The 576716-nt window shown below is 40.8% G+C and overlaps 3 protein-coding genes across 34 annotated transcripts in view; 2 read left to right on the top strand and 1 right to left on the bottom strand.

Moving 5' to 3' along the window:
• The window catches only part of celf2 (cugbp, Elav-like family member 2), a 1121102-nt gene extending 1085347 nt beyond the window's left edge, over window positions 1-35755 (top strand). For 18 of the 27 annotated variants that reach the window (XM_063072708.1, XM_063072701.1, XM_063072709.1 and 15 more), the window contains 6 exons: window positions 14887-14922; window positions 17128-17244; window positions 20759-20956; window positions 32643-32786; window positions 33955-34125; window positions 35427-35755. In XM_063072708.1, the coding sequence (XP_062928778.1) occupies window positions 14887-14922; window positions 17128-17244; window positions 20759-20956; window positions 32643-32786; window positions 33955-34082 (623 nt within the window). In that variant the 3' untranslated portion in view covers window positions 34083-34125; window positions 35427-35755. The remainder of the gene's footprint in view (window positions 1-14886; window positions 14923-17127; window positions 17245-20758; window positions 20957-32642; window positions 32787-33954; window positions 34126-35426) is intronic. The other 9 variants (XM_063072695.1, XM_063072720.1, XM_063072700.1 and 6 more) reach the window with 6 other exon arrangements.
• An 85432-nt stretch (window positions 35756-121187) lies between these two features.
• On the bottom strand, window positions 121188-361082 carry usp6nl (USP6 N-terminal like). 5 transcript variants are annotated; one of them, XM_063072688.1, is made up of 16 exons: window positions 360884-361082; window positions 359944-360287; window positions 357308-357386; window positions 228610-228683; window positions 201911-201993; window positions 200257-200296; window positions 196998-197078; window positions 181935-182042; window positions 181050-181159; window positions 176371-176419; window positions 174879-174999; window positions 171438-171532; window positions 170957-171022; window positions 153581-153680; window positions 141699-141851; window positions 121188-124047 (listed from the first exon to the last, which is right to left on the bottom strand). In XM_063072688.1, exons 3-16 carry the CDS (start codon window positions 357381-357383, stop codon window positions 122531-122533), a joined length of 2673 nt encoding a protein of 890 aa, XP_062928758.1. In that variant the 5' UTR covers window positions 357384-357386; window positions 359944-360287; window positions 360884-361082; the 3' UTR covers window positions 121188-122530. The 5 variants fall into 5 exon arrangements, with proteins under 5 accessions (XP_062928758.1, XP_062928759.1, XP_062928760.1 ...); XM_063072689.1 differs by lacking the exon at window positions 360884-361082 and adding an exon at window positions 360481-360548; XM_063072690.1 differs by lacking the exon at window positions 359944-360287.
• A 32821-nt stretch (window positions 361083-393903) lies between these two features.
• On the top strand, window positions 393904-525042 carry net1 (neuroepithelial cell transforming 1). 2 transcript variants are annotated; one of them, XM_063072687.1, is made up of 12 exons: window positions 393904-394043; window positions 459991-460054; window positions 472480-472539; window positions 516733-516840; window positions 518669-518839; window positions 519438-519500; window positions 519823-519919; window positions 520188-520264; window positions 520762-521019; window positions 522544-522714; window positions 522884-523070; window positions 523616-525042. In XM_063072687.1, exons 1-12 carry the CDS (start codon window positions 393937-393939, stop codon window positions 524053-524055), a joined length of 1803 nt encoding a protein of 600 aa, XP_062928757.1. In that variant the 5' UTR covers window positions 393904-393936; the 3' UTR covers window positions 524056-525042. The 2 variants fall into 2 exon arrangements, with proteins under 2 accessions (XP_062928757.1, XP_062928756.1); XM_063072686.1 differs by lacking the exons at window positions 393904-394043; window positions 459991-460054; window positions 472480-472539 and adding an exon at window positions 504518-504723.
• Window positions 525043-576716: the final 51674 nt, after the last annotated feature.

The following is a 576716-nucleotide window of genomic DNA, read 5'->3' as shown; positions in this document are numbered from 1 at the left end:
TTACCATGCTGTATCTCTTAACAAAAACCATTGCACCGAGGACCTCTCCCTCGTCCCTCACCTTTCCACTCCCTTTTGGCAATATCTTCCAAAAATACCATGCTGCTGCCAACCCATCTGCAGAAAATGCTCGGTCCTATCTCACCACCACTTTTCTCAGCCCCTCTAATCTTTAGATTCCACAGCAGTGGATATTGCAGGCAATTTCAAACTCCTGGGAGTGCACATCTCACACAACCTCTCACAGTCCCAGAACACATTCCACATAATCAGGAAAGCTCACCAACACTTCTGTATTCTGAGGTGGCTGAAGAGAGCTGGACTATGCATTTCTATATTCATGTAATTCTATGGATGGGCAGTAGAGACCATTCTAACAATCTGCATCACTGCATGGTATGGAAACTGCACTGCGGTAGGTAGGAAGGATCTGCAACAGGGTAGTCAAAACTGCCCAACACGTCCAGGACATACACACGGAAGGTGCTGGAAAAGGGCCTGTAACATCATGAAGGATCCCACCCACCCTGATCATGGACTGTTTGTCCCACTCCAATCGGGGGGAAGCTATGTAGCATCCACACAGGACTACCAAACTCAAAAACAGTTAGTTTTCCCCAAACAGTAAGGCTAATCAACACCTCCACCCACCAATGCATCCCCTCCACAACCCCAACCACCTCTACTTTATCATTTCCTGTAAGAGTCACCTTATGTACAGACTCTCCTGTACCTAGCATCACTTTATGGGCATACAATCAATCTATGTATGTAAGCTATCTTATGTATTTATATTTATCGTGCTGTTTAATATTATTGTATTCTCTATCTTACTGTGTTTTTTTTTTGAAGTGTGTAATCTATCTTTAATCTCAGTAATTTTTATCCATCATGCCACACTGATGAGTACAATTTTCCTCCAGCCAAACACATGGCCTCTATTTCTCACCACAAGCTCTGCTCTCCAGGCGCATAGTGAAACAGGACCAGACTGCCGATAACCTTGACACTGCATTGACCAGGACATAAATATGCAACCACATACCCGTGTCATTGCGAAGATCACCTGTTTTCACCTCAGTGACATATTCTGTAACTGCCTATCATCTTTCTACAAAACCTTTGGTTCTTGTCTTTTCAATCTCTTGATTGAATTTTCCAGCCCAGTTTTCCCCAACCAATCCTCCAGAGTTTGAAGGTCACCAATCAGGCATAAGAGCTAAAATAGACCTTCCCTCATTCATGGTTGATCTATTGCCTGTGCTGTAGAACCCTTGATGCATTGTTCTGTCTTTGCATTGAAGGTATTCAGTGTTTTCAGTTTTCCTTCCCCTAAGGAATGGGGAATTGCAAGGAAATTCCTCCTGATCACTAATTTAAACAGAAGTCCCTTTACGCTGAAACTCTCTGTCTCTTTTCTAATCCTTGCTGAGACCTGTTCACTTGTAATCTTCGCACCTGTTGATCACTGTAAAGCAGTGACTCTGTTTTAAAATTCTTGCTTTCAAATGACTCCTTACCCCCTCAACTAGCTTTATCTCATCCCTACCTTTGTAATTTCCACCATCCCACAAAAGATGACCATGTTCTCAGCCGTCAAAGACCTCGGCTTGAAATATTGCTCCCTCGTTAGTATTCCCACCAGTCATGCAGGAGACTGCAGTTCAGTTCCCCGATGGGGAGACAGTATACTGGTGCAGCACAGTAGCGTTGCAGTTATTGCAAAGCTTTTCAGCACCATCTTAACACTGGAGTTCATTTCCATCATCAGTCTGTAGTTTGTACGTTCTCCCCGTGAACAAGCGGGATTCTCGCGGGTGCTCCGGTTTCCTCCCTCATTCCAAAGATGTACGGGGTACGGTTGATAAGTTGTGACGATGCTATGTTGAGCCTAGAAGTATGGCAACACTCGCAAATTGCCCAGCATAATCTGCACTGATTTGATTAGATGCAAAGAACCTTTTTCACTGTGTGTTTCAATGTACATGTGAAAAATAAAGCTATTCTCTAAATTTCACTTTCTCTTCTTTCCTCCTTTGATAACCCTTATGTCCTATCACTGTCCAACCCACAGCTTACTGATGAGGCTTGTTGTCAATTTTTGTGTGATCAAGCCCCATTGAAGTTACCACTTAAGTACAGGTTATACGGCTGCTCTGAGCCTTAAGTCTATCTATACATGTAATCAGGTCGTTGGCTAGTGGAGCAACATCTGCTGCCGAACTTATCAGATCAAGCAGCATCAGTGGGAGGAAAGGAATTGTTGACGTTTTGGATCAAAGCATACCTCTGGATTGAGTGGAGATAGGATAGGGACCAACCTGGCCATCTCCCTTCTCCACTCTTGATTCTGTCACATGGTTTTGACTCAAACTGTCCACAATTCATTTTAGAGAACCTTTAGAGAGGATGCAGCGGAGGTTTACCAGGATGCTACCTGGACTGGAGAGCATGTCTTCGGAAGATAGGTTGAACGAACTAGGGCTTTTCTCTTTGGACTGAAGGAGAATGACAGGAGACTTTTGATAAAGGTGTATAAGACGATAAGAGGCGTTGATAGAGTGGGCAGCCAATACTTTTTTCTTTGGGTGAAAATGGCTGATACATGAAGCCATAACTTTATGAGGATTGGAGGAAGATATAGCGGGGAATTTCAGAGGTAGGGTTTTTTTTCACTGAGTGGTGGGTGCGTGGAAAGCACTGCCGGGGTGGTGGTAGAGATAGATACATTAGGGACATTTAACAGACTCAGGTACATGGATGAAGGTAAAAATGGAGGGCTGTGCAGGGTGAAAGGGTTAGACTGATCTTGCAAACGGTCAAACGCTCTGCACAAAATCATGGGCCGAAGGGCATGTAGTGTGCCGTACTGTTCTGTGTTAATTCCTCTCCTCCCACCGCTGAATTCTTCCAGCAGATTGTATTTTGCTTCAGGTCTCAGAATCTGTTATCTCTTGTGTCTCCTTTGGCCAGTGGAATACTTCGATTGAGTGCAATCTGATAAAATTGCAACTTCACGTTTCGTGCATGTGGAAAATCAGTTGCTTGCACATTTCATTTTCACTCTGTGTGAACTATCTGAATTTTCCAGTGCAGACTATCATTTGGTTTATTGTTTCTTTAAATGGACTTTGTGAACACCCTGGATTGACTGGTATAAAACCTTATCCAGAATGACATGTGGGGTTTAACAAAAGTAAATGCTGCTTCTTGTCAAGCCCAAGCTGTTCTAATGCATCACTTAACGTAGAAAGTACCAAGGAGTGGCACTTGACTAGATACAGTTCCAGTAGCGAATGCATCATTTTCTAATTCTCCATGGCCAGAAGAAAATCTGTTATCAGTGCAAATGGCTGCAGACTCGCTGTTAACTTCAATGCAGTTGTGCTTTCAGAGCCTTAAGCCCAAAACCCAATGTAAGTTCCAGTGTTTGCACTGGGGTATAGGCTCTGCTGTCAGAAGCACTCTCTGTTGGCTGAGGCATTTAAACTGAACCTCAGGGGGATGCTTACAATGGCTCAGCCAACTCCTCAATAGATGCAGAAGGATCTCCTCACCACCCAACCACCCTTTGTTCCTATCACATAAACAGTTCCCCACACCATCTCCACATATCACATCAGATCATAGGATCTTATCTGTCCAACTTGCTTCCTGATGGCCATTTTCAATCTTCATTGTCAGCCCCGTGAACTTGCCAAGACTGAAAGGACAAGAGATTTGTCATGTCAATCTGGAACTAGAGACCAGTCAGTGCTGGGAACCCAGTCTGGGATTTTCTTTAAAGTGTGAGACTACTCCAGCCAAGTTAGGAATGATTAACACATCAAGCCTGGTGCATGCTCAGACATCTGCACTAAATCAGCGCGGACTACTGGTTAGGATCTTTGGTTTTAGTTCACATTGGAAGCTCAGCTCACTGGAGCAAATGGTATGGTTTAGTATTGGAGCCTCTGTTGAGTCATTCCTGTGCTGTCTGTTCATGAGTTCACTTTTGGCTGCCAATAACATCTTTTTGTTTATTTCTGTTGTGATCCTAAAAGAAGCCAGTTGTAAATCAACTGGTGCAGCCAAGCGAACAAGATCATTACAGATAAAAACAATGAAATGTAGGAGTTGAGGGATGGAATTTACACTTAGAGTGAGGTAAGAACGGCCCGAGCTTTATTTCACCATTTGTACCACTATGCATATGAGACAGTGTGATACGCAGAGTGCAGGGTCATGAGCCACAGTGGACCAGGCAGGGGACATATGAACAGTGTGAGTAGGCAGAGCGAAGTGAGGGTGAACTTCAAGGGCACAGAGGCAGCAGGCAACCAGGGGAAGAGCGCGGAGGTAGCAGGGTGATCCGAGGTGGAAATAGCAAAGCAAGAGCGGATCTAGCGGGGTGGAGCTCAGGCAGACGTGAAAGGGAGTAAGGCAGACCATAAACAACAGGAATTCTGCAGATGCTGGAAATTCAAGCAACACACATCAAAGTTGCTGGTGAACGCAGCAGGCCAAGCAGCATCCGTAGGAAGAGGTGCAGTCGACGTTTCAGGCCGAGACCCTTCGTCAGGACTAACTGAAGGAAGAGTGAGTAAGGGATTTGAAAGTGGCAGACCATGTTGGATGAACCAAGAGTAGGGATGGATGAAGAGTGGGCAAGGATCACATGGTAAAGCAGGGAGAGGAGGGTGCAGGGTATACAGGATGATCTGGAGCAGGAAAGGCAAACCTGGGGCGGACCCAGTGGGGTGGAACTCAGGCAGACCCAAAAGGGAGGAAGTCCAAAACAAAATTCAACAATTGTAAAGAAATATGTATCAAATAAAGTTGGTGATTAAAGTACAAATGTGGGATAAATGTGCATCAATACATAAATACCAATATGTATTTGGAATGTAAAAGCTTTATAAAAAGTGGTTTAATTCCTGCAGTGCAGTGACAGGGGTATTAGATAGAGGGAGGTGAGGGGGAGGCTAGCTTGACTGCCTGGGGAGAAAAGTTTAAGATGGATTGAAGTTTTTGTTTTAATAGCCCTATAGAGCTCTCCAGAAGGGAGCTTTTGGGAAAGGGAGTTTGCATGGTAGACAATACCCACCCTGCAAACTCTAATTGTTGATAAGCTGGTTTATCAAAAGAAAGCTCAGCTCCCCGGCACAGGCAAGTCATCCGCTGCAGGTATAATAGGGCTTTTGGATGTTTCTGAGAAATGTGGAACATTGGATTTCCCTCATATTTAATTATGTTTAACTTACTGATGCAATATGCTTCTGTTCATTTGCCTCCCAGCATAAGGAAAGCATTTTGTTTCAAAGAAATTGTCAATTAAGCATAGAATCATTTGCCTAGAAAATGGATCCATTTGCATCCAAAGTATCTTGTGTCTGTTTTAACACAGTTGTGCCCCATCTGGTTGACATTCCCCATCAGATAATTGGACCAGACATTTCTGTGTGTGGTTCATGTTGGCTTGGAGTCACTTCCTCCCAGTCATTTGCATGTGCGACTGAAGTGATTTAAGATAGACAGCACTCGATACTTGATTGGTACTGAAACTGGTACAAAAATGCATAGCCCATGATGTGCATTTTTTTACCACTTGTTGAACAAGAAGGATATCCAACACCAAATATGAGGTGAATTAAAGAGACTGTTCCGGAATGTCAATATTCTGCTTCTACGTTGTGCGTGGCAGCTGGCAGTATTCTTTCACCTTGTCCTTATCTACCTGCATAATGGTCCATCCTACAGTGTCTGGGGGACACTGCATCCTACAGTGACCTCCGGGATGGCACATTCACGTCCCATATATTGGAGAAGGGAAAGTGAGGAGTGGTGGGGTGGGAGGGGGTTGTTTACAGGACACAATAACCTTCAGCCCTTTGAACAGATGGAGAGTTTACTCTAAAGTTTTAATACACTTGCCTGGAGGCAATAACAAATTAATTGTGATATCCACAGGAAGTTGCTATTGAGAATCATTCAGGGCGAGCTTTAGCTTTCTAAAAATGAGGAAAACACCCAACAAATCAAGCTTCAGGATAAACATTATTTTTGAAATGTAAACACGAGGAAATCTGCAGATTCTGGAAATTCAAGCAACACACATAAAATGCTGGTAGAACACAGCAGGCCAGGCAGCATCTATAGGAAGAGGCACAGTCGACGTTTCGGGCCGAGAAGGGTCTTGGCCCGAAATGTTAACTGTACCGCTTCCTATAGATGCTGCCTGGCCTGCTGTGTTCACCAGCGTTTTGTGTGTATTTTTGAAAAGCATTACTTTTGGTTTATATTTGCGGATCCATGATTGGGTATTGAGCGCAGTATTTAGCACACCAAATCTAATTGTTGAAACACACATTGAGGCCATTCCTCCCAGCACGAATATACTAGCTCTTTGAAAGAGTTGCTATTCAATCCTACTGTTTCTCCACCTCACTGTTGCACCAACCCATTTTTCCTTGCATCCCAAAATTGGATTTCCTTTTCTGGAGTATCCAGCTCTCTTTTGTTTTGGATGATGCCACTGAATTTTCTCTCTCCAGCCTTTCAGGCAACCCATTCCAGATCTTGATTAGCTGGGCTCTTGCTCCATGTAATATACACTCATTGGCACTTTATTTGGTAGAGGAGTGGAACTCTGTGCGATCCTTTGCAGCTGCAGCCCATCAACTTCAAAGTTTGATATGTTGTGCGTTCGTAGATGCTGTTCTGCATGCCGGCCTTCCTGTCAGTCTGGCCATTCTCTTCCAGCTTCTCTGATTAATGGGGCATTTTTGCCTGCAGAACTGCCACCCACTGGATGCTTTCTGTTTTTAACGTCGTTCTCTGTAAACTATAGGCACTCTTGTACGTGAAAATCACAAGAGATCAGCAGTTTCTGAGATACTCAAACCACCCCATCTGACACCAACAAGGTCACTAAGATCACATTTCTTCCCCTTTCTGATGTTTGACCTGAACAACACTTGAACCTCTTGACCATGCCTGCATGCTTTTATGCCTTGAGTTTCTGTCATATGATTGATTGGTTGATTAGATATTTGCAGTAGTGAGCAGTTGTACCTAATAAAGTGGCCTCTGAGTGTACGTCCAGCCTCAACGAAGTGAAGGGAGATAGAAAAATAAGGCACATTGCTCCATAAATGCATTGAAGCAATATGAACAATACAGTGATGTTGTCACTGGCCTTGATGTGAACATGCTCAAGAGACAAATTCTTACTGCTGTTGTTGCATTGTATTGAAGAATCCCCTTTCTCTTAAATTATCAAATATCTTTTCAAATTTGTCTCAGTGATGCATGATGGCCTTGATAAACTGCCAGGTAACCTCACTCCCACACCACAGATGCTAGAGTTAATGAAATACTCCACCCCATCCCTCCTCTAACCACCTCTACTGTATCAGAGACTGCATCAAAGATTAATGCCTACAAATGATTGTGCTTCGTACAGGCACCCAGGTGAAGGAGGAGGTGCGTCAGCCAGAGAGGCTGAGAAACAGCTCCAAAAATCAGCTCAGCTGAAATTCCAGTGGCACAAAGCCTCCAGTCATTTCCTCCGTGATTGCATTTTATTAAACAGTGCTATTATGCAATTTAAGGTTTGTTCAATCATGTCAGTCAGTCAATCTTCAGCCCTAGAGGTGGCTTGAGGCTTTAAGAAGGTGAATCCAGTTGTAGGCAGTGTCTGCAGTGAGTCAGAGCTTGTACACTTAGCAGTTTGATTGCTAATTACACCATAAGGTAAAGAAGCAAAAATTAGGCCATTCAGTCCATCAAGTTTGCCCACCATTTGATTGTAGCTGACTTCTCTTCCCTCTTAAGCCCATTCTCCCCGTAACCTTTGACACCCTAACTATTCAAAAACCTATCAACCTCCTCCTTAAATATACCCAACGGCTTGGCCTCCACAGCCATTTGTGGCAAAAAAATTCCACAGATTCACCACCCTCTGGCCAAAGAAATTCCTCCTTGTCTGTGTTCTAAAGGGACATCCTTCTGTTCTGAGGCTGTCTCCTCTGGTCCGAGAATCCCCCACTATTGGAAAGATCCTCTCCATGACCACTTTATCAAGGCCATTCAATATTCGGTAGGTTTCGATGAGATTGCCCGCACCCCAGTTTCATTTTCTAAAATCCAGCGAGTACAATAAGCCAGGAGAAATCAGAACTTAAGCAAGGAGCTCTAAATGATTCATGACAGTCATTAAATTTGACCCTTTAAATTTATTTCTCCTCATCGTCATCATTGGCAGCCATCGATCCCAGGGGATCATGGGTTTGTGCCTCTGGTGGACTGTGTCCTCTCCAGGGTGCAAGCCTGGGCAGGAAGACTTGAAGCACCAGCTGTTGCCCATGCAGCGAGTTCCCCTTGATACAGTGTTGTCTCAGAGATTGCTGGAGTGAAGTTGTAAACAACATCAAACCCAGGACCCGGGCTCTGGATTTCTTCCTCAGGATTTAATCCCAAAGCCTTTCCCATGGGTGGAAAGGCAGCAGAGGTTTAAAATCAGAGTTTTCCTTCTCCTAGGTGGGCTGCCATGCAAGGCTGATGAGCCCCACCTGCCCGAAGCAACTGGTTTTGAAGTGCCAGTGGTCCCTTGTCGGTAGAAACAGTTCTACTGGGCTAATAGCTAAGCCACACATGAAGGCCAAGAGTTGGACTTGGTTGTCAGAGGCTGTTAGAGATACACACCATTTGGAGCACTTTATAGGTAGTGGGAGTTTATCCCCACTACCACCCCTGGCTATGACAACCTTAGGAACCATTTCCCTTAGCTGTACCTCATAAATGCAAAACCAAGAGTGGTGAATCTGTGGAATTCTTTGCCACAGGCTGCTGTGGAGGCCAAGTCGTTATGCATGTTTGAGTCAGAGGTTGATAGATTTTGGATTGGTCAGGGCATGAAGAGATATGGGGAGATTGGGGCTGAGAGGAAAATTGGATCAGCCATGATGAAATGGTGGAGCAGACTTGGTGGGCCAAATGGCCTAATTCTGCTCCTATATCTTATGGCCTAAAACCATTGTGAATCACACTTAGGGGGTGATTTCTCAAGTCCCCTAGAGTCAAGGTCAAGTTTATTGTGATGTATACAAGTCCACATCTGCACAGGTGAAATGAAAGACTTAGGTGCAGCAGCATCACAGGCACATAACGTCAGAGACGAGACTCACGTGTAAAACATAAATTAAACCATCACTCAAGATTATACAAGAAAGTTCATAAGAAGTTCTGCAAGAAAGTTACTCTGCATTTCCAGCATTCCTTGTGTTTAAGAAAGTACACACTTGGAACAAAAAGATGAAGGGAGCCTGAAGTGGTCTCAGTATTGCTGTGCTGAGATAGGTTGTGCAAACATCACTTCCTCCGTGGAAAAATTGTCCCCAACCACGTTGCTGTTCTGAGTAACTACCCAGCAAGTAACTGAATGGTTGAAGAAAGTAGCTGTCCTTGAACCCAGTAGTGTGAGACCTCAGGTTCTAGAAGTCCAGATAATGCAGGACCCATTTAACTCTATCACTACTCTGAAGTGCTGGTGACACATTCATGTCCCTGTGTTATTTGATCTGGCTCAGTTTACTCCCTTCCTTCTTCCTTCAGGGATATTGTGATCAGTTAGTTCAAAGCAATCGAGGAATCAATCTTGTGTCCTATAGAGAACCTTCCTAGTTTTCATCTACATTGATTCTTTTCAGCCACAGAGTTCTTTTCAGAGTTATCCTTGTCCACACCGCTGTTCTGATTAACCAGCCAACATGCAACGCCTTAGGAAATCTATAGATGTCCAGACCATAAATTTGATTGTCAAAGAGAGAATTCTGCTGAGCAAAATTATAGTCCTTTAAATTCATTACCGGTTTGCTCTTAGAGGCTTTTGTTTTGACTGGGGGAGGTAGAAACGGAAATTAGAAGAGTAAGGAATTTTGATTGGAAATTTCCTCTAATTGTTATTTCTCAACCACCATCTTTATGGCCAAGTAAATGTCTATAAATATCTATAATGGCCAAGTAAATGTCTATAAATGTCTATAATGGCCAAGTAAATGTCTATAAATCTAAACTCTTTTCACTGATTTATTGTACAACATGATGTACATAAGAAATAGGAGCAGGAGTAGGCCATCTGGCCCATTGAGCCTGCTCCACCATTCAATAAGATCATGGCTGATCTGGCCATGGACTCATTTCCACCTACCTGCCTTTTCCCCATGACCCTCAATTCTCCTACTATGCAAAAATCTATCCAACCTTGTCTTAAGTATATTTACTGAGGTAGCCTCCACTGCTTCATTGGGCAGAGAATTCCACAGATTCACCAGTCTTTGGGAAAAGCAGTCCCTACTCACCTCTGTCTTAAATCTACTCTACCGAATCTTGAGGCTATATCCCCTAGTTCTAGTCTTACCTACCACTGGAAACAGCTTTCCTGCTTCTATCTTATCTATCCCTTTCATAATTTTATATGTTTCTATAAAATCTCTCGTTCTTCTGAGTGCAAATGTTTAGATGGTTCTTTGCTACACTCTGCATAGAACTAGCAATCTGGTGGGGTTGAATTAACTCCCGCATCAACTAACTTTTCCCTCCACCTCCCCCCCACCCCATTTTCCCTTGAATGGCTTTCCTGTCAATCTGGCCACAGGATGGGTTGATTGGTGATTGATGGATTGATGATATTTTTCAGAAGGTTCTTCAGAAGTCTAAAATGAGGCGTAAATCTTGTGATTACAGCCATGTTATTAAGTGTTCAGAAATAACAGTAACGAACTCACTCTACTGTAAGTAAGAATGAGGGAGAAGAGAACAAAGAATAAAGAAGTCTTGGTCGTCTTACATTCAAACTAAAGACAGATAAAGAATTCCTAGATAAGATCAGTTTATGAAACAGTTGGATTTATGGTGTGACACAGGCTACAAAGAAACTACAGAAAATAGAGAACCAGCTACACCACAAATTGCTAAACATTCACTGAGCATTTACAAACAGGTGATTATGCAATCCTATGAGCAACCATAAAGAAAGTTAAACTACGAGAAAAATGACTATTTAGACTCTAATCCAACAGGAGGTCTTAAATTTGTTCAGTCTAGACATTTTTCCTCGAGCTGCAGGACACATCGGGCTGGGAGACTGGTGGAAGGTGGAACAACTTTCTGACATCCTACAGGGAGTGTACACTGTAGGAGAGGGTGAAATTCACCTTGAGTTAAATGTGAAGTTTAATAGCATTGGCACACTGAATACTTCCGCGGAACTCATTTCCATTGACTTTGGGCGTAATGAACCTTCAGTACAAATTGAGGGCCAGTGTTCATTCTGATAATCAACCCATCAGTTTTGAATGAGAATCTCACTGGGGAGCTCTTTAAACCGTAAGAAGCAGAAGCACAGGCCCCTGAGGCTGTCTAACTTTTCCTGAATTATTATCTGTGAAGACGGTGTCCTTCCACAAAACATCTCTCCATTGTGTCCCTGTCAGTAGATTTTACTCTCCTGCACAAGTAATGACTCTGGCTTCATTCAGTTTTATTGATCAGTACGGTGTCTGCTGTCATCTGATAAGAACAGTGACAGCACTCACTACACAGGTTTGCTTTGGGCTTTCAGTTGGATCAGATGTCTGACAATGTGAAGCATTTGGCCTCCTCATATTGGATTTGCTGAAGTTTTATTTTTCGTCGCTTTACCAATCGCTGTAGTCTCCTTCATGGGCGGAGCAATTGGCCACTGTAAATTGACCCTAGGAACTAAGTGGTGGAATAAGAATCGGGTCTATTATCACTGACATAGGTGATGAAATTTGTTGTTTTGTGTCAGTTGTACAGTGCAAGACATAAAAATCACAGTAAGTTCATAGAGAGATAGATGATTAGATAGCTAGAACAGAGAGGGAGAACAAAAATGGAATAGTAAGGTAGTGTTCATGGACCATTCAGAAAGCTGACAGCAGAGAAGAAGAAGGTGCTCCTGAATCATTGTGTGTGGGTCTACAGGCTCCCGGGCATCCTCCCTGACAGTAGCAATGAGAAGAGGGCATGTCCCGGGTGGTGGTGAGGGTCTTTAATGATAAAGCCAGCGGATTGAAACTTGGGGAGAATAACATGGTTCAAGGTTAATGATAGTTGATGCGAACTGAGTCACAGAGAATTACAGCTCAGAAACAGTTATTTATTGAGATACAGCACGGAGTAGGCCCTTTTAGCCCTTCGCATTATGCCCCAATTTAACCCGAGCCTAATGATGGGACAATTTACAATGACCAAATAACCTACCAACCGGTATGTCCTTGGACTGTAGGAGGAAAACAGAGCACCCGGAGGAAACCCATGTGGTCACGGGGAGAACGTACAAACTCCTTACAGGCAGCAGTGGGAATTGAACCTGGGTCTCTTGTACTGTAAAGCATTGTGCTGACCGCGACACTACTGTGCCTCTGCTTTGTCCTATCAACCTACACCTGGGCCATACCCCTTCCATCCGTACACTTATCCAAACTTCTCTTAAATTTTACAATCAAACAGACATCCACCACCTCCACTGGCAGCTTGTTCCACATTAGCACCACCCTTTTCATGAAGAAGCTCCCCCTCTTATTTCCATTAAATATTTCACCCTGAACCCATGACCTCTAGTTCTGATCTCATCCAACCTCAGTGGAAAAAGCCTGATTGCATTTACCCTATCTATACCCCTCATATTTTTGTATACCTTAATCACATCTCTCTTCATTCTCCTACACTGTTTTCCTGCTGTGTCATTCCTATTATGACTCATAGTTCTGCCTTCCTCATTTTCAGGCCATATTATGCCCTGATTTCCTATATACATGGGACTGTTCAGTGGTTACAGACGCCTCTGTATTTTTCTGGAAAGTTCTTGGCTTCGTTGGCAGGTTTCATATTACTTGAATCTGGCTTTCTGATTGGCTAATGTTATCAATGGAATTTTTGTTATCAGTAGTCTTGTACAGTACAAGAAGACCACACCTTAGTCTTTATCTTTCCTCTTGCTCTTTCTTTAGACTCTTTTCCCCACCCTTTCCTGCTCTTCCCTTTGTCTGCTCCTCTTTTCCTTTTGGCTCTCACCATTCTTCTTTCCTTCTGTTTGCTCTTGTAACAGTTCATAAAACAAATATAGGCAACAAACTTTATGCCTCATTCTTAACTCCCAGCGAAACTTTGGATTGCAAAAGGATCAGGATCCAACATGCGGGAGAGTAGAAGCAGACTAGCACTTCCACATAAAGCACCTTTCGCATCTACCAGTGCCTGAGTGTACTTTAAGGACAGTAGCCGTAGAAGGAGTAGCTCTCTTTCCGTACTGCATTAGACCGAGTGGGCATCGAAAGGATGTTTCCAATAGTCTGGGACCAGAGGGCACAGCCTCAGAACACAAGGATGTCATTTAGAACAGAGATGAGGAGGAATTTCTTCAGCCAGAAGGTGCCGAGTCTGTGGAATTTATTGCTACAGACACCTGTGGAAGCTAAAATATTGGGTATATTTAAACAAAGGTTGGTAGGGAAGAAAGCAGGCTTGAGAAGGATAATAATCAGTCATGAACAAATGGCAGGGCAAACTCATGGGCCAAATGGCTTAATTCTGTTTATGGTATATAGAGTGCCTGGTACCTACTTTATGAATTATTTTTGATTTTTGTAATGGTGTATACTTACAGTCTAGATTAGAAGCCTTCAACTTCTTTCCAAGCAATACACACAAAATTCTGGAGGAACTCAGCAGGCCAGGCAGCATCTATGGAAAAGAGTAATCAGTTGACATTTTGGGCCAAGACTCTTCATAAGTCCTGATGAAGGATCTTGGCCTGAACCATTGACTGTACTCTTTTCCATTGTTGCAGCCTGGCCTGCTGAGTTCCTCCATATTTTGTGTGTGTTGCTTGGATTTCCAGCGTCTGCAGATTCTCTCATGCTTGTGGAGCTTCTCTCCAACATGATTTCCACAGTTAATGTTTAGAGTGATGGCTGTGTGTGTAAACAGATCACACTGTCACCAGCAGGCTAATTCACCTTGAATGGGGCACGCTTACATAGCCGGTTGCTGTTAGAAGTGCAGATTTTCTAATAGAAATAACCCAAAGGTGGGGCTCAGATCCCCAGTTGCTTGGTTCCAGTGCAAAATTCAAAGTTCACAGTAAATGTATTATCGTATACTAACTAGAGATTCATTTTCTTGTAGGCATTCACAGTAGAACAGAGAAATTCAATATAATCAAAGAAAACTAGACCCGAAGACTGACAAGCAACCAATGTGTAAAAGTCTAACTGTAAATGTAACAATAATTAAATAAATACTGAGAACATGAGTTGTAGAGTCCTTGAAAGTGAGTCCATAGGTTGTGAAATCAGTTCAGGGTTGAGGTTATTCACGTTGGTTCAGGAACCTGAAGAACTGTTCCTGGACCTGGTGGTGTGGGACCTCCTGCTTTCTGACAGCAGCCAGAAGAGAGCGTGGCCTGGACGGTGGGGTCTTTGCTGGATGCTGCTTTCTTCTGGCAGTGCCCAGTGGTGGGGAGGGCTTTGCCCAATGCTGTAAATATAATCAGCCAGTGGTTCTGGCTTCTGAGTGTGGTCCTGTGCCCTTATCATTGTGCTGGCTTGAAGCAAGGCATCTACTGGGGTGTATAGCATACAGAAAGACAACACCTCGGGCAAAAGGGGAAAGTGTTTGTTGTCCTACAGAGGCATTTGAAGGAGTAACGCAAGCACGGTACAGTTTAGCCGGGATGTTGTGGAGCTCAATGGATTTCCTGAGGAGGTACTGCAACGGGACATACGAAAGAGATATGTTGTTACATAAAATAATGATTTAGTAGAGAAAGTGGAAGCGGTCTGCACCTGTGCGTGAATGTTTTTACGTTTGTTCCCGCAGTGCAATGGGGCAACAGCAGTCAGCAGTCGATGCCTGGTACGTACTTTATGAATTATTTTTGATTTTTGTAATAGTATATTCTTATACAGCATTTGCCTTCAACTTCCTTCCAATATGAACTCTACGGTTAACACTCAGAATGGTGGCTCAGTGTGTGTGTGTGTGTGTGTGTAGATCACACTATCACTGGAGGATAATTCACTTTGAGTGGGGCATGCTTACCCAGCCGGTTGCCATTAGCAATACAGATACAGATTTTCTAATGGTAGTAAGCACAGGTGGTATGAGTTTACAGTGACAATCCTATCTACCCTACCGCCCCTTTCACCTGAAGACCAAAACTTGACTTGCTATGTAAATATATTTACATCCTCACCAGTTCTTGCCTGTTTTTTTTTGACACATTTATAATGGAAACTGCCTATATAAACTTGTTTTACTGTAATACCCTCCTCCCACTACAGGAAGAATTGCAGCACCAAAGGAGATCGACTGATATATTTTGACTTGACAAAGTTTTTATAATTTTTTATATTGAAGGGGTAGTATTAGAAGCTGAGGAATAGGGAGAGATGGAGGGGAAGCGAATCCGACTCAACTAACTAGACTAAAATACTAATGGTGAATAAGTAATAGTCCTGCTGTTTATGAATTAACTTATCAAATTATTTTGTTCTATCATTGGCTACCTGTTCTACTTGCCAAGGTCCTTAAGCTGTGGAGTTGCCTCTTTGAACCTGTCCATCTCTCCCCTCCAAGAAACTTTAAATATCAACCTCTTTGACCCAGCTTGTCTACTGGATATGGGAGCCCCAGTTTATTTTTTAAAACTAATTTTCATGTAGAATTGCGGTGGTTGTTTTACGGCAGCTAGGTAAATGAAATCCGTTGCTGTTGCAAAGAAAAAGCTTACACTGAAATGTTCTTGCTTTAGAGGAAAAAGTAAGTGCAGGAAGAAGGGGGCAAGAGGAGGACAGATTTCACTTGTGACCTGCTTTGTGTCTAAGTGAAATCACAAACCAGGAAACTCTGCTCCTCCATCTTAGGGGCAAACTGGTATTGTTTGGAGAGCTATAGTTCTGAAAGCTGCAAGAGAGTTTGGGGATCATCAGTTCAAAGTTATTATTATCAAACTTATTATCGAAGACCATATATGTCACAGTATATCATGTTGAGATCGATTTTCTTGCAGACACTTAAAGGAAAATAAAGAAATAGACAATAGGTGCAGGAGTAGACCATTCGGCCCTTCAAGCCAGCACCGCCATTCACTGTGATCATGGCTGATCATCCACAATCAGTATGCAGTTCCTGCCTTCTCCCCATATCCCTTGACTCCGCTATCTTTAAGAGCTCTATCCAACTCTTTCTTGAAAGAATCCAGAGAATTGGCCTCCACTGCCTTCTGAGGCAGAGCATTCCACAGATCCACAATCCTCTGTGTGAAGAAGTTTTTCCTCAACTCCATTCTAAATGGTCTACCCCTTATTCTTAAACTGTGGCCTCTGGTTCTGGAATACTATAGAATTTATGAAAAGCTATAGATAACAAAGACTGGCAAGCATCCAAAATGTAAAATAAGACAAATTGTGCAAATAATACAAAAGTAAGTAAATAATAGTAATAAAGTTCTACCCCATGTATCCTTACCAAGTCGTTTTATCCTCCTACAAAACAAATAAAATGCTGGAGGAACTCAGCAGTTCAGGCAGAATCTATGGAGAGGAATAAACAGTTGACACTTCGGGCCGAGACCCTTTAGTCAAGACATCATGTAGTCTACAATAGGTAGTCCTGATGAAGGGCCTCAGCTCAAAACACTGACTGTTTATTCCCCTCCAGAGAAGCAGCCTGGCCTGCTGAGTTCCTCCACCATTGTGTGTGTGTTCCTCTGAATTTCCAGGATCTGCAGGATCTCTTGTTACCCCCATGCCCCTTGCTTGTACCTTTCCATGCTTGTCTCCTTGTGCCTTTCTCATTGGCCCCACTGTTTGGCATATCAGTTCATTCGGCCGTCTTCTCGTAGCCCACTGATGTCTCACTCAGCCCTCTCTGCGGTATCTCCAACCACCCTAGTGAATTGCTTGCAGAGGGCCTCCAGGTTGGGGGCGGGAGGGGGGGAGTGTGGTGGGCAGGTGTCAAGCAGGCTTTTTGTTCTGGTTGTTTATGAGCCTTTCCTCTCCAGGTACAGTGGTAATGGTTTCTTTTCTTCTTTTCATTGTGCATCTTCCACATCTCCAGTAGCAGGAACAAATAACTCTGGCACAGGCGCTGCCATGAATTCCTTGACCTCCCTGGGAACCCTCCAGGGTCTGGCAGGAGCCACGGTTGGGTTAAATAACATTAATGCACTGGCAGGTACAGTACACATGGGGTGGGGGTGACTGGTTTATGAGGGGAGGGGTGGGAGGACGGGCTGAAGAACGGTGACCAGTCTGTGGTTTAATGTGGTGCACACTGCCATCTACTGTTCAGAAAGACCCATTTCAGAAATTCACATCAATGTTTCCAAGCATTTCTCACTCTCTGGCAGACCTTCTCCAAATCTCTTAACTTTGGCGGTAAATCTCCTACCTCTAATTTTATCTACTTTTAGCTTCTACAGTTTTATAGACCTGAATCATACCCCTTCTAACCTTCTGATCTCCAGGGAGAACAGAGTTAACCTGTCCATTCTCTCATCACTGAAGCACGGCAACATCATGGTGAACTCACTTTGAAAGATGATAAAGAGCCATCTGTTGTCATGGAATTATTTGGGAATTTGGTCCATGAGGACCAGACTGCCACCACATAAGAACAAACTAGCCAGACCCTCTCCCCACCCTCTGGGTCCTGTGAAACCAAGCTCCTTTTTGAATGACACAGTGGAATCTGCCTCCACAGCTTCGCTGGAAAGGGTGCCAGTCAACATATGAAAATAACTGTTTTATCAGGTCATTTTTCCTTTCTTTGCCAGTCACCTACATTTTACTTACTTTAGTTTACAATCCCTCTGCCAACAGAAGGTTTCTCTCCCATCTATTTTGCCTCTACTGTTCATAATGTTAAATTTCTGTCAGGTTCAAGCCGATTTCCAAGGAGAAATTTCCAAGACACCCGATTCAATCTTTCCAAAAACTCTCATCCCCAGAATCATCTTGGTCAGTCCTTTCTGTGCCTTCTCCAGAACCTATGCTGAAGTGTTTCACACAGAACCAGACTGAATTAGGTTTTCATAAAGATTCATTGTGACTGCCTTTCCTTTGTAATTAATGCCCCATCTTAAAAGAGCCCAGCATCCCAGATACTTTTTCAACCCCATTCTTATCTGCCCTGCCACAATTAACGAACTATTTCCATATTCCCTGATACTGGAGAGGAGAAGGTTATTTGGTCTATTGTGCCTATTCCAAAATCCCCTTCAATATCCCCCACAACACTCCATGTCAACACTGTGGGCACTTTACAGTGCTCAGTTTACCTACTAATCCATAAGACCATAAGACATGGGAGCAGAGTTAGGCCGTTCAGCCCATTGTGTCAGCTCCGCCACTCCCGTGGCTGATTTGTTATCCCTTTCGACCCCATTCATGCGCCTTCTCCCTGTATCCTTTGACGTCCTTACTAATCAAGAATTTATCAACCTCCACTTTAAATATACCCACTGACTGGGCTTCCGCAGTCATCTGTGGCAGTGAATTTCCACGCATCTTTGAAGTGTGGGAGGAAACCAGAGCACCCGGGGTAGACCCACTCGGTCAAAGGGAGAATGTGCAAACTCGAAGCAGGCAGCGCCAAGCTCAGGATCGAACCTGGAATTGTGAGCCAGCCACGGTGCCCCCAACTCTACGAAGTTATAGTTACCTCATTTTGAATCCTTCCCCACAGCTTATATTTGGTTCTTCCTAGCAAAATATAACTCAAAACCATTTCTCACATTTAAGTTTCATTTGCAGTCTCCCAACCTGCACCTGTCTGCTGGAAGTCTATTATCCTTATTGCAGTGCACCACACCTCCCAAGTTCTGTGCCATCTGCAGAAATGTTGGACTTCACGTGTGTGCCTGTGTCATTAATGTATATTAGAAGCAGTGGTTCCAGTATCAACTCTGGGGATTACCACTTCCCCGCTACTCCAAAAGGCAGCCTTTCACAAATACATTCTGTTTCCTGTTGCTTTGCTAATTGCCTCTCCATACTGCTGAACCCCCCGCCCCCTTTAGTTCACAGAATATAGAACAATACAGCACAGTACAGGCCCTTCAGCCCACAATGTTGTGCTGACCTTTTAACCTACTCCAAGATCAATGTGTCCCTTCCCTCCCACATAGCCTTCCATTTTTCTTTCATCCACATGCCTATCAAAGAGTGTCGTAAATATCCCTAATGTATCTGCCGCCACCACCATTCTGTGTTTTTAAAAAAAAAACTACCTCTGAGATCCCCCTATGCTTTTCTCCAAATAACATAAAATCATTCGCTCTTGTATTAGCCATTTCTGTCCTGGGAAAAAAGCACTGACTCTTTCCCTCCTATTGTCTTAAACATCTATATCAAGTTACCTTTCATCTGTCTTTGCTCCAAAGAGAAAAGCTCTAGCTTACTCAACCTTGTCTCATAAGTCATGCTCTCTAATCCAGGCAGCGTACTGGTAAATCTCCTCTATACCTTTTCTAAAGCTTCCACATCCTCCCTGTAGTGAAGCAACCAGAACTGAACACAATATGGCAAGTGTGGTCCAACCAGAGTTTGATAGAGCTACAACATAAAGTGTTTAAATAGGCACATGAATGTGAGGAAAATGGAATGACATGGACATTGTGTTGGCAGAAGAGATTAGTTGGCCATTTGATTACTAATTTAATGGGTTTGACACAACATTGTGGGCTGAAGGGTATGTTCCTGTGCTGGACTGCTCTGTGTTCTAACATTGCCTTGCAGTTCTTGAACTCAATCCGTGACAAACGAAGGCCAACACACCATACACCTTCCTAACCGCCCTGTCAATTTTTGCAACAACCTTAAGGGACCTCTGGATGCGGACCCCAAGATCTGCTGTTTTTCCACACTGCTAAGAATCCAGCCGTTAACTTGTACTCTGCCTTCAAATTTGACCTTCCCACGTGTATCACTTCTCACTTTCCCAGATTGACCTTAATCTTTCTTGGGCTTCAATCTACATGGCCTTTTGGAAGTCCACGTGTACCACCTGCATGCCATTTCCCTTTTCAGCTTCTCCGCTACTTTGTCAAAAAATATCCCCCAAAGTCACTGAGCCTCAGTTTTCTTTTAACAAGGCTTTCATTGAGTGTTCAGGTCTCCTCTTATCTCTTTATGGGGATTTTCTCACCTCTTCTTGAACATAGGACATCCACTTGATGTGATGTCATTCCTTCTTAAGAAATCCCAATTTGTTTGTAGTACAAGGTGATCAGAGATTAGATCCAGGAAGTCATCAAAATAACTCTTGATTGTCAGCTGATACAGCCCTGAGCTCTAAACTGCAGGGAATGTTACCTTAGTAGAAAATAGCTCATCCCTGTTCAAAACTGAGTTCCCAAGATCCCCCTTCACAATAAATTTCCCACAAGCATATTCCACACATTGCTGACCACGCTCAGTCTCTCTCTTAACTTGCTTCCGTCGAGTGTGGGTGAATATTTCTGGAATGCAGTTGGTGCTGAGCTTGTTGTTAACATCATCCATCTCTCTCAGCCACTCAAGTCCATTGGCAATCCCAAGTCAGTTGCATGCGTGTTTCCAAGCATGTTGCATGACCAAGAGTGAAACAGTGGAAGGTGAAGCACTGGGAATGTGAAAAGGTGGCCCTTTCTGTGAGGAACTATTGAGTGAATGCAATTTTTTTTCTTTATTGTTGGTTTGATGTAAAGTTGCTCAAATGCTCTCAGGTATGGCGGCGCTTAATGGTGGACTCGGAGCGACGGGCTTGACAAATGGTTCGGCTGGCACAATGGACGCCCTGACCCAGGCCTACTCAGGAATCCAGCAGTACGCAGCAGCTGCACTGCCCACCCTGTACAGCCAGAGCCTGCTGCAGCAGCAGGGTGCCGCGGGCAGCCAGAAGGAGGGTAAGTGCCTGTCCTCTGACCCTTGTCTCTTGGTTGACCAGGTCGCCTGCCTTTTCCAAGTGCAGCCAAGTCCCAGTCCATGTTCGGTTTCTTCTCTCAGGCGCAAGCACGTGTGACAAAAAAAAATCTTGTTTTCAGCGCCAGCGACCCAGGTTCAGTTCCGGTCACTGTCTGTAAGGAGTTTGTACCTTCTCCCCATAAACGCATGTGTTTCCTCTAGGTGCTGCGATTTTCACCCACATTCCAAATATGTCCGGGTTAGTAGGTTAGTGGGCGTAATTGGGTGGCACGGACTTACCTGGGCCAGAAGGGCCTGTTACCCTGCTGTATCGCTAGGTAAATAAATATATAAAATCACAGCCTTGTAGAAACATTGAACGTAGAACAGTGTAGGCCCTTCAGCCCACAAAGTTGTGCCATCCTTTTAACCTACTTCATAACTCCCCCTACACAGCCCATAACCTTCCAAATTTCTTTCGTCCATGAGACTTTAAGTGTCACCAATACATCAGCATCTACCACTACCCCTGGCAGTTCATTCCAGGCACCCACTGCTCACTACGTAAAAGACGTATAGCTCTGACATTTGCCTCCGCTCACCTTAAAAGGATGTCCTCTGGTATTGATCATTTCTGTGCTGGGGAAAAAGGCACTGGCTGTCCACTCTCTCTATGCCTCATTTTATCTTGTACACCCATGTTAAGTCACCTCTCTTCTTCCGTCACTCCAATGAGAAAAGCCCTAACTAAGCCTTTCCTCATAAGACATGCTTTCTAATCATAGACCCATAGAAATCTAACAGCACATTACAGGCCCTTCGGCCCACAATATTGTGCCAGCCATATAACCTACGCTTAGGGTTGCCAACTTTCTCACTCCCAAATAAGGGACAAAAGTAGCAGTCAAATACAGGACACTTGTGTTTACCCTGATAAAGACTACCATGACCATGAAGCCTTGCGCGGGCACTTGTGTGCGCATGTGTGTATGTGCCAATTTTTTTCTACAAATCGGTTTTGGCTTAATCTTCCCAATTCTGTTAAGTGAAACTACACTGCATGTGTATTATTTCTACTTTATATAGGCTGTGTATTTATCATATGATTCCTGCTTTTACTATATGTTAGTGTTATTTTAGGTTTTATATGTTATTTGGTATGATCTGGTAGATTATTTTTTGGGTCTGAGAACGCTCAAAAATTTTTCCCAAATAAATTAATGGTAATTGCTTCTTCACTTTACGCCATTTCGGCTTACAAACGGTTTCATAAGAATGCTCTACCCTAGCGGGGGAAATACGGGACAAGGGCGGTCCCGTATGGGACAAACCAATTTAGCCCAATATACGGGATGATCCGGCAAATACAAGACAGTTGGCAACCCTACCTACACTAGAAGCTGCCTAGAATTACCCTACCGCATAGCCCTTTATTTTTCTAAGCTCCATGTACCTATCTAAGTCTCTTAAAAGACCCAGTTGTATCCGTCTCTACCACTGTCGCTGGCAGTGCATTCCACACACCCACCACTCTCTGTGTGAAAAATCTTGCCTCTGACATCACCCTTGTACCTACTTCCAAGCACCTTAAAACTGTGCCCCCTCCTGTTAGCCATTTCAGTCCTGAGAAAAACCTTCTGGCTTTCCACACGATCAATGCCTCTCATCATCTTATACACCTATATTAAGTTGCGTTTCTTCCTGCTTCGCTCCAATGGGAAAAGCCCTAACTCACTCAACCTTTCATGCTCTCTAATCCAGACAGCATCCTGGTAAGTCTCCCATGTACTCTCTTTCAAAGTTGCAAATCATTGCTCTATCTATGCCTCTATAACACAATTTTTACAGGAAATAGCACAACAAAAACGACAAAGTCCTTTGTAGTGCAGAGTGGTAATAGGGTTCCTCTGTTGTGGTAGGGATTAGGGCTGGAGGTTGGTTCAAGAGCTGAATGCTTGAAAGATGTCATATGCCTCATTAGTTAGACTGGATGAGGAGGAGTTGCAGGACGAGGTGGAAAGTTTAAAAAATGGGACTGGTTGTGTTCAGTAAGATATGTAATTAGTTTAGCAGTGAAAAGCTTTTGTTTGCATGCCACCTTCTAGATAGATTGTTCATCAAGTACATCAAGGTAGAACAAAAGGAGAGCAACAAGATGCAGAACATAGTGTTGGAATTACAGGGAAAGTGCAGTACAAGGGCCAGAATGAGAGACTTCTAACAGCAGGATAGAGGCTGTCCTCAAGCCTGGTGGCACACGTTCTCAAGCTTTCCTATCTGCTGCCCAATGGAAGGGGGAAGAAGAAAGAATGACCATGGCTGGAAGGATCTTTGATTATGTTGCCTGCTTTAGACAAGGTAAATGTAGGGGAGGCTGCTTTCTGTACTAGAATGAGCCATGTCCACATCTCTGTGCAATTTCTTGTGGGTTTGAGCAGAGCAGTTGCAACACCATGCTGTGATGCATCGGATAGGCTTCTTCCTCTGCTGTAATATTCTATGAGGAGGTATTGCTCCAAAGCATCATTACTGTCAGCAACACTTTAAGATCAACGATATTCATGATGTTAGTATTGATGAAACCATTAAAGTGTTCAGTTCAGTAAGCAATGGATTGAATGCTGACAATCCCAACCTCTCTAAATAATTCATTGTTGCTGGTAGAGATTTTCTTTATAATCTCAAATGGATTTGTTTCTACGTCTCTGTATAGTCCAAAAAAAAAACAAGGTGCTGGAGGAACTCAGTGGGCCAGGCAGCATCTGTGGAGGAAAATGAACAGTTGACATTTTTGATCAAGAGCTGAAACGATGCCACTTGTTCTGGTGTACTGTATTCCTACAGCATTTTGTTTTTCCTTTGCTTTATCTTCCAGGTTCTGCAGTCTCATGTGTTTCCCTGAATGGTCCATGCCCCTCCCAATCGCTCTAATCTCCTCTGGGTCAAGAACCCTCCAGAATAGTTGCACTCAACAGTCTGGCCATTCTGGCCATGCACAAATGTTTGTGTCTCTATGAACAGTGGTATGCCTTCAGACAGAACTGGATGAGAGATGACTTGATAGAGATGTACTGAATAAGATGAGTAGAGGCACTGATAAAGTGGACAGCCAGCGACTTGCTCCCAGGGCAGAAATGGCTAATATGAGAGTATAATTTAAGGTGATTGGAGGAATGTTTCGGGGGATGTCAGAGGTAGTTTTTTCAACACCGAGAGTGGTGGGTGCATGAAAAGTGCTTGCCAGGGTGGTGTTAGAGGCAGATACAGTGGGATGTTTGAAAACCTCTCAGGTAGGCACGTAGACGAAAGAAAAATTGAGTGCTATGTTCGAGGGATGGGTTAGCTTGATCTTAGAGTAGGTTAAAAGGTCATCACAACATCGAGGGCTGTAGGGTCTGTACTGTGTTGTAATGCTCTATGTTCTATGCAGTCTCTTGTGTTTCTCTTTATGGTCCATACCCCCCAGTATCTCCAATCTCCTTCATGCCTAAAACCCAGCAAAATAATTTGCACTAAATAGTCTAACCCTGCACAAATTTTAGTGGCTCCACCAAAAGAGCCACAACCTCCAGAAGTCCATCTTCTACCTATCTAGTTTTATCAGTCCTCATTTTGCTCCTAAGCTTTTGGTCGCATATTCTGATACCATTTTCTCTGGTCTCGTGTCAAAGTCTGTTTGATAATGGGTTCACAAAGTACCTGAGATAGTCTGCAAATTTAAAAGAGATACTGAAATGAAAGCTGCCAAACTAACGGAAAAATCTTCTGCTATTTAAAGCAAAATGAGTCAGTAATAATCTGGAGCCACAGTTCAAACAGTTCAACATTTGGGAGGAAAAAGAGGCTGCAGCAGGTTAATTGAGTCATCAGTTTCCTAAATGATCTCATTCAAAGGGGAGAGAAATGAAGAGAGGCATATACCAATAATAATAAGGGAAGCCAATAATGTAAAGGAGGATACAAAAAGTTTTTTCAGATATATAAGGAGTAAAAGAGAGACCAAAGTTGATAATCGGACGGCTGGAAAATGATGCTGGAGAGATAGCAATTGAGACAAGGAAATGCCAGATGAACTTAATAAGTATTTTGCATCAGTCCTCACTGTGGAAGACACTAGCAGAATGCCAGAACTGCAAAGTGTCAGATGGCAGAAGTATGTTTCTTTCTTTTTACTAAGGAGGAGGTGATGGGAAGCTGAAAAGTCTGAAGGTAGATAAGTCATCTGGACCAGATGGACTACACCCCAAGGTTATGAAAGAGAGGTAGCAGAAGAGATTGTGGAAGCATTAGTAATGATCTTTCATGACTCCCTAGATTATGGAATGGTTCCGGAGGTTTGGAAAAATTGCAAATAACTCTCCACTCTATAAAAAGCGAGCGATGGGGAAGAAAGGAAATTATAGGCCAGTTTGCCTTCTGTGCTTGGAAGGATGTTGGAGTCTATTATTAAGGATGAGGTTTCAGGGTGTGTGAAGGCACATGACAAAATAGGCCAAAGTCAGCATGGTTTCCTTCAAGGGAAATCTTACCTGGCAAATCTGTTGCAATTCTTTAAGGAAATAGCAGGCAGGATAGACAGAGGAGAGTCAATGGATGCGGTTTATTTAGATTCTCAGAAGGCCTTTGACAAGGTGCTGCACGTAAGGTACTAGCATGGATAGAAGATTGGCTGACTGGCAGGAGGCAAAGAGTGGGAATAAAAGGGGCCCTTTCTGGCTGGCTGTGGTGACTAGTGGTGTGCCACAGTGGTCGGTATTCAGGTCACTACTTTTTATATTATATGTCAATGATTTGGATGAAGGAATTGATGCCTTTGTAGCTAAGTTTGCAGATGATATGAAGAGAGGTAGTGAAGGTGCCTAAGGACTTAAACAGATTACGCGAATCGGTAAAGAAGTGGCAGATAGAATATGGTATAGAGAAGTGCACGGACATACACTTTGGAAGAAGGAATAAAAGGCATGGAGTATTTTCTAAATGGGTAGACGATTCTAAAATCAGACTGCAAAGGGACTTGAGAGACCTTCTGCAGGTTGAATTGGTGGTAAGGAGAGCAAATGCAATGTTAGTATTTATTTCAAGAGAACTAGAATACAAAATCAAGGATCTAATGCTGAGGGTTTATAAGGCATTGACCAGACTGCACATGGAGTATTGTGAGAATTTTGGGCCCCTTATCTAAGAAGGGATGTTCTGGCATTGGAGAGAGTCCAGAGGAGAGTCATGAGAATGATCCCAGGAATGAAAGGGTTAACGTATGATGGTTCTGGGCCGATACTGGAGTTTAGAAGAATGGGGGGGGGGTCTGATTGAAATCTATTCAATATTAAAAGACTTAGATAGAGTGGATTTGGAGAGGATAGAGTGGGAAGTCTAGGACCAAAGGGCACAGGCTCAGAACAGAGAGACGTCCATTTAAAACGGAAATAAGGAGAATGGTCTTCAGCCAGAGGGTGGTGAATCTGTGGAATTCATTGCCACAGATGGCTGTGCAGGCCAAGTCATTCGGTATATTTAAGGTGGAGGTTGATAGGTTCTTGTTTAATTGGGGGGGGTCAAAGGTTACATGAAGATGGCAGGAGAATGGGATTGAGAGGGATAATAAATCAGTTATAATGAACAGCTGAGCAGATGCAATGGGCCAAATAGCCTCATTCTGCTCCTATGTCATATGGATTTACCCTCAGTGGCCACTGTGTCTCCTGTACCTAATAAAGTGGCCACAGAATGTATATATTCATGGTCTTCTGCCCATCCACTTCAACGTTCAAGGTGTTGTGTGCTCTCTGCTCATCACTGTTAGAACGTGTGGTTACTTAAGTTACTGTTGCCTTTCTGTCAGCTTGAACCAGTTTGGGCATTCTCCTCTGAACTCTCATTTTCGCCCACAGAACTGTCATTCACTGGATTTCTTTTTTTGTTTTTCGGACCATTCTCTGTAAACTCTAGAGACTGTTGTGCGTGAAAATCCCAGGAGGTCACCAGTTTCTGAGATACTCAAACCACCCTATCTGGCACCAACAATCATTCCACGATCAGAGTCACTTAGATCACATTTTTCCCCCTTCTGATGTTTGGTCTGAACAACAACTGAATCTTTTGACCATGTCTTCATGCTTTTATGCATTGAGTTGCTGCTACATGATTGGCTGATTAAATATTTACATTAATGAGCAAGTGTACAAGGATACCTAATAAAGTGGCCACTGTGTATATTTTCTTTCTTCACGAGTGTGAAACATTTTACTATATATATTGCCTCTGTGCACAAAATTGTAACGAGTGCAAATACAATATATTTCCACTCTAAACCTCCCCAGTTACTTCTCATTGCTGTCAATGTTGAGGTACTTGTCTATTGATGTTAAATCAGCATTTGAAAAATATTTGTAATGAACATTATATTGGTAATAGATTGCAAACAAGTTAAATTGCTAACGAGCAATATAAATGAGTACAATTGGTGATTAATTGCAAACAATGTGAGTGTTAAATTGCCAATTAAAGTGGTGTTACTGAAGAGTATGTGTATTAAATTAATAATGAATGTTATTGATGTTAAGCTGATAACGAAGGTTTTTGGTAGTAAATTAGTACATAAAGCTATTGGTATCAAATTACTAAGGAACACAATTCTTAGTAGCAGTTAGTGTCTGCATACATTTCTGCTTTCTTCTCTCATAGAGAAAGATATCTCACAGCATTCACAAAGCTGAAAGCAGCAATAGCTTGTGGGAAAGAATGTGCAGATTTTGGGTAATGAAGGGGAATTTTGGAACAGGAGAGGATGTGGGGTAATAATGTTGGAGGAACTTGAGATGAAAATGGTAAACCAGTGAACGGAGAATCCAGGGAGGATTGGGAAGGTGACTAAGGTAAGATTGAGGAGCAAGGATTACACTATAGCTCTGAAAAAAAATCCTCCATCAGGAAATTTCAATCATTTGGCATCTGCCCTATTGGAGGATAATTCCCACAGTCTCTTTCACACACGGGAGCCCAAGTTCCAGCTTGCCCTTGAAGATCACTAAATTCCATTTCCGCACTCTTGAAACTCATCTGCTTCTGTTCCCCATGCTCTCTTCCAGGTTCACTGGGGCAAAAGGAACTAATATTCTATCATGTAACATCTGAGAAAAGGCGAATGAAAAGTGTGTTAGATAGGCAGTGACATCCAGTGGTCCAGAACATCTGTTAATCCAGCTCCACCAAAATCCCGAGAAAACTGGATTCACAATGTTTTTACTGTATTGGAGTGGGATCTATAATGGTGTTGGAGAGCAGGACTTAATTCAGCAAACGCACACAATACAGCATCTCTGAATGATTAGCTCCTTAAATGGGTGGAGAGGGAGCACTTGAGGGTAATAACACAGGAGAGCTCAAGCTAATGGTGTGACTCTGCTTCAGAAGTTCTCAGCGCTTCCCAGAGCTATAGTTGGAAGAATCATCAGAGGATAGGTGAAGGGGAATCCCAAGGGCTTCTATAGATATATTAAAAGGACAACAAGGGACAAAACTGGTCCTCTGAAAAATCAGAGTGGTAGTCTATGTGCAGTGCCGAAAATGATGGAGGAGATCTTAAAGAGATTTTTTTGCATCTGTGTTTACTTGGGAGAAAGACACAGACTTTGGATATGAGGCAATGCAGCAGCAAGGTCATAGATCCCATACAGAAAACAGAGGAGCAGGTGTTTGCTGGCTTGAGGCAAATTAGGGTGGGCTAAATCCCCAGGGCCTGACAAGGTGTTCCCTTGGACCCTGTGGGAGGTTAGTGCAGAAATTGCAGGGACACTATAGAGATATTAAAAGCCCCTCCTTAGTCAAGGGTGAGGCACCGGAGGATTGGAGGATAGCTAATGTTGTTCTGTTGTTTAAGAAAGGCTCTAAGAATAGGACAGGAAATCGTAGGTCAGTGAGCCTGACATCAGTAGCGGGAAAGTTATTGGAATGTATTCTAAGGGACCAGATACATAAGATCGACAGGAACTGATTAGGGATAGTCAGGCAACACAGATCAAAGTTGTTGGTGAACGCAGCAGGCCAGGCAGCATCTCTAGGAAGAGGTACAGTCGACGTTTCAGGCCGAGACCTTTCGTCAGGACAGGGATAGTCAGCATGGCTTTGTGTGTGGTAAGTCATGTCGAACTAATTGTATCAAGTTCTTTGAGGAAGTTACTGTGAAAATTGATGAAGGCAAGCCATTGGAATTGGATGTTGTCTACATGGACTTTAGCAAGGCTTTCGACAATGGCCTACATGGGAGGTTGGTCAAGAATGTTCAGTCGCTTGGCATTCAAGATGAGGTAGTAAATTGGATTAGACGTTGGCTTTGAACAAGAAGCCAGAGAGTGATTGTAGATGGTTGGCTGTCTGACTGGAGGCCTGTGACTAGAGCTGTGCAGCATGAATCAGTGCTGGGTCCATTGTTGTTTGTCATCTATATCAGTGAAGTGGTAAACCAGATCAGCAAATTTGCAGATTACACCAAGATTGGGTGTAGTGGACAGTGAGAAAAACTAGCAAAGCTTGCAGCGGGATCTGGACCAGCTAGAAAGATGGGCTGAAAAATGGCAGATGTTATTTAATGCAGACAAGTGTGAGGTGTTCCACTTTGGGAGGGTGACAACCAGGGTAGGTCTTACACGATGAACTAAGGAGTGCATTAGGACAGAGGGATCTGGGAATACAGGTCCGTAATTCCTTGAAAATGTTGACATAGGTAAGTAGGGTCATAAAGTAAGCTGTTGGCATATTGGCCTTCATAAATCAGTGTACTGAGTACAAGAATTGGGATGTTATGTTGAAATTGTATAAGACCTAACTTGGAGTACTCTGTGTAACTTTGGTCACCTACCTACAGTCAAGATGAAAGAGGGCAGAGAAAATTTACAAGGATGTTGCCAGGACTTGAGAACCTGAATTACAGGGAAAGGTTGAATAGATTAGGACTTTATTCTCTAGAACATAGAAGATTGAGGGGAGATTTGATAGAGGTATACAAAATTATGAAGGGTATAGATAGGATAAATGCAAGCAGGCTTTTTCAACTGAGTTTGGGTGAGACTACAACTAGAGGTCATGAATTAAGGGTGAAAGGTGAAATGTTTAAGGGGAACGCGATGGGGAAATTATTCACTCAAAGAGTGGAGAGAGTGTGGAATGAGCTACCAGTGCAAATGGTGGATGCAGGGTCGATTTCAATATTTAGGAGAAATTTGGATAGGTACATGGTGGAGTGCTCTGGTCGAAGTGAAGGTTAAGGGGAAGGGTCTTTGACCTATAAGGTTAACTGTGGGTCTCTCTCCAGAGATGCTGCCTGACTTACTGACTGTCTTCCTGCATCTTCTGGGAATGATCAATACTCCTTGTATTGAATCCATACAGTCAATGAAGATGGGATTGGTTCTTGGAAAAGGAGAACAGAATAATTATCTGATGAGATAGTCGTTTTGATTCTTTGATGGCCATATCCCGTCATGTAGTTTCCTTCGAAGTAACACACACAAAATGCTGGAGGAATTCAGGTCTGGCAGCATCAATGAAAAGTAGACATTCTAGTTGAGATTATTCATCGGTTGAGTGGAATTCCAGCATCTGCAGAATCTTGTGTTTATGTACATTTTCAGTTTTTTAGTGAAAATAAGTTTTTTCACAGAGAGTGGTGGGTGAATGGTGGTGGTAGAGGAAGCTATATTAGGGACAATTAAGACACTCTTAGATAGGCACATGGATGATCAAAAAATTTAAGGGCTTTGTAGGAGGAAAAGGTTGATCTTAGATTGATCTTGGTGTAGGTTAAAGGGTTGACATGACATTTTGGGTCAAGGGTCTGTATTGTTCTAAGTTCTGTGTACCCCAGAATAGTTTCAAGGTGACACCAGAGCCATACTGTAGAGAGCTAGCCCAACCTAGGGATCCTGAAGTCTATTTTGTATGAGATGTTCCCTCATTAATGTTCTTTTTCCTGGTTTTGACAAAGTTTGCTCATACAAGACCTATTGACAACTTTATATTTGATATGTTTGTTTATAAGCACGAGAGTATATTGCTGCTCAAGCCAGGGAAAGTATGTTTCTTTGAAAGAGAAAGACAAGGGTGCCTGGGTGGTGGTTGTGTGTCTCAATGTCACTGAAATCAAAGGCATCTCTTCTTTTTTCCCTGGTGTTAACCTAGCATACCACCATCTCAGAAAATATGAGCAACAAAGAATAAACTACAGATGGAGAGTGTTGTTGATGAGTTTGATATTATTAGTTTGTCAATAAGTGATAAAATAAGTAATGTTAAATTAGTGACATTATTGACAGTAGATCACTGCTGAAGGCAGTGCCAATTTAGGGATAACTTTTGATAATGAGTTATGATTGGTATTTAATGATATTAATCACATTGTACGATGTCAATTTAGTTTGGTTTTAATGGGTTTTTAAAGTTATTTCCTAATTTTTTTTTATTCTCTCTTTAAAACTAAGCAGGTTTCATTATTCCGTTAATAAACATTTTAATCTCATGCAGCACACACTTTATTGACCCCAAGTGTCTTAGAAATAAATGGATTGTATGTTCAGGTTAAATGCTGAAGCGCTTTAATCAGTGTGTGGGAGATATTATTGCCTTGTATACTTAGGTCAGCCAGATTTATCACTTAATTAATATAATAATTCACCGACATGAATTATTATCTGACACTGATGCTCCCAGCACATGAAAGAATGTTTCTTTTTAATGTAAATAGTAACAAGCCCACCCCTACACCATACCAGCCTATGGACTGGAGAGTTTATAACTCAACAATAATATCTCCTTAAGAGGTATTGTTTCTACATAATTGGTGCCATTAGGGAGAATAGATCATGTGAGAACTCTCATCTCTATGATCCCAGATCTGATATGAGGAACTCTGTGACACACTGTTCTAGACTACGATGGTCTTTCAGTTACATCACAAGATGTGGATCCATAAATATTGAACTAAAGATATCAATTCAAATCCTACCATGACAACTGAGAGATAATCTGTTCAAGTAATTAAAATAATCTGGAATTAAAATGCTTGTAAACACACAAAACTTTAAAAATCTATCTGATTCACTAGTATCATTCAGGGAAAGAAATTTACTCTTGTTAGATAGTCTGGTCTGAACATTGTTCCATACCCACAGTGATGTAGTTTGCCCTAACAATCCTTTGAAATGGCCTAATAAGAAGTTTAGTTCAACAGGCAATAAATAGAGGCCCTGCTAGCAATGTCCACATCTTGCGTCAGATTTCATTTTTACTGAAGCAAAGCACAAAAGCTTAGTTCTTAAATGTTCAAGAGTGAATTTTCTATCTTCTGGGGATAATGAAGTATCATCATCCTTCAGGAAAATAATTTCCGAGATCAAACACAGATATCCACCAACAGCCTCTTATGCCTATCATATTCAACATTACAATGTAGAGAAATTGCAAGACATTCCCATTAGTGATATCCGGTATTACAAAGGTGAAGGCAGAGGGTAACCCATTGATCCTAAGCATGGGGCCTTTATCGTTGTTGCTTAGGTAAATGTTAGGACCTTACTACCTTTAAAGAAGTTGATGCCTTCAACTTCAGAACTAAAACAGATGCGATTTAAATGTACATAGAATCTTTTTTCAGTAAATTTATCTGACTTCAGTTTTGTTGATTTTCTTCCCCAGGTCCAGAAGGTGCAAATCTGTTTATTTACCATCTTCCCCAAGAGTTTGGAGATCAGGACATCCTGCAGATGTTTATGCCATTTGGAAATGTTGTGTCTGCTAAAGTCTTCATTGACAAACAGACCAATCTTAGCAAGTGCTTTGGTAAGCATATGTGAATGTAGTTAAAAATATGTACTGATGCCTAATTCAAAAGTTTGTACGTTCTCCCCGTGACCACATGGATTTTCTCCGGGTGCTCCAGTTTCCTTCCACATTCCAAAGATGTTTGGGTTAGGGTTAGTGAGTTGTGGGAATGCCAGAAGCATGGAGAGACTTGTGAACTGCCACAGCACACCTCGGACTGTGTTGGTCATAAACTCCAACAACACATTTCACTGTATGTTTTGATGCACATGTGACAAATAAAGCTAGTCTTGACTGCAGATCTTAAATCTATAAATTTACACAAATCTCACATCAATTCCCCTCTTCATTCTCTTCACTTTCTCTCAACTCTCATACACATAGGTGCAATTTACGGTGGCTATTTATCCCAGCAGCCCACACGTTGAGCAAAGCAGGGGAAGCTCACACAGTCACAGGGAAAATGTAAAAACCCTCACAGATAGCATTTGAGGTGCAGAATGAACCTGGGTCTCGTGCACTGTGAGGTACCAACTGTGCCACTGTGGGTGGGGAGTCAAAAGACAGGCAGCAGTGAAGGCATTTTAATGTACAGTTTTTATTACAGTTATTATTACGGTGCAGTCCAGTATTTTCACGCTCAATGCTTTCACTCAGCGAGCAGTTAAATCAGGAATGCACTTGTCCGAGTGTGAGGCAGATTCTCCGCAACGTTTAAGAGATATCTGGATGAGCACTTGAATCTCCAAGGCATGGTAGGGTACAGAACAAGTGCTGGTAAACAGAGCTCGTAGGGACAGGTGATTAATGGGCAGCAAGCCTGATTCTGTGTTCTCTGATTCAATAACCAAAGTTTAAGGTAAATTTACTATCAAAGTACATATATGTCACCATATGCCATATTCGCCATTTGCAGTAGATACAAAAAAATATAATAGAGTCATTGAAAACTACACCACAAAGACAGACAACCAATGTTCAAAAGAAGGCAAACTGCAAATACACAATTAATAAGAATAATTAATATATAAAAATTAAAAAGTTTGCATTTGCACATTAACACCATCAAGATGCGTTAATGCCTGTTCACCTATGAATGTCTTCATTTTGGATGTATAGTAAGATTGTCTCATGACTTTCCTCTCCATTTCTCCTAACTTTACATCCCGCCCCCCCCCCCCCACAGGTTTCGTAAGTTATGACAACCCAGTCTCTGCACAGGCTGCCATCCAAGCCATGAATGGTTTTCAGATTGGAATGAAGCGTTTAAAAGTTCAGCTGAAGCGATCCAAGAACGACAGCAAGCCCTACTGAGTCTAGTGTGGGAGGTTAATGCTGTTACTTTAGCTTTGTTAGGGTAAGTCCCATGAACCAGCCCGTGGCTGAGGAGGATCATTGCCAACATTCATCAAGAGACAGTTTTAACATTACACTTCCATTCTCCTTTCCCCACCTGTTTTTCCTCCCATTCCCGTTACGTTCAGTATCTTAAATCTTATTGTATTTACAGTATTTAATATTTTGCTTTGTTCCGTTTAAAAAAATGAATTTTGCAAAAAAAAAGATGTCTTAAGAGGATTTTGAAAAAAATATAACCGAAATGTGCAATTTAACTCAGCAGCCACTGGTGCCAAACAGGCCCAAGTGATTATCGGGCATCAGACGCTTTATTAGCTTAAGGGACCCAGTTAATGTAGATTAGAAAGGCACCAGCAGTTTACGGGTTAATGATATGGTGGCCTAGCCTGAAATTGATACCAAGAGAAGTACTAACATTTTCTTTTATTTTTTTGGGGGGGGAAATTCTCACTCCAATGAGAACTATTCTGATAGGACACGATCACAAGTTAGATATTAAGCTTTGTGTGATCAGATCACATTGGTCTTTTAGTGAAACAAACGCCTTTGAGATCTGTTTCCACTGCCACACGGGGCTCTTTTTTTCGGGAGGGGGCAAGGGATAAAATGGAAGAGAAGATTTAAATGATAACATTTGCCGATGGTTGAATCAAAAATGATTAAGAAGGAAAGCCACAGGCCTGTACATTTTATTTGTAAAAAAAGCAGCTCTATTTTTATACAAATTTTTACTGCCTCAGAAAGATGGAAGTTATTTATTAATTATCTATAGTTAATTTATTGGATACCTGAGATAGTTCATCCTCTATAATAGTTAGAGCTTGCCTCGTGAAGTAGTCTCTGATGTGCTAAGTAAGAAACAGTTTATCCTTGCAGTTAAACATACACAAAACACATCCTGCAACAATCACGCTTCTCTCGTTTATTTGTATCTTTTTAAGTGTGTGGTATCTCATTACTTGTAGCTTCCATTAGTCAAGTTCAAGTCTTTTATTTTAAACCTTGTGACTTTTATTCTTCGTTTACATATTTGTTTAATTAAAAAAAATCTATACTCCTGTCCCAAAACCAATCCATCTCTTTTAACTCTTTTAAAGTACAGATGGATTTTTTGGGTTTTTTTTATCTGTTGCCGTTGCTTTTATTTTACAGTTATTTAAAAAAAATGCAAATTTATGTGAATGGCTCATAGAATCTAATGACTGAGATTTGCATTATTTCTACAACCATGAGAATGATTTTGTTCCTGCTGCGTAGACTCTGTGTAACTTTTGACTCTTCCTTGTTTTTTTCCCCTAGACATCTTCATGCTCGTTAGTTCATCGTTTGCCTAACATGTCCCTGTGGCGCCAAAAAAATTCAAAAAAAAAGCTCATCGTCCCGTCATTGTTTCTGATGTCTTTCTGACCTCACATCACACTTGGTCCTCCTACTTGACCCCTTTGACCTAGTTTGACTTTGAGATTTTTTGCATGTGACCTCATATAGTTTTGAATTCTAAAGAGTTCAATGTGAAAAGCCTAGCTGCATTCGTGTTGAGACTGAAAAAGAAAAAAAATATTTTAAGAAAGTAAAGCAAGACAAAAATATATAAGAGAGAGAGAAGGAAATAAAAAAACCTGTGGCGAAAATGTTTCTTTTTTTTTCATGAAACAAACTTGAAAGTATTATACAGGGATTGGCATTCTGTCTGGTCACTTGGAATAGCGATAGCAATATGTGGCCAGGGAACAGAATGTTGGTTTCTCAATGAAGCAGACTACTTCTGATCAGCTGAAGAAACTGGTCGGAGATATTATCAAGAGCTCTGTAATAGTTTTTACATTTTTCAGGCAGTGTAAAGTTTTGATAAGGGCCATTTAAGTGGCTCACTTTCTCATCAATATATATAGAAATGAAAAAAACCACTTTTTTTGTAGACTAGTTTAAGATAATTAAAAAAAAAAGATGACCCATGTTTGGGGAAAGACTACCTATTTGTGTCACCTTTTGCTGAACTGATTCACACCTAGACAATCTGTGGTAAATGCACATTAAATAACCTATATTTTATACTGTTTAAGTGTATTGGGAGAAGAAAACAAGTAAGTGTTAACTTCGTCACGTTGGTAACTGTGTGGGTTAAGTTTTGGTGTCATCGCGATTTTTAAGGTTATAACGCATCGGAATTTTTTTTGGCTGACTCGCAAAAGATTTTTTTTTCCGGATGGCCAAAAAAAAATCTTAACTCGTCAGGTGAAATGGAAAAAAAAACTACAATTCCAGGACAAAAAAATTGTGTGCTTTGCGTGTAAAATGTTTTTGACGTCTGATTTTTTTTTCACTGTGGGGTTAACAGTTTGACGTACTTTGTTCAGCAAAATGTGAGATTGGCTTTTTTTCTTTTCGAAAAGAAGAAAACAGCAATTTTAACAGTGCCAAATTCCAACAAAAAAATTAAAGGTACTTCCTGCCTCGCGCTTAATTGTGTTATTTGTGAGAAGTAATTTGATAACATGGGGTATTTTGTTACTTAAGTGTTTTGTAATAATTCTCTCATGTTTGAAAAAAATTAAAGTACAAAAAAAAAGATTAAAACCAGAGAGAAAAAAAGTTTGTTAAATTGTTAAAGCTGTGGTCTTGTTGCCTGAGATGGTTCACTGTTTGTTATTTCTCTTGGTAAAAGTGCCCATATTCCCCAACCTTGACATTCATTGCGATGTTGTGAAAGCAAACCTCATAAAGCTTTTTTTCCTTATAGTTGTAAAATTTTAAAAAATAAAATATTTTAAAAAACACACACACAAAAAATATATATAATAACACCCCAAGGCAAGAATGTTCAGAACTGGTTTGAAATTAATAAAAAAATAATAATCATTAAGTAGCTATAGCTGCTGAGTATGACTTTCTAACCACTGCAAACTCATTCGTCATTCCTATGTGCATGCACTTGATATGTAATAAAATGTTAACTGTTAACGGGCCAATATTTCTCTGCAATAAGGGCTGGGAGCCAATCAGATCAGTTCGGCTTCCATTGCCTTGGGGACTGATTTTCGGCCTGCTCTTTCCTGACTTCATTTCCCCACACTATCACCTTCACCACCTTCCCACCTGATACATTGTATTCGGTTTTTTTTAATCAAGTAAAAAAAAGTAAAAAAAAAAGTTGTAGCTTCATTGCGTTTTTTGGAAAATGTCACACAAGACAAGTGTTTGTGCTCCTGTGATGTGAGATCTGGTGTTTGTAGACTATTATCATTTAGGATTAAGACTTAAAGGAAAAAAAACAATATATAGTTTTAGGTATTTGTTTGAGAAAAGCCAAAGTTAATGCAAAATGAGTGGGGGAACTGCAAGCCCATGTGAGTGTTGTAATTCTTTTTGGTGCATTTGACCCTGTATGTGTTGGAAGTTTTTTTTTGCGAAAAAAGTCAAAACGCCACACACACACACACACACACACACACACACACACACACACACACACACACTCAAAAAATATATAGTGGGCTTTCATATTTCTACAACTTGATTGTAATTATGCATTTTGTACCAGTGGAATTTTTATACTGGAAATTAAAAAGTGGATATTTCTGCGCCTTCTCTGTGTGGGCCCAGTTATGATTGATTTTGAGTCTGATTTCTGGTTGGTGCAGAGAAACTGGTGACTATTTCATTTTAAGAATTTACAAAAAAAAAATCAAAAAAAAACTTTGGCTTGCTTTCCTCATTTCTTTGCATATGCTTAAATGTCAAGAATTTTTGTCAAACAAAATGGGTAAGTTTCTCTTCAATTATGTATTGTGCAGTTACATAAGGTATTAGGACTAGCAGTATTCAACCACATACAGTCGGATAACTGTATTAGTTTAAAAAATATTAGGGGTTTGCTTTTTGCTGTTGAAATCCAAGTTTTTTGCTGATTCTCTGTCTTCATTGTGAACATAACTGTGGAACAGTCGGACTTATTTTTGTAACGTATGTTATTGTGTGATGCAGTTTTGCTTCTGTCTCAAATATTAAACCATTTTTCCTAATACTCGTCTCTCTTTGTGTACTGTTGGTGACGTTCACTGTTGTTTGGCGTTCTTGCAAACCTCACTGTTCCACGTTGTTTCTTTTTTGTTTATTCTCTTTGTTGTGTAGACAAGACACTGCCAATCTTACCAGCTACTTCTGTTCTTCATTCCTCTTTTGGTTCGGTATTTAATTGTTTTAATTTTTTTTTGGATAAATACAGCGATTTATACAGTTTTCCAATGCTTTTTTTGCTGAACCAGTAGCAAAAAAATCTGCAATAAGCTACAATGCTAGGGTCACTGCATGTGAATATTAGACACACAGGAGAACTAATAAATAACCAAACAAATTGGCAGCTCTTAGAATGCTATGATATGGATGTTATTGTTGCTGATTATTCTGGATACATTGAACGTAAAGCCAAATCAAAGTCTGATGAATAAAATGAACCTTTTTTTATTCAGACCATTTTGGAATAGAATTGGCATCAAAACATGAGGGGTAGCTTTAACTGTACAAACTGGGATGATACTGAATTATTCTGAACACAAATTTCATGTTGTGTTTTTTTACTCTATTAAGTTAGCTGTTCTTAGTCAAGAAGTTCCCAGCAATGCCTCTAATCTTGTCAACTGTGTATGATGAGAATTAAACCGGGAGGGGAACGAGAGCGACAATCTGTGGGAATCACAACCTTGCTTGCATGCACTGAGCATAATTCAGAGATGCCTCTCCACAATTAGTTTCTAAAATTATTGCAATTACTAGAACAAAAAAATTCATAACAGTAGAGCCACTGTATATGCAATTTTAACAAAATGATCAAGGATTAATTTCAATCCCATGCATGTATCTAGATGTTTCATTTGAGCAGTGTTGGTGTGATTTACATAACTGTGACCCGTTGCCCGAATGTCTGTGTGGCCCATGGAGGCCCAGAGGTGGTCTGTTCGAGAGACTGTCTGTATGTGTGAGTGGGTGGATGGGTGGATAGGAGGGAGGAAAGGGGCTTGTTTTGCTGCTGCTATCCTCCCGAACATTGTGGGCATGCGATGTAGTTGGCGCTGGAATGTGTGGCTGCTCACAAGCACGTGGTTAGGTTGTATTGGTTGTTAAATGCAATTGATGCTTTTCACTGTAAGCGATAAATAAGTGAATTTGAATCTAGATTACCTTCATTACCGGTTCCTCTCTCTCCCCTCCTGCCAACTGCCATTCTTTCAGGACCAATAATAGAAAAATATCCTTTGGAAAAGTCCTCTGTGACTCTTCAGGCAATTAATTTCTGATTATTGTTTACTCCATTTCTTAGTTCCTTACCACCTTACAGAGTATTGCTGTCACTGACTGTGGAAAGATGATTTTGCCCAAATCTACCTTGAGACCATTACCTTCTCCCCTTCCTGGAGCACCCAATTTCCCCCCCATTTCTGTGGACTGGAGTGGCACAACAATTGGGTGCTGGGCTCTCCAAACAGCTTTCGTTTCCACTGCTGTCATGTGTTATCAACCAAATCATGTTTCAGCTCTTTCTTTCCTCTCTAGAATGGGAGACAGTACCTCGCCCAGCCCAGGAGCTGAAGTGACTCGCAAAACCGCGTGCAGAGCAGGGTTCATGGTGGGAGATATGAACCACAGCTGTGAGCGCAAAGCAAGTATCTCAACCTGTGCTAAGTTCTACCCACCTGTTAGGGGCAGTTACTGTTGACAGGAAAAGTTAGTAGATTAATTGGTCATACGGGTGTAATTGGGGAACACAGGTTTATTGAGCCAGATGAGCCTGCTACTATGCTGTATCTCTAAATGATAAAATAATAATGTGGATGCAGTAGTCATTTTATTGAATAAAATAATTGTCACCCACTTTTTTAAAAAATTTGGAACTGCAGTTATAATCACAATTCCAATCTGGTTCTTTCCATCCCATTGTATAGATTTATATCTCGCTTCCCAGCTGAAGAACTGGTCTTCCCAATCGGCTACCCAGTGTTCAGGTATTCACTAGTGTTGACTGCAGTGGGCAGCAAAATTAAGTGGCTTCTGAAAAGGTTCTTAATCCTGTGACTGGCCTGGTGAGAGTCGGGATAGGGGTTGGCTATGTGGAAAACTGGTGCAGTGTGCGCAGCAATGCTAGTTTTGTATCGAGCTGGGTGGGTGACTGAGGCAAGATGGAATGAGACTGATTATATGAACTAGTCAGGCAACTAGAGGGGAGATTGTGTTTAGTATGGCTGCAGTAACTGGAACGCGAGTGTGACTAGAAGCAAGTTAAGATCAGTTGGCATTAGCTAAATACAATCCAACTATAGTGTAATGTTATATGATTTCTACAGCATCCCACAACTTCTTCCCAAGAACACACGCAAAATGCTGGAGGAATTCAGTAGGTCAGACTGCACTTAGGAAAAGAATAATCAGGATCAGTGTTTATTCCTTTCAATCGATGCTGCCTGACCTGCTGAGTTCTTCCAGCATTGTGTGTTACTCTGGATTTCTTGTGCTTATTCTTTTCAAGGATTATTTTCCTGTTTTAGAGAGTCTGGGTGAGAGGGGTATGGATAAATTTAATCGTGGCATACCAAAATAGATCTGATAAATTAGAATATACAAAAATTAATGGTACAGAAAGATCAATGGTGAACCAATTAGACCATGAGGAAAGGAGAATGGTCCTTGACACTGAGTGAAAATGAATTTAAAGTCAAAGTAAAATATATCAAAGTACTTGCTGTATATGTTACCATATACTACCTTTAGATTCATTTTCTTGCAGGCATTTACAGGGAAATAAAGAAATACAATAGAATTTATGAAAAAAACTACACAAGCAAAAAGACTGACAAACGACCAATGTACAAAAGGAGACAAATTTTGCAAATAAAAAAGCAATAGTGAGAACACGAGCTGTAAATAGTCCTTGAAAGTGAGTCTGTAGTTGTAGAATCGGTTCAGAGAAGTGTATTACCAGATGGAAATATAATTGCTGTATTGATTTAATCGGAACCAGGTTTCCCAGAGTCAATACATGTCACAAAATTTGTTGATTTGCAGCTATAAAACAGTATAAGGCATAAAAATTGCTGTAAGTTACAAAATAACAAAATAACGCAAATATGAATAACAAGATTGTGTTCATAGGCCACAGACAATTCAGTAATCTGATGGCAAACATTCTTAACTGAAAGATGACCACCATTGTTAATATGTTGTGAAATGTTAGTTTACTGATGTTTTATTTCTTCAGATGTCATGTTTGTTTTGTGACATGGCCAATCATGAACAAAGCATGCTAGTGACATCAAATGGCAATCTTTTCCTGAATGTGATCTTGATAAATTACCCATTTGGTGGCAGTTTTTCAGTCGTTCCAAAGTAAGATGGCGATCATTTTTGTATATTTTGACCACATGGATTAAATTGAGGGGCTTGTTGTTTTTAGAAATTCCAGAGCCTGTGCATTTTCATGGCCATGCTACATTGATGCCAAAAGCACGGTGGCACATTTGTGGGCTGCTGTCAGTACACCCTCAGACTGTGTTGATCATTGACACAAATGATGCATTTCACCATATGTTTCAATCTACACGCAGCAAATAAAGCTAATCTCATTTTACATCGCCCAGAAGTTAAGCCCGAAAAGTAGCAGATCAAAAGTTCTAGTTTTCATGACTACATTCTACTGTGTTCTATCGGACAGAACTACCTTGCTGGGACATGAGGGACTGCAGATTCTGGAATGTGGAGTGACGTGTAAGGTGCTGGAGGAACTCAGTGGGTCAGGCAGCTTCTATGGAGGGAAATGGACAGCTGACGTATTTTTTAAAAAAAATACCCTCTGCATATCTATATACCTAATTTTGTGATATTGTTTTCAACCTGGCTACTTCTGACATGTTCAAATGTCTGCCAACCTCTGCTTGAAGATATTAGAACATAAAACAATACTGCAGAGTAGTAGTGCGATCGCACGAGTCGAGTATGATGTTCTCCAAAGGGGTTGTCTATGGGTGGCTCCTCAGGTGGCTATGGAGGCTAATCTGGGATACCCATAACCCTTAATGGAGAATGGCTGTACATCGCTTTGTTTAGCATGAGGTGGTTGCTGACTGGGCCCCCACCACCTGTCCCTGACATATTGGGGTCAAAGTCCAGTGAGATGGAGTGCAGGATGACCACGGCCATTGTGATATGTCATCACCTCTGCCAGCTCCACTTTGGAAGTCTTGGCTGGACCGCTCCTTGCCTGGAACCCCCCCCCCCCCCCCGCCTTGACCTTACCACCAGGGGTGACCCTACCGGGAGCAAAGTGCCAGTTGACAAAACGCCCAATGGCATCGTGCTCAGGCTCTCAGGAACTTGCAAGCCTTTCCACCTCAAGATAAAAATCTTCTGGGAAGACAGTGCAGTACAGGCCCTGTGGCCTACAATGTTGTATCAATCCTTTAACCTCCTCTAAGATCAATCTAACCCTTCCCTCCTACATAGCCCTCAAACAGGAGGCGCCCTTACCATGAGCGCCAAGGTTTCCCGTAGTATTGCCCAGCTCTGCTGTTTCTGAGAACTTCAGAAACTTAGAATTTTGGCAGGTGAAAGAACAGGTGCCAACTATTTCAATGGCAAAAAGGAGTCCAGCTCACCCAGTACCCTATGATTTACCTCTGCCAGTGTCTCCCACTCCAGCCAGACTTCAGTTCTAATGTTCAATGTATTTTCAGGATGAAGATACCACTGGCAAGGCCAGTGTTCTGACTCTTCAGAGGAAAGTATTCCCATCGGGTAGGGAGTTCCTGGGTGAAGCAACAGCAAAGGAACAGTGATAAATCTCAAAGTCAAGGTGGTGTTCCACTTGGCTAACTTGCAAGTAGTGGTGTCCCCATGAGGGCACAAGATGGGAAGTGAAATCAAGCTACCCAGGTGACTAACTGCAGTGCATTGTCTAGGTGAAGTACTGCAGCCACAGTGTGATGGAAATTAATGTTTATGATGGTTTTGGGACACTGAGGAGATACCATTCCACCACACACCTGATAGATACCTGATCGCAAGATGGAGTAGCCTTGGGGTATAAAAACACAAGTCACTTACCACAGGATTTCAAGCCTTTGATCTGCTTTTGTAAGGATGGTGTTTATGTTGAGTTTAGGTCAGCTGTGATCCTGAAGATGTTGGTGGCAGAGAACTCACTGATCTTCATCCATCATAAGTTTAAAAGTGTGCCCATTATTGATTATACAGTATTCAATCCTATTACAATTGTAAGTCAAGACTAGGTGATTTGTCTCTTGATCACTCATCAAGCTGGTGGCTGAGCATCGTCTGCAAGCAGGCAAAAATTGCTTCATTTTCTTATGAGTTGTGTATGAAATAGACCCCCGTACTATCAAGAGCAAACATCCCTGATCTTCGAATGGAAGAAAGGTCATTATTGAAGGAGCTGAAGATAGTTGGGGCTTAAAATGCTTATCTTGAGGAACTCCTACATTGTTAGCATGGGGCATCCAACAACCACAGCTGTCCTTGTGCAAGGGAAGACTCCAACCAGTGTCTCCCCCCCCCCCCCATAATGTACATTGAGTTCAGTTTCACCAGAGCTCCTTGATGCCATGCTCGGACAGATGCTGCCTCCATGCAAAGGGCAACCATGCTTTCCTCATTTCTGGTCTTTAGCCCTTCGGTCCATGCGTGGATCAAGACTGTGATAAGGTTTGGAGAGGAATGGTCTTGATAAAACTCGAACCAAATCTCAGTTCTTATGTGCAGCCTGCTCAGTGTAAGTAAAGTGATTACCACACTATTGTTCTGTTGATGATAGCCTTCGTCAATGTGCTATTGATTAAGAAAAGACTGGAAGTGTCATACTTCTTGTCCGCACCTCTCCCTATCCCGTGGCCTCTTCCAGATTCACGGCCATCCAACATCGTTGCAGTCCTCCAATTCTAACTAGTTGCCATGGCACTCATCTATGGGAGTCAAATTCAGATTCATTTACCTATCACACCATACTGTACATCAAAATATTCAGTGAAGAAACAACTAAGGCTCTTGCTGGAGACCGCAGCTCAACACCATCTCAACTGGAAACTAAAGGATTCCTCCCTGAATCCTAACTCTTTCTCTTTCCTCTTCTTGGACACTTCTTCCAAGCTGCTTCATTGATCAATCATCTAGTTGTCCATCCCAACCCATTGTGTCAGCCCTGCTCCATTAGTTATTGGGTTCCAGTCCCCCCACCAAGGATTCCTCAAGGTTGTCATGCCAGACGGGTCGGGGTGGGCTAGTGGAGATGAGCTTACACTACCTATATAATGCTTCCAATGAAATGCATCCCAAATAGACTCTGACAACCATGTCCCTCGTGGACTTCACTTGTGGCTTAGCTGTTTCTACCAACAGGAGAAGTGGCAAAGGCAGGTTACTGGCACCACTGGTCACTTTGGGCAGATGGGGCACACCAAACACGGATGGCAGCTCATCTAGGAGAAGGAAAACTGATCACAAACCACCGCTGCCTTCAGCTGTACCCACTCATGGGGAAGGATTTGGGAGTAAATCCTGAGGAAAATAGTGGTCGCCTCACTACAGGAAGGACATGGAAACCATAGAAAGGTTGCAGAGGAGATTTACGAGGATGTTGCCTGGATTGGGGAGCATGCCTTATGAGAATAGGTTGAGTGAACGCAGCTTTTTCTCCTTGGAGCGACGGAGGATTAGAGGTGTACAAGATAGTGAGAGGCATTGATTGTGTGGATAGTCAGAGGCTTTTTCCTAGGGCTGAAATGACTGGCACGAGAGGGCATGGTTTTAAGGTACTTGGGAGTAGGTACAGAGGAGATGTTGGGTAAGTTTTTTTTACGCAGAGAGTGAGTGCGTGGAATGGGCTGCCGGCGGTGGAGGCAGATACGATAGGGTCTTTTAAGAGACTCCTGGATTGCTACATGGAGCTTAGAAAAATAGAGGGCTATGGGTAAGCCTAGGTAGTTGGAAGGTAAGGGCATGTTTGGCACAACTTTGTGGGCCAAAGGGCCTGTATTGTGCTGTAGGTTTTCTATGTTTCTATTCCAGAACTGGAGTCCCTAAGGCAGTCCTATGCTGAGTTCAATGCTGACTGGCAACTCTTGTTACGCCAGTGTTGCCAAATTGTATCGGTCTCTGCCGTTCCTTTGGATTCAGCAACTGCATGGAGAGGGGGTGCCTGCCAAATGGGCAACAGCTTACTCTCCACATCGTACTGCCCTGGCTTGCGTACACATTGACAGCTAGGACACGTGTTTGGCATCCATCTGTCTTGAAGGACAATGAGTGATGATGATCATGACAAGCCTGGGAGGAAGCTATGGAGATCCTGAGATGCCCAGGCGTGAAGATCCCCCTCTCAGCCTTGCCGGTGTAGTCCAAAGGAAGGCTTATAAAACAAAGGAGCAGAAGTCGGCCATTTGGCCTATCAAGTCTGCTCCGCCATTTTATCATGAGCTGATCCATTCTCCCATTTAGTCCTACTCCACTGCCTTCTGACCATGCAATACGCTTGGCTGCAGGAGCTGCTGAAAGGATGTTCAATGACATCCAGCCACATTACGGGCTCCACTCCGGATTTGCTGTCTGAGTTTACTCCCGTAGCCTTTGTCTCTCGAGGCTGCCCACAAGGCATTGGGGCTATTAACCCGTAGCTGGGGATCTGGGTCACGAGCACCAGGTGGGCCTTCCTCCATGCTACGTGTGCAGGGGCCACACCTCCTCCCCGTCCTCTGTAGTTCAGCCCAAGACAGAAAGGAGTTCAGTTTCTATGTGTGGCCAGCAAGGAGACACTGCATGAGGCTTGCTGTTGGAGAGGCTATGTACTGGCAGGGAGAGACTTACACATTCAGCTCTCCTCTTTGCAAGACTGCTAGTCAGCGGGGGAAGCTAAAAGTGAGAGTGACAAGCACTACCCACTACACTACCACATTAAACACATCATAACAACCATTTTGATACTAATGGACATGTTTCGATGTACATTTAACAAATAAAACTGATCTTTATTTTGTAGTAATTTCAGTGAGATTAGCTTGTAAAATCAGTTCCACTCATGGTTCTTGTCCATTTGGATCTCGTCCAAGTTGATTGTCTTCAGCCTTTCCAACTAGAGTAATATCCTGTGTTAAAACTGTAACAACACAGCATCATAATTGTGCACTTGGGAGTAATCAATCATTACTCCCATAGCTAATTCTCCGGCTTCCTACAGCTACACTTAAATATAGACCCTTCAGACTAATTGTTAAATGAACTGCACTATGTTAATATTAATTAGAAAACATGTCATTAAAGGCCTTACACACTGTTGATTTTTGGAGGTCAGCAGTTCTCAATTTAATCCTGCATCCTGAAGGTGCTGTGTGAAGGGAAGAGGTGTTCGTAGTGTGAATCAGACCACCGACATTTACACTCAGTGGCCAGTTTATTAGGTACACCTGCCCTTTAATGCTCATATCTAATTAACCAATTGTGTGGCAGCAACTCCATGCATAAAAACATGCAGACACAGTAAAGAGATTCAGTTATTGTTCAGACCAAACATCAGAATGGGGAGAAAGTGTGATATAAGTGACTTTGACCATGCAATGATTGTTGGTGCCATACCAAAAATCAGAAACTGGTGATCTCCCAGGATTTTCATGCACAATAGTTTCTAAAGTTTACAGAGAATAGTGCAAAAAAAATCTGGTGTGCAGCAGTTCTGTGAGCAAAAACACTTTGTAAATGAGAGATACACATCAAAGTTGCTGGTAAACGCAGCAGGCCAGGCAGCATCTCTGTGTTCACCAGCAACTTTGATGTGTATTGCTTGAAATTCCAGCATCTGCAGAATTCCTGTTGTTTGTAAATGAGAGAGATCAGAGGAGAATGGCCAGACTGGTTCAAGCTGACAGGAAAGTGACAGTAACTCAAATGGCCACGTGTTACAACAGTAGTATGCAGAAGAGCATCTGTGAACGCATGACGTATTGAACCTTGAAGCGGATGGGCTACAGCAGCGGAAGACCACAGCAGGTTCCACTCCTGTACCTAATAAAGTGGCCACTGAGTGTGCTTTTGCAGCAAAAACAGACAATGCTATGGAGTGGGAAACAGAATTAATATTTCATCAGTCGTTTTGAAATGTAGTCACTGATGTAATGAGAGAAACACAGTAGTTCATTTGTACAAAACAAGCTCCCACAAACATGGGAATTTTTCTTATTCATATTTCAGGATCTGGGCATTACTGTACCGGCATAGCCAGCATTTTTTGCCTGTGCCTCATTACTCCCACAGGAAGGCAGCAATGAGCTCTCTTGAACTGAGCAGTTTGCTCGGTCACTTCAATTAGGAGTCAAACTCAGAGTTGGTCTGAAGCCAAGTGCACAGCAGGATGGCCGACGACAGCAGATTTTCTTCCCTAAATGACATTAGTGATCCAGGTAATTTTTTTTCTAATGCCAATCTTGAGTTTTGTGGTTGTTATTACACAGATTAATTGTTGTTTATAAGAATCAAAATTATTCACTTAATTCACCAGCAGTTGTGCTTGGGTTTGAACTCTTCCTGTCCCTGGGCTGTTTCCCTTCTGATTACCAGCTTGGTAATTTAACTGCAGCCCCACTGACTTATTGGCAAGAAACAGGTTAAAGCCATTCGGCCTCTTACATCTGCTCTTCTTCCAACAAAATCATGGATGATCATTCAAACCAGTTTTACTAACCCTAGAAACCTTGATTTAATACATTTAAAAATCTATCAAGCTCTGTGCTGAATACACTCAGTGACCGTTTAGAGAATTCCAAAGAATTTGCAGAAGTGGTGGAGGCAGGTTTGATTTCAACATTTAAGAGAAGTTTAAATAAGTGCAAGGATTGGAGGGATATGGTGCAAGTGCAGCTCAGGTGATTGAGCATTATAACAGTTCAGGATGGACTAGATGAGCCAAAGGGCCCAATACTGTGCTGTGGCACTATGATTCACCACCAGCTGGGTGAAGAAATTCCTTCTCTTCCTAAATGTCCAGCCCCTTGTCTTTAGAGTGTGACCCCGCGTTCCAAACACCACCCTACAAATACACTTTGCAGATCAGTAAGAATTTTGCCCCTCAGCATGATCATTTTTCCTTTAGCTTAGAAATTTGGCTTGCACCTTCCCTTGGCACCCTCAATCAGCTAATGTAGAACACTGAAGCCTACTCAGCTCACTTGGAAAGTTCACAGTTCAAGTTTAATTGTTATTCAACCATACATGAATACAGCCAAACAAGATGGAATTACTCAGGGACCAAGGTGCAAAACGCAGTCCAACAGTCACGAACAGTACAAGGCATATACAAAATATCAGTTTAAAAAATATATAGTCCGAGTCACTGAGTTCATAAATGTTGCAGCAGTTTGCAGTTGAACATAATATGGCTTGTCTTCTGCTGAGCAAACACTGGGGGATAGCACCAACTCCAGCTTGGATACCATGTCATACTGCCCATGGCAAGCCAGTGGAGCACACCAACTCCAACGCCTCTCTCCTTGACAGCTGTAAACAGACAACTCCGCGGCTTGAGGCCTAGTTCTTGCTATGACCAAGGCCATGCAGCTCCCCCACCATCCACCAGTAAATCAGTGAATCAGACTTGCAGCTTTCCACATTGACAATATCCAGCAGGGTCTTGCAATCACAAGTGTCAAGGGCAATCTCACTCACTGTTAGATTGTGCACCGACATCTTTCTGACTCATGCAGCAGGGGGATCCGCACCAAGTCCAGCTCCTTCAGTTTCTCTGCCAATGAGCTACTTGCTGATGGGGTAGACCTGCAGTATTTTAAGTTCTTAATGTCCAGCAGGGTCTTACAATTATAAAAAAATATGCTCAAGAAAGACAATAACACCTTTGGTTGATCCCGTAGAAGCCACTGCAACCAAGTAGTTATCCAAAAGCTTTGATGTGCCATTTCAAATACTTCAGTGAACCTTTGACATCCTCATTAATCAAGAACCTATCCTGCTCCACTTTAAATATACCCAATGACTTGGTCCTCACGGATTCACCACTTTCTGACTAAAGAAACTCTTCTTCATCTCTGTTCCAAAGGGACGCCCTTCTATACTGAGGCTGTGCACAGCCTTAGAATAGAAGGACGTCCCTTTAGAACAAAGATTAGGAGGAATCGGAAACATCGCCTGCACACCCTCTCTATCTGGACTTTTCAATATTTGGTGGGTTTCAATGAGATGCTCCCCCAATCTCTCCTCTCTCCCCCCTCCCCCTACAGCATGTATTACAAGGAGAGGCTGGACAAACTTGGGTTGTTTTCTCTGGAGTGGCAGAGGCTGAGGGGAGATCTAATGGAAGTTTATGAAATTATTATGAGATGCACAGATAGAGTGGACAGCCAGCATCTTTGACAGAGTTGTAGAAAAGGGCAACGCAGAGGCAAGGGAGAATTAAGTGGATGGGCATTCCCTACATGAGTTTCTGGCCTGTTCGATTCCCCATGCCACTGCCATGTGCCAGTTGAGCAAGAGGTTATTGAAGGCAGCATGAACAAAGCTCTGGTCAGGGAAAGGACAACAACTCATGGTGGTTTCCATCATCCGCTGAGAATTTAGGCAGGCGGATACTGAATACAAACCATCAGTGTCGCTGCTCAACCCTTTCTTTACCATTTCCAGACCCTGCATGATTTAACCCCTAGCAAATGTGAAACAACGGTTGCAGGTTAACCCAACAACTCCATTTTGTGGCAGCAGTGGAGGAAGTGGGCACTGTGTAACATCTGACATCATTAGCTGTGCAGCCGCTGACATCATTGTGTGTGCAGCGAATCCCAGGAGAAGAGTGTGCTGATGTCAGATATTCCAAAGTGAATTGGACACATGGACCAATTTTCTAAAGACCATATTTCAGCTGGAAGTGAGCTATTAAACAAATTCCTAGTGTTAAACTGCCTTTTCCTCCAGTTCTAAATATCAACAGTCTACTTCCCTTCCACAGATGCTGCACGACCTGCTTGAATTCCTCCTGCATCTTGTCTGATGTTCCAGATTTGAGCTTCTGACTCTTGCGTCTCCATTCAAAACTGGAACTCATTCCTAGGCATTGTTTATAATTCAATGTTATCCATGAGATCTGGGGTAACCCATCCTCTCATTCAAATTAGATTCATGGGATGATTTAAATTCCCCATAGGTGGCAGAAAGCAGGCTTGTTCTCATCTTAAAGATTCAGTCCAATGCAAAGGGAGGGTCTCAATCCAGAATTTCAACTCACCTGGTTTCACTTATAACATGCCATCTTGTACTCCTTCCACTTCCCCCACCTTCTTATTCTGCCTTCTACCAACAATCCCTTCCAGTCATGATGAAGGGTCTCGGCCTGAAATGTCCACTGGTTACTTCCCTCCGTAGATGCTGCAGAACCTGCTGAGTTCTTCCGCTAATTTGTGTGTGTTGATTAAGAGCCAGAGGGCATAGGTTTAAGGTAAGAGGAGAGTGATGTAATGATAATTTGAAGACCACTTTTCTTTTTAAAAAAGAGGGTGATATATGAATGCAACATACTCCCAGAGGAAATGAATGGGGCAGGTACAACAGCAACTTCTAAAAGATAGTTGGCTGGGGAAGATTTAGAAGAAAATGGGCCAAACACAGGCAATTGGGAATAGCTTGAATGGACATCTTGTTCATAAGATCCTAAGACATAGGAGCAGATAAGCTATTTGGCTCATTGAGTCTGCTCCACCATTCCAGAAGTGCTGATTTATTATCCCTCTCTCAACCCCGTTCTCCTGCTTTTTCCCTGTAACCTTTGATGCCCTTACTATAAACTTCCACTTTAAACATACCCAATGACTTGGCCCCCCACAGTCCTCTGTGACATCTCCAACTGGCTAAAGAAATTCCTCCTCATCTCTGTTCTAAAGGGACATTCTCCTATTCTGCGGTTGTGTCCTCTGGTCCTAGATTCTCCCACTATAGAAAACATCCTCTCCACACCCACTCTATCTAAGCCTTACAATACTCAATGTGCTTCAATGAGATCCCCTCTCATTCAGCATGAAGCCGTTCGGCTGAAGTGCCTGTATCCCTGCTGTATGACTGTGATTATAGTCAGAGAGAACTACAACACAGAACCAGGCCTTTGGACCATCTGAATTCAGCAAAACATCTTCACAACTTTGCATGGGCTCACTAAGATCATAAGACCACAAGATATAAAAGCAGAATTAGGCCATTTGGCCCATCAAGTCTGCTCTACCATTTCATCGTGGTTGATCCAATTTTCCTCTCAATCCCAATTTCCTGTCTTTTCCTCAATTTCCTTCATGCCCTGACCATTCACGAATCTATCAACCTCTGCCTTAAATATATATAAAAACTTGGCCTCCACAGCTGCCTGAACTGAAGAAATTCACAGATTCACCACTCTCAGCCTAAAGAAATTCCTCTTCATCTCCATGCTAAAAGGATGCTCCTCTAGTCTGATGCTGTCTCCACCCCCCCCCCCCATAGGAAACATTAACTTTATCAAGTCTTTTCACCATTCAATGGGTTTCAATTAGGTCATCCGTCATTCTTCCTAATCCTAGTGAATACAGGCCCAGAGTCATCAAACACACTTCATATTCAATCCTGGAATCACTTTTGTGAACCTCCTTAGAATCCTCCCCAGTTTCAGCACATCCTTTCTAAGATAAGGGGCCCAAAACTGCTCACAATACTCCAAGTGAGGCCTCACCAGTGATTTATAGTTTCAACATTACATCCTTGTTTTTAAATTCTATTCTTCTTGAAATGGATGCTAACATCACTTTTGCCTTCCACACCACAGGATCAACCTACAAATTAACCTTTAGGGAATCCTACACAAGGACTCCCAAGTCCTTTTGCACCTCAGTTTTTTTTTTGTATTTACTCTCCATTTAGAAAATAGTCAACTCTTTCATTTCTTCTACCAAAATGCATGACCATATACTTCATGATACTGTATTCCATCAGCCACTTCTTTGCCCATTCTCCTAATCTGTCTACTTCTTCAGAACTACGTGCCCCACCACCTAGCTTCATATCGTCTGCAGACTTTACAACAAAGCCATCAATTCCATCATCCAAATCATTGACCTGTAATGTAAAAAAAATTGTCCCAACACAAACCACTGTGGAACACCACTAGTCAACCAGAAAAGTCTCCCTTTAATTCCCAATTTTCGCCTCTCACCAGTCAGCCACTGCTTTATCCATGCTAGACTCTTTCCGGTAATACCTTGGGCTCATAGCTTGTTTAGCAGTTTCATGTGTGGCACCTTGTCAAAGGCCTTCTGAAAATCCAAGTACATATCATCAACCAATTCTCCTTTGTTTATCCTGCTTGTTACTTTTTCAAAGAATTCCAACAGATTTGTCAAGCAAGATTTTCACTTGAGGAAACCGTGCTGACAATGGCCTATTTTATCATGTGCCTTCAAGTATCCTGAGACCTCATCCTTCATAATCAACTCCACATCTTCCCAACCACCGAGGTCAGACTAACTGGCCTATAGCTTTTTTTCTTCTGCTGCTGTCTCTTCTTGAAGAGTGGAGTGACATTTGCAATTTTCCAGTCTTTCAGAACCATTCCAGAATCAAGTGATTTTTTAAAAGATCATTGGTAATGCAACCACCTCTTTCAGAACACTGGGGTGTATGCCATCTGGTCCAGGAGAGTTATCTACCTTCAGACCTTCCAGTTTCCCCAAGAGCTTTCTCTTTAGTAATGGTAACTTCACACATTTCGTGACCCCTGACAACTGGAACTTCCACTGTGAAGACTGATGCAATATACTTATTCAGTTTATCAGCCATTTCCTTGTCCCCCATTTCTATCTCTCCAGCGTCATTTTTCAGTGGCCTAATATCCACTCTCACCTCTCTTTTTACACCTTATGTATCTGAAGAAACTTTCATTATCCACTTTATTATTATTGGCTAGCTTTCTTTCGTCCTGCACCTTGGTGTAACTATTTCTCCATATCCTATCTATCACCCTCCCCCCCGCCCCCCCAGCTTCTCAAATGATCCGGATTTCATCCAGTTCTCCAGCTCCAACTCCTTAATGCGGAGTGTTAGAAGCTGCAGCTGGTTATATTTCTCGCAGTTGTAGTCATCAGGGACACTGGAGGTCTCCCTGCCTTCCCACATCCCACAAGGGTAGCATTCCACTATCCTGCCTGGCACCTCTACTGTCCTAGCTAAGCAGATATACAGACATATTGATGAAACACTGAATAGTGTTCTGCTTTTACTAAGGGCTTGACTTCTACTTGAACCTGAGCCCTCATGCAAAATAGTACAGACAGCAATGCAAGCCAAAAGGACAAGGCTGTAGTGACGGTAGAGATGCAAGAAAACATGTATTCCTTGAGAGACAGCAGTGGTGAAATGTAACGCTGAACTTCTAAGGGCTTTCAATTTATTAACAGGAGAACACTGAGCCTGCACTGAATCCAGAATATAAACTCTCAACATAATGACTCTTAGCACGGGTGGACAAGACATCTGAGGAACAATTAAGTAGACTCATAAAAAAGATTTAATGCAATTCAGAATGAGTCAAAAGTAGTTTGAGCTTTTGTAAGGCCATGGAGCAATGGAATTTGATGCTGATTAGTTAAATGGTCTTGCATAATAGATCATTCCCTCACCTCACAATTGAAAATTATAGCTGACCTTGACCATGAGTAATTAGAGTGTCTAGTAATGTGTGCAGGAGAATGCTGCACTGAAAGGTTGTGTCCAGGAGCTCAGAAATGGGCAAAGGAACAAGTTGCTTGGAGGAGGAGGTGAGGGGCCAACTGCCATTCACAACTCTCCTGGACCTTCTCTGGTGGTTTGTTGATGGAGAGATTATTAATGGTGAATGTAGCGAAATCAGTGGTTATTGGGAAGGGTGGAAAAGCAGCTGGTATTCAAAGATATATCTTTAATTGTGTACAAGAAATAATAAACACAAGAGACTCTGCAGATTCTGGAAACCTTGAGCAACACACAAAATGCTGGAGGAACTCAGCACGTTTCAGGCCCAGACACTTCATCAGGATTCATGATCCCAATGAAGGATCTCTGTCTGAAAACTTAACTGTTTATTCCTCTCCATAGATGCTGCCAGACCTGCTGTGTTTCTCCAGCATTTCTGGATTTCCAGCATCTGCTAAACCTCTTGTGTTTGTGAACGGAGTATTTAAGGAGGTCAAATGCAAGTTCAAAGTATACGTTATTGGTAAGACACTTATCATCTCGTGATCCAAGTCCACAACTGCAAGCAGAGTGTCAAAAAAGGCATAGGACACATATACCTTCATTGCTGGAGGCATGGAATACAAGACTCAGGAACAAGAGGAAATCTGCAGATGCTGGAAATCCGAACAACTCACACAAAATGCTGGAGAAACTCAGCAGGCCAGGCAGCATCTATGGAAAAAAGGATCAGGAAATCAGGATGCAGTTGAATAAAGGTTTGTTTAGGTTCGCACTTGGAGTATTGCATGTAGTTGTGGTCACCCCATTAGAAACAGGATGTGGTCACTTCAGAGAGGGTGGAGAAGAGGTTTCTCAAGCATGCTGTCTGGAGTAATGGACTTGAACTACAAGGAGGGGTTAGACAGACTTGGGTTGTTTTCTGTGGAGCATTGGAGGTTGAGGGGAGACAGGAGAATTTATAAAATTATGAAAGACGTAGATATGATAAACAACCAGAATCTTTTTACCAGGATAGAAATGTCAAATACTAGAGGACATAACTTTAAGGTGAGGTGGGCGGGGGGGGGGAGGGTCAGAGGAATGATTAAAGGAGATATGTGGAGAAAGTTTTTTAAAAATCTTTTTACATAGAGTGATGGGCGTCCGGATAGGATGCCAGGGATGGTGGTGAAAACAATTACAACAGTGGCATTCAAGAGGATTTTCAAAGTTCAAAATTAATTTATTATCAAAGTACATATATGTCACATACACTACCCTGAGATTCATTTCCTTGTGGGCATAGAATCCATGAAAAACTACACACAAAGGCGAACAAACAACCAATGAGCAAAAGATAACAAATTGTGCAAATATAAAAAGAAAAAGAAAACAAATAAATAATATTGAAACGTAGAACCATGGGTGTTCATTGCTTGCAGGATCATTTCAGTGTTGTGGTAGGTGAAAGTTATCCACTCTGGTTCAAGATCCTGATGGTGGAAGGGTAATAACTGTTCTTCAACCTGGTGCAGTGGGACCCACAGCTTCTATACCTCCTTCCCGATGGCGGCAGTAAGAAGAGAACATGGCCTGGATGGTGGGAGTGCTTGATGAATGCTTTTAGAGAGTTTAATATATAGGTTTAATATCACAGACATGTGTTATGAAATTTGTTGTTTTGTGGAAGCAATGCAGTGCAATACAAAAATAATAAAATAAATTGTAATTATAAATACACTGTATAGTTAAAAATTAAACTGGCTAAGTAGTGCTAAAGAGAACAAAAATAGTGAGGTCATGTTCATAGGTTGGTTCATTTCCCATTCAAAAATATGATGACGGAGGGGAAGAAGCTGTTCTTAAATCTAAATGTACATGACTATGCAGGAAATGTAGGGATATGCATCATGATCAGGCAGAAGGAATTTGTTTAATTTGGAAATATGCTCAGCACAGACATCATGGGCAGAAGGGCCTGTTCTTGTGCTATGTTTTTTGTTTAAAAAAATCAGAATATATTCTTGTTCTATGTGCTATGTTTTTTTAAACATAGAAACCAAAATAGAGACCTGTAGACATACAGCATGGAAATAAAGACTTTCAGCCCAGTGAGGAAGATAAAGAATGGTAGGGTGAGGGAACCATGGGTGACAAGTGAGGTGGAAAATCTAGTCAGAAGGCAGCATACATGAGGTTTAGGAAGCAAGGATCAGATGGGCCTATTGAGGAATATAGGGAAGCAAGAAAGGAGCTTAAGGAGGGGCTGAGAAGAGCAAGAAGAGGGCATGAGAAGGCCTTGGCGAGTAGGGTAAAGGAAAACCCCAAGGCATTCTTCAATTATGTGAAGAAAAAAAGGATGACAGGAGTGAAGGTAGGACCGATTAGAGATACAGGTGGGAAGATGTGGCTGGAGGCTGTGGAAGTGAGCGAGGTCCTCAGTGAATACTTCTCTTCGGTATTCACCAATGAGAGGGAATTTGATAACAGTGAGGACAATATGAGTGAGGTTGATGTTCTGGAACATGTTGATATTAAGGCAGAGGAGCTGTTGGAGTTGTTAAAATATATTAGGACGGTTAAGTCCCCGGGGCATGACGGAATATTCCCCAGGCTGCTCCACAAGGCTAGAGAAGAGATTGAGCCTCTAGCTAGGATCTTTATGTCCTTGTTGTCCACAGGAATGGTACCGGAGGATTGGAGGGAGGCGAATGTTGTCCCGTTGTTCAAAAGAGTTAGTAGGGATAGGCCGGGTAATTATAGACCAGTGAGCCTTGCGTCTGTGGTAGCAAAGCTGTTGGAAAAGATTCTTAGAGATAGGATCAATGGGCATTTAGAGAATCATGGCCTGATCAGGGACAGTCAGCGTGGCTTTGTGAAGGGCAGATCGTGTCTAACAAGCCTGATAGAGTTCTTTGAGGAGGTGACCAGGCATATAGATGAGGATAGTGCAGTGGATGTCATCTACATGGATTTTAGTAAGGCATTTGACAAGGTTCCACACGGTAGGCTTATTCAGAAAGTCAGAAGGCATGGGATCCAGGGAAGTTTGACCAGGTGAATTCAGAATTGGCTTGCCTGCAGAAAGCAGAGGGTCATGGTGGAGGGAGTACATTCGGATTGGAGGATTGTGACTAGTGGTGTCCCACAAGGATCAGTTCTGGGACCTCTACTTTTCATGTTTTTTATTAACGACCTGGATGTGGGATAGAAGGGTGGATTGGCAAGTTTTCAGATGACACAAAGGTTGGTGGTGTTGTGGATAGTGTAGAGGATTGTCAAAGATTGCAGAGAGACATTGATAAGATGCAGAATTGGGCTGAGAAGTGGCAGATGGAGTTCAACCCGGAGAATTTTGAGGTGGTACACTTTGGAAGGACAAACTCCAAGGCAGAGTACAAAGTAAATGGCAGGATACTTGGAAGTGTGGAGGAGCAGAGGGATCTGGGGGTACATGTCCACAGATCCCTGAAAGTTGCCTCACAGGTAGATAGGGTAGTTAAGAAAGCTTATGGAGTGTTAGCTTTCATAAGTCGAGGGATAGAGTTTAAGAGTCATGGGGTAATGATGCAGCTCTATAAAACTCTGGTTAGGCCACACTTGGAGTACTGTGTCCGGTTCTGGTCGCCTCACTATAGGAAGGATGTGGAAGCATTGGAACGGGTACAGAGGAGATTTACCAGGATGCTGCCTAGTTTAGAGAGTATGCATTATGATCAGAGATTAAGGGAGCTAGGGCTTTACTCTCTGGAGAGGAAGAGGATGAGAGGAGACATGATAGAGGTATACAAGATATTAAGAGGAATAGATAGAGTGGATAGCCAATGCTTCTTCCCCAGGGCACCACTGCTCAATACAAGAGGACATGGTTTTAAGGTAAGGGGTGGGAAGTTCAAGGGGGATGTTAGAGGAAGGTTTTTTACTCAGAGAGTGGTTGGTGCATAGAATGCACTGCCTGAGTCAGTGGTGGAGGCAGATACACTAGTGAAATTTAAGAGACTACTAGACAGGTATATGGAGGAATTTAAGGTGGGGGGGTTATATGGGAGGCAGGGTTTAAGGGTCGGCACAACATTGTGGGCTGAAGGGCCTGTACTGTGCTGTACTATTCTATGTTCTATATTCTCTGTTAACCAAGATGCCCCAAACAAGCTGGTCCCACTTGTCAGCATTTGGCCCATATCCTCATACCTGTCAAACTGTCTTTTAAAAGTTGTTATTGTGTTTGTTTCAGATGCTTCCATGTATGAATTGAATTGACATTATACTTACATCCTTCATATACATGAGTAAAAAAGTCTCCATCTAAATGTGAAATGTGCAATTTATAATAAATAGTATGTACAACAGGACAGTCAGTATAGCATCATCATGAATTAATCAGACTGATGGCCTGGTGGAAGAAGCTGTCCCGGATATGTAGAAGTTGGATTTCACCCCACTTTTGCTGTATTTAACACTAAATGACTTGGAAGTGCTTATAGTACTCTGGAATTCCACATCTACAGAATCTCGTGTTTGGGAATGCCAGGCCTATTTCCCAGAGAGAGTGATTCCAGCTGTAGCTTCTAGCACGATTGATCCCAAGAAAAAACACTTTTAAATGTGGCGTGATGTGCACAAAGGGAAACAATTTCTAAACTGATGACTTTTCACCATTGCTGGAGGGCGTTAGACATAAACAGCTTTCAAGGCAAGAAATATTTTGATGACAACCATAATGATGGAGTAAAGCCAAAGGAGCCGACAATAAAAAGGCTTGCATCTATATAGCATCATCCTAGAGGACATCCCAAAACACTTAACAGTCAATAAACCACTCTTGGCTGGAATTACTCTTACAATTTAGGAGATGAAGCAATAAATTTCATCCAGCAAGCTCTGATTTGATAATTACAAAGTAGTCTTCCAGTGGCAATGATACAACGACAACAGATGGGTCTATATCAGGTGTAAATGGTTACAGCTGAATAGCAAGGGTTAGAAGGTGTGGTCATGAGAAAGAGATGGCAGCACAAGAAATCATAAACTCAGGAGAGTCTGCAGATCCTGGAAAACCTTGAACAACACACACAAAATGCTGGAGAAACTTAGCAAGTCTAGATAGACTTCAACCTGCTGCCATAAACATTGATTTATCTAATTTCTCCCTTCCTCCTTCTCTCTCTTCCCATTCCACATTCTGGTTCCTCTCTCTCACCCCTTCACTTCTCTCCTACCCATCCTCTCCTCTTCCTCCCACAGTCCCCAGTCCTCTCCCATCAAGTTCCCTCTTCTTCAGCCCTTTGCCTGTTCCACCTGTCACCTCTCAGCTTCTTACTTCATCCTCACCCACCTTCCCTTTCACCTGGTCTCATCTATTACCTACCATTTTGTACTCCCCTCTCTCTTCCCCCACCCCCAGCCTCCTTTTTCTGGCTTCTTCTCCCTTCCTTTCCAGTCCCGATTAGGGTTATCGGCCTGAAAATTGATTTTTTTCCCTTCCATAAAGCAGGAAGTGCCTGTTTACATACAAGTGGAACATCTTTCCTTTAGCCGATCTCTTATATCTGCAGTATTTTCACTTGTTTATTAGGATCCTACTTTCAAGACAAAGGAGAGGCACTGTACACTGTCAGCATTAAGTGTGAAGGGATAAGGATTAATTATCTTGGGTGTTAAAGGATTATGCAGAAAAGAATCAGATGCCTTAAGAATGAAAACAAGCTGAACCTCTCTTTCACAGACCACAAATGTTACCTTATCCTGTACTTTTACAATAAAACAGAATGGCATATCGTCATTTCCCTACCATCTATAGAATTGTTGACTATCAATTGACTATTACTTACATCCTTCATATACATGAGGAGCAAAAATCTTTGTTATGTCTCCACCTAAATGTGCAATTTATAGTAATTTATAATAAATAGTATGTACAACAAGATAGTGAATATAACATAGAAATACCTTGTGTCAGCATGAATTAATCTGTCTGATGGCCTGGTGGAAGAAGCTGTCCCGGAGCCCGTTGGTCCTGGCTTTTATGCTGCGGCACCGTTTCCCAGATGGTAGCAGCTGGAACAGTTTGTGGTTGGGGTGATTTGAGTCCCCAATGATTCTTTGGGCCCTTTTTACACACCTGTCTTTGTAAATGTCCTGAATAGTGGGAAGTTCACATCTACAGATGCGCTGGGCTGTCCGCGCCACTCTCTGTAGGGTCCTGCGATTAAGGGGAGTACATTTCCCACACCAGGCAGTGATGCAGCCAGTCAGGATGCTCTTAACTGTGCCCCTGTAGAAATATAGAAGTTTCTGCCTGTTGAGCTACAGTTAAAGTGACAAACCCACAACAGAAATATCACCAGAACATTTGCTTTTGTGCTGACTGGCTTGAGGACATACATATTCATACAGAATCTTTATCATTCATTTGAACGGCACGTGCTTGGAGGTGACAATGATGTGTTCAAAGTCAAGTCCTCTGGGTAAATAGATATAAAAAAAGAGAAAATACTGTGATTTGCTTTTGACAAGGGTTTTATCCTGACCTTGGTTGCTGTTTGTCGGGAGTTTGCATGTTCTCTCTGTAACTGTGAGTGTTTCTGCTGGAGCTCTATTTGCCTTCCAAATCCAGAGGTACAATTCTTTGGCCACTGTAGCTTATATGTCAGTGTAGATTAATAGTAATGAGAATCATAGGAGATAGACAGGCATACACCTAAGAAATAGGTTGCAAGGGTACAGAGAAATGAAGAGAGGGGAGTGGGACTAATGGGATTGTCTTGGTGATAGGGAAGTCTCCAATGGGCCTCATTCCATTTCATCAGAAGTTTTTCAATGGTTGAGGGTGTTAAAACAAGAGCTTTAATGGGACAAACATGCTCTTGGTCCTTCTTGAAAAGTGCACTGTGCAACAGCTGCTTCCAAAAGGAGACACAAGGGACGACAGATGCTGGAATCTGAAGCAACACAATCTGCTGGAGGAACTCAACAAGTTGAGCATCATCACTTGGGAGGAGGGGGGCAGAATCCTGATATTTTGACCCAAAACATGAACTATTACTTTATCCCCCACTGGTGCTGCTCAACCCACCGATCTCCTCCAGCAAATTGTTAACTGCTTCTGAAAACTGTTTCCATTGCCACCAACTGAAAACCTACTGAATATTGAAAGGCCTAGATAAAGTGGACATGGAGAGGATATTTCAAACAGAGGGGAAGTTTATGACCAGAGGGCAAGGTCTCAGAATACAAACACGTCCCTTTATAAAAGCGATGAGAAGGAATTTTCTTCGCAAGACTATGGTGAATCCATAGCCACAGACAGCTGTGGAGGCAAAGTCATTGGGTATATTTAATGTGGAGGTTGATATGTTCTTAATTAGTTGGGAGAGAAAATAAATCAGCCATGAATGAATGACAGAGCAGACTTAACAAGCCAAATGACCCAATTCTGCTCCCATGTCTTTACATAGAGTTATAGACCTCAAAGTTAACAGACAGATTTCAAATACTAGGCAGGAGAAACTTGTTTATACTTGGATAGATAGTGAGAAGCATTTCCCTATAAAAGATGTATAAAAACAGTGGGCATAGGTTTAAGGGTTTAGGAGATGTGCAAAAGAACTTTTTCAAATTGAAAACTGGAAGACATTGCCTGTGAATCAGATGAAGGCAGGCACCATTATTTAACAAGTATGTGGATGAGCACGAGAATTGCTAAGGCATAAATGGCTATATATCATGTACTGGCAAATGAGATTCATATAGATGAGTATTGATGGGAGCATATGAATATAACAGGCTGGGTGGCTTTTTTTCTGATGCTATGACTGACTGTAGAAGGCAGCAAGATTGGGTACTTCACTTCTAAGGTTAGTGAAGTGAAACGAAAAACCATAAGCATTAAATGTGCCAGGAGGGCGTGGGAATATTGCAAACCCATTTAGAATTACTTGCATGGGTGAAGGGCAAATTCGGGCACATGAATAGATCAGCCCTACTCCACGTTGAAAGCTTCAGTTAAGATCGGGTGCCACTTTGAAATTAAATCCCCAACGATTCAATCCCATAAGAGGCATAGAGCAAGTGGACAATCAGAGACATTTTCCCAGGGCAGAAGTGGCTATTACAAGGGACATAATGTTAAGGTGATTGGAGAAAAGTATGGTGTGGTGGGTGCCAGGGGTGGTGGTAGAGAGGCAGATACATTAGGCTCATCCAAGAGACTCTTAGATAGGCAGGTGGATGTTAGAGAAACGGAATGCTGTGTGAGAGGGAAGGGTTAGATTGATCTTTGAGTCGCTTAAAAGGTGGGTACTATATTGTGGGCTGTACCGTGCTGTAATGCTCCATGTTCTGGAGGATTTCTCTCACACTATCCTACAATACTTCAGCCCTTAAGACAACAAATAGAAATATTTTTTATGCTGTGTTAGCACTGCAAAAATAACCAGAATAAGTTTTCAAGAGCACCATTAATGAGCCTTAGCCATGCAAGAAGTGGTATGTGTTGGCCCTCGATATTTTTAGAAAAGCTAGCCCTTGTTTACCTTCCCTTTGGGGATGGAAAAGCAGATGACGATGTCAGTTTCCTAGTCTGCCTGGGAGAGCAGATGATCATCAAATGAAAGACTCGGCTATGGATGAACAACAACATGACACAGATTGGAACCCGATCTTGAATGATCTTGTTTAAGGCTCCATAGTTTTTTTCTAGGAGTCCTGAAGGAAAAGTTGGTCACACTTTGTGTCTACTGTAATCCTGTTTCGCAAGGGACAATGGGAGAGAACAGGACTATTCCAACCCGTATATTCCCCCCACCAGTGCTGTATATCATACAATAATGGTATCAAATCGCAAACATTCAGGATTAGATGTGACGTGAAGAGTTGAGAACTTTTTAAAACTCATTTAGATTTTTTGGGATGGAATATAAATACTGGCACATGAAGCAATGTGTCACACATTAGGAATGGCCACTTGTTCAAAGTACCACACTGCTATTGGCCTTTCCCTGAAGTGGTAAAGCCCTAAGACTTCAGGCCCAGAGGGGACATTTTGTGAAATATGTCAGTTTCCAAGGCTGCATGGTGGAAGTGAATTTTCCAACTTCTCCAGATTTTTTACAAAACCATCAAAATGTCAGTCTGTCAAAAAATACAATCAGATAAATACTCTTTGGGATTGTTTCTAAATAGATGAAACAAAATAACAAGTATTTTTTTTCTTGTTGTTTTTTAGCCTTTTATTCAAACACAAGGGATTCTGAACAATTTCTTCTGATCAAATCACATTCTACCCACTGCACTGATCCTGTGTATAGGAGAGCCCTGGGGCTTGTATATCGGTCCATTTACTCCCACTAATACTGTAGCTCTCAGCCAGCTGGATGGGTGCATACTGTCCCTTTGGAGAGTTTTACTCAAAATATCGCAGCAGTGCCACACATTACAAAACTAGCCAGGTCAATTATTCCTTCAAGACGGCTTGGCATTCATTAAGATTTTGGCACGTTAACTTAGTTATCTGACTTGCCTTTAGGGAAGTGATGGATGCATGTTCGAGTGCAACATCTGGAGGGTGCAGACAAGAAGTGGGTCTATGGGGCTAGGTTGGGTAACAGTTCAGCATTGACTAGGGGGGCCGAAAGGACTTTTGTGTTGTAGTACTCTCTGACTCCACCTATACCCCTAACATCTTTGGCTAATATTCTCAGGCTTTAAATGAACAGCTGACCAAACACCAGTTACTGCATGCAAAGAGGAGCTCTAGACCCTCTGGTGTATGGAAGGTCCACTTTGAATCATTTGTAAATCGATAGAAAATGTCCCCTCAAGTCCATAAGGCATAGGAGAAGAATTAAGCTTCTAGGCCCATTGAGTCTGCTCCAACATCCCATCATGACTGATTTATGTTGATCTCATCCCCACTCTCCTGCCTAGACTTCCCAGCCAGAGCAAGTGGTATGTCCTTCTCTTGCAAGCCTCTCAGCTTCATTTAATACCTTGAGAAGTACAAATCAATCCTTTCACCTTCCAAAACATCTAGCCTGAATCATGATGATCACAGATTGTCATAAAAAGCCACCTGGTTTATCAATGCCATTCAGGGCAGGGAATCTGCCATCCTTACCTGGTCTCAACTAAATGTGACTTCTGTCCCACAGCAATGTAGTGGACTTTTAAAGTATCATGGAGTCACAGAACTGCATGGCATGGAAACAGGCCTTCAAGTCCATACCAAACAAGAATCTTCCGTCAGCCCAACTGAATCAGCAGAGGAGAGAGGCGATTTTAAAAGTAGCGTTCATGGGCTTTTAGCTTTTCCCAGCAGCCCAATTAACTCTCAATTCATTAGCAAACGCAAATTTAAAAAGGTAGCAACAAGTGGAGTGGCTGTTGTTGGAGTGGACCAGTGTTAAAGTGGGGAGGCTTTGGGTCAACAGGCTTCAGCAAGAACAGGCTTGGGCAAAGTAAGTTTCTGGTAAGTTTCTTCTTCATTCTTCATCTGTCAGTCCATAGTTAGAGCAGTGAGAATGGCTCCAGGGACTGTGTTGTGTTCTTTGTGTGAAATGTGGGAATTCTGAAAGGTCTCCAGCCTCCTGGATAATCATATCTGCACCAGGTGCACCGAGCTGCAGCCCCTCAGAGAATGTGTTAAGGAACTGAAGCTGCAGCTCAATAACCTTAGACTTGTATGGGAAACGAGGAGGTAACAGATAAGAGCTACAGGGAGGTAGCCACCCCTCAATTGCAGGAAGCAGATACCTAGGTGACTGTCAGGAGAGGGAAAGGAAATAAACAGCTAGTGGCTGGTTCACTCAGTATTAAGTATATAACTTTGGATGCTGTTGAGGGGGACTATTACCTAGAGAAGCCGCAGGAACCATGTCTCTGGCATTGTGGTTCAGAAGGGAAAGGAGGACTGCAGTAGGATTGGGCATTCCATAGATAGAGTAGACACAAAATTTTATGGATGTGAAAGAGATATCCAGATGGTATGTAGCCTCCCAGATGTCAGGGTCAGGGACATATTGGGTTCACAGCATTCTAAAGAAGGATGGTGAGCAGCCAGTAGTCTTGTTGGCACCAATGACACAGTAGGAAAAGGAAGAAGGACCTGAAGAGAGAATATAGGGAATTAAAAGCAGAAAAGTGGGACCTCCAGGGTAATAATTGCTGGATTGCTATCTGTACCATGCGCTAGTGAGGGTAAGAATGGAATGATTTGGCAGATGATTGCATGGCTGAGGAGCTGGTGCAAGGGGCAGAACTTCAAATTTATGGATCATTGGTTATGAATTATTCATGGAGCAATATCTGGACACGGTGACAAACTGTGAGAAGGAACATTAAACTCCCTTCCAGATCTTTGTTGGTGAAATAATATATGCTATTAGAATTTAAAACCACCGTCAAAGTAACATATCATATTAGCAGTATTTTTACGAGTATTCTACAAATTTCAAACTGCCAATTCGATAGCAACTCACTCTTTACTCTCATTTTAAAAGATTTTTTTTAAAAAACAAAATGGTGTTAGTTTGTCCATAATTGGGTTCCAATTGATTGAATCAACTAATCAACTGAAAAAAAAACCCATAGTCAATTGCATTTGGCCGCTTAAGACTCACTGGCATACATGGCTGTCAATTGAGGCAATGTCCCATGATACCTTGGGGTGTTGATTGCATAGAATAATTGTCCCAATCAATCACACTGATCTGAGTAATTTAACAATTTCCACTCACTCTATCAAGGACAATATTCAATCTATTGACATCAACAGCACCACAGTATTAAAGGCATCCGTTAGTCTTGCAAGACCATGGATCTGTGCCTGGAAAGTCTTCACTCTCCAGGGCACAGGCCTGGGCAAGGTTGTATGGAAGACGAGCAGTTTCCATGCTGCAAGTCTCCCCTCTCCATGACACCGATGTTGTCTAAGGGAAGGGCAAGGGCCAATACAGCTTGGCACCAGTGTCGTCACAGAGCACTGTGTGGTTAAGTGCCTTGCTCAAGGACACAACACACTACCTTGGCTAGGGCTCGAACTCACGTCCTTCAGATCGCTAGTCCAATGCCTTAACCACTTGGCCATGTGCCCACACACCACAGCATATTCAATTGACATTAGTCTGTTAACCTAAAGCATTAGCTTTACAGTATTTGTCACATGTACATCAAAACATAGTGAAATGTGTCATTGGCATCAATAACCAGCGTAGTCTGAGAATGTGCTGGGGCAGCCCAGAAGTGTCACCATGCTTCCGCCGCCAACATAGCTTACTAACCTAACCCACAAATCCTCACAATTTGGGAAGAAACTGGAGCATCCACGAGTTGTGGAGAGGACACACAAATGCCTTACAGACAGTGGCAGGAATTGAATCTGGCTTGTTGGCACAGTAAAGCAATAGACTAACCACTATCCTACCATGCCATCCCCAACCTGCTCTTGTATGAAAGAAAACAAGCCTTAAATACATATTATGATGTTTTACCAAATCATGCATATATTCCTGCAACTCTCAAAAGCAAAGATGCCACAACCTACAAGGAAGAATGCAAAAATAATGTTAGACAGGGCAAAAAGGATTCAGTCTGCCATCAATTTTATCCCGATACTAGCAACCATCTCAGGCCAAATCACATCTGGTGTTGCAAAAAAAATGTGATACACATATACAGTGGCTTTTGGATCATTAGGAGGCAAAGGTATGAATTTTCTCATGGAATGCTTTTCCTCACTGAGAAATAACCAGATTTTCTCTAGTAATATTAAACACCCAAGATCCCCTATGGCCCGCTATGATCACCTCAGTATGATAACTAACAATTCTGTGGCCAACTTTACATCCAAACGTTAACCTCATCATGTAATTCAACGAAGGTATCAATTCTTCATGTCGTTAATACTTCCACCTCAGAAGCTTGAGCCAGTATCAATATCCTTGTGCAATGCATTCATGATTATTAGATTGATATTTTTTTTTTATTAAGTGCAATCGTGAACAATAGCCAGATCAAAAATGCTGATCAAGTCAACTAGTTCCCAAAGAGAACTCTGATAGGCCAATCGGATGGTTCACTGCTGCTCAGCGATAGAATACAAAATTGATTGATTGTTAGGAAAAAGGAAAACAGTTCCATTGTAAATTGAAGTGATTACCACTTCGAATGGCTTCACAATTAAGTAATGCAGTTTAAAGTTAAGGGTAATCTTTACTTTGCATACAAATGTACTAACTACACAGACGTCACGATGCAAATTAGTGAAGCTTTCTGTCACCAGCTTTTCATTGGCTCTTGTCTGAGTCTGAAGCGAAAAGGTCGATAAAGATTGATTACCGTGATTAGCCATTAACTATCGGCGTATCATGCAACCGTCATGAACAGAGGTCTGCTAGAGGTCTGTATAAAATTCTAACCATCCCTTGCCACAGCCAGTTGCAACCCAATCTGAGATTAAGCACTTACAAATTCATTAGTCGGGGATTGAGTTCAAGAGGTCTCGGTAATATTGCAGCTCTATAAAACTCTGGTTGCTTCACGCTGGAAGTATCATGCTCAGTTCTGGTCATCCTCATTACAGGAAGGATGTGGAAGCTTTAGAGAGTGTGTGGAGGGGATTTATCAGGATGCTGCCTGAATTGGAGAGCACATCTCACAAGGCCTGGTTGAACGAGCTAAGGCTTTTCTCTTTCAAGTGAAGGAGTACGAGAGGTGACTTGTTAGAGGTGTACAAGATGAGAAGAGGCATAGATAGAGTGGAAGCCAGAGATTGTATCTCAGGAATAAAATGAGAGAGCATAATATAAGATAATTGGAAAAATATATAGAGGGAATGTCAGAGGTAGCATTTTTACACAGTGAGTGGTGGGTGCATAAAACATGCTGATAGGAGAAGTGGTTGAGGCTGATACATTAGGGACATTTAAGAGACTCTTAGATAGGCACATGAATGAAAGACAAATGGAGAACAATGTGAGAGGGAACTGAGAGATTGTTCTTGACGTAGGTTAAAAAAGCAGCACATTGTGGGCCGAAGGGCCTGTATTGGGCAGTACTGATCTGTCACTCTGAATGTAACAATCTCAAATACAGACTGTTGCAACTTATCTTAATCCAACTCCATAATATAGATGCAACTCAAGTCAGGGTCTGTTGGGCTGGGTTAGTGAGCCAGACTCTAATCATAAGAATCAGATGAAAAAAGCCACATGGTCCCCTGAGCCTGTTCCAACATTCAGCAAAATCAACAGTTTCCAGCCAATTCCCCACAATCCATGATACTTCAAATATTTACCAAGTTAACGGAAGGCTACAGCCAAGGTGTCATATAGCACTACAGCACAGAAACAGGCCCTTCAGCCCATCTAATCAACGATGGACAGGCTAAAGTCATGTTACATACTATAAGCTATGTACATGCAAACAGTGAAAGATGAATCAATATGTCTTCTCCTGCACTGTTAATAGCGTCTCCCATTGCAGAACACAAATATCTCAACAACCAAGGCCAATAAGAGAACCAATTTTAAATTCAAGCCATTTTGGAGTAAGACCTGAGGAACTCTCCTCTCGCAGTGTACTGTATATAAAAAGACTGGATATGATAATGAAGGCATTTGCAGAATCATGCATCTGGAAATGAGATCCCTCTGTATGCTCATTAAGAGAGTAATCATTGGTTTCCTGTTGTATCAACAAAGTTATACCAACATGTCTCCTGCCCCACTAGAGGCCCGAATATACTTGACCACTGCTACACAGCAGTCAAGGATGCCAACCGTTCCGTCCCACGACCTCACTTCAGAAAATCGGACCATCAGGCCGTACTCCTCCTCCTGGCCTACAAACAGAAACTGAAGCAGGAGGTCACGGTGTCAAAGGTAGTGTCGTGATGGATGGAGGAAACGGGTGAGGTCCTCTGTGACTGCTTTGAATCAGTGGACTGGTCAGTATTCAATGACTCAGCAGCTAACCTCGATGAGTATGCCTCAGCTGTCACGGACTTTATCTGAAAATGCACAGAGGACTCTGTGTCTCGCAAGACGATCCGGATATTCCCTAATCGGAAAACTTAGATAAATTATGAGGTCCAGTCCCTTTTGAAGGCTAGAGCTGCGGATTTTAGGTCCGGGTATACCAGTCGCTACACGGAATCCAGGTGTGAACTCCGGAAAGCCATTAAAGGCAATATCGAGCCAAGTTGGAAGCCCAGGCTAACCGGAGGGATGCCGGTAGACTATGGCAGGGTCTAAATGAGATCACTGGGTGCAAAGAAAAGGCTGGGAATATCAATATCTGTGGCGCTTCTCTTCCTGACGTACTTAACGTATTCTACGCAAGATTCGAACAGAAGAGGAGCGTTCCACTCCCTGCGGATGAACTAGACCTGGTGGCATCGACATTCATTGTCACCGAGGAGGACATTAGAAGGGCCTTCCTGAAGATGAATCCAAGGAAAGCGAAGGGCTCAGATGGCGTCCCGGAACGGGTTCTCCGGGCCTGTGCAAGCGAGCTAGCTGGAGTGTTTGCTGACATCTTCAACTGCTCCTTGCTTCAGTCTAAGATCTCCTCGTGTTTTAAGAAGGCAATGATAATCCCAGTGCCGAAGAAGAGCAAGGTGGCATGCCTGAATAACTATCGACCTGTGATATCTCTGACATCAATTGCTATGAAGTGCTTCGAGCGATTGGTTATGGCACACATCAACCACAGCCTACCGGTCAACCTCGACGCTTTGCAATTCGCCTACCGGAGCAACAGGTCAATGGCAGATGCCATCTCTCTGGTCCTACATTCCTACTTAAAACACCTGGAGAATAAAGACAGATATGTAAGGCTACTTTTCATTGACTACAGCTCTGCCTTTAATACCATCATTCCAAATAAACTGATTCTTAAGCCCCAGAACTTGGACCTTAACACTCAGATCTGCAGCTGGATCTTTAACTTCCTCACAGACAGGACCTAGCCTGTAAAAATAGGGGACAAGCTCTCCTCTACAATCACTCTGAGCACCGGTGCCCCACAAGGTTGTGTACTCAGCCCCCTACTGTACTCACTGTACACCCATGATTGTGTAGCCAAGTTTCCATCAAACTCAATATAAGTTTGCTGATGACAACACAATTGTAGGCCATATCTCAGGTAATGATGAGTTTGAGTACAGAGAGGAAATTAAGAACCTGGTGGCATTGTGCGAAGACAATAACCTATCCCTCAATGTCAGCAAGATGAAGGAATTGGTTGTTGACTTCAGGAGTAGCGGATCGCACGACCCCATTTACATCGGTGGTGCGCAAGTGGAACAGGTCAAAAGCTTTAAGTTCCTCGAGGTCAATATCACAAATAACCTGACTTGGTCCGACCAGGCAGAGTTCACTGCCAAGAAGGCCCACCAGCACCTTTACTTCATGAGGAAGCTAAGGAAATTTGGCCTGTCCCCTAAAACCCTCACTAATTTTTATAGATGCACTGTAGAAAGCGTTCTTCTAGGGTGCATCACAACCTGGTATGGAAGTTGTCTTGTCCAAGACTGGAAGAAGCGGCAGAAGATCGTGAATACTGCGCAGCACATCACAGAAACCAATCTTCCGTCCTTGGACTCACTTTACACCGCACGCTGTCGGAGCAGTACTGCCAGGATAATCAAGGACACGACCCACCCAGCCAACACACTTTTCATCCCTCTTCCCTCCGGGAGAAGGCTCAGGAGCTTGAAGACTCGTACGGCCAGATTTGGGAACAGCTTCTTTCCAACTGTGATAAGACTACTGAACGGATCCTGACCCGGATCTGGGCCGTACCCTCCAAATATCCGGACCTGCCTCTCGGTTTTTTTGCACTACCTTACTTTCCCCTTTTCTATTTATGATTTATAACTTAAATTTTTAATATTTACTATTGATTTGTACTCCAGGGAGCACGAAGAACAGAATCAAATATCGCTGTGATGATTCTACGTTCTAGTATCAATTGTTTGGCGACAATAAAGTATCTTATTGATACAACAAGTAACCGACACATCTCTGGAACAGAGTCCTTTTATTCACTGGCAATGATTTGCCATAATTCTTCAGGTGAAACCCGGCCCGTGTTTGAGAAGGGTGGATTTAGGTCCCTGGCATTTTCACAGTACATGTGCACAAAACTCATTATGTAGGGAGTTTACTTGATATGCAAGGAAATAGTTAAACCTATTTGAGCCCTCCTGTACCCAATAAAGTGGCCACTGAATGTATGATTGTGCTCTTCTGCTGTTGTAGCCCATCCATTTCAAGGTTCAATGTGTCGTGCATTCAGAGATGCTCTTCTGCACACCACTGTTGAGATGTGTGGTTATTTGAGTTACTGTCGCCTTTCTGTCAGCTTGAACAAGTCTGGCCATTTTCCTATGACTTCTCTCACTAACAGGGCGTTTTCATCCTCAGACCTGCCACTCTCTGTGTGATTTCCATATCATTCTCTGTGAACTCTAGAGATCAGCAGTTTCTCAGATACTCAAACCTCCCCATCTGGCACCAATCACTCCACAGTCAAAGTCATTTAGAACATATATCTTCCCCGTTCTGATGTTTGGTCTGAACAACAACTGAACCCCTCGACCTTGTCTGCATGTTTTTACGCATTGAGTTGCTGTTACATAATTGGCTGATTAAATATTTGCATTAATGAGGTATTGGCACGTGGCCAAGTGGTTAAGGCGTTCATCTAGTGATTCAAAGGTCGCTAGTTCAAGCCTTGGCTGAGGCAACGTATGTGTCCTTGAGCAAGGCACTTTACCACACATTGCTCTGCAACAACACCGGTGCCAAGCTGTATGGGTCCTAATGCCCTTCCCTTGGACAACATCGGTGGTGTGGAGAGGGGAGACTTGCAGCATGGGCAACTGCTGGTCTTCCATACAACTTTGCCCAGGCCTGCAACCTGGAAATCTTCCAAGGCGCAAATCCATGGTCTCACAAGACTAACGGATGCCTATAAAAAATGAGGTATGCATGTGTACCTAATAAGGTGGGCACTAGTATACATGGTAATCATTGCAGGTAAATTGTCTTTCATCAGAATCTTAGCTTTTCTACACTTCTCCGTTTGCAGGTTTTTGTTTTGCTTTTCAACTCCAGATCTTGGGTCTGATCATCGTTTTAGCCCTTGGAGGTTATTGACTACTTGCTTGTCAATATGCTGACACCTTTGCAACCCAAGGCTAGTTAATGCTTGGAGACCATTTGTTGCAAAAGCATGCTCCATAAATGCCAAGTACTCTTACTGTGGAAAAAGTGCAAAAAAAAAGGACATCCTCTTAATCCAAGAACTGACCAGAAGGGCAGTAAGGCTGCCCTTTATATTGAGTTTTGAGGAAGTCAATCCATAAAGAACAAACATGTCATTGGGTATATTTTAGATTAGATTATGAGGACACTTAGTCCTCGTTTACTGTCATTTAGAAATGCATGCATTAAAAATGATACAATGTTCCTTCAGAATGATATAACAAGAAACACAAGACAAACCAAGACTAAAACTGACAAAACCACATAATTATAATATAGTTACAACAGTGCAAAGCAATACCGTAATTTGATAAAGAGCAAACCATGGGCACGGTAAAAAAAAGTCTCAAAGTTCCGATAGCCTCATCATCTCACACAGACGGTAGAAGGGAGAAACTCTCCCTGCCATGAACCTCCAAACGCCGCAAACTTGCTGATGCCGCACCATTGGAAGCGCCCGACCATAGAGGACTCTCAGTCCGTCCGAAAACTTCGAGCCTCCGACCAGCCCTCTGACACCGAGCACCATCCTCTGCTGAGCGCTTCAAGCCCACCCCGGCCACCGAGCAACAAGCAAAGCCAAGGACTCGGGGCCTTCCCCTCTGGAGATTCTGGATCACACAGTAGCAGCAGCAGCGAAGCAGGCATTTCAGAAGTTTCACCAGATGTTCCTCCGTGCTCTCACGTCTATCTCCATCAAACCAGTATTGTGCATGGCACCCTACTTGACGGATGACAGACATCACCACCGGAGTGGCCGCTGCGAACTGCGTTGCATTGCCATCTTCTCCTCCCGCCATAAAGTGGATGTTGATAGATTATTAATTAATAAGGGCGTCAAAAGTTACAGGGAGAAAGCAGGAGTATGGGGTTGAGAGGGATAATAAATCAGCCAGGATGGAATAGCAGAACAGACTCAATGGGCCGAATGGCCTAATTTTGCTGCATCTTTTGATCCAAGAGTATTCATGCTTTTTGTATACACTGTAATCCATTAGTGTTTTTAATACTTTGATTGAATTAAATATTCAGATTCATTTTAACTGCCTTCCCCCTGGAAAGGTAGAAGCAGAATGATATGTGTCACATAAAGCTTACAGGCAAGTTGCTAAAGGCAATAATAACAGTAGGTGTCAAAATGAGGGAACTAGAAACATGGAACAGGACAGAATAAAATGCTGTACAGGATTAATATGGGTCAAGGGTAAAACAACTGATCTATATATCACATCTTCAACTCCAGGGAGGTTTGAATAGGATACGTGCCGTCCCGGTAGGACTTATTAAAATAGCTCTTAAAATTATATTCAGACTCTCACCTCTTTCAATATTCTAATAGAATGTGTAATATCCCATGCAACAAAGGGCAGAAATCTAAAAGAAATGAATCCTTTCAAAGGGTAGGTTGGACACAGAAGATTTTACAGCACAGGAGGCTACAATTTAGTCAAACGTGAGCTGAACTTTCCAGCTTTCTTTCCAAATCTTTGATAAGCAACGAGGCATTGATTTTATGTATATAAACATCAGGCACAAGAAAGGTATACAATAAACCCCAAAAGAGTTAATTCTTTAATTGCCCAGATAAACGGGAGGTTAAAGAGGGCATAGGAGGAGATGTGATATTGAGGTTTTATTGTTTTTAAATGGAGGTGGATAAGTATTTGAAAAGTAGTAACTTGACACTATATATTTAGATCATTAACAAATTAAAGTTGGAGGTTCTGAGTTTTCTCTTCTTGAAAGGGAAGCAGAGCTTTATTAGGATAAAATGCAGAAGCAAAGGTGCATTACAAGCAAAGGCCTGACGAAAAGTCTCAGCCCAAAATGTCGACTGTTTTTCCCTCTCCACAGATGCTGCCTGAACTGCTGAGCTCCTTCAGCATTTTGTGTGTGTGTTACTCTGGATTTCCAGCATCAGCAGAATCCCATGTGCTCAAGCGAAGTCCATTATAATTTTTAAAAGGAGATTGATAAATATTTGATAAGTGATTTTTTTTTGCTATAATGGAGGTGATTGGAAGCCAAGGATTCTCTCACACAGCCACAAGGGCTCATATGGCCTTTATCCATGTTGCAAAGTTTTACAGCCTAGAATTTAAATTGCTCCCAATATAGAAGATCTGAGATGAATGCACATTTCTGGTTAGATATGCAGAGAGTACCATATTAGCAAATACATGTGGGAGGAGAATCATAGAAGGTTATTTATTTACAGGTACAACGCAGAATAGGCCCTTTGAGCCACGATGCCTAGCAGCCCACCAGCTCATGGGACAATTTACGACTGACCGGTACATTTTTGAACTGTGGGAGGAAACCCACGTGCACATAGGAAGGAATGTACAAGCTGACTTACAGAGGATGTCTGAATTTAACTCTGATCTCCAACATGCCAAGCTGTAATGGCATTGTGCTAACTGCTACACTACCATGTCCCACAGAACAGTACAGCTCCTTTGGCCCAAGATGTTGTGCTGAACTTTTAACCTACTCTAAGATCAACCTAACCGTTTCCTTCTCACATGGCCCTTCATTTTCTATCATCCACATGGCTGTCTAGTGTCTTAAATATCCCTCATATATCTGCCTCTAACACCAGCCCCGGCAGTTTTCCCCCCAAACAGCTACCATTCCAAAAAAACCCCTACTTTTGACATCCCCCTATAATTTTCTCTGTAACCCTGATGTTCAGCCCACATGCGTTTGTCTAGGGGAAGACAGCCTCTGGCCCAGACAAACTGAGAAATCTTGTTTGTGGGGATGCTGCGTGGTGTTGTCGGTTTACAAATCTGTACTGCAAAATATTGGACAGTACACCATATGCAATTAAATGATTGAACTTTATATATCTTAATCTGACTATAGGGTTAGTAAAGAAAATAAAAATAAAAAGGGCCCTTTTTAATGAAACAGTCTAATATGCACATTGGAGCTCACGGTTCCGTCCATTCGTTCTCCATCGGCCTCCTCCGAGCATCGCTGACCCTCGAACCTTTGCTCCAAGTCCACTCCATCCAGCAGTCTACCAACTCTCTCCACTCGCGTCTTCTCTCTCTGTCTCTTGCCGGCAAAAGACGGCGCAATCCCTTCTCTCAGACCCACAAGAAAGAACAACACGCCTCTCATTGGATGCCGCACATTTCAAAGCCCCATTATCTCTAGTCATAACCCAAACACTTGCCACAGAGAAACCATTACATTAGCAGTGGAACATTAGAGAAGGCCATTATCTTAGCAGTGAAACCTTACAGAGCGTTACATCTCCAATCAGCTTAAAATTATGCCTCCTTGTATCAGCCATTTCTGCCCTGAGAAAGTTTCTGGCCGTCCACTTGATCTATGCCTCTTAATATCTTGTATACTTTCATCAAGTCACCTCTCACCCTCATCGCCAAAGAGAAAAACCCTAGCTCTCTCAACCAATCCTCGCAAGACATGCTCTCTACACCAAGCCATATCCTGGTATATCTCCTCTGCAAACTCCCTAAAGCTTTCACATTCTTCCTATAATGAGGTGACCAGAACTAAACACAATATCAATTTGAACATTTGAGGAGAAGTTGATGTACTTTGCCTGCATAGAAATATCTTAGCACTTGGGAGTAGGAATTGTACCTTACATTCAAAAGTGGGATCGCATGAATTCTACAACTTCAAGGCTCAATTATTTCTGCACCTCTTTGTTTTCCTCCACACCACTCCTATCTCATCAACACTAAGTTTTCTCCTACATAATGTTCTTCAGACAATCACGTCCTTGAAATTCTGGATTGACCACTCTTCCTTCCCAAACCTACACCTGTTGGGTTTGTGTCATGGGAGACAAGCATGGAAGGTGAAATCTAATCCCATCCTCTTCAGGTCCATGCAGCTTCAAGCAAGATGCCAACAGAATTATCAGGAGCAGGGGCCCCAAACTGGTTATCTTCAGTACATGTCCCATCTTTAAGTCATTGCAACAGCACAATCGGTGTAGTCCAAAGCTACAATTGGTTAATTCAGCTCTGTTAATTGATCCTGCAATTGTGGTAAAAACTTTGTAATACTATGTATGACTACAACAACTTTCAGAAACATTTAACTTAATGGCATATCAGAAGTGACTGGACGCCTTTGGAATGTGGGAGGAAACCAGGTCACCTAAAGAAGCCCATACAGTCACGGAAGAATGTACGGACAGCGACAGGAATTGAACCCAGGTCTTGCAGATGGCGCAGCAGCGTGTTACAATAATACAGCTCGATAGCATGACAGCTTCACAGTGCCAGCAATCAGGGTTCGAGTCCTGCTGCAGCCTGTGAGGAATTTGTACGTTCCTCCCGTGACTGTGTACGTCTCCTCTGGGTGCTCTGTTTGCATCCACATTACAAAGACGTACGGGTTAGGCTGAGTGAGTTGTGGGTATGCTATGTAGGTACTGGAAGCCCGGGAACACTTGTGGTCTATCCCCAGCACAATTCTCGGAGTGTGTTGGTCATTGACACATGTTTCGATGTACATATGACAAAGCTAATCTTTATAATATTTTGGAGTACATTTAAATAGCATATTAGAAATAACTGAACTGCTACTTTCTCAAATACAGACCAAGTAAAGTGGGCTTTTACTCAGTCCCCATTTAAAGATGTGCACTGTAATGAGTCTCTCAGGTGAACTACTGAAGTGTTCACATCCATAGTGTTGTACCTAAGGGATCGCTTTGGGGCTGCAACATGAGCACATCGTCTGGCGACCTACTTTTTTGATCTACATCGCTTTCCTTTTGTATAATAGCTGTCCCTTTGGCCTTGAAAACTTTAAACAAGGACATTGCATGAATATCGCAACATCCTGTCATTAAAACCGAACCATGACTCATAAAAATCATGGAAGCCATTGAAAAATATACTTGACATTCCTTGCTGTGGAGAGGATGTTTTCTGTAGTGGGGGAGTCGGAGGGCACAGACTCAGATAGAAGGATATTAGAACAAAGATGAAGAGGAATTTCTTTATCCAGAGGGTGGTGAATCTGTGGAACTTGTCACAGAGGGCTGTGGAGGCCAAGTTATTGGGTATATTTAAGGTGAAGGTTGATAGGTTATTGATTAGTAAGGGTGTCAAAGGCAGGAGAATGGGGATAAAAAGGATAATAAATCAGCCATGATGGAATGGTGCTGACTCGATGGGCCAAGTGGCCTAATTCCACTCCTTTCTCTTATGGTCTGACACTCAACATGCTGACTCCCATTTCAATTAACATAAACTGGCCGAGGTAGAGTGGTATCCAAATTAAATAATAATCGTGTATATTGTGTGATGAATCAGTAGGCTCAATAATGTATTGAACCTACCGGGCTGGGTTAGAGTTCAGACTTTGAGAGTCTGACCTGGCACCTCACAGTATCTCACACCAAATGTGGGAGGTGAAATCAGGCTGCTGCAAGTATCATTTCAGGCGTTGCAAAGGTAATGAGTTGCCTTTCACGGCACACAATTTTTTTTTTTGAAAATGGCATTTACGTTGACTGTCAATCAATCACAAACTCTGGGCTCATCTGTTGAGAAGCTCTCAGAGCCTAGAACACCACAAGACCATAAACATTGTAACACCATCATGTTAAGGCTTTATTAAGGCACTGGTGAGGTTTTATTTGGAGTATTGTGAACAGTTTTAGCACATCCTTTCTCAGATAAGGGGCCTGACATTGGACTGGGTTCAGAGGAGGCACACAAAAATGAACACCAGAATTGAAAGTCTCATCATGAGGGGTGTTTGATCATTCTGGGTCTGCACTCACTGGAATTCTGAAGAATTATTGGGGGGGGGGTTGGTGAAGAGGGTAGGAGAGGGTAAGAACCCTTTACAACCTGTCAAATATAGAAAGGCCTCAATAGAACAGATTTGGAGAGGATGTTTCCCATGGGGGGGGGGCGGGGAGACATCTAAGATCAGAGGACACAACGTCAGATTAGAGGGATGTTTATTTAGAATGGAGATGAGGAGGAATAGCTAGAGAGGTGAATAATGTGGAATTCATTGCTACAGGTGGCTGTGGAGGCCAAGTTATTAGGCATATTTAAAGCAGAGGTTGATAAATTCTTGATTACTCAGGGCATGAAGGGATCTGGGGAGAAGGCAGGTGATTCGGCCAAGAAGGCAACAGATCAGCCATGATGAAATAGCGGAGAAGACATGATGGGCCAAGTGGCCTAATTCTGCTCCTACATCTTATGGTCAAAGACATAGGAACAGAATTAGGCCATTTGATCATGCCTGAATTACTTTTCCTCTCAACCCCATTCTCCAGCCTTCTCCCTGTAACCTTTGATGCCCTTGCTAATCAAAAACCCATCAACCTCTGCTTTAAATGTACTTAATCACTCTACAACTGTCCGTAACAATGCACCCCATAGATCCACCATCCTCTGGCTAAAGAAATTCTGTCATCTGTCCTTCTGTGCTGAGGCTGTGACTCTCCCAATAATGGAAACATCCTCTGCACATCCATTCTGTCAAGGCCTTTCAATATTCAGTAGATTGAAATTATATACCCCTTCATTTTTCTAAACTCCAGTCTATAAGCATCAAACACATTAATACCGGCACATCTTTTCTTAGATTATGCAGCTCAAAGCTACTAACATTTTCCAAATGATATCTGACCAATACTTTCTAAACCTCAGCATTAGTTAGTCTGATGAGTTTGGATGACGACCCGGCTCGAAAAGTCATCTCTTTATTCTTCTCCATAGACACTACCTGACTTGTTGAATTCCTCCAGTATTTTGCGTGTTACTCACGATTCCCAGCATCTGCAGAACCTCATGTTTATAACATCCACTAACTTTCCCTGGTCAATCTTTTCTGCTGTTTCCTCAAAGAATGCCAACAGATTTGTCAGACAAGATTTCCCCTTAGCAAACCATGCTGACATCTGCCCATTTTATAGTGTTCCTCCAAGTACCCTGAAACCTCGTCCTTATGAACGGGCTCCAACATCTTACCAACCACTGAAGTGGCTAATCTACTGTAACTATAAACACAAAATAATCTGCAGATGCTGGGGTCAAAGCAATAATTTATAATTTATGGTCTTCTGCTTCCCTCCCATACATAGGAAGCTTTCCCAATGGAGGAGCAGGTAAGTAAGTCACCTTATAAAGTAACACACCAGTGAACATGGCTAGGCTTAGTGGAATCTGCTCTGGAACGGCAGTACTTGCTTAATGAATGACTTCACTTCCTTGGAGTAATGAAGAAAATTCAGCCAGTATCCTTACTTGTGATCCCTTTCCAGTGAGGCTGTTACATGCATGTCCATTGTCCTTGGCCATGTTTTCATGTGTGATGCCTCCCAAATCTCAGTTGAGTAAACTGTCCAACACACCATTTAGGCTCCCATGTGAAGAATAGGCACTTAGGCAACAGGAGGGGACTATCATTTATAATTGCAAATAATTACATACTGATACAGTATTTAAATAAAGTTTAAATTCATTTAAATACAAGAGGGGCACAGTGACTAGGATAACTCTTTACAATGCCAGCGACCAGCATTCAATTCCTGCAGCTGGCTGTAAGGAGTTTGTACATTTTCCCTACGACCACATGGATTCCTCTGGGTGCTCCAGTTTCCTCCCATATTCCAAAAATTTACAGGTCAGTGAGTTGTGGGTATGCTGTGTTGGTGTTGGAAGCATGGTGACACTTACTGACCCTCGCAGTACGTAGGTAAGCACAGCACAGAAACAGGCCCTTCGGCCCATCTAGTCCATGCAAAAACCTTTTAGCCTACTCCCATCAACCTGCAGTGGGACCAAAGTTCTTCATACCCCTGCTATCCATGTACCTATCCAAACTTCCCTTAAACATTGAAATGGAGTTTGCATGCACCGCTTGTGCTGGCAGCTCGTTCCACACTCTCTCTGAGTGCCAAACTTTTCCCTCATGATCCCCTTAAACTTCTCACCTTTCACCCTTAACCCATGACCTCTGGTTGTAGTCCCACCCAATCTTGGTGTCATCTGCAAATTTGCTGATCCCAGTTAATCACATTATCCAGATCATTGATATAGGTGACAAACAAGGGACCCAACACAGATCCCTGTGTGGCACTCCACTAGTCACAGGCCTCCAGTCAGAGAGGCAACCCTCCACTACCACTCTCTGGCTTTTCCCACAAAGCCAATGTCTACCTCATCCTGAATGCCGAGTGACTGAACCTTTTTTGACCAGCCTCCCACGTGGGACCTTGTCAAATGCTGTACGTCACATCCTCGGACTGTGACGGCTGTTGACGCAAAAGGTGCATTTCTCTGCACGCTTCGATATACTTGTAACAAATAAAGCTAATCTTTGTCTTTAAACTTACCATGTGATAGCGTGTAGTGAAAAAGCAAAATTCTAATAGCACCTCAAGCTGAAAAGAGTTCAAGAATGACTTACAGGAATGTTGCCAGAAATTGAGGACCTGAGTTATAAGGAGAGGTCGGATGGAACTCCTTGGAGTATAGAAGACTGAGGGCTGACCTTATAGACGTGTATAAAATTGTGAAGGGTATAGAGATTAGCTTTATTTGCCAAATATACATTGGAACAGTGAAATGTGTCACTTGTGTCAAATCACATCAGCGAGGATTTTGCCGGGCAAGTGTCACGACGTTAGCAGCAATAACAGAGCATGGCCACAACTAATCCTAACCTGTACATCTTTGGAATGTGGGAGGAAACTGGAGCACACAGGGGGAACCAAACTCCTTACAGGCAGCTGCAGAAATTGGACTCAAGTCCCTGCAAAGGCACAACATGATGGTGCCACCCCTAGATAAGGTGAAGGTACACATTCATTTTCCAGGGCGAGGTAATCAAAACCTAAAGGACATACAGTAGGTTAACGATGAGAGGGAAGAGATTTAAACAGGGACTTGAGAGGCAACTCCTTCATGTAAGGGGAGGTGTGTACATGGAACAAGGACGCGTGCTGGTCAGCAAGTCCACCCAGGATCAGAGGTCTGTGCATGCAGGAGGCACAAGGCCCAGTGATCCCAGAGTTCAGGGTCCTGTTATCAACAAGTCCCTGCGTTGATACAGAAAGTCAATTGGAAGTCCAGAAGTCAAGGCCTAGTGGCCAAAGCCCTGGAATAGATGAAAGAAAACTGGGAGGGAAGGATTAGATTGACCTTAGAGCAGGTTAAAGGGCTGACACAACATTGCAGGCTGAAAGGCCTGTACTGTGCTTCTCTGCTCTATGTTCTAACGTGTTCTGTCTGATCCTGAAATCAATTGTATTGCTGTTAGGGGGCAGTGTTTTTCCTGTTGAGGGCAAGTGGGGAATTCAAAAGGCAGGGAGAATGGAGAGCAGACACAAACTACATGGCTTCCAGCAGAAGGGAGATGAAATTTCACCCATCTGTCACCAAGGTGCTGAGAACAAGGTGACCCAGCAACGTTGGACCCTGTAGGTACACAGAAGAAATGGATAATGGCTTCAATCACAGCACAGCAACAGAGAGGTTGGCCCAAGGGGAGATTTGGATCCACACATGTTTCTTCCACCATATTACTCCTGACCTCATCAATGCTACTGGGCTCATCCACTCTCCGTGGTGGCACCTTCATAACCTTACCATTCAACTAAAGTGAATGAAGTTACCTTTACTACAACCACAAGCAGCTTGTTAGTGCTGGTGGAAGTTGGGACTGCAATTGATGGCCTTTGGAGAGGCTCACATCGGCAGGGACCTCTAGGGCATGTGTTGAGCAACAAGTCTCCATTTTAAATGGGTTGTTACACATACTCAATGGCCCATTTCATGCTTAACGCAACCCACGTGGACCAGGGCCACAGGCCAATCCAATAGCAGCTCGTACCTGCTGTGAACATAGAACAGTACAGGCCCTACAGCCAACAACGTTGTGCCACCCTTTTAACCTGCTCTAAAATCAATCCAACCCTTCACTCCCACATAGCCGTCCATTTTTCTGTCATCTCTGTGCCCATCTAAGAGTCTCTTAAATGTCCCTATTGTATCTGCTTCTACCACCACCTTTTGGCAGGGTGTTTCATGCATTCTCCAGTCACTGTGTGAAAAAATCTTACCCCTGACATTCCCCCTAGACTCTATCCCTCCTGTACTCCCCATTCCTCCTGTGGTAGATGCAAATTATATTATACTGTACTTGGGTTCTCATTGTCAGAGTCTTCTACGAGGCAGAACAAGCTGTGGGTGGGGACTGGGCATTAGTGAGCAGATAAATGGAGGAAAGTCTTGCTTCCAAAAGGTGGAAGTTCACACTGGGTTCAGCTGGCGTAAAACTGAGGAACAAGTCATGAAGTTCATTTGGTTCCTCAGGTCCATGTGGCCAGGAACCACTGCTGACCTCAATAGCAGGAGGGAAGATGTGGGGAAGTAGCCAAACGTGTCAGCATCTGACTTCCAGATGTAACCTCCGATTTCCAAACTGCAATGCACTGATGAAATGCTGGGCTGACAGAAGGCACAGCGGCTCCCTGCAGAACCGCTGATTGAATCAAAGTCAAACTTGCCCCGTGTTTGATCTCTTTCGCTTACATTTCTCCCACTCTGACTTTCATTCTCTCTCCCCAGTAGATTGTCCTATAACATTTCACCACAAGCCTCAAAAGCTTCTCAGCTTTTCCTATAATCTTGTGCTTTATACAAGGCAGAAAACACAGCTGTTAATTTGAGTAGAGCAAACCCCCTTGATTATATAATGGCTAATCCTTTTTCAAAACGTTGACTAACAATATATATTTACCAGGATATTGGGAATCTCCCAGGTCTTCAAAGTTACCATGAACCTTTCAAGATCCAAGATCATCTATTGTCGTACTTTAGTACACAGGAATAAGGGAGAACAAAATTATTGTTACTCCTGACTGATGCAGCATAAAAAAAGCATAAAGAATATGTAAAAACAAAACTCACAATTAATATAAATATAAAAGCAATCCTATGGAACAATATAAACGTGACTTTGATACAGACACTGATTGTATGCACATGAAGTGACGCTAAGTATGTGTGATGGGGTGGGTTAATAGGTGGAGGTGTGGATCAGCCCGACAGCTTAGCAAAAGTAACTGCTTTTGGGCCTCGTGGTCCTGGTGAGGATGCCACGTGGCCTCCCCCCTGACGGGATTGGGACAAGCAGTCCACGAGCAGGGTGGGCAGGATCCTTCTCAATACTGCGGGCCCTTTCCCAGCACCTTTCTGGAAACGTGTCAGATTGAAAGAGCACAAAGGAACTTGGTTCACCACCTCAGTGAATGAAAGCAACACCAAGTGTGTCACACTGAATTTGACTGTCGGCTAACTTTTGAAATCATGACTTGAACTGACAGCCTTCCAAGTCAGAGACAACCAAGGAGGCCCCAACCCTGGTTCACCATCCATTTAGGGCTTTTCCTTCAGTAGGTTAAGCTGGCCAAATCCCACCTCCCTATTACATATATGCAAATATACACAATAAAGCTCTCCCTCAAAAGCAAGAAAATAGACCAGATCCTCTCAAATAGGACATTACAACTATTTCCTCAGCTGGGAGCTGCTGTCAGGGAAACATTAAAAAAGGCAATTTAAAAAAAGAATTGAAGCATTGTAATTCATTAAGTGATACAGTGCTGAGTGGGCCTTTCAGCCCTTCAAGCCATGCTGGCCCAGCAACTCCACAACTTCGATTTATCCTTAACCTAATCATGGAAGAATTTACAATGCCCAGTTAACCTACCCGGTACATCTTTGGACAGTGGGAGGAAACCAGAGCACCCGGGGAAACCCTGAGCATTCCACAGGGAGGACGGACAGAAACTCCTTACAGAACAGCACTGGAATTGAACTCCAAACTCCGGAATGCCCCGAGGGGTAATCACATCATGCTCACTGCTACGCTACTGTGGCACCCATTTACGGCGGCTTTTTTTTTAATATAAACTAAGAAAAAACAACATGCCTTCAGACATTCGAAAGTTTATTTTGTGCACTTTTAAAAGTTTATATTAATCATTGCGACTGGTAAGAAATTTCTCAACCACTCAGATTTACTGTTTCATTATGGTAACACTATTTCCCACACTTCATAAATCATTTAAAATAGTTTCCACAAGTTTTCTTTTCACTTATCCCTTTGGAATTCGTGCTCTGCACCCTGACGACATCCCATCTTTGACCGTTTCAATGTGCATTGATGCTATAAATACAATGATGGGAACTTTCACCACTGGGTATAAAAGTCGAATGATGCTCTACATGGCAATGAATGGAAATCATATTGATGGAGAAACTCGTTTGAAAGCAGTGCTTGGGCGACCGTGCATCAACACCAGTGCCCAGAAAAGGAAAAGGCTGCAGAAAGTGGCGGATACAGACCAGCCCATCACAGGCAAAGCCCTCCCCAACACCGAGCACATTTACATGGAGCGCTACCACAGGAAACCCTCACCTTGATGACACGTGTAGTGAAATGAAGATGATGGTTAATTGTATCTGATTTCTGCAAAAAAAAAACTGGGTGCTCAAAAGTTTAGAACTTTTAAGTAAAAGAACACCTCCCTCCACAACCCCCACCCCATTTCGCCCTGAATCTCACCCTCAGTTTACATTTGGTTAATTTTACAATCACAGGTCATCCTCAGTTCCCACACAGAAGCTAACAGTGGATTACAGCTCTAATCACAAATATCATGGAGTCCACTCTTATCTCAGTATCTGAAAGCTCTGGGTTCAAGGTATCTATCAAGAATACACCAGACCAAATTACAGTAGTGAGTGAGAGCTGCACTGGAGAAAGGGTACCTATCCAGATGAGCTGTTAACTCAATGTACACATGAAAAGTCACAATTAAACAGTTGGGAAGTGCCAATCACAAACAAGAGAAAATCTACAGATGCTGAAAATTCAAGCAACACACACAGAAAATGCTGGAGGAACTCAGCAGGCCAGGCAGCATCTATGGAAAAGAGTATAGTCGACGTTTCAGGTTGACGCCCTTCAGCAAGACCAGAGAAAGTTGGGAAGTGCCTGCATTTTCTGATTTTAGAACAGAACAGCACAACACGTTACAGGCACTCTGCCCCACAATTCTTAACAACCTTTTAACATACTCTTAGATGTCCCTAATGTATCTGCTTCTACACCATGCCTGACAGCATGTTCCATGTACCCAACACACTTTAAAAAAAAAATTAACATCACCCCTATAGTTTCCTCCAATTACATTAAAATTATGCCCTCTCATATTAACCATGGGGAAATAAGTGCTGGCTGCCTCTATCAAAGCACGTCTCATCCTCCTTTGCTCCAAAGAGAAAATCCCCAGCTCACTCAACCTCTCCTCATAAGACATGCTGTAATCCAGGCAGCATCCTGGTAAATCACTTCACCCTCTCTAAAGCTTCCACATCCTATATATAATGAGGCGACCAGACCAGAACTGAACACAATATTCCAAGAGTGGTGTAACAAGAGTTTTATGGAGCTGCAACATTACCTCTCAGCTCTTGAACTCAATACCCCAAATAATGACAGCCAACAATAAGCATTCTTAACCACCCTGTTAACTTGCATGGTAACTTTGGGATCTATGGACAAGGACGCCAAGATTTTTCTGCTCCTCCACCTTGCTAAGAATCCTGCCATTGACTTTGCCTTGAAGCTTGATCTTCCAAAGTGCATCACTTTATGCTTTTCTAGACTGAACTCCAGCTGCCACTTCTCAGCCCAATGCTGCATCCAATCAATGTCCTCTTGTAACCCTAAGCAACCTATTATACTATCCACAACACCACCAAAATCTGTGTCATCTGCAAACTTACTAATCGACCCTCCCATAAGACATAGGAGCAGAATTAGGCCATTCAGCCCATTGAGTCTGCTCCGCAATTCCATCATGGCTGCTCCCGGATCCCACTCAACCCCATACACCTGCCTTCTCACTATATCCTTTAATGCCATGATTGATCAGGAAACAATCAACTTCTGCCTTAAATATTCCCATGGACTTAGCCTCCACCACAGTCTGTGGCAGAGCATTCCACAGATTTGCTACTCATAGGCTAAAATAAATTCCTCCTTACCTCTGTTCTAAAGGGCTGCCCCTCAATTTTGAGGCCGTGCCCTCTAGTTCTGAATATCCGCACCATAGGAAATGTGGCCAAGTGGTTAAGGCATTGGACTAGTGACCTGAAGGTCGTGAGTTCGAGCCCCAGCCAAGGGAACACATTGTGTCCTTGAGCAAGGCACTTAATCACACATTGCTCTGCAATGACACTGGTGCCAAGCTGTATGGGTCCTAATGCCCTTCCCTTGGACAACATTGGTGTCGTGGAGAAGGGAGACTTGCAGCATAGGCAACTGCTGGTCTTCCATACAAACTTGCCCAGGCTTGCGCCCGGGAGAGTGAAGACTTTCCAGGCACAGATCCATGGTCTCGCAAGGAAACATCCTCTCCATATCCACCCTACCTAGTCCTTTCAACATCAAACCATTTATAATATGTATTTTAAAAAAATCACAGAGAGCAGGAGTTGCAGAACAGATCCTTGCAGAATACCCCTGGTAGCTGACCTTCAGGCAGAATAGATTCCTTCTGCAGACAAGCCAATTCTGCATCCACACAACCAAGGTCCCATGCGTCCTGACGTTCTGAATGAGCCTTTCATGGGGAAGCTTATCAGATGCCTTACTAAAATCCACATCCTCCATATCCACTGCCCTACCTTCATCAATTTCTATTGTCACTTACTCAAAGAATTCAATCAAGCTTGGAAGGTATGACCTGCCAGCAAGTCAACAAATATCACAACAAATAGCTGTGATAATAAATCTCTATTTCCTTCCTTGAACAAAAGAAGAACATTTGCCACCCTCCAATATTCTGGCACTACTCCTGTGGCCAGCTCAGATGCAAAGAACATTGCAAAGGGCACAGCAATCTCTTCCCTCGCTTTCCCCAATAACAAGGGGCATATTCCTTCCGACCCCAGGGACTTCACTATCCTATTTTGTTCTGGTATTCCAGTATCTGGAGTACCTGATTGTTGAAGAACACTTCAAAAGTACTTCATTGATCGTCAAATACATCAAGTCATCCCGAGGATGTGAAACGCAAGAGCTTTCTTTTGATTATGTAATGAGGCTTGATTCTGGTTGATGTGGCAGGGTCACTGTACATTTCAGATTGAGATGTACTGCATTTGAGAATAATTTACAATAATTTAAGTGGGTTCAAAGACCATTGATGTCATCACACACCTTTCACACATGCATCAAATGGAGAGCTTTGCTGTCAGTCCCTGATGCAGTATGTGCCCTCATTTTGAAGCCCCTTGCTCTTGTAAACCTCATTATGGTTAGTGCAAACAATCACTGTCAGCACAGGGCAAGGCCCAGCTAACAGTACACAACAAAACACCACCTGAATCCACTTCCTGGGCCATCCTGTGCTGGTAATTCTACACAAAACAGGGTCAACTTTCTCAGAGTTATGAAAACCAGTGGATTGCTCAAGCAATTATTTTGTTTTAAAATCCTCCCTAGCCTAGTTGAGTATTAAATATTTCAAACCAATCTTCAGTTCTGGGAACTTCAAGCCACAGAGAGATGCAGCTCACATTACCACCAATTACAATTGACATATACTTATTGGGTGTGAAAGATTAGATCATATGTACATTGAAATGTGTTGTTGGCCTCAATGACCATCATGTGCTGGAGGCAGCCCACAAGTGTCGCCATGGAGTTAGACGCTGTGGATTCAAGTTTCACTATAGGCCCCTGATCTAACACTCTGGCAAAATATTGCTGCATAGACATGAATCTCTTGAGGCACATACAGTATAGACATTTACCAAAAAAATAAATAAATACTGAGAACACTGGATGCAGAGTCCTTGAAAGTGAGTCCATAGGGTGCAGAGTCAATTCAGTGTCGAGCGAGCAAAGTTGTGTGGTAATGTAGCAGTTAACGCAATGCTATTAAACTTCAGGGCAGAGGAGTTTGGAGTTCAATTGTGGCGCCGTCTGTGGTGCTTGTATGTTCACCCTGTGGTTTCCTTCCACAGTCCCAAAAACTGTATCGGTTAGGTTAATTTGCCATCGTGAATTGCCCTGTGATTAGGCAAGGGCTAAGTAGGTTGGTTGCTGGGCGATGTGGCTCGCTGGGCTGGAAGGGCTTATTCTACACTGTATCACCAAGATAAAATAAACAGACAAGCAAATTATCCACGCCAGTTAGCATGTTATCTTACGTGTGTAGCTGGTTATCTTTCTTCTAGTGAATGCCAGAATTTAGTAAGCCAGATGGGACCGGACAGTAAGTTACAAAAATAGTTAGTTGTATTGTTGAATCAGTGCAATAGATTATTCTGAATGGTGTGGGCTGAGATTACAGGAAAATAATTGAAATTAATGGAGAATGAAGCCTGAAATCACAATGAATCCGGCTTTGAATTAAGTACAAGTCTGTCTACAGAAAAGAAACAAATCAAACATTAACGAACAAGCATAGCAGATCTCAACTAGAATGGACCCATTTCCAACACATAAGCAGATAAAATAAAATATCTAGATACACCAGGGAATGATTAATGGTACACTGTGAAACTAAATTCGCAGCTGCATATTTGAAGTTTAGAGCTCCTGTAGTTTTCTTTCCCATCAGTGATAAACAACTCACAGTATTTTAATAGTAGATGTAATTGCTGCTGTTACTGTGGGCAAACTGAATGCATTGAACACACAGTTAGGCTTCCAATCTTTAATATATCCCACTGAGAAAGAAGTCCTTTGTACTTCACATCAAAGTTGCTGGTGAACGCAGCAGGCCAGGCAGCATCTCTGGGAAGAGGCGCAGTCGACGTTTCAGGCCGAGACCCTGGATGAAGGGTCTCGGCCTGAAACGTCGACTGCGCCTCTTCCTAGAGATGCTGCCTGGCCTGCTGCGTTCACCAGCAACTTTGATGTGTGTTGCTTGAATTTCCAGCATCTGCAGAATTCCTGTTCTTTGTACTTCACATCAGATTTCATTTTTAGAGGTTTGCTTTAAGTATATTTGCAACTTCCGGACACTACCTCACTATTCTGCACTATTTTTAAAATATTTTTTATAACTTAGTATACTTTTGTATTACACTGTACTGCTGCCAGAAAAGAACAAACTTCATGACATACACTCAGTGACCACTTCAAAAGATACGCCTGCTCGATAATACAAATATCTAATCAGGCAATCATATGGCAGAAATTCAGTGCATAAAAGCATCCAGACATGGTCAAGAGGTTCAGTTGTTGTTCAGACCCAGCATCAGAATGGGGAAGAAATGTAACTTTGATGGTGGAATGATTGTTGGTGCCAGATGGGGTGGTTGGAGTATCTCAGAAACTGCTGATCTCCTCGGATTTTCACAGGGTGAGAAAAACAAAGAACATCCAGGGAGCGGCTGTTCTGTGGGCAAAAATGCCTCGTTAGTGAGAGGGGTCAGAGGAAATGACCAGAATGGATCAAGCTCACAACAGTAACTCAGATAATCACGTTTTCACAGTGGTGAGAAAATGGATAGCCGATAACTAACACATCTAGGATTTTGCTACATAACGTGTTAGTTTTGGCACATGATTGCACGTTCATAAAGAATAAAGATTAGCTTTATTTGTCACGTTTATAATTGAAACATATAGTGAAATGCATCGCTTTGCAATGATGCCCAAAGCTCGAGGGTGTGCTGAGGCAGCCCATGAGTGGCAGCAAACATCTGCTGCCAACATTGCATGCCCACAACTTATGAAACCTTACTGACTCATCCATCTTTGGAATGTGGGAGGAAACCAAAGCACCCCAGTATATTCTCGGTCTCATTAATGCTTCTGCAGTTTGGGATCTCCCACTATTCCTCTTTTGCTGGTATAATTTTGCAGGTAAAGGGTTGCCTCTGTTAATTCTCTCCAACCTGTGCATAGTTGATAGTATTTACTAAGAATAAGTAAAAAAAAAACATTAAAACACCTGAACCTTTACTGGTTTCACCAGTCCTTAACCTCTGAATCCAACAAACCAATTTCAGTTTCTATCCAACCACTTGTCTCCCTCAGACCCTTTCTTCCAGGGCAGCACTGGCTAATATAAGAGAGCATACCTGTAATGTGATTAGATGTAGATATAGGAGCAATGTCAGAGAGTGGTAGGTCCATGGAATGTACTGCTGAAAGAGGTTGATAGATAAATTTAAGAGCCTCTTAGATAGGCACATGGATGAAAGAAAAATACAGGGCTATGTTGGGGGGGGTGGGGGGGGGAGGGTTAATTTAATCTTGGAGGAAGTTAAAAGACCGGTACAACATTGTGGGCTGAAGGACCTGTACTATATATTTAATTCCAACTCTCATCTTTACAAATTCCAAATTTCTTCAACACTGGTTAAATATTATTGTTCTCATGTAAAAACACATCAACTGATTCTAATCCTTTGCTTACATCCTATCCCAGCCCCATCTTCCCTGCCTCCATCTTATTGGGACTGTTATGTCAACCTCATCTCTGACTGTCTCCTCACTTCCTCTGCACTGGGAAGAGGTCCCGATGGATTTATATATGAGAGAAGGAACAGATCACTGCACAATCTAACACAATGACCACTCCTGGCTGGTAAACAGAAAATCTTTGGAAAATTAATGATGAAAACATAAAATTAATAATTTTTAAAAATCCATGAATACCCCCCTATTAAAATCTTACTCGTTAGTTTTTATGATGGTTCCATGCAGCTAGGTTCTCCAGTCTTGCTGGCCTTGATTTTCCAGTCCAATTTTTTGAAACAAAACATGGCCTCTCCCCACTAAACAGGCCCTTTGGCCCACTATGTCTTTGCTGAGTCTGATGTGAAGTTAAACTAATCCCTTTTCCCTGCACATGATCCATTCCTCTCCATTCCCTGGTGGAGTTGTGCCCATTTTCCAGACCAATATTCATAAATCAGTATTGCAAAACTAGCTTGGCTATCATATTACCCACTGTAGAAGCCTTAGTGGAAATTAGACATTGGCACCCTACGTAACATAGTGTCCCGTGATGTATGACTGTGACTACACATTAAAAAAATTTCATTACCTTTAAATGACTTAGGAGATCTACAATTTCTTTGATTTCAAATGGGTGCTTAGCTAATTTAATTTATATTTCCTAAACCATTTTCTCTTTTCTACTTAGTAGTAGTATTCAGGGTAAGATCATAGTTTATGAACCTGAACTAAAAAGATGCGATGAAGAGCATTCAGTGGTAAATCATGGCTGTTCCTTCATAAGCTCCTGAAAGGCATTTATGCCTTCAATGCACCTCTCCATATCTTGTGTCACTGACCATCAGTCACAACAAACCTGACAACAGATTCCCAAAATAATGTGAAGGTGTGTTTAAGGAAAAAGGAATATTTAGTGATAGATCCAAGTGGAAGGCTTCTGTGGAGCACAAGCACAACAGAGAAAATGGACCAAACTGATTACGTATCAGCCTATCCATATCCTTTAATGTGTTACAAGTTTCAGATATGTTTCCATTTGATCTACACTGGAAGCAAGCATAGGAAAGTTCAACTACAAGGAGAAGACAGGAACAATAATAATTCTGCACTAATCCAATCATTTCTACAAATGAAGTGCAACAGAAATCAATGGACAATATCTCCTGAATGGAGGTAGGAGGCTCACTGGAATCAACTGTGGTCAGTCAGTGAATGGATCACGTCTCGGAGAGGCTTTAATAATGGTCTGACATGGTGATGGAAGAAAGATTAGCTCCATTTGTCACACGTACATCAAAACATTCACTGAAGTACATCATTTGTATCAATAACACACAGGGGAGCCCACAAGTGTTGCCATGCTTCCAACGTCAGCATAGTATGGCCACAACTTAATAACCTAACCCACCTGCCTTTGGAATGCGGGAAGAAACCAGAGCACCCAGAGGAAACCTATGTGGTCACAGGGTGAACGTACAAACTCCTTGCAAACAGAGGCAGGGACCGTGCTCCAATCTTACAGCTGGTGTTGCAAGGCTTTGCACTAACTGCTACACCATCAGAGGGAACAACTTGATTCAATTAACCCCATTGACACGCTCCTTTACAAGTAGATATAAAACAGCAAATGGTTTACTGTTTCAGTGCAGCACCGAGAAAGAGCAGGTGAAATAAGATATAGTCTTTCATAGGGGTTCATTAAGCCAGAGCTCTACATAACCTCCAAGATGAACAAGCAAGATCGTGTAGCATTATTTTAAAGAGGATCAGATTGCACCCCCAGGACCTTATCCGACATGCATCCCTCAAACTAATGATCCAATCATTTATTTAATAGCTCATTGTGGGGCTTACTTTATGCCTATTGGCTGTCTTGTTCTTACAAGTTTCTACACTTCAAAAGTACTTAATTAGTTGTGAAGTCCCCTGGGAAAGCCTGCGATCATTAATGTTCTAGACAGATTACTGGTCTTGCTATTTTTCAGGCAGATTCTCTATTTTACTACAGTGTGAGTGATTTTAAAAAAAAATCAATGACCTCTCGGATAATCAATAAAACCACAGCTGAACATCTGCATTAACTTTGCCTTCTTCCCCAAGAAAGCAGCGTCCATCAAAGACCCCCACCATCCGGGTTATGCTTCCTTCTCACTTCTAGCAGGAGGTACAGGAGCCTATGGTCACACATGACAAGGTTCAGGAGCAGTTATAACCCTTCAACCATCAGGTTCCTGAACCAGCCTGCAGAACTTCATTCATCACAATTCAAAACTGACTCTACAACCCACAGACTCACTTACAAGGACTCTTTAAACTCATGTTCTCAGAATTACCTTTTATTTGCACAGTTTATCTTATTTTGGGCATTAGTTGTCTGTCTTTATCCACAGTTCTTCAGAAATTCTGAAGTACTTTATTTTCCTGTAAATGCCCACAAGAAAATTATTCTCAAAGTCGTATATGGTAGCATACTACTATATGGTAGCAGATACATTGATAATATCTATCAGTCAAAGCTTGCACATAATCTACATCTAAAACAGGTCCATTTCACAATTCCCAGTCCTGATGAAGGGTCTTGGCCAGACACATCAACTGTCTACCCTTTTCAATAGATGCTGACTGGTCGGCTGAGTTCCTCCTGTATTTTGTGTGCATTACTCTAATTCAGAACTGATTTGGGAAAAAGAGAGTAATGAAGAAAGCAAAAAAAAAAAAAAAAAAAAAATCACAAGCAATTCTGCAGATGCTGAAAATCCAGGGCAACACAAAATGCTGGAGGAACTGAAGAGCCCAGCTGCATCCATGAATAAAGAGCTGATGTTTTGGGCCGAGACCCTTAATCAATCCTGCCATAGGGTCTCGGCCTGAAACGTTGGCTCTTTATTCCTTCCCACAGATGCTGGCTGACCTGTTGAGTTCCTCCAGTATTTTGTGTGCAGCAAAGGATATATGTAAAGAACAGGTGAGTGGGTAAATGCCTAGCAAACAGATTGACGTTTTGGTTGTAAGATTAAAGCAGCATGGTGAGAGACTGTAGAGGCCAAGAGATGAAGAGGAACTTGGATGCCCTGGTTCAAGACTGAAAGACCACTGTGTACATGAAGTAATTTTCAGTAGAATGTTACAATTTATTGCTACGAAAGTTGAATACACACATGGGAGGTTACATTATTATTAGTCAGAGCCTGGAATACGCAAATTGTCATTGGTTGGACAGGCTCAGCTTGGACACACTGGAGTTTAAAACGTTGACGGGAGACTTGACTAAAACACAAAAGATCCTGAAAGATCTTGATAGGATGAATGTTTTTTTTTAAAATGGGAGAATCTAGAACCAAAAACCACTGCTTAAACACAAAAGGCAAGCAGTCTTTGAGTTCACTTCCTCAAATGAGTGAAAGCAGAACCTTTAGGTATTTTTAAAGGAAGAGGTAGATTGAACACAAGACATAGGAGCAGAATTAGGCCATTCCAACATGGTTGATTTATTGTCCCCTCAACCCAATTCTCCTGCCTTTTCCCCGCAACCTTTGATCCCCTTACTAATCAAGAACGCATCATCCTCCAATTATCTTTGATAAGAAAGGGTTGAAAGGTTACTAGAGGCAAGGAGGAATTTGGATTCGAGATCACAACCAGATTGGCTATGATCTTATAAAGTGGCAGAGCCGCCGTAAACACCCAGGTGATTACCCCTTTCTCCCACGACATGTTTGTAACCGTCTAGTGTGGGGAGCAGACGTCAAACAGTCCAGATTACCGGTAACCACAGATCCAGTATTTGCTTTGTGACTGTTCCTTTTCTGGAGGAGAGCTTGCAGAAAGATTTGAAATACTAAACCATAAACAGTGAAAATGTTTTGAAAGTTTCGCATCATCTGAAGGAAGAATCAACAGCACCATCTAGTAGTCACCCTGGGAAGTGACAACCTCCTGTAGTTAGCAACTGCTCATTTTGTACTTTGATCTCAATAGTGAGAAGAAAAATGTCCTCAGAATAACAATGGGATGGGACCTTTTAAATCTTGCTTTAATTTCCCTAATTGTCTCAAAGGCAGTGATGCTTCAGGAATAATCTATCCAAAGTATTACCCAAAGTGGATTCTTGCTCCCACGGCACCTGGAATTGCACTTTGATTACCACATCCAACAGATTTGAATCTCAAAAGCAAGAACCTCTGAGTGACATGCTCCAAATTATAGGATTACTTGGAATAATCAGTAAAGATTCTCTCACTGAAAGCGTGAACAGAGAACAAATGCCAATTTGCTTTCGCATTCGCTCTTTTACAGCCAGTATCCATTTAGGTATCTATTTTGCATCAGTTTTCACTGCGGAAGACACGAGTAGTATGCTGGAAGGTCAAGAGTGTTGGGGGGAGAAATGAGTGAAATTGCAATTACCAGGGAGAAGGGGCTTGGAAAACTGAAAAGTCTGAATGTAGATAAATCACCTGGACCAGATGGTCTACACTCCAGGGCTCTGAAAGAGGTGGCTGAAGAGATTGTGGAGGCATGTAATGATCTTTAAAGAATCAATTGATTCTGGCATGGTTCAGGAGGACTGGGAAATTGCAAATATCACTCTACTCTTCAAGTAGTGAGTGAGGAAGAAGGGAAATTGGGAAAGTGGTTGGGAAGATGTTGAAGTCAATTGTTAAGGATGTGGTTTCTGAGTACTTGGAAGCACGTGATAAAAATAGGCCAAAGTCAGCATGGTTTCCTCAAGGGAATATCTTGCCTGACAATTGTGGGAATTCTTTGAAGAAATAACAAGCAGGATAGACAAAGGAGAATCAGTGGATGTTGGGCACTTGCATTTTCAGAAGAACTTTGACAAGGTGCCACACACGAGGCTGCTTAACAAGATAAATGCCCATGGTATTTCAGAAAGATACTAGCACGGAGAGAACATTGGCTGATTGGCAGGAGGCAAAGAGTGATAATAAGGGGAGCCTTTTCAGGTTGGCTGCCGGTGTTCCGCAGGGCTTTGTGTTGGGACCACTTCTTTTTACATTATATGTTAATGATCTGGATAATGGAATTGATGGCTTTGTGTCCAAGTTTGCAGACTATACAAAGATAGCTGGAGGGGTAGGTGGTGCTGAGGAAGCAGGGAAAATGCGAAAGGATTAGACAGATTAGGAAAATGGGCAAAGATGTGTCAAATGGAATTGAGTGTTGGGAAGTGTATGGACATGCACTTTGGTAGAAGAAATAAAAGTGTAAACTGTTTTCTAAATAGAGAGAAAAATTAGAAACCTGAGGAGCAAAGGAACTTGGGGGTCTTTGTGTAGGATTCCCTAAAGGTTAATTTGCAGGCTGAGCCAGTGGTGAGGAAGGCAAACGCAATGTTATCATTCATTTTGAGAGGACTGAAACACAAAAGCAGGGGTGTAATGCTGAGACTTCTAAAGCACTAGTAAGGCCTCCCTTGAAGTATTGTGTGCAGTTTTGGGCCCTTTATCTAGAAAAGGATGTGCTCACATTGGAGAAGGTTCAGAGGAGGCTCACGAGAATGATTCTGGGAATGAAAGGTTACCATACGATTTTTGGCTTTTGCCCTATTCTTCCTGGAAATCAGAAGAATGAGGGATCGACCTCATTGAAACCTATTAAATGTGGAGTGGATATTTCCTATGGTGGGGGAGTTTAAGACCAGAGAGCACAGCCTCAGTACAGAGGAACATCCATTTAGAACGAAGATGAGGAGGAATTACTTTCGCCAGAGAGTGGCCAATCTGTGGAATTAGTTGCCACAGATGGTTGTGGAGGCTAAGTCATTGGGTATATTTAAGGCAGAGGCTGATAGATTTTTGATTAGTGTGGGCATGAAGGGTTATGCAAAGCACTGGAGCAGAAAGGGAAATAGATCACACATGATGAACTGGCAGAGAAGACTCGATGAGCTAAATTCTGGTCTTTCATCGCGGGTAAAAAAGAAATGCCTTGGTTTTCCAGTGATGTCACATGGCTTCTATCCTTTTATTATCAAAGAAGGCATAAACTGTACAACCTTGAGATTTGTCTGCTTACAGGCAGCCACAATGCAAGAAACCCAAAAGAACCCAATTAAAAAAAATAAAGACCAACATCCAATGTGCAAAGAAATAAAAAACACATATCAGGCAAACAACCAAAGTGATCACAGGATTCCAAACCAAGTAGAGTTCCTAGATCCAAATCCTTAGACCAGCTCAGAGTAGGCCCGAAGCCTCAGATTTATTTCAAGATATTAGCAGGCCAAATTGCTGTAAAGCTCACAGACACGATGCACAGCAACCAGGGCAGTAGTATGGTGGAGAGAGTAGCGAACATCGCAGGAGAGCGAACGAGCGAAACCAGCCCGACTCTCACTTTCAGTCCAGACACCCTGCTCTTCTGGGCTAACGTTTAAGTTGTCCAAATGGTGGATTGGGCCTCACATTAGGACCAGGACCCTGCCACAGTGAAATGCCTCATCCAAGCTGCCCAACCCAAAGCCGTTCTTGACCTTTCTCAATTGGCTTGGTGCTTAGAGCAATTCAGCCTCATACCTGGGGTTAGTCAGATGGGCATCAAAACACCAACTCCCATCTGCAGTTGATTTTGCAACGCACCAGCACAGCTCATCCCTCAAATTTGTTTGCCTCTTCATTCTTTGCGGTGATGGTTTACCACAATTTACTTCAGAAAAGGTGTTATTAATAACGTTCTAGTCAATTTCTTCCCTTTCAAACTACCAGTAAGCTGTAGCTCACCTTCAGTAATGCCATCTTAAACCAGAATCTGTAGTTATGCTCTTGTATTGAGAGTCTATAGTTATGCGCTTTCCCACAAGTGGAAGAGGTAGGCAGCACAGTAGTGGTTAGCACAATGCTTTACAGTACCAGCAACCCAGGTTCAATTCCTGTCACTGCATGTAAAGAGTTTGTACATTCTCCCTGTGAACGTGTGGATTTCCTCCAGAAGCTCTGCTTTCCTCCTACAGTCTAAAGATATACTGATTGGTAGGTTAGTTGGTCATGGTAAATTGTCCCGTGATTAGGCTAGGGTTAAATCACGCGTTGCTAGGCAACGTGGTTCGAAGGGCCGGAAGGGCCTGTCCTGCACTGTATCGCAATAGATATTCTCCGTACCTGCTCTATTAAAACCCGTCCTAACTGAAACAACTGCTCAGCCTACTTTTCTCCCAAGAAAAGGATCCCAATCTCATCATTTCCCTTTACATACACCCTTTCATTTCTGGTCTTATCCTCCAGTTACTCAAAATTCTTCTCATAAACATGACCACTTGAACTATACCCAGAACACCAAGCATGGACTAACTAAAGTTCAAAATAAGTTTGCCATAATGTAACTTTTCAATTTAAGACTCCTAAAATAAAATTCATGATTGTCTTGCACTTTAAGGCTTTACTAGCGAACTTTCAATTATTGCTATACTAGTATTCTAAAATCTCCGATCTTCTAACCCACCTCAACATATACTATTAAATTACTTTCTTTTTCTTCCGATCCATATTTACGTTTCAAACTTCATTTAGTTTGCTTAATCAAGTACACATCAATACTAATCCCATTTATCTGCTCATAGAGTCAGAGCACTACAGCATAGAAACAGGCCCTTCTGCCTATTTAGTCAGAGCTGAACTATTATTCTGCCTAGTTCCATCAACCTGCACCTGAACCATAGCCCTCCATCCCCTTCCCATCCGTATTCTTATTCAAAGAGTTGAATAAGAACTCTTTTAAGAGTTGAAATCAAACCCACCTCATCTCAATTGTTGAGAGCGTACCTGCCTCCAAACACCCTCTCAGTCCGTGGCTTCCTGATTTCAATAACCGTGAGTGAAAAAGGTCCCCTATACCTCTTAGCCTGAAACCATGCCCTCAAGTTTTCAATGCCTCCTCCATGGAGAAAAATAATCCTCCTTATGTATTTTGTCAATTTCTTGCCCATTCTACTTTTATTGATGCCATCTGTACTTGGCTTCAATCTTTCTTGTTATTGATGCTTCCCCCACCCCATTTGAGGGAAGCCCAGGTCTGCACTGTTCAGTTACCAAATCTCTTCATAGGGAATCTAGATCACATTAGAATAGATTATTTTCCCACAGGCCTCCCACTCAACAGCTGGAGATTAAAAAGGTGAACTTCCAATGGAATTTTCAGTAACTGAGTGACAAATTCTCTTTCATCACTCACAACACGCTGGAGGAACTCAGCGGGATGAAGGGTTCCGGCCAGAAACGTTGACTGATCGTTTCCACGGATGCTGCCCGACCTGCTGAGTTCCTCCAGCATGTTGTGAGTGTTGCTTTGACCCCAGCATCTGCAGAGTATTTTGCATTTCAAATTCTCTTTCATTACTTTTGGAACTCCCAAAGCATGTTGCAATCAATGAAATTAACAAAATAAAAACAATGACATAAAATTATATGGTACAACCACAGAAGACGCTTAGTGAATGCGTGGGATCACACGCCACTGGATTCACACTCTAAATAACGCACTCAAGGCATTGCCCTTATTTTACTTGAGACTTTGGAATGGAACTTAAACCCTTAGCCCACAAGATAAAGATGTTTTTTTTTGTCATGTGTACATTGAAGCAGAAATGCGTCGTTTCGTGTCAACAACCGACGAAATCTGAGGATGTGACGGGGGAAAACATGCAAATGATGCCATGCTTCCAGCACCAACACAGCATGCCTACAACTTACCTCCCCAAACCTGTAGGTCATTGGAATGTGGGAGGAAACCAGAGCACTCGGAGGAAAACCGTGCAGTCATGGGGAGAACATACAAACTCCTGACAGACAGTGGTGGGAATTGAACCTGGATTGCTGACACTGAAGCATTGGGCTAACTACTAGACTACTGTGCCACCGTAACTACTTAATTAGCCCATTATTACCCAGCCATATTCGACACTCACAATGGCATATAAACCACACCAACAGTTTATCCCCTATTGGGCCATCTTCTTGCAAGGGAAAACAAAAATACCCCTCAGATTCAATGCAGCAGAAGCTAATGTATTTGGTATGAAACTGCATCCATACTGTGTCTGGGAACACATGAATTCCACTTCAGGATGGAACTCTCCAAGAAGTTTGCATCCTTTTCTCTCTAGGGTATCTCTTAACTCAATCACAATCATGAGTGGCTGTAACTTCATTTGCCCTTCTTGTCAGTTTAAAGCTCATCCCTGTATTTCTCAACTACCCTTTTTTAATCTTGGACCAATCTTATGGTTATTTGTTTTCATCTCTCTCATTATAGCTTTGTGTCCTCCTTGACTGAGCTCAAGACAAGAGATAAATGACACAAGGGACAGCAGGTCCTGGTATCTGGAGTTTAAAAAAAACTGCTGGCCAAGCAGCATCTGTGGAGGCAATGGGATTAATGAGGTTTGAGGTTGAGACCCTCCATCTGTTTCCTATTAACCCAGCAGTTTATTTATTTTTTTGCACTAGAAATGGAGGTCGCATTGCACAAGCACCAAGGTGGAACTTCACATTAAAAAACATGCAACATGTTGACTGCTCACACCATTCTCTGAAGGCTTTCAACACCTTTAAGCAATGCACAGCAACACCATTCACAGATTTTAATCAAGAACACTTCCACTTGTCAACTGCAGACTCCTTCCAACGTGGTGTACTGAAGCATTTTAAAACCATCTTTTCATTCCACGATAAATGCTCCATACACCATTAACCTGCCGCATTCTGAAAGTTCTTTCAATAAAAGTCAGTTAATTAGTTTCAGACTCAACTTCTGTGCAGACCTTACATTAACCCCCTCTATTATGGCCAGATTAACAGACTGGATCCCATCACCTTTATCTGGCAGGAGTTGAATCTTTGACTCAACTTTTTAAAATTGCCACTTCCCATGAAAAATTGGTTATTTTAATTCCATAAATCTCTTTAAGCATCTCTATGGGGGTAGTAGGTTTTAAAAGATGGGAAATTTTCTCTTAAAAGCTATTTGAGTGCTATGCCATTATGCATGAGGAAGAACACATTCATTTTTATTTATTCCTGAAATATATAACAGCTCCAGGCAGTTGCTTTCACTGCTGTAGTTGAGTGGCCACATGCTGACTGGCACCAATTATTCAACACAGGTGTTTTAAATTAGAATTTTATTAAATAATTTACCTAAAATTAAGCACCACAGGGAAAATATTCTGATTGCCATAAAAACATAAATGCAAAATGGCTTGAATTCCAAAGAACTACAATTGTGTCAAAGTACTATGCAGGTGAGCTGATTTTTTTTATTATTATGGATAATACAATTATCTATAGCACTGTGAATCATTGACGATGTCTTCTCCTACACCAATAAAGGATGCAATCCCAACGAGACTAATTTTAACCCTTCAAACATTAGAAGTTCATGTTTCACAGAAAGTTGACATTTATCATTGGAGTTAAGAACATCACATAACATTGGCCCAAGGTTTGTAGATGTCTGAATGTATTTTAATTGATGGATATGACACATCTTGAAATTCTACTCCCAAACTGAGGAATGGTAGCTGGTATAATAAAACAGCCATTGAAGTATATCACAAACATGAAACAATAAACAAAATAAATGAAAAATGAAGAGATAAAAGATATGGATGATGGGATGGAGAGTCACATTTATAGAACAAGAGTAAATTGCTCTCATTACTCATGTTACTGTATTTTGTGACATCTTTCTCCATTCAAAAGCATTTCATTGAAGGTAAATAAATAATACTTCAACTTTTAACACAGTACCATTTATTTGATTGACTTTAGTACGATTATTTATTTTTAGTGATTGCTCTACACACATTACGGAGTAAATGGTCAGCAATTCAGTCCTCTCTCTCCCTATCCCATTTCACCATTTAAAGACTCCATCCATTTGGCTTGTTTCCAAATGGTTTAAAATCTTGCCTTACAAATTTTTTAAAAATCAATCTTAGACTATAAATTACACTGTCATCTTTTGCTTTTTGAGGGACAGGCTTTCATGCTTGTGTTACATGGCTGTAATTTTAATTGCTTACAGTAGCAATACTCAAATTTTAAGACATTATAGACATGTCTGCCAATAGTCTTGCTTTGGATGTACAGTCATACAGTGCAGTAACAGCCCTTTGGTCTACCATGGCCCTATGAACCATCAAGTGAACATCAATAATCCCATTTATCGGCTCATCTTGATTATTCTTCAATGTTGAGAACCTCTATCCATCACCTTCTCGGTCAATAGCTTCTAGATTCCAACATCTTCTGGGAGAAAAGGTTCTTCCCCAGATACCCTCTGTACCTATTATCGCTTATCCTGAACCCGTGCCCTCAAGTTTTAGATACCACTGCTATGGGGACTTTTTTTTCTACCCCATGTTTGCCCCTTAAAATTTTGTGTGTCTCTGACGGGGTAGAGAGTGCCCTCCACTCCAAGGGAAATAAACCCAGCCTATCCAGTTGCGATTTGTTGTAATCATGCAACTTTTAGTCAAACTACTTTACATGCAAAACATATTTAAGTGAAGCAACGGAAAGATCCTATTAAGAGTTAAATAAACTTTAGCCAGTTATCATTTTTCTCTGATTTTACTTCTAAGGCAGTGTCCACTGAAACATACCAGCATCTGTGCCGATGTTTTCTCTCATTGGTTCTCTTAAGATACTGCAGAATGGCCAGTTATCCAAACTTTTGAAAAGAACTCAGACATCTCACCCTGCAAAAACTCATTTCAGGGATGTAACACCATCAACTTGCGGGAGACTTCCGGGAGAGGTGAGATGTCTGCAATAGAGTAGCTCCTTAGCAGTTAGCCAGCTAGCTTAAATAACGTTCGCTATGCTAATGAACAAATGACACCTGTTAAACTCACCTCAACATGTCTTTTACAGTCTTAACCCACCATGGGCAATAGAAAAGTCACTGTTGCAAACAGTGCAGCGAGCAACACTGTTATTATTTTTGACCCCTATTAGGCAGGGGCACACTTTAGGGTAGTCTGGGGTGACGTACGTTTTATTTTTTTTGGAACACTGCCACTGACATTTTTTGGAACTCTCTCGCTCTCTCTCATGGTCACTCTCACTCACGCTCACTCTCTCACGCTTGCTTTCTCGCTCTTGCTCTCACTTGCTTTCTCGCTCTCTCTCGTGGTTGCTCTCACTCGTGCTTGCTTTCTCGCTCTCTCTCGTGGTTGCTCTCACTCGCTCTCTCGCGCTTGCTTTCTTGCTCTTGCGCTCGCTCTCAAAAAAATCAATTTCTGGGACATTGTATATAATTTGCGGGCATCAGGGAGCCACTATTAATATGCGGGAGACTCCTGAAGCTTCCGGGAGAGCTGGGATGTCTGAGAACAAGGTAGGTCAATTGCATATCTGCTTCACTGCCACAGATTCTAGCAAGTTCTACACTAAAATGATGAGTCATACGCTAAATTCTTAGAAGTGGTTCCAACCTTAATTACAGTAACTGTTTGCCTTTCATCTTGACACATTAAGTCTAGACCAGTAATCAGTAAATAGGTAGCCAGTATTTAACCTTGAAGGTATCAATATAATCAAACATTGATGGTTTAAATAAACAGCATTATAATTTAGGGGTTTTGCTTCTGATTTTTAGAAATATTTTTGGCCTCTATTCAAAACAAAATAGGACTCCATCTCTTGTGATTTCTCACCAGTTTAGTTCTTTGTATAACCTATCAATAACTTGGTAGAAATGTCAAACAGAAAAATATTTCTAATAACATTTTGCCTGAATTTGAAATTAATCTGTGCCTCTACTGGATATTTCTACCTTTAGAAACATCACATCAGACCTTGCTTTCAAATATCAAAAGTATTTATTAGATAAAATTTGAACAAAATTTCTAAAAATAAAGTGATCTAACACTTGCCTGCAGCAAAAGTTACACTACCTCATTTCTCTAATTGCATATATTATTGCATATCGCTACTAAATTCCCATTGTTTAGAAATAGAAGTTTTTTTTATTAGTTCTACAATGTAGGCATCAGGAAGAATTTATTGCCAGACTTCAGTTGCTCCTGAGGGGATGGAAATTCAAAGTAGATTAATATGTGGGGTCCGAGCCCCACACTCTCAGTTGATTGAAGAACTGCCAGGCATATAGTTTTCTGTCTCGGGCTAGAATGACTGACTGCTTCTATGTGGCTCAGGACCCCAACTTTTGACAAATCTGGGAACTCAAATGCCCTCTCAGTTATTTAGGTTCTGATAGGAAGCCAGAGGCATTTCCTGTGCCCCTCGATAACCAGGGAGGCATTTCACAGCATGGGGTTTTCTTCCAAATTCCTCAGGGTCACATAGACGTACCTGTCCATAACAAGGGTAGCAGTTGGGACAGAGACCATATCAAGTACTGTAAAGAAACTTCAGCCAATGAGCTTATGCCGGCTTTAAAAGGAGCAGCCTCTGACAACACTGCACAGACACCCAGTTGGAGTTCTGTAGAACTTGGAGGTGCAGAGGAAAGTGGGGCTCAGTTCTCCCCATTGTTATCCTGGACCCTCAGGGCTCACCCAATTCAAGCTCAAGACTGCAGACCAGAGACCCATGGAATGAATTGAACCAGTGTGATCAGCTAGGACCCAAGGTATTGAAGTAAGATCACTGTACAGATCTGGGATGTCATACTGGTGGGCACAGGTCTGACACCATAAAAAGCTTTGATACAGCTTGAGTGCCTATTAAACACTGGAATACTGATCTCAGTGAAGTTAACTGCTGCTTTAGGGAAGCATTTTAAAGAATTGGCACGAGCTCATTGGCTTAAATTCCTTTACTGCCTTTAATGGGGCAGCACAGTTAGTGCAATGTTTTACAGAAGCCAGCTGCAAGATTGGGTTACAATTCCTGCTACTGTCTGCAAGGATTTTGTACGTTCTCCCCATGACCATGTGGATTTCCAGCTGGTGCTCCACTTTCCTCCCACATTCCAAGGATGTATGTGTTAAGCAAGTTATGGGCATGCTATTCAGGCACTGGAATCATGGCGACATTTGCAGGCTGCCCAACAGTCTACTGATTTGATTTGACACAACGGCACATTTCACTGTTATCTTAATCTTTAATATGGTCTCCCTCCCAAATTCTACCCTTGTTAGGGACAGGCGCATTTATATGAAACTTGCAGGATTCTGAGACAAACCTCATGCTGTGAAATATTCTCTCCACCCCCACTCCCCTCAACCTTCATGTCTATTGAGGAGCACCGGAAATCCTTCAGATTTGTAACAGAGTAGGGAAGATTTACCAATTGCTGTGAATCTGAATAACTGTGGAATAGGGTTTTTGAAGTTCAAAACGTCCGGTCCGACCCAGCGCTCATGGTCTACTTGGCAGCAGAGATTTATACTTTGAGGCCGTAGGCTACAAAAAGCAGGCACTTCAAAGTACTGAAGGGATACCACCAAAACTGTCTCTGTAGTATCCTCTAAATCCACTTACTGAATAAGCCAACCAATATCATGGTCCTTTCCGTAGCCAATACCTCCAGCACTGAAGTCCTGGTTACACTCTCGTCTTGGATGTCTGACATCAGACTCCCAAAACACGCTGCATTCTGAGCAGAGTGATGGAAGGAATTACCAGGAGGACAGAGAAATTGATTCAAGGATTTTCTCAGCACCACTTGGAAGAAATTGCAGTCAACAATGCTCACCAACAAGAGAATTCTTGTCCAATTAGTCTTAGAAATGAGCAGCTTCTGGGCTACAGAGATAGGAGTGTACAGAAGCTCAGCACAAGTCCAGTGGATAACACACGGGTAGGTAACAGGCAGGTGGTGCTGAGGAAGCACAGAGTCCGCAGAAGGACTTGGATAGATTAGGAGAATGGGCAAAGAAGTGGCAGATGGAACACCGCACAGGGAACTGTATGATCCCTATCCTGGTAGAAAGAATAAAGGATTAGACTATTTTCTAAGCAAGGAGCAAATACAAAAAAAAAAATCAAACGTGCAAAGGAACATGGGAGTCCTTGTGCAGGGTTCCCTAAAGTTTAACACGGGTTGAGGCAGCAATAGGAAAGGCAAATTTGAGAATTCAATTTGAGAGGGATAGAATTTTAAAAAGCAATGATGTAGTACCACCGATGCAGCAGAGAGGGCCTCAAGATGGCTGTGGCTCAAAAGAGGGGAGCCATGGAGTCATAAGTAGCTAGCCATCTGGACACAAGCTGAGGTCTGATCAGCCCCGGCTGGGTCACCTGGAGGAGGTTGTATGATGTTGAAAGACCCGAAACACCCGATGATTCCAGGAACATCACTGAAGATGTGTCCAGAAGCATCAATAAATGCATGTACACAGCAGTAATGCTGGGGCTTTATAAGACATTGGTTAGACCACATTTGGAGTACTTCGAACAGTTTAGGGCCCCATATCCCAGTAAGGATTACTGGCATTGGAAAGAGTCCTGAGTAGGTTCACAAGAATGAACCTGGAAAGTTGATAACGTTCTTGATTGGTAAGGGCATCAAAGGTAAAAGGAAGGAGGCAGGGGAATGTGGCTAAGAGGGAAAATAAATCAAACATGATCGAATGGGAGAGCAGCCTTGATGGGCCAAATAGCCTAATTCTACTCCTATGTATTATGGTCATATATAGTCAAAGAGTAAATAATGCCACCCATTGTCCTTTCCTATTCTGCAGCACCCTCTCCCATTGGTTGCAGAGTCTGTATATCCCATGCTGGTTCCATCGGCCATCTCAAAACTCGAGTGGAAGCAAGTCATCGTCAATCTGCAGACTACTCAACAACAGGAGGCAGCAACATCTATTCACTGACAGTCTGTTTACCTGTGCCAGCCCAGATAAATAATTCATAATTATTATGCTTAACATCAAGGCCAACTTTGATTGCCTGTGGCATCATGGAACACAGGTAAAACTGAAGTCAATGGAAACAAAGGGGATACACTAGACTGATGAGAACCACTTTACAAACAAGAAAATTATTAGAGCTAGTGAATCACCTTAGCTCCAAAACACTACTGCAGGAATTCTTCAGGGCAGTGGCTTTCACCAGTAACAGCCTAATACTTTATCAATGACCTTCTCTCTTCCTGTTGCAAATTCCCTCTCGTCAACGGCAGATGCAGTCTCAATGACTCTCCACACAGCTTTAGACCAACTGGACAACACAGACACCTACGTCAGGATGCTGTTCATCGACTATAGCTCAGCATATAATACCACCATTCCCATAATCCTGATTGAGAAGTTGCAGAACCTGAGCCTCCGTACCTTCCTCTGCAATTGGGTTTTCGACTTCCTAACTAGAAGACCAGAATCTGTGCAGATTGAGGAGGATATGTTATCACCACTGATGATCAACACTGGTGGACCTCAGTAGTGCGTGCCAATCCCACTGCTCTACTCTCTCTATACCCATGACTGTGTGGCTAGGCATAGCTCAAACACCATCTATAAATTTGCTGACGATATGACCATTGTTGCTAGAATCTCAGGTGGTGACAAGAGGGCGCACAGGAGTGAGATATGCCAACTAGTGGAGTGGTGCCACAGCAACAACCTGGCACTCAACATCAGTAAAACGAAAGAGCTGATTGTGGACTTCTGGAAGGGTGAGATGAAGGAACACATACCAGTCCTCAAAGGGATCAGAAGTTGAGAAAGCAGTTTCAAGTTCCTGGGTGTCAAGATCTCTGAGGATCTAACCTGGTCCCAACATATCGATGTAGTTATCAAGAAGGCAAGCCAGCGGCTATACTTTATAAGGAGTTTGAAGAGATTTGGCATGTCAACAAATACACTCAAAAACTTCTGTAGATGTATCATGGAGAGTATTCTGAAAGACTGCATCACTGTCTGGTATGTGGGGCGGGGGGGGGGCTGTGAAAGCTACTGCACAAGACTGAAAGAAGCTGTTGAGGCTTGTAAATCTAGTCAGCTACATCTTGGGTGCTAGCCTACAAAGTATTCAGGACGCGGTGTCTCAGAAAAGCAGCATCCATTATTAAGGATCTCCAGCACCCAGGGCATGCCCTTTTCTCACTGTTACCATCAGGTAGGAGGTACAGAAGCCTGAAGGCACACACTCAGCGATTCGGGAACAGCTTCTTCCCCTCTGCCAGCCGATTCCTAAATGGACATTGAACCCTTGGACACTACCTCACTTTTTTTCTTTTTGTTTTAAATATACAGTATTTTTGTTTTTTTGCACCTTTTTAAAAATCTATTCAATATACATATATGGTAATTGATTTATTTTTTCTCTTCTATATTATATGTTTTATGCTGTAGAGATTGCGGAGGCATTTGTCGATGATCTTTCAAAAGTCGATAGATTCTGGCATGGTTCCGGAGGACTGGAAGATTGCAAAAGTCACTCCACTATTTAAGGGGGCAAGGAAGCAAAAAGGAAACTACAGACCTGTTAGCTTGACATCGGTGGTTGGGAAGTTGTTGGAGCTGATTTTCAAGGATGAGGTTACAGAGTACCTGAAGGCATATGACAAGATAGGCAGAACTCAGCATGCATTCCTTAAAGGAAAATCCTGCCTGACAAATCTATTACAATTTTTTGAGGAAATTACCAGTAGGCTAGACAAGGGAGATGCAGTGGATGTTGTATATTTGGATTTTCAGAAGCCCTTGACAAGGTGCCACACATGGGGCTACTTAACAAGATAAGAGCCCATGGAATTACAGAAAAGTTACATACATGGATAGAGCATTGGCTGATTAGCAGAAAACAGAGTGGGAATAAAGGGATCCTATTCTGGTTGGCTGCTGGTTACCATTGGTGTTCCACAGGGGTCTGTGTTGGGGCCGCTTCTTTTTACATTGTACATCAACAATTTGGATTATGGAATAGATGGCTTTGTGGCTAAGTTTGCTGACGATATGAAGATAGGTAGAGGGGCCAGTAGTGCTGAGGAAACAGAGTCTGCAGAGAGACTTGGATAGATTGGAAGAATGGGCAAAGAAGTGGCAAATGAAATACAATGTTGGAAAGTGTATGGTTATGCACTTTGGCAGAAGAAATAAACGGGCAGACTATTATTTAAATGGGGAAAGAATTCAAAGTTCTGAGATGCAACGGGACTTGGGAGTCCTCATACAGGATACCCTTAAGGTTAACCTCCAGGTTGAGTCGGTGGTGAAGAAGGCGAATGCAATGTTGGCATTCATTTCTAGAGGAATAGAGTATAGGAGCAGGGATGTGATGTTGAGGCTCTATAAGGCACTGGTGAGACCTCACTTGGAGTACTGTGGGCAGTTTTGGTCTCCTTACTTAAGAAAGGGTGTGCTGACATTGGAGAGGGTACAGAGAAGATTCACTAGAATGATTCTGGGAATGAGAGGGTTAACATATGAGGAACATTTGTCCACTCTTGGACTGTATTCCTTGGAGTTTAAAAGAATGAGGGGAGACCTCATAGAAACATTTCGAATGTTGAAAGGCATGGGCAGAGTGGATGTGGCAAAGTTGTTTCCCATGATAGGAGAGTCTAGTACGAGAGGTCATGACTAAGGATTGAAGGGCACCCATTCAGAACAGAAATGCGAAGAAATTTTTTTAGTCAGAGGGTGGCGAATCTATGGAATTTGTTGCCACGGGCAGCAGTGGAGGCCAAGTCACTGGGTGTATTTAAGGCAGAGATTGATAGGTATCTGAGTAGCCAGGGCATCAAAGGTTATGGTGAGAAGGCAGGGCAGTGGGACTAAATGGGAGAATGGATCAGCTCATGATAAAATGGCAGAGCAGACTCGATGGGCTGAATGGCCGACTTCTGCTCCTTTGTCTTATGGTATTGCATTGAACTGCTGCTAAGTTAACAAATTTCATGTCACACACTGATTAGATAATAAACCTTATTCTGATTCCTATTTCTACCACCATCAATGACCTTCTCTCCTCCTGTTGCAAATTCCCTCTCCTATCTCTACCACCACCATCAAGTCTTCACCATCATTATACTTGCTGTCCTCACTAAACATAAATATTGAGGTTGCAACAGCAAATAAGGATTTGGATATTTAGCAGAGACCTTCTCCAATATCTTATAAACCTACCCACAGTTTAGAAGAACTACAATCAGAAATGTTAAAGAATACCCTCTGTTTACCAGAATAAGTACAATTCCACTCAGAGAATTTAATACAAGTTAGAGGAAGCAACCCATTTGTTTAGCATTCCATCCACTACCCTGAGCACTCATTCCCTTCCTCACTGGCTCACATTGGCTACAGTTTGTACTAGCTACAAACCGCCTAGTAGTTACTTACTTAGGCTACTTTTCTGACACTTCAAAGCACCAAGTCAACAGTAAATACGAGTTCTACTCCAAATCCTATCACATTCTTGGAACTACTTACCTAGCCACCCTCTCTGAGTATCTGCACCACAAGGACTACAGCTGTACAAGGCAGCAGCTCATCACCACCTCCTTAAAGGCAATTAGAGATCATTTAACTTCTGTTTTGCCAGCAGTGCACGATTATCATCTCATATTGCTTCAAGGTGGCAATGATGTACAAGACCAGCTGCTCAGGTTAGGACATTAATTTGCTTATTAGTGCAAAGCGCAATTCTTCCATTGTCAATTGGGCACCTCAACTATATAATCTACCTTGCCAGATCTTTCTATCAGCAAACAGACCTAATAGCTAAGCTTCAATAACATGTTTATCCCATTGTTTTCTATGCTTCAATCAATTTTTTCTCCTTACTAATATACCCTCAGATCTCTTATGTTCTATCATGACATCCTGCAACATCTTGTTATAGCCTTTTCTTTTTGGAGCAAACACAGATGAGAGGCAACATGAGATAAAGATGTACAAAATAATAAGAAGCATAGATTGAATAGACAGGACAGACTGTTTCCAAGGGCAGAAATAGCTAACATGAGAGGTAACCATTTCAAGGTGATCGGAGGAAAGTATGGGGGCGGGGGGAATGTCAGAGGTAAGTTTTTTTTTATACATAGAGAATGGTGAGTGCATTAAATGCATTACCAGGGTGGTGGTCAAGGCAGATGCATCACAGACATTTAAGAGACGCTTAGATAGGCCTGTGGATGATAGAAAAATAGAGGGCTATGTGGGAGGGAAAGGTTACATTGATCTTAGAGTTGGTTAAAAGGTTGGAACAACATCATGGGTTGAAGGGCCTGTACTGTTCTAAGTTCTAACGATCTGTGAAAATCCAAAAATATTTCATCCGCTGATTCAACCTAACCTACCCTGCTTGTTACATTTGCAAAGAAAAAAATCTATTAAATTTGTCAAGCATCATTACTCTGTTAACATTAATTTGTTTGTTTGTCATCTACATCAACAATCTGGATGATGACGTGGTAAACTGAATCGGCAAATTTATGGATGATACCAAGACTGAGGGTGCAGTGGACAGTGAGGAAGACTATCAAAGCTTGCAGTGGAATCTGGACCAGCTGGAAAAATGGCAGGTGGAATTTAATCCAGACAAGTGTGCACTATGGGAGGCCCAGCTGGGGTGGGTCTTACACAGTGAGCAAAAGGGCACTAAGGAGTGCGGTAGAACAGAGGGATCTGGGAATACAGGTCCATGATTCCTTGTAAGTGACACCACCAGTAGAAAGGTCATAAAGAAAGTTTTTGGCACACTGGCCTTCGTAAGTCAATGTATTGAGTACAGTAGTTGGGATGTTATATTGAAATCGTATAAGATGTTCGTAAGGCCTAATTTGGAATGTTGGCACTGGAAGCATGGATCCCCAGCACATCCTCGGACTACGTAGGTTGATACAAACAACATACTTTGAAGTTCAAAGTAAAATTATTATCAAAGTACAAATGTATATGTTGTGGCGACCCACTTTCTACACAGGCGAACTAGCTCACAAAATGGCGCGCACGTCGGCAGAGAGGCCAGCTCCAAAATCGCACTGGGCCTTCTTCTTCACCAGCAAGGGGAGAAAGTCCGCGCACGGGAAGAGACTTTTGTAATGCACCTCTGATGTCATTTCCAGCCGGACAGGGTGGGAACAGAACTACATAAAATCCAGTGCCGTGGTTTGAATAAACTAGTCTCAAGTGCAACTTATAGACTGCGTGTCATTATTTCTAGCTCTGTGTGTAGCACATCACTACATTGGTGACTCCGACAGTCCAAACGGGATTTGGACCAAAGATGATCGACTCTTCATCTGTTCACGCAGTTTCGCTAAAACTGCCAACTTTCTGGACGCTGCGACCACGCGTGTGGTTTGACCAAACAGAAGGCCAGTTCCAGATTCGGCAGATATCTTCGGATTCCACGCGTTACTATTTCGTGGTGAGCTCCCTTGACCAGGAGACAGCCGCCCAGGTTGAGGATTTCATACAGTCACCCATCTATCAGGACAACTGTCCGGTTGGTCTCCAGCAAGTTCGTGTGGCACGGACTTCACAAACAGGTCAGTGAATGGGCCAAAACATGCACGCAGTGCCAAACGCCCAAGGTGCAGCTGCCCACCAAAGCCCCGCCGCAGCAGTTCGAACCCACCCGCCGGAGGTTTGACCACATTCATGTGGATATCGTGGGGCCCCTGCCAGTGTCAGGAGGAGCGCGGTACCTCCTAACTATGGTAGACCGGTTCATGAGATGGCCAGAGGCAGTCCCGCTCACCGAAACCACCGCCGATTCCTGTGCCCGAGCGCTGATTGCAACCTGGGTAGCACACTTCGGGATACCTGCCCACGTTTCCTCCGACAGAGGCGCCCAGTTCACCTCCAGCCTGTGGTCGGCTGTGGCCAGCCTGTTGGGAACACAGCTACACCACACAACTGCCTACCACCCACAGTCGAACGGACTAGCGGAACGCTTCCACCGTCACTTGAAGTCGGCTCTCATGGCCCACCTGAAAGTGCCTAACTGGGTGGAAGAGCTTCCCTGGGTCCTGCTCGGAATCCGCACAGCGCCCAAAGGGGATCTGCACACCTCGTCAGCCGAGCTGGTGTACGGCACACCCCTGGTCATCCTAGGAGAGTTCATACCAGCCCCAAGGGGGCTGGTGTGAACCCGCAGCAGTTCTGGACAGACTACGCGAAAGACTCGGCAACCTGGCCCCGTACCGACTTCACAGCACGGACAGATCCCGACCTGCATACTCAAGGGCCTGCAGAACTACAAGTTTGTATTTGTACGAAGGGGCGCACACCGGGCACTGCTACAGCGGCCGTATGAGGGGCTGTTCAAGGTGATCAGGAACAACGGGTCCACATACGTTCTGGACACTGGGGGGAAAGAGGAGGTTTTCACGGTGGACCGACTCAAACTGGCCCATGTGGACTTGGCGCAGCCGGTCGAGGTTCAGACACCACAGCGCAGAGGCAGACCGCCCAAACAGAGACTGATTCAGACTGTGGACATTGGGGGGTGTATCACCGTTTCTGGGGGAGGGGGGGTTATGTGGCGACCCACTTTCTACGCAGGCGAACCCGCTCACAAAATGGCGCGCGTCGGCAGAGAAGGTAGCCCCAAAATGGCGCTGGGCTTTCTTCACCAGAAGGGGAGAAAGCCCGCGCGCGGGAAGAGACTTTTGTAATGCACCTCTGACGTCATTTCCGCCTGGAGAGGGCGGGAACGGAACTGCGTAAAAGCCTGTGCCGCGAAGTTTGAATAAACTAGTCTCGAGTGTGATTTACGGACTGCGTGCTGTTATTTCTAGCTCTGTGTGTAGCACATCGCTGCAATATCATCTTATTCCACCCGGAGATTTGTTTTGATGTACACGTGACAAATAAAACTAATCTAATCTTTTAGTTCCATTATCGAAGGTTCAAATGTTCATTTAATTATCCAAGTTTGTAGAATACAACTCTGAGATTCGTCTTCTCCAGATAGCCATAAAATACAGAAATACCATGAAAGTCTTTGAAGTTAAAGACATCACCCCCCCCCACCACCCCTTCCTCGCACAAAATTAACCACCCGGACACGGCAGCTAAAACATCAAACCCCTAACCTCAAAGCCCCTCCAACGCGAGGACAGCGACAATAACACCCAACCCCTAACCTCTCTCGCAGACAAAAATCTAACAGATCGCTCACACGGGCAAACATCAGTAAGAACATCAAACCCCAAATCCCTAACCCTGCCCTCACCCAGAAAAAGAACATATTGTCCACCCGCCAATCGAAAACACAGAAAATCTGAAGAACAATATAAACTGCAGTCCACACCAATAACCACGTATGTCTCGGATTCGAAAACACCCTCTGTCAACATTGAGGAGAGCGACAGCTTGAACTCAGTCCCTCCGTGGTGAGCGACGTCAAACCCGCAGCCTCTCGACCTCCGGCCCGACCCACGAAGAGCGACATTATTGTCTTTGTTTATTATTCTGCCATTCATTATTGGATTGGTTCCCCACTACTTCTGGTACATTTAGCATTTTTATGTCTGTAACAATGGGGACAGATTTCATTTCATATTTCGGCCATTTTAATATCCCTATCTAATTTCTCCTACCTCTGTTTCTAACAGATTTATCTGTATGTTTGCCCCTCCCCTTCCTTTCTGCATAAATAACTTTTAAGAGCATGCATTTAAAGCATTTTACTTGTTGCCAGAGTAGCTGCTCCTCAGTGGTCAGAGTGCAATGAGCTACTCTCAGTGGTGGATTTGATCCTTTGTTATTGTATCCCTTGCATCCTGATCCACACCAAGATCATTTCTAATCATTATTCACATTTCTTTCAAAATCATCCCCACCCTGTTTTCCTTCTTATCCATCCATCCTTTTGATTCCTAGCTTCACTCGCCATGTAACCAAGTATATATAATGGCTATTAAATGAAACACACTGGTTTTCAATCCTGCCAGTATATTGTTTCATCTATCCTGTTACTGAGACTTCACATAAACTGCCTATATAATTTCAACTTTTTTACCATTTTACTCACATTTATGCCACTGATACTGTTAAATTCTTTTTTTTTTGTTTTTTTTTTCAGTCTGACCTTGATTCTGCACACTGTTGCTTGGCTCCAGAGCCTTATAGAATTTTATTTAAATATAATGCCTCAGCCTCATCTGAACGCGCACTTCAACCCCAACCCGCCCCCACTTCTTTAATTTAAAGCCTGATATCAACTCAAGTTTTGATCACATCTTTGACGATCAGCTTTCAGGTAGTACCTTTTCATACTAAATCTTTTTAATTGCATTCAATGTATTCTGATTGAAACTAAGTTTGCAAAACATAATCAACATCCAAGGCAAATCCTCTTCAAGTTGCAAAAATAACAGTAAAGGTAGAAAACAAAGAAAATATGTTAACTTGTTCTGCTTTATTATTATAAAAAGTAAACCCTAGGAGGCATAAAGATTTTATTCTTTCACAACCAACCAATTTAGCATAATATCAATCCATATGCATTTTAAATGATCATGTCAATTCGTGTCTTATTTGAATGAAACCAAGCTCAGAGAAAATGGTCCAATTTATTTTCATAATCAGAAAAGTAACGTCTTAGCTGCACCTGGCAACACAGGGAAGTGTTAAATAAATTACGAACACGTGTTTGATTAGTAACACCACTTGAACCTAAAAGTGTGCAAGTAATTTTCTTTTGCTTCACTTAGATTTTGAAAGCCATATCTCAGTTTTGTTCAGCTGAATCGCCTATCCCTGCTATCAACTGCGTATACTGGCCAAAGCGATATAGGACTCGCGGTTAATCTTACACAGCATTCAAAGTTCATTGTTAGGAATCCTGTGCCAAATTTAGCCATTTCGAATTAACCACAGTGAATATGGGTAATTCTTCATAATTCTGAGGAACGATTTAAGCCTGTATCTTTGGAAGTACATCAACGCCATGGCTCACACCTATTAAATGCTTAATAACTAACCATTTATGCCAACCTGTCAGTCCTCAGGGGTTTGTGCTGATATTATTTTGCCACTGTATGTGCTGGATGTGAGTATACGTACTGTGCTTTGCACCTTCAACCCAGAGGAAAGAAGTTTCGCTTAGACGTATACATCTGTATAGTTGAATACCAGTAAACGAACTTGATCTGTTTTGCATTTTATAGCCTTAGACACGTTTTAAATGTTTTTATTTTATTTCCTTTGGTGCTGTACAGGTACATAAAACCTGTATACCAAAACATAAAGACAAAACTCTCTCCAACATTGCTTGGGTTCTTTGTCTTTTTTTGCAATTGTTTGTCAGTCTTTGTGTGTAGATTTTCAACGATTCTATTATTTCTTTGCTCTACTGTGAATGTCTGCAGAAAATGAATCTCAAAGTAGTATATGGTGATATATACGTACCTCAAAAATAAATATACTTCGAACTATGGGTGCACTATAAATTGCTTGAAAGTTGAGCAGGCAACTTGGGACTGCAGCAGTTTATATCAGTACCCAGATATCGAGGGACCTGAACTCTCAACCTTAGGACTAAAAAGTATGAGTAAAAGGTTTACACAAGCTTTACATCTTAAAACTGACTTGTGAAACAGAAATAGTGATCAGTGAACAGGGTGGGTTTTTTTTCTGATGGAAGAAACACCTGCGATCGATCCATGCCTCGCTATTTAAGTACCTGGAGGGATGTCTCTTAAATGCTGTGATTATATTTGCCTCTACAACCTCCTCTGGCGATGCATTCGAGATATCAACCACTTTCTCTATTAAAAACTTTCCACCATGAAAATATGCCCTCTTGTTTTAACAATCCTGCCGTGGGTAAAGAATAATCTATCTGCCCAATCTGTGTCTGTTATAATCTTATATACATTCATCAGGTCACCCCTCAGCATCCTTTGGTACAGGGAAAAGAAACCCAGCCTATCAAATCTCTTCATACAACAAAAGCCCTTCAATCCAAGCAACATCCTGGTGAACAGAGTGGTTTCTCTAATTAAGCAGTATCTTCTTTTTGACCTCTAAAGGGAAATGCACCTCTCATTTAGCACCTTTTTGATCTTATACACCTCAATGAATATGACCATGAAGCTCCTCGGTATAATAAAGAGCAACCTGAACCTATCCACTTTACTCATAATAAGGTTTTTTTCAGGCACAGCAAGAGGTTCTTGAATCTCACACTCTGCACAGAAGGCAGTGGAGGCCAATTCTCTGGATTCTTTCAAGAAAGAGTTAGATAGAGCTCTTAAAGATAGTGGAGTCAAGGGCTATGGGGAGAAGGCAGGAACAGGGTACTAATTGTGGATGATCAGCCATGATCACAGTGAATGGCGGTGCTGGCTCGAAGGGCCAAATGACCTACTCCTGCACCTATTGTCTATACATCATAGGGAAGATCATCAAATGAGATGCAATTTGATCTTTCCGATGATGTGGTGTCCAGAACTGTACTCAGTAGTTAAGTGGAGGCATAACTAGTGTTGTTGACAATTCTAGTAGCCCCTACCCTTATATTTTATGGTATATTATGGTATTGGTATATTATGGGTGGCAGGGTGTAGATACGTTTCTGCCAACACTAGCCTGCAGGTCATCCTTGGGCAAGGTGTACCACCCCGATCAGGGCCATGTGAAGCCATAGGACCAGGTAATGACCTAAAGAGCAGCAGGTACATATCACAAGTCCTGGTTATGCAACCGCTGACACCAGGCAGACAATCCCTGAAGAGTATTGATAATGGCTGTGGTCATCCATCTTGTAAAGACATTGCTCAGAGGAAGACAATGGCAAACCACTTCTGCAGAAAAATTTACCATGGTCATGAAAAGACCATGATCATCCACTTCATACAACATAGCACATAACGAACAAGTTATGTGCAAGTTATATTATCACATGTAGCACGATACAGTGAATAGCTTGTCTTGCATATTGTTTATACAGATTAAATCGTTACACAGTGCATTTAGCCAGAATAAAGTAAAATGACAACAACACAGAACAAAGTGTAAAAGCTACTGAAAAATTCAGTGCAGGTAAACAATAAAGTGCAAGACCATAATGAGATAGATTCTGAGGCCACGAGTCCATCTTATCATACAAAAGGTCCATTGATGAGTTTGATAACAGTGGGATAGAAGCTGTCCTTGATTCTGGTGGCTGATAAAGATAGGCACATTTTTATTCACCTGCATTTGTCAACATACTGCCCAAGAACCTCATTCCTCCATTTTCTCCAGACTTCACTCATTTATGGTGTCATTAGTCATGAGGGAAAGAGGCACAACTTCCTGTAGGTTACAGAAACCACGGATACCACTGAGGCTGGGAATGACATTCTGACTGGTTGCATCATGGCCTGATATGGAGCCTCCAAAGCACAGGATTGAAAGAGGCTCCATATCAGGCCATGATGCAACCAGTCAGAATGTCACTCCATAGAGTGTTGTCGATTCAGATCCCCACCATTCAGAATATCCTTAAAAGGTAGTGCCTCAAGGAAGCAGCACCCACCATTGAAGATTTCATCATCTAGGTCATGTCCTCTTTGCATTACTACCCTCAGGGAGAAGGTATAGGAGTCTGAAGACACATGCTCCTGAACCAGCATGGATAACTTCACTCATCTCAATGCTAAATTGACTCCACAAACTACAGACCCAGTTTTAAGGATTCTACAACTCATGTTCTCAGTATTATCTAGCTAATTTTTTTACTTGCAGTTTTTCTTTTGCACATTTGTTATTTGTCAGTCTTTATGTATAGTTTTCATAAATTATATTGTATTTCTTTATTTTCCTGTAAATATCTGCAAGAAAATGCATTTCAAGATAGTATATGGTGACATTTACGTATTTTGATAATAAATTTACCTTGACAGGACTCAATATTTTAAAAACAGCTTCTTCCCATCCACAATCAGATTTCTCAGTGATCCATTAACCCATGAACACTTGTTATTCATTTTCTGCATTTTTTGTAACTTAATTTTTATGCTTTGCACTATATTGCTGCCACAAAACATATTTCATGACTTATGTCAGTGATAATAAGCCCGATTCTGATACTAAAAACTGCAAAGGCATTTAACTATCAACCACTCTATAGATTTAATTTCTATCGAAGCTTCAGCCTGTTTTAGTTGCCAAATCAAGCTTAGATGTGTAAGCACTCTGGGCAGCTTGGTTACTCTCCAGACTCTAACTCTGGTACAGACTTACCCCAGGTTCCAGACTTCCAGAATTCTTGACCCTGATGATGCCTCTGGCTGGAGATTGACAAATAACATTTCACTACTTACCATCATAAGGAATGAATTAAAGTTTATCTTTAGGATTCACCAGAAGGGCTCTAGGGGAGCATTCTATATTTATCACCACTTTCAGTAATACAAAGCCAAATTTATAAGTAAACGACCTGTGGATATTAAGCTGGTGGATGAAGAGAAGTTATTAAGTCTTTTTACCCTGTATCACCTTACATTGCTCGAGCAAATTTCTATAGATGTACTATGGAGAACATTCTGACTGATTACTTTGCTGCTTGGTATAGAGGCTCCAATATACAGGATCAAAAGAGACTGCAAAGGATTGTAGACACATTCAGCACAGTCTCCCTACCATCGAGAGCATTCTTCAAAAGGCTGTGCATTAAGGTGGCCTCCATCATAAAGGATGCTTATTATCCAGGACATGCCCCCTTCTTATTACTAAGGAGGTGGGTACAGGAGCTTAGATGCACACTCAACATTAGAAAAAAACAGCTTCTTAACTTCTGCCATCAGATTTCTGAATGGTCCATTAATGCTATGTATTTTGCTTTTTTGCACTATTTAGTCTTTTATATATTTCTTATTGTAACTTGAGTAATTCTTTTAACGTATTGAACTATACTGCTGCCACAAAACAAGAAATTTCACAACACATGTCAGTAATAATAAACCTGATCATTGAAATCTATTTGCTAGTTTTCACCTCTCAGCCGGAAGACTTCCATGTCATTTGCAACCTTGCTGAAAGCCATTCAGCTTGGCCTGTTAAACTTTTTCTAGTATTTTGTTTTATTTTAGATTTCCAGCATCAGCTGTTTTGTTTCTATTTTCACCCTTTTCATCCCCTTACATTTATGAATCAACTTACTATTAAAAGCAAGGACTGTGCCCCATGGGAACCTCCTATGCACACCTTCCTGACTTGGAAGTGGATGAGCATCCCTTCATCATCACTGGTTTAAGTCCCTATCTAGCAGTACTGTGACAGTACCTGCACCAGGAGGTCCAAAGTAGATTGAGATGTCTCACATCACCTACTCTGAGACAGATGAGTGTGCCTCAATGGTGATGCCCTTACCATAAAAAATAAATAATAAAAATTCCATTATTCTACCTCAATGCACTGTGTAATGACTTGATCTATAGAAACAGTATGCAAGACAAGGTTTTCAATGTATCTTGGTACATGTAACAATAATAAACCAGTATCAATACATAGAGCATTAAAGAGATGAGAGATACAGAGATTAGCTTTATTTGTCACATGTACATCAAAGCATCCAGTGAAATGCGTCATTTGTGTCAAATCAAACCAGCAAGGATTTTGCTGGGGGCAGCCTGCAAGTGACACAACTTACCAACCTCAGCCTAACGTACATCTTTGGAATGTGGGAGAAAACCGGAGCACCTGGAAAAAAAAACCTATGCAGTCATGGGGAGAACGTTTTACAGACAGCAGCGGAAATCAAACACTGATTGGTGGTTGTGAATATGTTAAATATTACACTACCATGCTGCCCGTACCATTATTCTTAATCAATTTTGTACCTGTGCTGTAGCTTCCACTGAATGGTACATTTGGACTTTCTTTGCTCCTCATCACAAATTTAATGAAGATTGTTTTCCTCACTTAAATAGACTCATACTTCTACTCAGCCTCTGTAATTTTGTCCACTCATTCCAAGTAAGAAATTGTCTAACTTTTCATGCATAGCCTCCTCCAGATTGATCAGCCCTCTGCATGCCTTCACCAGCATATGTTTGCCAGGAGCAGTGTCAGCAGCAATGTTGGCAGCCAGAAGTAGCCCGAATAGCTGGAGATACCGTTGATGTATCCAGTGTTCAGGCATCACGGCGCCACATGCTGTGGGATCTAAAAGAGGAAAGAGGTGCTGTCAATGGGAACAGGGCTGGTAGCCCTGGGCAAACTTAGTGCTCTTTATTGAGTTGGCTAGCCGTCAAAAGGAATAGGTATTACAGAAAGAATAGTAAAACACAGGAAAGCAAACATGATCAAATCATTTTTTGTACATTAAAAAAGTACAGTTGCATCAAAATAGAATACAGCTATAAAACTGATGTAGATGACTTAAGAAAATAGTGTAAATATATAAATTCTACTGTATTTACCATTGTTGATGCATATATTTCAGCTAGCAGGTTCCCTATCATTTATACAATACAGCGAGTGTCCATATTAAAGACTCAGAATTAAGACTTTAAGAATTATGGTAAATAATTACATATCTAAACAATATTATTTTTTCTGCGATTCCTTCAAGCAAAGAGTTAGAAATTAACTTGCAATTTATTCAAGTCAGAATGTATCTAATATATTGATAATTTAGTCTGCACATTTGAAGTATATATATATATATATATAAAATATATTACACACATATACAGACAATAGTGTTGTTCCACTTACATGTAATCAATGCCAGTTGTAATATGTTTGAATCAGTGTTTTAAGTTATTTTAAATGTTTTCACCAGTGTTTTCTACTCTGCTGACATGTTTTAAAATCTAAATGACTCCAGCTACAATCAGAAGTGTATACTGAAGCATTTGTTCCTGTTCATTTCTATCTGAAACCATAAAAAAGTCAAAATAGCATTTTCATTTTGGGATATATTAGCTACTTAGCCATGCCATTAAAACAAAGGCCAAAATCTCATGACAAAACCACAAAGCAAACTGGTCCAACACCCACCTTATCCCAGCTCAAACACCATGACTTTTAACCAACATAACGTGTTATTCATAATCAAGGAGTTTGCAATTCCAGCACTGTTTCTACTATTTAATCTGTTGAAAAAACTGAAGGATCAATAATTCCTATGAATATATTCAGCTGCAAACTGTTGTAATTGACAGAGTAAAAGGTAAAAGATTAATCTATTTTTTCTGCAAATTATCTACCATGATTCACCTTGGTATTGTTAAATATGAAGGAAAAACAAATGTGTACTAATATTAGACAATATTCACTTTTGTTGTACTTCAATAACCTAATTTTAGTATTTTATTCCTACTAATGTAACACAAGTGTGATAGCACTGATCTATCTGCCTTCTTCAATTTACATGTTTAAGTCTAGGAAGAAAGCATGCAGTTAGGTTTGACGCTAGTATTCTATAAACCTAGCCAATTTTGTTTCAAGGGAAATACAGCCCAATTATCTTTTTTTTTAAAAAAGTTACTGAGTAAGATATCAGAATAGTGACCTGGGAAAGATTATAATACTCTGAGATTTTAGTCCAGAATCTGCCAAAGATATTATAAAATTAACCTTTAAAATTGTCACATCATGGCTACACAGCAACAACCAGAATCAACCTACATAATGAGAGAAAGGCAGAATATCGACCGACTGTTCAAAAAAATTTTCAAGAAATTTGTGGTAAATTACTGAGGCGTTTGGTTCAATTTGGTATAGGACTGTGTTCAAATCTCATTGCTCCCAATACTAAAATATAAACACAAACACAACAACTCTAAAAATTGGGCTGGTTTTCAATTTCAAGTGGTTTCCTGATCTTGTAAGTTTCAGTAACAAAATACCATGTGTATATTTTTAGGAACTTTTCCCAAATGCTTCAGACAAAATTATAAGCGGCCTTTTTATAATACAGTGGTCATTTTAAAAGTTTGTTTTTAATACAGTGGACATTTTAAAATTTCACGAATGTTCTTCACATCATTTTTTAAAAGAAGGCATACATCTTAAAGCAATACTGATTCTGGGATGGTTCTTCTATCAGTCTGAGGATTTCCATAATGCTGGGGGCCATACGGACTTGAATGCGGATATTGTGTTTGTACATATGCATCAGAATATGGCGATGTAGTTTTATAGATATTGCTGCCAGTTACAGGAACACCTGGGTAGTTAAATTCAGGGATGGGAGTCTGTTGTGCATTACGGAAACTTGGTGATCTCTGCATATTTCCTCTGGACCTTATATCAGTTTCCTGGCTCCACTGCCATTCATATTGCTCTTGCCGTTTTTTGTAATTGTGTTGATATTCCGGTGAACGCTGCTGTGCACCTTCATATGGAACAGGATGCCTTATGTAATTTTTGTTTATTAAATCATATTGTCCACTGCGATCTAAAGTGTGTATTGTAGTTCTGAAAGGCTGTGAAGCGTTAGAAAACTGACGACCAATGGTGCGGGAGTTCATACTAGCCTCTTCATAGTTTGGCATATGTGCTACCTTTGTAACATATGGCCGATTGTCATGACTAGGCCGGCCTCCAGACATATTGTAACTGTACTGTGACAATGCAGGCATGTCTTTAGGTCTGGTTGGTGAGTACTGAGGGAGGTTACCATGATACTCAGGAGGACTACTGTAGGAAGGTGGAGAAGAGGGCTGTCGCTTTACTGTAGACCTTTGGTTAGAACTTACTGATGCAGAATGAGTCCGTGCAGGTCGTGCTTGGGAACCTGCACTGGCACTGATTGCCTTGTGTGGAAACTGTGCAGACGACATCTTTGAGGGACTTGCATTTTTCAATGTAGCTGCTTTAGAGAATGTATTATTTTGTGTGATATTCAATTCCCTATTTTCTATCATTTCCTCAGCACATATCTCATATTCATGATTAACTCCAGGAACATTGTCATATTCCGAAGCATTTGAGTCTCTCTTTGTCTCATCAACTTTAATAATCAGTCCCTTTGTCCTGCCTAAAAACACGTCCATCTCCTCTGGACTGGAATGGGAACTTGGTGCATTGTAGCTTCCAGTTCTGCCCCTGCTGCCATCGGCAGAATGTTTGGAAATTGCTTCTGAGATTTTCTGACCTGAAGGTTTGTTCCACTTTGGTGCAAACTCCTTTCTGCCACTTGGATTTGCGTTTGAGTTCTGGTTGGCTGTGGCATTGTTAAGCTGTTTGGGATTGCCATGTGTCAGTACACGCTGTGATGGCAGCCCATGCTGCTTTCGCACATCAAGGTCTGGCAAGACTTTCACCTTGCCTCCTTGGTTTTCCACAAACCCTGTCTTTTGGGATTTCACAGTTGGCTTTTCCAAAGAGCTTTTCTTGGGCCTGATATCAGGCTGTTTCTCCTGGTGTTTCTCTGGTGACACCTTTTTATCTTTTCTCCTTGAAGCTGTTGGTCCTCCTTTAATTACATTATTCTGGCCATTGGTCATATGATTGAGAACCGGTGGCTCATGGCACTCAACAGGCAGTTGGCCAAGTGATTTTTGTGGAAATTCTTCAGGTTTACCTGAAAATGAATTGGTATAGAAAAGTATTGTTACATTGACTCATCCATTTCATACAGATGAATATTATTTCTTTACAAGCAGGCAATCCAGATAAGAAATATATAAAACTGATAACAAAAAGCAGATACAACAGTAAATATTTTCCAATTCTTTGTGACTTTCTCAATAATGAACCTCCAAAGTTGTTCCTGTGAGAATGGTCTGTGACAGGTTGAGAAAGTAGAGTGATACCTTAAGTAGTTACTTCAATGTTTCCAACATGTTTGGTAACACCTCAATGTCAACTATTTTATACAGTGTTTCAATCATTAATTTATCATAAATTACAAGGTTGCACACTTTAAAATATGAACACGAGAGGTCATAGCTTGGGACAACTATTTCAGGTGCAGAATCATCTCGATATAGATCAGAAACTAACCTTCAAAATACTCTCATCAAGTTTACAGGGCAGCTTACTTCAGCTTAAGGCATTGTCTTGGCAACAAGAATAATATGTTGCCCTTTGACAACAAAAGCACATTATGCACAAATGATGCTGTAAGTTCACCAGATTCCTTGGTGAATAACATTACGTTGCTATTATATTGAGTATTAAAAGCCCAGAAGTTTTCGTTATTTGCTGTGTTGGTTTAGTCACAGTTAACAGGTGCTTTAAATGAAATCCATGTCTTGGTATAGCAATCAACAAAAATAAATTAACACAAACGAAGATCCTATCCCTGTTCCAATATTCCAAAGACCAGGTGTGCAAGTCAAGAGTAAAATAAATTGTATATTGGTAACTTTTATTTTAAAGCATTGATTAATTAAAACACAGGACAAAATCAATTAAAATGTGTCTCCAGTAAATAAAGCAATAAAGACCAAGTTAGCATGAAGTTAAGGTGACTGGTTTGGTCACTGGCTGCTCGACCATGGTTTTTGGTTGGGCGCCCAACGCGCGGAAAGATTTGGCAGGGGGCGGGCGCCTGGCGCTTGGCTGGGGGCTGTGGTTGAGTGGTCGGCGACTTGGGCCGGCTCCCCCACCGGACTTAGTCTGGTGAGGAGGGTGTGAGGACACCCAGCAGGACTAAAAAACAAGACCTGACAAAGGGCGGATGAGCTCCTTGTGAGCCAACGGCCATCTTCCATGGAAGAGATTAAAGCCTCACCACGTATCTACGAATCGTATGCTATGCACCTAGTTAGAAGAGACATGATGAACTTGGGTGCTGCACCATGTGCCCGGACCTGCCCAAGGAAGGGCTGAACTTGCCTCGGGCTCAAGTTCGGCGGGGCGGCGGTGGGTGGTGCCGAGGTGGCCAGCGAGAACAAACTGGAGGAGAGGCTGTACTTGGTGCTGTCGCAAGAAGATGGAGGTGCATAGCCGCCAACCCCGGATTCGGGACGGCCCCCACTGACTGACTAAGGTGACCACATACAAGGGTGGTGGGGGTTGGATTCTCAGAAAACAGCCCATATCACAATCTGTACATGATTTTAAAAAATGCAAGTTAAAACAATTAATGTTGTCCATCTTTCTTTATATTTTTCCACATAAATTCTAAGAGTGAATTTTATTCTGCATCTCAAATTTTTGGGTAGTGATTTGAGAATTCCATAAGGACAAATTTTCCACCACCCAAACAGCTGCAATACAAGAGGTAATTTGTATAGATGTATCAGTTTTAGCGCATTCACTTCAGTACAAGGGCATCTGGTTAAGACTCTATCGAGATTGGCACCTAATCAAGAATGATGCTATCAAAGATGCAGGATGAAACTGGCTCTGGGAAATTCGGGTTGGAGGACTGAAATTCTCCAGCATCTCAGATGACAATCATCAATTATTATAGCACTGGATAAATTAAATAAAAACAGAAAAAAGATGGGGTTTGGGGAAAGACAAGCTGATCCAACATCATAGTTGGAAACTGATCAAATAGATTAGTAATCCATCTGTGATACTAACTCAGTTTTTTTTTCTTTCTCTCTGGAACTTAAAATCCTGCCCACCCTGAACTGCTGGCCATGTCTACATGCTCTGTATTCTGCACCTCCCATATTTATTTTTCTCTCTGTCACTCTGTAAACATGCCCAATCACTCATTGATCGGATTAGCTTGTTTACAGTTCATCCCACCATGATCATCTGGTTTTACCCTATTTGTTATATCGTCCTCTACCTAACTTCATTGCAGCTTAAAAAAATGTCTCTATTCTCTCGTTCCCAGTTCTGACAAAGGATCTTTAATCTGAAACATTAATTGTTTCTCTTCCCTCAGATGCAGACTGATCTGCTAAGTATTTATGGCATCTCCCATATTGGTTTTAGATTTGCAGCTTCGATGGTTTTTATTTTTTTTAACTGCTCACCTATCTCAGTGTCAATACATGGAATATGCTGGTGTAGGACTGGTGTAGGGCATGGCTAATAATCAGCCACTGTTCCAAGTAATCCATTTTATGAAAAGCTATCCCAGACAATTTATTTTGTATTTGTAAAACTTTCAAAGCAAAACTTGTATTTATTGCTACACACCTTAAGGCCATTTCCATAGTAGCGTTTCATGAGATTTTTGTTTCCCAATATGACATCTTTTTACCATGAAAATATCAGAACAAAAACTTTATTAATGAACGTATAACCACACCTAATGCAAAATTATCACAAGGTAATATAAAATTAGAAAATCTGGACGTGCAACATCAAGATATAAAAATTAATTAGGATGCTTGACTAATGAGCTGCTGAGAAGTGAAGTGAATCAACGCAGTGCATTAGTGCTCTTGTTTAAACCAGAATATTAACTTTTACCGACACAGCAAGATCCTCATTTCAGTCTGACTACCAAGGTAGACAGCAGTTGGAAACCAGAAAAATAAACGAGAACTGAATACAACAGTGTTGCACTTAAAAACACTTCTCGTATAGACTGACTCAGAGTGATGATACCACAAGAGCTCCAAAGCCTCACTTCAAAGTTTTTTACAGTGATCATTGATGCACTAGATACTGCCTTACTCTAAACAGTAGGTTAAAATATCTTATGCGTGACTTCCCTACAAAAACCCTTAAAGCATTTTCCAATTCAACAACAATGATTCCTGTCTACTTCTCCCATTATATTAGGATCTGTTTTTTTTAATCATAAAACTACCTGAAACATTTAAATTGCTATAATTGAGTTATTTTCTAAGAAAACTGGATTAATAACAGGCACGCAAGTTAAATAACTGGCATCACTCTTTGAAGAAGGTTGCGTGAATGATAAGGAAAAATTATTTTGCCTATGATTTACTTAATAGTTAAAGTTGTTTTGATTAAATATGTTTTATTAAAATGGTTACTTAAAAGAGATAACAAAGGTTTCTACCATTCTATGTATTTTACACTTGAAGCCTGTTACAAAATTCAGAACCATGCATCTTCTAATTGATGATGGGCCTTGGTACTTACAAAACTCAAAGTTAAGAGCCAGATAGCCACAGAAGCCACAAAGCCAAAACTGTCGATCACTACTTGGAATGCTGACATTTCCAATTAAGGGATTGTGTCACACAAATACTTTGCTTTTCTCCTGAGTAATCCATGAAGTCGATGGGGAAACACAAGAAACAGAGTACAAAAAAGCCAGCGACAGAAAGCCAATAATTCTTGAAGCTAAAGAACATTTATATGTTCAATGACAACAAGCAGAAGCACACAGAAGGGAAAAAGTCTAGTCTAGCTTCATGTGATCAACATGAGTTTATACATTTTTTCCAATATTAATTAAAATTTTTTTTGCTTCAAAACCTACAAATATAAAAACTAATTTGGAACAACAGGAACATCTTAAAACATAGATTCATATCAACTGATAACTACTCTGAAAATTGTAATTATTAAAGTATGTGTGGATTTCAAAACAACATTCATATTCATTTATTATTCAAAATTAATTCTTGCATCTGACTGTAGCAAACAATTGAAACAAAAACTCTTTTGCGACCTTCTCCTTTGGTTTTCCCTGCTCAGCAGCAATTGGGATTGCCAGAAAGATCAACCCACTCAACAATGCTAATGCAATGTTCAGTAACAACATAGTCCACAGATTTAAAAATGTGTAAGAGAAGAATGCAAAAAAGGTAACAGCAACCCAGAGAGAGCACTCTACTGCTGACGCGTATCATGATTTCAGTGTCTGAAACTCATTATATTTAGAACTGGTTTGAAAAATTGGAATACAGTGGATTCTGGTTAATTGGGACACATCAGGACCAGTACTTTCTGAACCAATTAAGTGGCTGCCCCAATTCGCCAAAGTTTCATGGAAATAGTTTAAAAAAGACAAACTACATTAAACTGAGTAACAAATTATGAATTTAACTGAAATACAGAACAAATTGAACACTAATAATATTACTTAAGTACTATAAAACTGGGTATTAGTTCATGATAGTTACTGATGGAGAATTTCATACAGTGCATGCTGCTATGTTCTTTTGATTGAGTGCAAATTAACAAAATCAATGCAGACACATAGTGCAGATAATGGACTGCCTTTTTTGCCTTCCTGCATGAAGTAGTGTCAAAAATCACTGCTTTTAAATTCAGCATTGGTTGGCCCAAATGAATAGCATAATGCAAGCATACACTGTTGATGCTATTTAAAAATTGTTCACTGTGAGCAGTGTAGCGTCTAACGACCACACAAGTGCACAAGTCTGACGCTAGTTGGAAACGTTTGGCAACAGTCTCCTGTTCAATTAAGTGGTATTGTGTCCCAAATAAACAAAGGGAACTACGGCTATTTTCTTGATTAGTTTTTGTTCTTTAAGAGGTGTCCCAAATAAGTGGCTGGCCCAATTAACCAATGGCCCAATTAAATGGAAGCTCCTGTATTTTCCAATGCTATGCAATAACATTATGCAAAAAGGAGATTGAGACATTACCTTTTCAATTATGACTAACAACTTCTCCTGAAGATAAAACATGTAACTTTTACTTCTCTAGATAATACTGAATCAGTCTTAGGTTTAATTTACTCTCTGCTTCAGGATAATGCCATTTAGAAATAATGAAGAATTCTACAGTTCAATTGGGATACTATGCTGTGGAATTTTTAGTTTTGATTCTAATTATAACAAAACTAAGGTAAATATTATAAGATTTGACTGTATGATATCTCAAAACCTTAGAAAATATACTGGTCTCAGTACTCGAATGATTAAAGCCAGTGATTTAAAAATGGAAGCTAACCCTGTAGATACAAAAATTAGTGCTTCCTTACCTTGATTTTTCAAGTATAATTTTAAATATCAGAGGTTTTTTTTTAATCAATAACCTCTACACAAATGCAAATACTTGTTACCACAGGGTATTCACCTTTTGGATTTCAATACCTACATTTTGATTTTTGATAAACTAATATCTACCAAAACAAATAAATAAATAATAATTCACGTAAAAATTGCTGGTGAACGCAGCAGGCCAGGCAGCATCTCTAGGAAGAGGTACAGTCGTTGTTTCGGGCTGAGACCCTTCGTCAGGACTAACTGAAAGAAGAGATAGTAAGAGATTTGAAAGCGGGAGGGGGGAGGAGGAGGTCCAAAATGATAGAAGAAGACAGGAGGGGGAGGGATGGAGCCAAGAGCTGGAAAGTTGATTGGCAAAAGGGATATGAGGGGATCATGGGATGGGAGGCCTAGGGAGAAAGAAAGGGGGAGGGGGGAAGCCCATAGGATGGGCAAAGGGAGAGGGGGGAAGAAAAAAAAATAACGGATGGGATACAAAGGGGAGGTGGGGCAGTAACGGAAGCTAGAGAAGTCAATGTTCATGCCATCAGGTTGGAGGCTACCCAGACAGAATATAAGGTGTTGTTCCTCCAACCTGAGTGTGGCTTCATCTTGACAGTAGAGGAGGTCATGGATAGACATATCAGAATGGGAATGGGACATGGAATTAAAATATGTGGCCACTGGGAGATCCTGTTTTCTCTGGCGGACAGAGCATAGGTGTTCAGCCTGCGGTGGGTCTTGCCAATACATAGAAGGCCGCATCGGGAGCACCAGACGCGGTATATCACCCCGACTCACAGGTGAAGGAGATCGGTGGGAAGGGATGGGGGGGACAAACGGACAAGGGAGTTGCGTAGGGAGTGATCCCTGCGGAAAGCAGGGGGAGGGGCAGCAGAGGGAAAGATGTGGTTAGTGGCGGGATCCCTTTGGAGGTAGCGGGAGTTACGGAGAATAATATGTTGGACCCGGAGGCTGGTGGGGTGGTAGGTGAGGACAAGGGGAACCCTATTCCTAGTGGGGTGGCGGGAAGATGGGGTGAGAGCAGATGTGCGTGAAATGGGAGAGATGTGTTTGAGAGCAGAGTTAATGGTGGAGGAAGGGAAGCCTCTTTCTTTAAAAAAAGGAGAACATCTCCTTCGTCCTGGAACGAAAAGCCTCATCCTGAGAGCAGATGTGGTAGAGGAGGAGGAATTGCGAGAAGGGGATGGCATTTTTGCAAGACAGGGTGAGAAGAGGAATAGTCCAGGTAGCTGTGAAGAGTCCGTAAGCTTATAGTAGACATCAGTAGATAAGCTGTCTCCAGAGATAGAGACAGAAATATCAAGAAAGGGGAGGGAGGTGTCAGAAATGGACAAGGTAAACTTGAAGGCAGGGTGAAAATTGGAGGCAAAGTTAATGAAGTCAACAAGCTCAGCATGCGTGCAGGAAGCAGCGCCACTGCAGTCATCGATGTAGTGAAGGAAAATTGGGGGACAGATACCAGTATAGGCTTGGAACATGGATTGTTCCACAAAGCCAATAAAAAGGCAGGCATAGTTGGGAGCAATACGGGTGCCCATGGCTACACCTTCAGTTTGGAGGAAGTGGGAGGAGCCAAAGGAGAAATTATTAAGAGTAAGGACTAATTCCACTAGACGGAACAGAGTGGTGGTAGAGGGGAACTCGTTAGGTCTGGAATCTAAAAAGAACTGGAGAGCTTCGAGACCTTCCTGGTGGGGGATACAAGTATATAGGGACTGGACATCCATGGTGAAAATAAAGCAGTGGAGGCCAGGGAACTTAAAATCATCGAAAAAATTCAGAGTGTGAGAAGTGTCACGAACATAGGTAGGAAGGGATTGAACAAGGGGGGATAAAACAGTGTTGAGGTATGCAGAAATGAGTTCAGTGGGGCAGAAGCAAGCTGAGGCAATGGGTCTACCTGGACAGGCAGGTTTGTGGATCTTGGGTAGGAGGTAAAAATGGGAAGTGCGGGGTGTGGGAACTATAAGGTTGGTAGCAGTGGATGGGAGATCCCCTGAGCTGATAAAGTTGGTGATGGTGTGGGAGACAATGGCTCCTTAGTGGGGTCATGATCGAGGGGTAAATAAGAGGAGGTATCCGCAAGTTGTCGCTGTGCCTCAGCAAGGTAGAAGTCAGTATGCCAGACTACAACAGCACTCCCCTTATCAGCAGGTTTTAAAAGGTTAGGATTAGTGCGGAGGGAGTGGAGAGCAGAGTGTTCGGAAGGAGTGAAGTTGGAATGGGAACAAGGTGTGGTGAAGCCGAGACAGTTGATGTCCCGTCGGCAGTTAGCAATAAAGAGATCCAGAGCAGGCAGAAGACCAGAGCGGGGTGTCCGTGAAGAGGAGGAGGGATGAAGACAGGATAAGGGGTCCATCGGTGGGGGTGGGAGAGTCCTTGCTGAAGAAGTAGGCTGGAAGACGGAGCCGGCGGAAGAAGAGTTCAGCATCATGGCGACCGCGGAACTCGCTGAGGTGTGGGCGAAGGAGGGACAAAGGTGAGGCCCTTACTGAGGACACAGCGCTCTGCCTCAGACAGTTGAAGGTTGGAGGGGATGGTAAAGACCCGGCACGGATGAGGTGGGATCAGGGGGAGGGGGAGGGAGGCTGGTGGTGTCAGTGGAGAGGGGAGGGTTGGGGTGAGAGGAAGATGGAGCCTCTGAGGGCCCAGGAGCTGACCGTGGGATCTGAGAAAGACAGGGTTGCAGAGTGGTGGTGGGGGAAGGGGAGACGGGAGTCACAATAGCAGCACATGAAGACCCAGCCTGGAGTTGCAGTTAGTGGTTGCCCAATCGCTTTGAAAGTGTCCATGGTCATTGCTGGAGTCCGGCTGTACGTCTTCTTATAGATGCTGCCTGGCCTGCTGCGTTCACCAGCAATTTTTAATATGTGTTGCTTGAAATTCCAGCATCTGCAGATTTCCTCGTGTTTGCGTTTTTACACGAATAATAATTGTTGCTGTAGAAATTAAAGGGATCCAACAGGCAAACAGCTTGCTGCACTCCCCTCCAAAACATCAGGGCTCCAGTTCCTGAGTTTCCTTTAAGATTAGCTGGTTCACTTGAAAATTTATTATAATATGATTTAACATCCAATATAACTGAATTAGAAGTGCGTTTGGATTTCAATAGGAACAATATACAGTAGACCAAAAAATCTGATAGTTTGGAATCATCAATTCCCAACAATTGGAGTTTTAGGGTACTGTGCTGCTCGCTTTAGGAACATTCTTGTGGGAAGGAAATCTGCACTTCTTGTTGTCCTGGAGTACATACTGGAGTGATGCTATAGTGAATCATTCTGACAGTGCAAAAAAACTACTCAACAAACCAGTTCAATAAACTAGTTCTAATGGTTCAGAAGGAACACAAGACAAACATCTCACTCACTTTTTCACTGCCATCTACTGGAAAAGCACTTAACTGCTTGTGATACATTTATATTCAAAGATTTCTCTGTGCGTGACCAAATATTAACTACAAAACTTGTATGTTTTGTAAGATATTTTCTAAATGTTAAAAAAAGCATATGATTAAAATCTAATAGTTTCAAAGTGGGTCTGATGCTTGTACAGTCAAAATGACTAATTAGAATTCCAAATAAAATTGAAATTGTTAAGGTATAAAGATAGGCGCTTCACTTTCATTACTTTTTAAGATATTGGAAAATTGAATTGCATCCCAAACTGGAATCAACAAGCAGGTACAACACTTACTTTTTTCTTTAACTTTGTCAAACAAAATCCCTATATTACAACCAATACATCTCAAGGCAATATAATTTTTAAACATCTTGTATGCCATTTCTTATAGCAGCATGTTTTATTCCACATTTGGAACATTTATTGCTAATTATTGGCCTGTTACATTGGATGAACAGACTTAGATTCATATCTTCTCAAAGTGTTAACCTTTTCTTCATCTCACTGGAAGAAGACTGTCAACTTTGTTTGACTGTCACTGTCCTCACGTTATAATCTTTTGCCAGCTGTCATATAAAACCAAGCTCAGCCAATTAGTTTAATGGATTAAAAATTAGATTAAATTAAAACAAAGCCAATTTAGAGTGTCAGGTTCATTGAAGTTGAAACATTCACACATTATTAAAATGCCTCAGCACAAATGGAGGAAAAAATCTGAATGCCATTTGAGATTTGCATTCATTGATAACATTGGTCTGCATGATACTATAATATCACCCGACCAAAGAGAAATCAGTTGTTTCAAGACAAACAGGAGTAACAGCACATAATATACCTATAAATGGTTATTTTTGAAATCATTAAGGGTTGAAGGATATGACCACATGGGAATCTTTATTTTGATCACCTGGATGATACTCTCAAGATCAGGATTTAATGCCACACCTCCACTCTCCCTTGTTGCAAACTTTTGAATGGCTGCAGTCCTCATGGCAAAGCAGAGATCAGGCAGAGATTCCAAGGTTTTAACTGAATACATCCAAGAGCTGGCAATATACAAACGTTTGTACTTTGAAGCAATTGAGGGTAGAGTTGTAGGAAAGATTTTAAAGCTAAAGATGAACTTTATTTGTCATTTGTACATCAAATCAGAAAGTTTAGGCTGGGCAGCTCACAAGTATCGCCACGCTTCTGGTGGCAACATAACATACCCGTGACTCACTGATCTTAACCGTATGTCTTTGGAATGTGGGAGGAAACTGGAGCAAGTGGAGGAAACCCACACGGTCACAGGGAGACAATCCAAATTCTCACAAACAGTGCTGGGAATCAAACCTCAATCTTACAGCTGGCACTGTAAAGCATTGCACTAATTGCACTAACCACTATGCTACTATGTCAAAGGCTGTAAAAAAAAAAGTATGTCTAATTGCTGTTGTGCAGAACAGAAGAATGCAAGTGTATATCACTCAATTTTCAGATGTTGGTTTAGAAGCAAATGCTCTTCAGGCATAGCTCTCTACTTCTATCATAATCAACTTACAGTGGTGTTAGAAAGTTTTGTGAACACTTTAGAATTTTCTAAAGTCCTGCCAAAGGGTGTTGGCCTAAAACGTCAACTGCACTTTTCTTCATAGATGCTGCCTGGCCTATTGAATTCCTCCAGCATTTTGTGTGTGTTACTTTAGAATTTTCTCTATTTCTGCATAAATATGACTTAAAATGTGATCAGAATCTTCACACGTCCTAAAACTATATAAAGAGAACAAAATTAAACAAATAACACAAAAAACATTACACTTTTGTGTTTATTTATTGAGAAAAACGACCTAATATTACATGTACTTGTTGAAAAAAGTATGTGAACCTTCACTTTCTGTAAGTGTTGTGACCTCCCTCCTTGTACAGCAATAACTTCAACCAAGCATTTCTGGTAACTGTTAATCAGCCCTGCACATTGGCTTGGAGGAATTTTAGGCCATTCTTCCTTACAGAACTGATTAAATTCTGGGATTTTGGTGGGCTTCCTTGCATGAACTGCTTGCTTCCGGTCTTTCTACAACACTTCTTTAGGATTAAGGTCAGGACTTTGACCCGGCCATTCCAAAATGTGAAATTTCTTCTGCTTTAACCATTCTTTGGTAGACTGATTTGTATGTTTAGATGTTGTTGTCCTAACCCTTTCTCTTGAGCTTCAGTTCACGGATGGATACCCTGACATTTTCCTATAGAATTTTCTGCTACAATTCTGAATTCAAAGTTTCCTCAATGATGGCAAGACGTCCTGGTCCCAAGGCAGCAAAGCAGGCCCAAACCACGACAGTACCACCACCATGTTTCACAGATGGAATGAGGTTCTTATACTGGAACGCAGTGTTTGCTTTTCACCAAACATAATGCTTCTCATTTAAGACAAAAAATTGTATTTTGTACTTATCTGTCCACAGCACATTCTTCCAATAGCTTTCTGGCTTATCCACATGGTCTTTGTTGTGCAATCCTATCATGCACACCTTTGTTCTTCAGTGTTTGTCTGATGGTAAACTCACAAACCACTGACAATAGCCAATATAAGAGAGGCCTGTAGCTCCTTAGATATTACCCTGGGGTTCTTTATGACCTTCTGGAATATTACCGCCTTGCTCTTGGAGTGATTTTTGTTGGTCATCCATTCTTGGGGAGAGTAACAACAGTGTTGAATTTCCTCCATTTGTACACCATTTGTGGAGCCCAAACTCTTTAGAAAAGAATTTGTATCCTTTTCCAGCCTAGTGAGCATCAATAACTTTTTTTCTGAGGTTCTCAGAAATCTCCTTCGATTGAGGCATGACACACTTCCAAAAACCTATGTGGTGAAGATCAGACTTTGATAGTGAAGACCCAGGTTTATGTTCTTTAAATAGGGCAAGGCCTCCCACACTCACACCTGATTGTCATCCCATTGATTGAAACACCTGACTCTAATTTCTTGTTTAAATGAACTGATAATCCTAGCAGTTCACATACTTTTTCCAACAAATACATGTAATATTGAATCATTTTTCTCAAATAAATGAACAAGTATAATCTTGTTTTTTTTAATTTAATAGAGATCGCCTTATCTAGTTTTAGGACTTAAGTGAAGATCTGATCACATTTTAGGTCATATGTATGCAGAAATGGAGAAAATTCTAAAGGGTTCATAAACTTCTACCACCACTGTAGCTACTGAGTCCTGTTTTCAATAATTTATTAGAGTAAATTAACTTTGGAAGAAATATTGTAGTAATGAAACACTGACTGCCTATTGGAAACTACAAAGAATTGGCGATTTCACTTCTTATAATTTATGTTTTTGATGGTATTATACAGAGCTCACACAGCTGGATTCTATGTACTCCATTTAGTTCTAGTTACAAAACACTAGAGATGCATGTGACTTTCCAGTAGTGAGGCTCCAAGTGAGTTCTGCAAGAGCAACTGTAGGGAGGTGTCCATTATGGCATGCTGCATGTTGAACAGTTTACTGGTCTTGAAAGAAACACCCAGTATAAACAGGGAATGGCCACAAAATCTATTCCTTGTGTCAGAGAGGACAGTTATCGGGACAAACAAGAACATCTCAGACTTCCAGTTTAAATGATAAACAGAAAGAGATCTCAATGGTTTCAGTAAAGCTTTGTCAAAGGAATTTTAACTACATACTAGAACAGTGGTCCCTAACCACCGGGCTGCGAGGAAACTATATGATTTGGCGATATGAAACGATACGAGTCAGCTGCACCTTTCCTCATTCCCTGTCACGCCCACTGCTGAACTTGAATGCACGTGAGGTCATTACCCATCACCCCTCGATGGGACCGTCTTGTTGCAGGGAAACAAGCCCAGGGCTCCCATTGATTCAGCGATATTGGTGTGTTGCAATGATTTTATATGTTCATATGAGGAAAATATGCACTGTGTGTTTAATATCCAAACATTACTTAAAATGTTATGATGCTATTGACTTATAAGTGAGTTATGATTGATTTATCACTATATTCATGCGAGGAAACTATGTGCGATGTGTTTAATATTAAATTCGTTAGCCAAACCCTTTTAGAAACAAAACTCAGTATATTAGCCACTTATAGTTGACTTATCACCTATATTCCGGTTGTGATTAACACTCCCCCCCAACAGCACCCCCCCCCCCCGCGTGGGCCGGTCTACAAGAATATTGTCAATATTAAACCGGTCCGCGATGCAAAAAAGGTTGGGGTCCCCTGCACTAGGGGATATCATCATCATTGTATGCTGTGTCATATGCAGACATCCCACCCTGCAAAAACTCATTTCAGGGAGGTAGCACCATCAATTTGCGGGAGACTCCCGGAACTTCCAGGAGAGGTGGGATGTCTTGCTTTCTCTCGCTCGCTCTCAAAAAAATTGATTTCTGTGATATTGTATATAATTTGCAGGCATCAGGAAGCCACTATTAATATGTGGGAGACTCCCAGAACTTCCGGGAGAGGTGGGATGTCTGCATATGATTGTTCTTGGCAAATTTTTCTACAGAAGTGGGTTGCAATTAAATTCTTCTGGGCAGTTTCTTTACAAGATGGTGACATCAGCCATTATCAATACTCTTCAGAGATTGTCTGTCTGGCATCAGTGGTCACATAACCAGGACTTGTAAAATGCACCAGCTGCTGATCCGACCATCCACAATCTGCTCCCATGGCTTCACGTGACCCTGATCGGGGGGGCAAAGCAGGTGCTACACCTTGCCCAAGGGTGACCTGCAGGCTAGTGGAGGGAAGGAGCGTGTCTGACACCTTGTTTGGATTCTCCACATTTATATTCTCTAGACGAAATAGAGAAGCAAAACCCAAGCAACCAAAGGATGACAACAAAGCATATGGCCATACAACGATTAAGCTGGGCAGTAGTCCATCAAGTGGAAAGCAGAGGTAGAAATTCCAGAAACATTCAAGAAACAGTTGGATGTTCTGAGATAAGATTCTTGTGGGTGGTTCAGCTGGTTGGCACAAAATAGCATCCCTTACCTTGATAACTATTTCTAAATATTTGCATCTTAACTCTAAATTTCTGAATTTATTTGCATTAACCTGGCTTGCTGTAGAACTGTGAAGCCCTCACCTCCATGGAAAACATCAAGTCCAGTGAATTCCCAGGAACCGTACAATATCAAATAAGGCAAACTGTCATACCAGCAATGAAGTGAAATCAGCAAGTCAACAGACTCTCAAAATCATTTCACTACTGGAAACCCAAACTTACAAACGAGCAGAAGAACTATGAATACGACTGAAACATCTTGTCGCTCGTTCAGACTATTCAATAAACAAAACATGACAGTTTCTGCAGAAGCTGCAGATCATCCAGCTGGACAATGAATGCAGGGCAGGCATACAAACCAAACTTACTAGACTTTTTCCAATTTCAATTGGTGTTAATTAAATTCACATTAAATGAAGGAACGCAGCAGGCCAGGCAGCATCTATAGGATTTCGGGCCAGGACCCTTCGTCAGGACTAACTGAAAGAAGAGATAGTAAGAGATTTGAAAGTAGGAGGGGGAGGGGGAGATCCGAAATGATAAGAGAAGACAGGAGGGGAGGGGTGGATCTAAAAGCTGGAAAGTTGATTGACAAAAGAGTTACCAGACTGGAGAAGGGAGAGGATCATGGGACGGGAAGCCTGGGGAGACAGAGAAGCGGGGAGGGGAGCCTGGAGGGTGGACAGCAGATGAGTATAGTGAGAAGGACAGAGGGAGAAAAAAGAGAAAGGAAAAAGGGGGGGGGAATATATTAAATAAATAAGGGATGGGGTCTGAACAACACTTTATATTCCGTCTGGGTAGCCTCCAACCTGATGGCATGAATATTAACTTCTCTAACTTCCGTTACTGCCCCTCCTCCCCTTCATCCCATCCCTTATTTATTTATTTTATATATTTTTTATTCCCCTCTCTTTTTTCTCCCTCTGTCCTTCTCACTATAGTCTTTGCCTGCTCTCCACCCTCCAGGCTCCCCTCCCCCTTTCTCTCTCCCCCCAGGCTTCCGTCCCATGATCCTCTCCCTTTTCCAGCCTGGTATCCCTTTTGCCAATCAACTTTCCAGCTCTTAGATCCATCCCTCCCTTCCCGTCTTCTCCTATCATTTCGGATCTCCCCCTCTCCCTCCTACTTTCAAATCTCTATCTCTTCTTTCAGTTAGTCCTGATGAAGGGTCCCAGCCCGAAACGTCCACTGTACCTCTTCCTATAGATGCTGCCTGGCCTGCTGCATTCACCAGCATTTTTTGTGTGTGTTGCTTGAATTTCCAGCATCCGCAGATTTCCTCGTGTCACATTAAATGAAGACTGATTTTGAACCTGGATCTCACAGCTAGGGTTAATATTCTCGAGTTCTCCAAACGAAAAGACTATTGTCTTTGTAAGCAGAAGAAGAAAGTGGGAACTTAGCTGCTGTGAAAAGGTGCACTCCTTATTTACCCAAATAGAAATTCAGACTCATCACTGTGTTACGAGTTAAAATTATGTCAGGAACCTGGCTTCTACATGCATTGAGACTACCAAATTCATACAAGTTCTCCAAACTGCCATTAGCCCTTGTATGTATTGAACAACCAATTAAGGGTATAATTCCCAGAATCAGTTTAGGTTGGACTTAAAATCAATAACTGCTTAGTGCTTAACTATTACCACATCTTGATAATTATTGCATTTACAGAAAAGATATAAAATAATTTAAACATATTCACAAAAAAAATGAGTGCCAATAAAAAGTTACTTGCAAAGCTCTACCATTATTAAAGTTCTTGTGGCTGCTGTGCAAGTTCATTAAATGAAGACCATGGGAAAAACGGAGGCAGAGGGTCACCAGACAGAGGTGATAGGCAGGTAAGAAGAAAAGTAGTTAGAGGGAATCCACTGTGGGGAATGAAAGAAGGGAGGGCAAGGGGGGAAGTGAGGGCAAGAGGTGGCAGGGGCGTGGAAGGGGGGAAAGGACGGGGGGGGAAGAGCGGGAAGGAGGCGTCCCAGATGGAATACAAGGTTTGGTTCCTCCAACCCAAGTGCCCTCATTGTGGCAGTGAAGGAAGCCATGAATTGACACACAGGAATGGGAGATTGGAATTAAAAAGCTTGTTGCAAAATTTCCTGGTGGCCAACCATTTCAATTCGAATCCCCACTCCTATTCCAATATGTTGATTCATGGTGTCCTCTACTGCAACGATAAGGCCACTCTCAAGTTGGAGAAGCAACATCTCATGTTCCTTCTGGGTAACCTCCGACCTAATGGCATGAACATCGATTTCTCTAACTTTCTATATTTATTCCCTCCCCTTTCCCTCTTCTTCAATTCCCCACTCTAGTTGACCCTCTTAGCTCTTCTCTTTTCCTCATCTGCCTATCACCTCCCCCCGTGCCCCACCTCCTCCCTTTCTTCCAAGGTCCACTCTCCTCTCCTAATCAGATTCCTCTCTTCAGGCTCTTACCTTCTCCACCTATCACCTCCCAACTTCTCACTTCATCTCTCCTCTCCCACACACCTCGCTTCACCTATCACCTTCTAACTTGTACTCCTTCTCCTCTCCCACCTTCTTATTCTGGCTTTTAATCCCTTTCTTTCCAATCCCGATGAAGGTCTCGGGCTAAGACAATGACTGATTATTCCTTTCCATGCTGCCTGACCTGCTGAGTTCCTCCTCTATTCTTGTATGTGGTCTCATTAGAGATTCTCCACTAGCGGAAACATCTGTGGCAGCCACTGTGGAAGAACAATGCAAAGTACTGATTTAACTTATCCACAATTCCTTCGCTATCAATTCGCTATCTTGCTCTTTCAGTCTTACAGTTACTTTAACTATCCTTTTCCTTTTTATATATTCATAAAAGTCCATCAATTTTCTCCCTCCTTCATAACTTTTTATTTTGTTTGTCTTAGATTTAATATTTCCCTTGATCTCCTTTGATAATATTGGTTCCTATTTCTCCTGTGTTGCCTCTTTCTAAATGGGATAAATTTCCACTGAACCCCCATGAACTAATTGTTTAAATGTCTGTCACTGCTCATCCACCAACTTATCTCATAGCCAGATCGCCCACTCCACCAGAGAAACCCTTACTTATAAAATTGCCCTTATACAAATTGAAGATATTGATAATGAACACAGGGCGCTTATTCTCAAACTGTATCTGCCACATTGCAATCAATACTCCCATGGAATCCTTAATCATCTCTTTTGCTAAACCTACTTGTTATACAGATTCAAACCTCAAACAGCCTCGGACGCATTTGCACTAGGAAATGATCCCTAAAACACGCCATAAATTTCTCTTCCATGGTACTTGTGCCAGTCTGGTTCATCTAATCAAATGAAAATTAAAATCATTCATGATAACTGCAGTTCCTTTCTTACACAATGTTGCTTTGTCCATTTTATTTCATCTTATTGTGAAGCAGCACCTTGGAATTACAGACCGTCTGCTTTTCTCTGCTATTCAATATTTTTACCCACACAGATTCCACATCATTACCCTGTGCATTGATAATTGCTACACAGTAAGCCTGATTTCTTTCTTGATAAACAAATTTCTCCACACTCCTTTAGCCTTTTCCAAGCCAAAAAAATCATAAACCACTGGAAGAACTCAGTGGGTAAGAACTATCTGTCTGTAGGGGCTAAAGGATAACCATTACTACAAGGAGAGATCCTGCATCATGATGATATGACCCAAAAGTTCGGCCAATCATTTGCAGTTTACATTTGTACTCCAGATTCCAGCACCTGCTGTCCCTTGCATCTCAACTCCTTTTTGCCTCTTCTTTTGGACCCTTCAATAACCTAGAATTTAAACTCCCGTTCCTGATCATCCTGTAGTTAAAACATCTGTCTGACTCACAAATTTCACCATGATCCCACAAAATAACGAAGTGCAGTATGTTTAATGTTGAGGGTTATATTGGATCACTTACCTGGCGGAGGCAAGTCTAGTTTACTACGTTTTAGCTCAGACATTGAATTCTGAAGCTGGTCTACAACAAAGTCATCTTCAAAGAAGAAATCCTTGGCCAGAGATTCTTGCAGAAACTCTATCAAATCTTCCATTGCTAATTTCATCATATGTTCTGTAAAACAAATAGACTTCTCTTACAATTTTGAAGGGAATGGATTTGCCTGCCTTATCTGAAAGATTTACCATTTTTTGTCTGACCACACCAGCAAAGCATGTACTCTCATATGCAGGTGATTACTGTTTACATCTGATTTCTACTTTTATCATACCTGTAATAAATGCCAAGCTTTTGTTTAGAAGCTCTTCTTTACTATATTACAGAAATCAAAATCTCCAACATGGGAAAAGCACCACTATGAACATATCCCGACTTAATCTGAGAGGAAAAGATTACTCACAAAGATGACAAGGAGACAGGAATCCATTATCATTCATCTATCTTACTCAATCCTATATTATAAGGATAAGAATTTTCAAATGTCCCACAGCTAAAAGTCACTTAAACATCATCAAGGTACCTATACTAAAGTTGCTTTAATATCATCAGGTAGCAATGTTCAAAAATATGGGGAAGAAACCTTGGAATGAGATATCTGACCAGGTTCTCCTAAGAATATTCTTCTGTCAAGATAGCCAAAATCAATCAACTTAGTCAAGGAACTAAAACCTGGGCCATTTTTGGTAGCTCTAAACTGCATAATCGGGTGCTTGCCTAACAAATCCTTGAAAATAATGTATTAATCTCCTTGAAAATAATGTATTAATCAAGCTATTAAATTTACTGATGATTCCAGTATTTGAAAACTGAACTAATGTACTTATTTCAGCAAAAGGTTTGACCAAGTAGGTCACAGATTTGACCTTTGGCTTGAAGTCAGCAAGCCATTCTCAAGCACAATTGTGATGAGCCACTGCAGTTTCTATCAACAATGCCCTGGTTCACAGTGAACACTATGCATAGGCTAGTGCTTCTGATCATTATTCAGTGATCCTTTTGAATATGTGACACAAAGCTCCCAGGGAAAGAAAACCAAGACAGACTTCAACTGCAATTTCCCACCAACAGTTGAATATTCTGCTGGTAGTCGTGATATTGGCCTGCTAATGATGAACAAGGTAATTTGATAAAACAATGTCTATGAGGCACTGAAACAGTCTGCTGAAATCTGCATGGAAATAGGAGAAACTTATAGGGGTGGAAAGAATGAAAATATTCAAATACAATAAACCACAATGGCTAAAAACACACACAGGAGCAAATTTCACTGAAACAACAGTAGCTAGATGAGATTACCTGAATCAGTCTTGCTTCAACAGAATGAATATACACTTTGTGGTCACTTTGTTAGGTATACCTGTGCATTAATGCTAATAACATCAATCACGTGGCAGCAACTCAATGTGCAAAAGCATGTACACATGGCTAAGAGATTCAGTTGTTCAGACCATACATCAGAAAGGGGAAGATATGTGATCTAAGTGGCTTTCACCGTGGATTAATTGTTGGTGCCAGGCAGGGTGGTTTGAGTATTTCAGAAACTGCTGATCTCCTGGGATTTTCATAGAAACAAAGAAAACCTACAACACAATACAGGCCCTTCGGCCCACAAAGCTGTGCCGAATATGTCCTTACCTGAGAAATTACCTCAGGTTACCCACAGCCCTCCATTCTTCTGAGCTCCATATAACTGTCCCGGAGTCTCTGAAAGGACCCTATCATATCCGCCTCCACCACCATCACCGGCAGCCATTCCATGCACTCACCACTCTCTGCATAAAAAACTTAGCCCTCCTCGGAACCTACTTCCAAGCACCTTAAACTGTTCCCTCTCATGCTAGCCATTTCAGCCCTGGGAAAAAGCCTCTGACTATCCACACAATCAATGCCTCTCATCACCTTATACACCTCTATCAAGTCACCTCTCATCCTCCATCACTCCAAGGAAAAAAGGCTGAGTTCACTCAACCTATTTTCATAAGGCATGTTCCCCAATCTAGGCAACATCCTTGTAAATCTCCTCTGCACCCTTTCTATGCTTTCCACATCCTTCCTATAGTAAGGTGACCAGAACTGAGCATAGTATTCCAAGTGGGATCTGACCAGGGTCCTATATAACTGCAACATTACCTCTTGGCTCTTAAACTCAATCCCATGATTGATAAAGGCCAATGCACTGTATGCTTTCTTAACTACAGAGTCAACCTGCGCAGCAGCCTTGAGTGTCCTATGGACTCGGACCACACGATCCCTCTGATCCTCCACGCTGCCAAGAGTCTAACCATTAATACTATATTCTGTCATCATATTTGACCTACCAAAGTGAACCACCTCACACTTATCTGGGTTGAACTCCATCTGCGACCTCTCAGCCCATTTTTGCATCCTATCAATGTCCCACTGTAACCTCTGACAGCCCTCCACCCTATCCACAACATCTTCAACCTTTGTGTCATCAGCAAATTTACTAACCCATCCCTCCACTTCTTCATCCAGGTCATTTATAAAAATCACAAAGAGTAGGGGGTCCCAGAACAGATCACTGGTCAGAGGCACACCACTGGTCACTGACCTCCATGCAGAATATGACCCGTCTACCACCACTCTGCCTTCTGTGGGCAAGCTAGTTCTGGATCACAAAGCAATGTCCCCTTGGATCCCATGCCTCCTTACTTTCTCAATAAGCCTTTCATGGGTACCTTGTAAAATGCCTGGCTGAAATCCATACACACTACATCTACTGCTCTACCATCTTCAATGTGTTTAGTCACATCCTCAAAAAATTCAGTCAGGCTTGTAAGGCATGTAAGGCATGACCTGCCTTTCACAAAGCCATGCTGACTATTCCTAATCATATAATGCCTCTCCAAATGTTCATAAATCCCGCCTCTCAGGATCTTCTCCATCAACTTACCAACCACTGAAGTAAGACTCACTGGTCTATAATTTCCTGGGCTATCGCTACTCCCTTTTTTGAATAAGGGAATAACATCCACAACCCTCCAATCCTCCGGAACCTCTCCCGTCCCCATTGATGATGCAAAGATCATCGGCAGAGGCTCAGCAATCTCCTCCCTCGCCTCCCACAGTAGCCTGGGCTACATCTCGTCCGGTCCCGGCGACTTATCCGACGATGCTTTCCTAAAGCTCCTGCACATCTTCTTTCTTAATATCTACATGCTCAAGCTTTTCAGTCTGCTGTAAGTCATCCCTACAATCGCCAAGATCCTTTTCCGTAGTGAATACTGAAGCAAAGTACTCATTAAGTACCTCTACTATCGCCTCCGGTCCATACACACTTTTCCACTGTCACACTTGACTGGTCCTACCTATTCTCTCACGTCTTATTCTCTTGCTCTTCACATACTTGTAGAATGCCTTGGGGTTTTCCTTAGCCTTGGCGGACAGGATTTTCTCATAGCCCCTTCTGTCTCTCCTAATTTCATTCTTAAGCTCCTTCCTGCTAGCCTTAGATTTCTAGATTCCTTCTAGATTTCCACCATTACCTAGCTTCTTGAACCTTTCCTAAGCTCTTCTTTTCTTCTTGATTAGATTTACAACAGCCTTTGTAAACCACAGTTCCTGTACCCTACCATCCTTTCCCTGTCTCATTGGAACATACCTATGCAGAACTCCACGCAAATATCCCTTGATCATTTGCCACATTTCTTCCGTACATTTCCCTGAGAACATCTGTCTCCAATTTATGCTCCCAAGTTCTTGCCTGATAGTCTTATATTTCCCTTTACTCCAATTGAACACTTTCCTAACTTGTCTGTTCCTATCCCTCTCCAGTGCTATGGTAAAGGAGTTGGAATTGTGATCACTATCTCCAAAATGCTCTCCCACTGAGAGGTCTGACACCCGACAGGTTCATTGCTCAATAACCAGATCAAGTACAGCCTCTCCTCTTGCAGGCTTATTTACATATTGTGTCAAGAAACCTTCTTGAACATACCTAACAAACTCCACCCATCTATACCCCTCACTCTAGGGACTTGCCAATCAATATTTGGGAAATTAAAATCTCCCACCATGACAACCCTGTTATTACACCTTTCCAGAATTTGTCTCCCTATCTGCTCCTCGATGTCCCTGTTACATAAAACAGAGTGGTCTGATGGTGGTCTATTAAAAAACACCCAGTATTTTCATACTATAGTTCACAGAGAATGGTGCGAAAGACAAAAAAAATCTAGTAAGTGGCAGTTCAATGGGTGAAAATGCCTTGTTAACACAATATCAGAACAGTGTGGCCAAGGTGACCACTCTGTGTTACAACAGTGGTGTGCAGAAGCACAACATATCAAACCTTGAAGTGACTGGGCATGAACAATGAACATACTAAAGAAATCAAAAAACATGGGATAAGATATTAATATTCCTTGTGCCAATGGGTCATGAGCATTTGCTCGAGACTGCCTTGATGCTGGGAGTGGCACAGGGTTGACACGCAGGGGTTAAGTGGGCACGCTCTTTCCTTCAATTAGTCCACTACATCTCCAGAGGGCTCAACTATGGCTTCTGGAGTCACCCCCCATTGTGTCCTCCCACTCTCTTGATGCTATCTTGGAGCCCAGGAGAGGTCTTTTCACTTGATCCAAAGCCACTGACTGCTTCTTTCTGCTGCCTCTGAAGTGGCTCTGATGGTTTGCCATAGAGTCTGACCATGGATCCCTAGCTCCCAAGGTGGGTGTGGCTACAAATCCCCTGCAACTCATTTCCACAGGACAAACTTTGGTTTTCTAGCCCTGTCGCTGAGCTACGGCTGCTAGGTCTGCATAGCATAGCCTTTTGTGCTCATGTACTTCAGCCATCGAATCCTCCCATGGGACTGAGTTCCACAATGTAGATGATCTGTAATGAAATGGACCAGAGAACCAATTCTGGCCTGATATTGGTGGTAGCAATTTCCAGTGGAAAGCTGTTTTTTTTATTGACACCCATCAGCATTTAGTTACGAGCCATGTTCATCTGTCCTGTTTCTGGCTTAGGAGGGAGATTAGTTGGTCTTTTCCCTCCCTTCTGGAAGAATGATGCTAGTATCAGAGTATTTCATTCTAGCGAGTAAGGAGTTGGTCCTCTTGGTCTCATTTGCCACTGCCAGACTCTTCAAGACCTGATTGTGACACCACATGTATCTGCCTTGTGTGAGGCTGATTTTGCAGTTTACCACGATATGTTTTAGGGTTGCCTGAATCGGTAACCCTGAAGCATATCCTGAGCTGGGTCCTCACCAAACCACTGGTGGAGGTATTTTTTGTGAGGGAAGCATATATTTAGCTCTGATGAGAAAGCCAAGTCTGTTTGCTTCCATCTCCCATGTCCTTCCAGCTGATTTTCCTTCTCTCTGTGCTTTCCTACCATATCCATGGCCCTTGCTTAGCCAGGGAGTCAGCCTTTGTAGTTCTGCCTGACTCTTCTTGTAGCTACACTTCCTTGACAACCATCTTCCTTCACTCTGGAATTGTGGCCTTGAGCCAGGTGAGTCCACTTGCTGCCAGACCAAAGCCGGCCCTGCCCTGTTGGACTTGCTCCACGATGTTTTTACGCCCAAGGGCTGCTGTTGCTTGCTGCACCACACCAGCTGGGATTCATTTCTGCCTCGTTGATAAGGTCCACACAGTGTTACTGATGGTTTAGTCATGAGTGTCTTTGAGTATCATCCATAGTTGCACCTTAGAACACATGAATTCCTTTGTAAGGCCAGTGAAAGGTAGTTCAAGGACTCCTTTACCATAGAGACTTATGTTACTGATACACCCTGGGACACCGAGCCACTTGTTTACAAACAATGTGATGGTTTACTCGAGCTTCTTCACGGTTGTTGGTGGGACCTCATAAACAGTGAGTGGCCACATCACCTGGGGTAGGAGTCCAAATTGTAAGCACCAGAGCTTCAGTTTCCCAGGCAGTATGGTCTTGTTGATATTATCCAGGCCATTGGTGATGTGGTACTTTAGTTGCTGCACTCACTCTTCGTCCATGAAGGGGGCGTTGTACCATCTACCCAGGCTTTTGACAGGCTCTTCAGACACTGCTGAAATTGGGCTATCACCAATAAAGAACATTATGTCTTTCAGCATTCCCTTGACTATGGAGGTGCTTTGTGACTTGCTGGGTTTGATTTTCATTCTGGCCCACTTAATGTTTTCCTGCAGCTTTCCAAGTAGTTGCTTGGTGCATGCTGCAGTAGTGGTCAGTGTTGTTACATCATCCATGTACACCCTAATAGGGGGAAGACAAAGTCCAGCACTTGTTCTTTCACTGCCTACCACCCATCTCGAAGCCTTGATAATGACCTCCATGGCCATTGTGAAGGCCAGGGATGATATAATGCAACCTGCCATAATGCCTACTTCCAGTCTCTGCCACGTTGTGGTAAAATCTGCTGTTGTGAAGCACAAATGTAGGTCTTGAAAATACAACTTTTCCAGCGTTGTGATGGGCTCTGGTATCTGGAAGAAGTCAAATGCTTCCCAGAGGAGTGCATGGGGAATTGAGCCGAATGCATTGGTGAAGTCCAGAAAGATCACATAGAGATTTCTTTTGTCCTTCCTAGCTGCTTGGATCTAGTGCCATATCATACTTGTATGTTCCTAACACCCGGAGAAACCTGGAATTCTTGCTTTCTGTACAGATGTATCAATGTACTTGTTTCTCTCCAGACAGCTGGCCAGCCTCTGTGCTATTACAGTGAAGAGATTTTCCCCTCAACGTTCAGAAGGTAGACTGGTCAAAACTGACTGATATTCTCTGCATCCTTTTCTTTTGAAATCAGGATGCTGCCAGCCCTTCATCATGTTTTGGGTATTATTCGCCTCTGCTACACTACCCTCACGAGCCTCCAGAGAAACTACAAGGTGTCTGGTGCATTCTTATAAAGCCCATGTGCTACTCCATTAGGCCTGGGAGCAGATGCTGCTCTTGCCATCGTACTGCCTTTTCTACTTCTCTCCATTTTGGAGAGTCAGAATCCAGGTGGCGGCTGAATTGACGGAACTTTGGATGGAATGATCATATGTTCCTGGCCTTTCAAGTTGGTGTGAATCTTTTCAAAGTGCTCTTCCAGTTCCTGTTTCGACGTTTTTAAAGTTCCTCTTTTTTCCCCAGTGTGAAGAGACCTTTGTTGAACTTAAAAAGGTCTTTGTAGAACTATGTTCTTGTTTGTTCTTTCTTTCTGTGCAGCTTCCTTAGATTCTCAGCTCTTTGTAACTTAGTCAACCAGCTCTTGATGTCCACTTGAAGTCAGTTGAGGCCCTTCCTCTCATTATCTGAGGCTTTCTTCCACTATTTCTTCTGCATAACGTAGCCTCTTGCACTCACATGCTTCAACTACTGAATCCTCCAACAGGCCTATGAATTCCACGATGTAGAATACAGAATTACACTTAGTGGTACTTTATTAGGTACCTCCTGTACTTTATAAAATGGCCACTGAGTGCAAATCCATTGTTGTGTATTGAACTAAAGTAATACAAGGCTGGAGGCACTAGTTTAATAATTTACATAGTTTTGTTCCTCAGCTATTGAACTTATTTGAGGAGGAGGTTAGTTCTTACTGTTGATTAATTTCTGGTCTCAATGTCAGTTTCTTATAAAAGCTGACACATTACATTACTTGGCTCTGTACTTATGCAATCATTTTGAACAGTGGAACATTCTTTGCTTAGCAGCTGTTAAGGCTTGTCCTTGCATTAGCAAAATTCTTTTGAAAAACAACAATAATTTGCATTTATATAGTGGTCCTAATCCAATGAAATGTCTCAAGGCACTTAACAGAATGATTATTAAATGAAGCACCAATCAAGCCGCTGGAAGAATTCGGAAGGTCAAGCAGCATCTGTGGGAGGAAAGGAATTGTCAATGTTTGGGTTGAAATCCTACATCAGGACTCATTAAAATCCAGATTATTAAATGAAAGTCACCAGGTCACAAAGAGAAATGCGGAAGGCTAAAAATTGGGACAAAGAAGTCTACTTTAGGATGTATGTTAAAAGAATCACAGAATAGTAAGAGAAGCAAAGTTATGCTCATGGAAGAAATCTACAAAATGTGCACTGTTAAAGAATTTACTCATTCTCTGCGCTCATTGATGAGGTGCTTTCAGTCTTCTAAGTTTTCAGCAGGAACTGATGAATTGTGAACATACTGATTTTTTTTTAAAACTTAAAATTCAGAATAAGAGAAAACAGACAAACTAATCCATAATTTCTATTTAACAACCTAATTGGCCTGAAAATTAATTTGAGATGTGGAGCCAATTCCCTCAATGATTTGAAAAATCAGATTATTTACAAAGAATTCAACAGTTTATAACATTTAAGCTACTTGATGAACTTGTACATTTTATGCTCATTCAAATGTTAAATATGACAGTTAAAGTGCAAGCAGCTTGTCTGAGCATAATAGTTCCCTAACTGTCACATTACCATCTCACCCCATCAGATATGCTCTCTTTATTCCACCAATGCTCATCCTCCCCACCTCATTTGCTACCTAAAACTAACTTATTTTTGTTATTTTCCAGTTCCAACCAAGGGTCTCAGACCATTGCTCTTTCCACAGATCCTGCCTGACCTGCTGAAAGCTTCCAGCTTTTTACTTTTATTTCAGATTTTCAGCATCTGCAGTTCTTTTCCTGTTCATTTATGGGTTACCATAAAAGATTGTTGAACGTAGATATTTTTCTTTTTCACAATTGTTGTTCAACGAGCTATTTTCTGTTTTTATTTCAACCATACAGACTGTAGCTGTTCTTAATGCATTTAACAATGTTACAGCCCAGACTAATTCATTATTCCAAATATACCTTCCAAAGATTTTATCAAAGACCTCTAATTTAAGAACAAAATTGAGTTTTGCTAGCTTGTTAGAGAGGATATTTTACAAAGAGTTAATTGCAGTTTACTGAAAACTTCTGTCAAATGGGTAGCATATGGGCCAAAAATTACAAAGAATTCTGAACATTTCACTTAACCTCCCACTGAGTCGTCAAACTGTCAGAAACCTTAGTTAGCAGCTTATTGGTCTAGACCAATTAAGATGTACAGTGGCATGCAGAAGTTTGGGCACCCCTGGTCAAAATTTCTGTTACTGTGAATAGTTAAGTGAGTAGAAGATGAACAGATCTCCAACAGTCATAAAGTTAAAGATGAAACTTTTTTTTCAATATGTTAAGCAAGATTAGTGTATTATTTTTGTTTTGTACAATTTTAGAGTGGAAAAAAAAGGAAAGGAGCACCATGCAAAAGTTTGGGCACCCCAAGAGATTTGAGCTCTCAGATAACTTTTACCGAGGTCTCAGACCTTAATTAGCTTGTTAGGGCTATGGCTTGTTCAAAATCATCGTTAGGAAAGGCCAGGTGATGCAAATTTCAAAGCTTTATTAATACCCTGACTCCTCAAACCTTGTCTCAACAATCAGCAGCCATGGGCTCCTCTAAGCAGCTGTCTAGTACTCTGAAAATTAAAATAAATGATGCTCACAAAGCAGGAGAAGGCTATAAGAAGATAGCAAAGCGTTTTCAGGTAGCCATTTCCTCAGTTCATAATGTAATTAAGAAATGACAGTTAATAGGAACAGTGCAGGTCAAGTTGAGGTCTGGAAGACCAAGAAAACTTTCCGAGAGAAGTGCTTGTAGAATTGCTAGAAAGGCAAATCAAAACCCCCGTTTGACTTCAAAAGACCTTCAGGAAGATTTAGCAGACTCTGGAGTGGTGGTGCACTGTTCTACTGTACAGTGACATCTGCATAAATATGGCCTTCATGGAAGAGTCATCGGAATAAAACTTTTCCTGCGTCCTCACCACAAAATTCAGCGTCAGAAGTTTCCAAAGGAACATCTTAAAAAGCCTGATGCATTTTGGAAATAAGTCCTGTGGCCTGATGGAATTTAAAATAGAAATACCAGCAAATTCTGGAAGCAAACGTCACACCGTCTGTAAAAAAAGCTGAAGATGAAAAGAGGATGGCTTCTACAACAGGACAATGATCCTAAACATACCTCAAAATCCACAATGGACTACTTCAAGAGGTGTAAGCTGAAGGTTTTGCCATGGCCCTCACAGTCCCCCGACCTAAACATCATCGAAAATCTGTGCACAGATCTCAAAAGAGCAGTGCATGCAAGATGGCCCAAGAATCTCACAGAACTAGAAGCCTTTTGCAAGGAAGAATGGGCTAAAATCCCCCAAACAAGAATTGAAAGACTTTTATCTGGCTACAGAAGGCATTTACAAGCTGCGATACTTGCCAAAGGGGGTGTTACTAAGTACTGACCATGCAGGGTGCCCAAACTTTTGCTTCGGGCCCTTTTCCTTTTTTGTTATTTTGAAACTGTAAAAGATGGAAATAAAAAAGTAATCTTATTTAAAATATTAAAGAAATCTGTCATCTTTAACTTTATGCCTTTTGGAAGTCAGGTCATCTTTTACTTGCTTAGCTATTCACAGTAACAGAAATTTGACCAGGGTGCCCAAACCTTTGCATGCCACTGTAAAATATATAAACTAGAGAACAATTGCTCCTTCAAGACTTTGGAAAATTAAAATATATACTACACTAATAAAGGATCAAGGTTCAAACCCTGGCCATTGCTGAATTTGTTAGTTTTATGTTCACATGGGGCATGGGGCACTGAAGAAATCTGGCCTGTCCCCTAAAACCCTCATTAATTTTTATAGATGCACCATAGAAAGCATTCTTCTGGGGTGCATCACAACCTGGTATGGGAGTTGTCCTGTTCAAGACCGGAAGAATCTGCAGAAGATCGTGAACACAGCGCAGCACAACACACAAACCAATGTTCCGTCCTTGGACTCACTTTACACCGCACGCTGTCGGAGCAGTGCTGCCAGGATAATCAAGGACACGACTCACCCAGCCAACACACTTTTCGTCCCTCTTCGCTCCAGGAGAAGGCTCAGGAACTTGAAGACTCATACGGCCAGATTTGAGAACAGCTTCTTTCCAACTGTGATAAGACTGCTGAACGGATCCTGACCTGGATCTGGGCAGTACCGTCCAAAGATCCGGACCTGCCTCTTGATTTTTTTTTTGCACTACCTTACTTTCCATTTTTCTATTTATGATTTACAATTTAAATTTTTAATATTTACTATCGATTTGTAATCTAGGGAGCGGGAAGCACATAATCAAATATCGCTGTGATGATTGTACGTTCTAGTATCAATTGTCTGGCGACAATATAGTCTAAAGTATAAAGTAATTGGCTTCATTAGACCATAATAAAGGTCTTACAAAGCACAGCAAAAGCATCTAGTTTCCAGTTGCTACATTCTAAAATTACTGCCACACATAAATAGATGATACTATTACTTAAATAGTCAAATGGCATTTTTTAAGGCTAAAAAAGGGGGCTATGATTCCTTAGCATGGTGCATCTAAAGGATTGGAAGGAGAACAGAGGTAAAGAGGAAATCTGGAAAAAGAAACATTTGAAGAATACCACACTTCCATTTCTGCACATTCCTTTTGAGTTCAGTACAGACTAGATGTAAGTATATTGCACTGTTTGATACAAGCATCCCAATTAGAGTGAAACAGTGCTAGGTTTAGCAAAGTCAGCCACTAACCAAAATAACTAGACACACATTTGCCAGTAATTACACATCACAGTTGAGAAAAAGCACGTGACATGGTAGTGATGCAGTTTGTGGGGGATGGGAACTACATAGCTTCACCTTTCTCTTCTGTAAAATGGAAAATCTATTACAAAACTTCAAAACATAATGCATAATATTCAAATGACTGATGTTATATAACTGAATCGGATAACTCTGCAAAGTGGAAAGACATGTCAATAATGAAGTGAGCTTACTTTTGTGCAGTTTAAGAATTGTATATGACATAGCTGTAAGAATCCGGTCTCCTTCTAACATGTAGATATCCCATAGCCTCAGTGTTAGAGTGAAGGGAGTCTGTGACAAGGCAAATAAAAAAAAATATTAGGTATATAAATTCATCTGGAATTGGTTTAAGTTTTCAAATATCATTCTATAAATCCATTAGAGTTTTTTAAATTATTTCCCATATATTGAAGAATCTGCATTACTTTTTAGCTGTAATAATAGATAAAATGTACAATGATCCCACTTATCAAGTAAATGTAACTGCAAGTAAAATTCATAAAGAACATTTGTTAAAACAGAGAAATAATAAAAGTAGTTACAAACAATGTAGCTCCTACGACTCCCCCCCGCCCCCCCGCCAAAGAAAAAGAGTTGGCCCAACTGATAAGGCACGGGGAAGTGTCATGTCTATTTAGTGCAAGGGTGGTTATCTACCCAAAAGCAAAAAGTTATTTTACATTTGGTATAATGATGCCTAAAATAGATATTTCACATGTATAATCAAAGAAGGCACTCTGGCTGCATACATTCATCACAGCACAATTATTGACCAGTGGAAAACAACAACTCTAATGTCGTGATCAAAGTTAGAGGCAAGCATAAAAGACAATTTAAGAACGAAGTTCATTTTGATCACTGTAATTTATTCTTTCTGTAAACTACATTGAGAAATTTTAATCGCTACAATCATATTTTAATAAAATCACTGTAGCGCAAAACACAATTTTCAGGCATCAAGATTCTCTGATTCATTTCTACTGTATTACTTAGAAGTTACATGATGGGAATAAATTTTTCAATATTCAGTGGTTTATATACTTGAAATAATTCCTGCCTTAACTCAATACGTGGGGTGATTGATAAGTTTGTGGCCTAAGGTAGGAGTCAATTTTAGAAAACCTAGCACATTTATTTTTCCTACATTTACGCACTTAGTCCAGCGGTCGTGGAGCATACGGATCCCTTCTTTGTAGAAGTCGGCGTCTTGGACCTCCAGAAGTGGTCCACGGCAGGGGTGATTGATAAGTTCATGGCCTAAGTTAGAAGGAGATGAGTTATTAACTTCAAACTTTCTGCATTTTCACTCAAAGAGTTGAACTGCAAGTGCACATAATGAGAGCTGTATAACTCATCTCCTTCTACTTAGGCCACAAACTTATCTATCACCCCTGCTGTGGACCACCTAGAGGTCCAAGACGCTCTCCTTATATGCACGTACAGTTCAACTCTTTGAGTGATAATGCAGATAGTTTGAAATTAATAACTCATCTCCTTCTAACTTAGGCCACGAGCTTATCAATCACCCCTGCTGTGGACTACTTCTACAAAGAAGGGATCCGTATGCTCCATGACCGCTGGACTAAGTGTGTAGATGTAGGAGGGGACTATGTTGAAAAATAAGTGTGCTAGGTTTTCTAAAATGGACTCCTTCTACCCTAGGCCACGAACTTATCAATCACCCCTCGTAGTTAATCTTCTTAACAGCCAGTGCTTAATTACATTGATCCATATTAAATTTAGAATAAACATTGGATGTCTTTTTTTCCGCATTTTTGCTACTTTCTATAGACAACTGAGGTGTGATAACCAAAGGTGAACAAAGGAATACAATTGGTGATAATTGAGACACTATCTTAATCAACCTTAAAAACAAGGAAAACTCTTATTCAAGTGTTAACTGTTTTGTAATAATAGCAAGTCTTTAGCAGCACGCAGATTACTAATGCAAATTCTATAAATATCTTCCTGCTGAATTCCCCCATTATAGCAGTTAAAAGCTATATTCTCATCCAATTTTATGCTTTAAATTTGCAGGGAGGACTGAAAAAATTCATATGTAAAATTACTGAACCTTCAGTCATCTGCTGTGTTTCTCAAAATTGGGGAGCAATATTGTAGAATTATGGATTGAATTAAGTGTAAGTAAGTGGGTGACTTTTTCTTTTTAAATCTTTTTATTGAATTAGTACACAAAAGGTAAACCATGTAGAAACTAATACACTGTTGTGATACAAATTTATAAGAGATATTAATACACAAAGTAGTACAAACAGTGCAGTTCAGTTATAAAATAACGAGGTAATATAATAGTATACTAATTTTCAATATATATCAATAAAGAGAAGAAAAAACCCAAAAAAAAAGACCCTGAAAAAAAACCCACCGTGCAATTAATCTAAAAAGCAAAGCAAAGCAATGGGCTAACTAGGGATCAAGTAGACTTAAACAACTTAAAACAATCACGTCCTCAAACCCGACCTCCATTAAAAACAGTTAAAAAGCAAGAAGGGAATGTAAATATGGGCAAAGAGAAAAAAAAAGTTACATTAAATGAAAATGTTGAATGAAAGATCTCCAGGTCTGTTCAAATTCTGATTTTATCCAAATTTAAACATAGTACCATCTGAGAAAACAAAAAAAAACACAGTTGGGGCATTGATCTCCTTCCAAAGTTGTAAAATACATCTTTTCGCCATTAAAGTAAGAAATGCAATCATTCTACGGGCTGAAAGGGAAAGATTACTGGAAATTTTAGGTAATCCAAAGATAGCAGTAATAGGATGGGGAGAAATATCTGTATTCAATACCTTTGAGATAATATTAAAAATGTCTTTCCAAATGGTTTCCAAAGTAGGACAGGACCAAAACCTATGAGTTAAGGAAGCTATCTCCCCATGACATGTCACAAAGAGGGTTAATATGAGAATAAAAACGAGCTAATTTATCTTTAGACATATGTGCTCTATGAACAACCTTAAATTGAATTAGGGAATGTTTGGAACAGATAGAGAAAGTATTGACTAGTTGTAAAATATGCGCCCAGTCATCCGCCAAAATAGTGAAGCCCAATTCCTTTCCCAAACTGACCTAATCTTATCGAAAGGAGCTTTCCTAAGTTTCATGATAGTATTATAAATAATAGCCGTTACGCCTTTCTGACATGGGTTAAGGTTAATTATAGTATCTAAAATATATGTAGGGGGTAACGCTGGAAAGGAAGAAAGTATGGTACTTAGGAAATTTCTAACTTGGAGATATCTTAAAAAATGTATTCTTGGTAAGTTATATTTGTTAGATAATTGTTCAAAAGGCATAAGGGAGCCATCTAAAAATAAATCCAAAAACCGTGATATACTATTGGTCTTCCAAATTTGAAAGGCATGGTCCGTAGAAGAGGGGGGAAAGAATATGTTGCCTAAAATAGGAATAGCTAGCCCAAATTGATTAAGATCGAAAAATTTTCCGAATTGAAACCGAATGCGTAAGGTATGTTTAACTATCGGGTTACAAACCTGTTTATGGCGTTTCAAATCCAAAGGAAGAGAAGAACCTAAAATGGAGCCAAGTGCATAACCTTGAGCAGATTGTAATTCCAATACTACCCATTTAGAAAAGGATAGTCTATCTTGGTCAAGTAACCAAAATTTCATGTGTCGAATATTAATTGCCCAATAATAGAATCTAAAATTAGGTAATGCAAAAACCTCCATCTCTCTTAGCTTTCTGTAGATGTATTCTACCCAATCTCAGGTTTTTATTTTGCCAAATAAATGAAGAAATTTTAGAGGCAACTTTGTCAAAAAAGGATTTTGGAACAAAAAAATCGGTAATGCCGGAAATATATATAAAAATTTTGGCAGAATAAACATCTTAACAGTATTAATACGACCAATCAAAGTTAAATAAATTGGAGACCATTTAAATGAAAGTTGTGTAATGTGATCAAGGGTAGGAAATTAGTCTTAAGTAAATCCTTATGTTTACAGGTAATTTTAATCCCAAAATATGAAAAATGATTATTAACCAATTTAAACGGGAGGTTCCGATATAAGGGAACTTGTTTATTAATCAGGAAAAGTTCACTCTTACTGAGATTTAACTTATGACCTGAAAAAAGACTAAATTGTGCTAATAAATCTAAAGCTGCAGAAATAGATTTTTGAGGATTAGAAATATGTAGAAGTAAGTCATCAGCATAAAGTGATACTTCATGAGACTTTAAACCACGAGTTAAACCAATAATATTAGGAGATTCTCGAATAGCAATTGCAAGAGGTTCTAATGCAATATCAAATAATAAAGGACTAAGAGGACAACCTTGTCTGGTACCTCGAAAAAGAGGAAAAAAAGGTGAATTTAAAGAGTTAGTACGAACTGAGGCCATAGGAAAATGATATAACAATTTGATCCAGGATATAAATTTCGGGCTGAAGTTAAACATTTCAAGCACCTTGAATAAGTAAGGCCATTCGACCCTGTCAAAGGCTTTTTCAGCGTCTAGGGAAATGACGCATTCAGGATCATTTTGTGACGGGGTATAGACAATATTTAAAAGTGTACGAATATTATAAAAAGAGTAACGATTTTTAATAAAACCCGTTTGGTCTTCCGAGATAATATAAGGAAGTGCTTTTTCTAATCTGTTTGCTAATAATTTAGAAAAAATTTTAGAGTCAACATTTAACAAAGATATTGGTCTATAAGATGCACATTGAGCAGGGTCTTTATCCTTCTTTAATATTAAAGAGATCGATGCTCTATAAAAGGATTCGAGTAGTTTACCAAGTTTTAATGAGGCCTCCAGAACCCTGAATAGCCAAGGGATTAATGAGGATGCAAAAAATTTATAAAATTCCATGGTAAACCCATCAGGACCAGAAGCTTTCCCCGGGTTCATAGAAAAAAAACATTCTTAATCTCATCAGTGGTAATGGAAGTGTCTAACATAGAAGATATAGCGCGTGAAATCTTAGGGAAATCTAGGTTATCTAAAAAGTCATACATATGTTTAGAGTCTCGGGGAGACTCTGATTGATATAAGGAGGAATAAAAGTCAAAAAAGGATTGATTAATCCCAGTTTGATCAAATGTCAGTTGATCTTTTTGATTATAAATCTGATTAATTTGAAATTTAGTAGAGTTAGTCTTCACTGATTAGCCAAGAGTTTACCAACGTTGTCACTATGTATATAAAATTCGCTTCTTGTTTTCATTAATTGATTTGCAAAAGAGGACGAAAGTAATAAACTGTGTTCCATTTGAAGTTCAGTTCTTTGTTTATACAACTTCTCAGAGGGAACTGTAGCATATTTCTTATCAATTTCCTTAATCTTGTCCACAAGAACCAGCTCTTCCTCCTTCAACCTTTTCCTCAAAGCAGCAGAGTACAAGATGATCTGGCCACGAATATAAGCTTTAAAAGTATCCCAAAGGGTGTTCATGGATATATCCTCTGCGCAGTTAATTGTAAAAAAGAGATCAATCTGTTCATTCATAAAGTTAACAAAATCCAAGTCCTGAAGCAACAGCGAATTAAAACGCCATTGTCTATTATTTTGTGTATTGGCCAATATTTTAATAGAAAGCTTAAGTGGAGCATGATCCAAAATGGTTATAGAGTCATATTCACATTTAACCACTGAAGAAATAAGACGAGAGTCAATAAAAAAATAATCAATTCTTGAATAGGAATGATGAACATGTGAAAAAAAAGAGAAATCTTTTTCCTGAGGATGCAAGAAACGCCAAATGTCCGTCGACCAGGAATCTGAGAGAAATGAATTAATCAAGGTTGCAGATTTATTGGATAGCGTCCGTAAAGGAGCCGAAAGGTCCAATAATGGGGATAAACAGGTATTAAGATCTCCGCCCCAGATTAGTGAAAACTCATTCAAATTCGGGAACAAATTAAATAATGATTTATAAAATTCTGGACAGTCCAAGTTAGGAGCATAGACGTTGACCAAAACTACCTTTTTATTAAAGAGTAAACTACTAACCAATAGAAATCTACCATTTGGATCAGAAATAATATCGTGTTGCACAAAAGTGATTGAGGGATCTATAAAAATAGAAACTCCTCGAATTTTGGCGTTGGAATTCGAATGAAAGTATTAACCCTTCCAGAACTTAAAAAAACGTAATCTGTCCCCCCTCCGCACATGGGTCTCTTGTAAAAATAGAATATGTGCTTTATGTCTCTGGAAGATTTTTTTCCTTTTTATTGAATGATTAAGACCATTAGTATTCCAAGAGACAAAATTAATAATAGACTCCATAATCCCTGAAGTCAACCCTCAAATAAAGGAGGATTGACAATAGGTTTGACCCACGAACCCGGAAAGGGAACAGAATAAACAAGAGAAAACGGGAAAGAGAATGCGACAAATACTTCAGTAATATAAGTAGCCCAAGAAGAAAGAAAAACTAACAAGTGAAGCCTCCCCACCCCATAACCCCAAAGCTAAATCTAAGATAGACCAGCCAGAAAGAAGCGAGCACTAGATCTACCCCCATGACTTCCGATAGACGCTCACTAAAAAAAGTGTATATATGAAAAGATTAGCTAAAGTTATAAAACAGTAAAGGAGTAAAAAAAAAAGTACACCAATTAAAATGAAAACGATATAATACAAAGAAAAAACAGGTACATATAAAGAAAACCGTTAACCTACAACAGACCGTATAATTAAACAAGAAAATGAAATATTAGCATAGACTAGCATAGACTAGAAAACTACAAAAAGTACGTTTGAAAACTATGAAGTTTAAGGCCTCCAGGGATATACGTAAAATGATGCTGTGGAAATGGCCACCCAGAATCCCCAGGGAAGAAGAAAGGGATGACGCAGTTACAAAAAAGTTTAGCAACCATATTAATTAAACCAAAAAAAAACATTTCTGTCCTCATATAAAGCAAAAGAAAAAAATTAAACCCAACAGATTAGCTGCCTCCAATCAAACAGAGATGATTTAATAGTGCGATTAAGATGTTGAAGGCAAGTGTTGATCCAGGTAACTCTGGGCTTCCGACGGAGAGTCGAAAAAACAGGAAGACCCATCAGACGATTGAATCCTCAAACATGCAGGATAGAGCAACACTGGTTTTAAATCCATCTTGTAGAATTCTGACATCACAGAGCTATAATGGACACGTTGATCACGAACCTGTTTACTAAAATCTTCCACCAATTGAAAGCGGAGATCCAAGAATTCAGTGTAACCTTTAAGTCAAGCAAAGCAAAGCAGCTTCTCCTTGTCTTGAAAATAATGAAATCGTAAAATAACATGCTGAGGTTTATCTGACTTAGGCGAATAGAATGGGACTCTGTGAGCCCAATCCAATAGTGGTGGTTGATCAGGAAATAAGGTGGGAAATTAATCTTTTAAAAGTTGAGAGAAAAACTTTATAGGGTCATTAGATTCAGCAGCTTCACAAAGACCAAGAATCCTTATATTCTGCCGTCGCATTCTGCATTCTAAGTCAGAATTTTTGAAGGTCAGAAAGTCAAGTTTTTTTCTTCATTGCAGTAATTGTTTCTTCAATTTTCACCATCTTGAGTTCATTCTGTTGCGTGGATACTTGGAGATTAGATATAGCAGTCTGATGTTCCGTGATAGATGTTTTCATTTTATCAATTTCATCGATGATTTTCTGCAGTTTAGTTGAAATTTCCACACGAATCAGATCCGATATAGCTTGCATAGTTACCGCTGGTTCAATCGGAGGGGAGTCGGTAACTTTCGGTCTAACCGGAGGTTTGCCGTCTTTCCCGTTCTTAGATGTAGCGGACCTTAAAAGCATCCAAATATATAATAGCAATCCACTGCAAGGTATTGTAAAAATCGGTGCCTTAAAAGTTAGCTTAAATGTAGCTGATCATAGGATAAAGCTCAGAGGTAATGGAGCAAGTCAAGAGCACAACTTCACTCCATGAGCTCTACCGGAAGTCCCCGGGTGACTTTTTATATAGGCATCCGTTAGTCTCATGAGACCATGGCTTTGCGCCTTGGAAGGTTTCCAGGGCGCAGGCCTGGGCAAGGTTGTATGGAAGACCAAAAGTTGCCCATGCTACAAGTCTCCCCTCTCCATGCCACCGATGTTGTCCAAGGGAAGGGCATTAGGACCCATGCAGCTTGGCACAGGTGTCGTCGCAGAGCAATGTGTGGTTAAGTGCCTTGCTCAAGGACACACATGCTGCCTCAGCCAAGGCTCGAACTAGCAACCTTCAAATCACTAGACGAATGCCTTAACCACTTGGGTGACTTTAATTTTCAGCTAATTAAAGTAAATGGGAATTCAATGACTTGTCTCAGCACACCACCTTTTAAAAATTTGATCAAGTAATTCAGTGGGCTGCAATCATTGTGAGAGGTTGCCTGTTGGTAAGCTGTGCAAAGTTTAAAAACATACCTTGGGGCCTTTCAGAATTTTTCAGCTGACTGCAATTATTATGATCTTTTAGGCATTCAGTAGGGGCCAATAAAAAAGAGCAAGGAGTAAGCAGAATGGCCAGAGTGATCAGGTTTTGGCTCAACAGGCTTCAATGAGAACAGGTGCAAGCTAGAAATTAAGCTTGAGAAGTTAAGAGATATGGCAAGCACAGGCAGAATGGTAGTTCTCGTGAGATGTGGGATTTCAGGGTACCTAATGGTCTCTCTAATTACTACATCTGCAGGCAGTACACCCAACTTCAGCTCCTAGATGACAAGCTCAAAGAACCGGAGATCTAGATGGATCTACTCTGGCAGACTGAAGAGTTCACAAATGAGACTTTTACTGAGGTGGTCACAACCAGAGTGCAGGCTTCAGACAGCAGATGAGTGACCACCAGGAGAAGTAATGGGAGTAAGCAGTCAGTGCCGGGTACTCCTGTGACTATTCCACTCAGTAACAAGTATGACCCTTTAAATAATGTTGAGGGGGAATAACCTATTAGGGTACAACAACAGCAGCCAGACCAGTGGTACTGTGAGCAGCTCTGAGGCTCATCAGGGAAGTCAGGCAGAGCGATAGTGATAGGAGACTCAATAATCAGAGGGACGGTTAGCTGATTCATCAGCTGCCAGTTCAATTAAGGACAGCAAAGTTTCTTCCCAAAGTAAGTTCAGTTAATCAGGTGAGTGCTTAAGGCAAACTGATAAGTTTTATGACTGCTGCTCTTGAAATTACCTTTCTAAAGAAATCCAGAAATTCTTCAAACTCGTGTCATTGCATCATGTTTCAGAAATCTAATCCAATAATACAATCAAACAATAGTCCTATATTCTTTCAACAGCAGCACAATGCCTCGAACTGCACTAAAGCATGAGCCAAACATGAATTTTAATTAGTAGCTAATTGAGATAACAGCAGACAAAAGACATTAAATATTAACAAGAGTAAACCAATTAGGCCTTGGAATAAGCTCCCCCATACAGAAGTAAGTTTGATTTGATATTCTTTCAGCTCACTCTTGTGCTCTTTTCCTTTTACCTGTAATTCCTTCATTTATTATATTTTTATCTATCTCAACCATAAATATACACAAACATGAGGAAATCTGCAGATGCTGGAATTTCAAGCAACACACATAAAAGTTGTTGGTGAACGCAGCAGGCCAGGCAGCATCTTGAGGAAGAGGTACAGTCGATGTTTCGGGCCGAGACCCTCCTGACGAAGGGTCTCGGCCCAAAACGTCGACAGTACCTCTTCCTGGAGATGCTGCCTGGCCTGCTGCGTTCACCAGCAACTTTTAAGTGTGTTGCTTAAATATACACACACAGTTCTCTAAGGCAAGGCGTTCCGAAACTAACAACCCTCAGTGAAGATACTTTTCCTCATCGCAGTCTTACATAGGTTAGAAATGCCAAAAGATAAAGGCAAGTAACTTATTTCTACCTACGTGAACAAGGTTCTTCTGCATTCACTTTTTTGCATGCACATATTAAAAAAAAAATGCCTTGGTTAATCTTTTGAAGGTTCTGACATTTTGCCCCTTTTACAATCATACGTTCAGAAAACCTGAATACAGATGCAAGCAAATGCAAAAGGAAAATGTCAGTGATCCCCAGATCCCAAAACAAAAAAAGATTTAAAATTTCAGAACTGCTCTATTTATCTGCAAAGTGTTATTCAACTCAGCCTAACCAATGGTAAAGTAAATTCACAACAAAGAGAATTTACAAGTTAAATCCTGGGATAAATCTTATTCTGATTTTTCCTGCAGTACTTAGATTATGAATCACTCAGTGATTCTCTTTTGCAGAAGAGGGAGTGGGGTTTAAACCACAAGGAGTGCTGTTCTTCTATGATTCTGTTCTTTGAGTTTAAGATACTGCTTACACATTTATAAACATTTAGAAAGGTAGATAATTTTGCATAATGAATATGATTTTGTAGAGTAACCAAACAAATGTCATAACATCAGTGCTAACATATCAATAAACTAAGCAATGCAGAAGGCAATGACGTTTTATAAAACAGCATATTTGAAGTTTAAGGAGGGGGCAAGTCAATGCAGCTCAGCAATGCCAGATAGACAAGTGCAAGAAACTAATTTGAACACAAACCCTGCTGCTTAAACAAGACACAATCCCATTATTTGAAACACTGATCAAATTACAAAAAGTTAGCAGCCATCATTAGAAAAGTTTTTCTAAATCAGGCAGTTAAAATGCAAAGGAATACTTTGATGGAAAATAAAATCTATTTTAAACAGATTTTAAGGAAAATGTAAAGGAAAATTTAAAATGCATTTTCCTTTACATTTTTGGGACTATTTTATTCCCATTCCCGTGATGCACGTACAATTGCTTTGCCCATGTTTTCATTGTAATTAACTTAAAATAGACTTATTTACTCATGCCTATTACCACTTCATTAACTTCATGCATTCTGATTAGTGAAATTTTTAACATTTTCCTTATTTTCTTTATGCTCTCACTAATTTTATTTATTTCTATGAAAATTTACTAACCTTCAGAACCAAGACTATTTCCTCAAAGTGAAATCTTCAAAACCAAGTTGAATTCTGCTACCTGAAACTGCAATCTGAAAGTATCTTCTTACTGGATTGGAGCCCCAGTCTAAGCTAACCCGATATGAAAAGAAGCCTGTAGAAAGCAATCAAATTGAAGCTGCCAAGCTGGATTCTGAAACTACAGCATATAAAAGTTCCAGAGGAGGTACAAAATGCAAATCATAAATTATCTTTGCTAGTTAATAATGTACAGTGATTAAAATACTTTACAATTTTCATTTGTGAATTAAAATTAAACGGACCAAAATTTCTGCTTGACTGCTATCCATAAGCATCTGTTGGAAAATGTGACAAACTTGACGTTGGATGAAAAATGCTTGACTGGACCTTTCCTCATTTGCCAAAGTTCGGCAACTATTTGACAGTCATTGCTTTCTAAGAATAAGGTAGACTGTGATAAAAAAAAACACGCTGCAGCCAGATTGAATTAATGGAAGAATATCATGGGATACGGTGCTAGAACAATGAACACAGAAGCATTCATCAGAGACTATAACTCTGGATCATTCGGGAGACTGAGAGGGTGAAAGATAGGACATACAGTTGAAGTCAGAAGTTGACATACACTTAGGTTGAAGTCATTAAAACTTATTGTTTAACCACTCCACAGATTTCATATTAGCAAACTATAGTTTTGGCAAGACGTTGAGGACATCTACTTTGTGCATGACACGAGTAATTTTTCCAACAATTGTTTACAGACAGATTATTTCACTTTTAATTGACTATATCACAATTCCAGTGGGTCAGAAGTTTACAAACAAAATCAAAAGAAATCAGCCAAGATCTCAGGAAAAAAAATTGTGGACCTCCACAAGTCTGGTTCATCCTTGGGAGCAATTTTCAAACGCCTGAAGGTACCACGTTCATCTGTACAAATAGTACGCAAGTATAAACATCATGGGACCACACAACCATCATTCCTCTCAGGAAGGAGATGCATTCTGTCTCCTAGAGATGAACGTACTTTGGCTCGAAAAGTGCAGATCAATCCCAGAACAACAGCAAAGGACCTTGTGAAGATGCTGGAGAAAACAGGTAGACAAGTAACTATATCCACAGTAAAACGAGTCCTATATCAAAATAACCTGAAAGGCTGCTCAGCAAGGAAGAAGCCACTGCTCCAAAACCGCCATAAAAAAAAACAGACTACAGTTTGCAAGTGCACATGGGGACAAAGATCTTACTTTTTGGAGAAATGTTCTCTGGTCTGATGAAACAAAAATTGAACTGCTTGGGCACAATGACCATCGTAATGTTTGGAGGAAAAAGGGTGAGGCTTGCAAGCCAAAGAACACCATCCAACCGTGAAGCATGGGGGTAGCAGCATCATGATGTGGGGGTGCTTTGCTACAGGAGGGACTGGTGCACTTCACAAAATAGATGGCATCATGAGGAAGGAAAATTATGTGGCTATATTGAAGCAACATCTCAAGATATCAGCCAGGAAGTTAAAGCTCGGTTGCAAATGGGTCTTCCAAATGGACAATGACCCCGAGCATACCTCCAAAGTTGTGACAAAATTGCTTAAGGACAACGAAGTCAAGGTATTGGAGTGGCCATCACAAAGCCCTGACCTCAACCTGATAGAAAATTTGTGGGTAGAACTGAAAAAGCATGTGTGAGCAAGGAGGCCTTCAAACCTGACTCAGTTACACCAGTTTTGTCTGGAGGAATGGAAAAAAATTGCAGCAACTTATTGTGAGAAGCTTGTGGAAGGCTACCCAAAACGTTTGACCCAAGTTAAATAATTTAAAGGCAATACTACAAAATACTAACAAAGTGTATGTAAACTTCTAACCCACTGGGAATGTGATGAAAGAAATAAAAGCTGAAATAAATCATTCTCTCTACTATTATTCTGACATTTCACATTCTTAAAATAAAGTAGTGATCCTAACTGACCCAAGACAGGGAATGTTTTCTAGGATTAAATGTCAGGAATTGTGAAAAACTGAGTTTAAATGTATCTGGCTAAGGTGTACGTAAACTTCTGACTTCAACTGTATATACAGATAGTTACACCCAAGGTGCAGGACACAGGAAATTGGGTGACAGTCAGGAAGGGGAAAGGGGTTAAACAGCAAGAGCAGACTAACCCTGTGGCCATCCCCCTCACCACCGGAATACTATTTTGGACCGATTAGAGGAAAGTCACAGCGGTCAGGTCTCTGACACGGAGTCTAGCCATGACCAACCTCTCAAAGCATTTCATCACCGTAGATGTGAGTACGACTGAGCAATAGTCATTAAGGCAGCTCACTACTCTTCTTAGGCACTGGTATAATTGTTGCCTTTTTGAAGCAGGCGGGCACTTCAGACTGCAGCAGTGAGAGATCGAAAATGTCCTTGAATACTCTCGCCAGTTGGTTGGCACAAGTTTTCAGAACCTTACCAGGTACTCCATCGTGGCCTGCCACCTAGCGAGGGTTCACCCTCCTTCAAGACAGCCTAACATTGGCCTCCGAGACAGATCGCAGAGTCACCAAGTGCAACCTTGTATCCTGCCTAAATGACTATTGCCCAGTTGCACTTAAATCCACAGCGATGAAGTGCTTTGAGAGGCTGGTGATGAAAGATATCAGTTCCTGTCTGAGTGGCAACTTGGATCCACTCCAATTTGCCTACTGGAGCAATAGATCCTCAGCAGATGCCATCCTATTGGCTCTTCACACAACCTTGGAACATCTGGACATCAAAGATGCTGTTTATCGATTACAGCTCAACATTTAATACCATCATCCCCTCAAAATTAATCATTAAACTCCAAGACATGGGCCTCAATACCCCTTTGTGCAATTGGATCCTAAATTTTTTTCACTTGCAGACCCCAGTCAGTTCGGATTTGCAAAAAGATCTCCTCCACAATCTTTATCAGCTCTGGGCTGTGTGCTTAGCCCTTAGCTCTACTAACTTTATGCCTATGACTGTGTGGCCAAGTACAGCTCCAACACCATATTCAAGTTTGCTGATGACACCACTGTTGCGGACTATATTAAAGGTGATGATGAATCAGCAGATTGAAAATTTGGATAAGTGGTGTCTTAACAGCAACCTCTCACTCAATGTCAGTAAGGCCAAGTAATTTATTGTAGACTTCAGGAAAGCGAATCCACAGATCCATGAGCCAATCCTCATCGGAGAATCAGAGGTGGGGAGGGTCAGTATCTTTAAATTCCTAGGTGTTACTATCTCAGAGGATGTGTACTGGACCCATCATATAAATGTAACTGCAAAGAAAACACAACAGCGCCTCTACTTCCTTAGGAGTCTGCAGAGATTCCGCATGACATCAAAACCTTAGGCAAACTTCTATAGATGTGTGGTGGAAAGTGTATTGACTGGCTGCATTATGGCCTGGCATGAGAACACCAATGCCTTTGAGCAGAATATCCTACAACAAGTCATGGATTCAACCCAGTGCATCACGGGCAAAGCCCTCCCAACCATTGAGCACAACTACATGAAACGCTGTCATTAAAAAAAAGCAGCATCCATCATCAAAGATCCTCACTACCCAGGCCATGCTCTTTTCTTGCTGTTGCCATCAGGAAGGAGATTCAAGTGCCACAGGACCTGCACCACCAGGTTCAAGAACAGTTACTATCCCTCAACCCATCAGGCTCTTGAACAAAAGGGGATAACTGTGCTCATTCTATTTCTGGTGTTCCCATAACCGACGGTCTCACTTTTAAGGGCTCTTGATCGTGTTCTTTCATGCTCTCGTAAGGTAGTACTATTTATTTACATTTGCATTTGAACATTGTTGTCTTCTTTGCTCTTGCTGCTTCATTGATCCTGTTTACAGTTCCTGTTGAATAGATTTGCTGAGTATGCCCGCAAGAAAAATAATCTCAGGGTTGTATGTGGTGACATACAGTTGCAAAAAAATGTTTGTGAACCCCTTGCAATTACCTGGTTTTCTGCATTAATTGCTCATAAAATGTGGTCTGACCTTTATCCAAGTCACAATAATAGATAAACACAACCTGCCTAATCTAATAACACACAATCAATTGTGCTATTAACTCATTAACAATAATGAGTACACCATTTTAAACAATCACAATCGAGGTTCGAAAAAGCATGTGAACCTCTTGGGGTAATGCCTTCTACAAAAGTTATTTGGATTCAGATGTCACAATCAATGAGATGAGATTGGAAGTGTGGGTTGTAGAGGTGCCCTGCCCTATGAAAAAGACACACAACGGTTACTGACAGAGCCTGCTCTTCTCAAGAAAAATCAGTTTATATGCAGCATGTGTCAATCAAAATAACCTTAGAAAAAGAATTGTAGAGATGGATGAAGCTGGAAAAGGCTACAATAGCATTTCTAAAGACTTGAATGTTCACCAGTAAGAGAAATTGTCTGTAAATGAAGGAAATTCAGTACTGTTGCTACTTTCCCTAGGACTGTGTGTCCTGCAAAGATTACAATGTGCACAAAAGTGCACAATGTGCAATGCTGAAGGAGGTGAAAAAGAGCCCAAGGGCAACAGCAAAAGACCTAGAATCTCCAGAACTTGGTAAATTCATGTGTCCACCATAAGAAAAACACTTAACAAGAATGGTGTTCATGGAAGGACAACACAGAAGAAACCACTGCTCTTCAAAAAAAGGTGACAGAAGTTTGTATAGGGGAACACTTTGCATCTAGTGATGATCACAATGCCATTAGGTTCAAAGTAAATATGCAAAAAGATAGGTCTGTTCTGTGGGTTGAAATTCCAGTTGGAGAAAGGCCAATTTTGATGGTATCAGAAAGAATCTGGCAAGTGTAGATTGCTGCAAGTTGTTTTCTCGCAAAGGTGTACTTAGAAAGTGGGAGGCCTTCAAAAATAAAATTTTGAGAGTGCAAAGCTTATATGTGCCTGGCAGAATAAAAGCTAAAGGTAAAAGGTGTAGGGAACTTGTTTTCAAGAGATAGTGAAGCCCCGGTGAAGAAAAAAAGGTGCATAGCAGGTATAGGTAGGTAGGAACATATGAGGTGCTTACGGACAATAAGTAGTGCAAGAGAACACTTAAGAAAGAAATCAGGAGGGCTAAACGAAGGCACGGGGTTGCCCTAGCAGAGAAGGTGAAGGAGAATCCCAAGGGAATCTACAGATATGTTGAGGGCCAAGGAATTGCAAAGCGGAAAAATTGGTCAGAATGGTAATCCATGTGTGGAGCCAAAATATTGAACTGACTTTATTTCTTACATCTGTCACATACATGAGGAGTAAAAATCTTTACGTTACGTCTCCACCTAAATGTGCAATGTGCAATCACAGTTATTTATAATAATTTATAAAAAAAATAGAACATTCTCTGTAACATAGAAATACACTCAGATCAGCGCGAGTTAATCAGTCTGATGGCCTGGTGGAAGAAGCTGTCCTGTGAGGCCCTTTTCACACACCTGCCTTTGTAAATGTCCTGAATCATGGGAAGTTCATGACTACAGATGCGCTGGGCTATCCGCAGAATCCTGCGATAAAGGGAGGTACAGTTCCCATACCAAGCAGTGATGCAGCTAGTAAGGATGCTCTCAATTGTGCCCCTGTCGGAAGTTCATGCGATCTGGGGGCCCATACCAAACTTCCTCAACCGTCTGGGGTGAAAGAGATGCTGTTCGGCCTTTTTCACCACACAGCTGGTGCGTACAGATTATGTGAGGTCTTCGGTAAATAATGATGGAAGGAGATCTTAAATGTTTTGCACCTTTATTTACTCAGGAGATGGACAGAGTCTACAGAAGTGAGGCAAAGTGGCATCAACTTCATGGACCCAATACAAATTACAGAGAAGGTTATGTTTGCTGTCCTGAGTCAAATTAGGGTGGATAAATCCCCAGAGCTGCACAAGGTGTTCCCTCAGGCTCTGAAATTAATCCAGGAAATTACAGACCGGTAAACTAAACTGAGGGAGGTGAAAAATGCCTCCTTCAGTAGAGCTTACTGGAGGAGGTGAGGGAGGTATTGAAAGGTATTCTAAGGGACCAGATATAACATACATAGGCTGATTAAAGATAGTCAACATGGCTTTGTGCATGGTAGGTCACGTCTAATCAATCTTACGGAGCTTTGCAAAGAAGTTACCAGGAAAAGTGGATGATAGGTATGGAGGGCTATGGTCCCAGTGCAGGTTGAAGGGAGTAGGCAGTTTAAATGGTTTTGGCATGGACTAGATGGGCCAAAAGGCCTGTTTCTGTGCTGTACTTTTCTATGACTATGTTCCCATTTTTTAACCAAAAAGTACTCAAACTAGTTCCAGATCTGCTGCTTAATAGAAGTTAGTACAAGTCAATGCAATGCCCTATTGTAGGTATGCAATTTACATAACTAAACAAAGATGAGTTATATTACAAATACACAAAGTACTATTTGAATTGAAAATCATTCAAGTTGATACAGACCTGCAGTTTTAGTCAATTTTCAAGTCTGCTACTGGTCATAAAAATAGCAAGATTCCCAGATTTAAAATCCTGTAATCGACGCATCAAACTTCTATATAAATCATTAAAAAATTCCTATTTCCTACAGTTTAGCTTTTTAAACTTACTCTGTCCAGAAAACACTGGAAGAACCATTTCATTGTATACAAAGATGTAAAGACATCCTGTGCATCCTGTAAATAAAAGAGAAAGCTTTTAATAGTTAAAAGTCAGTGATATTTAGAGACATTTAAAACTATTAACATTGAAGTGTATAATTAATATCTTTTAAAATTGATGAGAAAAGTTATAAATTAAAAATGTGAAACGAATAATTAAAGAAACTGCCTTTCCCTTGGCTTACAACTACTATGGATATCAGTCAGATGTCAGATCCTGCTCATGATACAGTCTGGCACAGGATCCAAGAACCAGTTTCACAATGAAAGAGCTGGGAACTTTGGCAAGATTGAATGCACTATTGAATTATTTAGTGAATATGCAATGATCCCAGACTTGCTTCTATCTAATGTTCCTGTTCTATGCTGAAGTCACTTGCAAGCCAATATGATGCCCCAAAATATTTAACAACTGAATAAAGATACTCACCAAATGTTGTTTAAGCTTTGGCATAAACTTCTTCAAAATCCGGTCATGATGTTCTTGAAACCGCAAAAGTTTTGGGAAGCCAGGCACAAAGAAACCTAAAGGATAATTTATTTGCAAAAAAAAACTCAATTAAGTGCATATTTAACTTTCTCGAGTTGCTATTTCATTGCTATACACCTAACTGGATTGGATCTTTAAAGCTAAATTTGCTAGCTGAAAAGTGAACTGGAATACAAGATTCTGCACGTGCGAGGGAATTCGTTGATATAATCTTGCCATTTTAGGTGGTTAGAAAACAACCAACCTATGAGACTGCCAGCAGAACATTTGGTAAATGGCCATAATGCTTCTGAATATCCTCAATATGCAGAAGCATTCAAAATCTATAATTAATAAGTCAAGAATAACAATTAAGTAACTTTTGATACAAAATTGCCAACATAGTTTGAAAAACAATCCTAACAATATAATTTATACAACTGTAAGTTACCTTCTGCACATTTTCCTACAACTCTAAGATCTCTACTGAAGTGACCTGAGTAAAACTGCTGCAGTGGATTCCAGCAGCAGATTGGACTTCTAGATTCACAGTACTTAAATATGTATAAGCCAGTATCTCACATTTGCTTATTATAAATTGACTGTAGTTGGTCGATAGGCTGAATGGTCTAATTCTGCTCCCATGTCTTATGGCCATAGACCTAGTGGAACTTACCAGTCCGGCCCTATGTTTCCACTTAGCTATACATTAGCTGTCAAATCAAATGGCTAATCTGCAACAATCGTATACTGCTCTGAAAATATTTTAGAGAACATTTCAGAATCAGTCTTGATGGACTTTGTTCCTTTCCATAGATACTGCCTGACCTGTTGAGTTCCTTCACAATTTTCTGCGTTACTCTAGATTTCCAGCATCTGTGAAATCTCTTGTGTTTATCAGAATCAAAACCAGGTTTAAGATCACTGACCTGTGTCATGAAACTTCTTGTTTTGTGGCAATTTCTTAATGCATGCACACGCATGCATATCATCACTATTGCCCCGATAACGCTAAAGCATGAACTAATTTATTAAACACCCAAAAGGAACCCCTTTGAATCGGCCATCAAACATAATTAAAATATTTCAGGAAACTGTGGTTCTGGCAAAGTAAGTTTATACACCATTGAAATGTTCCGTCTTAATTTCTTACAGCCTTCTGGATTGGCGTCATGGTTTCATAACACTGAAGTATCAGAAATACAAGAATAACTTCTCATTAACTTACTCAACTCCTCCATTTTCAATTCCACTCTACACAATATAGTTCCAATCATAACACGGCAAATCAAAAGTTGGCATGCATGTATAAATCTATGGTGATTAAGTGATGCATGCAATAGACTTAATAGACTTAAGTTCTGTCAGTTTATCTAGGGATTCAGATTAAATTTTATAGGATAGATGTGAACTTGGGGAGATGAGCTATCCAATCTGTTCATTTTGGCAACACCCTTGACGGACACGACTGAAAATATTCCAATTTATTAAGAAATAATTTAGTCATTAAAATGAAACTACATAAACTGTAACTGTTATAATAGCTTTATAAATTGAAGTAGAACACTTTGCTTTAGTTTCTGGTGGGGAGTCTTTGCTTTGGTTATCATGCAGGTTTACAAAATAAATGCTTAGAATTAGCGTTTTTCACAATCAAAACCTATTCTGTCAAGTTTTCAGTATCCTCATGTACAAAATCCATAGGAAAATTGCTGGTTTATCAGAGATTTGGGGAATTAAGCAATCTTGCTGTATGATATAGCAATTTGTTTGAAAAAGTGAAGTCTGAAGCATTGCAGTACCACAATAATGAAGCCAGTTCCCAAAATTCACTGACCTTGCCTGTCATGTGTTTAAATATTTAATACTGATAATTATCAGGTATTGATTGTAATCAATTGAAGAAAAAGGTGTATTTTTCTGCAACAAAATTAATTCTCCAAGCACTCTTCCATAGCAGTTTCATCTCTCCATGTGCATAATGTCAAACATTATCGCACTTTTATGTCAGCTGAAAGTGCTTTGCATTTCATTGCTATCCACCATCTGCCTGCTTTAGCTCTGTTTAAGACCACGTATGTTGTAAGTATTCCAGTTCCGAGGCTAATCTGGCAACTCCACTAAATCTAAATTCAACCTTGCATTTCTTTTAGTCTCAAGGCACTCATCCCAACAGTTACACTCATTTATCCCTCACTAGCTACTTAAACCAATGTAATGTAAAATGTGGTTCAATTTACTGTTTCAGCATCAGAAAATTAATCTAGATCATAATTCCTTTACATTCAATTGTGTTCTTTGCTCACCCCCAGCACTTTAGTGTAACCCTGGTTTCACTCACTTGTGTATTTCTATACATCCTGGATAAAAGAGCATCTTTTCCAATAGTATGTTGTCGTAGCAGTTCTTAAGCAACTTGACTACTATAATGATGTAGTCCTATACATTTTAATTGGTAAAAAGCTTTTTGAAAATCAAGTATTTAAAAGAAGTTGTTTTCTGTCACATAAATAATGAAGGCCTCAACAATAGAAGACCTGTAGTTTAGCAGCCATTCATTACTAATAAATACAAAATTGTCACAAGGAAGTTTCCCAGAAGGGACCCCCTTTGAAAAGCAAAACAGACATGTGCAAAGAACAGGAGTAGTCTATTCCCCGCCCCCCCCCAGCCCTTTATCTGCACTGCTTTCCAATATCATGACTGTTCTTCTGCGATACCACTTTCCTGCATAAGTATATTATTTGATTCCTTTAATAACTGAAAATTCTATCCCTCTTTGCCTGAGCTTCCATAGTCTAGTTGGCTAAAGAATTCCAAACATGTATTGCAGTATGGATTAAGAAATTTGTTGTCACCTTAGTCCTGAAATACTGAGACTGTTAACTCCTGATTCTAGACACCCAAGCCAGGGAATCATCATCTGTACATCTTTGTATGTTTCAGTGACCTCAATTCTCATTCTCTTGTGAGGGTATGCATAGAATGTACTTGGTGATAAAAAGTCATTGCAAGTGGCAATATGGCAGATAGAGAAGATATGCTAAACCCAAGCACAAGAAAGCTGGTTAATGAGGGAGAAGGACAATGGAATCATTATAATTGGAGCCTTATTGGCACTAGTACTGATATACAGTGAAAAGCTGTATAGATCATATAGATCAATGTATTGAGATCAAAGTAAAATAATAACAGAATGCAGAATAAAGGCAAACAAGTTGAAGGGCCCTACCAATCCTAGACAAGCAAAAAGCTGTGGTGATTATGTTCCAGTCAACGGTTCTGATTAGAACTGATATAAACTATGAAATTAATAAATAAAGTCATTCAATCCCTCCATTGACAGTCAACAAGTTTTGTGTTGTACTTTAATGGAAATATCTGGGGGAAAAAAAATCTCACCATGCATGCTATGTTTTGGACCAGACAGCAGTCGAACAAGTGCCCAGAAGGCATCCTCCTCATTCAGATACATAAGAAGCAGTGCAGTGATCTGACTCATTCCCTGGCAATAACCTACTTCCTGCAAGTCAACAAAATGAACACAATGAAATTGCAAGGTTATTCAGACACAACTCTTTTTAGAGAAACAAAGTTGGGTATATGATTTATAAAGTTTTGTTTATAAAACTGGTTAATAGATATTAGATAAACATGAGGAAATAGGGAGAAACATGAAAGGACAGTCCCTGTCAAACTTCTTCATATGTCTAATCTGTGAATTTTGTTTCTATGGTCGTGGTATAAATGTAACACAAGAACTGTTGCTGTCAAAAACTGGAAGATGTGTAGAAAGATAGTGGTGAAACTTGGGAGTAAACAGAACAGCCGGACATGTACCGACCATTTAATAAAATTACTTTTCCCTAAACATAAACCACTTGACTTGCAAATACTGTGATAAGGCAATTATCAGAGATTAAATTGGAGTAACATTGAAAAAAATCGTGAAAGCAAAGAGAAACTACAAAACAAAAATCTTTGTGGAATGAAGAAAAAAAAGAGGAACAGTGTTCCACAATTGCAATAACACACAAAAAAAAGAGATCAGAACAGTCATACAATTAATTGGGATGCTTACCATAAGGACCAAAAAAGTTGCAGAACTTTTCTCTGGAAAAAGAAGGCCAAGGATAAACAAGCAGAGGTTCTGAGGGATGGAAGTGTTTGACAGGGAAAATTCAAACAAAAAAAAATTCAACTGCAGGGAACCTCAAAGCAGATTCACAAATGTAATCGTAAAGCAGGGAATTCAAGAGACAGTCACCCAGTGGACCAGTTGGAATGTCTAACACTGAGCAGTGGAAGTAAAAACAACACCTCAATTTAAGGGTAACCATGATAAATCCATGGGGAGAAAGAAATATAAGCACATGCTATTGAGTGTAAATTAAGAATTGTGCGGCAAAGGACATATGGAGCTTAAACAGTTACAGCACACTTTTAGGACTAAGTGCACAGAAAACATTTTGGAACACTTTAAGAGAACATTTGTTATATGGTGAAATACAAACTTTGAAGGTCTAAAGATTCTAACTCACCCTTACTTCAAAAATCAAATTATTGCTTCTGACTTGCTTAAATTCAAGATTTCTGTATTTTAACATAAACTTTTTTTACACAATGATTTTGTCCTGCTACAAATAAGCCCACTAAGAATAGGGAAAAGTTAGAAAAAAGATCCCACAATTTCTTCATCTAAGCAATTTCCACACAATGAATTATCAGCTTTCTACCAGATCTCATTTCAAAATCAAAAGCTGCAACTATCACTTGACAGAAAAAGTGCAACTACTGGAAGTGTGCATTTTGAAAGCAAAACTAAATAATTACATTCATTATGAAAATTTATGTATAATACTTTAGGATGAAAATATGAACCCAAAAAACATACCGTGTTGTACATGGAATAAGCTGCTAAAACATGGAATAAAGCTTGCTGCCTGTAGAAGAGAGTCAAGGCACAGAAATGTAAAAATTCCATCTGATGTCACAATTAATATATAAATATATTTTGAATCAAGTAACATTAAAAATATGAAGGTGGGAGCAAGAGCTTAGAGTGTCTGGATACGCAAATATTCCAATGCACAGAAGTAGCTGTTAAGAAAAGTGGCAGTAATGGATGGATTCAAAAGGATCAACATGCTTCACTACTGTATTCAACAATGAAATTAAAAAGGAATGATTTTGCTTTGAGCTCAAGGGGATGATATTGCCTGCCCTGTATGACATGACACAAGGGAGCAATGTAAATAAGATCATAAAGTAAAACTGTCTTATGGGAAAATCTTAGTGGTTTTAACAATTACCATAAATGACAAGCATTCTATTATGTTAAATAGTAAAACCACTTTAGATTGACTAATATGGAGTTTATACTGGATTAGTCCTCCAGATGACAGGACTAAAGCATTCAGAAACCAAAGTCTAGATCTAAACATGGCAACTAGGGAGTTTTAAATTTAGTTAATTAAATAACATTGAATTAAAAACACTAGCATCAGTGATGGTGACTTCAAAACTCCAACAGTATCATAAAAATTCCACAAGTTTCACCTTTAAGCAGCAAATAGACTGTCTTTAACTTTACTGGTTTATATATGACTCCAGGCTCTTCAGAACATGGCTGGTTCTCATCAGCTCATGAATAAAACTAGATGAGCCATCCACCGCAAAATAGACAGGAAAACAGCAAAAAGTCAACAGACCAAAACATAGCCACAATCATTCCTACCACATCAAATTATGAGTGGAAGTGGCCAATAATAGAAGGAAACTCCCAACAGTTAAGTGCAAAAGATAAGACAATCATTCACAATCACAGTAACTGCTGTCACTTTGAGTTGATTACAACCACCACTGATATTAGGACTAGCTTTCACACACATTATAAATGAACAGCATGCTTGGAGAAGTACATATCATCATTTATTATTTCTGCTGGCCAGGGCGACGTGGTGATATTCTGATTCTTGTTCTGCTTCCGATGCATTACAGTCCTAGGCACTTCCATCATGGGTTGTATACTTTCAAGTCAATGTCTACCAGGGTTAGTGGACCTATGGTAAGTGCAGTCAAGATGATACATGCAAAAATTTGTTTCTTACACGCCATGCAGCACCTCCCCTCTTTAAATCCCATTCATAATAAACAGATACATAATGATTATCTTTACTGCCAAATGAAGCGCAAATGATTTTTTACAACCTGAGAGCAGCAAGATGTTTTCAGAGGAAACAGCTCAAGCTGGCTTGGCACCAGCTAGACACAGGTCCAGTGTACACATTAATATTTGGATAGTAAATGTTACAATAACAATACTATTTAGAAATTATGCTATTTTTCCAATTGTCTTTATAAAAGATTAATATTAATAGTTGCTGAAAGGTTTTCTAAAATGCTTAATTTATTTCAATTTGTCTCTGTTATACTTCAAAAAAGTCCATAATTATTTGTACTAATTCGTTAATCAATGATAATCTCTATTCCAAATTACTATGGAACACAAGAGAATTTAAAATAAAATTTCTAAACTCAGAAAGGCTTACCACTACTGGTCAAAACTGTCAGATTAAATGTGACACTCAGTGCCATCCTTAAAGTACTCACTGACCAATACATTCTTCCGGCTTGTCCTTTTCTCAAGTTCCCACCATAATACAATGTTAACATTCATTTTGAGAATATTAAAGTAGGAATGTAATGTGAAGGCATTGGTCAGATCATGTTTGGAGAACTGTAAGCAATTCTGGGCCCCTCATCTAAGGAAGGATGTGCTGGCATTGGAGAGGGTCTACAGGAGGCATATACCACTGGACTAGATGTGCCTGGGCATCATCCCTGAAGATGATGGCAGAGCCTGTCATCAAAACATCAGTTAAAATTGATATCTGCACCCGGCTGGAAGCCCGAGAAGAGTTTATTAAACATATACATTGGGAAAACACGAGATCTTTTCTCGTCTAGAGGTTCATGAGAATGATTCTGGGAATGAAATAGTTAATGTATGAGGTGCATTTGGTGGCTCTCAGGCTGTACTTGCTAGAGTTTAGACAATGGCGGGGGGGGGGCGAGGGAATCTCATTGAAATCCATCGAATATTGAACGGCCTGAATAGAATGAATGTGGAGAGGATGTTTCCTATAGCGGGGAGTTTAGGAGAAGAGAAGAGAACACAACCTCAGAATAGAGGGATGTACTTTTACAACAGAAATTTAACCAGACGGTGGGAAATCTGTGTAATACATTGCCACAGACAACTACAGAAGCGAAGTTTATGGGCATATTAAAGCAGAAATTGTTAGGTTCTTGATTAGGAAGGCCACAAAAGGTTACGGGGAGAAGGTAAGAGAATGGGGTGAAGAGGGATAATAAATCAGCCATGATGGAACGGCGGGACATTCTCAATAGGCTGAGTGGCCTCATTCTGCTCCCATGTCTTTTGGTTAATGCCAGTCTTCAGTCAATTTATTTTACTCTATGTGATCACAGGAGCTGGTAGATAACACTGGTAATAGATGACTTTGTGATGAGAAAGATTTATACTTAATCAATTGTGCCTTAAGCCAGGTTGTTACTGCACAGTTACAAGGCAAGCATACTCCTGAAGTTGAAAACTGTTCACAGAAACAGAACTTGTTCAATTCTGCCAAACACACCACAGGCTAATGATGTTCTTAGCTCAAAAGAAGGTAGTGTAGTCACCAGAGGTCAATCTGAGCTCCCAAACACCAGCGCAGAAGCTCCACAGAGCAAAGTCCAAAACTAACCACCTTTATTGCTGCATCAAAGGTTGCCCTTCCAAATAAAATCCGAGATGTCTCTAGATTTTCACTTCAGCAGTGGATATTAATACACAGGCTTGTGGGGCTACTGTGAAAATGGCAGTGGCTGAGGAACTACTGAATATGTGGCTTTACACTAGGAGGCCAGGGTAGTCAAAAGCTCTGACATAATTTTCCCCCTAAAAGCAAGAGAGAACGAAGTGAGGTGGGGTAAAGTATCTCCCGTCCAGCCCAACTCCTAAAAAAAACAAACAGGTGGTAACATTGCCTAGTTACTATGCATTTCTAGCTATGTGGCAAGGTGATGTTAAATAAACAGAGGTCTGTCAGCCCAAGTCTCTGCTGCCCATCAACCACCTGTTTACACTAATCTTACATTAACCTCATGTAACTGGCCACTGTAAATTCCTCCTGTCAGTGGTAGAATTGGTGGGGGGGTGGGTGTTATGAGAATATGGGTCTGCATTTAGTTTGTTGGTGAAAAGGAACTAACATTAATTTCTTTCAATTTACAACTTTTTCAATAGTGATAATAAATGAAGGAACATCACAATTAAAATGGGGTTCTTATCCTTTTACAATGCAATAGCAAACAAAAAGTTCATATAGTTGGATTGTAATTCCAATACCTACATCTAATTCTATGTACGTCGAAAATAACTGAAAATTGACTCTCATTCATTTGTTCCAAGAATTGCCATCATACAGAATTATTATTTATTTTTTCTTTGTGCTAACTTGAAATCATTGTTGACATAACGTTGATAACATTATAATTTTTATTAGGTCTGATATGGAAGGAAAACTAAATAAAGACCAATCAGAGCAAACACACTGGAGAGTTTGACGGGGAAAAGATTAATGTTAATTAGTTTCCTGAGAGACGTCAATACCACCCACCACTATCTTTGCCCTAACTAATGAGGTCATTAGTATTCACTGTTCAAATAAAAACTTTTAAATACATACAAAAAAATGAAGTACAGAAAGCTGTAAATAAAATGAAATATAGAAACCAACAGTAATTTAATGAGGCTACAATATTAACAAAAATCAAAATAAAGGCAGCACTTTCAAACATCTTGGCAGTACAACGTGCAGCAGCAAGACACCAAATCATATCCACAATTCTGAGCAGAATCACGCTCCAGCGTGATTGAGGAACTGCAAATCTAGTTTGAAATTAACAAGGGTATAATATGAATATTTAGAAAATAGATGCAATACTATCATATACACTATTTGAAGCCACTTTGCGAAGCATCTTTTTTAAAAAAAATTCATAAGCATAATGTAGGCAATGCTGATAAAGTTATTTCCAATCCCTAATTAAGCTCGAGGACGTTGATGGCACCCTGCCTTTTACTGTTGCAATTTATGTGATGAAGATATTCAGGAATAGCAGAACCTTAAGTCAGTTGCTCTTGCTGCTGTGTATGGCAGTGGACACAGGCTCAGGAAATGCAGCCAGATGAGGTCTGCAATGCATCGGTGGATGGAAGAAATAAATACTTATTGTGGAAAATATACATAGATGGAAGTCATATGGTTTGCTTTTCCCTGGCCTGACAGTTATTGGAGCTACACTCATCTAAGCAAGATGGATATTTCAATTAAAAGACGATCAGTCCTGTATGATTGATTATTTTTCCTTTCACATGTAAGGGCAAGGAAGTGGTTACGTCTGTGTGAATGTTTTCAAGGTGAAAAATATTACAATGACTATGACAAGCAGATTGTAATTAAATGCACAACAAAAATGAATGGATAAGATAAAATTCCTTACTTGACTCCATATCTTTCCCTGAACATGATATGGTCCCTGTAAGTACGGTTCACATCGAGGTCGATCTGCCTGATATCAGGAGATGTTGCTCGTGCTCTGTACTTGAGTTTCTTTGTTTTTTATAAAAGAAGTTAAAGAGAAAAGAAATAAGTTTATAATTTGACCACAATGTTTGTAACAAAATAAGGCAAAGCTAAAATATTTAAAGCTAAATCATTTTACTTTTAACAGACACAAGTTAATGCTTATTTAATAAGCTTCAAATCATTCACATATTATGAAAAGCTTCAGTGCAATTAAAATGTAGTGTTGATATAAACTATTTGATGTTCTTTAAGCAACCCATACAAAATGCTGCAGGAAGCTGCAGGTCAGGCAGCATCTATGGAAGAGTACAGTCGACATTTCGGGCCAAGAGCCTTCATCAGGACAGATGTTCATTACCAATTTTCTAACAGCAGTGCACGTGCATGAGCTTAGTTATCCTTCACATGCCTTACAGCAGTCAGTAACTTTTGTCAGTATATATGCTTGAGTCAAGGACCAACAGGTAGGTAATGTCAAAGAAAGGGTGTGTGTGTTTGTACATTTGTGTACTGCAACCGAAACTGGTTTTCATTCAACATAACTCTTATCAATTGAATAAAATAACCTCAAGACTTTCAGCTCAATCCTCAGTTTAGAGATAGGGGAAGTAACAAATTAGCAAATGTGGTTGTGAGAAAAGTGTGAAATTAACGATTAAAGACCGATTTATAAAGATGCTTACAAAAAGGTAGAAAAATCCATGATTACCATTTTATTCTTAACTTGTATTGAAAGTAAAATATAACATTCTATCATGGTTCTTGCGGTTAAAAATATCAGACATTGCTGGAAACTTACATCATACAAGTCCTTTTTTTCCTGTTTTATTTTTTGTATTTCCAGAAGTAATGACCAGACCTCTCCCCTCAGCTGCAGTGGGATTCCCTTATAAATTCTCCTCACCACCTTTGAATCAAAGTTAAAAAGAAATAAATTGTCTTCCATCATAATACTCAGGCAATTTACTCAAACAGCATTATTGTATTTCCAACCTTGGAATGCTGCAAAATGATCCATCTTTTATGAATATAAATCACAAGTAGTTCTAATTATAAAATTGAGACAAAGAAATTTTACCAACTAGAGGGCTTATATCAGGCTACTTAATAATTTTAGTATGCTTAGAACAACATTTCGGCGTGAATAGTTTTTCCATTTTCTAGTCTCGCTAGAGGCTGGTGCAAGAGAAGTGAAGCGTGTGGTGGATGGAAAGAGGAGAGTTAAGGTAACTAACATTAGCATGATAAACGGGTCTGACATGGAGATCAAATTCTCAGCACTACTGGGTTGAAAAAGCTCCTACAAACTCAAATGTACTGGTAAATGGAGCCACACAACACAGAATCTCATAAGTTACCAATACTTCCACTATATGTGTTCTGCACCTTTTGTTTCCACTATATGTGTTCTGCGCCCTTTGTTTCCTGGAAAGATTACCTGCTAAAGTTTTTTAAAACTTTGCAGTGCCTGTTTAAACAAAGCACTATGTTATAGTAATGTGACTTACTGATCTCATCATCTGTTTTAACTTTTCCAAGAACAACATTTTGGAATCATGACTTGATTAATGACTGCATCAGCAGCAGCAAGAGTTATGAACTAGACAGTCTGCTCACTGGCCATCAATGGTTGGAAAACTCAAATGATTCTTAATTCACAAACTTACCATCTGGAAAACGGAATTGGTTAAAATGACTCCACAACTTATGTTCTCAATATTATTTATTGATATATTTATTTATTATGATTTGGATTTTTATTTGCAGTTTGTCTTCTTTTGCAGATTGGTTGTTTATCCGCCTGCGTGTAGATGTTCATTGATTCTATTATGTTTGTATATTTATATTTTCTACTGTGAATGCCCGTAAGAAAATAAATCACAAGGTAGTATATAGTGATACACAGTCTTTGTGCTTTGTTAATAAATTAAATTCAAACTTTGAAATAACAAAAGACCTTGGTTAGACAATACTCTCATATGGAATATAAGAATACAAAAACTAGAAACAGAATGGCCAAATGCTTATTAAGATTGCTCCATCATTAAATAAAATCGTAGCTGTTCCGATGTAGGCACTGATTCCACCTGTTCAACATAATCTCTGAATTCCCTATCAACCAAAAGTCTGAACACCTATTTTGGCACAGATTCAATAATCCACCCTCCAGAGCTCTCTGGGATAGAAAAATTCAAAGATTCATGGCCAGGTAATAAATTCCCTCTCATCTCCATCTTAAATGTGCACCTCTCACTCTGAAACAAAGCCTTTTACTTCCAGAATGCCCCATGAGGAAAGATCCTCTCAGTATCAACCTTCTTTCTTGTCTGGCAGGCTTAGCATCCTATAGGCTTTAATAAAATTATCTCCTAGAGCAGGGGTCCCCAGTTTTTATTATGCCATGAAACTCTACCATTAACTGAGGATTCTGTGGACCTCAGATTGGGAATGTCTGTCTTAGAGGCTCAACCTGCTTAGCCTTGTCTCATTAGGCAATCCCTTCAACACAGGAATCAATCTTCTGAACCTTCTCTGAGTTGCCTCTAATGCAAGTTTAAAGTTAAAAGCTGTAAGTAAATTTATTATCAAAGTATGTATATGTAACCATATTCAACCCTGATATTCACTGTCCTGCAGGCATACTTAATAAATCCAGAGAGTAATAACTATAACAGAATCAGTGAAAGACCACACCAACTAGGCATTCAACCAATGTGCAAAAGACAACAAACTGTACAAACACAAAAAGAAAGTAGTTTAAAATTCAAAATACATTTTATTATTAACCTTGGGATTTGTCTCCTTACGGGCAGCTACAAAACTAAGAAACCCAAGAGAACCCATTAAAAACAAAAGACGACTGTCAAACACCCAGTGTGCACAGAGAGAGAGGGAGAGAGAGAAAAAAAAACAATAGATAAATAAGCAATATATATCTAGAACATAAGATGAAGAGCCTTGAAAGTGAGTCCATGGGTTGTGGGAACATTTCAATGGGGCAAGTGAAGTTGAGTGAGGTTTTCGCCTTTGGTTCAAGAACCTAATGGTTAAGGGCTAATAACTGTTCCGGAACCTGGCTGTGTGAGTTCTATGGCTCCTGTACCTTCTTCCTGATGGGAGCAGCAAGAAAAGAGTAAGTTCTGGGTGGTGGGGGATCCTGATGATGGATGCTGCTTTCCTGCAACAGCATTACATGTAGATGTGCTCAATGGTGGGGAGGGCTTTACCTGTGATGGAGTGGGTTGTATCCACTACTTTTTGTAGGATTTTCCATTCAAGGACATTGGCGTTTCCATATTTCCTTAAACATTGAATCCAAAGTTGCACATTGTACCTCAGATAAAGTACTGCTAACACCCAAAACACATGTAGTAAAGACTTCCTCCATTTTATACACCACCCTTTTACTATAAAAGTCAATATTCAATTTTTCTTTCTCAATGCTTAATTTACCGTTTCATACACTGGAACACCTAAGTCCCTCTATACATCCACAATGTGTGGCTTTATAACATTCAAACAATAACATGCTTTCCTATTCTTCCTACCAGAATGGAGAATCCATATTTCCCCACATTATATTCCAACCTAATGTGTTTTATCAATATCCTTTTGTAGAGTCTTATCCTCACAGCTTGCTTTCCTATCCAACTATGTAAATTCAAAGTAGATACAGTGCACTTCATGCTTGCATTGAAGTCATTAATAAGACTGTAAATAATAGAGGCCCCAGTACTGAGTCCTTTAATATCCTACTAATCACAGCCTACTGCCCTAGAAAAGGCCCATTCACCCTATTTCAGTGCTTTCTGTCAGTAAGCCAATCCTCCATGTTCAGGTATCATTCTCACTGTGGATCTTACCAGCCTAGTCCGCCAGAGCTGACTTCAAATGCTAGGGCAGGCATATCCCTATCTCACAGGGGTATGATTCTGCTGGCTATCCTCACCTGGTTTAACCCACCCGTCGAAATGGTATTCCAAGGTGTGGTCACAGAGAACCTACCCAATATAAATGGTAATTAGTTCTAAGTGCAATGAAAAGTATTGGGAGCTGATACTGAGAGAATGGAAATAAATTATTTGGTTAAACAGTAGTTTGGCTTTTTTTTTATACCTTCTTAACTATTTCCATGAAATGTTGGCTAATTGGGGCAGCCAGTTAATTGGGCCAAAATGTTAATGTATTCCAATTAACCAGAATCCACTGTACTTGTAAATGTTATTTCTTGTGTCTTTGTTCAAAGTCATTGAAGGAAGGTGGAAGGAGGAGCATCTAGTAATGACTCCAGCCTCTCCAAATTCATCCTAAGGGTAACTTCCACAACACTGCTTGTGATGTAATTTCTACCCTTAATGATGGTTTCTCCGGTGCCACAGTTACGACTCTCAACAGTGCCTGTTCCATTTCCAAAACTGCTGATCTCAAACCCTACCCCCTTCTCTCTAGAGGAGGGGGACAGGTATCTACTGGCCCTCACCTTCTACCCAACCAGCCTCCACTTCAATAACTCCGCTTATACCATCACCTCGAGTTCCCACCAACAGATCCATTCTCTCCTCTGAGCTTTCCAAAGTATTTGTTACATAGAAACATAGAAACATAGAAAATAGGTGCAGGAGTAGGCCATTCGGCCCTTCGAGCCTGCACCGCCATTTATTATGATCATGGCTGATCATCCAACTCAGAACCCAGCCTTCCCTCCATACCCCCTGACCCCTGTAGCCACAAGGGCCATATCTAACTTCCTTTTAAACATAGCTAATGAACTGGCCTCAACAGTTTGCTGTGGCAGAGAATTCCACAGATTCACCACTCTCTGTGTGAAGAAGTTTTTCCTAACCTCGGTCCTAAAAGGCTTCCCCTCTATCCTCAAACTGTGACCCCTCGTTCTAGACCTCCCCAACATCGGGAACAATCTTCCTGCATCTAGCCTGTCCAATCCCTTTAGGATCTTATACGTTTCAATCAGATCCCCCCTCAATCTTCTAAATTCCAACGAGTACAAGCCCAGTTCATCCAGTCTTTCTTCATATGAAAGACCTGCCATCCCAGGAATCAATCTGGTGAACCTTCTTTGTACTCCCTCTATGGCAAAGATGTCTTTCCTCAGATTAGGGGACCAAAACTGCACACAATACTCCAGGTGTGGTCTCACCAAGGCCTTGTACAACTGCAGTAGTACCTCCCTGCTCCTGTACTCGAATCCTCTCGCTATAAATGCCAGCATACCGTTCGCCTTTTTCACCGCCTGCTGTACCTGCATGCCCACTTTCAATGACTGGTGTATAATGACACCCAGGTCTCGTTGCACCTCCCCTTTTCCTAATCGGCCACCATTCAGATAATAATCTGTTTTCCTATTTTTGCCACCAAAGTGGATAACTTCACATTTATCCACATTAAATTGCATCTGCCATGAGTTTGCCCACTCACCCAACCTATCCAAGTCACCCTGCATCCTCTTAGCATCCTCCTCACTGCTAACACTGCCACCCAGCTTCGTGTCATCCGCAAACTTGGAGATGCTGCATTTAATTCCCTCATCCAAGTCATTAATATATATTGTAAACAACTGGGGTCCCAGCACTGAGCCTTGCGGTACCCCACTAGTCACCTCCTGCCATTCTGAAAAGGTCCCGTTTATTCCCACTCTTTGCTTCCTGTCTGCTAACCAATTCTCCACCCACACCAATACCTTACCCCCAATACCGTGTGCTTTAAGTTTGCACACTAATCTCCTATGTGGGACCTTGTCAAAAGCCTTTTGAAAATCCAAATATACCACATCCACTGGTTCTCCCCTATCCACTCTACTAGTTACATCCTCAAAAAATTCTATGAGATTCGTCAGACATGATTTTCCTTTCACAAATCCATGCTGACTTTGTCCGATCATTTCACCGCTTTCCAAATGTGCTGTTATCACATCCTTGATAACTGACTCCAGCAGTTTCCCCACCACCGACGTTAGGCTAACCGGCCTATAATTCCCCGGTTTCTCTCTCCCTCCTTTTTTAAAAAGTGGGGTTACATTAGCCACCCTCCAATCCTCAGGAACTAGTCCAGAATCTAACGAGTTTTGAAAAATTATCACTAATGCATCCACTATTTCTTGGGCCACTTCCTTAAGCACTCTGGGATGCAGACCATCTGGCCCTGGGGATTTATCTGCCTTCAATCCCTTCAATTTACCTAACACCACTTCCCTACTAACATGTATTTCGCTCAGTTCCTCCATCTCACTGGACCCTCTGTCCCTTACTATTTCTGGAAGATTATTTATGTCCTCCTTAGTGAAGACAGAACCAAAGTAATTATTACCTTGGTAGTGCTCTGGCTCACCCTTCTATTTCCACTGTCCCATGTAACCACAGGAGATGCAATATGTGTCCATTTACCTCTTTTATTCTCACCACTGAGGGATTCAAAAGCTCATTCTTTAAAAAAAAAGCAGTTCACCTGGACTTCTTTCAATTTAGTTTACTGCACTCACAGTTCACCTTGTGATTACTATCCTGGAGAAACTCTCACTGAGGAACTCCTTCATAAAGAAACTACTTGAACTCATCCTGCACATGAAACTTGTTGCTTTTCTCCCATCCCCCTTCAAACAGATTTTCACTACAGTGGGAAATAAAAAAAAGTGGCTTAGTGTGATTGCAAAGTTTGGAATGGCTGGCATTGCACATGTACTATTCTTGAAAGTATCGACATTATTATGAAAATTAAATATGAAAGTACCTGCTAAATTTTTCAAGCACTCCCAAAATTTTCAAATTATATTTGCTTTGGATAGTTCACCCTAATAAGTGTAAGCTAAATGAATTTCAAATTTCAAAGTTTATTTCACATTTAGAATTCAATTTGAAATTGCCCCTCATATTCATGTTACATTTTTTCCATCTCACTTTAAAACTATACCCTCTGGTTTTCGATTCTTTAACCCTGGGGGAGAAAATCCATGTGTTTGTAAGTATAAAACCTGTCTTTGAGCTTAGTTGTACATGCATTCAGATTTTTGCTTCTGCTTGAAAGAAGGTTTTGTGGAGAGAAGATGTCTGGGATGGGTATGGTCTTTGATTAAGCTGGCTGCTTTACTGAGGCAGTGAGAAGTGCAGAGTCCATGGAAGGGAGGCTGCTTTCCACGATGTGCTGAGCTGCATCCACAACTCTGCAGTTATAGGCAGAGAAGCTACCATACCAAACCATCATGCTCCTCAACTAGTTTGGAGAATTTCACACACTTCAACACTGAACTGGCTCCACAAGCAATAGACTTCAAGGACTCTACAACTCATGTTCTCTGTATTATTTATTTACTTTTCTCATACTTGCACAATGTCTTATTTTGCACATTTGTTGTCAGTCCTTGTTTTTTATAGTTTTACCATAAATTTTATTGTATTTCTTTTTTTACTGTAAATGTCTACAAGAAAATTAATCTCAAGGTAGCATATGGTGACATACATGTACTTTGAAAATAAATTTACTTTGATGCTTCTGAATAGAATGGTTTCTATACTTCATTGAATAAAATCAATAGGGGTCATAGAGTAATAGAATACTACTTAATAGAAAAAGGCCTTTCAGCCCATCTAGTCCATGTTGAACTATTATTCTGCTTTGTTTCATTGACCAGCACGTGGACCACAGCCGTTCCATCCATACACTTATCTAAGTTTCTGTTAAGTGTTGAAATTGAACCTGCATCCACCACTTCCACCTGTAGCTTGTTCCACATGTTGACCACCCTCTCATATGCTCCCCTTACAAATTTCACGCTTAACACAGAACCTCTAGTTCTAGCCTCACAGAACCTCAATGGTAAAAGCCCACTTGCATTTACTCTATCTAAACCTCTCATAATTTTGTAAATCTCCTCTCATTCTCCTACGCTCTGGGAAATAAAGTCCCAACTTACTCAACCTTTCCCCATAACTCAGGCCCTCAAGTCCTGGCAACTTCCTTGTAAATTTTCTCTGCACTCTTTCAATCTTACTGACTTCTTTCCTGTACGTCAGTGACCAGAACTGCTCACAATACTCCAAATTAGGCCTCATCATCATAACAACTTCATCATAACATCCCAACTCCTGTACTCAGTACTTTGATTTACAAAGGTCAATGTGCCAAAAGCTTTCTTTACGACTCTATCAACCTGTGATGCCACTTTCCTTTCCCTTTGATCCCTCTGTTCCACCATATTCCTCAGTGAACTACCACACTGGTTTTGTCCTTCTATTTGTGTCCAACCCTGCTTTGTCTTCCCAAAGGAGAATACCAAATTTCTTTAGTCTCCTGAGGAAGTAGATGTGTTGGTGAGCTTTCATGGCCGTGGCATTAATTGGTTGGACCAGGACTAGTTATTGGTGATGCTCATTCCCAGGAACTTGAAACGCTCAACTTTGTTGACTTCCAATGTGACAGGAACATGTGTTGAAATCGAACTTTCCTGCAGCCAATGACCAGCTCTATTGCCTTGCTGACACAGAGGGAAAGGATGCGGTTACAGCACCATGTCATGAGGCTATCTCCTTTCTGCACTCCTTATTTGTAATCTAGAAAAAATCACCACTCGGCCAACACCATCACCATTTGCACTACTCAGTTCTTCTCAGTCTCCACCCCAGCAAAAACTCCATTTGTTCTCTCCATTCTCCCTCCTCCTCTGTAACTAAGCGTTCCACATTCATTTGAGATTAACTGTTTCTCTCGTTACATGCTTTTTCACCGACTTCACTTTGTGTTTTCATTTAATATTACCAGCCTTTGCAGTTTTTTTGATTTTAGACGACAAAATGCTTGGTGAGACTGCATCTACCAGGGAATTAAAGAATCCAATGCATAATTAATGATTCTATTATATTGTGTAATGTGCCTAACCATTGTGTGTGGCAAAGGGGATTATATAAATGAATGAGGTGATAACAATTTCCACTTGACTGGAACATTTGCATTTGTGACAATATGTGGATAAGGTATCTACATTAAATTTTCCAGTCTTTATTAAGTTCATTTCTGGTGAATATTCAAAGTACTTTGTAGATTTTAAAAACTGAAAAGGAAGTAAATATACATCCAACAACATCCAACTTATTTTTCATTTTTCTTGCATCAATTCAGGAGCTGATTTTAATAAAATATTACTAACCTAGTGTTGAATGTTGTAATTCTTTCATAATTTGCAACAGGTCTGATCACAAAGCTTCAGAACCAACTGAGATGACATGTAACTTTACATAGAAACATAGAAAATAGGTGCAGGAGTAGGCCATTCGGCCCTTCGAGCCTGCACCGCCATTTATTATGATCATGGCTGATCATCCAACTCAGAACCCCGCCCCAGCCTTCCCTCCATACCCCCTGACCCCCGTAGCCACAAGGGCCATATCTAACTCCCTCTTAAATATAGCCAATGAACTGGCCTCAACTGTTTCCTGTGGCAGAGAATTCCACAGATTCACCACTCTCTGTGTGAAGAAGTTTTTCCTAATCTCGGTCCTAAAAGGCTTCCCCTCTATCCTCAAACTGTGGCCCCTCGTTTTGGACTTCCCCAACATCGGGAACAATCTTCCTGCATCTTGCCTGTCCAATCCCTTTAAGATCTTATACGTTTCAATCAGATCCCCCCTCAATCTTCTAAATTCCAACGAGTACAAGCCCAGTTCATCCAGTCTTTCATCATATGAAAGTCCTGCCATCCCAGGAATCAATCTGGTGAACCTTCTTTGTACTCCCTCTATGGCAAGGATATCTTTCCTCAGATTAGGGGACCAAAACTGCACACAATACTCCAGGTGCGGTCTCACCAAGGCCTTGTACAACTGCAGTAGTACCTCCCTGCTCCTGTACTCGAATCCTTTCGCTATAAATGCCAGCATACCATTCGCCTTTTTCACCGCCTGCTGTACCTGTATGCCCACTTTCAATGACTGGTGTATAATGGCACCCAGGTCTCGTTGCACCTCCCCTTTTCCTAATCGGCCACCATTCAGATAATAATCTGTTTTCCTATTTTTGCCACCAAAGTGGATAACTTCACATTTATCCACATTAAATTGCATCTGCCATGAATTTGCCCACTCACCCAACCTATCCAAGTCACCCTGCATCCTCTTAGCATCCTCCTCACAGCTAACACTGCCACCCAGCTTCGTGCCATTCTGAAAAGGTCCCGTTTATTCCCACTCTTTGCTTCCTGTCTGCTAACCAATTCTCCACCCACACCAATACCTTACCCCCAATACCATGTGCTTTAAGTTTGCACACTAATTTCCTGTGTGGGACCTTGTCAAAAGCCTTTTGAAAATCCAAATATACCACATCCACTGGTTCTCCCCTATCCACTCTCCTAGTTACATCCTCAAAAAATTCTATGAGATTCGTCAGACATGATTTTCCTTTCACAAATCCATGCTGACTTTGTCCGATCATTTCACTGCTTTCCAAATGTGCTGTTATCACATCCTTGATAACTGACTCCAGCAGTTTCCCCACCACCGACGTTAGGCTAACCGGTCTATAATTCCCCGGTTTCTCTCTCCCTCCTTTTTTAAAAAGTGGAGTTACATTAGCCACCCTCCAATCCTCAGGAACTAGTCCAGAATCTAACGAGTTTTGAAAAATTATCACTAATGCATCCACTATTTCTTGGGCTACTTCCTTAAGCACTCTAGAATGCAGACCATCTGGCCCTGGGGATTTATCTGCCTTCAATCCCTTCAATTTACCTAACACCACTTCCCTACTAACATGTATTTCGCTCAGTTCCTCCATCTCACTGGACCCTCTGTCCCCTACTATTTCTGGAAGATTATTTATGTCTTCCTTAGTGAAGACAGAACCAAAGTAATTATTCAATTGGTCTGCCATGTCCTTGCTCCCCATAATCAATTCACCTGTTTCTGTCTGCAGGGAACCTACATTTGTCTTTACCAGTCTTTTCCTTTTTACATATCTATAAAAGCTTTTACAGTCCGTTTTTATGTTCCCCGCCAGTTTTCTCTCATAATCTTTTTTCCCCTTCCTAATTAAGCCCTTTGTCCTCCTCTGCTGAACTCTGAATTTCTCCCAGTCCTCAGGTGAGCCACTTTCTCTGGCCAATTTGTATGCTTCTTCTTTGGAATTGATACTATCCCTAATTTCTCTTGTCAGCCACGGGTGCACTATCTTCCTTGATTTATTCTTTTGCCAAACTGGGATGAACAATTGTTGTAGTTCATCCATGCAACCTTTAAATGCTTGCCATTGCATATCCACCGTCAATCCTTTAAGTGTCATTTGCCAGTCTATCTTAGCTAATTCACGTCTCATACCTTCAAAGTTACCCCTCTTTAAGTTCAGAACCTTTGTTTCTGAATTAACTATGTCACTCTCCATCTTAATGAAGAATTCCACCATATTATGGTCACTCTTACCCAAGGGGCCTCTCACGACAAGATTGCTAATTACCCCTTCCTCATTGCTCAAAACCCAGTCCAGAATAGCCTGCTCTCTAGTTGGTTCCTCGACATGTTGGTTCAAAAACCCAACGTGCATACATTCCAAGAAATCCTCTTCCTCAGCACCTTTACCAATTTGGTTCACCCAATCTACATGTAGATTGAAGTCACCCATTATAACTGCTGTTCCTTTATTGCACACATTTCTAATTTCCTGTTTAACACCATCTCCGACCTCACTACTACTGTTAGGTGGCCTTACTTGTTTGTTTACCAATTCACTACATCATATGCTCAAGTGTGTATATTTAAGTAATATTTCCCAAGCTTAGCAATGAGAACAATACGGTTATATAAGGCCCTGAAAATCGAATTCCATGGCAGAGATTAAATCTTTCAAGCATCACTAGATTCTGGAATGGTTCTGGAGGATTGGAAAATTGCAAATGTCACTCCACTCTTCAAGAAGGGAGGGAGGCAGAAAAAAGAAAATTATGGGCCAGTTAGTCTAACCTCAGTGGTTGGGAAGATATTGGAGTTGAATGTCAACGATGAGGTTTTGGGGTACTTTGAAGGCAGATGAGAAAATAGGCCGTAGTCAGCATGGTCTCCTTGAGGGAAAATCTTGCCTAACTAATCTGTTGAGATTCTTTGAAGAAATAACAAGCAGGAAGGTGCTATACATGAGGCTGCTTAGCAAGATAAGAAGGGGTCGCTTCTTTCTAATTTTGCATGTCAATGATTTGGGTGATGGAATTCATGGCTTTGTGGCCAAGTTTGCAGATGATACGAAGACAGTTGGAGGAACAGATTGTGCTGAGGAAGCTGGGAGATACAGAAGGGCTTAGATTAGGAGAACGGGCAAAGTGGTAGATGGAGTTTAATACAGACAAGTGTGAGGTATTGCATGTTGGAAGGACAAACCAAGGTAGAACATACAGGGTTAATGGTAAGGCACTGAGTAGTGCAGTGGAACAGAGGGATCTGGGAATACAGATACAAAATTCCTTAAAAGTGGCGTCACAGGTAGATAGCGTCGTAAAGAGAGCTTTTGGTACATTGGCCTTTATTAATCAAAGTATTGAGTATAAGAGCTGGAATGTTATAATGAGGTTGTATAAGGCATTGGTGAGGCCGAATCTGGTTACAGGAAGGATATAAATAAGGTTGAAAGAGTGCAGAGAAGGTTTACAAGGATGTTGCTGGGACTTGAGAAACTCAGTTACAGAGAAAGGTTGAATAGGTTAGGACTTTATTCCCTGGAGTGTAGAAGAATGAGGGGAGATTTGATACAGGTATATAAAATTATGATGGGTATAGAAAGAGTGAATGCAAGCAGGCTTTTTCCACTGAGGCAAGGGGAGAAAAAAACCAGAGGACATGGGTTAAGGGTGAGGGGGGGAAAAGTTTAAAGGGAACATTGGGGGGGGGGGCTTCTTCACACAGAGAGTGGTGGGAGTATGGAATAAGCTGCCAGACGAGGTGGTAAATGCGGGTTCTTTTTTAACATTTAAAAAATAAATTGGACAGATACATGGATGGGAGGTGTATGGAGGGATATAGTCCGTGTGCAGGTCAATGGGACTGGGCAGAAAATGGTTTGGCACAGCCAAGAAGGGCCAAAAGGCCTGTTTCTGTGCTGTAGTTTCTATGGTTCTATGGTTTCTATGGAATACAATGTTGGGAAGTATATGGTCATGCACTTTGGTAGAAGGAATAAAAGGTAGACTATTTTCAAAATAGGAGAAAATTCAAAAATCTGGGATGCAAAGTCCTTGTGCAGGATTCCCTAAAGGTTAACTTGCAGATTGAGCCGATGGTGAGGAAGGCATATGCAACAATGGCATTCATTTTGAGAGGACATGAATAGAAAAAACAAGGATGTATTGTGGAGGCTTTATCTGAGTCTGAGGCCTCCGTCAGTCAGAGTTGACCATGGATATTGTGTCCTAGCTGTCTAGTTATGCAGACCTGGGTAGTACGATATACAGAGCAAGCTGTTGCTCATGTAGCAAGCTGCCCTGCCATGCATCTGATGAGCCCAAAGAAACCGCAGAGACCGATACAGTTTGGTACCAGCACCATTGCAGGAGTTGTAACACTGAACTCAATGTAGGACTGCCTTAGGGACTCCAGCTCCAATCCTTTCCCCTTGGGATTTACTCTTGAAGTCTTCCCCATGAGTGGGTATAGCTGTGTGGCAGCAGAGATTTGAGATCAGAGTTTTCCTTCTCTTAGATGAGCTGCCAACCACAGCTGATGAGCCCCTTCTGCCTGAAGCAACTGGTTTAAAGGTGCCAGTAACCCATCTTTGACCTTTCTCCTGTCAGTAGAAACAGTTCCGCTGGGCTTAGTAGCTAAGCCACATGTGAAGGCAAGGAGCTGGACATTATAAGGCACTGGCAATATCTTACCTGGAGTATTGTGAGCAATTTTGGGCCTTTTATCTAAGAAAGGGTATGCTGATATTGGATAAAGTACAAAGGAGGTCCACAAAAGTGATTCTGGGATTGAAAACCTTATCATGTGAGGAGTGCTTGATGGCTCTGGGCCTGTACTTGCTGGTATTCAGAAGAATGAGGGGATGGGGGGAGGGTTATTTCTCTGAAACCTATTGAATGTTGAAAGGTCTGGACAGAGTGGATGTGGAGATGTTTCTTATAGGGGGTAGTTTAGGACCAGAGGGCACAGCCTCAGAATAGATGGACGTCTATTTGGAACAGAGACGAGGAGGAATTTCTTTTGTCAAGAGGGTGGTGAATCTGTGGAAGTTGTTGCCACAGGTGGCTGTTGTGGCCAGGTCACTGAGTGTATTTAAGGCGGAAGTTGATAAGATTCTTACTAGGTCAGGGCATGAAAGGTAATGGGGAGAAGGCAGGAGGATGAGGTTGAGAGGGAAATGCATCAGCTATGATCAAATGGTGGAGCAGACTCAATGGGCCAAATGGCCAATTCTGCTCCTAAGTCTTATGGTCTAAATATTTACACAATATGATTAATTCCAGCAGAATTCCATTGTGAAGAAAAGCACAATCACCTGTCAGAACAAACTTAACTTTTAGCTCAGTTCATACAGCATGAAAAATCAAGCCACTGAAACAAATTAATGCTCAGCAAAAAATATTAAACACAAGGAACAGAATAGGTAAAATCCTGTATGTCTCTTTATCCGGTGCTCATTCTTCTTCAACATTAATCTTGTTCACAATAAAAATCATGGAAAACTTCTTCAACACAAAGCAAAATTGTCCAGATCATTTATTTTACTTAACCTGAACCTCCACCTTCGCTTACACATTAACACTGGACATTAACATTGTGTGTGCTTCAGATCAATTTTGTGCAAAACTTTCATGATTAAATATTAGAAACATAGCAACCTATAGCACAATACATGCCTTTGGCCCACAATGCTGTGCCAAACATATTAAACAGCATTTGAATGACAATGCAACTGTGAAGTTTCATAACCATTGTTAGTGTATTAAGTGACCCTTCTACTATGAAATTTTCCATGAGACAAGGGGCAAAATTAGGCTACTTGGCCCTTCAAGTCTGCTCTGCTATTCCATCATGGCTGATATCCTTCCTTTTTCATCCTCATTCTCCTGCCCTCTCTCTGTAACCCTCTGACAGAAGTTGCTTTGTAGAACAGAATGATGCAAGCTAGCACACTGGTAGACTGACATTAATTGCTGCAACTTTTATCATGTGATCAAGATCACTGCAGTTCTTTCAAGATCAAGCTGGAAATTTATATTCTGCCTTCACTGGAATACCTGTTTTACTCTTAGATGGGCAACGGTCTAGAGTTCAAAAAGAATTTCCACAAAACAAGTTCTGAATTAAAAAGGAAACTATAAATTTTTGAGCTACACTTAAAATGCTGGAGGAACTCAGCAGGTCAGGCAGTACTCATGGAGGGGAACAGATACCTGAAGATTCAGGCCAAAACCTTTCATTGGGACTGGAAAGGAAGCCAGAATAAGTAGCTTGTACTCTTCCCTTTACCTATCTTCATAATCTTGCTCCAAATGACAGCACATCGTTCCTTAAATAAGGAGACCAAAACTTTATACAGTATTCAAGATGTTGTTTTATTAATTCCTCATACACTTATATTAAGAGTTCATCACTTTTATATTCCAACCTTCATTAAATTAAAGCCAGCACACATTAGCCTTTCTGATATCTCTTCGATCCATATGTGAGTGTTTTGCCTAAGGAGCTAGCTTTTAGCATGTATGAGGATACCCAAATCCTTTGCTTCTGTAGATTTCTGCAGCCTTTCACGATTTATGTAATAATCAATTGCAATAACAAAACTAAATTAAGAATCAGTTTTATCATTTCTTCCTTTAAAACAAACTCACATTTTCCTGCATTATATTTTATCACCTTTTTGCCCAATCACTTACCTTTTCACTATTCTTATACTTGTCCCAGCTTTTCAACATTTTTAACCATTTTCCCGTTCTTTCGATCTCAATTTGTTTTAGCTATAAATACAAGTCAACAACTCATTACAAAGCACTAAAAGTAGGTAAAACTTAACTGAATTATATACAGTGCCTTAAAAAAATATTCAGACTCCAACCCTTTGTTCACATAAATGAGTATTACAACCACGTATTTTGATTAATTTAACTGAGAATTTTTATTTGTGAATCACATGCTCCTTTTTTCACAGTAGACACCCCCTCAAAAAGGGGAAATTGTAAAACATGAAAAACTAAAAATTGAAAACCTGAACTATCAGTTCAAAAGTATTCCTCTCCTTTGCTCAGTACTTAGTGAACCAACTATTACAACTAATAGTCTTTTCGGATAAGTCTCTATTAACTTTGCACAATGTGATGGAGCAGGATTTGCCCATTCCCCCTTGCACAATTGCTCAAGCTGTGCCAGATTAGTTGGGGAATGGCAGTGGACAGCAATCTTGAGGTCTTGCTAGAGATGTTCGATCAGGTTAAGGTCAGGACTCTGACTGAGCCATTCAAAAAAAACAATTTTCTTCATTTGAAGCCACTCCATGGTTGCTCTGTTCTTTTGGTCATTGTCCTGCTGAAAGATCAACTTCATCCCCAGTTTAAGCTTTCTGGTAGAGGCTAGCAGGTTTTTATCTATGATCTCTCTGTATTTAGCAGCATTCATCTTCCCATCAATCCTGACCAGATTTCCAGTCCCCATAGCATGGAGCTACCTCCACCATACTTTACAGTAGGGATGGTATTACCAGGCTGAAGCACAGTATAAGATTTACACCATACATATCACTTTGTGTTGAGGCTAAAAAGTTCCACTTAAGTCACATTTGCCAAATTACCTTCGTTCATATCCTTGCAGTACCTTTTAGTTGATTATCTTGCGGTCTTTATGGGCAAGGATATGCTGTTTTATAGCCAGGCTTCTTTCTTGCCACTCATCCATAACTACCTTAGAGATTGTGGAGCCATGAACTGCATCTCCAGTTGCAGCAACTGACTTCAGCAGCTCACTCAGTGATTGTGTGTGTCACAGTAGTCTCTCTTACAAGTGCCATTCTTCTTCGGTGACTAAGTTTAAAGGGGTGGCCTGACCTAGTGTTGCCATGGTTTCATATTTTTTCCACTTTTTCCACAATGGATTCCAAGATATGTTCAGTACCTCTAAGGTGATCTTGTAGCCTTCCCCAGATTGGTGCTTCTCTATTATCATTTTGCCTGACTTGTCTTGAATGCTCTTTTGTCTTCATTTTAGTTTGGTCTGTTGAAAATCTATCATACTGTTAGACCTTACAGAGAGTGGGGGTGTTTATTCTTATGAATTAATTGAAAGCAGGTGATCCACCAATTTTCTACATCAAAAGCTGCGTGAATTGATAAGGTAATGGTATACTGCACCTGAGGAAAATTAGCGCAGTAATTACAAAGGGGATGAAAACTTTTACAGACTCACAATTTTGGTTGAATGTTTAGTAAATCGTTGAGAGGTTTTGGAATTGTTCTTTTGATTTGACCTAATGCACAATGTTTTGTAGATTAGCTCAAAAAATCCTACTTCAATATATATATGTTAGAAAATGAGACAGTAAAATGTGAAAATAGTTGTAAGGGTTGAATATATTTTCAAGGCAATGTATTTGTTGCATATTGCCACGAAGAAACAGCTAATACCACATTCAAGCACCTGTACAATTATTTAAGGATGGTTTCCAGCACAGCTACTGGGTCTAATAAAATATTATCCAAATACACTAAATTAAAAGGCTACTTTTCACAAGCTTTTGGTTTGTTGCATTGAACACAGGATTGCTAAAAATGTTATATTGAATTGAAGTCAATGGGTCCTGTAAATTTTAACTGATTTCACAATTCTGGATATTCACGTGTACCAATAAAAATGTTTCCTTAAGATGAACATGGCATCATGCTAGTCTTTGTTAGAGTGCTATTATCTTTCCATTCCAATGTAGCTAGAGAAAGCCTTTATTCATTCCTCACTTTACTCACCAACATGATCTTTTTTCTCAACCAGAAGTTGCCCAGACATTAAGAATAACTTGTATAAATTCACCCAGCCTGAGCTTACTTTAAGCAACTGTCAATAAAACACATGCGAATCTTTGTCAGCTATGGCTGTGATTATGTAGTGTTCTCTAAGAAACTTGCTCATTCTCCTTGGTCCAAAATCTCTGATATTATCCTGTTACCTACCAAATTTCACTTGCCAATCAATCCACTTTCTTTCCAGTCATACAATTACTGAATGTCCCCAAGTTATTTTTTTCTCTCTAGGTTTTAACATAATTTCTCTCTCTCCTCCTCATCCACTCCCCTTCAATTTTTCTCCACTCTTATTCACTCTGTCTGCCTACTGACATTTGTTTTTGAAGGATCACATTCTCGAAAATATTCCCAAAACTATTTCATATCTCAAATTCCTCTCTTCCTGAATGAGTTTATTTGAACTATGCAGATCAACTATGCGCTGGACTACTATAATATTTCACAAGAGCAGCACAACTATTGATAATCTTCTAAAATAAAAAAGGTATCTTGGAGACCACAAAGCAGAAAAGTCATTAATGTTTATAACCTGAAGTTATGGACCGTGCAACTGAATCTGCACAACTGTGAGACACTTCTGAAAAATAAGGAATGTACTAACTGTTGCAGGCTCCTTTAAAATAATTTAATGACTTAAGGGAATCTAATAAACAAGATGACATAATTAAATAACTTGTGATGACAACCACAAGAGATTCTGCAGAGCAACACACACAAAATGCCAGAGGCACTCAGCAGGTCAGGAAGCATCTATGGAAATGAATAAACAGTCAACATTTTGGGCCAAGACCCTTCATCAGCACCGGAAAGGAAAGGGAAACATCGCCAGGAAAAAAAAAGCTGGAGGGAGGGGAAGGGGGAAATAACTTTATGACAAACTCATGTTACTTAACATGAGGCATAAGCAGAATTATACTTGCCATTAGAAAATAATTTGCGCATCTCCTGACTATCCTGTCAATAATTTAGCAACCATTAGTACTCAAAATTATGAGCACCTACTACAGTAAAGTTATGAATATTCTGATAGTTCTCTGCTTCAGCTATCCAAGAGATTTAGTTACAGAAAAAGTTCCCAGACCACCTGATTTACTTGGGGTTGCCAAGGAGATGTGTTGATTCTACTTACTCTTTCTTCTAAAGCATCAGGCATTGGTAGCTCCTTCTCACTGTTTACAAAAAAAAACAATCATCAACAGAACACAATTTACTAGTGTGAACAAAAGCCAACTGCAAAATTTTAACCCCAATTAACACTTTAGAAGAATGTGATCTTTTATGCCAAGAGCAATTGGCAAAGGCTTGACTCATTGCAACAAGCATTATTTCCTCACAACACCTGAACAAAAGTCAGAGAGGTATTCCACAACTTATGAATGTTTGGTTACTGAATTTCTGCTATCTGGCATTGATTTTTTTGGGCTATGTGTCCTTGATTTACAGAGATTTTTTCATATAATAGCCATTCCAAGCTCCATTCTTAGTGCAATTTGTAGTACTTCCTCACATCTATTTGATATCTGTGTAACCTTCAAGACGACTTTCTTAGCAGTAGGTGAAGAAGGGAACTATCCAAAGGGTCCATCGACAAGCTCTAAGCTTAATTCCTCAACCACTCAGGTAAGTCGCAGAAAGAACCCTTGTCAACAATCAAGTTCTGATTAACCAATAGCACCATTATCCAAATAATAGTGACAACTTTGTCTCTCACCTCTTCCACCTCCATCTCAACATACAAAGCCACCAAAATAAGGCATGGTGGTAAGGAAATTCAAAATGCTATATATGGAGAATGATAGTCATTTCACAGAGAAAACTAGCTTTGTAAACCGCACATTCAAAGACTTAATAGTGTTAGGGTGATAATTAGTAAATCAAGGATTTTAGAATCTTTTTTTAAAACCTTGTGTGAAACCATCAACTAGAGCCAAGGAATGTGGGCATTACTGCATTTCACTGTATGGTTCAATAGACACGTGATAAGTAAATGAATGCAAAATCCGACATCTACGAGCAGGATCAGAACTTATTGCCTCTTGAACTGAGACTCCAAGTCATGTCAAGGAGCCAATAAGAGTCTATTGCATGGATGTAACCAGATTCACATTCAAGCCAGAGAGAGGAAAAATGGAAGATCACCTTCCTCCCAAATATATTGATGAACCAAATGAGTATTTTATATCAACTTCATGGCCACTAAATTCCTAGATATATAGAACTACTTGAAATGTCCAAAACACATCCCAGGCAGATGATAAGAAAAAGGTTCGGGTCAATAGGACCATAATGAAACTCTTCATTAAATATGATTTTGAAACAAAAAAAAAACCCATGATTTTAAAAAATGTGCAATGAAATCTGATAAGCATGTGATTTTTCAGAAAAGGTGAACAGAATCCAAGGGAAATATACTTTAGTTAGATATGTTCATTCCTTAAAAGGGATTTAATTTCTCTCAGAAATCAATTGAAATGAATGAAGCAGATTAATGGAAATACATTTGTAAGTTTTTACAATAGTTAAACACAATAGAAAATCTGTTCATTTGGAAATGTTGTGCATTATAATGGAATAAATCAATGACGACTAAGAATTCATGTTGGATTAGTGACCTCAACTGTAAATGAACCAGTATTCTGTGAGAAATTACTGAACTATATACTAAGCTCCTGAAAAATTAGAAAATTTCTCTGACAATGTACTTTCTTTTGTGCAAAAATTATAGTACGACATTAATCATCAAATGAAAAGCATACAGCTTGAAAAGAACTCCTGTGCCTTACTGTAGAAAGCCAAATCGATCAGTGATTTTATAAATATGGAAGTCTGCATCTTCCCATGGATCAATCTTTGCTCCTTCCCGTCCCTGAAATAAATAACAAACATGATCATCAATAAGGTACCTGGCACTTAAGGTGGCATTTAGTTCTAAAAGATGAGGGTTAAGGGGGAAGGGATTGCCAGAAAATAAAGGTCTTTTTAGTTTTCAAGTTTCCTCATAATTCAAAAGATAAACAAGACATAAATGTCAGAGGTTCAGTCATTGCATATGAACACAGCTGCCAAGAAAGAAAAATCATCCAGACTCTCCATTCCTTTTGTATTGTTCTAAAGCTTACATAGCTCCTGCAACTGTACTAGACTTTTAACTTGCAAAGTTGTCCAAAGAGCCTATTTTTCCCCTACTACACATCTTCCTCAGTTTTAATTATTTCGTCAGCCCGTTCCAACAGCTTCTGCCTTGGTCACATCCTTGGAAAATACTTTAAGCTGAGGTCAATGGCTCATTTGTCAGGGGAAAGATTTCCCCTCTTCTATCTTAACTCCTTAGAAGCCTAAGTGAAAATAATTGCTCCAATCTGTTCATAACTAGAACTAAACACACTGCTGACATGAGAGAATTCAGTTTTAATTAGTTTGACTGTTCATTCTCCATAAATCTGCTGACAGTCTTCATCCTTAAGGACCTAGAAAATATGATGCAGCATATTGACACCATGATTCCATCCTCCACAATATTCAATCCCTCACTATTGAGGAATGGACTTATCAAATCTTTCATTTTTAAAAAATTATTTATCAAAGTTCTCACTTTTGCCTTCAATGTTAATGAATTAGCTTTTCTCCATCAATTAAACCATACATTATCTTTCTCAACTACCCACTATGGGTACATCGTTCACAATTACTTTATGTATTTGCCCTAATTCTGAATTTCAAGTTAATTAAGTATTCCATAAAAAAATTAACCCACCAGCTTTGTTGGAATGAATTCTACGTATCTTATTTCCAAGGTTGCAGAGCTATTCTCTCGACTTACTAGCAAAGTAAGGAGCAGCACTGTAGCATAGCAGTTAGCATAATGCTTTACAGCATCAGTGATCAAGGTACAAATCCTGCCACCGTCTGTGAAGTTTGTACATTCTCATCGTGACCTCATTGGTTTCCTCTGGGTGCTCCAGTTTCCTCTCACATCCCAAAGACAATATGTTAGTAAGTTGTGTGCATGCTATGCTGGTACCGGAAGCACGGCTACACTTGCCTCCAGCACAATCCTCATACTGTGCTGGTTGTTGATGTGAAAAAAAAAACACATTTCACTGTATGTTTCCATGTACACGTGACAATGAAAATTAACTGCTTTATTAAAAAAATCTTTATTTTAACTAGTTATCTGGAGACAGATGCACTGCTCACCCCCCCCCCACCACCCCTGGAAGTGTTCATGTTTTATTTTTTGACATCATTGAATCACATTGGATTTAATTTAGCTTGTTTGACACTGATCAATGGAAAAAGACATTTTTGTGTCAAAGTGAAAGCAGATCTCTACAAAGTGATCTAAAATAATGACAAATATTAACACACAATTGATTATTCACCCCACACACACATAGACTTTATTGCTGTGCAGATGTAACTTTCTTTTATATAATCTATGGAAAGAATATGGCACAGGTGTAAATCTGCCTAGAGCAGACAGTCCTCAAAAACTGAGTGACCGTGCAAGGGGAGTAGTAAGGGAAATCACCAAGATTCCTATGACAACTCTGGAAGAGGTACAAGCTTCAGTGGCTGAGATGGGAGACACTGCACATACAACAACTGTTGCCCAGGTGCTTCACCAGTCACAGCTTTATAAGAGAGTGGCAAAGAGAAAGCCACTGCTGAAAAGAACTCACATGAAACCTCAGCTGGAACTTGCCAGAAGTCAGCTGGAAGCAAGTTCTGTGGTCTGATGAAACCAAGATTGAGCTTTTTGGGCATGAGACTAAATGCAATGATCGGCATATGCCAAACACCACATATCATCAAAAACACACCATCCTCACTGTGAAGCATGGTGGTGGCTGCATCATGCTGCGGGGTTGCTTCACTGCAGTAGGCCCTGGAAGGCTTGTGAAGGTAGAGAGTAAAATGAATGCAGCAAAATACAGGGGAAATCCTGGATGAAAACCTGATACAGCCTGCGAGAGAACTGTGACTTGGGAGAAGATTTGTTTTTCAGCAAGACAGTGACTCCGAGCATAAAGCCAAAGCTACACAGGAATAGCTTTAAAACAACAAAGTTAATGACCTGGAGTGGCCAAGTCAAAATCCAGACCTCAATCCAACTGAGAATTTGTGGCTGGACTTGAAAAGAGCTGTTCACTCACAATCCCTATGTAATCTGACCGAGTTTGAGCAGTTTTGTAAAGAATGGGGAAAATTGCAGTGTCCAGATGTGCAAAGCTGATACAGACCTATCCACACAAACTCAAGGCTGTAATCGCTGCCAAAGGTGCATCTGCTGAATACTGACTTGAAGGGGGTGAATACTTATGCAATCAATTATTTTGTCTTTTACATTTGTAATTAATTTAGATCACTTGTAGAGATTTGTTTTCACTTTGACAAGAAATAGTCTTTTTCTGTTGATCAGTGTCCAAAAAGCCAAATTAAATCCAACGTGATTCAATGTTGTTAAACAAGAAAACGTGAAAACTTGTGGGGGGAGTGAATACTTTTTATAGGCACTGTATACTGTATTGATCTGAATTTTGTCACTTTCCATATGAAATATTTATTTTTGATACATCATTCCCATTATCTATTCTTAGATTGCCTGTGTGTTACCACATTTTTTCTGTTTTCTCACATCAGTTACTTGTTCCACTTTATGTGCCAGAACTAAATTCAACCAGACTTCTTTCCTGTTCACTAGAAATTTATTGATCTAGGAACCAATCTCAAATGCATTTAAAAGGCAATTTACAATTGAGACAAAAGCATTATCTTCAGTCTGGTCAACGATCAGTTAAGAAAAATCAAAGTCATCACTTCGTTCCTGCACATCCCATTGGCCTGTCTGCAGCACTCCAGCTCTGCCTCATCATCACTCTGTTTTCTTGCCGTATTCTTCAATATCATTACCCATGCTCATTCCGTTTTGCTAGCGCTCTTAATATAGTATAATTACAATCCATCACTCTTTCCTTTCCTTCCTTTAATCCTTGACAAAATTATGGAACCAGGAATATTAAGTTCCCTTGTACAAATTTACACTACCTGCCAGTTATTCTTCCATATTTTACCTTCCTATCATATTTCTTCCATTTTTTGTATCTGTGCTTCTTAACTGATATTTTTTTCATTTATTGGGTTCAGGCCAAACTCAGAAAAACTGCAGGAGAAACCACCCATATGAGATGTCAGATTGGCAATTACTGTCCTAGCCTTGGCAAGTAATTACTGTGAATTTTGTAGATGGCACACAATGCAGCCATTATGTGTCAATGCTGTAGGAAATGAAAAGATGTTGGCAGTCCATTAAGTAGTTCTTAAGAGTACCAAACAAGAGTACTGTTTTCTCCTGAATGGATTTGAACTTCTTGAGTGTTGTTAGATCTGCAATCATCCTTGCAAGTGGAGATTATCCCACCATACTTAAAATGCGTCTTTGAGATGATGGAAAGCCTTTGAGTATCAGGAGATGAGTCATTCATTGCATAATATCCAGCCTGTGACTACATTTTATGCAGCTTATCCATTTAAGTTCCAGGGGAAATTCCCCAGGATATTGCTGGTGGAGAACTTTGGACTGGCAATGCTAGACAAGTTTGATAAGACAGGTTTGTTGGTTAGATCTCCCACTTTAGATGTCACAGGGCTAGGAATAACGTTAAGGGAGGTGGGCTGATTGTTCATTAGGCAACATTGTTATTGTTGGACAAGAATAACACACTGGTCAGATCAGGTAAAATAGTAGGATTCTGAAGTACTTTATTAAACAGATGGATTTGTAATGATTCTATTTCCCCAAATTTAGATGATTAAATTTAAATTTCACAGTTGCAATGATAGAATCCCAACATTGAATTATTTGCCCAGGCCACTGAATTACTTGTTCAATAATAACTGCTGCACCACCACTGCACTTCAGGAGTGGAAACACTACAAGTGGACTAAGTGATAAAATTGTCAGGTTAAATGGCTGACAGATTACTTTAGTTAAACAAATAAATCACCATTTGCTGTAAAAGCTCCTCCCACTTGCATGTGTATTCAATGAAGAAATACTGACAAATTTACCTGCATGGTCTAAACCTTCTGATGTCTTTCTCATGTTAGATGACAGAAGACTTCAGGCTACCACCTTTTTCTTGGTTTCTCCTTTTAATTTTCATTTTCTTCCTTTGTTTTGAGATTAATCACTTCTTCAGCCTTTCTGCTCTCCCTTTCTTCTAAGGCTGTATTTTATCTAATACAGTGTTCATTTAAGGTCAATCTTGTGTGCATATTTCAACAGCTTTATTAATTCTGGCATCGGTTGCTAGTCTCAAAACTTTACTTTTAGATTGATACAAATAGCCTTGTGTTACTCACAAAGCGAATGGTGCTATTTTGATTGAGAGTTACTCAGTTGCAGAATCAACTTTGGGACACCCAGAGAATATGAATTTTTTCCAAACTCAGCTATGAAAGTGATGACCAGCCCAATCCAATCACAGCTGCTCTGGATGGAGCTTAGTTACTTGCAGAAAGAAACAATTTGCTGGAGGAACACAATGGGTTAGAGCAGCATTTGTGGGAGGAAAGGAACTGTCATCTGAAATATGGTTTTGACCAGAACCATCAACAATTCCAGCATCAACCGTCTCTTGTGTTTCCATGAGCTATTTGCAGTTTTATTCCGCCCCCCCCCCCGCCCCCACAAACAAGACAATCATTAGCCTAGTGTGCAGGGTGTGTCTAGGCTGCAATGTCCACATGTAATGATGCTAGATGGATCCTCATGATCTGGATGGAATGCTGCACCAGATGGAAAGATCCCAGCTTATCCCATACATTTTGTTCGATTATACCCGTGATCCATGTCCGACTCATAGTTGGCTCCATCACAATTGAATGGGGTAGCCAAGCTTTGCATGGAACCACAGTCCCACTGCCCAGTATTTAACATTTGGCTGTCCAATTTAAACTGAGTAGTAGTTCAACTTGCTAGCTTTGTTCAGGCAGCTTCCTCGTCACCCAGCAAGCTCCAGATTGGATGGTGAGTCATGAATATTTCAGTTGGGTCTGCAAAGCCCCACAAACACAGTGACCAGGTAGCATGGCGTTAATGTTACTGTGCTTATATTGAAGAGATCTTTATTAACAATTTGGAAGAAATTGTTTGTAAAGATTTCTAGAATATTTACTAACAAGGAGGTTGATTAAATTAAATAATCCGCAATGGGTCATTTTAGTAATATTGAAAACGAAATCACCATTTACTGTAAAAGCCCATCCTGTTTACACTATGTTCAAAGAAAAAATTCTGACATGTTTACCTACATGATCCAAACTTTCCAATGAAATGCCAATCAAGTGCTTAGTTCAAATGAAATTTAAAATGGGAATCAATACTTGACTGATGAACAAGTCTCTTTTAAATATATTTCAGTTATTTAGTTTCACGTGAATGAAAGACTTCTTCAAATCTTATCTTGGGGAAATTAAACCAGAACCCTCTTCCAGAATTTAGCAAGAGACTTGCACATCAGCATTTAAATTGTAAACAAAGACATTTCCTGAATTAGTTCTAGTTTCATAGCTTGCTGTTAATGCCCTTTTATGGATTAATGAGATCACAGTAACTTGCAACATTCCTTTGAAGTGAAGTAAATTTATCAGATTTTTCTTTCTACTGGCGCAACAATCTTTCTGCATTAGATCACAAATAAAAAAAAGTTAATCACACCACAAAAGAAGTTAGCCCTGTCAGATACATAAAACAACAGTTTGCTTCACTATCTTGGTCTTTAAGCCACAGAATGTTAGCAAGTGTTAAAATTAAAAACATAGTTTGCTTAAACTGCTTACTCAATGCAGGGCATTGAATAAAGAAACCAATAGCAAAGACATTGACAACGGATGGCCAGCTGAGCAATCCCAAAACCAAAAGGATAATATTAACCTTTGGAATCTTCATACATTCAGTGGTTGATGCTGCTGGCCTCTGTTCCCTCTAAGCTGCACAGGTGTGCAGCTGCACAGTAACTGAAATGCTCCTGCACACATAGCAACGCACACAAAATGCTGGAGGAACTCAGCAGACCAGGCAGCATCTATGGAAAAAGTTCAGTCGACATTTTGGGCTGAGACCCTTCTTCAGGAATGGAGAAAAAAAGATGAGTAAGAAGGTGGGGAGAGGGGAGGAAGAAACACAAGGTGGTAGGTGAAACCAGGAGGTGGGGAGGAGGGAGGTACAGAGCTCGAAAATTGATTGGTGAAAGAGATACCAGGGATGGAGAATGGGGAATCTGATATGAGAAGACAGAAGGCCATGGAAGAAAGGGAAAGGGGAGGAGCACCAGAGGGAGGTGATGGGCAGGCAAGGAGATAAGGTGAGAGAGGGAAAAGGGAATGGGAAATGGTGAAGCTGGGGAGGGGGGGTGGAGGGGGCAGGGAGGAGAGTCACTACCAGGAGTTCCAGAAATTGAAGTTCATACCATCACTTTGGAGGCTACCCAGACAGAATAAGATGGTGCTCCTCCAACCATTTTGTGTGTGTTGCTTGGATTTCCAGCATCTGCAGATTTGCTTTTGCTTGTGCCCGCACACGTAGACTTTATTGCCATGCAGATATAATATTTTTATACAATATTAATATGATTTTGAAACACTCTGCAATTGTGTTAATGAATATAATCCATAAATTGTAATAAACACAGAATAGAAGTTAGCTTACTGTTAATAAGCCGTCAACCCACCGAACACTAACATCACCTAGTCAAAACATTTTTACTTATGCCATTTTGCCTTGCAGATGTTTTCACTGCCTGACCTATGTTTCAAGTTGTTTGTGTTTGATGTGAAAAATTTTATATTCTAATCTTTCAAAAATCATAATCTAAAACTAAAAAATTGTTAGAACAAGATAAAAATTCATTTCTAAAAAATGTCCAAATGACTTGTTAAATTTTTCAAATAATTATTATTTTTAGTATCCCAAGGATGTTGAAAAGAAAAGCAGAAAAGCTGAATGCATCCTATCCTCGTTATATGCGAGGGATACATTCCTCAAAGTTGACGCATGATGTGAAATCGCATAATGTGAATAATTATTTAAATGGAGAAAATGGGATGCGTTCCAGAGGGCTTCCTAAATATGTTTTATTTGTAATTTATTCACATTTTCATACCAATACGACACAAAAGCAGTACAACATTTGTATTATATTTAATCAATTTAATGTAATAAATCATAGAAAGTTAACATCCTCTGGTGTACAGTACTCACCAACAGTGGCAGGTGTGTTCGTTCTGGGAGATGAGTGGTTGTTGTGGTGTCGGGCAGCTTTACACAGTGGATGGCTGTGGTCGTCAGGATCATATCAAGCACGGCAAGGGGTGAAGAAAGACTCACAGAACCCTTAACTGCTAGCAGCAGAAGATTACAGCGATTTGAATAAAGTGGTGAGGGTTGTTTGCTTGGTAACATTTTGCTTTTCCAACATAAATTTGCTTGTAGGGAAGAAGGGTTGACGGCAGGGAATGACTGAAATGCTGACTCCGTTCTAAACTTGGGTCCATGTCCATCGCCATTTGTGCCAAGTGTTCCAACTTCCACCATTCCCTCACCGTTGGTAAACTCCTGGGATTTTCAAAATCATCTCTTGCTTGCAGCATCTGAGAGATAGTTCGCCGTTAAAAAAAAACACACGTTATGCCTTGAATGTGGATCACACCGGTCGAGTGGTTGAATCAGCGATGTTGTGTTAGGCAGCAGGAAACGCACTGTTATGTTAGGATGAATGCTGTCCAAAAGTTTAGGATGGGCTGGCACATTGTCAAGCAACAAAAGAACTTTAAAGGCAAGATTCTGTTCTCGGCAATAGCATCCCAGAGCTGTGTTACCTTCAGCTGATGCCGCGCTGTTTATAATTTCCAACTTTTTTTCAAGTGTTAAAGCGGTTCTCTGCCGCTTGGCTGACGGCCCAAGACATGACATCGGACGCTTAGGAGGCATAATTAAATATTTCAAACACAAAGTCACTGCACCATAGGTAAAACCAACAGAAGTTTAAGATTTCGCATCCACACCTTGCCAAAACCAATGTGAGAGTGGCTGGAGTGAAATTGTGAGGCACGTGCACCTGACTTGTATTGGCGGGAAAGCGGTGCTTCTCATCCCAACAGTGAGACTGCGAGGCGTGTGCAAGTGACTTGTATTGGCGGGAAGGCAGTGCTCCTCACGTAACTGTGAATCTTGGACGCATATAACAAGACGTTGGTAGAAATAGGTTCCTCGCATAACCGTGAATCCGCATAGTCTGAAGACGCATATAACGAGGATAGGGTGTGCTTTCAACAACATAAGCCGTACAAAATTTAAGGAAGAATAGTCTTTGAAAATCGTAGATACCGAACTACCATCTTCACATCAAAAACAAAAATAAAAGTTGGTGATATTTTTACGTGGCCACATTGTATACACTATTCACATGGAAGTGAAGGTTGGGAATGAGTTCAGTAGTGGGAAAAAATGGGAAGAATGGAACTGAGATGACTTAAAACAACATTTTAACCAGAGAATTCAAAAAGATGCAGTTACCAAATTATGCAACCAGGAGAAATGTGGACTTTTGTGCAAGTTAACTGAAACTCCAAGAGTGTGAAGCAAGAGTGAAACAAGATACTTGAAAGAAATCTAACTCCAATATAATCAAAGTGGTGACTGATAACATTATCTTAGCAATTAAAACTAATGCTTCTGTGCAAGAAATTCATGCCCACGTGGCTAAATATGTAAATATTCCAGAGAGTTGACGCAGCAAAAGCTATGCTGAGTGCATCAGCTGTGTGCTTCAGAAACAGATAATGGAAGAATTGCAGAAATATGCTTTCCATACACTAATTACTGATGAAAATACAGACATTTGTGAATAGAACGTTTATTTTGTATTTCAAGTTTCGACTGGAAAATGGAACTTCCTATAAGACTGTGTTGGGGGTATTTTGAAACTAACTGCATGTGACAGTATCACTGTTGTTGAAGCAATTAATTTTTTTTATATCAACGACAACCTTGATATTCAAAAGATGGTAATGTTTACATCAAATGGGGCAAATATTATGCTTGGAAAGAATAATGATGTGACAGCAATCCTTCAATGAGAAATACAGCATCTGCCAGAGCAACATTGTATTGCACACAGAGAATACTGGATAGATGACATACGGAAAAAAGTATCAATTATGCAGGATATAGAAACACTGTGACGAACAGTGCATACAAGTTCACAGTTAAAAGAGGAAAACTAAAAGAATTAGCTAATGTCACAGAATATGACATTGCATCATTTAGACCACTAAACGGAGTAAGATAGCTGTCAAGACATTTTGCCATTACTGCTTTAATGAAGAATTACGAAGTTTTGATTCAGTATTGCAAAAAGCAAGTTAATGAATGTAATGATCCAACCAGCGATTACTGACAGATGATTTTAACCAATCCACAATATTGAGTAGCATTAACTGTCCTTAATTATGTTTTGGAAGACCTGGCATCTCTTTGTAAAAGCTGTTTGAATACAACTGAAGCACTGCAATATGTAAAAGTAAAAATTAACAAGTTACAGTCACAGTATCTTGGCAATATCATTTATTGGAATGACATTGAAAGATCTGCTTGCATCTATAAGTTCTGTGCCTATATTTGATTCATTCAATGTGTGTGTAATCACTTCTATAACAGATTTCCAGACGAGTTAAGAGAGTGGCATGTTTTTGACCCTGTGGCTATTGCAAACACAACTAATTTTGAACTTATAACAGAATGTTGTACGACTGACAAAAAATACTCAGCTATTATTACAAACTATGATGAAAATGTTGCCTCAAAAATATCGCAGCAATATTGTGATTTCAAATTTGTTTCTTCTGAGAAAGTTACAACCAGTTCAAATTAAGATATTCACTGATATATTGAAATAAGTGCTTAGAAACGATGAACTTGAAGAACTGTCAATTCTTAATGACACCATTGGAACATTTCAAGTTTCTAAGCATCCGACTGCAAATGTGGATTCAGTCTTATGAATTTAATCAAATGTAAATCCAGAAACAGCCTAAAAGTGGAACATTTGGATGATCTAATGAGGATTAAGATGCATCTTTCATCTGGATGCAAAATTAATCTGGACAGTGTTTATAGACAATCGATTTGTAATAAAGACAGACAGGAAAAAGTTTATGAAATGTGAAAGAATTTCTCCGCTGTACTACATTTTATTATACCCTTCAATTAATAAATAAAACCAAAAGTATGTTGGTTTTAGACTTGCATTCTAACTATTCATAGTATGCACAGTACAAAAATAAACATTTAAATTGCCACGCAGTTTTCAGGCCGTGTAAAAATTTCTTGCTCAGAGCAATGGTTGGTCAGCACAGCAGTAAAAAAATTAAGAGGGAACATTGATGCTGACTGAGAATTGATGGAGATGGCTCAATCATGATCCTAATATTCCAATAATAAGAGGTGTACAAGATGGTAAGAGGCATATATAGAGTGAACAGCAAGATACTTTTTCCCTAGGGTAGAAGTGGCTAATATGAGAAGACAGAATTTTAAGCCGATTGGAAGGATGTATGGCAGGGTGGGAGTGGGATGTCAGAGGTAGGTTTTCTTATACAAAGTGATCAGTGTGTGGAATGCACTGGCATGGGCTGTGGGAGAGGCAGATACATTAGGTAGATTTAAGAGCATCTTAGACAGGTATATGGATAAAGGCAAAATGGAGGGCTACATAGGAGGGAAGGCATTAGGTTGATCTTAGAGTAGGTTAAAAAGTTTGCACAACATTGTGGGCCAAAGGGCCTGTACTGTGCTGCACTGTTCTATGTTTCATTGATGGCAGACCACATCATGCAAAATTTTGCAACCCTCTCCAGCCAGGTTCACCAAGAGGATGAGGGATCTCAGCTGCCTCCACAAATTCCCACAGTGCAGAGGCCAGTATCCAGCAAAGAAACCAACATTATACAATATTACAGCTCTGGACTCTGATTTTTGGTTGTAGTGATGAGACATTTGTTCCAATGCAAGGTGCAGCTCTTGTCAAACTGTTCCAGCACAACACACACATTGATGTGGATCTAACAACCTGGAAAACTGCCCACCAGGTATGAAATGCTCTCAGGAAAAATACATCCATTCCGGTTAGTGACTCATCTGGCATTCTACTCACGATCAGTAATCTGACAAGAAGTTTAATTGTTGATGATAACAAGCAGTGCTTGCTCACCAACAACCAGCTGTTCTGTTCAGGTTTCACCAGGAACAGTTGATACAGACCTTGTAACAGCCTCAAGATGGTGCTAGTGATATTTCAGGCAGCTCACAAAACTACTAGATACTCTTTCAGATATATTTCTTCTGCACTACAATTATTGTTCTCTGCATCCTGTAATTTCCCTTTGAGAAATGTACTTTTGAATCATCTAAAAGAACCAGTGATTTTATGATCTCCTGAAGGATTCAGTGAACTTGACTCTTGAGAATGCATGTACACCATTGTCAGGGTGGCCATCGCTGAGGACCATTGCTTTGTTGAGGCCTGAGAGCAAAAAAACAAACCCATGCTTAGCTCTACTACTCCATTCCTCCATTCCAATTAAAGCAATGAGCTAGATTAAAACATCAAGGCCTAAAAACAGAAAAAAAAACAATGTTCAGCAACATCAGCCATGATCCATCTCTCTCTCTCTTCTTACTACCACCATTGGGCTGGAGGTCCCACATCGTCAGGTTGAGGAACAGTTGTTACCCTGCAGCCATCAGACTCCTGGACCGGTTTCACTCACCTCAGCATTGAACTGACTCCACAGCTGTCAACTCTGTTTCAGACACTTTGCAGCTCAAGTTCAATGTATTATTTGTTGACTTTTTGTTTTGCTATTTCCACAATTTGTCCTCATCTGCACACTGGATGTTTGTCGGTCTTTGTTGTGCGTGGTTTTTCATGGATTCTATTGTGTTTTTTGCTTTCTGGGTGCCTGCAAGAAGATGAACCTCAGGGTTCTATATGGTATACTTTGATAATTAAAGATAAAGTTCAAAATTTATTATCAATGTATGGAGCAAAGAGCAGAATTCTGGCTCTTGATATTTACAGTGTATGTAGCTGAACAGAGTATCGCATTTTTAAGTTAAAGAGTATCTGGGCATATCTCTCGGATTTATTTCTCTGCAATTACACCTGTGTCTCTTCAGGACGATGTGTGCATTAACAGCTGGAGAACATTTGGACAACAGCACAGGTGAGGGGAACAACAGCTATGCTAGAAAAGTGCCAGCTCATGATCACAATGAACACAATGTTCCTTGATCTTTACTAGAATTGCCATCACTAAATTGGAGCATTCTTGGCAGTCACCACTGGATAGCCACAAATGCAGAATAAACAGATCAGAAATTAGACTTTGACTGACTTCTATCCCAACTCACTGTGTGAAATTCTAAACACATCCAAGAAGCTCAACATTATCCAGCACAAAGCTACAAAACTGGACATTTATTACATCCACTACCATAACACCCAGACTACTTCGCAAACCCAAACCACAAAATATAACGTAACAACTTAAAAATTTCTTTGACAAGAATTCTCAAATCTGTTAGATCCACTTCCTGAAACATTACCACCGGCAAGTTCTCATCTAAATCACTTAACACCACTTGAAAATGCATCACCATTTCTTCATTGTTACCAAATCAAAACTTTTACTCAGCAACACAGTAAAAATTATTTGACTAAATGGACAGCAGAGGCTCAACGTGATAGCTCAGCATCACCTTCACAAAGACTGAATATTAAATGCTGTTCTTATTAGCAAATATCTACACCCAAAAAAAGAGTTTAAATGATACCCATCATTTTCCTCCAATGTTGGATAAAAAGTTTCTTGGATAATAAACCTCATCTGAATCATTAATTGTAAGTAGTATTGTTGATGTTAGGATGCTGTTCTCAATATCAAGGGGATTCTCAAGGGGAAAAGGGGGAAGGTCTAGGGTGCACAGGGTCTTTGATTATACTGGCTGTTTTAATGATGCAGCAAGAAGTATAGACAGAGTCCACAGAGAGGAGGACAGCTTCCATGTTGTGCTGAATTGCAGATTCCTGCAGATATATGCAGTGCAAGTGCCATACCAACTCATGATGCATCCAGAAAGGGTCCTTTCTCTGGTGCATTGACGTAAATTGGTAAGGCTGACAGGGACAAGCCAAGTTTCCTTAACCTCCTGAGGAAGTAGAGGCATTGGTGAGTTCATTGATGTATACACTGTTAATTGTTAAAAGGCTTAACAATGCCTCCTTCGTAAGTGTATTAGTCTTTTGTCCTTCTGCATATAACCCGTAAAGTTGATGGTAGTCCACTCTGTTTCTGCAACACAGTGACACTAGATAGGACTTGAACCAAAATGAGAAAAAAACAGCAACATCATCCGTTCAAATCTGAATCTGGTGTGCATTGGGAGAGGAATGCAGAATTAATGGGATACAACTTGCTGAACTAAGACATCTAATGATTCCAAGTTCAACCTGTTCACCAGTTGATAACCCTGCAACATTGGAAACTTGGTACTTGGGACCACAGTTAAATGGACAAGCAAAATGTGCAACTCCATAGATCAAAGGGCTATATAGAGTGAGAAAACAAGAGGACAGCAGAAGTATCACAGACTAAAAGTAACTGAGCTCCATGACAAAATCTGGTACACAAAGAGGATGTACAAAAAAACAGACTGAGATAAAAGACAAACATACATTAAAATATTAAAACAATATTTCAAGTTTGGAAAAGGTGTGACCTTAAAACCAAGAACAATTGAGGCTCAATAAAAATAATTTTCAGTGCCAGACCACCTGATGATCAGCAGTAATAAATACTTAACATTTCATTAAAGGTTAACTTGGAATTATAATGCCTTGACAATTTGGAGTATATTTGGTACATCTTTATCATGTAAATACTGCAACCAATCCTAATTCACATGCACTTCCATGGTAACATAGAAAGCAGGGTGCCATTTTTGCAAAACCCACTGATGATCAGCACAGCAAAAAGCAACTTTGCAATATAGCTCTTCAACCATGAGCTTCCTCTTCATTTTAAGTTGCTATTCCTTTTACACATGACAGTGACAACTAGTCAATCTTATTATTGCTCTCAGACAACAACCTTATTGTCACTTAATTTTTTTTGCTGGAAATGCATTTTAAGTTTTGTGTTACTCTCCGTGACTTTGTGCATGTAAGGCCAACGAAATGACTGCTATGTCATGCACGGTATCAACTTTCTTGTCTTCCTGTGAATCCTGGCACACCTTCTATCAAATTCCTATTAAACATTTTTTGTGAAGAGAGCCATGAAAGCAACACAGCTCAGTCTCATCCTTATTGAGAGCACATACCAAGACAGCTCCTACTTGAGCAGACCCCTCATATGCTAAAAGATAAACTCCTCATCGCCTAATCTACTTCAATGTGACCATTGCATACTATTTTCCAGAGTCACAGAGCACTACTACACAGAAACAAGCCCCTTGGTCCATCTAGTCCAGGCCTAATTCAGAACCATTATTCTGCCTTGCCTACCTGTATTACATCAACAATGCAACACAACGTTCTGAATTCTGTTTTTATTTTTTTTACCACCTCAATACATAGATGTATGGAATTATCTATCTGCAGGATACACAAACAAAAAAGCTTTTTACTGTATGTGACAATAATAACCAATTTCATATCCCTGTTCTTTATCTTGGTCAACACTGGTTCTCATACACCTGGGTATTTGGTTATGGTACCTGATCATCATTCAAGTTAAGGAGGAAAGAGTTGGAACTTTCAAAGATGTACGTCCTCCCTGTGGAATACATGGCTTTTCTCCTAGTCCCCCAGTTTCTTCTCACTGTCCAAAGCTGTACTAGGTAGGTTAATTGTTCATTGTAAATTGTCTCATGATTGTTAGGGGTAAATTGGGGGTTGATGGGCTGGTATAGCTCTAAGAGCCAGGAGGGCCTACTCTGGAATAGATAGATAAACAGACAACCAGACAAAATGCTGGGGGAACTCAGCAGGTCAGGAAGCATCTATGGAAATGAATAAACAGTCGACAGTCGGAATCGATCCTCATGCCATCAGACTGAAGACTGCCCAGACTGAATACAAGGCATTGCTCCTCCAACCTAAGGATGGCCTCATTGTGGCAGAAGAGGTGGCTATGAACTGACATATCAGAACAAGAATGTGGATAGGATTTAAAATGGTAAACCAACATGAAATTCCATTTTTTACAGATGGAGCAGAGATGCTCAACAAAGCAGGTCTCTCCTCTGTTGAGGAGACTGCATCAGAAGCAGCGGATACAGTAGATGACCCCAACAGTTCGCAGGTGAAGAATTGCCTCATCTGGAAAGAACTGTTTAGGGCCCTGAAGGGTTGAGAGGCATCAGAATGGAGTATGTGAATTTAAGGGCAAGGTGGAAATTGGAGACAAAGTTGATGAAATTGACGAGCTCAGCATGGCTGCATGAGGTAGCACCAATAAATGTCATTAATTTTTTTTTTAATTATGAAGACACGCAGTCCTCTTTTATTGTCATTCAGTAATGCATGCATTAAGAAATGATACAATATTTCCTCCAGTGCGATATCACAAAGCACAGGACAGACCAAGACTGAAAAAAACTAACAAAGCCACATAATTATAACGTATAATTACAACAGTGCAACAATACCATAACTTGATGATGAAGTCCATGAGCACAATAAAAGTTCAAAGTCTCACAAATGTCCCACATCTCATACAGATGGGAGAAGCAAGAAAACTGCCAAGGTTTGGTAATACACTATCTAGATTTTTCATGCATCAGTAGTCATAACATGTAAACAACATAAAAGCTGAATCTTAAATGTTGCTCTTCCCTAACCATCTGCAACTGTCCACTGATCTTGATCATGTAAAACTCTAAATAAGAAAAAGATGGAAAAACTCAAGAAAATCAAGTAGCATCAGTGGAGAAACTAGTAATCAGTTTAAATCAATGCTCTTCATTGGTGTTCTGAATAATAACGAACAAACTGCAGATACATATGAAAATGCTCAAAGTGATCTAAAATAATATGAACATAAAAATCCAACAAACAAACTTAAAATTACACCCTACTGCAGGGGGTTCCCAAACTAGGGTCTATGGATCCCTTGCTTAATGGTATTGGTCCACAGCATAAAAATGGTTGGGAACCCCTGCTCTACTGCATGACCATGCTTATGTATATTGTAGCAGAGTAAATGCGGTGGGAAGGGAGAGGGCTTGGTATGCCAGGGAAGAAAATTAAACAAAAACTTAAACTGAAACAGATTAACAGTGTCTTGCTGGAATAAGTTGAATGATAACATGTCTGTTAACTTAAATACCGTCTACAGGAAATTCCAACTACATCTAATCTCAAAACAAATCAAATAAAATTATTTAAGGGCGCTGTAACAGGATGCCTAACTATTTAAGTCCTCAGCAGGAGTAGCCACACTGCACTTCAACAATAATGATTAAACTAATACAAATTAGCCTAGCTGTGTGCCACAAAAAGCAGAGAACTCTAAGTCAAACAAGTACGCAATCCTGGAGTACTAGGACATTTAGCCTGCTCCGCTATTTATTAACATTATCATTGAATCTGATGAACAAACTCCATATTCCCATCTGCCCATAATAACCTTTCACCCTGTTGCTTACCTACCTCCAATCTAAAAATATTCAAAAACTCTGCTTCCATCACCCTATGAGAAAGAGAGTTCCAAAGATTTACAATCGTCTGTGAGAAACAATTTTGTCACATCACTATTTTAAATCAGAGGGAACTCAAACAATACAGGCCTTCTTGATTCTACTTCTAATGCATGACCTTCCTTCTTTAAAATAAAGAACTGTGGGCTCCCTTTCAAGGCTCTACAACTCAATATTATTTATTTTTTTTGTATTTGCACAGTTTGTCTTTTGCCCATTTTTGTCCATCTTTGTGTGTATGCAGTTTATTTTAATTGATTCCATTGTATTTCTTTACATCTACTGCAAATACCTGCAAGAAAATGAAACTCAGGGCACTATCTAGTAACATATACATACTTTGATAATAAACTTACTTTGAGCTTTGAAATAAATAGTTTATATGCAGCTCCAGATGAGGTTTCATCAACGCCCAATCTAACTAAAGCATAGCCTCACGTTTACTTCTATTCAATTCCAATCTCAGTAAATAACGTTACTGTCATCTTTCCTGATTACTTGCTGTATTTGCATACTAGCCTATTATAAATCATGCATAAGACTCCCAGATCCCTTTGGATCTCACAGGACTTACCATTCACTACTAAGGTATTAAGATTCTTTATTTTTCCTGCTAAGGTGGACAATTTCCACACAATAGTCCATTTGACAGATCTGTGCCTGCACAGCTGACCTATCAATATCCTACATTCCAAGTTTTTAAGAATGGCATGTCAGACATCAGAATCAGGCTGATTATCACCAGCATGTGTTGTGAAATTTGTTTACTTAGCAGCAGCAGTTCAACGGAATAATTAGCACAGTAGAGAAAAAATGAATAGGTATATCAATTACAGAATATGTATATTGAATAGATTATAAATTATGCAAAAACAGAAATAATATACATTTAAAAACTGAGGTAGTGTTCACAGGTTCAATGTCCATTTAGGAATCGGATGGCAAAGGGAAAGAAGCTGTTCCTGAATCGCTGAGTGTGTACCTGATGGTAACAATGAGAAAAGGACATGTCCTAGGTGCAGGGGGCCCTTAATAATGGATGCTGCCTTTCTGAGACACCACTCCTTGAAGATGTCCTGGGTACTTGGTAGGCTAGTACCCAAGATGGAGCAGATTAAATTTACGATTCTCTGCAGCTTCTTTCAGTCCTGTGCAGTAGCCCCCACTCCCGTACCAGACAGTGATGCAGCCTGTCAGAGTGCTCTCCACGGTTTATTTATAGAAGCTTTTGAGTGTTTTTGTTGACATACCAAATCTCTTCAAATTCCTAATGAAGTATATTCACTGACTTGCCTTCTTTATAGCTGCATCAACATGTTGGGACGAGATTAGGTCCTCAGAGATCTTGACACCCAGGAACTTGAAGCTGCTCACTCTCTCCACTTCTGATCCCTCTATGAGGATTGGTATGTGTTCCTTTGTCTTACTGTTCCTGAAGTTCACAATCAGCTCTTTTGTCTTACTGACATTGAGTGCAAGGTTGTTACTGTGACACCACTCCACTAGTTGGTATATCTCGCTCCTGTGCGCCCTCTTATCTCCATTGAGATTCTACCAACAATAGTTGTATCATCAGCAAATTTATAGAAGGTATTTGAGCTACACCTAGCCACACAGTCATGGTTATAGAGAGAGTAGAGCAGTGGGCTAAGCACACACCCCTGAGGTGTGCCAATGTTGATCATCAGCGAGGAGGAGATGTTATCACCAATCCACACAGATTGTGGCCTTCCAATTAGGAAATTGAGGATCCAATTGCAGAGGGAGGTACAGAAGCCCATGTTCTGTAACTTATCAATGAGGATTGTGGGAATGATGGTATTAAATGCTGAGCTATAGTTGATGAACAGCATCCTGACATAGATGTTTGAATTGTCCAGGTGGTCTAAGCCTGTGTGAAGAGCCAATGAGATTGCCTACTGTGCCAATAGGCAAATTGCAGTGAGTCCAGGTCCTTGCTGAGGCAGGAGTTCAGTCCAGTCATGACCAGCCTCTCAAAACATTTCATCACTGTAGGTGTGAGTGCTACTGGGCGGTAGTCATTAAGGCAGTCACATTATTCTTCTTCGGCACTCATACAACGGTGGCCTTTTTGAAGCAAGTATGAACTTCCAACCGTACCAGTGAGAGGTTGAAAATGTCCTTGAATACTTCTGCCAGTTGTTGGCACAAGTTTTCAGAACCTTACCAGGTACTCTACTGGGGCTTTCCACCTTGCGAGGGTTAACCCCCTTTAAAGACAGCCTAACATAGGCCTCCCAGACAGAGATCACAGGGTTACCAGGTCCAGCAAGGATCTTCACCGCTGCAGTTATATTCACCTTTTCAAAGTGGACATAGAAGGCGTTGAGTTCATCTGGTAGTGAAGCATCGATGTCATTCATGCTGTTGGGTTTCACTTTGTAGAAGTAATGTCTTACAAACCCTGCCAGAATTGTCACACATCTGATGTTGCCTCCAACCTCATTCAAAATTGATTCTTCGCTCTTGAAATAGCCCTCCGCAAGTCATACCTGGTTTTCTGGTATAGACCTGGGTCACCAGCCTTGAATGCCACAGATCTAGCCTTCAGCAGATGGCGTACCTCCTTTTGGTTTGGGAATGTATGGCAAGTCTTTGTAGGCACACACTCATCCACACAGGTTTTAATGAAGTTGGTAACAACTGTAGCATACACAACCAGATTTGAAGAGGAATTCCTGAATACAGTCCAGTCCACCAATTCAAAGCGGTCCTGGAAGCACTCTTGTGCTTCTCTTGTCCATACCTTCTTGGTCTTCACTACTGGTACTGCAGTCCACAGTCTCTGCCAAAACTCAGGGAGTATAAGTACAGCCAGGTGATCAGACTTCCCGAAGTGAGGGCGTGGAAAAGCACGGTGGACATTCTTGATGGTGGTGTAACAATGGTCCAGTGTGTTGCTTCCTCTGGTATTTCAAGTGATTTGTTAATGGTAATTGTTTAGTGATTTTTCTCAGACTGGCCTGGTTAATATCCCCCAAAGCGATGGTGAAGACGTTAAGGTGTGATGTTTTGTGTATGTTGATCCCATTGCTCAGATCATCTAAAGCCTGATTGACATTGGCCTGACATGGGATGTATATTACTACCAAAATGATCACGGAAATCATGTTTTTAATTTTTTAACAATAACTGTGAGAAATTGCATAGAGGCCAGCATATTCTCAGAATGATCCAATAAATAGCGTGGATAGATGATAAATTAACTTCACTTTGTAAGCTGGCAGTACTTTCTGGTGCCAATGTTCACAGGGCGCCCATGAGTCAACATTTACGGAAGAATAGCACTCCTTATAAAGCAACGGTATTATAATTTTGTAGGTAAATGTCTAATGTTTTAAGTGTCAAAAATGTCTCCAAGTGGATTTCTATTTACGTTTCAAAAAGCAAAATTTGGACTTAAAATACGAAACACACACTACTCAGTGCTGGTTGGACAATAAAGTGACAGTGTTATTTAAAAAAAATCTTTCATGGATTATATCTGACTTCTTTGCTCAAAAATTATGCGCTACGAAGATCAAGGTATGAGGTGAGTATTATAATGCAAAAGTGACATTAATGCAATCACAGTGCACACTCTGTGCTACTTTTGTTCAAGTTTCCATCTTTTGCAAAAACAGTCATATGGACATATCTTTCAACTGTAAATACCATTAACAAATACTATATTTGGTTCGGGATGCTTTAACTTATTTTAGCTCAACAAAATTGAAGCTCTGAAACACAATTTATATTCAAAGTAGAGAAACCATAAGCCAGGCACATTAGGGTATAAACTTTGTTACTTTCAATTCAAATCTCTACAACAAAGGCAAATTCAAATCTAGAGAAAAAGAGGTATCAACTTTTTTCGTGAGATTTACATTAAAATGTAGCACTGGTGAATTTTTAAACTCTAAAACAATAAAGCACAACTCCAACCTATTTCTATAGTTACTTTCGCCAGCATGCAAACTATTTCCCTTCTGACAAAAGATACAAAATCCAAAACAGCTATTCATGGAAGGACTAAAATTGAAAACTACAGTCCAGTCAGCATCATCTCAGCTGTCAAAAAATCTTAAGATTCACTGTTTGGAATGTGATAAAGGGACAGCTTGAGTAGCATAACATGAAAATGCAGAGTCATCAGGTTTTAAGAAGAAATTACTATTTAACAAATGCAAACAGATACATAGAAGGAAACTCATAAAACTGAATTTTGATAAGATACCACATAAAATTATGTTACAACAAAAAACTTATTTGGCCTGGAGACACATTTCCTGAACAGGTGAGAGGCAAGAGTGATGAGCAAAAACCTGAAGATGCTTGTAACCCATTATAAAAACATTAAATTTTGGGAATAATCAATAACTCAGACAACATCTGTGCAAATAAAGCATCAGTGCTGCAGGTCACTGAGCTGAAACTTTGATCCTTGAACCAAGCAAATGATCTAGCATGCATCAGGATAAGGGGCCATTTACCATAAGATATAGGCGCAGAGTCAGGCCATTTGGCCCAGCAAGCCTGCTCTGCCATTTAATCATGGATAATCCATTTTCCCTCTCAGCCCCAATCTCCTGCCTTTTCCCCGTATCCCTTCATGTTCTGACTAATAAAGAATCTATCAACCTCTGCCTTAAATATACGTAAAGACTTGGCCTCCACAGCTGCCTGCAGCAAAGAATTCCAGAGATTAACGACTCTCTGGCTAAAGAAAATCCTCCTCATCTCCGTAGTAACAGGATGACACTCTATTCTGAAGCTGTCCCCTCTGCTCCTCGACTCTCCCACCATAGAAAACATCCTCTCTACATCAACCCTATTGAAGCCTTTCAACATTCAATAGGTTTCAATTACGTCACCCCTCATTCTTCTGAATTCCAATGAATACAGGCTCAGAGTCATCAAACTCTCTTCATGTGACAAGCTCTTTAATTCTGGAGTAACATTCATGGACCTCCTTTGAACCCTCTCCAATATCAGCACATTCTTTCTAAGATAAGGGGCCCAAAACTGCTCACAATACTCCAAGTGAGGCCTCACCAGTACTTTCTAAAGCCTCAACGTTACATCCTTGATTTATATTCTAGTCTTCTTGAAATGAATGCTAACATCGCATTTGCCTACCTCGTCACAGACTCAACCTGAAATTAATGTACTTCCATCCCTTTGAAACTCGGATTTTTGAATTTTCTATTTAGAAAATAGTCTACCCTTTTATTTCTTCTATCACAGTGCATGATCATACACTTCCCGACACTGTATTCCATCTAACACTTCTTTGCCCATTGTCCTAATCTAAGACCTCCTGTAGCCTATTTCCTCAAAATTACCCGCCCCTTCATCTACCTTTGTATTATCTGCAAACTTTGCAACAAAGCCATCAATTCCATCATCTAAGTCATTGACATATAACGTAAAAAGAAGCAATCTCAATACACACCCCTGTGGAACTATGTGGAAAAATGCTTGTATTTTTCCTGTAATACCATAGGCTCTTAACTTGTTAAGTAGCCTCATGTATAGCATCTTGTAAAAGGCCTTCTGAAAATCCAAGTATACAACATCTGCTGATTCTCCTTTGTCCATCCTGCTTGTTTTTTCTTCAAAGAATTCCAACAGATTTGTCAGGCAAGATCTTTCCCTTGAGGAAATCATGCTTGACTACAACCTATTTTATCATATGCTTCCAAGTACCCCAAAGCCACATCGTTAACAATCAACTCCAACATCTTCCCAGTCACTGAGATCAGACTAACTGGCCTATAATTTCCTTTCTTCTGCCTCTCTCCCTTCTTGAAGACTGGAGTGACATTTGCAATTTTCCAGTCTTCTGGAACCGTTCCAGAATCTAATGATTCTTGAAAGGTCATTACTAATGGCTCCAGAATCTCTTCAGCAACCTCTTCAGTGCCCAAGGGTCCTTTTACCTTAAGCTCTCTCCTCAATTCCAGTTCCTTGCACAACACCCTATCCAGTATAGCTGGTCCTCTTGTGGGATCACCACAAGCTGCCTTAAAAAGCCATTGCTTGGGCATTCTAGAAATTCATCTCTTGAGATCAAGCACCAACTCAAATTTCCCAATCTACCTGCATTTTGAAATCCACCATGATTATTCTAACATTGCCCTTTTGGCATGCATTTTCTATCTTCCGTTGCAATTTGTAGACCACGTCCTAACTATTGCTTGGGGATCTGTATACAACTCCCATCAGGGTCTTTTTACCCCTGCAGTTCCTTAACTCTTCCCACAACAATTCAACACCTTCTGACTCTAAGACACCTCTTTCTAATGATTTGATTCATTTTTTACCAACAGACCCACACCACCCTCTCTGCCTACCTACCTATCCTTTCGATACAATGTCTATCCTTGGATGTTAAGCTCCCAGCTATAATCGTCATTTAACCATGATTCAGTGATACCCACAATGTCATACATGCCAATCTGTAACTGTGCTACAATTTCATTCCATATACCAGGATTCCCCACCTTTTTTGCACCACTGACCAGTTTAATATTGACAATATTCTTGCACACAACGCATATTTTCCCCGTATGAACATATAAAATAATTGCAACACACCAATATCGCTGAATCACTAGGAGCCCTGGGCTTGTTTCCCTGCAACAACACAGTCCCATTGAGGGGTGATGAGAGACAGTGATACACGAAGGGGGTTCCGTGTGTCCAGTCTATTCTGCAATTTAGTTTTCGTTGCATTCATTGCAAAAAAGCCCGCTTCGCAGAGATATGATGTTGGAAATGAAAGCAACGTTTTCAGTGCTTTCGTGGCTACCTCAGGATATTCAGCGTTGACTTTGATCCAGAATGCCAGTAGAGATGTTATGTCAAACATACTTTTCAGCCCACCGTCACTTGCAAGCTCGAGGAGTTGATCTTCTTCCCGCACTGACATGGATGACGCGTGGGTAATGACCTCGTGTGTGTTCAAGTTCCAACAGTGGGCATGACAGGGAATGAGGAAAGGTGGAGCTCACTCATATGGTTTCATAGCGCCAAATCATATCGTTTCCTCGCAGCCCGGTAGCACATGCTTTGCGGCCTGGTGGTTGAGGACCACTGCCGTATACTGCGTGCATTGAAATATGACATCTTCAACCCTATATTCATCAGCCTTTTCAATTCTGTCCACCTTTTACATTGCAAGTCATCCTGTTGACTGCAATTTTGCCTTATCATCAGCCTCTCCTTGCTAGCAGTCTCACTACGCCCTTCCTCAGTGAAACAACTACCTCATCCCCAGCACTGTCACTCTGGTTCCAATCCCCCCGCCAAATTAGTTTAAACCCTTCCGAACAACTCATGCAAACTTGCCCACAAGGATACTGGTTCCGCTCAGGTTCAGGTGTAACCTGTCCCTTTTGTACAGGTCGTATCTTCCCCATAAGAGATCCCAATGATCCATAAATCTGAACCCCTGCTCCTGCACCAATTCCTCAGCCATGCATTCACCTGCCAAATCATCCTACTCTTACCCTCACTGGCACACGGCATGGCCAGCAATCCACGGATAACTATCCTGGAGGTCCTGCTTTTTAATTTTCTACCTAACTTCCTAAAATCTCTCCAGGACCTCATCGCCTTGTCTACCTATGTCATTGGCACCAATATGTACCAACACTTCTGGCTGCTCATCCTTCCCCTTGAGAATGCCATGGGCCTGAGCTGAGACAACGTTCCATTCAGGTGTTTCTATTGTGCTCACAAAATCTCGTCCCTGTTCCTCTGACTATGGAATCTCCTATCAAGACCACAGTCCTCCTCATCCCTCTGCTCTTCTGAGCCACAGCACTATACTCAGTGCCAGAGACCTGCTCCCTGCATCTTCCCACTGGTAAGTCATCCCCCTCAACAGTATCTAAATCTTCAATGACCATTCCAATGTGTGCTAGAATCTACTGGGGAGGATGTTTCTTGACTCAGACTTTTGTGAGCCTTGGGAATTCTCAAATCCTTTATTGCAGCTGTGGTACATCAGACTAAGGTACAAGTTCTGGTTGTGAAGGAGGTGTTTTGATACTGGCATGTCAAGTGTTGTTGGAGCTCTGAATAATTAAGCTCTCACTTGTTCTAGTCATTGTAATATTTATATGGCTGATTCAAGTTAGGTTATTGATTAATGGTAATCCCAGAATATTGATGGTGTCAGTTCAACAACTGACTATTGAAGGTGAGGTCCTTATACTTTATAGCAGCCTACCATCTATGGCCTCTGTCTGAACTTACCAGTACCTCAGTAAAGCAACCAGCTTAATCAGATACCACTCATCCCAGCCATTCTCTCTTCTCCCCTCTCCCACAAGGATAAAATGGACTGTTAACCTCACAATCAACCTCATTATGATCTTGCACTTTGAATTTTGGCACTAGGACTGTTACACTTCAATTTGCATTGTCACTGTTTTTCCTGTTCTATCTCAATGCACTGAGTAATGAACTAATCTGTATGAATAGTATGCAAGACTAGCTTTTCACTGTATCTTGGTACATTGGACAATAATAAACTAATTTCAAAGCCAATCATGTTGGAGATCAAAGTTGTCTAGCTTTTATGTTATGTTAGAGTATAACCTGACCCCTCAAACCTGTTGCACTATTTTTAAAAAAAAAAGGGTGATTTGATTTTGAAGTTCCACTTTCTTCCCTGTTCATTATGACCCCAAACTCACCAGTAGACCAACTTGGCCTTGAACATTAACATTGATTTAGTCTCTACAGAACTCTAGGATCCTCAGAAGAAATTCCTCCTTACCTCAATCTTAATTGAGCAATTCTTTATTCAGAAGTGAGGCATTGTTTTCTAGATCACTTCAAGAAGGGAATCATCCTCTGCTTTTTTCCTGTCAAGCCTCCTCTAAATATGTTTCATCAAGTTTCTTCTAAAGTCCAATGTCCCCAACCTCATAATGACAACTAGCTCCCTATAAGATATCTCGTTTATTTCAGGAAGTTTTAGCACTTACAGATAGTTGAAAAATATTTTCAAACCTTTTGAAATTGCCACTTAGCTGAAACATTGCTAAATTTCTTCTGGCTTTGAAACGAATATAACTAACTAGGTTAACAATAGCCAAATAGCTGTCAAAAAGAATGCTCTACAAATAGAGATACTAATACAATGTAATACGCATATCTATTTGCCTAATAGGACTGCTTTTTTTTATCCAAGCTGTTCACCGCATCTATAAAAAGCCTGCAGAAGTAATCAGCTTTACTTGATACTGTTCCTTGTGTTTAACATTTATGCAGGAGCAAATGGCAAAATGCTACATAAAGTGCATACATGTACAATGCTCCAAAAAAGCATATCCTTAGTAGTTTATCCCAGAAAATATTTGATTTTCTAAGGAATTTAGTAAAATAGAAGGCAATAGATATAAAAACTCTCATGATAGTAGGCAACATGAACACTTTACTTGATTGATAGTCAATATCTTATAATTATTGACATCATTAAATAAATTGTTTTGACAGTAGTTTTAAAGAAAAAATATACTGCATAAAAATAAGCGGGGTGGTTGTAGCGAAATATAGTTTTGCACTGGATTGGTAGACTGTTCTAGCAGAGAGCAATTTTTTAAAAATCTAAAAATATAGTACACATTGAAAATACTTGACCTTGTCATACTTTGATACTATTTCAGCACGTTCCAAGGCAAGACTTGTTGTTGTGTCCTGTTCTGCATCTGGATCTAAAAACAAATCAAAACAGAAATCTGTCAGCATCTCATGTCTTCCAGCTATTCAGTGAAAAATATAAATAAAATTACAACAGATTACATTTAATTGGTCCATCGGTTAATCGGGGCAGTTATTTGGGACAACTCTGAAAGAACAACTACTAACTGAGAAAGTAGCCAGGATTCCCTTCATTTATTTCATACAGGAGACTGTAGAATAAGTCATGTGAACTTGTGTGATCATTAGACACTACACTGTGCTCAGAGTTAAGAGCTTTAGGATAGCGGCATTTGCATGTGCTTGTGTTCAAAAATCAGTTGATTTTTGTCACTGATAGTTGGCAAGAAATAAGCAGCAAGACAATTCAGAATTATTTTGCTCACTGTGGTCTCCAGCATTCAGGCTTACAGATGTCAGAAATGGCCAGGAGTAAAAAATGAAATGATGTCACTATTTCAACAAGATAGGAACTAAAAAGAATTTGAAAGTAATGATAATCAGCTTAAATGTTACAATGAAAACAAGGATTTGAAGATGGAATCGTTGAAAGCATAGTATAAGGGCATTATCTGCACTAGGTGCCTGCGTTAATTTTGTTCATTTACAGTCAAGCAAAAGAACACAGCAGTGTGTTGGTTATCCGTTGTATCCAAAGATGACAGTGAAATCTGTGTGGGAGAGATTTCAAAGTGCATGCAGTTGCACTGGGATAGTTTCACTCTTTCGACCTTGGAGGTCCAGGTCCAATGGTACAAGCCGAGATCGTAAATGGCGTCTTCTTTGGTTGCAGTGGATAACCATGACTTATTCTGTGCCTTATCATGCCCTTTCGCTCTCGACATAGTGTTGCAGAACGCATTCTTGGCTACACCTGTCCGTACACCTTCTCCCTTCAGGACTCCAAACAGTCCTTCCAGGTAAGGCAACACTTCACCTGCGAATCTGCTGGGGTAGCCGATTGAATCTGGTGCTCCTGATACAGCCTCCTCTGCATTGGTGAGACCTGTTGTAAATTGGGTGACTGCTTTGTCAAGCACCTCAGCTCCTACCACCACAAGCGTAATTTCCACAAAGTGACCAAAAATTTTAATTTTGATTTCCATTCCGGCTCCAACCTGTCAGTCTAAGTCTTCTTATGTCAAGATGAGGCCGCCCTCAGGGTGGAGGAGCAACACCCTATATTTCGTCTGGGGATGGAACCACCCTCCAACCTGGTGGCATGAATACTGATTTCTCCTTTCAGTAATCTAACTTCTCCCCATTCCTCTATTCCCAACTCTGACTTTTTACCTCTTCTCACCTGCCTATCACTTCCTCTGGGGTCCCCTCCTCTTACCCTTTCTCTCCCATCTCCTTCTATCACTCTCCTCTCCTATCAGATTCCTTCTCCTTCAGTCCTTGACCTTTCCCACCCACCCAGCTTCACCTATCACCTTCCAGCTAGCCTCCTTCCACTCCCTCTCCACATTTTTATTCTGGCGTCTTCCTGTATCAGTTCTGAAGAAGGGGCTCTGCCCGAAGCATCAGCTGCTTATTCATTTCCATAGACACTACCTGATCTGTTGAGTTCCTCCAGCATTTTGTGTATGTTGCTTTGAATTTCCAGCATCTGCCGACTTTCATGTTTATAACTTACATAATGAAACCAGGCAGATTTGATACTGAACCATGACTGCCACAGCCTAACTGCAGTTATCCACATATTAATGCTTGTATACCAGACCCAGACAATTTCCATACAAGTTTCCTGTATTCCTTCATCCAACCCAACTGATAGCTGAACTCTTCCCCTGAAACAAAAATATTGTTAATGGACGTCAAAGCTTCAACCTGCTGATTGCACATCATGTGGGAGAAGGATACAACCAAAATCTGGTGAACACAGAAATTTTATAAAAGAATCACATTTTTCATCATGGTACTTCTCTGATGAGATACTAGATTTAATATTTCAGTAACAACCAGTTAACTCATATTATTAAACTCAAATAAATTAAAGGAAATTATGCTCTGAAAATCATTTTCCTATGTTTTCCTATATTTTTATATAAGCAAAAATATTTTCTTATAATAATAGAACAAAGAGTATTTTCTTAACACAGAATAGTAAGAATAGGAAACCTGCCAAATTGTGTGTCTGGTTTCCATTTTATTCTGTACACAAAGAATAGGCTTCAGTCTTCCTTATGAGCAATGTGCTTGAACTTGTAGTACTTTTTGCTCATTATTATAGCACATGTATTCAATCTGATATTGATCAAAAACACTATTTCACATTACTCCTATACACAGCAAACAGCCAAACAAAGCAGAAAAGTCAAATACTGCTGTAGGTAAATTTTAGAAATTGGCATAATCTATATGTGTAGCAATCTCCTTCAGAACAAAGGAAAATGCATCAAAGAACAAATCACGTCTGTTCCTTCTGTGAGAGGCAATATCCATGCTGAAAGTTTAAAAAGGGAAAGGTAAAATCTACAATAATCATACCCTTCAGAATTATCTGTGCCAGGTTCACATTCACATTACCATTATAATAGTAACACTGGAAAAGTTAGGGGAGGGTGAGCTTCAATGACAGTTTTGGTTTTAAGCTAATGAGTCTGGGGCATTTCCCCTAAAGTCATCTGACTGGCATCTACATAGTAATGACAGCCTCAACCTGGCTCATAAACATCCACGTTCGCACCTGAAAAATCATTCAATTTATTGTTTCCATGATGGTGATAGCTTCCAGGTGGAAAGAGTGTGGGTTTAGATTTAATGCAGTAATGATTCAACCCAGAAAACTGCATTCTTCACAATTCGTAGCATGTGAGAAAAGCTCCTGTACATAATCTGGGTGCAGCTGGAGGATGTGTTGGATGTTCAATACTCCACCAATTCGTTCAACAGCTACTCCAATAACCATATGCCAAACTTTCCTCATTATCAATTAAAACCTGAGCATTTATTTTGGTGTCAAATTCCTTCTGATCAAACTGCTTAATTTAAAGAAACCAGAGATGGACACAGCCTGATGTTACACAAAAATGACTGCTGTCAGTTTGTTCTGACAATATATGCTGCCATACCATTTTTAAAAAGTGTCATAGACACTGGTGTAGAAGACATAATTTATGAGAAGAAAGTGTAACTTGCCATAAAGAAAGTAGAGGCTATGCTTGGAGAAAATTTGCAACACAGTTTTACATTTGTTTGGCTTTTATGAGAGCATGATATGGAAGACTGAGAATGGATGAGGAGTTAAACAACGAAGGAGCTGACAAAACAGAAGTAGGTGCTAAATGGCAGAAAACGAAGTTCATCTTAGGTTCGTGGTTGTGAATGTGACAGTCCAGACACCTGCTGAGAAGATAAAGGTTCTATCATTTAATGGCACCATACGAGAGAAAGGAATATCACTTTCAGGCTCACAGCAGTGCAGAGATACTTTCCAAACACTGCAGCAGCTCAGACTCCAACAGCTCACTCCTGCTTCCTCAATGCCAATTCAGAATTGGTACTCATGATGGCCTAGTCAGCAATCCTCATATGGAAAGAATGACCCTTTCTAAAATAAACTGGCAATCTCAAAAATACCTACAATTACCCACTCTCAAATGTTTATCCAGATCAATATGAAATCCTTTTCACCATCAACTGATTCCATTACTTCCCAAAAACACTGTGTCCAAACCCCCAACATCTATTGGATAAAATAACAACAGATTTAAACTCTGAGTGCATTCCTATTTACATTTAAATCATGGTTTTCTAATTCTGGAATAAATGAAAATTTCCTATGTATTTGAATTTAATTCATTCAATGAAGGGCCATGAATATTTGAACACTTAATCAATCAGTATCCCATAAGAAAATTAAGCTCTTCAAATTGTTACATTACAACTAAAGCTGACCAAGAATCTATTCAGGCCCCCATCCTCCTCAGCATTCAAACGAGTAACGATTCATAATAATACCTTGTTTCGCTTTCTACCTAACCACTTCTTTAAATCCTCCACAAAGTTGTCTACTTACATGCTCAACATCTTCTTAATCAAACAACAAAATTCTATTTTCCAAAGCCAACAATCCCCTGACATACAGTACTTTCTCTAGGCATATAAATCTATATTTCCATGTTCCATGATTCCAGCTTCTTCAATACATTCTATTTAAATCACTTACCTGATCCCTGAGCATAGAGCTTCTCTTACTAAATTGCTCTTGAATGTTTGGAACTATAAATTATACCAACCACCATTCACATGAAAGTAATTTACACAGTGGCAGTGGGCAAGGGAAATAACCAGACCAATTAATTAAATAAATAAAAACCTCTGGATTTATAATTCAAGTTAAATAACCTTTGCCAATCTTAAAATTTGAAGTTTGAAACTGTTTGTGGTCATTTGCAAAATGAATCATACTCAAAAGATACTAAATCTTGATTTGGTTTTGTTACTATTATTGTTGTATTTTTATTTTTTGCTCAGCTCAAACTGGTCAAACCTGAGGTACAGGTATAGCCAAGAACACTCATTTCTCAACTGCTAAGAACTTCCAGATTATTCTAATAGTGTTCTAAAATTTACTCTTTTTTTAAAACTGACAAGCTAATGCAGAAAGCTGACAGCGATGCAGGTGGATGCTTTCCTGGTGTCATGGATTCTTGATTACTCGACTGGCAGACCACAGTACGTGTGCTTGCAACACTGTGTGTCCGACAGAGTGATCAGCAACACTGGGGCTCCACAGGGGACTGTCTTGTCTCTCTCTCTCTTCACCATTTACACCTCGGACTTCAAATACTGCACAGAGTCTTGTCATCTTCAGAAATTTTCTGATGACTCTGTCATAGTTGGATGCATCAGCAAGGGAGATGAGGCTGAGTACAGGGCTACGGTAGGAAACTTTGTCACATGGTGTGAGCAGAATTATCTGCAGCTTAATGTGAAAAAGACTAAGGAGCTGGTGGTAGACCTGAGGAAGGCTAAGGCACCGGTGACCCCTGTTTCCATCCAGGGGGTCAGTGTGGACATGGTGGAGGATTACAAATACCTGGGGATACGAATTGACAATAAACTGGACTGGTCAAAGAACACTGAGGCTGTCTACAAGAAGGGTCAGAGCCGTCTCTATTTCCTGAGGAGACTGAGGTCCTTTAACATCTGTCAGACAATGCTGAGGATGTTCTACGAGTCTGTGGTGGCCAGTGCGATCATGTTTGCTGTTGTGTGCTGGGGCAGCAGGCTGAGGGTAGCAGACACCTACACAATCAACAAACTCATTCGTAAGGCCAGTGATGTTGTGGGGATGGAACTGGACTCTCTCACGGTGGTGTCTGAAAAGAGGATGCTGTCCAAGTTGCATGCCATCTTGGACAATGTCTCCCATCCACTACATAATGGACTGGTTGGGCACAGGAGTACATTCAGCCAGAGACTCATTCCTCCGAGATGCAACACTGAGCGTCATAGGAAGTCATTCCTGCCTATGGCCATCAAACTTTACAACTCCTCCCTTGGAGGGTCAGACACCCTGAGCCAATAGGCTGGTCCTGGACTTATTTCCTGGCATAATTTACATATTACTATTTAATTATTTATGGTTTTATTACTATTTAATTATTTATGGTGCAACTATAACGAAAACCAGTTTCCCTTGGGATCAATAAAGTATGACTATGACTAAAACAAAAAAATTATCCAAGACAAAATTTATATAAAAAATCAGGATATAGGACTTGCATAGCACTGTATATCCTTAGAAGTTTTCTGACTGCTGTTTAATTTTTTTAATATATCTGTTACTCCGCTTTGTCCTCCTGTCCAAGGTTGTATTAACCTAATTGCATTCCATATAATAGTGTTTTCTAAAATTTGTCATTTTAGTTCCTATTTTCCTTTGTAAACTTTTCAGAACAGTTTCGTCCAAGATATTATGCCAAAAGAATACATTAATACAAGTATAGTAAAAAGTGTTTATTGCCTTTATTAGATCTTTACTATTGAGTTGTGTTTGGCAGATTTTCTTAAGCCTTGAAGTAAACTCAGGTCAAAATTCTTCCCTTTATCACACTATGATCTATTTTCTTTGCTTGCAGATATTCCTCTATCTGTTGTATTGTATCCTGCTGCTCTGTTTTAAACTCAACTAGCTCTATTGCACCTTTATGTTTAATATTCTGCACTTATCTAGTCCAAAGTTGATGGTTATATATTTAGACAGTAATTCTACCATTTGAATTAAATACTTTAACTTTACTGATTAAGGAGTATATCACTTCAAATTGTCTGTGTCTAGAAGGTGTGCCATGGTGTAATTCATTTGGTAGTCTCTGATTTTATACCTTATTTTCATCCGATTCAGTAAATTAGAGAGCAGGTTTAAAGCAAGTCAAAACCACAGTGGGCTTCAAGAGACCCCCTGGAAAATGCCTCGGTTTATTTTGATTGGTTTTCTTTTTTGATCATTAATAGATAGGGTGATTATAGTACACCAATGCTTCATCAGATGTTGTCGGAAGGCGGAATTTCACAAGTATTGGGTGCAGTTTATCTATATTAAAAACTTCTATTAACCATGGGTGTGGGTCAGAATCAAATGCTTTTTGGCAGTCAACATTATAACAAGATGAAAGGTTTCTGCTTTTCCACTGGGCTTGATTTAGAATTACAGAAACTATTATCAGTTTTACTTTATATCCTTCCATACCTTTAGGGCATCCTTTCTGCTCTTCCATAAGTATAATGTTGTTTAACTTGTGAGTGGTGATTAGTTGCAAGATGCATGATGTTACGGTTTTATATACAGTTTGTAAACAAGTAATAGGATGATATTTTGATGAGCCATTTGTGATTTCTCCTTTAGACAAGAGATATGTTTTACCTTCTGTGAAAAATTTGGGCACTTTTTCGAGATTTAATAAAATTGTTGATATGTATTAATAAGTACGGGTGAAGGCAAGTAAATTTTTTGTGCCAATAATTATGAATATTATCACTGCCAGAACTTTTCCAGTTATAGGTAATCTTTATAACCACTTTTTGCATATCCATTGTAACTTCAGGTGATTGCATGTCTTCAGTTGTGTGAGTGTTCTTTTTCCTTCCTAATCCTGCCTGCTTCTTGATTGTGTATCGCCCTGCTGATTATCTCTGTGCTTGTTAGTAATTCTGTGCCAGGATTGGTGACATTTCGGTGTGTTGAATTTAGTTTTAATGTTCTGTGTAACCATTTTTCCATTGTTCCTGAACTGAGAATTCTGATTTCTTCGTCTCGTACATTTCATGTATCTATTTGGTCTGGGTTTGTATGCAACAAGTTTTTATTTTAGTATATCTATAAATTCTACTATATCTTTGTTAGGTTGATCGTATCTTGTATGGATCTTATATTTCATTAGCTTTTCTTTTAACTTTTTTTGCTCGGGTTATCTATTTTATATTCCATTTGGTGGGCTATTTCTGCTCGTTAGGCTTTAATATTGATTCTTAATCTCTTCTGCCATACTGGAGTTCTCATTTCATTACTCAGTTTTGGGTTTCTATTAATGAGTGCCTCCACTCTGGAGCCACTTGCACTGTACTGCTGTTAATAGCTCTTCAAATGTTTCAAGTTTTCCTAAATATTGTAGTAATAGAATATTGCTGACAGTATTTACAAATTTTGATGAAGTGGCTTGATTTGGTATGTAGGGTCTTTTTGTTAGGTCAGTGCCATGCATTCTGTTGTGTGATGTTAAGTGTTAGGATAACTTTGTCTGTAAACTCAGTTTTGTCATCAGCGTTCGTGGAGGCTCTACATCTGTGTAGTTGCTATTATCATTGGTTATTATTATTGCCGTCACATACACAAAGGTCTATGGAAAAGCTTGAATACTGTTCATACAGATCAAGGATTTACACAGTACATTGAGGTAGTACATGATAAAATATGTTGCCGAATGAAGTCTAACAACTCTTCCAATTCAGTCCTGAAGATTAACTGATTTCCTCAAATAAAGGCATGGAAGTTAATAAAGATTCCTTGACTTGCTTAAAATAAAATAGTGCCCATGAAAATGTAAATGCATGTTATGAAATCAGAGAAGTACAGCACAGAAACAGCCCATTTAGTCCATGCTAAAACCATTTAAACTCCCACTGATCTGCAACAGGACCATAGCTCTCCACACCCCTACCATTCATGTACCTATCCTAACTTCTCTTAAACATTAACATCGAGTTCATCTGCACCTCTTGTACTGGCACGTCATTCCACACTCTCACGACCCTGAGTGAAGAAGCTTCCCTCATGTTCCCCTTAAACTTCTCACCTTTCACCCTTAAACCATGACCTCTGGTTGTAGTCCCACCCAACCTCAGTGGAAAAGGCCTGCTTCCATTAACCCTATCGCTATCCCTCATAATTTTGCACATCTCTATTCAATCTCCTCTCAATCTTCTATGTTCTGAGGACTACAGTCCCAACTTATTCAACCTAGCTTACAACTCTAGTACTCCAGTCCTGGCAACAGCCTTGCAAATTTTCTCTGTACTCTTTCAACCTTCTTTTCATCTTTCCTGTAGGTAGGTGACCAAAAATGCACACAATACTCCAAATTAGGCCTCACCAACATCTTATACAATTTTGACATCATATCCGATCTCCTGTACTCAGTATTTTAGTTTATGAAGGCCAACGTGTCAAAAGCTTTCTTTATGAACCTATCTACCTGTGACACCACTCAACAAATTATGGACCTGTAATCCCAGATCCTTTGTTCTATCACACTCCTCGGTGCCCTACCGCGCACTGTGTAAGATCTACCCTGTTTGGTCCTACCAAAGTACAAAACTCCACACTTGTCTGCATTACATTCCATCTGCGATTTTTCAGCCCATTTTCCCAGCTGATGCAGATCCCTCAGCAAGCCATGATAGACTTCCTCACTATCCACTACGTCCTCAATCTTGGTGTCATCTGCAAATTTGCTGATCCAGCTAACCACATGTTCATCTAGACCATTGCTATAAATGAAAGCAACAAATAACCCAGCACACCAAAAGTCACAAGCCTCCAGTCAGAGAGGCAACCCTCTACTATCAGCCTTTAGCTTCTCCACAAAGCCAATATCTTACCCAATTTACTACCCATCTTGAATGCCATATGAATGAACTTTTTTGACCAATCTCCCTTGCAGGTTGTCGTCTTGTCAAATGCCTTGCTAAAGTCCATGTAGACAACATCCTCTGCCTTGCCTTCATCCACTTTCCAGTTAACTTCCCTGAAAAACTCTATAAAATTTGTTAGACATGCCCTACCACACACAAAGCCATGCTGACTATCTTTAATCAGTCAATGTCTGTCCACATACTTACGTATCTGACCCCTTAGAATACCTCTCAATAACTTTCCCATAAGTGATGTCAGACTCAACAGCCTTTAATTTCCTGGTTTATGGTTAAAGCCTTGTTTAAACAGCAGAACAACACTGGCTATCTGCCAATTCTCTGGTACCTCTCCTGTCGCTAAGGATGATTTAAGTATCTCTGCTAGGGCCCCAGAAATTTCTGTACTTGCCTCCCATAGGGACTAAGGTCTCCAGAGGACCAATTTTGTCCTTTGCAATCTTTTTGCTCTTAACGAGGCCCTAGCAGAGATATTTAAATCAACCTTAGCAACAGGAAAGCAAAAGGATTTTCCTCCACCTTGCTAGACTAGTTTCATGCCTTCTATTAGCCCTCCTGATTTCTTTCTGAAGTGTTCTCTTGCCAAGTCATTTCGACCATAACTGCTGGTACAGTACACAGTAAAAACGAGACATTTTTCAATACTATGGTGCTACATGAAACAATACAAAAACTACACTGAACTACGTAAAACAACACAAAAACTACACTATAGACCTACCCAGGACTACATAAAGTACACAAAACAGTGCAGGCATTACAATAAATAATAAATAAGACAATAGGCACAGTAGAGGGCAGTAGGTTGGTGTCAATCCAGGCTCTGGGTATTGAGGAGTCTGATGGCTTGGGGGAAGAAACTGTTACATAGTCTGGTCGTGAGAGCCTGAATGCTTCGGTGCCTTTTGCCAGATGGCAGGAGGGAGAAGAGTTTGTATGAAGGGTGCATGGGGTCCTTCATAATGCTGTTTGCTTTACGGCTGCAGCCTGTGGTATAAATGTCTGTAATGGCGGGAAGAGAAACCCCGATGATCTTCTCAGCTGACCTCACTATTCGCTGCAGGGTCTTGCAATCCCAGATGGTGCAATTTCTGAACCAGGCAGTGTTGCAGCTGCTCAGGATACTCTCAATACAACCTCTGCAGAATGTGGTGAGGATGGGGGGTGGGAGATGGACTTTTCTCAGCCTTCGCAGAAAGCAGAGATGCTGCTGGGTTTTCTTTGCTATGGAGCTGGTTTTGAGGGACCAGGTGAGATTCTCCGCCAGGTGAACACCAAGAAATTTGGTGCTCTTAACGATCTCTACAGAGGATGTTCAGCAGAAAGTGGTCGCTCCGTGTCCTCCTGAAGTCAACAACCATCTCTTTTGTTTTGTTCACATTCAGAAACAGGTTGTTGGCTCTGCACCAGTCCGTTAGCCGCTGTACCTCCTCTCTGTATGCTGACTCATCATTCTTGCTGCTGAGACCCACCACGGTCGTGTCAGCAGGGAACTTGATGATGTGGTTCAAGCAACACTCACAACATGCTGGAGGAACTCAGCAGGTCGGGCAGCATCCGTGGAAAAGAACAGTCAACGTTTTGGGCCGGAACCCTTCATCAGGACTGAAGAGGGAAGGGGCAGAGGCCCTATAAAGAAGGTAGGGGGAGGGTGGGAAGGAGAAGGCTGGTAGGTGCCAGGTGACAAACCAGTAAGGGGAAAGATCAAGGGGTGGGGGAGGGGAAGCAGGGAGGGGATAAGCAGGAAAGGTGAAGAAGGAATAGGGGAAAACACAATGGGTAGTAGAAAGAGGCGAAACCATGAGGGAGGTGATAGGCAGCTGGGGGAGGGGGCAGAATGAAACAGGGATGGGGGAAGGGAGGGGGAGGGAATTACCAGAATTACCTATCACCTCCCTCATGGTTCCACCTCCTTCCACTACCCATTGTGCTTCCCCCTATTCCTTCTTCACCTTTCCTGCCTATCCCCTCCCTGCTTCCCCTCCCCCACCCCTTGATCTTTCCCCTTACTGGTTTTTCACCTGGAACCTACCAGCCTTCTTCCCACCCTCCCGCTACCTTCTTTATAGGGCCTCTGCCCCTTCCCTCTTCAGTCTTGACGAAGGGTTCTGGCCCAAAATGTTGACTGTTCTTTTCCACGGATGCTGCCCGACCTGTTGAGTTCCTCCAGCGTGTTGTGAGTGCTGCTTTGACCCCAGCATCTGCAATTCATTTTGTGTTTATGATGTGGTTCGAACTGTCTGTTGCAGCACAGTCGTGGGTCAGCAGAGTGAACAGCAGTGGACTGAGCACACAGCCCTACGGGGCCCCCGTGCTCAGTGTGATGGTGTTGGAGATGCTGCTTCCAATCCAGACTGACTGAGATCTCCCAGTCAGGAAGTCTAGGATTCAGTTGCAGAGGGAGGTGTTCAGGCCCAGTAGGCTCAGCTTTCCAATCAGTTTCTGAGGAATGATTGTGTTGAATGCTGAACTGAAGTCTATGGTGTTGAATGCTGAAGTCTATGAACAGTATTTGAACGTACGTGTCTTTTTTGTCCAGGTGGAGGGTAATGGCAACGGCGTCATCTGTTGAGCAGTTGGGACAGTACGCAAACTGCAGGGGGTCCAGTGAGGGGAGAGGCAGGGTCTTGATGTGCCTCATGACGAGCCTCTCATTTCATGATGATGGATGTGAGTGCAACGGGACGGTAGTCGTTGAGGCAGGACACTGAAGACTTCTTCGGCACGGGGACGATGGTGGCATTTCTTATACTCCATAAGTACCTCATTTGTTCGTACCTGCTCTGCACCTCCCATTTCCTCTTAATCACAGCCTCAATATCTCTTGAAAACCAAGGTACAGTACACTTGTTAACTTTACCTTTTATTCTGACAGGCACATACATGCTTTGGACTCTCAAAATTTCACTTTTGAATGCCTTCCACTTACCAAGTACATCTTTGCCAGAAAACAGCTGGTCCCAATCCAAACTTGCCAGATCATTTCTGATACCGTCAAAACTGGCCATTCTCCAATTTAGAATCTCAACCCATGGATCAGACCTATCTTTTTCCATATTTATTTTATAATGGCATTGTGGTCACTAGATGCGAAGTCTTCCCCGACACAAACTTGTGTTGCACGCCCTGTCTCAGTCCCTAATAGCAGATCCAGCATTGCACACTATAATGAACTGACAAAGGACACTTCCCTGAACACACCACCTCATCTAGTCACTTTACAGTAAGGGATTACCAGTCAATATGTGGAAAGTTAAAATCACCTACTCTAACAACTTGTTTCTTGCAAACAGTCGGTGATTTCTTTACAAATTTATTCCTCTGAATCCCTGGGTGGTCTGTAATTAGGGCCCATTAACCTTGCTTATTTCTCAGTTCCACCCATAATGCCTCACTAGATGAGTTCTCCAGTCTGCCTAATGGAACACCGCTGTGACATTTTCCCTGACTAGTAACACCACCCCTTCTCCTTTAATCCCTCCCTCCCTGTCACGTCTAAAACAGCGGAACCCCACAATACTGAGCTGCCAGTCCTGTCCCTCCTGCAACTGAGCCTCCCTAATGGCTACAATATCATAATTTCAGGTGTTGATCCACGTTCTGAGCTCATCTGCCTTTCCTACTTATTGCATTGAAATATATACAGCTCAAGACACTAGTTGCACCATGCTCAACCTTTTGATTCCTGACTTTGTCTGAGGTATTACCAACATCTGCCTCCACAACCTCTCCATTATCTGTTCTGGCACTCTGCTTTCCAGCCCCCTGCAACTCTAGTCTAATACAGACATCCCGCCCTGCAAAAACTCATTTCAGGGAGGTAGCACCATCAATTTGCGGGAGACTTCCAGGAGAGGTGGGATGTCTGCAATAGAGTAGCTCCTTAGCAGCTGGCCAGCTAGTTTAAATAATGTTAGCTATGCTAATGAATGAATGACACCTGTTAAACTCACCTCAACATGTCTTTTACAGTCTTAACCCACCATGGGCAATAGAAAAGTTACTGTTGCAAACAGTGCAGCGAGCAACACTGTCATTATTTTTGACCGCTATTAGGCAGGGGTACACTTCAGTGTAGTCTGGGGTGATGTACGTTTTTCTTTGGAACACTCTGCCACTCTGACTTTTTTTGGAACTCTCTCGTTCTTGTTCTTGCTCTTGCTCTCTCTCTATCGCACGCAGGCGTGCACTCTCTCCCTCGTGGTTGGTCTCACTCTCTCGTGCTTGCTTTCTCGCTCTCTCTCTCGTGGTCACTCTCACTCGCTCTCTCGTGCTTGCTTTCTCGCTCTCATTCTCTCTCTCTCTCTCATGCTTGCTTTCTCGCTCTCATTCTCTCTCTCTCTCATGCTTGCTTTCTCGCTCTCTCTCATGGTCGCTCTCACTCGCTCTCTCGCGCTTGCTTTCTCGCTCTCATTCTCTCTCTCTATCGCACGCAGGCGCGCACTCTCTCCCTCGTGGTCGCTCTCACTCTCTCACGCTTGCTTTCTCGCTCTCATTCTCTCTCTCTCTCGTGCTTGCTTTCTCGCTCTTGCTCTCACTCTCTCGCGCTTGCTTTCTCGCTCTCTCGTGGTCGCTCTCACTCGCTCTCTCGCGCTTGCTTTCTCGCTCTCGTTCTCGCTCTCTCTCTCGCGCTTGCTCTCTCTCTCTCTCTCTCGCGCTTGCTCTCTCTCTCTCTCTCTCACACACACACACACGCTCACTCTCAAAAAAATCAATTTCCAGGACATTGTATATAATTTGCGGGCATCAGGGAGCCACTATTAATTTGCGGGAGACTCCCGGAACTTCCGGGAGAGGTGGGATGTCTGCTAATATATTTAAAAAGATCAAGGTTGCCCAGTTTTGTCAGCAGTAGTGAAACCAGCCACACAAATTGCAGTTGTTTTTGACAAACACTGGCTGGAAAGCAAAAATCCATCAGTAAAAATCTGCAATTAAATCATTGAGAAACACATTAGATTGTGCATGAGCCTTCCACAAAAATGACATCTGCATGCAACTCTGCAGTGGGCGGCATATTTTGGGAGACATGAAACAAGAACTGTGAAAATATTTGAAAGGTTACATTCTGTTTGATTCATCTACAACTTGCAGTTCTTCTGTGTCTAACCACTACTTCCTATAATAGTTGTGTTTTAAAACTGTAGATTTCACTTCAGGTAGACAAAAGTTTCACTTCAGATGAGATTGGGAGAATGATATACTTGTAATGCTTCTGGTTGTTTACTGCCATCGAAGGTAATGTGCATGAACATTTTTGAAAATTATCATTGGAGTGCTACTTTTGCTCTCTCATACATTCTTTCACTGATCAAGTCCATCTCTTAATTCAGTCATTATAAACACAAATATACAAAGCAAGATAAAGCAATTCTTAGAATTGACAAGAAGAGTAACAACCTAAATGATTACTTTCCCAAAATATTCACAAGGCTTAACACATAAATTCCAACAGATAATTTAAAACTGTAATGCACTAAATGATCTGACAGGGATTTAAATATAACCCTGGAGTTTAATGAAATTATGAGAATGTTGATAAAAACTGGGGAATAGTTGAGTCACACAATGCAGCAAAAAAAAGGAACTGCGAACAGTGATGAAAACATAATGTATATCATGTTTAAAAGACCAAGAAGACAATGGATCTCTTGTCCAACTAGAATTCAATTAAAAATCATGTTGGTAAAAAAGATTATGGTTATCTCTACAATTGTCTATAATATATAAAAAAACTAACTTAGCCTCTGTTATAAGTTGACTCAAGATACAGTTCAGTGTAATGTAAGGCAGAAAAGTATGAAATTAACAATTTGAATTTGTTACATAGACCAGACTGCCTAGAGAACTAATGCTGTAATCTATTTTTACAATAATGACCTAGAACTGTGAGATCAAGAAACTGCATTTTAAAATTCAATGTAATTTGCTGACATTCAGGAAGTACACTGCATGAAGCAGTGCAATCAAAATCAGTACCTCAGAATTTAGACTGAGCTAAACTTAACAATGGTTCAAACAATGGCAGGCGATACCTAACAGATGTGTATAAAACAGGAATGAAAAACAGCAATTTTTAAATTTTATGAATGACACTGAACTACTAAATGATTATTTTAAAAGAGAGGAAGACAACTTAACTGATGTGACCCTCAATAAAACCAGCATGCTAACATGGTCTTAGATCTGTTATTTGCAGCTTCTGTGATAGCCAAATACTTTATCTTTCACAGAAGCTGAATTTAGTCCCAGAAACTGTTAGCACCTCGATGTAGTGTTTCATAGTCTGATTCTGTTCAACAAGGGGCAAAAATTTCTGGATACCGATTTGTTTACATGGGTGTGCATTGTAATTTCAGTATAACCATTCCAACATGAAGCTGGCTTACCACCTGACATAGGGCTAGAGTCAAACAACAGGTTAAGAGGCCCTTCAGCCCAGTGAATTCATGCAGATCCTCAAACGCACATTTATACGAATCCTACACTGACATTTTATTCTCCCCACTTACCTCCACTCAGATGTTACCACTCACCTACAGAATAGAGGTGATTAACAGTGGCCAACTGACCTACCAACCAGCCTGTCTTTGAAATACAAGAAAATGGAGCAACAAGGAGAATATGCTCAACACGAGAGCACTAGAAGCCAGCAAACCACCCAAATCAGTAAAGCTACAAAAAGGCAGCTTTATCAGCTACCTCACAGTGCCAACTGAGATGGAAAAACCTCCACAGATCTTGCAGTACAGGCAGTCCCCGAGTTACAAACGTCCGACTTACGAGCAACTCGTACTTACGAACGGCCTGCCATAAAGCCTATTATATTGAAAATTCGAGTTAAATACAATGGTTCGTAATAATGAACACACGCACTATGTTGTGATGCTCATGAAAACATTGCGCGGCTTCAGCAGTTCGTCGGCTCGAGGAAGGAGAAGGCCATCCGCCATTTTAAGTCAGATCATGTTGCTGTTAACACTGTGTTGAGTGTGTAACTTTGTAGTTGGCTTAAATTTTTCTATTATTTACCCTTGTAACCATGTCTCCAAAGCATAAATCCGATGCAAGTGCTGATGATGGATCAAAGAAAAGGAAAACCATCATGACTGGAAATAATAAAGCGATTGGAAACAGGTGAAATGCCATCAGTCATTGGAAAAGCGTTAGGCTACAGTTGGTCAACGATCAAAACAATTTTAAAAGATAAAGTGAGAATAATGAAGCATGTGAAAGGCCCTGGCCCAACGAAAGCTACAATTAGACCATAAGACCATACGACAAAGGAGCTGGTCAGCCATTCGGCCCATCAAGTCTGCTCCGCCATTTTATCTTGAGCTGATCCATTCTCCCATTTAGTCCCACTCCCCCGCCTTCTCACCATAACCTTTGATGCCCTGGCTACTCAGATATCTATCAATCTCTGCCTTAAATACACCCAATGACTTGGCCTCCACTGCCGCCCATGGCAACAAATTCCATAGATTCACCACCCTCTGGCTAAAAAAATTTCTTCGCATCTCTGTTCTGAATGGGCGCCCTTCAATCTTTAAGTCATGCCCTCTCGTACTAGACTCCCCCATCATGGGAAACAACTTTGCCACATCCACTCTGTCCATGCCTTTCAACATTCGAAATATTTCTATGAGGTCTCCCCTCACTCTTCTAAACTCCAAGGAATACAGTCCAAGAGTGGACAAATGTTCCTCATATGTTAACCCTCTCATTCCCGGAATCATTCTAGTAAATCTTCTCTGTACCCTCTCCAACATCAGCTCATCCTTTCTTAAATAAGGAGACCAAAACTGCCCACAGTACTCCATGTGAGGTCTCACCAGCACCTTATAGACCCTCAACATCACATCCCTGCTCCTATACTCTATTCCTCTAGAAATGACTGCCAAGGTTGCATTCGCCTTCTTCACCACCGACTCAACCTGGAGGTTAACCTTAAGGGTATCCTGTACGAGGGCTCCCAAGTCCCGTTGCATCTCAGAACTTTGAATTCTTTCCCCATTTAAATAATAGTCTGCCTGTCTATTTCTTCTGCCAAAGTGCATAACCATACACTTTCCAACATTGTATTTCATTTGCCACTTCTTAGCCCATTCTTCCAATCTATCCAAGCCTCTCTGCAGACTCTCCGTTTCCTCAGCACTACCGGCCCCTCCACCTATCTTCGTATCGTCAGCAAACTTAGCCACAAAGCCATCTATTCCATAATCCAAATCGTTGACGTACAATGTAAAAAGAAACGGCCCCAACACGGACCCCTGTGGAACACCACTGTTAACAGGGAGCCAACCAGAATAGGATCCCTTTATTCCCCACTCCCTGTTTCCCGCCAATCAGCCAACGCCCTATCCATGTATGTAATTTTCCCGCAATTTCATGGGCTCTTACTTTGTTAAGTAGCCTCATGTGTGGCACCTTGTCAAAGGCCTTCTGAAAATCCAAATATACAACATCCACTGCATTTCCCTTGTCTAGCCTACTTGTAATTTCCTCAAAAAATTGTAATAGGTTTGTCAGGCAGGATTTTCCTTTAAGGAATCCATGCTGAGTTCTGCTCATCTTGTCATATTCCTCCAGGTAACTCTGTAACCTCATCCTTGACAATCGACTCCAGCAACTTCCCAACCACCGATGTCAAGCTAACAGGGCTATAATTTCCTTTTTGCTTCCTCGCCCCCTTCTTAAATAGTGGAGTGACATTTGCAATCTTCCAGTCCTCCGGAACCATGCCAGAATCTATCGACTTTTGAAAGATCATCGCTAATGCCTCCGCAATCTCCAGAGCTACTTCCTTCAGAACACGAGGGTGCATTCCATCTGGTCTGGGAGATTTATCCACCTTTAGACTATTCAGCTTCCTGAGTACTTTCTCTGTCGTAATTGTGACTGCGCACACTTCTCTTCCTTGCCACCCTTGAGTGTCCGGTATACTGCTGATGTCTTCCTCAGTGAAGACTGATGCAAAATACTCGTTCAGTTCCTCCGCCATCTCCTTATCTCCCTATCTCCCATTACAATTTCTCCAGCATCATTTTCTATCAGTCCTATATTTACTCTCACCTGTCTTTTACTCTTTATATACTTGAAAAAGCTTTTAGTATCCTCTTTGATATTATTTGCTAGCTTCCTTTCATAGTTTATCTTTTCCCTCTTAATGACCTTCTTAGTTTCCTTTTGTAAGCTTTTAAAAACTTCCCAATCCTCTGTCTTCCCACTAATTTTTGCTTCCTTGTACGCCCTCTCCTTTGCTTTAACTTTGGCTTTAACTTCTCGTCAGCCACGGTTGCATCCTTTCTCCATTCAAAAATTTCTTCTTTTTTGGAATATACCTGTCTTGCACCTTCTTCACTTCTCACATAAACTCCAGCCACTGCTGCTCTGCCATCCTTCCCGCCAGTGTCCCTTTCCAGTCAACTTTGGCCAGTTCCTCTCTCATGCCACTATAATTTCCTTTACTCCACTGAAATACCGACACATCAGATGGCTTCTCATTTTCAAATTTCACAATGAACTCAATCATGTTACAATCACTGCCTCCTAAGGGTTCCTTCACCTCAATCTCTAATCACCTCTGGTTCATTAGACAATACCCAATCCAGTACAGCCGATCCCCTAGTGGGCTCAACAGCAAACTGTTCTAAAAAGCTGTTATTACTAAGCAACGCAGTGGTTTGATTATTGAAATGGAAAGGCTATTGATAATTTGGTTAGACGATCAAAATTAGCGTAATATTCCAATTAGCCTTACTTTACTGCAAGAAAAGGCTCGAAGCCTCTTCAATGATTTAAAAGCTGCACCTACAGCAAGTGAAGGTGATTATGATGAAGAGTTTGTTGCGTGTAGGGGGTTGATTCAATTGTTTCAAAGTGAGGGCAAATTTACATAATATTAAAGTGCAAGGTGAAGCAGCGAGTGTTGATGTAAGTGCTGCAAGTGATTTTCCTGAAATATTTAAAAAAATTATTGAGGGAGGTTATTTGCCAGTCCAAATATTTAATGTAGACGAGACTCGCTTATTATCGAAAAAAATGCCTGAAAGGACCTACATTTTGAAAGAGGAAAAAAGTGCACCAGGGCATAAGACATCGAAGGATAGGCTAACATTATTGCTTGGGGGTAACGCATCCGGGATTTCAAGCTCAAGCCTTTGCTTGTGTATCACTCCCCAAGTCCAAGGGCACTTTGCCGAAACATTTAAGGCATCTCTTCCCGTTATTTGGAAGGCAAATTCAAAGGCTTGGGTTACAATTGCCATCTTTGAAGATTTGTTCCTGCTGTTGAACGTTACTGCTTGGCCAAGAAAATACCTTTCAAGATTCTCCTTGTGCTTGACAATGCACCCGGACATCCAAGCACTTTAGATGACCTTCACCCCAATGTAAAGGTTGTATTTTTAGCCCCCAACACCACATCGCTACTTCAGCCAATGGATCAGGGAGTCATAGCCTCCTTTAATGCCTATTATTTACGGTGGACCTTCTCACAAGCAGTCAGGGCTACCCAAGATGATGTGCTGAGCTTAAGGAAGGTCTGAAAAAATTATAACATCTATGATGCCATCAAAAACATAGCTGATTCTTGGGATGAAGTGAAGCAGTCAAATATGAAAGGAGTGTGGAACAAATCCCCAATCCGCACATGCTTTTCAGGGGTTTACAGCTGACTACATCGCTGAAGCCAGGCAAGCTGTGGTTGATATTGGTAAAGAACTGCAGTTAGCCATCAGTGAAAATGATGTCGTAGAGTTACTCGGCTCCCATGCTGAAGAACTGACTAATGAAGACTTTATGGAACTATCATCTGCTGCTGGAGCATTTGAGGAAGAAAACTGGGACCGAAGGACTCCAGAACCGAAAAAGTTTGTGATGAAAGTGTTAGCTGAAGCCTTTCGTCTCACTGAAGCAGAGATAGAACATAGAACATAGAATAGTACAGCACATTACAGGCCCTTCGGCCCACAATGTTGTGCCGACCCTCAAACCCTGCCTCCCATATAACCCCCCACCTTAAATTCCTCCATATACCAGTCTAGTAGTCTCTTAAACTTCACTAGTGTATCTGCCTCCACCACTGACTCAGGCAGTGCATTCCACACACCAACCACTCTTTGAGTAAAAAACGTTCCTCTAATATCCCCCTTGAACTTCCCACCCCTTACCTTAAAGCCATGTCCTCTTGTATTGAGCAGTGGTACCCTCGGGAAGAGGTGCTGGCTATCCACTATTATTCCTCTTATTATCTTGTACACCTCTATCATGTCTCCTCTCATCCTCCTCCTCTCCAAAGAGTAAAGCCCGAGCTCCCTTAATCTCTGATCATAATCCATACTCTCTAAACCAGGCATCGTCCTGGTAAATCTCCTCTGTACCCTTTCCAATACTTCCACATCCTTCCTATAGTGACGCGACCAGAACTGGACACAGTACTCCAAGTGTGGCCTAACCAGAGTTTTATAGAGCTGCATCATTACATCACGACTCTTAAACTTTATCCCTCGACTTATGAAAGCTAACACCCCATAAGCTTTCTTAACTACCCTATCTACCTGCGAGGCAATTTTCAGGGACCTGTGGCCATGTATCCCCAGATCCCTCTGCTCCTCCACACTACCAGGTATCCTGCCATTTACTTTATACTCTGCCTTGGAGTCTGTCCTTTCAAAGTGTACCATCTCACACTTCTCTGGGCTGAACTCCATCTGCCACTTCTCAGCCCACTTCTGTAACATATCAATGTCTCTCTGCAATCTTTGACAATCCTCTACACCATCTACAACACCACCAATCCTTCTACCCCCACATCTAGATCGTTAATAAAAATCACGAAAAGTAGAGGTCCCAGAACAGATCCTTGTGGGACACCACTAGTCACAATCCTCCAGTCTGAATGTACTCCCTCCACCACCACCCTCTGCCTTCTGCAGGCAAGCCAATTCTGAATCCACTTGGCCAAACTTCCCTGGATCCCATGCCTTCTGACTTTCTGAATAAGCCTACCGTGTGGAACCTTGTCAAATGCCTGACTAAAATCCATATAGATTACATCCACTGCACTACCCTCATCTATATGCCTGGTCACCTCCTCAAAGAACTCTATCAGGCTTGTTAGATCTGCCCTTCACAAAGCCATGGCAAAGTTAGAGGAGCAAGATCCTAATACAGAGAGGTTCACCAAAGTTTACCATGTAGTTACCGAGGACCTCAGCTGCAACAAGGCCCTTTATGACGAGAAAAAGAAAAGCTCTGTACAAGCCTCCCTTGGTGCCTACTTCAAGAAATTGACTCCAGTAGTAAACCCCACCTCTACAGCAGCAGAATCAAACCCTGACTCTCCAGCACCAGGTCCATCATAATGTTACCTCACGAATGCCCCTTCCAGTATGCAAGACACTGATGGAACCATATGTAGTTACTTTTATTATTACTGTATTATGTTTCAGATGTTTTAGTGTATTTGGAAGTGTTTCTTAAGTGTTTTATATACATAGAAAGGTAGAATATGTACTATATATTCAGACAAATGTTTGACTGACGCTAAATAATACCGGATGTACCTACTCTGATTTACGTACAAATCCGACTTAAAGACTGACATAGGAACGGATCTTGTTTGTAACCCAGGGACTGCCTGCATATCTGAAGAGAGAAATGGTGTTATCAGTTCAGATCATAAGTGGCATTATGCACCTACCCCACTGTTTTGACAAAGGGTCTTCAACTCAGAATGTTAACTACTTTTCTTTCCACAGATGCTGTCTGACCTACACAGTACTTCCAGAAATTTCTGTAGTTCTATGATTTTTAGTCGAGATTTTCAAAGTGCCATCAGCTCACAGCTACGCTCAATCTCTCTATCTCATTGTATATGTGATAGCAGGAATTTGTGTTTTCTCTAGCGATCAACAATAAGCAATAAACTATCATTTCAATTAAGTTACTGTTACTTTTTGAAAGTGGTACTTGATTTCGTCAAGTAGGTGGTAATGTTTTTGATTAATTAGTGGAAAATAAATCTGAATGAATAAAGACACACACAATGCTGGTGGAACTCAGTAACAGTGTAACAGTCAATATTTCAACCCTTCATCAGATCTGGAAAGGAAAGGGCAGAAGATAGAATCAGAGCTCCTTCAGCACTTAGTATGTTGTTGGCACCTTTCTGTCTTGAAAGGCTGTGGGTAGCACAAGAGGAAAGTCAACTTTAGTGGTGCACTTCCTGGAGTGGCTGAGGAATCCCACTCTGGAGTGACAATCTCTTCCACACTGGCTACAGGTGAAGGAAGACAGGATATGATTGAAGCAGCCCTCTCCTTTCATCAAATGCTCTTGGCAACCAGCTCATTGATGCAGGTACTTCCTGCTCTTTGCACGCCTTTTCAAACTGCCAGACTCCAGGCAGCTCGGTCGTCTGATATGTCTTTCCGCTTGTTCACATCGATGTTGATCAGCTTTAGATCCTTTTTGCAGATGTCCTTGATGTGAAGCTGTGGCTGACCAGCTGGGCATGCACCTTCTGCTGGCTGACCAGCTGGGCATGCACCTTCTGCCAGCTGCCCATACAGCAACAGGTCTTTTGGGATTCGACAATAGCCCATTTGCCTCACATGTTCTAACCATCCCAGCCACCTCTAGCTGAGGAGGACAAAGATGCTGGGGATGCCCATATGTTGCAAGATGACTATATTAGTGGCTCTGCTGCTAAGGTAGCGAATTTGAATCTGAGGCAGCGCAGATGAAAGCTTGTATGGAATCAGATTTCCAGCATCTGCAATGCCCTTCAGTGAATGTATAAATTGGATGAAGGAAAACAATCATCTAGAAGTAATCCTTCCCCACCTCCTTGTCAAAAGGGATAAGAAAATCTTTAAAATCTTGCAAAACACACTCCATCATTATTTTCAACTTGCATGGAGATGAAGTTTACATGGCACTGTACAGCAAACTTAAGACACAATCTACACTACTGACCAAAATGTTTAATTTGCAACTTTTCAAACTTCTTTGGTCTGCACTTAAAACACAGAATTTTTGTATGTTTCACAGAAAAAGGCCTTTCAGCCCACAATGTTGTGCCCAACCAATTAAATTAGTAATCAAACAACAGGAATTCTGCAGATGCTGGAAATTCAAGCAACACACATAAAAGTTGCTGGTGAATGCAGTAGGCCAGGCAGCATCTCTAGGAAGAGGTGCAGTCGACGTTTCAGGCCGAGACCCTTCGACTCCTGACGACGGGTCTCGGCCTGAAACGTCGACTGCACCTCTTCCTAGAGATGCTGCCTGGCCTGCTGCGTTCACCAGCAACTTTTAAATTAGTAATCAAATGGGCAACAAAACTAATCCATGATGGGAGGTAGGAATAGGTGTAAATGAATTGAAATTTACTGAGGAGGGTGGAACGTTGCTGAGAAACCCACCAGATAATCATGGCATCAGGAATAAAATCACCTGGCACTCGTGATGGCTGCCCTTATACCAACTCAGCTACAGACTCTTGCAGGTCCTCTTCTGGAGCTGTTCTAAGCCCCATCAGGACCCACGGAGATGATTATGCCAACATTCATCTGCCAGAGAAGCCCTCAGAGCAGCCTTTAAGGCGCAGTGAAACTGCTCATATGGGCCACTGGACTGTGGGTGATGCGCTGTGATGTAGCCTGAGGTTCTGGGCCATCGCACTCCAGAGGTCTGATATGAATTGGGGACCATGGTCAGAGGGCTATCAGATGAGGTGCCAAACCGAACAATCCACGTGATGATTAACACCCGAGCTGTGTCGCGGCTGTCATCAACGCTAGTGGGATTACTCTGGCCATCTGGTGGTATGGACACCATGATAAGGAGGTGCATGAAACTGCAGGGGCGGGGAGTGGGGATGGAGAAAGAGGACAACGCCCACATTTACATGGTCAAACCATCATTCTGAGACCTCAAAAGGTTCCAATGGTGCCTAACATGGATGGTGATTTCTCAGGAGAGACAGCATGTGGTCCATTAGCTCTGATGGTTTAGCAACACCAAGGCCAGGCAAGGAGATCAACTGCTTCACACACTCAGACTCCGATAGTCCAAAAGTCTGTAAAAGGTGAGTTTTCAGTTATCACTATCTATTGTGTTTAGGCAGGTGTTCAAGGGGATCTTCACTCTCACAGCCGTGGAGTTCCCGAGTGGCACCACCACATGGTAGAATTTTGAGTTGTTGACAGTGATTTCTTGCAGCACAGATTACGCCTTGGCTTGTACAGACCAAGCAATGGCATTTTACTCCCAAAACTTCAGTAGTTTCAAAGCAACTGTGTTGGCCGACATGTTCAATAACTCTGGAATCATCTTACAGAAGCTGGGTCACCAATGTTGGTTTACAAATAAAATGGCATATGGCATTTTATGTTTAAGAAAAACCGTAACAACTTATTTATTGTACTCCAAACACTGAACACAAAGCACAATAAAAGTACTTTATGTAATTATGCCATCACATCAGACTAGCCCGTTAAAGTGAACCCCAACTCAATGTCAGTCGTTGTGAATTATTCCACCAATTACAATACCTACCTCACCAACACCCCAGCAGCTCATGGTATTATCGCATGGCTCTGAGGGCTTGGATTGGATCCAAACTTTGTGAAGAAGTTACATGTTCTTCACAGCACTCCAAGAGACTACACAAGAGTTCTGCATTAAACAGTCATGGAAATGACTCAGTGGCAATGACCTCTTCCAATTAGCAACGTGCACGACCAGCAGCAATACTCAAAGCAATCTGTACAACATCCATACAGGCTGCAGACAAGTTTAGGCATATCGAGTACATTAAAATATAAGCAGTCAATTGAGATCTATTAATGCAAATTGTGTAATTTCTGTCTGAAAACTTTCTACCAAGACACTTATTTTCATGTTACTGCAGAATGAAAGGCAGATAGTGCTTCAAATTGCTTTTTCATTTTGTTTTCAGAAAATACCTACCAATATGGTAGATAGAATGATTACTGCAAAGTTGGACTGCCTGTCTTGTTAAAGGAAATCAGTTTTAAATAAAACTTGAACCTAACAGGCAGTGCTTGTGGGAGAATATTTGCAACTGATAATATTGGGATTTCAAATTAATAAAATTAAATACAGCCTGTATCATCAGTGAAATATCAGAACAAGTGGGTCTGGTGCCAGAACCTGAATGGTGTGCAACAAACAAAAATTGCTGGAGGAACTCAGCCATTCAGGCAGCATCTATGAAAAGGAATAGAGTCAATGTTTCAGGCAGAGATCCTTATATGCTTTTTTGAACATGCACACCTGCATCAGTCCCCACCCCAGGGTGGAGACCATGTTACAAGCAACACTGTCGCAGATCTTGGCCAGCCTCCAGCCTCCACCCACTTTTTACTCCCAGTTCCCAGGCACACAGTGCCCATGCTTCCGGCAATCCAGCATTGTACTTTTCCTGATCTCTCTTGCTACACTCCACCTCAATCAAAGTTCCCACTGGAAAGAAACAAGACAAATAAGGCAACACACATAAAAGTTGCTGGTGAACACAGCAGGCCAGGCAGCATCTCTAGGAAGAGGTACAGTCGACGTTTCGGGCCGAGGCCCTTCGTCAGGACTAACTGAAAGAAGAGCTAGTAAGAGATTTGAAAGTGGGAGGGGGAGGGGGAGATCCAAAATAATAGGAGAAGACAGGAGGGGGAGGGATGGAGCCAAGAGCTGGACAGTTGATTGACAAAAAAGATATGAGAGGATCATGGGACCCCACTAGGAATAGGGTTCCCCTTGTCCTCACCTACCACCCCACCATCCTCCGGGTCCAACATATAATTCTCCGTAATTTCCGCCACCTCCATCGGGATCCCACAACTAAGCACATCTTTCCCTCCCCTCCCCTTGCTTTCCACAGGGATCACTCCCTACGCGACTCCCTTGTCCATTCGTCCCCCCATCCCTCCCCACCAATCTCCCTCCTGGCACTTATCCTTGTAAGCGGAACAAGTGCTACACATGCCCTTACACTTCCTCTCTCACCACCATTCAGGGCCCCAGACAGTCCTTCCAGCTGAGGCGACACTTCACCTGTGAGTCGGCTGGGGTGATATACTGTGTGCGGTACTCCCGATGTGGCCTTCTATATGTTGGCAAGACCCGACGCAGACTGGGAGATCGTTTCACTGAACACCTACACTCTGTCCGCCAGAGAAAGCAGGATCTCCCAGTGGCCACACATTTTAATTCCATGTCCCATTCCCATTCTGATATGTCTATCCTCGGCCTCCTCATTAAAGATGAAGCCACATTCAGGTTGGAGGAACAACACCTTATATTTTGTCTGGGTAGCCTCTAACCTGATGGCATGAACGCTGACTTCTCAAACTTCCACTAATGCCCCACTTCCCCCTCGTACCCCATCTGTTATTTATTTATATACACACATTCTTTTTCTCTCTCTCTCTCTCCTTTTCCTCCCTCTGTCCCTCTCACTATACCCCTTGCCCATCCTCTGAGCTTCTCCTCCCCCGCCTTTCTTTCTCCCCGGGCCTCCTGTCCTATGATCCTCTCATATCCCTTTTGCCCATCAACTGTCCAGCTCTTGGCTCCATCCCTCCCCCTCCTGTCTTCTGCCATTTCGGATCTCCCCCTCCTCATCCCACTTTCAAATCTCTTACTAGCTCTTCTATCAGTTAGTCCTGATGAAGGGTCTCGGCCCAAAACGTCGACTGTACCTCTTCCTAGACATGCTGCCTGGCCTGCTGTGTTCACTAGCAACTTTTATGTGTGTTGCTTGAAATTCCAGCAACTGCAGATTTCCTCATGTTTGTGAAGACAAACAAGGATCTGTTAAAACTATGCTGCCTCCACTTCAGAACTGAAGTCAGCTTCGGCTCAGTAAATTGATAGCTTACTTTATTATTGTCACTTGCACTGAGGTGCAGTGAAAATTTTTGGCGTGCATGCCATCCAATATGATCATCGTCATATTAATAAAGAGTACAAGGAATAAACATTAACATAATGCAGAGTATGGTGTAGATTTAGAAGAGCAGAATGATTAAAATAGAAGCAACGAATAGATCTCTAAGAGTAGCTAGCAATTGAATAACCATCCTCCAGTGCCATCTTGTAACTTGTTGGTACAGAGCATCTGTGTATATACTCATTCAGATGCCAAGCTTAAGATCCTCACTAACATGTTCATGGGTGCATAAGAGAGGATGGGCTTTCCCAGACAGGATGGCACCAGTGAAAAACAGTGACACTTTGCCAGCAGCTTACAGACCATGAAATACATTTAGCCTGCAATTTCACTTTAAGTAATGTACTTTTGAACCATCTTAACGAACAAGCAATTTTATCATCTTCTGAAGGACTTGGCGAACTTAACTCTCAAGAACACAGGCACGGTACTTTTAAGCAGATGAAGATACATTGCCATGGTCAGAAGAGAAAGGAGAGAGGATTCCCAAGCCAGACTAAAAAATTGGGGAATGAAAATTCCTCTACACAGTATCTTGTTAGATCTTGCAAATGTGCAATCACTGGAGAACAAGACTGAAGATCTGAGAGGAAAATTGCTGTATCGGAGGGAAATGAGGGATTGCTGCATTCTGTGTTTCATGAAGACATGGCTAACTCAAGACACACAAGATTTCATGATCAGACCCAAGGGCTTCTCGATACACTGGATGGACCAGACTGCTGATTCAGAGAAGGCAAAAGGTGGGAGCCTATGTTTTATGATAAAACCTTTGCGGTGCTCGGACGCAGCGGTCTTGTCACACTCTTGTTCCTCCAACTTGGAACATATAAAGTCCAACCATTCTACTTACCAAGGGAGTTCTCCTCTGTGAACATGACCGCAGTTTACATACCGCCAAAGGCTGATGTTAAGCAGGCACTCAAGGTACTGAGTACTGCCATCAGCAAACAAGCAGCAGCCAACCCCGACACCTTTCATTGTCGGGGACTTTAATCAGGGTTGTTTGAAGAAATCTCTGCCCATCATCAACATACTATACCACTTGCAGCACTAGTGGTCCCAATACGCACCACCACTGCTATACTTCCATAACGAATACCTACCGTTTCATCCTTAGAGTGCACTTTGGGAAATCTGATCATTTAGCTGTCCTGCTACCTGTATACAGGCAAAAACCAAAGAGTAAGGCTCCAGACCAATGAAAATACAAGAGGTTCAAGCCATGTGGCTTGCAAAGTGGTAATTCTGGACCAAACTTGAATCACTGATGGATGCTCAACAGGTGTGGCAGGGCTTGAATGCTATCACCTCCTACAAAGTGAAACCAAGCAACATAGGTGACAAGAATTCACTCTCAGATAAGCTCAATCCCTTTTATGTTTGCTTTCACTATCAAAACATGGAGTCACCTTCACAAACTCCCAAAGCCCATGATGACGCTGTGATTTCAGTATCTGAGGCTGACATGAGAGCATCCTTCAGAAGGGTGAACCCATGGAAAGCATCGGGCCCAGGGAGGTACCTGGCCAAGTATCAAAGACCTCTGCTGATCAACCAGCTAGAGTTGTCACTGATATCTTTAAACTCATGCTTTAGCAGTCTAAGATACGCACCCATTTCAAGCAGGTTTCAATTATACCCGTGCCTAAGAAGAATATGGTAACCTGCCTCAACGACCACCATCCAGTAGCACTTACATAGACTGTGATAGTGCTTTGAGAGGTTGGTGATGAAATATATCAACTCCTGCCTGAGAAAAAACTAGTATCCACTCCAATTTGCTTACTGTTAAGACAGGTCAACAACAGATGCCATTTTATTGGCTCTTCATTCAACCCTGGAACATCTGAACAGTGAAAATGCATATGTCAGGATGGTCTTCACTGACTACAGCTTGGAATTCAATTCTATCAGCCCCTCAAAACTAATCAATAAGCTTTAAGACCTAGGCTTCGAGGCCATTTGCAACTGGGGTCCTGACTTCCTCACATGCAGACCCCAACCAGTATGGACTGGCAAACCATCTCCACTAACACCATCAGCACAGGTGCCAGATCACTTTATACTCAAGTCTGTGAGGCTGAAGCAAAGCTCCAATACCATATTTAAGTTTGCTGATGACGCCACTGTCACTTGTCAAATCAAAAGTAGTCATAAATCAACATATAGGAGGGAGACTGGAAATCTGGCTGAGTGATGCCACAACAACAAACTCTCACTTAATGTCTACAAGACCAAACAGCTGAATATCAACTTCAAGAGAAGGAAACTGGCGGTCATGAGCCAGTCCTCATCAGGGGAATCAGAGGTGGAGAGTCAACAACTTTAAATTCCTTCGTAATATCATTTCAGAGGATTTGTTCTGAGTCCAGCACCTTAAGTGCTATTATAAAGAAAACACGGCAGAGCCTCTACTTCCTTAGAAATTTGCTAAGTTTCCACATGACATCTAAATCTTTGACAAACTTCAATAGATAGATGTGCAGTGGAAAGTATACTGACTGGTTGCATCATGGCCTGGTATGGAAACACCACTGCCCTTAAATGGAAAAGCCTACAAAAAGTAATGGATACAGCCCTGTCCATTATGGATAAAGCCCTCCCAGCACCAAAAAATCTCACTTTTTAAAAAATATACAGTATTTGTTTTTTCACGTTTTTAAAATCTATTCAATATATGTATACTGTAATTGATTTACTTATTATTATTTTTTATTTTATTTGTTATTTTTTCTCTTCTGTTGAACTGCTGCTGCTAAGTTAACAAATTTCACGTTACATGCTGATGATAATAAACCTGATTCTACTTCATGGAGCACTGTTACAGGAAAGCAGCATCATCAAGGACCCCCAGTATCGAGGCCAGGTACTCTTCTCGTTGATGCCACACAGGAGCCTCAGGACTCATGCCACCAGGTTCACCATGCAACCATCAGGCCCTTCAACCAGAGGAGATAATTTCACTCATCCCTATCACTGAACTGTCCCAACAACTTATGGACTTACTTTCAAAGACTCTCCATCTCATGTTCTTGATATTCATTGCTCCTTTATAATTTATTACTATTTCTTTAATTCTTTACTTTTGAATTCACAGTTCATTGTCTTTTTGTCCATCCTATTGGATGTGGTTTTCATTCATTCTATTAATGTTTCTTGTACTTGTTGTGAATGCTACATATGAAAATGAATCTCAGGGTGACATATATATACTTTGATAATAAATTTACTTTGAGCTTTTCCATTCAACATCGGCAAGAATGCCTTCTACCAACCTGTTCCCTACTACGCAATCACTGTCCTCTGACCATAACGACCTACACAAGAACCTGGAAAATGTAGACTGCTCCCCTATCAGTGGAACCATATCTCAATTAAGGCAGACGCTGAAGATGAACTTCATTTATTATGTCAGCACCTCTGGCTGATTGAAGAGTGTGGAAGGTTTATATCTCATTCATGAAATAAAACTCATCGTCTTACTGGGCAATGTTCCCTCCCTCTGTCTTCCTCTATGCTTCTAGGACTTGGCCTCCTTTCAGCAGGCACTTCATTACACTATCAATACCTCCAATGCTCTCCACAAAATCCTCCAAATCCATTGGCAGGATATGCACCAGCATCAGTACATTCTCCTGGGCTAACATCCCCAGCAGTGAACGCTAATTATATTCTGAAAGGCCTTGTTGGTATGCCAAATGCCACATTCCCAAGCAGACATTTTGATCTGAGTTCTGTCTTGGTTTAAGATTATCTGCTGAATAAACAAAAAGGTGCAGAAGTCATTTTCAAAGCCTCCTTCCTGGGAATTTCTCGGTCATGACTACCCCAAGTGGGGAAGGTCAGTTTGAAATGGCACCAAAACCTCAAGTCAATGCTTCAGGAGCACACTGATACTCGGTACAAACAAGGGAAAGAACCTCCAACTACAGGTCCACCCATCCTGTCAAGCACCCCCTGTGACAGATGTTCTTTTTGGAGTTTACCTAAGCTTATATTTGTTGCTCCCCATTGTTTGGGTTTGTAGGGTGTAAAATTACTCTTTGAAAGTGTGCATTTCCCAAAATTCTGTACCACCTTTCCAGTCAAAGACTTTTACCTCAATATTCACTCTCATCCTTAAACTAATGAGAATTAATTTTGCACTTCCATCATTCCAGTTTGATTTTGGAAGCAGTATGAACCAGTCAAATTTTCGTCCCCATTTTACTGTCTCAGCTCCATGTTGTATTCCTGCTCGTTTACAAGCAATTCAGAAGCAGTTAAAGACTTTTGTAAGCACTGCGTAGCAACAGTGATTATTGCAAATGACTCTCAACTTCGCATGCTCAATAATATTCCCATGCTCATTTATTAATCTTACAACTAAGCATGAAACATGCCTAAGAAAATGCTATAGAGTTCAGAAAACAGTTAATTATTTACATTGGATTTCAAAGTATCCTGCAAGAGATAGAGCAGAGAAATACACATCTGCTCAATCAGTCCAACATTTATGGTTCACTTAAGCCTCCTCCTGCTTCTCTTCAGCTAAGCCTATTTGCATAACCCTCCATCACCTTATTTGTATAATGTCCAACCCTTCCTGAGTACATCTAAACAATGCATTTCAAGTTAAAGTTCATCTTCATTCAACGACCCACACGAGAACCTGGAAAATATATGTATACGGCTGAACAAAATGTTAATCTGGGACCAAGCTGGAAAACACAGTGCATGTATCACATACAGCACATAAAATAAAATAATATTAACAGCATTACTTAATATTTATTTCTTATTTATTGAGATACAATGCAGAATAGGCCCTTCTGACCGACCTCCTTTGAGATGTGCTGCCCAGCAAGCCCCTGACTTAATCCTAGCCTAATCATGGGACAATTTACAATGGCCAATTAATCTTCCAACCAGTACGTCTTTGGACTGTGGTAGAATACCGGAGCACCCAGAGGAAACCCACGTGGTCGCAGGGAGAACATACAAACTCCTTACAGGTAGCTGTGGGAATAGGACCCAAGTCACTGGTACTGTACTGTAAAGGGCTGTGTTAACCATGACATTACTGTGCCACCCATTACTATTACTGGTGAGATCATAGGTAACGTGTACTGAGTGGTAGCAGGGTATTCAGAAGACTCACAGCCTGAGGGAAGGAGCTGTTACCCAGCTAACAAGTCCTTGTTCTTATATTGCAGTACACTCTGATGGCAGAGGATCAAAGAAATAATGTGATAGGTGAGAGGGGTCTTTAACAATACAGAGGGTTCTGAGAACACAGCACTTTTGATATAAGTACACTTCAAGACTTTATAGTACCAAGTACTGCACTCTCAACATTTTTTCAATAGAGGCTTCTTCTTAATTCCTGATTGGATTTATTGCTGACTAACTAGCATTAACGACCTCTAATCATGCTATTCTTCACAGAAGAAACTTTCTCTACAAAAAATTTTTAAATACCTAGATAATGTCACCTTTCAGTCAATACAAAACAGACCCAGCGTGCACATCCTTTCCAGCTGTGTAAACTCTCACATTTCTGGTATACTGTCATGCACCTTTGATTTTTTTTCTGAACCCATTACATGGTCTTAGCAAAACTAAAGCAGAATCTTACTTTTGAATCCTCTTTATAGCTCTAGAGCCAAAACTGTTAGATTATAAAGTACTTCTACTACTCCTTTTGTTCTGCAGCACCAAGGACTGCACCACCACCAAATTAGATAATAGCTGCTCTTGGTCTTAGCTCCATTCCTGTGTCCATTTCCATGTACACTTTGATTTTAAGGGCTAAAAACTGAATTATTAATCAAAAGAAAAATGTCAGCAACTACAACTTGACATGTGTTCAATGAGTTGCTGGATGACAGTTGTGCAGAAGAGTAAATAATAACGAGTGATTAAAGAGTATGAACAATGCAAATCATACAGCAAACCGCACAGTCATAATATTACTGGATCATCATTTCCACATTTGTGAATATATGCAAAGGGAGAAAGTGAGGGATTATTCATTAAAGTAAGGTAATTTCTATAATGCCTTTGTCACAAATGCATGTCTTATTTCTGTTTCATTCCCACTGCAGCCTTGAACTGTTTTCTGAAATAACAGGTGAGAGCTGTATTCTGAGAAAGCTTGTCTCCCTCAAGTCACTACAGGTGCCCCCGCTTTTCGAACGTTCGCTTTACGAAACCTCGCCGTTACGAAAGACCTACATTAGTTACCTGTTTTCGCTAACAGAAGGTGTTTTCACTGTTACGAAAAAAGGCAGTGCACGCCCCGAGCAGCCAAGCTCCTTCCCCGGAACTGCACTCGAGCTGGCATTGCTTAAACACGTGCCTGTGAGCAGCCATTAGCAAGATGAGTTCTAAGGTATTGGAAAAGCCTAAAAGAGCTGTAAGGGTGTTACACTTAGCGTCAAACTAGACATAATTAAGCATTTCAATCGTGGTAAGGATAAAGTAAGGACAAAATGAGTTTAGCTTGTGTAAGTTGACGAAGATGATGTTGAAGAGGTTTTGGCATCCCATGACCAAGAACTGATAGATGAAGAGCTGATGCAATTGGAAGAGGAAAGGATAACAATTGAAACCGAATGCAGTAGTGAACGGACCGAAAGTGAAGTCGTCCAGGAACTGAATGTGAAGCAACTGCATGCGATGATAGAAAAATGCGCAAGGATAAGCAGTCAGGCATACTGTCATTTTTCCAGCCTTCCACATCAGCCACAGCAGACGACGAACCTCGACCTTTGATATCGAGGCAGGCAGACATAGAAGACGACGACCTGCCTGCCCTCGTGGAAACGGATGACGATGAGATGACACCCCAGTGTCCCACCAGCCCAACCCCCGGGCTGCGGACCGATACATTGCTGCAGAGAATGCAGCGGTAGCCGGGGCACACCCAACATATCTTTAAGAAAAAAGCCGAAATAAACAAGCTAATTAATTAGGTGCCACCCAGCACGTAAATGTCAGCCCAGATCAGAGGCGCTTGCCGATTGTGTCACCTCTGATCTGGGCCGACATTTACGTGCCAGGCGGCACCTATTTAATTAGCTTGTTTATTTTGGCTTTTTTCTTAAAGATATGTTGGGTGCTTTCCGGCCACCGCTGGACCGCTGCATGCTTCGCGGATCAGTATCGGTCGGCGGCCTGGAGGGTGGGGGGCCACTGCACCACCCCAACCTCCAACGACTCAGCCTAACACACCATCGTCAGTGTGCTCTGCGCTGTCTTCCTAATTCCGGTAAGTGATATTACACAGTACATACATTATTTCTACTTTAAACAGGCTGTGTATTTTTATGTGTTACTTGGTATGATTTGGTAGGTTTTTTTTGGGTCTGCGAACGCTCACAAATTTTTCCCATATAAGTAAATAGTAATTGCTTCTTCACTTTACGACATTCCGGTTTACAAACCGTTTCATAGAAACGCTCTACCTTCGGATGGCGGGGGAAACCTGTAGTAATCAAAAGTTTGTCAGTAAAGTGTTATGTGTTTTAAGTGGCCAGAATTGGGTTCTATGTAAAGCAACTATCCACTCACACTAAAATCACAAAATCACATTTCTATGTACTGGCAGCCATCTATTCATGTAATTTTTTTCTGCTTAAAAGTACATTACAGTTAACATTTAAGTCTCATTCATGGCAATCTAGGCAGAGAACCCCAAATAATAACATCAGCAAAAGGAAGAAATTCAGCTATAGAGACCTGCACACACTCAACAACTTGGTTTTGCACAAGTTTTGCAGTTCTTAATCATCAGCATTGTCCCTTGCTAACTTGAGGTTTGTCTCTGTAGGGACAAAGCCAGCATTCTTAAAGTCAAGCAGAAACTCAGTAGTCACCTGAGAATAGCAGCAGCCACAGAGCTCTTTCGAAATTACATTTCACGTGGACATGAAACACGTTTGTACATTGCCATTCCTTGATTGTCACCAAGCCCAAATACTGCAACCTTCTTCCAACTACTCACTGGGATGATCTTCAATTCGGGGGCTCAAAGACAATTTCTCAAGTACAATTTTAAAAGGTTACAGACTTTGGCTTTGCTGATTACAACCACATGCTAAAGAAAAAGCAATAATGACCAAGGATTTCATATTTGTTTCAAAATGCATAATGGGTTTTCAAAAGTACATTACTTAAAGGGAAATTGCAAGCTGCATATTGCAGTAGGAGTAGTTCGGAAGAAATATATTTAGAAGTTTTGTAAGCTGCCTGCAGCATGTTGCTATGGTTCATCAGCATCATCTTGCCTGCCAGGGAAGGAGACTGAAAATCTGGCTTAGTAGTGCCACGACAACCTCTCACTCATTGTCTGCAAAAAAAAACACCAAGGAGCTGATTATTAACTTCGGAGGAGGAAACCAGAGGTCCATGAGCCAGTCCTCATCAGAGGTGGAGAGGGTAAGCACCTTTAAATTCCTCAGTGTATCATTTCAGAGTATCTGTCCTGGATCTAGCATGCAAATGTCATTACAAAGAAAGCATGGCAGCACCTCTACTCCTTTAAAAGGCATCGACAGAAGTTTGTCAAAGTTTTAGTTCTGTGGTGGTGAGTATATTGACTGTTTGCATCATGCATTGGTATGAAGCACTAAAGCTGTTGAACAGAAGATACTTCAAAAAGTAGTGGATGCAGCTCACTCCATCATGAGTAAAGCCCTCCCCATCACTGAGCACATCTACACAAAGCTCTGCCACAGGAAAACAGCATCCATCACCAAGGACTACCACCATCCAGGCCATGCTTTCTTCTTGCTGCTGCCATCAGGAAGGAAGTACTGGAGCCTTAGGACCCACACCACCAGGTTCAGGAATAATTATTACCCATCATAGATTCTTGAACCGGAGGGGATAACTTCACTCAACCTCATTTGCTCCATCACTGAACTGTTCCCACAACCTATGGACTCAATTTCAATGACTCTTCATCTCTTGTTCTTGATGTTATCTATTTATTTATTATTTTGCATTTGCAGTTTATTGCCTTTTGTATATTGCTGTTTGTTTTCCTGCTGAATGCAGTCTTTCATTGATTCTATTGTTTCTTGTATTCATTGTGTGTGCCTGCAAGAAATGAATCTCAGGGTTGTACATGTACTTTGATAAATTTACTTTGAAATTTCAATTCAGATACATTTAGGCACCCAGCAAACTGCAGAGCTATTCAAAATCACTATTAGAAGTATTCTAAAAGCATGCGGCTTGCTCTATATTACTTGATCAAAACATTTTAGTCACAGGACAAACAAGAAAATGCATTTTACTCCTCATGAACGTGAAGGATGTATGAAATAAAGTCAATTCAATTCAAGACATTTCAGAGGTTCTGCCCTGGGCTCAGCATGTAAGTGCACTTACAAAGAAAGGATGGCAGCACCTCTACTTCCTTAGAAGTTTGTGAAGATTCGGCACGGCGTGCTGTGGGGACTGGTTGCATCATGGCCTGGTATGGAAACACCAATGCCCTTGAAAGGAAAGTATTACAAAAAGTAGTGGACATGGCTCAGTCCATCATGGGTAAAGCACTCCCCACCATTGAGCACATCAACACAAAGTGCTGTCGCAGGAAAGCAGCCTCCATCATCAAGTACCCCCACCGCCCATCCATGCTCTCTCACTGCTGCCATAAGGAAGGTAGCACAGGAGCCTTAGGACTCATATCACCAGGTTCAGAAACAGTTAATACCCCTCAACCATCAGGCTCTTGAACCAGTGGGGAAATCGTCACTTGCCCCATTATTTCCACAATCTGGGGACTCACTTTCAAGGACTTCATCTGTTGTTCTTGATATTTATCACAATTATTTATTATTACATTTTCTCCTTTATTTTTGCACAGTTTGTTGTATTTGTCACATTGGTTGTTTGACCTGTTGGGTGTAGTCATTAATTGACTCGATTATATTTCTTAGATTTACTGAGTATGCCTGCAAGAAAATGAATGTCAGGGTTGTAATATCAGAATCAGATTTAATATCACCAGCACATGTTGTGAAATTTGTTTAACTTTACGGCAGCAGCACAAATGCAATACATGATAATATAGAAAAAACTGAATTACAGTAAATATACAAAAAGTATTGCAAAAACAGAAATAAAAATACAGTGAGGTAGTGTTCATGGTTTCAATGTCCATTCAGACATCGATAGAGAGAGAAAGAAGCTGTTCCTGAATCACAGCGTGTGTGCCTTCAGGCTTCTGTACCTCTTTCCTGATGGTAACCATGAGAAGAGGGCACGTACTGGGTGGTGGGGGTCCTTAATGATGGACACCACCTTTTTGAGGCACTGTTCCTTGAAGATGATATGCATACTAAGGACGCTAGTGCCCATGATGATGGAGCTGACTAATTTTACAACTCTTTGCAGCTTGCTAATGATCCTGTGCAGTAGTCCCTCCATACCAGACGGTGATGCAGCCAGACAGAATGTTCTCCATAGTACATCTGTAGAAATTTGAGTGTCTTAGGTGACATTCCAAATATCCTCAAACTCCTCATGAAGTACAACCACTGTCTTGCCTTCTTTACAGCTGCATTGAAATGTTGGGACCAGGTTAGCTCCTCAAAGACATTAACACCAAGGAACCTGAAATTGCTCGCTCACTCCACCTGATCCCTCTATAAGGATTGTTACTTCTTCCCTCGTCTTACACTTTCTGAAGTTCACAATAAACTCTTTGGTTTTAATGAGATTGAGTGCAAGGTTGTTGCTGTGACACCACTCAACTAGCTGGTATATCTCGCTCCTGTACGCCCTCTTGACACCATCTGAGATTCTGCCAATAATGGTTGGTTGTATCATCAGCAGGTTTATAGATAGCATTTAAGCTGTGCCTAGACATGGGGGTAGAAAGAGTAGAGCAGTTGCCTAAGCACACTTCCTTGAGGTATGGCAGCATTGATTGTCAGTGAGGTGCAGATTACCCACCTGCACAGATTGTGGTCTTCAGGTTAGGAAGCTGAGGATGCAGTTGCAGTGGGAGATACAGAGGCCCAGGTTCTGTAGGTTTTTGATCAGGACTGTAGAAATGATGGTGTTAAATGCTGAGCGGTAGTCAATAAACAGTATCCTGTCTGTATTTGTATTGTCCAGGTGATCCAAGGCTGTATGGAGAGCCAATCAAATCGCATCTGCCATACACCTAATGTGGTGATAGGCAAATTGCAATAGGTCCAGGAGTTGATTCTAGCCAAGCCCAACCTCTCAAAGCACATCTTCACTGTAGATGCAAGCGCCACTGGATGATAGACAGCCAGGCAGCTCACACTGCTCTTCTTGGCCATTGGTATAATTGTTGTTCTTCTGAAGGAGATGGGAACTTATGAATGTAGCAATGAGAGACTGAGTATAACTTTGAACACTCCCGCCAGTTGGTTGACACAAATTTTTAGAGCCTTACCACGTACTCTATCAGAGCCTACCATCTTGTGAGGGTTCACCCTCCTGAAAGACAGCCTGATATCAGCCTCCGAGACAGAGATCACAGTTTCACTGGGTACTACAGGGATTCTCCTCGTCAAAGCAAGCACAAAAGGCATTGAGCTTGTCTGGGAGTGAAGCATCACGATGATGTTAGGTTTCGCTTTGTAGGAAGTATTGGCCTTCAAACCCTGTCAGAGTTGGCAAGTATCCGATGTCACCTCCAACCTCGCTTGGAATTGACTCTTCACTCTTGAAATAGCCCTCAGCAAGTCATACCTGGTTTATTTGGAGAGACCTGGGTTGCCAGATGTAAATGCCACAGATCTAACCCTCAGCAAACTATGAATTTCCTGGTTCATCCACAGCTTTTGATTTGGGTATGTGTGGTACACTCTTGTAGGCACACACTCATCCACGTAGGTTTACTGCAGTCAGTGACAGGTATGGCGTACTCATTCAGACTTGAAGATGAATTACTGACTATAGACCAGTTCATCCCAATTCAAAACAGTCCTGTAAATGCTCCTGCACTTCCCCATACCTTCTTGGTCCTCACCACAGGTCCTGCAGACTTCAGTCTCTGCCTATACTCAGGGAGTAGAAGTACAGCCAGCCAATCAGACTTTCCAAAGTATGGGCATGGGATAGCACGGTTAGCACTCTTGATGGTGGTATAACATTGGTCCACCGTGTTGTTTCTTCTAGTACTACAAGTGATTTGTTGATAATAACAACTTAAGAGTCACATGCTATATGGTGACATACATGTACTTTGATAATAAATCTACTTTGAACTTTGAATATGAATCTGAGGAAAATGGAAGGATATGGCTGCTGTGTAGGCAGAAGAGATTTGTTTAGTATTTGTTTAATTTAATTGGTTTAGCACAACACTGGATCTGTTCCTGTGAAGTACTATTCATGTTCCATGTTTCTATGTTCTACTATGCAACCATGCAGTAAAGTGACAATGATTTTTCTGGATTCCTGAAAACGTATTTTTCTTCCCTGTCTACATTATTTTATTTATCAATGAAATACAAGTTATTTTAGTTGCAAGACGACTCCCAGACAGTTAATTGTATACGAAACATTTCCCATTAATGAAAAAAACTTTTCTTTTTCTTAAGTTGTTCTTTAGGACCAGTGATAACATGCTAGTATTCCAGTTCTAAGACGTCAATAAAAGAAAAACAGATTCCACCATGTGTAGGGCAGGAGATGCTGGGCCACTTGAATAGCTGAATGGATTTGTTTCCCAGCATTTATGCCTAGATTTTCTGTGCTCTTGATGCATGGACAGTGGATCTCCATGCCACTCTTACTGTTGCTTCTACACTTTGATTCTCAAAAATTAATAAAGATGTTGCATTTTTTCCCAAGCAGTTTTGAAAATGTCTTTAAATTGTTTCCTCTGTCCACTTTATAATGTCTTCTGTAGAACAGATCAGAGTGGATGGTCTGTCTAAGGAGTTTGGTGTCAGGCATGCAAATGACTGTTGGCAGGCTATTCAATGAGATGAACTTAGCGTTTCTACTTTTTTCTTAAACCCTCTCCCCGCCCCCAAATACAAAATCATAAGATATAGGAACAGAAATGACCTTTTCTACTTTCTGCTTAAAAAATGTTGGCCTCCACAGCAGCTTGTAGCAAAGAATTCTGCAGATTCACCACTCTCTAGCTAAAGAAATTCTTCCTAATCTCTGTTCTCAAAGGACACTCCTCTATTCGGAGACTATGTTCTCTGGTCTTAGACTCTCCCACCATTGGAAACATTCTCTCCACATCCACTCTATCTAGGCCTTTCACCATTCAATAGGTTTCAAAGAGGTCACCCTTCATTCTTCTGAATTCTAATTCTACAAAGCCGTCAAAAGCTCTTCATATGACAAGACATTCAATCTTGGGATCATTTTCGTTAAACTCCTTTGAACCCTCGCCAGTTTCAGCACATTCTTTCTACAATAAGGGGACCAACACTGCTCACAATACCCCGTGAGACCTCACCAGGTCTTTACAAAGTCTCAACTTTACATTCTTGCTGTTACCTCTTGAAATGAATGCTAACATCACATTTGCTTTCCTCACCACAGACTCAACCTGCAAATTAACCTTTAGGGAATCCTGCACAAGGACTTCTGTAATTTTGTATGTTCTCTCCATTTAGAAAATGATTAAACATTTTCATTTCTTCTACCAAAGTGCATGACCATATACTTTGCAACACTCTATTCAATCTATCAGTTCTTTTACCATTCTCCTAATCCATCCTTCTGTAGTCCCTCTACTTCCTCAAAACTACCTGCCACTCCACCTATCTTCATATCATCTGTGAACTTTGCAACAAAGCCATTAATTCTATCATCCAAATTATTGACATATAGCATAAAAAGAATCTGTTCCAACACAGACCCCTGTGGAACACTATTAGTAACTGGCAGACTATGAGAAAAGACTTCCGTTATTCCCACTCTTCACCTCCTGCCAATCAACTTCTGCTTTATTTGTGCTAGAATCTTCCCTGTAACACCATGGGCTCTTAGCTTGTTAAGCAGCCTCAGGTGTGGAATTTTGTCCAAGGCCTTCTGAAAATCCAAGTACACAACATCAACTGATTCTTCTTTGTCCATCCTGCTTGTTGTTTCTTCAAAGAATTCCAACAGACTTGTCAGCCAAGATTTTCCCTCGAAGATGCTGACAACAACCTATTTTATCATGTGCCTTCAAGTATACCAAAACCACATCCTACACAAGCGACTCCAACATCTTCCCAACCACTAAGGTCAGACTAACTGGCCTACAGTTTCCTTTCTTCAGCCTTTCTCCCTTTTTGAAGAATGGAGTGACATTTGCAATTTTATAATCTTCTGGAACTATTCCAGAATCTCATGATTCTTGAAAGATTATTACTAATGCCTCCACAATCTCTTCAACCACATCCTTCAGAACCCTGGGGTGTACACCATCTGGTGTATGTGACTTAACTACCTTCAGACCTTTCTACTACTACGTTGACTCAGGCCTAGGGGGCTGGCGTTGGGCATGATGATGGACTCTCCACTTCTCCCTCTCCCCCATCAGTGTGTTCAGTTCATCTACATTAGCCGCACCACTGGCTTCTAGGAGCTTGTTGACCATAGTCTTGGGAGGGTGCCCAGGGTTCATCCTCCCACGCTTGGACTCTCATATGATGACTAGGCTGGCAGGTAGCTCGGGGTGGCGTAGACAGTGCCCCGCTAGTTGCAGTCTTCTCACCTTGATTTTAGTGGTGAACATCGGTAGGTCGTCATAGAGCTTGACGTTCATCATGTGCTGTTGCCAACTCACGTCAAGAGCCATCTGGAGCATTCGTGTATAGCAACCATCACTCCTGCCTCTGTTCTTTTCCAATCATTTCTGGCTAACTCCTCTCTCATGCCTCTGTCATTCCCTTTACTCCACTATAATACTAATACATCTGTCTTTAGCTTCTCCTTCTCAAATTTCATGGTGATTCGATCATATCATGATCATTTTCTCCCAAAGGATTCTTTTACCTTAAGATCTCTAATCAATTCTGGTTAATTGAGCAACACCCAATCCAGAATAGCTGTTCCCCTAGTGGGCTCAATCACGAGCTGCTCCAAAAAGCCATCTTGTTGGCACTCTAGAAATTCCCTCTCTTGGAATCCAATACCAACCTGATTTTCCCAATCTACCTGCATATTAAAATACCACATGACTATTGTAATACTCCTTTTTTGCCATGCATTTTCTGTTTCCGTTGTAATTTGTAGACCATATCCTTATTACTGTTCAAAGATCTGTATACAACTCCCATTAGGGTCGTTTTACCTTTGCAGTTCCTCAGCTCTATCCAAGAAGATTCAACACCTTCTGACCTTATGTCACCTCTTTCTAATGATGTGATTTCATTTTTTAACCAAAAAAAAATGCCGCCCCCTCTGCCTTCCTGCTTGTCCTTTCGATACAATGTGCATCCTTGGACATTAAGCTCCCAGTTGTAATCCTATTTCAGCCAAGATTCAGTGATGCCTACGTCATACCTGCCAATCTGCAACTGTGCTATAAGTTCATCCACCTTCTTCTATATACTGCGTGCATTGAAATATAACACCTTCAGTCCTGTATTCACTCTTTTCAATTTACATGCACATAACTCTCCAGGGAGCTCTCCTGTGGCCATCAAGATATATTTGCTGTCTTTTCCCTACAAAAGCAATGAATATCAAACCTGATTCAAGTATTCCTCCTCATTTGAGATGGGCTAATTCATTATCGTGTTCATGGTTATGTATGAGCAAAAGTGCAGTGACGCAACATGTGCCCTCAGCTCATTATAAAGAAAAATTACCATCTGCTAACCAAATAAGATGCAAATTTCTTCTGACACAAAGAAGATAGAACTGTTATGTTCTATGTGCAAAAAAAATCACATTCCCTTTGATAAGCAGATTGTTTTTAAAAACTTAAGTTTCAAGCTACTCCAGGAACATTCAATCCTTTCAGTCCCTGTACATGTAAACAGTGGAGGATATACTTATTTACTTTGCATTATCAAGTTAAATTCCCATCTGTTAACCTTATATTCCCTCAAAAAAGTAGTATTCCTCTCAAAACAAAGATATGTGCAAGTGGAAGCTCCAGATACATTTACCAAAAAACCTTTGATGAAGAGGATTGGAAATAAAATCTCTTTCCCACTAACAATCAACACTAGTGCACCTCAGGGATATGTGCTTAGCCCACAGCTCTACTCGCTCTACACCCATGACTATGTGACTAGGCACAGCTCAAATGCAATCTATAAATTTGCTGATGACACAACTATTTTTTGCAGAGTTCCAGATGGTGACAAGGAGGCATGCAAGAATGATATAAATCAGCTGGTTGAATGGAGTCACAGCAATCTTGCACTCAACATCAGTAAGACCAAGGAACTGACTGTGCACTTCTGGAAAGTGAAGTTGAGGGAACATACACCAGTCCTCATCGAGGATCAGAAGTGGAAGGGGTGAATAGTTTGAAGTTCCTGGGTGTCAACATCTCTGAACATCTATCCTGGGCCCAACATACTGACACAATTACAAATAAGTCATGATAGCAGCTATACTTCTTTAGGAGTCTGAGGAGAATTATCACGTCACTAAAGACACTGGCAAATTTCTAGAGATGCACTATGGAGAGCAGTCTAACTGGTTGTATCACTGTCTGGTATGGAACAGTCACTGCACACGAGTGGAAAAGCCTGCAGAAAGATGTAAACTCAGCCAGCTCTATCATGTGCACCAGTCTCCCCAGCATCCAGGACATCTTCAAAAGGTGATGCTTCAGAAAGGTGGCATCATTAAAGACTCCCATGCACAGAAGCCTGAAAACATACATTCAATGTTTCAGGAAGCCTTCTTCCTCTCTGCCATCAAATTTCTGAATGACAATGAACCTATGAACATTTTCTATACTTTCCCTTCTCTTTTTGCACTACATATATAATACAAGGCCCTTCCAGCCAGCCATAAAATCATGGCTGATCTCCATTTCATGTACAGGTTTCCCCCGCCATCCCGAAGGTAGAGCGTTCCTATGAAACGGTTCGAAAGCTGGAATGTTGTAAAATGAAGAAGCAATTACCATTTAATTATATGGGAAAATTTTATGACCGTTCGCAGACCCAAAAAAAACCTACAAAATCATGCCAAATAACACATAAAACCTAAAATAACAGTAACATATGGTAAAAGCAGGAATGATATGATAAATACACTGCCTATATAAAGTAGAAATACTTTTCCACAATCATTGCCTGAACTGTTCTCCGTAGCGAAAATCTCACGCAAGCACTGTTGGCAGAAACACGGCGCAAGCGCTCTCCAGTAACGTTTAAGCTATGAAGCTGCAAGATCATTCCAAATAACACGTCAAAATACACAGCCTATATAAAGTAGAAATAATGTATGTACAATAAAGTATAAAGTACAGTGTAGTATCACTTACTGGAATCGGGAAGACAGCGCCGAGCACACTGATGATGGTGTGTTAGGCTGAGACGTCGGAGGTTGGGGTGGTGCACTGGCCCCCACCCTCCGGGCAGCAAACTGATACCGATCTGCGAAGCATGCAGTGGTGCAGCGGTAGCCAGGATGTACCCAGCACATCTTCAAGAAAAAAGCCAAATAAACAAGCTAATTAATCAGGTGCTGCCCGGCACGTAAATGTTGGCCCAGATCAGAGGTGACGCAATCGGCAATCGCCTCTGATCTGGGCCGACATTTACGTGCCGGGCGGCACCTAATTAATTAGCTTGTTTATTTCGTTTTTTTTCTTAAAGATGTGCTGGGTGCCTCCCGGCTACTGCTGCATTCTCCGTGAATCAGTACCTGTCCGCGGCCCGGGGGGTTGGACCACTGGGGTGGTGAGGCACGGGGGTGTCATCTCATCATCAATCAGAGCAGGCAGGTCATCTTCTTCTATGTCTGCCTGCTTCGATGGTGAAGGTCGAAGTTCATCGTCTGCTGTGGTTGATGTGGAAGGCTTGAAAAACGACAGTATGCTTGACTACTTAGCCTTGTGCATTTTTCTATCATACAGTTCTTTGTAACCATTTTGCAAATACGCCCTAAACCGACGTACCCTTTCAAAATCAAAGTCGTGCTTTACCATTGCAGTGAAAATCTCACGCAGTTGCTTCACATTCAGTTCCTGGACGACTTCACTTTCGGTCACTTCGCTACTGCATTCGATTTCAATTGTTATCCTTTCCTCTTCCAATTGCATTAGCTCTTCATCTATCAGTTCTTGGTCATGGGATGCCAAAACCTCTTCAACGTCATCTTTGTCAACTTCCACAAGCCAAACTCACTTTGTCCTTACTTCGTTCACCACAATCAAAATGCTTAATTATGTCTAGTTTTACGCTAAGTGTAACACCTTTACGAGCTCTTTTAGGCTTTTCCGACACCTTAGAACTCATCTTGCAAACGGATGCTGAAAATAAATCGACATAAAGCACAGATGCTCACAGGCACGTGTTTAAGCAATGCCAGCGAGAATGCTGCTCCATATCCAGGGAGAGCGGCTGCTCGGGGTGCGCGTTGCTTTTTTTCGCGCGCTGCCTTTTCTCGTAACAGTGAAAACACCTTCTGTTAGCGAAAACAGGTAACTAATGTAGGTCTTTCATAACCGTGAGGTTTCGTAAAGTGAACGTTCGAAAAGCAGGGGACACCTGTATAGTGTCCTAACTAATCTTCAGTTTTCTAGTTCCTTAATTTCCACAAACCTGTCAATCTTTGAACTCAATTACAAATATCGGTTGAGTGTCCTCAACTGGAGGTAAAGGATTCTGAAGATTTAGACCCTGCAGCAAAGGATTTTTTCTTCACTAAATGTTCAATCCCTTATCCTGACACGAGGGGCCCTGCTTGCAGACTCTCCAACCACTACTGGCAGTTAGTGTGTTAAATCCCATTCAAAATCTTATTACCTCAAAGAACAGGTTTTAAGAACAGGGTTACAGGGAAAATGACAATCCAGAAAACTGCTCTCCAGCTCAACTGTGATTAAATTTGTGAACATTTATAAAAGCATAAGCTGATCAAGAGGCGTAGCTCAGCAAAGAAAACAAATAATTTACTGAAAATACGAGGATACGTGGACAAGGCATTGATAGAAAAACATACAAAAGAAAATAAAACCAGAGGTAACCAGAGGTGACCTTGAGTGCATGCAGACTGTCCTGCTAACGTATCAGAGCCTGCAGCAGGCTGGTTGGTAGTGCTGAATAACATTAAGACAGTCTGACTCATCATTAAATGCTACTGATGGAGAAATATAAATGCATTTATACTACTACACACAAACAAGCCATAGTTTTCTGTACAGACCCAAACTATGTGAAGATCTGAGTCAAGTAGTACTATGTCATTGTTTCCCAAAAATTCCTTTTTATATTACATTTTACAGCCAATTAGCTCCCTACTGCAATACATCTAACCAGAGTAAAGTGTTCAGACTTCCTTACTTGCACTCCAGAATCAAACCAGTTACCATGCTCTATTACATAAATATTGCACATGTACACACACACAGTGGTTAAACTTCAAGACATTCTTGACCTTGTCCACTGAAATATATATGAATACAGATTTCATCACAAATATCTTCAGGCAAAAGATCTTCTGTGAAATTGCCCCTACTGCACAATACAACCAAGATAAAAAGTCAAAAATTATAGATATACTCAGCAGCTATTTTATTAGATACACCTCGATAGCTAATCAGTGAAACATGGCAGCAACTCAATGCACAAAAGCACGCAGACAAGTCAAAATTCGTTTAGACTAGATTCAACTTTATTGTCATTATGCCAAGTGCAGATACAAATCCAATGAAATGCAGTTAGCATCTGACCAGAAATGCAAGGAATAGTATTATTTACAAATAACTGTGAATAAAAAGTAAGTGCTACAGCACACAAATATAAAAGTACTGAGACAGAACAATATGGGTGCAATACTGCTTAGCGTTGTGATGTGAGGTTCAGCAGGGTCACAGCCTCAGGGAAGAAGCTCTTCCTGTGCCTGCTGGTGTGGGAGTGGAGGCTCCTGTAGCGCCTACCGGATGGGAGGAGAGTAAAAAGTCCAGGGTTAGGGCGAGATGCATCCTTGATAATGCTTGTCACCCTGCCCAGGCAGTGTTTATGGTAGATGTTCTCAATGGTGGGAAATTGGGTGCCGATAATCCGCTGGGCAGTTTTCACCACACGCTGGAGTGCTTTGCAGTCCGATATGGGACAATTGCCATACCACTCTGAGGTGCAGTTGGTGAGTATGCTCTCAATGGTACAGCGGTAAAAGTCCGTCAGCTTTCTCGATGCCCTGCAGGAAATAAAGGTGCTGTTGCACTTTTTGACCGGGGTGGAGGAGTTCAGAGACCAGGTGAGATCCTCGGAAATGTGGACACCAAGGAATTGCTGAAGCTTGATACAAGCTCCAATACAGTTCCGTTGATGTAGATGGGGACGTGAGTGTGGCTCCTAGCATGCCTGAAGTCCACAAAAGGTTCAGTTGTTGTTCAGACCAAACATCAGAATGGGGAAGAAATGTGACTTTGACCATGGAATGATTGTTGGCGCCAGAAAAGATGGTTTGAGTACCTCAGAATCTGCTAATCTCCTGGGATTGTCACACACAACAATCTCCAGAGTTGACATAGAGTTCTACGAAAAACAAAAAACTTCCAGTGAGCGGCAGTTCTGTGGGCAAAAACACCTCGTTAATGAGAGAAGTCAGAGGAGAATGGCCAGACTGGTTTAAACTGAGAGGCGACAGTAACTCAAATAAACACACGTTACTACAGTGGTGTGCAGAATAGCATTTCTGAACACTCATCAGATTGAACCTTGAAGTGGATGGGCTATAGCAGCAGAAGGCCTTGAACATACACTCAGTTGCCAGTTTATTAAAAACAGGAGGTTTTTTTTTTATTAAGAACAGGTCACACAAGTACCAGTGGGCAGCAGTGAACCCAACACTCTTCTATATTTTAAGGACATGGATTAACTGTTGGAACAATGTAAGAGAGGTACCACCAGAATGGTCTCTGCAACATCCTTCAAATCTATTGGCAAGGTAAGTGAACCAATAACTAGTCACTCAGCTTTGATAAATGGACAAAACTCTCTGCATACTGAATACCTGATTCAAGAAACAGTTCTGCTTCAGCAACAGTTTTTCAGGAACACAGAAAAAAATACTTCAAGTGTATTAAAAGTCTCATTGAAAATTTGTTATAAGCATATTAACTCATGACTTGGACCACTGAAAATGAAGCAGCATCTCAATCATGGAGCATCTTCAGAATTTTTAATGCAATATCACAGAGGGCAAAGAAAAATGGTGGAACTTCTCTAATTACCCAATTACCCACCTCATCAAAAAGCTGCTGTCCCATTTATCAGTCCTGCACAGACCTCATTAGCCACCTCAGGATTCATAGAACTAATATGCAAATTATGTTCAAGCTTGTAGGACTGCCCAGAAAGACCTAATAAAGTACACAAACTAGATTAATGTAAGTTTCTACTCGTATTTGCAGTACCCACTTAAATGGAGGTAGGAGGAAAAATGTGGCACATTACAACTATTAACATATGCTAACTGCATACAAAATTCAAAAAGGTGTACATTTCTCCGTGGAGAAGATTGTCATTGATAATCTCAGTAATACTATAAAATGCTTAATTTAAATGCACAAAATGGAAAAGACTTTCTTGGCACAAGATCAATTCCACCAATTAGTTCTGCATTGTGCAAAGTGTCTCTTTCTTTCTTTTTAAATCTTTTTATTGAATAAGTATACAAAAAGGTAAGCCATATAGGCACTAATACACTGTTAGAATATAATAAAACGAACGGTCCAAAGCTGGAGATAAACAGGTATTAAAATCTCCGCCCTAGATCAATGAAAACTCATTCAAATTCGGGAACTGATTAAATAATGATTTATAAAATTCTGGACAGTCCATATTGGGAGCATAAACATTAACCAAGTCTACCTTTTTATTAAATAGTAGACCACTAACCAGTAGAAATCTACCATTCGGATCAGAAATAATATCACGTTGTATAAAAGTAACTGAGGAGTCTATAAAAATAGAGACACCTCGAATCTTAGCGTTAGAGTTCGAATGGAACTGTTAGCCCTTCCAGAATTTAAAAAAAACGTAGTCTGTCCCCCCTCCGCACATGGGTCTCCTGTAAAAATAAAATTTGTGCTTTAAGTCTCCGGAACACTTCAAAAACTTTTTTCCTTTTAATAGGATGGTTAAGACCATTAGTATTCCAGGAGACAAAATTAATAATAGACTCCATAAACCCTAAAGTCAACCCGCAACAAGGAGGATTGACAATAGGCTCGACCCACGAACCCGGAAAGGGAACAGAACAAATAAGAGATACCAGGAAGGAGAACGCAACCAATACTTCAATAGTGTACATAGCCCAAGAAGAAAAAAACTAAAACGTGAAGCCCCTCCCACCACCCCCCACCCCATGACACCAAGGCTAAATCTAACACAGACCAGCCAGAAAGAAGCACTAAAACTACCCCCATGATTTCCGATAGACGCTCCCTAAAAAAAAGTGCAAATATAAAAAAGATCAGCTAGTTATAAAACAGTAAAAGAATAAAAAAAGTAAATTAATTAAAACAAACACTTAATATAACAGAGAAAAAGCCAGAAAATATAAAAAAAACCGCAACAAACCCCAGACCCTATGAATAAACAAAAAAAGAAATAAAATTATTAACATAAACTAGTTATGAAAACCTACAAAAAAAAGTAGATTTAAAAACTACAAAATTTAAGGCCTCAAAGGAAATACGTAGAATGACGCTGAGGGAATAACCACCCAGAATCCCCTGGGAAAAAGAAAGGAATGACGCAGATAGAAAGAAATTTTAGCAACCATATTAATTAATCAAAAATAAACTTTTCTGCCCATATAAGGCAAAAAAAAATTAAGGCCGACAGATTCACAACCTCCGATCAAACGGAGATAGTTAAAAATTACAATTAAAATGTTGGAGGTGAAAATTGATCCAGCTAACTCTGGGCATCCGATGGAGATTCAAAAAAACGAAGGGTTCCATCCAACGTACGAATCCTTAGACGTGCTGGGTAAAGCAGCGCTGGTTTTAAATCCATCTTATAGAGTTCCAACATCACAGATCTGTAACGAATCCGTTGATCCCGAATTGGTTTACTGAAATCCTCCACGAATCGGAACTTAAGATCCAAAAAATCAATGTAACCTTTAGATCGAACGAAACGAAACAATTTCTCCTTGTCTTGAAAGTAATGAAAACATAAGATGACATGTCGAGGTTTATCTGACTTAGACGAGTATGATGGAACTCTGTGAACACGATCCAATAATGGTGGTTGGTCAGGAAATACAGTAGGAAATGCATCTTTTAAAAGTTGAGAAACATACTTCATAGGGTTATCAGATTCGACAGCTTCACGCACCCCAATCATTCGAAGATTCTGTCGTCGCATTCTGGATTCTAAGTCAGAGTTTTTAAAGGTCAGAAAGTCAAGTTTCTTCTTCATTACCTTAATTGTTTCTTCGATTTTCTCCATCTCAGTTCATTTTGTTGCGTGGATTTTTGAAGATCAGATATAACCGACTGATGTTCCGTAATAGATGTTTGAATCTTATCGACTGAATCGGCAATTTTCTGGAAATTAATTGAAATTTCCGCACGAATCAGCTCCATAATAGAGGTTGAAATTTCCCTTTGAATTAGATCCGATATAGCTTTCAAAGTCACCGGTGGTTCAGTCGTTGGAAAATCGGTACCTTTCGGTCTAACTGGAGGTTTGCCGTCCTTCCCGTTTTTTTCCATTCTTAGACATAGCGGACCTTAAAAGCATCCGATTATCAAAGAGCCCAATTTATTTCAAAATATTGTAAAAGTCGATGCCTTAATGGTTAATTAAAATATAGCTGATCATAAGAAGAAAAACTCAGAGGTAATGGAGCGAGTCAAGAACACGACTTCACTCCATGAGCTCTACCGGAAGTCCCCCCGTGCAAAGTGTCTCAGGAGTAATTTTCTTTTAATGTATTGATTTTGAAAATCCTTTAAGTCTCAAAACAAACTTCTCATTTTGGAAAGCTCTTATTTGGCATGTAAGTAAAACTGAGAACATTTACCCATAAAAGAAATCTACAAGAGCAGCAAGGTCAATGCAACCTTTCATAAATAAAAGCATGATATACTTTTAATAAGTATTTCACCATCTTCTATGTTTACATTTGTATTGTTTGGACAATAACAAATAAACGCAAATGAATTAATTATTATTAAAATAAGCATCTCTGAGGAAGATGCCACTGGGCAGCATGATTCCTCAGCACACACAGCTCCAAGGACCCAGAATTCATCCGGACCTTGGGTGCTTCTATATGGAGCTTAAACATTCCCTTCAGGACTGTGTGGATTTCCTCCCACACCCACAAAAAATGCAGATAGTGCAAGCAACCACTATAAATTATCCACTGAGTAGTTTAATAACAAAAAGAACAAAGAAAAGTTGACAAGCAAAAGAAAGAGAGAATATGGGGGGGGGCGGAACAGGAGAAGGGGAATGAGACTAATGGATTACCCTTTTGGGAACAAGCGTGGACCCAACTGACTCTTCCATTACAAATTGTCATATCTGGTGAGTGCAATCTCAACAATATTTCTGTCCACTTGCAATAATCCTTCAGCCTTTGATTTTTCAGGAATTTTCCCTCATGTGCCATAGAAAATATTTTGATTACCTTTGCCTTAAATGGACAAATTTATTTATGAACACGTTGATCCCAAACCCCAAACTCTCCCAACAAAAAATATATCCTCTTCAAATACACCCAGTCAAGGCATCTCAAGAAAGAACATAGAATAGTACAGCACAGTACAGGCCCTTCAACCCACAATGTTGTGCCGACCCTTAAACCCTGCCCCCCATATAACCCACCCACCTTAAATTCCTCAATATACCTGTCTAATAGTCTCTTGAAATTTCACTAGTGTATCTGCCTCCACCACTGACTCAGGCAGTGCATTCCACACACCAACCACTCTCTTCCTCTAATATCCCTCTTGAACTTCCCACCCCTTACCTTAAAGCCATATCCTCTTGTATTGAGCAGTAGTGCCCTGGGGAAGAGGCGCTGGCTGTCCACTCTATCTATTGCTCTTAATATCTTGTATACCTCTGTCATGTCTCCTCTCATCCTCCTTCTCTCCAAAGAGTAAAGCCCTAGCTCCCTTAATCTCTGGTCATAATACATACTCTCTAAACCAGGCAGCATCCTGGTGAATCTTCTCTGTACCCTTTCCAATGCTTCCACATCCTTCCTACAGCGAGGCGACCAAAACTGGACACAGTACTCCAAGTGCGGCCAAACCAGAGTTTTATAGAGCTGCATTACCCTGTGACTCTTAAACTCTATCCCTTGACTTATGAACGTTAACATTCCATAAGCTTTCTTAACTACCCTATCTACCTGTAAAGCAACTTTCAGGGATCTGTGGACATGTACCCCCAGATCCCTCTGTTCCTCCACACTACCAAGTCTCCTGCCATTTACTTTGTACTCTGCCTTGGAGTTTGTCCTTCCAAAGTGTACCACCTCACACTTCTCCGGGTTGAACTCCATTTGCCACTTCTCAGCCCACTTCTGCAACCTAATACTAGATCTGGTATAGCATTCCCCCTGGTCGGCCTGTCAACATACTGTGACAGGAATCCATCCTGGACACACTTAACAAACTCTGCCCCGTCTGAACCATTGTAACTAATCAGGTGCCAATCAATATTAGGGAAGTTAAAGTCACCCATGATAACAACCCTATCATTTTTGCACCTTTCCAAAATCTGCCTCCCAATCTGCTCCTTAGTATCTCTGCTGCTACCAGGGGGCCTATAGAATACTTCCAATAGAGTAACTGCTCCCTTCCTGTTCCTGACTTCCAGCCATACTGACTCAAAAGAGGATCTTGCTACATTACCCACCCTTTCTGTAGCTGTAGTAGTATCCCTGACCAGTAAAGCCATCCCTCCTCCCCTTCCCCCCATCCCTTTTAAAGCACTGAAATCCAGGGATATTGAGAATCCATTTCTGCCCTGTCTCAATCAAATCATATCTCATTATTCCTGAATTCCAGCAGACATAAACCCTAGCCCAACCAAACATTCCTTAAACTGCTCACTCTAGAAATTAGTTTAGTAAACCTTCTCTAAATTATTTTCAATACAATTCATTCTCCTGAGATCAGACTAACACAGTACACATACTCAAGGCATGGTCTCACTAAAGCCCTGTATAAATGAAGATCTTCCTATTTTGTGATTTGATGACCTTTCACAATAGCCTATTAGTGTTGACTTCCCTGATCATTTACTGCCTAACACGCTCACCTTTTGAATGACATGACACCTAGATTCCTCTGCATCTTAGAAATCAGCAATCTACTTTTTAATTTTCTCTGCCAATGTAGAAACCATCTCCACCTCGCTGACAATCAACAATGGCGCACCTCAGGAATGTTTGCTTAGTGCACTGTTCTACTCTCTCTACGCCCATGACTGTGTGGCTAGGCACAGCTCAAATGTCATCTCAAAAGTTGCTGACGATACAACTATTGTTGGCAGAATTTCAGATGGTGACAAGAGGGCGCACAAGAGAATATCAACCAGTTGAATGATGTCGCAGCAACAACTTTGCACTCAACATCAGTAAAACCAATGAACTGATTGTGGCCTTCAGAAAGGGTAAGACGAGGGAACACACACCAGTCCTCATAGAGGGATCAGAAGTGAAAGGAGTGAGCAATATCCTGGGTGTCAAATTCTCTGCGGATCTATCCTGAACCCAACATATCAATGCAGCTACAAAAAAGGCATGACAGTGGCTATATTTCATTAGGAGTTATGGAGAGCAGGCATGTCACCAAAGGTGCTCGCAAATTTCTACAGGTGAATCATCAAGAGCATTCTAACTGGCTGCATCACTGCACAAGTTTGAAATTACCTGCAGTTTGTTATAAACTTATTCAGCTCCATCATGAGCACTAACCTCAGTAGTATCCAGGACATCTTCAAGGGGCAATGCCTCAAAAAGGCAGCATCATTAAGGATCCCCTACACCCAGGTCATGCCTTGTTCTCATTGTTACCATCATGAAGGAGGCATAGAAGCCTGAAGGCACACACTCAAAGATTCAGGATTTTTGAATGGACATTGAACACATGAAGACTACCTCACTGCTTTCTTTTTTATTTCTATTTTGCACTACTTATTTAACTATTTGATATGCATATATATCTTATTGTAATTCAGTTTTTTTCTATATTATCATGTATTGCATTGCACTGCTGCCACAAAGTTAACAAATTTTACAATATATGCCAGTGATATTAAATCTGGTTCTGATATACAACAAAGAGATTCATTTTCTTACTGTATTTGGTAGATGCACTTTTGGCAGCAATTACAGCCTTGAGCCCGTGAGGGCAAGCCTCTATCAGCTTTGCACATCCGGATAATTTTTCCTCATTCTTCTTTACAGAACAGCTCAAGCTCTGTCAGATTGCATGGGGATCATGAGTGAACAGCCCTTTTTCAAGTCCAGCCACAAATTCTCAAATGGATTGAGGTCTGGACTCTAACTTGGCCACTCGAGGACATTAACTTTGTTGTTTTTAAGCCATTCCTGTGTAGCTTTGGCTTTATGCTTGGGGTCATTGTCTTGCTGACTTCATCAGGTTTTCCTCCAGAATTCCCCCTGTATTTTGCTGCATTCATTTTACCCTCTACCTTCACAACCCTTCTAGGGCCTGCTGCAGTGAAGCATCCCTACAGCATGATGTAGCCATTGCAGTGTTTCACAGTAAGGTTAGTGTGTTTTTGATGATGTGAGGTGTTTGGTTTACACCAAACATAGCATTTAGTCTCATGGCCAAAAAGCTTGATTTTGGTTTGATCAAATCATAGGACCTTCTTCCAGCTGATTTTAGAGCGTCCCACATGCTTTCTGTCAAACTCTAGCCAAGATTTCTTGTGAGGTCTTTTTCCCTCCAACAGTGGCATTCTCTTTGTCACTCCCACAAAGCTGCGACTGGTGAAGTACCCGGGTAACAATTACATGCACACTCTCTCCCATCTCAGCCACTGAAGCTTATAACTCCTCCAGAGTTGTCAAAGTTGGTGACCTCCCTCACTGGTCCCCTTCTTGCATGGTCACTCAGTTTTTGCGTACAGCCCGCTCTAGGCAGATTTACAAATGTGCCAGATTCTTTACATTTCCTGATGATCGTCTTAACTGTGCTCCAAGGAATATTCAGTGATTTGGAAATTTTCTTGTATCACTTCTTGACTTGTGCTTTTCAATAACTTTTTCAGAGTTACTTGGAGCATTCTTTTGTCTTCATGGTGTAGTTTTTGCCAGGATACTGACTCTCCAGCAGTTGTATTTTTACTGCAATCAATTGAAACATCTTTTGGCGAAACACCTCCATTTAACTAAATATGTGACTTGTAAAACCAATTGGCTGCACCAGTAATGATGATTTGGTGTGTCATATTAAAGGGGGTGAATACTTATGCAATCAGTTATTTTGTGTTTTATATTTGAAATTAATTTGGATCACTTTGTAGAGATCTGTTGTCACTTTGACACAAAATAGTCTTTTTCTCTTGATCAGTGTCGAAAAAAGCCAAATTAAATCCACTGAGATTCAATGTTGTAAAACAATAAAATGTGCAAATTTCCAAAGGGACGTTACATATTGCACTGTACCACTTATGCAACAACAACATATTTCACAATATATGGCGGTAATATTAAACCTGATTCTGATTAATAATTAATTTGTAACAGATTAAGATTAGTTACAATATTAATAACGTAACAAAACACCAACATGCTTAATTAGCTGCAAATTTACATTTTCAGAAAACTGAACTAACTCTTTATCTCAAACGGTAAAGAAACTCCATAATCAGGGATGGATAGATGACTAACAAGAGAAAATCTGCAGATGCTAGAAATTCAAGCAGCACACACAAAATGCTGGAGGAACTCTGCAGGCCAGGCAGCCATCTATGGAAAAGAGTTCAGTCGATGTTTGGGCAGAGATCTGATCATCTGTCTCAGCCTGAAACATCGACTGTATCTGCGGAAGGGTCTTGACTTGAAATGTTGACTGGACTCTTCCATAGACCTGATGAAGGGTTTTGGCCCAAAACATCGATAGTTGCTGCCTGGCCAGCTGAGTTCCTCCAGCATTTTGTGTATGAATAGATGACTCTTGCCTAGAAAAGAGACTGAAAGAATAGCCTAATTTAAGGCCTTTTAATGAGTTATTGGGACTGGCATAAAGAACAAGTTTACACTAAACCAAAACTGATAATTGAGAATTGGTCTTTCTTGCCACATGTACAAGGTACAGTGAAAAGCTTTAGTTTATGTGCCATCCAGACAGATCATTCCATGTGCAAGTACATCAAGGTAGCACAAAGGAAAAGTAGTACAGAATACAGTTTTACAGTTACAGAAAGTTCAATGCAGGTAGACAGTAAGGTGCAAGGGCCATAAAAGGAAAACTGAAAGTTCAAGAGTTAATCCTTATCATCTAAGAGATCACCCAGGCCATGCTCTTTTCTCACTGCTGCTATCAAGTAAAAGATACAACTGCCTCAGGACAGACACCACCAGGTTCAAGAACAGTTACTACCCCTCAACCATTAGGTTCCTGATCAAAAGGGGATAACTACACTCATTGTATTTCTGGTGTCCCCACAACCGATGGTTTCACTTTAGGGATTCTTTGTCTTGTTATTTCATGCCCTTGTTATTTATTGCTATTTATTTATTTTTACAATTGCACAGTTTATATTGTTCATTGATCCTGGTTACAGTTATTGTTCTATAGATTTGCTAAGTATGCCCACAGGGAAAAGAACCTTAGGATTTTATGTCGTGACATATACTACTCTGATAATAAATTTTACTTTGAACTTTGAAGACAATTCAAGTGTTATAATAATGAAATAGATGCTGTCCTTCAGCATGGTTCTCAGCATATGTTCTCAAGCCTTTGTATCTTCTACCCAATGGAAAAGGCAGAAGAGCGAGAGAGTGACTGGAGGGGGAGGGGGTCTTCATGTTTATGTTCAAATCAGTGCAAAATGTAGACAGTCAATAGAATGGGAAATAGTTTTGAAGATGAACTGAGAAAAATGTTAATATGAGATAGTCACTAAAAATGCACAACAGAAATCAACACAAACTCTTATGCAATGTAATTAAATGGATTAATAAAATTTTGCATTTTGCCACCAATAAAAAAGATAACTGAATTGTGTTGATGCATTCAACATGTTCCAAGGAAGGAATAAAAGGTGACTGTATTAAATGAAGATGGATGAGAGCAGACTTATGTGATGCACAAAACATGAGCAGAGATCAGTTGGATCATAGGGTCTACTTCTATGCTGAACCCTCTATTTAATGTAATACTCCAAATAAATGTTTCTGAAAGCTTGACACTTCTGACAAAGATGTGAATTTTGAAGATTCAGTAGCAGTAAAGAATGCCAAACAGAAATCACAATGTGGATAACTATGTCAATATTAACAGCTTATACGGATGTGTTGAAAATAGCTATACTGACAATTCACATTAGTCCCTCTGTTCAGGAAAGAACGGCTTTTTCCAGTATAAAATCCAATCAATTCAATCAACACAGGTACAAAATCTTAAAGGAAATCAATTAGCAAATAGGGCCAGGATATAAATGGTTAGTTTTACAGAAATGGTGACCAACAGTCCATCTGGGTTTTAGGATAAATGAATGTACATTAAAACACAGAAATGGGTCATTCACGTGTACACTTGTACAGATTGGACAAGAAATGGAAAAAGTTTCATTTCTTAAATGACTATTATTGATCATAATTCAATTGACATTTCTAAACTCTTGCCCAATAACTGGTAACAACGTTGAGATACAGTGTATTGTGGTTCACTGGGACACATCAAGACCAGTACATTTTGGCCCAATTAAGCAGCTTTCCCAATTAGCCAAAGTTCACAAAATAGTTAAAAGGTATAAAAAGATAAATTACTGTTTAACTGAGTAACAAATAATGTATTTAAATGAATTTGAGAACAAATTAGAACATTACCAATATACTGCAGTACTATAAAATGCATTAGTTTCTGTGCACTTGTATTGGTACTGTAACACTAATTTCCTTTGGGATCAATAAATTATCCATAATAGTTATTGAAAGTGGAATTGTACACTACCATGTCCTTTTGATTGACTGTAAATGAACAAGTCAGCGCGGATACCAAGTGCAGATAGCGGACTATCTTCCAACAATCTTTTTGATAATTGCATCCTCCAAATCCTCATTTTCATTGCTACGTTCAAGATGATTGTCAATACCATCAAATTCTTCATAGTTCCTATCTTGTGAAGTAGTGAAATCTTTTCAATATCATTCCCGGCCATTTCTCGCATCTCCAAGCTTGAATGCTTGAAACAGCAGGGAGTAAAACAGTTCCAAATTGTCCTAATGCTTATTTCTCGTCAACTATCAGTGACAAAAATCATTTTTTTAAAAAAAACACAAGCACATACAACCAATGCTATTTAAAAACAGTTTATTCTAAGTGTAAGGGGGTTTTGACTTTTATGTTACTGCGGAGACTAATTAAAATGGCGTCTTTGTTATGCTAATCTGGGGAATGCGGCTTTGTTGTGATAAACACTGAGAAAGTTTGCACTAGCAGCTTGTTTTGGTTTAGAATGTGATAAGAGGGTACTATTAACCAGTTGGGATAGTTGTTATGGTTTTGGTGTATTTGAAGATACTGTATGCGCGGGGTTTTGGGAGAGAAGGCGGGAGAGCAAGACAGAGGATGGACGAGGTGCTGTGATGTCCGCTAATGGGGTCGGACCCTGAGGAGGGCGTTCGGTGAAGAGACGGACTCGTGTGGAGCGTCTGGTCGACCACCGTTAATCGTATCTGGTGTATTGTCTGTTATTTGGGCGGGATGGGGTACGTCACACAACATTCACACAAACTAATTACCCAGTTTGGCGGGGCTGAGGCTGTTTCCCTAGACGACAGCGAGCCGAGCGACCCTGAGGGTGGCCGGGGGGGGGGGGGGGCTACATAAGCATGGTGTCTTGTCTGATGGCTACACAAGTGCATATGACTGACACCAACTTGAAACAGTTTGGCAACAGTCTCCTGTCCCAATTAAGTGGCATTCTGTCCCAAATAAACACAGGGATTCCTGGCTATTTTCTCATTTAGTTTTTTGTTCTTTAACAGTTGTCCCAAATAAGTGGCTGCCCCAATTAACCAGAATCCACTGTATTTATAAAAAATGGCGTAAATGATGTACCCTGTTTATTTATACAACAGTGTTAGTTTGTTCATGCTTGGCGCAGACTCTGTTGTTTGGTGGAATTACTATTTTATCTCATGATTTTACATTTCAACAATTTAGCTAGTTACTTGAACTGTATAATGATCTAATCCACTTATCTATATGCTGTATGAAACACCATTTCCTTCACTTGTCTATACTAAAATACAGACTCCACAAAGCTATGGAAAAAAAGCAGCATCCAGTACAAATGAAAGGAGAAAACTAAGTTTTACAGTGTTTATACCTAATATAAGCATTTCAAGATTTGAAGTTTTTTTTTAAAAATCTGGCTGTGTAATATTTTTTCAAGGATAAGCGCCAAAAATAGCAATCAGAATTGTTCAAATATTTTTATATATGGTATTGATTTTTAAACATAGATTTTTTTGCCATTGTAATCAAAATTTAGACCTGACTGATAGACCACCGATTTAGATGAAACAAGCTTAGTGAAATTAGACTTCAAAGTGATTTTGATTGATGCGAGCACAAGCAGAACTTCGAGATGATATCTATATGTCTGAAGTTTTGACAGAAGATAGAATTACCATGTTTCTTTAATTAATTAATTAGTTATGCTTTCTGCCAAAGCAGCATGCTCATATCATTACTTAAAAATGTTGTTGAACTCAAAGAATGTCGGAAGTAATTACAGAGAAAAAAAAAATCATTACAATTGTGCGCAGTTTATCAAAAATAATGTTCTTGAGGAAACTGCAGCTATAAAACTCTTCATGGCTTTGCCAGTCAACTTAACTTCTATTTAAGCTTACACCAAGTCTTAGAAAACACTTCAATGTATTAGGTTTCCAATGTTAAAAGAGTCAAAATTACATGGCTGATATAAAATTCCATTTTTTGAGTTTTTATCATTTGAAACATAATTAACTTGACATTTATAGGAAAATCATAGTAAAAATCACTCTACCATGAATTCCTTCATGATGTTACTGTACAAATAATAGATTTTCTTTCTTTGATGACCTCTGGTGTGTAATACATTCAATAAAGCCAAAATATTGTGCAAAAATAGTTGACAGCTGATCTTCCAGGGATGGGACAACAAATTCTGTGTCACAAATTAAAGCTATTATTCTAGTGGGGAATCCAAGGCAAGGTCAAATTCCTCACTAAAGTTTCATGGTAACATCACATTTTTAGAATGGCATTAAATGCTTCCTATAGTCAATAGATTTGCCAATTAAATCTATTTCCTTCCTTTATCGATCTTGTTATTAATTTTTTAAAAGTACATATATACAACAAGAGGAGAATTATCTCAAGTATCTATATCGATAACAACACATATAAAAGGTAAAATAAACATTATCAAGATTATACATAGTATTAATCTAATAATAATGTACAAGATAATCAATTCTCCTCTTATTTCATAAAAGGAAAAAAAAAACTTTTATAATTTTTTATATACAAAAAAGGACCCCAGTATTCTCCATAAACAAAAACAAAAGGTTAAAAAAAAGAAAAAGAGAAAAGGGACTGGGCAGCCCATACTGAGAGTAAAAGCAAGACGAAAGAGAAACTTTCTGATCAAACCTAAAGTTTCGAGAAAGTAACTGGAACAGCAGTAAATCAAACCATATGAAAATATTGAATAAAAGGTCGCCAGGTTTCTTCAAATTTAAAGGACGTACCAAATGTCCAACTTCTTATTTTCTCTAAACTTAAGACAGGACATAATCAATTTCCGATCAGACCTTTTTTAATTTGGAAAACCAAAGGAATAATAACTTTTTTCGATTTGTTTATGGGGGATTGTTTAATGTCTTTCCACTCAGTTAGTGGACAAATATGACTTATCCAATGTACACTTTTTAAGATATTTACAGATTAGGAATGTTTTACGTAGTTTGCTTCCAAATTTTCGCTCAGCTTATCCACCCAATATGATAGATACTCTTTTTCAGGTTAAACCATTTCAAAAAGGACTGATAGCTATAATTTATAAATGGTTATTGAATTTGCAAAAGGTATCTAACGATAAAATTAAAGGTGTGTGAGAATTGGAATTTCTTGAGTCACTTTCAGATAATCAATGGGATAAAATTTTTCATTTGGTAAACACTTCATCTACTTGTGCCCGTCATTCCTTGATACAGTTCAAGGTAGTACATCCAGCACATATGTCAAAGGATAAATTAGCCCGTATTTTTCCCAATATTGATCCTATTTGCCACAAATGTAATATTGAGGTGGCTACTTTAACTCATATGTTTTGGTCTTGTTTCAAGATAGGTAATTTTTGGAAAGCTATCTTTAAAACCTTATCATAAGTCTTGAATTTGGGCCAACAACCGAATTTATTTACAGCAATTTTTGGGATCATTCCACCGGAAGCAGGATATATTCCTGTTGTCCGCTCAACGGATGATAGCTTTTACAACTTTATTGGCAAGGAGAGCCATTTTGCTTAAATAGAAGGATTCTAATCCACCTGTTTTTTATTGGCTTTCCTCTATTATGTCCTGTCTAAGTTTAGAGAAAATAAGAAGTCCAACATTTAAACTAAATCTATTTCCAAGGACTGTGTTTTCATAAAACAACCTTGTGTAAAAGCGCTCTGGGTATTAACTGGAAGTGGACTGAACTTCCATAAGTTCACATGTCTGCAAACTTGAGTTTACCCTATATTCTCTGGTGTAATCCTACTCCAGTCCAAGGTTAATTGATTAATTACACAAGTGTCTGCTGGTTGACATTACATCTTGATTTCCTTTAACATTTGTATGTTTAAAGCACTGCATGATAACCATTCTCCTAGCTCCAAAGAGTATATTCATCATTACTTCAGTATGAATCAGCTCTTGCTGATTCTGCTCTCCTGTGCTAGTCAGAGGGTTAAAAATAGCCACCACAGGTCAGAAGAATAGGAAGCATATTCCATTTTAACTGACATCTGAAGGTGACTACAGATGGTAATTCGAGAATATCAAGTTAAAGCAGGAGGAGCAAGGAAGCAAATCTCTGAGATCAACTGATCACAAAAGGGATGGAAAGCTCTCACAAGGGGGTACAGATCTGAAATGGTAACTGCTTCAAATGTTGGTGAAATGGTCTGAGAAAAGGTAGTTGGCATGCAATCCAAGTAAATGTATTTGGAAGTACTAATGAGGCTAGGATATACTTCAATGAAGTATCAAGGAAAACGGATCTTTGAAGATAGCAGCAGATGTAGTAAAAATGTGTTAGCTGGAGCAGGTAAGATGTGCTCTAACTTTATAAAACATTGACCAGACTTTAACTAAAGCTCTGTACACAGTTCTGTTCACCACATTTAGGAAAGATGTGTTAACGCTGGACAGGGTGCAAGAGGAGATTCACCAGGACTTTGCCTGGGATGGATTTCAGTTATGGATAGAGACTGGAGAAGCTATGTCTGTTTTTCTTAGAGCAGATGGCAAGTTAAGAAGGGACATGATTGAGGTATCTAAAATTGCATGGCAATATCAGAGGCAGATAAAACACAGAGTCTGGCTCAGAGGCAAGAGATTTTTTAGGGAATCCAAGGGGAAACTTTTTCAACCAGAAAGTGGCAAGTACTTCAAATACACTTCTTGAGAAAGTGGTAAGAGTAGAGTCACTAACAGATTTACAAAAAGTGCCTCGATAAACACTTGAATTGCCTATGTATATTGGACTATAGGCTAAGCTCTGGAAGATGGGTTTAATACAGATGGGTGCCCACAGGCCAGCAGAGATGTGGTGGCTGAATGGCCTGTTTCTATGCTGTGTGACTCTCTGATTTTAAAGGTTTAAATGTCATTTTCAACATAATAAATGCTTTATTAATTTAAAGGATTTGGCTTCCAGTCTTTAATTGCTCATCCTTGAAGTGAGCTGCCTTCTTGAATTGCGGCAGTTCTTGAACTAAGGATACAACATAATCCTGTTAGGCTAAGCGTTCCAAGACTTTGACCTAGTGACAACACTTGCAAGGAAGGATGGTGGGTAGCTTGGTGGGAAACTGCCTTGTCCTTCCAGCAGGGTTGGAAGGTGCTACCAAAGAAGTCTTAGTGACTTGTTGCAGTTTATCCTGTCGGTGTACCAACTGTTGCTACTGTGCATCGGTGAATGAATGAGTTAATGGTTCCAGATCTGGTGTCTTTCAAGCAGGCTGCTATATCCTGAATGGTGCTGAGATTTTTTCATGCTCTTAAGACTGCACTCATGCAGCTCAATAAGAATATTCCATCTTGATAAAAACCTGGTAGCTGGTGGGCAAGTTTTGGGGAGTTAGGGAGTGAGCATTCAACACAAGATCCCTAGCCTCTGACCTGCTCTTGTAGCTGCATTGTGCATATGGCTACTCCAGTTCAGTTTTCCAATGACTCTCTTCCCCCACCCCACGTAGCGACAATGGAAGAGTCAGTGATAGCAATGCAGTTGAACAGCAATTACTGATGAATTTCCTTGTGTTGGATACCGTCATTGTCTAGCACTTGGGTGGCACAATTGTTACTTGCCAACTATCTGCCAGGCCTGGATATTTTCTGCACTCCAAATTCTCTCCGTACCTTTACACTTGTTTCTCTTTGAATATTTATCATGCATTTATCATGCAATGCCTTGTTTTGCCTCCCTGATGCATTTCCAGAATGAATTCCATTGGTCTTGTTTTGCTCCACTGACCAATCTATTGACGTCTTCCACAGTTGGCAGCATAGTTTATAGTGAAGAAGCAGTGGAGCCAACAAATTTATCATGTATTTAGATGACCACTTGTAATCCATTCCAAGTATTGTGATAATTTGTCCAATGATTATTAAACAGTTGTGGAACAATGGGGAAGATTTAGCACAACTGCAGACTGATTCAAAACCATAGCAAATATGTCAAAGATTCTTCAAGCATTTTCTCATTTTTATTTAAAATTATAAAACAAATTAACTTCTCCCACAAAGACCTATACTGATCTTCAAAATAAAGATTAAAATACTTCTCAACAAAAAGTGATTCATCTTCATTTTTCAGATCAATGAACATGTATAGCAACAAACAGATTTGGATTTGATTACTTGCTCAAGATCAATATTCATGAAAAATGTAAATTTTCCTGATATAAACACAATTATATTATTAGTCTAATCATATTAGATCCAACAGTAAAAGATGTTGTCCAGAAATAATTGCATTTTTAATTGGTTTCTACTTTACACTTAAATCAAGTACTACTACCAATATAATTGCACAATTTCCCAAAGACCCATCATTTTAATGTAATTTAACATCAACAGAATTCCTGGCAATGAACCATTATCAGCATTCCTTTGGCAAAATGCAGTTTTGTATACACTTAATCAGATTCCTCTTAAAAGCAAAAGCTTTGTAAACAAAGGATAAGCATTCCTGCACTTTATCTGATCATAGCAACTAATCCAAACAAGGATTTTTTATTAAATGCAAGTTTCACTTGAATTCTAATACCACACAAGTTCCCTATTGCCTTCCAAGAACACATTTAATCAACTCTGTGCATCTCATTCCATAGCATGTCAACAAAGCCAACTTCAGAAGCCTTCCTTTACTGAAAGGATTCAAAGTGTCATCACACTAACCTATTGCTGCTTCTTCCAGTTAGTGGAAATTTCTTCCACCAATAAATCAGGGAGAAAACCTCCAACTCATCAAGCAAATTTGATGAAAAATTTCATCAGTTTAAAATTGAATTTTAAATGAAAATAAAGCTTATATATGAAATGACCATAAAAACAAAGGTTATTGATTTTATTTAAATACATAAAAGTTTTAAATGGTAAAGGTACTGAGGATTAAATAGGCTTATACTCTTGCAACAAAAATTAAGTATAAACATACAGCAGGGAACAGGTTACACTGAACTGAAAGGTACAAAACATTCTTAAAAATCATGCAATGTTTTGTAATAATTCTTTTCTATTATTTTTCTGTTGTGACCATTATCAATTACCATCCCTGAACAAAAACTCAAAACAGCACCAAAATGAAATGCAAATGAAAGGTAAACGTGAATGACATCTCACATATTGATAGCTTGACAGTGCTTTACTATTTATGGAGATGAATTCGTACCTTTTTGATCAATGCTTCTTTTTGAAGGCGACACCAGTTCCTTCATAATCTGTATAATTTGCATCATGGCCGGCTGCCAGGGCAGTGAGCACCAGATTCCCTCTTCGAATTGCAACAGGTTTCATCTTTAAAACACTTCATAATCTTCTTTTCCAGTGCTTTGCAATGTGTGATCCAGCAAAAACATGAACACCACTAGCAAACTCTTGCCAGTTTCCTCTCAACAGTAGTCATCAAACCATTTAATAAATAATAATTCTGAAACTATAAAAATCATAAGGAACAGTCTGCCAGCAACATCTTTATTGCTGTGCTGTAGAGACAGAAGACAAATGCAGCGAGTGTGTAGCTGAAAAACTGCATCAGAAAAAAAACACAATCAAAGGCACATCCAACCAAACCAGCATGCTGCCGAATTCTGCCTGCAATCCTGTACACAACTTAAGGAATCAAGAACCACCAAGAATTGGCACACACCCACATTGAACAAAGACTGCAGTGCTTCCTTGCCTTCTTCCAGAACAAGAGACAAATTCTTAGCGAACTCCTTTGAACACTTGGAGGATAAGATGGGGTGTAGGGTGTAGAGTGTAAGAAAGGGAGCGCAGTGTAGAGGGTTAGAAAGCAGTACAAAACTTGTGAGGACAGTGGGTGAAGCTAAAAGTACCTCTTCATTGAACATATTACACATTGACATCATATGTCAGCTGTTGAGAATAACAAATTAGTAGAAATAGAAAATGTGTTATACTTGCCAGCTGTACGTAATGAGATAGTTTGTTATTAGCAAAATTTTATGAGCTGGTGTAGAGAAAATTTAAATAGTGTGGGAGTGTCAGAAGCTTTAACTGTAACACTGTGCACCAACAGTAGCAATAGATGAAACACAGCACTGTAGTTTACAACCAATTGATTTGGTAAAGATCACCAATTAGTCTACAAAAGCTTTAAGTGTAACAGATGACATTTTATTTGATTTAAAAGAGAATGTTGGATTTCTAAGAGTACAACACAATTACAAGTTCAACCCGATACCAAGTCAATAGTGAAATATGCATGCTGCAAGCAGGGAAAATTCTATTTTAACTCTTAATTTGTTCCATGCTACAGGGTATCTTGATCATTGATTACTTTGAGATTCAATAATCAAAATCATGATTTTGGAGTACAAGGTCCTTTCAGAAAGAATGAACCTAACATGGTATAATTCTTCAATAACATGGAAAGTGAAGTCATTCAATCCAAAACTACGGTTCTAAATCTAAACAGAGGAAACTATGAAGGCATAAGGAGACAGTTATCTCAGAGAGAACAAGAGCTTAATTTGAAGGCACAATAAAAACCATCTCTTAGGCATTCTAGAAATTTCCCTCTTGGGATCCAGCACCGACCTGTTCTTCCCAATCTACCTGCATATTGAAATTCCCCATGACCATCACAACATTACCCTTTTGCATGCATTTTCTACCTCCTGTTGTAATTTGTAGACCACATCTTTACTACTGTTTGGTGGTCTGTATACAAGTTCCAACAGGTTCCTTAGCTAACCACTATGTTTCAACACCTTCTGACCCTATGTCACCTCCTTCTAAAGATTTGATTTCATTTTTTACTAACAGACCCACATCACCCCCTCTGCCTACCCGTCTGTCCTTTCAATACAAAGTGTATGCTAGGACGTTAAGCCCCCAGCTATATTCTTCTTTCAACCATCATCATACATGCCCACAACATCATACGTGCCAATCTGTAACTTTGCTGCAAAGTTCATCTACCATATTCCATATATTGCGTGCATTCAAATATAACACCTTCGGTCCTGTAATCACTCGTTTCAATTTTGTCTGCCTTTTAGATTGCAACTCATCTTGTTGAATGTAATTTTACTATATAATCATCTCTCCTTACTAGTAGTCTCACTACACACTGCCTTTTTGTAAGCTAACTACCTCATTCTCAGCACCATCACTCCGGTTCCTCTCCCTCGGCCAATTTAATTTAAATCCTCCACAACAGCTCTAGCAAACCAGCCAACAAGGATATTGGTCCCCCATATGTTTGGGTGTAACCCATCCTTTTTGTAGCGGTTATAACTTCCCCAGAAGAGATCCCAATGATCCATAATTCTGAACACTGGCCCCCTGTACTAGTTCCTCAACTACACATTCACCTGTCAAATCATCCTATTCTTACCCTCACTGGCGCGTGGCACGGGCAGTAATTCAGAGATTACTACCCTGGAAGTCTTGTTTTTTTTTAGCTTTCTACCTGGTTCCCTAAAAATCTCTCTTCAGGACCTCCTGACCTTTCCGACCCATGTCACTGTTGACAATATGTACCAAGACTTCTATCTGCTCACCTTCCCCCTTTAGAATACTCCAAGACATCCCTGACTCTGACACCTGAGAGGCAACATACCATCTGGGTGTTTCTATCTGGGATTAGAATAATATACAGCACTTGAAGAGTTATCAGTTGAACAAATAAAAAATATAAATGCTATAAATCTAAAATAACAACAAAAGGTATTTAAAATACTTGTAGGTAACATATTTGTGGGAAGAAAGCAGAGTTAGTTTTTTAGAGCCTGAAATATTAACTCTGAATATAGAACAGTACAGTACAGGCACAGATCCCAACAGTGCATGTCTGTGCCAAACATGATGCCAGTTTAAACTAAGCCTATCTATCTGGACGTATTCCTCCATTCCCTGCTTGTTCAAGTATCTATCTGAATGCCTCTTAAATGCTGCAATCATACCTGCCTCTACTATCTCTCTATTCCTCTTGTAATTTTATATGACTATTAACTTTAAGATCCTGCTGTAACATCCACATTATTTGTTCACTTCCCAAATTCATAAGTTTTGCACTCTATCGATTTCTCAGCATCCTTGCATTTTGCTTTTTTTCCTTCAAATTCTATTTTTTTAATCTCTATTTCAAATTCAATCTCTATTTTCACCAAATTTCTATTTTTTTCATCTTGTCAATGGTTGAAACTATGAATACATTCACATTTTTCATTTGCCGTATATCTCTAGAAATTCATCCAATATTTCCTCGCAAAAGTACTGGGGTATTCTAGCCAAAGCCACCTACATACTGAATAAAGCTTTTTAAAGAATCTATCTAAAGGTGTCAATTAATTAAAATAGAAGCAGCAAATGCTGGAAATTTCTGTGGATTAAAGGATAAGAGAAAAATCTGGTGTAGACTTAACACAAATGCAAACTGAATTTCATGGTGTACAATTCAACCATGAATAATCCAAATCGAGGTTGCAAGCCAATTTGGTACAGAGTAAACCTGCTCAAATCACTCCTCCAGTACTTATATTCATCTCATACAATGAAAAGTTTCCCCTCAGTAAATGCTCCAATTAACCCAGCCATCCACCAATACCTCAAGTGATCATTTGCTTCCTGCAGGGCAAATAATGGGGTGACAGGGGTAAGGTTGCTCACTGATCCAAGTCCTGCTCTTTCCTGAGAGCCCTACATGCAAATCTTATTGACTGGTGTCACCATTGTCTCCACAATTCTCCCAAGGATCCATCCTTTACTCTCCAGTTTCTTGTCTATGCTCCAGTGATGTCAAAAAATATAATGCTCAAATTTAGCCAGTTCTCTTTTATTTAAAGGCTTTTACTACTGAAACTGTTTCCTAGCTGGCCTGCAATATTCCACTCTCTATAATCCCTATCAACTTGAAAGTTAAAAAAAAATCTGCCTTTTAGGGTCCTCATCCCATTCCCATAATTCACCTCTGTAAACACTGCCTACTCTGGCTCCTGAGATGACAGTCATAAAAATTTTCACCCTTCTTTTTGAATCTCTGCATGATCTCTACAATTCTCATCTCCAACATCCACCAATTATATAACCATCTGCAAACTACATAATTCTTCAATTCAAGTAGACTGGGAATCAATTATACTGTGGCGACCCACTTTCTGGCACCCACGAACCGGCTCACGAAACAGCGCGCGCAGGCAGAGAGCCGGCAGCAAAAAGGGCGCCAGGCCATCTTCACCAGCAGGGGGAAAATCCCACGCGCAGAAAGGGTCTGGGAATATGCATTCCCCACAGTAGTCCCGCCCAGGGAGGGCAGGAACGGGAAGGCTTTAAAGCGGGCCGCTAAGTTTGAATAAATCTCTTTCATCGCAACTCTAACTCACCGACTCCGTGTGGTTATTCTAGCGCTGTTTGTAGCACATCGCTACAATTGGTGACCCCGACAGCCCAAACGATATTTGGACCAGAGATGACCGACGCTGCATCTGTTCACACAGTTTCGTTAAAACTGCCAAGCTTCTGGACGCTGCGACCCCATTTATGGTTCGAACAAGCAGAAGCACAATTCCACATTCGGCAGATAACCTCGGAGTCCACTTGCTACTATTACGTGCTGAGCTCCCTCGACCAGGAGACTGCTGCACAAGTTGAGGAGTTTATACAGTCGCCCCCGGAGGACGGCAAATACACAGCATTCAAAGCCCTGCTCATAAGGACTATCGGACTCTCACGGCGCGAACGAGCACGCCGCTTAATGCACCTGGATGGTTTGGGAGACAGGCCGCTGTCAGCATTAATGAACGAGATGCTGGCCCTGGCTGAAGGACACAAACCCTGCCTCATGTTTGAGCAGGCGTTCCTAGAGCAACTGCCCGAGGGCATATGCCTGCTGCTGTCCGACGCAGATTTCAGCAACCCCCGGGAGGTGGCAGCCCGAGCAGATGAGCTGTGGAATGCCAGGAAAGAGAGCGGGGCATCCGTCGCACAGATCACCAAGCCGCGTGCCCAACGACAGACCAGACCCAGGCCTGGCAGCAGAGCCTACAAAACCCGGCGACGGGAGTGAGGAGCCCAACGAACAATGGTGTTTCTACCACCAGCGGTGGGGCACGGAGGCCTGCCGCTGCAGACCGCCCTGCAAATTCCCGGGAAACGCCAGAGCCAGCCGCCGCTGATGACTACGGCGGCTGGCCATCAGGACAGCCTCCTGTACGTCTGGGACAAGCAGTCGGGACGCCGCTTTTTGGTCGACACCGGAGCGGAGATCAGCATCTTACCTCCAACGAGTTACGACACCCGCAACAGAGAACCGGGACCCACTCTGAGGGCCGCTAATGGCAGCACAATACGAACCTACGGTACCCGCACGGTGCGGCTACAGTTCAGCACCAGCCGGTTCACGTGGGACTTCACACTGGCCGCCATGGCGCAACCACTGCTGGGGGCAGATTTTCTACGAGCCCACAGCCTGCTGGTCGACTTCCAAGGGAAGCGATTAGTCCACGCCAAGACTTTTCAAACGTTCTCCCTGGGTGAAGCACAGTTGCCAGCCCCACACCTGGACTCCATCACGCTGTCCGACGATGAATTCACCAGGGTCCTGGCGGATTTCCCATCAGTACTGACACCGCAGTTCACGGCAGCCATGCCCAGACACGGAGTACAGCACCACATCCCGACCCAGGGACCACCCCTCCACGCCCGTGCTCGAAGGCTTCCCCCGGACAAGCTCCGACTGGCGAAGGAGGAGTTCAAGAAGATGGAGGAATTAGGGATCATACGACGGTCCGACAGCCCATGGGCCTCCCCCCTTCACATGGTGCCCAAGGCAACGGGGGGCTGGAGACCATGCGGTGACTACCGCAGACTGAACGAGGCTACAACGCCAGACCGCTACCCTGTGCCGCACATTCAAGACTTCGCAGCAAACCTACACGGCGCAAGGATCGTTTCCAAGGTAGACCTCATCCGGGGATACCATCAAATCCCTGTACATCCGGACGACATCCCCAAAACAGCACTTATCACCCCGTTCGGACTTTTCGAATTCCTCCGAATGCCGTTTGGTCTAAAGAATGCCGCACAGACTTTCCAGCAGCTAATGGACGCGGTGGGACGCGACCTGGACTTTGCATTCATCTATTTGGACGACATCCTCATAGCCAGCAGTAGTCGGCAGGAGCATCTGTCCCACCTCCGCCAGCTCTACTCCCGCCTGAGTGAATTCGGCCTTACAATCAATCCAGCCAAATGCCAGTTTGGACTCGACACCACCGACTTCCTGGGCCACAGGATTACTAAAGACGGGGCAACCCCGCTGCCCGCCAAGGTAGACGCGGTCCGCCACTTCCCCCGACCCAACACAATCTAAGGCTTGCAGGAATTCGTGGGTATGGTGAATTTCTACCACTGTTTCCTCCCCTCAGCAGCCCGAACCATGCGCCCCTTGTTCACTCTAATGTCGGGTAAGGGCAAGGACATTACCTGGAACGAAGAGGCCGCAATTGCTTTCGTTAAAACCAAAGAAGCCTTGGCAAACGCCGCGATGCTAGTGCACCCCAGAACGGACGTTCCTACTGCCCTCACGGTGGACGCATCCAACACAGCAGTCGGTGGAGTGCTGGAACAACTCATCGAGGGTCGCTGGCAACCCCTGGCGTTCTTCAGCAAACACCTACGACCACCCGAACTCAAATACAGTGCTTTCGACCGGGAGCTATTGGCACTATACCTGGCAATCCGGCATTTCACGTACTTCTTAGAAGGTAGGCCCTTCACCGCATTCACAGACCACAAACCGCTTACCTTTGCGTTCACTAAGGTGTCCAACCCCTGGTCGTTCCGCCAGCAGCGACATCTGTCCTACATCTCCGAGTACACGACGGACATCCGGCATGTCTCTGGGAAGAACAATGTCGTGGCAGACGCACTTTCCAGACCTACCATACAGGCCCTGTCCCAGGGGGTGGACTATGCAGCGCTGGCAGAGGCACAGCAGGCAGACGCTGAGATCCCCAGTTACAGGACTGCAGTCTCCGGTTTGCAGCTCCAAGACCTCCTTGTAGGCCCAGGTGAGAGGACCCTACTATGTGACGTAGCTACTGGCCAACCCCGCCCCATCGTCCCAGCAGCCTGGCGCCGGCTGGTGTTCGAATCCATTCACAACTTAGCGCACCCCTCCATCAGGACAACTGTCCGGCTGGTCTCCAACAGGTCCATGTGGCATGGACTTCGTAAACAGGTCAGTGAATGGGCCAAAACGTGTATGCAGTGCCAAACGGCCAAGGTGCAGCGGCACACCAAGGCTCCACTGCAGCGGTTCGAACCCACCCGCGAGAGGTTCGACCACATCCATGTGGATATCGTGGGGCCCCTGCCAGTGTCACGAGGAGCACGGTACCTCCTAACTATGATAGACCGGTTCACCAGATGGCCAGAGGCAGTCCCGCTCAGCGACACCGCCTCCGAATCCTGCGCCCGAGCACTGATCGCAACCTGGGTAGCACGCTTTGGGGTACCGGCCCACATTACCTCTGACAGGGGCGCCCAGTTCACCTCCAGCCTGTGGTCAGCTATGGCCAGACTTTTAGGAACACAGCTACACCACACAACTGCCTACCACCCACAGTCGAACGGACTAATGGAGCGCTTCCACCGTCACCTGAAATCGGCTCTAAATAACTATTACCACCTCCTCAAATCCCAAATCTAACCAATATTTTGGACACCCTTTCTACTGTTTTCTACAAGGTACGACATCGAATTGTGTTTAATAATTCTACATTCCAAAGACATAAGCACAGTTAGATTTAAGATTAGTGAATTGTGGGCATGCTATATTCGTGCCAAAAGTATGGCAACATTTGTGGGCTGTCCCCATTACAAATCTCAAACTGTAACACGAGGAAATCTGCAGATGCTGGAAATTCAAGCAACACACACAAAAAAATGCTGGTGAGCGCAGCAGGCCAGGCAGCACCTATAGGAAGAGGTACAGTCAACGTTTCGGGCCGAGACCCTTCATCAGGACTAACTGAAATAAGAGATAGTAAGAGATTTGAAAATGGGAGGGGGAGGGGGAGATCTGAAATGATAGGAGAAGAGGGGGAGGGACGGAGCTAAGAACTGGAAAGTTGATTGGCAAAAGGGATACAAGGCTGGAGAAGGGAGAGGATCATGGGATAGGAAGCCTAGGGAGAAAGAAAAGGGGAGGGGAGCCCAGAGGATGGAAAGCAGGCAAGGAGTTATGGGGGGGGGGGCGGGGGAGAAGAGAGACAGAGAGACAGAGAGAGACAGAGACAGAGACAGAGACAGAGAGAGAGAAAAGGGGGAAAAATAATAATAAATAAATAAGGGATGGGGTACGAAGGGGAGGAGGGACATTAACGGAAGTTAGAGAAGATAAACATTCATGCCATCAGGTTGGAGGCTACCCAGACAGAATACAAGATGTTGTTCCTCCAACCTGAGCGTGGCTTCATCTCGACAGTAGAGGAGGCCGTGGATAGACATATCAGAATGGGAATGGGACGTGGAATTAAAATGTGTGGCCACTGGGAGATCCTGCTTTCTCTGGCGGACAAAGCATAGGTGTTCAGCGAAATGGTCTCCCAGCCTGCGTCGGGTCTCGCCAATATATAGAAGGCCGCACTGGGAGCACCGGACGCAGTATATCACCCCAGCCGACTCACAGGTGAAGTGTCGCCTCACCTGGAAGGACTGTCTGGGGCCCTGAATGGTGGTGAGGGAGGAAGTGTAAGGGCATGTGTAGCACTTCTTCTGCTTACAAGGATAAGCGCTTGGAGGGAGATCGGTGGGAAGGGATGGGGGGGACGAATGGACAAGGGAGTCGCGTAGGGAGCAATCCCTGCAGAAAGCAGAAAGAGGGGGAAGGGAAAGATGTGTTTGGTGGTGGGATCCCGTTGGAGGTGGCTGAAGTTACGGAGAATTATATGTTGGACCTGGAGGCCGGTGGGGTGGTAGGTGAGGACAAGGGGAACCCTATTCCTAGTGGGGTGGCGGGAGGATGGGGTGAGAGCAGATGTGTGTGAAATGGGAGAGATGCGTTTGAGAGCAGAGTTGATGGTGGAGGAAGGGAAGCCCCTTTCTTTAAAAAAGGAAAACATCTCCTTCGTCCTGGATCTCAAACTGTGTTGGCCATTGATGCAAGTAACACATTTCACTGTATGTTTTGATGTACATGTGACAAATAAAGCTAACCTTTATTTTGAAGCAACTGTATATTTTAGTCTCAGCTCTTTATCAATCAAGTTATTGCTGATTATAACAGCCTTCAGCAATACTAAGTCTAATCTATTTCCCTGCTTCACATTGCCACCAACAACCCATCATCTCCAAATCACCTTGATTTAGAGAAGAGTTCAGTTGTAAAAGGAAGATCTACACCTCTAACATTCCAGTCTCAAGATGTCATAAACCTTAAGCAGCCAATGCAGTAACAAATTAAAGTGTAGACCTAGTCAATATTTTTATTTTATTGAATGTTACTTCACTTAATGTAATAACCTTCATTTATTTAGGGAAAGCACACATCAGTTCCATATTTGCAAATTATATTGGAAAATAGGATTCCAAACAGGCTAAGTGGCAGATCTGGGCAGATGCTCTGGACAATCTAAGTATAATGGTACCAGAAAATTAAAAGACTATGCTGCAGACATTCTATAATTGGATAAATGAGCAAAACCAAGTAAGTACATGCAATCCTTCTGAGCAAAGCAACAAAGGAGAACCATGTAATCTACTGTGGATGGATGGACAGGTATAATGTGCTTTTGTCAACATCACACAAAATAATATTTTAAACTTAAATTTTTCACTTTGCAAACATGGAGATGTATATAAGGTGGGCTACATGTTTAAAGTAAGGTCTCCAGAAGAGTACAAGGACAGATTTTGATGGTCAAAATCTTTCTCCTCAGATAGCAAAAGGATGTGTTGACACAATGAAGGCAAGTATGAATTTCATCACACAGGTCTGCTTCCTGAGATGCAAAATGTGGTTCATATTTTCCAAAGTGTCACTGTGAACCTTTGTTTCAGAAATGTGGGCGCAACTGTAAAACAGCCTTGTTCTCCAAGTGAAGAGAGCAAGATACATTCTCTCTTATACTTTGTGAACAAATTGATAATGACTTGGAATTTGGACTCTGAAAGCACACATACGCAAGCATCTTGTGTGTACTGGAGCTCAATTATCAAGATTGGGTGACCTTGGATCTGGAATGGAGGTGACTTGAGCTGAATAGTTTCAATTAGTCATACTGATTAGTTCTATTCTAGCAATAAATTTAATGGAAGTGAAATGGAAGCAGTGCAGAGACTGTTTACCAGATTGATTCCTAGAATTAAGGAGTTGGATTAAGAGAAGAAGAATGAAACATCTTATTAAAATATACAAAATTTCAACAGAATTGCCAAGGTGAATGCTGTTTTCCCTGGACAGGGTTGTCTAGAATTAGAAATATAATTTCAGAAAAAGGGGTAGCCCATTTGGGCCTGCTGAGGTCCTAATTACATTCATTTGGCGCCACTGGGCAGTGCACATCACACCATTGCTGGACTCCAGATTCCTAAAACAAATTCACAGTTACAAACTCTGTCACAGGACAAGAAAACATCATGGACAGAGAAAAAGATTTTAGGATATCTCAAAATCTCCAGTCAATGCAACAGAAGCAAGCAGAAGTGCAGCACCAAATGGATGAAGCACAACGCCTCACAATCTGCACACCTACATGTCCCATCAATATATACTTTCCCACCTGTGGCAAAATTGACAGGCTTCATGGTGTCCTAATCAATCAACTAAGAATCCATACAATGACAATGGAAACAAGTCACCTTCACTCCCAAGGAACTAACCAATAAAAATTCTGAGCAGAAATTAAGTAGTCTGCTAGGACAGTAGTCTATTCGTGGAGTAAATTTCATGGACTTTCCAAATGCTGGGATGGTAATACTTGAGGAGAGGGCAACACCTAACATATCAGCCACCTCAAAGCCAGGGACAGATTTAAGATACAATTGTGCAGATCAGATACAGATGTTGCAAATCTGAAGCAACACACACAAAAAGCTGGAGGAACTCAGTGGTTTAGGCAGCATCTATGGAAGGAAAGGAACAGTTTCCATTTTCGGCTGAGATCCTTCATCAGGACCAACAGGTGACATTTTTTTAATCCACCTGTTAGGATATGATCTAATACATATTTGAAGACAATTGAGCATCACTTATAAACTTAATAAAATAGCAATCTGTTACCATGGAAACATCACTTCCCAAGCACCTCTATACAAAATATTCTGCTGGCTTTACAAAGAAGCTTTACTACAAAGCATCTGAACAACCTAATAAGCTTTCAAATTTTGCTGCAATTTAACATGTTTTAACTAAGGAAAATTAAAATGTTCCAGCATCCAACAGACATCTGGAACACTGATTAAATATTACACTTTTAGAATGAAATACTACGCTGGTCTTTAATGCTTGCACCTTGTTTCAACTCCACAGACATGAAAACTGCTGACTCTTGCATGAAAACATTTGCTTTTATACTTGAGTGATGTTTTCTTTGAAAAGCACTGTCAAAACTCAATATGCTTGAAAACTTATTATTTGCCTTTTTTCCAAAAAAGTCTGCACTAAATTTGAAAACAAATGCTACACGTAAGAGAAACATTAGAACTTCAGGGCATATCAAAACAAGTGTTATTATGGAAGTTTGTAGCTGCACAACTTTGCTTTAACTGCTGGAGGGAATCAACAGGTCAGGCAGCATCAGTGGAGGTTTTGAACTGACAATCTGAATCAAGGGCTTTTTGTCTGGACTATTATTGCATCAGACCTCAGACATAACAGTGCAAACCCAAGAGGACCAGGCTCTGACAAAAATGCTCCTAAGCGAACAGATCATGGAAATTAAAAAGTTGGGTAAAGTTACAGTTCACATTATAGAAATATTTTCTAGAAGTAAAAGACCCTGTATTTATTTTTGGATAAATAATTAGTGAAACAATCTGCTGTGATCACTTTTCACCATCAGTTTTAGTAACCCATTTTATGCTATATTATTACAAAAAATAAAGCCTTTAAGAGCTTTGCAACTTTAACTAACCAAATTACTCTATTTTGCTTGGCGTTATCTAAATATAGGTAAGGGCAGGTGGCATCCACAGTGGCACGTGTAACTCTGTGTTAAGGGGAATTTTGTAAATATTCAGGAATGATTGTTCTCAATAGGACCTCTAACTTGGATAATTAAGATATTCACAAATGGCCAGCTTTGGCAAGAACAGAATGTTTGTGGTACAAACATGCAGAACGGTTTAAGATGATAAAATTGATAACAGAAGTGTTGCAAACTCTAGGTGAAGCAGAAGCTTTCAATATTATTTGGCATGCTGCACACAAACCTACACTGTACAGACATGCTTGTGTCATTGTTGCTACCATTAAAGATTAGCTTAACACATGTACAAAACTATTATTAGGTAATATAATAATATTATTATTAGAAAAGTTTAAGGCCAGAGCTTAAGCCGATGCTCCATGTCTGAAGACCAGCAACATGGCCATAGGATATCTGTGGTCAGATGCTGGGCTGGCAGAACAACATGGACAAGGGCTGGTTGTCCCCCAAGCTCAGTAAATTGTCAGCAGGTTCCGGAGTTGGCTTTCCATATGGGCAGATGGAACAAAGTCCATTGACCCCCTGGGTGTGCAAATAGGTGAGACCAGAGTTTGATGTCTGGTGCTAGGGGTGTACTGTGATCGGCAGCACCTGGGGTTCAAGGCCTGATGGTCGATTGGAAGTCTGTAAGTCAAGGCCTGATGCCCGGAGTGTGCCTCGAATCTCGGAGTCTGCTGGAGAAGACAAAACACAATGTTTGCAAGCCTGAGTCTCTGAGTCAAAGTCCACTGGATGCTGAAGGCAGCCTCTCCTGGGGTTGGAGGACTGTGCATATGTGCGTGGGAGGAATGGGGTTTGTTTTGCTTTTGTTGTAGTTTTGTCACTATTCTGCGTTGCTTTCCAGAGCACTGAAGGCATGATATGTTGGTGCTGGAATGTGTGGCGACACTTGTAGGCTACCGTCAATATAGTCCATTAGGTGTATTGGTTGCTAACACAAATTACACATTTCGCTGTATGTTTTGAAGCATAGATGATAAATAAAATCTTGAAACACTGAAGTACAGTGAAATGCATAATTTTGCATCAATGATCACAGTCCGAGGATATGCTGGGGACAGCTCACAAGTGTCACCACTCTTCCAGTGTCAAAATAGCATCCCCACAACTTACTAACCCTAAACCATAAGTCTTTTGAAAAGTGGGAGTAAAGGAAAGCACCCATAGGAAACCCACAAAATCATAGGAAGAATATGCAAACTCTTTACAGACAGCAGTGGGAATTGAATCCTGATCTTCCGATCGCTGACAATGAAAAGCATTAAATGCTATGGTATTGAACACCCATTATTTCAATTGCTCCCTAACTTGTAAAAATGAAGATGATCTACAACTTACACTTTTCTTGACTCTTCCTTTTTAAAATATTTTAGGATAAAACGGTCATCAAGCCACATATTTATTTATTGAGATACAGTGCGGAATAGGCCCTTACGGCCCTTCAATAACCCTAACCCAATCACAGGTCAATTTACAATTACTAATTAACTTACTAAGCGGTACGTCTTTGAACTGTGAGAGGAAACCAGAACAAACAGAAAACACATGGATTCCATGGGGAGGACATACAGACTCCTTACAGATGATGCTGGAATTGAACTCTGAAATCCAACACCCCAATCTGTAACCGCTATGCTAGCTACTGCAGCGCTCTTTGATTATTTGTATTGCACATAAGCTTCGCGAAGGACTCTGAGGTGAGGATTTCAAATTTGTATTTCCATTATTTTATTTCCTTCATTACCTCCCTTTCCCAACGCTGAGTATTTCTGTCCTTTTGTTCATTGGACTGAGGGGCTCTCCTGAAGCTTCAAATAAAGATGGGATAACAATATTAGCTTACCATACCTCCAAGACTTTTCAGAATTTTTAGTGTTTTAATTAGTTGACTCCCATTCTTCTAAACCCCAGAGAACATCAGCCAACTCTACTCAGGTCACAGGGCTCCCATTTGAAGAACCTTCCAATATGGCTTCATTGCATTCTCTCTAGCAAGTTATAGGCAAGGAGGCCAAAACAGAACATAACACTTCAAATGTGGAAAAAGGCCACATATAATTAAGACAGACATCCTATACCCTTAGATTCAGACATGATTACAATGGAAGTCAAAAGTTATAGCAACAGATATAAGAAAGGGGTTAAGAAAGGAAATGCAACAGCTGCCTTTAATTAGCCAATGTGTCGAATGCCACAAAGGAGGCCATGCTTTAATTGCATAACATGCCTGTTAGGCCAAAACTGGAGAACTCCAATGAGATCTAATTATTACATTACAGGAAGAACGTAAAGGGTCTTAAAGTGGTACAAGAGCAATTTGGACGAGATTAACCTTAATTCTGAGGAATAACAGGATGCACATGTGAATGCATGCATGAGTGTATCTTTGAGAAAGTGGAGGAGTCTGGAATTCACTGTTTATAGATAAGAGGCAGAAATCAACTACATATCTCAATATGACACAAAACACCATCATCTGAATACCAAGATCTGTAAAACAGATTAAGACTTTTTAAATTACAGGCACAATAGGCCAAATATTCTAATTTTGTACCGTGGGGATCAAGAGATCCCTACCACCCAGGCCATACTCTCTTCTTGCTGCTGCCAGCAGCGAGGCTCAGGACTCACACCACCAGGTTCAAGAACAGCTGCTACCCCACAACCATCAGGCTCTTGAACACTCATTTGCCCATCCATTGAGATGTTCCCACAACCAATGATCTCACCTTAAGGACTCTTTATCTAGTTATCTCATGTTCTTGTTACTTATTACTATTTACTTATATTTGCACTTGCAGAGTTCGTTGTCTTCTGTATTCTAGTTGATCTTTCATTGATCCTGTTATAGTTAACTCTCTATAGATTTGCTGAGTATGCCCACAGGAAAATGAATCTCAGGGTGACATATATGTACGTTGATAATAAAATTTACTTTGAACTTTGAATTTCTGTGATCCATAAAACAATTTCAGTAACTCAGCTAAATTACTGACATTTCCAATTATGATACCAGCAAATGTGGTGCTAATGAGTTGTTAGCATTCATTTAACAAATGCTTGATGTTTTGGAGAAAAGTGATGCTGGAAAATAGGGAAATTGACAGAATAAGGCCAACTGAATCTCAAGCATTCCTTTAAGAAATCATCTTATAATTTTGTGAAGGGTCTTCACTGGGTTTGTGGCAAGAATCTGAAAGATAATTTTCACAAAGGACCCCTTTCTGTTGCTTTTCACTGAAGTTTGCAAACATGATGTTTAGAACAAAACAAAAAAGATATTCAGAATACAATAATTTTTGCTTCTTAATTAAACATTTCAAAAGTAACGCTATATAATTAAAATGTAAAAAAATAATATAACGTACCAGTGCACTGGTGGGTATGTACATCACCATTAGTAATATGCAGCTTAAAACATAAATCTTCCTGTCACAATGTATTAACCTCAGAAGCTTCTTCTCTTATAGTAAGTGAGAGATCTGCTTGTCGACATTTAATCTAACGAATAAGAACCCGCTACCCATCTGCTCACAAAAATGTCACCAGCAATCTCAATAAAGTGCAACTGGGACACTGAATCTTTGGCCACACCATCACTTGTGAATTAACTTATCAATTCAAGAATATTTGGACTAGTTTCTTCTTCCTCATCTTTTTCTTCTTAGGTTTTATGGTGGTTAGAAAACAGCTTTAAGGTGCATTACGGCCATCTTCTGAACTGAGTTAGGTGGGTCAGGATATCCACCTATTTTCTTTCTATCTGTATCAAATTCTCTGAAAAAGTTTTGTATTCTTAAGGAACTGCATGATATATTTAAAGCAATAATCCTGTGATCCTTTCTGCAAAATATTGTTAATGTTAAATTGTATTTTATTCCAAGATAACATTAAAATCAATCATCCCCTCATGATTATATCTTCAACACCTCACCAGTATATGCACAACTGTCTCTTGTTGAATACAATCTCACAACTCCCATTAGTGTGGTTTATGTTAAAAACGAAGTACTATTGAACCCTAACAGGAGAAAATCTGCAGATGCTCGAAATCCAAGCAACAGACACAGAATGCTGGAGGAACTCAGTAGGCCAGGCAGCATCTGTGGAAAAGAGTAAATATTAAACATTTCAGGCCAAGACCCTTCATCAGGCCCAAACCAATCTTGATATTATCACCTCCTCCATGCTGCTCTTTCCAGCATTCCTTGACCATCATGCTTTTTCATGAATGTAATAAAGATGTCTTCCTGTTCTCTCTTAATCCCATTGCTTCCTCCATTTTCTTTAAACTTTTAATTAAGTTTTTCATTTTACCTTTACTGCAATTTATTTGAATGCCCACACCTGCTTGTCTACTTGCCTCCTTTGCTGATTTATCTGCTAGCTCATTCCCGCCTATGTGCTGGAATCCACATCAAACACACTATATACAAAGTCCCATCATTTTCAGTCTAAATAAGGTTTGTATCTCACATGTAATGTCTGATCTTGCCTCTGAATGAAAATATTTTAGACTCTTGATTGGTGTGCTTGAATCAGAATATTACGGCCTGCTGCGTTCACCAGCAACTTTGATGTGTGTTGCCTGAATTTCCAGCATCTGCAGATTTCCTCGTGTTTGAATATTACAACTCTCATCAGTCTCCCTTCTTCCACCCACTAGAAAGCTAATGGTACAGCTATCATCCACCTGCATATATACACACTGATAAATCACCATTCATTCTCTCATGCTTTTTGATGTTAAAATCAGGCACTATGAATCCTACCCTTAATCTACTATTACCATTTTTGAAGCATCTGTGCATGTTTGCAAATATCCACAATAATCATTATTTATGTAAGATTCAACTACATCTTGATTTAAAACCACTTCCCTATTTTTCTGTCTCCTCTCGAATAATTTAAGGTCCACCTCTGGTGCTTCCCAGGAAAAAGTATCGTCTGCCTTATTACTAATTCCTGCCCTTTCTCCTTTTCTTTCTATAGACCATGCAAAACTTCTGACTTTCTTTCTTTTCTTTTCCCAGGATGGATCTAAAGGCTGTTTAAATGGATGATTTTCTCCATGTCCTTGTAGGTTTACCCAATATATTAATGCAAACTGTGTTCTTCTCAGTTCCAGAGGTGTCTCTCGCAAATCCACCTGTATTGCACTAATTAACCTTAATGCTTGACTTTGAATGATATCCATTTCCTTGAACACAGTGTGATGTGAATCCATATACCGTACTTCCATAGTCCAGTATTGATCTTATTAATCCTATATATTGCTTTCAAGGAGTTCCGATCAGTTCCTCATTCCTTTCCTATTGAACATTTCATTACATTTAGCACTTCCTTACTATTTATTATTATTTCTTTTGATACATGTTGACCATGTGAGTCTTTATCAAATCAAATTCCTGAAAATTTAAGGCATCCACGTTTTCTAATTCTATACTTTAAAGTTTTAGTTTTAAGTGTTGTTCCACCCTCTTTCCAGTGAAAAACATTATTTCGGATTTCTCCGCTTAAAATCTGAATCCCTATTTTCATGCCCAATCTTCCACCTTAACTACAGCCTCTTGAAGTTTCTGCCTTATAAATTCCACATTCCCACACCTTTTCCACATCGCTCTACCATTCACAAATAATGATACTCCAATACTACTATTTGTATTAGAAAACAGATCATTTATCATTTTTGCCAATAATAGTGGACTAACAATACTTCTCTGAGGGGTTTTATTTTCCACAATTTGGTCACTTGACATAGATATCCCTTCTCACACCATGATAGATCTACCAGTTTAAAAATATTTAATCCAATTTTACATTCAAATTCTAAGATCATATTGTATGCTTTTTCTACATCAAAAGACTGCTACTACATTTTCTCTGTTCAGTTGAGCCCTCCTCACCTAATGCTCTAGACATCAAACTGGATCCAAGGTTCTGCTTCCTCTCCTGAACCCACCTTGTTTTGACCTCTTATTAATCATTTTCCATGGTTTTACGTAAAAGCAAGGTTAATGCCATTGGTCCCTTTCTAACTCTGACTCCTCATCTTTTTTTCCCTCCAGTCTTGGCCTGAAATGTTGACTGCGCTCTTTTCCATAGATGCTGCCACGCCTGCTGGGTTGTTTTCCCATACGTGATTAAATAACTTTCTTCCCTTTTTCACTCAAATTAGATAACATAATTTATCTGATCCTTCCCAGGGGGTGATTCCTTTGCCTTTCTAAGAATACAATTTAATTCTGTCATGGTGAACATCACATTTAATGTACCCTCAAAATTTCCATCCCTCTCTAATGCTTCCTACTTCTCTAATAACATTTCCTCTCTTCTTTTTTACTTCATTACTCATTGTCAGAACAATGTATTTTAACAGAAGTAAGCACTAGCATTTCTGTTTTCTTTACATTCGATACTGCAATATCCTGGTGATACCATTCATTCTTTTTAATGTCTTCCAAACTCTTTCAATAGATGCTTGTATTCCTATGGAGTCGTAAAACTTAATTCTGTATTTTCATTTTGCCTTTCAAACTGTTCTATTGCTTGCATCTTTTTATACTAAATTAATTTTTGAAAATTATGTGTCCTCTTTAACATTCTACATGCACTATTACGATGTCTTATTGCTTCTCCACATTCTTTTGTCCACTATGGTACTATTTTCTTTTTAGTTCTGTTCCTTCCTTGGTATACTTGTTGTTGCCACTCTCATTACCCCTCCTACAATCTTAGACCGTAAGATATAGGAGCAGAAGTAGGCCATTTGGCCCATCGAGTCACATAAAAGATCCACATCTTGATAGATTTCAATACTCTGTCATTCCTGATGTCTTATTTCTTTAAATTTTCCCCGATCAGCCCTTTCCAAATAGCCAGTGTTCCAGTATACTTTCCTGATCTATCACTATCTATTCCTATTTTATATAATACAGGGTAATGATCACTCTCTATTGTTTCTTTCAAAACCTTCCATGAACACTTTCCTGCTAAAGATGCCATAACTAATGCTAAATCAATTGCTGTTTCAGAACCTACACTGAAATTTACTCTTTCCACTTCCATCATTTATATGTGCCAGATTTTCCTTTTCCATAAGTTCTTATATCACTGCTCCATTAATGTAATTATGCTGCTCCCACAATGTGCTGTGTGCATTAAAATCTCCACACCATACTGTATTTCTGTGTACCAATTTGTTCCAGTAAACCTTTCTATTTTCCCCACAAGGATTATAGATATTAATGATTTTAGTTGTACCTTCCCTTAGTTTATACTCTGCTTCTTCTTTCTTTACTTCTCTATATTCCAAAACCCTTTTGACAAAAGTTGCAAACCCACATCCTCTGCCATTAACTCTATTATTTGTAACATTATCATAACTATTAATTACAAAATCTAGTGTTGAGTTAAGCTATGTTTCTTGAACACTTTATCACATTCAGTTTTTCAGAAAAATCCCTCAGATAATGCCTAAATTCCTGTCCATTAGCTATTAAACTTATAGCATTCCACTGAAGAATTAACAGGATTAGTATTAGTTACTGTACTTTGTAAATAAACTTCAAGACTTGAATCACTCTGACTCAGTTCTATCTGCACTTGTTCCCATGGTAGCTCTGTCATAGTCAGAAACCCACTGCTGCACTCACTATCATTTTTATCTTTTCAAGTTTAGTTTTTGTCTGCTCAGAACAAAAAACAATAAAGGCCATAAATAGAACTAGCTTATCTGCAGTAATCGCTAATGTTGAATTATGTGACTGACCTTGTCTTGCATTTGAATCATTTCCTTCTTCGACTATTCTCTCAGTTTACTATCCTAACTATTTTCGCATATGACACATTATGCTGTACCCTCATCTGTTGGGCTTTGATTGCTTTGTATCTAACTTCACATCCCCCAAAGGCTACCCTATGGGCCCTACCACAATTGCAACATTTTACCAGTTCATCTTGACAACAATGCTCACACACCTTCTCCCCAACATCCACCACATTGCTGCATTCCTTTAAACACAGCCACTAGATGCCCATATTACTGACATTTATAACACCTAAATGGTGGTGGAACATGGGCTTACACACCAAAGCAGATGAATCCAATTGCTTCTTTTTCTGGTAAGATTGAACCCTGAAATATTATCACAGATGTGCAAACAAACTTTTCTCCATTCAAGAGTAGCTAATTGTCAACTATAAATTTCAGGAGGTATTCAGAATCAAGTTTATTATCACTGACATATGTCATGAAATTTGCTTATTATCTTGTGGCAGCAGTACAGTGCAATGCATGAAGAGTTATTATAACTTCAACACAAGAACAGTTTAAATCAATGCCCATTCATTTGTGTTTTGAATATTGCTTTCCACTCGACCTTGTATCACCAGGGCAACAGCAATACATACATCAGGCTGCTATTTACTGATTACGGTTCACTATTTAACACAATCACATCATCAGTTCTAATCAAGCTCCAAAGCCTGAGCCTCTATACTTTCCTCAGCAACTGGATCCTTGACTTCTTCACCAGGAGACCACAGTCAGTGTGGATTGAAAATAACAGCTCCTCCTCGCTAACACTGGCACACCACAAGGATGACACCCATGACTGTGTGGCTAGGCACAGCTTGCATGCCATCTGTGAATTTGCTGAGACAGCTATTGTTCACAGAATTCCAGATAGTGCCAAGCAGGTGTACAGGAGCAAGACAGTTCAGCTGGCTGAGTGGTATCGCAACAACAACCTTGCACTCAAGGTCAGTAAGACCAAGGAATTGTTAACTTCAGGAAGGGGAAGTCAAGGGAACTGATCAGAGGGGGTGAGCAGTTTCAAGTTTCTGGGTGTCAGCATCTTTGAAGATCAATCCTGTGCCCAACAGCATGACAGTGGGGAAATTTCAGAAGGAATTTGAGGAGATTTGGTACGTCACCAAAGATTAGTGCATTCCAAACGATTGCATCACTGTCTGGTACGGAGGGACCACTGCACAGGATTGGGAAAAGCTACAGAAAGTTGTAAATACAGCCAGCTCCATCATGGGCACTAGCCTCCCCAGCCACAAGGACACCTTCAAAAACTGATGCCTCAAGAAGGTGGCTTCCATCAGTAAGGACATGCCCTATTCTCATTGCTATCATCAAGGTGATGGTACAGGAGCCCGAAGACAAGCACTATTTCAGGAACAGCTTCTTCCCCTTTGCCTTCAGATTTCTAAATGGACAACAAACCCATGAATACTAACTCCCCTTTTTTTTGCTATCTTTTTGAACTAATTATATACGAACAATTACGTAATTTCTTATTGCAAAATATAATAATTTTAAACATAATAATTGCAAGGTAATGCGGCTGCAAAGTAACAAATTTCATGACATATGCCAGTGAGATTAAACCCGGTTCTAATTGATGGCTGAGCTTTGATCTTAAACATATCTATGTTCCAAATTTCCTTTTGAGTCCTGTACAAAGTTTAAAATAATAGTTAAAAATTGTGCTTTGTGAATACTTTACTATGACAGCTAGCTTAATAATATCACAGTGATTTGACACTAGATAATAAATGAATTTAGGCAAAGGGAAAAACTCATTACTATACCTTTTTTGGCAGCTCAGTTTGAGGTCACTCATAAGCCGCATCACACAAATCACATACTTTCACTAGTATCCATTCCAAAATGTACCTATCAGCATTTTGCAACTTTCCAGGCATAACAAAGAGATTTGTAACTTCCTAATCCAAAATACACAAGGCCAACTATGCTGTTTTCAATGTTTTATTATGATGTAATGCAGCTCTAAAACTCTACTAACCCATTGAGAATCAATGGTGCTCACCTTATTTTTCCTGGGAGATGCTGGTTGACTACCTGAATCACTTGAGGGTCAGACAAACACTAAAATCAGAAAAGGCCAGTCCTTGTTCTAGTTAGAACTGTGCTCCAGAACTCTATCCCATGAGAGTCTGGCATCTGCGACCTAATTTCTGGTAACTTCTCAGTTATGCTGAAAAATTTGGGTGCTGCACTTGCATTGCAAGACCTGCCAAGATCCTGAGGATACACTGGATTGCATGGAGGGAGAGAGTGTTTAAAAGAGGTGAGTGGGGTAATCGCCAAATATTGTGCTCCACAGTTCCCAAGACATTGGACTGTGCATAATTAGGCACTTGTCAAGAACAAAAAAAAAGTTAGGTTTAAGCAGACCGGCCTTTGTGTAAGTGAGCCACCTGAAAGATTGGGGAACTGAGGCTTCAGAAAGCAGAGGATTAACCATAGGGAGATTTTGTTCCCTTACTTATTCTACCTTTTTGCACATTTAGAGCACTGGGGATGCCAGGCAGAATAGTAGAATACTCTTCCACGATGTGCGAAAACAGAGAGACAGACCTCCTGTGGCCCTGACGACCACACCTGCAAAGAGTTCACCCAGCTGCAACTTCTAACAGAGTATGTTAAGGAATTGGAGCTGAAACTGGATGATCTTTTGGGAGCTGAGGGGTTATTAGACAGGGCATATAGGGAGGCAGTTACTCCCAAGGTGCAGGACACAGTTAAATGGGTAACCGTCAGGAGGGGAAAAGAGAATAGGCAGCTAATGCAGAATACTCTGTGGATATTCCCTTCAACAATAGGTACAAGGCCATAAGACACAGGTGCAAAATTAGGCCATTCGACCCAAGGAGTCTGCTCTGCTATTTCATCATGGTTGATTCATTTCCATCTCAAGCCCCATTCTCCTGCCTTCTCCCCGTAACCTTTCATGACCTAACTAATCAAAAACCACCTTAAATACATCCAATGACCCAGCCTCCACAGCTGCTTGAGGCAAAAAATTCCACAGATACACCATTCTCTGGTTAGAGAAATTCCCCATCTCCGTTCTAAAGCAACGTCCCTCTATTCTGAAGCTGCGTCCTCTGGTCATAGACTCCACCACTATAGGAAACATCCTCTCCGCATACACTATATTCAGTCCTTTCAATGAGATCCCAAATCATTCTTTTAAGTTCCAGCAAGTAAAGGCCGAGAGCCATCAATCGCTCCTCATATGATATACTTCTCATTCCCAGAATCATTCTCACGAACCTCCTCTGAACACTCTCCAATATCAGCACAACCTTTTGTAAGCAAGGGGCCAAACCTGCTCACAATACTCTAATTAAAGAATCACAGGTGTCTTCGAAAGCCTCAGCATTATATCCTTGCTTTTGTATTCTAGTCCTCTCAGCATGAATGCTAACATAGCATTTGTCTTCGCCATTGAGTCAACCTGCAAACTAACCTGCAGGGAATCCTGCATGGGGCTCCCAAGTCCTTCGGCATCTTGAATTTTTGAATTTTAGCCCTGTTTTGAAAATAGTCTATGTTTTCAATCCTCCTACCAAAGTGCATGACCATATACTTCCCAAAATTGTATTCTATTTGTCAGTTCTTTGCCCATTCTCCTAATCTATCCAAGGATTTCTGCAGGCTCCCTGGTTACTAAGTCTGGCTCTGTGGTTCAAAAGGGAAGGGGAGAGAAGAGGCAATCTGTAATGATAGGGGATTTGTTGGTTTGGGAGGAAAAAGCAGATTTTGTAGACAAGAACAAGATTCTTAGATGGCATGTTGCCACCTGGGTACCAGTGTCAGGGACAGCTCTGATCAAGTCCATCAAATTCGTAAATAGGAGGGTAATAAGCCGGAGGTTGTGATCCACATCAGTACCAAAGACATGGTTAGGAGGGGTGACAAGGTCCTGCAAAGTGTGTTCAGGAAGATAGGTGCTAGGGCCTCCAGGGTTGTGATCTCAAGACTGCTACCCATGCCACGTGCTAGAGTGGCCAGGAACAGGATGACAGGCCAGATACAGTTTGACAAGTGGCATATGAGATTGTGCCAGAGGGAGGGCTTCATATTTTTGGGTCACTGGGATTTCTTCCAGGGAAGGTGGGACCTGTACAGGAGAGATGGTTTGTACCTGAAACTGGAGCGGGAGGGACCATTAACCTTGCAAGAAGGTTTGCTACTGCTGCACAGGGTGGGGGGGGGGGTGGTGGGAGAGAGGAGTTAAAACTAGAATTGCGGGGGATATGAACCTGAGCACCAGAACATACAGTGGAGTGTTTGTGAAGAAAGATATTGTTAAGCTTACATACAAAGCCAGGAAGCAAAAGGTTGAGCATGGTGGAACTAATGTTCTGCATATTATTTCAATACAAAGTGTATAGTAGGAAAGGTGGTTGAGCTTAGGGCATGGATCGACACATGGAATTATGACATTGTAACCATTCATGAGAGTTGGTTGCAGGAGAAGCAGGACTGGCAGCTAAATGTTCTGGGGTTCCGTTATTTTAGACGTGATAGAGCAGGAGGGATTAAAGGGGGAGGGGTGGCAATACTAGTCAGTGCTCAGTCAGGACACACTGGAGAGCTTGTTTAGTGAGGCCTTGGGACTCACATCACCAAGTTCATAAACAGTGATTACCCCTCAACCATCAGGCTTTTGAACTAAAGGGGATAACTTCACTTGCCCCATCACTATGTTCCCATAACCTATGGACTCTCTTTCAAGGACTCTTCATCTCCTGTTCTCAATATTTATTGCTAATTTATTTATAATTACTTTCGTTTTATATTTGCACGAGGGGTGAAGAGTTTGAAGTTAATAACTCATCAGGGATGATTGATAAGTTTGTGGCCTAAGGTAGAAGGAGATGAATTATCATCTTCAAATTTTCTGCATAATCACTCAAACAGTTGAACTGCATCTGCATATAATGAGAGCTGTATACCTCCTCCCCTTCTACCTTAGGCCACGAACTTATCAAACACCCCTGTTGTGGACACTTTCTGGAGGTCCAAGATCCATATGCTCTACGACCGCTGGATTAAGTGTGTAACTCAAGCAGGGAACTATGTTGAAAAATGAATGTGTTACGTTTTCTAAAATTGACCCCTTCTACCTTAGGCCACGAACTTATCAATCACCCCTCATACGGTTTGTTGTGTTTTGCATACTGGTTGTACGGCCAGTTGGTGTGGTCTTTCATTGATTCTAATTTGGTTATTGGATTTATTAAGTATGACCACAAGAAAGTTAATACGTATTTTGATAATAAATTTACTTCAAACTTTACAGGCAGAACTTTATAAGAAAGGTATGACCACATTAATAGGATTATATTATAGACCACACAACAGTCTGCAGGATTTAGATGAACAAATTTGAGCGCATTTGCAGACTGCTGAAAGAAATACACGATTGTGATCATAAGTGATTTTAACTTTCCACCTACTGACTGGGACTCCCATACTGTAAAAGAGCTGGATAGGAAAGAGCTTGTCAAATATGTTCAGGGAAGTTTCCTTAATTAGTACTATAACACCCAACTAGAGAGAGTGCAATACTAGATCTCCTATTAGGAAATGAAACAGGGCAAGTGACAAAAGTTGTGTAGGGGAACACTTTACATCTAGTGATCACAATGTCATTAGCTTCAAAGTAAATATGGAAAAGGTAGGTCTGGTCTTTGGGTTGAGATTCTAAACTGGAGAGAGGCCAATTTTGATATCATAAAAAATCTGGCCAGTGTGGATTGGGACAGGTTGTTTTCAAGTAAAGGTGTACTTGGTAGGTGGGATGCCTTCAAATGTGAAATTTTGAGTGTACAGAGTTTATGTGTTCCTGTCAGAATAAAAGGCAAGGACAGAAGGTTTAGGGAATTCTGGTTTTCAACACATATTGGGGCCCCGATTGAGGGGGAAAAGAAAAGATGCAAAGCAAGTATAGGCAGGTAGGAAATAAATGAGGTACTTAAGGAGTTCAAGAAATGCAAGTGTAACATGCTGTAAGGTTTCACTGCTATGGTAATGGTTTCTCTGTAGCAGCAATGTTTGGGTTATGACTAGAGATAACAGGGCATGTTAGTCAATGAGCAGGATGTTGCTCTTTCTTGTGTGTCTGGGAGCCGGGAATTCTCGGTCTTTTGCCAGGGAGAGATGAGGAGAGAAGATGCGAATGGAAAGAGCTGGAAGACTGCCGGACGGAGTGGATGATAGCCCCTGGCCCGGCCAAACTTAAGAAATCTTGTTTAGGTGGATGCTGTGCGATGTGTCCCCTGTTACAAATCAGCATCACGAAATAACAAACAGTACACAATATGCAATTAAATGATTAAGAGAACTTCCGGTTTTTTCTCGATCCCGATCCACGATAACCTACGCACATCTTCCCGTGTACTTTAAGTCATCTCTAGATTACTTATAATACCTAATACAATGTAAATGCTATGTAAAATAGTTGTTATACTGCATTGTTTAGGGAATAATGACAAGAAAAAGAAGTCTGTACATGCTCGAACAGCAAGTGCTGGAAGAGCACTTCCGGGTTTTCTCAATTCGCGGTTGGGTGAATTCGCGGATAAGGAGGGCCAACTGTATACAGTCTCTGGAAAATAAAATTGAAGATCTCAAGGCAAGATCCAGCTCAAACTGTGTCATCAAATTTGTGGATGACACAACAGTGGTTGGCCTCATCAAGAAAAATGATGAGATGGAATATAGTGGAAGTGGAATGGCTGGTGGATTGGAGTGAGAAGAACAACCTAAGCCTGAATGTGGAGAAGACAAAGGAAATTATTATTGACTTCAGGAAGGTGTAGACAAATCACCCACCTCTGCGAATACAAGGCTCTTCCATAAAGTGTGTTAAGTGCACCAAGTTCCTGGGAGTTCACATCACTGATGACCTCCCTTATTATCACCTCCCTTAACAAGGCAGCACAGTAGCGCTGCCGCTTCCTAAGATTAAAGCAAGCACCCTGGTTCAAAGAAATGTTGTCTTTTAAAGGTAAATGAGGTGGAATATGCTTGATGATCAACTCATCATGGTGTAATGGATGGCAGTTCTTTTACAATCCCGCCTCACCCAACCTGCAACATCTAGCGAACAAATGTCGTCCGTTTGATCTGTCAAAGGAGTTTTCTGCCATCATCCTGGTAGAGGTGTACATTCCACCTCAGGCCAATGTTAGGCAGCCACTGGAGGAGCTGAGTTTTACATAGAAAACCTACAGCACAATACAGGCCCTTCGGTCCACAAAGTTGTGCTAAACATGTCCCTAACTTAGAAATTACTAGGGTCACCCATACCCCTCTATTTTTCTAATCTTCACATACCTATCCAAAAGGTCTCTTAAAAGACCCAATCGTATCCACCTCCAACACTGTGGCCGGATGCCCATTCCACGCACTCACCACTCTGTGCGTAAAAAACTTACCCCTGACATCTCCTCTGTACCTTCTTCCAAGCACCTTAAAACTGTGCCATCTCGTGGCAGTCATTTCAGCCCTGGGAAAAAGCCTCTGACTATCCACACGATCAACGCCTCTCATCATCTTATACACCTCTATCAGGTCACCTCTCATCCTCCGTTGCTCCAAGGAAAAAAGGTCGAGTTCACTCAACCTGTTTTCATAAGGCATGCTCCCCAATCCAGGCAACATCCTTGTAAATCTCCTCTGCACCCTTTCTATGGTTTCCACATACTTCCTATAGTGAGGCGACCAGAACTGAGCACAGTACTGCAAGTGGGGTCCGACCAGGGTCCTATATAGCTGCAACATTACCTCTCGGCTTCTAAACTCAATTCCACAATTGATGAAGGCCAATACACCGTATGCCTTCTTAACCACAGAGTCAACCTGTGCAGCTGCTTTGAGCGTCCTATGGACTCGGACCCCCAGATCCCTCTGATCCTCCACACTGCCAAAAGTCTTACCATTAATACTATATTCTGCCATCATATTTGACCTACCAAAATGAACCATTTCATACTTATCTGGGTTGAACTCCATCTGCCACTTCTCAGCCCAGTTTTGCATCCTATCAATGTCCTGCTGTAACCTCTGACAGCCCTCTACACTATCCACAACACCTCCAACCTTTGTGTCATCAGCAAACTTACTAACCCATCCCTCCACTTCCTCATCCAAGTCATTTATAAAAATCACGAAGAGTAAGGGTCCCAGAACAAATCCCTGAGGCACACCATTGGTCACCCACCTCCATGCAGAATATGACCCGTGTACAACCATTCTTTGCCTTTTCTGGGCAAGCCAGTTCTGGATCGACAAAGCAATGTCCCCTTAGATCCCATGCCTCCTTACTTTCTCAATAAGCCTTGCATGGGGTACCTTATCAAATGCCTTGCTGAAATCCATATACACTATATCTACTGCTCTTCCTTCATCAATGTGTTAAGTCACATCCTCATGTGTTCTGTGATCAGCTGTCACAAAAGCAGTGCATCTGGATACCTTTCCTATCATTGTGGGGGATTTCAACCAGGCCAGCTTGAAGTAGTCTCTGAACAACTGTTATGAATATATCACCTGTGGAACCAGAGGACCCAACACATTTGACCACTGTTATACCACTATCAAGGATGCTTACCCTGCCATTTCACACCAACACTTTGTAAAGTCCATACACCTGACTGTACTTCTGCTCCCAGCATCTTGGTAGAGGCTAAAGAGTGCAGCACCAATGATGAGGACGAAGAAGATATGGTCAAGGAAGGTGGGGGAGCGCTTACAGAATGGCTTTCAGTCGGTGGACTGGACAATATTTACAGTTTCATCTTCAAATCTGAATGAATGCCTCAGTTGTCAGCAACTTCATCAAGACTTGTGTGGATGAGAGTGTGCCTTTGAGGACATACTCCTGTACAAAGCCAAACCAAGGGCTGTGGATGAATCAGGAGTCTGCTGAGGGCTAGATCTGAGGCTTTCAAGACCGGTGATCCAGTACTATACAAGTGCAGGTACAACCAACAGAAGGGTATTTTAGTAGCAATAAAACAATTCCAACTGAAGTTAGAAACTGAATTGGGTGCACATCAGCTCTGGTAGGGTTTGCAGGCTATTACTTAGTAAAGCAGAACCTAACATCATGAATAGCTATGATGCTTCACTTCCCAATGAGCTCAATGCCTTTTATGATGTACCGTGGATAGCATTCTAACTGGTTGTGTCACCAGGGTATGAAGGGGCCACTGCACAGATTGGAAAAAGCTACAGAAAGTTGTAAACTCAGCCAGCTCCATCATGGGTAGCCTCCCCAGCATCAAAAGGACACCTTCAAAAGCAAGGCGGTGGCATCCATCAGTAAGGACACCCATCAACCAGGACATGCCCTCTTCTCAATGCTACCATCAAGATGGTGGTACAGGTCGCGCCTATCGTCAATCCTCCTTGTTGTGGGTTGACTTTAGGATTTATGGAGTCTATTATTAATTTTGTCTCCTGGAATACTAATGGTCTTAATCATCCTATTAAAAGGAAAAAAGTTTTTAAAGTGTTCCGGAGACTTAAAGCACAAATTTTATTTTTACAAGAGACCCATGTACGGAGGGGGGACAGACTACGTTTTTTCAAATTCTGGAAGGGACAACAATTTCATTCGAACTCCAATGCTAAGATTCGAGGCGTCTCTATTTTTATAGATTCCTCAGTTACTTTTATACAACAGGATATTATTTCTGATCCGAATGGTAGATTTTTATTGGTTAGTGGTTTACTATTTAATAAAAAAGTAGTTTTGGTTAATGTTTATGCTCCTAATATGGATTGTCCGGAATTTTATAAATCATTGTTCGATCAGTTTCCGAATTTGAACGAGTTTTCATTGATCTGGGGCGGAGATCTTAATACCTGTTTGTCTCCAGCTTTGGACCGTTCGGCTCCTTTACGGACTTTACCTAATAAATCTGCAAATCTGATTAATTTTTTCCATTCTGATTCTGGGTCGACGGACATTTGGCGTTTTCTGCATCCTCAGGAAAAAGATTTTTCCTTCTTTTCACATGTTCATCATTCCTATTCAAGAATTGATTATTTTTTCATTGATTCTCATCTTATTCCTTCAGTGATTAAATGTGATTATGATTCTATAACCATTTCGGATCATGCTCCACTTAAGCTTTCTATTAAAATTATGGCCAATATACCGAATAATAGACAATGGCGTTTTAATTCGCTGTTGCTTCAGGACTCGGACTTTGTTAATTTTATGAATGAACAGATTGAGCTTTTTTTTACAATTAACCATACAGAAGATATTTCAGTTAACACTCTTTGGGACACTTTTAAAGCCTATATTCGGGGTCAGATTATTTCGTATTCTGTTGCTTTGAGGAAGAAACAGAAGCAGGAGGAGATGGTAATTGTGGACAAGATTAAAGAAATTGATAAGAAATATGTTATGGCTCCTTCTGAGGAGTTATATAAACAAAGAACTGAACTTCAAATGGAACACAGTTTACTACTCTCGTCCTCGATTGTAAACCAATTAAAGAAAACAAGAAGTGACTTTTATGTTCACAGTGACAAAATTGGCAAGCTGCTGGCTAATCAATTGAAATCTAATTATGTTAAATCTCAAATCAATCAGATTTATAACCAAAATGATCGATTGATACTGGATCATGTGGGGATTAATCAAACCTTTTGTGATTTTTATTCTTCTTTATATCAATCAGAGTCTCCTCGAGATTCTAAATATATGAATGATTTTTTAGATAAGTTAGACTTCCCTCAGATTTCACAGGATATGTCTTCCTTATTAGATACTTCCATTGCAATGGATGAGATTAAGAATGTTATTTTTTCTATGAATCTGGGGAAAGCTCCTGGCCCTGATGGGTTTACCGTTGAATTTTATAAATGTTTTGCTTCTTTATTGATTCCTTGGCTCGGTAGGGTTTTTGAGGCTTCTTTGAAACTTGGTAAACTTCCTGAATCTTTTAATAGAGCATCAATTTCTCTAATACTAAAGAAGGATAAAGACCCTGCTCAATGTGCATCTTATAGACCAATATCTTTATTAAATGTTGATTCTAAAGTTTTTTCTAAGTTATTAGCAAATAGACTAGAAAAAGTACTTCCTTCTATTATTTCGGAGGACCAAACGGGTTTTATTAAAGGTCGTTACTCTTTTTATAATATTCGTACATTGTTAAATATCGTTTATACTCCCTCACAAAATGTTCCTGAGTGTGTTATTTCTTTAGATGCCGAGAAAGCTTTTGATAGAGTAGAATGGCCTTATTTATTTAAAGTGCTTGAAATGTTTAATTTTAGCTTGAGATTTATATCCTGGATTAAACTGTTATATCACTCCCCTGTAGCCTCGGTTCGTACTAACTCTTTAAACTCACCTTTTTTTCCTCTCTTTCGTGGTACTCGACAAGGCTGTCCTCTTAGTCCCCTATTATTTGATATTGCATTAGAACCTCTTGCAATTGCTATTCGAGAATCTTCAAATATTACTGGGATAACTCGGGGATTAAAGTCCCATAAATTATCACTCTATGCTGATGATTTACTTTTATATATTTCTAATCCTGAGAGATCCATTCCTGCTGTTTTAGAGTTATTAGCACAATTTGGTCTTTTCTCAGGTTATAAATTAAATCTTAGTAAGAGTGAACTTTTTCCGATTAATAAACATCTTCCCTTATATTATAAATTTCCATTTAAATTGATTAATAATTACTTTTCATATCTTGGGATTAAAATTACTTGTAAATACAAAGATTTATTTAAGACTAACTTTTTACCATTAATAGACCATATTACTCAACTTTCATCTAAATGGTTTCCTTTATATTTAACTTTGATTGGTCGTATTAATGCGGTTAAGATGTTTTTTTTGCCAAAATTTTTATATGTGTTTCAGGCATTACCAATTTTCGTTCCAAAATCTTTTTTTGATAAAGTTGACTCTAAAATTTCTTCATTTATTTGGCAGAATAAGAATCCGAGACTGGGTAAAATACATTTACAGAAAGCTAAGAGAGATGGAGGTTTAGCATTACCTAACTTTAGATTCTATTATTGGGCTATTAATATTCGACATATGAAATTTTGGTTACTTGACCAGGACATACTATCTATTCCTAAATGGGTAGCATTGGAATTACAATCGGTTCAGGGTTATACACTTGGTTCTATTTTAGGCTCCTCTCTCCCTTTTGATTCGAAACGTCTTAAGCAGGTCTCTAACCCGATAGTTAAATATGCTTTGCGCATTTGGTTTCAATTCAGAAAATTTTTTGATCTTAATCAATTCGGGTTAGCGATTCCTATTTTAGGTAACATATTTTTTCCTCCCTCTTTTACGGATCGCGCTTTTCAAACTTGGAAGACTAAGGGTATTTTACGGTTTTTGGATTTATTTTTAGATGGTTCCCTTATGTCTTTTGAACAATTATCTAATAAATATAACTTATCAAGAATACATTTTTTTAGATATTTACAAGTTAGAAATTTCCTAAGTACTATACTTTCTTCCTTTCCAATGCTTCCTCCTACATATATTTTAGATTCGATAATTAACCTTAATCCATGTCAGAAAGGTGCATCGGCTATGATTTATAATATTATTATGAAACTTAGGAAAGCTCCATTTGATAAGATTAGGGTAGATTGGGAACAGGAATTGGGGCTTACCATTTCTGTGGATGATTGGGGGCAGATTTTACAATTAGTTAATACTTCCTCTATTTGTGCTAAACATTCCCTAATTCAATTTAAAGTGGTTCATAGAGCACATATGTCCAAAGATAAGTTAGCGCGTTTTTACTCGCATATTAATCCTTTCTGTGATAGATGTTCGGGGCAGATAGCCTCTTTAACTCATATGTTTTGGTCCTGCCCTGCTTTGGAAACTTTTTGGAGAGATATTTTCAATATTATTTCTAAGGTATTAAATATAGATATCTCTCCTCACCCTATTACTGCTATCTTTGGACTACCTAAAATTTCTAGTAATCTTTCCCCTTCAGCCCGTAGAATGATTGCATTTCTTACTTTAATGGCGAAAAGATGTATTTTACAACATTGGAAAGAGCTTAATGCTCCAACTACCTTTTTTTGGTTTTCTCAGACGATTTTATGTTTGAATTTGGAGAAAATTAGAAGTAACCTTTATGATTCTTCATTTAAATTTGAACAGATTTGGGGACCTTTTATTCGATATTTTCATTTAATGTAATATTTACCCTTCTTGTTTTTTTTTTTCACTGTTTTTAATGGAGGTCGGGATTGAGGACGTGATTTTAAGTTTAACTCTGTTTGGTTTCAAGTTAGCCCATTGCTTTGCTTTGCTTTTAGTTAGCTGCACGGTGGGTTTTTTTTGGGGGTTTTTTTTTCTTTTTTTTCCATTGATATATATAAAATTTAGTATACTATTATGTTATCTTGGTTTCTTATGTTTAAATTACATTGTTTGTAGTAATTTCTTTTTGGTATTGATATCTTTTGGAATTTTATTATACTTTAACATTGTATTAATGTTTATATGGCTTACCTTTTTTGTATACTTACTCAATAAAAAGATTTAAAAAGAAAAAAAAAAAGATGGTGGTACAGAATCCTGAATACACACATTCAATGTTTCAGGAACAGCTTCTTCTCCTCTGCCATTAGATTTCTGAATGGACAACGAACCCACAAACATTACCTCACTACTTTTTTTAAATTTAATTTTTAATACAGTGGATTCCAGTTAATTTAAGCACATTAGGACCAGCACATTTTGACCCAATGAAGCAGTTGCCCCAGTATCCAAGTTTCATAGAAATTGTTAAAAACATATAGAAAAGACAAACTACTGTTTAATTTAGTAACAAATTATATACTTAAATGAAATACAGAACAAATTAGAACACTACTAATACTACAGATGAGGGTAGTTGGTGGATAGCATACCCTGGTGAGATAGGGACATGCCTGTCCATTGTATCTGCTGACGACAGGAAACCTGTGCAGGAGAGTTTTTTTTAAAGTGGAATAGCTGTTGCACTGGGGCAGTACTACTCTCTCAACCTCGGAAGTTCAGGGGCAGTGCTACGAGCAGACATCACAACTCAGGTCTTTTCTTGTTGCAGCAGATGAACATGACTTCTTCTGCGCCTCATCATGCCCTTTGTCCTCTACATAGCATTGCAGAACTGCCTTCCTGACCGTTAGATCTCACCCATCCAGTCTGCCAGAGCTGACTTCAGATGCTAGGACAGGCATGTCCATATCTCACCAGGGTATGAGACCCACCGACTACCCTCACCAGGCTTAGTCCGCCTGTCGAAACGGTGTGAGGTGTGTGGCCGCTGTCCCATGCATACAACTACTTGGAGCCACAGATGACAGCTGATGGTTGACGGTCAGTGGGGACCAAAGGTAACCTTCCATATGACTGTCAATATCTTGAAATTCTTCACAGATTCTAACTTGAAGTAGTGAAATAGTTTCAATTAATTTCACTGCCAGCTGTTTCTGGCATATTTAAGTTAAAATGCTTGAAACCACAGTGAGCAAAATAGTTCTGAATTGTCTCACTGCTTATTTCTCGCCAACTATCAATGACAAAAATCACTGTTTTTTGAACACAAACACACGCAACTGACACTATTTAAAAACTAGGCATTCTAAGCACAGTGTAGCATCTAAAGGCCACACTAGTGCAAACAACTGACAGCAGTTAGAAACTGTTCATCAACAGTCTCCTGTCTTAATTAAGCGGCCTAACATCCCAAATAAGCAACGGGAATCCTAGGTATTTTCTCAATAAGCTTTTGTTCTATTAGTTATCCCAAATAAGCGGCTGCCCTGATTAACCAATGGCCCAATTAACCAGAATCCACTGTACATATTCCTGATTGTAATTTATAGGATTTAAAAATTTTTATTCATTGCTGCCATGAAACAACAAATTTCTTGACATTTGCCAATAATATTAAAACTCATTCTGAGATGCTGCTTGACACAGCAGGTTGTTTGTTGCATCCGGTCACTTTCAAATTGGCAGGCTGCAATTATTGAGGTAGCACAGGGACCAACAACAAGGCTTTAATTATTTACAATCTCTGTAACTGAGATGATGTGTCAGGGTGAATTGTAATATGTTAACGATCCAAAGACAGATTAGAAAATATTGACAAAGTTGGACACAAACCCTGCAAAGAAGAAGGTTTGGTATATGGAGTGCAGTGCGGGGAGAGAGAATGCAAAAGCAGCATACTGTTTACATGGCGAGGTACTAAGTCAGCGGTCCCCAACCACTGGGCCGCAGAGCATGTGCTACCGGGCCGTGAGGAAACAATATTCCCTGTCACGCACTGTTGAACTTGAACATAGGGTTGCCAACTGTCCCGTATTTGCTGGGACATCCCATATATTGGGCTAAATTGGTTTGTCCCATATTTCCCCCGCTAAGGTGGAGCGTTCCTATGAAACCTTTTGTGCCGAAATGGTGTGAAGCGAAGAAGCAATTACCATGAATTTATATGGGAAAAATTTTTGAGCGTTCTCAGACCCAGAAAATAACCTAACAAATCATACCAACTAACACACAAAACTGAAAATAAATAACACTAACATAAAGTAATAGCAGGAATATGATATAATAAATACACAGCCTATATAAAGTAGAAATAATGTATGCACAGTATAGTCGGGAAGATGAAGGCAAAACCGATTAGTGGGAAAAAATTCAGCACATACGCATATCACATGCACACGTCACGCATGCGTACACAGGTGCCAAGCAAGGCTTCATGGTCACGGTAGTCTTTCCTGGGGTAAAGTGTCCCGGGATTTGACTACTACTTTTGTCCCTTATTCTTACTTGGGAGTGAGAAAGCTGGCAACCCTAACTGTAAAAGACATGTTGAGGTGAGTTTAACCCTATTTGAACACCACCCCCCCCCACCCCAGTCAGCAAGAATAGTGTCAATATTAAACCGGTCCACCGTGCAAAAAAGGTTGGGGACCCCTGTACTAAATGAAGGTGTACAGAGTTTCCTCATACACAAAGTACAAATGCTGATGAGGGTACATCTTGGAGACCAAATAGACTGTTGGCCTGCTAATGTCTTTTTTTAAAAATGTAGTCACCTACTGGTTCAACGTTAGGACACAACTTACATTTCTTATGGAAGTTAACAAAAGTCATTTGATTACAGTGGCACACTCTTGAATGTTCAAGCTCTTAGCTTGCAGATTCACCTATTGGTGCAATTCAAGCTGTATCACATACCTCTGATAAAATGTATATTTCTGAGATTCTCACCCAGTCTTCAGCCAAGAGCAAAGTATACATTTTTCTCAATACATAAATTGTTTTACTGAAATATTATTGTCCAAATGGATTCAGCTTTCCTTCCTGTGGATCCAAATAGCATGTTTATTCTTCTTCTGATCAGAAGATATTGATTATTTAACAATGAAATTAATAATAATAAAGATCTAAAATAAATTACTTTCTCACGAGTACAATAGTGAATGTTAGCCTTTTTAAAAGAAAAAAAATTGCCTCAAAAACTTCACTATCAATTCAAAAGTGCAGTTGTATCATTAGTTATTTTGCCATACATATTAAAAATTACATGTGACACAGTGGTTTACATGAATGGTCACCCACATCAACTAGTAGCAGGAAAGAACAGGGACACCAGGAAAGTTAAATCCTCCAGGTGAAAGAGGAATAATAGTGATACATTAAATTAAAAACGTTTCTTCCTTTGGACAAGATTAGTCTTAAAATTAAAAACATTATCACAAACATGTCATAGTACAATATCTATTGGAATTGTGCTTTTTTAACTCATTGTAAATCAAAGCTGATGGGCAATAGCTTCACTATAGTAACAGACATTTTCAGTCTTTCCTGTGTTATTTGTTTTACCTCAAAAATTAACTTGGATACTCTCAATCTATTTTCCTGTGATCATAGTCCTGTTTTACAAAACTGGTCAACAATTCAAAAATCAATTAATAATAAATTAACCTTTGAATGCTTGAAACAAAATCTGAATTTAATGAAAAGTCACAGACACATAACATTAACTATTTCTTTCTTCACAAATGCTGCATCCATGTCAACCTTTAAGTTCCAGCATTTTATTAGTGAAAGCATGCGATGCAAGTAGCTGGTACTGAAAGTAAGGGCAATGCCTTATCACAGCATCAACATCCTGGTTTTTGTTAAAGGACAAACTTAAAAGTCAAAAAAAAACCAAGATACTTGTAAGACAATGAAGATAGCTAGGTAAAAATGGTTTGTTCAACTGAGTAGGAAAGATCCAAATGAAATTTCATTTGGAGCAGTGTGAAGTCATGAATATGGGGAGGTATAACAAGCACACTATATTCATGCAAAAAAACAACAGAACAAAATTTCATCCAAGATTAGTTTCACTTGGTAAGGTTCATAGCTCTCTAGGTCATCAAGGGGGTTAGGAGTTATACAATGTAGTCTTTTTATTTCACTTTCCTTGTCCATGCCAACAAAGTTTCTTATCTGAGCTAGTCCCATTTGCCTGCATTATTCCCACATTCCTCTGTTTCCTGTCCCCATACCTGTCTAAATGCCTTTTAAACGCAATTGTACCCTTCCTCAGCCCCAAGCAGAGTAAAAAAGAAAGATCTGAAAATCAAGAAAAATATGATTTTGCCAGCAATCCCATACTGTGGTATTGAAAGTATACAGTTCCAACAGTAGCCAAAATTTCATCACGATCAAACCAGTGATCCACATTATCAACTCTGCAAAAATATCCAGTTAACAGTTGCTGCTAAGCAATTCTCAATATTAGTAATACATCCCAGAAGATAACCCAAGATAAGGATCTTTTAGGTAAGTGAATGGGAGAAGAGAAAGCAAAAAGAGCCAAAAGCAAATAACTAAATTTGAGAAATTAATCCAATAGGTTGTTCTGCATTTTAATAATCCTTCAATTAGTCATACTTAAGAGGCTAAGAAATGTCTTCAATCATCTTTTTATGAATTTTCATTTATGTTCACTATACAAACAAAAATTATTCCAGATTCAACTAAAATGATTGATTTAAACTCGCAGTGGCCAATATGTGCATTAAAACCACTTTAAGCAGTACAAGTCATTGCACTGGGGCAAAGGCAACACTGGAGGAACATTTACACCTATTTTTCAGGAACTTTTTTCTAACTTGCAGAGCATCTTTAATCTTGAAAAACTTTACAAGATGTTTACATGTCGATTACTTAACAAAATTTGATAATAAGCTTGAATATAAAGAATGATAGCCTGAAATAAAAAGGTTGGTTTTAAGACCCAATGAAAATAGGGAAAGTTGGAGAAGTTTAGAAACTGAAGTCTACAGCTCAATTCTCATTGATCACACAGTGAGAAACCAGGAAAGGATTTCAAAATAAGTTCACAAAAAGACATCTACAAGATGGCAGCGTGTTTAGTCGCAGCAGTCTCTCTAAGTCTAACCCTTGGCCCCAAAGGAACATCTCATTTAGCTGTAGTCATGTGTATTATTGAATAACAACCCTGAATCTGAAAATATATGTTGTTCTGAATTAAGAGTGTAGCTTTAGTTAACCTCATTATCAGACAGTAGAATGAGGAAGGATGACGTACAAAAGTTGAAATGCTGCTCCTAATTTACTTTTGAGTAAATTATCTGAACCAGTTATCCAAGAATTTCCCAGTTCCTTCCATCTAATAAAGCTGACAATTGAAACATGTAGCTATGGCAATACAACTACAGCGACTCAAGTAGAAAATAAACTACTTGTGAAAATGCAATTCACAGAAGAGTTCAAAGTAAGTACATATATGTCACTCTACAACCAAGATTCATTTACTTGCAGGCATACTCCACAAATCCATAGAATAATAACAAAATCAATGAAACCCAGCACCAAACCTGGGTGTTCAACCAGTGCACAAAAGACAACAATCTGTGCAAATACATAATGAAAGAAATAAAAATAAATAAATAAGCAATAAATATTGAGAACCTGATATAAAAAGTCCTGGAAAGTGAGCCCACAGGTTATATGAAGTTATCCCCTTTGATTGTTGGTTAATAACAGTTCCTGAACCTGGTATTGGGAGTCCTTTGGCTCCTGTACCTTCTTCCTGATGGCAGCAACAAGAAGAGAGCACGTCCTGTGTGGTGGGGTCCCTGATGATAGATGCTGCTTTTCTGTGACAGAGTTTCATGTAGATCTGCTTAATAGTGGGGAAGGCTTTATCTGTGATGGATTGGGGCATTCCCCATACTTTTTGTAGGGTTTTCCATTCAAAGGCATTGGTGTTTCCATGCCAGACTGTGATGTAGCCAGTCAATATACTCTCCACTACATATCTACAGAAGTTTGTCAAAGTTTTATATATCATACTGAATCTTCGCAAACTCCTAAGGAAGTAGAGGCGCTGCTGGGTTTTCTTAGTAATTGCACTTAAATGCTGGGCCCAGGACAGGTCCTCTGAAATAACAACACAATGAAATTAAAGTTGCTGACCCTCTCCATCTTTGATCTTCAATGAGGACTGATTCATGGACCTCTGGTTTTCTTCTCCTAAAGTCATAATCAGCTCCTTAGTCTTCCTGACCTCTCAGATGGATTTTCAATCTCCTTCCTCTATGCTAATTCATCACCACCTTTGATTTGGCCTACAACAGTGGTATCATCAACTCCAATGCCATGTTCAAGCTTGCTGTGCTTAGCCACACAGTCACAAATGTAAAGTGAGAAGAGCAGGGGTCTAAGCACACAGCCTTGTGGTGCACCTATGCTAATGGAGACCTTGGAGAAGATGTTGTTGCCAATCCAAATTGACTGGAGTCTACAAGTGAGGAAATTGAGGATCTCATTGCACAAGAGGTTATTGAGGCTGAGATCTTGGAGCTTATCGATTAGTTTTGAGGGGATTAACTATATTGACCGCAGCACCCAATGAAAACTCACAATGTCAGAACAGCAGAGATCAGGTTCAAATCTGGGTCCATGGAACTGTGTCACATTGTCTAACTTTACCAGTAAATAAACTTCAGATTTATCACGCATTTATCACATAGATGCAAAGATGGTGTAAATTATTCAAGAAACCTTTCAAAAGTAACTCTGGCCATATTTTAATTAAAGTAAAATTTTAGTTTTTGTTCTGAATCAAGAACAAATTGAAACTTTTGAATTATTCAAGACCACTGAAAATAATTTCCGATTAGGTCCAAAAGGTCTCAGCAGAAAATCTTCCTTGAGTCATCTTTAATAGATGAAGCAGCATCTGTCAGAGTGGTATCAACAGTCATCATGGACCATTAAAAGTCGTTAATCACTGTATATGCAGTTGAATAATTTGATTAGAATTTATTACACAACATGGACTAGAACATTAAATGAATTATACAAAAGTCCATCAGCATGAACCACAGGACAACAAGTAATAAATACAAGGGACTCTGCAGATGTTGGAATTCCAGAATAACACATGTAACCCTCTTACCGTGACTCATAACAAACTTGGCTTGTTGGCTATTCCTGGCTAATAGCCACGTGACTCAGCAATGGATGGATATGGTGAGATGGGCATCTCCAAAATGCAACACACGTCTAGTCAGTATGATTCGGGTTCAACCAAACAGAAAAGATGGAATGTTCCGTTGAGGGAACGCAAGTTATGGTGAATGCCATTTGAAAGTTGCCCCATGCAAAAGTTATCGTTCGCCAAGAAATAAAGAACTTACAATGGCATGAACTTAAAGTGGATAGCAGAAAAGGGGACCATTTCAGTCACACCAGTCTACTATGTGCACATAAACGTTGGAGCTCATTGCTGGGTAATCAGGTGCTTCGCTTTAATTACTCATGGTGCAGAACACACACTCTGCTTGAAAGACACCAGCCAGAATTTGAACTTCCCTCAAAGATCTTTACAAACGAACTAACTCTGAAGTATCGGCACTTCCTCCTTAGAACCATTCGTGTGCACAAAGCACTTCTTACAACAGTGCCTCTCCTTCCACAAGCATCTTCCCTTGTGTTTTCTCCACACCTCCAATGCCTGTCAAAAAGACCTAAAACTAACCCACTTTCTCCTAGAAATCTGATGCCCTAATCTCTCTTGAATGTTCCATGGCATCCCACTGGACAGACTATTATCAAGACAAACCTGACTGTCTGGCATGACTTTCCTAAGCTGATCAAATGACTCCTTCTCTTAGCAGAAAGCAAAATACTGGACTGTAGAGCTTAATTAATAGAACACACTGCGTGTTACAGAGAAGCCTTAAAAAACAAAATACCTAACACAACAGTACTAATATAAGAAAATATGTTCTTAACCAGGATATTCCACACACAAAATGCTGGAGGAACTCAGCAGGTTAGGCAGCATCTATGGAGAGGAATAAAGAGCAGAGATTTTAGGCCAAGACTTTCAACAGTATTCAAGTATCAGGCAACAAGTAACCCTCCATTCATATACAGGTTTCCCCCGCTATCCGAAGGTAGAGCGTTCCTATGAAATAGTTCGTAAGCCGGAATGTCGTAAAGCGAAGAAGCAATTACCCTTAATTTATATGGGAAAAATTTGTGAGCGTTTGCAGACCCAAAAATAACCTACCAAATCATGCCAAATAACACAAAAAACCTAAAATAACAGTAACATACAGTAAAAGCAGGAATGTTATGATAAATACACAGCCTATATAAAGTAGAAATACTTTTCCACAACCATTGCCTGCACTGTTCTCCGTAGCGAAAATCTCACGCAAGCGCTCTCGGCAGAAAATCTCATGCAAGCGCTGTTGGCAAAAACACTCTCTCCAGTAACCTTTAAGCTATGAAGCTGCCAAATCATACCAAATAACACGTAAAAATACACAGCCTATATAAAGTAGAAATAATGTATGTACAGTGTAATATCGCTTACCGGAATTGGGAAGACAGCGCCGAGCACACTGACGATGGTGTGTTAGACTGAGTCGTTGGAGGTTGGGGTGGTGCAGTGGCACCCCACCCTCCGGGCAGCGAACCGATACTGATCCGCGAAGCATGCAGGGGTCCAGCGGTGGCCAAAAAGCACCCAGCACACCTTTAAGAGAAAAGCCGAAATAAACAAGCTAATTAATTAGGTGCCGCCCGGCACGTCAATGTCGGCCGATATCAGAGGCGATTGCCGATTGCATCGCCTCTGATCTGGGCCAACAATTACATGCCGGGCGGCACCTAATTAATTAGCATGTTTATTTCGGCTTTTTTCTTAAAGATGTGCTGTGTGCCTTCTGGCTACCGCTGCATTCTCCGCGTATCGGTATCTGTCTGCGGCCCGGGGGTTGGGGTGGTGGGACACTGGGGTGTCATCTGGTCGTCTGTTTCCATCAGGGCAGGCAGCTCATCTTCTCCTTTATCTGCCTGCCTCAATGTCGAAGGTTGAGGTTCGTCCTCTGCTGTGGCTGATGTGGAAGGCTTGAAAAATGACAGTATGCTTGATTGCTAGCCTCGTGCATTTTTCTGTCATACAGTTCTGTGTAAGCACTCAAACCATCTTGCAAATATGCCCTAAACCTCCGTACCCTTTCAAAATTAAAGTCATACTTTATCACTGCAGTGAAAATCTCACGCAGTTGCTTCACGTTCAGTTCCTGGATGACTTCACTTTCAATCCGTTCACAACTACATTCGGTTTCCATTGTTATCCTTTCCTCTTCCAATTGCATCAGCTCTTCATCTATCAGTTCTTGGTCATGAGATGCCAAAACCCCTTCAACATCATCTTCGTCAGCTTCCACAAGCCAAACTCACTTGTCCTTGCTTTGTTCACCACGATCGAAACGCTTAATTATATCTAGTTTTACGCTAAGTGTAACACCCTAACGAGCTCTTTTAGGCTTTTCCGATACCTTAGAACTCATCTTGCAAATGGATGCTCACAGACTCGTGTTTAAGCAATGCTGGCGAGAATGCCGTTCCAAAGCTGGGGGAGAGCGGCTGCTCAGGGCGCGCGCTGTCTCTTATTGTGCGCTGCTTTTTTCGCGCGCTGCCTTTTTTTTGTAACAGTGAAAACACCTTCTGTTAGCGAAAACAGGGAACTAATGTAGGTCTTTCCTAACAGTGAGGTTTTGTAAAGCGAACGTTCGAAAAGCGGGGGACACCTGTAATCACATTTTGTTTCCACTGGCTCTAGTTGTAGGTTTTTTAAAAATCATGGCGTTTTTGTACTATTTCTATTGAAAAGTAGGAATCAGTTTCTCATAAGCAAATAGCAGACTAGACAGAATCAAATATATAGCTGATCATTATAGATGTGATAGATCTTATTTAAAATCACAGGTCAAGAAACTGCCCATTTAAAATGAAGCGTGAGTTTTAACTTTTATTTTCTATTTTCTAGTTCATGCTTGTTTTTCCCATGATTTCATTTTAATACCATTTAGTTCAGCTTTGCATTTACTTCTACATGGATAACTTTTACTGATACCTCTGATTGTGAATTTAATAACTGATTTCAATTTGAAATAGAGTAACATGTTGCCTGTATGAGCTGCTATTTCCAACATTTCCAAATTTCATTCTCTTACTGCCCTGGTACCAAATTTCCGACCTATAAACACAATTTTATGTGCAAGTCCCATCCACTTCTAGAACAATCCACATTGATTTAAAAGAAGTGGAAACAGCCCAGGACCCAAGAAATAATCCGTGTTTTATGAGGGAACATGCATAAGACTGTTGTTACATCCTCCTACCCAATCACAATACTGCAAATTGTTCACTGCATCTGGTACACATCAAATCATTTCTGAGAAATCCCTAAACATCATAAATAAGACCATAAGATAAAGGAGCAAACTAGGCCATTGAGCCTGCTCCACCATTTCATTATAGCTGATCCTATTTTCCTCTCAACCACCCATCTCCCACATTCTCCCCATAACCCTTAATGCTCTGACAAATCAAGAATTTATCTGCCCCTGCCTTAAATATATCCTGTGGCAACTCATTCCACAGATTCATCAATCTCTGGCAAAAGAAATACCTCATTTCTATTCTAAATGGACTTCCATCTAGTCGGAGTCTGTACTCTGGTCCTAGACTCCCCCACTATCTTTGCCACATTGTAGGGACTCATTAATTTCATTAGGCAGCCTTCACTCAGACTGTTTAGGGTTAAGTTAAGGGTGTATGTTACACGTTACGTTGCACGTTATTGTTTGCAGGCCGGGTTTTATTCAGGCCTTTCAATACTCGATAAGTTTCAATGTAAATTCCCCCATCACTGTTCTGAATTCCAGTGAGTACAGGCCCAGAGCCATCAATCAGTCCTTATATGGTAAGTGCTTCATTCCCGGAATCATTCTTGTGAACCTCCTCTGAACCCTCCCTGATGTCAGCACAGCCTTTCTTCGACAAGGGGCCCAAAGCTGCTCACAATACTCCAATAAGACCTTACCAATGCCTTATAAAGCCTCAACATTACATCCTTGCTTTGTATTTTAGTCCTTTTGAAATGAATGCTAACATTGCGTCTGCCTCCCTCACTGACTCAAACTGCAAATTAAACCTTAGGGAATCCTGCACAAGGACTCCCAAGTCTCTTTCTACTCCAGAGTTCTGAATTTTCTCTCCATTTACAAAAAAAGTCTACCTTTCACTTCTACCAAAATGCATGACTACACACTTCCCAGAACGATGTTCCATCTACCACTTTTGCCCATTCGCTAGTCTGTCCAAGTCCTTCTGCAGCCTCCCTGCTTCTTCAACACCACCTGCCCCTTCACCTATCTTCGTATCATCTGCAAACTGGCCACAAAGACATCAATTCTACCTTAAAATAAACTAAAATAAATTTGCTTATTTATTTTAGTTTGAAGACGAGGGGCACTCAAGCTAGCATCAATATAAGCATTAACAATAGTAACAAAGTGCTTTACCATCCTCCCCAGCTTAATAATGCCCAACTTATGTACAGTCAGTACATATAAACAAGCGTATATGATACTGGCAAAATGGATTTTCTGCTACAGGTACCTTGTGCCATGTGGGAACTCTGTTTCTGATCGCATTACCAACTTTTCAGGTTACCAACAGTTCACAGGAATAGAACCCTGGTGTAATTGTGGGAGAACTGGTTTTGCACAAGCTAGAATAATGGATCTGTTATGTTAAACAGATGAAGAGGAGAAGGAACTTTTGATGGCTATGAATCTATGAAATTATTCCCACATGGCAGAGGCGGCCAAATCACTGAATACGTTAAAAAGACTCAATAATCTATGTACATAGGATTCCAAGGGTCATGGGAAACAGTAGGAAATTAGGAGCCAAAGCCAAAATCAGAGCAGTTTATGAACTTTAGTGGACAATGGGATCAGTCTCCGAGGGCTAAGGGCTTGCTCCTTTTATAAACTTTTTGTATCCAACTCGAGTAATTGTTTATATAGTTTCCAATATATTTATTTCCTCAGTTTTTATTTTCACCTTGTTGAGTACTGTAGCTTGGAAAAGAATTGTGACAATGATTTTAAGATATTTATGTACATTTGCAGTTGCCTTAAATTGTTTTATTTCCATTTATCAATATAACACAGCAGTTTTCAAATGGCAAAGAACTTCATGAGGGAAATAAATCAAATTGACTGAACAGTCAGTACAATATTGCTATGCAGACCAGTCAAAGAACAAATACATGTCAGAATGACTTTTCTATGATCCCAACACAATATACACCAGTACTTTGAGGAATATATGACCATCTATCCGGGGGCCATGCTTGAGTGGTCGGACTTAAGTCTGGTGAGGAGGGTGTGAGGACACCCAGCAGGACTAAAAACAAATAAGACCTGACAAAGGGCGGATGAGCTCCTTGTGAGCCAACGGCCATCTTCCGTGGAAGAGATTAAAGCCTCACCACGTATCTACAAATCGTATGCTATGCACTCAGTTAGAAGAGACATGATGAACATGGGCGCTGCATCATGTGCCTGGACCTGCCCAAGGCCTCCGCCTAAGAAAGGGACGAGCTCGAAGAAGCAGCCGCAGCTGGAGGCTGACACGTCCTCTGGCTCGAGTTCAGCAGGGCGGCAGTGAGCGGTGCCAAGGCGGCCAGCGAGAACAAACTGGAGGAGATGCTGTACTCAACGCTGTTGCAAGATTGAAGAAGATGGAGGTGCATAGCCGCCAACCCCGGATTCGGGACAGCACCCACTGACTGACTGACTAATCCAGGTGTATGTAAACCTTAGATCAGGGTTCCCCAATTACTTTTCCACAAGGGCCAAATTATGTCCCGCACTCCAAGCCAAGGGCCAAAACGTCCAGGGTTTTTTTCATTGCGCTAGTAAATTCTTTTATGGGCAGATGTTCTTGGGGGGAGGGGGGAGGGGCAGTCTGGGATTCTCAAAGCCTGTCACACAAGAAAAAAAAATGCACTCTTGAAACAAATTCCAAAGCCAACTATTTAATTACAGGTATTCCCCGCTTTTCGAACATTCGCTTTACGAAACCTCACTATTATGAAAGACCTACATTAGTTCCCTGTTTTCGCTAACAGAAGGTGTTCTCACTGTTACGAAAAAAAGCACGCGCACCCCGAGCAGCCGCTCTCCCCCAGATTCGGAACTGCATTCTAGTCGGCATTACTTAAACACATGCCTGTGAGCATCTGTTAGCAAGAAGAGTTCTAAGGTATCGGAAAAGCTTAAAAGAGCTCGTAAGGGTGTTACACTTAGCGTAAAACTAGACATAATTAAGCGTTTCAATCATGGTGATCGAAGTAAGGACAAAGTGAGTTTGGCTTGTGAAAGTTGACAAAGATGATGTTGAAGAGGTTTTGGCATCCCATGGCCAAGAACTGATAGATGAAGAGCTGATGCAATTGGAAGGAAAGGATAACAATTGAAAGCAAATGCAGAAGGGAACGGATCGAAAGTGAAGTCGTCCAGGAACTGAACGTGATGCAACTGCGTGAGATTTTCGCTGCAATGATAAAGTACGACTTTAATTTTGAAAGGGTACGTCGGTTTAGGGCATATTTGCAAGATGGCTTGAGTGCTTACAAAGAACTGTATGATAGAAAAATGCGCGACGCTAAGCAGTCAAGCAAGTCTTCAGCAGACGACGAACCTTGACCTTCAACATCGAGGCAGGCAGACATAGAAGAAGATGAGCTGCCTGCCCTGATCGACAATGAGATAACACCCCAGTGTCCCATCACTCCAACCCCCGGGCCGCTGACAGATACCGATTCACAGAGAATGCAGCGATAGCTGGGAGGCACCCAATGCATCTTTAAGAAAAAAGCCGAAATAAACGAGCTAATTAATTAGGTGCCACCCGGCATGTAAATGTTGGCCCAGATCAGAGCCCATTGCGTCAGCATCGTTCGGCAGCCCGGAAGGTGGGGGCCACTACACCACCCCAACCTCCGACGACTCAGCCTAACACACCATCATCAGTGCTTAATGTCTTCCCGATTCACACAAGTGATACTACACTGTACGTACATTATTTCTACTTTATATAAGCTGTGTATTTTTAGGTGTTATTTGGTATGATTTGGCGGCTTCATAGCTTAAAGGTTACTAGAGAGCACTTGCGCGTGTTTTTGCCGAGAGCACTTGCGTGAGATTTTCGCTACAGAGAACAGTGCAGGCAATGATTGTAGAGAAGTGTTTCTACTTTATAGAGGCTATGTATTTATCATAACATTCCTGCTTTTACTATATGTTACTGTTATTTTAGGTTTTATGTGTTATTTGGCATGATTTGGTAGGTTATTTTTGGGTCTGCGAACACTCACAAATTTTTCCCATATAAATAAACGGTAATTGTTTCTTCGCTTTACGAACTTTCGGCTTACAAACCATTTCATAGCAACGCTCTACCTTCAGATGGTGGGGGAAACCTGTATGATTCTAGTTATCACAACTGTCAGCTGTCACATTGAGAACTCATCTGGGACTTAAAATACATGTACGCACGCACACACACTGTAAACATGGTAGCCTTCACCACTTCTCTTCCACGCAAAGAGTTTTAGTAGTACAGGTTTCCCCCGCCATCCAAAGCTACAGCGTTCCTATGAAACGGTTTGTAAGCCGGAATGTCGTAAAGTGAAGAAGCAATTACCATTTATTCATATGGGAAAAAATTGTGAGCGTTCAGAGACCCAAAAAATAACCGACCAAATCATGCAAAGTAACACATCAAACCTAAAATAACAGTAACATATAGTAAAAGCAGGAATGATATGATAAATACATAGCCTATATAAAGTAGAAATACTTTCTTGCAATCATTGCACTGTCCACTGTAGCAAATATCTCATGCAAGCGCTCTTGGCAGAAACACTCGGCACAAGCGCTCTCGACAGAAGCACTCTCTCCAATAACCTTTAAGCTATGAAGCTGCCAAATCATACCAAATAACACATAAAAATACACAGCCTATATAAAAGTAGAAATAATGTACGTACAGTGTAGTATCACTTACCAGAATCGGGAAGACAGCGAGCACACTGATGATGGTGTGTTAGGCTGAGTCAGCGGAGGTTGGGGTGGTGGGACATTGGGGGTGTCATCTCATCGTCGTTCGTTTCCATCAGGGCAGGGAGGTCATCTTCTTCTATGTCTGCCTGCCTCGATGTCGAAGGCCGAGGTTCGTTGTCTGCTGTGGCTGATGTGGAAGGCTTGAAAAACGACAGTATGCTTGACTGCTAGCCCCGCGCATTTTTCTATCATACAGTTCTTTGTAAGCACTCAAACCATCCTGGAAATATGCACTAAACCTACGTACCCTTTCAAAATTAAAGTCGTACTTTTCTGCAATCCTTGCAGCAAAAATCTCACGCAGTTGCTTCACGTTCAGTTCCTGGACCACTTCACTTTCAGGCCGTTCGCTACTGCATTTGGTTTCGATTGTTATCCTTTCCTCTTCCAATTGCATCAGCTCTTCATTTATCAGTTCTTGGTTGTAGGATGCCAAATCCTCTTCAACATCATCTTCGTCAACTTCCACAAGCCAAACTCACTTTGTCCTTACTCTGTTTACCACGATCGAAATGCTTAATTATGTCTAGTTTTACGCTACGTGTAACACCCTTATGAGCTCTTTTAGGCTTTTCCAATACCTTAGAACTCATCTTGCAAACGGATGCTGAAAATAACTCGATATAAAGCACAGATGCTCACAGGCATGCATTTAAGCAATGCCGGCTAGAATGCAGTTCCAGGAGAGGAGCTTGGCTGCTCGGGGTGCGCAGTGCCTTTTATCATAACAGTGGAAGCACCTTCTGTTAGTGAAAACAGGTAACTAATGTAGGTCTTTCATAACAGCGAGATGTCATAAAGCGAACGTTCGAAAAATGGGGGGGGGGGGGGGAGAGAGACACCGGTACTGCCTTTTCCACTGTTTCTGTTCTCATTTAATCTATTTGTTCTTTTTAATTAAGCTATGTAGCATTTGAAGTATGAAGTGTAGCTATAAATGAAATTATCAGTATTATTATTGTGGTAAGAAGCACACAAATTAGAGAGAAAAAGTGGCTCACCTGAGGACTGGGAGAAATTCAGAGTTCAGCAGAGGAGGACAAAGGGCTTAATTAGGAAGGGGAAAAAAGATTATGAGAGAAAACTGGCAGGGAACATAAAAACTGACTGTAAAAGCTTTTATAGATATGTAAAAAGGAAAAGACTGGTAAAGACAAATGTCGGTCCCCTACAGACAGAAACAGGTGAATTGATTATGGGGAGCAAGGACATGGCAGACCAATTGAATAATTACTTTGGTTCTGTCTTCACTAAGGAGGACATAAATAATCTTCCAGAAATAGTAGGGGACAGAGGGTGCAGTGAGATGGAGGAACTGAGCGAAATACATGTTAGTAGGGAAGTGGTGTTAGGTAAATTGAAGGGATTAGAGGCAGATAAATCCCCAGGGCCAGATGGTCTACATCCCAGAGTGCTTAAGGAAGTAGCCCAAGAAATAGTGGATGCATTAGTGATAATTTTTCGAAACGCGTTAGATTCTGGACTAGTTCCTGAGGATTGGAGGGTGGCTAATGTAACCCCACTTTTTACAAAAGGAGGGAGAGAGAAACCAGGGAATTATAGACCGGTTAGCCTAAAGTCGGTGGTGGGGAAACTGCTGGAGTCAGTTATCAAAGATGTGATAGCAGCACATTTGGAAAGCGGTGAAATCATCAGACAAAGTCAGCATGGATTTGTGAAAGGAAAATCATGTCTGACGAATCTCAGAATTTTTTGAGGATGTAACTAGTAGAGTGGATAGGGGAGAACCAGTGGATGTGGTATATTTGGATTTTCAAAAGGCTTTTGACAAGGTCCCACACAGGAGATTAGTGTGCAAACTTAAAGCACACGGTATTGGGGGTAAGGTATTGATGTGGATAGAGAATTGGTTAGCAGACAGGAAGCAAAGAGTGGGAATAAACGGGACCTTTTCAGAATGGCAAGCAGTGACTAGTGGGGTACCGCAAGGCTCAGTGCTGGGACCCCAGTTGTTTACAATATATATTAATGACTTGGATGAGGGAATTAAATGCAGCATCTCCAAGTTTGCGGTTGACACGAAGCTGGGCGGCAGTGTTAGCTGTGAGGAGGATGCTAAGAGGATGCAGGGTGACTTGGATAGGTTGGGTGAGTGGGCAAATTCATGGCAGATGCAATTTAATGTGGATAAATGTGAAGTTATCCACCTTGGTGGCAAAAATAGGAAAACAGATTATTATCTGAATGGTGGCCGATTAGGAAAAGGGGAGGTGCAACGAGACCTGGGTGTCATTATACACCAGTCATTGAAAATGGGCATGCAGGTACAGCAGGCGGTGAAAAGGGCGAATGGTATGCTGGCATTTATAGCGAGAGGATTCGAGTACAGGTGCAGTTGTACAAGGCCTTGGTGAGACCACACCTGGAGTATTGTGTGCAGTTTTGGTCCCCTAATCTGAGGAAAGACATCCTTACCATAGAGGGAGTACAAAGAAGGTTCACCAGATTGATTCCTGGGATGGCAGGACTTTCATATGATGAAAGACTGGATGAACTAGGCTTGTACTCGTTGGAATTTAGAAGATTGAGGGGGGATCTGATTGAAACGTATAAAATCCTAAAGGGATTGGACAGGCTAGATGCAGGAAGATTGTTCCCGATGTTGGGGAAGTCCAGAACGAGGGGTCACAGTTTGAGGATAAGGGGGAAGCCTTTTAGGACTGAGATTAGGAAAAACTTCTTCACACAGAGAGTGGTGAATCTGTGGAATTCTCTGCCACAGGAAACAGTTGAGGCCAGTTCATTGGCTATATTTAAGAGGGAGTTAGATATGGCCCTTGTGGCTACGGGGATCAGGAGATATGGAGGGAAGGCTGGTGCAGGGTTCTGAGTTGGATGATCAGCCATGATCATAATAAATGGTGGTGCAGGCTTGAAGGGCCGAATGGCCTACTCCTGCACCTATTTTCTATGTTTCTATGTAATATTATTATACCACAATAAGATTGACAAATGGACAAAAATAAATTGATTCACTCAGCAATCAGTGAGAGAAGTGACAGCGACAGGATGAGTCAGTCCTTCTGATGTTGGCCCTGTATTCTGTTGTGGCAATCCGGAGGCACTGGCCAAGATGTGCATTAAAAAGTCTGTTTCTGTCCAAGTTCTTGATGAAATTCATTGAAGAAAACGATGACTCACATATGTACGTGGAGGGGAACAGTGTGAGTAGGAGCACTGCAATAGCTCTGGTGTTTTTGAATTGAGCTTGGAGAACCATCTTGATCCAAAAGTCACTCACCCCAACGTCCTTGTGTTGTGCTTTGAGCAAGTCATATGTTCCCATTTCCAAGACCTCCATCTGAAGAGTTGCCTCATCAATGGAAGGCACCAGCCTTTTGGCCTCTGCAGTCCACTGGCTGTCAGCTGAAATGGAGAACAGCTGTCTCAGGAAGAGGAGGATGTCACCTGAGAGTTTAGGGGAGCTTTCAAATCATTCCCTGAAGCTTTCTGCCAGGCTCGTCACGAAATCCTGCATCACTGGATCCTCCTGCATTTTGTTCTTCTCGCAATGCTCCCGCAGACGTGGAAAGTGCAACTTTCTCCCGTGAATGTCTCTCTCCAAAAGGTTCAGCTTTGACCAGAAAGCTTCAATCGCCTTGTACATGTCCGCAACAGTGTGGTTGCTGCCTTGTAATTGCAGATTAAGTTGATTTAGATGAGACATAATGTCACACAAAAAAGAACATGTGCCATCACCTCGTTGTCACTTACAAACCTCTTAAATCCTTGGGTTTTTTGACTCTGCAGGCTGGATAAAAATGACACAAGTTCATCATGCAGGTCGCACACCCTCTACAACACACGGCCTTTGCTCAGCCAGTGAACATCATTAAGCAGCAAAAGATCTTTGTGTTCTGCTAACATTTCCTCCAGCAATGCTCTGAAAAGGCGATGTTGCAGACCAGAACTCTCACAAACGAAATTTACCAGTCTTGTCACAGTATCCATCGCCTCTTTCATTTCCCCACACAGTTTAGCGCACAACACTGATTTGAGAATAATGCAATGAAATGCCAAGAGTGCTGGGTTAACAGTGGCAAACCTGCTTACCAAGCCCTTGTGTTGTCCCACCATCGATGGAGCCCCATCGGTGACAATTGACACAATTTTGCTCACATCCAAGCCATTCTTCTCAAAGAACTATGTCAATTTGTTAAAAATTATTTCCCCAGTTGTGCGCCCAGGCAGAGGAAGCAAACAAAGTAGCTCTTCCCAAAAGGTCTTCCCATCAAAAAATCTCGCGAACACAGACAGCTCTTCCATATCAGTTCGGTATGGCTAGTGATATGGCCTCTGCTTTCTCCAAATCAGTGAGTAGGTTGGAAAAAGACTCCTCCACTAAAACTTCTACTCTTCTTGTTGTCGTGTTAGCCAACAATGGCACCGTCTTTAATAGCTCCACAACCGTTTTCTTGGTTTTCTCATCATAACTTAAAACTTTGCCAACCATATCAATTGCACACGTTTTAATCAACTCGGCATCAGCAAATGGCTTCTTAGCTTTGGCAAGATTGCATGACACATGCAATGATGCAGTTGTTGCGCTCTCTTGTGCAGATGTTGACTTACAGATAGTAGAAATGGAGTGCTTGTATGATGTTATCATATTTGCAACTTTTTTGTTTGCGTTGATCTGGTTTTGCAAGGTAGTTGGCATTAAAACTGGTAGCATGCATAGTGTTAAAGTGCTGCTTTAGATTTTCTGATTTGCAACAGCTACTGACTGCATTCAGTAGGTCGCGCGCTCTACAGGGGTGTAGGTCAAGTGTACGGTGTGGAATGAAGTTAAAATAAATTAGAGCAGCGCGCGCTTTATTTACATGTTATGACAGGTACGTTCACGTAAGCGCCAATGGGTCGGCGTGGTCCAGACATCTGGTTCCCACGATCCAGATCTGGCCTGCAGTCCGCTTGTTGGGGTTGCCTGCCTTAGATCATCTTTCCAGGCTGAAATCCAACCAGGTCTGTAATATAATGTTAACTACAAACAATCGGAGTTTCAAAATAATAGAAAACTGTTGCTTTGTGACATCATCAGAAAGATACTTTTAATACGTACTGTGCCTTGAATGTTAGCATAATTTTGTCAACCTGTTTTTAGAAGTCGTTTAGAACTGCGAAAAATAGCCAGCTAGTCCATGGTAATCATTTCCAATTTTATCTAGTAAAAATAAATATGTTTCTAACACTTCTGTTTTTGCGAAATGAACTAGAGTTAGACGAAGCTGAAATATATATATTGTCACTTCATATGAAAACACATCTGAAGAAAGAAAACAGTGAATCTCAGAAAGATCAGTCAGAATAGCTATGTTAGAAGTTGATGTAATAAAGGTTGGAGAAATACAGTGAGAGAATGTCGGTCAAGCATTGGCTTAAATTTCTGTAAACCAGAGCAAACAAAACTACCTTAGAGAGGTGTTAAAACAAAAAGTGCTGGCACTTTGATTCTGTGAAGCACTGGACATACCATGCAGAGCCATGAGATTAGATAATTGAATAATCAATCAAATTACTTTTTGATCAAATTGCCCAAGGGCATTTGATTCAAGTTCCCAATTGTAAATCAAAAAGTTTTGATTTGATTAAATTTAAATCAGCAATTAACTTCTTTAAAGTTTCACACAAGTACTTGGGCCTAATTCACAAGGAAAGTGAGGTTCTCAAGTGACAAAATGTAGTTTCAACTGGTACTTTTTACAAAATATATATGCAACTAAATGATAGAAGGCAGAAGTTTCATTTCTTTGAAAAACTTACACAGATAAAAAAAACTAGTTGAGCTCTTAATCTGTCTGTAATTCCTGTGTACCATGGTATGGTCTGAGGTTCCTTCACTTCTTCCTTAAACAGGAACCTAATCAGTCCATCACCATCCCCCTTCAACTTTTTACTCATACTAAACAACTTCTCCTTTAGTTCCACTCACTTCCTCCAAACTAGAAAAGGGCAGCAATGGGAACTAGTGTGGATCCAACCCATTTCTTTACTGCTTCTGTAGAACAGTCCTTGTTTAGGACTAATCAGACCTTCTTCCTCAATCTTTATTGACAATTGCTTACTGCTGCTTCCTACACTGGTGCAAAACTCAAATGTCATTATCTTTCTGCAATTTCCATATTTCTGTCACACTTATTCTGCCCATTTATGACTCTTTCTTTTCACAAAGCCTTTTTTCGATCTCAAGTTATCAACCTCATCATCCATACAAGCCCAAAAGCTGTCTTGGTCACTCTTCCCATTCTGCTTTCTACAATCTTGCAAATTTGTGTTCCCATTATGTCTGCTTTGATTAGAGATTTACCACACCACACAGGTGCCTTTTTATTTCCTGAACCATGACTTTCCATTTGCTATAATTGACAGGAGTCTCAGCCTCATCTTGTTTAGTTCAAGTTCAATTGTCAATCAACCATATATGAATATAACCAAATGAAACAGTGCTACTCTAACTCCTGCAGGTCTGCTCTCACTTCCTTGCTTCCCAACCATCACATTCCCAACATCCTATCTTTCTTTCCACAACTCCCCACCAGCAGATCGATACCCATCTTCCAGCACATGATTCACAGTCTTCAGGACAGGGTGATTCAAGCATAAAATTCCATCAGTTCCTCAGGCACTGTATTCCAGGTACTCACCAGTCTCTGGGTGAAAAACGACCCCTCAGACTACCTCTAAATCTACTTTTGACAGTAAATCTATGTTGTCTAATTGTCATGCAGCATCTACGCAGATTGTGTGGGCACATGACCAAGTGGTTAAGGCATTGGACTAGCAACCTGAAGGTCTTGAGTTCGAGCCCCAGCCGAACTTGTGTCCTTGAGCAAGGCACCTAATCACACATTGCTCTGCAATGACACTGGTGCCAAGCTGTATGGGTCCTAATGTCCTTCCCTTGGACAACATTGGTGTCCTGGAGAGAGGGGACTTGCAGCATGGGCAACTACTGGTCTTCCATACAACCTTGCCCAGGCCTGCACCCTGGAAACCTTCCAAGGCGCAAATCTATGGTCTCACGGGACTAACAGATGCCTAATTATTAATATATTTGAATTGACAGGTTTTGTTACATCAACAACTTTATGTAATAGCTAGAGATATAAAGAAGTGTTTTGATTTCTTTGAAAAGAGTCTTGTACAACAATGTGGCAGTGTGCAAGGTAAAGGTGAGAACGTAACAGTTACATCAGCAGGTGGAAATCACTGATCCAAATTGAAACGAGCGTGCAGCCACGCCTTTGGGTTGGTGGTGGTGGGAGGTGGGGGTGGGAAGAGGTGTGTTGAAAAATGTATTTCACTTGGAATCAAGGACACAACACGCCGCCTCAGCTGAGGCTCAAACTAGTGACCTTTAGATCACTAGACCAACACCTTAACCATTTGGCTGCGTGCTAACACCAAATATTAAGATATTGGGAAATACTGTACAATCTACTTTGAGCTGACAAGTCACGTGACTGCAATTACAGTTGTTACGTACCCCGTAACTGGGTTGCCAAACCAGCAGAAATGGATCACTCAGTTGGAGTCTGGATTACTAGAACTAAGAAAGTTTTATTAAAGAAACAAGCAACACAGTACTCTAATCAAAAGGATAATGAATGCAACAGTTCAGCAATGATAAACATACATGTACACAGAATTCAGATAACAGGATCAATCAAGCTCTATCGTTGTCTGGGGGTAAATGACCAGTTTCAAAGTGACGCAAAGTTCAGTTCAATTTAGTTCAGTTCAGTTCGCAGTAATTGCTGCCGTGGGAGATGGACAGTGCGGGGGAAGGAGAGAGAGAGCAAAACGAATGAATATTCAAGGCTTCCACACAGACCTTCGCAGTCAGCTTTCGGGCGAGTCCTTTGTGATGTCATCTGAGGTCACCGACCGTGACCCCTCCATTTCCAGATACGATCGTTTCTCTGCAGTGAACCTGGCACCCAGGCAAGGGTGGACACACACCAGGTTCCCGCCGATCGTGCCTTTCCTCCCTGTGCGTCTATGGCCTGGTCCTGCACCCGGCCTTCCAAAACTTCCCACCGACTTGTAAGAGATGCACCGCTTCCAGGGTCTCGTTACCTCGGGTGTCGTGTGTGTCTTGCCTTAGTGAACCTGTCCCTTTTTATCCCCCTGCTGGGGTATCGCCTGTCCATCACTTCAAACAGTTCGGGGTTCAAAGGGGGAGCCGATCTTGACAGCTCTCCTTCCCCTTCATTAACATCTCCAAATGCTGCTCCATTGTTTTCCTTCTCTCTCTCTCTCCTGAAGACAGGTGGCAGACCAACTGCTGATCCCACTGGTGCCAGCACAGGCCAGCTAACATCTTAATCTATGTGTATTCTCGTCACACAGTCATACACCATGAATTCTCCACTTCATTCCAGAATGGAAGCCTAATCAGTTCCCCTCCACCAACACTTCACCTTAGTAGTCACATTGGCCAAGTTCTCCTTCAACTCCATTCCCTATCCCTGGATCAATAGCTGTGGCTGTGGGAACTCACAGGTGCACAAGCTATGCCTGGCCAATATGTAAAACAGTCTTTGTTTCAAGTCCTTCAAACTGATTTTCTGGTACTTCACAACTACATTTGATGATGCTTCCTGGAACTTAACTTGAAAATTGAATTACTTTTTATGTCAATTTTCACCCTATTCTCACTTTCGCCTGATCCATCTGTCTCATCCCTTCCCTTCCTGATCTTTCCCTCTCGATCTCAGGAGATGAACTGGCCAGAACCAACATTACAAACACACATACTCTTACAGCCATTCTGATTATAAATTACTCCCACTTCATCTCCTTTAAGAACCTCCTGTCATTCTCCCTGCTGTCTCTTGACAAATTTATTCTGATGATGACACTTTTCTGCAAAGACTGCATCTCATTTATTTCCTGAACTTCTGCCCTCAGTCCCTTTCCACTGGAGAGATCAGATATAGAAGGTTAACCTGTATTGTCATAAAATCCTGCTTGCCCTAAAGTTGCAATGATTTTGACTTTTGCTCAAGTCTGAAGTGGAGCTTGAACCAATCATCTTTAACAATAAGTGGATATGGCTTATACTAATGCACTTCACTACAAAACTAAAAATATATGTGTATCACTATTTTTTCAATACAAAAAAAGCATGTCTTGCTTTTCTTAATAAATTGCAACCAGGTTTCAAAGGCCACAGTAATATATTTTTGCCACATTATTTCCTGCAAAAATATTCATACATAGCCTAACCATTAGTGCAATGCTATTACGGCTCAGGGAATTCTGGAGTTCGGAGTTCAATTCTGGCGTCATCTATAAGTAGTCTGTACCTCCTCCCTGCGTGTTTGTGCACTGGTCCAAATACGTACAGGGTAGGTTAACTGGCCATTGTATATTGTTCCATGATTAGGTTAGAGTTAATTAAGTTTGTCAGGAGTTGCTGGAGCAATGTGGCTTGAAGGACCAGAAGGGCCTACTCCTTGCTGAATAAAATCACAGAGAAACAGGGAAGGGGGTGAAAATCATGAGGATCAAAGCTGTATTAAAAACTGCACAATGGGATTTGTTTTATCCCAAAGCTTATCTTTACGATACTTACAAATTTAACTCCAGAACTATTTTTTGGCATCACACATTTAAATGAATGTTTGTCATAATTGCAAACTTAAGTGGTAACACAAATAGTAAAGATGAAATATCATGGAAAGTGTGAAGTACCTAAAGTGATTACCAACCCATTGCATTTGAGCTGAATTTAACCAAATTTCAAAATTTCACTTTTCTTCACTAGAACCACAGCCCTATGGATCATTGCTCTTAATTATACATCAAGAATATTTTAAATATCACTAGTTTCTGTCTTTACCAACCTTTCCACCATTTAACATCTCTCCAGCTCTCTCGATAAAAAAAAATCCTCAATCACCCTTCTTATCCCTCCAGCGAACACTAGAAATCCATGCCTACAGGATTGTGACACTTCTGCAGGAAAGAGATCTAGGTCCTTTATGAAGTCTCCACTCATCCTTCTGTGCTAAAAACGTCACCAGCCTATCAGATCTTTCCTCAGTGAAAATTTTCCAATACTGGCAACATTCTCTGAAGTACTAAGACAACTTTCCTGTAATGTAATTAAACACTTAATTATTCCACTATTTTTGGAATACACTTCTACAAGCATAATGATAATGATCCTGTCATGTTTCCCCAATTGTGCATGTCTACAAATAAGTGCAGTCACTGAATTCGATTTCTGCACAAAAATCTTGTTTCAGCCATTAATTCAAATTACTTCATAATTTAAATTCTTTAGAGCCTAAAATGCTTTTGAACAAACAGAAGACTGGTTGTGATGGTTTTAAAGCTTGTTCCAGCAATGATTCATGTTCCAAATTACCAAACACAAACATGAATACTTTTCTCGAGTCTCTCGGACACAAGATGAACCACGTAGATTAAGCGCAATGTTATACTGTGAATAAATAAGCTCTTTAGTCCCTTTTTCCCCTTAGAAGCAGGCTGGCTGGCAAATAGACAAGTGAAAACAAATGTAAGTGGTGTGGAATTCCAGGGGCAGTGATAGGAAAAAGAGGGAATGTTGTAGTTGCATGCAAATCTGCCACATTTTTTTTTAAACCTTCCAGTGGAATAATAATAATAAAATTTGACAAGTAGAATGAGAATTTTAAAGTTGGGAAAAGTAGGTTCCTTTCACAAGGCTTCAGATTTTCACTTCGAATATGAGGCAGTGTCAAGTATTAATCACTCTATGTGTTAATTCCACATATCTACTGCAGACATTTGGGAAAACTGCTGTTTTCTGGACAGAACAGTCACACAGGCTATCTCAGAAATTCATGTTGTAACACGTTTCTCCCAATCAGTTGTAATCATATCTCATTTTGCTCAACTTGATCCATGTTTCTGCCAAGACTGTATCCAATAAGGGTTTGATTTCCTGCTGCAAGTTAACACTGAAGGAACTGATTCCAACTTCCAGCCTTTGATCCATTGCGCTGTTGGCCATGGGTTTGATTCACAACGCTGAATCTCTTCTCAAGGTTTATCACGTACAAATAGCTTATAGCATTCAAGTATCTTAGATCTCCTTCTATTCATGTTTCCAGTTATCAGTTGATGAAGCAATTCATTATTTCTAGTAGCACTGGGGCTCCACAAGGGACTGTCTTGTCTCCCTTTCTTTTCACCATTTACACCTCGGACTTCAACTACTGCACAGAGTCTTGTCATCTTCAGAAGTTTTCCGATGACTCTGCCATAGTTGGATGCATCAGCAAGGGAGATGAGGCTGAGTACAGGGCTACGGTAGGAAACTTTGTCACATGGTATGAGCAGAATTATCTGCAGCTTAATGTGAAAAAGACTAAGGAGCTGGTGGTAGACCTGAGGAGAGCTAAGGTACCGGTGACCCCTGTTTCCATCTAGGGGGTCAGTGTGGACATGGTGGAGGATTACAAATACCTGCGGAGATGAACTGACAATAAACTGGACTGGTCAAAGAACACTGAGGCTGTCTACAAGAAGGGTCAGAGCCGTCTCTATTTCCTGAGGAGACTGAGGTCCTTTAACATCTGCCGGACGATGCTGAGGATGTTCTATGAGTCTGTGGTGGCCAGTGCTATCATGTTTGCTGTTGTGTGCTGGGGCAGCAGGCTGAGGGTAGCAGACACCAACAGAATCAACGAACTCATTCGTAAGGTCAGTGATGTTGTGGGGATGGAACTGGACTCTCTGACGGTGGTGTCTGAAAAGAGGATGCTGTCCAAGTTGCATGCCATCTTGGACAATCTCTCCCATCCACTACATAATGTACTGGTTGGGCACAGAAGTACATTCAGCCAGAGACTCATTCCACCGAGATGCAACACAGAGCGTCATAGGAAGTCATTCCTGCCTGTGGCCATCAAACTTTACAACTCCTCCCTTGGAGGGTCAGACACCCTGAGCCAATAGGCTGGTCCTGGACTTATTTCTTGGCATAATTTACATATTACTATTTAACTATTTATGGTTTTATTACTATTTATTATTTATGGTGCAACTATAACGAAAACCAATTTCCCCGGGGATCAATAAAGTATGACTATGACTAGTAGAATCAAATTCTGATTTTCTTAAGTATTTTGTTTGATGTCCAAATTATCAGAAATCTGTACAATTGCAGTACACAGTTAAATACAGCATTAAACTTATCATGGTAAATTCAGAACCAGAGAGTACAATATTCTGCTATGGCATATTTTGCTAAACATGTGACTGTTCTGAGCACTTTGAAATGGTATACCATGTGCTACTAGCTTGACAGCCAATAGTGTTGTCCATTTCTAGAACTAGCTAAGTTATATACTGAAGTAATTCAGAAAATCTATTTGTGATAAAAATCAGCACCAGGTAAGTTTATTTTTTGACTATTTGTGGTAATATTACATTACGTGTTGTGTGTGAGTTACATGTACTGCGTTCTGTACCTTAGTCTGGAGGTACATTGTTTCATTTTGTGGCTTACGTGTATAGAGTTGAATGACAATAAAAATGAACCTTGCATATTTTTATATCTTCACCAATTTTAGTATAACTTTATTTTATAAATGTATCTTTAAAAAGTAAAACATCTCAAGACATATCATAAATGACCAAAGAACAATCTGATTACAAGCCACAACAGAGAATATTGGCACAATTGCCAAAATAAAGCTTGGATGAAAGAAGACTGTAGGCTTATGCAGCTTCTTTTTAATGCAAGGTGAGAAAATGGTCATATATGTCCAGAAAGCACTAGATCCTTTCTTAAATGGAGAAAATGTTATGGAAAGCCTCAATTTCCAGGCATCAATGACAGAGTAATTAAAATATGGGAGATATATGAAGCCAGAGTTGGAACAACACATGGATCTTAAAGGCTATATGGCCATTAAAGAAACAGGAAGAAGACATGACACAAGACAATAGGCAAAAGAAGGATCAAAAATATATTGGCTTAATGAGCACTAGACAGGGCGATAGATGTAGAGGAATTGTTGCAAATTAGAGAAAGGATAGTAAAGCATTAATTGGCAAGGTGACAGTCAGGCCCTTTCTCAGAACTGGGAAAGATGGAAAGCAAGTCAGTCTGATTTAAATTGCAACAAATGTGAGAGCAAAGGAAAGGACAAAGAAGATACCTGTGATATGGTAAAGTCAGGAATGTATGATATAAAGGTCAGATGGTTGATGGATTAATGAAGACTATTAGAGAAAAATAGAACAAAAGTTGTACATGAGGGAAGTAGAAAAGATAAACAAAGGAGCATACAAGTTGTTAGATGCAGAATTGTAGGACATGCCTAGTAAGTTTGGCTGTGGTAATGAAGGAAGAAAACTGAACCAATACAGGAGATTCACTTGTACAAAAATAGCTAATTCTGATACAGACAGGGAACCAACAATACCTAAAGTTGCAGAATTCAAGACTACATTATGTACACTGAATGCACTGCAGTAGATTGGAAACTGTAAATACATGTGGCAACTTGAAATATAGTATATTATCATTTTAGATTCTTACGTCAAAATCCTGTTCAATCCTGGAACAGAACTGTGACATACCTTTACCAGAACATTTGTAGTAGATGAAGGCCAAGATTCAACACTATTTGCTCAAGGAAAATTAGGAACACTATAATCTAGCCAGTAAATAAACAAGAAAAAAAAAATGGAAATTTTGCCTTGTCCTTACAAACATTAACAAATTTAGAACTGTTAACTTCTACATGGTTGTGCAAAAATGTTTGTAAAGTCCTTAATTCACACTGAGTCACTACAACTACTTACTTTCAACATGACCATAAAAACTTTACTGCAGATCTATCATCACTCCTTCATGATGATGCACTGGGGTTAATCCCAAATCAGTTAGCACATGGAGAAAGAAGCAGTGGGTTGACCTTGGAAATATATAAAATAGGAGGCATAGATAGCATAGATATTCAGAATCATTTTCCTTCAGTGGGATATCAAAAACAAGAGGACATGGATTTAGTGAGAGAAAGGAGCTTTAGAGGGAATTTGAGGGAAAGTTTTTTTTAAACAAACAGAGTAGCTGTTGTCTGTAACTTACTGCCAGAGGAAGTGATAAAATAAAGTGTAATCACTACACTTCATGGACATTTAACCAGGAGCTTGAATAGGTAAAGCAATGATACAGACCTAATATGGAAAAACGGGATTATGTGCATGGGCAAAAGCGTCAGGTTGGATTTGATAGACTGAAAGATCCGATTCTATGCTTTGCAACAATGACTCTGTTCTGTACGTGTCAAAAATTTTATAAAATTCTTTAGTTCTCAAAAAGATTCACATCTATCCAAAATGATTCCCGTAAAATATCCTAAAACCTTAAATTGTAAGGAAAATTTGTTTGATCTTTGGGCAATAAAACCAGTTACCTTGGTAGCTAAACCAGGCACAAGTCTATGCTTCCATGCTCCTGTGTGATTCAAATTGTTCTCAATTTTTAACACCCAACTTCATGTACAACATACACTGTCTGCATTAAAGATTCACTTCCAAAAAAAATCTACTCACTCATAATGATGTTTTCCTCTGCATGAGATATGTACGGTTCTGATCTGCAATTATTTATCTTGAGAGAGGAGTTCATGCCCTATATTGAAGAAAAACGGGTAATTGTAATTGGACATACATATTTAAAGCTTCTATTTTCAATTTTCTCTCAACACAAAGGCAGCAGCTAAAACTAGCCTTAATGCCTCTGGGTTCCATATATAGGTAAACAAAACATTCAGGATAGCTAACCATTGTTGCTTGCTCATTCTTTTGTAAGAAAATGGGGGAAGGACTGTCATGACATAAAACTACACTTTGACCAGTGAATGGTTTGTACTTACAGTACAAAGTGCAATCTACAAAAGAGCTGTCAATGGTTGCCATCAACCAATTCCTTCTGTTGTTAGTTTTTGTCACACCTGACACAAGTTATCTTCTCAGCGATCTGAAACCTTGATTATGTTATAATATCATTGAAATCATGGAATTTTTCCAACACTTACAGCTAATACTAAAATCAAAACTGGCATTCTATTAGAAGCATCCTTACTACCAGCGGAGTTACAAAGGTGTAGTTTTGAGTTCTATTCTTAATTGCCTTTAAAGAAAATGATCCAGTACTTACGTGCAGTACTGAAGGAACATCACAAATTCAGAAATGCCATCATTTAGAATGATGTTTAGCGAAGCCCAACTTAACTCAGAAAAGTTCAAAACATAATAAGATGAAAACTGAATGGAAGAAGAGAGGAGAGAACAGAAGCGTTCTTGCTTTATCTCTTATTTTTCTCCATTGGGAAGAAAGACCATTCATTTGACCATTCCATCCATGCTGCTTGATCTGTTAAGTGATTCTAACAAATTACTGCCCCCCCCAACATGTTCTGCTTCTGCAATACCTTACTATGTACTTGAAATATTCAGGAGGACCCACAGAGAAAGAATGCTCTGCATCATTGTAATTCTTCACTAAACTCAGCTCCGCATCTTATTTTACATTCTAACCATTTCTAGATTTGTTGAATCAAGTTCAAATCATTCCTCCTGCTCTAGGAGTTTCACAGACCCAAAAAAGAAAGTTCTCAGGTCTGACTTTAAACAATTCATTCGTTGTTTACAAAAGAACTCCTCAACCTAAATTTAGCACCTTAAGCTGTTTTTGTCACCTTCATGGACAGGTAGAACATTTTGAATTTAATTTAATTTTCTTTTCTCCAATACTAGTACAAATAAAATAACTCCCAACACCATGACAAATATCAGGCCTGCCTGCCAAGATCACAACTACAAGAAACCACTACTTTCTTAATAAATACATGCTTTCAAACTACAATCTGTATTTTTATAATTTTTTCCATGTTTCAATATGCTTATGACAAACAGAATGCAACTTTCTTAATATTGCTATAATGGGGTTGTACCGTATGAAAAAAAGGCCCTTTGGCCCAAGTGCACACTGGTCATTGAGCACCTATTTATTTTGATCTTCCACCAACCCTTTACTATTCTTCTTTCAGTTCATTCAGATTCTACATTCAGGTGCACACTTGAAGCAACTTGCAATGCCCAATTAATGTACCAATCCAAACACGCTTGGGATGTGGCCAGGAACCACATTATCACAGGGAAAGTGTGCAAAATTCACAAAGGCAGCATCAGAGACCCTATCCAGGTGACTGGAACTGTGAAGTAGTTCTCCAAGCTGCACCACAATGCATGTCAAGTACTGAAATCAATAATGCCACCCCAAATAACCACTGGATCTTAATGGGTTAGAGAATAATTGCAGTATTTGAACTCCCAACAGATTTAGATTTAAGTTTTCTAAGACTGACTACTTATGATAAAACTAGATACAGCATCTTAATAATTCTCTTAATTTATTTTAATAGGCCAGTTTTTTTTCGTAATGTTAAGAATTCCATTTAACTCCAAGAGGAACTTTCGAGTTGATTCATGCACACTGACCAAAATTTTAAACTCCTTCAGCACGAAAAGCCATCTGAGGTCTTTACACTTCCCAATGAAAAGTCTCTTGTGTATCATAGATTTCCACTGCTCCACCCTTGGCAGCCATGCGTCCAGCTGCCACCTCCATGTTTTAAAATTCCCTTGCTAAAAGGTTTCTAAATCTCAACTTTTCCCTTCTCTATTAAAACTCTCCTGAAAATAGTTCAGCTGTTGAATTGTGTTTGGTGACAATCCTGGGAAACACATTGAGATATTTTACTACATTAAATGTACAATGTAAATGTAAGTGATTTTCATACACAGCAATACAAAACTGATTGTTTTATCATTAACAAATTCAGAGTATTCACTTCAAATTTTATAAAAATATTACAAGGTTTAGATCTGAATCACAAGTACTGACCCCAAAAAATACCTTATGAATAGAATATACAAAGTCACATATTTAAAATACTCGAATGCCAACTTTGCAAAACAAAACATTGAATAAAGTGTTCAAATCAGAGTTTAAAAATCAAGCTTGAACAAATTACATACAAACTCAAAATAAACAATCTTCACCATTGTGTAAAATATTTACGAAACAAACGTCCTTCCATTTAATGCTAAAATGCTCTTCATTTTTAGTACGCATTTGCAGTTACTTGTGTTAGTATTTGTTAACCAACTTGCTGGACACTCACCAAAATTCCTTGGGACGTGTTAAAAAACTAGTGTTTGTTGTGCGGGACCCTTAACATGTTTGCGTCCATTTCTGATCCAGAAAGAAAAACGGCGTTTAAAGGATTTGTGTTTTGTTTCTTCCTGGTTGTTTTCTCGCAAAGCAGGTTCGCAGCAGGAGTGGCGGGGGATGAATGGTTCAGCCCACAATCTTTTGGGAAACTGCAGTCTCAGAGATATGGAAAACTCCCGGCTCAACTTTCAGGGGAATTTAACATGAAAGTTTAAAAGGTTTTGTTTTCTTTCTATCTTTGAGATCGACACGCCGATTCTGTCGGTTTCACGAGTTCGATCCTAAAGACTCGCTCTTGAATTTGGGTGGAAAAATACACAAAATAAAGAGAAAAACGTAACTCAGTGTTTACAGAGACCCTGGAAACAAAATTGCCCCCTTTTTAAACAGACGATTTTTTTACCCCCCAAAGGGAAAGAGGTTAAAATTAGTAGTTACTTTAAAGTATTGTGAAACAAAAAATTAAAACAAACGCGATCCTACTAACCAATTGCCAGCTCTTTGATTTGTATTAATGATGCGAGCCAACCAAACTTTGCTAGAGGGGAGGGGAAGGTTGAGAGGAAGAGCGAACGGAAACGGCGAATCACCGATACTGATTGGCGTTAGCCTTCAACCAGTAGGAAGAGAGAGAAAAGCCCGACGCCTGGCATCGACGGCCAATGGCAGCGAAGGGGGCGGAGGAACAGCATTAAGATAGGTTGCATCGGTTTGTTAGCCCAATGTTCCGCTAGGCCGCAGTAGTGAGCACTGTACATAATTCATAAACTGTGTTTAGCTAGCATTTAAATTTTGTTCTTTTTAGAAAGGAAGAAACAAACGCGGATACAAAAAGTAAGTTAATTAAATTCTGCATAGAGTAAACAGAACTAAAATCAAAACTTTTTTACCCTATCCTGCTGTGGAAACGGTCCGTGTGGCGGCTGGCGCTACATTTTATTTCAGAGAGGTTAAGAGGCTTTTTTTCCTGCTTCTCCGCCGGTTAGAGACCGATAAGGAGCCGGTGGTCGGACGACAATCGGGAGGCGAGCAACCTGGGGCAGAGCAGCGCCGGTCAATTGTCGGGAGCTCACGCTGCGGGTGCGCCACTGCCTGGCCAATTACTTCCGGGCCACTGGGCAGTGTCCCATCACCCACACCTGGGACAATGACATGTATCACCTGGTGCTGGCCGCCGTCCAACGTACTTCTTTACTATTGTCACTTATAGCGAGGTACAGTGGAAAACTGTGTGCCATCCCCATAGATCACCGACATCACATCAGAATATTGAGGTAGTGCAAAGGCAAAAGCAATAGAAGAATGCAAAATATAGTACTATAGTTACGGGAAAAAGTGCAGTGCAGGCAGGCAATAAGCTGCAAAGATTTGTGGTAACTATGAATGCGTTGGAAAGGGATATAGATGGTTGGGGCTGTAGGCTGTTCAGCTTCATAGTATAATGGAAAGTCAGGTCTGTAACGTTGAAGTTGAGTTTATTATGGAGACAGAAGAGACTGCAGATGAAGGAATCTGGAGCAAGTCTATATGAAGGGTCCTGGTGAGATCCACCATAGGTGTTTCCTGAGCCACTAAGTTCTTCCAGGGCCTTTGTTTGTTAGTGGGATTCATTGCATGTGTACAAGTACATGTATGCAAGGATGCAATGGAAAAACTTACTTGCAACTGTATCACAGGCAAAAGATACAAAACATTCACAAAAAAAACATGTTTGTTTATACTTAAGTAATTTTGTTTTCATGTGTTCAAGAAAGGTCAAAATTAGGACAAAGAAGGAAACTGACATTGTAGTACTAGTATTCTTCTGAGGTAGTGATTAGGGTTTTGACCGTTGCTTCAATTAGCTATCCTCAAACCTGGTGGTATGGATTTTCTGCTTCTGTAGTAGCTGTGAGAAAATGGCATGGCATGGATGTTGGGGATCTCTGATGTTGTGCACCAGGTTCCACAGCATTGATGCAGGTTATTCTGCAAGACCTTTTAAAAACAAAAGAAACTGCAGCTTCTGGAACTAAAGTCAGAAAACACAGGAAGACTGAGTAGGACAAAGAGCTACCATGCAGAATGAGTGAACATTTCAGGTCAATGACTTTTCACTAGAATTCCTCGGATCTCAGGAAAGGTCACCCACCTCGTTTTCTCTGCGGAATTAACAACTGCACTGATTTTAATCATTTTTTTTTTCTTCTGGTTTCCCTTTGGATCATCTCTGCCATAATAGGGAGACTTTTGATTGGCATTAGCAGGAATACATCATGAGGAGTGTCCTCTTTTGTAAATTTTTCAGTCTTTCCTTTTCCAAGGGTAAAGGGGACAATCTATCAGCATTCCCATGATTAGTCATCCTTTTGAATTCCATTTTGTACTCATGTACTCCAAGAAACAGAGCTCATATTAGTATTCGTTCTATAACTGTCAGTGGAACTCCCTACTGTGGATTGAAAATAGACACTAGTGATCGGTGAACAGTAACGATGGTAAACTCTCTCCCATACATGTACTGGTTTATACATTTTACATCTCAAACCAGTCTCAAGGACTCTCTGTTAATCTGTGTGTAAATTTTCCCTGCAGTGGTAAGGGAATGTGATGCAAAGGCTAAGCGGTATCCACTTCCATCACTCATAACATGTGACATAAAGGCACCTATACCATAAGGCGAGGTGTCAGAGGCAAGCTTCACTGGGCAATGTGGATCATAATGTGTGAATACAGTGACTGATGTCACCGTTTTCATTACCTTTTGAAAGCCATTTCTTCCTAATTTGTAGTCATGAGGTCAAGGGGTGGAGCACAGTAGTAAGGTTTGGCTACAGTTATAGTAATTGAGAAACCCTAAAAAAGGACCAAAACTGTGACATTTTCTTTGTCCTTGGATCATTCACCACTGCTTGAATTCTCTCAGCAGACTTGTGTAATCCTTGTATGCCAGTAAGTGATGCTTGGTTTAAAGAATTCACACTCATCACATTGTGATATGAGCCCATACTCTTTTAAGCTTTTTAACCCTGTCTTAGATTTTAGAGAAGTTCCTTGTCATCCTCACCAGTAAAATAATGTCTTCCAGTTAACACTGAGCACCTGATCCATAGCTTTCTGTCAAAGTGCAGGTGCAGATGCGGTGGATTATAGCAACAAAGCCCTTTGTGAGTGTTTATGAGAAACACTTTGGACTCCTCTTCCAGCTCCATCTATAGGTTGGCTCAACTAAGTTCACTTTGCTGAAGTGTTTCCTTCCAGAAAGGTTAAAAAGATATCATCTATCCTGGGTAGAGGGTATTGATCGAATTTCAATACTGGGTTAATGGTGACCTTAAAAATCACCACAGATCAATTCATCTTGGCTAATGAGACCACTGGTGTTCCCTATAGGTTCCACTCTACCTTGGAAAAGAATTCCTTCAGCCTCCATATGATAAAGCTCACTGGCTACTGTACCACAATGGTATCAAGAACTGGATGGGCTTTGTAAAACTTGGGTGTGACATTTTCTTTTAACACTATTTTACCCTTGATATGTTTGAGTTTCACAATGCCATCCTTGAACATTGCTGTGGCATCATCCAGAACCTTCCTTAATTCAATTTCAGTTGACTCTTACAGGGGATGTGTCATACAAATGGTGCAGGCATCTAACAAGTTATAGTTGTCTCAGCCAATCACTGCTCCACAATGCTGGCCCTCCTGTTTTTACTACATCCAAGCGCAATGTGGCTTGTTTGTCATTGTATTTCACTGTTAAGAAAGTCATTTCCACAAGGAGTTATCATCTTTTCTCAAGTACAAGTTCTTAGTTGGGTATCTGCAGGCTTCAGTTCAGTATCTTTGAAAATCATTTTATAGAATGATTGAAACAGCTGAACCACTGTCCAATTCAAATTTAATTAATTAACATTCTCTTTGTATGTATCCTACTATGTTACATTTTCTGCAAGTTTCATCTTTAAACATGCATTGGTAGGGGGTATGTGAGCTCCTGCCACAACAGTAACATAATTTGCTCAGAGCACCAGATTTCTGTTAATATTTTGCAGTTTTTTTCACGCTCACTTTCATTCCTGACTGCAACTCAATTGTGTCTTTGAATGCTGTTTCCATTGATAACAGCCATTTCAACTGCACTCTTAAATGTAAGTTGTGCTTCAGGTAGGATCCATTTTTGAATGCCTTCTTATATGAACTAAACAATCTCTCAGGTATGACATTGTGGGTATCATGGAGTTATGGCTGAAAGACAATTGTAGCTGAGAGCTTGATGTCCAAACCCATCACTGAACCAACAATGCTCAGACAACCTCTTCAATTCAGCCACAAATGTTGAAATAAACTCCCTCCCTTTTGATTCCACTTATCAAACCTAAAGCATTTTGCAATCAACAATGGTTTCGGTTTCAAATGTCCATTACTTTCACGATATCAGCAAAGCTCATTTTGGTTGGTTTGGTTGGAGCAGTCAAACTTCGAAGCAAATTGGATGCTTTGCCATCCAATAACTTCAGCAAAACTGGTACTTGTTTCTCATTGACTATTCCATTTTCTTTAAAATACTGCTCAATTCGCTCAGTAAACATATTCCAGTTATCTCTTGTGCAATCGAAAACATCTATCTTTCCGATGTAGCCACATTGCTTTTTTAAAAATTTGGTTAGCACCATTTGTCATTATTACTCACTGTTTATGAACCCATGAATTTATTCCGTTTTCTTCCTTTATTTAACTTGACATCCCTGTCTGCTTGCGAAGAAGCACATGCAGCACTGCTTTTTCTTTTAACTCTTAACATCTCACTGCACTTCAATAAGCTGGCAATCTCGCGTTTGTTTAAGACTTCCTCGTCACCACTGTTTTGTAATTCCAAAACAAAAAACTAATTGAAGAGAAAATAAGGAAGTCAGGAGATAACTCATAACTAGTTTTGTTTTTACTTTTAAGCAAGCGCCCACATATCACGTGGTGACATGATCATGTGTGCCATTTAAACAAATACTTAACATATTGACAATATTAAAGTCATCCATTAGTCTTGCGAGACCATGGATCTGCGCCTGGAAAGTCTTCACTCTCCAGGGCGCAGGCCTGGGCAAGGTTGTATGGAAGACCGGCAGTTGCCCATGCTGCAAGTCTCCCCTCTCTGCGACACCGATGTTGTCCAAGGGAAGGGCAAGTGCCGATACAGCTTGGCACCAGTGTCATCGCAGAGCACACTGTGTGGTTAAGTGCCTTGCTCAAGGATACAACACGCTGCCTCGGCTGGGGCTCGAACTCATGACCTTCATGTCGTTAGTCGAATGCCTTAACCACTTGGCCACGTGCCCACAATATTACTCAAATATTAAATACACAGCACTCTGCAGTCTCTCCAGGCAATTACATTTTTCCTACAACTTAATCAGTAATAATTACTATCTGGTACATAGATGGATGGCAGTGTAAAAGGGGGACAAAGCTGGAAAGGGTGACAAATACAGAACTGAAGGTGTTATATTTGAAAGCACGCAGCATACAAAATAAGGTAGATGATCCTGTAGTGCAGTTAGAGGTAGGCAGGTATGACATTGTGTATATCACAGAGTCATGGCTAAAAGACTATTGTAGTTGGGAGCTTAATATCCAAGAATACACAATCTATTGTGTTATCCAGGTAATAGGGAGAGAAGGAAGAGTGGCTCTGCTGGTTAAAAAAGAATGAAATCAAATCTTCAGGAATAATAACCCTTGTAGATAGAGATAAGAAACTGCAAAGGTAAGAAGACTCTGATCGGAGTTATTTACTGGCCTCCAAATAGAGACCAGGATGTGGTCTACAAATTTCACTGGGAGATAGAAAAGCATGTCAAAAAGGCAATGTATAAGACCACAAGATACAGGAGCAGTATTAGGCCATTCAACCCATCTAGTCTGCTCTGCCATTCCATACGGCTGATTCTGGATCCCACTCAACCCCATACACCTGCCTTCCCACCATATCCTTTGATGCCCTGACTGATCAGGAAACTATCAACTTCCACCTTAAATATACAGCATTGGCTGATTGGCAGGAGGCAAGGAGTGGAAATAAAGGGATCCTTTTTGGATTCGCTGCCGGTGACTAGTGTTCCACAGGGTTCTGTATTGGGGTTGCTTCTTCTTACGTTTTATATGATTTGGATGATGATACTGATGGGTTTGTGGCCAAGTTTGTGAATGATATGAAGAGAGTTGGAGGGGCAAATAGTGTTGAGGAAGCAAAAGGACTCAAGCACATTAGAAGAAAGGGCAAAGAAGTGGCAGATGGAATACATTTTCAGGAAATGTATGGTCATGTGCCTTGGTAGAAGAAATTAAAGTGTAGTCTGTTTTCTTAATAGAGAGAAAATTTAAAAATCTGAGGTGCAAATGGGTTTGGGAGTCCTCATGCAGGATTCCCTACAGGTTAATTTGTAGTGAGGAAGATGAATGCAATGTTGGCATTCACTTCAAGAGGACTAAAGTATAGAAGCAAGGATGTAATGCTGAGGCTGTTTAAGGCACCAGTGAGACCTCACAGTGTATCATGAGCACTTTTGGGCCCCTTATTTGAGAAAGGATGTGCTGATACTTAGGTGAGTTAAGAGGAGGTTCACAAGAATGTTTCGATAATGAAAGGGTTATCACATGAGCAGTGATTGAAAGCCCTGGGCCTGTATTTGCCGGAATTTAAAGAATGAGCATTGGGGAGGGGGATCTTACTAAAACCTATTGAATTTTGGAAGGCCTAGATAGAATGAATGTGAAGAGGATTGTAGGAGTCACGTACATGTTCTCTATTTGCTTTGTATTCTGTATTATGCATTCATTATGTTTATTATGGTAACTAGTCACATTAGTGGGGGCATGGCAAAAGTGAAGGAAATAAGTTAACGCTGTCTTGCTTATTTCATGGCAGTTTGTAGCTTGAGCTGGGGAAGGTTATATCTTTGCTAGTCGCTGAGATAATACATAATACAGACATCCCACCTCTCCCGGGAGTTCCAGGAGTCTCCCGCATATTGATAGCGGCTCCCTAATGCCCGCAAATTATATACAATATCCCGGAAATTGATTTTTTGGAGAGGGAGAGGGGAAAAGGGATAAAGAAAATGAATGACTTCTGCTTGATCTCTCTTTGTGCTAAGTAGACCTATCAGTTTTCTCTGTAGGCAGGCTTTACAGTCGACCTTCCTCTCTGTTCCATATTCCATCAGTTCAGTTACTGCTGTCTGTAATGACGCTGAAATGATCCGGACAACTGTCGGTGATGAAGTACAAAAGCCTGGCGAAGAAATTTCAAAGGCTGGCGGTGACAACCTGACTACGTGAGGCTGTCCTATACAGGTGGGGCGTGTTGGCATCTTAAAGTGGATTAGAGCGGGGTTTAAATTGGAGCGAAATTCCAAAATTGTCCGCCAAGAAACCTTTAAAAATGTGCTCGCAGCAAGCAAATTCTTCGGGGTTTTTTTTCCTGAAAGACTTCCACTTACAGGTACATCGAAGCCCGCAGTGGGCTGGGTTTAGGCGCAGCCGTTTTCAGAAGAAAAACCGATTTTAATAAATACCCGGTCCCTACCAAGGTCTCGTCATTAGGACAGCGAACTGTTTACCCGTGCTGCGCACTTTATATGCAATTTGAATTACACTTTATTAAATAATATGGTAATATATTGTTTTATGCGGTGTACGTGATATATGTATTGTGGCTACACCATGGTCTGGACAGAGGTTGTTTCGTTTGTGGATAATCAGCCAGATGACAATAAACTTGAACTTGAAGATACAGAACTTCTAAATCACTCATTTAAAATCCCCCATTTCGATGTAAAAAAGTAAGTTCTGATCCCGACTACTGCAGGCTGCGTGTGTGTGTGTATGTCTACAGACATATATGCGATCGGACGTTCTCCGAATGGACGTTAAGCAGTGCACATCTGTAATAAGGATACACTTTATGCTTTTATTTCTTTTAGGGACCACAACATATTAGGGAGGCTAAGTGCAGGGAAAGCTGCTCAAGTATTTCCCAGTTCTTTTCAGCAGGAAACCAAAGTCTGACAGAGAAGGTCACTAGAGCTGAGGTGTACTTTACATCTTTCATCGGAGCATAACCTGCCATTCCAGGTGTGTAAGTACACAGACAAGCTATTCAGGAAAATGTTTCCTGATTCAGAAATAGCAAAAAACTATGCCTGCTCATCAATCAAGACAGCAGCTATTGTGAACATGGCACATTAAGACAGAATTCAGAAATCAGCTGTCTCACAAAACATTTGTGAATCTGATGTCTTGCAAAATTAACAAATTCATTGACACACACTGCTATGAGGTTGAGACCTTCCTGAAATGAGTTTTTGCAGGGTGGGATAGAAACATAGAAAATAGGTGCAGGAGCAGGCCTTTCGGCCCTTTGAGCCTGCACCACCATTCAGTACAATCATGGCTGATCATCCAACTCAGAACCCTGTACCTGCCTTCTCTCCATACCCCCTGATCCCCTTAGCCACAAGGACCATATCTAACTCCCTCTTAAATATAGCCAATGAACTGGCCTCAACTGTTTCCTGTGGCAGAGAATTCCACAGATTCACCACTCTGTGTGTGAAGAAGTTTTTCCTCATCTTGGTCCTAAAAGGCTTCCCCTTTATCCTCAAACTGTGACCCCTGGTTCTGGACTTCCCCAACATCTGGAACAATCTTCCTGCATCTAGCCTGTCCAATCCCTTTAGAATTTTATACGTTTCAATCAGGTCCCCCCTCAATCTTCTAAATTCCAGAGAGTATAGGCCTAGTCGACCCAGTCTTTCATCATATGAAAATCCTTCCATCCCAGGAATCAATCTGGTGAACCTTCTTTGTACTCCCTCTATGGCAAGAATGTCTTTCCTCAGAATAGGGGACCAAAACTGCACACAATACTTCAGGTATGGTCTCACCAAGGCCTTGTACAACTGCAGTAGTACCTCCCTGCTCCTGTACTCGAATCCTCTTGCTATGAATGCCAGCATACTATTCGCCTTTTTCACCGCCTGCTGTACCTGCATGCCCATTTTCAATGATTGGTGTACAATGACACCCAGGTCTCGTTGCACCTCCCCTTTTCCTAATCGGCCACCATTCAGATAATAATCTATTTTCCTGTTCTTGTGACCAAAGTGGATAACCTCACATTTATCCACATTAAATTGCATCTGCCATGAATTTGCCCACTCACCTAACCTATCCAAGTCACCCTGCATCCTCCTCACAGCTAACACTGCCGCCCAGCTTCGTTTCATTCGCAAACTTGGAGATGCTGCATTTAATTCCCTCGTCTTAAGTCGTTAATATATATCGTAAACAACTGGGGTCCCAGCACTGAGCATGGCGGTACCCCACTAATCACTGCCTGCCATTCTGAAAAGGTCCCGTTTATTCCCACTCTTTGCTTCCTGTCTGCCAACCAATTCTCTATCCACATCAATACCTTACCCCTAATACCATGTGCTTTAAGTTTGCACACTAATCTCCTGTGTGGGACCTTGTCAAAAGCCTTTTGAAAATCCAAATATACCACATCCACTGGTTCTCCCCTATCCACTCTACCAGTTACATCCTCAAAAAATTCTATGAGATTCGTCAGACATGATTTTCCTTTCACAAATATGCTGACTTTGTCCGATGATTTCACTGCTTTCCAAATGTGCTGTTATCACATCTTTGATAACTGACTCGAGCATTTTCCCCACCACCGATGTCAGGCTAACCGGTCTATAATTCCCCGGTTTCTCTCTCCCTCCTTTTTTACAAAGCAGGGTTACATTAGCCACACTCCAATCCTCAGGAACTAATCCAGAATCTAAAGAGTTTTGAAAAATTATCACTAATGCATCCACTATTTCTTGGGCCACTTCCTTAAGCACTCTGGGATGCAGACCATCTGGCCCTGGGGATTTATCTGCCTTTAATCCCTTCAATTTACCTAACACCACTTCCCTACTAACATGTATTTCTCTCAGTTCCTCCATCTCACTAGACCCTCGGTCCCCTACTATTTACGGAAGATTATTTATGTCCTCCTTAGTGAAGACAGAACCAAAGTAGTTATTCAATTGGTCTGTCATGTCCTTGTTTCCCATGATCAATTCACCTGTTTCTGACTGTAAGGGACCTACATTTGTCTTAACCAATCTTTTTCTTTTCACATATCTATAAAAGCTTTTACAGTCAGTTTTTATGTTCCCTGCCAGCTTTCTCTCATAATCTTTTTTCCCTTTCCTAATTAAGCCCTTTGTCCTCCTCTGCTGGACTCTGAGTTTCTCCCAGTCCTCAGGTGTGCCGCTTTGTCTGGCTAATTTGTATGTTTCTTCTTTGGAATTGATACTATCCCTAATTTCCCTCGTCAGCCACGGGTTCACTACCTTCCCTGGTTTATTCTTTTGCCAAACTGGGATGAACAATTGCTGTAGTTCATCCATGCGATCTTTAAATACTTGCCATTGCATATCCACCGTCAACCCTTTAAGTATCATTTGCCAGTCTATCTTAGCTAATTCATGTCTCATACCTTCAAAGTTACCCTTCTTTAAGTTCAGAAGCTTTGTTACTGAATTAACTATATCACTGTCCATCTTAATGAAGAATTCCACCATATTATGGTCACTCTTACCCAAGGGGCCTTGCCTGACAAAATTGCTAACTAACCCTTCCTCATTGCTCAATACCCAGTCTAGAATGGCCTGCTCTCTAGTTGGTTCCTCGACATGTTGGTTCAGAAAACCATCCCGCATACATTCCAAGAAATCCTCCTCCTCAGCACCCTTACCAATTTGGTTCACCCAATCTATATGTAGATTGAAGTCACCCATTATAATTGCTGTTCCTTTATTGCACGCATTTCTAATTTCCTGTTTAATGCCATCCCCAACCTCACTACTACTGTTAGGTGGCCTGTACACAACTCCCACCAGCGTTTTCTGCCCCTCAGTGTCATGCAGCTCTACCCATATCGATTCCACATCCTCCCGGCTAATGTCCTTCCTTTCTATTGCTTTAATCTCCTCTCTAACCAGCAATGACACCCCACCTCCTTTTCTTTCATGTTTATCCCTCCTGAATATTGAATATCCCTGAATGTTGAGCTCCCATCCTTGGTCACCCTGGAGCCATGTCTCTGTGATCCCAACTATTATCATATTCATTAATAACTATCTGCACATTCAATTCATCCACCTTGTTATGAATGCTGCTTGCATTGACACACAAAGCCTTCAGGCTTGCTTTTACAACACTCTTAGCCCTTATACAATTATGTTGAAAAGTGGCCCTTTTTGATTTTTGCCCTGGATTTGCCGGCCTGCCACTTTTACTTTTCACCTTACTACTTTTTGCTTCTACCCTCTTTTTACACCCCTCTGTCTCTCTGCACTTGTTCCCATCCCCCTGCCATATTAGTATAAATCCTCCTGAACAACAGTAGCAAACGCTCCCCCTAAGATGTCTGACTTAATATCATCTCAAGATTGTATGTTTGCTAATTTATAACAAAGGATTAAATAAAGGATTCAACTCTTTGGAACAATCATTTCATTGGAGCGAGGGTGCATCATGCAAGTATAGCAACCCCTAGGTGGTCACAGGCAAGTGACAACTGTTTTGTTTTTATTTTGGATTAGTTTTGTTGCTATGAGGATGTTTCATTTGGTGGGGGAATCTTGGGCCAGAGGGCACACCCTCAAAATAGAGGGACATCTATTTATAGTAAAGATGAGAAGGAATTTACTTAGCCGGGGGTAGTGGACCTGTGGAATTCACTGCCATGGGTAGATGTGGAGGCCAGGTCACTGGGTGCATTTAAGGCGGAGGTTGATAGGTTCTTGAGTAGTGAGGCATGAAAGGTTATATGGAGAAGGCAGGAGAATGGGGTTGAGAGGGAAATGGATCAGCCATGATGAAGCAGCAGAGCCAAATGGGCTGAATGCTGAGTTCTGCTCCTGTGTCTCAGAGTCTTTTGGTCTTTTAGCATGGCCTCTCTACATTTAGTTTCTGTACCTTAACTAATCATGGATAACAAGCTAACAAATAGCAAGAAGAACAATGAGTTCTGTTGTGGAAAAATATGGGTTAATTAAGGTATATTTACATTCCCTACTTTTTCCTGACAGGATTTGCCAACCTACCTGAAAGTAGATGGTGTCCCAGACAATACTTCACTGAACCATCGCCCTTAACCACACAATTCGTGTCCTGTGTGAGATTTTCAACTTGTAATTTAGAAACAAAAATAGTGCCAACGAACCAAGTTGACACCACTGTTTGATTGTGTAACTGACTCACGTCTCTTCAAAGTCAACAGCAGATTATTCAAGGCATTACAATGTAATTTTAAGCTATAAACAGTGTTTACGTTGTTATGCCTTATTGGGTGTTGGCAGAACAAAATAATTGGTTATTCTTTTAAAAAGTGTTTGGGTTCAAATTCTCACTTACAGAAAAATAATTACCACAATATTCTGGGCTATTTTAAATAGGGATGAACATTGTACATTCTTTGTGCAGGGTAATAGTTACACTTTTCTTGTTTATACTTGTTGAATTGAAAATGACTCAGTTTATGAAACACAAGTGTTAACATTCAGTAGGTAATTTAGTTAATAGATGTGAGTGATTAACATATCTGGTGCAGTGTCTGGATAGTGAAATCTCTGGTAGCAGGACATAATTTGTCTTAATCATCAGACTAAACACTGTTAGTCAATGCTCAAAATTTTGCTTACTTTGTGAAGGTGAATAATTAAAAACACTTAACATTAACAATGGAATTTTCAAAAGAAAGTGTGTTCTGCATCCAAATGTCTCAGTAACTAGATAGTTCAACTTGAAGTGAGGTAAAGAGAAATTAGAATTGAACATATTTGATTTATTCAGAATCTTCCATTTTCTTTTTATATATTGTCTTGAATAAAAAGTTTCTAATCATATCCATTTAAATCCCTCCTCCATTTTCTCCTTCTGCAAATGTAGCTTCCCCAACGTCTTGTACAACTGCAACATAATATCCTGTACTTAGTATCCTAACTGATGCAGACCAGCCTGCTAAGCACTTTTATAGACCTTCACCTGTGATGCCGCTTCAACGAACCATACACTAAGTCCCTCTGTTTCCTTACACGCCCTGCTGCCCTCCCATGGTATAACTCTGACATTTCCAAAATGCATCACCCTCACACTTATCAGTATTGAAATCCATTTGCCACTCCTCAGTGCATTCCCCCTTCTGGTCAAGATCCTCCTGTAACCTATGATAACCTCCTTCACTATCAACAACACCTCATAATTTTGTGTCATCCACAAATTTACTGATCAAGCCTTAAGCATTTTCATCCAAATGACCTGTATAAATATTTGAAACCCCTTTTTACCAGGCATCTCTAGAGATGCAATCCTCTACTATCTCCAAGCCAATTTTAAATCTACCTATCTACCTAACCTTCCAGACCAGCTTGCTATGTGGGATGTTGCTGAAGGCCTTGCTAAAGTCCAAATAGACAAAATCCATTACCCTACCCTCATTTACTCTTTATTTCCCCTTCAAAACTTTCTACAAGGTTTGTCAAATAGAACTTCTTCAAATAGAACGAAACCATGCTGACTTCTCCAAATCAGTTCTGTTTATCCAAATGGTGAGAAATCCAGTCCCTCAGAATTTCCTACAGTAACTTCTCCACTACTGATGTCAGGCTGACTAGCCTACAGTTTCCTGGTTTGTCCTTTCTATCCTTTTTCTCAAAAGGAACATTAGACGCCTTCCAGTCTTCAAGAACTTAACCAGTGGCCAACAATGAAGCAAATATCTCAGCAAGGGCCTCTGTAATTTCCTCTTTAGCCTCTTATAAAAGTCTGAGAATACACTGAGTCAAGCACCAGGGATTTGTCAAATTTAATGAGCTAAACTGCTGCAAGTACCTCCTCCTTAGTAATATAAATGTACTCCAAGACAGCTCTGCTTGTTTCCCTTATCTCTTGAGAAATCATTATTTTCTCCTCAGTAAACAGAGGAAAAATATTCATTAAGAATCCCAACCATCTCCTGTGGTTCAAGACATAAGCAGTCCTGCTGATCTCCAAGGAGATCTACTCTCTCTAACCACCTTTTCACATAGCTATAGAACCTTTTAGGAATTTTCTTAAACTTACCTGCCAGATTCATCTCATAACGTCTTTTTGCTTTCCTGATTCCCCTCAAGAATATTCTTAATCTTTTTATAGTCATCAAGGGATTCACTTGATCTCGACCTCCAAAGCCCAAAGTATGCTTCTGTCTCTTTCTTGACCGGAGCCTCAATATCTCCCGTCAGCAAGATTCCCTAAATTTGCCAGGTTTACCCTTGAACTTAACAGGAATTAATTGCTCCTGAATGCATGATATCACACACATCACATTTCTCTTTTATGCATTCTCCCTTTCATATTTGTTAAAATTTTCTCTGTAAAGTAATCCTGTCACTGTAAATTACCACTGCCTTCAACTTCTGTCTTACTGAAATCCTTGAATTATGTGGTTTCCTTCCAAATGCTTACCCAATTTTTCTTGGTTTTACAAGTCACTCCAATCACCTTTATATACCTTCTACAGTGCTGAACCTACTTGTATCAAAACAACAAAGGATTTTCAATGTGACTGAATCTATCCTTCAACTATTTACAGCTTTTGATTTGGTTGGCGACACCATCTTTCTTCATAGCTTTAAATAAGTGAGACTGCACTTACCTGGTTTCTCTTTTTTTTTCTCCAGTCTTGGCAAGTATGAATCATCATGAGTAGCTTCTCTCCTTTCTCTTCACCAAAGGTCTATCTTTGATCTCTTCTAGGACTTTATCTTCGATCTGCTCTTGTACTTTACCTCTATGCTGCGCTTCTGAATTTCCTCCATTAAATACTGAGAAACTTTAGTCATTGTCTTCAGCCCTACAGCATGCTTTGTATCTCAGTCATCAGTTCATCCTTTCCTTGGCAAATGTCTGAGGTAAAACCAATGACTGTTTGCAAATTTAACAATGATATTTGATCCTGAGAAGAAAACTGGATTACATTGCAGTACAGATGTACCACAGTGAGCATTTTGACTGGTTGCAATGCACAAGATTGTATAAAATTACAGAGGGTTGTAGACTCAGCCAGCTCCGTCATGGGCAATAGTCTCCCCAGAATAGAGGCTATTTTCAAAAGATGGTGCCTCAAGGAGGTGGCATTCAGTGAGGACGATCACCATCCAGGACATGCCCTCTTCAAAAGGTTCATTTTATTATCAAAGTATACAAACCTGAAATTCTTCAATTCTCTGGGTAGCCATGAAACCAAGAAAGAAAAGAAAGGCTGCTCAATCATCAACCCCCAAATTCCTCTTCTCGCACCAAAAAAAACAACATGGATCACGTACATCAACCCCCGCAAATCCCTCTTGCTGCACAAAAAAAACCCAAAACCGATCAAGCACATCGACCCCGCACAAAAAGAAACTGAGAAGATTGGGCTAAAAAACACAGAATATAAAAACTATAAGACTGAAAGATAGAGTCTGTAGTCCAACGTCCTCTTCCAAAACGCAGCAAAAACCTGGGCATATTCTCCAGGTGCAGCAGCAGGATCTCCCCTATCTAGTACAGATCAGCCGATCAAAAGACAGGCAGCTGGCACTCACCCTTTGAACTCACTACGATGCTTCAGTCTCCCTCGTCGCTTTAGTCGACAAGGGAAACTATAATCGGCAAAATGGATCCAAACATCTTCTCATTACTACCATCAGAAGGGAGGTACAGGAGCCTGACGACCTGCATTGAAGGATTTTGGACAGCTTCTTCCCTGTAAATCAGATTTTTGAATGGTCCATGAACACTACCTCACTGTATTGTTCTCTCTTGCACTGATTATTTTTATTCTATTTCTCATTGTAGCTTTTTAATTTTTTTATGCATTGCACTTAACTGCTGCTGCAAAACGACAAATTTCACAATCTGGCAACCTCCAAGACCATTTTCAGTATCACCAGTTCCATCACTGCTTCAATTCATGACCTGCTGAACCTCGCATTTATGCCTCTGTTATGCTTAGACTTGACTATTTTGCTGCATCCTTATGGTTAGCCTTCCTTGTTCTACCCTCCATAAGCATTAAATGATTGTAATTTTGCTTCCGTTAATGCATTATTTTTCTCAGTTACTTCAATAATGTTTGTTGTGCAGGAATTAAAGAACAATTATTCGGGAGGAATTGGAAAGCAGCATGTAAATCAGTTTGAAATTAAATTAGGAGCACTGTTTCATCTGAATCTCTGCTCACACATCGTAATCATGTCATCTTCATTTAGTTCTCACTCACCCACGTGTGAGGTTTCAGTTCGGTACAACCTTGATTTTAAAAATAATCAATCATTTTCAGATTCCTCAGTAATTTCCTCCAGCCATACTATCTTCTAAAACATCTGCCTCTCTAATTCTGACCTCTTGATCATCTCCAATTTTAATAATTCCACCAATGGTGGCTGTGGCTTCAGCTTGTGGCCCAAAACTGTGGAATTCTCTTCTTGAACTCAATGTCTTTTTCTTGAGCTTATTAATCTTTTTGTTCTCTTCTTGTAAGCTGGTGCTAAATCTTGTTTAGTAATGCACCTGTAAATCTTGAGATGTTATACCTCTTCAAAGGCTTGATACTAATAAAAGTTCCATGCTTCCTTGTGTTCAATTGAAAATCAAGATCTTCTTGGATATAGAAAGTAAATAGCTGAAGAATATGTGATAGAAAATATTCTTGAAGTCTAAAAAAACCACAGATATTTAAATAAAATATAAATGTTTGTTAGTCTCTAATATATGAAAGAGAAAGAACACCTCCTAATTGGATATACTACAAAGAAAAGACAGACCCCACATATGTCCTCCCAAACCCACATCATATTAACTTTGTATCTTTATGACTACATTTCCTGACATCAACAAAAGGTAGACAGTACAGTAGGCCCTTCTTATCCCCGAGTTCCGCGTACGCGAACTCAACCAACCACGAACTGAGAAAACCCAGAAGTGCTCTTCCAGCACTTGTTGTTCAAGCATGTACAGACTTTTTTTTCTTGTCATTATTCCCTAAACAATGCAGTATAACAACTATTTTACATAGCATTTACATTGTATTAGGTATTATAAGTAACCTAGAGATGATTTAAAGTATACGGGAGGATGTGCTTAGGTTATCCTGGATCGGGATCGAAAAAAACCCAGAAATTCTCTTACTAAGTAAGTCGGAACAGGTACACCCAGTATTATTTAGCGTCAGTTAGTCAAACATTTGTCTTAGTATATAGTATATATTTTACATTTCTATGCATATAAAACACTTAAGAAACGTATGTTTCAGCACCGGGCTTGGGAACGGAAGTTCCCGAGTTTGATCCAGTGACAGACCGCTCCCGAACATGTTCTGTATCTGTGCTGGGTTGATATGGAGGATCAAAAACCCAAAACCCAATAATTAAACCACTGCGTAATAATTTTAGCTTTCATCGGGGCAGGGCTTTTCTCACTTTATCCTTTAAAATTGTTGTGATCGTTGACGGACTGTAGCCTAACGCTTTTCCAATGACCGATGGCGTTTCACCTCTTTCTGATCGCTTTATTATTTCCACTTTATTTTCAATTGTGATCGTGATTATTTTCATGAACAGAAACACTGTGGATTCAGAGCTCTGCCGCTGGGTCCTGATGTCCACTGCACTGAGAAAAGTTAAATAAGGTCCGGAGTTCCGCTGGGTCCTAAGATCCATCACATTGAGACAGGTTGAATAAGGGACTTGAGCATCTGCGTTTTTTGGTATCCGCGAGGGGTCCCAGAACCAATCCCTTGCGGATAAGGAGGTTTGAATGTACTGCAAAAGGCTGTGACAAAATTGTTTTTTTTAAATGAGAAACAAAGTAGTATCAGTTTCAGAAAAAGGGTTTATAAAATCTCTTCAGAAACAGGAAATGTATTTTTCCCCCAAGATGAATGCTGGTTAAAATCATATACAACAGAAAGTTGCAATATACAGGTTTCCCCCACCACCCGAAGCTAGAGCGTTCCTATGAAACAGTTCGTAAGCCGGAATGTCGTAAAGCAAAGAAGCAATTACCATTTATTTATATGGGAAAATTTTATGACCGTTCGCAGACCCAAAAAAAACCTACAAAATCATGCCAAATAACACATAAAACCTAAAATAACAGTAACATATGGTAAAAGCAGGAATGATATGATAAATACACTGCCTATATAAAGTAGAAATACTTTTCCACAATCATTGCCTGAACTGTTCTCCGTAGCGAAAATCTCACGCAAGCACTGTTGGCAGAAACACGGCGCAAGCGCTCTCCAGTAACGTTTAAGCTATGAAGCTGCAAGATCATTCCAAATAACACGTCAAAATACACAGCCTATATAAAGTAGAAATAATGTACGTACAGTGTAGTATTATTTACGTGAATCGGGAAGACATCGAGCACACTGATGATGGTGTGTTAGGCTGAGTTGTCAGAGTTTGGGTGGTGCAGTGACCCCCACCCTCCAGGCAGCGAACCGATACCGATCCGCGAAGCATGCAGGGGTACAGCGGTAGCCGGGAGGCACACAGCACATCTTTAAGAAAAGAGCCGAAATAAATATGCTAATTAATTAGGTGCCGATTGCGTCGCCTCTGATCTGGGCCGACAATTGCGTGCCGGGCGGCACCTAATTAATTAGCTTGTTTATTTCGGCTTTTTTCTTAAAGATGTGCTGTGTGCCTCCCGGCTATCGCAGCATTCTCCGCGAATCAGTATCTGTCCGCAGCCTGGGGGTTGGGGTGGTGGGACACTGGGGTGTCGTTTGTTTCCATCAGGGCAAGCAGGTCATCTTCTTCTATGTCTGCCTGCCTCGATGTTGAAGGTCGAGGTTCATCGTCTGCTGTGGAAGTCTTGAAAAACAACAGTATGCTTGACTGCTGAGCCTCGTGCATTTTTCTATCATACAGTTCTTTGTAAGGATCCAAACCATCTTGCAAGCATGCCCTCCAACGTACCCTTTCAAAATTAAAGTCGTACTTTATCATTACTCATCCGGTTTCAATTGTTATCCTTTCCTCTTCCAATTGCATCAGCTCTTCATCTATCAGTTCTTGGTCATGGGATGCCAAAACTTCTTCAACATCATCTTCGTCAACTTCCACAAGCCAAACTCACTTTGTCCTTACTTCGTTCACCACGATCAAAATGCTTAATTATGTCTAGTTTTACGCTAAGTGTAACACCCTTACGAGCTCTTTTAGGCTTTTCCGGTACCTTAGAACTCATCTTGCTAACAGCTGCTCACAGGCACGTGTTTAAGCAATGCCGCCGAGAATACAGTTCCCGGGAGAGCAGCTGCCTGGGGCGCGTGCTGATTTTTTTTTCGCACGCTGCCTTTTATTTCGCGCTGCTTTTTCCACTCGCTACCTTTTTTCGTAACAGTGAAAACACTTCCTGTTAGCGAAAACAGGGAACTAATGTAGGTCTTTCGTAACAGTGAGGTTTCGTAAAGTGAACATTCGAAAAGTGGGGGACACCTGTATAGAAAAATAGGCCATTGCCACAAAAAGTGCAAAAGAAATAATCAACAAGTGATTTAATAAGCATCGGTGCAAATTTTTGTTTTATAATCTTCTCCAAAACCTTACCAATCGCTGTACTTCCTTCCTGATAGTCCAGTGATTTCAAATGTAATTTTTTGGCTTTTCGTTTGCTATTCATGAATTGCAGTTGATCAAAACATTGGCAGTCTGTCCTATTTCTGGTTATGATTTGTGACTTTAAAGTCTAGATGAAAAGCCTGGTACTAAAGCAGTGACTAATCAACTATGGCATCAAGTATGAGGATCTAAATTTACAGCAACATTTTTCTCACCGGGTTTTGAACATTAGATCAAAGCAAGGAAGAATGATGTTGGAGACATTGACAGAAATACATAGAAGATAAATAATTGCAACAGACACCTCAAGAGAAGTTTTGACATTTAGGAGAGACTTATAAACATATCACTTCCATTGCCCTGTTCAGCTGGGGAATAACATATGATATTATTATAATACTATAATCACTGCAAACCAGCCCAAGTAAAGATCTGGCCGCTAAAAACTGGACATCTGGGAGGCATTTTTAATTATGAGCAACAGAATTGAATATTGCTCATAAATATACTGTTTCAGCAAACATACCTTCTTAATCAATATTGTCAGGAGACCAGATCTATTTAGATGCTTGTGAAATACCTAGAATTAGCATCTGTGTACCTTAAAAGGAAAACAGACCTAATGAAGTTATCCAGCTATATACAACACAGAAAGAACCATCATTCCCTTAAATGTCCCCTTCATGTCCCCCATTGTGACACTCCCACCTTCAAACAAAATGGAATTGCATTCCATGACATTTTCAGAACATCCCAAAGCATCTGATAGCCATTAAAATACTTCTAAGTCTCGACAAGGTCCTGATGTGAAAAAACAATGCAGCCAGTTTGTGCAAGTTCCTGGAAACAGCAATATGATAACATCAAATAGACTGTTTTAATGATGTTTATAGTGGGATAAATGTAGGCTGGGTCACTGGAGATAATTCCCCTATTCTAAAAAAATGGCAGTATTGGATCTTTGATCATCACTTGATAGAGGAGAAAGGAGCCTTGTTTTAACATCTGAAAGAGTCTAGAACAGATTGGAGAAAAGAACTGCAAAATATTCTGTGAAGTTGAACTATGCAAATAAACCAAAACAAAAGTGTTGGCATATCAAATTACTTACGACGTTTCTATACCAAAAAGTGCAAAAAAACAGAATAGTTTAAAGTGAATTTCATACTAACCAAAAAGTTGCAAAGAACCAATGCATTGAAGAGGCACTGGGAACAAAAAGAAAAATTAAATAAAAATTCTTAACAACAAAAACTAATTGTCGTTGTTTAACAAGTGGTGTATTGACAAAAGCAGACATGCCCATCATACACTCTCTAAATGAAGTTAAATAAAATTAAGAATCATATGAGGAATCAAAAGTATCCTTTGTTGATGGCATTTTATCCCAAAGAGCTAAAGAAAAAAAAAGATATATTACATACAACCAATACAATAAACAACACAAAATGTGAGAAACTAACACACACTGGTATGGATAGCTGTGTCCCAAAAAGAGCACTAAATGGAGATACACAACAAACTACACATCATTCCGTTTACTTCTATTCTATGTAAATTAATGAAGCTGATCATCAGCAGCAAATTAGAGACTTCTCTACAATAATAACCCAGCAAACGGGTATTGATTCAGAAGGGTTGAATGCTGTCTAATGAACCTCAAGTACAGGCAACAAAATCACAACACTGGTTAATGAGAGGCAAAATTCCTCTGGATGTCTGATCAACATTTATTCCTTAATTGTGTTATCTGGCCGTATATCTCTGTAGTGTGTGGGACCTGTGTGCAGAATGGTTCCTACAATGCCCTACATAATAAAATCCTGACACAATTAAATCCTGACACAATTAGAGTAATTTTCTGTTCGTGAACTACTTTGGGATACCCTGAGATCTTGAGAAGTGATACTGAAATAAATTTCTTTTTCAAGTGAAGCTGGTTCTGCTTACTGCATAATGCAAAAAATGTCACTGCAAAAGGCATAAACAAACATATTTTGCCTTTGATAGTCAAATTTTGGGTGTTGAAGAACAGATTGCTTGAAGAATTTTCATCATTCACAAAGTATGCTCTGGAACAGAGACATAATGAATATTCATAACAGTAAATAACAAGAAGTAGATTTGAGAAGGATTTTGAAAGCTATTGAAATGGGAAACACTGTAGCCAATGAAATTTAATTCAAATTGATATACTTTGTCTGGAAATATAGATGAATATAGCATATGAAATGTAGAAACCTGGATTTTATGAACAAAAACTTTGAAAAAGGCAATACCAATTCATATAATTGCTAATAAAATGTGCAGGCTCACAGGCTTCATAAACAGTGATGAAGCACAAAAGCAGAAAGTTGTTGTGAATCTTTTACAAGTGGTCACAACATTTTCAATTCTGGTCACTGGACTTGAAAAAAAACCTGAAGTCTTTAAAGATTTATGCGAACTGTTCTAGGTTTTCAATCATTAACAGGATTTTACCAAATTCTGTTAACTTTCAAATTTCCGAACATGTTGTTATTGGTAAATGTTCAGTTGGTTGTTCAAAACTTTTATATATTGTAAAAATGCTTTCACCTGTGGCAAAAGACAATCATCGGATTAGTGAAGGGATGGTGAGGATTTTCCACTGTTTAATTTCTACTTCAAAATGTACGAGCTACAAAGTCAAGGAATGGCAGACCAGCTCAGCTGAGTGGAATGTGCATCCGATGCAATGTAGGAAGTCACGAACACTCATAGCAACATAGACAATTACAAGTACAGGAAATGCCTCCAGCTGCAACAGATTCTCAGTTTTGGAGCTTGTACAGCAACTGGTTACTGGGGGATATCTGTACATCTGAGAACTTTTTGGATCCTACATTTGGAGAAGTGGTCCTGCTGCAGTCCAAGTGTTTGCCCTTGGGGAATGGCAACTGCCAGGCAGAAAAGACGGAGCAGTCAGGTATTGCAGGAGATCCCCAAGTCCTTCAGAAAATGATTTTCCCTTTTATATATAGGCAAAGGTGATAGTTCCAGAGGGGAGAGCAGCCTGAGCCAGGGGAGTGGCACCACATTCAGATGCACAGCAGGGTAGGAAGACAAATGAGACAGCAATGGTCACAGGAGGTTCAATAATTTGAGGGATAGAAAGACATTTGTATGGTGATAGCCATGCCTCCAGGATGATATGTTGTCTCATCTGGTTTAACAGCTATTATTGACAAAATGTTAAAGTCAAAAAATCAGAAGTGAAATAGCAGAGAGTGTAGGAAACCATTTTAATTCCTATCTCCACTCCCTTTCCCAGTGGCCACCCATTTCAATTCCTATACCTTTCTAACACCTCATATTCAGTTTATGTATCCTCTGACCTGATGACATTAACATATATATCTCCAAATTCCAGTATTCCCCCCCCCCCACCCTTCTCTCTTCTTCATTTCCCCACTCTGGCCTCTTACTCTTCTCCTCACCGGCCAATCACCTCCTGCTGGCGCCCCTCCTTCCCTTTCTCCCATGATCCACTCACCTCTCCAATCAGATTCCTCCTTCTCCAGTCCTTGGCCTTTCCACTTACCTCCTCCCTGCTTCACTCGGCCCCCCTCCACCCATCTGACTTCACCTACCACCTTCTTACTTGTCCTCCTTCGCTTCCACCCACCTTCTATTCTGGCATCTTTCCCTTTCTTTTCCAGTCCCGATGGAAAATAGCTCATTTTCAGTTTACTAGCAGAATACCACATGGAATAAGAAATTACTCAGTACTTAATTTAATGATTTAGAGCAAGGAACAGTACGTCAGCTTTCAAAACTTGCTGATGATATGAAAACAGGGGGAAGGGCATGTTGTGATAAGGATACTATGATTCTGAAACAGGATATAGAAAGATTGAACTTGTGGGCACAAGATTGCAGACTGTGTTTAGTATCGGGAAGTGTGAGGTCCTGCACTTGGATTAAAGAATTCAAAAAGCAGATTATTATCTAAATGCAGAGTGAATGAAAGTGAGTGAAATACAGAGGGATCAAAGTCCACATGTTAAGAAGGCAAATGGCATTTTGACTTCTGTTGCAAAAGGATTGCTGTTTAAAAAGAGAGAAGTTTTGGTGAGGCCTCACCTGCAATACTGTGTATAGTTCTTATCCCCTTACCTGAGCAGCAGTACAAAGGAGATTCACCAGGCTGATTCCCAGGGGAAGAAGGCTGCCCTAACAAGAGAGACTGAATAGTTTGGATATGTATTCCTTGGCATTCAGAAGAATGAGGATGCAGTGTGAATGATACTAAAATAGGTGGTATCATAGATAGTGAAGAAGGTTACCAAAAATTACATGAGAATCTTGTTCATCTAGGTAAGTGAAATGAAGATTGGCAAATGGCCTTGAATTTAGACAAGTGCAAAATCTTGCATTTTAAGAAGTCCAACAGGCTAGGACTTATTTAGTTAACAGTCAGACCTTGGGGAGTGTTGTGGAACACGGGAACCTAGGAATACAAGTAGTTAGTTCACTAAAATTTAGTCCACAAGACAGGTGGACAAGGAGGTGAAGATGATGTTTGGCACGTTGGTCTTTATCTGTCAAGGCACTAGGTATTGGAGTTAGGACAATATATTGCAGTTGTACAAAATATTGGTGAGACCAGACTTGGGAGTAATTATGTAGAGTTTTGTTAAAGACAGCGTTAAATTAGAAACAGTGCAAAGCATATTTAAAAAGATGTTGTCAGGACTTGAAGGACTGAGTTATACAGAGATTGGGCAGGTTAGGACTTTATTTCTTGAAACATGGGAGACTAAGGGGCAACTTTATAGAAGTGTATAAAATCATGAGGGACCCACAGGGAAAAAGAACTAAAATCTAGATGACAGAGATTGAAGATGAGAGGTGAAAGATTTAAAAGGGACATAAGGGGCAACTTCTTCACACAAAAGTTGGTGCATTTATGGAATGAAGTGCCAGAAAGAGTGGTTCAGACAGGTATAATAATATACAAAAGACATTTAGATAAATACAGTACATGGATAGCAGAGACTTAGAGGGATATGGGCCAAACACAGGCAAATGAAACTAGCCTGGGACTAGTGCGCAGGGGCAAGTTGAGCTGAAGGGCCTGTTTCCACATTGTACTACTCTGGAACTAATGAGGAGTTACCTTATGTGAATGTGTAAGATCCTAAAGGAGGTTGACATGGTAGATGTCGGGATGTTTTCACCGGGGGAGGGGGGGAGAGAGTCTCTTATAAGAAGGCATAACTACAAGATAAGGAACCGATCATTTAAAACTGATGTAGAAATTTCTTCTTGCACAATTTGGAGAATATTGAGAATTCCCTTCCTTGGCAGATAGCGAAAGCTAAATCAATGCAAGTGTTTACAATGAACCTGGATAAATATTTGATAATTCAACGAATGGAGGAGTGTGGAAAAATAGCAGAAGAATTGAGGCTAGAATAGTTCAGCCATAATCACATTAAATGGGGTGCAGGCTTGTTGGGCATGATGGCCTACTCCTGCAGTTACTTTATTGTGTTCTTTCATGCCACTGTTGCTAAATAGCTGCATATCATTTTAAAAAGGGGAGCATAGACAGTGAGAAGTTGCAGAATATATCATTAGGGTTTAGCCAGCTAATTTTAAAAAAAATTAATAATCAGGACCACAAAGGTAGTAGTCTCCAGATTAATGCCAGGATGATATGTGAGTGAGTACAGAGATAGGAAGATAAAGTGGTTGAATGAGTCACTGGAGAAATGGTGGAGACAGAAGAACTTTAGATTCCCGAGAAAGTGGAACCTTTTCTGGAGAAAATAGGACTTTCATAAACCTTTCAAGTAGAATTTCCACAGGATTGTTACCAATATCCCAGTTAGGGAGTTTGCAAGTGCTATTGGTGAGTATTAAACTGGTGTGGCAGGGGTGGAAAAGTTTCTAAAACACTTGTGGAGCCTTAGCTGGAGTGTTGTGTTCAATTCTCGTCACCATATTTTACAAGGATGTGAACTTGTATGCATGATTTGTAATTAACAGAAGATTTACAAAAATGGTTGCTCAGGTGAGTAATTACAAGGATAGAGAGCCTAGGGCTGTTTACGTTGAAGAAAAGGTTGGGTGGAGATTTGAACAGAACTAAATTAAATGATGCGGGGTCTGGACAGAGTGATTGTGGGAGACTGTTCCCTATGATAATAGGGTCACTGGAAGTCACAGGTATAAAACAAAAAAGGAACAACATTATAATGATGTGAGCAAAGATAGCTTTATATAACATTTGGTGAACTCAGATTTTATTGTGACCTTAAAGAGGGAACTGGATAACTATGTACAAATATATTAAAGATATGTTCAAGAGGCAGTGCCTCAGGGAGGCAACATCCATCGCTAATGACCTTCACCATCTGGGATATGCCCTCTTTTCTCTCAGGGGAGGTACAGGAGCCTGAAGACCCACATCTAACAATTCATCCACTCTGCCATCAGAATTTTGACCAGTCCACGAACCCAAGAACACTACTTTGTTATTCCTTTTTGTATGATTTATTTTTTAATTTATAGTAATTCTATGTACTTGCACTGTACTACTGCCACAAAACAACAAATTGCACATCATACAGGTCAGTGATAAAAGATCAGATTATTATTCAGATGGTAACCTTTTCCTAATCTACATTAGATTGACCATTATTAGGATGGAAATAAATGACAAATGTAGCAAAAATAGATTATTATTGTTGAAAGATTTCTAACCCTTTTGCTGTTATCAAGGGCTAGTTAAAAAGAATGGAGCAGGAACTCCCTGAGCATCATATAGCTCCGAGCCTCGAGATGGAATAAAGGAATGAACTCTTGTTTACCATGGTAAGTACATGATTGACAAGTATAATAGCTTATAAACATTAAAAAAGGCTTACTTGTATTGTCAATTCAATTAAATCAAGGATACAGTAATTCTGGATTAACAGCCTGCTGTTACTGACAATTTATTATCAGTTCAGCAAAGGCTTCCAGGTAGTGCCAGCTGACAGAGTCAAAATCAGGGAGCATTCTGAATACATTGAGGTGAGCCAAATCAATGAGGAACTTGCCATACTATTTGAGGATTTTTATTCATTATGTGAACAGTGTAAAATAAGGAAGTAATTAACAAAAGACAGTAGCTTCACTGGACTGAGAATGTTTTAAAACAAAAAATTTATTATGTTAGAAACATGGAAGGCTTGCAGTGACCTCCAGAGGAACTTTGGTAAACATAAATAATAACCCTATTCTTTCTCAGAGCTTTTATTCAAAATTATTCTTAACATATTAAGGTTAAATGAAAGGATAACGGTACAAGCCCGATCTGTGGTTCAATTTAATTTCCCCTCCTGATCCCCAACCCCTTATTTTGCATGTGTTTCAAAAATTTACCTTGTTTTTAAATTATTTCTTAACTTCATTTATTTTATTTTGAGACATATGTTACTATTGGATGAACTGTAGTTTATATGGTCTCATTCAGTTTTTCTGTGTTTTCATCCAATCGGTGGGTGGGTGATATGTTACTTCTTGGGCAAGGGAGGGGTTGTGGATTTAGGGTCTGATGTTTATCTATGTAGGCAACCTGTTAGTTTTTTGTGAACGAGAGAGGATGTTGGGGTTTGATGTGTTAGCCACCATTTTCCAGATGGGCGATCTGCTAGTCCTTGCGTGAGGGAGGGGTTGAGGGTTTGTGGTTTGCGAGTTTTGTTTCTTTTTCTCTTCTTATGAAGGAGAGGTGATGTCTTTTCTTTCAACAACTTCCATGGGTTTTCTGTATTTTGTGGCTATCTGGAGAAGACAAATCTCAAAGTTGTATTCTGCGTACATACTTTGATAATAAAGTGAATCTTTGAACCTTTTAATTCACTCCTAAATGGGTGTCCCTTTATCCTGAGCTGAGAATTCCCTCTCTTTTTGCATTCTAGCTCTAGAGAAATCGTCTTCATGTTGCTCAACTTGTTCAGCTCCCACAGAATTGTGCTTAACTAAGTTCATCTCCCCATTTTCCTTAATATTGTATAGTATAGACTCAGTTTGCAAATGGAACTTCCTAATTTTAAATCTGAAAATTATAGGTGTTCATCATCCAAGGAATAAGGGAATATGAAGCTAACGTGAGTATTTAGAATTCAGTTAGCGATAAGCCATTATCTCAGACTTAGAGCCAATTGCCTCATCTCTTGTTGTTTCAATTTATTCAGAAAACACTGTTTTTGCTGACGAGACCTGCATCTGTTTCACAGACCATATTGCACATGAAGTGAGAACTTAACTGAGCTATTTTCAAATGCCCGCTAAAAGTCAACAACTTTATTGGGCAAGATAGCATATAACCTTCCTTCAGTTCAGTTCAAGTTTATTGTCATTCAACCATACATATGCATACAGCTGAAACATCATTCCTCTGGGATCAAGATGCAAAGCACAGTACATATAGTTTACACACAGCACATACTGTTCTTTGAACAACATGTTGCAGAACAATACTGATGCTGGAAATCTGTAGATACTGCAGGTCAATCAAGACAGATGAACTGATTTGATATTTCTGTCATCAGATCAGGCATCCAGCACTAGTACTGATAATCTGATAACTTCATGGCTACCATAAGTGATAATAAATTTTAATTTTATTTCAAAATTATTTATGCTTGGAGGTGCTGTAGGGGGGGTTTAAACTCATGTATCCAGAGCAGTAATACAGTATAAGCCCCTGGTTACCAGTTTAGTAATTTTTACCATAATTCTACCATTCTATTTACACTTTCTTACATTCCTAGCTTTCGTGGAAAAAAATAATCATTTTTAAATGTAAGTGTGTGAATTCTTTATGCGAACTGGAAGCGGTGAAGCGGAAGCAGTGAGGGGATTAATGCTTCAATGGAAAACTGAGAATGCCAGAAGCGACAAAAGAAGCAATATCAGCAACAGGACAGAAGGTGAATGATGAAAAGGGAAAATAGACAAGTTCATAGACAAATGACCGAATGCTCCTGTAGCTTTCAGTTTTTGACTGACATTGTTTCTCATCTTGTGAGTTGTGACCCAAAGATAAATCAACAAAACTGTGTCAAGAACACACTAAAAAAAAAATCAGTGCATTGTTACAGCTCACCATCAAAAAGCTGGAGGAATTCAGGAGGTTAGGAAGTATCCATGGAGGAAAATGGACAGTCAACATTTCAGGTAAGGAACCTTCATCTGGCTTGGACTGAAAGTGTCAACTTCCATTTCCCTGAGAGTTCCTCTAAGGCTATCCCTGTCTGTCGACCTACTCATTTCCTGGTCAAAAATCAAGTGACCAGGAAGAGTGCACAATAACATTACAATAAGGTCTCTGAAATAGTAGCCAAAGACCTGAACTATCACATTGCAGACATTTCATATCTGTAATGACAACTTAAAAATTCAAATTTGTTAAGGAAATAAATTGGAATGAAGTTAGTTTTAGTAATGAAAAGTATACTGCTGGATTGTCACAAAATCCATAATTAAAAAGATATAATTTATAAGTTTTGTACTGCACTGCTGCTGCAAAACAAATTTCATGACATCTGCCATTAACTTTTAATCAGTGATATGCCTGATTTTTTTAAACTAGCCCTTCAGGGAAGGAAATGATGACCAGCTTGGAAAGCCAGACTTGTGTTCTGAAATGGTCCGCACAAGTACTTAGCCAACATCATTCATTGTAAGCTGTCCCGTGATTGTGCCAGGGTTAAATCAGGGTTGTCGGGGTTTCTGGGTAACATGGCCCAAAGAGTTAGAAGGGCCAGTTCCACGATGTATCTCTAAAATAAATAAAATTTAAAATAAATTTGGGACAGGCAATGGGTGATATGCACCAGCACAAGTTTATGTTTTATGTCTAACATTAGACTTGATTTACTTTATGTATTAATGCCTCTTCATGAAGAGGGCAATACTTACCCTTGCGGCTAAATATAAAGACTAAACATCCTACTAAATTTGGAGTCAATATCCATAAATAAAGAAAATATTTTATTATTAATATGTGTAAGCTCTCCAATGTATACATTCCTATATACGAACAAGCATCCATAATATTAATTAATTTTAAAAAGTCTAAGGTATGTATGCTTGTTCCCACAAATAACAAAACTAGAATCCTTTTCCAAAGGATTTGAGGATGGCAAATATTGTACCTTTGTTTAAGAATGGTAATTGGGATAATTCTGGGAATTATCGACCTGAGAGTCTTATAGTAGTGGTGGGCAAACGAATAGAGAGGATTCTTAGGAACAAATAGTTGTAGAAGCATAGTCTTATTAAGGATAGTGAGTTATAGCTTTATGAGGGGCAGGACAAAACAGATTGATGAAGGTAGATTGCGTACATGGACTTTAGCAAGGTGTTGGACAAAGTTCCCCATGGAAGACTCATCCAGAAAGTCAATCATGCAGTAGTATGGGATCCATGGAAACATGTCAGTGTGGATTCCAAATTGGCTACCCCACAGAAGGCAGCAGCTGGTAGTAGATGGAATGTATTTTGCCCGGAGGTCAGTGACTAATGGTGTTCCACATGGATTTGTTCTGGGACCCCTGCTTCTTGTGATTTTTAAAAATGGCTTGGATGAAGAGATTGGGATGATATGAAGGTTACTGGTGTTGTGGATAGTGTAGAAGTTTGTCATAGGTTACAATGGGACATAGAATGCAGACCTGGGCTAAATGTAGCAGATAAAAGTTCAATCTAGAGAAGAATTAAGTTATACACTTTAGATTAGATTATGAAGACACGTAGTCCTCTTTTATTGCCATTTAATAATGCATGCATTAAGAAATGATACAATATTTCCTCTGGTGTGATATCACAAAACACAGGACAGACCAAGACTGAAAAAACTGACAAAACCATGTAATTATAACATATAGTTACAACAGTGCAACAATACCATAACTTGATGAAGAAGTCCATGAGCACAGTAAAGTTCAAAGTCTCTCAAATGTCCCACACCTCACGCAGACGGGAGAAGGAAGAAAAACTCTCCCTGCCATGCCGACCACAATCCGACTCTGAGTCATCCGAAAACTTCGAGCTCTGATCAGCTCTCCGACACCGAGTACTGAATGCCATCTCTGTCCGAACGATTTGACCTCCTTCTCGGTCGCCAAAAGCAGGCAAGGCCAGGGATTTTGAGGCCTACCCTTCGAAAGATTCCCGACCACGCAGTAATGACAGCAGCGAACGAGTGTTTCAGAAATTTCTCCAGATGTTCCTCTGTGCTTTCACGTCCATTCACCAAAAAATCAGAATTGTCCACGGCCCCTATTTAACAGATACGATATCATTTTCACAGGAGGGCTGCACACGCGCAGGTGTACCGCCATCTTCTCCTCCCACTCACTTTAGAAGGTTGAATTTGAAGGCATTGCAGGTTGTTAATAGCAGAATTCTTAGCAGTGTGCAGAAACAGAGGGATCTTGTGGTCCAAGTGCATAGTTTCCTCAAAGTTGGCATTCAAGTTGATAGGCGGTTAGTTAAGGCATATGGTATGTTGGCTTCCGTTAGTCGGGGATTGAGTTCAAGAGCTACGAATTAAATTGCAGCTCTATAAAACTTGTTTGACAATTCTTGGAGTATTGTATTGAGTTCTGGTTGCCTCATTATCGAAGGATGTGGAAACTTTACAGAGGATGCAGAAAAGATTTACCAAGGTGCTGCCTGAATTAAACACCATGTCTTATGTGAAAAAGTTTAGTGAGCTGGGGCATTTTTCTTTGGAGCGAAGGAGGATGAGAAGTGACTTGACAAAGGTATATATAATTATAAGAGACAGAAAGAGTGTTCAGCCAGTGTCTTTTACCCAGGACAGAAATGGTTAATACGTCCTTTTAAGCCAAGAGGAGGAAAGTTTAGGGAGATGTCAGAGGGAGGTTTTATTATTTTTTTTTAAAACAGTGGTGGGTATGTGGAATACACTGCTGGGGATGGTGGTTGAGGCTGATACATTAGTGACATTTAAGACACTCTTGGATAGGCACATGGATGTAGAAAAAGTGGAAAGCTATGCAGCAGAGAGAATTTAGATTGATCAGGGAGAAGGTTCATATCGGTCAGAACAACACCATGGGCCAAAGAGCCCTAACTGTGCAATACTGTTTGATGCTCTGTGTTCTTTCTTCACTTTTACTGACAGTTCTTTCTTGTCAGTTTTATGTGCATCTGATACCAATCACTACAACACTGCTACAGTGTGGTGATTTTTTGTATATTTCCCAACTTACAGATGAAATATCACCAGACAGTGATGCAGGTGGGCAGCTGGTCAGGACGGTCTCGATGGTGCTCCTGTAAAAATTGGTTAGAATTGTAGGGGGGGGGGGAGTTCACTCGCCTCTACCTTCTCGGGGAGTGGAGACTTTGCTGTGCTTTCTTGACCAAACAGGTGGTGTTGAGGTACCAGGTGAGATTTCTTATGCCTGTGCAGATAACACAGCTTCATGTCATGGAAAAACACAAATCCCACCCCTCCCTCCGACCCCATACCACAGGCCACCTGTATATTGATGTGGATAGAACCAGAGAATTGATAATGAAAAATATAGATTTTGGATGGATCAGAAGACACAAAACAAAATTGCAATGACATTTGGAGGCCTGTCTGTATAACTGAAAGGTAGCTAATTAAAGCATAGATTTCAGACCATAGGTGATACTGTAAAATTAGTGCAATATTAGAATGGTTGTTATAATGCTGGAACATGAAATGGGAAAATAATCCTGATCATTGTTAACGTAAGAGATTCTGCAGATGATGGAAATCTTGAGCAACACACACAAAATGCTGGAGGAACTCAGCAAGTCAGGCAGCATCTATGGAAATTAATAAATAGTCAGCATTTTGTATGTGTTGCTCAAGTTTTGCAGTATCTTCACAATGTCTGGTATTTTTGTTTTAAAGAGACCTCAGATATGTAGTCATCTGAAAGACATTACCACCAACAGTGCAGAGCTTCATGGCTGCTATCTTATAGTGGTACAAGAGATCATCCAGCCTTCCTTTCTGGCTCCAAGGGAACAAATCCCATTAGTCCCCTTATTTCCCCGTACCCCTGCAACTAGAGTCAGAGCATTATACAACAAGGAACCAGACTCTTCAGCCCAATTCATCAATGCCAAGCAAAATGTCTATACAAGCTAGTCGCAATTGGCACCAAATCGCTCTAAGACATGGAGACAGGTTAGACTACAGATGCTGAAATCTGGAGCAACAAACAATAAGCTAAATGTTTCATTTTAAAGACAGTGTAATTATTGACACACTTGTTGACAGTATAACCATAAGATATAGAAGCAGAATTAGGCCATTTGGCCTATCGAGTCTGCTCCACCATTTCACCATGGCCAATCCATTTTTCCTCTTAGCTCCAATCTGCTGCCTTCTCCCCGTAACCCTTCATGTTCTGACCAATCAAGAATTTATCAACTTCTGCCATAAATATACATACAGACTTGGCCTCCACAGCTGCCTGTGGCAAAGAATTCCACAGATTCATTACTCTCTGGCTGAAAAAAAATCACCCTCATCTCCGTTATAAAAGGACACCCCTCTATTCTGAGACTGTGTCCTCCTACCAAAGGAAACATCCTCTCCACATCCACTCTATCAAGGCCTTTCACCGTTCGATAGGTTTCAATGAAGTCATCCCTCATTCTTCTAAATTCCAGTGAATACAGACCCAGAGCCATCAAACGCTCTTCATAAGACTAGCCTTTCAATCCTAGAATCATTTTCGTAAAGCGCCTTTGAATCTTCTCCCATTTCAGCAAACTTAAATCCATGCTGGCTCCAACGGAACAAACTTAACGACAAACATATTCTTTCTCACACACGTCCATCAATTCTATCGTGATTCCTTTTGTCACTGAGGATAGTGAAGTGGTCAAATAAACAAGCAGCAAATCTTTAGGATTATGAGAGGAAAACAGAGCATAACGTCTGTATTGCAGCAAAACTGTTCACTTCCACCGCACGCTTATAAACAAGCCCCGATAACGCAATGAAAACTGTTTACTTTACGGAATGTCTCTTCAGGCGCTTACTTTCGGTTCATCCCGGCAGAGGTGAAGGCCGGCGTCGCCTAGCAACTAGCCGTGCGGTGATTGGTGCGTTTGGCCGGCGCCAGTTTCAAACGGAGGGGCGGTTGGGAGCGCAGTCTGACCTTCCGGTGTGGGGAAGCGCTGCCGCTGGCTCGCACCATTCCTCTGCAGCAATGAGCCAGGCCGATTTGGCGGCACGGGAGAACAGGAGGTCGCAGCTGAAAAGGAACTCCTCGGCTCCTTCCAGCACGCCGGAGACGATAGACGACAGCCTCCGCCGGTGAGTCGCGGGAGCGGAAACTTAAAGAAGGGCCGGGTGGCTGCATCGCACTCCGCCTCTAATCCATGTTCCTCCTCCCCTGAGAGCGCCTCACTCTCTGCTCTGTACCTACCGCTGCCGTTCCCCCCCTCCCCATCCACTCATCACTTCCTCCAACCCACCTACCACTATGGATCCCCAACTGCCCTCTTCCTCCCCGCTATGTTAATCTCCCCTTCACCTGACCCTCCTTCACTCCACCCATAACATCACATCTTGGCGAATTTAAACCCCTAATGAAACAACGTCGCTAATTCCTATCCCCGCCATGGATTCTGCGCGACCCGCTGAGTTCCTCCAGCAGATTGTTTGCTTGGATATTTGAAACTGTCAACGTTTGAAAGTTAAAATCTAAAATCAAACGTGTTGTTACTTTGTTTTAAAAAAAAGGGGTCGGAATTTCACTTGTACTTAAGCGCCAGAAATGATAAATTTGTGAGGTTTATCTTTGCCATTTAGTCAGGATTGAGGATTAAATAATTTTATTCTGGTTTTGTGAGTCCTAAGGTGGATTCTTTGGGACCACAGGCAGGAGATATCGGATGGGAACTGCTGTGTAGCTTGTGAAGTGATGCATTCACTTCCTCTGCGTGTGCAAGGCCTCCTCGTGTTTCCAGGGACTCCATCCCATCCTGAATGCTTCTCTACTTTGAGTAATTGTGGGCAGGAGACCAAAGGCAGTGCTGGCATGTTGATGTCTGCATCCACCAGAGCTGGTTCTCAAATGTTGGAAATGATCCTAATTTACCAGGGTCTTACAGCTGATTTCATTGGAGTGCTTTCAGCTGTGTGGTATTGGGTGACAGATGGTTTCTACAACACTGGAAAAACTCATTCAAGTTGTGGTTGTCTGTGAATTGCTTACCCTGTTCTCTCCCCAGTTGCCATCTTATTTGGGTCCTCTATTTCCTGCTGAACCCCTCAGTCAGAGGATGACACTAAAGCTATCTTCATCCTGCTGAGAATATTTGGAGGTCGTTTCATATATTTGTTACACTGCATTGCATTTGCAGTGAACTAGCTCCTCAATATCCCAGTCATACTGATCAAACCGGAACTTGTACAGTAGAGTGCAAGCCCTTCTGCCAACAATGTTGTGCCAAATTTACTAACTTAGTAAACCTACTCCAAGGTCAATCTAACCCTTCCTTCCCACAGAGCTCAATTTTTCTTTTGTCAATTGGTTAAGAGACTTGTGAGTCTCTTAAATGTCTCTATTGTATCTGTCTCTGATGCGTTCTTCCTCTCCCCCCCCCCCAGGTATTTCCTTCAATCACCTTGAAATTATGCCCTCCGGAGTATTGTAGAGCTCCAACATTACCTTGCAGCTCTTGATCTCAATTCCCTGATCAAAAAGACATGGGAGCAGAATCAGGCCATTCAGCCCATCAAGTCTATTCTACCATTCCATCATGGTTGATTTATTATCCCTCTCAATCTTCTCATTCTTCTAAACTCCAGTGAGTACAGGTCCTGAGCCATCAAATGCTTCTCGTATATTAACCCTTTCATTCCTAGGAATCTTCTCATGAACTTCCTCTGTACTGTCTCCAGTGCCACCACATTGCTTCTTAGATAAGGGGACCAAAACTGCTCACAATACTCCAAGTATGGTGTGATCAATGTCTTATAAAGCCTCAGCATTGCATCCTTGCTTTTGTATTCTAGTCCTCTCAAAGTGAATGCTAACATTGCATTTGCCTTTCCTACCACTGACTCAGCCTGCAAGTTAACCTTCAGGGAATCCTGCACGAGGACTCCCAAGTCACTTTACACATCTGATTTTTGAATTTTCTCCCCATTTGGAAGATAGTCTGTCTTTATTCCTCATACCAAAGTGCATGACCATGCACTTCCCTAAATTATATTCCATCTGCCACTTTGACCATTCCCTCGATCTGTCTGTCCTTCTGCAGACACCCTACTTCCTCAACACTGTCTAACCCTCCACCTATCTTTGTATTGTCTGCAAACCTGCCCACAGAGTCATCAATTCCTTTGTCCAAAGTATTGACATATAACATTAAAAGAAGCGGTCCCAACACCGACTCCTGCGGCACACCATCAGTCACTGGCAGGCAACCGAAAAAGGCCCCCTTTATTCACACTCTTTGCCTCCTGCCAGTCAACCAATCTTCTATCCATGTTAGTACTTTCCTGTAATACTTTGGACTCTTATTTTGTTAAGCAGCCTCGTGTGTAGCACCTTGTCAACGACCTTCTGAAAATCTAAAAAAAAAATCCACTGACTCTCCTTTGTCTATCTTGTCTGTTTATTTCCTCAAAGAATTCCAACAGATTTGTCAGGCAAGATTTCCCTTTGACAAAACCTTCCCCTGAAGTTGGCTTATTTTATCATGTGCCTCCAAGTACCTTGAAACCTCATCCTTAACAATCAACTCGTACATCTTTCCAATCACTGAAGTCAGGCTAACTGGCCTATAATTTTCCTCCTCCTGCCTTCCTCCCTTCTTGAAGAGTGGAGTGACGTTTGCTTTTTTTCAGTCCTCCAGAACCATGCCAGAATATAGTGATTCTTGAAAGATCATTACTATTGCCTTCACAATCTCTTCAGCTACCTCTTTCAGAACCCTGGGGTGTAGTCCACCTGGTCCAGGTGACTTAAATACCTTCAGACTTTTCAGCTTCCCAAGTACCTTCTGGTAGTAGCAACAACACTCACTTCTGCCCCGACACACTCACATTTCTGCCATACAGCTAGTGCCTTTCTCAGTGAAGACTGACTCAAAATACTTAAGTTTGTTCAACATTTTTTTGCCCCTCATTACAATCTCTCAAGCTGTCCAATATACACTCTCACCTCTCTTTTACACTTTATATAGCCGAAATAGAAACCTCTTTTATATTATTGGCTAGCTTACCTTCATAGTTCATCTTTTCTCTCTTCATGGCTTTTTTAGTTGCCTTCTATTGGTTTTTAAAAGCTTCCCACTAAAAAAGCCTTTAACTTCCCACTAATTTTTGCTCTATTATATGCCCTCCCTTTGGCTTTTATGCTGTCCTTGACTTCCCTTGTCTGCCACAGTTGCCTCAACCTCCCTTTAGAATGCATCTTCCTTTGGGATACACCTTTCCTGTGCCTTCCAAATTTCCCCAAGAAACACCAGCCATTGCTGTTCTTCTATCATCCCTGCTAGTGTTTTCTTTAACTTCACTCCACTGTGATACTGATACATCCAATTTTAGCTTCTTTTCAAACTGCAGGGTGAACTCTATCTTATTATGATCACTACTGCAGCAGGGTTCCTTTACCTTTAGCTCCCTAATCAAATCTGGGTCATTACATAACACCCAATCCAGAATTGCCATCCCTCAGTGGGCTCAACCACAGGCTGCTCTAGAAAGCCATGCTGTAGACATTCTACAAAGTCCCCCTCTTGGGATCCAGCACCAACCTGATTTTCGCATTCTACTCATGAAACCTCCCATGATTATTACAACATTGTCCTTCTTCTGTGCCTTTTCTATCTCCCATTGTAATTTGTAGCCCACATCCTGGCTACTGTTCAGAGGCATATCTCCCAAGGTCATTCTATGCTTGCAATTTCTTTACCCACAAGGGGTAGAGTGACATCTATATCACCTCTATATAAGGATTTGATTTCATTTTTTTCGAACAGAGTCACCCTATCCTCTCTGCCTACCTGCCTGTCTTTTTGATATAATGTGTATCCTTGGATGTGAAGCTCCCAACTGCAAGGATAAAAGGACCCTGATAGCAGTTATATACAGGCCTCCCAACAGCAGCTGGGAAGTGGACCACAGATTACAATGGGAAATAGAAAAGGAATGTCAAAAGGGCAATGTTATGATAGTCATGGGAGATTTTAACATGCAGGTCGATTGGGAAAATCAGACTAGTAATGGATTTCAAGAGACTGAGTTTGTTGAATGTCAACAAGATGTCTTTTTAGAACAGTTTGTCATTGAGCCTACTAGGGGTTCAGCTGCGCTGGATTGGGTGTTATGTAATGAACCGGAGGTAATTAGGGAGCTTAAGGTCAAAGAATTCTTGGGGGGCAGTGATCACAATATGATTAAGTTCAACTTGAAATTCAATAGGAAGAAAGTAAGTCTGATGTAGCAGTGTTTCAGTTGTTACGTACCCCGTAACTGGGTTGCCAAACCAGCAGAAATGGATCACTCAGTTGGAGTCTGGATTACTAGAACTAAGAAAGTTTTATTAAAGAAACAAGCAACACAGTAATCAAAAGGATAATAAATGCAACAGTTCAGCAATGATAAACACACGTGCACAGAATTAAGATAACAGCATCAATCAAGCTCTATCGTTGTCTAGGGGTAAATGACCAATTTCAAAGTGACACAAAAGTCCAGTTCGATTTAGTTCAGTTCGCAGTAATCGTTGCCATGGCGATGGACAACATGGGGGGGAGGGAGAGAGAGAACGAGAACGACTGATCATTCAGAACAGCTTCCACTCACAGACCGGCGATATTGCTCACAAGCAGCTTTCGGGCGGGTCCTTTGTGATGTCACCTGAGGTCACCGACTGTGACCCCTCCTCCAGATGCGGTCGATCCTCTGCAGTGAACCCGGCACCCAAGCGAGGGTGGACACACACCGGGTTCCCGCTGATCGTACCTTTCCACCTTGTGTGTTTAAGGTCCGGTACTTCCCACCAACTTGTGAGAGACGCACCGCTTCCAGGGTCTCGTTACCTCGGGTGTCGTGTGTGTCCTGCCTTAGTGAACCTGTCCTTTTTTATCCCCCTGCTGGGGTATCGCCTGTCCATCACTTCAAACAGTTCAGGGTTCAAAGGGGGAGCCACTCCAGACAGCTCTCTCTCCCGTCCCTTCATTACACATCTCCAGATCGCCTGTCCATCACTTCAAACAGTTCAGGATTCAAAGGGGGAGCCGCTCTAGACAGCTCTCTCTCCCATCCCTTCATTACACATCTCCAGATGCTGCTTCATTGTTCCTTATCTCTCCTTCCCCAGGCCAGCAAACATCTTAATTTATGTGTATTCTCATCACACAGTGGAGTAAAGGAAATTACAGTGGTATGAGGGAGGAGTTGGCCAAACTAAATGTTGATCTGCCTCTCTACCAGAGGACTTTAGGTTCAGACCCAGGGAGTAATTTTCAGTTTACCTAAAAGTACATATTGTTTATTCGTAAGCTTGTGTCACTCAGTTGAACGACAGAGCCCCGCTCACAGAGCTTGGGAAAACCTGCAAATCAAGTGAGCACCGAGTACTGTCTGGGGCCGCTGCTAAACATTCGTTATCACATATATACTCTGATAAGGATACACAGAGCAACTTTCTCATGCAACGAACACCTCTTTGTTCATACATTATTCTCACAGCACGACTTGTCAAGCTGCCAATAAGTCAGTCAGGTTTTAGCCTTTTTAATTCTGTATATAATCCCTCAGAGATGCTGACAGAGCAGCAATGGTGTGAGTTTCTGGGAAAAATGAGGAAGTTACAGGATTGATGTATTCCAAAAATGAAGAAATACTCAAATGACAGAATAGTACAACTGTAGCTATTAAGGGAAGTCAAAGCTAATGTAAAAGCAAAAGGGAGGGTATACAAAGCAATAATTAGCAGGAAGGTAGAGGATTGGGAAGCTTTTAAAAACCTGTAGAGAGCAACTTAAATAATCATCAGGAGGGAAAAGATGAAATATGAAACAAGCTGGCAGACAATATCAAAGTGGATGATTAAAGCTTTTTCAAGTATGTTTAAAAAAAAAATGGCTGGTGAGAGTGGATATAGGACCACTGGAAAATAAGGCCGGAGAAATGATAACAGAGAAGGAGATGGCAGATGAACTAAATGAGGATTTTCCATCAGTCTTCACTGTGGAAGAGAGTAGCAGTGTGCCAGATGTTAAAGTGTGTGAAGGAAGAGAGGTGAGTGCCGTTACTATTACAAGGAGAAGGTGCTCAAAAAGCTGGAAGACCCAAGGGTACATAAGTCACCAGAACCAGATGAACTGCTCCCTAGGGTTCTGAAAGAGGTAGCGGTAGAGATTTTAGAGGCATTAGTAATGATCTTTCAAAGATCATTGGACTCTGGCATGCTGCTATCGGACAGGAAAATTACAAATGTCACTTTACTCTAAGAAAGGAGGAAGGCAGCCGAAAGGAAATTTGTAGGTCAATTAGCCTGACCCTCAGTGGTTAGGAAGATGTTGGAGTCAATTGTTAGACAGTAGATGTACAAAGGATGTTTCCCATGGTGGCGGGGGGGGGGTGCGGTGGATCTAGGATAAGAGGGCACCACCTCAGAATAGAGGGACGTCCATTTAAAACAGAGATGCAGAGAAATTTCTTGAGTCAGGGGGTGGTGAATTAGTGAAATTTGTTACTGCAGGTGGCTGTGAAGGCCAGGTTGTTGGGTGTATTTAAGGCAGAGATTGATAGGTTCTTTATTGAACATGGCATCAAAGGTTACAGGGAGAATGGTGGGAAGTGGGGCTGAGGAGGGGAAAAAGGGATCAGCCATGATTGAATGGCAGAGCAGACTCGATGGGCTAAATGACCTAATTCTGCTCCTATGTCTTATGACCTTAGAATCTTCTTTCAACCATGATTCAGATGCCCATAACATCATACCTGCCAGTCTTTAACTGTGCTACAGGATCATCTACCTTATTCCATATGCTGTGTGCATTCAAATATAACAACTTCAGTCTTTTATTCATCTCTTTTTCAATTTTTGGCCCCCTAATGCACTCTTAACTCATCCCATTGACGAGTTAATGAAGGCCAATACACTACAAGCCACCTTAAACACCCTATCAAGTTGTTTGCCAACTTTCAGGAATCTATGAATATCGGCCCCAAGATCACTCTTCTCCCATATTCTTAAGAATCCTGCCGTTGATGATGTAGTTTGCTTTCAAGTTTGACCTTCCAAAGTGTATCTCTTCACAGCTTTCCAGATTGAACTCCGTCTGCCACTTCTTGCATCCTGACAATCTCTCAATAACCTTGACGTCATCTGCAGACTTACTAACCCATATTTTTACTTCCTCATCCAAGTCATTTATAAAAATAACAAAGAGCAAAGGGCTCAGACAGATCCCTGCAAAACACCACTGGTCACCGACCTTCAGGGAGAGTACTTTCTATCTACTACCACCCTCTGCCTTCTATTCCTCAGAAAGCCATGTTGACTAACTCCAATCAGCCAATGCTTTTCCAAATGCTTGCAAATCCTGTCACTGAGAATCCTCGCAGATAATTTTCCCACCAACTGGTCTGTAATTCTTGGATTATTCCTGTTGCCTTTCTTGGACAAAGGAATAACATTTGTCACCCTCCAGTCTTCTGGTACTACTCTTTGTGGCCAGTAAGGATGCAAAGATCATCTCCAATGTTGCAGTAATCTCTTCCTCATTTCCAATAGTAATCTGCAGTATATGCCATCTGGTCCTGGGAGCTTGGCTATCCTAATGTTTTTCAAAAGTTCCAGTACATCATCTGTCTACACATTGACATGTTCCAGCATAATAGACTGTTCTAGGCTCTTCTCACATTCTTTATGGTCCCACTCACTAGTGAAACAAAACATACATTAAGGACCTTGCCTGCCTCCTCCAACTCCAGGTACTGTACATATTTGCTCTTTTATTCCTGATCGGTCCTTCCCTCATTCTCGTCATTCTCTTGTTCTTCATGTACATGTAGAATGCCTTGAGGTTTTCCTTAACCCTACTTGCCAAGGCCACCTTGTGTCTTCTGCTTGTTCTCATTAGTCTTAAGTTTCTTCATGGCCACCTTATAACTCTTCACAGCCCTGTCTGTTCCTTGCTTCATAAACCTTAAGTGTGTTTCTTTCTTCCTTTGAGTAGGTGTTACACATCTGTTGTTGACCATGGTTCCTTCAACCTCTATCCTTTTCCTGCTTCAATGGAACTAACCTATTTAAAAGTCCATGCAAGTACTCCCTAAACAACCTTCACATTTCTGTTGTGCATTTCCCAGAGTATATTGTTTCCAATTCACACTCCCAAGTTCCTGCCTAATAACATCATAATTTGCCCTTCTTCAATTGAATACTTTTCTGTGGTCTGCTAGTTCCATTTCTTCCTGTTGGAGAAGTTGACATTATAGGTACCAATTATGGTAGACTTGAGTGTAGCCCAGAAACTATAGACACTTGTAGGAGGAAATTGGCAAGCAGTTTGTGAGATGAGCTTTGGAAAGAGTTGGCTTTGAGGTCCTTGAAAGCTTTAACATTAATCCTGTTGTGGCAACATTTCCAATAATGCAGAGGGTCACAACCTGGAGTCCACAGACCCCTTAGTTAATGGTAGGGGTCCATGGCATAATGAATGTTGGGAACCCCTGTCTTAAAGGCAGGTTGATGGAGGTAATGGTGCAGACTGGACAGTGGTCAGTCCAACAGTCTTTGGTGTTCAACCAGTGCTTGGTAAATTTGTACAGTGAAAATTTTGTTACGCATGCTAATTTTTGGTCTTGTTGAAATGAGCCATGAGATATGTCATGACAAGTTTTATGGGGCTACCCATTCCATGTTCATTATGGACATTAAAAAAAAACTTGTCGGCAAGCTTTGTTACTTCGCCAAAACTTCATGCAAGAAAATTACAATCTGTTTTCTTCCTGCTGCAAGTTAAACTGGATAATAGTTCCTTTGATGATCAGCAGGTGTTCCAATTTCTACAATGACGTGTAAGATATAGCATACTGCAATTCTTTTAAACAGTAATTACACTTGTCTGAAAGCTATCATTTGACTGATATTTTTTGTTGCATCTTCTGTGATCTTGGCCAGTACTTTCCAGCCAATAAAGTACTTCAGATGCAATCCTTGATCCCAAGATTAAAGTCTGTCAAGATCCTTGTAGCCCATCAGGCCGGTGCTTATGCTGGTTTCCGTGGTGTGAAGCGACTGGGAGTACGAGATTCCCCCACCCCCCGGATAGGACGCCAGTCTATCGCAAGGTTAGCCCCCAGCATTTTTGTCGGTACCCACTCTCAGTTGAGTAGACTGGAGCATTGTGTGGTTAAGTGCCTTGCTCAAGGACACACACGCTGCCTTGGCCGAGGCTCGAACCCACGACCTTCAGATCGCTAGTCCAACGCCCTAACCACTTGGCCACGCGCCACACTTGATCCCAAGAGAGTGACAAAAAAAAGAAAAAGAATTGCTGTCATGTAGATTTTTTTGGTTAAGCAGGAAATGATTTTTAAAAAAACAATTTGTTGACTTTATGATTATTCTTATAAATAATTTGGAGGAAATGGCACCAACAAAAGCACTTTGAAGTTGCATCCCAATATATGAAATGAGGCAAAAAAGTTTTATGATGTGTCAAAGTAAGTTAAAAGCAGATTGGAGCTATAGAAATCTGAATCATTTAAACTTATTATGCTGTAGCTGTGGTCAGTTGTCTAGCTATTGTGATTTATTCCTTTGAAATATACAACCTGTAAGACTTTCACAATACAGTGAATTCAAAGGTGAATTTTACGAAGCAGGATTATCATAACTACTGGATTTAGTTGAATTGACACACAGCAATTTCTGTACTTATTTGTTTAGCAATACAGTGCAGAGTCAGCCCTTGCCCTTCAAGCCACTCTGCCTGAGCAAGCTGACAGCCCCGATTTAACCCTAACCTAATCATGGGATTGTTTACAATAGCCAATTAATATATGCAGTACATCTTTGGACTGTGAGAGGAAACTGGAGCACCCAGGGGAAAACCCACACATTCCATGGGGAGAGTGTACAGACTCCTTACAGAGGATGCCGGAATTGAACTCCAGACTTGGGCCCTAAGCCGCAGTAGCATCGCACTAACTGCTATACAGTTTCAACATGTTTGGAATAGGACTTTCTAGATCATTGTTTTGTCAAGATGTATGTGGCAATGTTTTCTTTGGCATGGTCAGAGTTTATCCTCCGCTTGAATTGCCCAATAGTCAAAGGAGCAGATGCGGCTTTCAATTTAATCAAAGGGCTAACACAATATTTACAGAATTGTTGCCATGTGATGACAATTTTCAAGGAATATAGTTTTATGTCAAATGTGGTTTACATCTAAACTTGTTGATGTGTACTGGAATTATAAGTGCAGGAAATGGAGGAATCTTTCATTGGCTGAGTTAGTAAGTCACGTGAAGATAGGTTAAATGTATATCTTTTAACTTTTGCAAGGAAGTTTGGGAATTCAAAATAATGCTGATTGGTCTGTTGGTTTTTCTCACTACAGTGGATTCCGGTTAATTGGTCCATCAGTTAATCGGGGCAGCTGTTTATTTGAGACAACTGTTAAAGAACAAAAACTAATCAAGAAAATAGCCAGGATTCCTTTCACTTGCTGTGCTACTTAATTGGAACAGGAGACTGCTGCCAAACAGTTGTGTGTGTTTCTGTTCAAAAAGCAGTTATTTTTGTCGCTGATAGTTGGCGAGAAATAAGCAGTAAGACAATTTAGAATTGTTTTGCTCACTGCGGTTTCAAACACTCAGGCTTGGAGATGCAAGAAAGGACCGGAAGTAAAAATGAAACGATTTCACTATTTCAACAAGATAGGAACTATGAAGAATTTGAAGGTATCGGCAATTATCTTGAAAGTTTCAATGTAAATGAAGATTTGGAGGATGCAATCATTAAAAGGATTGTATGAAGACAGTCCATTATCTATACTAGGTGTCTGCACTAATTTTGTTCATATACAGCCAATCAAAAGAACGTGACAGCATGTTGGTTATCTATTATATTCAACAATGACAGTGAAACCTGCGTGGGAGAATTTTTAAAGCGGAAGCCAGTGCATTGAGACAGTTTCACATTTTTGACCTCGGAAGTCTGGGTCCAGTGGTACGAGTAGTTGTCACAAACTGGGGTCTTTTCACCGTTAAACTGGATAACCATGACTTCTGTGCCTTATCATGCCCTTCGCTCTCCACAAAGCATTGCAGAACCACATTCTTCACTCATCCGTCCCGTTCACTGGAGCTGACTTCCCATGTCAGAACAGGAATGTCCCTATTTCACTGGGGTATGAGGCCTGCTGATTATCATCACATAGTTCTGCTTGCCTGTTGAAGCGAAGTACCGGGGTGTGGCCACTCCCACGTGCAAACAGCTACTTGGAGCCACAGGTGAGAGCTGAGTGTCCGGTGGGGACCATAGGTGAGTGAGCTACCCCAGAATGGACATGACAAACCCCTTCACCAGATGTGCTACCACTCCCTAGACACCTCATAAATGGCAGCATATACTGAATGAATTCTTTCATCAATAGCTATCAAGAACTAATACACTGCAGCAATATTGGTAGTACCATTACCAATAATAAAATAAGGTAACTACAATAAGTGGGCCCAGAACGCAATCTCTCTTATGACTCAAACATTCCTTTTATTTTACTTGTGCACAAGGAGAGCTACGTGGAACCTGTCACCCACACTGTTCTAAAGCCAGGACAGAAAACTTGCTATTTTTATTCAGATTTGGCTTATCAATTATGGATATTGGCCATTTGGTAGATTGTACAGTTTATGTTGAATTCATTGCTTGCAGGATCAATTGCCATTCACAATAGTGATGTTAAAGTTTGTCAAAACTTCAAGTGGACAGCTGATGATATTTTAAAGACAGTTGTGCCTTAGTTATCGGGTATGTTTCACATCCTTCCGTTCTTCTTATCTCATCTGTCTCTGGCACCTGTATTGTGTAAAGGGACATTATGCTTTAGGAAAACCTTGCTGGAAAAATCTCAGTACAGAGGCCTCACTCATCTGGCTTGAGTACACTTTACCGTAGTCACCCCAGCCTATCTCCAGCAGTCTCACTTGACTACTACTGTCCTTGGCTATACTTGCCTGGACTTTGTCTTTAATCTTTGCCTGACTGCAATTTTTCACAGTACTGTTCTAATGTATTCTGTGTTTCATTTTAGTACATAATTTGTTACTCAGTTAAATGGTAGTTTGTCTTGTTATACCTTTTTAACTACTTTTCTTTGCCCACTGCCCAATTTTTTTTAGCTAATCATAGCAGCATCTAACACTTTACCAAAAGTGTCTTGAAATAGATTGACTCAGGTGGCCTGAATTGTGAAAATATACACTATATACAGTTAAATCTTGGTCTATAATAAATAATGTTCACTGCTTTTTGACCTGTAAATCTCCATCACAAAGCCCACATCTTCTTTCTAAATTCTCGGATTATTCTATATTTCTATTTTGAGCATTGGCTTGGTAGCGTAGTGGTTAGTACAATGCTTTATAATACAGCGGCCCAGGTTCGATTTCCACCATGGAAACTGCAAACTCCAAAAGAAGTTTGTATGTTTTCCCCATGACTGCATGGGTTTCTTCTGGGTGCTCAGGTTTCCTCCTACTGTGGAAGGAGTGATGTTTTTCTCCCTCTGTTAGTGAGAGAGGGAGAGAGCCTGAGGGGTGTCAAACTGATGGTATGAACAGTAGTTTTTGATAGACTGTAGACCATGGTCTCTCTTCGGGGCTTTCCTGTTGCTTGCATGGTGGGTGGTCGGGCGTGCTGATGCTTTCTGCAAAAATAATTTGGAGTTGGGGGGAGGGATTGATGTTGATTGCTGCTGCTTGTGCGTGGGCGGAGGACTGGGGACTTCGGGATTCTTACTTTTTTCTGGCATTCATTAAGTTTCTTTTAACTACACTGTCTCTTCATCAAATAAAGTTGAATTACATTGTGAAGACTGGTGAGCCAATATTGTGATTAAATTGTAATGAATTCTTCAGTTCCTAATATCATCCAGTGAAAAACTATTAAGATTACTCAGGAAACAACCATTGCATATTGACCTCACAAGTGAGGTTTTACATAGTTAAACTGTTCTTCAAACGTAACTGATTTTTTCCCCCTTGTATTGAAATTGGTTTATTGTTGTCACATGTACCAAGGTACAGTGAAAAGCTCGTCTTCTGTACTGGTCATACAGATCAATTCATTATACAGTACTTGAAGTAGACAAGTTGAAGCAACAGCAAAATAAAGTGTAACAGCTACAGGAAAGTGCAGAGCAGATAGCAATAAGGTGCAAAGTCATAATGAGGTAAATTGTGAAATCACAAGTCTAATCATAATGGGGAACCATTCAATAGTTCAATTGGGATAGAAGCTGTCATTGAGGCTGGTGGTAAATGCTTTCAGGTTTTATCTTCTGCCAAGTGGGAGAGGCATTCAAAGTAGGAGCAGGCTGTTTGGGCCTTCAAGCCTATTTTGTCTTCCATCAAGATCATGATTGATCTTCTACCTACTAGCCATTTTTCTGCCCTATTCATATATCGCTTAATATCAGTAAAATACCTCTGTGTTAATTGAACTCGGAGCATGAGCTGCCATAGTCCACTAAGAAGTTCAAATATTCACCATCCTCTGAATGAAGAAATTTCTCCTCATCTCAGTCCTGAATGGTATTCCATTTTCTAAGCTTGTTCCCTCTTTTTAGATTTATTAGACAGGGGAGACATCCTCCTTGGATTTAGTGTATAGGATCGTGTTTTTAAAAATAATTTAATGAGATTACTTTTAATTTGACTTTTTCATTCTGATTTTGTTTCTTCCTGTTTAAAAAAACGTGTATTATTTACTTTTCATGTGATTGTTCCTCATACGATGCTGCAAGACTTCCATTGCACCTGTGCGCATGTAACTTGTGCATATGACAATAGACTTTGATTTATCATAAACTCAATTGATCTATGTTAACGATTTGGATGGCAGTGGTTAGTAGATTTGCATATGACATCAACATTTGTGTTTTAGTGGATAGTGAAAAATTTTATCACAAGATTACCACAAGATCTGGGTGAACTGGGGAGTGGGCTAAGGAATGGCAGATGAAATTTAACTACGTCAAGTGTGAAGTGTTGCATTTTAGTAAGTTAAACAAAGTCAGGACTTGTGCAGTAAATAGTAGGGCCCTGTAAGTGCAGAACAGACAGGATGAGGTACATAGATCCTTGAAAGTGATAACTCAGGTGGACAGGGTGGGGAACAGCATTGAATATAGGCAAACAACAGGAATTCTGCAGATGCTGGAAATTCAAGCAACATACATCAAAGTTGCTGGTGAACGCAGCAGGCCAGGCAGCATCTATAGGAAGAGGCGCAGTCGACGTTTCAGGCCGAGACCCTTCGTCAGGACTAACTGAAGGAAGAGTGAGTAAGGGATTTGAAAGCTGGAGGGGGAGGGGGAGATGCAAAATGATAGGAGAAGACAGGAGGGGGAGGGATAGAGCCGAGAGCTGGACAGGTGATAGGCAAAAGGGGATACGAGAGGATCATGGGACAGGAGGCCTAGGGAGAAAGACGGGGGGGGGGGTGACCCAGAGGATGGGCAAGAGGTATATTCAGAGGGACAGAGGGAGAAAAATGAGAGTGAGAGAAAGAATGTGTGCATAAAAAGGAGTAACAGCTAGGGTACGAGGGGGAGGTGGGGCCTAGCGGAAGTTAGAGAAGTCAATGTTCATGCCATCAGGTTGGAGGCTACCCAGACGGAATATAAGGTGTTGTTCCTCCAACCTGAGTGTGGCTTCATCTTTACAGTAGAGGAGGCCGTGGATAGACATGTCAGAATGGGAATGGGATGTGGAATTAAAATGTGTGGCCACTGGGAGATCCTGCTTTCTCTGGCGGACAGAGCGTAGATGTTCAGCAAAGCGGTCTCCCAGTCTGCGTCGGGTCTCACCAATATATAAAAGGCCACATCGGGAGCACCGGACGCAGTATATCACCCCAGTCGACTCACAGGTGAAGTGATGCCTCACCTGGAAGGACTGTTTGGGGCCCTGAATGGTGGTAAGGGAGGAAGTGTAAGGGCATGTGTAGCACTTGTTCCGCTTACACGGATAAGTGCCAGGAGGGAGATCAGTGGGGAGGGATGGGGGGGACGAATGGACAAGGGAGTTGTGTAGGGAGCGATCCCTGTGGAATGCAGAGAGAGGGGGGGAGGGAAAGATGTGCTTAGTGGTGGGATCCCGTTGGAGGTGGCGGAAGTTACGGAGAATAATATGTTGGACCCGGAGGCTGGTGGGGTGGTAGGTGAGGACCAGGGGAACCCTATTCCTAGTGGGGTGGTGGGAGGATGGAGTGAGAGCAGATGTACGTGAAATGGAGGAGATGCGTTTAAGAGCAGAGTTGATAGTGGAGGAAATAGGATTTGTTCAGACAGACATATTGTTTGGCATGAATGGATTGGGCCAAATGACCTATTTCTGTGCTCTTTTACAATATGGCGTTGGTGAAATATGGCAACATGTTGCTGGCAGCTTACAAAACTTGTGTTATTTTATGCTAACATGGACTCAGTCTCTCTTTGAGTGGGGTAAGCCCAGCATCTCTGGGGAAAAAAATATTCACTCATATTCATTGTGTTCCCTCTAGATCAAATATATCCCCTTTTCAGGAGAGGAGAACAATCTTTGCACAATATCTACTTACATTCTTAACAATGCTCCATATTATTAATCTTTCATCTAAATCTTCTCAAAACTCACTTTTCCATTCATCTGATGCTCTTGGATGTTGGCCTTCAAAGGCTTATTTACAATATAGCTAGTCAACTTTGAAAATCAATATTACTCAATCTTTCATTATTTTTTAAGGAAAAAATGCTGGTTTTCTGTTTGTGCACCAAACTTTACAATTTTCCATTTTCCCTGCGATGTTACATCTGCCTTGTTCTTGCCCATTTACTCTACTTGTCCCTATCCCTTTGAAGTTCTAGTAACTTCCTCCCTACTTGCATGCCTACTTCATACCATCAGTAATGCTGTTTCTTCCACTTTGAACAATTGTGGTTCAGGCGTTGCCAAGAGTAACTAGAGATGCTGCCTTTTTCTTAGGCATTAAGCAGAGTCTGCGATCTTTTCCTGTGGTAGATGGTGATCTCTTTCAATGACAGATTTCAGATGTGTTTTGAGAGTGTGTTATTGACTATTTAAACAATATGGATAATGGAGTCGATTGTATGCAATTATGCCCTAAATGTTAGGATAAGACTGATATTGGTTTGCTTCGCCTACCAGTGAGTTTGAAGGATTTTTCAGAGACAATGATAGTACTTTTCAAGTGTCTTGAGGTCTGTGCTATAGGTAATGCAGGTTTCAGCAAGGCATGGATTATTGCTGTCTGGTACATCATGAGGATGATGGTGTCACGTGAGCAGCAACAATGAATATGTAATTGAGTCAGGTTTTATAAACAAAAAAGCATTTATTAAACTCTGCTCAACAATAGCGAAAAGAATTCAAACGACTAACTTAACCGGAAGTTAACGGCTATATGGCAAATCTAGAGCAGTTCTTAAAGTGGTGAATTCGAACACAGTCTTAAAATGGTAAATTTGAAAGTCCAAGTGATTTACACAGTCAATACGAAGAGACTTCTCTGGAAACAGATTTCTTCAAAGATGTGACGTTACGATTCTCCAAAGGATTCACGACAAAGGAACTAAACCGGCTTAAAGGAACTGACTTTTTCCTGGCAAACGGACACTGCAAAATACCTTCCTGATCTTACAGGGGTTATCTCAGATACAGGTCACTATTTCTGAACGAAGATTCAATCAGGTCGATCCTTTATGAAACCGCCGAACGACACCAAGTTTACTCAATCCTTCAGGTTCCCGTACTTTAGTAAGGTCTTCACTCTCCAATACTAGACTTACAATAGAAAGTAAAACTCCACTTTAAAACGAAACTGCATCATGAGACAAATACGCAGCATAGCGGAGTAACTGATGAACTAAACAACGAATTAAACTGCATAACAACAGAGGTTTCCATTTATATACCTGTTGAGAACATGTCATCACGTGACCTCACTGGCGGGAAAATTACATCACCCCACAATCACAAGATACCCATGAGGTATGTAACACCTCCCTCTAAAAAAGGAAAATTTTGGTCCTTTTTAAGCAAAATTTTAACTATTTACACAAAAAATACAAATGTATAAAAATCTACAACATACACAATATACACAGTATTATCACACAGGCCCTTGCAAACTAATATACAGTAGGAGTGTTACAAATGTTAAATACCACTCCATCAAAAAAATTTTACATTATACATTCAACATCTACATAGACAGTCAGCAATCACATTATCTTTACCTTTAATATGAGTTATCAACATATTATACTCCTGTAACATCAAACACCAATTCAGTACCTTCCATTTTTGTTTTTCATCTTCGTCAAAAACACTAACGGATTATGATCGGTGTAAACTATGAGTGGTTTCTGAGTTGTACCAACATACACATCAAAATGTTGTAAAGCCAAAACAAGAGATAATAATTCCTTTTCTATGGTGGAATAATTTCTTTGATGCAAATTAAATTTCTTAGAAAAGTAAGCTACTGGACGATCAACCTCATCATCCACAACACGCGGGAGGAACTCAGCAGGACGGGCAGCATCTGTGGAAAAGATCGGTCGACGTTTCGGGCCGGAACCCTTCGTCAGGACTGTAGAGGGAAGGGGCAGAGGTCCTATAAAGAAGGTGGGGGAGGGTGGGAAGGAGAAGGCTGGTACGTTCCAGGTAAAAAACCAGTAAGGGGAAAGATCAAGGGGTGGGGGAGCGGAGGCAGGGAGGTGATAGGCAGGAAAGGTGAAGAAAGAATAGGGGAAAACACCATGGGTAGTAGAAGGAGGTGGAACCATGAGAGAGGTGTTATGCAGCTGGGGGAGGGGGCAGAGTGACATAGGGAAAGGGGAAGGGAGGGGGAGGGAATTACCGGAAGTTGGAGAATTCTATGTTCATACCAAGGGGCTGGAGACTACCTAGACGGTATATGAGGTGTTGCTCCTCCAACCTGAGTTTAGCCTCATCATGGCAGTAGAGGAGGCCATGTATGGACATATCTGAATGGGAGTGGGAAGCAGAGTTGAAGTGGGTGGCTACTGGGAGATCCTGTCTGTTTTGGCGGACGGAGCGGAGGTGCTTGACAAAGCGGTCCCCCAATCTGCATCGGGTTTCACCAATGTAAAGGAGGCCGCATTGGGAGCACCGGATGCAATAGATGACCCCAACAGACTCACAAGTGAAGTGTTGCCTCACTTGGAAGGACTGTTTGGGGCCCTGAATGGTGGCAAGAGAGGAGGTGTAGGGATAGGTGTAGCACTTGCGCTTACAGGGATAAGTGCCAGGTGGGAGATCTGTGGGGAGGGACATGTGGACCAGGGAGTCGCGGAGGGACCGATCCCTGCGGAAAGCAGAGAGGGGTGGAGAGGGAAAGATGTGCTTAGTGGTGGGGTCCTGTTGAAGGTGGCGGAAGTTGCGGAGGATAATGTGCTGGATCCAGAGGCTGGTGGGGTGGTAGTTGAGGACAAGGGGAACTCTGTCCCTGTTGTGGTGGCAGGAGGATGGGTGAGAGCCGAAGTGCAGGAAATGGAGGAGATGCTGGTGAGGGCATCATTGATGACAGCAGAAGGGAAACCACGATCCTTAAAGAAAGAGGACATTTGAGATGTCCTGGAACGGAAGACCTCATCCTTGGAGCAGATGCGGCGGAGACGGAGGAACTGAGAATAGGGAATGGCATTTTTGCATGTGGCGGGGTGGGAAGAGGTATTGTTGAGGTAGTTATGAGAGACAGTGGGCTCGTAGAAGATGTCAGTGGACAGTCTGTCTCCGGGGATGGAGACCGAGAGATCGAGAAAGGGGAGAGAAGTGTCCGAGATAGACCAAGTGAAAAAACCTCATCACCCTCATCCCTTTGAAGTAACACTGCTCCTGCAGCCTCATCACTGGCATCTACAGCTAATGAAAATGGTTTTTCAAAGTCAGGTGACCTGAGCACAGGTTGATGACATAGCATAGTTTTCAATTTATTAAAGGCCTCTTGACAAGGCTCTGTCCAAACAAACTTTTCACTTTTCTTCAAGAGATTGGTTAATGGAAGGGCAATGTCAGCAAAATTCTTACAAAATTTACGGTAATATCTTACCATTCCCGAGAATCCTCTGGGAGTCTTTTTACCAGTTGGAGTGGGTACCTCTGAGATTGCCCGAACTTTTGCCTGAACAGGAGCTAACTTACCTTGACCCACAATATAACCAAGGTAGGTCACAGTGGCATGACCAAATTCACTTTTAGCTAAGTTAGCTTTTGAAAGCCTTTCAAATAGTTTCTCCACCGCAGTAATATGTGCTTCCCAATTATCATTTCCTGTAACTAAATCATCAATACAGGTTTCCCCCGCCATCCAAAGGTAGAGCGTTCCCATGAAACGGTTCGTAAGCCGAAATGCCGTAAAGCGAAGAAGCAATTACCATTTATATGGGAAAATTCTGTGAGCGTTTGCAGACCCAAAAATAACCTACCAAATCATGCCAAATAACACATAAAACCTAAAATAACAGTAACATATAATAAAAGCAGGAATGATATGATATATACACAGCCTATATAAAGCAGAAATACTTTTCTACAATCATTACTGAACTGTTCTCTGGAGCGAAAATCTCATGCAAGCGCCGTCGGCAGAAAATCTCATGCAAGCGCTGTTGGCAAAAACACGCGCAAGCACTCTCCAGTAACCTTTAAGCTATGAAGCTGCCAAATCATACCGAATAACACGTAAAAATACACAGCCTAAATAAAGTAGAAATAATGTATGTACAGTGTAGTATCACTTACGGTAATCGTAAGCACACTGATGATGGTGTGTTAGACTGAGTCGTCGGAGTTTGGGTGGTGCAGTGGCCCCCACCCTCCAGGCCACTGAGCGATACATTGCTGCCAAGAACGCAGGGGTCCAGCGGTAGCCGGGAAGTACACAGCACATCTTTAAGAAAAAAGCCGAAATAAACAAGCTGATTAATTAGGTGCCGCCCATAATTGTCGGCCCAGATCAGAGGCGATTTCCAATTGCGTCGTCTCTGATCTGGGCTGACAATTACGTGCCTTTCAAAGTTAAAGTTGTACTTTATCATTACTCATTCGGTTTCGATTGTTATCCTTTTTTCTTCCAATTGCATCAGCTCTTCATCTATCAGTTCTTGGTCATGGGATGCCAAAACCTCTTCAACATCATCTTCGTCAACTTCCACAAGCCAAACTCACTTTGTCCTTACTTCGTTCACCACGATCAAAACGCTTAATTATGTCTAGTTTTACCGTAAGTGTAACACCCTTATGAGCTCTTTCAGGCTTTTCCGGTACCTTAGAACTCATCTTGCAAACGGCTGCTCAGGGCACGCTGCCTTTTATTGCGCGCTGAATTTTTTTTTCGTAACGGTGAAAACACCTTCTGAAAGCGAAAATAGGGTACTAATGTAGGTCTTTCGTAACAGTGAGGTTTCGTAAAGCAAACGTTCGTGAAGCGGGGGATACCTGTATAGGCATCTGTATCTTTTAACCCATGAATCACAGGATTAATCATCTGCTGGAAAGTACTTGGTGCATTCTTCATCCCAAAGGGAAGAACATTATATTCATATAAAACAGATGGGGTTACAAATGCAGAAATCTCTCAACCTCTATCCGTTAATGGAACACACCAATAACCTTTTAACAAATGAATCTTTGTAAGGAACTTCGCTTTTCCCACTTAATCCACACAATCATCCACTCTAGAGATTGGATATGCATCAGTTTTTGTCACAGCATTCACCTTCCTGTAAGTAGTACAAAACCGAATACTACCGTCTGGCTTAGGCACCATAACACACGGTAAACTCCTCGAATTAGAAGGTCTAATAATAATATTCTCTAACATATACTTAATTTCTTGTTCAGCAAGTTCACATATCTCCATGTTCATCCGATATGGATGTTGCTTTATAGGTTTGGCATCTCCAACAACTACATCATGTGAAGCTACTGTGGTTCTTTTAGGAACGTCTGGAAATAAATCCCTATATTTAAAAATTAACTGCTTCATCTGCTGCCTCTGCTCTGGCTGTAAATGAGCTAATTTCTCATCAGTATTTTCCAGAATTGTTGAGTTTGGTAACCTGGCAGAAATACTGTTGGGTTTAAAATGAGTTTCAGATGAATCATCCATTAAGTTCCCAGTGGGATCAGACTCATTATTATTGACCACAACAGTCATAGTAGTGGACTGTTTCTCATAATATGGTTTTATCATATTGATATGATAAAGCTGTGTTGGCCTTCTTCGGTCTGGCGCTTTTATCACATAATTCACATCATTAACTTTAGATATAACCTCATAAGGACCATGAAATTTAACTTGTAAAGGGTTTGCACTGGGAAAAGAACCAACACCTTATCTCCAGGCTTAAATGTCTTCATTCTAGCTTCCTTATCATACCAAGTTTTCGTTTTCTCCTGGACTAATTTTAAATTTTCCCGAGCTAAGCTACAAGCTTTATGCAATCTCTCCTTAAATTTTAAAACATTGTAGTGTTCTCGTGCAGTGTGTTGAAACTCTGACTAAACACCAAATTAAACCAGAGCCAATGAAGACAGAGTCGTAGTAAGGTTAACCATTTACTGTTCACTCTTCCACATTAACATCGTATGGTGAAAAGACGATGCTTCTATAATGTTTCTTTGTAGGTAGACACTGAGCTCTTCAAGATCATGCTGCACGTGTGGCACCCACCTTCACACCTTCTCCGAACCGGAGGTTACACATAAGACGTGGCGAAACCGGAGGTGACGTTATCACATGCCGCGATATACCATAGACAATGAATTTTCCTTTGTTAAACTGTAACATAATTACCAACCTTTAACTTTAACTAGAAAATAGTTACAAGCAAATCATTTAAAGTGTAGACCCAACAAAGTCAAATAAATGCCTTCAGGGCAACACAAACATAATCCAACAAATGAGTATGTACCTCTTTATTAATCCACTGTTCATTTAACAAGGACAAAGGTCCTCCAACTCTATGCCCAAACACAAGTTCAAAAGGACCAAAGCCTAGGGATTCCTGCATTGACTCCCGTACTGCAAATAGAAGAAAATGTATGCCCTCATCCCAGTCATTTTCATTTTCCACACAATAGGTCCTAATCATAATTTTGAGGGTACAACGGAACCTCTCCAAGGCTCCTTGCGATTCTGGCTGGAATGCAGATGAGGTAATCTGTTTTGCTCCCAGTTTGTAAACTATCTGCTGGAACGATCGAGACATAAAATTACTACCTTGATCAGAAAGTATTTCCTTAGGCAACCCAAAGTAAGTAAAGAATATTATAAGAGCCTTTATTACAGTTTTAGCTGTTATATTCCTAAGTGGAATTGCCTCTGGAAACCTAGACGCTGTGCACATGATGGTCAGCAAATATTGATGTCCAGTTTTGGTTTTTGGCAATGGGCCTATACAATCTATAATACTTTTTGAAAACGGTTCACCAAATGTGGGAATAGGTTGCAGTGGGGCCACTGGAGTAACTTGATTAGGTTTACTCACAATTTGGCAAGTATGACATGTTCTGCAAAATGTCACTACATCTTTTCTTAATCTAGGCCAGTAAGAATGTTTAAAAACCTTGTTCACAGTTTTCTTCACACCTTGATGGCCACCCAAGGACATACTATAAGCCACAGTTAAAATCTCATTCTGATAAACTTTAGGAACTACTACCTGGTGAAAAACCTTCCATTCCTCACTTGCAGGAATTGTAGGTGATCTCGACTTCCTCATTAATACTCCTTTCTCAAAATAATATCCTACTGGCACGTTCTCAATTTCACTATCTGGAAGAGCTTGTTCCTTTAACTTAATAATCTCAGGGTCTCTACTCTGCTCTGCTATCGTCTCCTTCTGAGATAAAGACACATCTTCATGGTCAGACTTACTACAAGAATCTTGATCAAACAATGAAGGTAAGAAAGTTTCTGACACATCCTCCAAATTCGAATCCCAAGTTGAACAGTCATGGGTAACAGACCCATCCTGCACATCAATCTTTTTGGCCATAGCTCGGGTTACAACACAGGAGGAATCCGTGTTAGAATCCATCTTTGGTTCCTCAGAGATGTGCTTTATTGTCAAATGCGCTTCAGGAAAAACTTGTCCGTCTACTAAGTTATTTCCTAACAATAGAGAAACATCATTCACGGGTAAACTGGGTTGTAGTCCTGCTTTAACAAGTCCTGTAACTAACCCTGACCTTAAATTTACTTTATGCAAATGTACAGGCATAAGGGCACTCCCAACACCTCATATATAATTTACCTCACCAATGTCAGACTCATCACCAAACTTTAGAACACTGTCTAACATAAGTGACTGAGAAGCTCCAGTATCCCTAAGGATTTTTATTGGCACTGGAGTGGATCCCTCTTTCAAGGATACAAATCCTTCAGTTATAAAATGATCATATCCCCTCTTAATAAGTTAAGACTCTGACTAAGCTTCATTTGTATTTCTCGAACCCTGTGGACTTACAGGTGTTTCAATATGTTGCACACAAGCATCTGGGACTGCCTTCTTCTCCTTCTTCAATCGGAAACAGTTAGTTATTATGTGACCAGGTTTCTTACAATAATTACAAATAGGACCAAAATGTCTTTCCCTCACATGTTTCCCTTCATCCTTGCCTTTCTCACTAACTTCTGATTTAATTTCTGGTTTACCTAGACTTTCTGTGCTATTTTTCCTTTTAAAAGTACTACCTGGAAGAAATTTACTCTTATGGATTAAAGCATACTCATCTGCTAATTTAGCAGACTCCTGCAATGTAGCAGCATCCCTCTCATTTAAGTATGTCCTTACTTCAACAGGGATGCTCCTTTTAACTTCCTCCAATAAAATCAACTCTTTTAATTTATTATACTCCCCATTCACATTTTTAGAGGCACACAGATTTATCGTAGGCAAATTCCACATAAGTTTTTTTCCACAGATTTCTTCAAGTTTCTGAATCTTTCTCTATAAGCTTCCAGAACCAGTTCATACGCTTTTAGTATATGCTGCTTCACAATATCATAGTCAAGTGCTTGCTCAGCAGTTAAAGCTGAATAAACTTGTTGTGCCTTACCTCTAATTACACTTTGTAACATCACTGGCCATTTACCTTTTGGCCACCCTGAAATCAGAGCAATACTTTCAAAATGATGGAAGTATTTGTCCACTTCTGTTTCATTAAATGAAGGAGCCAATATAACTTCCCAACTAGCAACAAACTGTTTCCTAGATCCAGAGGACTGACTCTCCATCTTTAATTTCTCCAGCGCTAGCTCAAATTCCCTTTTTCTATTTGCTGTTCCAGCTTTGAATTCCTTCTGTTTATTTGCAGCTTCTAACTGACTTTGTTCCAAATCAGCTTTTAATTGTTTCCGTTTTAAGTCAGCTTCTACTCTAAGCTTTTCTAACACTACCTGTTCCAGGTGCAACTGGATCGCTGCTTTACTTACAGGGAACCTATCTCACTCCGCTTTATCAAAAACTCCCAAACTTATATAGTGTTCCGCAATTTTCCTCTGAATTACCGGCTTTGTTGTAATCTTCGAAATGCCTTTAAGGTCCAACCTTCTAGCAATCTCAGGTACATCATCCTTTTTTGCCTTCCCTAATAACTCCGGGTCTGCCGATGCCATAAACTCGTCAATATTCATTGCTGCCGAATACCACCCACAGACCAATCAAACAAAAGAATCGGGTATTTCCCTTTTCCAAATCAGATTGATAATTAAACAGGCACTTAAGCTCAAAATCAGAACAATCCCGGATGAGCCCCCAATTTTGTCACGTGAGCAGCAACAATGAATATATAATTGAGTCAGGTTTTATAAACAAAAAAGCATTTATTAAACTCTGCTCAGCAATAGCGAAAAGAATTCAAACGACTAACTTAACCGGAAGTTAACGGCTATATGGCAAAGCTGGAACAGTTCTTAAAGTGGTGAATTCGAACACAGTCTTAAAATGGTAAATTCGAAAGTCCAAGTGATTTACACAGTCAATACGGAGAGACTTCTCTGGAAACGGATTTCTTCGAAGACGTGACGTTACTGCTGATTCTCCAAAGGATTCACGACAAAGGAACTAAAACGGCTTAAAGGAACTGACTTTTTCCTGGCGAATGAACACTGCAAAAAACCTTCCTGATCTTAGAGGGGTTATCTCAGATGCAGGTCACTATTTCTGAACGAAGATTCAACAAGGTCGATCCTGTATTAAAACGCCGAACGACACCAAGTTTACTCAATCCTTCAGGTTCCCATACTTAAGTAATGTCTTCACTCTCCAATACTAGACTTACAATAGAAAGTAAAACTCTACTTTAAAACGAAACTGTGTCATGAGACGAATACGCAGCATAACGGAGTAACTGATGAATTAAAATACAAACTAAACTGCTTAACAACAGGTTTCCAGTTATATACCTGTTAAGAACATGTCATCACATGACCTCACACTGGCAGGAAAATTACATCACCCCACCATCACAAGACCATTACATCATGCTCACAAGATACTCAGTTACAGCACTGTCATAAGACAGTCACATGATACACACGTGGTATGTAACAATGGTAATTTTTTTTTTATGTCTGTCATTGCTATGAAGTTGCCTCCAAGACGAGGGAAATGATTCACATTTTCCAGGGTTTCACCATGGCCTTTTATTGTCAGAGTCTAGTGCTGTGCAGCAGCTGACCTTCATCTTTGAGTCTAAGTTCTGACTTTGTATTCATCAGCAAATAAGGCAATAATGGCTTGATGTTCAGCATCTGAGCTTGTATAAACCTGAGCATCATCTGCATACTCCTGTGCAGGTTGGGTGATCTAGGTTCTGGGATTTCCCACTCAGTCTGCAGAGTAGCTTTACAGTTGTAGGAAGGTTGTCAAAAATTAGGTGTAGCATGATAACTGACTTTCCTGTCAGTTATCATGCCGCTAATAAAACCACTGCCTCACAGGGACGAATTCAATACTGAACCTGCCTCCAGCATCTAGGTTATGTAAACTGGGAAGGAAATTACTCTGGCCTGAATTTCCCTTGTAAGGAGAAATGCCTGCCTCAACCTGAAATAGGTGCAGTTCACAGAAAAAAGTGATAAATTGGCTCCACCAAATCATTTGATCCTGTCATTTGTTTTACATATTCAATAACTTACTTGTAGAGCTTCAAGTGTATACATTGATTAAAGTGGTTAGAATTTCTCCCAGAGGCCTACTGTGTGAGATTTGAGTAATATCCAGAATGAAAGGCACAATTTTGACACAGAAATCTCGAAAAAAAAAATCTGAATTACAATATCCAACTTGCTTGGGCTCACAGCCATGCTATAAAGTTCACATAAAGATCCTCCTTCTGCGAACTTTTATTTTTGGCATTGAAATATAGAAGATGCACATCATTTGATGTTAAAGTGGCACATAACAGCACTTCAGTGATGATGCTGAATTGTATTCTTAGTTTCCCTTCCCTTTTTTTTATCACTACTGCTGTTCCCTAGACTTTCTACTGTGGTCATTTACTTATCCTTGACTCACAACTGAGATTACAAATTAAGGTTTTAGTCCAGTTTTTTTTTTAGCTCATCATACAATTTTATTAGAGAAGTTAAGTTTATAAATAGTTGAGTATTGTTAAAACCGGTTGCTGAGATAGTTAAACTTTACTGCTATTTTCAGTATCCTTGGGGCAATCAATCATAGTTCATTATGCTTTGTTTTATAGTTGTGTTCTCAATGAGTACCAAGAATGACCAAAGCGAGTGTTATTCTTTCAATCCTTAGCTTGGTTAAAAAGGGTATTTATTGTTTTTCATGACAATTTATGTTTGGCTACTCTTGAAACTTCAAGCTTTGGATCATTGCATCCATTTCAAAGTATAATTTTGATCCTTGCTTCAGAAGTTTCACTGCATGTATAGTGGCCTTAATGGTGATGCTGTTGACCTGTAAGGGAAGAAATTAACCAGTTGAATTTTTCAAGTAGGGAGACTGTTTAATCATGTTGCAGTAAAACTCCAATAAACCAGCATCCGTGGAAGTTTAATGCTGCTGAACTAGCAGACTGCATTTTTTGATCTTGTCCTGTTGATCCCACTATGCTTTTCATTCACTTTTTTTGAATTTGCACAGTATTATAATGAATTTTCCAGTGAACCATTAATTTCAAAGGAAATGAGGGAATAGTATCCCTAGGGTTTTGATAGGCAGTACAATAACTGCAACCCCTATAAGTTAAAGGGCAAGCATGGCAAACATCACCTGGTAATACAGATGTCAAACCATTGGGATTTCCAAACAGTCGGATAGTAGATTGAGTTTTGTTGTAGTTACAATGTTGTTAAATTTATTTTCGGAAATTGTTGTTATGAATTGAAATGCTTTGAGTTGCTTGTAAACTACCACAAGTACAAGATCTATAGCTTCCTAGCTGCGTAACAGGGTATCAGCCTGATATGTCAACTGTTTATTCATTTCCATAGATACAGCCTGACCTGCTGAGTTCCTTCAGCATTTTGTCTGTGTTGCTATGTTATAGTGTTTTGTGAATAGCTGAATCAGAAATTATTGTTTTTTTTAATGAAGGGTTATTTAGTAGTTCCACAGGAAATCTCCACTTATCCACTGAAATGCCACCCATTTGCAATGTTCCTAGGCATGACAGGATGCAGTGGCTGATTGATATTCCTTGAGTTTAAATTAAGGGGTGATTGATCCAAAGGGGGCATGACAGAGATACTTTGGTTACTGTGAGAGTCTTGAATCCAACTTTGGTTGAATAGGTGCAACCAAAAGGGGGCAGACATTTAAAACTTGTCCTTAAGAATTTCTTCCAGACTGTGAAATTCTTTAACCAGAGTTTTATGAAGTCCAGAGTCCTGAATATATTTAAGATGTATGGATAGAGTTTTAGAATACAGGTTGAGTACCGCTTATCCGAAATTACAAAATTATTTTTGGGAACAGAGATGACATCACAAATGGAAAATTCCACAAGGCACTGAGTAGGTTCCCAGACGATGTGCAGGTCGCTGCACATCACAGACATTTCTGAGAAGTGACCTCACATATGTATGAACAGAAGTAAATGAAAAATAGAAATACGCTACACAAAGGAAAAAAATGAAGATCTCAATCGTGTATTGAAAGAATGAATTTGTCAGTGTTGAAGTGAACATGTGCCTCTTAAACATGTGCTGGTCATGAAACAAGCATCTATCACAATGAACTGAAAATTGAACGTAATTGTGCTTATTCAGCAGGCTGGTTGCAGAAATTTAAGAAAAGGCACGACATAAATTGCTTTAGATCTTTAAAAAAATTTAATGTGAACTGGATTTGAACTTAATGTAAAAGAACCTGTAGCGGCTAACACCGCATGAAGACCAAGCATGGGGGGTGGTGAGGAGGGGAGTTAATTCTGTATGACGTGCCTTCAATTCAATCCAATAAGGTTCCAAAGTTGAAGAAATATATTCGATTCTTTATTAGGCAACTAGCAAAACAACCAATTATGAAGTGGTTAAAAACTAATGAAACTAAAACTAATGATATAACAAAATAAGCAGTTTTAGCATATTAAATGAACGAGCTTTCTTCAAACAACAGGAATTCTGCAGATGCTGGAAATTCAAGCAACACACATTAAAGTTGCTGGTGAACGCAGCAGGCCAGGCAGCATCTGTAGGAAGAGGTACAGTCGACGTTTCAGGAAGGAAGAGTGAGTAAGAGATTTGAAAGTGGGAGGGGGAGATCCAAAATGATAGGAGAAGACAGGAGGGGGAGGGATGAAGCCAAGAGCTGGACAGGTAATAGGCAAAAGGGATACGAGAGGATCATGGGACAGGAGGTCTGGGAAGAAAGACGGGGGGGGGGACACCCAGAGGATGGGCAAGGGGTATATTCAGAGGGACAGAGGGAGAAAAAAGAGAGTGAGAGAAAGAATGTGTGTATAAAAATAAGTAACAGATGGGGTACAAGGGGGAGGTGGGGCATTAGTGGAAGTTAGAGAAGTCGATGTTCATGCCATCAGGTTGGAGGCTACCCAGACGGAATAGAGCGTAGGTGGCCACTGGGAGATCCTGCTTTCTCTGGCAGACAGAGCGTAGGTGGCCACTGGGAGATCCTGCTTTCTCTGTCCGCCAGAGAAAGCAGGATCTCCCAGTGGCCACACATTTTAATTCCACATCCCATTCCCATTCTGACATGTCTATCCATGGCCTCCTCTACTATAAAGATGAAGCCACACTCAGGTTGGAGGAACAACTCCTTATATTCGGTCTGGGTAGCCTCCAACCTGATGGCATGAACATCGACTTCTCTAACTTCTGCTAATGCCCCACCTCCCCCTCATACCCCATCTGTTACTTATTTTTATACACACATTCTTTCTCTCACTCTCCTTTTTCTCCCTCTGTCCCTCCGACCATACCCCTTGCCCATCCGCTAGGTCCGTCCCCCCCCCCGTCTTTCTTCCCGGACCTCCTGTCCCATGATCCTCTCGTATCCCTTTTGCCTATTACCTGTCCTGCTCTTGGCTCCATCCCTCCCCCTCCTGTCTTCTCCTATCATTTTGGATCTCCCCCTCCCCCTCCCCCTCCAATTTTCAAATCCCTTACTCACTCTTCCTTCAGTTAGTCCTGACGAAGGGTCTTGGCCTGAAACGTTGACTGTACCTCTTCCTAGAGATGCTGCTTGAGCTTTCTTCAACATAATTGAGCTAATTTAAGTGAAGTTAAGTGGTCAACATTCTCAGCTATCTCTTACTGACTAAAGACAAAGCATGAATACGTAACTAAAGCTCTTCATTTTTACTGCACACCTGCTCAAGTAACTAACTACCATAGTAAACGTAATAAGTATGCAACGCAAAATACAATGCAGATAGAAAATAGATACATGGCTCCTACAGAACCCCAAGAAGGCGGTGATCAGAGTATGATAGAATTCACCCTGCAGTTTGAGAGGGAGAAGCCAAAGTCACATGTATCCATATTACACTGGAGTAAAGGAAATTACAGAAACATGAGAGAGGAGCTGGCCAAAGTTGATTGGAAGGGGTCACTAGTAGGGAAGATGGTAGAGCAGCAATGCCTGGAGTTTCTTGGAGCAATTCAGAAGATGCAGGATAGATACATCCCAAAGAAGTAGTATTCTAAAGGCAGGATGACACAACTGAGGCTGACAAGGGAACTCAAAGCCAACATAAAAGCAAAAGAGAGGGCATATAATAGAGCAAAAGTTAGTGGGAAATTTTTGGGAAGCCAACTTGCCAAAGCCAACAAAAGGAACTAAAAAAAGCCATAAGGAACAAAAAAGATGGAATAAGCTAGCTAATAATATAAGGATACGATAAGTTTTTTTTTCAGGTATACAGTATAAAGAGTAAGAGAGGTGAGAGTAGATATTGGACCACTGCTAAATGATACTGGAGAAGTAGTAATGGGGTGGGGTGGTGCAAGGAAATGGCAGATGAATTGAATAAGTATTTTGCATCAGTCTTTACTGTGGAAGACACTAGCAGAATGCCAGAAATTCGAGTGTGTTGTGGCAGAAGTGAGTGCAGTTGCTATTACTGTACTCGGGAAAAGGTACTTGAGAAGCTGAAAGAGCTGAAGGTAGGTAAGTCACCTGGACCAGATGGGCAGCACCCCAGGGTTCTGAAAGAGGTAGCTGAAGAGATTGTGAGGGCCTTAATTAATTCTTGAAAGATCATTACTGATTCTTGCATTGTTCTGGAGGACTGGAAAACTGCAAATGTCACCTCACTCTTCAAGAAGGGACAGAGGCAGAACAGAAATTATAGGCTAGTTAGTCTGACCTCAGCAGTTGGGAAGGCATTGGAGTCAATTATTAAAGATGAGGTTTTTGGGTACCTGGAGGCACATGATAAAATAGGCCAAAGTCAGCATGGTTTCCTTAAGTGAAAATCTTGTCTGAAAAATTTTTTGGAATTCTGTGAGGAAATGACAAACAGGATAGACAAAGAAGAATCAGTGGATGTTGTATACTTAGATTTTCAAAAGGACTTTGATTAAGTATTGCACATGAGGCTGCTTAGCAAGATAAGAGTATTACAGGTAATGTACTAGCATGAATGAAGCATGCGCTGATTGGTAGGAGTAGGAGGCAAAGAGTGGAAATAAAGGGAGCCTTTTCTTTTTGGCTGCCAGTGACTAGTTGTGTTCCTCGGGTCGGTGCAGAACCGCTTTTTTACATTGTATATCAATGATTTGGATGACAGAATTGATGGTTTTGTGGTCAAGTTTGTGGATGATACAAAGATAGGTAGAGGGGTAGGTCATGTTGAGGAAGCAGGCAGACTGCAGAAGGACTGAGGCAGATTAGGAGAATGGGCAAAGAATTGGCAGATGGAATACAGTGTTGGGAAACGTAAGGCCATGCACTTTGATAGAATATAAGTGTAGACTATTTTCTATGTGACGACAAACCAAGTTATCAGAAGATTGATGCTAATGAGTGAGAGATAAGGGAGACAAATGGAGAAACGTTCAAAATGTTAATGAGAGAGGAATGAGATAACAAAAAGAGACACAATTCAGAATATTGACAGACCGGTTGCTTTGAACCTGAACTGTTTGAAGTTTGATGGACAGGCGATACCCCAGCAGGGGGATAAAAAGAACAGGTTCGCCAAGGCACGAGACACACACCATGAGATCACGAGATAACGAGACCCTGGAAGAGCGGTGTGCCCCCACAGTGGTGGGAGTTTGGAGGTCTGGTTCATGGGAAGCGACCATAGACGCACAGGGTGAAAAGGGTACGATCGGTGGGAACCTGGTGTGTGTGTCCGCCCTTGCCTGGGTGCCGGGTTCACCGCGGAAGAACAGTCGTATCCGGAACGGGGGGGCGCAGTCGGCAACCACAGAAGACATAAAAGGGTCCGCCTGAAAGCCAACTGCGAAGAACATCAAAGGTCTGCTTGAATCAAATTTGCATTTTTCTTTTTCTCTCTTTCTCTCTCTCTCTCTCTCTCTCTATCTCTCTATCTCTCTCTATCTCTCTATCTCTCTCTCTATCTCTTCCCCCCCCCACCCCACCCCAAAGGCACAACAACGATTACTGTGAACTGCACTAAGCTGAACTGAACTCTGCGTCACTTAAGACTGATCATTTTACCCCTAGACTGCAATAGAGCTTGGCTGATTCTTATTACCCTAGTTCTGTGTACATGTGTGTTTTATCATTGCTAACCTGTTGCATTTATATCCTTACGATTAGAGTACTGTGTTACTTATTTCTCTAATAAAACTTTATTAGTTTCTAGTAATCCAGACTCCCAACTTGTGGTCCATTTCTGCTGGTTTGGCAACCCAGTTACGGGGTACGTAACATCTAAATGGGGAGAAAATTCAAAAATCTGAGGTGCAAAGGGACTCAGATTGTGTAGGATCCCCTAAAGGTTAACTAGTAGGTTGAGTCAATGGTGAGGAAGGCAAATGCAATGTTAGCGTTCACTTTAAGAGGACTTTAATATAAAAATAAGGATGTAATGCTGAGGCTTTATAAGGCACTGGTGAGGCCTCACTTGGAGTATTGAGTTGTTTTCAGCCCCTTATCTAAGAAAGGATGTGCTGACAGTGGAGAGGGTTCGAAAGAAGTTCATGAAATTAATTCCAGGAGTGAAAGGTTATCATATGAGGAGTGTTTGGCTCTGTTCCTGTACTCGCAGGAATACAGAAGAATGAGGGGAGACCTCATTGAAACCTATTGAATGATGAAATGCCTAGATTAAATTGGATGTGAAGAAGATGTTTCCCATAGTGGCAGAATATGACCAGAGGGCACAACCTCAAAATAGAGGGATAACCATTTACAATGGAGATGAAGAATATCTTATAGCCAGAGGTTGGTGAGTCAGGAATTAATTGCCATAGGCAGCATTGGAGGCCAGGTCATTGAGTGTATTTAAGGTGGAGGTTGATAGATTCTTGTTAAGTCAGAGCATGGAAGATTTTGGGGAGAAGGCAGAAAAATGGGGTTGAGCGGGAAATGGGTCAACCATAATCGGGTGGTGGAGCAGACTTGATGGACTGAATAGCCTAATTCTGCTCCAATGTTTTATGGTCTGCTGGTGAAAATCTAACACCAGAACAAATCTACAATGTGATTTGTTTTTATACCTTGCAGTAAAAAGTATAATAAAAGTATAGTGTACTGCAACCTCTTAATCAAAACTGAAAGCTTGCCATTATTTGTTGTGTTCAACAGCTGATTCAGGTACAGTCTTATCCCGATGCTGCTGTGCTGCTTTTGTTACTTAGCATGCATTTTACTTTGAATTGTATTAATGGTGTGTAATTTTTTTACTGTTAAGTACATGCGTGTGATGAACAAGTGTAAGACAAAGACTGCTTACCAGTAATAGACAAATTCAGAGTCAGAAATGATGGCGGTCCCAAGCTATCTCATTATATATTCCAAAATTGGAAAAAATTGGAAACTTGACCCCAAGCATTTCAGATCGGGTACTTGACCTGTATTAGGACTTCAGAACTATGGTGCACTGGAACAAAAGAGGAGTTGAGTCACAGGTCAAATCGGCCATAATGAGGGGTTCTGATGAAGGGTCTTGGCCTGTTTACTAATTTCCATAGATGCTGCCTGGCCTGCTGAGTTCCTCCAGCATTTTGTGTGGTTTGCTTGGGTTTCCAGAATCTGCGGATGTATAGAAAAGAGCTCAAAAATGAGATAACATTGGAACTTGAACAACAGAGGTCTCTGGAGGAGCAAGACGACACTAGCATACCAGCACCACCATTAGAGCTCCCCGTGTTTATGTTACTATGAGAAAATGACAGTTGCTTTCATATTATGCACATGGAGTCCATAATTGAAATTGGCGTGCTTTCTTGTACATAATTTAACATGAAGACAATGAGCAGTCCAGGTGACTGCCTTAAACCTCAATTATCAGTCACCCAGGAAGAACCCTCTCCACTATTGTTGCAAGCTCTATGAATTCAGAGTCATCAGCACCACAATCATCCAAACGCCATAGGTATCTTTGTCTTGCCTGCCTATTACCATCTCAACAGACAAAGTCAGAGCCACTTGGGCCCTACAAATTTGTCCTGCCATTGAGATGATGACTGATCCAAGCACCACCTTAACTGTGAATTCCCTCCTATTCACTATAAGCTTTCTTTCCCATTTTATCAATCTATCGCAATAAGACTCTACTTCCGCTCCCTGTTTGAACAAGAGAGTTGTGAAGGATTATGACCCTCCTACAGAATTTAACCTTAGCCATTTTAAATGCTTGGTGTTTTATTTGATATACTGACCCTTTGTACTTTCTCACAAGAAATTGTACTCTATCAAGATTCCTCACAATCTTTTGCTTCATTTGATAATTAAGATGCATTCGGTATGTTTCCTTAACCAACCTTAAGATTTGACAAATTTAAAGACATTATTTTTACTAATTTTCACTTTATAAAATTTTTCTGCGAGCAACCCTTCATTCCAAGTGAGGAATAACCTACCGGGCTTCAGATTAATTTGATGATACAAATTGTAACTAATGAGATGTCCACCAGAGTGCAGAATTGGCTCTGAGATGTGTAGTGGCAGAACCACAGTATTCTACAGCCAAGCTTGAGAGTTAACCTGGCTGTTTCTTCTGTTAACTGTTAAAATTAGTGAGATTTTAGGTTACATTTGTGAATTATTGTTGGAGTGGGAGTTAATAGATGACTGTCCTACCGGCAATGTTGACTTTTGCAGCTAACAAATGCAGATCTTTGGTTTTCTAGATGAAACTGTGGTAGGGCTATGCAGTCTTGCAAAATTGAAAATGAGCAAATAATTAGATTTCTTTTAACCAGTATTGTTTGTTACTGTGCAAATCCCTGTTTTGTTGTCATTTACTGAAGTAGTTAACAAAGGTTCTCTTGCATCAAGAATTGTTAATATAACACCTGTCTCTTGATATTTTTCATACAAGTCCCTTGATGCTAGTTTTCATTTAACCAGACATTTCAACATTAGTTAAAGTTGCAAGATATACACAGGATATTGTTGATGGAGTGTTGTTAAATGTCCTCTTCAAGACTCCCAGTTTGCAAATAACTTCTTCATTATGATTTAAGAGATTTAGGTGGTGGGGATTAGGTCTGCTGGCTCAGAGCATCGGAGTTTGGGGTTCAATTCCAGTGCCCTCTGTAGGCAAGTTCTTTCCAGTGTGTGTTTGAGTTTCCTCCTGGCACTCCAGTTTCCTCCCACCGTCAGATGTACCAGTTAGTGGGTTAATTAGTCATTGTAAATTGCCCCATGATTGGGCTCAAGTTAAATCAGTGGGTTGCTGGGTGGTGCAGCTGGAAGGGCCAGAAGGGCCTATTCTGCGCTCTATCTCTAAATTATTATGGTTAAAGATTACTTACTGAAAGGTGCAGCTTTACTTTTCTCCCTTCTGGCCTTCAGTAAGTGTATCTGTAAGTCTTGATTGATTAAAATACCATTCCATACAGGAGTTTGCTCGCCTTTGGGGATACTGAGAGGATGTTTTTTAAACTTTGGGGGAATTTTAATCTGCCAATCTTGACTTTGAATAAATTTGATGATATAATTTCCAGAGTGTTCTGATGCAGGGAATTCTGAAATTTTACAGTTCCTCCACATCTCCATATTACATGAATTGGCTTCCCTTATTCTGAAGCTATGTCCCTCATTCTGATATCCACCCCTTCCTCCCACAAGGTGAAGCATCCTCTGGGCATTTGGAGAGGGCTTAATATGATAGATACTATCATTACATAAGGTCACCTTGCCAATGTGTTCAGCTTCTTCAATTTCTCATGATAATCCCCTCATCCCGAGGACTCTAGTGAACCTTATCTGAACTATAGAACATAGAACACTACAGAACAGTACAGGCCCTTTGGCCAATGATATAGTGCTAATCTTATAACCTACCCCAAGATCAATCTAACCCTTTCTTTTTACATAGCCCTCCATTCCTAGTGTGTTAGCATCTTGCATCACCACTGGCAGATGCGTTCCACGCACTCACCACTCTTTTTTTTTAAAAACTTGCCTCTGAAATGCCACCCTATGCTTCAATCACCTTAAACTTATAACACCTCCTATTAGCTATTGCTGCCCTTGAGAAAAGGTGCTGGCTTGCTCATCCTTTCTTCATTAGACATGAGCTCTGTCTTCGTGAAATTATGTTGCTCCTTAAATTGTATAGAATCAAGACTAAAACTGTATGTAATCCTCTAAGTATAGTTTCATCAGTGGCCCGTATGGATGCAGGAGGATTTCTCCTTTCCTTTTGGAATCAAGACCAAAATTTCATGTGTTTTCCTACATGCTGACTTTGTGTTGCATGTACAAGATCTCTCTGGGTCTTCCAAACTTCTTTTGATTCTACAATAGAGCCACAAGCTGGAAAGTACCAGATGTCACCTTAAATGTTAGGATATGAAGAGGCGAGAAAAGGGGAACCATAGACTGTAGTGAGAAAATGTTCAAGTCTGTTATTAAAGAAATGGCAACAGGACACAGAAGATAATAACCATATGGGCAGAGGCAATATTGCAAGGAAAAGATGAACAAGCATGTTACTTTCTTTGAATTTATAACTAGCAGAACAGATAAGGTCAATGCATGTTTATTTGGACTTTCAGAAGGCCTCCAAAAGATGCCACACAATTAAACAAAAGTAGAACACCTGGGTTTGGGAGTCATAATTTTATTAGCATGGATTGAGGATTGATTGACAACTTGTTTTCCTATTGATAAATTATACTGTACTCTGTTCCTTCATCTGAGTACTTGTTATGCTGTGGATGATAAATTGTTGAAGTCCCAGGACTGATCCCTCTGGCACTAAGGTTATGACAGCTTGTCAGCTTGTCAGCCTGAAACCACCTGACCATGCATTGCAGAATTGCAGAATGGTTAGCTAGTTCTGAAAGGTTTTGACCAAAAATGCCGACTATTTATTCCCCTCCAAAGTTCCTCCAGCATTTTGTGAGTTGCTCTGGATTTCTAGCATCTGCAGAATCTTCTGAATTTATGACTATATATTCCAACTTTTTTTCCTCTGTTAGCTACATAGTTCTCATATTCACATATTATGCACACTGCCATGAGTGTTACCTTGCACGGTAAACATTTGTGGTAACTGCTGGAAATCTGAATATGCAACATCTGATTATTAAATAACAAAATTCAAAATAAACTCTATTACTGAAGGTAGGTGGCAGTGTTACTGCAATCTGGCTATGAAGCAGAAGTTAATTGACCTTTTCGATTTGTAATGGGTTTTTGTTTGGTTCTAAATATTGAACGATGTGCAGAAGGAGATCCTACCAAATGAGCAGTGTTCACTATTTGTCCAGGATAGGTAATATCGCTAGCAGTAGTAATTCCATTAGTTGGTTATCATTTGGGTACAATATTCTGTCAAAACATGAGATGACTTGCTACCAGTCTGCAAGGTACAGTAATGTTATATTTAACTTACAAGACCAATAGCCAAAGTGCTGATGCATTAGATGTCAGTATTTAAATTCAAGTATTTAAATATGGAATTTCAAAAATGGCCTGTCTCACTAATGATCACAAAACCACTGAACTACTGTAAAAATCCCTTTGGTTCACTGTCTTTAAAGGACAAAAATCCACCATGCTCACCTGATGATCCCAAACTCCACCAACTCCCCTCACCTAAAGTGGTTGACGTAAATGCCTCGTCAGACCAGGGGCAATTGCGGATGAGTAGCAACTGCAAGCACTGATGAGTCACATCATATCCTGTAATATGGAAGAATACAGGTGCAATTATTCACTTCCATACTATTTCTTTCCTCAATCATTTAATCAGATGGGTACTTGTATAGTTTTATGATATAGCTGAGCTAATTTCATTCCTATCTTTATTGTTTATTGACAACACCACTATTCCCTTTTATGGATCCGTCTCTGATCTTGACATAAAACTCAGGCACTGTGGCAATATTAGAAGAGGAGCAAAGTGAAATGTTGGCCTAGTTTTAAGAAAACAAATTATCCTTTTATCAGAATGTTACATTAAATTAAAATTAAGAATAAAAGAACTGCAGATACTGGAAACCTAAAATAACGAGAAGAGTTGCTTCTTTTCATACAACTACACTAGCTGTATCCTACTCTGGCTACTCCAAAAGTACTTCCCAAACCTGTTCTAACAAGAAGGGTAATGGCTGAAAGTACATTGGAACACCAAAATCAAAGTTGTTTGCTGTTCTTGCCAATGTATTGTTGGCCTCTTTAACATAACTGGATCTCTTTGCCCAATGGTACTGGAAATCTGCTTTCACCAGAAGATTTTTGTCTCGGAAGGCGGCTCTCAATCCTGTTTTTCAGATGATTTAGGATGGGTAATGAATGTTGGCTCTGCCAGTGATACCCATGTTCCAAAATTGAACATTTAAAAGGGGGGAAAAAAATCTGCTGGCAGCATAAAGGTTTTCAGTAGTGCAAGTTTTATGTGCTCTTGTCAATTTACTGAAATTTAAATGAAATCTAGGCAATCTTGAGTGTAGGCATAGCAGGAGTAGAAGTGTTCCTACCTATTTAAAAGCAGGTTTGAATTCCCACACACAACTTTTTAAGAGCAGCTTCTTCCCCTCTGCTATCAAGTATCTGAATGGTCCCTGAACTACCTCACTATTTCACTTTCACGCTGTTTATTTGTTTATTGTAACTTGTAGTAATTTGTCTTGTACTGTACTGCTGTCAGCAAAAAAATTCACGTCAAATTGTATTTCGGTGATAAACCTGATTCTGATTCTGTGTAAGCAGTGTTGGAGATGGCTGTTGGACTCAAAAGAATGCAGATACTAGAAATCCTGAGCAACACGCAAAATGCTGGAGGAGCTCAGCAGGTCAGGCAGCATCTGTGGAGGGGAATAAATAGCAGACGTTTTGGGCCAAGACCCTTCATTAGCGTGTTATACAAGGCAAGATTTTCACTGTAGCTCAGTATGTGTGGCAATGATATACTGATTCAAATTCCAATTACTAACACCTTTCAACCTTCCACATATAAAAATTTTACTTATGCTGCTTAATATGACTAATTCTATTATTTTCTCTTTGTCACATTAAAACCATCTGCACTCTTTCAGGTTCTGTCTTTTCCCTGAACTGGTCTGTGATTCCCTGTTTTCTCTTTCCTCCTTAAAAAATGGAGTTGCATTTGCTGTCTTGGAATCTGTGGAATTCTAGAAGATTATTGCCATCTCTTGGAAAATTTTGGGATTCAATTCATGGGGTCAAGGATTTTATTTGCTGTCAGTCCCATAAGTCAAAACTCTCTTTAAGCAAATGTTAATTTATTTCAATTCCTCATTTACTCCAGACAGACCCAAGAGATTTGTATTTCTCTGTCAATTCTTGATTTCTTAATATATATTTAATATATATTCAACTTAATATATTTAACCTGATATATTTAACTTAATATTGCCCATGTTAATATTTGATGATCTTTTCAGTTTTGCATTGCAGATCTGCTTGTTGCTAGACTTCTGTTCCCTTTCCTTACCATTTTTATGGTCCTTTTTTATTCTTCCTCCCCCATCTTCAAGTTTTTAGCAATGTTAGAAGCCACTTCCTTTTGATCAAATGCTTTCTTTAACTTTTCCATTTAGGAGTTCTTATGCTTCAAAGAAATACCCTTTTAAATTCTTCAATTTTCAGCCATTCTTCATTGTAGCATCGACTGTCACACCTTTTTTGTTCTGATTTCATATCCTGATACAAGATTGTTTAAATAAGATTCTATCCTATTGTACGGACTCATTCAAAAAGTCCATCTAATGTCCAGATTATTAATCTACTTTTTAATTGCAAAATACTAGAGCTAAAAATCATAGTGTTAAAAGGATTTTTTTTATAGATCAACATGCTGAGAAACTAATAAGGAAACATTTAGTCTTCTATTCTATCACTGCTCATTTAGTTTGCCTAACCTGTATATGAATTAAAGTCCCCAATGATCACCATGAAGTCCTTGTGAAATGCCCTTTTAATTTCCTACTGAAGGTTTGGGCCCAATAAACACCTCCCACCACTGCTTTGAAGCTGTTTGCCAGCTCCATCGAAACTAATTCCACTTCTTTAGAATCTTTTCTCTCGCTGCTTTTATCCTATTCTTTGTTATCACATCTATCACTCCACTCTTCTACTTTGCCTCTCTCATAAATTTTGAAGTAACTTCAAATAATTGACTGCCATTTTGTTACCATTTATTTTTATAGACTCTAAGCTCTTACCCACTACTGAAACATGCTGCACTTTAGCAGAACCTGCAGATTTAATTTGGTGTATGGCGGTTAATTGTGCGTATTGTTTCAGGAGTGAATCACAAAATAAGTTTTGTAAATTGCCTAATAAAGAGTGTTGAGTATTGCATTTAAAACTTATCTAGAAAAAACATCTGCTTTTTTTTAAAGCTTCAAACTAATATGAAAACCAAAGTTTGTTTTCTATTTATTTTGAGTGTACCTAGAATTATCTTGTAATGTTAAACCTCTAAGTTTGTGTATTTATAACCTAATACTTGATCATTATTGTTTATTTGCAAGGGATATGAATTTTACTGAACAGAGAAACTTGTACAACTGAGTTTAGATATTTTTGTAACTCAAGGTGATCGTTAGAAAGAGTCAATCAGGTTCAATGTCATGAAGTTTGTTGTCTTTGTGCAACAGGACAATGTAATATATAATAGAAAAACATGAATTTTGTATATAGTTAAATTAAATAAGGAGTGCAAAAATAGAAATTAAAAATGTAGTAAGGTATAGTTCATGGGTTCAATGTCCATTCAGAAATTGAATGGCAGAGGGGAAGAAGCTATTCCTGAATTGTTGAGGCGTCTGTACCTCCTTGCTGATGGTAGCAATGAGAACAGGGCATGACCTGGGTGATGGAGGTCCTTAGTGATGGATGCTGTCTTTTTGAGGTATCACTCCTCAAAGATATCCTGGATACTGTACAACACACACCAAAAGCTGGAGGAACTCAGCAGGCCAGGCAGCATCCATGGAAAAGAGTACAGTTGACGTTTCAGGCTGAGACTCTTCATCAGGACTGGGAAAAAAAAGACGGGTCAGAGTTAGAAGGTGGGGGAGGGGAGGAAGAAAAAAGGTGATAGTTGAAACCGAGAGGGGTGAAGTAAAGAGCTGGGAAGTTTATGGCTGAAAGATATACGGGGCTGGAGAAGGGGGTTCTGACAGGAGAGGACAAAGGCCATGGAAAAAATAAAAGGGGATGGAGTACCAGAGGAGATAATGGGCAGGTAAGGAGATGAGGTGAGAGAAGGAAATGGGAATGTGGAGGGGGTCATTACTGGAAGTTCGCAAAATCAGTGTTCATGCCATCAGGCTGGAAGCTACCCAGAATATAAGGTGCTCCTCTCCAACCTGAGTGTGGCCTCATCACAGCAGTAGAGGAGGCCATGCACTGACATGGCAAGTGGAATTAAAATGGGCCACTGGGAGATCCCACTTTTTATGGCAGATAGAGCGTAGGTGCTTGGCAAAGCGGTCTCCCTATCTATGTTGGGCCTCACCGATATATACTGGGAGCACCGGCTACAGAGATGACCCCAACAGACTCACAGGTGAAGTGTCGCCTCACCTGGAAGGACTATATGGGGCCCTGAATTGTAGTGAGGGAGGAGGTGTAAGGGTAGGTGTAGCACTTTTTCTGCTTGCACGGATAAGTGCCAGGAATGAGATCAGTGGGGAGGGATTTATGGACAAAGGAATTGCATAAAGAGCAATCCATGTGGAAAACAGAATGTGTTGGAGAAGGGAAGGATGTGTTCGGTGGTGGTATCCAGTTGGATATGATGGACTTTATGGAGAATTATGTGGTGGACACAAAGGCTGGTGGGGTGGTAGGTGAGGACAAGAGGAACCGTATCTCTGGTGGGGTGGCCGGAGGATGAGGTGAGGGCAGACATACACAAAGTGGAAGAGATGCAGTTGGAGGGCAACATTGGTGGGGGAAGGGAAGCCCCTTTCTTTGAAAGAGGAGGCCATCTTCGTTCTGGAATGAAAAGGCTCATCCTGTGAGCAGATGTGACGGAAACAGAGGAATTGAGAACGGGATGGTATTTTTACAAGTAACAGGGTCGAAAGAGGTATAGTTCAGGTAGCTGTGAGAGTCAGTGGGTTTATAATAGACATCAGTAGATACTCTGTCTCTGTCTTCGGAAACAGCTTGATTGAGAAAAGAGTGGGAGATGTGATTGTCGGTAAGATGGAGACAGTATTTGCAATCCACTCAGATTGCGGTCTTCTGGTTAAGAAGTCGAGGTTCCAGTTGCAGAGGGAGGTTTGGAGGTTCAGAGGTCCAGATTTTGGAGCTTTACGATCAGGACTGTAGGAGCCATATTCAATAAACAGCATCTTGACGGGTATTTGAATTGATATTTATCCTGTTAGAACCACTTGAATGAGCAACTTATCCTTTTCACACAACTGCAGGTGTCCCAAAATACTCTTTGACCAATAAACTATATGTACAGTGGTATGCGAAAGTTTGGGCACCCCTGGTCAAAATTTCTGTTACTATGAATAGTTAAGTGAGTAGAAGATGAACTGATCTCCAAAAGTCATAAAGTTAAAGATGAAACATTCTTTTCAACATTTTAAGCAAGATTAGTGTATTATATTTGTTTTGTACAATTTTAGAGTGAAAAAAGGAAAGGAGCACCATGCAAAAGTTTGGGCACCCCAAGAGATTTGAGCTCTCAGATAACTTTTACCAAGGTCTCAGACCTTAATTAGCTTGTTAGGGCTATGGCTTGTTCACATTCATCGTTAGGAAAGGCCAGGTGATGCAAATTTCAAAGCTTTATAAATATCCTGACTCCTCAAACCTTGTCCCAACAATCAGTGGTCATGGGCTCCTCTAAGCAGCTGCCTAGCACTCTGAAATCAAAATAAATGATGCCCACAAAGCAGGAGAAGGCTATAAAAAGATAGCAAAGTGTTTTCAGGTAGCTGTTTCCTCAGTTTGTAATGTAATTAAGAAATGGCAGTTAACAGGAACAGTGGAGGTCAAGTTGAGGTCTGGAAGACCAAGAAAACTTTCTGAGAGAAGTGCTCATAGGATTGCTAGAAAGACAAATCAAAATCCCCGTTTGACTGCAAAAAGCTTTCAGGAAGAGTTAGCAGACTCTGGAATGATGGTGCACTGTTCTACTGTGCAGCGACACCTTCACGAATACGATATGACCTTCATGGAAGAGTCATCAGAAGAAAACCTTTCCTGCGTTCTCACCACAAAGTTCAGTGTCAGAAGTTTGCAAAGGATCATCTAAACAAGCTTGATGTATTTTGGAAACAAGTCCTGTGGACTGATGAAGTTAAAATAGAACTTTTTGGCTGCAATAAGCAAAGGTATGTTTGGAGAAAAAAGGGTGCAGAATTTAATGAAAAGAACACCTCTCCAACTGTTAAGCATGGAGGTGGATTGATCATGCTTTGGGCTTGTGTTGCAGCCAGTGGTACGGGGAACATTTCACTGGTAGAGGGAAGAATGAATTCAATTAAATACCAGCAAATTCTGGAAGCAAACATCACACCATTTCTAAAAAAAACTGAAGATGAAAAGAGGATGGCTTCTACAACAGGATAATGATCTTAAACACACCTCAAAATCCACAATGGACTACCTCAAAAGGTGCAAGCTGAAGGTTTTGTCATGGCCCTCACAGTCCCCTAACCTAAACATCATTGAAAATCTGTGGATAGACCTCAAAGGAGCAGTGTATGCAAGAAGGTCCAAGAATCTCACAGAACTAGAAGCCTTTTGCAAGGAAGAATGGGCGAAAATCCCCCAAACAAGAATTGAAAGACTTTTAGTTGGCTACAGAAAGTGATTACAAGCTGTGATACTTGCCAAAGGTGGTGTTACTAAGTACTGACCATGCAGGGTGCTCAAACTTTTGCTTCGGGCCCTTTTCCTTTTCTGTTATTTTGAAACTGTAAAAGATGGAAATAAAAAAAGTAATCTTGTTTAAAATATTAAAGAAATGTGTCATCTTTAACTTTATGCCTTTTGGTAATCAGGACATCTTTTACTCGCTTAGCTATTCACAGTAACAATAATTTTGACCAGGGGTGCCCAAACTTTTGCATGCCACTGTAGTTTAGGTGCATTCAACACCATCCGCCCTGCTCTGCTGGGGGAAAAGCTGACAGCGATGCAGGTGTATGCTTTCCTGGTGTCATGGATTCTTGATTACCTGACTGGCAGACCACAGTACGTGTGCTTGCAACACTGTGTGTCCGACAGAGTGATCAGCAGCACTGGGGCTCCACAGAGGACTGTCTTGTCTCCCTTTCTCTTCACCATTTACACCTCAGACTTCAACTACTGAACAGAGTCTTGTCATCTTCAGAAGTTTTCTGATGACTCTGCCATAGTTGGATGCATCAGCAAGGGAGATGAGGCTGAGTACAGGGCTATGGTAGGAAACTTTGTCACATGGTGTGAGCAGCATTATCTGCAACTTAATGTGAAAAAGACTAAGGAGCTGGTGGTGGACCTGAGGAGAGCTAAGGTACCGGTGACCCCTGTTTCCATCCAGGGGGTCAGTGTGGACATGGTGGAGGATTACAGATACCTGGGGATATGAATTGACAATAAACTGGACTGGTCAAAGAACACTGAGGCTGTCTACAAGAAGGGTCAGAGCCATCTCTATTTCCTGAGGAGACTGAGGTCTTTTAACATCTCGTGGATGATGCTGAGGATGTTCTACAAGTCTGTGGTGGCCAGTGCTATCACGTTTGCTGTTGTGTGCTGGGGCAGCAGGCTGAGGGTAGCAGACACCAACAGAATCAACAAACTCATTCGTAAGGCCAGTGATGTTGTGGGGATGGAACTGGACTCTCTGACGGTGGCGTCTGAAAAGAGGATACCGTCCAAGTTGCATGCCATCTTGGACAATGTCTCCCATCCACTACATAATGGACTGGTTGGGCACAGGAGTACATTCAGCCAGAGACTCATTCCACTGCGATGCAACACAGAGCATCAAACTTTACAACTCCTCCCTTGGAGGGTTAGACAGCCTGAGCCTGGCTGGTTCAGGCTGGTCCTGGACTTATTTCCTGGCATAATTTACATATTACTATTTAACTATTTATGATTTTATTACTATTTAATTATTTATGGTGCAACTGTAACGAAAACCAATTTCCTCTGGGACCAATAAAGTATGACTATGACTATGTAAGGATAGCTGATTTGTGAATCCTTGTGATAATCCCCTCTGGATCAGCTCTATTGAGGGATTAATATGGAAGAAAGCTTGTGAACACTTAGCCATTCTTCTAAATGTTATGACAACAAATAATTTGGTTGTTGCTGTACTTCACTTTCTACCCTTCTTCTCTGGCTCAAGCCCACTTTTTTGGCCAATTCCCAGCATGACTACTTCAACTTCTATTACATGAAAAATCAGTGATTGTGAAAACAATACTTTATTTAGTTTGCTAAGTTTTGTGTTCAATTTGCGTAGGAAGGCAAGATGCTCCTAACAGTGGAAATTTATCTGAAATCTGGCAATCGTGCAACACTATTTCTCAATAGTTTATGCTCTTATTTTGCTGCTGAGCAACAGCAAACATTACTCACTGAGTGTATCATTAAATAAGGTGGATCAAAAACATTCTTGTAAATGGCTGTTGATCTTGTCATACACAGCAGTTGCTGAGACAAATAACAGTGGCCATGTTGCTTACATCAAAATTATGCATGTGATGGATGACCCTCTAAAGCACTCATAAAAGTGTATTTGTTCAGTTGTATGTAAATAGTGTTTTTAAAAAAGCATTAATTATTCAAGGGTCTGAACAATGGAAGGCCCCCAGCAGCATTTATTTATGTATGTAGAATGAAAACAGACATGCTGCCCTGAGTAGAAGCTAATTTAAATATAATATAGCAAAAATTAGTGGGAAGCTAGAGGACTGAGAAGCTTTTAAATGCCAATAGAAGGCAACAAAAAATGGCATAGGGAAGGAAAAGATGAAATATGAAGGTAAGCAAGTCAATAATATCAAAGAGGATACTAAAAGTTTTTTAAGATGTATGAAAAGTAAAAGAGAGCCAAGCGTGGATATTGGACCGCTTGAATTTGGAGCTACATGATAAACTAGGCCGAAGTCAACATGGTTTCTGTGAGGGAAAATCTTGCCTGACAAATCTGTTGGAATCCTTTGAGGAAATAATAAGCCAGATAGACAAATGAGAGTCAGTTAATGTTTATTTGGATTTCCAGAAGGCCTTTGACAAGATGCCTCACATGATGCTGCTTAACAAGTCAAGTGCCCATGGTATTACAGAAAAAATTCCAGCTTGGATAGAAGTTTGGAGGCATTGGCAGAATGGGCAAAGAAGTAGCAGATGGAGTACAGTGTCGGCAAGTGTCTGGTCATGCACCTTGGTAGAAGGAATAAAGGCACAGGGAGAAAATTTAGTAATCAGAGGTGCAAAGCTACCTTGGAATCCTTGTGCAGGATTCCGGAAAGGCTAACTTGCAGGTTGAGTCAGTGGTAAGGAAGGCAAATACAATGTTAGCATTCACTTTGAGAGGACTAGAATACAAGAACAAGGATGTGATGCTGAGGCTTTCTCAGGCATTGGTCAGACCACACTTGACATATTATGAGCAGTTTTAGGCCCCTTATCTAAGAAAGGATATGCTGGCACTGGAGAGGGTCCAGAGAAAGTGCATGAGAATGATTCTGTGAATGAAAGTGTTAGCATGTGCGGAATGTTTGGTTCTGTTCCTGCATTTGCTGGAGTTTAGAAGAATGAGGAAGAATCTCTTTCAAACCAATCAAATCTTGAAAGGATTAGATTAGAGTGGATATGGAGAGGGTGTTTCCGATAGTGGGGAGGTCCAGGATCAGAGGGCACAGCCTCAGAATAGAGGAATGTCCATTTAGAACAGAGATGAGGAGGAATGTTTTTAGCCAGAGGGTGTTGAATCTGTGGAATTCATTGCCATGGACAGTTATGGAAGCCAAGTCATTGAGAATATTTAAAGCAGAGGTTGATAGGTTCTTGATTAGTTGGGGTGTCAAAGGTTATGACGAGAAGGCAGGAGAATAGAGTTGAGAGGAATAATAAATCAGTCATGATGGAATGGTGGAGAAGACTCAATGGGCCGAATGGCCTCAATCTGCTCCTACGTCTTATGGTCTTAAATGTGCTCTCTATTCTCAATGCTATTTTGGAGCATATGTATTGTTTTAAATTGAAGAAAACCATATCAATTATTCTTGATCTAAGCAGAAGAGAAATGTATTTTTGTAACAGCAGTCTCAGTAAGATTATGCCAATGTATATACTGCATATACATGTTGCTTTCAGAAAGCTACTCTTGAAGAAAAAAGTCAAAATCAAGTTTATTGTGATGCACAACTTAAAGAACTCCATGAGAAAACAGTCCATTTTTGTGCAGTGATCATAATGTTGCTAATTGGTTGAAGAATGGAATGGTTGATGAGAAATAGGTATTCTTGAACCTGCTGTTAGACTTCATATTTAGAAAGCAACTTTCACATCTTTACGTTGTCACCCAAGTACTTTTGAAATACAATCATTATTCTAATGTCAGAAAGACAATAGGAGTACACAAAGCTTCCGTAAGTACCAATGTGACTATGCTCACATTGTGCATGTGTGTGATAAATTAAGAGATAAAAATGACCCAGGCCGTACCATTTTTCTTCACAATAACCCCTTGGAATTTTTTCAGGTCCTCCAAAAGATCTCTTTCACTGATCCCTCAGAAGATAAGACCTCAAATAAAACAGCACTCCCTCTTTGCAGCATTGCAGTTTTCAAGTCTGTTATTGACCTTAATTCTCCAGAATTGAATTGAACTTTCTGATGTACAATTAGCTGAAGGACCACAGTCCCATAGGATGTAAATAAAGCTTGTAAATATTTTGTGGGGATGCTGAGCTTTGGTTTCACATTAATGTGCCCCATAGAATCTTGCATGCTACGTGCATAATCGTATTCCCATCATCTCTTTTGCACATGGGAATATGGGCACAGATGTGGTTTTTATATTAGTACAAAAGTATAAAATATTCAAGATTTGAATCTCTAGTCATATTTTGACAACATGGAACTGGAACTGTGATTTTGTTGAAAGGTAAAGTGCTTGAGGATAGTTTGTGTCTGGAGCTATATGCTGCCTTTAGGAGATTAAGAGGGGCAACCACTATCAAGATGGTTATCCAGTGATTTCCTATCTGAAACTAACTATACTAATAAAATTAAAGCAGCTTGCTGCTCTTACTGGGGGTATTTAGTACTCATCTGGACTTTTTACCTCTTGGCATGTTTGCTGTTGGCCTATATGTGCTGGCATTAGAGAAAACAGCATTGAAATATGTAAGAATTGACAAGCTGGACGCAGGTCGCTTTCTCAGATTGGAGTCTAGCATTAGTAGGTATGCTTTTGGGTAAAGTGTCACTCATTTAATACTGATGAGGAAATATTTTCTTTAGAGGAATTTCTTAAACCTTTGGAAGTCTCACCCCAAGGGGCTTTGGGTGTTCTGTTATTGAATATGATATTGATATTTTTTAGATATTTAAAGAAACGAAGAAGCTGGAAATTTGTTCACAATGCTGAGGTGTTGAATCACTGAAAATCATTATCGCAAAACCATTAACATTATCTCGCTATTCCTCTTTTGTAACTTATAGTAATTTTTTTCTTGCTCTGTACTGCCACAAAACAATTTTCATCACATATGTAACATGATTCTGATGGTATGGCACTTTTGAACACATCCTTGGTGTCCTTTGAAATACTAGTTTACTTGTTTATCAGCGGTATTTTTGTTGATCATAGCACTTTATTTGCATAAAACTTTGTAAATGTTTACTTTCAGCAATTTTTACCAATCTGTTTCCACTAAGATAGGCATTTAAGGGCCATCATGTTGCATTATTTGTCCTTGTGGTAATCTGCATAGTCAACACAACCTTGCATGCTTGGAGATTGGGATCTTGGAGGTTGTCAGCACTCGGGCTCAGGATCGTTCCAAGCTGCTGCGACTGATCTGATTTCACCATTCATCCTCTCAGCTGCTTCAGCAAGGTGACTCAGCTTCCACCTCAGTGGGATGGGGGGGGTGTACTGGGAGGAGGTAGGGACTATTCTTTCACTTTACACTAGGCAGGTTGAAATCTTTGATTACCACATTACAGGTGCCACTCATTGCAACCATTATAGACGATTGTATCCTTGGAGACCTTCCTGACAACCTCCTGTAGGGGCACCTGGCTGTATCCCTAGATAGTTTTAAAGGCTTGCTTGTGTGAAGAACATGGTTCTTGCACTCATTGCTCTCTCCAAACTGTTCTGATCCCCAGGGAATATTCTCCCAGCCCTCTCTTTTGCTCCCTCATTGATTCAATATAAACTTGACCTTTTACAGGAGAGTATCAGTCATCTTGTTGTGCATCCCTTTAGGAACTGGGAGCAATCTGCTGGGCTACATGCTGACAACTGCAAGAAAAAGCTGTGCTGAATCCACCACTCCCTGGTGCCATACAGGGAAACCTGGTACACTTCTGTAAACCTCACAACTGAGGGATTTTGTTTATATGTGACTTTCATGTATTCTTTTAGTGCTGATTGAACAGGTGTCAACTAATTTCTAAACTAAGGGATCCAGTGAAGTAGACAGGAAAACAGATGATCAATGATCTTATTGAATAGTAGAGAAAGGTTTAAAGGCCCAATAGCCCAATTCGTTTTAACAATCCCATTTCAAACATTAAAGTCACGAAGAGCAATATTTTGAATTTTGGCTAGCTGATATAGCTAATAAATCCCTCTGGGTCATACGATAATAAAGAGCTATTGTTGACACATTAGATTCTTCTGACCCTCCCTTCACAGTTTCTTTAAGCTTTTTCCTCATTCCAGTCGCTCAGTTGCCAAAACAAACAAGAGGACCTGGTGAGTGTCATTTTAAGTCAGAGGTCAAAGATTCTGTTGTTCACTAATTTCAAACTTTTTAGACAAAAGTGCCATTTTCTTAGCATGGAAAGTTATGAAATTTTGTTTACTAATAGAGGCAGTTTTACTGGGTTGAACACCTGTTGGCCCATCCAAGCCCATCTCAAAACTTTTATCCCTAGCAGAGATGACAGTGGAACAGCAATGGCAAGAGTTTCTGGGAATAATGTGGAAGGTGCAGGATCAGTTCATTCCAAAGAGGAAGAAAGATCCTAAGGGGAGTAAGGGGAGGCCGTGGCTGACAAGGGAAGTAATGGACAGTATAAAAATAAAAGAGAAGTATAACATAGCAAAGACGAGTGGGAAGCCGGAGGATTGGGGAACTTTTAAAGAGCAACAGAAGGTAACTAAAAAGGCAATATGCGGAGAGAAAATGAGGTACGAAGGTAAACTAGCCAAGAATATAAAGGAGGATAGTGAAAGCTTCTTTAGGTATATGAAAAGGAAAAAAATTGTTAGGACCAAAATTGGGCCCTTGATGACAGAAGCGGGTGAATTCATTATGGGGAACAAGGAAAGGGCAGACGAGTTGAACAGGTACTTTGGATCTGTCTTCACTAGGGAAGACACAAGCAATCTCCCAGATGTAATAGTGGCCAAAGGACCTAGGGTAATGGATGAATTGAAGGAAATTTATATTAGGCAGGAAATGGTGTTGAATAGGCTGTTGGGTCTGAAGGCTGATAAGTCCCTGGGACCTGATGGTCTGCATTCCAGGGTACTTAAGAAGGTGGCTTTAGAAATCGTGGATGCATTGGTAATCATTTTCCAATGTTCTATAGATTCAGGATCAGTTCCTGTGGATTGGAGGGTGGCTAATGTTGTCCCTCTCTTCAAGAAGAGAGAAAACAGGGAATTATAGACCGGTTAGCCTGACGTCGGTGGTGGGAAAGATGCTGGAGTCAATTATAAAAGATGAAATTACGACACATCTGGATAGTAGTAACAAGATTGGTCCGAGTCAGCATGGATTTATGAAGGGGAAATCGTGCTTGACTAATCTTCTGGAATTTTTTGAGGATGTAACTATAGAATGGACAAGGGAGAGCCAGTGGATGTAGTGTACCTGGACTTCCAGAAAGCCTTTGATAAAGTCCCACATAGGAGATTAGTGGGCAAAGTTAGGGCACGTGGTATTGGGGGCAGAGTACTGACATGGATTGAAAATTGGCTGGCTGACAGAAAACAAAGAGTAGCGATTAACAGGTCCCTTTCGGAATGGCAGGTGGTGACCAGTAGGGTACCACAGGGCTCAGTGCTGGGACCGCAGCTGTTTACAATATATATTAATGATTTAGATGAGGGAATTAAAAGTAACATTAGCAATTTGCCGATGACACAAAGCTGGGTGGCAGTGTGAAATGTGAGGAGGATGTCATGAGAATGCAGGGTGACTTGGACAGGCTAGGTGAGTGGGCGGATGCATGGCAGATGCAGTTTAATGTGAATAAGTGTGAGGTTATCCACTTTAGTGGTAAGAACGGGAAGGCAGATTATTACCTAAATGGAGTCAAGTTAGGAAAAGGGGAAGCACAACGAGATCTAGGTGTTCTTGTACATCAGTCACTGAAAACAAGCATGCAAGTACAGCAGGCAGTGAAGAAAGCTAATGGCATGCTGGCTTTCATAACAAGGGGAATTGAGTATAAGAGCAAAGAGGTCCTTCTGCAGCTGTACAGGGCCCTGGTGAGACCACACCTGGAGTATTGTGTACAGTTTTGGCCTCCAAATTTGAGGAAGGACATTCTTGCTATTGAGGGAGTGCAGCGTAGGTTCATAAGGTTAATTCCCGGGATGGCGGGACTGTCATATATCGAAAGATTGGAGCGACTGGGTTTGTATACTCTGGAGTTTAGAAGACTGAGAGGGGATCTTATTGAAACATATAAGATTATGAAGGGATTGGACACGCTGGAAGCAGGAAGCATGTTCCTGCTGATGGGTGAGTCCAGAACCAGAGGCCACAGTTTAAGAATTAGGGGCAGGCCATTTCGAACGGAGTTGAGGAAAAACTTTTTCACCCAGAGAGTGGTGGATATATGGAATGCTCTGCCCCAGAAGGCTGTAAAGGCCAAGTCTCTGGATGCTTTCAAGAAAGAGATTGATAGAGCTCTTAAAGATAGCGGAATCAAAGGTTATGGGGATAAGGCAGGAACTGGATACTGATTGTGGATGATCAGCCATGATCACAGTGAATGGCGGTGCTGGCTCGAAGGGCCGAATGGCCTACTCCTGCACCTATTGTCTATTGTCTATTTTTTTTCTGCCTGCATTTTTGTACTTCATTAGGAAAGTAATCTTCACAGAGAATTGAGTTGTGTACCCAAGGTTTGTGTGTAAAATTTTAGTCTCAAGTTATATCAATAGGGTCCATGAAACCATGGAGATGTGATTGAAGTTACCTTGAAAATATCTCTGCTAAATGTACTATACATACTCAAATCAAAAGATGTGGATGAACCGGGAGATTCATAGTCTGCTAAGGGCTAGATCTCTGGCATTCAACTCTAGTGAAACAGAACTATACAAGAAAGTCAGGTACGACTTATGGAGGACTATCTCGAGCAAAAGAACAATTCCAATCGAGTTTAGAGGCAGATCGGATTGCATGTTAACACTGGCAGGATTTGCAGGCCATTACTTCCTACAAAGTGAAACCTAACATCATGACTGGCAGTGTTGCTTCACTCTCAGGTGAGCTCAGCACCTTTTATGAAAGGGAAGATAAATCTACAGCTATGAGGACCCCTGCAGCACCCAGTGACCCTGTGATCTATCTTGGAGACTGATGTCACAACATCTTACAAGAGGGTGAACCCTTGCAAGTCAGCAGGTGCTGATGGTGTACCTAGTCGGGCTCTGAAAACCTGTGCCAACAAATTGGTAGTTGTGTTCAAAGACACTTTCTATCTCTCATTGCTACAATCAGCAGTTCCCACCTGCTTCAAAAGGGCAACGATCATGGCAACGTTCAAAGTAAAATTTATTATCAGAGTAAATACATGTCCATACGTACAACCCTGAGATTCTTTTTCTGCGGGCGTTCTTAGCAAATCTGTGGAACAGTAACTGTAGACAATGGATAACAAACTGCAAATGCAGATATCAATAAATAGCAATAAATAACGAGCATGAAATAAGACAAGAGTCCTTGAATGAGTGTAATTATCTCAGTGCCCAAAAAGAGCAGTGTGAATGGCCTTAACAACTATCGTCCAGTAGCAATCACTTCTGCACGGTGATGAAGTGCTTTGAAAGGTTAGTTAAGGATGGAATCAACTCCTGTTTCAGCAAGGACTGGACCCACTGTAATTTACCTATTGCCACAATAAGCCTACAGCGGATGTGATCTCATTGGCTCTTCATGCGGCCTTGGATCACCAGGACAATAATAATACTTGTGCCAGGCTGCTGTTTATTGACTACCGTTCAGCATGTAGCACAATCATTCCTAAAGGTATGATCAAAATGCTCCAAACCCTAAGCCTCTGTACCTCCCTCTGCAACTGGATCCTTGACTTCCTCACTGGAAGACCACAGGCTGAGCCAATTGGAATTAACATCTTCACCTCGCTGATAATTAGTGCTGGCGCACCTCAAGGATGTGTGCTTAGCCCACTGCTCTACTCTCCCTACACCCATGACTGTGTGGCTAGGCACAGCTCAAGTACCATCTGTAGGTTTGCTGACAACTGAACTATGTTTGGCAGAATTTCTGATGCTGATGAGAAATGATACAGGAACGAGATATATCAGCCAGTTGAGTGGCATTGCAGCAACAACCTTGCACTCAACATCAGTAAAACCAAAGAATTGTTTGAGGATTTCAAAAAGGTTAAGACAAGGGAACACACGCCAGTCTTCATAGAGGGATCAGAAGTGGAAAGGGTGAGTAATTTGAATTTTCTGGGTGTCAGTATCTGAGGATCCATCCTGGACCCAACATATCAATGCAGTTACAAAAAAGGCTGCCTTTCATAAGCAATACATGTCTAGAGTCTGTGATTTGGGGTTCAACCAAAAAGGAATATCAGGATGGTTCAATTATAGGAACCTCGATAGAACCATAGAAACTACAGCACAGAAGCAGGCCCTTTGGCCCTTCTTGGCTGTGCCGAACCATTTTCTGCCTAGTCCCACTGACCTGCACACGGACCATATCCCTCCATACACCTCCCATCCATGTATCTGTCCAATTTATTCTTAAATGTTAAAAAAGAACCCGCATTTACCACCTCGTCTGGCAGCTCATTCCATACTCCCACCACTCTCTGTGTGAAGAAGCCCCCCCTAATGTTCCCTTTAAACTTTTCCCCCCTCACCCTTAACCCATGTCCTCTGGTTTTTTTCTCCCCTTGCCTCGGTGGAAAAAGCCTGCTTGCATTCACTCTATCTATACCCATCATAATTTTATATACCTCTATCAAATCTCCCCTCATTCTTCTACGCTCCAGGGAATAAAGTCCTAACCTATTCAACCTTTCTCTGTAACTGAGTTTCTCAAGTCCTGGCAACATCCTTGTAAATCTTCTCTGCACTCTTTCAACCTTATTTATATCCTTCCTGTAATTTGGTGACCAAAACTGAACACAATACTCCAGATTCGGCCTCACCAATGCCTTGTACAACCTCATCATAACATTCCAGCTCTTATACTCAATACTTCGATTAATAAAGGCCAGTGTACCAAAAGCTCTCTTTACGACCCTATCTACCTGTGACGACACTTTTAAGGAATTTTGTATCTGTATTCCCAGATCCCTCTGTTCCACTGCACTCCTCAGTGCCTTACCATTAACCCTGTATGTTCTACCTTGGTTTGTCCTTCCAACGTGCAATACCTCACACTTGTCAGTATTAAACTCCATCTGCCATTTTTCAGCCCATTTTTCCAACTGGTCCAAGTCCCTCTGCAGGCTCCGAAAACCTTCCTCACTGTCTACTACACCTCCAATCTTTGTATCATCAGCAAACTTGCTGATCCAATTTACCACATTATCATCCAGATCATTGATATAGATGACAAATAACAATGGACCCAGCACTGATCCCTGTGGCACACCACTAGTCACAGGCCTCCACTCAGAGAAGCAATTCTCTACCACCACTCTCTGGCTTCTTCCATCGAGCCAATGTCTAATCCAATTTACCTCCTCTCCATGTGTACCTAGCGACTGAATTTTCCGAACTAACCTCCCATGCGGGACCTTGTCAAAGGCCTTACTGAAGTCCATGTAGACAATATCCACTGCCCTCCCTTCATCCACTTTCCTGGTAACCTCCTCGAAAAACTCCAACAGATTGGTCAAACATGACCTACCACGCACAAAGCCATGTTGACTCTCCCTAATAAGCCCCTATCTATCCAAATGCTTGTAGATTCTGTCTCTTAGTACTCCCTCCAATAACTTACCTACTACTGACGTTAAACTCACCGGCCTATAATTTCCCGGATTACTTTTCGATCCTTTTTTAAACAACGGAACAACATGAGCCACTCTCCAATCCTCCGGCACTTCACCCGTAGACAGCAACATTTCAAATATTTCTGCCAAGATCTGAGTGAATGCTGTGTAAATACTGCCCATACAAAGTTATTGGTAGCCCAGAGGTGACAGATCATACACCAGCATAAAACTATAAAGAAAGTATATTTACCAATTTTCAACTTTATCAAACAGTTAACACAGAAAGAAAAAGAAAGACAAAAGGGACCATTACAGTTAACCTAGTCTAAATGAACATTGAGCTGATTTCTTTAGTAGCTGGGAGCTAAGTTCCTCTCACCAACCACAGGTGGAACTTCCCTTCTTGGAATCCTCCGCCTCGCAAAGCACTCCTTGCAATAGGGTCTCCCCTTTGGATGGGATCCTCTCTCCGTAACTCCCACCAAAAGACAATGAAACAAACTACTACCTTTCAGAAAACTCTTCCCGCCCAGCTCTCGAGAATGTTCCATGCTATCTTACTCCTGATTGGCTGACACAACGTTCCTAAGTTGGACAACGTGGCTCCTTATCTTTAGCGAAAACTGAAACACTTACTCGCAGGACACAATGCTTTTACAGTAAACTGCTAAAATAAAATGCCTCACAGCATATCAGTAACTCTTAACCAGGGAATTGCATCCTCCTCCTCTCCCCCCCCCCCCCAAACTACCAAAAATAGTCATGTCATCATGACTTTGGAACTTATTAAACCATTATTAATAACACAATTTAAATGAAGTTCATGATTTCAGGACCTCCATTTCATTTGCATATGGCAGTAACAGTTCTCACTATTGGGATGGATGCAACACTGTTTCCCTGGTACATCATGTACCAGCCTATCTGGGGGTTTCCTGATGCTCTCAGACCTTCTTATCTCATCATCAGTTTCCTCAGCCTTAGGCACTTCTTGTGACTGTTCCTGTTTACTTGGGAATGCCTCACCCTGTCTTTCACTCGTACCTTCAGGCTGCTCAGGTCCCCCAGCCACATGACTAAACTCAGCTTCATCCCCAATTATATTGGAGCCCAGTTTCCCCTTACTGTCCATTATCATGTCTGCCTGCCCACTGGTGGTATTTCCTGTTACTGTACATCTGAGTCAGGGCTGCAAGATTCAGAAATCTCCATCAGTTCTTGGGGTCTTAAGTTAAAGCATACCAAACCCCCACTTCCTCATCTTCTGAGTCTGTACAGTATTCAGTGGTTGGTCCCTCTTCAGGTCTTCCCACTGAAATCACACTCTCTTGGACAGATCTGTAGCCACTCATATCCTGTGAGACTATGTGTTCAACATAATTGACTGGCATCTTACAGAATTGACACTTGTCCAGTGACAATTTTAATCCTTCAGCTTTCAGGTGGTCTAGCACCTTCAGTAGCTTCATCGCATACTCCTCCAGTACACCAGTACCTCAATCAAGTTCATGTCCCCAACAGTCTTCTCCATGGCATGTTGAAAAGTAGCCTGTGCTCCTGATGTGCTCTGGGGCATTCTTTCAGACTGAAAGAATCCAAGTGGACATATGAATACCGCTTTCTCTTTCAGCTTCACTCATGGCCATGTGATAATACCCACTCCTCAGATCCACCACACCGAACCATTTTGCTCCCCTCAGGCAGGCCAGAGCATCCTCAATCTATGGAACAGAATATTGGTCTGAGACTATGCCCGTTCAGTGTCCAATAACCAACAAACTTTTATACCTTCTCATTCTTCTTCCTCACCAACACTATGGGTGACATATAGGAACTTCTTGACGCAGTGATAATTCCAACTTCTGACAGTTTCACCAGGTGCTGCTGAAGATCTTCCACCTCTGCTAATTGTCGAGGCCTCACTCCTGTCCTCTATCACCCTTAATAGTGTGGTGAGTATTCTTGGAGCAACCCACATCAAACTCATCTGTAGAAAAAACATCATCTTAGTTAGTCTCCTTTCCACTCCTCGGGTACCAGAGAGTCACCAAAGTTGAATGGCTTTGCTGTTAACATTCCCGATCCAGGAGACTGTCTCTCTCCTGGTTTTCTCACCAGAAAACCAGACATTTGCCTCACAGGGAAAAGATATGTCATTGGCAGCCCACATCTGAGGGTAACCTCTCTCTCCGAGGTATTCCTGACAATCACTGCCATCCTGTTTGCATGGATAGTCGGAAGTTTCTGCAGTTCAGATCTCACCAGCAGTCCAGCAGGTAAGCATGACTCTTAGTGATCCTCCAGGGCACTCCAGAGAACTTGGGGTTTCCCGTCACTCTAGCTACCTCCCCAGGACGTAACATGATGGGTCTGGGCCAGATGAACCTCACAGTTCCTTGTCTATGCTTGTCATCCTGCTTAGGAAAAGTTCGCACCTTCTCAAAAGCCTCTCCGAACACTGGGTGAATAGACAAGGCTTTCAAAAAATTCTCTCCATTTCTCTGGCATGTGCCCCTGTCCAAACAGATGTTTTTTTCCAAAAAGATGACACCCATCTTTTAGATAACTTTACCATAATATCAGCTCAAAAATACAAGTCAAGCTCGTTAATCTTTTATTTAACAAATTATGGCACTACATGAAAATTATGACTGCAACTGCTTTCACTGATGCAAGTTGGTCAATGATGTGATAAAGTCAGTTTTTTTTCAGTTTCTTCTCTTTCTACACTCAACAGAGCAAGATCATAGAGTCTGCCTTGACCCATGGAGGCTCTCAAATACGAAAGTATTAGTTTTAACTTGCTGAATGATCTCTCACAGCTGGTGATGGAAACTGCAATGGTTAGCATTATCTGAATAGCAATGCGAAGATTGGGGAAGACGCTCTCATCTCCATACTGAACAATAAATTCAGGAAGCTCTTCAGGTCTTGATATTTTCATGTTGACCCGCCTTGATAGCAATATTCTGCAATCCAAAATTTCTTCATATAGCTGTGTCCATCAACATCAGAGCTGTACAGTTCGCCCAAATTTTCGCACTTCTTCTTTAGGTTGTTACTGTCAGTGCCGTAACAGAGTCCTTCGACATCGAGAAGGAACCCAAACTTGGCGTCAGTGTCGTGCAAACAGGCGAACCTTTCGTCCATTTCTCTGTGAAGACGGTCGAGTGTTCCCTTCATGACTCTTTCCATTTCCTCCTCAACTGTTAACCCAGCATCTCTCGAGTTCTCATCAGCCATTCATTTCTTTCGTCTCTGACGTCTTTCAACTTCAATATTCCATTCTTGACAGAGACCGACTCCTTCTTCGAGTGACTCACTGACCAACACTTCTCTTTCATCATAAAAATGATCTCGGAGGGCTTTCAAATCCAGGGCAGGATCGTGGAAGTTCATGCTAGGATCCTGCAGCCTCTTGAATAAGGTCAATACGAATGAGTACTTTGTTCCAAAATCCTAGCAAAATCAGAAAATTGTAACTCAACATGCGGTTGTACAGCTGTTTTGTGTCACTTCTTTTTTCACTGGTCTTGTTTTCATTGTCTATCATGTCCTGGAGAACTTGAAGTATTTCTTCAATGTACTTGTTGACGGGCTTCATTGCTTCTGTCCTTGCACTCCACCTGGTTTTGGACTCCGACTTAACAGCCGCAGGCACAGCGTTTTTGAGGTTTTCCTAGCGCTGTGTTGAATGAGAGAAAAACACGTAGAGAGCTTCGCTGGTTCCAAAAAACGTGACCATCATTGTATCCTGCTTGGCTGTATGTACACCCACCAAGTTGAGTGAGTGATTGTCGTAATTCACAAACACTGCCAGGTTGTTTTTCTCACTTATTCTTTGATGAGCACCACTTCTGTGTCCAGCTATCACAGCAGCGTTGTCATAGCACTGTGACCGACAATCTTGTAGCTCCATTTCGTCCTTCTCCAGCTGTTTCAAGATATCTTCAACCAAGCTTTCAGCATCCTTCTGGCTTATCTGGATAAAACCAAGGAGGGACTCTCTAACACAGACTGTTTTCCTCTCAAAATCAACTTCCACATACCTCACTACTTCTGACATCTGCTCATGGTGTGCCTGATCAGGGGTCGAGTCGAACATGAGACCATAGTACTTGGCTTTACGAATGCTTCTCAGTAAACTCTGGTGAACAGTGGATACCATCATGCGGATGTATTCGTTCTGGACACCCGGTGAAAGATAAAACATGGATCCAGGATGACTTTCCAAATGAGTGAGGTGTTCTTTTATGACAGGGTCAAAAATGGCCAGTAGTTTCAGTAAGCCAAGGAAATTTCCCACATTGGAGTCGTCATCTAGCTGAAGTGACTCCCTGTGTCCTTGCAAAGCCAGGTTCTGAGTTGCAAGGTATTTTATGCAGTGAAGGATTCTCAAGATATCACGCCATTTCTGCTTATCCTTCTCAATCAGTGACTGAAATACCGTGTCAATAACTCCTCTGTTTCCAACTAAATTTCTTTCCATTTCTTTCCACTGTGTGAAGCATTCCTAATGATTCTTGCCATTTTCATGAACACTAATCCTTTCAGGTGCTTTCCGCTGGTTGAATCCGCTTTCCTGCTCCTATGAGGATTGATGGTATGACCGGGAATAGAGAAGACAAAATGCAGACATTTTAGAAGGGGAATAGACCAGCCATGAGCGAGTCACTTCCTCACCACGACCATTTTCCAATTTCCTCTTGAACCAAATTTTGTTCATTGAGTAGTTATTTGTTGGTAGGAAAGGCCCCTCACTGTTCTGGAAATATTTTGAACCCAGATTTATTATTTCTGTTCTCAACGCGTCAGGCAGAATTGCTTTTCCAGTATCCTTGTTGAACTTCAGAAGTCCAATGTCATGCTGTTCAATCACTTCTGATATGACAGTTCGAGACTCTTTGACACCATCCAGTTCACTAGGTTCAGTGTCGTCAGCTTCAATTTCGTCAGGTAAAATCTCGTCAATAAGCTGAACATCACCACCACCACCATTGTCTTCCCCTCCTGTCATATCCACGTTCTCTGTGGCAGCCTCACTCTTAATCTAGTCATACTCTGATTTATCCGACTTGACTTCCTCCTCGGCTTATGACACATTTGTACTTGATCCACCTTCAGATTCTAACAAACTTGTAGCAGGTGCAGGCGACTCCATGGAACGTGTCGATCTACTTGTTCCGGGCTTTTCAAAGAAGGGCATGAAGAACTTGCTTGACTTCTTGGCTTCCTCTGCCTCCAACTTTCATCTCTTCCATCCTTCAGCTCCACTTTCCTTCTTTGTGAAGAAACGCTTCATGGTCTTCTTACACAATGCTCTGAACTAAGGCCATCCTAGTGCTTCTCACCCATGATAATCAAAGACAGATCATACATCTGAAGAAAATTCATTTTTTTACTATCCGAGGATGGCTTGTCTGACTTTAATAGAAACTGCTCAGTGGTGCCCCCCTTCAAGTGGCACCCAGGGCACGTGCCATACCTGCCATACCTTAAATACGCCACTGCCCATAAGCCTTCTCACAATGGGAGTATTTGTTCCCACGGTAAAGGAAGATTCCGCTTTTTCAACTGGATCCAGACAGACCAACATTAGTATATCAAAGGTCTCAGCTATTCCAGCATCTGCTTCCGAAAACTCCAGTTTCAATGACAAGTAATCATCAGTACCACGGCCTCAAATTTCTAGGGCACTGAGTGGTGTCATTGGTAAATGGTAAATCAATTACCAATTGTAAAAGGATCTGTAGAGTAGAGTAACTTGAGAACCTGTGTCAAGTACAGCTCTAGCATAAATACCCACAGTCCATATGGATACATTCAAGTTTGGTCCCACTAAGCCTTCAAGAATAGGATTTTGCACTTTAGTGTTTCCCTTGATGCATTGATTGGAATGTGGTCTCTCTGATAACACCAGCCTGTTCCCTTACTGGGTCCCTCTGAAGTTGCTTGACTCCCTTTTCTGTTTAAGCAACCATTGGATTACTTTCCAAAGGTTTTCTTGTTCTTCACACTCCAGCTTGAAATGTCCGTCCTCTCCATAGTTGTAACAGAAAATACCTGTCACTTCCCTAGTCAAAAGACCCCTTTCAGCAGCATCCCTCTGTTTAGTACGTCCTACAGCTGAGTCAGGTTTCCTATCGGACTTGTTAGACTTGGTGGCAATACTAGCTAACATCAACCGAGACACCTTGGCTTGCACAGTTTCACTTCATCTAGCAAAACCCCCGCTTGTGCCCATGTAGTTATCAATAGCCCAGAAATGACAGATCGTAAACCTGTATAAAATTATAATGGAAGTATATTTACCAATTGTCAACTTTATCAAGTAAACAGAGAAAAAAAAGAAAGATAAAAGGTTCCATTACAGTTAAACCAGTCTAAATGTGCACATAAACGTTGGATCTCATTTCTGTAGTAGCTGGAAGTAGCTTTACTCAGGGAGCTGAATTCTCCTCACCAACCACAGGTAGAACTTCCCTTCTTAGAATCCTCTGCCTCGCAAAGCACTCCTTGCAAAAGGGTCTCTCCTTTGGCATCTTCCCTGGTGCTTTTCTCTCCTCACCTCCCACCAAAAGACCTCAAACCAGACTACTGTCCTTCAGAAAACTCTCCCCACCCAGCTATTAAGAATGTTGCATGCCATCCCACTCCTGATTGGCTGACGCAACATTCCTAAGTTGGATAGTCATAGTCATAATCATAGATAACATGGCTCCTTATCTTTAGCCAAAGCCAAAACACTCTTCACCAGTCGGACACACTGCTTTTACAGAAACTGAAACCTGCTGAAATAAAATATCTCACAGCATAGCAGTGGAAATCTTAACCAGGGCATTACATATACTTGTATATGTCACTTGTATATTAAAGCTGTTTCTGATTCTCAATGCAAGTTAGGATCAGTGGGCATGCTTTGCCTCATTTGAGTCTAGCAGAGAAGAGAAACTACAGAGAAAGAAAGTGGTGGTATGTATTTATTGCTGGTCATGACCCGGCTGGTGGCGTAGTGGCATCAGTGCCGGACTTTGGGACAAAAGGTCCAGAGTTCAAATCCAGCCGGCTCCCCTGCACGCTTTCCATCTGTGCTGGATTACAACCTGGTGATCTCTTTGGAAACTCACCTGGCAGAAGGCAATGGCAAAACCACTGCTGTAACTTGCCTTGTACGCAGTTCCCCACTACGTCAGAGAGGTGTGGAGGGAAATCGTCCGCTAACCAGAGAAACTCCAGATGCAACGTACCTTTCCTTTATTGCTGGTCATAACAACCAAAGCTCACTCTCTTCTTTCCACCAGCCTCCACATATTCATGTTTTAGTTGGTTGAGTGTTTTGGAACATAGCTGAACAAATTTGTCGCCAACTGATGAAATATTGAAGTTTGTTCTTGGGCAAAAGATTTTTTAAAAATGAATTATAATATGGTCCAAGGTGATCCACTGAAGACCACATAACAGCCAGCACTACTTTGCCATCACTTGTAACAACAGGGAGTCCCTGTTTGATGTCTAGTACCAAATAAGGAAACACTTTGTTGCTACACTTTTTACAAATGTGGTACCAAATCAAGAGAGATGGAAGAGCTTATAATGGGCTAGTGAGGCAATAGCAAAGAACTTGAATACTTGCCTGAATTATGGGAGTTAGGGAAAAAAAAGCTGCCAGAAATATAAGAGAACCAAGGGCCCAGCAAAGATGAGGAAGTGAAAGAAAGAAGTCATAATGGAATAAAAATGCCAGTGAAGTTAGTGAGACTGAAAGCTAAATAAATTCCAAGGATCCAATCTGCATCACTGAGTTGTCAGAGAATTAGCTGCAGCAACAGTATTGGTTTTTGGTTTATTATTGTCTCGTGTACCAAGATACAGTGAAAAACTTGTTGATGTAGATCAAATCATTACACAGTACATGGAGCTAGAATAAAGTAAAACAATCTCAATGCAAAATAAAGTGTAAAAGCTATTGAAAAAGTGCAGTGCAGGTAAATAATAAAGTGCAAGATTGCATGGTCAAGAGTCCATCTTATCACAAGAGGTCTGTTCAAGAGTTTGATAACAGCAGGATAGAAGCTGTCCTGAGCCTGGTAACTGAAATGGTTATCATTTTTCAAAACTCTATAGTTTTCAGAATTTTGTTCAGATTTGGCAATAGCAAATTGTTCAAATTTGCACTATTCAAGCAATTAAGGAATATAGGAATAATTTAGGAAAATGCATTATAGTGGATTTACTTTTGTGTATGTTCCAGAACGAGGGGCCACAGTTTGAGGATAGAGGGGAAGCCTTTTAGGACCGAGATTAGGAAAAACTTCTTCACACAGAGAGTGGTGAATCTGTGGAATTCTCTACCACAGGAAACGGTTGAGGCCAGTTCATTGGCTATATTTAAGAGGGAGTTAGATATGGCCCTTGTGGCTACGGGGGTCAGGGGGTATGGAGGGAAGGCTGGGGCGGGGTTCCGAGTTGGAGGATCAGCCATGATCATAATAAATGGCGGTGCAGGCTCGAAGGGCCAAATGGCCTACTCCTGCACCTATTTTCTATGTTTCTATTATAATGCCCATCCACACTTGTGCTTCAGTGAAAGTATTAACAATGATTTGGAGCTCAACCCCTTGAGTATTCACAAATGTTTGTATACTTCAGCTTCTGAAGTTCAGGGAGGGTAGTCGCTCTAGGTCGCTCTAGCAACTTCTCATCATATCGGAAGAATGGCTGTTTGTTTGCTGGATGCTTGTTGAAGGTGAGCTGCAATGTTGCAGAAAGAAAGATTGAGAAAAGTCTTGAAGCAAATGACGCCTGTCTTCATTGAGAATGTTTCTGTTGTAGACTTACCTTACTCACAGCTTACACATCATTGTGAATCAAGTGTTGATTTCTATGGGAAGCCAAATTTGAGGAGGATATTCCACAGTTCCTCACAATAGAAGGAGTCAAGGGTATTAATGGGATCAACTAAGGCCATACACAGTGGCTGGTGCCATTCCCTGCACTTGTCCTAGTATTGTTGTGTTGTGAAGATTCTATCCACTGTCTCTGGACGAATGGCATCCAATATGTAATTTGGAAGCAATTCTTTGGCTACTGGGAGTTGAGGAGGACCCAGGTAATTGTGTTCCCTATAGTGGATAGCGTGGTAACCTCTTTAATTCTGCTTGGGAAGGTTGGTCTCCTTTCTTGAAAATGGTTAAAATTCTGTCCTATTTCAGGTCCAGATTTTGTGGTGAAAGCTCATTGTGGCCAATGTTTTTGTTATTTTTGAGTTAGGATCTATCCTCTTTGAAATCTTGTCAGTCAGCAAATAACATATTAAGATAAGACACAATGCTCACCAACAGTGAATTTATTATACTTTAGTAGACCTGATTTTTTTTAAAATTCAGGATTTCTGGTGTTTGTACTTTTCAGACCTTGCGGTCAATGCTTTGTTTGCATTACTTTATATTGGTTAAATTCCAAGATCACTCAGTGCTTTGGTGACAGTTTCTGTTTAAACAAAGAAGCAGGTATACCTTTGAACTCCATTATGAATTATTACTATTAAGCTAGTTACTTTTCTGGCCAAGTTTTTAATTAGTTTTTTCCCCACATCTGCATTCTTAGAGTGAGTTAATGTTCAAGTGGCACTGCATCCTTCTACCAGCAGAATTTTCCAAAGTGAATTAGAGTACACTGACATTTGTGAGCTGCTGGTGTCAAAGTGATGTGTGAAATATGAATCTGCAAGTGTGTTGTATAACATTCCCATTTTAGTAGTTTTAAATGGTATAGAACACGTGACGTATTTATGTAACAAAAAATGCTTCTGTTACAGAGAAACTGGAAATCTGGAAAATATTGAGTGATTAACATAAGTACAATTTTAACATATTGCAAGCTAACTTTATTGACTGGATGGTCAATGAAGTAAATTCTAAAGGTTTCTTTACTAACAATGATATAATTTCAAAATTATCGCCTTTGGTGTCAGATGAAAGAAAAAGTAATTTGCATGAAATGTTCAGAGCAGTTTTTAGAAGGAAGGTAAATGCCATTGGTGTTCAACTTGCACAGATATATGGAATAAATTTGATCATGATATTGGTCTTGAATCCAGAAACACACTACTTATAAATTGACATTGTTAGTCTGCTTTTGTCAAATTACAATTTCTGTCACCGTAGCCTTGTATGTAAGCCTGTGGTTTTTATTGGCCTTATTTCAATGCCAGCAAATGTCTTGTTTAATTGTAATAACTATTATAGTACTCACAACTGGAAAGACTGAAGATATCAAAAATCAGTTTCATTAACTGATGTAAAAGTGGGGTTTGTACAAATTTGTTGAGCCACAAAATGTGAAGGAGGTAAGGTGATCTGAATGAAATCAGTTTATTTTGCAGCTACAATTACACTAATGAAATAGCATTTGGATTTAATACTGTGTCATTGCTGAATTGCTAAGATGTTCCCATAACCATGAACTCTGTTTTATAGACCTCCTCTCCGACGTGGAAGTTCCTTCACTTTTCTAACCCCTGGACCATGGGATTTTACTTTGGTGAGTATTTTCTGTTGCACTAAGTATTTCAATAGGTATTTATGACAGGGATCCCCAACCTTTTTTGCACCGCGGACCGGTTTAATATTGACAATATTCTTACGGACCAGCCGACCAGAGTGGGGGGGGTGGGTGTTAATCGCAACCGGAATATAGGTGATAAGTCAACTATAAGTCACTTATAAGTGGCTAATACACTCAATTTCATTTCTAAAAGGGTTTATCTAACGAATTTAATATTAAACACACAACACATATTTTTCTCACATGAATATAGTGGTAAGTCAATTATAAGTCACTTGTATAAGTCAATAGCATCATAACATTTTAAGTAACATTTGGCTATTAAGCACACAGCGCATATTTTCCCCATATGAACATATAAAATCATTGCAACACACCAATATGGCTGAATCAGTGGGAGCCCTGGGCTTGTTTCCCTGCAGCAAGACATTGAGGGGTGATGGGAGACAGCGATACTCGAAGGGAGTTCCTTATGTAATGACCTTGCATGCATAATAACCTCACGTGTGTTCAAGTTCCAACAGTGGGCGTGACAGGGAATGAGGAAAGGTGCAGCTGACTCATATCGTTTCATATCACCAAATCATATCGTTTCCTCGTGGCCTGGTAGCACATGTTTTGCGGCCCGGTGGTTGGGGACCAAAGATTTATGATGCATCTTAACTCTTCCTAGTTTTTATAATTTCTGATTAGGTTTCAAATGTGGTTATATTTGTCTCTACAATGCTATTTAGGCTTATCTGAAGAATGCTGTCACTTTTAATGCAAGCTCAATAAAACTAGCTTCACTATTTGCAAGTTTAATGTTATTGATGAGGTTTTGTGGAAAGTTTACAGTTTTTTGCACTTTATTTTCACAATTCATTCATTCTGTTTGTGTCCTGATTTCCAAATTAACATCCTTGTTTTGGTTCTTTTTGGGTCCCCTCCCTTAATTCTCTTTCATTTATATTGATTAGGATATTGATGCTGCTTCCTGCACTTGTGTAAAACTCAAATTTCTCAGGAACATAAGAAAATAGGAGCAGGAGCTATCAGGCACATCAAGCCTGCCCCACCTTGTACTATCTTCATGTCTGATCTCTACTGGCCTCAATTCCTCCTTTGTCAGCTTCCAATAACACTCAATTCCTCCATCTTTCAAATATTTACTCATCTCCACCTTAAATATGTCTAATGATCTGGCTTCCATCAATCTAGGGAATAGGGAATTCCAATCATGCACTACCCTCTGAGAGAAGTAATTTCAACACTTCCATTTTAAATGACTGTCCCCTTATGTTTAGATTGACAATTCTTTCTTGATTTCAAAGAAAAGCTAGAAATAATGAGACTTAGAATAATTCCAGGAAAAGCTCAAGTCAGTGTTATACAGGAAATACCTTTTCTAAAATCTGACTGCTGTTTTGCTGCAAAACATTAACTAAACTGATAATTTTAAGCTTTTTAAAATTTATTTTCAAATTGGAATGAACTGTAGGACTTTGTATATATTCCAAAATGACTATCAAAGAGGAATGATTCTCAACATCCAATGTAAATGAGTCCAGCATCAAAGTAAACTAAACTACTTCTGTGATTCTTAACTGGGCTTTACTGGGTTACAAATATCCATTTTAGCAGTATGCAATGAGATAGGATTAATGATCATATTGTGAAGGCACCCTTGTATAGCCGTGATCATAATATGTTAAAATTTTACATTCAGTCTGAGGGAAAGAAAATGGGTCTGTCAATATTTAAAATAATACAGCTAGCTGAAGTGAACGGGCAAATTAGGGGATGTGCACTGGCAGATGTACCAGATCTTTCAAACATAGAACTGTACAGCACAGTAAAGGTTCTTCAGCCCTTGATGTTATGCCCATCCTTTAACCTACTCCATGATTAACTAACCCTTCCCTCCCACATAGGCACATGGATGAAAGAATGTCTCAGAGTCTCTTAAATGTCTCTAACGTATTCACCTTTACCACACTTCTGTCGACATGTTTCGTGCATCTACAGTACCACTCTCTGTGTATATAATAATAAGAAAGTATCTCTGACTTCTCCTCTACGTTCCTCCAAATACCTTGGAGTTAAGCCTCATGTGTTAGCCATTTCTGTTGTGGGAAAAGTCTCTGGCTGTCTACTCTATCATGCCTCTTGTACACCTCTGTCGACTCACCTTTCATCATCCTCTCCAAAGAGGAAAGCGCTAGCTCACTCAATCTATGCTCGTAAGGGAGGGAGGGGAGGGAACATCGACTCAGACCATGAGAGGCCTGCGTTGGGCATTTTCATGCCTTACAAGGCGCAGATTGGAAGTCTGTGTGGGGCTCCACTCCTCGCACAGACTAGAACAATGTGCGATTAAGTGCCTTGCTCAAAGGCACAAAGACGCTGCCACAGCTGAGGCTTGAACTAGCGACATTGAGGTAACTAGACAAACGCCTTAACCACTTGTTCTTATTCCAGACAGCATCCTGGTAAATCATAAACATGAGAAATTCTGCAGGGGCTGGAAAGCCAAAGCAACCCACAAATGCTGGAGGAACTCAGCAGGTCAGGCAGCATCTATGGAAATGAATAAACAGTCAACGTTTCGGGCCCAGGCCCTCCTTCAAGACTGGAAAGGAAGGTGGAAGATGCTAGAAAAAATCTTGGGGTTGGGGGAAGAGGAGGATAGCTAGAAATGACAGGTGAAGCCAAGTAGGTAGAAAAGAAAAAGAGCTGGAGAGGAAAGAATCTAATGGGAGAACAAAGTGGATGATAGGAAAAAGGGAAGGAGGGCATCAGGGAGAGGTGATAGGCTGGTGAGAAGAGGTAGGAGGCCAGAGTGGGGAATACAAGAAGAGGGGAGGGAGAGGGGATTGTTTTTTTAAAACTGAAAGGAGAAATCGATATTCATGCAATCAAGTTGGAGCCCGTCTGGACAGAATGCAAGGTGTGCTCCTTCACCCTGAGGAGCATCCTGGTAAATCTCTGCACCCTCTCTAAAGCTTCAACATCCTTCCTATAATAAGCAATCAGAACTAAACTCGGTACTCCAAGTGTAGACTAGCCAAGGTTTTGTAGAGCTGCAACATTGCTTCATGAAAATGTACACTCCAGAAAAATTGCAAGGGGAGGGCCCACCATCTACCATTAACAAAAAAAAGGATAGTTCAATAGATATGTTTAATGTAGAGAAATGTATACAATATATATCCTGAAATTATTCTTCTTCACAAACATCCATGAAAACAGAGGTGTGCCTCAAAGAATGAATGACGGTTAAATGTTAGAACCCCAAAGCCCCCAGCTCCCCCCCCCACGCATAAGCAGCAGCAAAGCAACGACCCCCCTCACCCATCAGCAAAAAATGCATCAGCACCCCCCCACCAAGCACTCAAGTGTGCAGCAAAGCATTAATAAAGACACAGACTTGCAGTACCCCAAAAACTACTTGTTCACCCAATAATTCAACATACCACAGGTGCATGCACGTACTCTCTCTGTCTCTCTCTGTCTCTTTCTCTCCCTTATAAGGGAAAAAGAAGTGTCTCTGTTTCACAGCGACAGGGGAGACAACAAAACAACTCGCTGATTTATGATGTTAAAAGTCTGTTGCGTTGCTTCTTCTGTGCTCTGTGCCCAAAGAACTTGGGTGTCTGGGCAATCAGCCAGCAGCCACCTTGCTGCTTACAATCTTTCGTCTCCCACGACGCATCAGGTGGCGACGGCACCGGTCTTGAATCCACCCACCTCCAGAGCCACAAAAATCCGGCACCCTGAAAGTGCACTAGTCTTCCAGGCCGCATCCTTGGCAAATCGAAAAGTGGCCAGCCGTGAGACCCCGAGAGTGAGTCCCATTTCCGCAAAGAACCGAAGTCAGCATATAACTCCTAGTTAGGGTCTTCAAAAGAACCTTGAAAAGGAAAAAGAGATGGTATTAAAAAAATTGAAGGAAGAGCATGAAATTGCCCAAAATCATGTGAAAGGTCTGATGATTGGCAGAGTTAATAAAAAAATTTCAAGTATGAGATGACGCTAGCCAAAAATAGTTTTAAAAAGAGACTTAACAGAGTCTATCAATTGCAAAAAGACAGAATGTATGGTGATATCCAAAAAGAGGGAGAAACCTATCTGCAGGCTGAGAATAAACAGGGAAGACATAAAACAAGTACAGAACTTTTGCTACTTAGGAAGCTGGGTGACATCAGATGGCAGGTGTGACATGGACATCAAAAGAAGAATAGGGATGGCAAAAGACACCTTCATGAGAATGAAGAGTATACTGACCAATACTAAACTAGGCATGACAACCTGCCTCAGAGTACTGAAATGTTACGTTTATCCAGTTATGTTATATGGCTCAGAATGTTGGACAATATCTAGTAACATGAGGAAACGAAATGAAGCAGCAGAGATGTGGTTTTTGAGGAGGATGCAAAGAATATCATGGACGAAACATATCTAACGAGGATGTCATGAATAGAGCAAACACAAAAAGAGAAATAATGTATGAGATCATGAAAAGGCAATGTAACTTCATTGGACATCTGATTAGGAAAGAGGAGTTAGAATCCACGGTAATTATGAAAATGATTGAAGGAAAGAAAGCAAGAGGAAGACGAGGACAAATGATGATGGAGACAGCAGCCAGAGAACTGGAAATGAATACCAATGAATTGATCCACTTGACCCGAAACAGGAGTGTGTGGGCCATGGCAGTCAAAGCTCAAACTGGGCACGGCACCTGATGATGATGATGATGAGTACAGAGTGACTTTTGGAAAATGACACTATGAAATAATAATAAAGAGATGACAGACAAATTAAACATCACATTTTGCATCTGCCTTCACTAGAGAGGGCACAAGTAACATTCTTGAGGAAAAAATATTTTAAAGAATGGTAACAGACTCAGAAATTAAGGAAAATTAAAACCACTGTGGTTGTGATTGTTAGATCTGCAGGCTGGCAGTTCTGTTTCTGGAGGGCTTCATCCTAGGGTCTTAAGAACTGGATTGTACTGCTACCTGCAACAGAGGGGCGTTGGATGAGTCAGTGTGCAAAGTAGTCTAACAGCAAGTGATTGTCTTAGTCATTTTTCTTGTGATTGCAAGACCCTGTTGGATACTATTAATATGGAATCCTGCAAGTTCGATTCACTGATTTATTGGCGTACGGCGAGGGAGCTACGTGGTCTTGGTCATAGTAAGCACTAAGTTTCAAACCACTGTGTCACCTGTTTACAGACACTCAGGAGAGAGGCATCAGTCAGCGGTGTGGCACGCCATCCAAGCAGGAGTCAGTGCTGCCCTCCAGTGTTTACTCAGCAGAAGACAAATTGTATTGTGTTGGCTGCAGACTGCCGCAATATTCATGGACTCAAGGTCTTGGACTATATATGTTTTTGTGTGTGACTTTATTTTACTGATACCTCCTATGTGCTTGTTATCCTGTATAGCTTGCTATCTTATACGTGCCTTGTGCAGTGTATCTGTAGGTACTATGTTTTGCATCTTGGCCCCAGACTGATGCTGTTTCATTTGGCTGTATTCATGTATGGTTGAATGAAACTTGAACTGGAACTTGAACAGGGCTGGAAACCTTAGGCCATTTAGCTTGGCATGTCAATGGGAAAATGAAAGCTAATACAATATTGAAACAACTCCACTGGGTGGAGCCAAATCGCTCAGTACATCATCCTGCACTTCCCAAACTGCCAGTTTGAAGTGCTTAGCATGGGCAATACCTTCCTCTGAAATACCAGTGAGATTTGGGCAGACTAAAATCAGACCACGAATTGATCATGCTCCCACTGCAATTAATGTTTGCTTAATTGTGTGCGGCTTGAATCCACTGATGGAAATCGGTTAAAAAGAAGAGGTCAAGGTTGTTAGTTATTCGACAGTACACGAGTGTAAAGAAGAACAAAATGGTTTTTACTCCAGATCCAATATAGCATTAAAAAACACAAAAAGCATTTTTTTAAAAAAAAAACAAAATACAGTATAAGCATAAAGAGGCTATTAATATAGGAGCTACTGAGAAAGCAAATGCAGGAGCAACTTGCATTAAGTTTACATTTTGTTCATGGTATACTTGGTATACAGAAAGCTACTAGTTATAATGCAATTTACTGCTCTCTAAATGTTTCTTCCCAGTTAAAATGAAGTACCTGTTTGAAGTCCCCTGTACTATTTTAAAGTATGAAATGTTGGTAATACTTGTTTGATTTTAGCTATACAGTTTGCTGAGAGAATAAATAAATCTTAAGTGAGGAATGCTGAACCTTTTCAAAGTATTTTGAAGTTCAACATTTCATAATTGTGCTAAATTTTATTTTTAAATAAACAGCTAAGGAGACAAGGGCCCTAGATTTTATCTATGGAACAAATGCAAGTTAATTGGGAATTTTGGAATATGGTTGATTCATAACAAACACCAAGAAGTTTCAAAGAATTGTAGGTGATTTTATATTAATTTAATAAAAAAGCTATTCAAACTACTCGTTGCTTCCCCATGATTTAATGATTAGATGAAACTGATTATAACTGATTGTCATTCCATATGTTAAGATTGTTTCTCAGTATGCTTTGAATAATGTTCCTTTGCTTGTTGTTTCATATTGAAATCTGTGTAAAAATGACCCTAATGTTTTCAGTTTGAGAGCATACCGATGTTAAAAACAAATAGTCCAAGTAGTTCAAGGAGGTTTCAGTGTGATGAAGCTTGTCTCTCACTTTGGAATTCTACTACAATTTATTTCTAATGAGATGTTATAGACCATAAGACATGGGAGCAGAACCATGCCCACTTGGCCCAACAAGACTGCTCCACCACCTCATCATGGCTGATCCATTTCCCACTCAACCCTATTCATCTGCCTTCTCCCTGTAACCTTTCAAGCCACAAGTTATCAGGAGTCTTAAATACACACAATGACCTGGCCTCCATAGCTGCCTGTGGCAATGCATCACCCTCTGGCTAAAGAAATTCCTCCTCATCTTAATTCTAAATGGACATCCTCTATTCTAGGCCTTTCAACATTCGAGTGTACTGCAGAAGCATGCTCTTCAGCCCGTCTAGTCTGTGACAAACTATTAATTTGCCCTGTCCCATCAACCTGCACCTGGACCATAGCCCTCCGTAGTCCTCCCATCCATGTACCTATCCACACCCTCACCACCCTCTGAGTGAAGGTGTTCCCTCATGTTTCCTTTAAACTTCAGCTTTCACCCTTAACCCATGACCCACCCAACCTCACTGGAAAAAGCCTACTTGCATTCACCCTATATATACCCCTCATTGTTTTGTATACCTCTATCAAATCTTCCCCTCATTTTTCTGTGTTCTAGGGAGTAAAGTCAACCTTTCCATGTAACTCAGGTCAAGTCCTGGCAACATCCTTGTAAATATTTTCTGCACTTCCAATCTTATTTACCTCATTCCTGTTAAGTAGGTGACCAAAACTATACACAATGCTCCAAATTAGGCTTCACCAACATCTTATTCGACTTCAGCATAATATCCCAACTCATGTTCTCAATATTTTGATTTATGAAGGCCAATGGGCCAGGCCCTTGATTAAAGAGATAGTGTTGACTGAGGGACAAGGTGAGATTTCTTAATACCTGTGCAGATAATACAACTTCATGTCATGGAAAAACACAATGTGGCCCACTCTCTAGGGGATGCAACCACCCCCCTCTCACCCCAACCCAACCCAGTACCACAGGCCAAATGTGTCTTGATGTGGATGGTAGCAGAAAAATAATAATGGGAAATTAATAATTTTGGTCCATCTGTAAAAAACACAAAACAAAGCTGCAATGAGGATAAAGGAACAATAGCATGTAGGAAATTTCTGCTTGTGCATTCCCAGTGACAGGAAATACTATGGAAATGTATTGGTAGTCTGTCATTTCAGCATTGTCTCAAAGTTAGTAGGATTTGGCTTAAAAAATAAGGATCCCTTCTTTGGATACCTTAAATTGGTCAGGATTTAGGAATGCAAAATCTATAATTCTGATTTTTTTTAACTTGTGGCATATTATCATCACTATTGTAACTGGTTGATGAAAGCTGTTAATTTGATACATATCTAAAAACAGAAATGCGTGTAGCTCGAGGAAAAAAGTAAAGGAAAGGAAAGGATGGTCTGCACTGAGATGGAATGAAAGATCGACCAAGTGTCTTTGAACATGAGATTCTACAAATGCTGGAAATCGAGAGTAACACGTGCAAAATGCTGGGGGACCTCAGCAGGTCAGGCAGTATCCACTCCCTCTGGTGGAAAATGGACTACTTCCCCTCCCTCCACCACTTTATTCTGGCTTCTTCCCCCTTTCCTTTCCAGTCCTGTTAAATTCCAAGTGTTGTTTTGTGCTATATGATTTTATGACGGAGGAAAAACCTTGTTTGTTGAGCAAGAACTGTTAACACTTCTAACAATGATGCAGCATAGTATTTTAAATGCACCATGATAATAGATAAACATGGACATGTCAGACGAGAATGGTTATTTGTCTATCGCTTTATGGCAGCAAATAGGTGTCATCTACTTAATTCATTCCTTCATTTACATCAGGGGAAGTGACTGAGGAGTCTGTTTACACTTTTCTGATGTGCTGATGCCATATGTTGATTTGGCTGAATCTCTTTCCAGTGTGCTTTTTGAGCTGTAGCACTGGGTGAATGCTAAATGAAGCTTTCATATGCTTCAGAGAGAGTCTACCCAGATGCATCTCACATATTAAAGATACAAAAGATTCAGACTTTGTCCCTAAGATATTCTGGAAGCACTAAATTCCTGGATGAAAGCATGTTGTTTTCCTATAGTTGAGCAAATCAATACTTTGACACCTATCTAATGTGTACTTTGAAGCTGTCACCTTGTGTATAACCACATTTTGTACAAAATTTGTTTTGTATATTATAAAATGTGTCAATAGTGCTATTATTTTAAATAAGCAAACCTCTATCAAACATTATAAATTTATGGAGGACTTGTAATTAGTGAAACTGTACTAACTGTGAATTACAGTAAGTGTAGGGAAAAATCTAAATGTTTAAAAGGAATACTTCTGATTTTTTAACCACTCTGTGTGTGACCATTAATATCTTGTCATTCACAGTCAAATAAGGAAGGAATCCATTTTCAAAATTATTTATTGATTAATTGAAATAAATCATGGAATAGGCCCTTCCATCCTTTGAGCTACGCCAGCCGGCAAGCCTTGATTTACCACAAGCCTAATCATGGGACAATTTACTAATTTATTAACCTACTAACCTTTAGAATATGGGAGAAAACCAGAGCATCCCGAGAAAGCAGATGCATTCCATAGGGAAGATGTACAAACTCCTTACAGATGATGCCAGAATTGCACTTCAAACTCCAATGCCCTGAGATGTAATAGTGTCACATGAACTGCTATGCCATCGTGGCAGCCCCATTCCCCCCTTGCCCCTTCACAGTTGTATATCGTAGAAATTGATAGCACAGGAGAGGGCTATTTGGCACAACATGCTACTTTTAGTTGAAGAATTATCTAGACTAATCTCTTTTACAGCTCTTAGTATTTTTTGAAGATTAAATGCAACAAAGTACTTTTTAAAAGAAACACAGTGATTTCTTTGAGAGCTTCAAGCAGCAAGTTTCAGGTTCATTGCCCTCTGTGTGAAAGTGTAATAATATCCACATCATCATCATTCTTTCACAATCACTTTAAATCAATGCACCTTCGGTTATTGACCTGTATTATATGAGCATCCAATTAAATCTCCCCTCAGTTTCCTCTGTTCCGAAGGAAACGCATCTCAACACTTTCAGAAAGAGAACATCAATGTTGTCTTTAACCTGGCACCTTTTTTATTATTTCAGGTTGCTGACCAGTTGTTCCTGCCTGCTGTTTTTGCCTCGTAAAGTGCTGAGATTTGCCAAGAACTTCTATTTGAAGCCTTCCTTAAATAAAATATCTTTATTTCCTGCTTCCTTACAGGATTGATTCCAAAATTGACTTTTGTGTTTGTTTATAGTTTTATGGTCAAATTATTTTATAAATTATATTTATTATTAAACTTTCTTATTCATACACAAAATTCAGATAAAATGATGAGAAATTTGCAGGTTATAATTCTGTTTTCCTAAAAATACAGATCAAGCAGGTGCTCAGAGTATAATGAAACAAATAGCATCAAAATCACAAGGTGGTTGTTTCTGCTGGAGTCTTTAAAAACTAAATCCATGTGAGCTGCTTACTACTTATGTGCAGACTTGTAAGTTTAGAGAACTGTAGAGTTCAGGAACTGGAGAATTTTTTTTGGTGGTCCTCTTCCCTGATGTCACAGAAGATTTAATGCAAACCGATGTTAAGAAGGGCCTCCAATTACAAACAAGAGAAAATCTGCAGTTGCTAGAAATCTAAGTAACACACACAAAATGCTGGAGGAACTCAGCAGGCCAGGCAGCATCTATGGAAGAAAGTAGATTCCTCAGTTTTTTTTTCTCCAGTCCTGCCAAAGGGTTTCAGCCCAAAACGTCCACTGTACTCTTTTTTCCATTGATGCTGCCTGGCCTACTGAGTTCCTCCAGCATTTTGTGTGTGTTGTTATGAAAGGTCTTGCTGTATGTGCATGGACAAAACTGAATAGTTCAGGGTAAGAGATGGAAAATGAAAACAGCTCACAAGATGGTATTTTTATAACTGGAGAAGTAAATAAATTGGCACGGTAGTTCAGTGGTTAGCTCTACATTACAGGCGACCAAGGTTTAATTCTGAACACTGCCTGTAAGGAGTTCATACATTCTCCCTGTGACTGTGTGGGTTTCCTCTGGGTCTTGCTTTTTACATTAAATTGGAGGATTGCTGGGCAGCATGGCTTGAGGGCTGATTCCGTGCTGTATCTCAATCAATCAGTAAAGTTAGATAATCATCTTCCATATCAACTATCAGCTTTGGACCAAAAAAGACAAAACAAATTTATATTTCAGTTTTATTGCTGCGGGTGATGTCTTTCCTAAGGTGAAACATACATGAATTTGTCAACACTTCAAGGTGAAAAAATTCAATGGACTTGACAGGAGGAGGTGCGAAGGTGGGGGTGAGGTAGGAGGATGGGAATGTGAAAACAGCTGTTGAGGAAGAAAGACCACCCAGAGGCATAAAGGACAAATAGTAGATTGGTGCTGGAAATAGAGAGAATGTGTGAATGGTTTCAGACTGGGAAAGGTCACAGTTAGAGAGGGGAAGAAGTATTTTGTGATTTGAAGGTGCAGGTAAAAGCTGTTGGGGATGCAAGATGCCAAAGTGAACTGGTAAGCCTGCTGTTGAGTAAGAATGTAGACTGCATTTCAATGGTGATGTGCTTGTTTTAATGCATAAGATCCTTAGAGATATATAATCTTGACATGATTGATTTAGATTATAACTTTTAAAACTTTAGGATGCTAGTCAAGTCACTGTCAAATCCTAGGGCCTTAATCTGAAAATCTTGAGTGATCTTAGTAGAGGATGATGAATATAGGAGGCAATTTTTTAAAAAAACACTTTGCTCTGTTGGGTGGATTAAAAATGCAAGTAATAGCAAGCAAGTCTGCCTGAGATTTTCTTAAATTTTTGCATAGTTGTTTACCAAAATAAGCCAGGGTTTTTGCCAATAATAGATATCAGATTTGTGACCAATAAAGTCACCCACGCGTATTTGCTTCCCTGTAAGTTTAAAATCAGCCTCTGCATTGTTAATGGATATCAGATTTGTGACCAAAAGACAATGGCATCCACACATATTTGCTGCCCTCTAAGGTTAGAATTGGTCCCTTCATTTCAGCAATGTATGTTCTATTGAATTTATTTCACGAGTTTTGTCCATCAATGAGGATGGTAGTTATTACCTATCTGTTATTCACCTTGAAGGCACTAATGAGACATTATTTTATATCATGACTAAAAATAGGCCATTTGGCCCATTGAGTCTTTGCCTACTTTCAGAATGTTCCCAGAGGTTGCATTCCCCTAATATTGTCCTTCTAGCATTTCCTTCTAGTACTTCCACTATATGGTTGGATTCTAAATTCATCTTCACTGGTCAGCAAAACATGTCATATTGAGTTAAATAAATGAGAGATACTCTCTCCTCAACTAATCCATTTATACTAGAGCATTTCTTGAGGATTAACTCAAAAGATTGTACTGACATGAATGATGATTGCCGTTTATTGTCAGAATGGAGCATTTTGATTTGTGTTTCATCTGCATACAAATGCAAGACTGGACAATGTGTCATTATCTGATTGGAATTATGTAATTGTGCTACTGATCCTTTGAGATTCTTTGAAGAATTTTTGTACATTAAACCACTCTGGTTTCAAATGTATTTATTTATTTATAAACTTGCTAAGTCTACTGTTTCTTCTCTCCTAGAAGAAAAGGAAACGAAGAGCGAAAGATGATGATGTCATCAGTCTTTGTAGCCTTGATATTAAGGTATAATTGCATGCTTCATAGTCCAATAAAATAGAGCTTGCCTGTTGCATTTGATTGCTATAATACTATACATTTTTACAGTCTTGCAGTTGTGAAAATTAGGCATGGGTGACTGGTTATTGCACCTTGATTGTTATGCATGGATATCATGAAAGTTTTCAAAAATTGGTCAAGGTATTTTGTACATGATTGAGATACAAACATGAACCATATTTCTTAAGAAAATGTTTTGTCCTCTGTATAGCTATTTCTTAAATTTCAGTGATGAGTCATGCTAGATAGATATCTTCCCCAGTTGTTTGTTCATATTGCAGTCTTGGGAATGAGTATCAGTTGTGGCCTGTTTTACATTTACCTGGTGATGTGGCAGATGGTAAAGTGATGAGAGCCGAAATCAAAATCCTTCCATTCAATCCACCCACCCACATAGAATCAGATGCATAAAATAGCATTGATCTGTTTTCTGCTGAATTAGCTGATTTGATGCAACTTGTCATTGTAAACAGATTTAAAGACATTTTGGGTTTTCTTGGTGGGTGGGAGCAGATCCTTCACTCTCAGGAGTATCAGTCATCCTGTGCTTTGGAAACAATGTCAGTTTCAGTAGTTATAAAAGATCTTGGGAAGAATAATGAGCACAAGAGATGCTGCAGATACTGGAGATTTTGAGTGTATCACGCACACAAAATGCTGGAGGAACTCAGCAAGTCAGGCAGCATCTATGGAGGGGTATAAACAGTCAGTGCTTCAGGCCAAGACCCTTCATTGGTATGAGTAAAATGAATAGTGAATTCTTGACCAATATTAATCCTGGATATAGAGTGCTTTATAAATTTTACTTGGGGGCTGAGGGTCGAACATTAAATTGTCACTTTTCAAAAAGTTGGCACAGCAGAGAAGGCCAAATGGTATCCTTCTGAGTTGTAGTATTCAATCATTTCATGAACTGAAAATACCTTAACTTCTGCCATATAAAACATATTTAAATAAAATTCATATTAGAGAAATTATTGTTCATCTTTTATGCAATGCTTTTTTTTTCTCTGAGCCAACTGAGGTATCCTTCAGTTAGTAATAAAATAAGACACAAAACTTAATTGTTCTTTATTAAAATGGCAGAAATATTAGCAACCACTTTTTTCCCCTTCTAATGGGAATTTGTATTTGGAAGATGAACTTTAATTACTAAGAATGATGCCACTTTATAAGAATAGGGGAAAGAGTACAAGCTAGCATGTTATAGATGAGACCAAGTGAGGAGGAAAGTGGGTGGGTGGGCAGGCTGGGGGATGAAGTAAGAAGTTGGGAGGTGGTAGGTGGAAGAGGTAAGGTCCTGCACTAGTAGTTTTTCCGCAGCAGCAGCCCCATTCCCCCAGGGTATAATACCACCTTCTAATGATAAAAGTTTGCATAGAACCCCTAAAGCCAAGAACCTGTTTGAAAGCCACCTCTCGGAGAAGGTAAACATCAATGATGAAATTTATCATTGTTACCTTCAATATACCAGAGTGTTGATCAAATGAGACAGTATTTGAAGATCAAGACCTCAGACCTGGCACAAAACTCATGGTCTGCTGAGCAGCAATGATCCCTGATGATGTACATGCTTCTGAGACCTGAACTACCTACAGTAGGCATTGCAAGGCACCGGAAGTGTAACTGCAATGACTTCTCTATAACACCAAGTCCTCCAAATTCACAGAATGCCACTGTCTTCTCCTAGGCTACAGGTCCCACAGTAGCGTAGGAGTTAGCACAAAGCTATTTCAACTTGGGGTGTCATAGTTCAATCCTGGCATCCTCTGTGTTGAGTTTGTACCTTCTGCCCATGGCATGCGTGGGTTTTTTCCAGGTACTCCAGTTTTCTCCCACATTCTATAGACATACTGGTCAGTAGGTTAATTGGTCATTGTAAATTTTCCCATGATTAGGTTAGGATTAAATGGGAGAGAGGGGGGTTGTCGGGGCTGCTGGGTGGTGCAGCTCGAAGGGTAGGAAGGGCCTATTCCACACTGTATCTCTGAATAAAATCAATAATATCCCTGTCCTAGTTACACCCAGTTGGCACTTTTGAGCCAGTCATGCTGTCTCATGCCACATGCATAACTTCAGAATTGTACTCTTATCTAAGCTCATCATGGGGGAAAAAAATTTCAAGGCAGGCAGAAGAAAGTATTCAATTTTTCATTTTTTAAAATCTTTTTATTGATACATAATCTTCTACAGTAGAAGCAGTGTAACGCCTCACCAACCATCCACCTGCCTCTGCCCCATCTGTGGAAAAAGCCTGTGGTTCCTATGTAGGCCTCATCAGTCTCCTCAAAACCAGAGTAGTTAAATTAGTCATGAAATCTGAGGGACTGGCCGAGAATTGTCAAATTAGAGTTCTTTCCCATGGTTATCTTAAAGTAAAACAGAAAATACTGAAAATGCTTGAGTTAGATAACACCTATGAGGGGGTTAATGTTCTAGTTTGTGCTTTGACTGGAACTACTTTTAAAATTAAAAAGTTGGGAAGGGGAGAGAATATAAGGGATCAAATGGAAAGCAGGGAAGATTAACTGGCAAAAGGAGTATTGGGTTGGATTAAAGTGCATGAATTATAATAGGTTTGTCTGAAGGAGGTATAAATGGGGCATATAGATCTAGTATTACCAAAAAAAAATTAAATACTTTTGTATCAGATATTTCCAAATTGTCCTGTAAATAGTGATGAGGAAATCCTGATGGTCCATTGTCAGCAAACACAGGTTTTGGAGCAGTCTAGTATTTTACTAGTTAACTAATAAATGGAAAAATTGGAGAAAATGGGTACAAAATTGATACAGATAATGGAAAGTAGTCTGATGAACTTCAAAGAATAGTCTGCTTTCTAGTTGCAGATCTTTCTTGTAAAATAAACCAGCACAACTAGATGAAGCAACTGATGTAATGAAAGTATTTTGACTAATGTTTAAGTGTTGAGCATAGTTGTGGTAACAGGTTTTTGTCATATTGATTTGAAAACCAGATCACTTTGGCTTACGTTTGGGAGCAGCAAGTTCACGAAACAAAAAGGAAAATTTATTTTGAGACATTCCTTCCCACTAGGTACAGAGAAGTTTCGAGTTGAAAATTTGCACCGGAACATGGACTGAAAATTTGGTTTTCACATAAAGGAGAAAAATTGAATAAATGGGTATTTTTCAGGCTGGAAGGAAATAACTAGTGGAGTGCCTAAAAATTATTTCTTGGCCCCCAGCTTACTACTATAGTATTGATTTAGAGGAGAGGGCAGAGAGTTGACTGCCAGGTTTAGTGAAAACACAGAAGCCGGTGGAAGGGCATGCTGTAAAGAGCCAGACAGGTTGAGAAAGCAAGCAAAATCTTGACGAATGGAATTTAAACAACACAGCTACCTGATAAACGGATAGAAATTTTAATACTGATTTGCAAAGGAACTCCTTCTTGAAGATGGAAATGAGTCCCTGGAATTTCTGATCCCAGAGGATTGCAGAGGCATTTAAAGAAGAAATAGCTTAAATTTTGAAATTAGGAAACTTAGAATACTGTGGAACTAGCACTGAAACTTGGTGCAGATCAGACTGAATGATGGGTCAGGCTTGACAGGTCAGGTGTCCTGCTGCCATTGTGTTCTGATTGAAATACTTTGACCACTACAATATGTAGTTTACACTTCATACAATCAGTAGCTCAATCTTTTCTAACAATATCCCTATCAACTAATCCATAAACTAATTTTCAACAGACTGATATTGCATCCCCCATTCCTGTTCGTTTTCTGTACTCATGTTGGGCACCAGACACAGCTTTGAACAGGAAACTGCTCCTGGCATTCTGTACGTGTGCTATTTGATACAAACAAGTGATCAAGAAGAATCTTGCCAGCTCGGCAGAAGAGCAGTGCAGTTCAATATCTTCACTTGACTTTTCTGACTGAGTTTGGGAAATTATAATTGGGAATCATTGCTGTCCCCCATCAAGCATGTATGGTCTGTAAACTGCTAACCTTAAATTCCCCTCTTTGTGTTGCAAATGGAATGAACAACAAGATTAAGATTAGCCCTTTTTGTCACATGTATATCAAAACATAAGTGAAATGTGTCATTTATGACAAATTAAATCAGAAATGATTGTGCTGAGCAGCTCACAATGTCACTACACCACCAGCGCCAACATACCACGCTCACTAATCCTAAAGGTATGTCTTTGGAAAGTGGGAAGAGACCAGCGCACCCAGAGGAATTCCACGCAATCATATGGAAAGTGTAAAGTGTTGTGTTAACTGCTAACAAGGAGTCTTGAAAATGGTTTTAAATGCAGAACTCAAATCCTTTGCAAGATGCTCCTAATCAGCCAATTGCAGATTGCAGTAAGAAAATGTTATTGATAAAATAAAATTCCAAGATAATGCATCACACGTTTGGGAGCACCACACTTGCATTAATGCTTTCAATTTGGAGGAGTGCCCTTACTTGGATATGTATCTCTATTCCTTCATCGTCATTGGGTATAAATTCTGGAACTCTCTGCCCAAAACCATGAAAAGAATGAACAGCAGCAGTTGAAGAGGATATCTCCTCACCACCTTTTCAATGGCTGCTGGAGAAGAGCAATAAATACTAGTAAATACTTGAGGAAGGATATATTTGCTCTGGAGGTGGTGCAAAGGGGGTTCACCAGGTTGATTCCAGAGATGAGGGGGTTAGACTATGAGGAGAGATTGAATTGCCTGGGACTGTATTTGCTGCAATTCTGAAGAGTGAGATGAAATCTTATAGAAGCATATAAAATTATTAAAGGGATAGATAAGATAGAGGCAGGAAAGTTGTTTCCACTGGTAGGTGAGACTAGAACTAGAGGACATAGCCTCAAGATTCAGGGGAGTAGATTTAGGATGGAGATGAGGAACTGCTTTTCCCAGAGAGTGGTGAATCTGTGGAATTCCCTGCCCAGTGAAACAGTAGAGGCTACCTCAGTAAATATATTTAAGACAAGGTTGGATAGATTTTTGCATAGTAGGGAATTAAGGGTTATGGGGAAAAGGCAGGTAAGTGGAGATGAGTCCATGGCCAGATCGGCCGTGATCTTAGTGAATGGCAGAGCAGGATCAACAGGCCAGATGGTGGACTCCTGCTCCTATTTCTTATTTCTTATGTAAAGTCAATAATATATGCGTCCTTTTTTTTTTTGGTTTTTAAAAATAAGTGTAAATTGAGAGATCTGTTTTTAAAAAATAAAAAGTCTCTCACACTAACAGGTTTATTAATTAGTTAAAACTCCATAAGGTCAAGTACTGGTGTTTTTTTTTCATGCTTGTGTGATTTTACCACTTATTTTTAAATGCATAATGCACAAATGTTGACCTACCAAATTCATTTACCATACAAGGCTGTGCCTAGATTGTAACTGCTTTAACAGAGTGCCATTTTGTGTACTGGGATAAATCAGTACTGCATTAATATCTTGAAAAATATGGAATAAACAATTTGAAGTTTAGTGCATTAGGATTGAAATGTTCCCTATTACTCTGACTGCTTATCTATAATAGCACTGTTTATAATTCAGAAATGTAAGGCTGGTACCATTGACAGCATTATTTTTAGCTAATGAACCATACAGTGACACCATCAGTGAACTATGTACAGCACAAACCTGTCAAATACCTTACCCAGGTGACAAAACACTTGAGATGCCTGCAATATAGGAGTGCTCTCCTAATAATAGATCATGCTAAAGAAAGGTTTCACTTGTGGGAGCCAAGTAAACAAAGGAGACTTTATAAAATTAGAGATTTGTATGTCTAACAAGTTTTAAATTTCTGTCAACATGTACATGTGTTGAGGTTATAAGGTCATCTTTCTTCAGTATGTCTGGTACTTTCAATTGTGTGATAACATGTAATTTGCTGCTTGTGTTTCACCTCTCCGGAGAACTCCAGTTTCCTCATTGTGGTGCTACCTGACAAGAGTTTGATTTTGAAAGGTTTACCTAATCAATTTTTTTCTGAAAGCTCATTGGGTATTCTTATTTTCTCGTTTCCCTTTTCCTCGCACATAGTCCTCCTCTCAGTGATGCAAGTCTGGACAGAAGAATGGCTAACTGTCTGGAGACAAAGAGTGGGAATAAAGGGGGGTGTTTCTGATTGGCTGCCAGTGACTCAGTGGTGTTCTGTAGGGGTCGATGTTGGGTCTGCTTCTTTTCACATTATATGTCATTGATTTGGATGGCGAATTTGATGGCTTTGTAGCCCAGTTTGTGGATGATACAATGGGTCAGGTAATGTTGACGAAACAGAGAGTCTGCAGAAGGATTTAGATTAGGAGAATGGGCAAAAAAGTGGCAGGTGGAATATAGTGTAGGGAAGTGTATGGCCATGCACTTTGGTAGAAGGAATAAAAGGGAAGACTTCGCTCAACGGGGAGAAAATTCAGAAGTCGGGGTGCAAAGGGACTTGGGAGTACTCATGCAGGATTCCCCAGAGGTTAGCTTACAGATTGAGTTAGTGAGAAGGAAGACAAATGCAATGTTAGCATTCATTTCAAAAGGACGAGAGTATAAGAGCAAGGATATTATGCTGAGGCTTTATAAGGCAGTGGTCAAAGTTCAAAGTAAATTTATTATCAATGTACCACAAGGACCGCACCAACAAGGCGGACAACCAGTATGCAAAAGACAATAAACTACAAATAGAAAAAGAAAGAAAGAAAAAATAATAAATAAACAAGCAATATATATTGAAAACATGAACTGAAGAATCCTTAAACGTGAGTTCAGAGGTTGTCGGAGCACTTCAGTGATGGGGCAAATGAAGTTCCATGAAGTTATCCCCCCAGTTGATGATTGAGGGGTAATAACTGTTCCTAAACTGGAGGAAGTGGAGGGATGGGTTAATAAGTTTGCTGATGACACAAAGGTTGGGGTGTTGTGGATAGTGTGGGAGGGCTGTCAGAGGTTACAGCGGGACATTGATAGGATGCAAAACTGGACTGAGAAGTGGCAGATGGAGTTCAACACAGATAAGTGTGAAGTAGTTCATTTTGGTAGGTCAAATATAATGGCAGAATATAGTATTAATGGTAAGACTCTTGGCAGTGTGGAGGATCAGAGGGAACTTGGAGTCCGAGTCCATAGGACGCTCAAATCAGCTGTGTAGGTTGACTCTGTGGTTAAGAAGGCATACGGTGTATTGACCTTATCAATCGTGGAATTGAATTTAGGAGCCGAGAAGTAATGTTGCAGCTATATAGGACCCTGGTCAGAACCCACTTGGAGTACTGTGCTCAATTCTGGTCGCCTCATTACAGGAAGGATGTGGAAACCATAGAAAGAGTGCAGAGGAGATTTACAAGGATGTTGCCTGGATGGATTGGGGAGCATACCTTATGAAAACAGGTTGAGTGAACTCGGCCTTTTCTCCTTGGAGTGGTGGAGGATGAGAGGTGACCTAATAGAGGTGTATATGATGATGAGAGACATTGATCATGTGGATAGTCAGAGGCTTTCTCCCAGGGCTGAAATGGCAGCCACAAGAGGGTTTAAGGTGCTTGAGAGTAGGTACAGAGGAGATGTCAGGGGTAAGGTTTTTTTACGCAGAGAGTGGTTAGTGCGTGGAATGGGCTGCCGGCAACAGTGGTGGAGGTGGATACGATAGGGTCTTTTAAGAGACTTTTGGATAGTTTAGAAAAATAGAGGGCTCTGGGTAACCCTAGTAATTTCTAAGGTAGGGACATGTTCGGCACAACTTTGTGGGCTAAAGGGCCTGTATTGTGCTGTAGGTTTTCTATGTTTCTATGTTTTAAACTTGGTGGTGTGAGTCCTCAGGCTCTTGAACCACCTTCCTGATAGCAACAGCAAGAAGAGAGCATGACCTGGGTGGTGGGAGTCCCTGATGATGGATGCAGCTTTCCTGCAACCATGCTCCATATAGATGTTTTCATTGGTATGGAGGGCTTTACCCATGATGGACGGGGCCGTATCCACCACTTTTTGTCGGTCAAACTACACTTGGAGTATTGTGAGAAGTTTTGGGCCCTTTATCGAAGAAAAAATGTGCTGCATTGGAGAAGATCCGGAGATAGTTCACGGAAATGATCCCAGAAATGAAAGGGTTAATGTATGAGGAGTTTTGATAGCTCTGGCCTGTACTTCCTGGTGTTTAGAAGAATGAGGGGATATCATTGAAACCTATTGAATATTGGAAGACCTAGATAGAGAGGATGCTTCTTATAGCCTATTGAATATTGGAAGGCTGAGGTAGAGAGGATGTTTCTGATAGCCTATTGAGTTCTTTGGGCACAGAGCTCAGAAAAAGCGATGCAACAAACTTTTAACATCGTAAATCAGCAAGTTATTTGTTATGCATCCCCTTTCACTGTGAAATGGGGACGCCTCATTTTCCCTTATTAGGGAGAGAGAGTGAGCCTGTGGTATGTCGAATTACCGGGTAAACGAGTAGTCTTTGGGGTACTGCAACTCTGTGTCTTTATTGATGCTTTGCTGCACGCTTGAGTGCTTGGTGGGGTTGCTGATGTTATTTTTGCTGGTGGGGAAGGGGAATCGTTACTTTGCTGCTTACGCATGGGAGGAGGGTGCTGGGGGGGCTTTGAGGTTCTAACATTTAACTGTCATTCATTCTTTGGGGCACTCCTCTGTTTTCATGCATGGTTGTGAAGAAAAAGAATTTCAGGATGTATATTGTATACATTTCTCTGACATTAAATGTACTGTTGAATATTGGAAGACCTAGGTAGAGTGGACGTGAAGAAGATGTTTTTATAGGTGGAGAGTCTAATACCAGAGGTCACAGACTCCAAATACAAGGATGTAATTTTAGGACCGAGGTGAGGAGGAATTTCTTTAGCCAGAAGGTGGTGAGTCTGTATAATTCATTGCCACAGACAGCTGTGGAGGCCAAATCACTTGGGTATATTTAAAGCGGAAGTTAATTGGTTCATTATTAATAAGGGGGGGGATCAAATGTTATCTGGAGAAGGCAGGAGAAAGGGGTTGAGAGGGAAAATAAATCAATCATGATGGAATGGCAGAGCAAATTCGATAAGCCAAATGGCCTAATTCTGCTCCTATGTCTTATGGAGATTTAATCTTTTGGTGGCAACAAACCTATTATCTATTCTAAGAAACCACTTTTTAATTGCTAACCTGAAGAGCATTCAAAAATTCACCAACACTGTTATTTGACAGTAAGAACCTCTAAAATAGTAATGTGGAGCAAAATAGTTCCCAATATCACACCACTTTTAATTGCACAATACAATGCAGAGACTTATCATTGATCTAATGTAATTATGCTACAAATGACCTTTTAAGCACTTGCTAACAGCACAGCATTGAGGCCAGTTTTGTATTCCCTCTGGCAATAGAACAAAGACAACTTGGAATTTTCAATATCTAAATGCTTCCCCGATATTCAAAACTATTTTCAAAATTAACTCCTTTCGGAGTTTGGGGCCGTAAGGGACAGGAAATGCTGGAATCTAAAGCAACACATGGTGCTGAAGTAACTCAGCAGTATGACACATCTAGGGAGGGAAATGGACAGTCAACGTATCGGGTTGAGCAGCTCTTTGTGTTGAGCTTTCTGAGCTTATCCTCAATATTGAGCTCAGCTTTGAGTCTCTCTGTGTTACAAAATGCTAACCGAATATTTTCCACTCTGAATGATAGAATGGAAGTACTTTTATGATATTTTAGATTGTGACAGGATTGTTCCCTCTTGAATAAACCTGTCAACAATGTCTCCCTGAAGAGACATTGATGTTTTAAATCAAGTTTAAACATTATGGTGTTTTAAATAGAGATAAATTGACATTAATCTTTCATGATGGAAAACAAAACAATTGGTGATGCTGTGAAAAGAGATGAAAATACAGAACGTTGAGGGTTCCAGCATGTGATGGGTCAGCAATAGGGCTGAGCTGGAAGAAGTGTCTGGTGCAGTACGATGTGTGGTTAGCTAAAGTTATAGCAGTAGAGGCTGGGGGAGGGCAACGAGGCTCTGAAGACAGTTAAAGACGAGGATAAGAATTTTTAAGTTGGAGGAAAGGAGCGTGTCGGTAAAGGTGCAAATAATATAAATGTTTGATTTGCTGCATTGTGAAGAACAGATATTTTTACAGTTCCATAATGAAAAATGCTCACATGGGTGAAGCTTGTCTCCATCTATGGGCATTGATTGCAAATGCTGCTGTACTTTTTAGTCCTTCTTGAGTACTTGTTGAGCCACTGTAAATAAATGTTAAAGGAAAATTAGTTGTGTATTAGGTGTCCTCTGCTCCTTTTGGTTGCCATAAGTGATTTGTATTTAATGAAAAGCAAGAAAGCTTATCAAGTTTATATAAAGAATCAGCTACTGTATGCTTTATTCATTGAAGTATTGAAAACTACCCTTGATTTTCAGAATTCCAAAGAAACTCAATAACTCAAACACTAAAGAAATTCAACCTAAGTTCCAATTTTCTGCTGATTAATTATCTCTTCATTAAAGTAATTGATCATTTGCAGGAAGAGAATTGCTACACTTTCAGCAGCATTAACACATTACTTCAGACAAATGACTACCCTGTCCTGGAACATGAATTACACACATTCGTGACAGATCATCTCATGTTCTCATACTTTGCACATATTATCATCACATTCCATGTAACTTAAGAAATAAGAGGAATCATGTATAGCCCTTCAAGTCTGTTAATCCATTTATTATAGTAGAGTATGATCTAACTCAGCACCATCCCTAAGTCCCTTGATTGCTAGTTATAAATGTGCTTGCTGGACTGCATGGACAAGCCATAAGACCATAAGGTTACAGGAGTAGAATTCGGCCATTTGGTCCATGGAGTCTGCTCTGCCATTTCATCGTGTCTGATCCATTTTTCCTCTCAGACCCAGTCTCCTGCCTTCTCTCTGTATCCTTCCATGCCCTAACTAATCAAGAATCCATCAACCTCAGCCTTAAATATACGTAAAGACTTGGCCTCCACAACTGCCTGTGACATCAAATTCCGTAGACTCACAACTCTCTGGCTAAGGAAATTCTTCCTCATCTCCATTCTATTCTGAAGTTGTGTCTTCTGGTCCTAGACTCTCCCACCTCTTCACATCCACAATATCAAGGCCTTTCAAAATTCAATGGGTTTCAATTGGGTCACCCCTCATTCTTCTGAATTCCAGTGACTACAGACCCAGAGCCATGAAATGCTCTTCATATGATAAGCCATTCAATCCTGGAATCATTTTCATGAACCTCCCTAGAACCCTTTCCAGTGTCAGCACATCCTTTCCAAGATAAGGAGCCCAGAACTGCTCACATTACTCCAAAGGGAGGCCTCACCTGTGCTTTATAAAGTCTCAACAGTATATCCTGCTTTTATAATCTAGTTCTTGTGAAGTGAATGCTAACATCATAGTTGCCTTCCTCACCACCAACTCAACCTGCAAATTAACCTTTAGGGAGTCTTGCACAAAGACTCCCAAGTCCCCTTGCGTTTCAGATTTTTGAATTTTCTCCCTATTTAGAAAATAGTGTACACCTTTATTCATTTTGCCAATGTACATGACCATGCACTTCCTTACATTATATTCCATCTGCCACTTTTTTACCCATTACCCCAATCTACGTCCTTCTGCGGACACCCTCCTTCCTCAGTACTACCTGCCCCTCCACCTATCTTCATATCGTCTGCAAACCTGGCCACAAAGCTATCATTTCCTTAATCCAAGTCAACGTGAAAAGAAGCGATCCCAACACTGACTCCTGCAGCACACCACCAGTCACTGGAAGCCAACTAAAAAAGGCTCCCTTTATTCCCACCTTTTACCTCCTGCCAGTCAGCCAATTTTCTATCCATGCTAGTACCTTTCCTGTAATATCATGGGCTCTTATCTTGTTAGCAGCCTCATGTGTGGCAAAAGCCTTGTGAAAGTCCAAATAAGTAACATCTACTGACTCTCTTTTGTCCATCTTGCCTGTTATTTCCTCAAAGAATTACAACAGATTTGTCAGGCAAAATTTTCCCTTTAGAAAACCATGCCGACTTTGACCTATTTTATCATGTGCCTCCAAATACCCTGAAACCTCATCCTTAATAATTGTCTCCATTATCTTTCCAACCACTGAAGTCAGGTTATCTGGGAGTCTGAGGGGCAACTTCACTCAGAGGATCGTGTGAGTGTGGAACAGGTGGATGTGGGTTTGTTTGCAACATAATGAGTTTAGATAAGTACATGGACGAGAGGGGTATGGAGGGATATGGTCCAGGTGTGGGTCGATTGGACTAGGCAGAATAACAGTTTGCTACAGACCTGATGGGCTGAGGAGTCTGTTTCTGTGCTGTTGTCCTGGATGATTCTGTAGCTGAATTGTAACTAGGTTAATACTGTACTTAGATCTGGGTAGGCTTAATAGTTTGAATGAGCCCATTCTGTGTTGTAATAAGTATCTGATATGTAATGAAGAAAATATTTTCATGAATAAAGCAAAAGCACTGACATTAAAAGTTTGTCTCATGCCATGAACCGGTTGCAATATCTGCCCAGAAGAGAGGAAGAGGGCCTTTACTTGGCCTTGCTGGGTAATTTTTTAAGTTTTTTAAAATTTTATTCATGTAGGAGGGAATGGCTGGTCCACAGATTACTTCCAGAAGAGCAAATGAAGGTCATTGCCCGGACCTGAAACATAATTCTTTGGATGTGAGTTTCATATTTGCCTCAACTCCATGCACAAGTGTGTCCATCCAAGAGAGAAGAGGCACAGCTCTACCTTGGCACAGCAGATAACTTTTTTTGGGGGAGTGTATTTTCAAACTTGCTTCAATGGTAGCTGTGACTATTGTATAGATAAATGATCAGGCAAGGAAGCAGAATTAAACTCCAGAGCAATATATCAGTCATTACAATGGAGAATTGAGGTTGTTATATCCCTGAATACTGCAAGCATATAAGCACCCTAGTAGCCCACATCCCCCTACCACCACCAATTTTTTATCACCTTTACTTAAACTTGCCATTCCTATTAATTATATTTAGAAAAGCAAAAACAAGTCTTAACATTGTTCACCCCACTTTAACATTTCTTACAGTCTATGTACCTAATTATTGAGTGCCTTATCATAGTGCTTACCCAACAATGTTCTGCCCTTCATTGTCTGTACTGGTTTTTATCTTGTTTGTTTTAATTAATTCAACTGATTTCAACCCCCCTCCCCCCCACACACACAAATAATAGACCTGAAAAACACTTTTGGTATCTGTATTTCTAACATTCAAAACAAGATTTAATTACTGATTTGTCTCTGGTTAAATGGAACTGTGCCTCATTTGACCATTGTTAAAATAATAGATTTTAAACTCACTGATCAATTAATGGGTGGAAGATTGTGTTATAATTCCAACTATTCAAGAATACAAAACTGAGTTTGCATAATAAATGTCTTTATCAAACACAGTTTCTGCTTTTGAAATTGAATATTTGTAACGGAGTCTAACAAGGATGGGATTGATTAGATTGCCCACTGGATAGTGATATTGACCACCTTTTCTGCTATTACAATGCTATTATTTAGATGGCATCACAATTCTTTTCTCCTTTATCACATAACACTAGGGAGTACTAAATATGATCTTAGTAATCACACCAGGAATACTTTGATGAACTAGTTTCAACGTTTGTTTCAAGGTTGCAAAATCCATCAAGTGCCATCATATGAGTATATCACATACAAAATGCGGAGGAACTCAGCAGGTTAGGCAGCAACTCTGAAACAGTTGATGTTTGGGATTGAGATGTTTTATCAAAAGTTTATGGAATTCCAAGAGATTTTGCTCAGTAATTTCGAAAAAGTTGGATAAGTAATATATTTCATAACCAACATCTGAACTTTAATTGATGTTATTGCTTCCTACATAACTAAATAATAATCTGTTTTAATTCTGAGGATTTTCATCCACCACTCTTCATGTAATCATAATTGTATATAACATATATCCCAGGCTTTGTCATTTGGTCAGTTTCCAAACTTAATACTACATTATTAAATATTACTTACAAAAAAACTTATAGGAGTGCATTCTGTGAAGTATTTACATGAACAATTATGCTAAAATTCACCACATTATTCTGAAGACACAATGTTGCTTGTTGTCATACTCAAATGAAGCTGTGTTTGGTGCCAGAAGAAAAAATTATGCCTGAATCAAGTCTCAACTGATACTCTTTTATGTTTCAATGTGTTCATTCTATGCCCCTCATTCATGACTTCCTCAGCATTTAAGAAGTGATTTCCTTGCTCATATGCTCTCTGCCACCATTTTTAAAACCTGAGGTTCCCTTTCTCAACCTGCTTGCCATTTCAATGAGCTAGACACATGCACCTCAGCTATGTTGACTAGCATTTTTTTCTCAGGAATATTGATTGTGAGTTTTGCTGTAGTAAGTTGAGAAGTTCTTAAGGGGTCTTTGTCTTCTGCATACTACCACCAGACATTCAAAGAGCTCTAGTCAGCCGCAAAATAAGGGAAATAGCAAACAGGGAAAAAAAAGAAATGCAGATGCCCTCACTGCCAAGATATGCTTGAAATTGGGCCGGAGCTGCTTCATGATAAACACAGATAGCCAACACCGCTACTGTGCTGTGACAGGTGCAACTTGCAGACATTGACAGTGTTTAGGATGAGCATTGGAGCAACTAAGTGGCTTCCTTTCATGTGGCCTGTTAAATTGAAGCTTCACGTGCTCTCAGATGGATGTAAAATATTCCATGACACCATTTTAAGCAGAAAAGGACATTTAGAGGTGATTAAAAGGCATTCAAATAGGCACATCAGAAAGAGAATGGAGGGATATTAACCATGTGCAGGCGGTTGAGATTAATGTGTTTCTGTGCTGAACTGTTCTATGTTAAGAACATGTGAATCCTTCCTCCCTGATATTTTGATCAATGTTTATTACTTAACATATTACCTGTAAACAAATTACCTGATCATTGTCACGTTGGAGTTTTGGTTTATGTAATTTGCCATGTTTCCAACTTGAAATGATCACACTTTGTCAACATCTCTGAGGAGTCCTGAAAAGGCATGAAATGCACTATAAATTCAGCTCCTGTTTTCTTTTTCACTTTGCAATTGTACCAAATAAATTATTCATATTCTCATTGGCTTATTTAAAAGTACTCAAGTGCAATTTAATTTACTTTTATAAGGGTTAATTTTTGTTTATTTTTCTTTTACAAAATTTGATTGAGTGAACTACATAAACTTAATATATAGGATAAATCACAAACGAGAAAATCTGCAGATGGTGGAAATCGGAGCAACACATACAAAATGCTGGAGGAACTCAGCAGGTTGAGCAGCATCTGTGGAAAAAAGTACAGTCAACATTTCGGACTGAAACCCTTCGGCAGGACAAGAATCTCTGCTTGTCTCTTTCTGCCTTGGAGTGTTATTTTAAGAATTCCTCTTGCTGTTGATTACTTTAATCCTCCATTTATCCATTACTCTTACTTAGAAATGTGATTTATTCACATCTTGGACTATTATTTGTTAAAAGGTATTTTAAAATAATCTTAAGAGTTCAAAATTTAATATAACCAATTAAATTGACTTTCACTCTGAAAGGGCTTTGTTTCTTTGAGTCTGGATTAGTTATGCATTTGACATGTGTTATACTTTGAAGGAGTTTGTCTGGCACTGTCTAGGAGAATTGCATAACAAGTGTCACAAATAACTATTATTTGTACTTGGTCAGTCCACCAAGGATTTGGATGGGGATGGGAAAGCGTTAGAGGAAGTTACTTGTATCGTGTCCTGGTTTCATTTCACACGTGTTTTAACATATGTAAACACCAATATTAGTGTTTTTCAGAATATGGTTTGTGAGTTTTTATCATTATTATTACCTTTTATTAGAGTGGGATTACTAATCTAAGTCTCCTGGAGCTGGCTGGTAACGACTATGCGATTTACATTACTCCCTTTGTGACCTTAAACTCAAATACCTAGAACACTCTTCGGAGTTATTTTGTAGAATAATTGTCATTGTACTGTAGAAAGCACATCACTGCAGTCATCAAGGTCCCATATTGTGCAAGGTGATAGTAACCAGATAATCTGTTTTAAGCCCCATATCTCAGAAAGGATGTGTTGTCATTGGAGAGAATCCACAGGAGCTTCACAAGGATGATTTTGGGAATGAAGGGATTAACATATGAGGAGAATTTGGCAGCATTGGGCCTATACTCACTGGAATTTAGAGGAATGCTTGGGGATTTCACTGAAACCTATCGAATGTTGAACGTACTAGATAGGGTGGATGTGGAAAGGATTTTTCCTATGGTGGGGGCATCCAAAACTAGAGGACACAGCCTCAAAATTAGAGGGGCGACCTTTTAGAACAGAATTAAGAAGGAATTTTTTAGCCAGAGAGTAGTGAATCTGTGGAATGCTCTGCAGATTGCAGTTGAGGCCAAGTCTGTGGGTATATTCAAGGCAGAAGTTGTTCATTTCCTGATCGGTCAGGGCATCAAAGAATATGCCAAAAAGGCATGTGTATGGGGTTGAGTGGGATCCGGAACAGCCACGATAGAATGGCTCAATGGGATGAATGGTCTAATTCTGCTTCTATGCCTTATGGTCTAAGTGTTGTTTGGTTTAGTTATCAGTATTGACTGGGACATATCATTCCTCTTCTACCATCCCCATAGTCTCACCTGCAAACATATCTTCCTCAAGATTGTGCTTAGTTCCTTTAATAACCACCTGAGAGAGAAGGTGGGGTTTCAGTATCAAACTAAGACAGCACCACTGATGCCCACAAATTATAATACTGAAAAGGAATGCCAGTGCTTTATTTCATGTTCAAGTCTTTGGAGAGAAACTTTTATCCCAAAACCTTGTATATTTGAGAATTTAATCTGTGCTCTGTAAACTTATGATTTTATTTCTAAATGTTGTATTTTTAACATCATCGTGACAGATTTTGCTAGAAGATCTAATTCTTTGTATTTTGTGTGCAACACATTTTATAAACAAATTCTGATTTATCAAGCCCTTTCTAGTTTTGATTTTCCTGATTTTGCTAGTTTTGTAGCTGCAGATAATGCTATCTGATCATCATGGTTGAAGAGGTTAGAAACCTTCTAACTATATTCCAGGATATATTTTGCTTGTTTGTTGCCATGGTCTCTATTCTTACCACTGTATATGCTGCAGATATTTTACACCAATCTTGCATGATTTATTGCAATAAACTGCAAGGTTACTTGGAAAGTACCAAAGTCCTGATGAAGAGCTTAAGCCCAAAAATGCCGACTCGTTCTTCCTTTCCATAAATGCTGCCTGGCCTGCTGAGTTCCTCCAGCATTTTATGTTACTTTGGAAAGTACCTCCTTGTCTGTGACACTTAATATCAAGAGTAACTATGCAACTCTGCCTCATACTTCTCCACCATGTTACACAATTTCCTGAATTAGCTTACTGTCCTGGTGAGAAGCTTGGAATTGCCGAATAAACATAGTGATACTGAAAGCAGCAGTTCAAGAAAATGGACTGCCACCATATGGCAAGTAGTGAAATGGAAACAAAAGATGTTTTGCCTACATGCCAAGAATGCAAATGTAGGTTTGACTTTTAATCTGTGCGTAGCTAAATAACTGATAAGGTAGCTCAATTTATGTGATACATTTGGCATCAGCAGCTGTGTTGAAGGAAGATAAAAATATCAAAAATTCTCAGTGATTCTTGCTGGAAATAGTTGGTGTACATGGTAGATGTAAGAGATTCTGCAGATGCTGGAAATCCAGAGAAAGCCACACAAAAAGAGGATGAGGTCTCAGGGTACTTGGAAGCATGTGATAAAATAGGCCATAGTCAGCATGGTTTCCTCAAGTGAAAATCTTGCCTGACAAATCGTTTGGAATTCTTTGAAGAAATACCAAGCAGGATAGACAAAGGAGAATCGGTTGATGTTATGTACTTGGATTTTCAGAAGGCCTTTGACAGGGTGCCACATATGAGGCTGTTTAACCAGCTACGATCTTATGGTATTACAGGAAAGATTTTAGCTTGAATAAAGCAGTAGCTGATGGGCAGGTGGCAAAGTGTGGGAATAAAGGTAGCCTTTTCTGGTTTTACGACTAGTGGTGCAGTGATATCAGCGCCGGACTCCGGAACAGAAGTTCCTGGGTTCAAATCCAGTCGGACCGTTCCCGAGTACACTTTCCATCTGTGCTGGGTTGAGCATTGAGCTCGCAATCAACCTCGTGAAATAAAGAAACATACTGTACTGCAAAATGTCTGTGTGAGGAGTGGTGCGCCTTGTAAGGCATGAAAATGTCCAACGCTGGCCTCTCAGGCCTGAGTCGACATCATCATCATCATGATTTCATGCATTTTCTGGTTGGCTGCCAGTGACTAGCGGTGTTCCACAATGGTCTGTGTGCACCAATTCTTTTTATGTTATATGTCAACGATTTGGATGATGAAATTGATGGCTTTGTTGCAAAGTTTTTAGAGGATGTGAAGATACATGAAAGGGTTGATAGTTTTGAGGAAGTAGACAGGCTACAGAAGGATTTAGGCAGATTAGAAGAATGGGCAAAGTGGCAGGTGGAATACAGTGACGGGAACTGTATGGTCTTGCACTTTGGTAGAAAAAATGGAAGGGTAGACTGTTTTCTGATTGTAAAGAAAATACAAAAACTGAGAGACAAAAGAACTTGGGAGTCCTTGTGCAGGATTACCTAAAGGTTAATTTACAGGTTGAATCTGTGGTGATGAAGGCAAATGAAATGTTAGCATCAATTTCAAGAGGACAAGAATATAAAAGCAAGGATATAATGTTGAGGCCTCACTTGGAGTATTGTGGGGTAGCATCATGCTTTTGGGATGCTTTTCAGCAGAAGGATCTGGAAATCTGGTCAGGATTGATGAGAAGAAGAATGCTACTAAATACAGAGGGATCCTAGATTAAAATTTGCTAGCCTCTGCCAGAAAGCTTAAACTTGGGAGGAAGTTCATTTTACAGCAGAACAATGACCCAAACCACATTGCCAGAGCAACCATGAAGTGGCTTTAAAAAAAAAGACAATTGATGTCTTTGAGTGGCCTAGTCAGAGTCCTGACCTTAACCCAATCGAACATCTCTGGTAAGATCTCAAGATTGCTGTCCACAGCTGTTCCCCAACTAACCTTGCACGGCTTGAGCAATTTAGCAAGGGGAAATGGGCAAATTTTGCTCCATGATATTGTGTAATAGCTGTGAGGGGTGGTTCAACTCAGTACTGAGCAAAGGGGATGAATACTTTTGAACTGCTCTCATTTCAGTTTTTCCATTTTACTTTTTCATGCTTTGCAATTTTCCCTGTTTTTTGGCCTCCTACTGTGAAAAAAGAACACCTGATTCACAAATAAGAATTCTGAGTTAAACAGATCAAAATCCCTGGTTGTAATACTCATTTAAGTGAACAAAGGGCTAGAGGGTTGAGTACTTTTACAAGGCGCTGTACATCTTCAGTGACTAACTCATATCAACTTCCCATTTATTTAAAGCCCATATATAATTCACCACAACATAGCACTGCAAATTACCACATCCAAAGGGCGCTATGACTCAGACTTCCATCCTTCCTCTTTGTTTAAAGGAATTCAGTACTGTACTGTAATTGAAAAGGAAATCGATAATAAACTGGTGTTTTGTGAAAGTATAGACAATCTGATTAACAGAAATTGTAAACTTTATGCCTGAATGAAGGAATAGCACTAAAAATTCCTGTGATGATGATGCAATGCAAACACTATTCGAGACCAAAATGGAATTTAAGTCATTTAAAGATTGGTTTTATTTCTCTCATATACATCAGAACATTGAACCATACAGTGAAATGCGTTGTTTGTGTCAAATCAAATCGAGGATTGTGCGGGGCAGCTTGCAAGCGTCGCCATGTGGACATAAAAGATTCACCAGGATGTTGTCTGAACTCGGGGCTTAAGTTACAAGGAAAGGTTGTGAAGATGAAGAATTTATTCCCTGAAATGTAGGAAATTGTGGGCTGACCTGAGAGAGGTATGAAGGGCATTATCAGGGTAAAAGCAGATAGTCTTTCCTAGGGAGGGAATCATAAAAACAAGTGGTTTTAAGATCAGAAGTGAGAGTTTAAAAAGGGGCAATAGAGGAAGCTTCTGCACGTAAAGAGGGCTGTGTATTTGGAATGAGTGCCAGAAATAGTGGTTTGGGTGGTCACATCGACATTTAAAAGCAATCTACATAAGTACATAGATAGGAGAGCTTTAGAGGACCAAACGTGAACAGATGGGGATAGCTCACTGAGCAACACAGCACAGACATAAGACATAAGATACATGAGAAGAATTAGGCCATTTGGCCCATCAAGTCTTCTCCACCATTTCATCATGGCTGATCCATTTGCCTCTCAAGCACATTCTTCTGCCTTATCTGCGCAACCTTTCACACCATGATTATCAAGAACCTATCAATCTTCACCTTAAACATATCCAATAACCTGGTTTCCACAGCCACCTGTGGCAATTAATTCCACAGATTCACCACCCTCTGGCTAAAGAAATTCCTCCTCATCTAAATGGATGTCCCTCTATTCTGAGGGTGTGCCCTCTAGTACTAGCATCCCCCACCACAGGAAACATCCTCCACACTCCCTTTATCTAGTCTTTTCAACATTTGATAGATTGCAATGAGATCCCCACGCATTCTTCTAATTTCCAGCGCATAAAGGCCCAGACCCATCAATCGCTGCTCGTATGATAACCCTTTCATTCCTGGAATAATTTTTGTGAAACTTCTCTGAATCCTCTCCAATGTCACACATTCTTTCTTAAAAGGAGCCCAAAACTGCACACAGTAATCCAAGTGAGGCCTCCTCACTTGTGCCTTATAAACCCTCAGCATTACATCCTAGCATTTATATTCTAGTCCTCTTAAATGAAAGCTAACATTATATTTGCCTACCTAACCCCTGAGTCAACTTGTAAATTAACATTTAGGGAATCCTGCACAAGGGCTCTCAAGTCCCTTTGCATCTTGGATTTTTTAAAATTTTTTCCCCGTTTTAGAAAATTATCAATGCTTTTATTCCTTCTACCAAAGTGCATGACCATACACTTCCTGACATTATTTCATCTGCTACTCTTTGCCCATTCTCCTAATCTATCTATGTCTTTCTGCAGCCTCTTCCTCAACACTACCTGCCCTCCATCTATCTTCCTATTGTCTGCAAACTTGACAACAAAGATATCAATTCCATCTTCCAAATTATTGACATGCAACGTAAAAAAAAGAAACATTCCCAACACTGACCCCTGTGGAGCACCAATCAACCAATGCTCTATCCATGCTAGTATCTTTCCTGTAATACCATGGGCACTTATCGTATTAAGCAGCCTCATGTGCAGTACCTTGTCAAAGGCCTTCTGAAAATCCAAGAACACAACATTCACTGTTTCTCCTTTGTTTATCCAGCTTGTTTCCTCAAAGGATTCCAACAGATTTGTCAGACAAGATTTGCACTTTAAGGAAACCATGCTGACTTTGTCTTTATTTTATCAAGTGCTTCCAAGTACCACAAAACTTTCATCTTTAACAATCAACTACAATAGCTTCCCAAACACTGAGATCAGGCTAACTGAACTATAATTTCCTTTTTTCTGCCTTGCCCCTTCTTGAAGAGTGGAATGACATTTGCAATTTTCCAATCCTCCGGAGCCATGCCAGAATCTATTGATTCTTGAAAGATCATTACTAATGCCTCTACAATCTCTTCAGCGACCTCTTTCAGAACCCTGGGGTGTATACAGTCCATCTGCTCCAGGTGACTTATCTACCTTCAGACCATTCAGATTGCCAAGCACCTTCTCCCTAGTAAAAGCAACTACACTCATTTCTGCCTCCTGTCACTCAAATTTCTGGCGCACTGCTAGTGTTTTTCAAGGTGAAGAATAATGCAAAATACTTATTAAGTTTGTCCGCCATTTCTTTGTCCACCTATTACTACCTATGCAGAGTCATTTTCCAGCAGTCTAATATCCACTCTCACTCTCTTTATAGATCTGTAAAATCTTCTGGTATCCTCTTTGATGTTTTGGCTAGCTTACCTTCAAATTTCATCTTTTTCCTCCTTATGGCTGTTTTAAAAGCTAGCTAATCTTTTAAAATTTTATGTTGGCTTTGATTTCCCTTGTCAGCCACGATTGTCTTGTCTCTCTTTAGAATACCTCTTCTTTGGAATGTATCTATCCTGCGCTTTCCAAATTGCTCCCAGAAACTCCAGCTATTGCTGCTTTGCCGTTGTCCCTGCTAGTGTCCCCTTTGGTCAGCTCCTCTTTCATGCCTCAGTAATTCCCTTTACTCCACTCTAATACTGATACATCTAACTTTAGCTTCTCTGTCTCAAATTGCAGGGTGAATTTTAATCATGTTATGATCACTGCCTCCTAAGGGTTCCTTTACCTTGAGCTCTACTCAAATCCAGTTCATTACACAACACTTGTGTTGAAATCCCCATGACTATCGCAACACTGCCCAATTGCATGCATTTGCTATCTCTCATTGTAATTTGCAGCCCATGTCCATATTGTTCGGAGGCCTGTACAAAACTTCCATCAGAGTCTTTTTACCCTTGCAGTTTCTTAACTCTACCCACAGGGATTCTATGTCACCTCTTTCTAAGGATTTGATTTCATTTTTTACCAACAGAGTTATACCACCCCCTCTGCCTACCTGCCTGTCCTTTCAATACAATGTGTATCCTTGGTTGTTAAGCTCCCAACTATAAGCTTCTTTCAGCCACAAATCAGTGATGCCCACAACATCATACCTGCCCATCTCTAACTGCCTAAAGATCACCTACCTTATTCCATATACCGAATGCATTGAAATATTACATCTTCAGTCCTGTATTTGTCACTTTTTTTTATTCTGACCTCCTTTTACACTACAGCGTTTCCCGCTGACTGCAATTTTTGCCCTATCATCTGCCTGTCCTTCCTGATAATCTCACTACGCACTGCCCTTGCTTGTAAACCAACAGCCATATCACTCTGGTTTCCATACCCCTGCCAAATTAGTATAAACCTTCCCCAACAGTTCCAGTAAACTTGCCCGCAAGGATATTGGTCCCCCTGGGGTTCAGGTGTAACCTGTCCCTTTTGTACAGGTCAATCCTTCCCCAGAAGAGATCCCAATTATCTAGAAAGCTGAAACTGTTCCCTCTGCACCTCTGCATGGCACAGGTAGCAATCCAGAGATTTCTACCCTGGAGGTCCTGCTTTTCAGCTTTCTACCTCACTCCTTAAATTCTCTCTACATAACCTACTTTCTTTTCCCACCTGTGTCTTTGGTGCCAATATGCACCCAAGACTTCTGGCTGCTCACCGTTTGTCTTTAGAATATAGTGGACCCGATCTGAGATGTCCTTAATTCTGGCACCTGGGAGGCAACATCCCATTTGGGTGTCTCTATCATGTACACAGAATCTTGTGTCTACCCCTTTAACTATGGAATCCCCTAACACTAATGCATTCCTTTTCTCCCCACTTTCCTTCTGAGCCACAGCACCAGACTCAGTGCTAGAGACCCAATCACCACAGCTCCCCCCAGTAGGTCATCACCTCAGCAGTATCCAAAACGGTATACATAATTGAGGGAACAGCCACAGCAATACTATGTACTGGCTGCCCATTTCCTTTCTTTCTCCTGGGTGCCATGGTAGCTTAGTGGTTAATGTGACCCTATTACAGCTCGGGGCATCAGAGTTCAATCCTGGCGTCCTCTGGAGGGTGTTTGTATGTCCTTCCCATGCTCTAGTTTCCTCCCACACTTAAAGACATACTGTTTAGTAGAGTCATAGAGAAGTACAGCAAAGAAATAGGCCCTTCAGCCCATTTAGTCCATACAAAAGTGATATAAACTGCCTACTCCCAACCGTCTGCATCTGGACCATAGCCCTCCATATTTCTACTATCCACATATCTACTAATCTTCTCTTAAACATTGAAATTATGCTCACATGGATCACTTGTTCTGACAACTCATTCTACACTCTCACGACCCTCTGAGTGAAGAAGTTTCACCTCATATTTCTCTTAAACTTTTCACCTTTCACCCTTAAACTATGACCTCTGGTTGTAATCCCACCCAACCTCAGCAGAAAACGCCTGCTTGCATTTACCCTGTCTATACCCCTCAATCATCTACATTCTAAAGAATAAAGTCCTAACCTATTCAATCTTTCCTAATAATTCAGGTCCTCCAGACCTGGCAACATCCTTGTAAATTTTCTCTGCACTCTTTCAACCTTGTTTACATCTTTCCTGTACATAGGTGACTGAAACTGCACACAGTACTCTAAATTAGTTCTCATCAACTTCACATACAACTTCAACATAACATTTTATCTTCTATACCCAATACAGAATGTATTTAAGATCTCCCCCATCTGTTTTGGCTCCACACCTGGATTACCATTTTGGTCTTCCAGAGGACCAATTTTATCCCTAGTAATCTTTTTGCTCTTAACATACCTGTAGAATCTCTTAGGATTCTCCTTCACCTTGACTGCTAGAGCAACTTCATGCCTTCTGTTATGCCATCCTGATTTCTTTAAGTGTTCTCTTGCATTTCTTGTACTCCAGAGGAATTTCATTTCCTCCTGCTTGCCTATACCTGCTATATACTCCTTTTTTTTCTTAACCACAGCCTCAATATTTCTTGAAAACCAAGTTCCCTACGCTTGTTATCTTTACCTTTTAAAATTTGCCAGCAAGCAGCCTGTCCCATCCACACTTGCCAGCTCATTACTGATACAATCAAAATTTGCCTTTCTCCAGTTTAGAATCTCAATTTGCATATTTACTTTGAAACTAATGACTTTGTGGTTACTGAATGCAAAGTGTTCCCCTACACAAACTTCTGCCTCCTGCCCTGTCTCATTCCCTAGTAGGTTAATTGGTCATTGTAAATTGTCTCGTGATTGGGTTCAAGTTAAATCGGGGCTCGCTGGGCAGCATGGTATGCATCTTTGCTTTGTATCTCTAAATAAAATAAAATAAATGACTTTCAAAAGGAAGACTTGCCCAGAAGTGAAGATTTCAGCTTTGTGCTACAGGTACACGACAAAGAATGGATGGAGGAATAACAAATAGAATTGTGGACAAAAACTGAATGGGACAGAGCCTTGATGAAAAAAGAAGCAGGCATTAAGAGTCATACAGCACAGAAAAAAAAACATTCAGCCCAGTTGATCCATGACAATTTGTAATAATCCAGTGTTCCAGCACTTAGCCCATAGCTTCATTACCTTTGTAACTCAAGTGCACATCTGGGTACCTTTTAAATGTTGTTCACTTTTATTGCGTTCACTCCCTGGGTGAAAGAGGTCCCTGTCAAATTCACAAACACGAGGAAATCTGCAGATGCTGGAAATTCAAGCAACACACAAAATGCTGGTGGAACCTAGCAGGAGGCCAGGCAGCATCCATAGGAAAAAGCACAGTCGCGAAGGGTCTCAGCCCGAAACGTCGACTGTGCTTCTTCCTATGGATGCTGCCTGGCCTGCTGCATTCCACCAGCATTTTGTGTGTGTTCCCTGTCAAATTCCCTCTTTATCTCTCCCCCCCTTAACTATGTCTATATCTTCCTGTTTATCTACCTCTGCCAAGAGGAAAACTTTCCTGTAGTTTACCCTATCAATACTCTTAATTTTAGGTTCCTTTGTTATGTCTCCTGTTAGCCTCCTCTGCTCTGCTCCAAAGAAAACAGCGCTAACCTTTCCAGTCTCCACTCAAAAGTAAAATGCTCCATTCTAGGCAACATTCCAGTGAATCTCCTCTGCATCTTCTCCAGTGCATGATATCATTCTTATATTGTGGTGAACAGAATTGCTGTAGTGCACCAACTAAGATCTGATTAATGTTTTATAAAGTTGGAGCAGGACCTCTCTGATCTTGTTTTCACTGCAAGACTAATGAAGGCCAGTGTTTGTATGCCACGTTAACCACATAATTTACCTGCAAACACATTATCTATCTGCATCATTGGTCTTAAATTCATTTAGGCGGCACTCAATGGTTCTGTGCAAAAACAGCTGATGAGTTGCAACACTGGTATGACCATTATTCTTGGATTTATGAAAAGATATTTTTTACAATGGGGATGATCTAGCCTTTTCAAACTTGTCTGAAGAAGTAATTGATGGATTGGCTGCCTGAAGGTGAGCATACCTTCGTGCTGACAGAACATCTTCTGTCTCTAAGATAAAGGTCTCTTGGGAAAATCTTGACCTGTCTTTAATTATTAGATTCTTCTAAGAGGGCGTACATTTTCAATCAACTGGAAGGTGTTTTTTTTAAATCCATTCCTTGGGCAGATTCAGACACTGGTAAAGATGCATAAAATGCTGGTATTTATAGCTGTCAGTTTACTGCCACAGGAGTTACATTGACTAAAGATGGCATTAGTTTGCCTCCTCATTGAGAAGTACATAGAAAACTGCCTGTCATGTTTGCATTATCATACTTACTTCTATGCAATTATTATAATAACTCTTGCACTGTTTTCCATTATTTTCCTAATGCCTCTGGTAGAGAATGTATTTTAAACTCAAGTTTTCCCCCCCCCCCCCCGCTATAATTAAAGATCTCAGAAGAGGATAAGAGTGGTTTATACATCAGACTTTAGGGTACCTAAGGCTTCCATTGAGTTTCATTTTTTGACAACTAGTAACTGAATCAGTATACAAGCAAGCAACATCAGTGCTTCCAAAAGAAAGTTGATTAAATCCCTCAAGATATATACTCAGTGTATTATTACATTTACATAATGGGCTATTATAAAGATAAATAGTATGGAAACAGGCTATTCAGCTCAACATCCATGTTGATTAAGATGTCCAATTGAATTATAGACAATAGGTGCAGGAGTAGGCCATTCGGCCCTTCAAGCCAGCACCGCCATTCACTGTGATCATGGCTGATCATCCACAATCAGTATCCAGTTCCTGCCTTATCCCCTTAACCTTTGATTCCGCTATCTTTAAGAGCTCTATCCATCTCTTTCTTGAAAGCATCCAGAGACTTGGCCTCCACAGCCTTCTGAGGCAGAGCATTCCATATATCCACCACTCTCTGGGTGAAAAAGTTTTTCCTCAACTCCGTTCTAAATGGCCTACCCCTAATTCTTAAACTGTGGCCTCTGGTTCTGGGCTCACCCATCAGCGGGAACATGCTTCCTGCCTCCAGCGTGTCCAATCCCTTAATAATCTTATATGTTTCAATAAGATCCCCTCTCAGCCTTCTAAATTCCAGGGTATACAAGCCCAGTCGCTCCAATCTTTCGACATATGACAGTCCCGCCATCCTGGAAATTAACCTTGTGAACCTACGCTGAATTAATCCCATTGGTTGTCAGGGTCTCTGTTCCTGTGTACTACCCTGTTGAGACACAACAGAGGGCTTGTCAGAGGAGAGGCTATGTGCTGACAAGGAGAGAACTACTTGTTTGGCCATTCTTTAGGAAGTATTGTAGTTGCTTATATCCTGGGAATTTTCAAAAGAAGATGACCAGTTACAGAGGCCATTGACTGGCATCCTGGAAAATGTGATAATTTTCCCTCTAAAGCCAAGCAAAATATGCCCTTTTTCATTTTTATTATAAATGTGCAAATTATGTACAGTAATTTCAACAAGATTAAAATGTTAACTCATATTTTAGAATAGTTGCCATTCCATATTATAACCTGATTCCTTGCTGTCAAAATTCTACAGTTTATGGAACATGAAAACTTAACAACTCTGGGTGGTGTGGTTGTAAATAAAATCGTAAAGCCTCAAAGGAGCGAAAAATCTCGCCATGTGCAGTAGATGTAAGTAAATTTTCAGCTTGTCAGTGTTGGCCCTTATATTAATGCAAGGTCTTTTGAACCAATTAGTGTATATACAACTTCACAGCCCAAGGTAAAATCCCAAATTCTGGTCCTACCACCTTCTGTTTACAATTGGAGTTAAGGGGCAACCCTCTATTGAAGTGCCTTGCCTCTTGCATTAATGTCTTACTGGATCTATTCTAATGTTCATTCTACTCCTAAAAGAAAGAAAATGTGAAACATATAATTTAGCTCCATATTGAAGCTTTGGCTGCAAGCAAATTATTATCAATTAGCAATTGTCCTGTGATGGACAGAAATGTAATAATTTGTGATGCTGCCATTTCTTATAGCCACATACAAGAACTGTGTGTTTCTTAAAAGCTCTAACAATTTCTTATTCTTCTTATAGAGAATATGTTCTCTACTTGACACATTTTTAAAAACTTGTTTGAGCTACATTACATTTATTCTGGCTATATCTTCTCCAGGTGGCATTTTAAAGCACATTTATCTCGACAGCTTTGTCAGAATAAAAGGACACTCCAAAACTCATTTTGATTGTACATTATATTAGCTGAATATTAACAACATTACAGCGCTGAGCCAAATCAGCCTTACTCCAATCTCCACACACACCTCTTCAGATGCAACTAATTGATAATAACTGGTTGTGGATGTCTTGGATAATTTTATCTTTACTATGGGAACGTGGAGTTCACTTGTAGCATTTATGAGATGATCCAGGGTGACAATGACCAGACATCAAACTTGTATTCTTCCTGATATTTACTGTAGTGACCATGTAGTAACTGTAGTAGCTATTATCCTATGCAAAAATGTTTGTGACGATCTGCCATTAGCCATACAAAAATGCTGCATATGCAACATGTTTGCAAATACTGTCGTATGATCATTGAGTATAGTTTTCTCCTTGCTGCAATTGTGTTTTTGTGTTGCAAACAAATGCCCCCTCAAACATTGTCAAAGATCCTTGCAATGAAATATTTTCATTTATATTTTGCACACATGCCTCTTTGGAAACAAATGCAGATTCTAGGTAGCTTTCTTTTCCACCGGACATTTTCCATCATTAATGTAACCCATTTTGAACGATATTTTACAGTAACACAGCAATTTTTCCTGGATTTCAAATATTCTGGACAAGAAACATATTGAACAGTTATTGAGCTCACTATGTGATTGGAAAGAAATTTGGCCTGTCCCCTAAAACCCTCACTGATTTTTATAGATGCACAGTAGAAAGCATTCTTCTAGGGTGCATCACAACCTGGTATGGAAGTTGTCCTGTCCAAGACCGAAAGAAGCTGCAGAAGATCGTGAACACGGCGCAGCACATCACACAAACCAATCTTCCATCCGTGGACTCACTTCACACCGCACGCTGTCAGAGCAGTGCTGCCAGGATAATCAAGGACAAGACTCACCCAGCCAACACACTTTTCGTCCCTCTTCCCTCCGGGAGAAGGTTCAGCAGCTTGAAGACTCGTATGGCCAGATTTGGGAACAGCTTCTTTCCAACTGTGATAAGACTGCTGAACGGATCCTGACCTGGATCTGGGCCGTACCCTCCAAATATCCGGACCTGCCTCTCAGTTTTTTTGCACTACCTTACTTCCCATTTTTCTATTTTCTATTTATGATTTATAATTTAAATGTTTAATATTTACTAATTTTAACTATTTTTAATATTTAATATTTGTAATCCAGGGAGTGTGAAGCGCAGAATCACATATCGCTGTGATGATTGTACGTTCTAGTACCAATTGTTTGGCGACTATAAAGTATAGTGTTCTGTCAGTCTTACTAAAATATGATATTCTTTTATTGACAGTACAGACTTTTCTCAGCTCTCCTAAAGTGTGCTGAAGACACCAGCACAAGTTGATATCAGTCCCACAAACGTTCAAAGATTTCTAGTTTTTTGAACTGTAAATTTATATGAATACTTGCTAGCTAGGTTCACATATTCCTCACCACATTCTACAGAGGATGTATCGGGAGCATTCTGAGCAGCTGCATCACAGCCTGGTATGGGAATTGCACCGTCTCAGATCGCAAGCAGATAGTGAGGTCAGCTGAGAAGATCACTGGGGTCTCTCTTCCCGCTATTATAGGCATTTACACCATACGCTGCACCTGAAAAGCTAACAGTATTGTGAAGGACTCCACGCACCCCTCACACAAACTCTTCTCCCTCCTGTCATCTGGCAGAAGGTACCAAAGCATTCGGGCTCTCACGACCAGACTGTGCAACAGTTTCTTCCCCCAAGCCATCAAACTCCTCAATACTCAGTCTAGACTGATTATCTACATCATTTATTATTATATTGTAATTTGTCCTCTACTGTGCCTATTGTCTTGTTTGTTAATTATTGTACTGCCCTGCACTGTTTTGTGCACTTTATGTAGTCCTGTGCAGGTCTGTAGTCTAGTGCAGTTTTTATGTTGTTTTACATAGTCTAGTGTAGCCTTGTGCTGTCTTACATAGTCTAGTGTAGTTTTGTGTTGTTTCATGTAACACCAAGGTCCTGGAGGAACGTTGTTTCGTTTTTACTGTGTACTGTACCAGCAGCTTATGGTCAAAATGACAATAAACTTGACCTGACTTAAAAGAAGAACATCTAAATAAAGGGCTTCAGGGCAATTAATGGAGACTGCCCAGTGAATGTTGGGGGTAAGTGGGTATAAATTAAACTAATTTTAAGATGCAATTTGAGTTTCCTACTAAAATTAACTTAAATTTATCTCACATTTCTTATCTTCAAAGACTTCAAATTTATGACAACCAGAAAGTGTTGAAGGATTGGGCTGAAAAATCCTCCACATTAACAATAAAAGTCCTGAAATGCTTCATGAATGCAATTGAATAAAATTATTTTCAATTTGGACAGGTCAAAGAGCTAAATAAGGTATACAAGTGAAGATGTCAGAATTTGGGACTGAAATTGCTGTACAGTTAGAGCAGAAGAAATTAGCATTGCTCACACTTGCTCAAGATGTTAGAATTGATAGAGTACCAGAATCTGACAGTATTACAAAGAATTATTGAACAGAACCCTTTGTTTTAGAAATTGGAATGCTGTTGAGGTGTGTTGAGTGTTACAGAAAATAAACAGAATCAATCCAAATGCAACCCTCTTTTTGATTTTCTAAGCCTGTCTGCCTCAATCTTATTAAAGATATTATTTGATTTATTTTTATTTTTCTTTCCTGTTTATTCTTTTAAATTTACACATGGTCTTTGCATTGGTCATTTTACAGTAATCTGATCAAACTATATGGTTGATGAAACTGTTGAAGAACATGGATTTAGGGTAAAACTTGAGGACTTGGATGTCAGAGAGAGAGAGCCATAAATTTTTTCAATCATCTTAAGTTTGAAGAGGCAGCATTGTTGATCATGGTAGTACTAAAGATGCAAATAAGGAATTCAGTAGTTAAAAGTAACCTTGTTTCACAAGTATGTGATTTTTATGACTGCTCAGGTCCAAATGCTCCTGTCAGCTTTCATTTGAAGAATGTTAGAGGAACGCACTACTGAGTTTAGCCTGCAGGGACAGTGGACTACCTCTAAAGCAGCTCTTTGTAGACAAAAAGGTGCTTTTAGTGAAAACTTTGCGATGTTATCCAGCACAGCCTAGTTAACACGAAATGTTGGAGGAACTCTGCAAGTCGGGCAGCATCTATGAAAAGGAATAAACAGGCGACGTTTTCAGACTACACTGCTTTTCAGGATTCGCTAATATTTATTAGCCGAGCTAGTATTTGTTCTAATAATAAATTATTTTATCGCTAGTTCTGACCGTTAATTATTTAACTTTGAGAAAAGTTTTTTTGTGTGGGACAAGAGAAGCTAGAATCCAGGCTGCCGCAACTGAATCCAACTACTTTTGAGTTTGATTTCAAACAGGAGATATTACCCAACTTTCCGAGCGCCACATCGGTAGGTGGAGTAAGGAAGGTGTGACGCCCTGCGGAGTGAACATGATTGATCGTTTTAAGTGGGAGTATCTGCACTCCAGCCTAGCTCCTCCCGCTGTCTGGAGTTGTGCGCGAATTCGGCGGTAGTGTCAGTGCAAGGAGTCCAGCGAGGAGGTTGGAGTGTGTTTTGTGCACTTCCAACATCAGTCTGTTTTAGAGGGCGTTGAGAATGGTTGCTTACGATGAGATTCCGAACTTTTTGCCCACTAAAAGGACTATCACTGTGGTAGATGTTCAATCACAGGTTTTCCACGCCAAAGAATTGGAGGTAAGAATTTCAGGAATTTTACGAAATATCATTGTTTGATTTGTTCGTCTTAATGTGGAGTGGAATTGATTAGGTACCAGAATGATCTGAAACGTTTAGAAACTCACAAGACTTCTAAAATTTTGGACACGCAGAGTAAGTAGACTGAAACCGGGTTCCTGTTTGCACGCACTGTAACCAGATATTGTTACGAGGCTTAGTGTTTCAGCAGTTGCGCAAAAAGATCAGATGTACTTTACCAGTCCTTGAAAAGACTGTTTCAACACCATAACCAAATAAAGGTGCAACTAGCGTGGTTTGTTGGTTCAAACTACAGTACAATTGGAACATTGTTATCTTGCCAGGTGTTGTAGATCTTAACCGCATTTTCAAAAGGCTTGTGCGCGGTTTTTGGTTGCCAGTGGAAAGTCAGAGATTCAATATCTGATATAACTTTGAGTTTAGAGTAATCCGTGCCCATCTGATTTCCATAAATAAGATAAATGTTTAAAGACTTCTGTGCCACACAAAATATCCTGAAACAAATAGCCAACGATTTTGAAGCTAAAGCTTTTTATTTCAAAGGAACCAACACATTTGTTATGCCTTTTTATTTATTGCTTCATCCCTTTGGAGAATGCGATGTTAAAGGACTGTAACAGTCTGGTGTGGGAGTTAATTTTAATTCAAGCTATTTACATAACCGAATTTAAATTGGCAAAATCATATTAAGGTTCATTGGTGGTTCAAAGTATGCCTTTTTACAGTTGATATCTAAATGTATAAAAATGTAATTTGTTTTCTTAGGCATTTGATAATAGTGACGGGGAAAGAATTTACTAGTGTTTAACCTTTATCGTTGTCTTTTTGATCACTGGAGTCTGTGAACTTGCCGAGTTTTCTTGAGAAACTGTTGGAAATGACGGAATCGTTCTTGGTCAGATTGATCATGCTAGAGTTGGTTCAAACGTCTCTTTAGTGTTTATATTGAAGCTATTGTTTCTTTCAGTGCTAACAGACAGTCGTGCTTTTATTTTTGAAGTAGTATTTTGTGCCCCTTCTGTTTTCCTGTTCCATTCTTCAGTTTGGTGGTACTCCAATTACCATAACACAAAAACTGAAGGTTTTTTTTGTTCTCAGACATGTTTTAAAAACGTTGCTGGTTTTATTTATTTCTTTATATATTGTGCCGTACAAGAATCTTGCTGTAAAGTTTTTTTTAATCCATCCAGGATTTGATGGAAGTCCTTGTTCTTTAATGCATTACTGGATTCTCATACGCGAAAATATTAGATTTTCAATAGACAGAAGGAAATGATACTAGAACTCTTATTATTTTCTTCCTTTCTTCAATTCCCATTCTGTTTTGCACCATTCTATTGCTGTAGAACCATAAATTCTATGTCAACCTGTCTCCAAAAGGACTGCTGTATCTTCTAGTCTTTTATCTGTAGCTCTGCAGTACACATGCAGGGACCTCTTCATATTCCTGCCTCTGCCAGCCTTTCAGGGATCTGAAGTGGTGTCTGATATTTTATGGATGGGAACAGAATCTTCCTCTCTCCTCTAATCTGGGCCTGACCCACCTTAGATAAGAGAACCAGATGCTTCCTAATTACTTTATTTTGTATCTTCTAAGTCTTTCCTGGGCCATTTCTGTTTCTTTATACCTACAAAGCTGGTTACGAATTCAGATGGTAGGTATCGAAAAAAATCTAGACTGTTTGTCTGCCTAGGTACCATATCCAATGTGGACTTTGGTGACCGTGGTTTTGCATATAGATCTATCCTTCATAAGAGTTGCTGGTGAATGCAGCAGGCCAGGCAGCATCTCTAGGAAGAGGTACATTCGACGTTTCAGGCCGAGACCCTTCGTCCTGACTTAGTCCTGACGAACGGTCTCGGCCTGAAACGTCGACTGCACCTCTTCCTAGAGATGCTGCCTGGCCTGCTGCGTTCACCAGCAACTTTTATGTGTGTTGCTTGAATTTCCAGCATCTGCAGAATTCCTGTTGTTTAGATCTATCCTTCGTTTTTTGGATGACTTCCAAATCTAGACATTGTCTAGAAAACAAACATTGTCTGTTTACAAATTTACAAGTCTATTTAGAAAAGAAAAAAGAAGCATTGTACTTTAGGACATTGTCGGTTGTGGTTAAGCTGATGTTGCTTCACGATAAAAACATTTGAAAACAAACAATTTACAAGTCTATTTTATTGACTTGTAAAATTTGCTTTTCTAGGGGACAAAATTGCTCAGGATTTCTGGCTAATTTGCTAGACTTTCAAGGGATGAAGAGAGACAGAAAATCTGGATCTAATCACAATCCATAATGTAGTTATGTTTGCTTGCATATTCCATGTTGAGTTTAGCAAGCTGCATTCACTGTAAATTCGCGTTTAGGAGCAAATCTAATAAAAGTGACACTACTTTACTATGGGACTATCAAAAATTGATGGGATGATATAGAGCACTTGGGAAAATAAGTAGAAAAATATAATTTTTAAAAGATAAATGCCAAAAGAGGAATATATCATCTAAAATATAGAAGGCATTAGAAATAGAAAATATTTTGCAAATAAAATTTGTCCCTGACTTGCTGAGTTCCTTCATCGGTTTCTGTGTTGCTGAAGATTTCCAGCATCTGCAGAATATCATGTGCTCATAGAGCTAGTGTGAATCTGGATGAAAATAAAACATTCTGATCTTAAAATTTAGTCAACATTAAAATGGGATTCCCTGGCCATCGCACACAAGACCCTGGGTTAATTATAGGTTCAGCCAGTGTAGCACTTGCAGGCAGTACAGATTTTCAAGAAAGCCAACTCAGCTGTTGTGAGTTACAAGTCTTTTATTTCTATATACCAAATTATGGCTGGTGCATAATCTAAAAAGCTCCCTTTATTACCAATGCAGGAAGATGTGAAACAACCAAAAGCCATGAAAGGCTTCAGTTTGTGATGACGATTAAACAAAATTAAAAAGAAATTAAGAAGCTCTCCATGCTGTTGGGGATATATTTAAAATACTCTGTTCAAAATCTTTTTAGATAGCATTTCATTGTGGGAGGGGGTTGGAAATTATTACTTGTATAATTAGGCTGAATATAGGTGTTGAGATATAATCAGTGCAGCCGTTTAAAGAAATTGGGAGTAACCTGTAAATTACCTATGAACTAAAGTTGCATCAAAAGAAAATTGCATCTTGATTGAGAAAATATCATTAATGTATTTCAAACTACTACTACTCTTCATGGATCATACTACTCTTCATTCCTTTAACCTCCTTTAAAACAAAGTACTGCTGTTTGCCTGTAATTGTTAATGATTAATGAATAACAACCTGGCTCAGGATTGGAAACAATTTACAGCAGTAGAAAGGCCAGTGATTGACTTTTGGAACCCCCACAATTATGTGGACTATAAAACTCCAGTGTAACGTGATTAGATAGGGAGGCAATAACTGCACAAACTTGCAAGTATAAACTAGGCAAAAGGGTGCAATGGCAGAGGAAATTTTATACCATGTTTAAGCAACTCAGCAAGAAAAGAAGTGAGCGATAAACTGATAATAAAATAGCTCTGCTTTAAGTGGGGTAGAATAACATGCTTCATAACCATGCAATGCTATCAGAATCAGGTTTATTATCACTGACATATGTTGTGAAATTTTGTGGCAGTTGTGCAAGTGCAAGTTATAAAAATAGCATGTAAGTGAGTCTGGAAACACAGTTATTATTATGAATTGATAATCCAGAAAAATAGTACGAAAGTTGAAAAGCTCGTCATGGCAGTTTGAGAATTTAGATGTGTCATAAGTGTGATAATCAAGTTTGAATGAAGCCAATTTCTTCTGCAACCTTAAGGGGAGGAAACTTGTCTATTCAGCCTTTCCAATGTGTGATGCAGGTCATACACAGATAAGGTGTAGGCAGTGGAATAATACAACTAGTAGAACTGTTACACCACAGCTCCAGCATCCTCAGTTAAATCTGAAGTTAGGCTCTAACTCCGAGAAATCTCACTTCCCAGACTGTGGAATGGGAGAGCACTGGTTCTGTATCATGAAGTTCTTGATATACAGCTTCAGCAACAAATGATGTTTATTTTCCCAGATGGATTGAATTCAGAAGAAACGTTTTCGAAGTATTATCCAGAGCCATTAATTATTCTAGGAAACAGTGTGGAGAGATTTGGTATTCTCCCCACTATTCCCATGGACCTTGTCTAACCATCTTTGGCAATTAGCAAAGTAATAATTCATGTGATGATTCCAATTCTTATTGAAAAACTAAAGATAATATATGGTGGAAATGATTTTTCTTGCTCCAGGATGCACATGTTAGAAATTCCCATAATATCCTTTGCAAAGTTTACAGTTTAAATTCTAGGAGCTTCCTGTTCAGCCACTTTAGTTTGATTTATTTACATGCAATAGTTACCGCTGATATCATTTTGGAGAAATGGTATGAGTACACAATAAGCATCTCTAAAATGACTAATGCAAGGTTCGGCACTGTATTAGCTAAATAACTTGTTTAATAATTAGTGCAACAGAGTAATTTGCTCTTTCCTGAATGTGCCCATTCCAGCTGTGTTATTCCAGTTCTTTGTGTGTTTAAACCTTTCTATCCATGTAAGTCACATGGAGGGCAAAAGGTATTTAATTTTTTTGTGGCATGCCTTCTAACCTGTTCTCCTGTAGATTAAGATAACAAACAAAACTCTTAATCTCTTCAGTAAATTATGATAATTTTTTTTGTCTTTACCAGATTATCTAGATGATTTTACCTGTTTTTGTAATCTATTTATAATTGATAACAATACTTCAATTTCAAATTGAACTTTGAAATTCTGTTAGTGACAGTAGCAGTGACCCAGAGGCAGTTGGGAATGCACCCATTTATTAGACGAGGAGAGGAGAGTGGCTTGTGTGTAGTGTAGCAGTTAGCACAGCACTTTACAGCACAAGCTGTAAGGTCGGAGTGAGTTCAATTTGCCCCTGCTGTCTCTAAGTAGATTGTACGTTCTCACTGACCGTATGCGTTTCCTCTGAGTTCCCCCACCCCAAGTTCCAAAGACATACAGTTAGGGATAGTGAGTTGTGGGCATGTAATGTTGGTGCTGGAAGCATGGCAAAACTTGTGGACTGCTCAGCACAATCCTGGCTGAATTAATTTGATGCAAACAGTGCATTTCACCATATGTTTCGATGTACATGTGACAAATAAAGGTAATCTAATTTTTTATCCACTTGCTGCGAGTGCAGTTTTGCTTGTTCTTGTCTTCCTAAGTAGTGGGGAAAGTTTTATCCCTTACAAAATTACACTTGTTGCAATTTCAGCATTGCACATACGTAATTATCTGCACATGTGCATTTGTTTAAAAAATTGGTCCATTACTTTAACTGCCATTTGTAAAACTAGAACATCACTATCAAAGAGATGCCTGATATCTTCATTTCACCATTGACAGTTGAGAATATCTTAATGGATGCTATGGTATATGTCAGTGAGTGCAGAGAATTCACAGATCATTAGAAACAAAGGAGCTGATTTGTCCTGATGCAGAGCCCTTCTTGGGTGGGTGGTGAGGGAACACTTGAAATTATCTGTCCTCCTATTGTGACTTATTCCTGTTACTTATCTTTAGTCAACAGTTTTTGAATTAAAATTGGTGCTAATTTGAATTTCAGTAGGTGGTGTTGCAAATTGGAATTAACATTTACAAAGGGAGATTGTCCACCATGAATGAAAAGAAAGCATTTCAAATTCATTTACGTAATGATTTCACTATTTTTTAATTTCCCTATATCAATTTAACATTCCCACCCCCACCCCATTGCCAGGATTAAACAATTATCAGTAAGTGTTGCTGCCAAACACTCTTGTAACACTTTGTAGTTTCCAGAATTAATATCTGTCTCCATTCAATAAAAGGGATGTTCTGAACACTAAACCCAGTAAATTGATGATGGTGCTGTGTGATGCTTTCTGTGCACACCATGTACACAAAATGTCATCATCTTTTTCCCCCAAGAACTTCACTGAGTACTGCATTCATCTTATTGGTCAAGTAAGCAACTTATGAATTTGAGCAATAACTTGAAAAGTAAATATAGTTATAACTTCATTACTCCTGACTTCTAATAAGATTGAATTGAGGAGATTATTGTGAGTGCTACCTCACAAGATGATATTCATAACTGAACTCTTGGACAGCAGCAGGCAACCTGAATTAACAGTAAGCCACTGGCTGCAGGCTGCAAAGTTAGATGATAGAGAAGGTGGAAAGATTATCAAAAATCATAGAAGATAGAAATAAGATCATAGATTTGAAATATTCTTCTAACCTGTGCCACTTCCAAAAAACAAAATGACCTTAATCTATGCAGCTCATCAAAAAATGGACGTCCACAATTTGACAATGTGGCTGCTTAACATTTCCAATTTACCCACATGAATTTTTGAGGTGCAACTTCATTTTCTGGACTTCCAAAGTTGACATTGTAAATTTTACTTGTGGATCTCTTTGCAGACTTAATACTTAATCTGCTGCGTATTTCTCGATTACATATTCAGATAGAATCTTAGAGTGACCAATGTTTTAAAATAAAAAGTGATCACTTTTAAGGAACTACCCACATCCACATTGTGAATGTACCTCTTAGTGAATGTAGGAGTAAAGCACAATCTAAAGCCAGCAGAGAGGAAGAAATCTCTTCCTAAAATTGTTTCACTTGATCAATCTGTAAAGAACTGGGAAGTGTTACAAAGAATAAATGAAGCCATCATTTGTTAAAAGTGGAGTACAGATATTCCACTTGATTCATGAACAGTCTATTGTGATTCCTCACCCCCCCCCGCCCCCAGTATAACATTTCCTCAATTCACAAATCTATTTTGCTGTAAGGAACAGCAAAACCCTCCAAAATCAAAGGATAGTCAAAGGGCTTTATGAGATTTTACTTAATCATTTTGCAAAATACAACTCTTCTCATAAGTCATGGGATTTCTGTATAGAATTTAGTTATATGTGAATAGAAAGCTATTAGCCCTTGATTGGATTTAAATGTTTATTACATATGCCAATTTGTGCATTGGTTGCAGTTCTAGGAATGAGCAATCAGTTTTTCAATGAGCAATGAATGAAAGGAGACTTCTGAACCATCAACGCCTATAACCAGCTCCCTGCATTTACTCTTAAAAAAATGACCTTTCTTGTTCCAGCAAACAAAATTATATACCCGTACAAAATTGGATCTTCAATCTGTTTAGATAGGGATGCTTATTGTGACTTTATATAAATAACTTCGGAAAGGTGCAAAGATGACATTGTGTTGAAATTGGATTATTTGTGGCAGCAACACAAATGTTTAGAAGTGTTGCTGCCACAAGTTAGTTTCCTTTAAGTATTGTTGAAATTTTGGACAGTGTAAGTTTATCTCAGGGTATGCTGCCCACTTGGTGATATTATTGCCAAATGATGTGTGGCAAATCTCAAATTTTTAAGTAAATTTATTATCAAAGTACATATGTCACAATAGTACAACTCGTGAGATTCATTTTCTTTAGGGCGTTCACAGTAAATACAAAAAAAAACAATAGAATTGATGAAAAGCTTCATACAAACAAAGGGAGATAAACATAAACATATCTGACAGTCCTGTTTGCAAGCGGATTCTATTTACTGGACAGAATATGGACGTGAGTATTTATTTACTGGAAGTATAAATAGAACTACAGCATTGTGCAAAAGTCTTAGGCATCTGTATAAAACTGAGGTGCCAGACTTTCGCATAGTGCTGTATTTGTCAACATGGAGTGGAGAGCGACTTTGTAAATCTGGTGGGAGCAAAGGATGTTGGGAATGGTATGGTGGAGCGCCACAGGAGGGGTGTAAAACAGTTGGCAGAGAAGGAGTGCCGGGGTAGGGGTGGAGCAGGTGTGGACACACCCAGCCCTGAAACAGCATGTAAGATCATTTGATTCTAAACAATTGGTTTATTGATCATTACAGAATGTCTCTCTAGTGCTTCCCACTGTTTCCCCTCTCTCTTCCCCTTTTCCCAACCATGATTCCCCTCTCCTTGCCCCCTTCCCACTCTCAGTCTACAGTAGGTGACCCATATCAGAATCAGGTTTATCATCACTCATGTACAGTGTATCATGAAATTTTTGTTTCAGCAGTACAGTGCAATGCATAAAATTATTATACTACAGTACTGTGCAAAATACTGTGCACTCTGATACTGAAAGAGAACTGAAAAAGTTCATAAACCATCTTCTTACATCTAAAGGAGCATTTCTTTGTCCTGACTCTATTGTTCTGGCAGGCAGATAGAGCTCTCGGTGCCTGAAAATCTTCAAAAGGGAGGGCGGGAGATATTATTAGTTCCTGACCCCTTTTGTTTCATTGAAGCCTTGGCCCCAACCACATAAGAGGATAATCGTAAGGATTTCATTATTATCTTAATGGGTGGGGACTTGACTGACCCAAGGGAACTATTGTCCTCAATGAATGTACTTGAATTTAAAATCATGAGATACATTCTAGCTATGTGCCTCCTTTGTATCATAGACTGTACATAGACTATCATAGAAGTGTGCTACAGACACAAGGACACAATATGAGTTAACTAGACAAATAAATATATACTTTTCCTCATTGCACTCAGCTCTGAACACACAAATTATGATGAAATATTCAGTGATATAATTTTGCATATTTTGCCCTTTGAAAAAATAATGAGAAGTCTGTTTTATATATTTGTTGAGATGCAGCACAGAATAGGTCCTTCCAGCCCTTCGAGCTGTGACGCGCTACAACCCCCAATTTATCCCTACTCAAATCATGGGACAGTTTACAATGACCAATTAACCGATTAACTGGTATATCCTTGGACCGTGGGAGGAAAACTGGAGCACTCGGAGAAAACTCATGCATTCCACAGGGAGGATGTACAGGCTCCTTTACCAATGATGCTGGCATTGAACGTTGAACTCCAGTGCCCAAAGCTGTAATAGTGTCATGATGATCACTACACTACAGTGGTGCCCTAACATTTTGACAAAGATCCTCCACCCTGAATGAACCATTTCCTCTCCCCTCAAATTATGGTCTGAGTTGAGCAAACTGATTTCCATTAGTTTGTTTCCCTTCATCCACCGTATCCGTGTTGTTTTACAGTACAGATACTATGGATTTCTGTTAATTTGGACACATCAGAATCAGTAGTAATTAACCAAAGTTTCATAGAAATAGTTAAAAAGTATAAAAAAGACAAACTGCCGTTTAACTGAGTAACATTTTTTGTATTTAAATGAAATACAGAACAAATTAGAACCAATACATTTAGAGTTGTTAATGGAGGAATTCTCCCATTGACTGCAAATGAACAAAATCAGTGCAGACTTGTAGTGCAGATAGTAGACTGCCTTCATACAATGCTTTGAATGCTTGCATTCTGTAATCATTCAAGATGATTGCTGATACAGTCATAACTCTTAACTTGTTGATATAGTAAAATCATTCCATTTTCACTCCTGGGCATTTCTGGCATCTGTAAGCCTGAATGCTTGAAACCCAGTGAGCATTGTCTTACTGCTTATTTTCACCAACTATTAATGACAAAAATCATTGCTGTTCGAACTCAAACACACTCAACTGCGCTATTTAAAAACTAATCTGTCTAAGCACAGTGTAGTGTCTTAACAGCCACTCTAGTGCGCATAACTGACACTAGTTAGAAACTTCAGCAACAGTCTCCTGTCCCAATTAAGGCACATGGTGTCCTAAATAAACAAAGGAAATCCCACTTTTTTTCCTCAATTAGTTTTTGTTCTTTGAAGAGTTGTCCAAAATTAATGGCTGCCCCAATTAACCAATGGCCAATGAACTGGAATCCACTGTACTTACAATGGATAAGAGTCTAGATAAAGAGACTTCGCCTTCCTGAAGCAATGTAACTGCTGTAACAGTATCTCAAGGTCACTGAATATGGACATCTGAAATGCTACATGTATCTCTTATGGCCTTTGTTTTATTTTTAGGCTAACACTCAAGCAGCTGGTTGGAGAGAAGAGCATTAGCACTGAGCTCTCTTCTCAAATGTCCATATGCCAAAATGATAGGAAGTGATTGATACTGCAATCTAATTTGACACCAGTCAGCTGCTCTTTGCCTCTCCATGTTTTACCTGGCTTGTTACCTTCATTTTAAATATAAAACTAATTAAGAACAAAGCTTCTGTCTTTGGAAGCTGAATGCTGGCCATGGCTGAGTTTATTTTTGTGTTCAACACTCATGGATACATGGTGCTGCTGTTTTGTCACTGTGCTGAATATTGGAACTAGTGTAGCTCCTGAATGTCTTCAAGAATATGTTTATTCCTGATTGTAGTTGTTTGAAATTTCATTTTAAAGAAAATAATTTTGGCCTTGCATGTAATGAGTATCATGTAACATAGTTTGGCTGAATCTTACTTCTAGGAAGCTTGTTCCCATTCGTGCATGCAGACTAATCGTTTAATTTGGATTCCAGGAACTAATTCCTGATACTTAATGCAGTTGGATCTGTTTTCTGTAGCATGGTGTGAGGTTAACAGTCCCTGATGAAAATAAACCCATAATTGTCACTGGATTCTAGAAAGCTGATTTGCCTTTGTTAACTGCAGGATCTTGCTTATTTTTCCTGCTCTCTCAGAAGATGAAGTGAAAGAGCATTTTTAACTTCACAGAATGCCTAGGCCGCCCCTTAAATTGATTTAGACCGTAAGACCATTCGGACCATCGAATCTGCTTTGCCATTCAATCATGGTTGACTGATCTTCCCTCACAGCCCCATGCTCCTACTTCCTCCATGTCTAAATTTGAAATCCAGTCACTATAAAGTGAATTTCATTTGTATTTGCTTTTCTAATGATTTCTATTCAAAATCATCATGTATGATAAAGATGTGATAAAATAAAATATGGAGTTGCCAGACCTCAGATATATTTTTGACATTGTTTCTTACTGCTTGATATCCACACTGGAAAAAGCAGTGCCACTATCATCACACAAAACCAATTATAAAAGCTTGCACCAAGTTAACTCCACTTAACTCTCCAAGTCAAAAGGGGACAGTTAATCATGGGTTCTAATAAAATTAAACAAGGTAACAAAGCTAAATAAAGAATTGCCTTTTTCAAAGATTTAATCTTGTGTATCAGAGCAGAATGGAGAAAGGCCTGTATTGTTCTTGATAGTCAAGCTAGAGTTTCCTTGGCATTGCAACAAAAATTCAGGTTGGACACAGCTGATAATCTTATGTCCAAGCAGCTGTTCTTGTGACTAGTCCAGTGTTAAATGAGACATGCATTCTAAGAGATTCTCAGCATTTGATTGTCCTCAATGTTCAGCATATTTAAATAAATGTGCTAAAACAACTTTTTATTTGGCTTACAAGTTAACCTGCCATTTAAGTTATTAATGCAACATAATAAAACACCTTAGAAACCATTGATTTTAGATAAATCATTTAAATATTAATGTTCTTTCATTAAACCTTAAATACTAAAGATGAAGTCATTTGCAAGAAATGAATGCTAGTACACTAATCAATCTGTTCAAGATTAGTTGTAAAATAGCTTTGCTGGGTAGTGAGAATTTAGTGGCAGCATGTTACTGCTACAGCAAACAAATTACATCAAGTCTATGCTAATGCTAAATGTGACCTTGGGAAAATTGTTCCCAGGTTAAGAAGTTTTATTCAGTTTGGGAGTACAAACGTAAATTCTTCCCAGAAATTAAATTTTCTTCACTTTTTTACCTTCCCCACAATTGAAGACTGTTACTGTCCTTGCCCAGGACAGTAGAATTTGCAAAATTGAGCTCATAACCAGTTACTGGTTTAGTTTGATTTTAGAACAGTTGAGATCATTTGCATATGTCTTTTGTGAACAGATATAATTGTCTGAGCTGTTGACTGCTAAGTTTCCTTGTGTCTCCACAGAAAGTAATGTTCATAAACACCTGTTTCTAATTACAGGAGCCAAGCAACAAGCGGGTCCGACCTTTATCGCGAGTTACATCTCTAGCAAATTTAATATCTCCTTCCAAGAATGGAGCAGTCAGACGCTTTGGACAAACATTACAGGTAATATTTCTTTTTCGACCATTTTAATTCTTGTGCATAATAGTTCCTGCATCTCAGAATTCTTTGTGCAGGATAGCAAAATGTTTCGTTCGCCCAGTGTCTGCAATAATCATCCCATCTATGTCAGTTGTTAACCACAGATGACACCTGCTCTTTGTTAAATTGCACAGGCAGCTTTGATATAAATCTTTGAGGAATTATCACAGACAATCTTGGCACTACCCTGCTCAAGGTGAATGAAAAGATGTGAGGCAAACTATTGAGGAGAGGCTCCTCCACAGTGAGAACTTGTCAGAATGAATTTTGGGATTAATAATTGTTACATTGTTCTGTTTGATATACATGACTGAAATTTACTTCACTGGCTTTTAGTTTGTTTACTCTAGAATAAAAGCAAACATTTTGTGCCTTTTGTGCATGTCTATGCATCACAAGATTGGGGGTAGTTTCTGCTGAAACTGAATTGCAATGTCACTGGATTCCAATTGCATTACTGTGATTAGCATTGCAAGTCTCTAATTTGTTGCAAATCCAAATGAATCTCAAATCCAATGCAACTTTGTGTGAAAAAATTATCAGTATTTGCATTATAATTGAAACCTATTCACAGATGAAAATCCTCTGTTTGATTTAGGGAAGATTATAAAGGATAATAATGGTCTTGCTTAGTTATGATGCAAAAATTTAATAAGCTTATCCACCCAAATATCAGTAGCAGATTTCAGGGCATTCAACTGTCCAGGATGTTGCTGACATCAAAGTTTAAAGTGAATTTATCAAAGTACAAAGTATTTATCAAAGTACATATATGTCACCATATACAACCCTGAGGTTCGTTTTCTTGTGGGCATTCTCAATAAATCCAGTAACTATAATATAGTCAATGAACATCCACACCATTTGGGCATATACCCAGTGTGCAAAAGAAACAGACTGTACAAATACAAAAACAAGAGATAATAATAAATAAATCAGCAATAAATATTGAGAACAGGAGATGCAGAGTCCATGAAAGTGAGTCCAGAGATTGTGAGAACATTTCAATGATGGAGCGAGTGAAATTATCCCCTCTGGTTCAAGAGCCTGAATGAAGAGTATAACTATCCCTGAGCCAGGTGGTGGGGGTTGCTGATGATGGATGTTACTTTCCCGCGACAGTGCTCTGTGTAGGTGTGCTCGATGGTGGAGAGGGCTTTACCTGTGATGGACTGGGCTGTATCCACTACCTTTTGTTGGATTTTTCTGTTCAAGGGCTTTGTGTTTCCATACCAGGCTGTGATGCAGACAGTCAGTATATTGCCCACCACACATCCATAGGATTTTATCAAATTTTTAGATGTTATGCCAAATCTTCGCAAACTAGAGGCACTGTCATGCCTTCTTCATAATTGCAGTGCGTGCTGGGCCCAGGACAGGTCCTCTGAAATGATAACACCAAGGAATTTAATGTTGCTGACCCTCTCCACCTCTGATTCCCCCAACAAGGACTGGCTCAAGGACTTCCAGTTTCTTCCTCCTGATCAATAATCAGCTCCGTGGTCTTGCTTATATTGAGCAAGAGGCTGTTGTGGCACCACTCAGCTGGATTTTTAAATCCCCCTCCTTTATGTTGATTCATCACCACCTTTGATTCGCGCTACAGCAGTGGTGAAACCACAATCAGACCATTTTGAAATCGATCATTCCACAAAGGCAGTTCTTTATTTTGAGGAGATGGTGATTTGAATTCAGACTAGTATATAAGTTGTCTTCAAACATGACTAGATTAGTTGCTTTACTCTTGTGTGCACTCACAGACTGCTAATGGGTTCTATTTCTCCATCTGCAGAGATCCATCACTTTCCGTAGTGATAACAAATCTCCAGGTTGCCCTCAAAGGGTGTGTAGCAAAGCCTCAGCACCAACCCCACCTAAGAGGCGTAACAGCAAATTGTGGGTGGAGACTCTTGACGTGAACACAAAGCAGAATTTCTCTTCAAAGGAAATTAAACGACAAGAGGTATGAGTACGTAAAATAAAGAAAGTTCCTTGCACGTTGTTTGAATTTTACCCTTGTAAGAAAATAAAAATGTGGACACCTCAAAATAGCTGGAAGTCTTGAAGATAGCTTAAGTAGATAAATTAAGGTTTTCATTTCAAGAATGTTGAAACTTTGCTACATTCAACCTCTCAAGATATTTCCATAATGATGGAATTATTCTGAGAATTTTGTAGACTGTATTCAACCACTCTTGGGTCAGTCTTTAATTTGGCTTTCCTCTGCTGTTATTTGATCCAAGGTCCACAAATATGTTTGCTTTTCTCAGGAGAGTTAATTTATTCTGTTTAGACATAACACCAAATTGAAACGTTCCTGTATGCTAATTCTGCATTTTATCTGCAAAGAGTGCTTGTTAATTTTGACAAGCTGCTTCAGTTACATGGAGAACATTATAGACTTTACCCTTTCATTTCTCCTATATCTGGTTCAACTTTTGCCAGATTTAAAACACTCAAAACAGAGTTAGTTGAAGTCAGCCATGAAAACATGCTGTTCTTTGTGCGGTTGTTTTATGTCAAGTACATGTTGTTGATGTCATTTTATTTTTGTTTCTCAGGCTATATTTGAGCTTTTTCGAGGCGAGCAAGATCTAATCGAAGACCTAAAATTAGCAAGGAAGGTTAGTATAAAGTTGAAGCATAAAAATCCTTGTTTAGATACAAACCAATTTAGGAAAAGCTTTCAGTTGTATAAATACTTAAAATGAAATAATGGTAGGTCACTCTGATTTTTTTTATTATAAAAAATCCAAATCATTTAGCTTCTTAATGCAAGAGTGATACAATATATATACAGTAGAATTTAGTAGGGTATTAATACAGTTTACATTATCAGAGGGTCTGGTCAGATGCTTGGTGCTAATTTAAGTATTAAAAAGGTTATTGCTATATAAACTTGAGAGAGTTAAGTAAATATTCAATGTACTTGTCTGTTTTGCATAGGCATATCATGATCCTATGTTGAAGTTATCCATCATGACAGAAGAAGAACTAACCCAGATCTTTGGAGCTCTTGATTCTTACATCCCCCTGCATGAAGGTGAATATGAGCAACATAAGGCTGTTACCCATAAATAAAAACAAAATTTCTCAACTGTTATTACTATTGTACTTCCAAGTAGTAGAAGTAGTACACCATCTAAATTATTCAGAAGGTTTTGTGATAAATTATTTTCAATTTAATTGGTCCAGAGCTATGTAACATTTGCTGTTTATCAAAATCATCTTTGAAAGTATATTCTATTTCTGAAATGTTGATTGTACTGAATGCTGCTGACAACTAAATTAATGTGCTTGTTTTCATCCAGAGTTCCTAACCAAGCTCGCTAAAGTTACAAAGCAAGATGGGACAGTAGAAGAAATTGGTCACATCCTTGTGAATTGGGTAAGTTATTTTAAAATCATGACGTGAGAAACAATAGCAACACACACACAATGCTGGATGAACTCAGCAGGCCAGGCAGCATCTATGAAGAGGAGTGAACAATTGACTTCATCAGTCCTGATGAAGTGTCTCAGCCCAAAACATCAACTGTTTGCTCTTTTCCATAGATGCTGCCTAGCCTGCTGAGTTCCTCTAGCATTTTGTGTGTGTTGCTTCAATTTCCAGCATCTACAGATTTTCTCATTACATGAGGAATAATGCTGGTTGTTTAGTATAAGTACTGCTTTCAACTCTGTTAAATAGCTGCTGGCATCTAAGTATTTAATTTGTTCTGTTCTGTTAGTATGAAGTAACATAGTAATTGATATAAATTGAGAATTTGATGCCACCAGAGCATAAATGGGAATGCTTTTCAATTTCTTGCTAAAATGCAATGTAAATTGACTTCAGGGTCCACCGCTTTTCTTTATTCTCAAGCATGTGTTCTTTGTATCCAGTTGCCCAGGCTTGATGAATACAAGGAATACTGCAGTAACCAGCTGGCAGCAAAGGCACTCTTGGATCAAAAGAAGCAAGACAAGAGAGTGCAGGATTTCCTTCAGCGCTGCCTCGAGTCGCCCTTCAGCAGGAAGCTGGACCTTTGGAGTTTCCTGGATATTCCTCGCAGCCGTTTAGTTAAGTACCCCCTGCTGTTGAAGGAGATACTGCGGCATACACCTGGTGGACACTCGGACCAGAAGAATTTGGAGGATGCGGTAAGTGCTAGTTATGTGGGGTTAATTTTTTTCTTCAAGTCTGACCCATACATTTTCTATATAAATTACTGAATAAGGAAATCATCTAGTCTATTGCTCCTACATTTGTCTTTGTTCAATCTATTGTCAAATAGGAGTACCTGATTCAATAGTTATGTGAGCCAAGGATTTGCCTTGCACTTATGAAATATCACTAACTCTCCCCTTTGTTCTTCTGGTGTATTTGCATGTTTTCCATGTTCCTGATAGAATCATAGAAAACCTACAGCACAATACAGGCCCTTCGGCCCACAAAGTTGTGCCGAACATGTCCCTACCTTAGAAATTACTAGGCTTACCTATAGCCCTCTATTTTACTAAGCTCCATGTACCAATCTAAATGTCTCTTAAAAGACCCTATCGTCTCTGCCTCCACCACCGTTGCCAGCAGCCCATTCCACGCACTCACCACTCTTTGAGTAAAAAGTTAACCCCTGACACCTCTACCTACTCCCCAGCACCTTAAACCTGTGTCCTCTTGTGGCAATCATTTCAGCCCTGGGAAAAAGCCTCTGACTATCCACATGATCAAAGCCTTTCATCATCTTATGCACCTCTATCAGGTCATCTATCATCCTCCATCGCTCCAAGGAGAAAAGGCCGAGTTCAGTCAACCTATTCTCATAAGGCATGATTCCCAATCCGGGCAACATCCTTGTAAATCTCCTCTGCACCCTTTCTATGGCCTCCACATCCTTCCCGTAGTGAGATGACCAGAACTGAGCACAGTACTCCAAGTGGGGTCTGACCAGGGTCCTATATAGCTGCAGCATTACCTGTCGGCTCCTAAATTCAATTCCACGATTGATGAAGGCCAGTACATCGTACGCCTTCTTAACCACAGAGTCAGCCTGCACAGCTGCTTTGAGCGTCCTATGGACTCGGACCCCAAGATCCCTCTGATCCTCCACGCTGCCAAGAGTCTTACCATTAATACTATATTCTGCCATCATATTTGACCTACCAAAATGAACCACTTCACACTTATCTGGGTTGAACTCCATCTGCCACTTCTCAGTCCAGTTTTGCATCCTATCAATGTCCCGCTGTAACCTCTTGACAGCCCTCCACACTATCCACAACACTTCCAACCTTTGTGTCATCAGCAAACTTACTAACCCATCCCTCCACTTCCTCATCCAGGTCATTTATAAAAATCACGTAGTAAGGGTCCCAGAACAGATCCCTGAGGCACCCCACTGGTGACCACTCTCCAGGCAGAATACAGCCCGTCTACAACCACTCTTTGCCTTCTGTGGGCAAGCCAGTCTGGATCCACAAAGCAATGACCCCTTGTGATAGTGAAACACTTAGCTGTATTCACCAAAGTAAATGAGGTGTCTGTTTTGTTTTCAATTTGTATTTTAATTATTACAATTTCTTTAGATTGTGCTTCTTGGATCTTTTATTGAACACTGCCAGTTTTTTTGTAAGTATTGGTGTACAGTTAATTGTGCTTGCTGATAGTTCGGTTTTGCTTTCCAGATTGCCATCATTCAAGCAGTTCTATCAGACATCAATGTGAAGAAAGGAGAGTCTGATTGTCAGTACTACATTGACAAGCTGGATTACCTGGATGAAAGGCAAAAGGATCCACGAATTGAAGGCAGCAAAGCCCTTCTTTGCCATGGGGAGTTGCGAAACAACCGGGGGACGGTATGTTTAGTTTCATTTTATCATTACATAATTTTGCTATCCTTAAGCCCAACTACAGCTTAAACAATACTGAAATATCATTTCCCATAGGTAGATACTGATTTATGAGTTATTAAACAACCTACATGTTTTTAATGAAAAATAATTTGACGACTTTTCTCCATTTCAGAAACTATACGTCTTCCTATTCCAAGAAGTCTTAGTACTGACTCGCCCAGTATGTCGCAATGACCGTCAGTGTTACCAAGTATACCGTCAGCCGATGCCTGTTAAAGATCTTCTGCTGGAAGACCTACAAGATGGCGATACCAAAATGGGTGGCTCCTTCAGAGGAGCTTTCAGCAATTCTGACAAAGGTAAGCTGAGGCTTACTGTTGAATGGAGTAGCTAAGTAAACATCTGATTTGCAGCTCTAAGGTGCCTTGCTATGCTTTTATTCTAGAATATAGAACACTACAGCACAGTACAGGCCTTTCAGCCCACAGTGTTGTGCCGACATTTAACCTACTCTAACATCAATCTAACCCTTCCCTCCTACATAACCTTCCACTTTTCTATCAACCATGTGCCTATCTGAGTTTCCTAAATGCCCCTAATATATCTGCCTCTTCCCACCACCCCTGGCAGAGTGTTCTGCACACCCACCACTCTCTCTGTAAAGAAAAAAACATACCTCTGATATCCACCCTATAATTTCCTCCAATTACCTTAAAATGAATATTTGCTGCATATTGTTTGACGACCAGCTTAGAAGATAAATACTTTAAAGTATTTATAGCATTGCATTTGTATACTCAAGATTTGTTTTAGTTGTAATTCTAGTTCATGGAAAATTCTTAATTTTTAACTTTTTTATTCTTTATCACTGAAATCATTGTAATTTATGTTCTTTTATCCACAGCCAAAAACATCTTCAAAGTCCGTTTTCAACATGCAACACAAGGACAGTCGTCACATACGCTACAGGCCAATGACATTTACAACAAGCAGCAGTGGATGAATTGCATACGGAACGCCATATCACTCTACCAGTCGGCACCTCATCTGACAGACCACCAAGAGCTCTGTGATTTAGCTGAAGAGTGCGAGAAGGACTCTCAACATACAACAGAACTTCAGCAGGAAGGGCAGGCGCCTTCCCTCTCTGAAGGGGTGGAAATGGCAGATAGTGGTTCAGAGACTGGCTCCAATATGGACACGAGTGATTCTGAATCAAGCAGCCTAAGGAGCAGCATTGAGAGCGAGGATTCAGTAGAACAGTGTGACTCCATGTCAAAAGGCAGCACAGAAATGATCCAGCAGCAGGAACAAATGACAAAGAGAACAGAAACATTAGTGTGACATGCCTGTTCTCAGCTTATGAAGCGGACTCTATTTATATATCTGTACAATGTTTGTACTGTGGTTTAGCGCCAGGATTAATTTGCCAATCTTGTTACTCTTCTCTCTCCATGTAAAATTTGGCAGCTATTAAATCCAGTTATCTTTGAACTACTGTTAGTTCTTCTTCAAAGTGACTAAATCTCTTAATAACCCAATAGTAATTTTTAAATTACTGGGTTATTTGCTGTAATAGATTTTGGTTCAAAAGCTCTGTTTCAGTCTTGTAAATGGCATTTGCTGTCTTAACCAATATTTTTGTGTTGTACATTCCCTTTGGCCATCCATATATCCTGCAGGTATTTTAAAATTTAATATTTTTTTGTAGATCAATAAATTTTTTGTTACATTTCTTAATTAAGTGAAGTTCCCATGTAATATCATTTAGAGAGAAAAATCTTTCTTCAAAGATAAAGTACTTCTGATTTATTATATATATTTACATGTTTTTTTTTTAAGATTTCAAAAGTTGTCAATCCTTCTGGTGTCATGCGATTGAGCCATTCCTGTAATTATGTTGAAGACCATACAACTGCTGTATTATCTTTGTCAGAGCAAGCATATAATTTGTGTTTTGTGCTTTGGACTACTGAGGGAAATGCCAAGGAATTTTGAAAGGTGCTAGAAAGTCGCAGAAGGTTAGAAGAATGTGTATCTAATGGACTTAGAAGTAAGCTGCTTGATGGAAAATAATTAGTAATTAACCATGAGTTTTAAAAGTTCGCAGATGGCTGTAAATTTAAGCAGTCGATAACGTTGCAATATGGTAGTGTGGGAGGGAAGTAGCAGCATTAGATGGAACAAGTATTAGTGTGTGGGTGAGTGCAGAGAAGGAGTCTAGAAATGTGACTGTGTATAAAGTACACCTGAGAAGGAGGTAAGAGACTGATGGGCATTTCTCTAATGTACAGATTACTGGATTCAAATGTATAATAAAACTGGAAAATAATAATCTATAATTAGCCTGTGTGTTTCTTGTACTTAACAATGATTCCTACCGTAAGACCTTTTGGCCCATTGAGTTTGTGCCACCATTTCATCATGGCTGATCCAATTTTCCTCTCAGCCCCAATCTCCTCCCTTCTTCCCATATCCCTTCATGCCTTGACCAGTCAAGAATCTATCAACCTCTGCCTTAAAGGTACATAGAGACTTGGCCCCCACAACTGCCTGTGGCAAAGAATTCCACAGATTTACCACTCTCTGGCTAAGGAAATTCCTCCTCACCTCCGTTCTAAAAGGATGCTCCTCTATTCTGAGGCTGTGTCCACTGTTCTTGGACTCTCCCACCATAGGAAACGTCCACTCTATCTAGTCCTTTTGTAGGTGGAATAATTCAGATGTAATATCCAGTTTCAGCATTGAAATGAGAATTTTATGTTAAACTATAGTTGGATTGAACCCCTAGTTCTTTCCTATTTTGAAAATCATCTTTGGTAAGGCTCTATTTTTAGAATAAAATTACACTTTGCAGACCATTTGCCTTCTATTTGAAAGACGTATCCAATAACAATGTCCTTGTCCTGCAAAATTTCCTGTGTCTCCAGTTCCCTCAAGTTGCTGCATTGAGGCTTTCTTTTAGATGGTATACTGGTTATTTAAATAAATTCCTTTAAATTTCTCCCTTGTGGATTATGGAATTCCTGTCAGATAAAACAGCAGTGTATTTATCATCAATATCCCTCCTAATTGTAAGCACCTACTAAATCTCACTACAAAAGTAAAATACTACAGCTTCTGGCACTCTGAAGTAAAATGGAAATTGCTATGGGAATTTTCAGGTCAATGACTTCATAAGAACACAGATTCTGGGTATTTCTAATTAATCACTGCATAAATCAGTTTGTGTTTGTCTATCATATGTGAATATAAATACTACTTATGAGCCCCATACAAAATGCTGGAGGAACTCAGCAGACACTCAGAAGCGTCTCAGCCCGAAATGTCAACAGTTTATTCTCCATAGATGCTGTCCAATATGCTGAGTTTATCTTTTGTTTTCTGTGTGAGGTTCTAGATTTCCAACATCTGCAGAATCTCTTGTGTGGATGTTTGAGCCTCTCAGTGTCCATGTACTTTTAAAGTATTTGGCTTCTTATTTGATCTTTATCTGATAAAATCCTATTAACTGGAGACTGTAGCATCTGGTTAGGATATTTGGGTTGAAGTTATGCTAGTAGTACTGATGTTAAATATTTCCATGTACTTGAGTTGTGTACAATCTTGTAATCAAGTTGATGGAGGTAGATTTGATGAGTTATCAACAAGGGGGTGATGGAAAGGCTTTACCAGAATTCGCTGTGGTACAGAATCATTAGAATTTTTCTTGTGTTCCTTCTGATGGGCAGTGACTGCCTCTCTGCATTTGTAAAATTCATCCCTGCCCCATTGATGCCTTAAGTGATCCTGACAGTTTAGAAGAATCTGCACATTCCATAGTTATTAGTAAGCTGCTGGGCCTCCCTGTGCTTTTTTAAAAAAATCTCATTTGATGATTATGTCACTGGTTTCCTGTTGGTGCTCAGCCTCTAGGTACCTACAAACTATCTGGTCTAGTGGCTCTGTCATACCTGATTAAAGCCAAATCAAAGAAAACTATGTACCAACTAATAAAGGCGTAGGTGTACCGTTACAAACATAAGCGATTCTGCGGATGCTGGAAATCCTGAGCAACAAACAAAATGCTGGAGAAACTCAGCAAGTCAGACAGCGTCTATGGAAATGAATAAACAGGTCGGCCAGTCCAGATGAACAGTTGTATCAGTCACGAGGCACAGCATGCAGGGAGAGTTTAGATACTGAAGTCAGGGGCATTTTCAAGTTTAAAAAAAATAGATCCTGCTGTGGTAACTACAGAGGGCCTTCCCTGCTGCATCCAAAGGAGGTAGTAATTGCCAGTGGTCTCCCAGTGCTAAAAGATCTCCCTGACTCACTGAGTTCTGTCCATAACGATTCACAAACAGTCTGAAGTAAATTTATTGTTAAAGTACATATATGTCACCATACACAACCCTGAGATTCTTGCAAGCATTCACGGTAAATACAGAGAAACAAATAATATCGATTAAGGACAGCACCAAACAAGGACAAACATCAATGTGCAAGAGACAACAAACTACAAATACAAAAGAAGAGAAAAGTAATAATAGGTAAATAAATAGACAATAAATATTGAGATCATGAGATAAAGAATCCTTAAAAGGTTGTGGGAATACTTCGGTAAGGGGATGAGTGAAGTTATCCTCTCTGGTTCAAGAGCGTGATGGTTGAAGGGTAATGACAGTTCCTGAACCTGGTAGTGTGGATTTTAAGGCTCCTGTACCTTCTTCCTGATAGCAGCAGTGAGACGAGAGCATAGCCTGAATGATGAGGGTCCTTGATGGATGCTGCTTTCCTTCAACAGTGCTCCATGTAGATGTACTCAATGGTGGGGAGGGCTTTACCTGTGATGGACTGGGCTGTATCCACTACTTTTTGTAGGAATTTCCATTCAAGGGCATTAGTGTTTCCATACCAGGTTGTGATGCAACCAATCAATATACTATGCACAGCACACCTATAGAAGCTTGTCAAAGTTTTAGATGACATGCTGAATCTTCACAAACTTCTAAGAAAGTTGAGGCATAGTCATCCTTTCCTTGTAATGGCATCTACATGCAGGATCCAGAACTGATCCTCTGAAATAATAACACTGAGGAATTTAATGTTTCTGACCCTCCCCCAATAAGGACTGACTTATGGACCTTCCATTTCTTCCTCCTGTAATCTATAATCTGCTCCTTGGTCTTGCTGACATTGAATGAAAGATGGTTGTTATGGCACTACTCAGCTAGATTTTAAATCTCTCTCCGATATTTCGTCACCACCTTTGATTTGGCCAACGACAGTGATGCCATCAGCAAACTTAAAAATGGCAATAGAGCTATACCTAGCCTCACAATCATAAGTATAAAGTGAGTAGAGCAGGGGACTAAGCACACAGCCTTGTGGTGAATCTGTGATGATAGTTATTGTGGAGGGGATGTTGTTGCCAATCTGAACTGACTGGGGTCTGCAAGTGAGGAAATCGAGGATCCAATTGCACAAGGAGGTATTGAGGCCAAGGTCTAGGAGCTTATTGATTAGTTTTGAGGGGATGATAGTATTGAATGCTGAGCTGTAGTCAATAAAGAGCATCCTGGTGTATGCATCTTCACTGTCCAGGTGTTCCAAGGTTGAGTGGAGTCCCAGTGAAATGGCATCTGCTGTGGAACTGTTGTGATGGTGGGCAAATTGAAGTGGATCCAAGTTGCTTCTCAGGCAGGAGTTGATAACGTTTCATCACCAACTGCTCAGAATACTTTATCACAGTGGATGTTAAGTGCTATTGGACAATAGTCATAGCGGCAGCTTATTTCATTCTTAGCCACCAGTATAATTGAAGCTGCTTGAAGCAGGTGGGTACGTCAGACTGCCGAAGTGAGAGGTTAAAGATATCAGTGAACACACTAGCCAGTTGATCAGCACAGCTCTTTAGTATTCGGCCAGGTACCCCATCTAGGCCAGATGTTTTCCATGGGTTTACCCTCCTGAAAGATTGCTCTCACATTGGCCTCAGAGACTGAAATCACCGTGTCATCAGGGGATGTAGGAGTTCTGAAGATGCCTCCATGTTTTGATGGTCAAAGCGAATAAAAAAGGCAAAGATAATTGGGCAGAGATTTCTTCAAACAAGCCTAATTGAAGTTGGGATAGGCTGTTTCTTGTTTGCTAATCATGACACTCAGTACGTCAAGTGCCTTCTTAACATCGGTCTTTGGTAGTGTGTAAACTGCGGTCAGGATCACTGAGGGGAAGGCTCTTGGTAAGTAGAAGGGTCAGCACTTAATCATCAGATGTTCCAGTTGGGAAACAAGAGCACAACAAAACCGCCATGTCCAAGCACCACAAGTAATTTATCATGAAACACAGACCACCCTCCCCCCACCTTTTGCCATCTCTGAAGCAGCCAATCCATCCGGTATATCGAGAAACCCATGGGTCTTACTGAAATACTGTATCTGCCATATCTGAGGTCAGCCATATTTCTGTGAAACACAGAACACAGCAGTCCATCATTTCACCTCCCATACAGTAATCTTGCCTGTAGGTCCTCAGTCTTGTTCTCCAGTAACTGTACATTTGCTAACAAGATACTGGGTAGAGTAAGTTTCGTACATCAACGTTTTAGTCTGGCTTGGTGTCCTCCCCTCTTCGCTCTCTTCTTGCCTTGGCAATGTATCTTCATTTGCTTAAAGGTGGCGTACCTGTATTCTTAAGAGTTAAGTCTGCTGAATCCTTCAGAAGATGGTGAAAGTACTAGTTCATTAAGACATTTCAAAAGTGCATAACTTAAAGGGGTAGCGGATTGCAGTGAGAATATTTCAGAAGAAATATATTTAGAAGTTCTGTAAGCTGCCTGCAAACTGTCGCCATGTTTCACCAGCGCCATTTTGAATCGAGGATCAGCACTGCGCATAAACTCATCAATCACAACCCATGGCCTCTATTGACTTAATGTCAATTGGGAGATTGTGTAGCATCCTCCTCATAATTGGTTACCAACAGAAATTTACTTCAATCTTGTATCTGCTTCACAATGGTATGCAGCCTGTGATTCTAACCAGCCAGTCAATACATGACAGATCCGATCTTGGTTTTGACAGGGGCTAAGTAAAATGCTGTCACCATCCCAGTGCATTTCTCAACCCTCCTTACTGAAGTGCTGCAGTTCGCTTCCAATGTTCAAAGTTCAAAGTAAATTTATTATCAAAGTACATACATGTCACCATATACAAGCCTGAGATCCATTTTCTTGTGGGCACATACTCAGTAAGTTCATAATAGATAAGAATAATAAGAATAGAAAATCCATCATCTGATTTCTGAAGCTAATCTACAGGATAAATGGGAAACTGTTAAGTCTGCATTGACAACTTTGGCAAACTTCCACAGATGCACACTGGAGGGTATCCTGGCTGGTTGCATCACGACCTGGTCTGGAACAGAAAAACCTACAGAGCACGGTGGATACAGCCCAGTCTGTCACAGGAAAAGCCTTCCCACCATTGAGCATATTTACATGGAGTGCTGCCACAAGAAAGCAGCGTCCATCATCAAGGACCCTGACCACTCAGGCCATGCTCTCTTCTCACTACTACCACCAGGCTGGAGCAACAAGAAGCCTTAGGTCCCACACCACCAGGTTCAGGAACAGATATTACCCTTCAACCACCACTCCTGAACTGGTGTGGATAACTTCACTGACCACATCTCTGAATGGTTTTACAACTGACTCTTTATAACCCATGTTCTCAGAATTTATTTTTGTCTTCTTTTGCATGTTAGTTATGAAACTCCGCTGGTTTCCTTGGCTGTACAAGCCTAGGGAATACACACTCCGGTCCTGCGAAACCCGTGAGGTTGAGACGCTCTCCCTGCCCAGACCCCGGTTTGTGTGGATGCTGTGTAACTTGCTACCCTGTTACAACTCAGTGCCCAGAAATAACAGACAGCACACTGCATACCATTAAAGGAATTATACTTATGAATCTTAACTTAACTAAGGGGTTAGTACAGAAAAAGAAAACACAAAAAGGGCTCATTATAATTAAACAGTCAAATGTGCACAAGTTGGAGCTCAACTCTTGCAAAAGTTTTACTCGCCGATTCTCAGGTGACTGTGGCATCTTGCTCCATTGAATCGCGGTCCCCCACCGGGTCAAATCCTATGACCGGTTCTCTCCAGCGTCTTCCTTCTTCATCTCAAGGACCCAGCTCACCTGTTATCTCTAACCATACTGATTCACTGCTTCTACAGAAAGACCATTACGTTAGCAGTGAAACCTTTCCCAGGGTGTTAGTTGTTTGTCAGTCTTTGTTGAAATGAGGCTTTTTCATAAATTCTATTGTATTTCTTTATTTTCCTGTAAATGCCTGCATGAAAATGAATTTCAGGGTAGTACATGGTAACATATACATATATACTTTGATAATAAGTTGTACTTTGACTTTGCATTGCCTCCACTCCAGAATGAAAGTCACCCCGACTTCCTTCTTTAAGCTGGAGTGTGCAAATAGCGTTTGTATATGGACACCTTTGGAGGTGGAGCTACAAGCATTGATTCCATCTCGAAAGCACATGTGAAAATGAGACTTACACTTGACATCTGTGAAAGCAAAGGTTCTCCAGAAAGCTGACCCTGGTATACAACACTGCTCTGAGACAAAGGTGGTCTATGATAAGATCTTGGGAAAATTTAGAACACTACCCATAGGATTCATCTCTTAAAAAGCAGATATCAAAGGTCAAATTCCCATCAGTTTTTATTGCATCAACACAGCCCAGAAGGAAGGGAATGTTTGAAGATTAAGTCCTGAAACCTGAGCCAAAGTACGTGGCCTGCCCAACATCATGGATCTTTGACCTTTTGTATCATCTGAGTTATGGATTATTTACAGCAGGCACTTCTACACAATGGAGGCTGTATTCATAAAAGACAGAAAAAAAGGATTAGCTTTATTTTTCACGGGTACAATGAAATGCATAATTTTTGAACAGTGACCAACAAAATGCTAGATGTGCTGGTGGTAGCCCACAAGTGTCTCCATGTCTCATAGCATACCCACACTCACTAACCCTAACCCCAACCATATATCTGTGGAAGATACTTGGAGGAAACCAGAGCACCTGGAGGAAACCCAAGCAGTAATGGGGAGAACATATGAACTCCTTACAGACACCAGCTGAATCAGTGATCGCTCACTGCAAAGTGATCCACTAACCCCTATGCTACCAAGCTCACTGTTTATTAGTTCTGATGGCAAGTTATGAGCAGTAATGTTAACTGCTTCTCTCACCGCAGATGCCGCTTGACCTGCTGAGTCTTTTCAGCAACAATGTGCTGGAAGAACTCAGCGGGTTGAGCTGCATCTGTGAGAGGAAAGAAACTGTCGATGTTGCAGGTCGAACCCCTGCCTCAGGACTGAGAGTGGAGAGTCCAGATTACCTGCTTAAGGAGGAGAAGGGAAGTGGCGAGAAAAGATTCGGAGGTGAATGGTGGGCTGAAGGGAGGGATAAGATGACAGGCACTTGGAGATGAGTAGGGATATTTTCAGCAATTTGCTTTTGTCAATACTTGGAACAGTGTGGTGAAGATGAAAGTCTGAAACCTAAGAGCTAATTTATTTCAGATTTGGGAGCAGTAGAATGACATTAGTTACTACATATTATCCCTCTTTCCGAGAACAGTACAGACACTTCAGCTCACAATGTTGTGCCGATCTTTTAACCTACTCGAAGGTCAATCTAACCCTTCCCTTCTACCCTCCTCCATGTGTCCAATCCAAAGTAACAAATGTGGTTGTATCTGCAAGAAGTGATTCAGTAAGAGTGAAACACTTGAATTATGTACTGTAAGTTTTAAATAATTTATTAAACATTAGCTGACAGTGTTATATTAAAAATTTTGTTTGAGATTCCTTTCCAGCCTTTGTTTTAATATCTGAAAGAAGCCAGATGCCACCATTCATATACAATTTATATTGAATTTTTGAAATGTTACACAAATTTGATGACAATATGAGGTTAGCAACAGTTTAAGCTAACTTGACAAGGTCTGCAATCTGCAAATATCTTATTGTAGCGTCAGGATTCCAGACCAGAGACGACAAAAATAAACTTTCATTCTTCCTCCAAAAGTCCTTTTAAACTGTAATTTCTGGCGTAACATAAGAAATCTGCCATCCAACATGTACACACAAAGCTCGTTCAGACAAAGCCATGGTACTCAGAAGGTATTTTTAATTATGTTAAAATAATTAAACATAATTATGTTGTTAACTATTTTTAATTATGTTGTTTGAGGGTTCAATGGTACAGGGGTGTATCTTAGTATTTTTGTTACCTGGATCAGTTTTTGGTTCCAGAGAACATGTAAGCAGCAGTTTCTGATGGTCTGAAGATTTAAAAAGAGCCAGTATACTTAAAACTCATTTTAGTGGTATTGACCGAGAACTAAATATTGGCTGGGGATGCCTGGATTCGGCAGAAGCAGAAGGACTTGGACAGTTTAGGAAAACGGACAAAGAAGTGGCAAATGGTATACTGCTAAGGGAAGTGTGCAGTCATGCACTTTCGTAGAAGGAATAGAGGCATAGACTATTTTCTAAATGAGGAGCAAATTCAGAAAGGGGAGGTGCAAAGGGACTTGGGAGTCCTCGTGCAGGTTGAGTCCATGGTAAGAAAGGTAACTTCAATATTAGCATTCATTTTGAGAGGAGTATGAAAGTCAGTGTGTAATGCTAAGACTTCATACTGTTCGGTCAGACCGTATTTGGAGTATTGTGAGCAGATTTGGACTCCATTTCTAAGAAAAGATATACTGTCATTGGAGAGGGTCCTAGGAGATTTATAAGAATGACCCCAGGAATGAAAGTGTATGAAGAGCGTTTGATGGCTCTGGGCCTGTACTCTCTGGAATATAGAAGAATGAGGTGGTGGTGGGGGTAGGGGGCTTCTCATTGAAAACTATCCAATATTGAAAGGCCTAGATAGAGTGGTGATAGATAGATAAATAGTGTTGGCACATGGCCAAGTGGTTAAGGCGTCGGTCTAGTGATCTGAAGGTCACTACTTCGAGCCTCAGCTGAGGCAGCGTGTTGTGTCCTTGAGCAAGGCACTTAACCACACATTGCTCAACGACGACACTGGTGCCAAGCTATATCGGCCCTAATGCCCTTCCCTTGGACAACATCGGTGTCGTGGAGAGGGGATACTTGCTGCATGGGCAACTGCCGGTCTTCCATACAACCTTGCCCAGGCCTGCACCCTGGAAACCTTCCAAGGCACAAATCAATGGTCTCACGAGATGCCTAAGAAGATAGAGTGGACATGGAGAGGATATTTCCTAGAGTGAGGGAGTCTATGACAGCCTCCAAATACAGGGATATTCCATTAGAACAGAGATGAGAAGGAATTTCTTTATCCTGAGAATTTCTGTAGGATTCATTGCCACAGAGGACTGTAAAGGCCAAGTCATTGGGTATATTAACAGAGGAGGTTGATAAATTCTTGCTCAGTCAGGGCATCAAAGGTTAGAGGGAGAAAGTAGGAGGAGGGGTTGAGAGCCCTGATTGAAAGGTGAAGCAGGCTTGACAAGCTGAAAAGCATAATTCTGCTCTTACGTTTTAAGATCTTACAAATAACTCCCAACCGGTCACTGAAGTAAAAGTAACAAGTTTATTTTTACATCAACCAGACACACGAATGTAAACAAGCAGAATTTCCTCAATTCTCACATGCCCATAGTGTTGTATTTGAGTCTGAGTGGAGTGAACCCACAAACATCATTCCAATACGAATGTTTTGTTAACTAATTTATGGGCTATATTTTATTTATTTTGTAATTTACAGAAATGTCTAAATATTTTTATGACTACTGCAAAACTACAAATTCCCTGACATATAAGTCAGCAATAATAAATCTGATTCTGTTTCTGATTCTAACAATAAAAAATGTGTAAACTCGCGCTCTGTAAAATGTTGGTTAAGCAGCGCTTGGAGTGTTGTGTACATTTCTGATCACCCCATTACAGGAGGACGTGGAGACTTTGGAGCCTGATGGTTGTAGGGTAATAACTGCTCCTGAACCTGGTGGTATGGGGCCTAAGGATTCTATTCCTCCAATCCGATGATTGTAGTGAGAAGAGAGCATGGCCTGGATGGTGGGGTCTTCAATAAGGGATGTTGTTTTCTTGTGGCAGCACTCCTTGTAAAGGTGAAAAAGGTCAAACCAAGGAAAAATTTGACTGCGGTTTAAGTAACCACCGATATACATTAGAGTACCTTACTTCAGTTGACAATTCTTCTGTCAAATAATCTGCAAATACCGGAAATCAAAATTAAGAAGAGAAAATGCTGGAAACACTCAGCAGGTCAAGTTGCATATGTGAGAAGAGAATCATGGCCTTTTGCAATAAGGATGAATCAGAGTAGAAAGAGTTCTAACTGACGACTGCTAAAACTAGATTTCTTTTCCCATTGTCCTAACAAGTAAAATGGGATTAGGAAAGGGCCCACTGCAGGTGAAAACCTTCCAGTCAGAATCCAAATCAGGTTTATTATCATTGACATATGTCATGAAATCAGTTGTTTTGTGAGGAAGAGTCTTTGACCCACCTCTTTGCACACTGTCAATTCGCAGAGAGGGTGTGGAGGAGGATGGACGGGCTAGTGTCACGGTTCATCCCTAGCAGCTGTGTAACAGAGGACTCTCTGATCTACGGGCTGTTCCTGGGGACGCACACGGAGACCAACATCCGGTGCTGCTGGCAGATCATCAGCTCAGTGAAAGACGCTCTTTGGTCGGCCCGAAACTTGATGATCTACCAGCACATGGAGATGTCCGTGGGAGAATGCTGCTGACTGGCACATTCTCGGCTGCAGGAGTACGTGCTGAGGGACGCACTGAAACTTGGTGCAGCCACCGCAAGGGCCCGGTGGGGAAGGACCACGGTTTAGGGCTCTTCTCCTGCGGGAGTGGGAGGGGTTGGGTGGCAGGGAGTATACCCCTCAACAGTGGTGTGGTAAGGTGAACCAACGGAGTGCCAAGTGGGTGGCCAAAGGTATGGATATCTATAGACCATAACGGAAACATATGTAAAGGCCGTAAGGCCAGTGATGTTGTGGGGATGGAACTGGACTCTTTGACGGTGGTGTCTGAAAAGAGGATGCTGTCTAAGTTGCATGCCATCTTGGACAATGTCTCCCATCCACTACATAATGTACTGGTTGGGCACAGGAGTACACTCAGCCAGAGACTCATTCCACCGAGATGCAACACAGAGCGTCATAGGAAGTCATTCCTGCCTGTGGCCATCAAACTTTACAACTCCTCCCTTGGGGGGGTCAGACACCCTGAGCCAATAGGCTGGTCCTGAACTTATTTCCTGGCATAATTTACATATTACTATTTAATTATTTATGGTTTTATTACTATTTAATTATTTATAGTGCAACTGTAACGAAAACCAATTTCCTCTGGGATCAATAAAGTATGACTATGACTATGACTAAAGGATTGAGAGTCATTGAATGGTTTATTGTATATAATTTTATTTTTGAATAAAGTATATTTTGGAAAACAAAAGTTGTTTTGTGACAGCAGTACAGTGTAAGACTTAAGCAATTACTTTAAGTTACAGAAATAAGAAAAATAGTGGTAAGAGATGCATAACGAGGTAGTGTTCATGGACCATTCAGAAATCTGATGGCAGAGGGGAGGAAGTTGTTCTTAAAACATTGGGTTTGGGTTTACAGGCTCCTGATGTAGTAATGTAGTAATGTAGTAATGAGAGGTAGATATGTTTACAATGGTGACGATCCTTAATGACAGATGCTGCCTTCTTGAGCCACTGCCTCTTCCTCGATAGTGGGGAGGGTTGTGTGCATGATGGAAATGGCTGAGTCTACATTGGTTTGCAGCCCTCTTGCCATCCTATGCATAGGAGGTTCCACACCAGGCAGTGATGAAACCCGCTGGAATTCTCTCTGTACATCACCCAGCGCTGAGCTATTGTGAAAGGCTTGGCCTGAGGGAAGGGTGGGTGGGTGGGTGGGTGTAATACTCCTTCCTCTGCCCTTTCTGCCCTCCACCTCCTCGGTCCCTGAGGAGGAGGAGGAGGGAGCCGCAAAGTATTCAGGTTTTAAAGGAGGGGTGACTTGATAGGAAGCTGGAATGAAGAAGCAATGCTTCTTGTCCATGTGGCCACTGCAACCCATATACAGTGATCAATCCCATTTATTGGTCTATTAGTGCAGGGAGTTTAATAGGAGCGAGGGCACACAATCTGCATCGCCAACGCTGTGGTAAATACAAAGTTATATTTTAGATTGGCCAGCAGTCAACAAATTGGCTAGGGGATGATTAACCTACACAGGCTGCCTGTGACTTAGCAGCATTAATTCCACAAATGTGGAAAGGTCCATAAAGACTAGTTCCTCCCTTTTCCTGAGCAGTTTAAAGAATAACAGTTACTCCCATAGAATAAATATAAAGTGAAATTACTGTGTTTGTCATGTCAGCACAGTCTTCTCACTTGATTAATAATCCAGAAGACCAAGGGGAGGGGAGGTTGTGTAGTTAAAGAGAAAGCAAAAGATTTTGTTGGAAGGTGCCCTTTCTGAATATGGTGTGCTACCAGTGCTGGTCTCCATAAATTCCTACAGAATATGTCTTTAAAATTGCATTTAATACAGTTCTCCTTTACAGTACAGAGCCATGCCAGTTAGGATGGCATACAGCAACAAGTTCGGGTGTTTAATGGATCTAAGCTAGGCTGACTCTTCCCTGTTGCCCCTGCAGATGTACTGTGCTGTCAGAGGTGTTATCTTTCAGATCCTGTCTGTCTGCTCGGATTACTGAAGGAGAAAAAATATATAACGTGGCATGACTTCAAAGAGCTCAAGAGTCATTTCCAGATTTATGCAGAATAGTTAGCCCTCATCATACAATAATTGGTCTAGACATCACTATATTTAGGGAGTTTGCTGTGATTGTCATGATTCCTATCTTAAGGCAATGCATATATTTGGAAATTACTTCATTAGATGTAAAGCATACTGGAACAACCTGAAATGTGCTCTCTAAAAGGCTTTCTTCTTTTGCTCCATTGATAGGAAAATATATATTAATGGATTAAAGAGAAATTTAGAACATCAAACCTTCTACCACAATAACTGTAGATACAAACAGCACAAATGTTCGGTCAAGATGGTGTCAAGCTGTGGCTTCCACTGACGTTGAAGCTTACATTTAGTTGATTTATATGTTCATAGGGATTGTTTTGGGAACGGAGAGGGGAGTTAGGGATCAAGTTAGGGTTCAGTGACAGGGATGTGGAGCAGTTACAGGTCAAGCCAGAGTCAGGGCCTCCACTCCACGCCCAAAGGCCAATGATATGGATGCGTGATGAAGGACTCCCATGGATATCAGGCTGGCAAGCGATGTGGATGAAGACCAGTGAAGATGAGGGCTGGTGGCCCATTAGCTCAGCTTGTCCCCCAGGTCGCTGTGCCCTGCGATTGAACGACAGTGCGAACAGGGGGCGCGACGGTCAGCATCCCCCTCGGTTGTACAGGAGTTGGCGAGTCTGGAATTCCAGGCTTGCTGTTCTGGGTCCTGTCATTGACTCGTCCTGGGATCCATACAGAAAATCGAAGGCCAAAGTCTGGAAGTCAAAGCCCCATGGCCAAAGTCCTGGGTTTATGAGTCTGGAGTCCGCTGGGGAATTTGGAGGCCTGTTGTACATGAGTCCATTGGATAACTGGAGTCCTGTCCTGTCCTCTGTCTGCCAGGGATTGAGGAACGGACTTGGTTTGCTGGTTTCTGTTTGTTGTATTCCCCGTTCCGCTGAGTACTGTGGACATGCTATGTTGCCACCTGAATGTGTGGCGACATTTGCGGACTGCACCCATCACAGCCTTAGGTTGTGCAGGCTAACACAAATGATGCACTTCACTATATGTTTCAATGTACATATGATATTTAAGTGAATCTGAAATATACTTAAAAGGAGTGCAGCCAAACAGATGAAGGTTATATCATAAACAGGAAGAACTCAGCAGCACCAGTGGAGGGAATTTGGCAGTCAACATTTCTGGTCAAGACCCTTCATTAGTGTGTAGCCTAATATGTGGCATGGACCAGTCCAGATGAAGGGTCTTGATCCAAAGCATCGACCATTCATTTCCTCCCATAGATGCTGCCTGACCCACTGAAAATTTTGTGGGTTACCCCAGGTTCCAGTATTGCAGCCTCCCATGTTGCCAAAGATTATATGGAATCTAGGCTGTATAGTCCTGATGAAGGGTGTCGGCCCGAAACATCGACTTTTTATTCCTCTCCATAGACGCTCGCTTGTTATTCTGGATTTCCAGCATCTGCAGAATCTCTTGTGTATATGATCTGCAGTCACTTGTGTCTCATAAAACAGAAGAGATGGGAAGGGTCAAAAATCACCATCTGGATCTTGGGAAAAGATTTAGTCTGTAGCCTAAAATATAGCATTGACCATTTTTGCTGAATGATCCATATCCAAATCCATTCAGCTGACAAAAGCCTTTTTTGTCGCCTACTTAGTGGTGCTCAGCACATCATTAAAATCTTGGAATGTCTCCAATCCCTTTGTCATGATATTTATAAAAAAAGCTATATTTAGTCCCCATTGTCTGTTTAATTTCAAGAAGGACATCATGAACTTAACCGTGAAACTGTCAGAACAGGCCCATAATTATTTCAATACTAACATGCGCATTTCCAAATTGGGGTTAATGATGATTTGATTATCGTTGCTCACCTATAATGAATGGTGGGGTAAGGAGAAATAAGAATGTTTCCACCCTGACTAGAAAATATTTCTGTTTGTCCTGTCAAATTTCATGTTGTCTCTGAGACTGTATTTGGCAAATGAGTTTAGTTCAAATTTCATAGTAAATTTACTGTCAAAGTACATATATGTTACTGTATATTACCTTGAAATTTATTTTCCTGCAGATGTTTACAGAAAAAGAATTAACTCTTCTCAGGCTTCCAGCTAGGTACAGGCATCGATTTTAACCAACATTTCGATGACAATCTCTGCCGTCTTCATCAGGGACCTGGGCATGTCTAGTCTGATGGTATTTATACCCCCATAGTCCGTCCCTCCTGATTGGTCAGTCCTCGTCCCATCAGGGTTCTGCTGCCTCACCTTGTTTACAGTCGATTTCCAGTTCTTACTTGGAGTGAGACTTTCATCTTTGATAAAATTCTTCTCCTCTGGTTTTATTTCAATGGCTTCCTTCACCAGGTGGCACAGTGGTTTTGTGCCATCGAAGCAAATCCTATGACCATTGCAAACGCAATGTTCTGCTACCGCTGATTTCTTTGGCTAACCCAAATAGATACACCCCCTGTGCTCCTTGATGAGGGTTTCCACTGTGTGTCCCGCCTGGCCGATATACGCTGCTCTGCATTCACAGGAAATCCTGTAAACGCTAGCTGTCCTGAGTCCAAGGTCATTTTTGACCCATATAAGCAGTGACCTGAGTTTCCTTACAGGTTTGTGGATGCTATTAATCCGGTATTTCTTCAGGATCCTGGCGATCCTTCCAGAAACTGTGGAAATATAGGGAAGACAGGTGGTAGCGACGGGTTACTCCTCATTGTTAGTTCTACTGGTTTTTCCTAGAGGAAAAGAATTTTAACAAAGATGAAGGTCACTATCTAAGTAAGAACTGGAATTGAATTGTAAACAAGGTGTGATAGCGGAAACCTGATTAGATGAGGACTAACAATCAGGAGGAAGAGACAATGGGGGTCTAAATATCACCAGACTAGACATGCCCAGACTCTGATGAAGATGGCAGAGACTGTCATCGAAATATTGGTTAAGTTCGATACCTGTACCCAGCAGAAGTCTGAGAAGGGTTCATTTGTCATATACGCCAGGAAAGCACTAGATTCTTCTTCAATGCAATAGAATTTATGATAAACTATACATAAACGGGTAGCATAGCAGTTAGTGTAACATTTTACAGGGCCAGCTGTTTCGGTATATTGGGGTCAATTCCCACTACAGTCTATAAAGGGTCTACGTTCTCGTGATGGCGTGGGATTCTTCTGGGTGCTCCAGTTTCCTCCCACATTCCAAAGATGTACGGGTTGGAATTAGTAAATTGTGGGGATGCTATGCTGGTGCCAGAAGCATGGCGATGCCTGCAGGCTGCCTCCGTTTGTTCTCCGATCTTGGCAATCATTTGCGAACGTTTCGCCATCATACGAGGAGACATCACCAGCACGCTGTTCATTCCGAAGGCTTAGCCTTTATATACTTATAAAGCTGATTGGGTGTCATTACAGAAACTCAATTGTGATTGATCAGCTGATTGATAAGTATATAAAGGCCAGGCAATTGGAGGATATACGACAAATGAACAGCTAATGAACAGGCCAGGCAGCATCCATAGGAAGAGGTACAGTCGACGTTTCGGGCTGAGACCCTTCATCAGGACACCGAAATGTCCAAAATGTCAACTGTACCTCTTCCTATAGATGCTGCCTGGCTTGCTACGTTCACCAGCATTCTTTATGTGTGTTGCTTGCATTTCCAGCATCTGCAGATTTCCTCCTGTTTGTGTTATTTCTACCACTGTATGTTTTGATGTTTCAATATACTTGTGACAAATGAAGCTAATCCTAAATCTTTAAAGATAAACAAACAACCAATGTGCAAAAGGAGACAAACTCTGCAAATAAAATAATACTAAGGAAATGAGTTGTAAAGAGTCCTTGAAAGTGAGGCTGTGGGTGATATAATCATTCAGAGTTGTAGTGAACAAAATTATCCACATCAGTTTGGATGCTGCCTGACCTGCTGAGTTCCTGCAGCATTCTGTGTGTGTTCCTCTGGACTGCCAGCATCTGCAGAATCTCTTGTGTTTATGTTCGTAGGGTAATAACTGTTCCTGAAGCTGGTGGTGTAGGACCTGAGGCTCCTGCACCTCCTGCCCAACAATATTATGAGAAGAGGGCATGGCCTGGATAGTCTGGGTCTTTGTAGACAGATGCGGCTTTCTTGTGCCAGCACTCCATGTGTAGTTACTGTAAAACAAAATATTGCAGCTCCTCCAAAGCAGAAATAAAAACAGGAAATGCTGGAAAATACAGAAGCTTAAGCTAAGAGTCACACAACACAGAAGAACATACTTCCTTGAGTAGAGTCTCCACAAACCATTAAGCATCAATTTTTATTAAACCGCTTCTTTTTAAATTATCTCTATGTTTCCATTAACATTGTGTTGGGCACGTGGCCAAGTGGTTAAGGCATTCGTCTAGTGATCTGAAGGTTGCTAGTTCGAGCCTCAACTGTGGCAGCGTGTTTGTGCCCTTGAGCAAGGCACTTAACCACACATTGCTCTAGTCTGTGCGAGGAGTGGCGCCCCACACAGACTTCCAATCTGCGCCTTGTAAGGCATGAAAATGCCCGACGCAGGCCTCTCATGGTCTGAGTCGACGTTGCCCCCCTCCATGAACTTCCCCAAGATTCTACCACTCATCTGCATATGAGAGGCGATTTGCAGTGGCCAATTAACAGTCAAGTTGGATGTCACTGGGACGTGGGACGAAGCTCTTACTGTTACAAGGAGAACATGCAAACTCTACATAGACAGCACCATATGTTAGGATTGTCTCCGGAGCTGTGAAACAGGAACAGTACCTGCCGTGCCAGCATGTTGCCCTTCAATGGAGGTTGGAGTAATGTCGGTGTGTGTGAATGGACGGGTGGGTCAGTGGGAGGGAGGAAAGGGGCTTGTTTTGCTGTTCTTAAACACAAGAGATTCTGCAGGTGTTGGAAATCCAGAGCGACACATATAAATTGCTGGAGGAACTCAGCAGGTCAGGCAGCATCTATGGAGAGGAACGAGCAGTCAATGTTTTGTGATGAGATGCTTCATCAGGACAGATGATACAGCTTGATTGGCCAATGAATGTTTGCCATCGTAAGTTGAATAACAAATGTGTTTTTATTTTCAATGTGTTACAGAGTCATATAGAATGGAAACAGGTCATTTGGCTATTGATGTGGACATCCAACCTTATTAATCCCATCTTCAAGTACTGGGCCATAGCCTCCTATATCAAGGTAATTCAAGTCCTCAACCAGACACCCTCTAAGAACTGCAGTGACTCTGTTTCCAGCACTCTCTCGGGCAATGCGTTCCAGGTACTCACCACTCTCTGGATGAAGAACGTTCCTCTTCGATCCCTTCTAAACCTCATCTGTCTCACCCTAAATCTGTGTCATCTAGTTTTATGATATGGCAAAATGATTCCTGTGGTCTACCCTACCTATACTACCCATAATTTTATATACCTTAGTCAGTGCTCCCCTTAACCTCATCTGCTCCAGGGTAAACACCCTAAGCCTCTCTAGTCATAGTCATACTTTATTGATCCCGAGGGAAATTGGTTTTTGTTAGTTGCACCATAAATAATTAAATAGTAATAAAACCCATAAATAATTAAATAGTAATATGTAAATTATGCCAGGAAATAAGTCCAGGACCAGCCTATTGGCTCAGGGTGTCTGACCCTCCAAGGGAGGAGTTGTAAAGTTTGATGGCCATAGGCAGGAATGACTTCCTATGACGCTCAGTGTTGCATCTCAGTGGAATGAGTCTCTAGCCTCTCCTCCTAACTAAAACACATTCTTCCTATAATGTGGTGAGTCGAACTGCGCACAATATTCCAGCTGAGATTTGACCAAAGTTGGAACATAACTCCCTGCTCTTGTATTCAGTGCCCCAGCTAATGAAAGCCAGTATCCCATGTGGTATGTTGCTGTCTGTGCAGCTACGTTCAAGGATCTTCGGACTTGTAGACTAATACTCCATAGGACCCCACCATTCCTGGTGTATGTCCTAGCCTCGTTAGTACTTCTGAAAGCCCAGTGGTGATCTGTTCTGCGATTGGAGGCTTGTCTAAGTGAGAGTGTGGGTGGGAGAGGGTTTGGTTTTGTTGTTTTTGTTTTGTTTTATTTTACTGTTGCTGTTGTTCTGCTGAACATTGTGGGCATGCTGTGTTGGCACTGGAATGTGTGGCGACACAGTTGCCGGCTGACCCCAGCGTATCCTTAAGAGCGTTGGTTTTTAGCACAAATGAAACATTTCACTTTTGGTTTTGGTGTATGTATGATAAATGAATCTGAATCTGAAAGCATCACCTTGCATTTATCAGTAATAAACTCCATCAGCCATTTTTCAGCCCATTTCACCAATGCGTTGATATCACCCTGTAGCCTAAGACTACATTCCAAACTATGACTAACTTCACTAACTTTGCTGTTGTCTGTGGTGTGGACATTGATTATGCCTTTTACGTCCGCATCCAAATCATTCACATAATATATTACAAACACCAAGATCCCAGCACCGATCCCAACACCGTTAGTCACCAGCATCCAATCGAAGAAACAAGCCTCTAACATTACCCTTCAATTTCCCAATTTTCATAATATAATATACAAATTAAAAAGATAACCTTTTTTTTTGAAAAACTAGCCAATTTTGGGTTCATTTACCAACTTGTATGGAGTCTAACCTTTTGGACTAGCCTCACATGTGGGACCTTGTCAAAGGCCTTACCAAAGTCTATGTAGATCTATTGCACTGCCCTCATCAAGACACTTTGTAACCTCTTCAAAAAATTTAGCCAGATTGGTGAAACAGGATCTCGCTTTGACAAACCATTCAGGCTATCTCCGATTAGTCCCTGCCATTCCAATCGATTGTTAGCTCTGTCCTATCCGATTTTTTCCCCCAGTAATTTGTCAGTATGAACTCATTGGGCCAAAGACCTGTCTGTATCCGTGCTACATTACTCTATAACTTTTCTTCTACAGATGTAAGCTTCATGGATCAGTAACTACCAGGCTTTTCCCTGCTTCCTTTCTTAAAAAGGCCAACTACCTTCACCGTCCTCTAATCACCTGGTAACTCATTTTGCGGCCAATGAAGGCTTAAAAACCTCGGCCAGCTTCAAGATCTCTACTCTTGCTTCGCATAACAGACCAAAGTGGTCTTTGTAAAGTCCTTGCTTCAATGCATCAGATAAAATGTAGTTTCTCATTTTCGTAAATTTAGAAGCACAAAATTCTATCTTAAAAATCCCATGAAGAGAAAGTGTTTGTACATGAAACAAGAAGTGGTGTGTGCTGCTGTGGGGCCACTGTTGGTGAATCCTGCTTGTACCTTTGTTCAACTCTTTCTTAGAGTATTTTATTCACAAACTTTCATCTCTAGAAATCTGGTCGCCAGATCTAATGAGAAGTGTTTTTTAATCTAACCTCCTATTGTAGTAATTTAATAGTTCAGTATTATTGTAAATATATAGTTTCAGTAAGCATTATTTGTTTGTTTACATAATTCAGTACAGGTTATATGTAAGAAGCACGTGAACAGCAAATATCGTTACACCACCATGTACCTTACTAAAGGAAAGACACAAAGTATACAAAAGTTTTGGGCTCCCGTGTTTTTCTTTTGATTAGTTTCTGGAGTTACAAAAGATAACAGTGGTATGAGGAAGTTTTAAAATGAATCCGAGATGATTACATACCTGTTGAGGTGCAGCATGTTTTCCTTCAGAAGGGGAGAGAGACAGCTGAGTCAAAAAAAAAGGGCAGAAAATGAATGACATTCACAGGTTCATGAACAGTGAGTATGGGGTGATAATAATAAAAAATATAAAAGAAAGCAGAAATAGCTGGCTACATTGGAAAGATCAACATGTTTGACTGCGCTAACAGATAATTGGATGATGTATACTGAGTCAATTGAGCAGTATTTTAAGGTTAAAAAAATAGCCAATGAGAGAAGAGTGCCGGTTTTGCTGAGTGCAATTGATGGAAGAGTGTACAGTTTGTTTAGAAGTTTGACTGCTCCAACAAAACCAGCCAAAATGAACTTTGCTGATATCGTGATAGTAATGCAGGAACATTTAGAACCAAAACTATTGTTGATTGCAGAATATTTTAGGTTTCATAAATGGAATCAAAAAGAAAGAGAGTCCGTTTCAGCTTATGTGGCCAAATTGAAGAGATTTTCCAAGCCCTGTCATTTCAGTGATGGGCTTAATGATGTACTGAAAGATTGTTTAGCTTGAGAAATCTTACAAAAAAAAGCATTCAAAACCAGCTTCTAACTGAAGCACAACACACTTTAAAAAGTCAGTTGAGTCACTGTATCAATGGAAACGGCAGACGGAGACGCAACTGAGTTGCAGCCAAGGATGAAAATGAGTATGAACAGAATTGCAAAATCTAAACTTGGCTGGTTAAACAAATTGTGTTACCATTGTGGAGGGGCTCACATACACCAGACCAATGTAGGTTTAAAGGTGAAACTGGCACAAAATGCAACAAAGTTGGACACGTATAAACAGAATGTTGGGCAGAGAAATAAATGGACTGCACAGAGAAGAGATAAAGATAAAAAGTCAAGTTGCAGTTTCAAAAAGAGCACCAATCTGCATGCTGTTGATGAAAATCTGATAATGATGAGAGTGACACAAGATTTACAATACAAAATCTGACAAGAGATAAGCAATATAATGGCAGGCTGTAAGGATATGAATCTCAAGGTTGTATAACATACATTGATAATAAAAGTATTTTGAACTAGCAGTTAATAACAAACTAATTAAAATGGAATTAGACACTGGCTTGGCTGTTTCAGTCATTACACAACCTTTTCCTTGAAGGAAGACTCAAGCAGTTCCGCTCCACCAACACACCTACTCCCCTGCCTATAATTTGTTAGTTATAGAAAGATAAAGCTCAGAAATTAGCCTTTTGGCCCACCAACTCCAAACTGACTATCAACTGCCCGCTTACACTGATCAACTGTGGGAAGAAATTGGAGCACCCGGAGGAAACCCATGCAATCACAGGCTGAACACACAAGCTGGTTGGTGATAGCACCTCCTCCTCACTGACGATCAACACTGGTACACCTCAGGGGTGTGTGCTTAGCCCACTGCTCTATTTCATCTATACCCATGACTGAGTGGCTAGGTTAGCTCATATACCAATTATAAATTTACCGATAACACAACCATTGTTGGCATTTCAAAGATACTGAACTGAAGCCTGCAGATGTCCAACTAAGAACTTACATTGGAGAAGAGATAAAAGAGATGGCATTCATAGCAGTGAAATACAACAACCAACAAACCAAATTGGGCTTGTACGTGGTAAGATCAGGAGGGCCAGCATTGTGGGGCTGTGACAGCAGAGACAACTACAATGTGATTGGAGATCCATCCACCATTTGCATGCCACATCCCTTCCAATAGAGTCAACTGAAAGAGAACGAAGAAAAAAAAACACTGGAGGATGCCACAGTAGTGTCAAGGGTGGCATTGGAAAACTCAAACATATCAAGGGCAAAAGAGTGTTAAATGAAAATGCCACACCCAAGTTTTACAAAGCTCCACATAAAAATTGCCGGTGAACGCAGCAGGCCAGGCTGCATCTGTAGGAAGAGGTACAGTCAACGTTTCGGGCCGAGACCCTTCATCAGGACTAACTGAAAGAAGAGCTAGTAAGAGATTTGAAAGCCTATCCGGTTCCTTATACCATCTGTGAGAAGGTAGCCAGTGAACTAGATCACATGGAGACTGAAGGAATTCTTTCCAAGGCTGAGTGGAGCCCATGGGCAGCACCAGTGGTCCCAGTAGCCAAGAAGATTGGGTCTGTCAGGATCCATAGTGATTTTAATGTCATCATCAACCTAGTACTGAAAGTAGACCAATACCCTCTGCCCAGGATAGAGGGTATCTTTTCCACCCTTTCTGAAGGAAAGCAGCTCAGCGAAGTGGACTTGGTTGAGGCCTACCTACAGATGAAGATGGAAGAGGAGTGAAAAGTGTTTCTCACCAGAAACATTCACAAAAGGCTTTATCACTACAATAGGCTTTTTTTTACAGAGTAGCACCTACAGTCTGGCAGAAAGCTATGAATAAGGATGCCCAGGCATGCAGTGTTACCCGGATGACATTGTTACTGGTGAGGATGACAAGGAACATCTCCAAATTCTTAAGACAGTGTTAAAAAGATCGGAAGATCATGGGCTTAGAGCCCAATGTGACAAGTGTGAATTCTTTAAACCGAGCATCGCTTACTGTGTTTTAGCTATTGACGCACAAGTGTGCTGAAAAAAATTCAAGCAGTGGTGGATGCCCCAAGGCCAAGGGACGTGTGCCAGTTCTGGTTCTTTTTAGGATTTGTCAATTAGTATAACAGGTTCCTGCCAAACCTGGCTGCTGTGCTCCAGCCCTTGAACTCATTACTACAGATCGGGAAGAAATGGCAATGGACAAAGCAGTGTGAAGTGGCTTTCCAAAAGGCAAAGGAAATGGTGACATTCGACACTGTGCTCGCACATCATAATCCACGTCATCCAGTGAAGCTTGCCTGTGACACCTTGCCTTACATTTTTGGTGCAGTCATGTCCCACCGTTGTCTGTAAGGAGTTTGTACGTTCTCCCCATGGCTACGTGGGTTTCCTCTGGGTGCTCTGGTTTTCTCCCACAGTCCAAAGATGTACCAGTTGGTAGGATAATTGGTCACTGCAAATTGTCCAATGATTAGGCTAGGGTTAAATCAGAGGTTGCTAGGCAGCCTGGCTTGAAGGCCAGAAGGGCCTGTTTCATGCTGTATCTCAATAAATAAATCTTTAAAAAATGTTATGAGTGATGGAAGTGACTGCCCCATAGTCTTTGCACCACATTGCCTTACTGCTGCGGAGAAAAATTACACACTGATTGACGAGAGGCCTTGAGTATGTTCTGGGGTGCAGAGCATTTTAACCAATACTTATATGGGAGAGAGTTTACCCTCATTACTGATCATTAGCCACTAATATTCATTTCCAATCCACAGAAGGGTTTTCCACTAACAACAGCACAAATGCAGAAATACTTCCTGTTTCTTGGAGGACACAATTACAGATTGAATTCAAGACGACGACTAATGATGGAAATGTTGATAAGTTGTCCCGTTTACCCTTGGAAATGGAAATACTGAAAAATTTACAAAAGAGGACACGTCCCCTTGATGTATTCTCCCCAATACAAATCAAAACTTTCCCTGTTATGGTAGAGATGATCCAGGGGGAAACCAGAAAAGACCCCACATTGTCTCAGGAATGCATGGCCAACCAATCTGGCTTGAATGTGCAGAAGAAAGTGTACCAGCACTGGGATGAAATTGCCCTTGACATGAAATTGCCTTATGTGAGGATTCAGAGTTGTTGTATCAACCAAGCTGAGAGCTAAAATGTGGGAGGAGCTAAATGCCAGTCATATAGGCTGGTCAAAATGAAAGCATTGGGTCAAAGATTCATCTGGTGGTCTGGGATAGATCAGCAGATCAAGGAGCTTGCCATGCACTACAAGGGATGCCAACATGTCCAGAAGATGCCAAGAGAAGTGCCACTGCATTCCTGGGAAAGGCGTGCATTGCCCTGGCAGAGGATTCATGTGGATTTTTCCAAACCATTAATGGGCACAAATTTCTTGGTAGTAGTGGATGCAGCTACATTGTGGCTAGATGTGTTCCCAATAGTCTCCACTACAGCCTTACATGCTGTTGATGTGTTGAGAAGCCTCTCCACTTGGATTGGTGTTCCAGAAAACATAGTCAGTCTTGGACCTCCCCATCATAGAAAACATCCTCTCCACATCCACTCATCAAGGCCTTTCAACATTTGATGGGTTTCAATATAGATGATCAGAGAGCAACATGTTTCATATTTAAGTTGAGATGCATTCTATAATTGAGGTAGAGTTTATAGCTACAGTGGTGCTAGAAAGTTTGTGAACCCTGTAGAACTTTTTTCAATTTCTGCATAAATATGACCTAAAATATGATCAGATCTTCACATAAGTCCTAAAGTTAGATAAAGAGAATCCAATGAAATAAATAACACAAAAAATTTATACTTGTTTTTTCATTTACTTATTGAGAAAAGTGATCCAATATTACAGGTATTTGTTGGAAAAAGTATGTGAACCTCTAGGGTAATGCCTTCTGCAAAAGCCTTTTGGAGTCAGGTATTCCAATCAATGAGATGAGATTGTAGGTTGTAGAGGTGCCCTACCCTATAAAAAAAGACACACAAAGTCAAGTTACTGACAGAGCCTGCTCTTCTCAAGAAAGATCTGTTTATGTGCACCATGTCTTGATCAGAAAAACTTTCAGAGGATCTTAGAAGAAGAACTGTAGAGAAGCATACAATTGGAAAAAACTACAAGAGTACTTCTAAATACATGAGTGTTCATCAGTCCACAGTAAGAGAAATTGTTTTCAAATGGAGGAAACTCAGTACTGTTGCTACTCTCCCTAGGAGTGGGCATCCTGCAAAGATCACACCATGAGCACAACATGCAGTGCTGAAGGAGGTGAATAAGAACCCAAGGGTAACAGCAAAAGACCTGCCAAAGTTTCTACAAGTGCTAAGGTCTCTGTTCATGTGTCCGCTATAAGAAAAGCACTGAAAAAGAATGGTGTTCATCAAAGGACACCACAGAGGGAACTACTGATCTCCAAGTAAAAACATTGCTGCACATCTCAAGTTTGCAAAAGACCACCTGGATGTTCTACAATGTTTTGTGGACAGATGAGACAGAAGTTGAACTTTTGGCAGAAATGTTTGGAGGGAAAAAGGCACTGCACACTAACACCAAAACCAAAACCTCATCCCACCTGTGAAGCATGGTGTAGGAGCATCATGGTTTGGGGCTGTTTTGCTGCCTCAGGGCCTGGACAGCTTGCAACGTTGAGGGAACGATGAATTCAAAATTGTATCAAGATGTTTTACAGGAGAATGTCAGGGTAGCCATATGTCACCTGAAGCTTAATAGAAGTTGGATAATGCAATAAGACAATGATCTGAAATACAATAGTAAATCAACAACAGAATAGTTTAAAATGAAAATTCGTGTTTTGGTATGGTCAAGTCTAAGTCCTGACCTTAATCCTATAGGAATGTTGTGGAAAGACCTGAAGCATGCAGTTCATGCAAGGAAGCCCACCAACATCCCAGAGCTGAAGCTGTTTTGTGAGGAGGAATGGCGTAAACTTCCTCCAAGCTGATGTGCAGGACTGATCTACAGTAACTGGAAATGTTCAGCTGAAGTTATTGCTGTACAAGGGGGTCACACCAGTTACTGACAGCAAAGGTTCATATACTTTTTCCAACAAATACATGTAATATTGGATATTTTTTCTCAATAAATAAATGAACAAGTACAATGTTTATTGTGTTATTTATTTAATTGGGTTCTCTTTATCTAGTTTTAAGACTTACATGAAGATCTGATCACATTTTAGATCATATTTATGCAGAAAAATAGAGAAAATTCTACAGGGTTCGTAAACTTTCTAGTACCACTGTATGAAGTGAGGAGTGTTGGGTATTTAATATTTCAGTAATATTTGAGTAATATTGTAAATATATTGTTGGATAAAGCATTCTTTGTTTACACAATTCATTATGGGTTATATGGAAGAAATGCGATAATGACGTACATCATTATGCCACAACGTCATATGTACACACCTTACTAAAGAAAAAAAATAAAGTACACCAGTATCACTGGATCCTGTGTTTTTCCTCCAATGAGCTTCTTGAGTTCCAAAATGTAACACCTATGTTTTGCAAACTTGCCAATTTAGGAAGAGAGGCTTGCAGAACGTTGCATGCTTAATGATCACCGGACAAATCAAACTGCTCTGGAGCCTACGAAGTATTTTTGATCAGAATCAGGTTTATTATCACTTTTATATATGATGTGAAATCTGTTGCTTTGTGGTGTCAATACAGTACAAAGACATAAAATCACTCTGACCTACAAAATAAATAAATAGTGCAAAGAAGAGGAATAATGAGGTGGTGTTCATCGACTTGGAAGGGAAGAAGCTGTTCCTGCGCTGTTGAGTGAGTTTGAGTCTTTAGGTTTCCGAATCTCCTATCTGATGATAGTATCATGAAAAGGGTATGTCCTGGATGGTGAAGGTCCCTAATGATTGAAGCTCCCTCTTTGATGCATCACCTCTCGAAGGTGTCCTCAGTGGTAGGGAGGGTTGTGCCCAGTTTTGAGCTGGCTGAATCTGTAACCATCTTCAGCCTCTTGCCATCCTATGTGTTGGAGCCTCCATTCCCGGCTCTGATGAAACCAGTCAGAATGCTCTCCACCATAAATCTGTAGAAATTTGCAAGAGTCCTTGGTGACATACCAAATCTCCTCAAGCTCCTGACATGTGGGCACTGGCCACAGAGTCATAGAGTCATAAAGTCGTAGAACACGACAGCACAGAAGCAGGCTCTTCAGCCCATCTAGTCTGTGATGAACTATTAATGTGCCAAGTCCCACCGGCCTGCACCCGGATCAAAGCCCTCCATACCCCTCCCATCCAAGTGCCTATCCAAATTTATCTTAAATGTTGAAATTGAACCCACACCCACCAATTCTGCTGGTATCTCGTTCCACACTCTCACTCCCATCTGAGTGAAGAAGATCTGCCTCATGAACCCCTTAAATATTTCACCTTTCACACTTAACCCTCTAGTTGTAGTCTCATCAGACCTCAGTGGTAAAAGCCTACTTGCATTTACCTTATCTATACCCTTCATAATCTTGAATCTCTATCAAAGTTCCCCTCATTCTCCTACGCTGCAGTCCTAACCTATTCAACATTTCTCTATAAAATAGATGCTCAAATCCTTCTAAATTTTCTCTTCACTCTTTCTTCTTTGGTGGAACATGAAAGCTTGGTTGCTAATTTGTCCATTGCAAGCTCTTATAAACAGGGTAAAAGGGGCATCATGGTGGCCTTGTGGTTGGTGCAGCACTACATACCAGAGTGCAGACTTCAATTCTGGCGCCCTCTGTAAGAAGTTTGTACATCCTTCCCGTGAGCTCTTGTGTTTCCTCCAGGTGCTCAGGTTTCCTCCCACAGTCCAAAGATTAGATTAGATTATGATTAGATTATGAGGACACGCAGTCCTCTTTTTATTGTCATTTAGTAATGCATGCATTAAGAAATGATACATTATTCCTCCGGTGTGATATTACAAAACACAGGACAGACCAAGACTGAAAAAACTAACAAAACCACATAATTATTAGATATAGTTACAACAGTGCAACAATACCGTAACTTGATGAAGAAAAGACCATGGCACAGTAAAAAGTTCAAAGTCTCTCGAATGTCCCACATCTCACGCAGATGGGAGAAGGAAGAAAACTCTCCCTGCCATGCCTGACCACAGCCCGACTCTGAGTCGTCCGAAAACTTTGAGCCTCCCATCAGCCCCCGACACCGAGTACCGAGCACCATCTCTATCTGAACAATTCAACCTCAATCTCGGTCGCCAGCAACAGGCAAAGCCAGGGATTTTGGGACCTACCCTCCGGAGATTCTTGATCGTGCAGTAACAACAGCAGCGTTCCTCTGTGCTTTCACGTCTGTCTCCATCAAATCAGAATTGTCCACGGTCCCTATTTAACGGAGACGATATCATTTTCACCGGAGAGATGCGCGCGCATGACGCGCTGCTATCTTCTCCTCCTCCTCCGCCAGTTAGTGGATTAATTGGTCATTGTAGGTTGTCTTCTAATTAGGCGAGGGTTAAATAGGTGGGCTGCTGTGCGGTGTGTCTCATTGGGCTGGATGGACTTGTTCTGTGTTTTATCTCTGAATAATTAAATGTTGCTGGTTATTCTTCATGCTAAACGTTCATCTTGGATATGAATGCTGGCTGCCTACTCACCTGAAATGAATTATGTCCAGAAGCAGTGGCCTTTATGCAGGACAGATGCTCCGTTAATGAATTTGAACTTGGTAAAACCTCAAAATAAAAGGCAAATATCAGCAAAGAGTGAAGAAAAAAAGCTGGTAGATTGATGTAGCAGGTCAGTAATAGACTTCCAGATAGAGAAAGTTCTGTCCTTATGTGTTCTGACACCTTTGACACTCCAATCCAGCGCGAAACAGTTGACTTGTAACACACACACAAAATACTGGAGCATCTCAGCAGGCCAGGCAGCCTCCATGGAGAGGAATAAACAGTCAACATTTGGGCCGGGTTCCTCTAGCATTTTGTGTGCGTTGCTCGGGATTTCCAACACCTGCAGAATCTCTTGTGTTTATGATTTAATTTGTGACTTCCCTCTGCAGTGGCCTGTGAGTCATTCAGTTCACTCTATGTAAGAAGAAAAGAAAAAGTAAGTGTGTTATAGAGAAAGCAAAAGATTGTGGATTGTATTGAAGGGGCGACATTGGGACAATGTTTTATTTTACTGTAAACCTCTATGGTTGTACACAAGACCTTTCAAGTTACAGTCTAATCTACACCTGCACTGGAGCAGTTTGGATAATGAAAATTGGACCTTATTAAATTCACAAATAACTACTCCAGAATTTAAGATACTGAGTAACACTTCACTCTTATGACATTTATTTGAGAATAGAATAACTAAATTAATAAAAAGAAAATAAGAAAGAAATAACACGTCTTGTCAATTTTTGTCTAAGGTTTGTGTTACCGAAAATCATGATAGGAATGGTTTTCTTGGAGTGAGACCTCTTTGTAACGTGTAGCACAGTATCAGTTCCATTTGGAGTTTGCGCCGATCATTTCTCGCTGACTGTCTACACTTCTCGCTGCCGTGGAAAAGCAGCCAATATAACCAAAGACCCCTTCCGCCCCAGATATTCTGCCTTCTCCTCCCTCCCCTCGTGCAGAAGAGACAAAGGCTTGAAAACATAGCATCACCAGCCTCAAGGACAGCTCCTATCCGCTGTTATATGACTATTGAATGCTCCCCTAGTCAGATGAAATGGATTCTTGACCTCACATCACAGCCTCTCACCTTACTGTCTGCCTGCACTGCACTTTTCCTGTAATTGTAACACTTTATTCTGCATTCTGTTATTGTTCTCCCTGTGACCACATGGGTTCTGTCCAGGTGTTCCCACGTTCCAAAGGGCTATGAGTTAGTAGGCTAATTGGTCACCTGGGTGTATTTGTGTGGTGTGGGCTCGTAGGCCTCACCCCCCCCCATTTTCCCCCTTCCTTCTCAGTCCTGAAGGAGGGTCTCATTCTGAAACGTCGACGATCTATTCATTTCCATAGATGCTGCCTGAGCTGCTGAGTTCTTCCACCATTTTGTGTGTGCTGCTCTGTTCTTGCTTTCCCTTGTACTATCTTGATGAGATGAAATCCGTACGGATTGCATGCAAAGCAAAGTTTTTTCACTGTACCTCAGTTCCTGTGACAATAGTAAACCGATTTACCAGTTGTGCACATGAAGCCCAATTCCGGATGTGCACATGCAGGTTATTTGGAGTCTAACAGGCTCTTCCAGCCCATCGAGCCCACGCCACCCAATTACACCCACGTGTTGGATTAACCTGCTTACCTGTACGCCTTTGGAATGTGGGAGCACCTGGAGGAAATAGACACAGTTACAGGGAGAACAGGCTCCTGAGAGACAGTGGTGGGAAATGAACCTGCTTCACTGGCGCTGCAGTATGGTTACATTAACCGCTATGCTAGTATGATAATTACTTGTGATTCAAGGTTAATCCAGAGAATTCCCAGGACTCGGGATTGGTTTTGGCCAGAATGTTTTGCGCCTTCCGCTGTTTATTCTTTCAATTGGTTATCTGATAGGCTATGATTAGATCATTTATTTTGATTCCCGGCCAGAAACAAAGTTTTAAATCTTTCAGTTTATACAGAAATGCAAGTAACCATCACAGTTTTATCACTTCTTGTCTGGAAACATCACTTTCAGACTGTGAACTGGGTGTAATCAAATGTGCCCTTGTACCAGCCTTGCTACCTGGCTTAATGAAGCAGTTTCCGCTTTCCTCCTTACAAATTAATGAATTGAAGTTAATGTTTGTGCCCCTTCTGCCTGTAAAAACAAGTGAGCTAAACCGAGATACCTCTCAGCCATGAGGTCTCATTTCCTCCCAAGATGTTCATCCTCAAAGTACTTTATCCAGGACTAACAGGGAACACTCTGCAGCTATTGGCTGTTGCCAATATATTGTAAATTATAGAACAAACCGTACTAGGGTACATCCGACAGGATGAATCGCCCCTGTCCTGGTACAGCAAGCTGAATGTTTGTCCAGTTTAACCTTCGATTATTTCAAGGAGCTGTTTCACATTTCCTGCCAGACTTCCTTTCTTCACACTGATAAATGTAATCAGTTGAGACCTTCTTCAATTAGATTTATTTTCTAAATGTTTCCGAGGTGAAATTTTTACTCGACTTGTAAAATTGTGCTCATGCCTATATTTGAAACAAAATAATTTACATGGTGGATTTTGCTAGTGAGACCAGCATTTACTGGCCTTCCTAACTACCCTTGGACAAGTGGCTTGACAGGACCTTTTCAGAGGGCAGTATTTTTTAAACAAAATAAACTTAGTTCATTATAAACTTATTGACAAGAATAATTAGTGCCTTTTCATTCTTATGTTCATAGACAATGTGTTAAATAGTGTTCTACTGCATTTCTTAAAACCAATAGCACTGTTGCCACTCGTGTGACCCCACCCCCACCCAGTGATAATAATTGATGGGCTTCCTCAACCAACCTGCCCCTTCTCTCTCCAGTAGTGGAAGAACCCTACACTGAGGTCCTTCCCCACCGAGCCCTTACAGTGGCTGCACCAAGCAGTGCGTACCTCAGCACGTATTCCTGCAGCCAGGAAAGTGCTGGTCAGCAGCATTTTTCTACCGATATCTCGCTGTGTTGGCAGAGCAAAGGGTATCTTTCACTGAGTTAATGATCTGCCAGCAACACTTGATCTCTCTCTCTCTCTCTCTCTCTCTCTGTCTCTCTCTCTGTCCCTGGGTGTGCCATCTACCAAGCAGCAGCTCAGAATAAACTGTGACACCGGTCTTTTACACCTTCCTTCATACCCCCTTGGCAAACCCACATCCCGCAAAGAGGTGAGTGACTGTCTTGTCCGCGCCGTCTTGCCCCTCGAGGGCAGCACAAGTGATGGTCCGGCCGTACAGGGAGGTTCTGACTAGGAGGGTCCCCCTCACCGCCTGCCAAGCGGGGTTTTGATGCCCGTTGGTGAGATCTGACGATGAACCATTCTGCCAGGCGGACTGGACATTCTGCTCAGGGAACCATCCCACTGAACCCAGCAAGTCTTTCTCCTGCAGAGTCTGCAGGATGTCCCATGCTGCCTGATGGGCTTGTGGTCAAAGGTGTTGGTCTGCAGGTTAGCGGCCAACCACGTTGCTTTGAATCAGAAGTCACATATAGGACCTGATCTGATAAACCAGCAGAACATTTCCCAGAAGAACATTAAAGAAGTAGATATTCTTGGTTATTGACAATCATAGAATCATAGAAAAGTACAGTGCAGAAACAGGCCCTTCGGCCCATCTAGTCCATGCGGAACTATTTAAACAGCCTACTCCCATCGACCTGTACTGGGACCATAGCCCTCCATACCCTTACTATCCATGTACCTATCCAAACTTCTCTTAGACGTTGAGATCGAGCTCGCGTGCACACTTGTGCTGGCAGTTTGTTCCACACTCTCTCTGAGTGAAGAAGTTTCCCTCTCATGTTCCCCTTAAAATTTTCAACTTTCACACCTAACCTATGACCTCTGGTTGTAGTCTCACCTAACCTTAGAGGAAAAAGCCTGCTTGCATTTACACCATCTTTACTTCTCATAATTTTGTGTACCACTATCAAATATCCCCTCAACCTTTTATGTTCCAAGGAATAAAGTCCTAATCTATTCAATCTTTTTTTTACTATATAACCCAGGTCCTTCAGACTTGTATAGTCAGATTCTTCAGAGTTAACTCAATCAAAATGAAATTTGAACTCATGTCTCCAGATCATTAGATCAATTCATGTAGATTACTGGCCCAGTGTCAAAACATTGTCAATAGCAATGTCATAATGTTCTAAAGTGTGGCATGGTATGTAGTGGTTATCACAATTACATTACAGTGGCAGTCATCACTGTCAGGATTTGATACCCTTCGCTGCTTGTAATTTGTATGTTCTCCCCATGACTGTGTGGGTTTCCTCGGGGTGCTCCAGTTTCCTCCACACTCCATTGACGTACGAGTTGGGGTTAGTGAGTTGTGGGCATCCTATGTAACTCCCTGCACAACCCTCGCTAATTTGATTTGACGCAAATAACACAGTTCACTGTATGTTTCGATCTATGTGTGAGAAATAAAGCTGATTTTAAAAAAATCTTTAAAACCTCTCTGTGGTTAATATGCTAACAGATAATATACTAATACCAAGTCAGGAGTTAATAGCCACCACATACTCAGAGCCCCATCCACCAGTGCTGGATATATAATGAAAGAATTAGAATCAAGGTGAGATATATTATCACTTGCTTACATGACGTGAAATTTGTCGTTTTCCAGCAGCAGTACAGTGCAAGTGTAAAATTACAATGAATTACAGAAACAAGTAAATAGTGTAAAATAAAAAGAAATAATGAGACTCATGGACCATTCAGAAATCTGGTAGTGGAGGGTAAGAAGCTGTTTCTGGATCAGTGAGTGTGTGCCTTCACGCTCCTCTGCCTCCTCCCCGGTGGGAGTAACAGGAAGAGGGCATGTCCCGGATGGTTAGGGTCCATAGTGATGGATGCCATCTATCAGAGGCAGTGCCTCTTGAAGATGGTGGTGAGGGTTGTGCCTATGATGGAATTGACTTACTATAGCAGCTGCTTGCAGTCCTGTGCATTGGAGCCTCCATGCCCATAGTTCTAGGGTTAATGTAGTGTTCTTTGGTAAGTACAAGTAACAAGCCACATTTTTCTAATCAGTGGATCTATCTGGAGCAAGGTATTCAATATGGATGATCACCTATCATCATATTGAATGAGGGGCATGCTTGAATGACTGAATGCCCCCTGCTCCTATTTCCAGAGGAAGTTCACAAAAATTATTCTGGGAATAAAAGGGTTAACATACGAGGCGTGTTTGATGGCTCAGGGCCTGTACTCGCTGGAGTTTAGAAGAATGAGGGGAGACCTCATTGAAACCTATCAAATATTGAAAAGCCTTCATAGAACGGATGTGGAGAGGGTGTTTCCTATAGTGGGGAAGTCTAGGACCAGAGGGTGAAGCCTCAGAATAGAACGACAGACCTTTAGATCAGAGATGAGGAGGAATTTCTTTAGCCAGAGGATGGTGAATCTGTGGAATTCATTATCACAGACGGCTGTGGAGGCCAAGTCATTTGGGTATATTTAGGTTTATGGATACTGGATTAGTAAAATGTCAAAGGGGAGAAGGCAACTCAATGAAGTTGAGAGGGATAATAAATCAGCCATGATGGAATGGTGGAGCAGACTCGATGAGCTGAATGACCTAATTCTGCTCCCGTGTCTTATGGTCTAATTTGTATGTTTCTATTCAAGTGAAATATTCCTGCTGGCAGAATCCTGGGATGACTTGTTATATATTTATGTGTTTGTTTTATGCGTTGCCAACAGCCAGTAGCTACAGAGTGTTCAGTGTTGATCTTGGAAAAATTACTTTTAGGATGAACACTTGGAGAGGAAACGAGAACTATGACAGAGACTTATCTCATTTTAACGGACTTGTTTTGACAGGTAGAAAGGGCACAGCCATCCACTGTAATTGTGTTCATCTGCAAACTCTGAAGAGGAAACCGCTTCATGAAGCCAGGCTATGAGGCTGGTACTGGGGCAGACCTGATCACACCCAGTTCACAGTTTGATAACTGTGTTTTCAGCTGAGAGGTGATAAACATTCAGTGCGTCCCTCTTGCACAAAATTTTAAAACTTGGGTCTGGCCACCAACAAAAGCAAAAGTAACTTATGCAGGTTATGCCCTGATAACTTTATGAACAGTTGATAAATAAACAGTGGAGGTTGCCACTTATCATTCTGAGAACCTTCAGAATAAACAAGAGTTTGGGGTACAGTAATTTATGAAAATTCCTGGGTGTCTCAACTTACTCTGTGTTTGAATTTGTCTTGCATCTATGGATCCAAAGCTGGTCAGTGAGTGCACAATGGAACATACTGTACTTCTGCACAGGCACTAACTAGAGCTTGTGGAGTTTATTCAAAGTTCAGTGTATTGTTAGATCAGCTGCCCGAGAACATGTATCCACAGGTTCGAAGAAAAACTTACCTGCAGCAGAATATCAGGCATGCAGCATCAGTTACCGTTCAATCACAAGAAAAACATAAATTATATATAAATCATACAATAATTAGACAGGAAAGAACACAATTAGAACAAAAAGAAGCAAATGACAGTGCAGTACGAGATGCCCAAAGTGGTCATAGCGTTGCTATACTGAGGTAGTGATTAAGATTGCTCAGGTTGGTTCAAGAACTGAGCAGTTGAAGTGGAGTAGCTGTTCTTGAACCTGATCATGTGGAACTTCAGGCTTCTGAACATTCTGCCTGCTGGTAGTTGTGCAAAGATGCCAGGGCCCAGATAGTGGGGATCTTCTCTTCCCTAAGAGAAGATAGAAGAAAATATAAAGGGAGATCATTTTAAAGATAAGCACAAGAAATTCTGCAGCTGCTGGAAATAAAAAGTAACATATACAAAGTGTTGGTGGACTCACCAGGTCAGGCAGCATCTATAGAGGGGAATGAACAGTTGACATTTCAGGGTGTCACCCTTCATTAGAACTGGAGAAGAAAGGGGAAAAAGCCAGGGTCATAATTGAAGTAGCATTACTGTGAGGTTCTTACTCATTGGAACCCGCACCTACTAAAATGTGTCAACACACCAACTAATTGGCTGTTTTTATTTCATCATCTTGGGAGAAGTTACTTCCAGTTTATGCCCTAAGGAAATCCACACCTTATGACAGCAGGATAGAGACAGATAGCCGGCAATGCGTTGCTGCCTGTCTTTGTTTAACACTGGTTCTGCCTATAGAGATGGAAAACTACTAATGATTGAATCACACGGGGCACAGTCTGTTTCATCAGTAAGAAATTGTATTACTTTAAGCACAAGAGATTCTGCAGATGCTGGAAATCCAGAGCAACGGACATAAAATGCTGGAGGTACACAGCAGGCCAGGCAGCATCTATGGAAATGCATAAATAGTTGATGTTTCAGGTCGAAACCCTTCTTCAGGACTGGAAGGGAAGGGGGAAGATGCCAGAAGGTGGGGGGGGGGGGTGCGGGGGAGGACAAGCTAGAAGGTAACATGAAAAAAATGCTGGAAGAACTCAGCAGTCTAGGCGGCATCTATGGGAAAGAGTACAGTTGATGTTTCTGGCTGAGATGTCAACTGTACTCTTTTTCCACAGATGCTACCTGGCCTGCTGAGTTCCTCCAGCATTTTGTGTGTGTTGCTTGGATTGCCAGCATCTGCAGATTTTCTCTTGTTTGCAAGCAAGAAGGTGACAGGTGAAGGTAGGGTGGGTGGGAAAAAGTAAAGGGCTGGAGCAGAAAGAATCTGACAGGGGTGAAGAGCGGACCATGGGAGAAAAGGAAGAAGGAGGGGCACTAGGGGGAGGTAACAGGCAGGTGAGGAAAAGAGGTAAGAGGCTAGAGTGGGGAATAGAAGAAGAGGGAAGAGAAACAAAAAGAAAAAAAAATATTGGAAGGAGAAATCGCTGTTCATGCCACCAGGTTGGAGGCTACCAAGACAGAATACGAAGTGTTGCTCCTCCACGCTGAGAGTGGCACAATTATTGCCACATGTACCAAGGTAGAGTGAAAGCTCGCCTTGCATACCGTACAAGCAGATCATTATATTAACACCAGCGCGTTGATATATTACAAGGTAGAGCAATAACAGATCGCAGTTACAGGCAGCGAGAAAGTGCAGTGCAGGTAGACGATAATGTGCAAGGCAGTAACGATGAGGTTGATTGCGAGGTCTGGAGTCCATTTTATCATACTGGGACCTTCTGGCAGTTTTATAATGGTGCAGAAGAAGCTGTTCGTGAGCCAAAAGATCAGAATCACGGTTGTTATCTCTGACATGTGTTATGAAATATTTTGTAATGCAAAAAAACACTATAATTACAATAAGAATATATTTTTAAAAATAAAGAAATAGTGCAAAAAGGAGCAAAATAATGAGGTCTTGAATAATGGTGCATGGGTTCATGATCCATTCAGAAATCTGACTTGTTCTCAGTATTTATCTATTTATCTGTTTATTTATTCATCTATCATTATTATTTTGCATTTGCACAATTTGCCTCCTTTTGCACATTGGTTGCTTGTCGGGTCTTTGTTCGTGCGTAGTTTTCAAGATTCAAGATTGTTTAGTATCACTTCCTATACGCAAGTGTAAAAGTGATGAAATAATTGTGACTCCAGAACAATCACTTTGATCAGTTTTACACCGAACATGCTCATCTTTGTTAGTGCAGCTGATTTCCCGATCCACCTCACCCTGGCTAAATACAATCAGAACCCACAATCAGGCCTTTTTTTTAATCACTGCCACATGTCGTGAAATTTGTTGTTTTGTGGCAGCAGTACAGTGCAATATACAAAGTATGCTATAAATTATAGTAAGAACTATATAAAATATTAAATAAGTTAAGCAAAAAGAGAGCAATAAAGGAAGTGAGATAATATTCATGGGGGCATTGTCCGTTCAGAAATCAGATGGCGGAGGGGAAGAGGCTGTTCCTGAAATGTTGAGTGTACCTCCTCCTGATGGTAGTAATGAGAAGGATATCCTAGGTGTCCTTCATGATGGATGATACTATTTAAATCTGCATTGGGCTTTCATCACCTTCGCTTTCCGATAGGGCAGTTGGAGACTGTAAGGTGATCATACACCCACTGTCAGTTACCACTTCTCCAACAATCAATCGATGTAGTGCTTGAAACTGGAAATCAGACAAGAGATTTCAACTTCAAGTCCTTGTCTGAATATATTTTGGTTGTGGTGAGTTTACACTGCATGCATTCAGAATGATTTAATCTAATGGGTTTTTTAGTGGAACTAACATGGGGAAGAAATGAAGGTTGATGAAGACAGGGTGGTTTAATAGGTGAATGGTAAGTGTGCGTTAGAACTTTCACCAACAAACAACCCCACACATTTTAGCCATGAATTCTCCCTCCCAGTTTTCCACATCTGGGTCTTGATTTTATGAGCTTCAGTTCTGAAGCCCTCTAGATTCATACAGCATAGATTCATTCAGCCCTACTTGTCCATGCTGACTGAGATACGCATCAAAGCTCATTTGCATGCAGTTGGCTCATATCCCTCTAAACCTTTCCTATCCATGTACCTGAATAAATGTTATTAATGTACCTGGTCTAAACCACATCCTCTGGCAGCTCATTCCCAATACACACCACCCACTTGGTGACAACAAAATCTTATTAATTTTCTCCTCTCCCACCTTAAACTTGTGCCCTCTAGTTCTGATTCCCCAATACTGGAAACAAGACTATGGGCATTCATGATTTTGTACATGTCTATACCCCTCATTTTCCGACACTCCAATGAATAAAGTTGCAGCCTCTTCAGCCTCATTCCATAGTTCGAGTTATGATCCACGTTTCGGGGAGTAATAGTGCACAGATTGGTTCACAAGAGTTTGTGACCACTGAATGAGGCTCTATAAATGGCTGTTCTTGTACTTGTAGAGCAGAGGCCAATTATTTCAGCCAAACACTACGAGTGTGTCCATGATTGGGAGGGTGCATGAGACAATGCAGTAAAACCAGAAGAACTGCACCTTGGGTGTTTCATATTACACAGTTCAAACGCCAAGCCTAATGTTTGTGTAGCGTTCTCCTTCATAGTCTCTGCTTGCTTTCCAAATCCGTCTTTATCAGAAGAAGAATCAGAATCAGGTTTAAAATCACTGGCATATGTCATGACAGTTCTTTGTTTTGTGGCAGCAGTATGTTGCAATATACAATAATAAAAACTATTAATTACAATAAGAAATATATATATAAATTAAGTTGAGTAATGCAAGAAATGAGCAAAAAAAGTAAAGAAGTAGAGAGGTGGTGTTCATGGGTTCATTGTCCATAAATCGGATGAAAGAAGCTGTTCCTGAAAAGTTGAGTGTGGGTGTCTTCAGGCTCCTGGTCCTCCTCCTTGATGGTAGCAATGAGAAGAGGGCATGTCATGGGTGATGGGGGTCCTTAATGATGGATGCTGCCTTTTTGAGGCATCGCCTTTGAAGGTGCCCTTGATACTGGAGAGTCTGGTGCCCATGATGGAGCTGGCTGAGTTTATGACTCTCTGCAGTGACCCCTCCATACCAGTTAGAATGCTCTCCACAGTCCATCTGTAGAAACCTGTGACATACCAAGTATAGCTGCTGTCATGCCTTCTTTGTAATTGTATCAGTATGTTGAGCCCAGGATAGATCTTCAGAGATGTTGACACCCAGGAACTTGAAACTGCTCACCCTTTCCACTGCTGGTCTCTCAGTGAGGACTGGTGTGTGTTCCCTCGACTTCCCCATCCTCAAGACCACAATCAATTCCTCGGCCTTAATGACATTGAGTGCAAAGTTACTGCTGTGATACCTCTCAACCAGCTGATTTATCTCGCTTCTGTACGTCTTCTCACCACCAAAGAGATGGCACTTGAGCTGTGGGTGTAGAGAGAGTAGAACAATGGGCTAAGTACGCATCCTTTAGCTGCACCAGTGTGGATTGTCAGCAAGGGGGTGATATTATTCTCGATCCACACCCACTGTGATCTCCCAGTGAGGACGTCAAGGATCCAGTTGCAGAGGAAGATATAGAGGCTCAGGTTTTGAATCTTGTTGATTAGAACTGAGGGTATTATTGTGCTGAGCACTGAGCAGCCTGACGTAGGCACTTCCATTGTCCACGTGATCCAAGGCTGAGTGGAGAGCCAATGAAATTGCATCAGCTGTAGAGAAATTGCTGCGGGTCCGTATCCATCTTTAGGCAGGAGTTGTTTCTGGTCATGACCAACCTTTCAAAGGACTTCATCACAGTAGATGTGAGTTCAAGTGGGTGATAGTTGTCAAGACAGCTCACCCTGGTCTTCTTGTGCGAAGATATGATTGTCGTCCTTTTGAAGGAGATGGGAACCTCTATCTGCAGCAGCGAGAGATTGAAGATGTCCTTGAACACTCTCCCCAGTTGGTAATGCAGGCTTTCAATGTCCTGTCAGATCTTGACTCCTTGCAAGGGTTCACCTTCCTGAAAGGTGCTCTGAGGTCGGTCTTCAAAAAAGAGATCACAGGGTTATCAGATGCTGCAGGGATTTGCATATGTGCCGTTTTATTCTCCCTTTCAAACTGTGCATAAACACTCATCTGGGACTGAAGCATCATTGCGATTCATGATGTCGGTAGGTTTCGTCTTGTAGGAAGTAATGGCCTGCAAGCCCTGCCAAGCTGATGTGCATCCGATTCTGTCTAACTTCAATCAGAACTGCTTTTTCACTCTTAAAATAGCCTTCTGTAAGTCATACCTGGACTTCTTGCGTACTTCTGGATCACCGGACTTCAATATCACAGACCTAGCCCTCAGCAGACTACGAATCTCTGGGTTCATCTACGGCTTTTGGTTTGTTAAGGAAAATAAACTTCCAGTTTTATAGCTCAGAGTAACACATACAAAACGCTGGAGGAGCTCAACAGGTCAGGCAGCATCTGTAGAAAGGAATAAGCAGTTGATGGTTTGGGCCGGAACTCTTTATCAGGACTGGAGAGGAAGGGGGAAGAAAACCAGTCATTTTTATGGCTCATTTTGTTTTACCCAGAGCAACTTCCAATGAAAGAAATACTTTACAGCCAATATACAACCTGCTGGAAGAACTCAGTGAGTTGAGCAATTTACGTGGGAGGAAATGAATTGATGGCATCTTGTGTGTGTTGCTAGGAATTCGGCCCAAATTGTCAACTATTCCAGTCCCCTGACTGACACTGCTAACCCCCTGAGTTCCTTTGGCAGCTCCTTACTCTGGATTACAGCAGGCGCAGTCCCTTGTGTTTCCAAGCACTTTCGAACGCTGCTCCTTCGGTAATAGTGGGACAGGGGAGATAGAAACTGAAAAAGGAGGAAAAAGTGCCGTGCAAATGATCTACTGTTTACAGTAAACAGACTATCTCTTCACAACACTGCGTAAGTCATTGAATGTGAATGGTGTGCCTGGACTCCCAGTTGCCAGTAAATAGCACATTTATCACAAGGAGTGGGCAGTGGCCAGAAGGAATGAGATAATGCAGGAGAACTGGAAATGCATTTGAAAATTTAAGGAGAAGCGGAAACTGAACAAGAAATTACAGCCGCCCCTCCCAGGCAAAGTAGTTTCAGTGGATAGCCCAACTGGATGATGGCAAAACCCAGCCTCAGTGGTTTAGTTCATTCTCCTGCAGTAGCTCATTCAGCAGATGGTTGAACCCGGAGGGAAAAGTGGCAGGAGAATTAGTCCTTGGTGAGGCCACCCTCAGGGTGGAGGAGCAACACCTCATATTCCGTCTGGGTAGCCTCCAGCCTGATGGCATGAACATCAATTTCTCTAATGTCTGGTAATTTCTCTCCAATCCCACTTCTTTCTCCGTTCCCCATTATGGCTCCCCTCTGACCCCTTCTCTTCTCCTCTCCTGTCCATTAGCTCCCTCTGGTCTCCCTCTTCTTTCCCTTTCTCCTACAGTCCGTTGTCCTCTCCAATCATATTCTTTCTTCCTCAGTACTTACCTCTCCCACCTATCAACTTCCAGCTTCTTTCTTCATCTACTAGCATGTACTCCTTCCCCACCCCCACTTTCATATTGAGGCTTCTTCCCCCTTCCTCTCCAGTCCTGAATAATCAGTCTGACGACTGATTATTCCTCTCCATAGATGCTGCCTGACCTGCAAGTCCCTCCAGCACTTCGTGTGTGTTGCACAGACAGCAGGCTTGGTGCACAGCTGCATTGCCAATTACATTCATTGTCCTGACATAGCATTACATTATATGCAGCATTGGCATTATATGATGTTTCCTATGGTGGGGAAGTCTAGGACCAGAGGACACAGCCTCAGAATACAAGGATGTCTCTTTGAGACAGAGATGAGGAGGAATTTCTACAGCTGGGGATGGTGAATCTGTGGAATTCATTGTCAAACACAGCTGTGAAGGCCAAGTCATTGGCTATATTTAAAGTGGAGGTTAATAGGTTCTTGATTAGTGGGGGCGTCAAAGGTTATAGGGAGAAGCCTGGAGAATGAAGTTGAGACGTGTAATAAATCAGTCTTGAGGGACTGGTGGAGCAGATGTGATGGGTGGAATGACCTACGTCTTATGGTAAAAGAGCAATAACATGCACTGGATTGCAAATGTACAATGTACAATGGAATTTTATATTACATGCGGGCCCCAGCTAACTTAGAGAGGGTTTAGCATCTTTCATGACCCCAGGATGTCTTAAAGCATCTTGCAGTGAGATCACTGGAAAAACTCCCCCCATCATCGGATGGTGCAACTGAATCCTTTTTACCCATCTGTGCCACCATTTATTGCCTGTCTGAGCGCCTGTGCTCCTTGCGCACTGCACTAATGGGTTGTGTGCTCAACTCTCTGAAGTGGCACTTGAACCCATGACTCTCCAGCTATTAGACCAGAACCTTACCACTGAGCCAGTGGTGAATAAAGCTGATGATCCAGTAAAAGATTGAAGTAGGAGTTTTGTCTGCTAACTCTTAATGCCTCTGTTTACCTCTACCATCATCTCAGTCTTCTCCTTAGCTAGTCTCTCAAGCTTGAAGATTATTGTTGGCATGGTAACGTGCAAGTTGTATAGTGTCACCTATGTTAAATTCTTGTCGCTCTCGGTCAGGAATTTATGCGTTCACCCCGTGATCGCATGGGTTTCCTCCAGCTGCTCCAGTTTCCTCCTACATCCCAAAGATGTTCAGGTTAAAATGTTATGGACAGGCCATGTTGGCATCAGAAGCAGAGTGACACTTGCGGGCTACCCATCCATTGACACAAATGACGCATTTCACTGTATGATTTCATGTTTCAATGTACATGTGATCAATAAAGCTAATCTTTAAGCTCCTCTGTGGGTTCTCATATGGCTGATGCAGCAGGAGGGGAGTAAGGGGTAGATGTGTCGGTAGCTTGGAGGAGTTCTTCCAATTCCGTTGGGCTTTTTCATGCTCGTGTGAATGGATTCAAGGATCTCCGCCGTCCCAGAAATTTCGCGTTTGTCTTGAATTGTCATGCTTTGCGTCAGTGGGGACTTTACACTTTGTCAAGGAAGCCTTGAGAATATCCTGTAGTCATTTCCTCCGTTTGTTGGTAATTTCTCTTGTCACCCCATGACACAATTTCTCAGCACTGGGACGGCATTCTGATGGAGGGTAAAGAAGATTTTTGCTGACATCCACAAACGATGCAGGGATGTTTTTGAGCAAGCAGGCACACTGCATGGTGAACTGAGGCAACACAATGCTGTGGTTCGCATGCATCCTGTCATAGACCTGCCAAACACACAAAACACTGGAGGAATTCAGTAGACCTGGCAGCATCTAGGGAGTCTGCATAGGCTAGAAATCTTGAGCAACACACACAAAATGTTGGAGGAACAGTCGATATTTTGGGCTGAGACACTTCATCAGGACTAGAAAAGAAGTGGGCAGAAGCTAGAATAAGAAGCTGGGGTGAAGGGGCGGAGTACTTATGGAGTCCTCCCTCTCCAAAAAAGCTTTCTGTGACCAAGAACCTCGACTCCAGGAAGCTGGAAGTCTAAGGCTGTGTCACACTGATAGCCAATGTAGTCACAGGGAGAACGTGCAAACTCCACACTGACAGTATCAGAGGTCGGGATTGAACCTGGGTCTCAGTGGCAAGCCGTATCATTATGTTCTCATCCGGGCATTACTACTTTTTCAAAGGCATCAGCATGCTGAGCAAAGTTTACCACAAACACTGGCCGCGCACAGCGAAACTTTTTTGAGTAACACTCGCAGAATGCTGGAGGAACTCAGCAGGTCAGGCAGATCTTTGGAGGGCAGAGAACTGTCAATGTTTTGGCCTAAGACCCTTCATCAAGTCTGAGAAGTCAACTGTTTATTCTCCTCTGTATATTCTACCTGACCTGCTGAGTTCCTCCAGCAATTTTTATGCGTTGCCCAAGGCTTCCAACATCTGCAGAATCTATAGACCTGCCAAACACTTCAACATCATGGCACCTTAAAAAAATAATCAGAACCCTGTTCATCTTTTATTATTAAATGGGATGCCCTCGGAAGATTAAGGAGCGGGCTATGTAACCTAGGAACAGGATCTCCTGATAAACAAGCACAATTAGTAATGTTAAACCGACCAGCTAGACACTGGGTTAGGTTCCACTGCTGTCTTGTCTGTGAAACAGTGGAAAGTTCCAAGATTCAGGTGACAAGAAGCAATAACTGTGACTGCTCGGGTAGTAAGCTTCAGGAAAACAAGGTGAGTCACTGCTGATTATCCTGTGTGGATCTAACAAGCTGGTGACTTTCCACAACTGTCCTGACATGTACAGATTGCACATCTTGACAAGAGTGTGCATGTCGACCTGAAGAGGCTGACACCAAGCACGCTCCTGCCCGCCTCTGTGTATTGAACTCAGCAGTGTTAAGTTATGAATGATTAACCGCACCGATGCAAGAGGCAGTGTGGAGGGAATTGTGCGGGAGTTGTGGGGCGAGGCAGTTAGCATGGCACTATTACAGCTCAGGCCGCCCGAGTTCAGAGTTAAACTCCTGGAAGGAGTCGTATGTCCTCCCCATGAACGTGTGGGTTTCGTTCGGGTGCTCTAGTTTCCTCCCACAGTCTAAAGACATATCGGTTAGTAGGTTAGATGGTCACTGTAAACTGTCCTGTGATTAGGCCACTGTTAAGCAGGTCGGTTACTGGGAGGAGTGGCTCATTTGGCCAGAAGTGCTCTATCTCTAAATAGACAAACAAACAAATAACTTCACCAAGATTTTGCCCGGGATGGAGTTTTTCAGTTATAAGGAGAGAGCAGTCTGGTTGGACTGCTTTCTTTGGAGCGGAAGTGGTTCGTTAAGATTGTTATAGCCAGGGGGACGGTAGTGGAGAAAGCTCCCGCTACCAGTTAAATGCTTCCAATGGCATGTGTCTCAAATAGCCTTTGACAATCAAGTCCAGCTCCTGGCTGTCATGTATGGCTTAGCTACTAAGCACAGTGGAACAGTTTCCATTGACAGGAGAAGGGCCAAAGGCAGGTCACTGATGCCTTAAGACCAGTCGCTTTGAGCAGATGGGGCTTGTCAGCTGTGGTTGGCAGCTCATCTAGGAGAAGGAAAACCCTGATCTCAAATCTCTGCTGCCTTGCGGCTATACACACTCATGGGGAAGGCTTCTGGAGTAAGCCCTGAGGGAAAGATCCAGAGCTGGAAACCTTAAGGCAGTGCTACATTGAGTTCAACGCTAACTAGCAACTCCCATGACGCAGCTGGTGCTAAACAATATTGGTCTCTGCTGTTCCTTTGGATTCATCATCTGCAGTGGAGAGGGGGAGCTTGCTGCATGGGCAACAGCTTGCTCTCCATATCGTACTGCCCTGGCTTGTGTGTCGTGTGGACAGCTGGGATACAACATCATTGGTCAACCCCGAGTGGGGGAGAGGCTGAGGGGTGTAAGAAGGGTATATAAAATTATGAGGGGCATAGATGCAGGCAACAAAGTTGCACTGCTGGTAGAGCCTCTCCTCACCATTCCAGTGTTTTGGATTTGATCTCGATCTCTGGTGCTGCAGATCTCAAATTCCCTTTGGTCACTTCAGTAGACCTATCATGGAAAGTGTGCGTGACCAGACATTGTGACTACTTTCACAGTGATAGATCTGCTGATGCGCACCATCGAGGATTATACATGAAGAATTGTCTTCAGATTCATTTTTAGTTCATTTCAGTTGCAATGGAATCTCATGCCTGTCAATTTCATAAAGATAAAGTTTTAAAGAAACACAAACTAGTAAGCTAAGCAAACTAGCCATCAATGAAACTTCGCAAAAAGTCTGATTAATCAGTAAATTAGTTCCGTTTATTTACCATCTTTGTTTATCAGAATCAGGTTTATTATCACTGGTGTACGTTGTGAAATTTGTTGCTTTATAGTGGCAGAACAGCACAATACACAAAAAAGAATAATTTAGAATAAGAATCATATAAAAATTAGTGCAAAAAGTGGGTAAAATAGTGAGGTAATATTCATGGGTTCATGCATTGTTCAGAAATTCCATGGACGAGAGGAAGAAGCTGTTCCGAAAGTGTAGAGTGTGTGTGCTCAGGCTCCTGTAGCTTCCCCCTGACTGCAGTATTGAGAAGAGGGCATGTCCTGAGTGCTGAGGGTCCTTAATGATGGGCGCTGCCTTCTTGAGGCACCGCCTTTTTAAGATGACCTCATGATGGGGAGGCTAGCGTCCATGATGGAACTGGCTGAGTTCACGACTCCTGTTTATTTTAATTGTTGTCTTTATTTGAAACTTACAGCGAGATGCACCGTTTGCATCAACAACTAACTCAGTCCGAGGGTGGATCTGCAGGCAGCCTGCAAGCGTCGCCACGCTTCCGGTGCCAACATAGCGTGCCCGCCACTTACAAAGGCGCCAACATAGCGTGCCCACTATTCACAAAGGTGCCAACATAGCGTGCCCATGACTCACAAAGGCACCAACATAGAGTGCCCACCACTCAGAAAGGCACCAACATAGCGTGCCCACCACTTACAAAGGCGCCAACATAGCGTGCCCACCACTCACAAAGGTGCCAACATAGCGTGCCCACCACTCACAAAGGCGCCAACATAGCGTGCCCACCACTCACAAAGGCACCAACATAGCATGCCCACCACTTACAAAGGCGCCAACATAGCCTGCCCACTACTTACAAAGGTGCCAACATAGCGTGCCCACCACTCACAAAGGCGCCAATATAGCGTGCCCACCACTCACAAAGGCGCCAACATAGCGTGCCCACCACTTACAAAGGTGCCAACATAGCATGCCCACCACTCACAAAGGCGCCAACATAGCGTGCCCACTACTCACAAAGGTGCCAACATAGCGTGCCCACCACTCACAAAGGCGCCAACATAGCGTGCCCACCACTCAGAAAGGCACCAACATAGCATGCCCACCACTTACAAAGGCGCCAACATAGCCTGCCCACTACTTACAAAGGTGCCAACATAGCGTGCCCACCACTCACAAAGGCGCCAATATAGTGTGCCCACCACTCATAAAGGCGCCAACATAACGTGCCCACCACTTACAAAGGCGCCAACATAGCCTGCCCACTACTTACAAAGGTGCCAACATAGCGTGCCCACCACTCACAAAGGCGCCAATATAGTGTGCCCACCACTCATAAAGGCGCCAACATAACGTGCCCACCACTTACAAAGGCGCCAACATAGCGTGCCCACTACTTACAAAGGTGCCAACATAACGTGCCCACCACTTACAAAGGCGCCAACATAGCGTGCCCACTACTTACAAAGGTGCCAACATAGCATGCCCACCACTCACAAAGGCGCCAACATAGCGTGCCCACTACTTACAAAGGCTAACCCATTTGGGAGAAATCGGAGTATTCAGAGGAAACCCACACGGTCACAGGGAGAATGTACAAACTCCTTGTGGACAGCAGCGGAAACTGAACCCCAATCTCCAGCACAGTAGAAAAGTTACACTACCAAGTCACGTAGCCGTACCCCGTCAAAGTTCTTGAGTGTTGTTGGAGCTGCTTTGTCTAAGAAGGGGAATTCCACTTAATTGCTAAATTGGCAATTGGTAATGAGGTAAAGCGAAAAACTTTGTTTCGCATGCCGTCCATACAGTTTGCTTCATTATACAGTGCACTGACGTAAAGCAAAATAAAGTGTTATAGGTGCTGAGAAAGTAGAGTGCAGGTAGGCTCTAAAGTGCAAGGTTATCAGTGTGCAGCTTTCCTCTTCTCTCTGTTAGTGGGTAGTTACAAGTTCAAGCTTATTGTCATAGGAATACATGGTGTGTAAATGCCATGATAACTTTTTACAGCAGCCCCACGCTATGTTACAATCGTGACACATATAACGCAACGTAAATTATACATACTGTAACGTTGGGTCAAAGTAAACATAACAATATTACTGCAAGTTGAGTGAGAGAAAAGAGAAATAAAGATGAGAAAATCTGCAGATGCTGGAAATCCAGAGCAACACACACAAAATGCTGGAGGAACTCAGCAGGCCAGGCAGCATCGATGGAAAAGAGTACAGTCGATGTTTCAGGCCGAGACCCTTCATCAGGATAAGGAGATATATAATATAATCTGAGGTAGTGTTAGGGTTCTTCAGGTTGATTCAAGAACCCGACAGCAGTTCTTTCCTTTGTGTGCTTGGGTCTCCTTCCACATCCCAGAGACATGTGGGTTGGCAGGAGAGTAAGACTCTTTAAATCACCCATTGTGTGTTTAAATTCCATTCAGCTGAACTCAGGAGCTTTTCACTGTACCAGATAAATCTAAAAGGCAACACTATAACCTCACCCAATGGTGAGCCTGTTGGTTTAATGTTACAAAACGTGGGTGTTTATCAGGAAATCTTGTTACTAGGTTTAGTTTCGGAGGCTTGAGTTGTAAGGAGACATTGGAGAGGCTGGGGCAACAAACAATTTGCTGAAAGAAGTCAGTGCGTGGGAAGTAGATGGAACGACATCCGGTGGGGGTGGGTGGGGGGTGGAATTGTCGAAACCCTGCATTGGGATCTAAACATCAGCAATTCTTTGAATGAGCAGGGCAGAGAGGATATACGTTTATTGCAGCCAAGTGGGATTATTGTAGAAGGGTAGAGTAGTCATCATAGACATAGTGGGGCAAAAGGCATGTTTCTGTGATACACAACTCAGTATCTCTATGTGTAATTGAGTGGAGGAATTAAAATGATATTAGGGTAGGATATTTTAATTGGGTGCTTTATGGTTGATGCTCAATGGGCCGAAAGGGTCTTTTCCCACGCTGAATGGCTCCATCACTAAGCTTCCTTGAAAAAAACGCTGTGAGGAATTGGGAAGCTGATTTTCATGGCATTTATACTCGGTGGAGGTGAGCTTGTTCTCTGGTCCAAAGTGGAGAAGGAGCAACCGGCATGGTACTGAGGACCCTGAAGCCAGACACCATGAGCACGCGGAGGCCCGAACTAAACGGAAAGGAGGAAAGCACCTCTCAAACTGCCTGCCCGCTCCATCAGTCACCATTTGATCTCTGACGGCACTCAACGTTTCAGCTCCTTCCCCTCCACCATCCATCCTGTATGGACAATAGATCAACCCATGAACACCACATCACTATTTTTGCAGTTAATTTAACTTACTTTATTTTGTATATATTCTATAGGTAATTTATAGTATTTTTAGTATTGTACTGTAATGCAGCTGCAAAACCGTATGTTTCACAACATACGCATATTAGTGTTTTTGAGCCTGATTCTGTTCATTCCCCTCTATAGATGCTGCCTGACCTGCTGAGTTCCTCATGCTCTTTGTGCGTGTTGCTCAAGATTCCCTGCATCTGCAGAACCTCTTGTGTCCAAACTAGTTTTGAGTTGCGGGGGTAGGTGGAGTGCGAGGATGGGTTTGTCAAAGGGAACATCTCTGATAGGTGAGGCCGCAGTTGCTGTGGTGATTCTGATGTTTACTCATAACAGATTGATGTGGGCAGTTAATACAGAGCGTCAAAAACAAATAAAGTGAGGTGCCTGAGCAGTGAAATGCAGGTTGGAACTGCTGCTGAAACGTGAAACCGAAGAACAAATTCCGGATGTATACAGATCAGGCAATGGATCAACACAGCTGAAGTGGCCAGCTCTGATACTGTAGGTTTTCACAAATAAGACAAAGTAAAGCACTTCATGTTTAATGAAGCCCGTCACACATTTTATTGCACTCTAAAACCTAAACTCAAGAGCGCGCTAAAAAAATCCTTACGTAACAACGTTGTCACGTCAGACCAGCCTCTTTCCAACTCAATATCGGTGGCTGTGAATTATGTAGGTTTTTCCCAATTACGTTACCCTGCACAAGCCCCCTCCCGACCCTCAGAATTCACTTAAACTGGCATTCTGGGCCTGTCTGGAGTGGAGCTCGGACGAACCACCCAGCTCGGCTGCTGTGTTCCATGGGTGGAGGAACCGCGTGTGCCTCTGGCTCGTGCAGAGGCACGTTGACATGCTCATGGCCATGGTGTGATGCCAGGAGAGTGGTAGCAGAATACTTCAAGTCTTGGTGGGCTGCCTTAAGGTGATGTACCGAAATGCGTTCAGGTTTACCCCTCTTACCTACTATGATAAAAGTCTTAGCTCTCCACTCCAAAATGCAGAATGGGCCATCATGAGGGGTGTTCGTGTTTGTCAAGGTGGACAAAAACAAAGGAGGCGGAATGTGGCTCAGCAGGAACCCTAGAGTGCTGTACACCGTGACGGGAGGTAGGAATAGGTGAAAAGGAATTGAATTTACTAAGGAGGGTGGGATGCTGTTGAGAGAACAGCCAAGCGGTCGTGACTTCAGGAATGAAATACCTGGCACTCCTAACGGCTGCCCATATATCATCTCAGCCGCAGACGACTGCAGGTCCTCTTTTGGAGCTGTTCGGAACCCCAGCAGGACCCACGGGAGATAATCATGCCAACGCTTGTCCGTTGGGGAAGCCCTCGGAGCAGCCTATAGGGAGTGGTGAGTCTGCACCCATCGGCCATTGGACTACAGGTGATGCATCATGGTGTGATGTAGCCTTACACCGAGGTTCTGGGCCTTCGCAGCCCAGGGTCTGAAATGAATTGGGGACCGTGGTCACAGGAAATATCAGACGGGGTGCCAAACCGAGCAACCCAGGTGCTGATGAATGCTCTAGCCACGCCAGTGACTGTCGTCGCTGCTAGAGGGACGACCTCTGGCCACCTGTTGGTACAATCCACCATGGGAGGAAGGTGAGCAAAACCACAGGAGTGGGGAGGAGGACCAACAAGGTTCATGTTGACATGGTCAAACCACCGTTCAGGGATCTCAAAAGGTGCCGTTGGCGCCTGAACATAATGGTTAATTTTTGCCCGTTGGCACTCCACAGAGGCTGCAGTCCAATCACGCACGTCCTTTCTGAGGTTGTGCCGGACAAACTTTAGTGCAACCAGTCTCTGAGAGGCCTCTGTCTAGTTGGAGGGCACAATGGGGTGAGGGTGACTGGTTGAGACATTGCACAGCAGAGAGACCACAGCTTTCCCAAACTTAATATCAGCCAACTGCAGGCCCATGACTGGTGTTCTGTAAGACCGGATCACTGGGTCATTAGCTTGGCTGGCTGCCATGCTGGCAGAGTCAACCCATATGTGTATGGCCTCAACGGCTGGCCATGAGAGGCAATCAGCCATGGCATTATTTATGACCCTTGAACTCTGACATGTGGGCCAGGTGGCACTGCAGCCGTGCAGACCAAGGGTCTGATATTTTGGCCACCGCGTACACAAGGGGCTTGTGGTCAACAAACGCTGTGAAATGGCGACCCTCTAGAAGAAAATGAAAATGGCGGACAGCCTGATAGAGACCGAGAGCTCACGGTCAAACGCGCTGCTCTTCCTTTCGGGGGGTGGAGCTGCTCACTGAAGAAGGTGAGCGGCTGTCATACGTCTCCGACTAACTGTTCATGCACGGCACCCAGAGCATAGTCTGAGTCATCAGTAGTAATGGCTGTGGGTGCACTGGGGAGTGGGTACACCAGTAGCGTTGCGTTAGAAAGAGCTCGTTTGGTGCCATCAAATGCCCTGATCATGTCTGCTGACCAGTCAAGCACTTGATTAGGGGTATTGCAGTTAGGCCCACTATATGGGACGGGGTGGGGGGCATAAGTTCAGCAGCTCGTGGAATGAAGCGGTGATAGAAATTCACCATGCCTGAAAACTCCTGCAGTTTTTTAGTAGTGCGGGGTGGTGGGAAATCCATAATAATGGCTACCTTTGATGGGAGGGGTTTTGCGCCTACAGT

This window comes from Mobula hypostoma, chromosome 20, assembly GCF_963921235.1.
Source record: "Mobula hypostoma chromosome 20, sMobHyp1.1, whole genome shotgun sequence".
NCBI lineage: Eukaryota > Metazoa > Chordata > Chondrichthyes > Myliobatiformes > Myliobatidae > Mobula > Mobula hypostoma.
This window is presented reverse-complemented; position numbering and strand designations above follow the sequence as displayed.

Coding starts and splice junctions, on each gene's coding strand:
- usp6nl (XM_063072688.1), bottom strand. CDS start 357,383: ATGAACTCCTCTCTCAAGATAAATAATTGCAGATCAGAACCGTACATA. Junction 201,994..228,609: donor TAGTATCAAAGTATGACAAG/GTCAAGTATTTT, acceptor TATTTATTTCAG/GGACGGGAAGGAGCAAAGAT. Junction 176,420..181,049: donor AGGGAAAGATATGGAGTCAA/GTAAGGAATTTT, acceptor TCTCTTCTACAG/GCAGCAAGCTTTATTCCATG.
- net1 (XM_063072687.1), top strand. CDS start 393,937: ATGAGCCAGGCCGATTTGGCGGCACGGGAGAACAGGAGGTCGCAGCTG. Junction 472,540..516,732: donor TTTGTAGCCTTGATATTAAG/GTATAATTGCAT, acceptor TTCTAATTACAG/GAGCCAAGCAACAAGCGGGT. Junction 522,715..522,883: donor TGCGAAACAACCGGGGGACG/GTATGTTTAGTT, acceptor TCTCCATTTCAG/AAACTATACGTCTTCCTATT.